The 499,507-nt window shown below is 43.3% G+C and overlaps 4 protein-coding genes and 2 long non-coding RNA genes across 14 annotated transcripts; 5 read left to right on the forward strand and 1 right to left on the reverse strand.

Annotated features, from left to right (window-relative positions):
* Positions 1 to 3,392: 3,392 nt before the first annotated feature.
* Positions 3,393 to 17,750, forward strand: LOC116234801 (putative neutral ceramidase C). The gene is made up of 20 exons (XM_090144715.1): positions 3,393 to 3,573; positions 5,657 to 5,766; positions 6,098 to 6,247; positions 6,798 to 6,974; positions 7,454 to 7,581; positions 8,130 to 8,207; positions 9,335 to 9,455; positions 10,295 to 10,420; positions 10,783 to 10,869; positions 11,412 to 11,516; positions 11,628 to 11,709; positions 11,817 to 11,932; positions 12,212 to 12,306; positions 12,632 to 12,671; positions 13,263 to 13,358; positions 13,962 to 14,057; positions 14,305 to 14,454; positions 15,410 to 15,469; positions 16,183 to 16,271; positions 17,568 to 17,750. Exons 1-20 carry the CDS (start codon positions 3,444 to 3,446, stop codon positions 17,743 to 17,745), a joined length of 2,214 nt encoding a protein of 737 aa, XP_090000841.1. The 5' UTR covers positions 3,393 to 3,443; the 3' UTR covers positions 17,746 to 17,750.
* Positions 17,751 to 26,316: 8,566 nt separating this feature from the next.
* A1CF (APOBEC1 complementation factor) lies at positions 26,317 to 53,499 on the reverse strand. 4 transcript variants are annotated; one of them, XM_090144717.1, is made up of 12 exons: positions 53,345 to 53,499; positions 49,198 to 49,341; positions 46,534 to 46,668; positions 45,728 to 45,858; positions 44,099 to 44,337; positions 40,746 to 40,910; positions 36,579 to 36,676; positions 35,544 to 35,814; positions 33,945 to 34,009; positions 31,371 to 31,507; positions 30,521 to 30,654; positions 26,317 to 28,704 (listed from the first exon to the last, which is right to left on the reverse strand). In XM_090144717.1, exons 2-12 carry the CDS (start codon positions 49,294 to 49,296, stop codon positions 28,553 to 28,555), a joined length of 1,626 nt encoding a protein of 541 aa, XP_090000843.1. In that variant the 5' UTR covers positions 49,297 to 49,341; positions 53,345 to 53,499; the 3' UTR covers positions 26,317 to 28,552. The 4 variants fall into 4 exon arrangements, with proteins under 4 accessions (XP_090000843.1, XP_031458439.1, XP_031458438.1 ...); XM_031602579.2 differs by having other exon boundaries at positions 33,945 to 34,129; XM_031602578.2 differs by having other exon boundaries at positions 33,945 to 34,153.
* Positions 53,500 to 64,577: 11,078 nt separating this feature from the next.
* Positions 64,578 to 67,885, forward strand: LOC149916977 (uncharacterized). Its single transcript, XR_016468627.1, has 4 exons — positions 64,578 to 64,889; positions 64,982 to 65,475; positions 66,113 to 66,208; positions 67,536 to 67,885. It is a non-coding gene; the product is annotated as an uncharacterized LOC149916977 (long non-coding RNA).
* A 5,376-nt stretch (positions 67,886 to 73,261) lies between these two features.
* On the forward strand, positions 73,262 to 468,458 carry PRKG1 (protein kinase cGMP-dependent 1). 3 transcript variants are annotated; one of them, XM_090144719.1, is made up of 18 exons: positions 73,262 to 74,162; positions 125,529 to 125,695; positions 216,391 to 216,504; positions 289,192 to 289,297; positions 324,558 to 324,621; positions 352,883 to 352,960; positions 357,435 to 357,529; positions 396,235 to 396,300; positions 405,059 to 405,133; positions 437,312 to 437,408; positions 450,853 to 450,992; positions 455,077 to 455,166; positions 456,611 to 456,752; positions 458,836 to 458,999; positions 459,843 to 459,965; positions 460,063 to 460,125; positions 461,073 to 461,139; positions 464,420 to 468,458. In XM_090144719.1, exons 1-18 carry the CDS (start codon positions 73,612 to 73,614, stop codon positions 464,516 to 464,518), a joined length of 2,301 nt encoding a protein of 766 aa, XP_090000845.1. In that variant the 5' UTR covers positions 73,262 to 73,611; the 3' UTR covers positions 464,519 to 468,458. The 3 variants fall into 3 exon arrangements, with proteins under 3 accessions (XP_090000845.1, XP_031458389.1, XP_090000846.1); XM_031602529.2 differs by lacking the exon at positions 73,262 to 74,162 and adding an exon at positions 98,590 to 99,026 and having other exon boundaries at positions 464,420 to 468,457; XM_090144720.1 differs by lacking the exons at positions 73,262 to 74,162; positions 125,529 to 125,695; positions 289,192 to 289,297 and having other exon boundaries at positions 216,430 to 216,504.
* LOC116234761 (uncharacterized) lies at positions 174,578 to 182,603 on the forward strand. Of its 4 annotated transcripts, none has more exons than XR_016468624.1 (4): positions 174,578 to 176,620; positions 178,546 to 178,658; positions 179,448 to 179,506; positions 180,669 to 182,603. It is a non-coding gene; the product is annotated as an uncharacterized LOC116234761 (long non-coding RNA). The 4 variants fall into 4 exon arrangements; XR_016468625.1 differs by having other exon boundaries at positions 174,580 to 176,581; XR_016468626.1 differs by having other exon boundaries at positions 174,581 to 176,479.
* Positions 468,459 to 469,619: 1,161 nt separating the features above from the next.
* DKK1 (dickkopf Wnt signaling pathway inhibitor 1) lies at positions 469,620 to 471,079 on the forward strand. Its single transcript, XM_031602577.2, has 4 exons — positions 469,620 to 469,877; positions 469,956 to 470,112; positions 470,207 to 470,317; positions 470,393 to 471,079. Exons 1-4 carry the CDS (start codon positions 469,701 to 469,703, stop codon positions 470,641 to 470,643), a joined length of 696 nt encoding a protein of 231 aa, XP_031458437.1. The 5' UTR covers positions 469,620 to 469,700; the 3' UTR covers positions 470,644 to 471,079.
* The last annotated feature ends 28,428 nt before the right edge of the window (positions 471,080 to 499,507 follow it).

Genomic DNA, 499,507 nt, shown 5'->3' on the forward strand with positions numbered 1-499,507 from the left:
ATGCTGCTGGTTTCAGTGTCTGCAGAAATCCAGCCAGGTTTCAGAGTGGCACAATGTGTTCCAGCCTAAGGAAGAGAAGCCTGGGCAACGCCGTGCGTTTTTTTGAGGAAAGGAAATGTCAGTCTATTAATTCCCCGTCCACTCTTCTGACAGTCCCCTGCGGAGGCAAGCAGAAATTCATGGAATTGTGCAGCAGGTCTGACCTGTCGCCTGCTATGTGCATGCAGCTCCAGTGAGTCGGTCCCTTCTGGGCTCATTTTGCTGCCTTTCTGTTGTTTAAATTCATCAAAATTAGAGCAAGCTCTGAGACAGCCTTTTGAGGATGCTCAAAGCCCCAAGCCTCATCCAGCAGACAGACACCAGCCAGCAGTATTTTGCAAGAACAAATCAGTGTGAGGCCAGAACTTTCTGTACAAATTGAGGTTTTAATTGCAATGCAAATGAGCGTGCCTTTTGGCTCTCATGCTGAGTCTCTTGGCCAAAACTCAGCTGGCTGTGCAAAAACAAGGCGGCCAGGTTGCTGTCCTGATGATGATGTTGGACAGAACAGCAGATATCCTTTAGGGGTTTCTTTCCTCTGCCCAGCACTTGCAACATTACCTCACAGAGAGATTTTTAATTTGAATTTTTAACAGATGGAGCATTTTCTGCCCGTTAGGCTTGGGAATGTTGTGGTAAATTCTTGGTGGGCTTCCTGGCTGGCCTCAGACACTGCACACCTATGGGTTACCAAAATGAATTGTTGCGAGGAGGGGTTTGGATGAATGTCTACCACGTGCCAATGAGCTGAATGAGAATTGAGAGATAAGGAAAGCAAAGGGGAAGAATAGACAAATAAGCACTCTATTTAGTTTCCTGAGCACCAACACTGGAAGATAAGGATGGAAGGATTCAGGTTCAGGTGGTTCACGAAGAAGATCGTGGCTCCTGTGAGTTTGCTGGAAGATAGAGCTGGAAGTCTCTATCACAGGCTGCCTAAAGAAGCTGTGGTTTCCCCATCCCTGGATGTGCTCAAGGCCAGGCTGGATGGGGGCCTGGGATGCCCACCACAGGATGCCCACCACAGGGGATTGTCGCTGGGTGGGCTTCAAGATCCCTTCCAACCCAAGCAATTCTATGGTTCTATAAGATAAGCACACCATCACTATACCAACTCTTGAAAACTCAGTCTCACAGTGAATAGCCAGTACATCACCTTTGGAAAGGGTTCATGTTCTGCCAATGCCCCGCCTGTTCCCATGGCATCCTGCCTTGCAGGCTGTTTTCCACCAACAGCAGGCCCAGCACGTTCCGTTGGTATCACAGCAAGGAGATAACGTATCAAGAAATCTTACTTCTCCCCACCAGCCAGCCTGAAATCTGCTGAGACTGAGCAAGATACTGGAGGGAACCTTGAAGCCATGACTCAGGTTGCTCACTGAGACATTAACCCTTTGGATTAGGAGTATGATAGAAATGAGGATAAAAGTGGAAAACAGCGTCTTCTTTGATGTCTGGAAGCTGAGTGCGATGGAAAAGGTATGTGGTGCCATCCTTACATTCCCCAATTAGTTGTAGGGCCTTTAACCCCACTGCAAGCAAGGGCAAGTGGCTGCTGTCTCAGGGATGTGACGGTTTCCACCACATTTGGGAAGAACAGACACAGCTCTTTGGAAAAAGCAGGCCTTAGAAGAGCATGTCCCTGTATTTGAGCTCATCCAGTGAATCAAACATTGGGAGCAATCTTCCACAGGGACTGGGGCTCACAGCAGGATCCTGCAGGCAGATCAGGCAGTGATGAAGCAAAGAGGAGGGAACAGGCTTGCTCCCAAGTTCCTGGTGCACCAGAGGTGATCTATGCAATCCTAAAAAGGTTGTGTTGAAGAGACAGATGCTTAAATGCATGGAAAAACTCTGCCTGCTTTTGCAGTAAATATTATTGATCTGTTTCCCCTTATCTTGCGTGGAGCCTGACTCACAGAGCTATAACAGCAATAATTTTCAAGCTGCGCTTTTCAGCAGGTTTCAAGCAGGAAGATGTTTCTCCAACCTCTGGGACACGTGAGAGACCACAGGTACACAGACAGAATTGAGCGTACCAAAGCCTCACAGCACCCAGAACTCCAAAACCCTTGAAGGCTTCGCTGCAAGGTGAGTTTGCATGAGGTGTTGTTGAGATTCTCTGGTACTATTTTTCACTTTTTACTGTTGCTTCAGCTTCTTAATCACTTGGAAAAATGAATGAAATTGCCTATTGTGTGGATGTGTTTTGGGATGGCACTGCGATAACAATTACCCGGATGGGTTGTGATGTTTGGTAGGATGCCAGCTCCTGGTTTCTGTAATACAATGCAAAGCCAAGAGGGGGGAAGGAAGGGAACCCATAATACTAGGTTTCTTACCACTAAAAGATTTGTTAGGTGAAATTAAGCAGTGATCACAGCTGCTTTATCTCTCTGTGGTAAGAGAAACTTATAGAGAGTGGTCTATGGCATCTATGGCAGGTTTGGGTGACTGGCTGGTGGTGACATTTCTCATTGCCATGCTTCTGAGACCATAAATTTCCTCTCCGTGTCCATCCTCCATGCTGAGACACAGCCATAGGGGCAGAACACTGTCACTCAGGCTGGTGGTTCCCACATTGCATGGGGCCACCACCAAGAATGGAGATCCCCCAAAACCCTCAGAAATCTGCCCCTTTGGGCAGGTATTTGCATCAATCAAAGGCAGAAGTATATGAAGGAACAGGATCTGTGGCCATTTTGTGTACAGATGCACCTAAGTATGTGTGAAAATGCCCAGAGTTATCTTAAAGGCTTATTTCTGCCTTGCACAGATGCTTCCAAGAAGGGAGAAAGACACATCCTAGATCATAGTCTGACCTCCCACCCAGCAAGTCTGAAGATCTTGATGAAAATTCAGACGTCTGGGCAGGACAAATAGAAGATTTTTAGCATAGGAGGAAATACTGCATTTTCTCATTGCCTTATTTTCAACATTTTTTCTTGTTAGTCTTTAAAATGAGATGGAGGAACAATGCTCAAAATGCGAGAAGCAAGGAGCTCTGCAGAGCAGGAGAAAGGCTGGCATCTCTACAATAGGGTCCTATCTAGGAATGCTGTCACAAGTACTACTTTTTGTATCCTGGAGAGAAATGCATTTGCACGTGCCATGGAGATGATTGTCTTGCCTCAGGTTTCCTAAACTAACCACTGTTGTGATGAAAACATTGTGCGCTCTGAGCACAAGCTGCAAAAATGCAGTGAGGCTTCAGGCATCTCCTTTGGCTGCTTGGCAAGTATACAGCCTGGCAAAATATCTGGGGTTTATTTGAAAGACTTGTTCAAGAGAGCACGCCAAGCATCCCTGTTCAGCGAGGGGATGTGCAGCACACAAACCATCACTGGCTCACTGCAGGAGTCCTGCCTGCCATCCCACCGGCTCCTCTCTGCTCACACAGGGCCATGTGCAGACGGAGGAACAGACACCCCTACTCCAGCCTGGAGATTGTCCTCATCACTCTCCTGGTGCTGATGACAGCGGTGACTGTGGCACTCCTCGTCCTCCACTTTGTCACTCGGGAGAGCAGCAAAGGCAAGTTGAGCTCTTTTGGTTCAGCTCAAGAGGGTTTGCTGGGAAGGGGGGAGGATGCAGGAGGGAGTGGAGATGCACAGTTATCAGATTTCTTTTTAAAGCAGAAACCAGTGATATCCACACTGCAGTGAAACAGCGACATGGTGGTGTCTCATTTCCAAATCATTTGCAGACTTGAGCCGTTAGAAATGTGCTCTTTATTTGCATTGGTCAACGATTTTTGCTTGAATCTGAATACCAGCCCCATTTCTCCCCAGTTCTGCAGTGGTGTGGCGTTTCATGTGCATGACACGTCCTGTGGCCGTGCATTCAGATCCCGTCAGTCCATTCCTACGTGAAGCAGTTTGCTTTTTTGGAAAGCTTAAAACAGCACTAAAAAAAATAGCCAGGCAATGAAGCACTTTATTGAAACCCAGAGAAGGAGAAATCTAAGGAGCAAGTGCAATTTCCAGTTGCACAGAGCATGTTGTCTATGAGCTGTGTGCCTGGACCTGCAATTTAAATTGATGGCATGCACCACAGTGTTTGCAATACCATTACCAACCACTTTATGCCTCCAAGCCCACCACCAGGCATGGGGCATTGGTGGCAGGGCCTGCTCAAAGGGACCCTTAGATCACTTCTCATATACCCCATTCTTATCCTCTGAAGAGATAAAATATTGGGAGGGGAGGTTTTAATGCTTTAATGGGAATCCTCTTCCTTTATGCTGCTTTAGGCACGAGCAATATCTGTCTGCTGCTCCTGTGGTCAGTCTGTGGCCAAGGAGAGCATGTCTTTTCTCCTCTGTTTTACATGACAGCCAAGGAAAGGGCATGGTGGGAAGACCAACCCCAGCAGAACAGGAAGAACAGATTAAGCACACACAAATATTTTCCCATGGTGTTATCTCAGCCTCCAGTGATTTGTGGCTGTGGGATTTCCTGAAGCACAGAGAGTTTACTTACTTATTAACTCTCAGTGTTTTTTTCCTCCTGTGACACTGTCCAGACACTTTGAGCATCAGGCAGACCCCTTGTCCATAGACTTCCTAAACTACTAGGGATGTTTAGCAGGTTTCAGACACCCTTTACAAAGGCTACATTAACTCTTCAGAGCCTACTTCTGCTTGTTCTTGTGGCCACTAATCTCACAGAATCATAGAACGGCTTGGGTTGGAAGGCACCTCAGGGATCACCAAGTTCCAACCCCACTGACACAGGCAGGGTTCCAGCCACCAGACCAAGTAGTGGATCAGGCTGCCCAGAGCCCCATCCAACCTGGCCTAAAACACCTCCAGTGACGGGGCATCCACAGCCTCTCTGAGCAGCTGTTCCAGCACCTCACCATTCTCAGTAAAAAAACTTCTCCCTGACATCTAATCTAAATTTAGATAGCATCTCAAGCTGTGCTCTCCTTGGCCTGTCTCTTCTGACTTACATACCTATAAAATCCCTTCTTGTTGTTTTTACCATCCCTCACCAAGTTCAGTTCCATTTGTGCCTTGGTTTTCCTGATCCCATCTCTGCATGTCTGCACAGCATCCCTATATTCTTCCCAGGTGACATTTCCTTGCTCTCACTGCTGTACTTGCTCTTCTTTTCCCTCAGTTTGACCAGCAGCTCCTTGCCTAGCCAAGCCAGTTTCCTGCCTCCCCTGGCTGCTTTCTTATTCTGAGGGCTGGGGAACTCTTGCTTGTCTCAGAAATGCATCCTTAAAGACGAGCCAGTTTTGCACCACTCCTTTGTCTCTAAGGGGGATAATAAACTAAAGTTTGTTCTCCCAAAGTTCTGGGTCCTCAATCCACTCTTTGCCAGCCCCACATTCTTCAAGTTTATGAACTTGACCAGGGCATGGTCGCTACAGCCCAAGATGCCTCCAATCTTAATGCCTTTAAGGATGTCCTCTGCATTGGTGAGTGCCAGGTCCAGCAATGCTTCACCTCTAGTGGGTTTGTCTGATGCCTGAAGTTGTTGTCAAAGGATCCCATGGGGCTCTGGATCGCTTGCAGCTTGCTGTGTCGTTTCCCCAGTAGATTTCTGAGTAGTTAAAATCCACTATCTCCCGTTCATTAAAATAAATGCCCTATTTTTTCTTATTATAGATTATGATGAACCATCACCAACCCAAAAACCAACAACTGGTGACTCAGGAAACTACTTACTGGGTGTAGGTCGGGCAGATTGCACAGGGCCCGTAGCAGAAATTCCTCTGGTATGTATGGGGAACTGCTCAGAAGTTCAGTTAAATACTGATTGTTCATCATCTCTAAGTGTTGTGGTGAGGTTTTTTTGTTTGATTTTGGGTTTATTTTGTTTTTTGGTTTTGTTTTTTGTTTTTTGTTTTGTTTTTTTTTCCTCAGAACTTCTGTCTTAGCAAATGGTTGTCTTCATTAATCATTATGTGAATTGTCTTGTAATCAAAAGGTAAGATAGTTGCATCTCTGAGTTGAAAGATTTCTCTGATCTTCTGGAAAATATGCTTAGAAAAATATATGCAAATGAACACATCCCATATTTTGTCTGAGGGAGCTCTTCCCTTGCAGATGGGCTATGCCAATCCAGACCAGGTGGGTGGTGGACTTCTCACACGCCTCTACAGCCGAGCCTTCATCGTGGCTGAGCCCAATGACTCCAGGAGAGTGGTGTTCGTCAGCATTGACATAGGGATGGTGTCCCAGAGACTGAGGCTGGAGGTACGTGGCTGGAAGTAATCAGTCTGCAAGGTCTGAGTGGTGGCTGGTGTTAGCATTGAGGCTGTAGGCACTACAAAATAATACCAAGCAAACACCATGACTGTTTGCTTGGGGATCTCTTTGCAGCACGATTTTGAGAGATGTCCTGTCTCTTCTGAAGAAGAGCTGCTGATTCCTGAGGCTTTTCTCAGCAGAAAAATTATCGAAAAATATATGTGACACTTCATGCCTGAGTAAATCTGAGTTTCCAGCACCACAGAGTACGAAAGGAGATCCTTGAGACATGGAGACTCCCTGGACGACTTGGGGTGGCCTACAAGTTGGCCATAGAGGTCTTCATTTTTAGATATATTATTGTTTAATATATTATTATTTTAAGGCTGCTGTCAAGTCAATAACTACAACGTACTTGTTTGGCCACTAGGTATAGGAGTATCAGGTGGAAAGTGAGGAGCCAGTAGAGAGGCTGGGTTTACTGCAGGGTTTGATACAAAACCCCACAGCCCTTGAACATGAAAAAGGGGTTTTAGGACCACTTCTTTTCCCTTAGGTGTTGAAGGAACTGAAGAGCAAGTATGGCGAGCTGTACCGAAGGGACAACGTCATCCTGAGTGGCACCCACACACACTCAGGGCCTGGTGGTTACTTCCAGTACACACTCTTCTGGATCACTAGCAAAGGCTTGATCAAACCAAACCTCAATGCTATTGTGAATGGCATTGTAAAGGTAGGGGTCACCAGTGACACAAAGGCCCATGAACACAGTAAAGGTAGGGGAGATGCTTTTGTGACCGACTCTTGCTGTGATGTTCATGGTAGCACCTCAAAAGAATGCTGGGGATGCAGCACCTCTAAATCAAAGCAACCTCTAAATCACAGAATAGTTCTGGGTGGAGGGGGCCTTAAAAATCCTCCAGTTCCAACCGCTGCCTTAAAATACACTCAGAAATGGTTTTCCGCTTGCCAGCAAGATAAGGTCAGAAAACAAAAGACTTTCATTAGAAAGAGGTGGTTGTGGCTGATTTTGAAATGTTACTTAATAATTAGCTTATAATTTTCTAAGATTTTCAGCTATTAAAGAAAAGCAAAGCAAAGCAAACAAAGCCCCAAAATCCCAAGAAAATGTTAGGATAGGCAGGGGAGGAGTTTTTCAAATAATCTCACATATTGCTCACATTTGTGGTCTAATATCCTTCTGATTTTCAGAGCATTGATATAGCACATCAGAACATGAAGAGAGGAAGGCTTTTTTTAAACAGAGGCATGGTAGAAAACAGTCAGATCAACCGCAGCCCTTACTCGTATCTCCAGAATCCAGCATCCGAACGTAGCAGGTAAACTCGCCTCAAAAATGAGAGAGACACTGTGTTGGGAGCCAGCTGTCTTTGCAGCCAGCTTTTCCTGCTCATTTATAGGAAGGTTCAAAAATGGAGGCAAGTCCTCAGCAGAATGACACTGTCACCATCCTGAGTTGTCTGGCATCTGCCTTCCCAAAAAGGAGTTGTACATGCAGGCTTGGAAGTTGTGGTTGTTCCTTCCAAGCATGTGAGGCATTGGCTAAAGATGTGACCTCCTGCATTATTAACTACAACAGAAAAAGAATGTCCTTAGTAGACACTGTATGTCAGACAGCATTAAAATGCATGAGGCTGTATTTGAAAGAGCTCCTCTCTCCGTCACTAAAGGAAGCAGTGCCTGAGGCCAGCAATGACCATACTTCTTGCTTTATATTCACAGCTGTTTTAAGATGGTCCTGTAAAGTCTCACCATGTCATGGTAATATCTGTAATGTCCTCTTTGTTTTCTTGCTCAGCCCAGTGGAGATTTAACAACATGACTGTGGCCCTGGTGCTAATGTGATTTCTCCGCTTCGTTGCCCCAGGTACTCAACCAACACAGATAAAGAAATGGTGATGCTGAAGATGGTAGATGAGAACGGACATGACCTCGGACTCATCAGGTACTGGCTACTGAAGTAACACTCTTCTCTCCAAATTCACATAAACCAGAGAATATCAGGAGTGTGGTTCAGAGGTAGTTCTGTAGTTCCCTACTTGCACAAGCCTTCCCGCTTTTCAGGAAGATCTATGTGACTTTCCTATATAGCATTCTTCCCAGATGGTCAGTAGAGAGTCTCTGAGGGAAGAACAAGTTATGGTGAGAGTCCCTGAAGTGTCAGTGTCTCTCATCTGCTCTGGAACTGTAATGGGCACTTCTCTGGTTATGGCTCCTACACCGTGGCTTGCAGAGGAGCCTGGAAAAGATGACCCGAGTTGGCCTTTCCTGATAGGAGTGCAGAAACCTCCTACCTGCTGGATGTTGGATGTTTAAGGCTCATCCAGCTCAACAGTGTAGAACAGGGGATGAAGATCACACTGCCAGCCCTTGAGGCTCATTCAACACCCTATATTTCACTCAGAGCATGCTGTTCCTGGTGCTGGGTGCCCGGTGCCCTTTTTATGACAGCCATCCTATCAGCACATATTCTTGGCTGCTCGAAGTTCAGAGCTCAAGGCTGGGCCAACGAAGTCAGAGGCAGTCCTGAAGCCAGTGGTGTGATTTTTCCACTCAGAAACCAGAACTGGGTCTGACTGCAATAGGAGCATTTTCCTCTATGATTTTCCCCATACTCATGTCACAATTAATGGGATGAGGGAAAACCAAGGCTCAGCAATCTTATGATATGTTATAATCTTATGGTCCCACTGGCTGTCATGCACAATCATTAAACACGTGCTGTTTGACAACCTCTGCCCAGTGAGAGTTGAGCAATCTGCTGAAAACATATTTTATCCGTGGAGGGAGGACCCTTCTGAGCTGCAGTGAACCTTGGAGCTAATTTGGGGTTCAATTAACTCTCAGTGGCCCTGGTGATTACAGTGCCATCTGCACACTCATGATCTGGCTCTTTGTGAGTCCTTCTGTTCATGGTGGGAGAAGATGTAAGTAGCTCTGCCCTTGTTAATCCAGCCCTGGGCACTGGTAGTCTGGCTTTTTATTTTCCCGTAGAAAATTCCTATAAGTCAATGGCAAATATTTAGGTAGATGCATTTAGGTAATGGATTTCCTTATGTGTCTTCTCTTCAGCTGGTTTGCTGTGCACCCTGTCAGCATGAACAACACCAACCATCTTGTCAACAGCGACAACATGGGCTATGCATCTCTCCTGTTTGAGCAGGAGAAGAACAAGGGTGCGCTTCCTGGAGAGGTGGGAGCGTTTTCAGACGATTGAAAATAATGGGGAAAAATGGTGCAACAGGGAGGGGATGGGTGATGCTTACTATGGCCCTTTGAATAGTGAAACAGGACAGTGGGGTAAATGCAGCAAAAGGTGGCCGAAGATGCATCCTTTGATCTATTTACTACTGAAAACACTGGAAAACACCAGAAAGGCAAGCGTGGGATAGTAGATCCCATGCACTGTATACGTAGTGTAGGATCAAGCCTCTGGTAACTTGTTTCCTGTCGCTTCCAGCTGGTTCTGTCTCCTGGTTTTCATATGTCCAGATGCAAACACAGCTCCTTTAGAAAGTGCATAGTGCATGGTTATGGATGCAAGTTGGTGCAAGCTTGCATGCACACAAGGCTGTATGTGTGGACATGTTTGCAGGATTTGCCATTCAGCTGTATGGTTGGCTGGACAGTTTCGTCTAGCAGTCTCACAAATGACTAAAGAGCTGATAAGTTATGAAAATAACTGGTGTTGACACATGCCATCTCCAGAAGGGGGGATGAAGAAGATGAGCTGAGAGCCACACTTGATGCACACCCAGCCTTGCTGCTCTTGACGTTACCTCCTGCACCCATACCCACTGCTCTCACCCCATAAATCTGTCATGGTGAGAGCCATGCAGAATGAAAACCCAGATGAGATTGCTGCAGTGAGCACTCAGTGCGTGATCAGTAACACACAGAGCTGGGGATGCAGGGCTACATGGAAGGAAGAGGTAAATTGCACGCTTGCAGCCCCAAAAGAAAGAACTGCAGGTGATATCTGCAATCACTGCACATCAGTAAAACCCATCTGACAATGTCTCTGCTCTACAGGGCTCTTTTGTTGCTGCCTTTGCATCCTCCAACCTGGGGGATGTGTCTCCCAACACCAAAGGTCCGTTCTGCATAAACACAGGGGAATCGTGTGATAACCCACAGAGCACCTGTCCTGTTGGGGGGGTACGTATGGATTGCTTGATCCACGTAAATTATGACAAAAAAGAAAGCTTGAACTGGAACTGCACTGTGCGGTGTTTTCCTACAATTCTGCATGTAAAGAACCCCTTTGGGACTGCTCTGGGCACCCCTTTAATAAACATAACATGTGTTGTCCTCCCTATTTTCTGGCCAGTCAGCCCAGATCCAAATGTGTCATGCAGCAAAGTTGCAGTGGTGCTGTAACCAGATTTCCTACGTTTTAGGTGGCTAACAAGAAGCTATTAATTCCCATGTGAAGAAAATCACTTGTGCCTTCACCCGCTCGGCAGCGAAATGCTCTCCATATTAACAGGCCACTATCATTTAAGCACATTTCTTAACAGGCATCAATGTGCATGGCCATGGGACCTGGCACTGACATGTTCGACAGTACAAGAATTATTGCACAAAATATCTACTTGAAAGCAAAGGTGAGTGATGTTTTGCTTTACAGATGTGCCTGAGTGCTCTTATTACAAAAACAAACGTGCTTCAGTCTGAGCCAATTTCTCGCACTTGCCCTTTCTTTCAGATTTCTACAAAACCCGTGTTAGTATACTTAAAGAAAATTTCCCTATTCTTCAGAAAGTGCACACATCTATTTAGATACGTTGTCAAAAGATAGGCCTTGCAATGTGAAAATGGTTTTCTGAGGTTTTAATCTCTTCCTTGCTGCTGCACAATTGGGATGTTGCTCCCTTACAGATGCAAGTTGCACGCAGCTCAGAGATCAGGTAGGAAAACCAGGGGTGTTGGAGACCCCTAAGAGCTCCAGGGCACCATCACGTGCCACTTACTGACATCACTGCAATATGTCAGCGGAATGGAGAAATGACTCTTCTAGACGAAGCTCAGAAGGGCTAGATGCCCCATTTATCCTTCCTCAAGGAATTCTGCCTGTTTCTCAGGTCTCCCACTCCAGCAGGCCCTGCACTGTGTGCTGCTTGGAGTGCTGACTTGCTGTGTCCCCTAGGAGCTGTACACCAGTGCTGCCCAGCAGCTCACTGGGCCGCTGCTCTCTGCTCACCAGTGGGTCAACATGAGCGACGTCCAGGTGCAGCTCAATGCCACGCACACGGTGAGAAGGGCTGAGCTCTCACAGTGAGATGAGACAGACTGGAGGGAAGAAGCTTTAAAATCTCTCTTGTGATTTTATTTTTTTTTTTTTTTCCCCTCTTTTTTGATTAAGGTTAAAACATGCAAACCAGCCTTGGGACATAGTTTTGCCGCAGGGACCATAGATGGAGTGGGGGCTTTCAACTTCACACAAGGTGATCTGGGGAGCGGGTTTCAGTCTGGCTTTATGCACATAAAGCAGTGCACTCTGCTCCTGCAGAGGCTGTGCAGCAGCAGTGTTTAAGAGATGTTTTTCCTCCAGGTTCAGTAGAAGGGGACCCGTTTTGGGACAACATCCGGGACCAGCTCCTGGGAGAGCCATCCAATGAAACAAAGGCTTGCCACCAACCAAAGCCGGTCCTCTTTAGCACCGGGGAGGTAAGAACAGAGCAGCATGTGTGCTCTGAGCCTGCCATATTGGGTGGGACTCTGCATTTCGTTTTCCCGAGCCACATAATTCTCAAATTCTTGTTTTCAATTTCTCTTTAACATTCATTTTTTCAAAAAGTAGCTTTTTTTCAAGCTGAAATGCTGCTCAGTGGTACTCAAGGATGGTGTTGTCTGTGCTATGGGGTGGCTTGAAGCCGGGGCTAGATTGGGGTATCTTTTTTGCTACTTTCCCATAAAAGTCATATGAACTTATTTTTTCCATCTCAGATGACTTGGCCTCATCCCTGGCACCCTGACATCGTGGATGTTCAGATTGCTACTATTGGGTCATTGGCAATTGTTGCTGTTCCTGGAGAGTTTACGTATGTATTTCTTGTTCCACTTATCACAGCTGAGAGCTGTGATATTGTAGAAAGGGAGAGCAGGCTAAAAATTGTCCCCCACATACATGATAGCTCTGCAGGCACCACATATATATCCACTGCACTGAGTTGCCTGTATGCTGTCTACTCCCGTTCCTTAGAGATTCCCATTCTCTTCTCCATTGTAAAAAGGAATGAGATGGCAATGAATGTGCTGGATGAGCTTCTGGTGGCCTCCCCTCTGCTCTGTTGTGCTGTACGGCAAACAAGTGACAGAAACTCCCTTGGTTTCTGTAGGCTGACATTGTTCCCTTAACATCCCTAGGACCATGTCGGGACGCAGGCTGCGGGAAGCTGTTAAAAGTGTGAGTTGTCAAAGACGAGTCTTCCTGGCGGGGCACTGCACCTGGAACTTCACATTTCTGGATCCTTCTGATCTTTCCCTCGTCCCCTCCCAGCTCATGTCTTACAGAGCTCTCCTTCTCACGGTTCCTTCACACTCACTTTGTATGCACTTACTGATATACAAGAGAAATGAACATCCTCCCCAAAAGAGGCAAACTGATTAGGTTTCAATCCATTAAGGTAGCTTTTTGTGATGGATACATCTCATTCTCAACTTTGATCTGAATACTTAATTTTGCCTCCTGCTCCCACAGCATATTGAGGCTATCTCACACTGTTATATTGTCAAGGTGTTTAGGAGAATACAGATAGCAGACTTCACAACACCCTTAAATTAATTGTATTCACTGGAGCATGAGGTCATTTTTCCTCTCTTTGTGTGGAAAGTGAAAAAGAGTCATTAATACACTTGCAGTGTGGCTTTCATGAACATCCAGCCCCGTACCTGCTGTAACTTTGTAATCTGCCCTGGAAAATAATAACATTACAGTATAATAATACGACTGTGCATGTTGATAAAAGATGAGTGATTTATTTATTTCCCTTCTTAGGAATTTGGCTCTCATGGTACAGCAGGAATGGATGTTGTAATTGCGGGTCTGTGTAATGTCTACACGCATTACATTACCACCTATGAAGAATACCAGGTAACTGATTCAGTTTTTCCTATATGGGATGATAATTCATGTGAAATTATGCACACATAGAGTATTTTCCTTTGCTATGAAAAGCTGAAGATTCCGCAGCCACAATCCCAAGACAACCTTGTTTACTTTGGACCAGTTAAAATGGTGCAAGTGCCAAAGTGCAGACCATGTCCAAGATTCTGGAAACTGACCTGGGAGGAGAGGTTGGGAGAACTGGGATTGTCCAAACCAAAGAGTCGGAGGCAAAAAATTATAAGCCTTTGAGAGAGTGAAAGAGCTATGAAAAACAGAAGAGTAGCAGCTGGTTCTCCCTGTTTGTGATGGATAGGAGAAAGAAGAATAACCTGGAGTCACAGCAGAAATACCTGGGCTAGCTGTGGGACTCTCCCCTGGCAATAAGGGATTGAGATGCAGGAAACCAACTATTTAAATAAGGATTATAAATTAAATATTAAAATAAGGGTTATAAATTAAATATTAATCATTAAATAAACCCTTGCAGGTACAGTACTGTTCTTATCTTGGTGCAGCTGGATGAGACACACACACTGTTCAAGAGTCCTTTCAGTTCAAGAGCCCTTTTCCAACCTTGGCCTTTCCTAGGTTCAGCGATATGAGGCAGCATCGACTATTTATGGACCGCACACCCTTTCTGCTTACATCCAGCTGTACAGAGGACTTGCAAGGGCTATTGCTATGGTAATCAATATTTTCTATATGCCATATGCTTGGATTTGTACTTGGATAAAGAACCAGAGCACTGATGTGCTTCCTAATTCTCAAATGAAGAGCTACGAGATATGGTTTAGTGGCTTGTGGTAGCAAAGGAGGACAGTTGGACTGGATGATCTTGTAGGTCCTTTCCAACCTTGGCATTCTATGATTCTATAATGGAGAGAGTGGCTATATGAACTTACGTATAACAAACACATCCTCCCTCCCACAGAACACAGTGCAGGACTTGCCAAGTGGCCCTGAGCCCCCACTTTTCAACGTAACCAGCCTGACCTTGGTGCCTGCTGTCACTCCTGATAGAGCACCAGTGAATAAGACATTTGGGGATGTGCTTCAAGAAGTGAACGTACAGTATCGAGTGGTGAGAACTTCAAGCATTTGCTAAAACCTGTTTAGAAAATAATCTTTAAATGCTTAGCTATCTTGCTAAAATGTCTGAACTTTCTAAACTGTTGTGGTGATCTCAAACCTAAAAGACATCATTGCTCTTTCTGGGCATGGGTGAAAAAGCAGATTTTAGCTGTACCCATCCATGTATGTCATGCACTTTTGTATCTTCCACACGTGCACAAGGTCAGAGAGCCCTCTTGAATTCTAAAAGCTCCTTCAAAATGCTTCCTTTCTTCTTATTTCTGGTAACGAACCAAACTTACCCCTTGATCATGAAGTTTTATTTCTGCAAAATGGTTAAACACACTAGTAATTTTCCAAAGCAGCAGAACTCTTCAGATCAGAGTAGCAGAGGAGAGACAGAGTTTTCATGCCAGTGTCATTGGCATGAAATGAATGTGGTTAAAATTAAGGAAAAAATAAGTCATGGTAATCAACATGAAGAAGATTCTCCCTTCTGCTTCTACATAAAGAAACTGTTCATAATGAGGTGGTCAAATACTGTACAGTGATTTCTTTACAAGCAGAAATCAGGACGCCTTTGATGTCTCTGGGATGGAATGTAAATGAAATAAAAATGTCAGAAAGGGTTCAGTTCTCAATATCTAAAATGTAGATAAGGAGTTCAGAGCACGAGCTTTCGTTTCATTGCAGTGTCCAGCAGTAAGATAGGAAGAAGGCAGGGAGTTATTCTGAAAATCTGACCTATTTCCCACCATCTTTTACAAAGAAGTTGTACATGCTGTGATGTTTGTCCAACAACCAGGAAAGGGGAAAGCACAGAATACCAAATTGTCCACTGCTATTGCAACAGGTGAAATTATTTTAAGACAACAAACAAAACACTCTTAAGATGTCTTCAAAGGATGTTATTAATGTGCATCGTGCTGCTCGGACTTTAACATAGATTTCTATTTCCCCCTCAGGGAGAAGTTGCTGCAGTAACTTTTGTCGGTGCAAACCCCAGGAACTCTGCAGAGAACGTGGTAAATGTAGCACAGAAATGTTGGGGCTGGAGATGCTAAAGATTAGTTAATGTATAGTTAATGCGTCTGCCTTATGCATTTAACTCACTGATGTTCTTGTTTCAAAAGTCTGCCTTATGCATTTAACTCACTGATGTTCTTGTTTCAAAAGTAAGATCATGTGCTTCCAGTGCTTTTTGTTTTGCTGCGAGTTCAGAAGTCAGTTTTTCCTATAGGGATTTCCTTTGGGAGTTCACTCCAATAGAAGATTTTTGGATTAAAGTCCTTATTTTGGACTTTTGTCTGTTAGAAACCGTGTTGGCTTGTATTTGATATATTAGATATGAAACCCACACTCAAGGTCATATAGAAATCATCCATGATCTATTCACACTATTGAAATTGAAGGTACTTACGCCATGCAACAGTCCAGTACAAAATGCCCTCCAGCTGGAGCAAGAGTGGACTCTAGTCTCCATCCTATCTGCCCAGTGCATCCATTTAATTAGCTGAAGAAAATTAGAAATGTAAATAATTCACTCCATCAATCATCTAAGACAGAAACTGGTTGCAAATAACTTGCCTGTCCGATGGTCAAGTACTTTACATATTCCCTGCTTCGTTTATAAGTTTAAGTTCAGAAGCACAGTCCCTTCTCCGCTTGAAATGACACAGAAGAGTAGGGACGTGCCTGTTCACTCAGCATCTGGCCAATTCTCTTGTTTTTATTCCAGACTGAACACAACTTCCTGACGGTGGAGAGATATACCAACGTTACAGGGAGCTGGCAGGTGGTACAGAACGATGCCTCCTGGGACACCAGGTCTGTGTCCCCAACAGATCTCACTGCTTCGCAGTCTCTATGTGGGCTCTGAGTTTAATCCAACCTTAGGTTGGTCTTGTTCCTTCAGACAAGGAACATATATTCCCAAATTGCTCTTTGGGAATATATCAGTCCATGTTTGTTTGGTTAACATGTCCAGAACAAAACATTCAGCCTTCCCCGTGGTATATCTTCTGCAATGAAGGCTTATAAGTTTGAGAGAGGTATATGAAGAGTAAGAATTGGAGCAGGATCAATGTTCAATTTGTTCACAGCCTACGTCCATCCATCCATCTTTAGTATTGTGCTAATGGATAGGATACCAAATAAGAGGCCCAGACAACAGTAGGGTTTTTATAGAAGAAGTCTGTCTGGCTTTGCTGTACATCATAAAGGAGAAACAGATATCAATTTTAAAAGTCTATAAGAAAAGAAAATCAAGGTTAGAGATGTCAATCACGAGGAAAAACAGCCTTTATGCAGCAAAGCTGATGTCACCTTTCAAAGCTATCCCAGAAGCCAGTATATGAAATAGAAATATCAAGGGAGTCTTTGGTCAAACTTTTCATTTTGAAGTTACTCTCCTGCTACAATAAACCCAGGCATTTGCCTATCTTCCCCTGCACCTGTAAGAACACACACAACAACCAATAAGAAAATGGAAAACATCCAGATTGGGATCTTCTGGCATTGCAACGTCCCACCACACATAACATCAGGCATCAGAGAGACAGTGTTCTCATGCTCAGTGCGTTCTGGGCTCTGTCTTGGTGTTCACAACAGTGGAGCATTAGACCAGACCCCACATCTGCAGTGTGGGCAGTTATCACTGCCCTGGAACTGCTCAGGAGGATGGGCAGCAATTTGCCTGGCCCTGCCTTTTGTTAAAGGCAGGCAACAGAGATAAATGCTGGCTAGATTCCCATGAGCTCATCTGCCCAAAGTTCTTCCCACGTGAGATCTAGGCTGAATTCTAGTTCCTGAGTCCCAGGGGTGTTGGTCCTGGTTCAGAGTCTGCTGAGTGGGACAGAGAGAGGGTGGTGGCACAGGTCCATCAGCACAGGTCCTTCACAGCAGTGTTTTGTGGTCAAGGCATTACACACAGCCAAACATTTTTCTAAAAGCTTGTCAACCCTGCAGAGCTTGGGGTTGGCTTGCTGGTTGTTGTTCTGATAGCCTAAATATATGAGCAAAAGGGTAATAGAAGCTCTTAAAATATACTTAGCTGGAACACATTCATCTAATGTTAAAACAAATGTATTTTCTTGCTGACTCCAGTTTGGTCTTACCCTCTAGGTTTTACTGGACCAAAGGGTCTTCTGGCCAGAGCAATGTGACAATTGAATGGCACATCCCTAGCAGCACAGAGCCTGGCATCTACAGGATCCAGTACTTCGGGCACTACAGGAGGCTGCTCAAGCAGTTCTATCCCTTTGAAGGCACATCTGCAGCATTTGAAATTACAAACCTGTAGCCAGCTGTTTTCATTAAAGGAATTGTTGCCTTTAAACAGTAGATTTGATACCTGTGATGTTCAAATGAACACCTGTGAGGTTTTCTGTGGCATTTTTCCTCTGTAGGAAAAATATCGTTGTCACTTATGTGCTGCTTGTTGTCCTTTGCTGTGCAAAGCTCAGCTTTCTGCAAAGTTTTGACTTTTACCTGCAATTCAGCCTCATTAGTTTGATATATTTTCATTCAAATAGTGCCGGTCCCAGATGAATCTCATTGATTCTTACTGTACTAAAAAATGAACTGCTTTTCTTTACTCACTAAATAAATGTTTCTTGGTAGTGAATAGGCTCTCAGAGAGAACTAATGAATAATGAGACCTAATCCAGACTATAAAATAGTCCATAAAGTCGAGCCCAGTCCATATAGCTGGGAAGAACTGTTGAATTCATAAGACATTAGAAAAGAAGATGTCTCAGTTTCAGCTGGGACAGGATTAGGACAACTGACTTAAGTTGGCCAAAAAGATATATAAATGGTATTGCACACCATTATGACATCATACAGGAAGAGATTTGAAGGGGGTGTGAGTTCACCTCTCTCTCTTCCGCTGCTCAGAGTCTAGTTGGGCACTGATTGTCAAGTGGTGAGCAATTCCTTGTGCATCACTTGTTTTACATTACATTCACATACATACATTTGTCATAACTATTATCCCTTTCCCTAGTGGATAGTTTTATCCCACCCCATTGGGAAGGGGGCAGTGAGCGAGTGGCTGTGTGGTGCTGAGCCACCTGCCTGGTTGAGCCACCGCAGTCATTTTGGTGCACAGCACAGAGCTTGAAGGGTTGAAATAACAGCAGATCTGACCTGACCATGGGTGCTGTGGTAGTTTGATAATTGCTGGTCACAGTGTTAATTTTTTTTCCTATTTATGGAGCTCTTTGAGAGTCTTTGCATGGAACTATATTGTGTAGCGCCTTGCTTGCTGCTTGTTTTCCCTTCTGCATTGTCTATCAGCTCTGGGTGTTGGATTGAGGACCACTCTGTGGTCTTGGCTTACATCATGATAAAAATAGCTGCTGAGAAACTAATCATAGAATCATAGAATTGCTCAGGTTGGAAAAGACCTTAACGATCATCAAGTCCAACCGCAACCTAACCATACTGCCCAACTCTAACAACCCACCACTAAATTGTGTCCCTGAGCACCACAGCCAAGCAGTTTTTAAACACATTCAGGGATCAGGAGCCCATTCCAGTGCTTAGCAACTCTTTCTTTAAAGAAGTTTTTCCCGAAACCCAACCTAAACTTACCCTGGCACAACTTAAGGGCATTTCCCCTCGTTCTGTCACCTGTCACCAGTGAGACCAACCCTTTTCTCACTGCAATCACCTTTCAGATATTGCAAGAGAGCAATAAGGTCTCCCCTCAGCCTCCTTTTCCCCAGACTAAAGAGCCCCAGTTCCTTCAGTCTCTCCTCATATTCTCCAAGCCCTTCACAAGCCTTGTTGCCCTTCTTTGGACCCACTCCAGCACCTCCATGTCCTTTCTGTACTGAGGTGCCCAAAACAACGCAGTACTCGAGGTGAGGCCTCACCAATGCCGAGCACAGGGGCAGGATGGCTTCCCTAGTCCTGCTCACCACACCATTCCTGATACAAACCAGGATGCCATTGGCCTTCTTGGCCACCTGGGCTCACTGCTGGCTCATGTTCAGCCAACTGTCCATCAGAACACCTTGGTCCCTTTCCATCAGGCAGCTTTCCAGACACTCCTCCCCAAACCTGTAGGGTTGCCTGTGGTTGTTGTGACCAAAATGCAGGACCCGACACTTTGCCCTATTAACATTCACACCGTTAACCTTGGCCCATCAATCCAGTCTATCCAGGTCTCTCTGTAGAGCCTTTCTCCCTTTAGGCAGATCAACACTCCCTCCCAACTTGGTGTCGTCTGCAAACTTACTGAGGATGCACCCAATCCCCTCATCAAGATCATTAATAAAGATGTTGAATAGAAGCGGCCCCAGTTCTGAGCCCTGGGGGACACTGCTTGTGACTGGCAACCAGCTGGATTTAACTCCACTGACCACAACACTTTAGGCCCGGCCATCCAGCCAGTGCTTCACCCAGTGGAGCATACGTCTATCCAAACTGTGGGCAGCCAGCTTCTCCACGACGATGCTGTGGGGGACAGTGTTAAAGGCTTTCCTAAAATCCAGGTAGACCACATTGACAGCCTTACCTTCATCTACTACGCAGGTCACCTTGTCACAGAATGAAATCAGGTTTGTCAGACAGGATCTACCATTCGTAAACCCATGCTGACTGGGCCTGATCCCCTGGTTGACCTTTAACTGGTCCATGATGGCTCTGAAGATTATCTGCTCCATAACCTTCCCCAGCACCGAGGTGAGACTGATAGGTCTGTAGCTACCAGGATCTTTCTGGCCCTTTTTGAAGATGGGCGTCACATTTGCCAGTCTCTATTCTGCTGGGACATCCCCAGTTAGCCAGGACACAGGATGATGGAGAGTGGCTTGGCAACCACGTCTGCCAACTCCCCTAGCACTCTAGGGTGCAGTCCATCTGGCCCATGGACTTGTGAGTGTCCAGCTTTTGAAGCAGCTCCAAAACCATTTCATCATAGATTATGCAGGGTATAATGTGTGTGAACTCAGCATTGCAGTCATCTCTGGGTTTCAGAAACCACTCTGTGGAGGCTATTAGTAATTGCACACTTTGCTTTGTCTCCTTGGGGAGCCCAGCTATTGAGGAGATAAGGAAGTGCATTTTCCAGCAGTTCTTCAGCATCCCTTTCTCTTTCATTTTCCTCCTTTCCCTAGATTAGTTACAATAGCTCTTGAGAATTTTGAATATCTGTGGGATGTTCAAATTAGCGTGCTCCTATTGCAATGTGTTGTGAATGTGTTTCAGGTTATGTTTAAGGTTAAACAATTATTTAAAAGTAACCCAGATATCTCTGCCCTGACACAGGATAGATTTGAGTGGCAGGGAGTGTGGGGTGGTATGGACAGGTGCCTAGAGAAGTGAACACCCCCACAAGTTTGAAACTTCACTCTGAACAGCTGCAGAATCATGAAAAACTAGTGGAATATTTGGAAAAGGTCTGCTATCACCCTGGCAATCCTAAAGAGACATAAATCACTGCAGCACGCTGGGACCTGGCCCATGGGTTTCTGGAGAACAAATATTCTGGATTAAATCTGATTGTAAACTCTTTCTACTACGTGTCCCAGAAGAGAGATTCCACATGGGGCCCTGAGTAACAGCAATCTTTGAACAGATTAAAAAGGAGACAGTTGGTGCAGAAGCCCTTGGGGCAGTCCAGGCAGGACAAGATGTAAAAATGTGCTCTGCACTGAAACTGGGAAGAATGGCCCCACCTGCAGCCTCTAGCAGAAAGAAAGCCCCCGGGAAGACTCGAGGTCAGCCCCTGGGGTGTTGGAGCCAGAGATACAGGGGATCTGAGTCCCACTATACTGCAATTGAAAAACAGATATTAGCAGCATATGAAGGTGTCCAAGCAGCTTTGGAAATGACTGGTACTGAAGCACAACTCCTCTTGACACCCTGACTGCCTGTGCTGGGATGGACGTTTGAAGGAAGTGTCTTCTCCACACATCATGCTGCTGATGCTAAGTGGAGTAAGTGGGTCACACCGATCACACAATGGGCTCAAAAAGGGAATCCCATAGTTATCCAGGAATCTTAGAAGCAGTAAAAAACTGGCCTGAAGGCGAAGATTTTGGAATACCACCAGAAGAGGAGGTCATGTGCTGAAGAGTTTCCACTATACGATAAACTGCCAGAAAAAAAGAGATCTGGGCGTTCAGGTTGTAAAGGTATGTCACGTAGACACTCACGTACCCAAGAGTCATGCAACTGAAGGACATCAAAACAGCCAGCAGGTGGATTGGGCCGCTAGGATTGAGACAGCTCAGGTAGATCTGGAGTGGCAAAATAAGGGTGAATTATTTCTAGCTTGCTGGGCCCATGTCACAGCAGGCCGTCAAGGAAGAGCTGCAACGTATAGATGGGCTTGGCAATGAGGGGTGGACTTGACTACGGACGCTATTGCACACTGTATCCGTGAATGTGAAACGTGCTGCAAGGGGATAAAACCTCTTTGGTATGGAGGAGAACAGCTGAAATACAAGTACGAAGATGCATGGCAGTTAGGCATCACGCTCCCACAAACACACCATGGCAAACGCTGTGTGCTACAGTGGTGGAAGCAACCACTGGCTGACTTGGAATATATCCCATGCCACCGCCTGAAATGCTACGCTGGGTCTTGAAAAGTAAGTCTTGTGCTAACATCACACCTGCCAATTGAGCTGGTCTTGCCTGCTCAGACCTCATGAACATTTAACCCTCAGGGTGCTTGAGAAGGCCCTGGGCAGCCTGTTCTGATGGGTGGCAACCCTGTGCACAGCGGGTGGATCAGAAATGGATAAATTCTGAGGTCCTTTCCAGCCCAAGCCATTCTCTGATTCTCTGATTCTTGTAGTGTCTCGTGGCTAAACAATTGTAAATGTTTAATAAGCTCCAACAATGTATATTAATTTTGTATGTGATCTCTTTAATTCTTCAGAGAATCGTCAGTCAGATAATTTTGCCTCTCTTTAAAATCAGTAGGAGATACTGAATTATTCATTTTAAACCATCTGCAGTGAGTCTCAGAGACTCCTATCTGGAGGAGCTCAAAGCAATTGCAATTTTGAATGAGAAAAGAGAGACTCTTGGAACAAGGCAGGGAATTAAACCCTCAGAGGTGCTCTTAATGTCCTTTTCAAACAGCTTGCCCCACTGGTCCATCCACCCCACTTCTGTCTGCCCCAGTGTGGCAAAGACCCTGAAATGAGTTCAGCAGCACAGGATTATCAGAAAGTTTGTTGCAGTTTTTTTCCCTACTTTGCTCTGCTCACATTTTCTTGCAGGACCAAGAAAACACAGTAAAATACCAAGCATCCCCTTCAAACAGAGTTGGATCATTTTCATGAGACACAGGAAGGGTTTTCTGTGTTGCCTTGGATGGATCCCAACATAACTGTCATTCTCTTTCTGCCGACTTATTTTTTACATTTTATAAACCAGAAGACATGGCATGGAGGTGCTTTTGAAAATAAATGCATTTGGAAAAATGAAACAGTGCTTCATTTCCTTAGTGCCCAGGCAGCACTTAGATGGTTTGTTTCATTGCTTCAGATGTTTTTGTTTACACTACTGCATTATAGTAACAGTGGAATTTTAGGCAGGACTTATATAGCACATGTTTATTTCTAAAACTTCAACATTTGACCCAAAAGAGCGTTTGGGTCAACAAGCTGGTGTTTCTTACAGGAGGTGTCAAGAGTCAGAATTAGGGTCTCTGTCTCTCCTGTGACATAGGTAGTTTCACCTGTGCCCAGAGTTCTGCACTGTTCACTCAATAAGTCACTGTGGCAAGGTGACTTATTGCTGTGTCACCAGTGGGCACAGCTTTATTTAAGCTTTGGAGGAGTGTTCAGAAACCTTCATAATATTTATTTCTATACAGCTCAACAACTCCAAGTGCTGCAGTGAGGAACGCTGCTGAGCACCATTTGTTATTTGCTCTCAAACAGTTTTCTGGCTGTCATCTGCTGCTCACATACAACAAAAATGGCCCTTTTTTGAGTATTTCACACCGCGCCGTGGTGCTGTGATGAATTCAGAAGCCACTAGGTGCCAGTGCAGTTTTACATGAGAACAAACTCTCCATTGAACAGAGCCAAAGCATATAAAATTTTTTTTAAGAATTTAGGCAACTTGCCAGTTGTTAAATTTAGCTTTACTCATCACACTTGCTCAACAGGGCTGCTCTCCTCTGATATATAGCCATTTGTGCCTTGCGTACGTGCTGAAAAGGAGAGCAGAAGTTCCACCTTTTTTTTATCACAGAACATAAACTAACACGAACTTCAGAAACTTATCCAGGAGGTGCACACATCTCTGTGCTAATCCTGGCTCTGCTGACCTGCTTTGCAAAGCTTGATCATGCTGCAATTGTCCCTCCCAAATTACCAACACTATTTGGTTCTGTAGTAGAGAAGATAAATTAGGACCTGACCCAAGGCATGGGAGAAAAAGAGGAGAATCTCTGCAGTCTCTTGGTTTTCTTGTGGGCTTTTGAGTGTTTGCATGTTTGCATGGAAGACCTTTGCAGGTCAACCAGCCAGCAGCTATGGCAAGGATCTGGGTCTGGAGAGGTGTTCAAGGTGGTGATGAGCCTGCCCCAGATACGCCCAAAGGAGAGAGAGAGCCATAGGTGGGGCCATCCACACACCCCATGGCAGTTCTCAGTATTGACAGGGACAGTAATTTCCACACTCCTTAAAGGAAAAAAGCATCCCATAAGAGTGAACCCAGGCTGCTAGTCCTTGGCTTGAACGTCATACTTGAGAACTTTTTTCCCAAAAGAGGGGAGATCCAAGTATGTGTGTGATTGGGAGATGAGAAGAGATGGTCTGTGGGAACTATGGGAGACATGCAAACTCAAAAATAAAGCAAATCAGAATCCCTGAAGACTCTATCCCATACGTTTCTATAAGAGGTTTCAGTGGGACGTGAAAGATATTTTCCAAGTGGGATGTTTCAGGGTTGATCCAGCTCCAGTGGAGTCTGCTGATTTTTCACCTTTTATCTTCTTATTGCTCATGGCTGAAATACATCTGGGACTTATTTGTTGGAGGATGTACATAGTTTTTGGCTCTGTCTTCCTACCCACTAGGAACCTGTATCTTTACAAATCAGAAATAACGTTTTCTTTTTAAGTTAGGATGTGAGTTTCAGTTTTCCAGTTTTTTTGAAAATCCTCCTTGCTCTCTGCAGTAGAAATGCTGAGTCACAGCCTGAACCAGTGACTGAGGAGCTGGTGGGAAGGCAGGGCCAACCCAGGGGAGCTCAGGTGCAAGCAGTGCACCTGAATGACTGCAAGGGCAGAGACAGGATCCAGCCTTTCAAAGCCCTCTTTGAAGGGCTGGTGGTGGAGGTAAGGTTATCTTTTTCAGGTATTCTAAAGGTATGCAGCTCTTTTCCTTTGTTTATGTGTCTGTGGCTGTTGTGTTCTCATTTGCTTGTTGTCTAAGACTTTGCCACCCTGCTATTATCATCCCGTTATAGCATTATGCTCTCCAAAATTCATCAGCCAACCATAGAGCAAAAAGGGAATTTCTGTTCTCTAAAAGTAGGAGGGGAAATGTTACACAAAAGTGAATCCTGCCATTGCCCTGATTTCAAACAAATGAAAGCAGGACATCAGGAACATTTAATGAGGTAAAATAACAGAGCTGGCAGAGCTGTTGCTCTTGCTAGAGCCCAGAATACAGCTGACCTCTTTGTAAGCTAAAAACAATGTCAGACAACTTTGGAGAAATCCTGTTTGGCTTGCTAGGGATGCCTTCTGTTGCATGTTGTATGCCAGCAGGAGAATTAATAGGTTTTCCCATATTTCTTGGGGTCAGGATCCCTCTAGAGAAGGTTTCCAAATGTGCAAAACAAGAACTTAGGGCTTGCACTGTTTGAATGTTGGGTGTGGAAGCAGGAATTGCTACCACTCAGTCGTTCAGCTGTTAAAAATCCATCAAGCCCTCATTCTCTTAAAAAGGCCAAGGTGGTAGCAGTTTTCCCATTGGAGACCTGGTGATAGGCTCTTCCCATGGTGGGACCAGCCCTAAGCTCTGTCTATCCTCTTACTTTTCACCCCAAGACATCTTAACCGGGATCAAGTAAGGAACAAAGGTCATACATTTATCACAAAAGTGCTTCCTGCAGTGACAAGGAAACAAATATTGGCCAAATCGATGGAGGAAAAAAAAACCAAACTCTTGATTTTTTGAATGTAAATGTACAGAAGGACAACAATATTTTCTGCTGCATACAAATGCCAGTGCCACCAAAATGCATGTTGAAAACTCTCAGCATTGCCAAGCAGTTTGTGACCTTGCCTGCATGACAGAATCACAGAATGGCCAGGGTTGGAAGGGACCTCAAGGATCACGAATCTCCAACCCCCTGCCACATGCAGGGCCACCAACCTCCACATTTAATACCAGCCCAGGCTGCCCAGGGCCCCATCCAACCTGGCCTTGAACACCTCCAGGGACGGAGCATCCACAACCTCTCTGGGCAGCTGTTCCAGCACCTCACCACTCTCTCTGTAAAGAACTTCCCCCTGACATCCAACCTCAATCTGCCCTCCCTCAACTTCAAACCATTTCCCTTTGTCCTGCTGTCACTCACCCTTTCAAAGAGTTGATTCCCCTCCTGTTTGTAGGCTCCCTTTAGGTACTGAAGGCTGCAATGAGGTCACCCCACAGCCTTCTTTTCTCCATGCTGAACAAGCCCAGCTCCTTCAGCCTGTCTTTGTAGGGGAGGTGCTCCAGTCCCCTGATCATCTTTGTGGTTCTCCTCTGGACCCTCTCCAACAGCTCCCTGTCTTTCATGACCTCAGATCCATTCCCGCAGAGCAAAGTGTGCTCTTATTTACAGTGTACAGGATGACTCCTTTAGATAAAACTTAAAGTATGAAAGAACTGAGGCATTCATATTGGTTTTAAAAGTTTTAATGAGATTTCAAAGTCCAGTTAATGCCTTTTGATTACTCTAGAATTACAGATTTGCTTCACAGAATTTAATCCCAGTTATCATTTCCTCATAATGGATGATTGAGATGCTATTTTCACTTCATTCTCTTTAAACATACACAATTGTCCTCCAGTAAATGGATGATGTGATTTTTCTACACTTCATAGTGTTAAAACTCTATACAAATATTGTACTAAGTGTACAAAAATAAGTGCTTCATGCACACACCTTAATACTGTTTCTTGTCCTTTTCTTTGACATCTTACTGAACTTATATAAATAACTGAAAAAGCAGACAAAAGTTACTGAACATGGAAAGCAAGAAAAGTTTTCTGCCAATCTTAGTATTCTTTTTTCTTAGAGAGACACACGGATATATCATTCCTTGGCAGTTTTCTCAAACACAAAATAGACAGAAGAGAAAGTAAAGCTATGGTACCAGTAACACTCTTGGTTATTTCAGCCTCTGTGAACAGGATCATCATTTTCTACAAATCCAAATGTGCTGAACAGGAACCACAGAGGGCTCTAATACCTTTTGGACCACCCTAATGAGCTACTTTATAAATAGAAATAGTCTCATAGTGCTGCAAAATATACAGTTTATATGTTTTTGTTCCATTCCTAAGCAAAATCAAATCAGCCCAAGTATGAGAATGCAGAACACTTGGAGTCTGCTCATCAGCACCTTGCCCCAGATCATCATGGCTGGTACAGCTATAGGGATGAGGGAAAAGCTCCATCTCAAGTGACAGAACTGCTCACATGTTGCCACAGTACCACATTTAGACTGGATGGTAAATTTGGAGCCAGATCAGCTGGAAACTGATGGGCAATGCCAGTCCACACTGGATGACTTTTGCTACTATGATTTCAGCTAAGAAACTTGGGTTCACCCTCTGAAGGAGGAAAATATAGTGGTGAAATAGTACCCTGGTAGAACCAGGCAGGGATTCAGCCTTTCAGGTTATAAATTCTCCAGGTTAGCACGCTAGGCTGAGCTGTTTCAAGTTTTCTTAGCATTCATGGGCTAGAGGAATAAAGCATGTACTATAAATATCTAATATCAGCTTTATCCTATATCTTAAGTCATCGTTATTCCTTCTTCCTATGGCTAAAACATAGGGGACAATTAAAAGGGACAATTCCCTCCTGCCATAGACCAGAGGGAACTCTCAGCATCCCCAAGGCATATGGACACACCACTTACCAGAACACAAAGTGCACTGCTGGCAGACATGAGTTGCCCCAGTGAAGCCATTCTGCTAAATTAACTTTTGCAAGAATCACAGCAGCCTTGCTTTAATGCATAAAGCAGTGTTATCAACCAGACAGGGCTCTTTCTACCCTCTTGAAAAAGTCTCCTGTATATCATTTTGTTTGTGTAGCAGTGCCTCTTATTACCAGGCAGTGGCTGAGCTCTCATGGTCTAATTAAGTAGAGAATTGGCCTGAATAAATAGCACTTCTCTGGTCCTCAGCTGTAATTGTTGAAAAAGTGTTCCTGTTTTTCACTGAACATGTCACTGGGTAGGAGGTGGGGAAAAAAAAGCCATTATTTGTGGTTTTGTGATTTTAGGTACAGCTGGGAAGTAGCAAAGCCAGAGACAAAACTCTCCTGAAAGCGTGTCTCTTGGTTAAAATCAGATTATCATGAAGGAGAGTACAAAGAAGCCTGTAAGTCTGGGCAGACACATTTATGATCAATGGCTCTTTCCTTTGGCTGTTTTCTGCCTGGTTGCAGAAATTCTGGGGTATGCCTGGCTGACGGTTTGGGGTGAACAGAGGATAGTATTGCTGTGTACTGGGGATTGCTGGGACACGCTCTCCTTCCCCGGCCCCACATCAAAACCTCCAGGGGAAAGGCTGATTTCAGCATGGTTTGTGCTTGTAAACACACACACACAATGGTGTTTATATTCATATGTGTATATACACATGTACATAAACACACCTGAGAACCACTGGTTTCCTGGGCTGAGATTTTGCTTTCTAATGTGAAATCTGATTTTGAGTGATTTTTTTTAATTTTTCCTTTTCCCTTAATGTCCTACTATGAAACTAAAGAACTAACAGAATGAAACTGACTAAAAATTAACTTCGGGTGACAGATTAGATTAAAATCATGAGGGTGTAAGAATTACCAGACTGAGAATTTTCCTACCCGTGTCTGATTTAAGGAAACTCACAAAGGCAGGGCTAAAATGCTCCATAGCCATCACTGCGTGCAGCAACTGCAAAGGCAGGGTAGGCTTCATATGCTGCATATGTGGCCAAATCCTGTCCCATCGTCACTGCCTGTTTGAGCTGAGTGGCTGTGACTGTTGTGGCAGCATTAGCAATGGTGTATCCTGCGAGGGGAAACAGAGAGAGAAGAAATGTGGATTCATGAAAAGGCATTAAAAATCTACCACTGCCTAGTGTTTGTTTTTTGTTGTCTTTTTTTTTTTTTTTAGTGGGAAGGCTGTTGTCAATAGGAATCGTGTAGGAAACAACTCATTAAAGGGAAGATGGGTGTTCTGTACACAGCTTCCCACACGTGACAAAGGAAATGAAGCACTGCAGAGAAAACTCAGTCATCTTTCATAGAGAAGACATTGGTACAGCTGGGGAAAAACATGGCTCTGACATCCTTTGTGGCCCACATATATGCAATTTGGGACAGCTGTGTTGGAGAGGGGCAAATGCAGTATAAGGGAGAAAATATTTAGCAAACTGGATTTTTTTCCTATTGGTTTCTAATGGGAAACGTGGATTCAAGGCTGTGAAATTTTCTATGGGAAAATGTTAGCTTTGCTGATTCAAAATGAATCATTGGGAAAACAAACATCATTTGGGGATGCTTCGTCTGAAAGCAGAGTATATATAGTAACTCATCAACCAGACCACAGTATTTTGCTATGAGTGAATAAAGAATTGAGATGATGCCCCAAAGTGGGCAGAGTAACTAGAGTGCCTGTTGGCTCTTCTACAAGACTACACCTCCCAGGATCCAAAATCTTTGACCAAACCAGTGGGATTGACTCAAGGTCAGTCAGATCTGCAGTTTTCTTGGGGCAGAAAATGGAGATATTGGGCAATGCCAGGAGTATGTTGCCTCATTGAAGGTGGTACCTTGGGGGGAAGCATGAGGAATTCGTGATGATTTCAATGCTGTGGTCACTTATAGTATTTTCTTTCCATCAGCAAAGTGAGGTGCAATTTGGTTGGAAATTAAGAAATATGTTGTTTAAAATGTGTCTGGCACAATCCAAAGAGAAATGAGCTGCTGCCTGGGCATGGCCTGAGCTATGTGGGGCTCCGGTGAGTGCAGGCCAAGCACCGGTGTGTGCTGCTGGCAGAAATATTAATGTGTGTCTATTTGTTGAGTTTCCAAGACAAATAAATAAGGGTGGATGAAAGAAAAATGAGAGATTATAATTAAGCAGTAAGTGGGGACTGGATTCAATAAAGAGCCCATTTGGTTTCCACACTGCGGAAGCTTGCACAAACCCAGACAAATTGATTTTTCTGTGGCTTTTGTGGACTCCTGTGGCAGGAAGACGGATAGATTTTTTTTTTTAATCCATCCTTGAGACACTCCAAACAATTCAGTAGTACTGACTAATGCATTCCTCATGTGCAGCTTGGCAAATGCTATTCCCACTACATCAGAATACCCATTATGCTGGGGAGCACAGCGCAATGCCTGCAAGCTGGACTCCTGCACCTGGCTGATGTTTTTCATGATTTCCCAAGCTTTTTTGGGTCATTACAAGAGTTCTTGGGAACAAACTCCCAAACCAGAAAAATAAACCTCCCTGTAGAGGTGGGAGAGAAATGGGATCAGATCTGGCTTTCACGTCTGTGCCGTTTTTTTGGCAAGTGAAACTCAGTGTGTTGATTCAAAAGGAGCTGGGATGCTAGAAAAAGATGATTGACCATGGATCAGTCAACTAGAGTGGCACTGGCTTGGGCATAGCCATCCACAGAGGTGATGCATCACGGATGTGGAAAGCATCTGGTCCTGTGTCCTTCCTGGCGCTCCCATTGAAGGAGGCATCTGCAAACTGGAGTGCCAGCTCCAGTCCTCAGCAGCCACGAGTGTGTTAATTCCTGACACATATAAGGAATAATGTAGGAAAAATAACACCGTAGGAGGCCTCTGCTATACAGACATTGATGTACCTGGAAAAGCTGGTGCTGCAGGAGGTACCTCTGCTCCTTCAGTGGGAATCCCCAGTGTCTGCAGGGTGTACTCTGCGGCGTAGGTTTTGGCTTCATCAATATAGGCGCTGAGCTTGGGAGGTGTGAAGGGATGGCTGTGAACACAACAACCTATTAACTTTTTTTTTTTTTTTCTCTCTGGGCCTATCCTGCCTAATATTTTAATCCAACCGTAGTTGGCATGATACCACATATCTAATAGAAACACTGTGTTATTGTGCTGATGCATTAACACTGCCTCTCTCCTTGTAGCAGCCTGGCTTATTCACTGAGATTATCAGTCCTGTGTTGATTTTGGTCACAACATCTTTTCAGAGCATGTTGTCTATTTTCAGTCCAAAAGATACCCTGCTGCAGTCTTTCGTTCTCATTAAAATACGCTGCAAACAGTATTTAAGATCAGAAGTGCTTAAGATCATATTTGGGGCCTAATTAGCATCATGTTCCTACCAGCTGTTTTCTTTTCCCTTTGTGGACTATTGTATGTTTCATTCTCCTTCTAATATGCACCCCTTTGCCTGCTGATTTCTAGCTTTCTGTAATTCCTGAACCACCATAAGGAGCCTACTAAGCATGGCAGAAATCATTATTATTTGTTTTTTTTTTTTTTTAGCTTATGGATGATTTTCTCCCTAATATCTAAAAAAAAAAAAACAACAACCAAACCAAAACCAAACAACCAACCAAAAAACAAACAAAAAAACCCCAACAAAATAACCCTGGAAATAGAACTTGTGCCACTGTGTTTTGCAGACAGATGTTATGTTAAATATCCTTTTAAAAAATTCAGAAAACTCAGATAGTTACGCACATGGTGGGGTTCTGGCTGGCGAGGGCAGGAATGGTGATTTTGTACAGGAAGAGCTGTCTTTGGTCTTGGCCAATTGCAGAGTGGAGCTGGTAAACAGGCTGTCCCCAGTTATTTTTTTGGCAGATTTCTTCCAAGATCTAGGAAGATGAAGGGATTTGCTCAGGTTAATTGCTGCATGTAGCCTCCTGCCCCAGCTCCAGCCCCTGCACTGCTCATCCTCCTCTCTGGAGGAGGTTTTCCAGAGTGCAGAGCCAGGTTCCTCAAACCTCAAAGTAAAAATAAACAGCAGATAGGATATTACAGCTCACCTTGAAATACAACATATTCATCTAACATATTATACCTTAAAAATGCCTCAATTCTAGAAGCTAATTGTTACCCTATTAAGTTGGAAGTCGTTTCACTGATTAGCCATTTCATTCTGTAATTTCTATTATCTGCACAGTTTTATCTGAATTCTCCCCAGAAGCTCCATCTATGCATGTCTTTTAATGCTCTGAAAGTACCACAGTTGCATTTATCTTCACTGCTCTGGTGCCTCCCTCCCTCAATGGGTACAGTGTAAAGAAAGAAGAAAAGGCTGTGTTTCCATCCAATTAATTATTCAGGCTTCAGTAGACAATTTCTGCTCCTCATTTGAAAGAGAAATGCTGAATCGCATTGCCTTTGGACTTAGCACAGCTTATTTCCACAGTAATTGGAAATCACTCTCTGGAAATGCTCTTGGTTTTACTTTGTATTCTTATTTTTAACCTGCAGGCTCTCTGTCCCATTTGGGTCTGATGCATGCCATGCTCCTGTGTTCCCCACCAGCTCCACCACGCTCAGTGCTCAGCTGAGGAGTCGCTGGGTCTTGGGGCTTTTCCTACTTGAGCAGAAGATGGGCTGTCCCCAGCCATTTTTCAGTACTGGAAGGATCTGCATCTGGAAGGAAGGCAATTTGGCACTCCAAAGCAGGGCAGAAGATCAAAAGTTCTGGTTGTCTGTTGAAATAGGAATGTCCCCAGGTGTGAAGCTGAGAACTGGGTTGGACTGGAGACCCTCAGTATCTACAGTCTAAGCCTTCCTGCAGCACACCTTATTTAAAAACTATGTGTAAAATGTAAATGTTAACGCTGCTTTACATCTTGTAGATATAGCCCTGAAGTTTGCTGTTTTGTGCATGTACCCCACCCAGTTCATCAGATTTCTTGGCTGCGGAGACAACTGTTCCCTGCTGTCCCAAAGTCTCTGTACGGATGTTGTTTTTGCCATGTTACATCACCATGTAAATTCTTGGTGATGGAGATGCATTTATGAAGATGGAGCACTCTAGCTAGGCATCAGGGTCCAGCTGACAGGTATGAATGAGGCTGTCTTGAAATAAGTGTGACTGAGTGGGATGCACTGTTGTGAAATGACAGTAGTGAGCAATTAGGGAACTCAGCTGTTGGCAAAACATGCCCCCCAAAATTGGTGTTGTGAGTGGTCAATGCTGTTTCTGTGTTGTCTGGCACACACTGACCTGGCAGTGGATGGGTTCATCGTGGGTTGGAAGAGCAAAAATGCTGAACTGCACCTGCTCTAAGGCAGTACAGCAACTGTCAGGCTATTTCACCCCTCTTCTACATTGATAACTTGGAGTAAAGAACAGTGAAACTTTGCAGGGGAAGGAAAAATCCATTCTGTAGGTTTCTAAAGGAAGATTATTTTATAGACATTTGGTAAATGGGATTCTATGGCAGTTTAAATGTTATCAGAGATAAATTTTCATATCCAAGGTGCAACTTACTTCTTGGATGACTCAAGGGGAGGGGAGCTGCTGTAAGAGAAGTGTCCTGTGAAACCTTGGGACCTCGTTCTGAGTTTGTTCTGCTCCATCCCTAGCTGTCGATCTGGATCCCATTGCCATGCACACAACCATGCCAAAGGCTCCTCATGCACCCTGAGCTGCAGCATCTGTCTGGCTATTGTCCCATGGTTATTCTTGGGACACGAATCTATGACTTGGGATTTTGTCTCTCAGCTTCAGTCAAGCCCTACTCTCCTGCTGTGTCATGGGAGATAGCGTGAGCTTATGTGCATATATGCACCTAGATAATGTACTCCATTATTTTTCCTTCTTTGTACTGCATTGGAGTAATAGCACTGTGGCAGCAGAGCTCTGTGCAGTGCCAGGGCCAGTTTGGAAAACAGATGATTCTATTTTTTTTTCCCAGCAAAGACGCTATTATTTTTCTATTTGTGCGAAATAGTTCCTTGTTGAAGTCCCAAGTGATGCATTTTATTTATTGTGTCCGTTTTAGGTGAGAATTTCTTTACTCCACAGTGTTTTTAAGGATGGAGAATCATAACTGGATTTCATCATGTACCCATGGGAGCTCATAAGAATTTCCCTCAAAAGAGAGCAGGAAGTGTCCTCCAGCAAGGCAATTGCACACTGCAGGATGCAAATAGTGCTATTACTGTTGTTTCATGTATTTAAAGATTTATGAATGGATGTAGTTTTCAGTCACCAATGCAAATTCAAGCAGGGGCTGTTTTTCTGGTAGCAACTTAGGCTAAGTTCCCTGGCCTACCTTTCCTGGCACATACCTGAGGAGCAAGTTTGACGCCTTGGGGCTTTAGTGTGACATGGTTCATCGGCGTGAGCTCCATCCCTGGTAAGAGGTCGTAGAGTTTATCCTCTCCCCTCTTTTCTCCTTTGAGCTGGTATCCACGCCCCAGGCCCGTGTACACCAGATAGCCGCGACCTCCCAGTCCTCTAACTCCCGCAGCCCCTACAGGTACATTCATGTAAATTTCTAGGAATGTAAGAAGGCATTAAACTGAATCAAATCACCGGAAAAGTTACCCTGATTGTCCCTGCAATGGAAAAGTTAGGCTCACTAACTTTTGTCTTGGGAAGCTGGAGTTTGGGAAGGAGGTAGGCAGGTGCCCCCAGCAGCCTATTGCTGTGGCACAGTATCGTTGTTGCGTCTTTTGGACCTGGAATGGGTGGGGGTGTGAAGTGCTGGGGGAACCCTGCTTCCTCTTGACCCAGTTCCATCTCCTTGCCCTAGTCAGCCAAGGGGAGGTGGTGCAACTTTCCACAAGTTAGTTTTTATTTTGTGACACTTTTCTAACCAGATTTGTAATCAAGAGTTAAGTATTGCTCACCACTCACCAATATAAATGCAGTTTCTAGAGGAACTCAGATATTTGACAACTCTTCCCTCATTTGGAACAAAGCCCATTTTTCAATTCCCATTACATTTTTGTTTAAAGAACCCTGCTTGGGAGTTTGGGGAGAGTAAAAGGCAAGAGAGGGCTGGTGGCTGGTACCTTAGCCACACTGAGATTCCTTTGGCTACAGACACGAGGTTGCTGCCACTGGCATTATCTTTGGAAGATAGACCAAAGGGCATGTCTTTTTTTTTTTTTTTTTGTATCCTCCAAACTTAATTCTGCATGTACCAGCTGCTGGGGGTGCCTGAGTGTGGGGATTTGCTTTGGTCCCATATGTCATCACCTGTGTTCAAGACAGAACCTCAGCTACCTTCATAAATATTCTGTTTTCATGGGCTACTTATTGTTAGCTAATTAATTAAAATATTGTTAGATAAAATTATCATATAATTATAATAAATATTTACAAAAATTATTGTATGTATTTAAAAAATCACATATCCCAAAGCACAATATTAATTTTTTGTTTTCTGTTCTGGTTCCTCACACTGCTTCATCACAGTTTTAAACTCCCTGGGAAATGCTGCAGCTTTGGGTCAGAAAACACTAGGACTGGTAAAAATTTCCTTGTGGGTTTCGAAGTGAAGGGGATCTACCGCAAAGGGCACTGCCTGTGGCCAGTTGATGGAGCTAGCTTTGAAGGGCAAGGAAAATTGTCTTATTTGGTTTTCCCTGCTGGGGCAAAACCAGGAGGATTCTCAGTTTATTTACCCTGGAAGGAGAGAGATCTGGAAGCTGTTTCAAGCTTGCTCTGGGGACTGCTTATTTTTTCATTCCCTGATTACTCTGCTGGAATATGACCATGCCTTTTGGGAAGGACAGCCACTACAAACACTTTCCTATCCCTCTTTCAAAGGGATGCAGGATCCAGGGCAAGGCCAAAGCCTAGAACTGAACAAGGGAATAGCCCCCGAATGCAGGAAGAGTCAGCTTGCTAGAGATGAGTATTGTCAAGACTAGAGTTACCTCTGACGGACGGGGGCCGGATGATGCTCCTGCTGCCGAGGCCCTTGGTGGCTGGGAAGTGGAGGTTGGGTATGGCTGCATAGGCTTGGGGTGCATAGAACACTGGGGCACCCAAGTAGGTGGCAGCAGGGTCGTAGACGTGGCCAAAGGCATAGGTATATTCTCCCTGCAGCACGGCTCCTCTGCCACCCGTGCCCCGGGTATATCGAACGTAGCTGTCCTTGTCAACAGGTTTGGCTAATGTCACCTCAATGGGGGACCCGTCCAGCACCTGCACATGAAAGGAAGCGCAAGGGTGAGGCAGTCTCCAAAATGGAAGAGGATTATCCTAAGAAGGCAGCTTCCCCTGTGGTTTACTCATAAAATGGGAAAATTGAGAAAACCACCTAAACCAGAACCCTCCCAAGGGTGGAAGAAGGCATTGGGTAAATGAATATTTAACCTGGATAGAGCATCCAGCCATTCTGACACCAGTCAAAAGGGGTTATTTAACTGAATTAGCAAAGTTGTAAAACCTTTTGAAAAGCTTCCTTTCCCTCCAAAGCAGTACATAAATCTGCCAGATTGTATGTCCTCCTATGGGGCACAGAGTAGCACTAACAATAAGAACAAGGTTAACACTTCTTTGGGAAAAACTCTTGCATTACAGCACCGTGAATTGCATGCAGTGCAAAAAAGTACTAAGTACAGGAATCTCCTTGCAAGTCTGCCTCCAAATCTGGAGCAGATGTTTAGAGTTGACCTTGTTTGTCCCTCTCTGCCATTCACATGCTTCCCTTCCAGTGTTTCTGTTGGCAAACGTGAACTAAGTATGAGAGCACAAGCCGAGGGAACTCAAAACCATTCTCTATCTAGATCTCAGTTTGGCACTGCTTTGTCTTTTTTTTTTCCTTTTTTTTTTCCCATGATAAAATCTACCTGTGGTCTGAAAAAAGCTAGGACCTTCAGCATGTTTTTGTAGCTAATAAGCCAGCCTGCATTATATGTATTATTGTGCAAATAATACATACAAATTCACATTGACCGCAGCTTTACCTTCCCATTCAAGGCTTTCATAGCATCGACTGCATCTTCTCTTTTGTTAAAGTGCACAAAGGCATAGTCTCTGATTTTCTTTACTCTCTCTACTGCACCTATGGAAAACATTGGAATATCAGTCGAAAATATGTGTTTGTTGGAAAGTATGGATCAGAATGAGCAATTGTGTTGGGCTGCGAACCCTTGGAAAGCAAAAGCTGACTAAGTGGAAGAGTGAAAGTGTACAGTTTCTTCATACCTCTTAAAATGTATATACCAGGGAAAAATGAAGACAATGGCTGTATTATTTCAAGTAAAATAGAAACATTTTATGTTCAGACAACATCGAGATTGCCATTAAACCAAAGTGGTTTGCTTCTATCCCAAATGCTCTGAGGCTGTCTTTGGTTTTATGCCTCCCTTCTGTAACAGATTCTCAGGACCTGAAGGGCTGAGCAAGGCACCTGGGACCTGGTTAGCTACAAGTAACAGCACTGTGTGTGATCACCAGCTCTATGTTTTCACACGCACTTAGTATGTACATACACCACCAAACATATCTTGGAAATATAGCTAATGGATCCAGAATTACTCTTCTGTTGCTTCCTTCCCTTTTAAAGCTGAACTGGTACATAGGGAAATATGTTACTGCTGCAAGAAAGCACTTACTTAAATAACTGCAGAAGAAAAAATATTTCTTTGGAGTTTACAGGGAAGCATTAGGAGCTCCAGGGAACTAAATGAAGCCTGTCCCAACCCACAGCTGGAGCAGCCTGCACGTCTGCAAAATGGCACTGAGAGAGTAAGCAGCCCTTTGTGTCCCCCTGGGATCAAACACTTATTTTCTAAGCCCAAAATTACAGGCACTGTATGCTGATGCCTTGTTTACAAGTCAAGGTTTTAATTAACTCTCTGGGTTTTGAAAATTTCCCTTCCTCTCCTTGAGAGCATGCTGCACCATCGAACCCACCTTTTAGCATCACCCCACTTGCGCTGCTGAGGGCTGGAGCCCATTGAACTGAATGGAAAATTTTCCAGGGAAGGGGATTTTTGCTGAGATCTCTTGGGAGCGAGGGCAGAGCTCTTCAGTGATGCCTGTTTCTAAAGAAGCCCTTCAGCTCTGGATTTGGCACAGATTTAAGGGGTAATACTTATAGGGTATTACAACTCGGGGTGCGTAAGTAGTGTTACTGGTGGCACATGGTGATGTGGTGAGGTGATAATTGCTCTGCACTGGGGACCTCTGGATTGTATCTTTTGACTGGATAGTTTGTTGTTGTCCAAACAGCACCTAAATTCTTTGGATGAAACTCAGCTGAGTGGTACTGAAGTGGGACAAAGCAAACAGGGCAGATAACCCAAGCAGGAGGTGAATCACTGCAGCCTCTTGCTCACTTGTTTGATCGTATTCTCACCGTAACTTCAACTGCATCTGTTCTCCTCAAAGCTCAGGTTTTACTCCTCTTAGGCACGCTATTTCTCTTTGAAAGCATGGCACAGCTTTAAGAGCGGGTTACATCCACAGCAAGCAAAAAAATGCGTCCAGGTCTGGAGCCCCCAGTACAAGAAAGACAGGGAGCTGTTGGAGAGGGTCCAGAGGAGGGCCACGAAGATGATCAGGGGACTGGAGCACCTCCCCTATGAGGACAGGCTGAGGGAGCTGGGCTTGTTCAGCCTGGAGAAAAGAAGGCTGTGGGGTGACCTCATTGCAGCATTCAGTACCTAAAGGGAGCCTACAAACAGGAGGGGAGTCAACTCTTTGAAAGGGTGAGTGACAGCAGGACAAGGGGAAATGGTTTTAAGCTGAGGGAAGGGAGATTTAGGTTGGGTGTCAGGGGGAAATTCTTTACAGAGAGAGTGGTGAGGTGCTGGAACAGCTGCCCAGAGAGGTTGTGGATGCCCCGTCCCTGGAGGTGTTCAAGGCCAGATTGGATGGGGCCCTGGGCAGCCTGGTCTAGCATTAGGTGGGATGGTTGGTGGCCCTGCGTGTGGCAGGGGGGTTGGAGATTCATGATCCTTGAGGTCCCTTCCAACCCTGGCCATTCTGTGATTCTGTGATTCTATGATTCTGTGATACAATTTCCAGCTTGAGAAGTACAATGATTGAGTTACAAAAAGGCAAACTAAAGGAGAAGCGAGTCCTCTGTTGTACTAGTGTCATTCGAAATCCAGGGGGAAAGCTCTCCAATGTGGTGTTAGAAAGTGGCATTCCTTTATTCCTCATGGCACATACCGGGCAATGTGACAAGCAAGCACACTCTTCCAGAGTTCAGGTTCTGCATTTGAACAGTTAAGACATACAACGGCAGAACATTGGCACACATATTAATTCCTTTTCAAGGTCTCATAGATATGTGCTAATCTCACTTCGAACATGCTCAGTGGTATCTAGGGTGGTTGAGTGCCCACCTACTTCTTCTCCATTTTCCACCATCAGCTTAACCATTGAGGCCTTAAATTGGCTTTTCCCCACTTTGGAAAATTTCCATTGCTTATTAGGCCATAGTGAGCAACTTTTAAAACAGTATATGTAGAATCTGAGGAAGATGTCCTTGCACCTATTGGGTGCAAAAGATAAAAGTATTTTGTTGTGACTCTTGTGCTTCTGGTGAGGCAAAATCATTGAGGTAAAAGATAAAACTATTCTATTACGTCCCCTGTGCAAAATTATTGAGGAAAACAAGATTATTCACCTACTAAAGTTGAAATGGAAAGTTTTAGAACAACCACTTGTATTCTTTTTGCTAAAGTAATATATTGGTTCTTAAACTGTTGTACTAATCCCTATTGCTAAACAAACCAACCTATACCACTAGAATATTTCTCTTAAGAGCAGAGCAGATGACAGTCACCAAAGTTTCAAATAGATATAATTGTTTTTCTGGGGAGTGTGAGCAATTCAGTGATCAGAAACATAACTGAATAAATAAAGGAGGATATAATTAAGAGGATGGGATGACATTTAATTTGGGGGGAACAGCTTAGTGGTTACTTTGGGTACTAGCTGGTATCACTGGAAGGACTCAAAGAGATCTCATAATGATTTTGCATTGCAGCCTACTTAAAAAAAAAAAAAGAAAAAAGAAATGTATAGAGCAGAAATGAAAAGAGAAGAAAAAAAAAAGTCTGAAGTGTATTTTTAAAAATTAATAGAAGGAAGTTAGCAGGAATGAGATGAAAGGTAATTTCACATTGCCAAGTGTAAGTTACTAGTGCCTAAATGGACTGTGTGGCTTAGAGAGCTGCAGAAATGTGTTATTTTTACTTTGTTGTTTTTGGGTGGAATTTTCTAAAGCCGGAGTGACTCATAAGTAGAATCTCATTTGAAAGCCAGTAGGATTTTTATTCCCCCCCAAAACGACTTGATTTTTGAAAATCTCAACCTAACAGCATGTGTGTGTATATATATATATATATATATGTATGTATGTATATATATACACGCCAATATATACGATGAAGGAATCCTCATTTCAGGGGGAGGCAGGGACACCAGGTTGCTCACAGCCCCATCCAGCCTGGCCTCGAATGCTTCCAGGGATGGGGCATCCACAACTGGGCAGCCAGTTCCAGTGTCTCACTACCCTCACATAAAGGATTTCTTCCTAACATCTAGTCTAAATCAACCCTCTTCCAGTTTAAAACCATTTCCCCTTGTCCTGCTGCTACCTGCCCTTATAAAAAATCCCTCTTGGTTATTCACAACTTTATGGAAGAATATTTTTGATACAAAAACAGTAGAATTCAGAGTTTAGATAGATGTGATGAAGAGCAGTTGTTTTAAATCACAGCTGTTATTTCTGTCATCATTCCTTTCTGTAGATGAAGGAAGCTGAAACTACCCAGTTGTTTTACTAACTCTCATTTGAAGGAAGACACAAATGACTCAAAACCATTTTTATGACATGGGTATCCCCACGCATCACTTTGGATCTCTTCCAGTTGCCAGTAATAAAAAGGTTGTTAGTGTCAGTAGCTGGGAATTTAGCAGCCCTTAGTGGAATGACATGATGTGCATGTTGGATAGGAATGTTCAGCCTAAGGACGATTTTTGTGGCATTACACACAAACATTTTATAGTGGAAAAACTGTTAGTTTTTTCTCTTGGCATTTTATGAATGAAAAATTATTTCCATTTGCAGTAGCCATTCTTACTTAAGGACTACTATGTCAGTGAGTTCCTACCTTGTTTGATGTTGTTGAACTCCTTTTCTATGGTCTCTTCAGTGGTCGAGAGCATGAGGTTCCTCACATAGAGAATTTTTACTGATGACATAGTGTCTTCATCCACCTCCACTTCTGGTTCTGCCCAGTCAACAGCAATAGGGTGTCCCCACAGTTGAATCCTTCCTTTAAAGGGATTGACATCATCAGTGCCAGACAGGCTTTGTTCCTCTCACTTCTGCTCACAAACTATTTCATATGCAGTGTGAACAGTGGAGTAGGACAATTCTACAAAAGGAACTGAAAGAAGTCTTTCTAGCACAAAGTACTGCCTTTTAGTTAACTCATTTCCAAAAACAGATGGTCCCACTTTCAACATACACCCACTAATGCCTTAGATGCTGCAGAAATGCAGCAGCCGGAATTTTAGAAATGAAAACACTTCATGACTCACTAGCATCTGCGTTCCCTGAGGTGCTCTCTAAGGGGAAATATTTTAATGAATATACTTCTCTTCTAAAGATCCCCATTGGCTGCAAATTTTTAATTCGCTAGATAATTGAAAAAAGATTCAGAAGTCCCAGTGGATGAAGTGAAATAGTAAAAGTAAAGATGTCCCCATGTGCAAGTATTTGAAGTTGCATGGGCCAGTACAATTGGGTGAAGTTGCAGCAGAAGCAGTAGAAAAAGGGGAAACAAAAAATAATGAGGGTGTGGAGGAGAAGCAATAAGGATTTTATACACAAGGGATTGAACTGTTGAGGGTCAGAAAATAAAAGGAGCAAATGAAGAGATAGTTAAAAACGACGTTGTCATCATGTTATCAATCACATTGAGGTCTGTCATCATTTGCATTGAGTTACCTAACCCATTAAGTAATTGATTAGCCAATTAGTGATATTCAATACATAATGAAAACTAACGGCTACAGCTTTGCCTCAAAACAATGTGATGTTGCAATGAACATTGCTTCCCAGTCCATTCTGTCTCCTGCAAGGAGACCTTTCTCCTGTTCCTCTTCAAGAGTGGCTGAAAGATGGCCACTCCTCGACACCTGTATATCTGCTGTCCCCTGTGACCTGCTTATTCTCTGACAGTTTTCATCAGCCCAGCAAACATGGCTTTGGATGCACAGTAAGAACCATTCTCTGACTTGGGAACATGATCACTGCTGGATATTCCCCCAAAAGAATGAAATGTTTGTATCTTTTGAACATTTCCCTAAAAGAGTAACCAGGCCTGTCTGTGGTGTTCTTTTTCTTCTTTTATCTTTATGACGTGAAGCTTGGGTCCTCCAAGGCCTGAAGGCATACTAAAACTTAGGAGAAGCTTGCAGAGGGAAAGTGAAACTCTCAATAAGGATCTTTGGAGAGATCTTATAAATGACATCTCTACTTGGTTATATACCTAAATTGGGATGGGAGCTCCAAAATACAGGAAAATTGGAGAGAAGAGGAAGAATTTGGAGACCTGTTTTTTTTTTGTTTTTTTTTTTTCTCCCCTGTAATAAGACTGAAAAGTTGAAGAAACAAAATGTGAAGGGTCTACTCCTTGCTAGGAAGGCTTGTGAATGAGCTAGGATCTGCAGAGCTCCATGGGATTTACATTCAGCTTTTTGTGCTGCTCAGTCTCACTTGGGCAGAAAAAGATGGCAGCTAACAGCAGCCAGCTAAAGTAAAATCACAGAATCATAGAATGATTTGGGTTGGAAGAGAGCTTTAAGATCATTTAGTTCCACCCTCCCCTCTATAGGCAGGGTCACCTCCCACTAGACCAGGTTGCTTAAAGACTCATCCAGGCCAAGCTCCTTTTCAATGTTGCCATTTTCAGCTCAGTGGCCAAAATAATGACCTGGCTGATTCGTAGTAAGGAGGTAAGCTTGGTTCCTGCACTACCAGCTTGCTAGAACCCAGTCTTCTCCCATCTTCTTATTCAACCAGGTGACCAGACAAGGTTTTCATAAATAGCATTTTAGTTCTTGAGCTTTTCTACCTCTTCTACGTGCTCCCTCAGAAAGAAGAGAGTTTCAAAGTTAAAGAAATAATTTGATAATTATATTCTATTTCACATTCATGCAATGCATCAGCTGGACATACAATTCAGTCCTGGCTTGAAACTTCTTCAAGTTCCTCCCGTATGTTTGCAACAGCAGAAGACTCTGGCTCCTGCTCAGGTCTATGAAATTCCACAGACTGTTTACCAAAATGTCCCTAAATTGGAAATCACTAGCACATTGCACAGGGCTGTTCAGGGCTACAAGCTCGTTCCCATCTGTTTCACTGTCTCTGCTCAGGATTTCAAATGTTTTGCTCCCTCAAGGCTGCCATCAGTGGAGGTGCTCCTTCCTTCCTTCTCAATATAGAATTCATGACAAAGCTGGGCTGAGGCAAAAACTAACAGTAAACATTCTTCTAACTAGGAGCATGCTAAACTGATGCAGAAAGCACAGAATACAAAGAAAAAGAGTCAGTGCGAGATATCCCACTATAGCTAATACTAAGATAGATACTAACACTTGAAATCCTGCTCATTTTTGACAACAAGATGACTTAAAAGACATGATTTTAATGGACCATCATGTAGAAAGAATTAAAGATTGGTGAGCTTGATGAGAGAGGGACAAGTCTCAAAGCAGAAGGTTTATTTAATTCTTTCATCAGCAAGTGAGTTGGCTTTGACAAAGCAGTACTAGAGCTGCTGAGCAACCAAAAGCATGAGAAAAAAACAACAGTGAAATCAATGCAAATACAAGTAAGTGTTTCCTTTGTTTATCACCTATCAATCCTCTCTTTGCTTCACAATGACCCCAGCACTAAATGATATAGAATTATTATCAGTATTACTTATATTCTAAAACAATTACTCTTTTGAGGTTTCTTTTCTAGATGGAAAATAATAGTTTTCAGGAGCATCCTCAGTACACTGTCAAATATGTTCTGAATATGTTCCTAGTTCCTAGATCCTTCCCCAAGTGATGCTTCCCAAGTGACCATAGATGTTTTATTTAGAAACCTGGGTGAACACAGGATAATATATATCCCGTAACAGGGGCGTATGGATACACACAGCTAGATCCATCTAGCTATATTTGAATCATTTCAGGTACCTAAATGAGGTGCCTGGCTAACGAGCATGGCAGCAAATCAGAGTCTGCAGAGTCCCCCATACCACACCCCAGATTCAGGGCATCTTCAGCAGCCAGCCTGGCATACCGGGGACCCTCCTTGCTTAAAGTGAATCACTGGCAACCAAGATGAGAGACCAAGCAGTGTTTGCTTCCTTGGTTACACACTTGGAGATTTCTCTACTGCCAGGTGTACACATGCATCTGCTACGCTGAAGCTGCCCCTACCGCCCTCACCAACCATACAAACCTGGGAGCAATTTTCTCCTGGCCATTGCTGCTGCCCGGTGGCTTTCATATTCCACAAAAGCAAAGCCCCGGTTTTTGGTTTTATCAGCTGCACTAGGGTAGACAATGACATCCACGACTCCGTCTGTAACTTTCTTCATCTCTGCTAAAATTTCCTCTCTTTTCTTCGTTTTGGGGATCCCCCCCACAAACAGGCGGCAGTTGTCCACGCTGGCACAGACTCCGAGGAGACGCCCATTCCTGTGGATAAATGACATTGCTGGCTAATCGAGAGCACTTGGAGAGAGGGGAAAAAAAATCTCCTTTTTGTCCCAAAACACAAGGCGTTTGGAACGGAAATTCAAGTGGTCTTGCTCAATGCAAGGGTTTAGATCCAAAGTGAAGGCTCTGCTAGATTTGACATCAAAGTAAAGCAGGGAATTGAGATCAAGAAGAAACCTGAGCAAAATTATCCTTTTGACTCCTGGGATTCTCCCTTCCACTAATTCCAAAAACAGCTGCTACCGGGCAATTACACAGAACAACTAGGACATTGCAGGGACTCTTGATTTGCCATCAGTGTAAGCCAGGATTTGTTATGTCCACCAGTGACTCATAGCTTCACAGTGAGCCTCGCAGCTGGGATTTTGGGGGAAAGAAAATCCCTTGTTATGAGGACACACTATTTCAGAGTTTGCTGATGCCCACTGCTGTGCAGACCTAAGGAAAAATTCTTTATGGGCACTTTGCTCACCACTTTGTGCGCCAAGTACTTCCTGCAGGTCTTGAGAAGTTAAAAACTTTGAATTTAACTTCTTTAGAAGAGTCTTTGGAACGAGCGGAATAAGAGGAGGAGGTAGAAGTGGCTCAAGTCTGATATTTAAGACCCTCCAGCCTCTGATAAAAATCTTATTTCCATACTTCCTTTTGTACCTTGCAACTCACCCATTCTTAGGGCTGCTAGTAAAGCAAACAATCATAATTTAGAACAAATAAGAGCTTTAAAATTGGTTGATCTCCAAATGCTTCTAGGCAGAGACATCTACTCATCCCACTTTGAACTGGAAAAAAGTTAACTGGGGATGAAATCAAAACAAAGCGTATTGATAGACCCATATGTTGTTGATTTCTGTGTGTTTTGTTCCCCAGTTTTAGTCACAAACAGGAGGAATTTTTCTGTTTCCACCTATTAAGAAATGTCACTGTTTTGTCAATTGGTTTTTATCATATTTTGTTGGTTTTTTTTTTGTAATTGCTCTGTTTCCTTGCACATATCTGCAGTATAGCTCACGTGAGACACTTTGGATAGGAATATATCAGCAAAAGCCCAGAAGGAAACATAACAACAGTGGTTCAACGTCTGTTAATTTAATCCAAACCAAAGTATTTTTTCCAGTGTTCTAGTAGAATTTTTATTTAGTTTATCTGTAAGAAAGAAATATCCTTTAAAAGATTTTGAGACTGAGTGCTATGTACTGCCTTTGGACTACAGCAAAAAGCAATGACTGCACAGGCAAATAAACAGTGACTTCCTACAAAGTTTAAATGTCTAAAGAAGCTTTCTTTAGGCTGTAGGGACAAAATTAATTAGCACAGATTAATACGATTTAATATGATTTAAAGTAGATGTGAAAGTGTTTGCCATGCTTACCTAATTTCATAATTATTGAGTTGCTTTATTGCATTCCTTGCCTCCTGTTTATTCGAGAAGGTTACAAATGCATAGCCCCTATTGTTTCCATTGAAGTCCATCATCATTCTCATTTCATAGATTTTGCCAATCTGTAAATCAGAAAGTCATTCTTAAAGAGGTGTTTGCCTGAAAGGTGGGGAGGTGTTGCAGCAAGACTAGATACTTCCTCGACTATATCATGCCAGAACTCTTTGGATACTTCTGTCTACAGATAATCATCTATATACTAATGAATGATTAATATACTGAGTCAAAATTCTACTTTCTTGCCTTTTTTTTCCTGATAAATGGAAAAATTCATTTAAAAAGGATGAAAGTGCGTAAGTGAGAAGAGTTGTGAGAGGGAGGAGTTAAGGAGTTTGGCACTGACTCCAGCAGCCCCAGGATTTCTGTTCTCTCCTCATCAAGGAGTCCAGAAGGCTGAGGGGCAGCAATAGGACTGCATGGCCATTGGTGTCTGAATGGTATCATCTGCTGAGATCTGTGTGCAGCAGTTGGATGGGTATGTCCACTTCCTAGGTGGAGGGAGGCATGTTTTATACAACTGAAAACAAATGTAGGGGGAACAACCTCCCTCATACTCTAAGCAGGACCGGTTCTAGTGTTAGATCAGCCCTGGTCATGGTGAGAAGACACCGTGGCAGGAGGTTGGAAGGGCTGCCACTAAACCAAGGGCAGTCTGGGACAGATCACTTCTAGTTGAGGCTGGAAAGGCAGAGCTGAGCATCATCTCTGCTCAGTAACTACCTGCCACAAAGTCTTACTTTTTCACACAGGGGTATAAGTTCGTCCTCAAAAAGGTCTCGAGGCAGTTTCCCAATGAAGATCTCACACCCCCTCTCTGGCGGAGGGCCATCCCAGCCAGGGGGTGGGCCACCGTATTTCCTCTGCCCATTTTCCTACCATGGAAAAAAGAAAAAGGATTGTTTAAATGCAGACTTCAAACATGGATGTCATCAACCCTTTATGAGGAATGAAATTTATGACACACTCCATTACACTCCATTACTCCATTGCTTGAGGCAAACACCCTCCTTCCTCTCAAGGAGCAACTTTTATGGACTCAAGAAAAGAGAACACAAGTGTGCATTGGCTGTCCCACCATCAAATCTGTGCCCAGAGTATCCCAGTTACTATTGCTGGTGAAAGGTCTGATTTGTACCTAGCTGAGTTTTTCTAAGAAACATGCATCAGTACCTTCAGTGAGAGACTGCTGTCACAACTTAGATGTCTGGAGACAAACACCCCCTTGGACAATGTTGGTGCAAAGGAGACACCTGGCTAGCCAGGACTTTCTTTCTGCAAGAAGCAGGACTTGGCACCCAGTGATACCCAAAGATGTGACGAGCCAGTTATTTCCACTTAGCCTACATTTGTTCTAGGCTAGTGTCTGTTATCCTCTCCTATTTAAACCACCTTTACTATACTTCTCTTTTCCTTCACTTCTATGCTTTCTCTCTCTTTCTTTCTGTCCCTTTTTCTCCGTTCCTTTCTTTCTCTTCCCTCCTTCCTCCTTTCTTCTCCATTTCTCTCCTCCCCACTCTCACTCTCCTTTTCTTGCAGTGATGCCTTGTGTCCAGAGGGCTGACATTTTGGTTAATTTCCTCTTTTTGTCTATTGACATTTCTATAAGTCATTTCCCACCCTGGATTATTCCAGGAAAGGGAATGTCTGAACGGATGACTTACCAAGAAAGCATGAAGGACTTAAGCTTACAGCAAGCAGGGGTTCTTTCAGGAAAATAAGAGTATACCACAATCAATTTCAGTTTTCCTAACCCTGTAACCAGCCCTAAATTATTCACGCTCATTCCTGTTTTGCAAATAGGTCCAGCATATTGATGGAGCTATTTGAAATTACAAATAAATCTTCAAAGCAAAACTAATGAGAAAATCATGATGTTTATGGCTATTTATCTGATCTCAGTTTACTGAACTGAGCACAGTGCTGGCACGGGATGTTCTGTCTCTTGAGCCCTTTGTTAGAAGCGACGGTTGTATATTTTGTTATGGTTGTCTGTGCTCTTCACTGACAGGTTGCTTGGAAGAAGCCCTTGGTCATCTAGAGAAATGCTCATCTCATCAGTAACAATCTGAAAAGGGTGGCATAATTTTAGCATCCCGTTTTAAGCTGGGTGGGAGACAAATGGTTAACATTTTTCATTTTGTCAAAATATGTGGGAGCTTATATGCTAGGAGGGGAAAAAAAAAGTCTGTTCTCAGTCCAGAGTGGCTTCATTTGTGGCTTCAAGGCAGCATCTCACCAAACTCCTCTTGATGAGGTCTTGGAAGGAAAGGAGAATTTCATTGTTCCCTCTTTGAAGACATGGAACCCTGGGATGTATTGAGGAAGAAAGTATTTGGCTACAACGATAGCTAGGCTGGAAACAAATGCCCAGAGAAGCAGAAATGAGGGGAAAAAAAGAAAAGAGAGAAAATGTTAAGTTTGAAAGAAAGGGAAGAGGTAGGAAGAAAGAAGAAGGCTCTGAGTGGGCGAGTAGGCAGAAATCTGTGGTTTAGGAATGAGCTCTTGCCAGATGTAACTATGAAAGTCTGAAAATCAGGATAAAGAAAATCACAGGAAGTCTAATACAGAGAGATGCTACTTATCTTTTCCTGTATGACAGAAAGGCTCCTTGAGTGCAGCAATCCCAGCTGTCTGCCTGGTCTTGGGATATGCACAGAATGAAAGGTTATATGAAGATGCTTTTTTCCCAGGAGTCTCAGCTTTTGCTTTGGGCTTTTGTGCCCTCTAGTGCTATGCAAAGCAAGGCCAAGCTCATGGCAACCACCAGCCTAGAGTACATCATTTTCAGTTACTTCTTCCAGTATGCAAGGTCGGTCATATTACTACCCAATGCTTTTGAAAAATGAGTTTGCTTTGGTCATGCTGACTAAGGAAGACTTCTTGAAATGATTCTGAAGGACCTGCCCACTCTACATGTGCTATAACCAGAGGTGGCTTTGTGTGTGGAGACCCTGAAGGCCATACTGAGTGCAAACCTTTGGCTTTGGGCAGGTAAGGCACCTGCACTTTCATGCATGCAAAGGTAGATCTGGAGCTCACACACTGGACTTACCGTGACCAAACCTGGGCGCAAGCTTCCCTGAATCTTTGCTTAGTGGGTTTGCTTTGCTCCACTGACACTGCAGCCACAGCACGTAGACAGCTATACTAACCACTCCCAAAACAGCTGTGCTCCGTTGTTATTTCACCCCTACCATAGTTTGTCAGGAGGAATCCAATGCTGCTGCATAAAACACAGCCGCTATTATACACAGCTCGGTGTGATATGTGTGTTAGAGAAAAGCAGAGACAGAGGGAGAAGCAAGGAACGCTTCGTGTGTGCAGATTCACTGCACGAGCCCCTGGTGCTTCACGATGAAACCAGACACTGCACATGAAAGGACGTGACTGTGAGTTCCTACCTGGATCAAATTATATCCCGTTCGCTGAATTAATGCACGGAGGGCGGCTTCTTTCTGTGTGCCGGTCAATCCATCCCCGGATTTGTGATTTGATTCCATTGTGAGTGATTATCAGCAAAAAATCAGGTTAATTAGGGGTGCTCACTGCAATCAAATTTAAGATAAATTAAATAAATTCATACAGCTAGGAGGAGAAAGTCCACTCTCCTGAGAAAGCTAACAGGATCATTCTTCCTAAGTCAGTCAGTTTGAGATTAAAAAAATGAAAAAATAAAACCAACTACAGACCACGTAATAAGGAAAAATATCCCCCTCTTCCCTGGTGCTTGAAAATAAACAGGATTAAAACGCACAAGCAGAGTGCCTGCCCTTATTTTAACCACACGTCAGTGAGTCCTCCGTGCCACAGCACCCTGCTGGTGCTGGAAAGGAGTTGGTACAAGCCATCCCAGTGCTCTGCGGTACATATGAGACATGGGACCAGATGTGGGCTGTTGTGGAAAACTCAGGAACATGGGAGTGCTCAGACCTGTATCTAAGTTCAGGGCAGAGACAACCCTGGGTTCAGATGTTTTGATTCAGAACTGCAGTTTTAAATCATATCTAATTGAAGATATATATATTTTTTAATTTATTTTTTGGGCCATAAATACCATAAAGCTGAAATGTGCAACTGAACTGGGCCACACATGCTGGCGCGGGGATTTCTGAGAACTCACAGCTTACAATTTCAGGTTGTACTGAATGGTGAGCTTTGAGTCTATGCAAGCATCATGGGTCTGCAGATGTAGCGCTCAGCTTGAGGACATCTGCTTAATGACAAATTTTGGAGCTATTTATTCTTGGGTTTGTGGGTTGCTTTGTGTCTGATTTTGTCCTGTTCAAATTATCTCTGGTGTTTTAATTACTACCATTGTGCAGGTGCTGGGAGCTGGGGCTGCACCACGCAATAGCTCTCTACCATTTCTAATTGCAAAATGAATGTTCTCCACAGCAACTGGAGTCAGATTATTGTTTTGGTTTATCTTTCATAGAATCAAGCTCATATTTAAGTCTGTTTGATTTTTTTTTTTTCCATGTTATTCAGATCAGAAGGACTTCTTTAACACCTAGGAAAGCACAGAGTGAGCCTAGGGACCCAGCCCCAATGACCCCATTGCACCTTTGCCTTTGTCAAGAACAGCACTGAACCCGTCTGATGCTCACAGTTCCCATGCCTGCTGACGGCTGCAGAGCTGGGTTTGGCATGGCACAAAGCAGGATTTCCTCTGGCACTGAGGCCAAGCAGAGCCACTGGCGCATCTCTCCGCTATGCTGGGAAGTAACCAGCTGAGCCTTAGTGTGTTTCCATAACAGCTGAGGTTCTCTGTTCTGTCTCAAGCAGCATCCTAGGTAGATGGGCAGCATCAGAGCATTTTTCCTTGCTCCTGAATGACTTGGCTGGATGCTTCAAATGCATTTGCCCATGGTGCCATAGGTGCCACATGTCTCCACACCTGCAATCTGATCAGGCATGTCACATCCATCCCAAACCTTGACATCATTTCCAGCAACATTCAGTCCAGGGGATGGCTTCTTATTGAGCAGAGAGAACAAGCCATAGTGACAAGTGAGAATAACACATCTCATGGTTGATATGTTTATATCAGGAGCAATATACCTCTTGGCCTTCTGCCTGAGTTGGTAAGACCAGACGATCTCTTCTCATAAGGCATCCTGCACATCTTAGCCTATTTAAGAGCAGCATGTCTAGACAGCTGTGTACTCCAGCAGAAAGGGACTGAGCAACTCCAATTTAGAGTTTGAGAGGAGCATAGGAGCTGTGGTCGCAGGATGCTGTGCCTTTAGGGCTGGCATCTGCCCACAGCTGACCCAATGTGCCCTCACATCCTTTATCTTAGAAGGATTGCAATCATTTTCCCTTATTGCAGGTGTCAGCCCCATTCTGGTGAGCACAAGGGAGGAGAGTCACTTTCATGGGACTGAGGAAACAAGATTATTTCCCTCCTTCTTTGTTCTCTGCGCCATTAATCAATTAGCAAATCTGCCCTGGCAGGAGGAACACTCCCCACTCATGGATGCTCTTAGGAAGTGTGAATGCCTGCAGCAAATTAAGACAGTATTTTTAGCATTATTTAACAAAAAACATGAAATTGAGTTAATTGTTCTGGAATTCAATCATTTCCAGGGGCTTGATCGATTGCTGCTAATAATGACTATAATGATGAAAACTATTTTTAGAAAGACAGGAAGGTGATGCATTTTATTCAGAAGGTGTTTATGTTGAAATTAGGATCTCCAGATGTGCAGACTGTTCAGGTGCATCTCCTACTTCACACTCCTTTCTGACCAAATTTTTAACAATACTGTTGTTACGGACCCTCGACCCAGAACCCCGGGTCATTAGGAATGGAAGGCAATAATCTGATTTTAAATCAGAGCATTGTTGCATTTGATTTTTCCTTCTCTGCAGCAAATGCTATCATTTATTTTAGGTTTCTATTAAACCTCTGAAATGCCAAAAGAACAAAATGCGCTTTTTTGAGTACGGAGTCCTTTATCAGTGAGAAACAAACTCATCACAACATCGCTTGCTTCCTTACAACCACTTCTACGCATTGTTTCCTGGCCAGCCAAGGCATGCAGACTTCGTCCCTCTGTCCATCTGTCCCTGCAGTGGAGGAAAGATTGGACCCTGCTCTGCCCAGCGCCCACTTGCAGCCCTTCGCAGAAACCTGGTTACTGTTTCCATGAATGAGATAACAAAACCCTGTTTATCCTGTGCCAATCGATGAGCCTTCTTGTTTGAGTGTATCAAGCCACTTGGACACATCCAGCAAAGGCTGTCCTACAGCAGTTAACCCTATGCAGACAGAGTTGATAAAAGCCTTTAGAAATGAGTGCCTTCACTGCTCACCCCTAACAGCCCAAGTATGTGGTTACTAGAGAAAAGATTGTGTTTAGGTTTTCATCTTCCTTCATTTTAAGGATTTGGACTTTCCCTCTGGGCTCTGAGCATGCTTCCCATACATATGTCCATGATACGAACTATTCTTTATATTCTTCATCAGATCAAGTGCTTGAAGTTTCCTGGGCAGCTGTGAGATGCATCAGCTCTGTTTGTGTGAGACGTTACAGGACAGAGTCCAATTAAGCAACAAGGGTGAAATCCCTCTTCTCTCCAGGGAGGAGGTGTTTTCCAGGTTGTCTCACAGAAAAAAGTAGGATTTTTTAGGAACCTAAAGGCAAATTGTATAAATTGCCTAGGTGCATTGTGCCTTGTGGGTATGGAAAAACAGTGCCTACATACAGTGTTTGCAGTATGCAAATCTTGGGAAAAAAATTGCCTTTAATATTGCTTCAGAAGATGACTACTCTCTTGGAAACAGCTGCATTACTAAATACACATGCTGCACCCCAAAAAGCCCATCAGAGGAGATGGCTGGTACCGAGCCTGGCCTCCTTCCTCCCCCCATTAGACTTGCAGCACCACGATGTGTCAGATGCTTTGAAGCCAGCCTCCTCCTGCACCCGCCTCTGCCTCCTCTTTCACCAAGGAAAACAGCACGAGGGAAGCATCAAGAACTGGGCAGAAAGCCAGCTATTTGGAAGAGATTAGTGAAAACTGAGATTTTTAGGAGCAGCGATCGCATTTGAAAAATGAGGCTGATCTTTTGCAAAGAGAATGAGGAATAAGAAGACGGCGAGTCTGCTGAAGCGGTTTCTAATGCTTAGTCCCGGAAGTTGCACTTCAACAAACCAAGATCAAATTAGAGCAGGGAAGATCCCTCCTCCCCCTAGCCTGGTCTGGCTTCATTTCTTAGCACCCACAGGCTATGAGCATGAGGAAAGCGCTAAGAAGAAGCTGCAGGGATGATGCCAAACATCCTTATCTGCTTATTGAAGTGTCAAGGCAGACGCTGCAGGGGCAAGCATGCGGGGTATGCAGGGCACCCTGGTCCTGCCCCATCAGTGGCTTGCACCCCACAGTGGAACCTTGGCAAGGAAAGGAGCACAGTGCAGCCTCTCCATCCCCACCCCAGGTGCAGGAGACCGGCCAAAAGGCCCTTCCACGGGGTGGCTCTCCGAGCCCTCTCCTCGTACCCCAAAACCTCACGGCAGGATAATCCCGAGGGCAGCAGCCTACCTGAGCAATCTGGGAGATCACCGCTCAGGAATAGCTCTCCTTGATTATGGGGAGTTTGCGACGTGTCACTCCGGCTATTCCCCAATCGTCATATCAAACTCCAAAGGTTCAGTGGCCCCGGGCTGGTTTACAGTCCCTGCAGGTTAAACGTTAACCTGCTCTATCTCCACAGCTCCCCACAGGCCTTTGACCAGATAGCTGGGTCACCGTTTCTCAGACAGCACCTATGCAGGCTGATTTTTGTAAATAAATAGACAGGACCGCAGTCAGATCATGGCTCAGGGGCAGGTGTGGAAACCAGGCCCTGCTCCCGCTTATGGACCCCGTGCTTTCTGTGCCAACCCATCTCCATTGCTACCGCTCGCAGCAGAGCTTGGTGGGAAGGGGCAGGGTGCAGCTCACAGCTGGAAGGCCAGAGGAAGAGGAAGGCCAGCCAGCCTCACCACGAGCCTGCATGTGACCTGCAAGGTGGCAGAGCCCCTCGTGAAAGCTGCCATTCTCCTACTCCTGAGACTTTGCTGAGCTTGGAAAAGTGCCATAGTGCTGTTTGTCCAGCTTTAAAAGCATGAAGTATTCCAGTGTGGTGGGGAGATGTCAGGGCCCTGCTCAGGCCAACAGCACCTGTGCCTCAGCCGCGGTCCCAGTGAGGCACTGGAGCATTGACCCATTTCTTGGCTTAAAACTGAAGCTGCTCCCAAATTCTGTCTGCCCTCCGTTGCCCAACTTTTTGCTGAATTCAGGGAGTCAAGCACAGATTTTGGAACTTATTTTAAAAAGAAAAAAAAAAACAACCCACAACCACCAAACACTCAATCCAGTCACAGCCACTATTAAGTACAGCATCCAGTTTGGGGTCTGCTGCTTCTCCTGGCCTTCTAGGAGTAACTGGAAGATATAACACCATTTTTTGCCCCTATTAGAAGGGCTTTTGTCTCTTTGGTGTGCCATCCTACCTTATATGCCATAAGAAACCAGTCAGATTTGATCATAAATGACATCAAATTTCAAATGTGGTAACAGACCAGTGTGCCACCAAACACCTCAGACTCTGCAGGGAAAGAATCTGAAATAATTTGGTGACCAGAAAAACGCTGCTGCCCTGAAACTGTGATACCGGGAAGAGAAAATCTACTCCAAAAAAATGAAGTACTGTGCATCTTCATGTGACCACCAATAAAACAGTCATGAAAACTTCTCTCTGGGGAAGAGGGAGAAAGAGAGAATAGCATAAGATGAGAGCAGAGCAAGTGAGTGATATGCAAGCAGAACTGGAAGGTGCAATACATATAGTTGTGTCTGAGAAGTTTGATGTCCTGTCAAGGCAATCAGCCATTTTACAAATTCGGGATCCTGCTGTGAGAACAGTTTCCTCTCCATGTGTTTTCTCAATGATGAGCTTTTCCAAGGCAAAAAAAAAACAAAAAAAAAAAAACAAACCCCCACAACAACAAAAAAAAAAACCACCAACTCATGCAGCCACAAGTAACTGTGACAGCATTACTAGGGAGGAAGAGCCATCTGCTCGTTAAGTAGAATGCAAACAACAAATGGTGTTATATATGTAAATAAATAGAAGATTTTGGGATGAAAATCTGGTCATTGAGCCCCATTTTTGGTAAAAGCTGTCTGTGCTCCCACTGGTTTGACCCACAGGGATGGGGAAAGTGTGAGAAACACGTACGAGTGCAGGCAGACTACATGAAACCACTCAGTCGCTAAAGGAGGTGGGATTTCAATTTGAATTTTTGGAAGGCCCTCAGGTTGTGTGGGAAGGGCAGCTGTGATGTTTTTCTTCTCTCTCTGGGGCAGACTTTGCTCAGAAGAATAGACATGATCTGTTTCTGCTTTCTTGAAAGCCTCTCAAGAGACATTGTTGAGAAACCCCAAGAGAAGTCAGACATAATTGCTTCCTTTTTCATAATCACTGTGGATTGCTTGTTTGAGGGCTTCCCACGGCTTGCCAGGTGGAATTAAGTAAAAGCACTTCCAGCTCAAGAAAAATGACACTTGAGCAAACATCATCCCTCGGTGTTAATTATTTGCTGCCATGAAAATCCTAAATTAAGCCCAATCTTCAACTTCCCCTGGAAGTGCTTCAAGAAGTTTCCTAGGATGCAAAGTGAGAGCAAATGCAAATCCCCACTGATGAGTCCTGCTGGCTGTGGTTGGGATCAGAAGCTTCCCATCAGCATAGCAATGAAGCCATTGAAAACATCTTTGATTTCAGGAAGAGCAGTGTGTTCTACCCGGGACCTATCAGGGAGTCACTTGTTGGTTTCCACTCACTCAGGTTTTGTAGTAGGGAAGATATTAATTTATCTTTGGTCTTTCCTTGGGCACCGAATGGAGTTCCTCTGTCCCTGTTCCTCTTGCTGGGGAGTCCCCATCTTCTCAAACTGTTGCTTCTCCCAGTTTTTGGCTGAGATTTTTCAGGTCTAATCATGCCATAGGGATGAAGTAGTGATTTGCCAACCAGGAGCACTTCGCTTTGTGCCAGGAGGGTGTCAGATTGCTCTGCTGCCAAAGAAAATAGAATAAATTATAAAAGCTGTGTGTGTGGCCTCAAGATAAAGCTGTGGTCATGAGTACTCTTTTGATGTATGATATTATGATATGAGCTGTGTTTGTGTAGGGCTAACGTTTGGATTTTGATTAAAAATTGACACACTGTGCTGGTATGTGAGGGTTCCTCTATTCTTCTGCTTGCAAGTCCAATGTCTCACAATGAGGCGTGTAACCCTGCTGCCTTACTACAACTCCTTCATTCCCATGAGTTTTGTTGTGTGAGTGACAGGCATGACGAAAGTATTAATAATGCTTTGTAACCACCTCCTAGCTCCACGGTGCAGTGCTAGTGAGAGTAATCATAATGCAGAAGTAGAGACCTGTATGTGACTGCAGGTTAGTACATGCTATTGAGCCGATGACACAAGCTCATTCCTAATTTGCCTGCTCAATATCAGTTTCCAAAATCCATATCAAAAAGTAATTGCAAAAAAGAGCGATTTCCAATACAGGAACTGGTGGTGACATTGATTAGGAAGACTTTTCATCTCTTCATTTTTAAAAGCAAGCTTTCCTTCTGTACCTACTAGCATGTATTTGCTCATAGCAAATAATGCTTCAAAAGAAGTAGCAGTCACTAGACCCAAATTTTTGGCAAGTTAATTGAAAGTTACTTTCAGCTACCTTTAATTACACTTCCCAGCCTTCTTCCTGACTTTTTCCCTTCTGTTCTTGTAATTTTTTGATACTGTTAGTATGATTCATATGTGGTTTAGGAAAAAGATGAATTTATCTAATAATATACCTATCTATACCATGTATTAATAAAAAGTGATGATTTTCTTATGAAGCAAGATTCTCAACTTACATTGGATGATATGAAAGCAAGCCTTTACAGGCATATGTTTTAAGGTTTATATAATGTTAAATTAAAAAAAAAAAAAAAAAAAAGGAAATAAAAGAAAATATTCTTTGGAAAAAAAAGCTTCTGAATACATGCTTCACAGGTAAAATAGAAGAACTTTAACAATAAAAATGAAGACCTGAGTCAATATTTCCCTATCATGAGGAAGTAGGTACATTTTGAATTTAGCTTACTTCTTGGTTATTTTTCCTGTTCCTTCTGAAACAAGGTGATGATAAAATAATTTGGTATGAATATTTTGGTATCTAAACTTTGATTTCCCAGCTGGCACTTATGTCACCTTTATATTCATTCCAAAGCATATGGGAACTGCTAGGTCATGGCCTGAACTGGTGATGGATCACCTGGTGAATGGATGTGGCCAGCCCTGGGAGCACAGGTGGAAGCAATTCACCTGAGTGATCAGAAGGGACCCAGGGTTCCCCCCCTCCCAACCTCATTTAAGGGCTGGCAGAGGTGAGGGCAGTGTGTTTCTTTAGAGATCTTTGGAGTGTTTGGTAAGCTCTGATTCTTAGAAGGTGAGTGATTCCTTCTTTAAATAAAGAAGATAAAGATTGTGACCTTTGCTGTTTTAAAGCAGCTGTATCTGCTATTGCCTTTCTCTAGGCAAAGTAATATGGTGTTCTAATAGTAACACTTCTAACAGTAACTAAAACACTGGTGAAAATAATAATTGGATTTACTGTACTAATCTCCAACAGTAAATAATCTGATGTTGTTAGGTCTTGTTTAAATATTCCGCGTGCCATAACTCTTAAGGCTCAGTGTTTACATTTCAGTCTATTAAATACATAGTTTAAACTCTCTGCTTGCTGAAATTGTACCTTGTGAAACAATTAATCGGACTCCAAGGCCAGATGCAGCTATTTTGCAGCACTTTTTGTGGCTTATTTGTGCTCACGAGAGAAAGGCTTTTGTTTTTGTTCTGGTACCAGCAAGAAGCAACATGGGAAGAGCGAGTTTTGTACGTTTATTTGTCTGTCTGTTTAGGAAGGGCATCCTGCAAAAGTTTTGTGAACTCTATATGCCAGTGCTGCATGTGCTCTTCCTACAGCAGGCAATCCACTTCTAGTATTTCTTTTTTTTTAAAGCAGTTTAAGAGAGGTAATCCTCAACCACTTTCATTGAAATGAAGCTGTTCAATAGCACATGGACCTCAGTGCCTGGGCTCCAATACAGGTGTAACTTCAGCATCCCTTGATTTCTTGGGGTTTTGTCTAATGACAAAAGTTCAAATGAAGGGAAACCAGAACTATGCAAACAGCCATAGTGCTAGGTGTTTTCAAAGTTAATCCAAGTGAAGAAATACCACTTGTAGTGGTATCCTAGGGAGGAGAATAGAATGCGTGAACTTATTCATGTGAACATTCCTAAGGAAAGGTCCACTTCTAAGGAAAAATACTGTTGAATGAAGCTCTGTCACCACCATGGTGTCCTGTTTGTTGAAGTGGGAGATCTGGGTACATAAATACTGCAGCTGTCTCCTGATCCTCCCGTGAGCCCAGGTGATGGAATATGTCCCCTCAGGGAACAAAGCAGTAGGAATTAGCCAGGTGCTGAGTGGCTGATAACATTAACATCCATCCTATATCGTACCTAATAAGGGGAAGCTGGTGGTGAATGGGATTTTCCTATGTATTTATGTGCAGGCAGAAAAAAGAAGGGGTCAGTGACACTGGGTTTCTTTTCTGGAGAGAGGAAGTGGTGAATTATTTGTGATTATACATGAAACAAAGAGAAGGTAGGAAAAGCAGTATTGATCTTGGCATGTAATGACACTGAGAAGAGACAGTGACATAAAATACTTCATGAGGCTAGGAAGGAGAGAAGGGAGGAAGGAGGCTTGATGGCACTTAAAAATATTTACATATTAAAAATAATTATTTTTTAAACAGTAATGTATTTTAAGCTTCATATTGAGAGGCTTTTGAGTAAAATAAGATTTTTCTGAGTAGCTGGCAGTTGTAAGCCTGACTTTGCCTCTATGCAGAGCTTTCTAATCTTCAGCCACTTGGGAGGTAAGAGCAAGTTGTTTGGGAGGCTGTGCTCTTCCCTGTGGCTTCTGCTTTTTTCCCCACTTATGCTTTGCTTCAGGGACTATTCTGTAATTTCTGTGCCAAACTGGAGAACGCAGGCATGCAGAATATTTCCAAGCTTGCTCGAAGAGGGGAGTCATGTTTCTGTGACTTGTACCTTTCTAATACTAAATGTTTTTTTTTCTGAAAAGCATTTCTGTGGCATACCAAATTGCAGCTTGTTTTATGATGATGTGATGCTGAAGAAAAGGGCGTTCTGGGATTGTTCAGGCAACAAGCACAAAGCTTTATGCCATGGCCACATAACAATTACAAGTGATTCCAGAGCGAGTTCATAGCTGTAGGACTTTGACATCCTGACTTGAATTTTGTAGGTTTTCGGCAGTTCACAGAGGAATAAAGGAAAGAAATCACCCTAGTCAAAGCACTGTGGTGTGGTGGGTGAACAAAGCAGTCAAACAGCATTTACTCCTGACTTGTGCCAGGTGGAGTGAGCGTGGCCCAGCTATTTCCCTGCAGCAGGAGGAAAATGATTTACTTGGGTATGTATTAGATAATGGCAAGGAAAAAAAAAATGAAGTAAGCTTCTTGCTGAAGCAAAAGGAGCCATGAGAACAAAGCAGCGATGTGTTGTCTGTCCCTTGCTGTATGTCACAGCCTATATGGTACACATTTTGGGGCCCCCTAAAATGCAGGCATCTTAGTAGCAGAGACTTAGGTAGCTGTACCTTAGACAGCTGGCTTCTGTGTGCTGAGATCCAGAATCAGTGTTGGCCAAGAAATAAGTTTTTCTTTGATGTTTCTCAGTCTGATTGTCTTTCTATTTATTTTTCCTTTCTCCCAGTGCTTTATCAGGTGCTTTGTTACCCAGTGGGTTGGTTTTTGTCCTGGGTTTTCTTGCTCCTGGAGATGCAGAGTGGCATGGGATTTGCCCATTGGCTCTGAGACATCGTCTGAGCCTAGGTCATGGAATTATACTGTATCCTGAGTTGGAAGGAACTCATAAGGATCATCAAGTCCAACTGCTGGCACTACACAGGACCACACAAAAATCAGACCATATGTCTGACAATGTTGTCCAGATGCCTCCTGAACCCCAGCAAGCTTGGGGTCCTGCCCACTGCTCTGGAGAGCCTGTTCAGTGCCCAACCACTCTCTGGTAAAGAACCTTATCCTAATATACAGCCTGACCCTCCCCCAGTGCAGCTTCATGCTGTTCCTTCAAGTTCTATTGCTGTCACCAACGAAAGATCAGTGCTGCTCCCCGTCATGAGGATGCTGTAAGCCTCAGGTTGGAAACAGCTTGTTTCTTCTCTGGGAGGATTCAAATAGCAGCTCAGATCCAAACCAGGAGGCCTGGACCTTCCACCTGGTCTAAATATGACCTCACAGGGCTGGGGTTGCAGCAGGCGGGTGGCTCAGGTGGGTGGCTGGGCTGCTCTTCTGTGATGGGCCAAGTTCGAACAGAGCAGGGCTGTGTGGCAAGGTGGTCTGTTTATTTTTGGGTATGTGACTGCTAGCCACTAGCAGGGTAAATATTTAATAGAAAAGAATGGAAAAAATAGGTTAATCCAAGTAGTTTAGGCAGGACTGTGTCACTAGAACGTAGGGGTAAGGATTTTTTTTTCCTTTGAAGCAATTTTATTTTCTTTAAATGAACTGGAGTCCTTGTTAGCTTTTGGGGTGTCACAGTTTGTTTTGCTGTTTTAAAAAGAGCTCCACTAGCTGATGGGTTGCCAGCACCCTCTCCAGAGCTCCCCTGCCTGATGATGTATGGGAAATGTCTTCATTTTGAAGTGGTGTTTTTAAACAAACTTCTTTCACCTGCGGCCAAGTTTAAGCCTTCAGATGTTTTCTTGCCCAGAGAAACGCTGCTGCTTTTGAATAAAAAAAAAAAAAGCTGACAACACTTCTCAAGAATCTATTCTGATGACTACTACTGAGCTGTGACCACTGAAGCTATCTGGGTCTTAGGTTATCTGTGATCGTGAAACATTGCTTTATTGGTAGGAGCTGCTTTGGGCAGGTGGGACAAAGCCATCATAGCCATCATAGAATGGCTTAGGTTGGAAGGGACCTTAGAGATCATCTAATTCCAACCCCCCTGCCATGGGTGGGGTGACCAGCCACTACATGAGGCTGACCAGGGCTTCATCCAGCCTGGCTTTGAATGCCTCCAGGGATGGGGCATCACAACACCCTGGGTAAGGTGTTTCAGTGACTGACCACACTGTGAGTAAAAATCTTCTTCTGAACATCTAACCTAAATCTCCCCTCCTTCAGTTTAAAGCCATTTCCCCTTGCCCTGTCACCACCAGAGCATGTAAGAAGTAGATTCTGCCTCCTGCTTATAAGCTCACTTCAAGTACTGGAAGGTCACAAGGAGGTCTTCCTGGAGCTTTCTCTTCTGAAAGCTAAACAAGTCCAACTCCTTCAAACTTTCTGTGTGAGAGAGGTGCTCCAGCCCTTTGATCACCTTCATGGACCTGCTTCTACAGTTCTGCATCCTTTTTGTGCTGTTGGCCTCAGGCTTGGACACAGTTCTCCAGGTGGAGCCTCATGGGGCAGAGTGGGGGGGACAGTCACCTTCCTCTCCCTGCTTGTCATCTTTCTTTTGTAGCCCAGGATATTGTTGGCCTTCTGGGCTGCAGGAGCATGCTGCGGGCTCATGTCCAGCTTTTCTTCCATCATGACCCCCCCCCAAATCCTTTTCTGTAGGTCTGTTCTCAATGAGTTGTTGTCCCAGTCTATATGCATATCTGAGATTGCCTTGACCCAAGTGCTTCACCTGGCCTTGTTAAAGTTCATTTGATTTTTGTGGGCCTCTGGATGGCATCTCTCCCTTCTATTGTGTCAGTTGTACAACTCATCTTGGTGTCATCGCCACTTGCTGAAGGTGTACTCATTTGTGTCATTAATAAAGACATTAAAGAGTACTGATTGCAAGAAGGAATGCTAGGATCACCACTCATCACTGGCCATTTACTGGATGTAAAGCCACTGACCACAACCCTCTGGCTGTGATCTTCAAACTGTTCCTTACTGTCCAAATAGTCTTGCCTTCAAATCCATCTCTCTCCAATTTAGAGATAAGAACGTGGTGTGGGACCACATCAAAGGCCTTGCACAAGTCAAAGTCAATGGCATCAGTTGCTCTTCCTTTGTGCACTGATGCCCTCACTCCATCACAGAAGGTCAGCACAATCTGCACTTGGTGGAGCTGTGATGGCTGTTTCAGATCATCTCCACATCTTGTATGTACGACCTTCCCAGGCAAAGGCGTGAGGCCCAGCAGCCTGTGGTTCCCCAGGTCTTCCTTTCTGCCTTTCTTAAAAATGGCAGTGATGTTTTCCTCTTTTCAGTCACCAGAAACTTGATCTGGCAGACACCATTTTTCAAATACGATAAAAAGTGGCTTGGCAGCTGCGTTAGTCAGTCCCTTTGGAACCTCAGGATACATGCCATCTACCCCATAGATTTGTATGCATTCCGCCTCATCTGCTGATCTTGAATTTGCTCTGCTCTTATACTGGGTGGGATTTTGCTCCTCCAATTCTTCGCTTAGAAGTTTAGGGACATGTGAGCTATGAGAATCTGGCCATGAAGACTGAGGCAAAGACCTTGTTAAGTATATCAGCCTTCTCCGTGTTCGAGGAGAAGAGCTCTCCCTTCCCATTTAGCAGAGGGGGGGTACGTTCTCCTTTGCCTGTCCCTTCTGCCTAATGTAGTTAAAGAATCCCTTCTTGTTTTTCACATCCATCACAGAGTTAAATTCTATCTGCATCTGGCTCTCCTGAATCCATCCCTGCACATGAGGATTTTAAAGCTGTGGGAATTTAAGAAGTGTTTTAGGTAGGTTTTTTTCAATGGAGATCTCATGATGGTGAATATAGTAAGGTCTAGTAGGTGTACGTGAATCCGTAGCTCAAAATCTTTGCATATCCTTAGCAGAAAGTGCCTTTTTAACCTACTGTTCCTAAAACACCTCTGTCCCTGGTAACTCCCTCTTCCTACCCCTAGGAACCTTCACTTCTGTTCACTCTTGTTGTGAGCTGAGACCCCATCCTGGCCCTAAGAAGTCTCTTCTGAAGTTCTGACATTTGAGACAGTTTCAGCTGTGGCAAACTGTCATTTTTCCAGGGAAATTGTGGCCTATTGGGCAGCTCCAGGATGATTTTCTACTGGAGCTGTCACCACAAAAACATCCCTTCTGTGTAGCTGAAGGAGTGCAGAGATGCTCACCAGCAAAGGATGCTGTCCCAGACTTGCGACTCATTCAATTTCTTGCTTTTTAGTTATTCTGTCCACTGCAAGTGAAGTTGCTGTGAATCATGGAAGTTGAATACACAGCCAGAAAGGAGATGTTACTCTCTAGCCTTTGTTTACCTTCTGATTTCTGTTGCCAAAATACCCTTCCTGGCAAAGCTAGCTAGCAATATTGATGTCATGTGATGCTTTTTTTGGTCCCTTTTGAAAGCAGCTGAGCTTGTCAAATAACTTTTCACATCTGGAGACTACTGAAGTCTTTCCAGTACTCAGTAACAAATAACAGTTTTGTGATAATACATAGTCCTGAGTATTGCTTGGAAATTGCATGTTCCAGATATTTTAATTACTAATTTGTGTGTCTGGGGAAAAAAAATGTTTGGATTCTGTGCAGCCAAGCACGGCGTGTAAATTCTGAATCAAAACAAATATTCTCCCTGGGACTATAAACTTTTGGCAGTTTACAAAGAAAAAGATTTAAATGGGGATTCATTCAGCTGCTCTATGGAGCGACTCAGATGTCTTGGATGTCACAAGGGTGCAGATTTAGCCATGCTCCATCCCCAGCAATAAACTATTATTGTCACTACTTGTTTGGTACAGCCCCCTGCTAAGCAAGGAGTAATGCAAAGTTCCCCATGCATGCTGTAAGTAGACTACTTAATTTTTTAAAAATTTTTTTAATTTTTTCTTTAAATTTTGGGACAGCAGTGGCAGCAGACTTTGGATTGGTAGGCAAAGATTAGATGGGGAAGCTGGGCCAGTGATGGGGATGAGTGGGATGGGGCAGCACCAGCTTTCCCCCCCCCAGCAGGGTGGGCCTCTCATTGGAATATGTATAAGAACTGCTGAATCATGGCCCGAACCTCTGATAAACCACCTGAGATGAGCAATGAGTCAGCCCTGGGAGCACAGGTGAAGGCAATTCAGCTGTGCTACTGGAAGGGGTTGGAGCCTGGCTGCACCTCTCCTAGACCCATTTAAGTGCTGGCTACCAGTGGGGAAAGATCTCTTTTGAAGATCGCTCCTCTTGGAGTCTTCTCAACGAGCCCAGAACAAGGGTAAGCTTTCCATCCATTCTTCTTTGGTGTGATAACTTCTTTAGCCTAACTTTCCTGTAATGTTTCTTAATTGTAACATCTGTATATTCATTGATTATACAGAGGACAACACAGTTTTAGAGTTGTAAAGTGACAGCTTTCAAAGTGATCTCTGGAGATCTGTTGCTCAAAGTAAACTCAAAGTTTTCTCCCTCTTCATACAGAATATATATATAGACAGTTTTGTGAAGATGACACGTAAGTCAAAACCACAGCTTTGTGGGTTGTTTGGTTTCTTCTCTCACGTTGCCAGAGATTTTCTGCTGCCACATCATTGTGTCTTTGAACAGAGGTGCCACAAGTCTTGGGGAGGATGCTGGTGGTGGTGATGGTTGGTACTTATGTTACCTGCAGGACTGCTCGAGGAGCTCTAAACAGCTTATGGGTGGAAATAGAAAATGCATGTGGTGATGCCTTGCTCATCAGCAACTACTGTTTTTATTATCAGGAAACATCAGCAGTAATTGACTTCTAGTTGTACTGATGAATGTTAATTTGAAGACTAGGTGTCCATATTGTAAGAGCTATTTCACAGAAAAAAACCTCATGGAACTAAAGAAAAATGGTGACTGGGGACAAAAAAGGATTTCTTCCTTGAAGAAGAGAGATGCACCAAGTCTTCAACTCTCCAAAATATTCCAATGCGCAGGAAGTGAAAAAATGCCCTGTCCCTGATAGATTCCTTGGCTGTCTTACCACTGTCTCTGCTGTAGGTAATTGCTTAACTTGCTTACCAGAGGAGGGGTATGCTCTTACTGAATTGCTTAATTTAATTTTAATTAATTGCTTAATTTCTCCTGCACAGATAACTAATTGGATTGCTGAAATCAGTTGTGGAGTCTCAGTCACTGCCATGTGCTTGGGAACCCTCCTGACATCCAACAAGACAGTCCATGGATAAATGGCTCTTAGTTTCCATCAGCAATTGGGACTAAGGGGCTCCTTTAAGGAGGAGGGGGTCCTGCACCACCCCTGTGAATGTGTGGGCTATCCTCAGGCCTTCTACAAGTAGATGAAGCATGAATCTTTTGTGAGGTTCCAAGTGGAATAATTGCATTTAAAGTACAACTGTGGCCAACTCTACTGACTGTCCCAAAACGTGTTAGGATTTGGGTGACGTGTGTAGGTTTTTATAAGGTGTTAGTGCAGAGCTGAGGCAGCCAGCAGCATGCTTGCCGCTCTTCTGCTTTACTCATCATGAAAAGAATTCAGTGCTGTTCCACTCGCAAAGCCTTGCTCTTGGGGCTACAGCTCGAGGACAGAGCTGGGTGGGAAACTGTTCAGCCAGCAAACTAAAAAGTATGTACTTTTGGTCAGCTAGAATAATTGTGTGTATTTCAGGTGGTTTTTTTTTTATTATTTTTATTTTTAAATTCCCCTTGTGGAATGAAGAAACCTGAAATTCCTTTGGGTTGACTCAGCTACTGGGACTATTTTAAGACGAAACGTTGCACTTAGTCAATATTGTTTGATTATGAGTCCTCCCTTTCCCCATCCCCCCTCTCCTTTTTGCTTATCAAACAGGTCTCCATAACATGTAGTGGTGACGAAGTCTAATTGTTTTTAATGCAGTCTTCCTGCACATTGAGCACTAAATCTTACTGGTGTTGGAGTGGGGACATAGCATTCACTTGTCACCAGCCAGGTATCCCTAAAGACCTCACTGCCCCGTTAATGCAGCACTATTAGTCCAGGAAGAGTCATGGGCTGGCCTCTGCTTTGGAAGGAGGTGATGAAACCTGAGATGAAGAAAGTCATGAAGTCAGTGCTCAAGTGCTGTGGTGTCATTTTAATCATATCCTCAGCATCAAAGTTCTGTCCTCAGATACTTATTTTTTTTTTAACAGAGATGTAAGTTGACCTTGGAGTTATGTTTTTGTCTATTGGGTTTGATTTTTTTCATTTTATTTTTTAACCTCACTGTTACGTCTTGCAGGTGAGAGCTGTCACAGTGGCACCCTAAAGGGGTGAATATCTTCTCCTGTGCTCCTTCTAGTATGCAGATGACCTGACCTGGATTTCTGCAGTGCTGGTAACACATCTGCATTTCCCTATGAAATAATGTCTTAGCAGGAGGGGCGAGACACAGTGAACACTTTTATTAATCCAGTAACCATCCTAAAGAGTGATAATATTGTTTTCATATCACTTGTGCCAACTTCTAAAGACCTTCTCAATGTAAATGAGAGAGCAGTGAGTACATAGTTTGTAGTGTGCTTGTACTTCTGTTAGAGTACCAACGTCATGAGAGTTTAGTGAGTGGTGGCTCCTTGCAGGCACTGAAAGGCAATCTGATGACCCACTGTGCAGCACAGGGGTTACATCTCTGTTTTCCCCTCCCCAACTTATTTTCCTGCAAGCACTTTGAGTTGTGCTGAGCCAGCCTGCCTTGCACAGGGAATGTACTTCCCTTTGGGTCTGGCACTCCTCTCACTCCACAACCCTTTTCCCTTTTTATTACCTTTTCTGGAATCAACAAGTAATTCTATTCCAGAAATAGCACTGTTTTTTTTAATACGTAAGCAGGCTCATTCAGTTTAAGTCAGATGGAAGTTTTAATGCTGTTGACTATGAGGTGGATATATAAAACAGAGCACAGAACATAAATGTGTTTATCTTGAAATTGCAGAAGGTCCCCAGGGCTTCTAAAAGTGGCTCTGCAGGAATGTCCCAAATCATAAAATGGGAAAAATATTCCAGATATTCAGTAACTTCACCTACTATGTGTCAGTACTGAAACTGTGTTTCAGTGTTGGCCCTCACTGAATCGTCGGGCCATACTGCATTTACCACTAGGTTCCCCCCCTACCAAGATGCAGCCAGATGTCAGACCCCAAAAGAGTCACTCTGCTTATGGAAACAGGAAATACACACAGCAAAGCATTGCAAGATACGGGGATACCAACAGGCTGTGCTAGGTAAAGCCACTGTTCGTTTTCTATTGGAATGATCCACTTTTAGCTGCCTATAAATTTACTGAACTTAGACTGGATGTTTTCCCCTTAGCCTTGGGCTGAGTTATGTTTCTGAAGGGTTTTATCTTGTGAGGGAGGAAAAAAGCTAAAGAGCAGCAATCCTGCCTGCCATCAGCTGTGTAGCAGAATGGCTCAACCACCAGGCATCCCAGGATTCTGTGACTTGACCAATTCCTTGCTGCCTGACACAGTCAGCTGTTCTCATGCCTTCTTGTCTTCTGCCTTTAGCTGGAGCTTCTGCGTTTGCAAGAAGCTGAATCCAAAGGTCATATGTGAGTCTTCTACATAGAAAAGTCTATATATTCTGCTCAGAGTAGAAAAAATGAGTAGCCTTCTATGGAGATGATATTTAACAGCGGTTACTTCTCTTGATATTTATTCCAGGGCAGCCACCTGGCAGAAGAATGGGACCTCACTGCTTGGACGTGGGATGTTTGCAGGAACATTCCTCCCAAATAAAAAGTTACAATGAAGAGTTTGAAGCTGTTGGTTGGATGCAGTCAGGTGGGGCTTAAATCACACAGCACAAATCATTTGTAAGTACAAAACTCTGCAAAGATCGTGGTTTGTTTCCAGGTATGCAGCACTGCTGAGGCTCTGTGGACACTAAATCATATTAAAATGTGAGTGCAGAGGGGCTGGCAAGACTGATGGCATTAAGTGCATGTCCCTATGCAAGTGCGCTTTGATTTTTAATTAAAACAAGAGGCTTTTAGACTTTGAGAGTACCTCAGGTGCACATAAGCTACTTCTGAAAAACATGAAGCTGTGAGAGGCAGCAGAGCAGTGGTGCTACAAGTGATGTAGATCTGGAAGTTCTTCCACCAAAAGATACTGCAAGCATCAACTCAAAAATCCTGCAAGTACCACTCAGTAACACTAACAGCTTTTGCTGTGTGACCAATAGTGTCAGCAGCACTGGGGCATTTTGCATTTTGATCCCTTCTGCCTAACATACACCTTTATGGCAACCAGGAGAAGGACTTTTGCAATGCCCTTTTTATAAGCTTCACATAAAACAGTTGTTACTCAGCACGTGCATCTTCCAGTGTAGGGTCACCCGATCTGTGGTTTCTTGCATTTCAAACAGGTATGTGATATTTTGTTATGGTGTAAATACAAGTGTATATATAATAAAATATGGGGAGAGTCCATTTACAAGTAGGATACCTGCTAAAGCACTGAAGTCAATTTGGAGTCAGCTCTGTAAATACAAGATTGTATTTAATGGGCCCTGATCTTGCTGGAGAGTGGGATGAAGAGGTTTTATCCCCCTGGGTTCTACCACCTTAATTTTTTTCTTAATATATGGAGAAACAGATTCTTGATCTGCATGGTAAATGGTGACTTCGAATAGTGAATCTCTGCTGTCCTTTTCCTTTAAAAAAACAGCACTAACTTTTCTCTGATGAACAAGACTGTCCATGTGCTTACCTAGCTGTTCTGTGGCTCTGACATGGGAAACTGGTGATGCGTTAAGTGCTCAAATGCAGAACAAATCCGCCAGAGGAAAAATATTAATTTATATTAAGCACATCTGGTTTTGTTGCTTTTGCTCAATGCGCTGAGCTGGTCCGCACTGCAAATGCTCCCATAGCAAAAGGTGCCTCTTGTTGCATTTGTGTATGCATCTTTAAGAGAAAGCATAAGAAAAAAAAAAAGTCATGAATATAGCTTTGGGCTTGAAGTGAAAATCAGACAATGCTGGCAGATTGTGACAAATATATACCCATATTATAGCAAGAGTCAATGTGCTAAGAACTCACAGGCTGATGCTGATATTAACAGCTCTGTTGGGAAGTTTCATTGTTAAAAATGCTGCAGAAATCCAAATTAAGATTAGGAAGCTACAGGAGTTCTGTGGGAGTGCAGGTTTTGCTGAAAGAAAATAAAGTGTTAATCCCAAAGATCAAAAATATTGCTACAAAGATGGAAAAGTTAAAAACAAACAAACAAACACCAACAAACTTCATTAATCATCAGGTGATGGATGCCACAGGGCAGTAGCCAGCCTCATCTTGTCAAATATTCTTGACGTGGTGGTTGAAATTCATTTTGTGTTTTAGGAAAGTCGTAGGTTGAGCGCTAAGTAATACAGCAATAATAATAACCAACAGTGGATTTAATGACAGCACTGCCCCACAGTTGGGCTGCAAACAGCCTCATTGATGAAGGGCCCTCAGGACCTGACTTTAGAGAGACATTTTTGACATCTCAAGTGATTTCCTAGCTGTTTGTGCTGGAGTTGTCATCTCTAGCGTTACGCTCAAAGGCAGCGGATTAGCAGAACTGAGAAAGGCAAAGATGGATTACTCCTGAAAGCAGATTCCCCCAGACAGCCCAGCCATAACACAGCCAGCTTTTGGAGCCAACCGGATATAAACTTGGAGTGGTGCTCAGAAGAGCAGCCCTTCGCCTGGTGTCATTTTCCCAAGATAACCATCAGTTGTCGGGCTAAGCACGCTGCTTTTATTTTGGCACTTGAGAATGACAGCAAGGAGCAGAAAGCCTTTTAGATTTGTCACAGATGAGATGCTGAGCATTTTACAGAGACATGTTGGTCTCCAAATAGATCTTGAGTGGCTTAATATATTTGTAGAGGCTGCTGGCAGCTGTGCTGTGTGTCTGGAAGTGCCTCCAGCCTCAGGCTGTGTGACTGTGAAGTGGGGGCCTGAGGCTGCTTCCCTGAAAAGATCCCAAAGCCTTCAGTCTGTCCTGTCTCCTGTGTGATGGATGTACTTGTGTAAGCAAGGAGACCACAGAATCATGGAACGGCAGGCTGTGGAAGGCACCTTAATGCCCGTCCAGTCCCAACCCCTGCCATGGGCTGGTTGCCCCCCACTGTGTCTTGAACATCACTGTGCAATGAGAGGACAAAAATCTACAGTTATGTTTTAAGCAGAAGTCATGAGTTTTTGGTCTGTAGCTGCTTGATTTTCTTATTAAGAAACTATGTGGTGGGTTCATAGTAGCTCATGTCAGAGCAGGGAGTCCCTCTCCTATAAGAACTGCACTGTCTGGGAGGCAAAGAGCCCTTCTGATAAAGCAGGATGGAAAATGGCTCAGAGCTCATCTGGAACCCCCCTGGTTAGCTGTGAGTTCTCAGCACGGTGAAGCATTACAGGAAGTTGGAATCAGGTCACTCGTGTCATTTCCCGTCACCAACCTTGGAGCAGCTGCTTTATCAAGAGCTTAATTCTTCTTAATACGATTCTTTCTTTCTGAAGAGTGAGCCTGGCATCTGTAACTGTTAATCTGAAATATTTCCTTGTGTCAGACCCCATTTCACAGTACTAATGCCAGTAGTAATAACAATAATAATTCCTTATTTCTCATGCTGGGGAAATGTATCTGTATGTCAGCTCGCTTTATAGAGGATCGTTTGCTTCTCTTTCAAAAAAAAACAAAAAAAAAAAACTTAAAGGTAATCGCAAAGACCTTCCTACCATGAGAAGTCTTGTGGCAGGAAAATGTATATACTTGGGTTTGAAGTCCTACAGATCCTGAAGTCTTTCTCTTTGGTAGAGTAACTCCATGCACATGTGCTGCCTCCCAAGGAACCAGGGGTGTTTCTGACTTATCTGCTAGCAGCCCAAGTGAGGGCCGTGAGGAGCTGAAATGCTCTGCAGGTTGTTGGAGGTGCTCAAGGCCAGGCAGGATGGGGCCATGGGCAGCCTGGCCTGGTGGGAGCAACCAGCCCACAGCAGGGGTTGGCAATGGGTGGCTTTAAGGTTCCTTCCAAGCCATTCTATGACTCTGTGCTTCCTTGCAAGGTGAAGGGATTTTTGTTATTAATTCTATCATTGTTTTCATTTTTTATTATGCATCTTAAAATATACATTTATGGAAAAAGACATACAGTTCAGAAAATTCTGTGCTTTTTATGTGCCATTCATTTTTCTGCCCATCCAAAATTTTGCAGATGCTTGTGTGTAGCACAAGACTACAGCCTCATTAGCCACAGCTGGAAGGAGGGAACCCTTTCTGGGGCAGCACAGGACAACCCACAGGAATGCAGGTGTACGTGCTCAGAGTGTCTAAGTATGGGTGATGGATTTCTGCAGAATGGAACTGTGAGCAGATTAAGTGTGATAGCCCGAATCCTGCATTTTGATGACCTGGATGGCTTCCTCTGGCCCAAGGCTGCCTGGGAGCAGCAGTATTGCTGGAAGTGTGATGGTTTGCCTTTAGCAGAAGAAACATCCACGCAGCCCTATGGAAATGCCTGAGCAGCATCAGCCGGAACACAGGCAGCAGAATTTTTCACTATTGAAATAGATAACCATGAAGTTTAGTTTGTTTTATATATATTATTTTCCTTTTTGTGTAGGTGAAATGCAAAAACTGCTGTCCCCTCAAGCAGCTGGGCCACGGAGCCAGCAGAGGCTGCGGGGTGGGGATAAAAACCATTGATCTCATGCATCCAGGCTGCAGCTCAGTGTCCTGTCAGAGCTCACCGAGGGCTGCTGGCACGGCCACGGTGGGGAAATTACAGCTGTGGGCTGAGTAATGTCTGAGATCTGACCGTGTCGGGGGGCTGGGCGTGACAAATGAAGGAGCTGATCCTTCCTGTTCGATAGCTGGTGTGCTCACATTGCTGTGTGCTGACTGCTGCTGCCAAGGGGCTGTGCTGCTGCCCGCAGCAAGGAGCAGGGGATGCGGGGTAGCACGAACCCAAACTCTTCCATGGGATTAGGCTCCAGCACTGCATCCCCAGCCCTGCACCCCCACAGCATCCCTGGCCCCTACCTGGGCTCTTCCGGGAAGGTTGGAGGGCTGGAGCCAAGCAGGAGGCCTGGCCTTTGGCTCATGCTGTGAGCGATCTCGGTGCTTTTTGGAAGCTGTCTGTCTGTCGGTAGCACAGGAGTGGCTGGGTGCCAGGCTGCTTCCTGGCAGGGGCTGGGATGGGGCAGCGTTGGGTGGCGGGGAGGGATGCAGTGCTACAGAGGCTCATGGTGAAATTGCTGATGGATTTGATCTCTGCTCTTGATATCATCTGCAAATATCTAATCTAGATGTATGTGTGTATAGTCCTTATAGTCCAAAGTAGATCACTGTATGTGCTTCCTCTTCTGCAGCTCCAAAGCAGTCAGAGCTGCCTGGGATAGTGGTACTGACCATGCACTACTACTGAAACTGAGATCACAAAAAGACCTGCTTTACTGCCCTGTCCTTCTTTAACTGAAGCAATGCTGATTTGGGACCAGAACTGCAGAGGTGAGCCTGTCAGCCTGTGGTGGCAATGGCAAGGCCTTAGCCATTGCCATAATTGGCAGTAAATATGTACTTACACTTAATTCTTAGCATGCTGTGTGTCTTCTGCATCCACAGGTAAAGGAAAATAGGACCTTTCCTACAACATTCGCATTTACGTCCATCTCTGATTAAAACTGCCTTATGGCTTCTCTGTGCATCACAGTTATCCCAGCATTTATCAGGTTCCTGCTTTCTCTGTGAGGCCAGTTGTGTAGGCAGCGCAGGAACCCCGCACGGAGCAGTGCTTACAGCATAACCCTGACAAGCTCTGGCTGACAGCAGCACCGTGTAACTTTGGTGTCTGCTGAGGCGCTTCTCTTCCCCGTTCCTCGGCAGCAGTTACTTTTGCCAAGTCTTTGAGGTGCTCCTGCTCTCCTAAACACCCTCCTCCACAGTATGAGAAGGCTCGGTTTGTCTGTCGGTCCATCTGTCCGTCTGTCGGTCCGCCTGTCTCTACCCCGCGCAGCACGGCGGATCTCGGCACCAGATGGCGCTCGCTGCCTTCCCATGAGCCGAACGCGCTCAACTTTTCCAGTCCCTTTCCTTCCCCCCCTCTCCTCCCCGCAGCGACTCAAGCCCCCCGCCCGGCCCGACCCAGGGATGCTCCGGGCTATGGATGGGACCCAGGAGCCACTGAGGCCCCGGGGCGGGCATATACCGCGCGTGAAGGCTGCGGGAACAAACCCAAACGTGGGGAAACAGCCCCCGGCCACAGCTCATTAACAGGGAGGCCGCTAATTGCCTTCCCCGCTGATCTCAGGCTCATCGTGCGCAGCCGCTCTCCCCGCACTCCGGGGCTGCCCGCAGCCGTGGCCCCGCGTTCCGTGATGGGCTGCGCTCCCTGATGGGCTCCGCTCCCTGCGGCGTGGGGTGGGACACGGGGAGCCCCGGTGGGACGCGGGGTGTCCGTCGTGAGGGACGTGGGTGCCCGCGAGGGGTGGGCTGGGGGTACCCGGAGGGAAGTGGGGGCCGAGGGGAAGGATGCGTGCCGATCTCGGGGAGGGATGGAGGTACCCCGTGGTGATCGGGGGACGCTATGGGGTCGGGCGTGGGATGAGGGTGGCCGGGGTGCCGAGGGGGGACCGGGGTGCCGAGGGGAAGGGCTGCGGGCGCGGTGCCGGGTACCCGAGAGGAGTCGAGGGGGTGCCGGGAGGGCGGTGCCGGGGCTCCACGTGGCTCATTAGCGGGCGGCGATTTAATATTTATGAAGTGTTCTTGTTTGAATCCCAAGTCTTCGGCTCCAGTTACAAGGAGCTGCGTCACCCCGCGATCACATGGTAATTGTTGCTATTTCCAGGATCCCAGCCTCGCGGAGTGGCACAAAAAGCTTTTTCCCTTTTTCTCCGCTTTTTTTCGGGCCCCCCTTCTTCTCCCTCCGCCTCTCCCTGCCGCTCCCCGCCCGGTGCCGGGCGATGCGGGGCCGGCGGCCGTGAGCGGGGCGGGCAGAGCCGCCCCCGTGCCCCCTCCATGCGAGCGGCGCGGCCCCAACATGAGCGAGCTGGAAGGGGACTTCACCAAGCTGCTGCTGCTCAAGGAAGAGCGCATCAGGGAGCTGGAGCGGCGCCTGGGCGAGAAGGACGAAGAGATTCAGGAGCTCCGCCGCCGCCTGCACAAATGCCACTCGGTGCTGCCGGCCCCCAGCCCGCACATCGGGCCTCGCACCACGCGGGCGCAGGGCATCTCGGCCGAGCCGCAGACCTACCGCTCCTTTCACGACCTCCGCCAGGCCTTCCGCAAGTTCACCAAGACCGAGAGGTAGGGCGGGGGTGCGGGACCCCTCGGGGCTGGGGGAGAACTTTGGCTCCCGCGGGCGCTGCCGCCCCGACCCCGTTCCTCGCCCTCCGTCCGCTCCCAGACGCGCCCCGCACCCACGAGGAGGCTTTTTGGGGAGGGCGGGGAAGGGTCGGGTTGAGCGTCGCGGTGCGGTGGGAAAAAGGGGAAGCGGCGCCCGACCGCATCCCCGGGGACGTGCGGGAAAGTTGCGGGCGGAGCGCGGCCCTTCCTGCGAGCATCCCCGGCCCCGTCTCCGCGTCTCCGAAGTCCGCTCGGCGCAGCCGGGGCAGCGCGCACCTCCTCGGCACAGAGCGCACCTTGCCGCCGTGCCCCCGCTGCGCGCCAGCGAGTGGGGAGGAGAGCTGTCCCCCGGCTCACCGTACTTCTTTAAAGACGCATCAGGAGCGGTTGGTTCGGTATTTTTGTTTTTTGTTTTTCGAGCTGTGTGAGAAGAGTGAATAAAACCGAGCAAAGCACTCTGTTCACCTCCGCCCTGCCTAAGCGCATCCCTTCTCACCCTCTGCTCGAGGCACAGACCCTGCCCCACTGCAGACAGGGATTCTCTTTCCCCCTTCCCTTCGCTCTCCCCAGACCCAACCCCTGCATCGGGCCATGCAGCACCCACAGCCCCCGCCCCGCTTGAGACATTTCCCTGCAGTGCCCCTGGGTTGGCACCCCCATCCCCAGCACGCCCGGCACCACACTGGACACCCGTGCACACAGAACCAACCCCACCACCGTGGGATGGCATTTGGGTTAAAAGCTTAAAGTGAAATTAGTGAAAAGGAAGGTCTGCTTCGTTCCTCTCCCATCTCATTACCACGGTGCGATGCTGCGTGTGCCCCCGTGTGCCCCAACCTGCCCTCATCTTCCATTCCTCCTGCCTGGCTCAGATCTGCGGGAGCTTTGAGAAGCACAAAATATGCTGCTAAAACCCATAAGTGCTCTCCTGTCCCCACCCCAACGCGGTGTCTGGAGCCACCTCCTCCATTTGGGCAGTGACCGCAGAGTGGTGCCAGCAGAAACCTTCTCACCCTGGCCTGGCATCGGCCTCCAAGTGCTTTGTAATGTCTGAAGATAAACACAGATTGATCTGCGGTGTGATAAATTCTATTTATGGCGAGACGGTCTGCAGCGCATACCGGTGTTTGAAACTCCCAAGAAGTTAGAACTGGTAAATGGGACACAGAAACTCCAAAAAGTGGGTAAATCCCAGCTGGAAGCAGGAAGCTGGGTCTGTGTGTTTGCAGCCACAGCATCATGCCCTGCAGCCTGTCCCTATAATGTGCTACAGACGTGGGCTGAAGGGGGGCAGTGAGAACAGAAGGTGCTGAAAGAGGGGCTGTCTTTTGTCCGGGTGCTCTCATGCTGTTATTCCCCCCAAGCACTTATTTGCCTGGGCTTTATTGGAAGAAGGGAGAGCGTTTCTATGACCATGAGTACAGGACAATTCTGATAACAATCAGAGCTGTGCCTGTTTTCCAGAATACAGCTCTTTCCTGTTGTTTTCTTGCTGCATTATTGCTCAGAGAGATGTGCGTAGAGAGAGGAGACCCCTGTGAATGATTCTGCCTGTGTGAATGTGCTGAGTTCTTGCATCACACCAAGCCAGCTGTTGGCATGAGCTGGGGGTGAGGAGGGAACCCTAGCAGCAATGCCCTGGGCACGAGTGCTGGACAAAGCTGCAGGTGTGCTGGGGGCAGTGGGGGAGCTGCCCACTCCTGGCAGTGAGGCACCCCTGGGAACCCAGGGCTGCTCCTCTGTGTGCTCAGCACCTGGAGATGCTTTGTGCTGCGTGAAAAATGGGTGCGAGTTCTAAACTGTCCTCTGGGTAAATGCCTCAAAATGTACTCTCTAATTCGGAGCTTACTGATTCCAGCTTACTGCTGCTTGTTGCAGCTGATAAGCCCTATCTGAACCAGTGCTGTGCTGCTTTGGGAGCTGCTACATATTTGGAAGCAGCCAATAAACCCCTGCACACGGGAACATGCGTGCCAAGGCTGCGGCACTGCTGTGCACGTGGCCGTGCTCCAGGTGTGCGGCCGCATCCTTGGGTTGAACGGTGCTGTCTGTCTGTCCTTCTGTGTCAGGTCACGTCAGGGCATCTCTGAAGGGAGCCCTGCCTGCTCTTCCACTCACACTTGCTGCGCTTGCAAACTTTGAACTCAGCTTTTGGACTTTTTCCTTCTTGTTTTGGGAATTATCTTCATTTCAGGATGCGTTTGCCACAAGATGGCAGTGGGGACCATGGTTTTGTGTCAGAAGCTGGGACTTGGTGAGCTCTCGGCCCGTCAGCCCTCACACAGCCCTCGTGCTGGGTCTGTTCTTGGTGTGATCCTGTAGGAATCTCTCGCTTCTGCCCCTTTCTCCTTTCCTGCAGGTGTTGGACAGTGTGCTGCTGCCAGAGCACATCTCCCACCATGCAGGGAGGTTGAGTGGGTCCTCTTGGCAGCAGCATGCGGTGAGCTGGAGCTTGGTGGTGGCTGTGGCACGATCAGCTCCTTTCACGGATGGTAATGTCGAGGTCAGCAGGGAGCGACCACATGGCAGGGGAAAAGTCAGACAGCTCAGAACCAGCAGCACTAGGGCTGTCCCACAGCACTGAGGTTGCTCCTGTAATTGGAGTATCCTCCCTTTACTGTGCAGCAGTGGAGGTGAGGAATTGCAGTGCATGTTTAATGTAAACCACCCAGAAATGCCTCTTTTCCCCTCATTTATCCATTGCCAATCTGCTTCCATTCAGAGTGCTGTGGCAGCACATTCCTGGGATATTTCAGCACCGGTTGATTGGCAGGGAAGGATTTTATTTGATTAATCTGAAGGAATTTTATTGGATTCAATGATATCAGCATACATCTAGTGAGAGCTGATGCTCCAGGCACTCCTGTTGCTTTCAGTATCCTTATCTCATCGTTGTCCCAAAGAGAGGAAAATCCAAAGGGGGAGAGTTTGACCAAGCATCGTTTAACCTGCAGACAATCAGATAGCATTGCAAAGGAGCAGCAGGGGTTGGAGCTGGGCTTTGGGCAGCATTCCCTTGGACTGACAGCATGCCAAGTGTTGGGGTGGCACATCCATCCAGGGGGATTTGGTGGCACATCCATCCAGGGGGATTTGGTGGCACATCCATCCAGGGGGTTTAACGGCACGAGGCATCAGGTCCCCAGGGATGCCTGGGGTCACAGAGAGAGGCGGAAGAGTTTGAGAGGGAGAAGGAGAAGCAAGTGTTCACAGCTAATCGATAGAAACTATTTCCTGTCGTTTAATTTTTAATGGGCTTCGAGCTACTGCTTCCCGTCAGCGAAGGGAGGGGTAGGGCAGGGTGGCCAAATAGAAAGTCATGGAGCCCTGTGTTTTGATTGTCTGGGTATTTTTTAATGAAGCCATGCCAATGGGAGACAATCCTACAGCACACCTTACAGCAGGATTTTCCTGTTTTGGTCACAAATCCCTAAAATGGGAATGCATACGAGCTGTGAAACCAGAGAGCCACTCTCTGGGGTGAGATGATTGTTGATGTGAGCTCATTTGGAAGATTTAAAAGGGCTGTGTTGTTCTTCTCGTGTCTCATGGCTATCGCTGGAGGTCACTCTGGGTATTGAGGAGAAAAGGATCTGGGTCTCATTTCAGTATTGCAGACTGCTTGGCCACAGCAGTTCTTTGTTTGGCTTTTCTTTGCTCACAGCAATGTCACTTTTTCTCAGAACTTCAGGCCATACTGTGGAAAAGGTAATTCTCCAGTGAAAATCTCAAGGGTGACGAATTGCGTCAAAATGAAATAAGAAGAAGAACTAAAATAACCCTGCAAGTCCTTCTTTGCAGCTTTCCTAAAGAGAAACTTGGGAAAAAGCCTTCCCGAGGTATGTGCTCAGCTGCCTGTGGGGCTGATGGAGGTCCTGGAAAACGTGGAGCAGGGTTGGCATGGGCTCCTCCAGGAGTCTACCCGGTGCCATGACCTCCCAGCTGGAAATGGTGAGGACTGCTGCAGCCTTCTGATTTTTTTTCCCTTTGCTTTTTTCCAGTTTGTTGTTGTTGTTGTTTTATTTTTTGCTCGTGGTTGTTCCATGAGTATTACAACCCCACAGCCACAAAGGAGGCACAATGGAGATGCTGAAATAGCTGGAGAGAGGGAGGCTGTGCTCAGGATCGCACGTTGGAGCAGCAGCTTGGATTCTCCAAGCCTCTCCGCCAGCATTTGCCATCACAAATAATGATGCTTATCTTCTGGCTCAAACCCACATTTGAGACAAAACCCAAGTGTTGTGGGAAACTCTGTGCTGGTGGCTGGGGAGCAGCCCCTCCTTCAGCACGGCCTGCTTTGGACACTGAGAGATGGGAAGAGTGGGTGGCTACTGTGTACAGGGGCAAGAAAGGATCCCTCCAACCCACATCCTGCTTCGGTTGGTTTAAACACTGGTCAGAGCATCTAGTCCTAGAATACAGCTTCTCCTATGACAGTGAGCTTTGAGGGTCACACTGAAGCAAGTCTGTAGCATTTCCCCTCCCAAGTGATGCTGCTATATCTCTGAAAGGGTCACTACACTTGTCCATTAAAATGTGAAGAGTGTGCTACGTATATTGAAGCACAGCTCTCTGTTCTCTCCACCACTTGGAAACCTTTATACAATTTACAGGGCAGTGCATAAAAAACTTGTAAAGGAAGTTCTGGGTAGCAGCAGGTGAATGTGACATCCAAGCATTCCCAATGCACAGTGATGTGTAATTTGAGTTAGATATGGTAGCGGTGTATGAGCTGAAGATGCAGCTAAGCTTTACCATATATTTTTTGACACTTTGTTTGCAGTAATGGGGTACAAGGCTGTGACTGATCCTAGAGAGTGCAACAGGATGGTGATTTGGAGTGATATTGCTTTGTGTTTTGCTCTCTGTTGGAAATTCCTCTAAAATCCCCCCAGGTAAAATCACATCAATATTTTAAATATTTTAAGTGGCCAATGCGTATGTAATTCCTATTAAAAAAAAATCTGTTTGCAATAAGGGATCTGGCTCAGAATCTTGTCATTCTACTTCCCATGAGGTGATATTTATGCCTGTGATGTTGTCACTAATTTCTTTGAACTCCTTAATGTTTCACATGCAGGAGATTGGCCCCAGAAGAGCATTTGCTCGCTTACATTCTGTTATATACCCTGCAGCACATGAAATTGGGAATGATAACTGGAGATAATTTCTTCAGGTAGTGTGCTGAGAGACCAAAGAAATACAGCCAAATCCTCTGAACAACTTCATGTGCATGCTGATGTTTGTGTACGTGGCTGATAGTGAGAAAAGCTTTTGTTTTGCAGGGAGCAGCTCCTGGCTGGGTTGGGGGGATCACAGGCTGCAGCATGGCAGCGAGCAGGTCTGGTAAAATAACTGGAAAGCTGCTTTCTTCTGCCCGCGATGGTGGTAAGAAGGCAGTGTCTCCAAGGAAGGCATTCCTGCTTTTCATCTCCCAGCACTTATCACTAGAGGGCAGTGGTGTCTGGGAAGACGACCGGAGGAAGAAAACCGCAGATAAATAACGTGGCACAGCTCCTGGAAGACAAATACAACGTGTGCTCGAGGATTAGAGCGAGGATTTCAAAATTTACTGACGTGGAAATGCCTTCTGTGCAATTTAGCCTCCGCATGAAAAACCTGGGCTTGTTCTCCACAGCAGAGGGGAAGGTGCTGGTTTGGGCAGCAGGGCGCTGTGTTTGGTGGGCTCAGTGCTGCTGGAGCTCAAGGAGTGTTGGGCATCACTCTTAGATGTAGGGTTTGGGTGGTGCTGTGCGGAGCCCAGAGTTGGACTCTGTGATCATTAAGTGCCCCCTCTGATTTGGGATATCCTGTTTTTCTATGATTTTAGGGTTCTATGAGATTAGCCCAGAAACCAAGGCCACCATGCCTCCTACCCACTCGTGAGACTTCTGTGGTGGGAGAAGGAAATGCAGCACGGAAATGCCTCGCTGCACAATTCTGCCCTACTTTCTGCTGCCTCGCTGTGTCATTCGTCCCTTCTTTCTGCAGATTCCTTCTTGTTCTGCTCACACAGAGATGCTCCCATAAAAGTTACGGGGTCACGCAGTCTCTCAATGAGGGGCAGCTCCACCAGTGCCATAAAAAGACCAGGAAGGTGGGTCCATTTACGTTCCCTTGCAGCAAACACCCTGCACATTTTCACATGAGCACCGCAGGCAGTAAGAACTGGTTTTTTTCAGTCACATGTTGGGCTACAAACAAGACTTGAAAGCCTTGCTCTAGTGAAATCCATGGGGATTTGGAAAGCAACAAAATGACTGTATTTTTTTTTTTCTTTTTTTCTGTTCTTTTCCTGTTGTCTTTTTAGAAAGCAACAGCCATCCTATAATTATTCAAGGGATATTTTAGTTCTTCCAGTTTCTCAAGCAGCAGATTACTTTGGAAGGACTAGAAAAAAATCTTGTGCTTTAAGCAACAAACAAACAAACAAATAAACAGTTGACTTTTATTTTCCTGTAAGGATAACATAGGGCAAGGTTTAACTGCAGAATCACATCTTGCAGAGACAAGCACGTATCTCAGTTTAGGTTCCTTTCATGGCCACAATGTGGAGGTCAGCAATGTCACGAGAACTTTACATTGCTAACAGTTTGGTTTCTTTTATGATGTGATCACTGATAGAATGGAAATATAAAGTTGTTTACAAGAAGATAGTGGGATATCGATCTCCTCAAGATAACTGTCTCCTGAGTCTGTCACTTGGATCTTTGTATTTTTCTAGTAGAGATGCACTCATGGCATTCACCAAGCAGCTAGGAGCCTTAGCTGTGCTTGCAGTAGGAGAGCCTTTCCGTGCAGGATGATGCTTTGTTCAACTACCATAACCTGCAATTCAAGAATTCCATTCCCAGGTCTGCAACAGAGCACCTGAGAAAGGCCACAGGAACCACCAGCTTTCTGTTGAGTTCAACCTGCCTGCTTTCTTGACCTGTTGGCCTTTGTATACGGCTCTTGCATTTTGAAATTCAGTTTTCCAGCAAGGGAGTTTGTCCATATAGGCTGTGTGTTTACTGAGCAATAGCTGTCAAACTGTGGATTTTTTTTTTTAATGTTCTGTAACAGTTTTAATATTTTGGTCTGGAACATGAGAATTGTGGTGGCAGTTTTGTTGCACTGAAGATAGGGGACAAACATGGAGCACTGGAAGAAATGAGAAGTCTGAGCATGGCAGACAGCAATGAACCAGACTTTGTTTTAATGTGGAAAAGAAGAAATGATGATTAATTGGGCTTAGTGAAAGTGGGGAAGAAAAATGGCTTTATGACTCTGAGGTACATTATGTTTGCTTAAAGAGATATGATTTATATGAGTGTTTCCACTGCAGTGAGGAGGAGGATGGAGGATGTTACAGTCCTGGAGAAGTTGCCCATAAAACTAGCCACAGTTTCACACTCTTTTTTGCTGCATCTGCTTTCAGACCCTTAGAGTTAGCTTTGTGAATAGCAAAAATCCAGGTAAGTGCAATAATCTTTTGAAGAAAATCCACTGGAAAAACAACAACAACAACAAGATCAAAAACCTCAATGTATTTTGAATTTCAGATGATAGTTTTTATGTGAGATCCCGTTATTTAAATGCATACATCTGTTATTCTGAATGCTGAGAAATGTTTACCTGTATTGGCAGATAGAGCACTGCCACACGTGGGTTGTGCAAAAGAAAAAAGGAATGAGTGCATTGAGAACAGAGTTGTTTTTATTGCACAACAGACAGGACAACAGAACTGCCCTGTGTCAGTTGTTGTGCAGTTACTCCCAAATACAAATGCTGCTCATTTCCTTGGCATCTTAGGGGTTGAAAAAGACTGAGCTCTCCATGATGGGGCTCAAAATCAGCTCTGAGTGAGGAGGTTCTCCTTGGGATCATACCTGTTCCAGGTCATGGTGGGGCTTCAGCTCCATCAAAAGGAGCCACCAGGATGGTGGGGGTGAGGATGGAGCCATAGAGCTCATGCAAATGGAAAGCAGCAGGAGTGACCAGCTTTATACGGAACATTTTCATAGTTCCCTATAGAAAAACATCACAGGTGTTAGAAGATATTTTTATCTGTACACTTGAAAGCATTTTCCTTTGGAAGTGAGTCCCTTTGCACTCATTTTGCAGATGATGGGAATGTGAATAAGCTTCTCGTGGTTGGTAGCAGGGTCAGGATAGGAGCCTTGTGCCCTGCAATTTTGTGGACACTGCTCAAAGAGAAGCATTCTCCAGGACTGTGCAAGCTATACTTGCAATGTTTTGCTTCTTCTATGCATTTCCTTTGCCAGTTTCTGCTGGTGACATCGTATAGAATGCTAACCTTAAAATCACCGTCACATTTCTGTCTGACTTCAGCTCTCTGTAGCTCAGAAAAGCACTATAGAATATGTAAAAAATTAATATCAAAGCAGCATTAAAGGCTCTTATTTTTTTCCCCTCACCCATTGATTTTCTTTTTTTCGTGCTCCATTAAGAAATCTCAAGGTAAAGGGAGAAATCTGCCCATTCCCTCTCATTGCATAATGCATGGCTGGGGCATTAGCGTGGTGTGTTGGCAGTCAGGCTCTCCCTGCCTTCCTTTGATCTGCAGTTTTTATTATCGATGTCCAATTCTGGGAATGATCAGGCTTGCTTCTGGAAACACAGACCGTGGTAACTCATCTTCCCTGCAGACACCCTGATCTTTTTATCCTCTGCTGGGCTCACTTTTCTGCACAGCTCAGCCGTTGCAGAGCAGAGAGGGCTGAACCAAAATGGCAATTTGTCCTTGCACTCCACAGCATTAAAATAATTATTTAGATTTCTATGCAAAAGTTGACATTCTGTCTTCTGGAGGGGGATTGCTCCAGCCAGAAGTCTGCTCCACTGGGAAGAGAGCCTGGAAAAGATGGCTCAGGTTGCCTTGGGTGTTATGGATATGAAATGAGGAGAAGTTTCTTACTTCATTAATGTACGTGCTTGGGGCAGAAGAGGAAATATGCATGGGAAAGGGAAGTGGGAATGGTGTTGGGGTTAACTAAAGGACATTTTGACAGAAATTTTGGTGCCTGATTAATCTGTGTCTCTGTGGTAAACTCCATCCTGGTGAAAATAACCAGCTCCTTGTGGGACTTTGTGCATCCAGAAGCTGAACCGTTTGTAGTTTCCCTTGCCCATCTCTTTATGAGCTCTTGCACCTTTTCTACTGGGGTGACCCATCTGTGCTATCACTACTCCGATATGAAGGCCAAGGTAAAGCCAGTTTCCACCTTGAGCGTTAGGTTGGTTGCCCAGTTAGCATGGGAGTCTGTTGTGGGAAAGAGTTTTCTCATTCTCTTGCTAAATATAAAGTTGACAAAAATCAAGTCTTTTACTTTTTTTTTTTTAAACAAAATGTAAATAAAACATGAAAATAGGGGCAGAAAAATCACATGAATTTAGTGGTTAGTTGTCTGCTTAAATTATGTCATTAATCTCCCTGAGTCATGTTTCTGCAATCATTTTGCCTAGGCAGCATGTGAAACAGACCGTTTGAGCTACTTCTTTCCCACCATGAATGTTCCTCTGACCCCATCCTGGGCCTGTGATTCATTAGGAACTGGAAGCAGCAGTTATTTGCGTGGGTGTTGAATTTACTCATCATGCAATCATTTTCACATTGTGAGGCATAATATGGAGCTGATAAAGTCTGTACATCTGCATTCTGTCTGGGCTTCCGGGCCAAGAAGTCTGTAGGATGTTGGACTGACAGCATTAGTAAATTCAGCGCGTAGCTGTGATTTACAGAAGCAGGCTTTACAATTGCATTTGTATTCACTCTTGAACCCTTTTACCATGCCTGAAAGATATCGAATAGCCAAAGAATGAATGAAAATGAGTTCATTTTTCACAAGTGTTTCTGTTATAAGGCTGGCGAGTCCAGCTGCAATCATCTAGCCTGACTTGCAAGAGATGGGCCATTAGCCTTTCTGGAAGTTTTGTTCTCTCTAGTGTATTTCTGCCTTAAAAATAATAATAATAATAAGCATGCTTTAAAAGTTTGCTATGGACTAAAAGAACACCATGATCCCTTGGGAAGATGGATTGCCCTAATAGCTGTGCCTTAAGCATTTGTTTTGTGTTTCAAACCTTGGTTCATCTGGCTTGACAGTGCTGCTGACCCCTGCTGCCACTGCTTGTGGGGTGAGCTGCTCACTCTCATGCCTTTAACCACCACTCTGCCAGGGTGAGAAGCACTGGGAGAAAAATGTGCTCACCTAGCTCTTGTTTGTAGGTCAGTGTACAGCTGTTATTGCATACATCACTGCAAATGCTTTTTCAACTGAATTTGCAAGCGATTTAACAAAAGCTCCTAAGTTGGAGTCATGACATCTATTTGCACAGAGTCAGATAGATTGGCATTCGTTATATTGCCTTTATTTCTTCAGCAGTTAAATTGAGAATTGTATATCCCAGATGTTGTCCAGGATCAACATCAAGCCAACACCTGTACAGTTCCTTTGACATTCTAAAAGTGTTTGTGGAACACTTGCTTTACTCTGACCATCCTAAGTGTTTCTTGGTATTTGAAAACTTGCTGAAGATCATCATCAGAGAAAACCTCATGGTTCCTTCGCCCACCCTTCTTTCAGAAATCTGAAATCTCAGTGTATTAAGAATTGATAAAGGGCCTGGAGCATTTCCCCTTAGAGGAAAGGCTGGATAACCTGGGTCATTTTAGCCTGGGAAAAGAAGACTGAGAGGGGATTTGATAAATATTTATAAATATCTAAATGGAGGTGGGAGGCAAATGGGTGAGGCCAGGCTCTTCTCAGTGCTGTGTAGTGATAGGACGAGGAGTAATGGCCTAAAACATGAACAGAGGAAGTTCGTGCTAACATGTGAAAGAACTTCTTTATGGTAATGGTGGTGGAGCACAGGAACAGGCTGCCCAGAGAGGTGCTGGAGTCTCCTTTCATGGAAATATTCAAGACCCATCTGGACTCCTACCTGTGTGACCTGTTATAGGGTACCTGCTTTAGCGGGGGGATTGGAGTCAATGATCTCTTGAAGTCCCTCCCAACCCCTGCAATTCTGTGATTCAGTGATTCTGTTCCACTCTCTTCTATGGAGACAGATGGAGAGATTTGGGATTGTTCAGTCTAGAGAAAAAAAGGCTCCAGGGAGACCTTATTTCAACTTCTACAGGCTCTGAGCAACCTGATCTAGCTGTAGATGCCACTGTTCATTGAGGGGGAGTTGGACCAGATGGCCTTTAAAAAGATCCCTTCCAACCAAATGTTTCTATGATTCTAGGAATCTGATTTTGTCTGTCTGTAGACCATGCATTGCTCTATGTTTTATCTGTTAAGACACTGATCCGTAGAGTCATTTTGTTTTCCAAGGATTTTCTGTGGATTTTGCCATCCTAAGGAAGATACGACTGATGAGTTTAGTTGTTGTAAATTAAATTGGTGGCCCTGCCTGCGGTGGGGGGATTGGAGCTTGATGATCCTCGAGGTCCCTTCCAACCCAAGCCATTCTATGATTCTATGAAGTGCAGCTTGTGCAGTTCCAGTGTTTATAACCAGGCTGTGCTTAGGTGGGCAGGAGACAATTCTATCTGCCCTCTGATGTCTTGGCAAAGCCATGCAGGTGCTTTGATTTGTACTGTAAAAGCTCTTATTTCTCTCATTTTCTGCTAATGCCTTTCTCCTCTATCTGATGCCTGGTGCTGTAAAGCAGAGGTGGTCCCGATGTTCTGCTAATGAAACTATTGAGTTAATGATTTCCTATGGAGTAGGAAATATTTTCCAGGCATTACCTTGGTCTAGCCTTCAGTCCCACACCATGATAATGGGATAATTATGACCCAATTTCATGTGTTTAGACACTGCTTTCACTACAAACAGGTTGTTCCCAAGCAAAGGAAATGTCATCCTATCGCCTGCTGCTCTTTAAAACCTTCAGATAGTCTCCCATGTTTGCCTTTACAAACACAGCTTTCACTTGTACACTCAAAGGTGTATGACATTTACTCAGCATAAACTAATCGTGTTTATCAGCGTGATAAAGTAGGTCCTGTCACACAAAAGTAAGTGCTAGGTTACTGATCCTTAACCAACATGGGGGTTAAACACAGATTTTCCTTTTCTAGTATACTTCTCATTTGAGACCATTGCACAAACAGCAAGCAGGCTTGTAGCGAGACGCGATGCAGGCAGTGTGGGACTCACACAGCAGGAAGCTCCGACACCAGGTGAAGCTTTCCTCAAGCAGTGGGACAGCAATTAGAGCGAAAAACAAATCCAAACACGTGACCAAAAACATGAAGTGGCAAAACGATGGTGTTTGGGGTTTTAAGAGCTTCAGAAGTGTATCTCTAGTTCTGAAACTGCTACATCTGAACTGAAAACGGTGGCTCAGCAGGAGCTTGTGTCTCCAAGCTGCACTGGGCCCCAGCAGAGGATCTCTTGGGTGGGTGAGCTGCAGGTTGGTGCCAGCAGACAAACAGCTTCCAGCAAGACAGGAGGAAGAAAGCGCCCGTGGTCATTCCTCCCGAGGCATCTGGAACACCTAGAACGGGCTATGAGCTCTGAAAACCTAAATACTTTCCCAGAAGGCTTGGTGGAGAACAGTGGCAGTGAGTGCGTGGGATACAGCAGTGTGTGCATGTGTATGACGTGGTGGAAGTGGTTGAAAACAACCTAAAATACAGTGTTTCAGCTGGCGGCGTGCGGAGAGAAGCTAGAGGGCTGCAGGGACCCCAGGCCTTCCAGGATAAGAGATGCTTTCAGCCCTGTGTCCCCACCCTCTGCTGTTGTAAAAGGACTCATAGAGCAGCAGCCTTTAGCAGCTGGTTTGCATAAGGTAAAGTACACAGCGGGCAGTGCTCCAGGGTGCTGAGGGTAACCACACTCCCCCGGGGAGCTGGAGGATGCAGGCAGAGGGAGCGGCGGGGCTGAAGGGCTGCACTGTTCAGACACAGGTATTTATATCTGCCAAACCCCTGGGTCGGAGCTGCCAAGCTGCCAAATGACCGCACGGAATATTTTCCTTGGCGGTGCTGGGGGGAGAGTTGTGCTAATGGAGGAGGTGTTGGGTGGCTGCGATGTACTCCCAGTCCTCTCAGGACACAGTGGAGGTTTTAGAAGATCAGTGTAGAAAATGGGTGGGTGGTACCAACCTCCTTCTCCTTTCTGGGTGTTCTGAAGACTGTGCCGCAGCTTCCCTAGGGAGAAACCAGTGTTCTGAGTGCAACATTGGTTCCTAGGAGAGAAGATGGTTACACGTTAATAGAGAGATCTTGTCCCTCAAAGTGCATTGTATCGACAAAGCAAAAGAAATTAAAAAAAAAAAAAAAAAAGCAACAAAAGAAAGGTGCTTGATGGAGAGATGCAATTTTTCAGATTCCTTTAACCTGCATCACCTATAAATCAAGTGCTGGGTGTGGGGGGATATAATGCATGATCCTTTGGGTGGCTAAGTGCAGCCTCCTGCTTCCCGGCTGTGATCCCAGCTGAGGTGGGGCTGGCTGAGCCGATGGCTGGCGTGGACTCCAGCAGCTCAGCTGAAAGGCATCAAGCTATAAATAATTAATTCCCACTGAATTATTCAAGCTGGAAATACAGCACATGAATCTAGCAAGCTGACCAGGATAAGAATGAGTAATTATGTTAATTAATCCATAAAGCATGCAGCTAGCAGGAGTTCATGTTTTAGGCTGCCTTATGTTTTGAGGAAGAGAAATAAGGCACGTTGGTATAAACTGTCACAGTTATGAGTTAAATGATACGGTTTGAATGATCTACAGGCAGAGGGCACTTGCCTTTCGTCAGCTTTGTGCTCAGATGGCAGGCTGGCCCTCTCTCCTTTGGGGGTGAAAGCAGGTGTGTTGCTCTCTGCAAGAACTCACAGCCATTTCCAAATATTAGTAGTGCAGTGCCAGAAGTTGTTCCTTAGATGCTCCACTTCTGCTTACTTATGCTGTTTCTTTCCTATGTGTCACTGAGTAGGGAGATGAATAGAGGCAAAAATCAATTAAAGGATTTTCTTTAAGATCCATTAGCATCATGGAAGAAGCGCTAATAACAATGTGCAAATTGAAGGTCTAGTTTTGCAAATATGTGAAAGTAACATCACGCCACTCAGTGGGTAACAAAACACAAATATACAGTGAAATGCTTTTCCAGTAAAAATAAAGCATCACTTAGTAGTTAAAAGGAAAAGTGCAGCACTAATTCAAGGCTTTGAGTTCAACAAATTAGTGTTAACTGAGATTTTAGAGCTAGAAACAGTCATTATCCAAATGTTCAGCTCTGTCTGCATTACTTCTCCAGTGAATGAACAATGCTCAGCCTGCAGAAAGCAGATTTTTTCCCCAGAAGGTTTGAAATAGCTGTGTTGTAGACAGGTAACTGATTTTCACCTTCAGATGGAAACATGCACTCTGACTTCTCAGGCGTACAAATGAATATGTACAGATTTGGTCCTCTTTTTGTGTGGATTGCATTTTCCCTAAAGGCATCATGCTGAAGAATGTATCTACTGCTTCTGATTTAAATGAGGAGGCACCTGCCACCCTGACTCCTTTCCATAGAAGCCTGTTTGGATCTAAAGGAGATTCCCTGAGGACTCCAGTTTTGTCTTGCTCCTATTTTGTTAAGAAGCACTGCTTTTCTCTGTGAGGGTAATTCTTAGTCTTAGTGAGTGTTGAATTTAGATGGATGCACTTTGCTGTGGAACTGGAAGAAATGCTGCTAAAATGGGCCAATGAGGGAGAAACCGGAGACATCTTTCTGTTCCCCTAGATGAAATGCAAAGGCTTGGTCTCTTCTCTGCGCTTTCCCTTTTATCAGGGAGGAGGGGCGAAGGGATTCTCCTCTGAAAATCTTAAAACCTGCTTTAGATTTACAGCCTTTGGTGCAATTTTCTAGTAGGATGCATCAGTGGACTCTTCCCTCTCAGTGATTTTGTAAGAACATTATTGGAGAAGAACTTGGGTTGCAGAGAGACGACTGGTGCAGTTCCTGTTCCTCCTACATCTGCAAAGTCCATGGAGATGCTGCAGTGATATTCCCGCTCTAAATGTAGGAAGAAGAGCAAGAAATGTTTGTGGTGAGCCAGTTGTTGCTTATTTCTCGGAAAGAGCACAGGTTGCAGAATTGTGCTTGGTTGTAGGCTGCATGTCAGACAGGGTGGGCACCTCCAGCTTCATCTCACAATAGGAACTTTGTGCCTTACTTGATGAAAGTATCGCAGAGATGTTTGGTGCCTTAGCCTCAGGATCTCCCTTCCAGTGTCGTGAGCTGGGCTAATAAATGGATTACTTTTGCCTCCAACATTAACTGGGATGTACTATGACTGCTGGCCGCAATCTAGGCTGCCCTTACTTGGCCTACCAAAGCGCCGCTCTGACCTGAGGATAAACGTATTACTGTGAACCGCTTAATCTGTTTGGGTTTGATTTCCCTCTTAAAAACATTACCTACCATGTCTCCTAATAGTCCCCTGCAAAATACATAAAAGCTTGAAGGGAAAATGCAGCTACTTAAATCTATTGTTCTAGTTGGGCTCCCGTATCGATTCTTTCCCTATAATTTAGTCTTCTGTCTTGGCATTTGCTGTTCTGCCATCCCGTCAATACCAATTCTGTCTGGAAATTACATTAAATTTAAGTAAGAGTTTCCCTGCTCAGGAGTACAGAGGAAGTTAAACTTTGGAGTCTGGGAGGTTTCTTTGAGGTGATGGATCAGTAGCAATTGCAAGGATAGCTATATGTGTCGTGGTATTAACATTAGTTGTTGAGTTTAGCTGAGTTTTCTGAATGTTTTGTAGGAAATATAAGCAAAAAATGAAAAGATTTAGTGTTCTGAGAATAATTTAAATATTGAAAGAAATGAGGCTAGATCCTAATTGAAAAAAAAACCCACCTTTTTCAGATCAGTCATGGTTAGCAATTAAATTATTCTGCTCATTCTAAGAGAGAGATGCTTAGGTTTATGCATTCTGAGTTAATGTGTGTGCCCAGCATCGTCACACGTTATCACAGCATGTATTGGGTTTTGAGTTGAGAGCCAGGAATCAGTGTGAATCGATGAGGTCCTAAAGACTCATGTATCAGGCCTATTAGTAAATCAAATCATCGATTCAGATGTTCAACGAATCCACCTTATGTATCTCTTCAAGGGGAATGCATACGTGGGTAAATCTAACCCATCTAAAACGTGAGGTCTGAGCTGCAGAGCTGCTGGGTGTAGAGTTACTGTACCTCGGGAATTGTTAAGGCTCTGCCCATCAGGTAAGGTGAATAATGAGGAGGGAAGGCTGTGAGTTTGATTACGGCAGTGAACATAGAGAGGAGCTGCACTGTGGTCTACATGGATGGCTTCTTTTGTAGAAGTAGGACCCGCAAAATGCCATGCATTCACTTCTTCAGAGTTATAGCAGCAAACTCATTAAAAACTTCCAGTATTAACCATGCTCTCTTGCTGAGAAAGCAGTGTATCAGTGGGAACTGAGTGTGATCAATGCTTCTGCCCCTCTGCCCTTTTTTTTATTTAACTTTTTAATACATACTTTTTTTTTTGTTTCTGCATTGCCTTTTGGCTGACTTTTTGTTGGTGATGCCAGTATTATTTCATGTGAGCTTGCAGGGCAGCAGAGGGCGGCATTACTCCTCGTGTGCTATGCTCTGCAAAGAAATAAGAATTAAAAAGCAGGGGGAAAAAAGAAGAATGTGGAGAATGCTGCGCCTGCCAGAGCTGCAGGCCATGTAAGGGAACAGAGCAGGGCCAATACCCACCGAGTGGGGTGAGGGCATGTGGTGCTGCGTCATGCCCAAATCACGGGCTGAAGGCTGTTGTTGTACTGATAGCCACGGCTTTTATGCCAAAAGAAATAAAAAGAGAAAGAGCAGCTTTTACAAAAAAAGACATTTGTTCGTCTGCAAAGGGGATTTTTGAAACTGGTTGCGAGTTTTCAATCTTGTAGCAGAGCAGATGCACAAAGTGTTGTCTGTGCAACACCACAGGTTCCGGTATTGACTCTTTCTATTCTAACAGCATGAGAAATGCTCACCGCGTCAGAGGGTTTGAAGATGAGTTTGTATACTGAGCTTTGCACAGACAGATTGCATATATGAAGGTCATTTGGATTAAGCCATGCAAGTAAAAGAATGGGTGATCAAGATTCAGCAGAAATTCCTTCTAACAGGAGGCTGTAAGAGATGGTGGCCAAACCTAGAATTGCTTCCTAGGGCACAGAGAAGCAGCCCCCAAATGCATGTTGCCTTTGCAGCCTCATTGCTTGCAAAGGATTTTTACTGCCAGATTTGAAGGATCTCCTGTGAGTCAACAACATTGCTGTTCCCCACCTGGATGAAAAATGAGGAGGTGGTGGAGAAGAGTGCCAGTAGGGAAGCTTCCCAGTGTGTTTCATGGTGGAGAGGAGTTGCAAAGGTGAAGCTTCCCAGCATATTTCATCACAGGTTTTAGCTCTGTGCAGGACAGCGGGTCAGGATCAGACAGAACAAGATGAAGATGGAGTGAGAAGAGGGCTGGGGGTCCTGGGCTTTGCTGGTCTGTTTGCCCGTGGTGTGCACAGAGGTGGTCATGGGGCTGAGCTGATTTGGAACAGGACTTGCACACAAGAGAAAAGTTCTGCCCATCCCCTGAGATGTACCCATTGCAGCAAGACAGTCAGTCATCAAAAGATGTTGGCAATGTGTAGGAAATCAAGCGTTGGTGGCCTCTAATGCTCTGGTGAGTAGAGCAATCAGTTTGAGTAAACTGACAGAGAGGATGCTGTGAGCAAAACATTTTTTTACACAGTTAGAGAGCCTAACCTGATGAAGTTTTCCCAAGCATGAATAAGAAATAGCTGTAGAAGTCAGTGAAGCGCTGAAAAACCTTTGTGAAACCCAATGTGAGCCCCTGCTCACATCTGCCTGGATGATTCACAGACATTTCCTTGGTATCCTAATGAGCTGGGTCCTCTGTGGGATACTGCCATTTATTTGGAGCCGTAAATGGCCACGAGCATCGACTTGGAGCACAAAGCTTTTTTGGAAATGTATTCTGCAAGAGAGGGTTTAGCACTGCTAAGAGTTGTGGACATAAACAGTTCCAGAGACGTGAATAACAGTCTGGTATTTTGGTAAAATATGCCTCATTGCTCAGGATGTGTTGGTGTCAGAGAAAGACTTGAAAATAAATTCTGGGATGAATCCATTTCCAGAAAGCCAGACAACTTTGAGTGCAAATTACATTTATTTATAAGAAACAGCAGTCTGTCTAGTTGCATAAAATACAGGTTTAAAATGTGCTTTTTTGTGTGTGTGCTTATTGTTATAAGTACCTGAAACATTCAAATGATATTTTATAATAAGCAGAAGAATTTATTTGATTCCATAAAGAGACAGTGCAGTTGTTCACAATGCATCTGTCATAAAATAATGATAACGCACTGGCTATTTTCATACTGGTCACAGTACAATCCATGTTTATTTCTAACCCAATTTTGAATATAAATGAATTGTTTTGAAGGCTGGATAGATCAGCACAATGCGCCAAGGCAATTACAGCAGGTGACCGGCACAATACTGGCTAGAGGAGATAAGAAACGCTGCTGGGTTGGGAAGGGTGAGGAGAGGGAGTGCCCAGGGCTGCCAGGGCTTTGCCACTGTTACAGCCAGGGAGCTAAGAAACAGCATCAGGCAGCCTCAAAATCGTACGTAGGAATGAGCCACTATGGACTAAAATAATAATAGCCGGGGGGGTGGAGGGGGAAGCAAGTCTGTCACTGTTTATGCCTTTCTGAGTGCTCTGATTTTGACCTGTGATGAAAAAAATCAGCGAAAAGGTGATGGAGGGATGAAGTGGTGGAGGACATGGAAGGATGCTAAAAGCTGGTGAGTCTAGCTGAGTTTTTGTGGCGTTTTGTAAGTATACCAAACATCTCAGGCTGACTACAAGGCAAACGTCGCTTTTGATCAACCCTAGTTTTTACCAGCATGCTGCTGAATACCAATGCAAAAATCACTGCTCCTAAACGTACCATGAGATGCTGTTACTGCTAGTCAGAGCGCTGTGCAGCCTGAGCACAGAGAGATGAAGGTATGATCCCAACTGAAAAGGTTAGCAGGAGCAGGGGGGTGAATTCAGAAGGATGGGGTCTGACCCCAGATGCCCCGCTGAGCACCTGATTGGTGGGATCACACAGAACAGCGCAGTCAGACCCATGTTTGCCTTTCCAGAGCAATGTAATGCAAAGGTGTCACAGGGCATATGTCGGGCAGCTGGAGAGTTTCTGGCTAGGGAGTAACAATGATTGAATGGCCATGGGCCATTTCAAAGCAGCAGCAGCAGCTCCGATGCTCAGTTTCTACTTCCCTGCAAAGGCTGCAACTTCCTCACAGATGTGAGGTGTAAGGGCCAGAGTGAATCTGCTTTGCCAACTGTCAATGTTTTCTACGAACTTCTCCTCCTTGATATCCTGGATATCAGGGCTCCAAGACCTGATCCAAGATCTTTTTCCCTGCACTTTGTTTAATTGGTCCCTTGGATCGTTTGCTGGTAGCTTAAGGCTGAAAGCAAGAAAACAACATTGGTAGGGCTCTCCTTGCCTAAATGCTGCTTTTGCTCTACATAGTAGGTACACTGGGACTGCTGAGAAAAGCAGGGGCATAGTCAGTGTCTAATCGTAACAACTGCAAAGGAGCACCAGGAATTTACTTTGGTGTTTTTCAGAACAAGTTGCTATTTAACACGAGCTTAACACGAGACTTCTTAAGGAAGCTGAATCATTTTGAAGCTTACCCCAGCCTGTAGTGAGATGTGCCTAGGTCTGGCCTCACTTCCTGGCAAGTGGGGAAAAACCTCCTGGAGCTGTTCAGGGACTGGAGGGACAGAGATCCTCACTTGCTGTCTATAGTCTCAAGAGTGTGTGAAAATGTGTTTGCTTCCTCCTGGAGAAAGCCCAGTTCCGAAAGCTTCATCTAAGGAGGTGCTACCTGGTATCCTCTCCTACCCTACAGGGACCCATGAGTGGCACTGAAGGAAGGGGAGGGAGACCCACTGCCACCACCACGGACATCTGATGGGGCAAGCTGTTGAAAATCCAGCTTTCTTTGCCATCGTGTGTTTCAGAGACACTTTTCAGCTGAAGCATGCCAGATGCTGGGTCTGTGGTTTCTGGACACATAGGCTGGGAAGGTGTGAACAGGGGACATAGCAGAGAGAAGGAAGCCAGAGGAACTTCTTGCTCCAATGGGAGAGGCTTTGTATTGTGTTGAATACTGGGAATAATTGAATTTGTCACGTAGACATAAAGCTGGTGTTGCTCCTGTAAATGGTCCTCTACTGTTTTGGCTCTACAGCCGCCTGGCTGTGATACTGAAAAACAAGAATCAAAGAGTTGTGCCCTATCTTTCCAATATATCCTTTGCCCATGAAGAATAGGAGACTTGAATCTTAGGTCTGATTATGGAACCCACGTGTGTGTGAAAAAAGGGAGGGAGGGCTGAAACTGCCCTACTGTATTGCATGGGTAATTCTGTGTGGTTTTACACTTACCAGGGCTCATCAATTTGCTGTGCATGACACCAGCATTCATTTGTGCATTATTAAGTATGCCCCTAATGTGATATAAAAAGCTAAATGTTTTACCAATTACGGTACAGCACATTATTATTCCTTCTTGTCTTTGCAGCATGCCTTTTTTTGGTACCATTATTAGACCTTGGGGTATTTTTCTCATGCACTTTATTTGCTCCAAATGATCCTTATACTGGGAAGATTTCCTAGGGCAGGCTGGAGCAGTTGCACTCTCCTTACAAGAGCTTCTTCTTAGTGCTTCTGATAATGGAAAAAATCTACATACTAAAGAAAAAAAAAAAACCCTTGAGATAATCATTTGAGGTGTTACTTCCAGCACTTAGGACTCAATGGGGTTTAAGAGATAGCACTGGCTGGAAGAATTCCCAGCCTTGGGTCTCTCCATCCTTGTGGTGGGGAGGGACAAGTGGGTCCAGCTCTCACTTTTAAAGGCTCCAGAAAGGACCAAAATGAGGAACATCCAATGCCAGGAGAAAGCAGGGCTTATTTTCAGAGAGAAGTGGGGCTGAAGTACTTTCCAAATATTGCCAATTCCTGCTCCGTAGTCTTAGCAAGGCTGTTTTGATGCAGTAGGTCCAACTTCATCATCCTTTAGGGCTGAACTATTTCCCAGCCCTCCCCTTCAAATCTGCAGGACACCGTGGCACCAGAAGGAGGTGCTGGAGGCAACTTGTTTGGGACAGAAAGTGAAAAGAATGGTCAACTGTCCTGGTAATGTGGGAAGGTAAAAAGGAGGAGCTTGTTCACAGATGGAGCCGTACCCATTGCTATTGAACACCATCCCTCTCCTCACTCTGTGCTAAATATAAGGGAGATTATAACCTTGGCTGACCAACAGATGAGTTTTATGCATGTGTTTTGCATATGTGTGCTGCTCTCTTCTAAGTCTTCTTGTATATTTGTTTCTTCACATCAGAAAGGTGTTACCCACAGGGAATGCATTTATCTTTTTCCCATGGGTCTTGCACCTTGCCCAAAGTCCTGGCCAACATCATAAAACCCAAGTGGTTCCACTTTCTTCTGCAGGCTGAGCTGCTCCTAAGGATCCTTATGAAAGGGAGAAAGTAATGGCTTGTAGAAAAAAGACAAATAGTCTTCTACAAGGAGAAAGAGTTCATGTATATGCTCAGCGATGCATCCTTAGCTTCTCCTTATGCACTGCCCTGGCCACAGTAGCAAGGTGACGTTTGCCTGCTAGCCATCCTGTATGCTACTTGAGCCTGTCATAGTGGGCCTGGGAGGTGCTTGCAGAGTGGGGAGCTTTTTTGCTTGGAAAATGGCAGCTGAGTGGGTACATTTGATGGCAGATGATCCTTGAAAGTGAAAGCTATTAAAACTCAGGAGTTGTGCAGAAGGGAATTACTGTGAGCACATCAGAGCCATTCTGGGGAGAGGCAGGGATGGTGCAGCTGTGCTTCATGGGGCTGCCTGTGATTGCCATGCTGTAGTGTTTTGGGACAGGTAGACTGCAGATGCTCTATTTTTTTTTCTTCTTGGGCAAGGCAAGGCACAGCATTGCAACGGCCAGGTAGAAATATGCTTTAGGATGATGGCTGCTCCCTGCATGCAGCCTTACCCTGTTCTCCTGCAGCTGAGCCAGTCAGTGCATTCCTGCCATTCTTCTCTGCAGAGCCGTTTCTTTCCATTCAGAGGCTCAGGAAGACAAAGCAGCTGCTTGGAGAGCCTAAGATTTTTTGATGGGAACATGGAGTTGGGAGCACTGGAACAGAAAAATGTATTTTTCTTGGAGGGGGGTGGTAGCACCTACCCGAGGGGTTCTTTACCAAAAACAGGAAACCTTTGGGTGGCAGAGCTCAGCTGGCAGCTTAAGAAGATCTTTAGGGTGCTTCAGCCTCTGGTAACCAGGGAAGACCAGCCACAATTTTACTGGTTATAGCCACAGATCTAAAATCGAGCCATACAGTCTCTCCTCTAGGTCTTATGCAAACTTGTCTTCCACCTGTAAACAAAGATCCCCTTTACATATACTTACATTCCTTGCCAGTTTTATTTCTCATAATTTCTCATGTTTTTCTCTGCATCCTTTCTTATCTCTGTAATGTTGTCTCAGTTGCAGGCTGTGCACCTCCAGTAAGAACTGAGCAGCGTGGCTTTGCTGCTTGTCATTGAGAAATTATGCATGAGTTTCCCCTAGGGCTGTTGTTCTCTGGGAACCTGGTGGGCTTCAGCTAACTGTATCGCATCTTCCTGGTCAGGGGGCTTCTGGGGGGAGGAAAACAGTAAGACTGTAAACACACTGGTTCCATGCTATTACATTTTTTTTTATCATTGACTTCTAGTTTGCAGGCAGCACACGTGCATCTATTTAACACCAGTCATATTTAAAATGGAAATGTTCAGGAGATACTTGGTACTTTTGTTCCCAGTGAGCTACAGAAGATTGCAATGGAGGGGCTGTACAAAAAGCACTGCCTGAACTTAAAGCGTGGTGGCAACACATGGGAACTTTGGCCAGGGAACTCTGCTTTTGTGCCTGGCACATGAGTGTCAAGAAGAAGCATTTTGCAGAACCTTTTTTATAAATTATTTTTGCATGTGCATCTTGCACAATGTGGGAGGTACCAAGTGTGTTGGCCAACCTGCAGAGCCCCGCTCCAGGTTTCTGAGCAGAGCCCAGGCCCTTTCAAGCAGCAGTGCTGAACGGGGAGTAGCTGCCATCCGTGTCCATTCTTGTTTGATTGTTTAATTTCATAAAGACCATCTTCAGGGTCAAAGCTGGAACTTCGGATACAACCAAGTGCTGCTACGCGACGCTAAAAAGAGCAAAACAGCTCCATAAACACTGTCTGGTGTACGGAACCTGCTTTGGCAGGGGGGTTGGACTCGATGATCTCTGGAGGTCCCTTCCAACCCCTATGATTCTGTGATTCTGTCTGGATCTCTCCTGCTGCCCGCTCACGCCCTACAAGGAGGTTGGCATTGCCAGCTGCCACGTAGGTACCACGCACTGCAGAACCCATCCATGGCTGCATCCTTACCCTCTCCTCCCCACACCAACCTTCTGGGAAGGAAACTGCGGCCCAGTCACGCTGCCTCAGGCCGGGCCTAGGCTCGCTCCAGCTGGGCTGCATGGATTTCACCCGATTCCTCCCCGTGGCGCAGCGCTACCAGAAAGCCCAGCACGGTTTGCCCGTGGCCCCCTCCTCTCTGAGGCCTGGGTGCCCCGCCGTCATGGTGCCCAGCTGTTCCCTCCGCACACAGAGACGAACGGAGCCGCTTGGTGCCAACGTGGCCCCGCGAGCGGCACGGCACGGGCAGAGCGTGGCGTGCAGCGGTGCCTGGTGGGTTTGGGATGGCAGAAGCCGGCTTTTGTGGAAGCAGCGGGGCTACGCGGGACCTGACTTCAACTTATTTTAGCGCTCTGAGCCTCACGCGCCCCACCGCCCGGGCCGTTCCACCATCGAAACAGCCCGGCTGAGCGGGAGCCGCGCCACCGGGCGCGAAAAGCCCCGATCCCGCAGTTATTAACAAAGAAAAGTACGGCGGCGAAGCGCGAGGGGAGGGCTCAGAGGTGAGCGCCCGCCGCGAGGCGGGGACCCGCCCAGCCGCTGCCGCCCCGGGGCCGGGCTCTCCGGGCGGCCTCCCCCTGCCAGCCGAGGCCGGGGAGGGGGGGCCCGCGGCGGGGGCTCCCCCCGCAGCCCCCGGAGCTGCCCCCGGCCCCGTCAGGCGGCACTGCCTCGGCGCGCTCGCCCCTGCCCGCCCGCCCGCCGCCTCCCTCCGCCCCGCCGCCCGCCCGCCAGCGCGTGCGAGCTGCCTCCCGCCGCCTCGCAGCCTCGCCGGGCGCAGGCGGATCGGGAGCGCCCCGCGCCGAGCCGGCTCCGGGGCCGCGGGGGGGCCGGGCGAGGGGCCCCGGGCCGGAGGGGGGCGCGGGGAAGTCGGGCCGAGCGCCGGGTGGCTCCCGGTGGAAAGTTGCCGGGAGAAGCTCGGGGCGAGCGGGGAGCATGGGCACGTTGCGGGATTTACAGTACGCGCTGCAGGAGAAGATCGAGGAGCTGCGGCAGCGGGATGCGCTGATCGACGAGCTGGAGCTGGAGCTGGACCAGAAGGACGAGCTGATCCAGAAGCTGCAGAACGAGCTGGACAAGTACCGCTCGGTGATCCGGCCCGCCACGCGGCAGGCGCAGCAGCAGAGCGCCCGCAGCCTGCAGGGCGAGCAGCGGACCAAGCGGCAGGCGATCTCGGCCGAGCCCACCGCCTTCGACATCCAGGACCTCAGCCACGTCACGCTCCCCTTCTACCCCAAGAGCCCGCAGTAAGCAGCGCCCGCCCGCCCGCCCGCGGCGGTGGGAAAGTTGCGAGCGGAGGGCGCGGCGAGCGGCGGGGCTGCGGGAGGGGCCGGGCAGCGCGCGGTGCCGGGGCGGCTGCCGTCCTCCGGGCTTTTTCCGCCGTTACCGCAGCTCTTTATTCGCGCCCGGCTCCGGGACGCGGCCACGTGCGGCACCTGGCGGGCGCTGCCTCCTGCCGCGGAGCGGCACCGGACTCTTTCCTGTCAAAGATACCGAAGCGGCGCCGCTGCCGCGCTCCGGCCGCTCCCCATCGCTCTCCGCGGGGCCGCTCGCTGCCCCGGCACGGCGGGACTCCGCCGCCTCGCCCTGCCCTGCTGTGCCCCGCCGTCTCCTGGCAACCGCCCCGCTAGGGATGGATGGATGGATGGATGGAGGGAAGGGCGGCTGTGGCTCAGCCCCCCCACCAGCGCCGCCCCGGGACCCTCTTCCCGACTCCCCCTTCCCGCCGCCGTTTCTCCGCAGATATTTTGCCCTTTTAAGGCGAACGGCTGCGGCTCAACCCGGCGGCGGGGAGGAACTGTGCTGGACCCACAAAATGCCCCCAGACTCCCCAGGAAGCCGTGGGGGGAGGGCCGGCTGTTGAGTCCCCCCCGGTGCCGGGCGGCTGAAGCGGGGCGAGGGCGGCGTGGCGCTGCTCCGTGCCGCCTGCACACCTGTGTGCTTTCGGGACGCGTACGCGACAGGGCTGCCGTGACGGACGGGGTTGACTCTTAGCCACAGCGCACACCAGCCCCGTGCCCACACAGATACGTGTTTTTCCGTCACGGGGCTGTGTGTTTGCCCCTTGCTAACCCCACGAAATGGCGGTGGGTGACAGCAGGACGAGGCCTTGCTCTGGAGCGTCCCGGCATGGAACGACCCCAGGCGCTGCCCTGCAGCTCCGGGTCAGCTGGTGTGCTTCTCCTGCTTTAAGTCTTGAACCGAGAGTTTGGGTTTTAAATGAGCCTCCTAGAGCTTCAGCTTTAAGCAGAGCAAGCCTCGAGTCTCTGCTGCGTACAGCAAAACACGTAGGAAGCCTATCAGGGCTTGAATTAACATTTTCTAGCTCGAATTTCAGTTTCTGGCTCTGTAGATGCCTTCTCATACCTTCACTCGGGGTGCAGAGCACTGCCTGCCTGAAGCAGTGCTTTGTATTGAACTCCCACGGTCAGTGTTAAACGTGTGGTCCCCTCGTGCCATTTACAGTGCTCTGAGCTAAGTTGCTGCTGCACATTTTGTCACTGAGGTGGAGACGAGGCTTGCCCACAGTCCCAGGGGTGCACATTACTCTAGGCAGCATTCGCTGATGTGCCGAGGCAGCCTTGATTTGATGAGCAGGAGCTCTCACTGCCTGGCACCTGGCCTGATACCTGTGAGGCACTGCTAGGTTGTTGTGGCTAGGCTGTTTCAGCCACTTACTGAGTCCATGGGGTATGGCACCGCTGAGCATTTTCAATATGAGCATCTGAATGGAAAGGGAGATAGCCCTAAGTAAAAGAGAAAAAGTAAGCTGTGTGTTTCACTTACCAGGAGTGCTTATCATTAAAATCCAGATGAGCTGCTGTTAGTGGTGTCTGCACCTGGGAGAATGAGGAATTGCACCTGGCTTAATTTATTGGGATCATTAATACCTAAATAATGTTTTTTTTCACACCGGTATGCACGTGGCTTGCACGGCATTTAAAAGCAAGTCCACCTCTTGAATAGATTGTGCCTAGCAATCTTTGGGATGCCTTGTTTAATGTAATCATAGGGTACTTGACTGAGGTAGGTTGAGGTAGAGAGTATCTGGAAACAGCAGGAAGAAAGGACTAAAATGTGAAAAAATGTTTGACTTTTTCATCCAGTGGATGCTGAACTCCAACAGCTCCTGAGGGATGGGATCGAGCCTCTGATATCTGCCCATTTTCCAGCATTGTACAAGGTGGAATGCCAAGGAGACAAAGAGGAAGCATTCAGTTTTAGTCACCATTGCAGGGTTGGGCTTATTTTGTCTCTGATTGGTTTTTTATCTAGCTAATGTAAAATACAAGTTCACATGAAGAGTTTATGACTAAAATATGCTGGACACATTCTGCTCATTCCCTTTGAGTTATGAGACCAGTGAGGCGTACTGGACATTTCATAGAATCATTAAGGTTGGAAAAGAGCTCTGAGATCATCTAATCCAAGCACCAGAAGTGGCACGTTTATCAGTCTTTGTATGCAGGTAACTAGAAAAAAAGTTGTCTGAAGTAGCTTTTCTTTTTTTTCCCCCCACCCCAGAGGTTGCCAGAAGTGGCTGCAGTAAGTGGGAAGAAACCATGCAGAAGTCTGGGTGGTTTTCCCTGCTTGAAAAATGCAGAGACAAATCTTTATCTCCCCTCCATCTCCTCAGATTGCTGCTCTGTTTGTTTTTCCACACCTTTGACCCCTCACGGGATATATTCTGCCTGCCAGCATTGAAGTGATACCGTGAGACAAAGTTTGCTCCAACAGTTATTTCAATTAAGATTTTACAAAGCTGCAGACCAAAGAATAACCTGAGCTAAGTTCTGAGTGAGGAGTAGCCAGGCTGTTCAGTGAGATGTAACATTTGTTTCTCTGCTTTCCTGTTTTGTACTTAAAATGAGAAAATAGCCAGGACTTTTACTCTAAAAGGAAGTTTCATTTTGTCATTGGTCACAGCTGTATCTTTTTTTTTTTAATTATATTTTTTGAAGGCTGTGTAATCAGCATATTTTGTTTATCAGGAGGAAAAAGAACTGAGCAGAATAGAAACCAAAGCAGAGAGCTAATGAGCATGAAGGATGTGTAGGGCTCCGTCTCCTCTTTTCAGAGGTGATGTGTGCTCTGTCACTGCTTTCCCTGAGCCGAGGCAAGGTGCTGCATCATTTATAGGGACTGTTGAGTAAGATGGAAAAAGTCCTGGTTTTACGAGTTAACAGACTTAGGAATGCTTCAAATGTAAAGTTGGGAAATCTTCCAAATACGAGAGATTCGTTTGTGAGGGGAGGAGCAGTCTGTGAGTGGTATTAAAGAGTTCTGGGTTTAAAAATCCAAAAAGAGCGTTTCATTGCATAGCCTTAGGGAAAGTACAACATATGTACAAGAGATTTAACAACTAAATTGGTTCTTTGAAGGCAAATGTGTACATCTATGGGCCAGGGGCATATTTGTAAAGCAGTCATAAAGTAATAAAATCCAGAAGTATTTGAAAGGCACTTCATATTCGGAACATAAAAGGATCTGCTGATATTTATAAATGATATCTGTGCCGTGGTACCTAGGAGCCGTGCGTTAACTCAGAAGCTAGTTCTAGGGAAACCAGCAGCCCCTTTTCATAAAGCCCACGCTTTCCTGTTTCTAAAATAATCCGGACGATGGTTGCAACATCATTTGACCACTCAAAGCAGAGATTGATGAGGGGCCTGCGATCAGGGAGGGGACAACCGCTCCGGAGTGATTGCTTCCTGAAATGTAGGGCAGGAGCTGTGAAATCAGGAGAGGACTGGTGGCCTCTTTAGTCGTGTTGCACACAGGTTTTGCTGTCGTGCTGCAGGAGATAGCAAAGGCTGTCAGCAGCCATAGATGTAAACAGGCAAGGGTGATGCAACCTTTCATTTTTCTTCTGTTTGAAACTGGAATTCCATGTGATGTGTCCAGCGACCAAGTGAAATTCATTTATGATTAAGTAATGAACTGCTGGAATTGCTTTTACATGCTACATGATAGAATGCTGATTCAATCTGAAAGTGGTTTAACATTGTTCTGAGGAGGAATCTGTGTGCCTGGATCTGCTGCTTCGTGCTTAAACTGACATCTGTCAGCGTGCTGCTGGCTCTGGGTGTATGGGGCCTGCTGCCCACCCAGCAGCCTGGTCCTACTTGTGAGATGGGCTGGGGCAGCCCTGCAGAGCTGCCTCGTGAGCAGTCTGTTCTTCTGGTTCCCCTGGCATCCAACCTGCTCGCCTCCTCTTCCCAGAGCAGCTCGGAGAGCAGGGCCTCACGCTTTGCAGGGATGAGTTTCCACTGCAGAGGATTATATGCTTCCTGACAGCAGTTTTACATGTGGCGTGTCAAAGACAGTGCAGAATGCGAGTCAGTCAAATGCTGCTTTCCTCTGTTTTGACAGGCCAGGTTTGGCAGCAGCGAGGTGCCACTGCTGGTGGATGGGGCTTTCCTATGCATTGGATCACGCGTGTGACTCAGTCTTTGCTGTTTAATGCCTTGTGGAGCAGCACGGTGAGGTTGCTGATAGGTTCCCTCTGCCTGTGAGTCAGCCTCCCGAGGCTTTGGTGGCCAGCGGTGGTAAGAAATAACTGTTGTATTTAGTTATTAGGCAGGGGACATAGATTTCTATCTATTGGCAAGTAGTGTATGGGGCATCTCTGAAATAAGCTTCTTTAGGCAGGTACCCTTTATGCTGAATGTAAACTAATGGCCAGAGATGTTTTAGTTGAAGGAAGGGTCAAAAATAAGGTACTAACACCATCTATTTGTTTTGTGATTTTCTGCCCGACTGCCGATTTCACTAGGGAGGGCAGGATTAAACTTTGCTGCCATTTCTGTTACTTTTGCTTAGTAGCAGTGAGCAGCACACACTCCTTGAATTTCTGCCACTTTTGGATGTTAATCTTAGCAGCGTAGCATAATACACCAAGTTTTTAAGCACAATCACTTTTGCTCAGAAGGTGTTTTGAAATTTTAATGGTGACTGTATGCAAAACAGAACTATTTGGAGAGCGTAGTAGCTTTAAGCAAGCTCATAGCTCTCAACAAAAGGCTGTCATTAACACAGAAACTATTTTTTAAATTGAAATACATATCTGTAAGTTCACTTTCTAGAGAATTAGCTTTTTTGCTCTTCTCTGTGTCATTGAGTGATAGATAGTTCTAAAGTACCTCAGCAGAAATACTGCCCCAGGCTGTGGACATGAATGCCTTCTCTCCAGACTTGCTGTGCAAGTAGTCCTGTGCTTTTACATCCTATGTTTCTAAACACGGTATGCATCCTACACATCAGAAATGAATCAAGAAAACCCACCGCATCGCTGTGCTGGCTGTGAGCAAAAATGTATGGAGCGGCACAGAGCTCCAGTCTGGTTGCTCCCGCAACAAAACAAACAAAAAAACTCATACCACAGTAGCTTGATATGTAACAGTTTCATTGTTTGTAATGCTTGAAATGGAGTCTGTGGGATGCTAAGATTTCAGAAGTCATGGAATGTGCACCTTATCTTAAGGTAAGGGCTCCCAGGAAGCTGCTTTGATTTACTATCTTAAATGACACCCCTTGCTGCCTGCGCTGCTGGTATTTCTTGGCTCTGGCTTTTTGTGGTGCCAGAATGCTTGCTTTTGTAGCTGGCTAAAGAATAAATATCTGTATGAATGTTTTTCAGTTGCTGCTTTGACATTTCCAGGGGGTGTGTGCAGGCAGAGAAGTCCATGCCATTTTGTGCAGCTTGTTTTTGTTTTGAAGATCTAAAAGAGCAGAAAAAAAAAACAGAAGTGTGTGCTATGCTGGAGCCTTAAAGAACTCTTTTATCAAATTATCCTTTATCCTTTTCTGAACAAATACAGAAAGTAGTTGCAAGTGTGGACATTGCTTCAATATGTATTGTGTAGACTGACACCCTAAAGTCTGAAATTGTATTAAAGGTCTCTGAGAAGCAGTGGAACAGCATCTACCTGGGAGGGTTTGTGTCACGGAGATAGCTACAGCGTACTTGTGAAACAGCGAGCATAGGACTTGCATTTTGCAATGTTCATGCAGTCACTGGTTTCCTTGGAAACTAGTGCCTGAGCACACGCAGCCAAACTTGAACACTGGTGCATGGGCTCGGAGCAGAAAATGGGCTCCCAGACTTTAACATGACAAAGTAGAGTTAGGGTTATTTGGGTTTTTTATTTGTTAATAGCAATCGTAGAGTAGGATGTTCCCGAAATAGGGCCCCTACTCATACTGCGGCATATTTCCTATCTGGATCTGTGTTTTGTTCTCCAAACTCCCCTTTTTGACTTGGTTTGTGAGCATATTTGTTCAGCAACACAAACTGTGTTAGGAGAGCCACAGGGCAGCTCTGTGCCCTGGAAGGCTGGAAGTGGCTCTGCAGACTCTCCAGGCAGGCCGGCTCATTCTTCATTACTGATGGTGGGTCATCAGAGCAAGTAGGAGAAGTCATCATGTAGCTGTCTGGGTTGTCTGGAAGGGAGAACGTAGCCTTGTAAATGCCCACGTACTCTGCTCAGTGTTATCATCACAGCCCTGCTGCCAGCAGAAGTTAGTCCCTGGGATGTCTCAGAGCTGCTTCTCATGCCTATGTGATGTGAACTTCTCGCAAAGATCCACTGGGTGAGGGGAATTCATGAGTGTTCTTGTAATCCGCAGACTAAACGAGGCAAATAACTTTCTTGGTGGGTAATATCTCTGACAAACAGAAGAAATCAATTGCTGAGTGACTCAAACAGCACGTTGAGGCAATAGGCAGGAAGTTAACAATGGTGTACTTAAACCAAACGTGATGCAAATAATGCCGCACAGCTCCAAGTTCAGGCTTGTTTGGAACAACCTTAATTGTCTTAATTGCTATTGATAGGCTTTGAAAAGCATGTCCCCTAGGAACCTGAGAAATTCCTTCAGTTAGAATGGAAGATGTGTCTTTCTGAGTTGGAAATACATGCACAAATACATAGGAGTGTTTGCCGTGCAGTTTCAGTATGATTTACATTGGTAAATTTCTCTAATGGGTTATGAGCAAAGTTTGTAGTGGTAGCTAAACCTGATCACATAGAGGAGATGTGCATTTTTTGATAATTACTGCAGTTTTAGTGTTTTGTTGTTGTTTGTTTGTTTCAGTTAAATGAAATAGATGAATGGTTTTGGCCCATGATAAATGACAGCCTTGAGCTGTGTTGCTCATCACTGCAGATGTGGTCTTGGTGACAGCTGTGATAACAGCTCACTTTTGCTGTCTTTGGCCAGCCTGCTGGATACCTGCTGGGGAATCTGCACCGAGATGCAGAGCAGGCAGCAGCAAGAACTTGCTGAAGCAAGACAAGGTTTTCTCTTTCAAAGACAGAAAAACTGAACTTTTAAGTGTTGTGAAAGGGGGCTGAGGAGGGCAAAGAGGTTGGTAGTTCTTCCAGCTTTCAGCACTGACTGGTAGCTGAACACAAACCGGCAGGGCAGGATTGTCTGTTGAGATTTGGGGGCTGAATTTGTTGCATCTGCTCTCTTCATGTCAGACTCCACGTTCCCTCAGAGATCCCTGTGTGTGTGCCAGGGCTGTTCTCTGTCCACTTTACCCCTCTATTCCTTCTGCCTGCTGTGGCAAGGTAAACTGCACGTCCCAGGAAAGGGCCTCTTCCTCCTTACCCTCGTTCACTTCACTGGATCTCTTCTTCATTCCTGCATCTCCTTCTTTTCCCCAAGGTTTTTTTTTTTCCTCTTCCTACAGATGTCTGCTTATCTTTTTCCTCTCAGCCCCAAAGCTCTTCATTCTGCTAAGCTGTCCCATCTGTTAGGCTTTACATCTCCCTGAGAAACCTCCCTCATTTCCTCTATATATCAGCAGTCAGAGAGCTTCCAGTGGCTGTCACATAAGATAGCGCGGGAAGCTTGATTTTCCTGACAATCCAGCTTTTCTGTTGTGTCAGTTTGCACAAAATCAGTGCCTTGTGGCTGATCAGATGTGATGTCCCAGGGGCCTCCTGTTACGGGCAGACAGCAATTCCGTCAGGTTGGGTGCCTGGACCTTGTTCAGCTCAGCCAAAAGACCGATAACTCACATTGCTGCCCTGAAAACCAGCACCAAAAAGGACATGCATTGACCTGTTCCCTTTGCATCAGGGCATTTAGTGGCAATGGCTTTGAGTTGTATTGACAAAACATTGCAGTGCATGCAGGACAATGGCAGGATGTCATTCAGCTGTTACTCGATACGTCTTGGCGCAGTGCTTGATGAAGTGCTGCTCCAGTACTGAAGTAAAGCTGAGGTTAGCTGTTGTTACTTGTCCCCTCTGCAGTGCCTATAGACTAACAGTCATGTCTTGCTGGTGGGCACTGTGCAGATAAAACATGGACTAAGCCTCAGTTAGAAATGGGGTTTTCTGCCTTCATGCCTGCACATAACTTACTGTTGAGTGCTCTCGTGGTGCTGTTTATCTAGACTTGCTAGGTGTTTAAGAACTAGTTGAGCTGTGTATATGTGCACATACATATTTTCTTCCATACACGTCTTTGCACTTTTAAATCTTGTTAACAGAGCAATTGCAAGAAGGGGAGAAAACATCTCCTGCTCATCAGATACTTGATTGCTTTCTGTTTTCCCAGTAGAAGTGCAGATCTGCAAGGCACACGAGAGAAATGAAGCGTGGAGAGATGACGGCTTTTCTCCATTAACAGTATACCCAACACAGATGTACTCAGAGACTACGATAATGAGTACGTTGGGGGAGCGTAAATAAGGCAGATACTCTCATCTTACTTGAAGTTGCCTCGGTCAGAGCTTTGCTTGCAGTTTCCGAAAGGAGGAGGCAGCAATTGAGTTACCATTTGAAGTTAGGCTTGTTTCTGCAAGAAGATACTTTGAACGTTCACAGCAGTTCCGCTTGGAGAAGAGACACAGGTGGTACAGCTCACTTATTTTGTTGCTTAACTGACTCTGACGCAGTGTCTCAGAGCCGCAGCTTGCCTTGGCATAAGGAGCTCATGCAGCCTTTTTTTGGCAGTGGTGCAGGGATCTGTTGCGGGGTGGATATTGTGTTGCAACCCAGCAGTCTTTCATTAGAGGAGTCCCATGGGAATGCTAACTATCCGTTTTATTTCCCTTCATTCATTAGCTAGATTTATTAATGTCCCTGCAGGAGGGCGTGCACCATCAAGGGATGCTTTCTGCAGGCATGGCAAGCCTGAATGCTGGAGTACAAGAGCCAGTAATGGTGACAGAGGGATGTGAATGTGCCACTGCTACCGGTTACGTATTAGGCACTGGGATGAGGGACATTTGGCTCTGTGTGGCTGCAGACCTGTCCTCTGCTTCTGTCATGCATGAAGCAGCTGCTCTACCTTCTGCTTTGCAAGTGTTATCTCCTTATCAGCCATTGTGGCAGGTACTCCACAAGCATATGTTGTCCATCATGACTAGGAGCAAATTAATGCTTCCCTAAAATTCCCAGCTTGTTTACGTTCAGACAAGGATGGATGAGGATGACTGTTAGTGTTATTTGGTTAGGTAAAGCAAGTCCAAAAGTGACAGAATCAAACAGACACCAACTTTTTGATTCCATGCTGGTAGTCTTGTAAAGGTACAGCAAGTATTTTTTTCTGGAAAGCCAAAAAGAGCTCAAGGAGTCAGCCACCATCCTGATGGAGCCTCGCTCGGGATGTGTAAACCTGGGCTGAGGCATAATCCTGGTATTTGCAGGTGCAAATGGAAAAGCTTCCACAGAGCATGAGGCTGTCCCAACAATATAGTGAGGATGGACACATGGGAGCCTTGGTTGAAATTGGACAGATCCAGGCACGTGAGGCCATGCCTCTCAACTTTCAGGTGCAGACTTAAGCTCTGGAACATCATGGCTCCTTTTCTTGCCTTCATTTTGATCAGCAGTTCCATCCACAAGCTTCCGAGGACTCTTTCTATTGCAGATTTAACCAAAATGAACCTGTTTCTTCTTTAAAAAACAGAAACAAAACCTGTACCCACTGCAGGAGGTTCTTGATGCAGTGTGCGATGGATGAATGTTATAAATGAGAGTCATGTCATCTGGTTAAACTCACTGGGCTTCTTAATGGCTGCAAAAATTTAGTCTGCGAGGCCAGTACTAAGGAAGGCAGCTGTTGAAATACAGTCAAATCATTTTCCAGAGCATGGTGGCAGCTTTGTTAAGTCAGCACAAAATTTATGAATATGTAAGAAGTATCATGAACCAGTTTGGGTAGGATTTGGAAGTGTAGGTGGAAGTTAAGGCAACATGACTTATGCACTGAAGTAAAGCGGGTGTCCTAGTGATGGCTGAGACAGCTGTGCAAAATGAGCGTGCTTGAACAAGGAAGATTGGATCTTTAATGGTATTTATAAAGTTTTTATGTATATTTGAGACCCTTATAATGCTCAGATGCTTGTTCCCGAGTAGTGCCTACAGGGGAAAGAGCCTGTCTTACTTATTCTCCTGTACAGGTTTTCTTCCTTTCACATTCGTCTGCTTGCTTTCAGCCTTCCAGGCACTCTGCGCATTTTCGGAAGACCTGAAAGTCTTGGTTTTTTATCTGTGTTGGTGTTCCTGGATTTGCTCAGCCACGGCCACTGAATACCTTGATACCATTTTCTCTGGATTGCTTTGTAGGCTCAAGTGCACTTTTCTGCAGTACATATATTGAGAATAAAGGGCAGCTACCTCAGCAAATTAGCGTGAAAGTGTTGGGAAAAATTGTAGAGTATGGTTTTATTTAGGAGTAGAAAACTACCCTTTGTTGCCTGTTGCCTGTGCTTTTCAAAAAGTATCTCTGAGGGTTTCTGAGAAGCGAAATGGCTTGTCTGTTTGTGCCTTTGGCACTCATCTAAAGAGGTAAATCAGATGCTGCATTGACAGCGATTTGCCTCTATGATAGAACTTCAGCAAAAATTGGTTTCAGTGATAATAGAAAAAAAAACATTCTACGTAGGCCTAACCCTACGGTGTGGTAGTTTTCATTGCAAAAAAAGTTCTTCTCCACATCCTGCAGGTGCACAGGTGTGTGATTCCATTGAAAAAAATATCTGAAGGGCTATCATGCTTTTTAAGCAGCAATCTCAAAACACTGAAACCTAGTTTTGCTTACCATCCAAAAGGGCTTTTCTTAGAAGCAGCCCCAGTTCTGAATGCAGCCTGTCTAAACCTGCCTTGTACTGGCACCTGTGTTGTGCTGAATGAAACAGAGCAATCGACAGCAGGCCCATCCTGAATAGTTGCCTTGTGATGCATCTGCTTGGATTGTCAGAGGCTGGGTTCCTGGGCAGGAAGGTCTGAGCAGAGTGCCTTCGGGTAGGGCTGAGGCTAAGAGCCCGTCCTGCTGCTGGAGCTTCAGCTGGAAGCTGCCTTTTTGCACAGGTGGGTGGCCGTGGTCACTTGTGGCAGAAATTTCTTTTGAGGCACAAAAGCAAATTCCCCATCTGAGAATATAATGAAATGGTGATGCTAAGCTGGCTCCTTACAGCCTCTCTAAATACAGAGAAAATAGCACATAGTAGAGAAAAAGATGTTTGCTGAGTTAAGTGGGCTATATTTAGGTGCCAAACAAACAGATTTCTGCTTTTGACCCTCCCCCTCACACCCCCAAAAACCTCTTTTTATACTGTCTGCAAATGTCTTGGCTGTTCGTGGCTTCTGTTCTCTGCAAGAAGAATAATTGTGAGCAGCAGGGAGAGGACATCTGTTACAGCTGAAAATAAAAAATAAAAGGCAAGCTCTTAGGCATACAGCCCCTGTGTCCATCCGCACTGCTCTCTCTTCAGTCCCCTGCGAGTGCTGCATCGGTGGGCTCTTGTAGTTTCAACACAGTTGATGCTTAAAACAAAACAACTCATGGTTTCTCTGGGATTAGAGGTGAGACACCAGGTGCCACACCTGCGCGGGAGGAAGCGGCACAAACTCCTGTCTGCCCACCACTATGCAGGCTTTGTTCTGTCTGGCTTTCTGTGCTGATTAACAAGCCTTTGTAAATTTCTAATTTTTATATCCCAGAGAGTGTGTTAACTCTAATTCCTTCATAAGCACGAACACTTGGTGATTAGAAGTGAGGTTTCGTAGCTAATTAAATAGCAAACGACAAGGCAGAGCCTTTAACAAAAACAGGTCACTTAAAGTGCCTGTGCTCTCCTTTGTTGGTGTTCATTTTCACAGGGGGAGAATCTTCCCTATGTTTCCACCTAAATAAAGGAACTGAGTGCAAGTATAGATTGATGAGTGGTTTATATAGCATTTTCTTATTAACTTGAGAGTATATTGCACAACAGTACTTAAAATATGGCTTATTGCTGTTGGAGATGTCCCAGGCGTGTGAACTGCTGACAGTTCTGAGTAGCTAAAATTCAGTTTAAAACTTTGGTCTGCGTATTCTCCCCATCGCTAAGCCTGAAGGCTACGAGGAGCCCAGCTGAATTCTTGGAAGGTATGGCTGTTGTTTGGGGTTTCTGCTGCTTGACTTCCAGCTGCGTGTGCTGGGTGGATCTGTCCAGAACGTGAAATGAGAGCACCTGCAAATCCTAATTCTGTCTGGCACTTCTTTCGTTCTCCTCGACCTCTCCTGACTCTACAGACTTCTCTGAGCTGCTTGGGGAAGAAATATGACAACCGTAAAACTGAAGCTCAGGGAGATATCAGGGAGACAGCAACTAAGTTTTGGATTGCACTGTTGTTCCTCTGTGCCGTCTCATAGCACAGGACAGCACTCAGCATTCACTGGACCTCAGAGGCCGTGGTAGGAGAATATCAAAGACAAAACGTCACTAGAAATTCAGTTTCCCAACCAGGGTCAGGTGAGGAATTTCTTGGATATTATGGGTTTGTAGCAAGTCACAGCATTTAACTGTAAGTGCTGTTATTAGATTTGTTCAGATAGATAGGATTTCATCGTTCTCTCTTTGCTGCCTTTCCTGGAGTCCTGTGGGGGCTTTTTGCAGTGTTAGCATCTCCGTAGGTGCTGTTAGCTGTGTAATTAAAGTGATCTTGTGCTGTGCATTTTTGCTGTGGCATAATCGTCAACGTGATTGTCAAAACTGTTTAATTTGAAATTGTGATTCAAAGATGAAAAAAAACCCTCCAGCTGCTTTGAACGAAAGCAAGGAAGATCTGAGGAAAGTGCCTTGTTGGGTAGTTGTGTGGCATCCTCAGTGATTTGTTTGTGGTTGGGTATCGCTCCTTTACAGGAAGATGGCAGAAGGCAACTATTTTGTGCTGGGGACCCAGGTTAAGCAAACTGGTAAGCACCTTTCACCCCCTCTTAGCTCTGTTTCCTCCCTTCTCTATTTCAGCAGTTTATTTTCTTGCCAAAAGGTAATACAGAGGTTTTTCCTTGCTTGACAGCTGATCAGGATTTATAGCTGTGGCTTATCCAAACAACCTGTTAAAATGTTATGGAGTGTTTCAGAAATAACAGTTGTCATAATTCAAACGAAGAACAAATAAACATTCATTGTCATGTTCTACTCAGTGTACACAAACCTGTGTGCACACGTCAGCTGGGATTGGAGGGACAAATATTAGCCTTAGATTTCTTTCTCTCTGAAAGGGGCTGTCTAAATATTCCGTTTTAATAATACGAAGGCATTAGAGCTCCACAGATTGCACCAATTTACTTGACCTTTATAAATAGAACAGCATCATATCTCCCCTTGCAATAAAAGAAAGTAGTGCAGATTTACTATTCACCATATATAAGGCTTGTTGGATTTTATCCCTTGACCTTAAAGGCAGATCGTGCAAGTAGAAATTGGACAGCACAGCACAGTGCATACCAGCTCTCTCATCACTGCCAAAAACCAGCAGATGTGTATACATAAAACCGACAGGTGAAGACTATTGTGTTTGTTAGGCCTCTTGCCTTTGATTTCAACTGACTTCTATGAGTTACGGTGTGGGAGGAAAGAAACACTGTGATATGTTGGGCACCTTGTAATGTTAATGCCACTGACTGCTAAAATCATGTGCTGTAGAGAAAGAAAAATGGGGGAAGCCAGATCTTAGTAATGTGTTTAGCATCAAGTTAGGGACATTACAAATAATGTTTAGAGAGCTCTTGTCTTAAGGTTTAAAGATGAGCAAGTGACTGATAACTTTATTATTGTAATAAAGGTTTAGAATTGACACAGGTAGACAAAACCGAGTACTTACTTCAATTGCAAGTTCTCACTGTTTCATCATGGAGAAACTACAAAGGCTTTTGCTTCTGGAGTGAATTTGCCTCATAGGAACGCAGGTAAAATTAAAGTGCATTTCCAAAGAGCTGTCTGTGCACTGTAGCTAAGCCAGCTTACAAAAAAAAAAAAAAAGTTTTGTTAGATGAACAGAGGAATTTCATTTAGAACAGGTGAATCCTGCATGACCCAGTGGGTGACCTATGCACTGCATGGGTTAGGGCAAATAAGCTAAAGTCCTTCAAAACTAAAAAACATTTGAAACTTGCTCCAAAGGCAGGCTTAAAAGTACGGGTCTGTAGATAAGCACTAGTGCATAGATCTATCATAGAAGTGCATAGATCAGCTGCTGATTTTGGTATTGTCATAGAGCTGTCTTTTACCTCCAGCTGCTGGTGCTGCCTGCTAGCAGGGAGGAGCTAATAGGCTGAATTTAGGTTGGGGGGAAGAACCCAACAACTGCAAGTTCTGCTGTTTGCTCGTTCACTTGAAAGGCTTGTGTGTTTTTCTTCCATATACTCACTACAGGGGAGGTTTTTTCCCAGGAGCTTGTGTCAGTCACTTTCTTGGCTCATTGGTTTAACATCCACTTGGGCTGATCTTTTTGCTCTTGAATATGTGTATTATTAATGTGTATTCTGAGGACTTGTATTTGCTTTTGACTTTGAGGCAAAGAACTGTCTGAACATCTTTAAAATGCAGTTAAATGCCTTCTAAGTAATGCTCTTTAGGTCTGTCAGGGTTAAAGTTTTTTGAGTTGTTTCAGCTCACTCTAGTAGTTCCTGTTTCCTATTCCCAAATAACTCCTTGGCATGCATATTCTCTCCATCTCTTGTTAGCTCTTGCTGTGTATTCCTTCATGTAAATATTTCCAAAACGCAGCCTGTGGAGCAAACTGAAATGTGAGAGAATTGTAGCGATGCTTTTCAAGGAGTGAACAAAACTGCACTCCTAATTCTGTAAAATATTTGGGACAGAGGAAGCTAACTGTTTCCCTAGAGAGCCACTCGTGGGAGGAGCACTCACCAACTCTTTGTAGTATGCTTATTTACTGTTCCACTTTTGTGTGTGTGTTTCCCCCTCCCCCTTTTCCCACCAAACCTAATGTGAGTTATCACCTACTTCTACCTCTTGCACACTGAGCCCTCAGGGCCCTCCTGTCTCTGCTCTGTTTCTAAGCTGGCCATGTCTTCCTACAGACCTTTGCCTCCTTGCCCAAGGCTCAGCTGCTTGTGTCCTGTTGCAGGCTGTGGTTTCCTCAAGCCCACTGAAGGAGCTGAATGGTGGAAGGATAGAGAAAAGGGAACTGTGTGATACAGTGGAAATGTCAAGTAAGGTACTCAGAAGAGAAAGAAGGACGACCCAACGTTGTTGTGTTTGGAGCAGGCAGTTTGGGTTTTGAAGGTGGTGTGGGAAGGTGCTAAGACATAAGGGTGCTGGGAAAAAGGAGAGTAAATACAGGGTAGTAACGCAAGGAAAACAAAATAAACATGATGCATGGTAGGCATATGAGCAAACTTACTTTTTCGTTCACATGGTGTAGATAGGTGTTGCTTGATTGTGCGCTCTTTTCTTGGCTTACTTTTTCTTTTTTGCTGTCTTGAGAGGTGTTTCTCCCTTCCCTTTAGAGCCTTCCAGATGGTTTGCACTTAAGGACCTCGGCAGCAGACCTGCAGCGCTTCTTCATTATAAACTATGGGCATCAGGGCCATTGATAACTGCCCACAGCTATAACATATGTTGCAGTGGGTGCTCTTAAATTGGTGCACAATAAACCCATCCCTCTCCTGTGTGTCATACCTTGTAGGTATTCTGGGAGAAACAGTGAAAACTGAGATACCGTTAGAACTTGTTGCTGAATTATGGGATACCAATGGCCAAGTAGCATCTTCCTTTGGATTTCATCAGATATAACAAATTCTAGATGTGGGGCATCATTTGAAATGGTGAGTTGGTTTTTCAGGGTCTGCCGCTTGAGGATTGAAAAGTTAATCTTTCCTGCAGCTGTTGGAGCTGTCTTGCATTCCTCTGAGTGGGATTCAGGTATTTTGGTATTTCCTCTTGTGTGATTCTTGTTGCTCTTTGTTTACCTCCCAGCACTGATGTATGCGTCTGTCCTTTTTACGGTTGTGCTTGCATTATTGTCATCCCATCTGTGTTCAGCCAGTCTGCATCTGCAGTGCTTGAAAGGGGATTCCTCATTCCCTGCTGCGACAGCAACAAGCTGCAGCTACATTTCATGCACCCTGCCTTTGAGAGCAGAGCCTTGTTTGCTGTGTTTGCCCATCCTGCGATGGCAAGCATGTATATCTCAACAGGATGAATCTTGAACATACTTGTCTTATTAAAGGAATTGCTTTCTTGGCTCTGGAGGAGGCAGAGTAGCAATCTACTTAATGCATGTTGTAGGCTATACTCCAGAAGCAAGCAGTGCCGTTGTTTCCTGTTGAAGTGGTCCTGCTTGTAAAGAGCAGAGCTTTCCCTTGGGAGCACCTCAGTGTTCCTCATGCTGTGATTATGGCTTGCTTTTCTGCTAGGCTGTAATGCCAGTAGGATACAGTTGCTTGTAGGGGAGGGTGCCTTACACTGCAATCATCAAAACTCGCTCAGAGGGATGAAGTCCCAGGTGAACACACTGTTCCTTGGCCTTACCTTGGCAGTACACCTTTATGTTGCTGCCTCCTCCTTTTGCATTTGCATGTTTCTGTTCCTGTTGGTGTTCCCTGAGGGCAAGCGGTGCCATAAAATGTGAGGTTACTAATGTGCTGTTGTGCAAAAATATCCTCTTCTTTGCAAGAAATAGGATGTTTCTCTTGACAGTGTACTTTCAGGCCAAAGTTCCTGGAAACATTCAAATCCTCTGGAGGGCAGTTATTTTGATCAAAGGAGAGCCATTTCCTAGAGTCCTTGAAATCAATCCATCTTTTCCTTGCCTTCCCCTTAAACTTGGTACCCTTCTGATGTCATTTTCTTGTCGTGATTACTCTTCAAAACAGTTATTTTAACTTCTTTCTGACTTGCATTTACTCTTGATTGGATGGGGTGGAATTGCAAATATCCAGTTTGTCTCTGGTTAGGGAAATAGTGGGATTTATCTGAATTTCCAGCATCTGTAAAGGTTCTCCTTTAGTAGGCGGGCTGGGACTTCATGAGTGCTGCACTCTTGGTAGACTTCCTAAAATAAGTATGAGAAAAGATGGTTGCTGTCGGGATGTCCTTCAAAGCTCAGTCAGAGGGATGGCTGGTACTCACGCAGTGGAAATACAGATTAGAAGGTAGTGCTTTGAATGTGGCCATTTGTCCCTGACCTGCCTTTGAATAGAGAGAGACTGCTGGTTGGTTGGCTCCTGGTTTGATCCCCAGCCTCGCTGCTTTTCCCTAGGCAGCCTATGAGTTTCCTGCTGCTGTTCTGTCTCCATTTAAACGTTATGAAGTTGTACGACTTGGTTCCTTAGAGTTCATGTTGTCTGCCAAAAGGTGCTTGTCCGAATGTAATCTGGTTTATTAGTAGACTAGACAGAGCCTGCATAATGGGGCTCCCACACCAGGACTGCTGTGTCCCCGAAGCGACCTTTTGAGAGCAGCTCCAGCGGCAGCACTCGCCTGCTCCTTGGCTCCTGGGTGAGGATGTTCTTGAGGTAAACCCACACATCCTTCCAGTATTTGTCTCTCAAAGCGTGGCTGCTAATGCCAGTCCTTTTACTGACCCTTAACAAAGGAAGAAATACGTCTTCTTCAATTCCTAGAGATATTTATTGAAGGACTAAGGCTCCAAGTGCTTGTCTGCATTCTGCTCCTGAACACCTATATTATTTAAACCAGGGACTTTGCCAGGCAGCAGAAAAGCAGAAGCAGTGAAACAACTTACATGGTGACAGTGCCATCCATCAGAAGTGTTAGGTGAATCAGTAACTGGCATTAAATCTGTCACTTTTTTTTCTTTTTTCACAAATCACATTTTCTGTGAAGCCCCATACTAAACCTAAAGCTGTATATTTGCACTGTCGTGATAGCTTTCCCTGCTGATGCTCTTCTGCTGAGGAGGAGCAAAGTGTTTTTGCAGAGCACATTCATTTTGCCTGGACAACAGCACATTTAGAAAAGCTTGCAATGTGTTTGTAGCCTCTAATCCAAGAGACGAGAGCGAGCTGTCTCTGCTCAGAGGATCTCTAATTGGATTTCTGCATCTATTTAAATTAGGTTATCATCCACTTGGCAGATTTCCTGCTTTTTCCACCAGGGTGAAGTCCATCTCTGCAGCAGCTATCTGTGACTTTCTTCTCCAGGGCATCTGAATGCAGTTCTCTCTGTAAGTGTTCATTTATCACTGTGAAGCCATGCAGACCTCAAAATATGCTAATAAACTTTGGGAAACTGTTTTAGCTGCCATTTAGCTGCAGTCCTCATACCTGCCTCCAGTCAGCTTGCTGCTTGGAGCTGCCAGGAGTGGAAGTGTATGTGGATAATTGTTTGATTGATGGAGAAACTCTTGCCCTTAAAGTAGGAGGTTCTTTTCAAGATACATTGCCGTGACCTTTGAGACATTTTGCCTGGATCTCCACGGCTCAGTCTTGCAAACTGAACCCTGCTGGAGGAGTTTGGGTGTTGCTGCATCCCTTGGCGTTGCAGCATATGGGTACATATGTTTTCTCTGCTATTTCTGTTGGTGTGAAAAGTCTCTAGCGTAGTTACACTGGATGTGAGCACCAAAACTGAGAGATGTGTGAGAACACCACTCCTCAAAAGACCACGTTGTTTAGCCAAGTGTGTAGCATGTACCTTGTTCCTTTACTCCTTCGACATTCACTCACTGTGTGTGCTCACCTCTGATAAGCTGCCCAAAGTTTCGCTGCTTCCTTCATCTAATAAAGCGGCTGTTCGATCCTGTTGGGAGGTATTGGTAATGGCTTCTCAAAATGAAGCTCATGTGGGAGTTGTTCAGAGGTGTCAGGCATCTCAGAAGCAAGCAAATTGTGTTGGGAGGAGATGATTTTCTTGCTGACAGTGCCAAACATTTCCAGTATCTAAAACTGGGTTTTTGTAGGATGGGAAATAGTAGTCTAGAAAAGGGTGGTAAAGATCTGTGGGGTGAGATATATTTAAATACAGGAGTTAACCAAAAAAACTTCCCCAAAGAACCTTGCATACAGCATTTTCATCCTAACAGTAGTTTTCAGGGAGGGAAATTCAAGGAGAAATTAACATTCTTTTCCTTAAATTATTTTTGGACATAATTTGCAGGGCAAGGGGAAATGGTTTGAAGTTGAGGGAGGGAAGATTGAGGTTGGGTGTCAGGGGGAAGTTCTTTACAGAGAGTGGTGAGGTGCTGGAACAGCTGCCCAGAGAGGCTGTGGATGCCCCGTCCATCCCTGGAGGTGTTCAAGGCCAGGTTGGATGGGGCCCTGGGCAGCCTGGTCTGGTATTAAATGTGGAGGTTGGTGGCCCTGTGTGTGGCAGGGGGTTGGAGATTTGTGATCCTTGAGGTCCATTCCAACCCTGGCCATTCTGTGATTCTGTGATTTTGCTTCTTAGACGTTGAATACCAGAATATGATATAATGAGCAACAGTGTAAATGAACGGCATGTTTTACTGATATATTTGGAAGTGCTAAGTAGAGCTCTCTCATCAACACGTTCTCTACAAAGCTCCTCTGTTCTGCAACTACAGGTCATATTTACATACAAGCAAAATGGAAACATGAGGTTTATTTTCCTTTTTTAAAGGTTTAGATCAGGGCACGGTTGCTTTGCCTGTTTGCCTCTCTAAACAAAATGTCAGTTTGAATTGTTTTTAGTGTACTCTTCCAAAGAACACGTTCTTCCATCCAGCTAAGCAGTAATGGCCTTGGCTCAGGATGCTTCAGATCCCTCCCAGAAATGTTCTCTTCTGACCTGAAGCCGCACCACAGTGGTGGGAAAGGCAAGCACTGTCATGAACATCAGCAAGCATTGTAAAGGCTCCGTGTTACTCCGCCCTGAACATGGGTCCTGCTGTTTTTCCAGTTAATGGGACAAGAATAGCTCTCCTGAGTTATATTTACGTTTCCCTTTAAGAAAGGTTTAAAGCGATCTTTGTCCGTAGCCAAAACAAACAGAGTTATCAGCTATTAACAGTGTTGCAGTCGAGCAGGACTGAGACTGCACCAAAAGGTTTTTTCTTTTCCTGTTGTGCTGCCACACAGTGTGTGAGTCTTAAAAGAGGATCCATTTATCCTGTTGCAGGCTGCATTTTTAAAGCCGGCCAGCTAGCATTTCTATTGCATTGCTGTCATGCAAGAAGTGCCCGCTGCCAGCCTGCAGTGCCAGCTGTCCCGGGGCACTGCAGGGACAGACCTCCACCTTTCTGTAATTGACCTGTCAGAAATAATTCTCCTCACAACACAAACGCTTTCGTTTCAAAGCCACCTTTCCCCGAGGGCGGCTGTGTGGGATGTGCAGCCTGCTCGTAGATTGAATAATCACACAGTAAGCAACAGTGATTGTACAGCAAGGCTTTTGTGCCGGACATTATTGGGTTTTTTTGGAGAATGTGGGTTTTCTTGTACTCAAGGAGCATCTCTAAAGAGAACTTCTAAAACGTCTTATTCAATGGACTTGACTTGGCTGCTCTTGGTGATGCTGTCCTTGAGGCTTACACATCGATTTCTGTCAGAGGTTTTCTTGCTTTTGTTCACTCAAGAGGAGGATGTTGAGGTCCCGTTCCAGAGCAGCATGTGAGAACAGGGGCTTAGAAACAGTGAAGTGCTCATGAACATGGGCTTTGAGCGTTCCTATGGAGGTGTGCAGTCTCTGCACTTGAACAGATGCCCCTTATGAAAGGGAGGTTTGTCTAGGCACAAGTTAGTTCTGCAGAGTTTTGTTCAATACTTTCTGCAGTGCATTTCTATTTGGCTGAGTAGTTTTTAGGAAGCTGGAGCAGGCCTAATACTTAGCTGTGTGCACCTTTTGGAAAGATCTTTTCTTCTTCTTCTTTGCACCTTTTGAAAAGATCTTTTCTTCTTCTTCTTTGCACCTTTTGGAAAGATTTTTTCTTCTTCTTCTTTGCACCTTTTGGAAAGATCTTTTCTTCTTCTTCTTCTTCTTCTTCTTCTTCTTCTTCTTCTTTTTTTTTTTGTAATCCATAGCCACATTTTGTAGAAGTAAACACTTTTAAACGTTTCTCCGTGTGGATTTCAAACAGGCAATTGTTGTTCATCTGTTGCATTTAATTCGAACTACATTTTTCCAGCAGCAAAGAAACAGAACGAGAATGACTCTGTGGGTTGCAGTGCTGTTGAGCCAGGTCTGCCCATCAGTAAATGCTAAGTCCTCACCTTGCTGGGAGCTGCATCCTTCCTCATTCTTACTGCTGCAAGGTTCAGCCCTGGCACCGAGCTCCAGTTTAAAATGGTTTTGGTACGCAGCTGTGGCATTGTACATGTGAACACTCTGTCATTCAGATCTGCTTCCAGATGCTCTTTGTTGGCGTTGTCTAATGGATATTCTGTACTTCTTTTTTCTTGACCATCCTTTGCTCTCTATTTAACTTTAAGGCTAACTCCCCTGCAAACAAATGCTGTGCCTGTCTAGTGCAGGTCAAGGAGGGCTCTCTGATACTGCAATCTTCCTGGATGTATGCTGCAGCAGTCTTTTCTTCTTCCCTTAAATTCTTCCTTTCCTTACACTCAGCAAGCAGTTTTCTGATGTTGAAATAAGACCTTTTGGGACAAAGATTAGCTTTTTGTTCTGATATTGATCCTACATGCCCAAAGGTACCTATCTAACACGAAGCATGTGGATTTTGGCTGTGAGTTAAATGACTGACTGAGATGACTATTAATTTTGCACTTTGTAAAATGTAAATTGTGGGCAGAGTAACGATAGGCTGTACTGTGGGGTTTGGTATATCACTGTGTGCATTGCCAACCACTGAAGCCTCAACTTTTTGTCTTGTCTAGGGCTGCACAACACGTCAGGTTGTATCTTCTGCCTTCATGCATTAGTTTGTGTTGCCAACAGGTGTTAGCAGGAGGGCTTTGAGCACCATTCTAGAATAAATTTTGCGTTTTATGACCACTGCAATAAAGCAAACCATTAACACTGACCTTTTCCAGCAGCTGTGCAGAGTCCTTTTGTGCCGGGACAGAAACTGCAGATGAATTTTTCCCATGCATTTTGCTGTGAGGTTGAAATACTGGCGAGCTGTCTTTGAAGGACTGGAGCAGCCCCTGCTTGGGGCTGGGCGGTGTGCAAAGTAATGCACGTCTGTGTGCTGTTCTTCTGAGGGGCACTCGCAGCCTGGCACAAATGTTTTCATGGTGAAATGCATTTATAGCAAACTTCTTACAGTGCTTTTTGCATGACTTCTGCAAATTAGGATGCAATTAGCTTGTTCCTACTGATGCCTTATTAGTTAGCATGATGGGCTTAAACTCATTTGGGAGCGGATGTATCACAGATGATTATGCCCTTTTTATTTTTTAATTTTCCATTGCTTTTGATCATTATTTTTTCAGAAAACATTGCTGCAGATTTCTGCTTCTGGAAAGTAAAGATGATGGTTTCGCTCTCTGCTCTGAAGGGCCCTCTGCATTAGGAGCTGTTCAGTTGAGTTGAGATATTCCTCACAGTGCCCCAATCCTGAGACAAGGTCACTCACTATAAATTCTGTAGGTTTATTTTGTTTGCAAGTTGTTTCTATCAGAAATTTAATTAAAAAATGCAGACTAACTGCTCTTCAACAGTAGGAGATATTGAAACAGCTGTATCTTGTTTAAACCACTTGCAGGTGTTTTTGACCACTGAAAATACCTTTTCTTGTATCAATAGGTAGACTTGTGTGTTAACACTTCTGCAGTGGATGTAATAGTAATGGAGATGATTAAGGAATGGTGTGGTTCACAAAAGCACTGGTTCCGGGTTAATTGGGAATTATGAGCTAATTTATATGCTTTGAGTTTCACATCGTATAAAAATAAATAGAGAAGAAGAAAAATCTATTTACCTGGAGCTTCATCTGTGAATTACATTGAAATAAAGCTGTGTAATAAAATAATGTGGAAATTGCTGAAGGCCCTGTATGCACAAGTATGCAGGAATGGTAATCTGCATTGCATGAATAATTTTTTAAATTATTAGACTGACGAATACTCTCTTTCAGGGAACAATAGAGTAAATCTTATTGTAGCTATGACAGTGTATTTTTAGTATCAACTAATTTTCAAATACGTCAAGCTAAGCTTTGCTTTTTCTTTTTTTTTGAGGTGGATGGAATATTTCTAGATGAAAAGGTTTGTGGCTTGCTAGCTCCAGAGCGTGGCTTGTTTTGATGCTAATATGCTCAAAACATGCTGTTTGGATCACGAGGTGCTCGTTCACTTCACAGGCACTGCTCTGGGGCTGCTGGAGGTGCTTTTCTCTCGCTCTGGGCTGGTTGTATTTGAAATCCCATTTTAACTAACTATCCTTAAATAGTAACACCTATTTTGGTCATGTTCAAGTGTGATAGAGCTTTGCCCAGAACGTTCAGTATTTAGTTTTAAGATGCTTAGATGTTGAGAGGTGGAACTGCTGTTGATGTCCTGTGCTTTCCCTTCTAATGCTAGCACGCTTCTGCTGTTAAAAGCATTTGAATGACTCAGTGGTTCTCTGAACTTCCATTTCTCCAGTATTTCTGCTTCGAAAGTGATGCCTTCTGTTTTATTCTGTTGGCCCCCAGTGTCAGAGGTGACTGTTGGTGGATGTTGGCAGTAGAGGCTGAACCTTCCCACCAATATCCCCTTCCATGTTGGTGCCTCGTGACAGATGGCAGCAGAGGGGCAGCCTGACACAGGAGTGCGTGTGAAGCAAAGCTGTGTCAGTGAATTCCTCCATGTGGAAGACATGGCACCCATTGACATTTATCAATGCTTGCTGAATATTCATGGAGACCAGCCACAAACGTGTGTGTGAGCACAGTGAGGCGGTGGGTGGTGTGTTTCAGCAATGGGAACAGCAAGGTGCCCTGTTCTGGATGGCCATGCACATCACACCATGAACAATCAGCCTGTTCATGTGAATGGGTGGATTACGACCACGGAACTGTAAAAGCTGAATATCAGCCTCAGGGAATTGGAAACGGTGGTGGCAGTGTTGGAATATCACAAAGCTTGCAGCATGTGGACCCACAGATGCTCACACAGAAACAGAAGGAACACTGTATGCAAGTTTGTCAGGACCTATTGAACCAATAGGAGGCTGAAGGTGGTAGTTGCCTGGATGGCATCGTTACCAACGACAAGATGTAGTGTCGCTACTATGAGCCAGAGTCAAAATGGCAGTTCACAGAGTGGTGATGTGAATTCCCCATCAAAGAAAAAGTTCAAGACACAGCCTTGATGGCTAAAGTGATATACGTTGTCTTTTGGTATAGGAAAGGGATGATCCTCCTGGATTTTCTAGAACTTGGAAAAGCCATTGGTTTTGACCTCTAAATCACAATGCTGGTGAAGCTGATGGCTCAAACTTCCAGAGCCACACCAGAGAAGAAGTCAACCTTTCTCCTGCAGTGTGATAATGCTAGATCTCATACCAGATTGAAGACCATGCAACAAGTTGCTAATCTTGGCTGAACTGCCCTACCACATCCACCATGTAGTCTGGATTTGGCACTTTGTAACTTCCATCTGTTTGGAAAAGATGGGCTGTGTAGGCAACATTTTCTTAGCAACAGCCATGCCATCATAACAGCATGAAGCAGCGGGCCACCTCTGTTGGTGCAGATTTCTATGAGCACAGCATGCAGGCTTGTGTTCATTAATGGTGAAAATGCACAGCTAATGGTGGTGATGATGTTGAGAAATAGTGCTCTGTAGCTGACAATTTGCTCTCTCAAAGAGTGTTATTTTGCTCTTTATATCTGTTGTCGTTTCCATGGAAATAAGTAGGCATTACTTTTGGAGCAACCTATGTATGTTGAAGAGAAAAAGCTCTTGATGCCATGAATCTGTTGGTTAGAGCTACTCTGAGGCTTTCCTCAGAATACTGTTAAGCTCACAAATTCCAAACCTTTGTTCATCTTGCACATATTTTGCTGCTTCTCCCCAGAATGGATTTGCAGCAGATTTTCTTAGCCCTTCTGCTGCCCCTTTGCTACTATTTGACCAGGCTTCCCAGATCCTTTCAAATCCTTTGTTATCTTTGATTCCTACAAGAACAGCGTTGCTTCTTTCTTTGGGCCCTAAATTAACAGGGAGGTCCGACATACCCATGTCTGAATTCCTTGCATCTCTTGTGGCTGTTTTTCTAAGCACCCCTCATGGAAGGCTGACTTTATTTTATCGGGGAGACAGTCATTTTGAGCCTTGCAATGGAACAAATGGCTGGAATTGGAATGCTGGCTGATATGACTACCGTGAAAGCTTTTATTACGCTTTCTTTTTCAGCGTGCTGTTTGAGTAATGCTAGTAATTAGTGTCTTTGTTATGAGGCTTATGGGGACCTGTGGGGGTGGCTGAGACCAAAAGAGCCGTCAAGGCACGGCGTAGAAAGTCTGCTCTTGCTGTACTATGTGGAACAAATAAGGAAAGCGAGTTATCTGCCTTACAACCAACCTTAAAATTATCAGCTTCTACGCTACTGAAAGCAATGAAAGAACAACGCGGATTTAGTTTTCTTCCCGGTGGTTTTCATTTGCTTGTACAAAGAATTAGAATGATAGCATGTGAAGTTAAACTAAATTTCTCAAGATCATGGTTTCTGGAGCAGTCCATTCCTTCTTGCAGACAGTGCTTGAAGTCCAGTCTACTTTGCATCCAGTGCTTCGGTACATCAGTGCCAATGGCCTCTCATGTGAAGTAGAGCATTTCAGAGAAGTGGGTGCCTTTGGGGACTCTAGCTTTGTCTGGACCTAGATGTAGCATCCTCACTTGTTCCTTCCCATGAGTTGCTCTAGGAGGTCTTGCAAAATGTCATATTGTGGTGGGCACAGTCAGATTGCAGGCTTCAGCTGTGCTGTCAGAAACAACCGCTTCCTTTCCAAACCTTGCACAGTTTAGAACTTCAGGCTGTTAAACCCATTGCATGCCCAGCCAGAATCGAGCGTCTCATTTTGTGAGTGCTAATAAAGCTTTTGAATTTTCCTGTCAGTCGTCAAAGCAGTGAATTGGTGATGTTTAACAGTGGTTCCTCCTCTGCTGGGATTCATGGTGGTTGGAATTTGATTAATACTCAGGGAATCGCTGCAGTATCACACACTCTTGTATTCTCCAGTTTGTGTGATTTAATAGGAATATGATAAACTATGCAGTAAATCCTTGGACTTCTTGTTTGTATTTCCTTTCACTTTTGTATATGGAAGATATTTTGGGTAGCTCTGTTATTCTTCAGCGTTATTACTGATGTAGCTAAAAAGGGATCTTGTAATTGCATGAGATCTATTTTCATCACAAAACTGTATCTAAAATTATTTACAAAAATCATTGCGAGTTAATTTTTTTATTCATCTTCTCTGGTTCTATCACATTTTTAGGGAAAAATGTGGGAAGAAATAGTCGCTGAGGCACTGTGTGGTTGTCCCAGACTTCATGTCTTGTTATTGAGCTTGGTGGATAGATGTTTGGCTGAACCATGCTTTTTTTTTTTTTCTATCCTGCAGGTCCAAGGAGCTAATAAAGGAAGCTATCCTTGACAATGACTTCATGAAGAATCTGGAGCTGTCTCAGATCCAGGAGATTGTGGATTGTATGTATCCTGTGGAGTATGGCAAAGACAGCTGCATCATCAAGGAGGGAGATGTGGGTTCCCTGGTGTATGTCATGGAAGGTATGGTTTCAAAAGCTGATATCTTTTTCCTTTATTTTCCAACGTACATGGAGATGAAAACTTCATTTCATGGGAAAAATCATTTTGCAGATAGAGACTAAAGACATTTTCTAAATATGGTTGTCGAAGAACTTTTGTGAACTACTTTTGCTTGGAAAATTCCGTGCTGGATTTGTGTGCCTCCCTATATAAAGAAAGAGGGTTAAAGCTCTTAACCCAGCACTGTTGGAATAAGCCACCACTAAATATAGTTCCTGGGCTTTGAGGCAATACCTATAGCTTTGCTATATCAATGATTGGCTTAACAGAAATGGTGGTGCTACGGAAATGGAAAGTGGCTATAAAAGGAGGAGACTGTGGTAATAGTTTGCTACCTTATAGACTGTTGTGAGAATGAGCTTTTGCATGTTGATAAAGTACATGGACATCTCTGCAGAAGCAATGTGTTTCATAATAGAAAATGGTATTTTTCTGCCCTGTGCACAAAATGAGTGTAGCATCTGCAGTTTAGCATGTCTGATTTGTCACAGTGTGTGTCGTGGCAGGGTTTTATCTTCTTGGTGAGATGTGAATGCAGCAGTGGATGTTCTGCTTTTGGGAGCCATCAGGTTTCTGAGAGTCTCGTAGCTGGATGGGTGTTGTCAGCACTCTGCTGTTCCAGAATGTCAGCTATTTGCATTTTGTGTCTTATTCTTTCCACGTTCTTTATGCCTGTTGAATTGGGCATATTTAATATAGGTATATTTTTTTTATAGGAAGTTTGTGTTTCATCTGTAGGAGTTACTAGGCTTGATCAAACCTGATGTCCACCTACTTCAATGTCCACCTATCTATTTGGCTAGTGTCTAATAGTGAGTTCTGAGATAAATGTGGCTGTTTTAATTGAGTTAATGCAACAACAAACGAGTTCCCAGCTTGATTTGATACAGTACACATAGACAGATGCTTACAAAATCTCTTGGTACCCTTTAGGAAGAAGTAGACATGCAAGTATTTTGTCCAGATAATACCCAAGGAGAACAAAGGTTTCCTGCTTGTCTCTGTCTTTTGAGCAAATATGAGAAAACTCCAGATTATGTATAACTTGTGTGTTTCTGTGTATTTCCACATGCACAAATTAATTTCTTAAATTGTCCTTTAAACAAAAATATTTTCGAGGCAGTAAGCCATCCTTTAAACATGGTTTCCTGCCAAACTCTTAATGCTGTATAGTTGCAAATATTCTTCACTAGTTTCCCAAAACAGCTTTAAGGTTCTGCCCTTTTAAGGTTAAATCCTTTCTCATGGCACAGCTTTAAGTCCTCCAGCTTTTAATATTTATATATTTTCCACATTCAAATGGCATTTTGCATTATGAAGTAGTTAGTGGGAGATTCCAAAGCAAATATATGCCCACCCCAGCATTACATGGAAAGGTGTAGGTTTTTCAGTCTCGCATTTTGAATACAGAAACCATTTTATTGAGGTGCAAGATTTGTCTTAGCACCAGTATCAAACTGTTTTAAAGCGGTGTTTTTTTTTTCTTCTTTTTTTTTTCTCTTTTGTTTTTTTTGGTAAAATAGTGAAGTTTTCATATCACACAACTCTGTTTCCCAAGTGCCACCATGTTGGAGGCGTATTTCTGCTGTGTGACTGGGTTTGGATGATGTGCTCCATCCAAACCTTGTAACAGCAGGGTGCACTTATCTCCTGTGCAGAGCTGTTGCATCCTTTGGAGAGGAATTCTGGGGGGATTTGTGGGCAGACCTCTTCCCACTGTTGTTTGAAGCACTGAACACGGCTTGCGACTCAGGTGGCCTTTATTTGCTGTATCTGATGTTGTACCATTACTGTGGCTTTCCTGAATTTACAAGGTGTTTCTAATTATTGCTCCAGACTCCGTCCCTTGACTCTCATCTTTTAAAACAACTGTATGTCAAAGACAACCTCATGGCTTTTGGGCTCTTCAGCTTATTCCTGCTCTTCTGGAAGGTCTCTGTGTGAGGGCAGGATTGGCTCACCCCCAGTGTTTGGTTGGTCTTGTGATTTAATTTAAGATTACTTAGATAGCTATGTAAATATGTATAATGCTTCACAAACAAAATTATGGAGAGTTTAGAGTCTGTGTTTAGAAGTAATGTAATGAGTGATGATGAAGTAATGGAAATGAGAGATGATGTTATCAAATGTCTTGGGTTATGGTTGTTACTGTGGGCTCATTTGCTCTTTCTGGCTTATCACTATGTCCTTTCAGCTATTCATACAAGCAAAAAACCTACAACCAATCGTCTATAAACTTTATTCTTCATAGAGTTCTTCTGAAAAAAAAAAATCCTATCTTGATGAATATTAGAGAGTGATTTTTTTATTTTCTCAAAAAGTGCATCAGCATTGCAAATGTTTCGACGTATTCCTCTTTCCTTCCTTGCTTGTGATGAATATGAATACAAATTAGTCATGTTGAGCGTTTGATAACCAATACTATCATGCAAATTTCTAATTTACGATTCAACATTTAGATAGAGCCTCTTACCAGAAGTCTGGGTTATATATGGGCGATGTTTCCTTAGACTAATTAATAATGATTTAAGTAAGATGGATTTGAAAACATCCATCACTTTCATTGTTGCTTTCTGCATTCGCTGATCACTGTGAAGCAGCAGTAGTCTCCATTTTAAATTTTCACTTATCTTCATAAACCCTATTAGACCTGCAGTCTCTACGATAATTATGATCTCTGAATACTTGGGTTCTTTATCCTGGATGTTAAGATACTTACTTATGTGACGCTTGCTGTGCTTGGTGAGCCTTAGAAGGCTGAATAATGATGAGCCCCAAACTCTTCCTTCCTTACTATGGCTTGATTATGCTTTCTGAAAGTAATTCTGGCATTGCTGTCTTTCTGGGGTGAAAATGGCCATTGTAGCTCAGTGAAAGGTCAGGAAAGTCTTGACTGCTTTTCCATTCTGTCTTTGATCCAATCACTGCTGTCCAATACCAGGTTTGGGTGAGCTGTCATTTCTTATTCATGTGTTTGCCCACGTTGGCAGGTTTGATTCTTTCCACTCTGGTTTTGTGCTCTCATGCATGCGATGAGCGAGTAAAAACTGTGTTCTGTGTCCTATTATTTTTTACCTTGCATCAGATTTCCTGCCCTCCTTGTGTTTCTTTTTATTTTCAGGAGTGCTTGTACAAACTGATTGTACTCCAGAGATGACGAGCTGTTTGATAGAGTGAAGCTAGAAAAAAGACTGAAGTTACTGACAGCACAAGGAGAAAGTCTTCCATGTATTCCCATATATCAGAATTCAAAGCTGAGCAGGGAGAAGTGAAACACAGCATGGGAAGATGGGAGGATATTGGAAACTGGGAGAGTCATGCTTGTTAGAGAACCCTCCAAGGTTGCACTCCCCTGGGACAGCCTTGCTGCATGGAGGCGCACGGGGTCCAGCTCACAAAAGGCCAATGGCCCCCATTTCTCCTGCAGCACCCAAAAAGTTGTCTTGTAGCCGTGTGTGAAGGTGAAAATTAGTTGTGATATAAGCAAGTATTTATTAGGGGCTGAGATTCTTGGAGAAAGGAGCTCTGACCACCTACAGCAAAAGCATGCCTTCGGGCTGTTGAAGCTGGGAGTGAAAAGAGGGATGAGTGATGCTTGGCTTATGCATATGGACTAGTCTCTGCTGGCACTCTGACTGCAAGTCAGGCAATCTTGAGGATAAAATAAGCTTACCAAAAATACTGCCTTTCTTATTAGTGCCTCATCAGGTTTTTGTCTTAAAATTGAGGTTTCTTTCGGAGTGAAAACAGGATTATCTCTGTTGGTCAACTGTATTCTGCCTCTAGAATCAGTTTGCCACCCCCAGTTTGTTTTAAGGTTAAGAAGAAAACAAAAGTTCTCCAAGCTCTGGTTTTGGAGGTTTGATTTGATTGACTTAAAGCCTTTTTTGGGGAATTACATTTCTAAAACTTTTCAGAAATTACTTAAGAATTTGAAAACCTAGAAAGGTCTCTTTCTGAGAGATGCATCTAGATCTGTACCATGTTGACAGCTTTGAGTTATGCGTGGGTGTTACCTCTCACTAATGAGGATAAATGTGATATCCCACATCTGAAACCAAATGTTTCCTCTTTTGCTCCCTCTCTGTCTGAACCTGTCAGCTGCAAGATGTCACATTTGATGGCTGCATTATGAAAGGAAAATATGTCAGCAGAGCTGCAGATAAATCAGGTGACACTGTACAAGTTTTAGGCTCTCATGTGAATAACAGTCATGCCACTATAAACAGACATTCTGATATTTTTTAGAAAGTATATTAACAGGTGTAAGGAGTCCTTCTTTTATGTTGGTTTATATTCCCTTGAAAAATGGAAGGAATAACACTGTGAGTGGAGTGGAGGGGACCTAAAGTACTTGAAATGATTGTTTTGTAGCTTATGGTTTTGTGTTTGCTGTGTGCAGTAGCATCCTCCTTGGCTCTTTGTTCTTCTGCAGATAAATATTGAGGTTGCATTAAAACTCCAGAAGCTGAGCTGAGGGAAACAGCTCCACCAACACCTGTTAGGCTCCCGGTGCTGGACGTATGGAAAGGGAAGAAGCAGCTTTGAGAAGAGCCCATATTGAGAAACAGTCTACACTTTCCTCAGCCCTTATTTTAATAGTTTTTCCTCTTAAATCTCCTTGAATTTCATTTTATTTTCATCTTCAGTCAAGAGGATTCTCCTTTGGGAGACTTTGTTCCTTGCTTACTCTTCATAGAAGCTTCTCCAAAGTGATGAAACATCTAATTATGACTTCCCATGGGGGGTGGGGTTTGGGACATCAGAGAAGTCTTGGGAAGGAACATATTCCTAGAAAGTGCAGGATTTGCAAGGATATCGAGCTCAGAGTTTGCAGAGGAAGATGAGGCCTGTCACTGTGGCCATGTGAACTACAGATAGGGATGCAGGACGTTGCAGGAAATGTCCCAGCAGAGCTGTTCAGGTGAGATCCTCAGGATCTCAAAGCAGCTCCTCAGTCTGTTGGGATTTCTGCTAATGAATCAAAACCAAAAGAGGCTTATAGATACTGCCTGTCTTCCCTAAGATATCAGCTTGATGCTGCCTGGAGGTTATCATAGCATTTGCCTAACTTTTGTGACACTATAAGGTTTTATCATCGTTCTGTTGGCCGGAGTCCTTATCTTCATTCTCCTTCCTGAAGGTGTGCTGGAGCACATCAACCTTTTCTCTCCTGTTTGCTTTTGGCAGCTGTGCAGTTACATTTTTTGTTTGTTTGTTTGGTTTGTTTGTTTTTAACTGGAGAATAATCACTGCAGGCTCTTGGCTTCTATATGATCTTGCACAAATACTGCATTCAGTCTGGCTTTGTGTCACCCTCTCTCTGCCCCCTCTTTTGTCTCTTTTTATGGACTATTTTCAGTAAGAATCTGATTTAATAGGACATAATTGCTCTTCTAGCCCTAGGGTCTTCTGAGTTAGTTCCTTCTCAGAGGATTTGGTAGGGCTGTTTTTTCTAAAGGAGAGGGAGATGGAGAACAGAGATGAGTTTTAGATTTAAGGAGGCTCTGTGATTTGTTCCCAAGTACAAGTGCAGAGTGGGAGCAATAATGCAGTCACTTCAGTGCAGCGTATCTTTTGACCTTCACCACACTTATTTTTGTGTTATTGTACATTGTGTTTGCAAGAGGTCCCTTACTTTATAATGGCCTGCTACTATTGCTGTCACCAAGCCTCAGCGTGCAAACTTCTGGCTCTGCTGGTGTTCTCCAACAGTGATGGTGGTCATCGTTCATCTCCAAGAAAACTGTACACAACTGAGGCATTTCTGCATTTAAAACTTACATTGCCTTTCACTATGAGTGTTTTAGGCTCTGCCTGAGCCTGGAAACCCCTTCTCAAGGGGTTGGATCTGCCTTTCCAAGCAAACAGCAAAAAATAACATCTCCTAGCACAGATGTTGGATGGCTCTTGAAGTTGGAGAACATTTACTCGGTGCCCATAAGGGACACTGTGTGGGAAGAAGTCAATTAGGTATTTGTGACAAAGTGGGATTTTTTGTTGCATGCCAACAAAATCGTAGTCTCTGCAGAAGCAACCTCTCACAGTACTTTCCATTAGCTGTGTAAAAACCAACTGTGGCATCAGTTTCTTTTTCTGCTCATCTACTTAATGTTTTCTGCCTTTTTTTCTTCATCATGTTGTAGAGTCAGATCACGGTTTTTCATGTGATCTGAGAAGCTGCTCCTCAGTGTCATACTGCAACCTTTGTGGGTTCCCATGAAATAAGTCTGTTTCCCAAGGAAATAGATGGTTTAGTGGCTCTCTTTCCTTTGGGAAATTTTCATACCCCCATCCCTGTTTGTCTTTAAATCCAGTCCACTAGCCTGACACCACTAGATATCAGGACAGGATCTTTTTGTAAGGCATTCCAAGTTTAAGAAATTGTCAAGGACTGCTGTCTTCACTCTTAAGATCACCTCACTGCAGAGCAAGCTGTATGAGGACCTTTTGGATGCAGCAGAGGCAGAGATAACACTTATCATTCCAGGCATGTAAGGCATCTCAGAAGCCTTCAATTGAATAATGGCCTTTCACAGAACTAGTGTTATTGCAAAACTTGAAGACCATCCCTTGGGCAATGCAGATGCTTTAAAAGAGTATTCCTAAAGCTCCTTACAGTGTGAATTTAAATATGGATCCAAGGGGCAGGGGTAGTTGCCAGCAAAGTTTCTTTAGATGTTCTATCATTGTGTGTGTTCACATCTCATGCTTCATCCTTTCAAGTGCAAAGTCCTGGCGAGGAGTCTGTAGGACAGAGGAGTGAAGAGCTGAGATCTTAGGATTGTCCAAGTGCCTCACTGTCATTGCACGCTCAGTTGGGATATCTATGGAGTTCACTCCACCTCCCTTGGAAATCAGGCCTGTTTCTATCAGTCAGTTGATGTTTTTGAGACTTTTATCATTTGGCCTGAATGTCTGCAAAACATCTTGGTAATACTTTGAGTCCTGCTCACTTTATAAGGGAACAGTTCTGTTGGTTTTGACATTGTTTAGCAACTGCACTTGTACTGTTGACCCATAATACCATCATGCCCCAGACTGAGGCATGCTTTTTATGGATGCAGTGTGAAAATTTGAAGCTCTCAAAAAGTCACCTTAACTTAAGCACTGAGTCAGAGAAGCACTTGCATGGATGCTGTGTCAGTCTGCGTCTCAAACAAAGATTTGCTTCAGCATTTCAGTAGGGGCTTCGTGCATCCTGATAGGTTTCTGGGCATTATAAAAGTAGAAAATATGTCACCAATGATGCAAAAACCTGTTTGTTAACTTCTGAGGATTTCTTACTGAAATTGAATGTTGTTCCAACTGCTTCCAGTTGGAGTTATTACAATTCGTCATGAAATTTGATTCATTTATTTTCCTTTTTCTTTCCCCAGAAGTCAAAACAAAGCATATTTATTAGTTAAAAAATCCACAACTAATTATCACCAAGTCTTTTTATACAAGTAGATGAAGTGCAGGCTTTGGCATGGATGCTGCATTGCTATGGCTTGGTTTTGCACTCTTGTAGCCCAGTCTGTGTGAGCACCAGTGCAAAGGTTCGTTCTTGTATTTTTCCAAATTAATATACCAACTTAGAAGTTGTTTCTAGCAGTCCTCCAGGATAGGATATATTGAATGTGGAGAACTTACTGTGTTAGAGCCTTGTGCATGGCTGGTCTCTTAGAGAAATGGGATTGTTGTGCATTTCTGTTTTCATACATAGTACATACAAAAGTAACTGCAACACCTTTATCATCCAGTTTCTTTATTTTTACAGTGTCTGACTCTCCTGAATGTAGTTACTTATTCTGTATTGGACAGACAGAAGTCTTTCTTGTGCTTATTTGATGAAACATTCATGAGGTCAAACAGAATATGAAATTATGACTGTCACAGAGGTGGTGTTTTGTGGGCAGTGATTGTGCTCATCATTAGATACAGCTTGTATAAAATAATTATGTTAAGGCTGCAAGACTGACTGTGTTTAAAGGATGAGCAATAGGGATATATAAACAAAGTACTGGAATGCTGCAGCAGAGGGCTGCAGGAGATGCTCTCTTTTACCCTGTCTCCAACAAAGTTGCAAGTTAGTATGCATCTTAATAAGAGCTTGCATGAAACTGGTCAACTTTGTTAGCAATATTGCTGAATTGGAGCAAACCAGGCTTTGTAGAAGGAAAGATTACAGCGTTTTGTAAAGACCTTGGGGACACTCATTGTCACCTGAGCCAGGACTTAGGAAAGAAAGTCTGAATAAATCTCAGAGGTGTTAGAACCCAAGCTTGCAGAGCAGAACTGCAGCTCAGACAGGAGCAGTGCAGTGCTGTGACTGGTGCCTCACAGCTGCTCCACTGCTTGACTAAGGTGCTGCATGGGGTGAGCAGAGATATCAGCACAGGCAAGCTGCAGGTTATATACTGACCTCCTCATAAAGAATGAACAAAACCCCTAACCCTATTTAATTTGTGTGAAGTTATGGCATGAGTTTGCACTTAAATTCAAAGGGTGCTATTTGATTAAGTGATTTCTTCCTAGTAGTCAAAACTTAACCTGTGATTAGGCTAAATCTGCATTTGGTAGCAGGAGAGGAGGAGATGCAATCAAATCTGGGAGCTAATGACTTCAGACCTATCCATCGCTTCCTGATGGCTATGTGATAATAATAATAAAACCATTTCCTGTGTCTCAAGGTACTGACAAACACTGGTCGGTGGATAAGAAGGACTGCACAGTGTTTTAATGCCTTTATGTGAACGCTGCCAAGCACCCAAGTCTGACGTGTCTGTCCTCATTCAAGTCATGCTGTCAGCATGAGCTTCGCCTTTGGATTCAGCAGTGAGCAGCTGGCAGGCTCTTAAGCAATGCTTTCGAAGTTCTAGTGTCAAGATGACCTGAAAATATTTCTGTTTTAAAAAGGAATGTCCAGCTTTTTTGGTGACCCGCTCATGTACGTGGTTATTTACTGTTCCTGCTGCTTTGCTCCTCGTTAGATTCTGGGAAGACTACAAATGAAGTTCCCAGGGTAGTGTGCAGCGTAGTACTGAACAAGGCTGGAGTGAACTCAGCAAAAGCTGCAGTCTTTATTGCTGGGGAGGAGTATTCAGAGTTTATCAAGTAGATATATTGTTCTGTAAGTGCATTCGTATTCATACAGCCTGGCTCATCGCTAAGCGCTCGTTTCTCCTTTTCAGGCAACAAATACATAGGTGTAACCTCTTAAGAAATAAAAATTAATTTAACAAAATGATTGCCGATGTTTTCTCCTCACATTAGATCATAGTTGTTGAAGGGCTATCTATTTTTCCATTTCTCCGCATTCTCGGTGGTTATGCAAAGGCTGCTTTTGTCCTGAAGCAGGGTTTTATTTACAAAATAAATTGGTTAGATAAAGCCCCATTCATTTTATTAATAGCAGCCGAAAAGGGAGGCACAAATGTATTTGTCTCCTCCACTGTTCCATGATTCCCTTTTACTGAAACTCCCACAACTGAAATGTAAAATAAAAGGACTTTTCATTGGAATAGTACACATGAAAGTGCCTGGGTTTTGACCTTTGTTTCTGCCCATTAAAATACACGGCTGTATAATTTAGACTGTGTATGCCGATAGAAAGGCTCCAGTGTTGGCAACCTAAACTATTGTTAAAGGAACATTAGAGGCAAAATGTTCTCTTCTGTTAGGTTTGATTCATTTTGAAATGCCTGTTTACTCTGAAAGTTGATCCACCCCCAAAAAATAATCAACCTGATAGTCCTGTGCTGTTTCTTACTGCTCTGGGTACAAAGGGGGCTCACAACAGTTTGGGAAAGGAGAGAGACTTCTTGGAAGCTGGAAAATCAGGTCATCCCTACCTTGTAAGGTGTTTTCCTTTAAATACGCTGTAGGAAATAAGAGGATACAAACAAGGAAATTGGGAAAGAAAGGGACTGCTGCTCTATAGAAACCCAGGGACTTGGGTACAAGATTGGAAAGCACCTCTTTATGGATTGGTTGAATGGAGCAGAAGGAGAAGCTTTTAGTTCCCTTGTTTTTCTTTTGATTTAATGTGTTGGTCCTGGTCTCAAACTTGAGACCTCCCCTTGTCTTGGGGAAAATGGAGGATTTTGTTCTTAGGGAACCGATCTGATGTTTTGATAGCTAAAAGATTTATATTTTGCACTGTATTCTTTTAAAATAATGGAGATTACAATGTTTCCCAGCAGCTGCTATTCGTTGCACATCCAGACAGAGATTATAATTAAATGCCATCTGAATACATAGGAATTTAAGATCGAAAAACGAATAAAAACAAGATGCTTGCCATCCTTTTGCTAAACACTTTTATAACCTCTCACTTCTGACTGAAAACAGATATTTTGTGAAACGACTAGAGTATGAAATGGCTGTGGGTAGGCTTCCTCATATTAAAAAGTAAAAACAGCAGCTGAGGTTTGAGATGATGCAGATCTGGAAAAGCAATAATCCCGGCGTAGTTATGCAGTTGCATCCATCCAGCAGAGATCCACAGGGGACTGCTTATCACTGCTGAAATGATAGAAGCTGCTCTTATCTTGAAGGAGGAGGGAATGTGAAGTTCTTTTCTGGCTGGATTGGGGTATTCTTTGCTGGTAATGATGTATAGCTTTACAGGTTTCTCCCAGCTAATTGTATGTGGTGTTGCTGCTTGTTCTTCATCACATCTTTCCAATTCTGTCATTGCTCAGGGAAGGATGGAGGGATCTGGGAGCTTCAGAAAGGCCTGCATTCATAAGCAGGTGAAACCTTACTGCCAAAAAATTGTGTTCCTTGCCATGTCCTCTTGTGGCAGCTATTTCCATTGGAAAAGCAAAGCCAAACTGTAATACCCATAAAAGATCTTCAGTGGGAAATAAGGAACGTTCTGTGGTAAAGCCTTTCTGCCTTTACCCTGTGAAGGGGTGAAGAATTTGAGAATTTTGGCACAGGCAGCCCTGGGAAAAGAGTCCTATGGATCATGGAGGTTGGAGTAATCTACAAGGTGGACATTCTTCAGTTATTGCTGGGCAGTCAGCATGCCCCCAAATGATAGTTATCTCCAGGGGTCTCCTGTAAGCACTGGTTTCCTGTGTTGAAATTAGGACTGGACTAAATCCATGGAAGATTTTTTTACCCAGGAATGTGTTTATTCCCAGTCAGTATGAGATAAGAGAAGGTGGTGTCCTTGGTAATGTTCATCTGGACGGAGCAGCTGGAACCTCATGGCTGCGTGATGAATGAAAAGAGAGGAAGTTTATTTTCTGCTTTTCATCAGCAGCTCCCACTTGTTATCAATTGTCAGCTATCTGTGGTATGTTGTTTTCCTTCTTGGTAAAAACAAACCTTTTTCACAGACCCCGTTTGGTTGGAAATATTTAGCACTGCAGGACTAACCTTGCTCATAAGTGCTGCTCGGAGGATAATTTATTTCCTAGCCTTGTGCTCTGTTGTTTGAACAGAGCATGAGGGAATTCAAACATTTGCATTTTCTTAGGTGCTTTTGGTGATGGTTGGATAGACTGAAGCACTGGAGAGTGCTGAGATGTCCCAGCAGATTCCCTTGTTACTTTGCCCATTAAGCGTTAGTGGTAATCTGAATTTTCCATCTTACCTCTGCAAAATAAATGTCTTTCAACAAGCAAAGGGGTCACTTTGCAAGCCTACTGGGAAGGAGAGAGTGGCTGCTGGGGGACACGCTGTGCTTTCTCCACCATGCTCAGGATGGACATCTGGGCAGAGCTTTGCTGGGGAATGTAGGCAAAGGGGGCTGAGTGCCCCTCTGCTGCACAGCCAGGGAGCACTGCAGAAACACAGACTGACTGAAGTTGGAAGGATCCTCTGGAGGCTACATGGGGGGGCTGTAAGAAAGAAGGGGAAAAACTCTTTAGTATGGTCTGTCTGATAGGGCCAGGGAAAATAGTTTCAAACTAAAAGAGGGGAGATTTAGATTGAATATAACAAAGAAGTATTTTATGGTAAGGGTATTGAAGCACTGGCATGGATTGCACAGAGAGATGGTGGATGCTCCATCACTGGAGACATTCAAGATCAGCCTGGACAGGGCTGTGAGCAACCTGATCTAGCTGTGAATATCCCTGTTCACTGCAGGGGATTTGGACTATATGGCCTTTAAGTATCCCTTCCAACTCAAACCTTTCTATGACTCTGTGATTACCCATTAGGGAAAGTGTTGCTGGTGTCCTTTCAGGCTTTCAGCTGTGTGTGATGGGCTCTGAGCTGGAGGATGGATGGTCAGAGCCCCTTGGCTTGGAGGAAAGTGGCTGGGAGTTGTGCTACAGCAGCATCCTTGGGATCCATGTTCTGCCATCGCTAAGGCAGGTGTGCTTTCCTCAGCGGGTGGTAGCAGTTGTTACCTGAAGGTTGATTGCTAGGGCTGCAGGTTATCTGCTCTTTTTTTGAGCCTTGATTTTCCATCAGTCGTTTTTCAGTGTGCTTTTTGTTCACTCTGTTATCTCCAAGAACTAAAAAAAATCTGACTAATCTTCTTGAAGTAGTGTAAAGCTGCTTACCACTCTATTTCTTCTTAGATATTTTAGGATGAAATTGCAATTTTTTTTTTTCTTGTTTCCCCAAACTGCAATTAAGGTACTTTTGCATTTGGAGCCAGGTCCTTGTGTGATAGCAAAGTCCTGTCTGTCAGTGAGTTGCTGTCTCCAAGCTGCAGAGATCTGGTGCTGTGTTGTACCACTGGTAGGTGATCAGTAAGATCAGCATTCCTCTTAATGTCTTGTCCTCAAGTAAGGCAAATAAAATGAAGGAGGATGAAAGGTTATGCCAAAGCTAGAATAAGTAAAGAAATAAATCAAATGCTCACAGGAAGAAAATACGAATGGGAATAAACGTGGAGCAGAACACAGTATTTATACAGGGACTTTCTGAGATGATTTTTCAATGCTGATCAGGGTCAGTAAGAAATGAAGCAACAACATAAATGCTGTAACCTAGGAGACTTAAGTCTAAACAGTCTGTGGGTTAACAGTTCTCACTGGGCTTTTATTAACCCTTGGTAAGTTACAAGGATGATATGTCTTAAATACAGAGTTCTAGTTTTCAAACAGCTGTGAGCTCAGATTGGCATTCAGGAGGCCTTTTCCATAAATCTTGTATTGCAGCATGTAGAAGAGCAAGGTACTGAAGGCTTGCTTCACTGCCTTGAGATGTGTTGTACTCCTTATTCACAATATTATGCAGATCAACTGTCAAACTGTGGAATATCTGAGCGAAGAATTGCTCTGATCTGAAAATAGAAATCACTCTAATATTACAAATTAATGATTTTGAAGAGCTCCGTAAGAAGCAGAAAGAATCCTCACGTATAAAAGTTTGCTGCAGACATCTGTGTGGTGTTTGGGCATCGTGGCTGTCATATCAGCGTTACTTTTTCTTCAAGCCCTACCAGAGACCTGGTTATTTTCAGCTAAAGTTGTTTGGGATGTTGCTCCCTGAAATGTCATTTTATAGAGCTGTTGGTGAGAAGGGATTTCCCCTCTGACCTTGCAGACCTGATCCTCAGTGAATGCAGCACACCTTCACCTGCACGCTCTTCCAGAAACTTGTATATTTTCCTAAACCCAAAGAAATCTCCCTCTAAAGTAAGTGCAGAACAGGGTCTCACCTCTTTCCTTGCGTAGGGGATTTTGTCTCACGTCCTTAACAGCCCATTGTGGGATTTTCAGAGTGCCACTGGGAAAGGCAGAGAGTTACATCCTGAAGCTGTTAATAAGGGTTATGAGACACTTAGGCAGAAATAAAGAAAACTGTGAATGTGCCATTGTAAATCCACCGAAATAATCCCATTAGTACAAAGGGTTGTGTACAAAAACAAAGAAGTGTGCAGTATGTGCATTTCTCATATGAAGTCAGGCCCGGAAAAAATTTGCAAATCAATTTAATCTGACTGTCTGGGAACAGAACTGTTCCAAGGTGTGCTGCCGTGAACTGAATTAGATACAGGCTGTTACTCGATTAGCAAATGACTTTTCCTTAATTACCATCCTGTCCCCTTTGGAAGCTGCAGCATCTTTGGTGACAAATGTCAGAGTATGGAGATGTGTTCCCTTGTTGGAATAGCAGTGGAAGAAGGCAGCCAGTTTCTCAATAAGCTGGTGGGGGGACATGCAATTGTGCTTCAGGTGTGGGGTCATTGTGCTTTTATTTTTGCTGCTATGTTGTGGTAAACAGAGCATATTTCAGTTCTGCTGTCAGTTAGTGAGCAGCTTTGTGGATTGAAGTTAATGGTTTCACACCAGAAACCTCTCTCACTATATAGAAATAAGATAAAAACACCTATTCAAAGCTGTGCTAGTGATTTAAAAATGGTCACAGAAAGGAAAACTTCATTACATATACCAGGGCAGGCTAAAAAAGGCACAACTGTAGCATGCAAATGCTGAAAGCATCTTGCATCTTGTATTAGTGGAGAAGTAATATGCTTGCTGGTTAACAGTAATGAGCAGTTTTGCAAAGCATGTTTTGAGGTCACCTGCTTTGCCAACCCAGCTCAGCACTGCTTGCTCCACTAAGTCTTGTGAGCAGGGAGCAGGCTCCCTTCCACTTTGGATTCTGCAGCCTCAGAAGCCACCTTTTATTTTTTCTATTTTTTTCCAGTTTTTATATTTTTAAGATCCCGGATTGAGTTTTACTTAATTTGACAGGTATATAAATAGTTTTTGTACGTGTAAGCTGGGCACAGTTGCTGACAGTGAACTCTGAAGACTGAACCTCAGGCATCGCTGCTGTGTGGCGTAAGGCTCGGCGTGTCCTCGTGTTGAATCTCTGTAGTGCTGATGTTGTATCAGAAAGGTACTGTACAGCTCAAAGTGTGGTAGGGAGAGGGATGCTTGGATATGTGGACTAGCTTCATTTGGAGGAATGTCTCGATAACTATTACGTTTCTTTAGAAAGAAGCATGTTACCAACATTTTCCCCCTATTTCCTTCCCATCCTCCTTAGGAAGCCTAGTGATTACCAAACAAACACGACCAGAATTGGCTGGAAGCAGCCACAGATATAACTGTTCAACATCTGAGCCTAGTATCAGGGCACGATGAGGAAAAATATTAGCAATCTGATGACAGATGATTGCTGATGTGCTGAAATATTACTGTTGGCTCTCTTTACACTGCTTTGATTTCTGACATCATTCTGTCATACAGTCAGAAAACTGAAAACTTTGAAAACAGCCTGGTTTTCCTGGAGATGTTGAAGTCATCCATGTCATGAAGTTAAAGCAGACTTCGAATAAAGAAAAGAAGACTGAGCTGATTTTCTAAAATAGTTCCTTGCTGCTCTGTGTTAGCTTCAGTAGTTCAGTTGGCAGCTGTCTCTTTCTAGTGAAGGGAGTGCTGCTTCTCAGAAGACCATGGCTTTTATCAGCTTTACAGGCCAACCAGAATTAACTTGCTGTGTTTTGAGTGCATAACACCCATCTGCTCTGTGAATAGGTGAGTTTGCACCCACTCTGTTATGTAAAAAATGGTGATTTTACAGTGTTTTTGTGAGATGCAACTCAGCTCCTCTCCAATGCTTCCAATCACAAGAACACTGCTTTTCTCTTCTTCTTTGATATAGGGAGAATACAAGGCTTCTGTTTGATTCTCAGGTTGTTAACAAAAGAGGATGACCGTTCCAGCAGTGTGCTTCAGCTTTCTCCTGGCTGGTTCTGTTCTTTGGGAAAGGACAGCTGGAGCTCTTGTCTGTGAAAACCCTCATCTGAACAGAGAAGCTGAGTGCTTTATCCTCCAGTCCATGTTGAAGAAGGCTGAAAGTCCCTCTAGTATGGAGTCTGGGGAGCTGCTTCTGCCAGTTGAGTTCTCACTGTACCAAGAGAATTTCTACCCATCAGCTGCCACAGCTCTGTGGATGAGTAATGATGCAGTGAAACAAAATAGGAAGGAACCGGGAAGCGAGGGATCATCTGTGTATAGCAAGATATGAAAATACAGGCTGTGCACAAAGCAATAGAAGCACTTAATAGCCGCTGGTGACTTTGTCCCCATGGAGAATGGGCTCTGAGCCTGCATGCCAGCTGCAGTGTCTGAGGAGGGCATGAAGGAAACAAAAAAGTGGATTGGAGTAAGCTGCAACCATCAGTTTCCCCCAGTTTGCAGTTGGCCGTGGGAAGGGATGCACCTCAGGGCCACCCCATTGGCAGTGCCTCCATGGCTCTAGCAGCAGACATTGCTTTGTGTTTGAACAGGCTCTAGGGAAGAAGAGTTGGAATATTTTGAGAGCTAAAATAATAGCCAAGCCACAAATCTTCATGAGAAAATGTTGGCATTGTGGTTTAAGAAACTGCCTAAGCAAAAGGTGTTTGTTTTCACTTGCCAAAAGGAGTCGCTTGGTTTGAATTGCTGTACAGTTGTGTGCCTTGTTGGGTGATCAGTTGGGATTTAGGAGGTTAGCTCATCAGTACAAAGGAGGAATCTAAAGGAATAGTTTGTCTCACTTAATAGGAAAGGTACACAGGCTTGTGCACAGCTAATAAATTTCTGTCTAACTTCTGAAGTTTGGTGTGTATTAAAATGCCTGCTATACATGGTAATTATTAAACCATTTTTCTGTTCATTTGAAGTCCGTGTTAATGACATAAAATAAGACTTCCGATATTCTGTTGGACAGAAGTGGTTCGTGCCATTCTTTTTTCTAAAGAAGAAAAAAGAAAAAATTGTATTGGGATTACAACTTTGTCTTTCAAATTTAAAGGCCATTTGCTGAAGAACAGTAAGATCTCATATCTTGTCTTCCATTCCATTTCCAAAAAATAGGACTTAATGCAGCAAGTTCCACTGGAGGGACTCTCCAAGTGAAAATCCTTCATAATGGAGTCATTGTCATGGCTACACGTTCAGTAATGTGGGCTTTCATTTAACTTGCTGTTGCATCAGTGAAACACACCAGCCTACTGTCCCTAAGCCTCGCGTTCTGCTTGGGATGGAGAGATGTGGCTGTTTGGATGGTAACACAATGCTGTCTGCATGTAAAGGCAGAGCATTTTAGAACAGAGCATTTTAGAACCTCCTTGCAATTTATCCATCTTTTGATCTTAAAGAAACAAACAAAAACCCAAAATACATACCCCCACTCCATAAAGAAGACCAAAAAACAGCCACAAAACAAAACCCAAAGCCTCCAAAGCTATCTTAAATCACTTCAATATGACAAGCATCTGGCTGAATTGGAGCATATAAGCTCTTTGTACTCTTCGGCTAACTCGTGTCTTTGAGGGTATCTGTATCTTTTTTTTTCTTTCTAGCTTTCCTGGATGACTCCCTGATGATAGTTACCTGTAAGTTTGCTAACAAACCTTACTGAGGGATTTTTCTTGATCTCATGTTTTACTCCGGCTTCCAGGTGTGATGGAGACTTTCAGAGTGAGCTTGTGAAGGGCTCTTCTCATCCAGCAATCAAAGTATTAAATGTGGAACTGAACTTTTTTTTCCCTTTAGCTGATAGAACTGGTTCTTTAGTGAGAGATACTGAAGCCTGTCTGTGCAGAGCAATATCAGTGCTTGGCTTGACACTGGCCTTAGAGCTTCACACTGGGGGGGAGCAGACTGTGATACCCTCTAGCCCCAAGGCATTTGCACTTGTCATCAGCTAAAACCTCCGCTGAGTAGCCCTGCTCTGCTTCTGTTTTTCTTGCAAAACCTAACCCTAATGTTGAGGCAGGGTCTCCAGCCTGCGAGTTTTACCTGCAGCATTCAATCCTGCATTCTCTGAGCAGCATTTGTGCTACTGATGCCAGCATTAGGTTTCTCTCTCCCCAGCAGAGGTAGGTTATTGCTGGGCCTCTGTTGTAAACTTTGGAGCACAGCTTTCAAAAGTGAATGGCTGAATTGAGGTGCTGAGATCTGTGTGTGAGCATTGCAGGGCTCCTTGGGCATCGCATCACCCTGTCTTGCAACCATGGCAGCTTGGGTCTCCTCTGCACCCAAAGCCTCAAAGTATAGTGTGTCCTAAGCTGTGTTATTCTGAAGCTGGATGGTGGGGCTTCAGGATCCATGACTGCATTAAAACAGCATCTTGCATGATTACATCTTCCCCAGCTTTCCTGCCCTTAAGAGCAGTATTTACCGAGTAAAGCATAATTTATACAGCACAAGAGCAGCCAGATAACATTAACAGATTTTAACAACAACAAAAAAGTTACAGGAGGTTGTTGATTTTTGTTCCTGTTTTCTGCCTTTTATAATTGTTGTTGCTAAGATGCCTTCAGAATTTGCATTTCAAGGCAATCTCCAACTGTCTTAATTTAAAGAACAACCTCAGCAAAAGGAACTCCGTAACCCCAAACAGAAGCAGAGCTGAAACAATTGCTGCTGCGTTAGGTGTATTAATCATGCCAGTGGATAACTGTTGATGCTGCTGTGTGAAGCAGAGGAATCCATTTTATAAGATGCACACAGTTCTGGTCAGCTCCCCAGCGCAGGTTAATAACCTCAAAAATGGTTTTGATTCACAGCCAATACGGCTGAGGCTTACAGGGGAGGGCAGTTTGGCTTCAGAAATAGGCACCCTGAGTTTATCTTTCAAAAGATACCATTTCTTGCACCTTGGGAGCCTGGAGAATGGTATGATATCATGTGGGATGTGTCCTCTGAATGACCAGGGGAAAAGAAGATGCTTAAATAATGAAGCAGTTCAGAAAAACAGCACGAAAAGATACTCAGGTCTTACTGAATGCCCGAATTGAATGGCAGATTGTGTCGGTAGTCAAGTCATTGTACCTGTTTTAGCCCAAAAACAGGTCAAGGCTTGTAGCAAGAGAAAATTCTTGTTGATACAGTTTGGAACATCGGGGGCATCTGGGGTTCTGTCTGGATTGTGTAGGTGCTGGCTCTTAACATCAGCCATGGTTGAATAGGAAATACAACCACATGCCTGGGAGGTGCAGGTGAGCACACAGGGGGCAGGACTGAGTGCTGTGTGTCCAAGGGAACCCATCCTACACCTTCGGGCTGTGTCACAGCCCCAGAGTGCTGGGGGGTTTTATTTCATCTGCAGTTCAACACAACCAAACCCTCTTTCTCTCGTTAGGAGAAGATGTTTGTTTTTAGAAGCAAGCTGGTCTCATGCACACAGCAGAATTCATGCGTTCAGTATTCAAAGTCTTGGTTCTGAGCAATCTGCACACTGAGAAATAGTCCACGGAGCCTGTGTGAATAATCTGGAGTGATACATATTAAGCAACTACACAGTCTTTTCATTAGTGATTCAGGTAAAAATCATCAGATTTGTTTTGGCATGCATTATTAACCAAACCCCACGGAAACACCAGGTGGCTGAGTATTTTGTTGTCCTTCTCGGTGTCTTTTGATCAGTCAGAAGTAGCATTTTCTCCCTCAGACTCGCACTCCATTATCTTGGCTTCCTTTCCCGTGTGCCAGACCATGTGCCAAGGCCTGTTTGCGGTACATGTGGGTGCTGGTGCTCCCATCTGACAGCACAGATCAGCTCTTCCCTACAACAGGCATTACAGGGAACGGCTGCCCCACAACAGCAAGCTGTGCACCAGCACCTCTCTGCAGAGTCACCTAAAAGCCACGCAGAGATACTTACCATCATTGCCATTTCAGGAATCGAGGGGACTCGCACCCTGTGATTTCTGCCCCATCCCCCCATAAGAGGAGTTGCATTTGCCCTTTGGGTTCCTGTTTCTCAGCCTGAAAACGCTTTCTTTCCTGTCACTCATTATCTGCTTCACATTTTTGAGTGGGTCAGGAAACAACCTTTTTCTTCCAGCAATTTGAAGGCGATACAGGAGGTTGGCTCTGAAAATGTTGGGAGGTTTAAAAGTGTCTCTGTCTTTCATATGTGAGAAGGAAAACCTGTCTGTGATCTTTTATGCATCTTTGTTTACTCTTTTGGAGGGTACTTAAAGAAAAACGAACCAAGATTTAAGGGGAGTTTGCTACTTAATGGGTAGATAAAGTAGCTGAGGTAAAGCTGATGAGGTGAGAATAATAACTAAGAAATATTGCTTACTTAAATACCATTTTTTTTGGCCAAAATAAGTATCACCTACACAATCCTGAGGCCTGAGAAGCTCTCAGCAGCAGCTATGGAGAAATAGGTATGGGTGGGTGATGTCTTCCCCAGCGCCCGATGCTGCCATCTAAACATTGCTGTGGCTCTTCATCCACAGCACTGGCGTCTGGCTGTGATTCATCCCACGTCCTCTGGCAGTTCTGGCGGCCATTTGGATGTTTTATTTTCCTCAGACATCAAGGTAGTTTGTAGAGGTGTTTAATAACTGGTTCAGATTTGAGTTGGAAGCGATTTCATCTTTCAGAAGATGCTGAAAATTGCTCGGCTTGTGCCCTTTCCAAAAAAAAAAAAAAATCATCTTGTGGCAGAGCTGCAACCATATGTTTATGAGTTCATGTTTTTAAGTGGATTTCTGTGCTGGATGTGATCTATCAGGAGATCTGTGCTTTGCTTACGTGTGATGGGCATATAACACACAGGCATTAGTAGGCTATTTATTATGTTTTGTGATGTTTTGGTTTGAAAATATTCATATCCAGTGTCAGAAAAGGTGGACTTTTGTCTTGCATGTTAACTGAAATATACTGTCTTTTCCTGCAAGGAGAGAAACTGGTGACTGCCTGCAAGTGTGGCAGGTGGCTGGATGTGGTTTTGGAGATCCCTTTCATTGTAGCTGCATAAGGAGGGTGGAGGAAGCTGAGCTGATGTTTATGTAATTAAGTGGTTTGCTGTATTACTCTTGAATAGTCATGGCTTTCAAAACGTCATTTTTAATAAATATTTGATTGCTGAACGTGTAGCAACATGAGGAAACAAGGGCTAAACACCTTCCCAGGAACCCCTAAAGATGTAGGAGCTTCCCACATGGCTTGGATGTATGTCTGCAGTGAACTGTCCTCTGGTGAGTGGGGCTCTGTGTATCAGTGCTGTTAGCATCCCAGACCTCCAGCACTCCTGGTGCTCTTGAGGCTGTGCTTCAGCATGTATGTGTTGTGATGGGCACTGCGAGTCTTACCGGATTGATAGTGAGTTTGAGACCTTGCAGTTTTGCTGAAATACTTTCTGAGTTTTGGAGGGGAAGCAACATTTGGAGAAAGAAAACTGGTCTGAAGTAATCAGTGGGGGTATGTTGGATCGGTCGACTGAAAAATGTTTGCTTAGGGCTGAAATTCAGGTCTGTGTATGAGGTTTGAGTGAGGAGCCCTGTTACCTTCTGGATTACACTCAGCTTCTCTGAGTTGTCAAGAGCCCTGATGGAGCCAGGAGCCACTTGTGTCACCTGAAGTCATTCTGGAGCACTGGTGCCAAGTGCTTATCACAGAATCACAGAATCACAGAATCACAGAATGGCCCGGGTTGGAAGGGACCTCAAGAATCTTGAATCTCCAACTCCCATGCCACAGGCAGGGCCACCAACCTCCACATTTAATACCAGATCAGGCTGCCCAGACCAGCTTATGAGGAACTGAGTGACAGATGTTGGTTTCAGATCATCACAGCACTGCAAATAACACCTCCCGTGTGAAGCCATCTTACATTTCACACCCTACCTGTGAAACCTCAACGTTTTCAAACTTCTGAGTGTGAGGCATATGAAGGGCTCCCCTCTTTTGTCCCCAGGGCTCCTTGGGACTTGAGCTGACATGGTGCCTGCCCCAGGCAGCCTTTAGCATGCAGTCAGGGCAGCTAAGGCTGGAAATCAGTCTGCACTGAGCTCTCAGAGCACTTGAGACAATGACCTCATCAAGCTCCAGGACAAGCAAGGCTTTGCAAAGGGTCGGAGCCACCAGTGCAGAATTGCATTTTCACTCTGAAGGAAGCCTGGCAACGGTACTGATAACCCCTAAGCAGGGGAGAGCAGAGAAGCAACCAGATGGAGGACTCCTGCAATGCAGAGGCATTATGCTGATGTAAATCTCACCAATTCGGACTGATTTGTTTGAGAAAAATGATAGCTTGCATTGCTAAATGCCTGTGGTTCCCAGTGAGAGAGAGCTCATGTAGAGGTGCATAGCAAATTTCTGTAGAGATGCACAGACTTAGGTTTTCTAACTTAGATAAGCCCCAAGAGAGAGATTGCACGGCATGAGTGTTAAGCTTCACCTTTGTGCCAAGTTTTGTATTAAGCATTTAGTTCCTGCTCATTTTGTATAACAGATTCGTTGAAGCTTCTGACATACAGTTCTGAACCAGGATGCTCAGTTATTTGTCTATTATGACATCTCTTTTAATCATTTTTTTGTTTTAATTAGGTGTCCATGTCTTGAATTTCATTGCACTTGCACCAGGCTGTCGGTATTTGCATTTGAATTGCTTTCCTGATTCTGACCAAACTTTAATTTTCGATTTCTTTTGCAGTTAGAGGTAGTCAAATGAATAAAAGATGAAATGTTGCTGGCTCTGTTTTGACCTGTACGAATTCTGCATTTCAGAAAACTTGCAGAAGAGAAGGTTAGCTGTGTTTGTGCACTTCTATTTGTACTCTTCATATACCTCAAGTGTCCCAAAATGACAGTACAAGGCAGAAGGTAATGGCCAGTGATGAGGAGCAAAGATAGGTTATGAATTTTGAAGCAAAGATCACCTCTCTGTCTCCACGCCAGCCTGTTGTGCAGAGGTTGGTGTGCTGTGCTGCATACAGGTCCAAGTCAAACAGCCTCTGTTTCTCCAGGATGCTTCGGAGAGAGTTTGAGTGATGCAAGCCTTTTTTTCCCAGTGATGATGCTGTCAAACCTGGAGGAAGGATGCCAAGGCGAGGTGTTTGTTGAGCTGTGTGGTACAGACCTCTGCAGTCCTTTGGAGCTTCATTCAGTAGCTGAGAACACAAGGTGATCTGAAGGAGATATGTGTAATTAGGGAAGGAAACCACCAGGCATTGGTAGGTAAAGGTGGATTAACCACAGTGACACTGCTGCCTTCCTATTGCCATTCATGTTGTGTTTGTGCTGCTTGTGCAGCTCTGTGCATTCATGGGAAGTTCATTGCACCAGTAGCAATTCAGCACAGCAGCCAGTGATTCGGACTGGTAAGTGGTGCTAATGTGGTCTCAAACAACCAGAGTGGCTGTTTGGTGAGTTAGCTTTATTGATATGTCTCCCACAGCGCTCCCATTACTACTTGGGCTATTTTTCTGTATTCAGAATAACTCGCTGTTCGACTTCCTTAAGTAAGTGTGTTTCTTGATTAAACAACCTCCTAGCTTAGTCTGCACAAATGGGAGTTACTGATGTGCCTGTTTTACACTTAGTCTAAGCCTCTCTCTAGAGGCTGCATCTTCACCCCCACCATCACTCTGCTGAGCCCCCACTGATCTAACAGGGCCGTGTGACTGTGGGTATCGACCAGCAACAGCTGATGGTGGGCCACCATCCTGCCCTTGCAGGGCAGTTCTGTTGGCTGTAAGAGGATGGCAATGAGCAGGGAGTGGCAGTGCATCCTGAACCAGCGTTTGGCATTCTGGATGACCCCCCAGCATGGGCTCAGAGGGACAGATTTCCCTTTCTCACCTCTCCACTGAGACTTGTGAGACAGCCTCCATCCACGCAAAACAGTGGTTGCATTATTTTCTTCATCTTTGGGTTTTTTTTTCCACCCAGGAACCAAGTGAATGCCCTTTGTGCTGAGAACAGCTTTCTGCCTGAAATGGAAGCACACTCATTTTCCACAGGACCTAAAATCATTTCCCCACCAGTTCTAATTAAGCACTGTTTGCACTTGAAATCAGGACTGTTTATACAAAATTAATGCTTTCAAATGTGATTAAAAAGTAAAGAGTTGAACATAATCTCTGCAAACTAATGAAAAAGAAAAAAGTGAAATGGTTGAAATGAACTTTGTTTACACACCAGAGTTACTTTGTATGCATATTCACTGCTGGCTACACTTTTTCAGATCTAATTGCTCTTTTCCCACTAAGCAGCTGATAATCAGATTTGCAGGGTCAATTTAAAGAAACAAAGTATATTTAAAAGAAACAAGCAAACAAAAAGCTCACTCCCATCCCAGCTTTTATTTTCTGTCCTTCCATGTTTGACCTGGTGTGAAGAAGCAACAGGGCGAGGGCTGTGTCAGTAGCAGCACACATCATGATGCTGTCTCTGTTTTAAAGACAGCTAAAGTAGCCTCGTTTTTACTGAAATGCAACCAGCTCTATGTGTCTTTATCCCAAAAGAAGCCAAAGAATGATAATTAGCTACTGGGGTTAGCATTAGGAGACCTTGCAAGAAACTCTGCTATTTACTTAATCCTTCTCTTTTTGTTGTTGTTTTTCCCCTGCAACAGAAAGAGCAGCAGCTGAGACTCTTGCAGGGCAAAAACAAGAGACGTGCTGATCTACAGATTGTGGCTTTGTTTGGCTGGAAGGGTTCACCGATTTCAAGCATTTGTTGCTCCTCTTTCCTCCCATTTTTCAGCCTGGAAAAGCCTTTTTGCAAAGTGCTGTCAGCATGCCAGGCTCAAATCTGCAGAATGGCTTCCAGCCCTTTGTCAGAGGTGGGTAAAGGCAGGCAGCTGGATGGCTGTGCTAGGCTGGGGGTGAGGCACTAGGGCTTGTAGTGCTGCTTCAGTTGGTGCATGGCATGCTCAGATCTTGGCAGTAAGGGTTGCTGTTGGTGAAGGATGTGAGCACAAGCAGCTTGCCAGTACCTGGGCTGCTTGAGAGATATGGGTTGTACTGGGGTTTTGTTAGAGAGCTCATTCTCGTGGTAATCTGCACTTGATGGGTTTTATCAAAAGGAAGATATGGCTGCTGCAATGATAAGAACTGAGTGAACTTTTGGAGGAACCAGCGGAAGCTCCTATTTTCTTTTTGAATTGAGTGAAACAGAGGGGGTGGTAAGTCCTTATTTTCCCAGCACTAAAGGAGAACTTGGTGGGTTTCCTTTCCTTTCCTTTCCTTTCCTTTCCTTTCCTTTCCTTTCCTTTCCTTTCCTTTCCTTTCCTTTCCTTTCCTTTCCTTTCCTTTCCTTTCCTTTCCTTTCCTTCCCTTCCCTTCCCTTCCCTTCCCTTCCCTTCCCTTCCCTTCCCTTCCCTTCCCTTCCCTTCCCTTCCCTTCCCTTCCCTTCCCTTCCCTTCCCTTCCCTTCCCTTCCCTTCCCTTCCCTTCCCTTCCCTTCCCTTCCCTTCCCTTCCCTTCCCTTCCCTTCCCTTCCCTTCCCTTCCCTTCCCTTCCCTTCCCTTCCCTTCCCTTCCCCCATTTTAAACATGTGTCACTCCGGGGCCATCAACCACTCCTCTTCTTGTCACCTCATTGAGACAAGTCTTCTTGAAAAAGATCTTGTGCTAAACTTTGGCCAGACTAATTCACTCCTCCTAGATTATCTCCTGTTGTGCCTTTAGCTGCTGAGCAAAATAGATTGGTGTGTGAGTGAGTGCAGTACTGAGCAACATGTGAGCAGCTACAGAGACTGCAGATGTGCAGGTGTAGCAGGGGGATGCCTGGCATGTGAGGTCCTGGTGGAAGTTCCTGCAGTCCATCTGGTATGGTTCCTCTTCCTTACTGATATTACCACTTCAGATTTGCAACTAGGATGGCTTTAATTATCCTAGTACTGCATATTGTGTTTGGAAAATATAGAGGTAAGGAAACAGTATTCTTAGGAAAATGGTGTTATCTAGGCAGTGCTGTCATCCCACTCTGACACAGCATCTGAAGGGCAGGAGGTGGTCAGTGTGACCTCAGCCACATGCTACTTTTCAGAGGCAAAACTGGGGAAGAGGGAGAGACCCAGCATAACGTGGAGGTTATGTGCACCAGCACGATCACTCTTGGGAAAGTAGATACTGATCACTGAAAAAGGTGACGCAGCCCTTGCATCGCATAGATCGGGTTTTTTTAACTGGCAGAAGAACCTGTGGTTGAAAAAGAAAATGTATGTACAGACTTGCTGCCAGCAGTGCTTCTGGGACTGTTTGCTTTTTGCCTTTCTGTTTTCTATGACCCTTTGGCTTCTCATTTCTCTCCAATTTCATCTTCTGTCTGCCTGTTCCCACGTTTGCCTTGCCTTGGACTCCTTTGATAGATGGCTGCTGGAAACAGTTTTGATCGCAGGTCTCCTGCAGAAGACACTTGAGGTGGGAGAAGAGCACATGCATCTCACTCTAAACTTGCCTTAAGCCCTCTACACTGAGAGTAGCAGTTGAAGTAGTGGGTTTTGAGTCTCCATGGCAATTTTTTCTTAATGTGTTTCTTCGGGTGGTTGGCCAAGGCCTTATCCAAACACAGTGTGTGCACGGTGAGAACTCTCAAATTGCAGGTGATGAAAGGAGAAGCTAAGAAGAATGCAGATCCTTATGCTGATTTTTTCTTCAAAAAATGGAATTTCTGCAGTGTTGTGGACTGCAGAAAGATGAACAAAGAGCAGAATGGGTGGCAAAGGAGCTTGGGGGAAGGACGTGCAGGGGAGATGACTGCTGTTCTCCCAGAGGATAAGTGATGGGGAGATGTCTTTCAGAGCAGAAAGACCGAGCAGAGAGCCTAACTTGGATGGCCTGGTGATTCCTGGCACCTCCTGGACTAAAAAACACCCACCAGACTGATATCTGAAGTTTGTTGGAGCGGTCAAGAAGGATTTACTGAGCTGGAGGGCAGAGTTACAGCTCATCCCTTTGTTGATATGGGAAGAAGGAGGTGAGAACCTGGTGTGAAGTTGCTGCTGAACGCTACATCTCTTCCAAACCTGGGCAATGCTCTTGCTCCCTCCTATTAACTTCTGTAATAAATTGCTAACAGGTAAAATAATAACAGAACAATGAGTCCCAGGGTTTGATCTACTTACTGTTTAAAAAAACACAAGGGGAATGTGAGCTAGACTAAATAATTGTGGCTGTTAGGGTTATGATTGTAGCTAGATTGCACCAAATGGAGGTTTTCATTTTATTTTCTTTCTGCTTACCTCCGAGTATTAAATTGCACAAGAATTATGAGGTTTGCAAGCAGTGTTTTATTTTGGAATTTCCTTCATATTTTTGCTGTCTTGGAGTCGTGTTAATGGGCTTTATGCATGGGCAAAGCTTTCAGAGCAAGGCTTGGAAATGGCGTATTCTTCCCAACCCAGGAGCAAGGCAGCCCTACAGGGGACGGTGTCAGCATTGTGCCCAGCTTTTTGTCCCAGCACAAGGAGCATAACATTGTGCTGCCAGAAAAAGATCATCTCTGTAGCCAGAAGAGTTGTTTGCTTTTGGCTCATGCAGCATCTCTAGGAGTAAATATTAAAATGTTCATTTTTCTCTGTTGTAGTGTGCTGCAACAGCCATGAAATGCATGTTGCTGAGTGGCATCTTCTGCAGTAAACTAATCTGTAGTCATAAAATAATAAAAGGCTGCCGAGATGTGAATTTTTGGGGAAAAATGGATACTGCCCCAGGCTTTAAGCTCATACCTTCCTTTGTGGCAGCGCTCTTTGTGGCTGTAAATATCTATGGCCTGTGTTAATGCAAGAACGATGACAAAAAGTGCTTATGAATCTATGTAATGTCTGTAATAATCTTGAAAATGATTTTTTATTACAGAAAAAAAATGTTTTTCCTGATGATATCATAGGGGACCAGACTGAGTAAACAGTCGCAGTGTTGTTATTTGCTGCACAGCACTGTGAGAGCAGCACTGCTGTGCCCATCTCTTAGAAGTTGCTCTGCAGCAGCCCCAAATCCACCTCACCATGGCACGTCTGGAAGAATGTGCAGTGCTGAACCTGGCTGGTTTATTCAGTTGCTTGCTGATCATTTTTAGCCATAATTAGTGCTTGGTTCCCAGAGCTTGCCTGTTAGCATCCCCACAAGATGCATTTGATATGGAGCTTGGGGACTGGATATGGAGCTATGGGCAGCTGGGCTTAAAAAAACAGCCCATCAGGTTATTTTAAGAGCAAAGAATTACTTTTCAACCCCAAAGCTGATAAAGTGTCTGTACGGAATGCATACAGATCTGCTGCTTCGTGGCCCTCGTGGTTGTGGTGTGTTCACAGAGCATCTGCTTTGTATCATTCCAGGTGTGTTTAAAGGGTTGCAACTTCTTAGTTATGTTGCTGAGCTTTGCATTTTCGGTGATAACAAACAAATAATAAAAATAATAATTGAAAAGCTCTTAAACGTCAAAGAGAGAGAATTTTGGAAATGGTGAACAAAAAAGAGCTTAACTACAGACCAATGCATGCATCTTCTTTGTGAGTATCAATTACAGTGTGAAGTGATGTTAAAGTGACTTTCTGAGCCCGGAGTAAGGAGAACCAGTGTTTGATGGAAGCAGCACTCATAGAACATGTTGGCTCTGGTGCTGTGATGCTGTGCTGCACATAACAATCACAGAGGGGCAAAGGAAGTTCTGGGACCCAAATTTGGATGCTTGTGTCCTCTGGTTTATAGAGAACATGCTGTGGATACAGTATTCTGAATCACACAGCCAGTTTTTTTAGCGTGTTCTAGTTTTGGTCTAATTTCCAACTCCATGTGTTTTTTCAGAGACATTATCTATTCCCCAGGCAACTCTCATCCCTAAAATACTCTTAAGCAAAGGTCAGTTTCACCACACACAGCTCTGTTTTAAAGGATACCATGACCGTGCATTTTTCAGCTCGTCTTCTGAAATAAATTTGTGAGCCTCTCCACGCGCATCAGCAGCTTAACATGTGAAAATACGTCCCAGGGTTCCCTGAGGATTTTGACTAACGCGTTTCCACTAAAATGGAGAGAAATTTTGGCTGAAGCAACAGCTGATATAAATCAGTGTAACTTCATTGGCTCCAGCCGAGCCTCTCGCATTCGTAGTAGCCAAGCTTTCAGGCTATATGGAGCAGGTTATTTTGTTGAATCGAATACTTTGTCAAAAAGATTAACCTGAACCATTTCTCCTTGTTTCAGACTGAGTGTATGTTGATGGCAATGAGTCGGTTTTCATTCGGCAGGACGTGATTAATGAAGGCTGGAAGCCGGTGACAGAAATCAGTATATTTTTGCTGCAGATCTGATACAGTTGAGGTTTTGCCAAGATATATCACGTGTGCATTCTTGTAGCTGAAAACACTTGGAGTACCCAATTCCTTAGGATGTACATCTCCATTCTGCGTTCATGGTCTGGAAGATTTAGCGCGAGCGTTTTCTTTATCGCTCTGCAGCCTGATAAAAGCACGGCTGTGTATTTACAGAGAATGGGAACTGCAGGAATTGGTGAGGATGCACTTTGAGCACGGCCTGGTGACGTTGCAGCAGTGTTTGCACAGGCACACAGCCCAGGTATGTAGAGCAGATGGAGCTGCAGTGCTGTTACGCTGTCTCCCAGAAGATGCTTTGCCCTGGCTGTGAAAGCCTTCAGACCAAAGGTGCAGTCGGGATGCCACCCAAAACAGTGTCAAAATCACCAAAATAAAAAACATTGCATTAAGAGAAATGGATAATTTGAGTCAAACAGATTCCCTTCCACTTTTTTTTTTTTTTTAAGGCAAACCCTTTTCTTCAATACAAAGTGCTTGCCTGTGGTTTCCATTCAGCAGTAAGCAGGGAGAGAATGGATGACACCTTCACTTCTGTGGCAGTGCATGTTTGCTCATAGGATTATTTCACGTGCTTTCTGGCATCACATTTGTGCTGTTGGGACTCAACACGGTGTGTACTTTTTTAGCAGCTTGAGAAAGCTTTGAAGCAGTCTCAGCTATATGTCAGCTCATATAAAGGAGCCGTTTGCGTTTACCTCGGACGTGCAAGTTAGAATTGTTTGTTTTCTGTCTGCAGTGGAGTTGCTCTTGGTCTGTCTGCATGCAGGAGTGGAAACAGAGCGTTTTGATTCCTGCTAACGTGCGTCAGTCCAAGCTTGATGCTGCCTTTTGTCGAAGCAGTAAGTGGGAGGGTAATGGAGAAACAGTTTGTGAAATGTCACCCTCGTGTAAACACATTGCTCTGCACCTTGTGCGGGAGAACAGCCAGAGTGTGTTGTGTTCTCCTTGGGCACAGGGAGACTGCGCTGCTCTGTGCTGCTCAGAATTATTGTGGGAGAGCAGTGCTTTCAGCCCAGAGCACTGCAAGATGTGTTTGCTCTGCATCAGCTTGAGTACTTGGCCACAAACTGATCCGTGCTCTTACGAATGTGGTGCTGCTGACTTCTGACCCCTCACTGAGTGCTTAATATTCAGCTGCTTCTTTACTGGGCTTCTTTTGACTCGGTTTACTTCTTTGCTTAGCGTGCACCCATGTGTTCGTGGGACTTCTCTATGGAGGCACTGCAGAGGGAAGAGATTTGGGATATTTGTTATACTTACTGGCAAATGGAGTGCAGGTGAAACAGAGTGGACTCAGTCTCTGCTGAAAGCTGCAGAACTCACAGCATTTTACAAGCAGAGCTCAACTGCTTTCCCTGCGTAATGAAATTGGAAAACACAGGGAATGAAGCATTGGGAGCTTCAGATTCATGTTCCAGAAGGACCCTAGATGAGTTTTTTGAGTTTTCATTATGTGAAACCATGGGAATTGTCCATGCTTTAGACATTTGGTATTCCTCTGAATATCGTGTTAATTAATCTGGTAAATTTCCTGTTTCGAGGCTACTTTTCTTCAGAAGGTCTAAGCAAAAGTCACCATCTGCTACTTAAGTACTGCAGAAAAACAAGCCTCTCTCTGCTCTTGATTTCTCTCTGAGCCTTGAGGTCGTTCTGATAATTGCTGACTTCCCTGAGCTCTTGTGTAAATTTTACACGACCTTATCTTCAGCATCGTTTGCCCCATGCCATTAGAAATTTGGGAAGGTGGTTAAGGGTAGGCTTGCTTGAGCTCATATCACAGTGTGAGCGCAGTGGGGTTGGAGAGTTTCGTGCAATAAACTCAGCTTTAGGATAGAATAACTTTCTCAGGGCCACTAAGAATAAGAAAGTCTATCATCTCCCTCTTTGCAAGGAGATGAAATGGTTGTTTGCCTTTTCTGGCACAGGTTTGGAGCTAGCACTGAGTTGCCCTCTGCATGAATATTATTTTTGCTGCTTCTGTGCTGGAAAACAACTGTGTAGCTGTCATCTACTTATACTCCCACGTGCTTCTGGGAGCTGCTGTGCCAGCTGCCAAACCCTGGCTGGTAATTTTGATTGAATAGTATTTACTTAGCATTTAAATCGATACAGGAACAAGGCAACGATTGAAGCCTCAAAAACATGGGAGAGTCTTCCAAGGAGAGGTGTACATCGCAGCCTGATGTGTGAAAGGAAGGCTACTTCTAGTGAGCAGTCTTCAGAAGGTAGAACAGCAGGATTTTCACCTGAAGTATATTTAATAGTCCGTCTTTAAGCTCTTCTATGGGCAAAACCCAATGCACTTGGATTACCTCCACAAGTATTTATAGATAGATAGCACAGCAGAGCAACTGATGGGAGAACGCTCCTGTTTTAGGAGAGAGGAAGAAATAATTGCATATGAGACAGCTGTAACTCCGTGCCTGATGCCACTGTCTGAAATAGTGAAGGGTGAAGGCAGGGAGTGCAGTGTGGTGCTGCAGGGTTTGCTCTGTCGTGGTGATGGAGAATGGGCAAAGCAATCCATGTGAGTCCAAACACTGCCGCATCGCTGGATGTGGGAGAGGAAGTAAACAGTGGTTTTGGGTGATGATGAAGAGCATGCTGAGCTTGGTTCACGAAAGAAAATGCACAGTGATATAGAGGGGTTTTTCCCCTTGAATTTTAGATTTTACATTCATATTTCCTAATCTAACTTTTCTTTTTCACATCTCTTGGTAGAACTAAGAACAGTGCATAGTGACTGGTGAGCTTAGCCCGATTTGAGCTGTAGACAGACAACAGACAATGACAGATTTCTCCTGAATGCCACCTATGAAGAGTCTGTCATGCAGAACTGGGGAAGCCTGAGAAAATGCCAGTGTTTGTGATCTTCTTTCTTTCTTCTTCCTTTCTTTCCCCCATCCATCCCTCGCTCTTAGCAAGTCACCACGAAGACACTCATTAGTTGAAAGCAAAGTGAGGATTAATCAAGGAGAACCGAGACAAGCTGCTGTGCTGACCTGCTGTAAATGAGCTCTGCGTTGAAGGACCTGAGCGTCCTGCTGGACAGCAGGTTGGCCCCATGAGCCACCAGTGTGCCCTTGTGGCCAAGAACGCCAGTGATATCCTGGGGTGTATTGAAAAGAGCGTAGCCAGCAGGGCGAGGAGCTTCCTCCCTTCTGCTCTGCTCTGACGAGGACACATCTGGAATACTGTGTCCTAATCTCAGCTCCTCAGAAGAGGATAGGAACTAGGATAGAGGGTCCAGAAAACAGCCTGAGGCATTTCCCTTATGAGGAAAGGCTGAGAGCCCAGAGAAGGGAAGACTGAGAGGGGATCTTATAGATACTTACCAATATCTGAAGTTTCAGTAACAGTGGTACTGGTGTTTCGTGGAGAGGGCAACTGTAGAAAGCCTTTTGGTGAGACTTCATCCATTTTTTTTTATGTGTCTAGGTCATCTAGAAACCCAAGCTTCTTCACAGTTTTTTGTTCTCAAAAGCCTAAAAACTGTTATATGTTATTGTATATTTCTTCCTTAGATCGAAGCTATAGCTTTGGCTGAGAGAGCTGTCTAATTTGGGTAATTCTAGGAATGGAAATAGCCTTACAGAGAAATTATCTTTACTGAGTTATCCTGGGAGCTGCTCTTGGAGGCTTTTCCCCAGGGATCCACCAGTCAACCATCGCCACTTTCTTCTAACCTCAGCTCAGCTCCAGAGTATGGCTGCTGTTCTTCCTGTGCAGTGACGTGGTAGTGATCCAGTTCCAGGCTATCTTGGGGCAGGGGAATGTCTGGTTTCCAAAGCCTTTATTTTTATAGACTCGGCTGTATACTTTGTGAAGCTGTTCCCCAGAGAAGAAAATATTCATCCTTGAGAAGAGCGAGCCCTTGTCAACCATCACCTTAGGCAAAATAAGGAGGGGTGTTTTGGAAAACCTAACAGTTTTCCATGTGAGACTGAGGTAAGCAAAAGGCCTGGGCTAGGACTACTTTTGTGGGAAATTCCCTGTCAAGTGCAGGTCTGCATTCTCTGTAGATTTGGTCTTTTTTTACCAGGTAAATGGATCCATCTCAGGACGTGTTGCTGATAAAGGACCATGTTAGGGAATGCTATTGATACTGGGTGACAATTAAAAATTAAAAATTACATGTGGATGCCTGAGATTTCAAGCTTTCTTGGGAACATATTCATGTGATAAATGAAAACATAACTTTTAGCAGGGTGGAAGTTTTTTCCATGTCTGATCTGTTGACATTTCTTCCAAAGTTTGGGTACAACTAATATCAGCTGTTTCCTATGGGAAAAATTAAAACAAAACATGTCCATTACATAAGAAAGAAAAATAAAGCACCCGTAAGAGCAACTTCTGTTATTTTTTTTCTTGCCATCCATGAAAATGATTAGTAAGGCAGTCCAAATCTCCAGAAAATAGCATTCTGAAGCCTTGGAAATAGAACTTATTGCAGAATGATATTCTAATTCAACACAGTAGTTTTCATGCCAGAAATCAAATATTCTCCAGGAGTTTTGTCCCTGAATTGGATTTACTGATAACAATACATTACAAAGCTCCAGCCCAAGCATTATCTCAGCCTTGAAAAAAAGAAGCCACCTATTCTGCCTCCATGCCTCCAAGGACCCCTTGCTTCGGTTCATTTTTAAGGTCACTGATATTGTTTCATCTGCATTTGCAATCTGAAATGCCATAAACTGTTTGATCAAGACCTTTTTTTCACTTTCAACCTTTGCACCTGTTTTATGTAGTCTCAATTTGGTATTTTTGGAAAATGTGCCTGGCTTGCTGTGTCTTGCACCAAAACTGCCTCATGGTGGAAGCTGATTTAGGATCTCAAAAACCTGCACAAAGATGCGTGCAGTGTCCTTTGGGAAGCGAGTGCTGTGTGGGGTGTGTTCCTGTTCTCCCAAAGGTTATGCGTTTCAGTGGTAAGGAAAAGGCATTCATGAATGGTTTTTGTTGATCTTCCTGTAAGCAGTAATTTTACAGAACAAAATGTGGGTTTGTGCAAACTTCTGAGAATAGGATTTCAAAATAATTACCTTCGTAATTTGCTTTTTTGAATACTGCCTGAAATATTGGCAAAAGAAAAAAAAAAAAAGAGAAACCTGGAAAATGAGAAGTTACAACTTAGTTGCTGATAGGAAGAATCTCTTTTCTCCTTCATGTTTTGTAATAAAAAAGACAAATCAATCACCAGGAGCTCCAGTGTGGAAATCGATAAAAATGCTATTTTGGTGAAAGGAAAAAGCAGGGGAGCAACTCTGCATTGCACTTCTGCTGACCAACAGAACGATGGAGAAGAAAGGAAATCCCACAGAGAACGTTGAAACCCCTCCTTCCTGTAAAGGTATAATCAGCAGAAATTTGTGGCAAACTCAAACTGAATTTCACAGGTTTCCTGCATCCTGCAAAGAAGGAAGGGCCACACAGCTGGGTGGCAAAGCCCGGGGACTGTAGTGTAGTCAGGCACTTCTCTTGTATGCATGAAAACAGCAGTCCAACTCCCTTGGACTTTTCTCCAGCAAGTAAGTGTGGGCATTTCTTGTCCCCTGTCATCTCTCTCCAGTCACTGCGGTCCTTTTTTAGTTATTATTCCTAGTAGAGAAGAATTTTGCAATCGTCTGTTTTTCTGATAGGAAATGCACTTCTGCCCGTTACCAAAGTGACATAAGGGGGAAAGATCTGCCCCAGCTTGGCATGGTTGTGGCTGAAAGGCAGCCTCCAGTGAAGGGAGCAAATGGCTTAGGGGCAGGGATCCCTGGAATCAGCCCTGACTTTCTCCTCCCAGACACGGGGCTGCTTTTGCAGCTTGTATGCTGAGCCTGGTTACCCGAGGCTGTACTTGCCCCACCTGCTGCAAACACAGATGATCTGATTGCTGGAATTTCAATATCTTCTACATGAAAGTCTAACAGTAGTATGAATTAACAGTATGAAATTAAAGGTCGTGCATCTCAGGTATCCTTCCCTCCTATTTTACATAGAAGTTCTGCCGTGTTTGCCCCCAGAAGAGATGGTCAGCAGAGTGAATGGCAAGGAGTTGCAGATGGCGTCCCTATGAGAAGGGCATCCTAAACCAGGACCCAGGCAGCCCTGCAGCCATGTGGAGGGATAGTGTAGATAGAATGGAATGCCTCTGTATTTCCATACTTAAAATTTCCACGCTTAAAAAATGGAGCTTTTGCAACCTCCTTTTAAGACAATGTTTTATGCTTGATTTCACTTCATTTTCTATTTTTTGGAAGAAAGGGTAGAATTTATTGGAAGGGTGATTTTCCTTTTGTTCTTTTCATTTCATAAAGCTATTTGGTAGGCCACGTATTTCTGAATCTTGCCTTTTCTTCTATTTCATGTGGACAAAGCCTTGGTTTAGTAGAAGGGCTATATATGGCATATACTTACTGAAAAGAAAATAAGCCCAAACTGAAAATCCTTGTATCCCATCTGGCTCCAAGCCATACTTTTAAACTGTGTAAGAATATGTTAAGGTCCGGATCCAAGTTAAACACAGCATTTACTGTATGAAATGACTGCTATGCTGTGGATAATGTATACAGCCCAGGGTCACCTGGAGGACCAGCCCTTGTGTTGCTGCTGCAGAGCAGAATTAATGACGGGCAGATGTTTCACCCAAGGTCCTTTTACGTCTGGTTCAAAAGTTAGATTTACACTGTTGCTTCTGGTTTGTTGAACTGACAGAAACGTGTTTCATACTGGTGCCAAAACTGGTCTCAAAGGCGCCAGTCAGCTCAGCTCTGGGAACTCAGATCACGTATTGCTGGTTGCCTTTGGCAGTGAGCAACAGGCTTGCAATAATATTTTTGATTGAGATGAAAAGGCTTTCAATATTTTCGATGTAATCCACTCGTAACCTCCCCTTTGTGGGTGTTTTATAAATGAATGTGCTTTGTAGGGCTGAGAGACAGACTTGAGTGGTGGGTATGAATGGGTAGGTCTTGCTTAGTTATAATTTCTGTGTCTCTTCTGCTGTAGGAACAAGCAGAAGGGATGGAATCCCTAATGGAAATCCCAGTGCAGCACCTCGGCCTTCCACCCGAGATTAATGTGCTGGAAAAGATACAAGAGAGATAAACCAGCTGTTTTGTAGTGAGGATTTTGTTAATGCCATCTTAAAACTTGAGTGCAAAATTAATTATGAAGAAAGAAACAGGCAGCGAGCAAAGCAAACATGAGTGCTTCAAAGCTATTTCATTGTGTGTCAATTGCCCAAAATCTAATTTGCCATCGTTTACTTTCTGACACCCCAGTTGGGTGAAAATGGAGAAATCCAGGAAGATTCCTCCTGCTTAATCAGTCTGAACATGTTGATGTTTTCTCAGTTAATCCTGTGGAAGTTGGTTTTTCAATGGAATATTGCCCTGTAGCCTAGCATTTTCCCAGTGTTTTTACCTCTGGGGATGGTGCAGACACAGCCTTTGTGATCTGTGTGTTAAGAAGATGACCAAAGCTGAATTTATGATGTCTTGGAAGAGCTCTTGAGCTTGTAAAGAGCTTGAAGTGCTGCTCCTCTAAGCTCAGGGAAGGAGGGTTTCCATGTTTGTCTCTCTTAATCTGCTTTAATTTCCCTGAACATCCCTAGGACTCCTAGGCTGGAAGTCCCAGCCCAGGAGATGCTGCCCATGGAGCTGCACCTTGTTTCTGAAGTTTTGAAGACTTCTGGTATTTCAGTCCAAATTCCAACACTCTCCTACTTACTCTTTCCAATATCGTGCCATGCTGAAACGTCTCGTTGATTTAATAAATTGCCTAAGCACAAAAGAAAGCCCTGTTTGGATATTTGTGTTATCATTTCTCTATGCTCTAGTGAACACTTGCTTAAGTCCAGAAATACGTGGCAATTGGCAAATAGACTGAGAAAAGTTACAGAAAAACAGTGCATGTTTATCTGCGATAATGTGAATGTTTTCTACAGTTTGCCAGTTCCTCATCATGTGTTTTGTGTGTAGGAAATTATAACTTCGTCTCTTATTAAAATAATTAAGTACAGTCTGCAGAGGGGGACGCTGGGTGAGGCTGTGCCTGCTGAGGTTTTAAATGTGGCTCAATGGCTGTAGGAGTGGCGCGCTGAAAACAAGGGGGTAAGAATGCAGTCTGAAGAGACTGTCTTATGCATTTCGTGTCGGTAATTTCAAGAATTTGAAAACTCTGTTTTTTATTAGCAGAAAAAAATTTCTGATTTATTGAATCATTTTCGTTTGCAGGTTATGAAATAGCTTGTTTGTTCAGTCAAATACCAAGAGGCATCTGCAGTTCTGATAACCCAAGACGTTGACTCTGCTCAGACATTATTTTTGCTTACAGCCAGGAGAATAGAAGTTTGACAGGGAAATAATGTGCTTTAATGAAGTATTCATCCCTTCTCCCCATTTTTCATCATTAAAACATCCATTTCAATTTAGAAATGAACCTGAAAAGCCATGAAATCCACCATGCAGAACAGATGGTTTTCACTGCAGATGGAAAAAACTCAAGCTGTTCCTGAACAGCAGTCTATGTGTTTTAAGCAATTAGCTGCTTTTCTGGAGGTGTAATAGGTCAGCTCCTCACTTCTGTAGGAGGCAGAGGTTATTTGGCTGCAGCGATTAACTTCGCATTTTGTCCTGAAATCAGCTAAATGAAGTTCATATTTCAGATACTGTGATTAAATGCAAGGGGGACGTAGTTTTTTGGTAGGGCCTGAGGCTAAAAAGGACGTGTCGTTTTTGTGGTTTTGTCCAATTGCCTTCTGCATGGAGGAGAGGTACACGCACGTGGTTGGCTTTTCGTTCTGTTTTTATAGAAGTGCTTTGCTAAAAGCACGGCTGGTGCTGACTGCGTGCTTTGCTGCGGGTTGCAGCTCTGGGATGTGGAGGTTCTCTTTCACATTCATCCCTGCCGTGGATGCACACAATGGGAAAAACTTCCCTTTGAGATGCTATTATCTCAGATATTCCTCCCAGTCTGCAAAGGAATTTTTCCAGACTTCTTTGTCATGCCGTAGAGCTTCCCCACGGCTTCCTAGGATCTGTAGAGGAATTCCTATTCCTTTTCCACAGGTGAGATCTGGGGATGGACTGCGCCTCGAGTCAGCCTGATGCATCAGCGCTGCTTTTCCTGAGCCCGCGTTGCCACGGCCAAGACCGGATCTGGCCCAAGATGTTTTGTGCAAGAACAAATCCTCACTGTGGTGCGAGAGGTGCAGATCAGCTCCTAGCTTAGGCAGATTTAAGCAGTGGATGCTGTGGCCAGAGTGATTTAAAATGTTCCAGCTCTGGTTATTTTTGAATTGAAAACCTACAGAGGCACTTTCTATTCCATGTTCATCAGCCTCCAGAAGATTAAATTTCTTTTTGTAGTATTGCAGACAGCGTGACCCTGCTGGATTGTAAAATCCTGATAGGGTGCAATATTTAACGCACCATGCTCCCGCTGTGGGCTGGGCACAGTTTTCAGTTTATAAATACTGGCGTTTTGTTCTCCCTTTGTTTCTGCAGTATCTGTTGTGCTTCAGCCCCGCTTGGGTTAGCAGACTCATGGCAGGAGCTAATAAAGAAAGTTGACTTGACGTCTAACTCCTTCCATAGAGCTGAAGCAGCTCTCTGTGAAATTTGAAGCCATGTTTCGTTTGCATCTTTAGGCAAGGCTGGCAACTGTTTAACCTATTAAAGCCAACTGTTGGAATGCCTTATTAGACTTATGTTTTTCTCAGCAGCACTCCTGCCTGCCAGACTCCAAAAGCGAGGCTTAAAGGATTTGTGCATAGCTCTGCTGCCATGTCCTGCACCAACGCCTCTGTGATGCTTGTGACAGCCATGGACAGGATGAGGAGAAGTAGCTTCCATGGTTGGGAGCCACTCACACTGCCCTGCTTGTCACACAAGGCCCCAAACACTTCCTTCCATCTCTGCCTTTGGGGCTGAAGTTGTAGGGGCAGAGGGAGGGATTTGATAGTGTTGTTTCGGAGGAGATGAGTGATTGTTGCATCAGGACAAAGGGATGTTTCATTTCAACCTTACTCTTGGTACCAATCTACGGTTTGATTAATAAAGCTGCAGATGAAGAAAAGTGAGATCTGGGCATCCACACTGAGCAGAGTGGGACAGCAATCACAGCAGTGTTCTGCCCTCACCATATGCCTGCTGAGGCAGGACAGGTTCATCTGATCTGTGGTTTAGGAGTCAAAACAAAACATCTAATGCCAAATCCTAGCTAAAATATAAGAATAGGCAGCTTGCATTAGTAGATTAACTAAAGTCAGCCTTGTCTAGAAGGACAGAAGAAGTTGGTCCTCGGGTCTGTTCCAGAGCTGTGGGAGCTGTATTGAGTTAAAGGTAAAACCAGTGAGGTGCTCTAACCACAACAGAAGATCTTCTGGCAATATCGAGTATCCTAGAGAAGAAAATTGCAATTTTTTGTTTGTTTGTTTTTTGTTTTTTTTCCCCCCTTGCACACAAGACTGTGTTACAGATATTATTTGTACCACAAATACAGAATGAATATTGGTTAGGTGTTGGATCAGACATTTCCATCTTGAGAGCAGTGTTTGCTGTGAAGGTGTTCTGCCTGTGAGCTTTGAACATTTTGCTGCATTCCAAGACTGCACATTCCACTTCCTGCAAAGAGCTGCCATCAGCCCTGACTTGAAATACAGCCCTCCCACAAAAAAGTGCCCTCCTTACTCACTGCTGGAAAGCTTTGACTTTTTCCTCTTTTCTCTCCTTCCCATTTTTAGAAGGTCGGTGGCACAAAGAGACAGGGCTCTCACATCATTTCTGGACTTTTCTTGTTACGTAGACAAACCAGTGGCCTTCATAACTGAAATATTACCCTGGTATGCCAAACAGCCATTGTCAAGCTAATGAAACAAAAGGTGTCTGCCCCTCCTGACAGCTGTAACCTTGCGAGTTTTGATGAACAGATGTAGAGCAAATGCCAGTAAAGAAAGCTCAAGCGCTAAACCTTCTCAACTTTGCTCAAAATTTCCTTATCTGTGCCAGGTATATGCAAGCAATATTTAAATAAATAATTGAACAGGGTGAACTTATTTATTCCCCTTGCTGCTTCTTTGCACTTGTTTGCAGTATCTCCTCCTGTAAACCTGAAGAGTTTCCACATTTTTTGTATAAACACGGCCAAGCCAAACAGACACAAACAGCCAGGAATTCAGAAATCTCTGAATTTGCAAAAAAAACCCCATTTTTTCTGAAGTTTACAACTTCTTTGATTATTCCCATATGTGCGTGCTGTGAATGTAGAGCCTATATTTAACCACAGAGGCACTGTGCTTTGCTTATACTAGGGCAGCCATCCCTCTCTTCTCTCCAGACTTCTGGGTTGCAGCCCAGGAGGCCTGATGGTCCTGCAGGGGCTGGATTTTGCATTGCCTGTGTTTACCCCAAGATCTCCATCCTAAACATCATCACTTAATGACTGGGTCCAGCTGTTCCATCTCAGGACATTCAGTAACATTCCTGTGGACAAGAGAGAAGTGCAGTACTGCGTGTTTGAGTGGTTCATCTTGTGGATGGATTATGGTGGAGGGCATGGATTCTCAGATTGGAGAGGACCCATCCTGCTCAGCGTCAGAGGCCCACGACCCATTTGATAGTCCTGGAGATGATTGCTGTGTTTATTTGTAATTAAACAGTTTGCCTTTCCAAAAGATGTCTAGGCTTGTTGAGTGCTGCAGGTCTGAGGGGGTTTTGGAGAACAGAAGCTTTCAGCTGTCAATGAGGAGATTTGAAATGCAGGGAGGAAGGTAAGTCTCCCTTGCTCTAAGCATGCCTGTCTTACTCTGAAAATCAGCACCATTGGTGTGAGGAACCTAATGCACACCGATACCGAGAGGCATCAGGTGAGTGGGTTTTTTCTTCTGCCAGCTGTGCATGGGAAGCAGTTTAGGCACAGAGATTCACTGGAGAGGAGATAGAATGAAAGGTGATCCAGCTTTCTCAGTGGAGCAAAGAAGAAATTTCAAAGCATGGAGGGTTTCATTAATCACCGAGTTTTGGAAGAAATGGTGTTTTACACATCCAATTAAAGAACTTTTTCTTCTAAAAAAAAAAACATCAGACTTCTGAGGTCTCCAGAAAGCCTCTAAAGTTCTCATTTAAGGCCTTGATGCTCAACAATGTCCGGAGCTGTTTGTAACCCCTTTATCAGAGTAGCCCCTCTACAAGGCACGTGTTGATCGCCCATACAGAGCTCATCTCCTCTCTGGGGGGATCATTGGATTGCCTTCCCTCTCCCTGCCCCAGAGAGCAAAACTCATAGTAAGGATTTCCTCTGTGCTTTGAAACAGCTTGGAGCTTTCTGACATTAAAAAAAAATTCAGAAGACGAACCAGAACCATTGATACAATACTGCAGGCAGTCCCACAGCTCAGAACACATTTCTGGCCTTCCAGAAGGACTGTGGATGGCATTTGGACCTGGTATTTGGACCTTGGCTTCTCCTTTTCATTATGTTGCAGCCACTAATCCTCTGAACCTCTTCCTGGAGAATGAACGGGTCCTTCGGTGCTGTTGCTCATCCCTCCATTAAGGAAGCACACGTTGGGATGGGAAGATGGGAGCCTGGCAGCAGTTCTCATGCTTCAAAGTGATCTTCAGAGATTGCTCTCATCTTCAGCCTTTTCTTGCGAGGCAGAAGGAACTGACACTCAAAATCCTGGCTTTTGCCCACTCTGGCAGTGCAACACAGCACAGGCTCCAGGTTGGAATCCAGGGCCGAGGGACCTGAGGGTTCTTGGGGCTTGACATCACTCCTCTTAGCACTCCTCTTTCATTCAAATACATGGGCTTCTGCAAGAGCACAATATTCTGGGCTGAGAAAATCTCAGTACTGTTGGATCCCCTCTGTTGTGAGGCTAAATCCTATTCTTTGCCAGCTTTTTCTGAAAGATGAAGCAGCCCAATGCAAACAATAGCCACACTGTTTAACGCCCACCTCCTCACATTTTTAATGTGTTTAACTCCAAGACGCTCACGCAAGCCTTAATTCCCCCAGGAGATTTTCCTGCATGCTGGGTGTGTGCAAGCCAATCTCTTCATTGAATTGTTTCCTCTAAGCTGTGTCTCTCTCATTTGCAGCCAAGCCTGAAGTGCAAACACTGAGCTGCTGCAAAAAGGGGATGAGCTATTTCCACCTTGACCAAAATTTAGGAATACAGGAAATCTTGCAGGAGTGCTTTTTCTCCTAGGATTTCCAGTCTGGCTTGTAGATCAAAGAAGCCTTGATACACACTTGAACTCTTAGATGCTTATCTGTATGAAACTGAACCTCGAAACCTGCTGAGATTTTTCCAACTCGAGTTCACAGGAAACAGTTATTCTTATAAGGAGGGAAAAATCCCCTAGAGTTTACCTGTAAGTGACTGTTTTCCAAAAGAAATATTCCACAACTGAGAAAGCAGCGCATGAAAATGACTTTCACATTAATGCATGACTTTCTTCTTCTTTTTTTTTTCTTTTTCACATAGTCTTTTTAACCCCACGGAGACCTCATAAGCCAATTACATGCATATTGTCCTTCCTCTAAAAGCCCTGTTAAAACCCAGCGTAATAGAGAGCTGGGTAAGAGAATCGTGCTCCAGAGCTGCTTACTGCTGGTGAAAACGTGCCCACCTCTGCTCTTTGTCTTTGAGCTCAGAGCAGTGCACTGCAGGTTCACTCTTGCCCTGCTTTATCCCCTCTAAGTACAAGGTGGTCAAAGATATCGCAGAGTGCTGGCTGACTTTAGGGTTAGGCGTCACCACATCTTTCTCCTGTTTCTATACTGTAGGTTGTGGATGGCTCTTAGAAGCTTTGTTAATTTTAGGTATTAACTGGAAAGCTAGAGCAGATGCAGTACAGTTTTCGCATCGCACTGATGCCCCGTGTTCACTGTGAACTCTTGGGGAATTTTCAGCATTGATCTCAGAGCATCCATCCTTCCAGCTGCAATTACGATATAATGTTGTGAGTCAGGAAGCTCAAAGTTGCTTGGATCTCCTTCTCATTTCGCCTCGTGAACAGGATTTTGCTCTCTGAAGCCCTTAAGCAGCATCCTCCAGGAGAAGTACATCTGTGAAGCAGGGCAGTAGCTCCTCATTGGTATTCCTACAACGCAGGCATGGATGACTGTGGTTTTTAGATTGTTTGGTTGTATCTTGCAAGGTACAACTGGCGGGACTGAATGGCCTGAGTTGGTGGAGCTGCTCCAGGAGCAAACCACTTGTTAGATGGGCTTCATTTGTGATGTGAGCAGTTGGGCTCTCTAAAATTTAGTCTGTGGGGCTTGAAGGGTTTTATGCTCCTTGATCTTTCTGCTCTTCAAAAGCTGTGGTATGGTAACACCACACAGTGCTGATGAAAGCTTTTTAAGTTGAACAGGAGGGCTTTATACTAAGTTAGGTTGCGTGGATGTGTGTGCCATTTCTTGAAGAAGGATGCTTCAGGTTGACTTGCACATATCCTCACTTATTTTGTGGAGGAAAATCAGAGAGGTTTTCAAATGAGCATATGTATGAAATAGGTGTAAATGACACAGGAAAGGTACGAAGTGAGCAAAGAATGCTGAAGCAATCTTTCTGGATTGTTATGTTTTCCTTCTCTGTTTTTCCATGACTTTGTATCCTGGTCTGTAGGTGTGAGATCTAGCTCTGCTATTCCCTTGTGCATCAGGAGCTGTGTGGTGGGTTTGAGCCAAGGTCAAGTCAGTGCAGTGGCCAACACACATGTTAAGGTGTGCAGCACAAATTGCAAGTCAGCTTCCTACCTTGCCACTTGCCAGCACCTCTCCAGCTCATGAACACAATTCTTATCTTAGTTTGAAGTCTACCCGAGTGTAACATGCCAAAAGACTTTGCTTCCAGTCTTTGAAACCTTAGGGCACAGCAGGAAAACCATATGCTGGTTGAGCATGCATATGGACCTCCTCAAACGTAGCTTGACCTTATTGCCATCTGTGCTTTTTTTCAATTAAAGGGAGAGCTGAATGCCTGCTCAGCATCAGGGTGTCAGTACTGGCAGAGCAGCTTTCCTCTGAAGGTGTCTGCACAGGATGATGAGACTGTGCTAGCTAATTGCAAGTAGAAGAACAGTCTGGTACAGCTCTCACCTTCCTTCATGTTACAGTGGAATTGCCAGGTCACAGCGTGAACCAATGGTTGAGCACCAGGTGAAAAGGCATGGCTAACCCAGGTGCAAGCAGTGCACCTGAGTGACCAGAAGGGCTGCAGCCTGGATCCTCACCCTCATTTTAGGGTTAGCAGCCAAGAGTGTTTGCCTGGATAGAGTTTGAATCCTTCTTGAGCTTCTTGTTGGAGGAGGTGAGCTAATTTTTATGCTTATTATATGCTATTGCTCTATGATGCCTGTATCCCATTTGAAGGCAGCGTCACTGCCTTCTTCTGCCATATGCATGCTGATGTGTTGCTTTCCTGCTCATGAAAGATGAACACTTAATTGTATCTGCAGAAGCTGGGTCAGCAGCAGGTCGGAGCAAACTGCCCACTGGCTTGTGCGGCCCTTTGGTAAAGCAAAAAGCTCCTGCAGAGCAGCTGTGCTATGCAGAAGAAATAATAACCTGAAGATTTAATTGTGCAGCTGTGTGGGAATGCGTGTGTATGCACACATCGTGTGTAAGGGTGATGGCAGGGAATTGCATGTCTTGTTTCTCAGAGCAGTTTGCGCCCACTGTGGGAAACCGCTGATTGTGATGCAGATTGTCTGCCAATTGATTTTCAGCTAGATCAGCTTCTGCAGGGAAGTATGTAGTTCTAGCAGTTTCTAATACACACCTGGTGTTAAAGTTTGGGAATTTGAGTAGAACCCAGCAAAGCTGGGACCAGAGCCCCATGGATAAGGTATTCATCTTGTGACTGGCGTGCACCAAAAGGGCCAATCCTGCTGCCTCTCATTTGGGAGTTATTTGTGTGCATTTGTTACAATTTCTAGCAATTAGATTGTGATTAAAACGATCTTCTATTAATGTGTGGTAATTATTCAGAAACGCTTATTAGTAAGCTTTTAATCACGTGTGAGAATGTAGAACAGCATTTCTTTTGGTGTAATGGCTTGTGTTGTTAAGGGCTCAAGGTTTACAGTGTATGACACTGTTACAATTTGCATATAATCCAGTTTAAAGATGTATTAAAGTATTCATTTGGGGGAAAAAAGAAAACAGAAACATTTTCTAGTGATTAAAACAATTATTTCCAGGGAATGAAGCATTTGTGTCTTGAATTCCAGGAAAGCAAGATAATAAAAATTAAAATTCTATGGCTTGCTTGAGTGCTAGCAGTTGTTTATTTACTTTGTATTTCCAGCTCAGGCAGAATATCAGGATGATTTACTTTTGTGCCAAGATGTTCAGGGTGTGCCCAGACCCTCCTTAAGTCTCTGCTGCCATTAAGGGTGGAAATGAACAGGGCCTCACTGGCTTTGGCAGGTGAAGGATGGCATCTGTCTCTTGTAGCAGGGTGAATCAGGCTACCTTTCCTTAGGATATTTTTGCCTTCCACGGCAGAATCTGCTTTGGGACAGCATCAGGCAATAAGCAGCATTGAAGAGAACTGCTAGAGCTCAGCCAGCATTTAGCAGAGCCAGTTCCCCAGATGTGCTCCCAGTGCCAGAGCTGCCCAAAGCTCATCTGTGCAGTGAGGCTCTCTGGCATCTTTTGGCCACCATCCAGAGCACCTCCAGCTCACTGTGCCCTGAGAGCATGGTGCAGGCTGCACTGGCAGTGAGAGAAGCCTTTTAGGGAATGCTGCCTGCCCCTAAAGGGATGCTGCACGAGAACTTGGAGTACAGGTTTGCATTTGTGCTGCAAAGCAGAGATGTGCACGCAGGACTGGAGAACTTGGGTTGCATACACAGCATCGCAGCTGATGCCATCTGTAGGCACATTCCAACACCATGCCTGGGCTGCAGGAGGCAGGTGTTGGGCTGAGCATATCTGCAACAGCTGTGGGGAAGGAGGTGCCTGGGATCCCCCAGAGGAGAGGTGGGGATGCACTGGGAGGCAGCAGTGCAATCGTTGTTAAAACTGTGGGCATGGCAGTGCTGGAGTGGCTTCAGTGTTTCAGTATTTACTGAAAAGCAGCAGATTTCATGTGATTACTGAAGCTCTCCCAAAGGATTTCCATATTGTTTTCTCTTTTGCTGAAATTTACTTTAAGGGTACTTCATTAAATGCGCAGAGCACTAATTCAAAAACATTTTTTTCTTAAAATCTCAGTAAATTGCATGAGTTTTCTGTGACATAACACTGAAATAGCCTTTTGCAAGCTGCCAGGCTGTACCCTATCACCCTAATTAGCAACTGTTTTGAAATTCCTCTTTAAAAACATACGCTCTGTGTGACCTGAAGCCTCAGCATGCCCTTCTGTCTGCCCTGCTGTTGTTCATATCCATGCTGTAAATGTGGTTAGGATTCAATCAAGAGGGTTTGGACTTGAAAATGTTACACTTACTTTCAAGGATGTGGGCTTAGTAGCTCAGGCTGTGCCTGCAGCCCTTCTGTCAGCGTGGGAATAGGTGGTGTGATGTGTAAGAGTGCAATTCTTCCCTCTGGAGGCACCTGACCTCAGCTCCCAGGTTTGGCAGTCGGGGCAGTTGCTGCAATGTTTTGCTCCATTAAATTAGGTTCATCTTATTGCTGTTGGCTCAGGTCCTGCATTTGCACAGGCTGAGCTGCAGGAATCCGGCCCTGCAGACACTAATTAGCGGGGACGGTGGCGAGCACAGTAATTATGTGAATACTCTAAGAAACACTCAACATGGCTGTTTGCAGCTTGCAGGCTGGTGCTGTCTCCTGTGCCCTGCAGATGAGATCTGCACGCTGCTGCAGAACTGCAAAGGAGGAGTGTTGATGTGGGAACACATTGTGCTCATTCATGAAGAAGAGAATTATGTTTAAATAATACAACCAAAATATATTTGGGTTTGCAGAACTTAGAAGTTGCATTAGACATTCAGGTGTTGTTGTAAGTAATTAACTTTTCAGGGGAGGTCATGGTCAGATACTAGTTGGGTGCTTACATTTGATGGATGCAACTTGTGTTTCTTTATATGTTGATGTAAGACTTTCCTCTTTCTGAAGAGCTGCTGTTTTCCTGTAGTGTAACACTGGTTCTGTTCTGCTCTCGTGGTGGTAGCACTGGTGCACAGGCATTGAAGCAATAAGAAGCAATTAACATGCTTATGATATTACAAGAGGCAGTAGAAAAGACTGTCACAACCTGTAGGGCTGTCTGTCATCTTACACATGGTTTCAAGTCCCTGTATTGTGTCTTACATGAGATACAGGGTAGAACGCTCAGACCATACTGCAGAGCCATGTATTGGCTCTTTTTTTTTTTATTCAGGTAGTCTTAAAAAAGGATATTGCAAAGCAAATGCTAGGTTAATTGCCATACATAATTGCATTATAGTAGAGAAAAGAATTGTAACTAGCCCGGGAATTAAAGCCAACCATTTAGCTGGAGGAAGGTCTGATTTCTATGATTCGTTGAATTAATTTAATTTAGTGTAAAATTTTATTCAGCTTGTAAGAGAGCTCGTCTTCCGAAACTTTGGTGGGGGATAAAGGAAGTTTGAGATGATGCCAGCTTAAGCAGTGCAGTGATGTGTGCTGTGTAAGGGGAGCAGCCTGACAGCTTTTTATTTACAGTAAAAGCAGATAAGATCCAGCTGCTACAGCTAATAGTTGTTCCTTTTTTAAAAAAAGAAGTCAGGCCTATCTCTTTGTCTCACTGATGATCTATGGTACTTAAATAATGTGCACCTGTGCTCTGACTGCAGTTCCCTGGTGTTCTGGCTCACCTGCTCCTCCTTGTGCCTGTCCTGCCAGGTGCCAGTGGTGGAACACAGCCTTGAAGTTGCCAATAGGATCTGCCCATTTGACCCCAAATTGTTTCCAGTTGCACAGTCACATATCTAATACTGCAGTAGAGACAAATGGCTGGCCATGAAACTTCATTTGTGTTGAAAGCCCTCAGCTGTGTCCAACTTAAGTTTGGATACCCTTAACTCTAAGAGTTGCAGTGGCTGCTGCATCTCTCCTTGCATCATCAGTCCAGCTCCTCCATCTGTGTGTGCCAGGAAGGGCACCCCCAAACTTATTCAGAACACAGCAAAGCTATAGAATGCCTCATCCCTGGAATGCTCAAGGCCAGATTGGTTGGGGCCCTGGGCAGCCTGATCTGGTGGGGATAACCACAGCAGGGGGATTGGACTAGTTGATTTTTCAGATTCTTTCTAACCTGAGTCACTCCCTCATTCTATGATTCTGTGAAGCTGAAGGGCAGCTCTGTTCCTTACCAGCAGTCATACTGAAATGGTGTTGTGCTGTGTGGGGATCTCACAAATATCTCTGCTTGAAGTCATTGCCCCCTACGCCCTGTGCTCTTCCCCTCGCAAATAACATTGGTATGTTTGCATCTTGTGTGTTCTTGACTATGTTAAAGCAGTCTGAGCATCACTCGTGTTCTGATCTGCTTCGCTCCTTGTCCCTGTGAAAGGGAGAAGGAAATGCCTTATGTTCCCAGCAGCATTTACTTCTTGCTGTAGTATTCCTGACCGTAACTTGCAGGGAGCTGGCATTTTCACTCACTAGCTATTTCTATTTCCCTTCCAGTGCATTACCTCTTTCTGATGTCCCACAGAACAATAAGGACTTAACCACTGACTTCAATGGGGAAAAAAAAAAAAAGCATCAGTAATATATCTTTCAGCTTGTTTTTTCCTTATTATTTCTCCTCTTTTTCTCAGCTGATCGACCCTTCCCCCTTAGTTCTTTTTTCTTTATTCTCAACCCTGATTTTTTTTTCCTTCCATCTGAGGTTTTAGCAGTGCTCGAAGTTGGTCATCACCAGTACTGAAGTACTTTGGGGCAGTAAATAACCTTTTTGATTAGCCAAGGGCTTAACTCTCCATATGGTGTCAGAACCAGGGTGTGGTTGTGGCTGTAGGTGCACCTTGTGTTCCTATGGGAAATACTCTCCTTGTTTTCCTTAACTTCATTTGTGTGAAAACTGCAGCTTTTACCTGGTGTGGTGCTTATAATGCAAGGGAATCTGCCACATGGTTCCACTTCCAAGTGACTTTGGCTGCAGGTGCCTTAGATGCACATAAAGCCTCCGTGTCCTTTCCAGTGCTTTGTTTTTAACAGTGACTGCTTTGCATCATGACCAGCTCACATGGCCAAAGGTCACCTGGCTGCAGTGACCCGTGTTTTTCTGCTTGATTACACCATCAAGATGCTTTGACATGTGGGTAAACTACATTGCTGTAGTGGTTCTGCAGCATAGGGAAAGCACGTGCTGATCAGCATCTCTGAAGATATTGAATTTTATTCATAATCAAAATAATGGAGCAGTTTTACTAACCTGGGACCAGAGCACAGGGGAGAAATCCAAGTTTATTGGCCTCGACTGTGCAAAAGTTTGACCAGAGGACATTGTGCTTTTGAAAATTCATCACGCTCGTATGGGCTTGAATGCTAATAGGGGAACAGTAAATGGCAAGATGCTTAAAGATAATGTTACTGCCTAGTAACAATGAGTGCTGGAGGGGAGAGGAAAAGCAGTGGCATAGAAAACTGCACACCTGGTTTCAGCAGTGAAAGTTGCTTGTGCTGAGAATTTTTCACACAATGTGCATACACATGCTGAATGCTTGTTTTAGGGTGTGACATGCTGTTAGCTCCAATTTCCATGTGCATACAAACCTTATTTTGGAAACAGCTGTTAAAGGGCATCTTCCCCTGCTGGTTTGTTTAACAGAAGGACCTAACCACTGCTAAGCAAAAAAATACTAATTCTGAAAGCAGCTTGTGCAATGAGAGACAAATAAAAAGCACAGAGATGGACGAGAATCAATCCCTTTTCCAGTAGCAATATCCAGTTTTCTGCTGTTGGCCAGTGGGAGCAATGCATGTGGATTTATAAAAAGGGATGTCTGTGTGGGAGCACGTCTTTTGGGTTTACTTCACTGGAGACTCAAACAAATGAGTTAGAATAAGGTTTACCCTTTCTTTCCTCTTCATCTCTTTGCCCATCTTCATGTTGCCCGAAGACCAGACATCACAGTTTCATATTTTGTTTCATTTCAGAACTCAGCAAGTTGAAAAGAATAAGAAAGGCTTCTATAGGCACATTAGGTGGAAAAGGAAAGTCCAGGAGGGCATAGGCTCCCAGCTGAGTAACACAGGCAGGCTAGTAAAAACAGACAGAAAGCAGGCTGAGATACTTAACTTTTTGCTTCAGTCTTTACTAACAGCTGCTCTACACGCAGCCCTCGAGCAGACAGTTCAGAAGGAAGGGGCTGGGGCAGTGATGTCCCTCCTGCTGTATGTGAAAATCAGGTTCTCAACCGCCTGAGGAACCTGAACGTCCATAAGTCGATGGGTCCTGATGAGATGCATTCCAGAACCCTCAGGAAGTTGGCTGCTCTAGTCTCCAAGTCACTCTTGATGATATTTGAGAAGTCAGGATGGTCAGGTGAATTCCCTGGTGACTGGAAAAGGCGATGTCACACCCATTTTTAAAAAGAGTAGAAAAAATGAACCAGGTAACTACTGACATGTCTCACTTCAGTGCCAAGAAAGATCCAGGAGCAGAGCCTCATGGAAGCTATGCTGATGTGGGGGAGAGAGAGAGAGGTGATACAGGACCTCACCAAGAGTAAGTTTTGCCTGACCCACCCTAGTGGCTTTTTATGATGGCGTAACTACATCAGTGGACAGGGGAAGAGCCACTGATGTCATCTATCTGGACTTCAGTAAGGCCTTTGACACTGTCCTCCATATCATCCCTCTCTCCACATTGGGAAGATAAGGATTTGATGGGTGGCTTGTTCCATGGATGAGGAACTGGTTGCAAGGTCATACCACAGAGTGGTGGTCAATGGTTTGATCTGCAGGTGGAGATCAGTGATGAGTGGTGTCCCTCAAGAGTGACTACTGGGATTGATGCTCTTTAACATCTTCATCAATGACACATTGGCAGTGGGATTGAGTTGCACCCTCTGAAAGTCTGTAGATGATACTGAGCTGTGGGGTATGGTTGACACACCTGAAGGACAGGATACCATTCAGAGAGACCTAAACAGGCTTAAGTAGTGGGCCCCTAAGAACCTCATGATGTTCAGCAAATCCAAGTGAAAAGTCTTGTGCCTGGATCATGACAACCCCCACTGTCAGTACAAGCTGAGGGATGTGACGATACGGGACAGCCCTACCAAAATGGACCTGGGGGTACTGGTGGATGGGAAGCTGGACATGAGCCAGCACTGAAAGCCAACCATATCGTGGGCTGCATCCAAAGCAGCATGGCCAGCAGGGTGAGGGAGGTGATCCTGCCCCTCTGCTCTGTGCTGGTGAGACCTCACCTGGAGCACTGTGTCCAGATGTGGAGTCCTCAGTGCAGGAGAGACACGGACCTGTTGGAGTGCATCCAGAGAAGGGCCACAAAAATGATCCAAGGATGGAACACCTCTCCTATGAGGACAGGCTGAGAGAGCTGGGGCTGTGCAGCCTGGAGAAGAGAAGGCTCTGGGGAGGCCTGAGAGCAGCCTCAGTATCTAAAAGGGAGCTACAGGAAAGAAGCAGACAGACTCTTTAGTAGGATCTGTGTGATAGGACAAGGGGAAATGGTTTCAAACTAAAGGAAGGGGAAATTTAGATTGGATGTAAGGAAAAAGTATTTCACAATAATGATAGTGAAGCAGTGGCACAGGTTGTACAGAGATGCGATGGTGCCCTGTCCCTGAGGTCAGGCTGGACAAGACCTGGGCACCTGATGGAGCTGTAGAGGCCCTGTTCACTGCAGGGGAGTTGGACTAGGTAACTTTTAACCGTCCCTTCTAACTTAGAAGATTCTATGTAAAAATTTCAAACAAGTTGAATTCTTTGCCAAAAAAAAAGTTCAGGAGAGATTTTTGAGACACTAGACTTAAACTTCGTATACGCATTGCATGCAGTTTTTCCAAAAAGTTGAAGTAAAGATTGAAGTGTTCTGTTCCAAGACAAACTAAGATGAAATACATTGATCTTCCTGATAAATTGGATGAGTTTTAAGATGCAGTGTCAAGCTCCATACCTTTGTGCAGAGGCGTCAGGTTGTAATAATGCCCAGCAGAAAGCCCTGCCAGTTGCTGTGTGAGTTATCCAGCCCAGGGTGTAACCCTTGGGAGTCCTTCACCTTGAGGGTGAATAGCTACTCCATTTCAATTGACATGTTTTTTTTTCCAAGTGTTGCTCCACAGGAAGCCTTAGCTGAAGTTTGAGCTGAAGAGTACTTAGACAGTGTGACCCGTGAGATAGGAGTATGCTGGAGAAGTGCTCAGGTCCATCACCGGGCTTGCTTTTTTTGGCCCTTTTGCTTGCCTACATTGTCCATCTAGAACCCCTAGGAGTTTATCAAGCACAGTATTTTATTCTGCTGTTGCTGTGTGGGGGTCAGAGGCTGAAGAGTTGCTTGCTGTTCTCCTGGGGATGCTGTATACAGATGTGTGTATTCAGTGCTCTTAGTTGTGCAGAATCTTTCTTGCTGCTTTACTGCAGGGATGGAACTGACTCCTCGTATCATGGGAAGTTCATGTGCAGCAACTGGGAGAAGGAAAGTTCATCTAGAAGACTTGATTTTTCTCTTGTCCAGGAATCTTTATCTGCTCCTTTCTCACTGCAGTTGATGTGTTTTGTTCAGATACACTTTGGTGCAGTGCATTTAATAGTCCGTCTTTAAGCTCTCGTATGGGCAAAACCCAATGCACTTGGATTACTTCCACAAGTATTTATAGATAGATAACACAGCAGAGCAACTGATGGGAGAACGCTCCTGTTTTAGGAGAGAGAAAGAAATAATTGCATATGAGACAGCTGTAACTCCGTGCCTGATGCCACTGTCGAAGGAAGCCTGTGGACCAGCAACCCCCTATGCACATGCATCCAGAGGGGCAGGTGAGCAGTAGGGCTTGCTTTGAGGGTGTTCACTAACACCTGCATTGAGTACATCTGTTCACCTAGGAAATAAAATTAAACCAAGTTGCTGTAGGAAGGCATCAAGATAAACAGTGCATCCTTGGAGAGAAAGAAATAAAATCCCCAACCTGTACAGTCATCAAGTATTTGCTCAGACGTGCATCACTTGAGCAGTTCTGTGGGTCTCCATTATGCTGAGCTGTAGCGCGGTGCTGTATGTTTGAGGGAGATTAAAAAAGAAAAAAATTAAGCTCTTTATATCAAAGAAGTGAAGTGTTTATTCCCAGGAAATCCAGAGAAAGCCTTCAGAAATGTTGATCTCATTTTGGCACTGAGATCTTGGGTTTGGAGTGCAAACAATAGCTTTGTTGTTACTCAAAAAAAACAACCAAACAAAAACCCACCAGGCAAAGGTTGATTTTTATAATGGGATGTAGTAATCATTTTCGCAGCTTTGTGCATAGTGTCATGCGGTGGTTTTAGAAATGATACAAAAGCAGCATCTTCTTGGCATTGGTGACCTTGCAGGCAAAGCCCTTTCTGTGGCTTATGGATGATTAATGGAGCACATGTTCATACCAGCTCTGTGTGGAGGGTAGGGTGTCCATTCTGCTTTTCAGTATTTCTTTAGCCCATTTGAATACTGTATTATGAGAAGCGTGATTTTGGAAAGGATGTGACTGTAGCTAGAAGAACTCATTTGCTTAAGCTGTGGATGGAGTGCCATCTTTTCTGTCAGCTGATGGTGTAAACATCACATCTTCACAGGTCTTCAGGACTTCCTGCTTGTGGACAGCATCTTATCGTAGAACCACGGAATCATTAAGGTTGGAAAAGACCTCTAAGATCATCAAGTCTAACTGTCAACCCATTGGCACCATGCCCACCCAGGCATGTCCCTCAGTGCCACATCTCCATGTTTCTTGAGCAGCACTCGGGGCAGCGACTCCACTGCCTCCCTGGGCAGCCTGTTCCAATAACTCACCACCATTTCTGAGGCATTTTTCGTAATATCCAACCTGAACCTCCCCTGGCACCAGCTGAGAGCATCATCTCTCTTCCTGGGAGCAGAGGCCAACTCCCACCTCACCATAACATGCTTTCGGGTAGTTGTAGAGAGTGATAAGGTCAGTCCTGAGGACTCCTCCACTGAAGCATCTTCTCCAGACTGAATCATCTCAGCTCCTCAGCTGTTTCCCATAAAACTTGTGCTCCACACCCCTCACAGCTCTGCTGCCCTTCTCAGGACACGCTCCAGTCCTCCACATCCTTATAGTGAGGGGCCCAGCACTGAACACAGCACTGAGATGCGGCCTCGCCAAGGCTGAGTACAGAGGGATTATCATTTCCTTGCTGCTGCTGGCTGTGCTATTTCTGATACAAGGCAGGATGCCGTTGGCCTTCTTGGCCACCTGGGCACACTGCTGGCTCGTGTTCAGTGGCTGTGGCACATCTGGGAGGATCCAGGAGCCTGTTGCCCACCAGTGTTTTTGAAACCATCTGCATTTCCAGTTCAGGATGGGTTTACAGCTGGAGGTATCTCAGCTCTTATGGTGCATGAGAAAGATGAGCCTGCAGGGAACTGGGCACAGAGGATGAATATCAACGTGTATTAATTTTTCCTAGGTTGTGGGGAAAAATCAGTTTCCTCTGCAGGTTTTCCAGGCTAGCAGAGAGGGAAGCAGTGAAGCTGATGTTTCAGAGCAAAGACAAGTACTGTTTTCTGGTACTCCTCATAGCATTCCAATGTGGCTCAACCTCCTACCTTTTTGTTTTTGTCCCATTTACTACTGCTCTCCAGTTCTCCCCCTGGACTTGCTATCGCCTTCCAGTCCTATCCATTTTATCTTTGAAATTCAAGGGAATCAACGACAGCTTTGCTTTGCTGTCCTTCCTCCCCAAAAGAGGGGCTATACAGGCATTTCCTCACGGTACTCAATCTGCGTAAATTCACCTATGTGTCATTCATCTCTGCTTTGTTTTCAGTAGCAGTCACATGCTGTTGTGCCCACGCACGAGGAAGTTGCTGTCATCTCAGTGTGTCTGTCCTGCTGCTGCTGCCGAGCTGTTTGCAGTCCTCCTGGTCCTGGAACATAAGGCAGTGAGATAGCTAACGCAGTGCACTTCATTAGCAGCTGCTATTTGTTGAGCCCTCCTAAGCTGTTCTCCAAAGAGCTTTCTGCTGTTTTATTCCTGTTAGCAAAAAAGCATGGACTAAAAATCTTGTACTCCTCTAGTTGTCAGTGTTTTGTTTCCATTTGGGTTAATTTGCTCGGGAAGTGGGCAGGTTTTGGAAAATCAACATTAAAGCAGAATGTGGCTTGTTTTCATCCATGAAGCTGTGATAGCATGTGCCATCACCCTGGGGCAGGTTTGCATAGGCGATGCAGGAGTCCTCCTGATAATTTGGGCATCCTTGATATTTGCTAGGGTCTCACAGTACATTCCTTGTGCCTGGGGATGCCCTTCTGGCTGTAAACTTCTTGTTGTGGTGTCAGCCTCTTGTGGCATGTTCCCATTCCCTACAAACTTGGTGTTTCAGGAGGGTGGTAAAAATATTCCATCTCCTTCCCTTTCGTCTCCCACCATCTGCTGTGGCTACAGGAATGTACCGAGAGGCTGCACGCTTTTGGGCACAGGAATTCAACAAAGCTATAAATAGAAGTGTTTGTTGTATATTGTGCAAAATCTGTTTTCTGTACCCAAACCTGTAGCTTTTACTCGAGCTGCCTCCCTAACTGCTTCCCTTTCTTGAGTAGCCCCAAGCATGTGAGAAGTGAGAGTGACAGAAATCCATCATCGTGTCACTCCTAATAGCCCCCTTGGCATGGCAACTCGTGTCTGGAAGACGCAGCCTGCTTTGAGCCTTGAGCATACATGTTTATGGCAAATAGACCTGAGCACTAGGGGAGGCTCTTGGTGTCTGGGTTTGCATGCTGCTTTCTCTGCTGCCTCCACTCCCCTTCCATAACCTCAATACTCAGTGTTCAGATTTCTTTATTTAAAGTATAGTCTTGTAAACTTCAAATATATGTGCAAGACAAGCATTGAGATGTATTTTTTTCAAGAAGCAGGCTAAAGATGAATTTGGCTATGATAGTCCTATAAATAAATGACAGGCTGGTTTAAAAATGATTCAGAAAATCACAGAATGTCCTGGATTGAAAAGGCCCACAATGCTCATCCAGTTTCAACCCCCTGCTGTGTGCAGGGTCGCCAACCAGCAGACCAGGCTGCCCAGAGCCACATCCAGCCTGGCCTTGAATGCCTGCAGGGATGGGGCATCCACAGCCTCCTTGGGCAACCTGTTCCAGTGCCTCACCACCCTCTGGGTGTGAAAAACTTCCTCCTCATATCCAACCTAAACCTCCCCTGTCTCTGTTTAAGACCATTTCAAATGGTTTTAAACAAATAGTATTGTTGAATCATATGTAACCTGTGTATTTCTTCATCAGGAATCAGGAACATATCATTTATTAATGTGCTGAATCAGCTGCCTCTGCAGTATACTCTTGAGCAGCATTTTGACTACAAATTTATATAAAATCATGTATAATCGCATTCTCTTTCCACGTATAAGCAAGTTCATCTTTTCAAGTTGACCATGATGTGAAATTATTGTAGTTATTTATGCATTAACTGCTCAATGCAACCATATAGTTATTTGATCCTTCTGCCAGAGGAAAACATTCCTCGTGTAATCATCTGGAGATGGGAGCATATGGCACTTTCTATTCATTTCAGAGGAATGGATCATCCTCTTATTTCTCCAGGAGCTTTTGCCACAGGTGCTGTGTTGCCTGGAAAAAAACAAACCCAGTTGGCTCAGAGCCTTTTATTTCACAGAACTGATTTCCTGAAGTGTTGATGCACAGATTTCTTTTCATCCATTCCCTTGAAAACCTCTGGTAGCTAAACCTCTGTCTTCTCTGTTTGCCTGCAATTGAGTAACACCATTTTCTTTTCTTTTTTTTTTTTTTTTTTTACTGTCTGGATTTCTTTCCCTGCACTTGTAGACAAAGAATGAAGAAAGAAAGCAGGGAGAACTCAATCCAGCAAATAGCTACAATACATCAATTGTTGCAAGATTAAAAACCTCTCTGTATCTGCAAATAATAACCAGAAAAAGAAGAGCTGTTACTGTAGGATCCTTTTGTATCCGTAGGAAGGTTCCCAGCAAGTTTTCTGATGTAACAAATTGTTTTGGTTTTGTTTTGTTTTTCTCAGTTTTAAATCAGGAAATACATTTTCCTCGCTTCTTAGCAAATTCAGTGTCAGAACAGTACAAAGATGTGGAGAGAACTGAGCATGGTCACAGCTTGTGGTGGGTGCTAGGCTTTAATTCAAGTGGCCTGAGGTGACAGATTCAAGTGAGAGTCTCATTTTGGTAAAGACTTGCCGAGCAATGCATGGTTTGGATGCAATTAATAGATAATGAAAGCTGTAAAAAGCTCTTCTATAAATACACTGCAACAAATACTTAAAGATCACAGATGCCCATTTTGCTTTTAACTAAGCAAAGTTGTGAAACTCGATGTGTTTCCGATGCTGGCTCTCTAATTGCATTAGTGGAATGAACAGTCTCTCTTTGTACGAGCATAAACTGGATGAAATACTAACAATTAATTAGAAGGCTGGAAATAGTAGCTGGAGACCACAGAGCAAGCTGATCCAGTTTGTGTCCCGAGGGAAGAAGGCGCCCATGCAGGTTGTGGTTGGCTGCTGATGGCTGGAAGTGCTGCTTGTGCCAATTCTCTCCTGCTGCCCTGCTCTTCTCCCTTGTGTTTTCATTCTCCTCAGCTTCTTCTCCCAAGGAGATCAGTGTGTTGTTTGTGCAGCAAAGCAGAGGTGCTTTGTGCCCTGCTTGCAATGCTTGTGCCCTGGAGCCATTGATGGCTGCTGACCGCCCAGATGTGCTGCTCAGTTTTTGGGTCCCTGTGGCCATGTCATAAGTCACAGTCCCAACATGCATCCCGAGCACTAAGAGCTGCTGGTGGGGCTGTTTTCCATGCAGATGCATGAAGCTGCTTGGTGTAAACAGCAAGTGCTGAAAGCTATCAGAAAGCTCTTGGTTTTGGAGAGGGCTTGTTTGTTTGTTTGCTTTATTTCCCCCTCCATTCTCACCCAGAGTAATTGGAAAGCATCACCAGAAACCGTTCTGGCACTTGTGATTAAAGCACAGCATAAATTTACAGTGGATATCTGCAGCCCTTTGAATATTATCCTGTGATTTGTTCTTAAATTGATGCTGCTATGTGAGTTAAAAAAAAAAAAGAAAAAGACATAATACAAACATGACAACAAGGTCTGCATGTTTCTAAGGATGGAGTTTTGGTAAAATCTCAATTTCCAAACTCCAAGCAGGTATTTCATTCTACCACTGCAGGCAGAAGGGAGCCCATCTTTCAGCTGTGCTCCGTGTGCTGTTCCTCAGACATCTTTGCTTTCCCTCTCTCCTGTAGAATGTTTGCTGTGTTTTGGTATGTGAGTGAGGACCACTGCCTTCGTGGGGCATTGCTCAGATGTAAAACCTTCATGTTTGTCCCTGTGTAACTCACTAGAGCATCAGCCTTACAAATAGCAAGTAGTTTGTGGTAGTGGGTATGGTTTAAACAAGAAGATAGCTTGCTTTAATTATCTTTGCAGCAGGGAAAGTGCAAGTGATTCAAACCAAGCTTCTCTTGTTTTGCTGTTGTTGAATGTTGCTGTTTATTGATGGTAGGGAGCATCAAATCTGGGGTGCTTTGCCTTGACTCTCCTTCTGTAGCATGGTATAACCAGGAACGGACCTCAGACATCTACTATAATTTTAGTATGCTATTAAACATTCTGTATTTTAAATAGCATCCATTAAAATTATCAAATTAAAGCACTTTTTCTTCCTCGAAAAAAGCACACTGACCTTATCATTACAATAAAAGCTGCTAATTTGTTTTCCTGACAGAAAAATTAAAACTTTTTTTTTTTTTTCTTTTGATCAGGAATTCAGTTTCTCTGAGAATTTTGTTTCAGCTAATTACATTTTTTTCCCCACTCAACTCCGCATGAAGATCCGGGTATGCCTTTCCTAGAATATTAAAAAGCTGTCCTCGAGGGGAGACCTGGATTTGGGGATTTAGCTGGGCTGCTGCTGCCAGCATCTAAGCATGTTTTGGGTAATGGAAGCAACAGCAAAAGTCTGCACACCAGTGAGATGCCAAGGGCCTGGTTCCCTCACCTCTTGCTTTCTTCATCATGGAATCATCATCATGGACCCATAGAATGGCCTGGGTTGAAAAGGACCACAATGACCATCTAACTTCAACCCCCTGCTATGTGCAGGTCGCCAACCAGCAGACCAGGCTGCCCAGAGCCACATCCAGCCTGGCCTTGAATGCCTGCAGGGATGGGGCATCCACAGCCTCCTTGGGCAACCTGTTCCAGTGCCTCACCACCCTCTGGGTGTGAAAAACTTCCTCCTAGTATCTAACCTAAATCTCCTCTGTCTCAGTTTAAGACCATCCCCCCTTGTCCTATCATTGTTCACTTGTTAGCAGCATTCGTTAAAGCATCATTTTTGAGAAGCAGCATGATGATATGAATGAATGGGTCTGAAAGCTCCCTTCAAACAGTGCCTGAAGGGAAAGGCTGGTGGAGCCCAGAGCTGAAGCATGGGAGCTGCAGTTCGGTAGAGCTTTTGTAATGTGTTTTCAAATCCAATGTAAAAGTTTCTGAAGGAAACTCGTTCAGGCTTCCAGATCAACCCTGACGGTGTGAATAACTGATGTAGCTGGTTTTTCAGGCAGGAAATGAGAGCATTACTGTGGAACGGTGGGTACATGTGACTGTGGAAGAGAGTAGTTTTTTTTGCTGGTTGCGTAAGTAACAGGCACCAATGCTCAGTTCTCCTTTGTTTTTCATGGCTGGATCTCAGCAATCAATTCTTCTGAGGTGCTCTGTAGCCGGGCCGTATGAGGATCGATACATCTGAATATCCTGTGTGTTGGGAGAGAAAAATGTGAATTATTGATAGCTCTTTGTAACCATAACTGTGCCTTTTCCTCTCTGTTAGGCATTGCTAGTGCTCTCCCAGGCGACTTGCTGCAGTTTGATTCAGCAACTTGTGCCCCTGTTTGCATTTAGCAGGTGATCCAGATTATAAAGGAGCAGGGATTGGCATCTCCCCCTAATGAAGCCAAGAAAACAAAAGGTAGATGTTTTCAACATTGAGTCCAATAAATGTCAAACCTGTGGTAAATCTAAGCACACCAAATTCTTAATAAAACATAACGCTGGAGCAAGAAACCCAGATGTTCTTTTCCCAACAATTCTTCTTCAACAAAACTCTTCTTTACGTTGCTCAAAGCTGGTGTTTGATGGAGCATTCCAGGACGGTTGGCTGTTGCCAGTTTACCATTGCCATCTGCACAAAGCAAAAAGAAAAAACAAATTTGTGCTTCTGCAGGAGAGGGGAAGTCTTTTGCAAGCAACAGATTCTGCACCCTTTCACTTGTTTGTTATTTTTTAATAATGAATTGCAAGTCGCTATTTTTGCTGGAAGCTGAAACACGGTTGGGTTCTAATTATGATTTTCCCCCTTCGTTTTGCTGTTCAGCAGCCTTCAGTGCTTTCACCCCATTACTGTTAAGTGGCTTTGAAACACGTCTTTCCCACCTCCATTTACAAAGGCAGATCGTTTTGCTTGACTAGGAAGGTGTCTGTGATTTATTTTTAACAGCCTATAATTTTGTGGGCACAATTTGGCTCACCACTGTGTTCTTCTAACACCACTCGTTCTGGATATTCTGTAGCAATTTTTTGATTCAAACAGGCATAAAATCCGAATATTCTCATCTCTGTGTTTTCTTAAATCATTTGAGGATTGCATTGAGGGCTTTTGCCCTCACAAACAAAAAATCCAACAAACGTTCAACCCAAATCTGGCTCTCAGCCATCGTTTTGAACCATTTTGTTTTGCACCCCCAAGCCATTCACTTAACCTCAATCCCCCTCATTCCTCCTCATCTAGCAGTCTTCACTCAAGCACTGACATAAAAGCAGGGATTACAGCTTGGTAGGTAGTAACACATAGCAACTGTTTCCAGATTGCTTGATACCACCAAGGCACTGCTGTTAATTTTAGGTCCTTGTTAAACGCAGTATTTTTTTTTTTTTTTCTGATGAGGAGCATAGAAATTGTTACTTTACTGCAAAACAAGTGTTTTAAATGACTTTTCGAAGGTGAAGAAGCTGCAGAGGATAATCTCATGCTGGTTCTGCATCTGCTTGTTGACCACCGGTGATGGCATGGCTCTGCTCTGCTCTGCTGTGATTGAGGTTACAGTCAGGAGCAGAACTGAAAATGAGATGTCAGCTTCTACCGTGGCACATCCTCAGTTGGTCAAATGCAGAGAGGCGTTTTTAATCCCACTGGGTCCTGAAAATACACTAAAATGTGTAGCTTCTGGGGGCACCTTTGTGGGAAAGCATTTAACTGATGCCTTACCTTGGCCAGTGCAGCTGATGGAAAGGGTTGCATAATACCTCCATGCCTTTTGCTGCATTGAGTTACTCTCAATGTCGATTGCAGCTGGGTGTCTGCAGTGAGCCTGAAATGTGATGGCAGCTTGCTTTTCAGAAACAAGGAGTTAATGAAGACACATTCTTGTCGGTACAGCCAGGTACGTTCAGCTCTCCATGGCAGGCCCTTCATTAATACCCAACTCCTGCATGTGCAAGGACCCAGTGTGCTCAGGCTTACCAATTGGTGCAAGAGCTCTGAAGGCCTTTGCTGCAGGTCCCTACTCAGGCATTTCCACCTTGATACGCCTAATGAGAAGAAATGAGATCGTTTTCTCTTCTTGCATTTTTGGCAGTTGTCAATGCAAACGACGTATCTCTTCTGCCGGAGGAACGTTTTGCTTCTTGGTCATGGGAATACTTAATTTTCCCAATGAGGACTGATGTGCTCTGGGTTTATGCCACAGGGACATCTATCTGCATCAGGTCCTGCTGATTTTAACTGCAAACAGTCTGCCAAATCTTTCAGTGGTGATAAGGTGTGTTTCTGAGTGCGGGCCACCAGCTGTGCTCAGGAAGGCTTTCTGCAGCCTCCTGGGGAGCCTGAAGGTGTTATTGCAAAAGAAATGAAGCATGATTCAGAAATGCCCCTTAGTCTTATTTGTTTTTGTTATTAAGCTTATTTAGGTATATACATAACAAAGTTTGTACAAGATGATTGCTAAAAAAAGCCTTGCCTGCTGGAAGGCTTTCACAGTTATGTGTTTCAGTGTAGGTGGAAGGAGGTCTGGACTTAAATATATCGTTAGTTAAGGAAGAAAAATGATTATTTCTGGTCAGAGGTATACAGCAGCCTTGTTATTTCAAACTGTCTTTCTTTTGAGAAGCTATTGATGCTATTTTTAGTTGCTTTTCAAGTAAACACAATGATCAGTTTGATTGGAAATGGATTTGGCTTCTTTTTCCAGTTGGTTTGGGGCAGGGAGGCTTCAGTGTTAGTAGTAGAGTTGGTGAACACATATTCTCTGCTGCATTTTCCTAGGTCTGGCGTGAGTATCTTGTATCCAAGGGGACATCATGCATGCACTTCCTTCATTTCCCCCTTCACGAGAGCCTGCCCCCCATTTTTACTTTGAGAAGAGAAATAATAGCAACGTGTGAAAAGCGTTTTATGTGAAGGCAGACTTGAAAAAGAGCAAAGTTCTCTTCCACTGAGTAGGCATTTATAATTCTTCTTCTGCTTTGTCTGCCGTCAGGCAGTGAAGCTTTGGAAAGGTGCTTCTTTCCTTCTGCTTTATGCTTGGTAACAAATGGGGCACTTTTGATAAGTCTGAACATGGACGTGGTGTCTCTGGTTAAGCTTGCAACTAATCTGTATTGGCAGCTGGTGCCCTGTGCTTGTGATGGTTGACTCTTTGGTGTATTGAAAGGCTTTTGGTGTGGTGTGGTCATGAGAGAAGGAGGTAAAGCTCTTTGGTTTGCTGGAAAAGGTCTTTATTTAACATATGCTGATTCAAGATCTGCTGGGGCATTTTTGGTGGTAGAGTCTTATACTTAAATAGCCTTGAGGTCTGCAATAAGCTAGTAAGATGACTGAGTAATTAAGGTCTTAAAAATCAGCTTAGCTCTTCTGGATCTGCTTTGCAGTACTGTGTCTGGGGGCAATTCAGTTGTTCAGCCTTCTGGCTATGGCAAGCACATTACTCCTGTGTGTGGATGCCTAGGAGCCTAGGAATGCCTGTCTGCTGTCTGCAGTTACATGGGTTTTAATTAGCAGTGCTGCTTGGGAAGGGCTTTCTTCCTACACGCATCTTCAGAAGGAAGCTGAGTAGGTTTCAGTGTCCATAGAAGACTTTCTCCCACTTCCTTGGGCACTTGTTGCTGAAGAAGACACTCCTACAGACTGTGACTGCCTCTGGTGACAGCACTGAGTCCTGACAAGCTCAAATGAGTAGGAAATGCTGAACAACTTTAGCAATTGCCGGCTCCAGACCAGCCAAGAAACGCGAGTTAGCACCATCTATATTTCAGAAAGTACCAAGGGACCCTTAATGAGGCATTAAACTTCTCTCATCCCACAAACAGCTCTTCCCAGCAATGCTGCTGGTGCCCAGCTGCCGTGGGGCAAACCCAAAGGGACACCAGCAGTTTGCTGATTGACCGGTGCTGTGCCCTGCAGAACACAGGCTGCTCGGAAGGCAGCAGCTCCTTTCCTCGTGGGATGGATTGTGTTTGTTGCATCTTTGCTGCTGGTGCTCTCTGCGAGTAAACCTAATATCAGTCTCTCCAGGTTATCCATTACATTACCACCATAGGAAACTAATTTCAGCATAAAAAGCCCTGGGGCTCGAACCTGGAGGATTTCAAGCGCTGTGTTAAGTTACATGAGACTCATTAGCAATGTGGGATTTCTGTTTGCTTCTCCTCCTCTGCCTCTTTGGAGCACCACTTGATGAGAAAGGCAGGCCTGCTTGCTCTTGCTGGCATTGATAGTACCTCAATGTCTTTATGGTAATGTCCAGGCTTCCCGCTGCCTATTTATCTAAAATCTGATAGCAAAGCAAGCAGGAGAGACTTCTCATTTCTTACTTGAGAGGGTGGGTTTGAATATCTTCAGTTCCCAAACCTTCACACGGCTGATTTAATGCCTTGCCAGCGCTGCTGGAGGATATCATGAGAGATATAAGGAAATAATGCATTTTTAATGGAACTTTTGCTCTGGGAGATACCTTGCGAGTGTCAACGTGCTCTTCTCCTTTTCTGTCACTCTTGCCTCAATAAGAATTCTGTTTTTTGGGGGGCCTAGGGCAGGGCAGGTTTGGCATTTGTCGCAGCCCAAATGCAGTCCTGCGGGTGCTTGGCACTCTCCATATGGTGAAGTCATGATGGAGGAAATTCAAGGCTTCTCAGACTTGTTCCTTTAGAAGTTGTGCTATCAAAAGGAATCATTTTCTGTTGTTTGCGTGGTCCCACTCACTCGATCCCTTTGCTACTTCACTGACGTCTCATTGCTGAGTGCACAGAACGTCAAAGCCTGGGACTGACACTTGCTAGCCAGACCCAACAGTATTGCAGGCAAGGTTTTCTCCAAATGTGAGTTTTCTTTTCCTTCTTCGAAGAGCAAATGGATGCCCTCAGTCATAGTTAATCTCATTTTAGATCAGACCAAAGAAAGAGTAATTTTAATGGCTTTTGATAAAGCCTGGAGTGTTTGCTTGCTCTGGCTGGCTGAGAGTTGGGCATTGCAGTGGAGCAGTTGCAGGAAACAGGTGAAAACTCCAGATGCAATAGCAAAATTGGTGTATATCTTCATAGTAAAGATATGTCACCTTCTGTAGCCTACATGTGCTGCAAATCGAAGTCCTTTGCATTTGAAGACACTTCCAACAGCATTATGGAAGTTCTGGAAGAAACCTGGCAGGCTGCAAGTGCTTCTAGGAACTTTGACATAGAACTGCAGTACTTTTCTCAAAAGATTCACTTCGATTAAATACCCGTTTTTCCCATTGAGGGGTCTGCCTTCCCCTCTCATTCACGCTTGGTTTGTGTGAATTAATCATCAGTTTTGTTGTGCTAAGGTAATGAGGCTGTAGCTTGAATCCAAGGATGAGATAATTATGGTATAATATTTTGCCCTTAAAATATGCCAAATGCACAATTGCCCAGCAGCACCTCAAAGGAATAAAAGACCTGAATGGGCAGATGAACTGCTGGGAAAAGCACAGAGCAAGATGAACATTTATGGGTTGTGAAGTTACGGCAGGCGTTTCAAGTGTTTATTTAAGTGCTGGGTAATCGACAGAAAGCTTGTGAAGGCTGAGATTATCCACCGAGAGCCCAGGAAGGCAGGCACAGCTGCCTGATGAGCTGGTGGAGGAAATTAAAGGGAGAATCCTAGAGATCAGACGAGGAAATGGGTGGCTGGGATGAGGCCGAGCTTCTAGTTGGGGATATGGAGGACTGAAGTAGCGCTCAGAATGAAGTATTTCTATGAAGTGCTTCTTTCAACACAGCTGATGAGTTTTCATTTAGCTTCTGAAATGCTTTTCTGCAGAGGTGATCTTCAGCAGAATGACAGTCGCTTGGTGACTCCTGCTGTGATGCGCTGTTGTAACCCATGCTTAAAATTAGTAGTGTCCCGTTCACACGCCTTAATTACATTTGAAACCATTATTAACATCCGTCAAAAAGAAGCATCTCTTCAGCATTATAGTTGCCTTGGATTGCTGCTGGACGACCTAGGGATTCTTTCTGAGTCGTCGCTTTGTTTTGCTATGCTTTAAAATGTGAAAATCTGCAGGCTTGAAATGTGGCTTCATTTGGGTTCTCTTGCGTATCTAATATTAATGTACTGGTTGGACTGCTCTGGTTTTAGCAGCCAGGCAGTTTTGGGCACGACCTGCTGGGACACTGCTTTCTGTTCACATTTCAACCACCTCATTTCCTTCTGTAAACAGTTTGTTACCAGCGTGTGATAAATCAGATAAAGAAGAACCTGCCAGCTTTTAGTATCTTCTCCCATTTTCTGCTCAGAGGTGACTGATAGACTTTGCTTTCCTTATTTTTCCCCTTTTCTCTGCTGTCCCTCGGTAAATTACTATAACCCAATTTGGGGCTTTATTGAATCACAGCCTTTTAAAGAACTGGGTAAGCCAGGTGCTCAGACATATACTTTGGGCTGCACTGTAAAGCTTATAGATACCCGGGGAAAAAGAAGAGACGACCTGTAGTGAATGATGCTTTTGTTTGCTTTAACAGGCAGTAAAATTGCATGGAAAATCTTTTTGTAAAAGGACACAAGGGAGCACGCAGTTCTTAGTGAAAGGGTCTTTTTAGAGTTCTTCCTCACTTGTTCTGATGTTAATATGGAATAGGTTTCCTCCATCCTCATGAAGCATCTCAGACTCACCTTCTCTCTGGAGTATAATGGCTCCAACAAATGAGTCTCATGAATTTCACTGCCAATGCAATGTGTTCTTCACCTCTGGGCTTAAATCTCTACCATCTGCTAATGCTCAGCTGTGACTACAGCTTCTCTTAAAGAAAGGTTAAAAAAAAAAAAGATGGCTTTTAATGTTAATAAGTCCAGCATGAAATGGCAAACGTAGGCAGACGTGTAGGGTTTGTAGGGCACGTGGGGTCCACTGAGTCATCGGCAGGAGCCAGTGTCCCTTTGGGGCTGGTTCCACATCTGTCCCCATGGGCACGTGTTCACAATGGGGAAGGAAACGTTTCTCCCTTCCCTCCAAGCCTTCTTCCTGCAGCACTGAGATTCCTCGGGAGCTTCGCCATATTGACTGTGGTCCCAGTGGTGGCATCTCCCATTTCACCCATTGGGATTGTGTTGGGTTACACTGAGGGGTCAGAAAGAGTGAGTTCAGGTTTTCATGCTCACTTTCAGATTTTATTTCTATGCTAGCAGTGGCTGTTGTAAATAACTCCCTTGTTTTTGAAGGCAGTACTTCTGCTATGAACGAGTTAAGCTTCATCTCCCAGCTCTCGTTGCTCAGACCCACCTGGGGAAGCACGGCTCCAGGAGAGGCCCCATAGGTAGCAGATTGTAAGACCTCTGCTGGAAAAGTTCAATTTCTGAGTTTCCTCATGGAGAGGCCCACATACATTTACCCAGGATAATGCTTGGCAGCAGGAAAGGCAGGTGGGAAAACTTTGGGTTTGTAGCTGTCACTGTCATTGTGCCAGAGCTTGTGTGGATCGTCTTTGAATGGGATCAGTCAGCCCAAGTAGCATCCTTGGCAGTGCTTTTGTTATCTTTTCTCAACCTGCTATTAAAAGGAAGAGCAGTGGTTGGTTTGGAAAACCTTTACTTAAATCTCCTCTTTTTTACAATTTCTTTATTTCTGCTTCAAACAGCAAATAATACTGTTTTCTCTGGTTCATTAGTAGACAGTGGTCTAATATCGGTATTAGCATTAAATAATTAGTTCTTTAGTGTTCTTTCAGACTGCTCTCCCAAGTAAATGAATGTGTGTGCTCTGTGCATTAGCCTTCCCCAGATTTCCCGCGTAAGAAGGAAGTGAAGTTCTAGGCCAGAGCTGCACACTGATAGATTTGACAGCATGGGTGGGGAGGAGGAGGTTGGAAGGATGGACAGGGGTGGATGCTGGGCATGGCGCTGGACGTCAGGGCTGCTTTCATTTGGATCACATCCCCTGATGAATGGGAGATGTTTTATTTCCAGAAAAGGATGAGGTTGGAGGGCAAGCCACATTTCTATGATGTTCTCCTTTTGCTGGCACACCAGAGCCAGGGGGCACAGATCCAGGGGGATCTATCAGGACCCTTACCCTCTGGGCACCATCCACCAGCATCTGGGGCTGCCCAGAGGCAGCTCTGGGTGCTAGCAGAGCTTTCACAGCTTGGGGTTACCATCCAGTTGCACTTTTTAATCCCTTAGTTTTTGTTCTCAGCAAGCATGTGGGGCTCTTGGTTTCATGAGTGTCCCTGTGGAGCGGCTGGGAGAGCTGTGGTGGTACGGACAGGCAACAAGAGTCCCTTGCAGGATTCATCCTGCAGAACTCTCCTAGGGATTTGTCATTTCATGCAGCCTCTCCTGCAGGTAAATTAGCCTTAGTACAAGCGTAATTAGCAAGCATATGAGTTGTGATACGTGTTCAGGAGGAAGAATGGCAGGAGAAAGTTGATAGGCAAAATGAAAGCCACTCTCCCATGGAGCAAGGAATGGAATACAAGGCACCAACTATTTTGTTTCCTTTGTGTAACGTTTTTATTTCCAATTCTACGTGAAGGATTCCTTGGCATTTTCATCCAGCTTTACTGGGCTATGGATTCCCTTACACTCACCAGCACTCGCTGGGGTGGCTTTCCTTTGGAAAGCTGCAGTTGGTGTCCTACTGAACCCAATGCTTGCCTCCAACTGTGAGGTCTGTGCTTGTTTGTGTCCTTGGAAAACTTGGCTTGGCATAAAAGCAAGGATTGGTTTGCTTATTGTCATGAGGCTGAAGGGGGGCTAATTGTGCTTCCAGATGCTTTTTATAGATGCTGAAGAGGCTGGTGCCAGCTGAAGAATGTGAACATCAGTTCCTAGGTAAATTATTTCCCAGAGTCTTCTCAGTGGCTATTTGGTAAGCAATTAACCTTACAATAGAATATGAAAGATAAGTGGCGTAGTGGGCGAGAATTGAAAATTGTAAAGAGTTTCAAATTGCTTCTCCAATCAACATCGCCTGCTTCTTCTCCATTATCCCTCTTCTGCTGTGGCTCAATTGCTGCTGTGATTCTGAAGTGGGTAAAAGGGATGCTTGTTCCCCCTTTCCTCCCCAAAGGCTTTGACATAGATGTTACTTCCTTTTAAGCCACCAGTGTCTGACCTTTTGGCTTGCTTGGGCCACGCTGAGTGAAGAGGAATTATCTTGGGCCACATCTGTGTAGGTCACTCTGAAAGTAATGCCTCCTATTTACTTCCATGGAAACTACCATGGGTACAAAGAGCTCAAAGACTCCATTCTGTCAGACTGCCCCTCTGCTGCCATCTGTCACAGCATCAACATGGAATGGAGCACTGCTGGGAAGTGCTTTACTTTTCCAACCTTTACCACCATGCAACAAACATCTGACTCTGATGTCATGGGTCAACTGAATCTCATAGGAGCCATTACTTTCGGAGCAGCTCTCATAAAATATGTAATATAGTTAATGTATGTAAGTAACTAATCTTATTTTTTTTTAATTTTTTTTAAATTTTTTAAATTAAGCCATAAAAAAATAAAAGTGACAAAACCAGTGGGGTATTTGACCTTGTTTTGTGAAACTGATTTATCAGTCTGGTTCAGAAGCAGTGACTGCAGTTTGTAGTGATATCTCAAGGTGTTTGTTGGAGATTTTTCATGAGGTTTTACATTGAAAATAGTTGCTCACAAATGTATGTGCTGAGAAAAGTGATGGCATGAATAAGGTGCAACTGTGTGTGCAGGGATATCTCTGCTCCTCTACACAAATTTCACTAAAGGAGTCAGGTAATGCCATATCACCCTGATCTCTTCATGTTTTTCCAAGCATTCCAGATTCTGAGGTTTCTCTTTGCTCTGTGCCATCTCTGTAAAAAGGATTGGGTCAAGAGAGGGGTTTGTGCACACCGTGTGCCTGAAGCATCTTCTATTGCTGCCAACTCAGTTATGTGGCCTGGACAAGTCCTGTTTTGTTTTTCTTGTTTCTAAGCAGAGAAGCTGACAAGGTAGGCAAATCTGGATATGGAAGACTGCTGATCTTCTTGCATCCCGTCAGAAACTGCAGAGACATCTTAACCTCGGGGATTTGGGTTTGAATCTGAATGCTCTCCTACTCTGAGCCTTGCAAAGAAAACGGAAGGTTTTGGATGAGAGAATTTGATTCAAGCTCAATTTCATTTCAAAGCAATAAGTGGGAGTTGCACATGGTATAAAATGCTGTGAATATCAGGTGCATACGTTGAATGAGAAGTCCTTTGATAGCTTATTCCGTATGTCCTAAAGGAAATGCACCTATTTCTCCGCAGCCTTTTCTTTCTGCTGAAGTTGTAAGTGTAGTGAATGCAGCAGCTGTAGTATATTTGACACTAAATAAGAGAGTTACAGTACCAGGTCTGACAAGAAGATGTTGCAGATAGTAATGGCTTGGCTTGGAGTGGTTCTATGGGTCCAGCATGGGCTGTGGAAGAGAAGTCAGTCAGTCACACTTTCACTGCTCTCGTTGCTTTTTCTCTAGGATAAGCTCTGTGCTGCAGCTGGAATGGTCTTGGCTTGACATGGCTCCATGTGGTCTGTGCCCATTAAAGCTAGGAACATGTAGTCTGGCTGTGGTCTGTGACCTTGTTCTTTGTGTGCGGTCTGCCTGTGACTGGAAAAAAGCTGGTCTTCATAACATGGGCTGCTCGAAATCAAAGGGCTGTTAAAACAACATCACACACCCCTTGAAAGGTTTTGTGTAATGCACTTGAGTTAAGATGTTGCCTATATTGGAAGCTTTAGCTTGCAGGAGACAGCTTCTGACAGCTGTGGTTGAGGCTGTGGGTTTAGGACCAAGTGGACGACTGGATTATGAGAATCACTCAATAAAGGCAGCATCTGAAGGAGCTGTTTGTGCAAAGGGAAACAAACGCAGCCAGCGAGGCTGCCTTCGGTCTGAGAGAATGAGAGATTTTCAGGCAATCTGAAGACTTTTTAATTTTCTTTTCCTTCTGTTATGTCTTGAGATTGGAGTCCCCTCTTCTGTGCAGAGCTCTAGGCATCACCAATAGCACTTTTGTGGCGAGTCTGGCAGCCACCATCCCCTCAAGGGGAACAGTGCACAGCATGTGCACAGCAGCAAACCCACGAGATGCTTTTGGCTTCCTGTTGCTTTCTAAGGCACGTGTCTCCATGGGCACCGCAGCCTCAGGACTGATTTAAGCAGAGTAGGGAAGGCTGGTTCTTACTTTTCAAAGAGACAGAACTTAAATCTACCAGACCTATCAAGGCATCACTTTGGCAGAGGAATAGGATGTGTCCTGAAGCACAAAGTGGTTGTATGAGCTCATTATTTGGGGCAGTGTCATCAGATGGATTCATGCTTCTGCTTAGGATGATGTAATTTAAGCAGATCACGTCCTTATGTCTTCTACTTGAGTGTTACGGATACCAGCCACTACTACTGCCAACAATGGGAGTGCTTGTTGAAGATGAGGAAAATAAATAAAATAAAAACCAAGGAATTGTTAACATTGCACTATGTTAAAACAGGTTTTTTTTTTTTTTTACAAAAAACTGTTTGATCAGTACATTGATATATCCATCAAGTAAAATCCATGTAGAAGTTCAACACTTCTATTTTCCACCTGTCCTCAAAGAACAAAGGGAGAATGAGTCACTCTGAATGAATTGGCTGTCACCTACAATTGGACTTTATTGCTGATTTCTATTAAACAAGCTTATGGCTGCTTTAAAAAGTAGAATTGTACAGCATAACCACAGTGCAAAAAGATAAGCTTAAGAAACACATTAATTAAAGATACACCTAGGAATTAAACTCTTTTCTACCCTCTCAGCATCTGGGTCAGCTTTTGCCTCTTGACTCCAGCCCCCTGAAGTCATGTAGTCTAGAGGAAGAGAGGAGCACCCACCCCAATTGGTCCTCATTAGCTGGTGTTATTTCAATCTGCAGTCACCTGTTCTTCCTGAGTCCATGAAACAAACCCTTGTTCTGTCTGACTTTTTTTCTGCTAGCGAGCCCAGCCAAGATAGGAGTGAGCATGTTTTCTTTCCCCTCTCTTTTCATTCAGGTCCATGAATTAGCATTTTGTTCTGTACCTCTGTACACACTCTCGGCTTCAGCCTATTCTTTTCCTTTATAGTCTTCTAAAATGCCTTGTTAGGACTATCAGGAAGAAAAATAAGTGTATTCTTTCCTGCTAGGGTCATAACCAACCTCACTGTGGGACTTTTCTCCAAACACTGGGCCACTTTCCTTGAGCGCCACATCCTCCAACAAGCACAGCTGGGTTTTATGGTTTCCCTTCTCCAGGCTCTGGCTCCTTTCCCTTTGCATCCTTCCATGCAAGGTAAATATGAGCTTCTTGACACTAAATCCTGTTGCTGTTGGCAGGCCCACACACTGCAGCCCCAGAGCTGGGCTATCAGTAGTTGTGCCTTTCAGATTTAGTGATTTGCAGGTGCCAGAGTGTTTCCCATTACAGGGGAATGCGTGACTTCAGCCTGCCAGCAGCAGCCCTGCTTTTCCTGGTCACCTTCTGCTGAGTGATTCCCTGCAGAGCCACGGTCCACAGAGCTACAAAATTGTATTCATTACTGGTACTGTTTTACTGTCAGAGTAAACTTTTATCTGTCCCTTTATTTATGGCACCTGCCTCACGTACTGACTGAGCTTTCTCTCTTTACAAGTCCCATCAATCTTTGGAAGTACCATCAGCCATTTTATCTCCGAGGACATGTCTCCTTGTTTCTTTTTTTTCTTTATCACTATTCTTTTTTTTTTATTTCTTTATTCTGTTTGTTTTCCTCTGGAACAGATGAAGAGCATCAGCAGGTTCTTGACAGAGTCAATCACCCTTCTCCTGCAGAACCCACAGGAACTGTTCAGTGCAGGTGGCTGGACCATAGAAAAACATATTGAAGATAGCAGAGTCATAGAATCACCAAGGTTGGAAAAGACCTCCAAGATCATCCAGGCTGAGTGTCCACCTATCACCAGTATTTCCACACTAACCCTTGTCCCTCAATACAACATCTCAATGTTTCTTGAATACCTCCAGGGTTGGCGACTCCACCACCTCCCTGGGCAGCCCATTCCAGTGCCTGACCACTCTTTCAGAGAAGTAGTATTTCCTAATTGCTAGCCTGAATCTCCCCTGGCACAGCTTGAAGCCATTCCCTCTAATCTTATTGCCAGTTACGTGAGAGTGGAGGCTGACCCCCAGCTCACCACAACCTCCCTTCAGGTAGTTGTAGAGAGCAATAAGGTCAACCCTGAGCATCTTCTTCTCCAGGCTGAACAATCCCAGCTCCTTCAACTGCTCCCCATAAGACTTGTATTCCAGACCCTTCACAGCTTCACCACCCTTTTCTGGACACCTCCAGGCCTCCATGTCCTTCTTGGAGTGAGGAGTCAAAACTGAACATGATGCTCAAGGTGCAGCCTCTCCAGGGCTGAGTAAAGAAGGATTATCATTTCCTTGCTCCTGCTGGCTGCACTACTTCTGATACAAGCCAGGATGCCACTGGCCTTCTTGGCCACCTGGGCACACTGCTGGCTCATGTTCAGCCGAGCACCAACCAGCCCCCTCAGGTCTATTTCTTCCACACAGTGTTTCCACCACTCTGCCCCAAATCTGTAGCGTTGTCTGGGGTTGTTGTGGCCAAAGTGCAGGACCTGGCACTTGGTCGTGTTGAACTTTATCCCACTGGCCTCAGCCCAGTGATCCAGCCTATCCTCTATAGGGCCATCCTACCCCAAGCAGATTGGCACTTCCTGCCAGCTTGGTGTCATCTTTGGAAAGGAAAGTAGAAATGCTATATTTGGACAGATTTTCCAGACTTCTTACATGGTGAATTTGCCTTTTCTCACATCGTGATTTTGGTGCCCATCTGGTGTGTGGGAGCACAGCTCTTGCAGCAGGTGGAGCAGTGTCCGTGTGCTGCTGTCTTAAGAAACCAGTGAAGGGGAAGGCACCCTGAAATTAAAACACCTCTTCTTAGAAGAAACACTTGGGACTGTTCAGGAGAGGAAAACAGCTTCTCAGGCGCTCAGGCTTGCATTCACAGTTGTCATAGGCTGATAGTGGAATGCACTGGGATTGGCTGAGTTAGCAGTGTTTATCAAATAACTTGAGCTTACTAATGAATTGCTTACATGCACTGAAGGCTTGGCAAATAACTTTATAAGAAAGAAAAGCTGTGCGTTTTCTTGACGTGTACTGTCTCTTCTTTGTGAGTTAGCCAGAAGATGTCAGAACTATATTAGTGGGCTTATCCTTACCTGAATTCCCACCGGTTTTATTATTGCAGAAATGCAAGGGAATGGGGGGAGATAGGAAAATGCCGATGCACGGCACGGTTATCATCTCATCAGGCTGAGCTGGCCCCAGGCAGTAACAGCACTCACACATTCCTTCAGGAAGATGAAAGACTTTTCCTTTCATTAATGCCCGGAGCTGAGGTTTGGATCTGAGAAGCAGCAGTGTGGACTTTGGCTGCTGGTCTCTCAGCTGCAAGCTGCACGAATAGGTGTTCCCATTCAGAAGCACAGTCTGTGCTCTGTCCTTCTCATCTGAGAGGAGAAACAAAAAGGTGAACTGGATGGGTACAAATGGAGAAAGCAAATAGTGAGCATGGCTTTCCTGGAATCCTACGAGTGCTCTGATATTTCGATTCTTGGTGTGGCTCATAATGACACCTGTAGTTTCCCTCTGGCATGTGGCTGTTATGCCAGTGCCACCTGCCCTTTAGGAGGTGACATTGCTTTATTTGATCACTATATACATATATATTTTTAAGCCTAATGAGAACTTCCCTGTGAGGGCAGAGCAGTCGCGAGATAGATCTTGGTGCTACAATGGAGAGAACAGAAGAATTTAGAGATGGAGCATCTAGTGAAGGAATTTTGGTAGGCAGAGTTAGGGCAAGATCACTTATGGGCCGTCTCCTACTTTGCAAGTGTGAGGTGTTTGAACATCAAATGTTCCTCTGTCTGAGCTGCTTCTGGGATTTGGACAAGAGTTGATTTTGCTGTTGTGCTCACTTTCTTCTGCTCTCAGTCAGACACCTGTGTAAAGGTTTTCAGAGCATTTAATACATAGTTTTAAACACTGCTCTTATTCCGTGTGAATTACAAAAGACACCTCTGTCATCTGAGGCGATCAAGTGGGGGATTGGGATGTGTCAAATATCACTTCTGCACAGCCATCAATAGGAATACTGAAGCTTGATTATTGGAACGTTATTCTCTAGTCATATCTTATAAGAAACTTGGTCAAAATAGCTGTGCTTCATGAACCAGCCGTGGTGCCCTGCACTCTGAGATGACACCAAGGTCCCTTAGCCACTGCTGGGAGTGCAGGAAATGTGCTGCTGCAGTGGATGAAATACCACTCTGGGCAGCAAGATAGCTAAGCAGCTATTTATGTCAGTTCTTCTTTAATGCATACTTTGATTTGAATCTATTATAACATATGCTCCGAATGCAAAATATTTACCTAACAATTTCTCCAGATTGGTCTTTGGAAAATTCTCCAAATGAGAAGACAACAGCAATGAGAGAGATCCTGTAGCTTTCATGTCAATTAAAATGCACTTGATTGGCAAGCAGAAGCAGTGTGCGTTAGGAAAATACATCTCTAGCTGTAATGTTTGTTGCTTTCTGCCACCATAAGCACTCTTTTTGCAAAGCACACAGGTTTATTCTAGCAACAGCGTGAGTATCTCTGGAGGAGAATCTTTCCCAGCTTCCAGAAATATTTTTTGTTCATCTCAGTGAGGGATGGGACACCCACTGCTGTGTCATATCCAACGCCTGTATGCACTGAGAAATTTGGTATACACCTCCTCACTTGTACCTACCTCCTTCATTCATTCCTTTCAACTCAGTTTGCTGCACTGAAGTCATTCTGGGGTTCACCCAGAGCATCCAGGGATGGATTAGGGTAGCCTTCAGGCTCAGAGAGGTGCGTCCAGCAAGCCCTGGGAGAGCTGCATCAGCCAGCAATCCATCTAGGTGACTGCTTCCTTGGCTCACTAGCACCTCTCCTGGAATATCCAGTAGAATTTGGTTATTTCCAGTTGAAGTAACAATCTCAGGGTTTAAAATTCTTGTTTCATACATAATAATGGAAGACACCCTGCTTTCATGCAGGGGGCTGCTGTGTAGCTTGGGTTAAGAATTAGAAGAAGGCAGATTAGTAAAGTTGTACTCTTAATTACAGTTGTTTAGACTTCCAGTCAGTCGTTGTGCAATATTGTGTTTCACTTTTCCTTTTCTGTTTCTGTTTCCTTTTTCCTCTTCCTCTTCCTTTTTTTCTTACTGTCAAGAACAATTACACTGAATTAGTGATCGGTGGCAGTGCAATTACCAGCTGCTTTCTGTAAGTGAAGGCTGCAAGATCTCAGTGTGAGTCATCCTTGGATGAAGTGGGCACATCTCCCGGTGTGCCGAGGTCTGTGCTGTGCAAAGCAACTGTCTGCCTTGCGTTGCTCCTCATATTTCCTTAGGGTCTCTTTCCCCACTTAAATTCTGCCTTAAAGATTTGAAGGTTGGCAGTTGATGGTGGCTGAGATGTTTGCTTTTCCCTGCTTGATTCATTCTCCTCAACCTTCAATGGTTTCAGGGATAACCAAGGAAACAAGGAGCCATACTTAGAGTGGGATGATGAGTTGCTCCAGAAGACTGGCTTTGGTTTTTGCTGTTTTATGTTCTTGATGTGCTTCTGATGATGGCTGAACATATAAAGGGCATTTGGAGTGAGCCACAGGGTTTGAGTAGTAGGAGAATATATAGCTAGCTGTGGAGCCAGCCAGTGGTTCCCTTGTATGCTTTCAAGCAAGAACATTTGAAATGTCTTTGGGTTGGAAAGCAGTGTGCCTGTTGTTCCCCTTAAACCACAGTTGTCTGCTTGCATTTGAATCTCCTGAGCTTGCATCTGCGTAGGGCTGAGTTTTACTGTGTCAGTTGCCTCTAAGTATTTATTCGTGGTGCTGAGTTAAATGGTCATAGCAAACTGTTAAAAGACCATTATTAAGGTTGTAAAGCCCAAGGCAGAAACATGAGCAGATCTTACTGAAGGGTTTCCTTGCTTTCAATGCAGTTGTGCTCCTGGCCAGTGCAGAGTCCACATCTCAGTGCCCCAGTTTGCCCCACAGGACTCAGTTTCAGGTGGGGGTTGGGGTGCCAGGAGGATGCCAGCCAGTTTTCCTCCTTGCTAAGCATGGGTCTGACACATCTGGGACTTGCTTCACTCTGGTCCCCCAGCTTCTGCCCATGGAACTGGTTTGGCTTTCCCAGGTTGTTCTTCCCTGTGTGCCCCAAAATGAGTAGTGCATATGCAGGGATTGTATGTACAGTCGTTGGATATATCTTTCAGATGGACTAGCATTAGGAAGCAGAGGAACCCCTAGCTGCTGAGAACAGAGCCAGGAGAGCCTGTTCTGAGTTTGAGGAGAGGAACCGCATGTTTTCTTGGCTGGTTTCATAACGATTGGTTTAGCTAAAAGAAATCAGTTGTACATTGAAATTGAGCATGCAGTTTAAAAGAAATTCAGAGGCACTCCAGCTACTTCTGGAGAGGATAGACAGAGGGAGCTGTAAATAGGGTGCAGATGCGGCTCCTATGGTCGTTTGCTAATGTCAGGGCCTTTGTCCTGCTCAGAAGAAAACATTTTGAATAAACTGCTCCTAACTGGTTACTAAATGTAAAGAAATCATTGACCCTTACTTGCTGAATCATGAATCAGGAGTGCAGCAGTCTTGATTCTGTAGCTCATGCTTGTCCGTGGATTTACGTGTTCAGCACCAGTACAAGGTAGAAAATGACTAATTTGCTCCTAAATGGCTGACACGTAAATGGGTTTATACCAAAAGATACTTGCTGAGCAGTTCTGTGATCAAGAGCTAAGCTTCCAGAGAGGCAGAACAAACTACACTGCAAGCTGTTCTTACTGATCTGAAAGTGTTTCCGATTTTTTACCATCAATGGGCTGCACGTTCCTGATGCTGATCGTCAGTGCACAGCTCTTGTTTTGTAAGGGAGTTTTAATTAGCTTCTGAATGGCAGTGCAGCACGTCTGCTGTAAGCATGTGGGGGGAGATAAGAGGGTGAAGTAAGAGCAGTAAATCCTGCAAGACTTCCTTTCACTGCCAGATTGTTGTAAAAAAGCACAAACGGGAGGAGGATTTCTATTGCAATCTTCCACCTTTGGGTGCACAACAGCTTTAAAATATTAATGCAAACTTAAGTTTATCATTAAACCTTTGGGGCTTGCATTGCATTGCCTTTTTCTCTTGTAGCTTTTGGCCACTCTTAAATTGAATTTGATATAAACGCATTGCTATTAATGGATTCTAGTAATTGCACAGAATAAATACCATTGATGGTAACCACAGAGCCTTCCTGCTGAAGTCCTTTAGGCTGTGCAGTAAGGGCAGGCTTCTCCTCTTCCCCCTCAGAGAGATACAGGTGCATGAAAACTAAGAACAAAGCAATGCCTCTATTACATTATTGTTTTCCAAACTGCTGATCAATGCAATTGTCCAAATAAGGAGAAGGTAAATAAGAGCACTAAAATACATGCGAGCTTATAATGAATGCTTGAAGGGTTATGGCTAGCATGTTTTTAACCTAGAAAGGAAAGCCTGGGATTTGTCATATGGAATAAGCAAATGCTTTTTGAGTGAGAAAAGGTAACTGCGGTGTGAAGCAGTTGTTCAAAGTTACCTATCTGAACAGCAGTGCAGGTTGGGATTAGAATCTGTATTGGGTTATGCTTGGGTCCCAGTGCCCACATCCCTGGATCTGCTGTGCTTCGCTCCCCATCCCTGCTCTCTTCCAGTTTGACCTCTGTGATGCTCTAGGAGTGTCAAACACTTAAAATGCAAAATGGAGCACAGAACCAATTAAATAAAGTGGCCTCAGATCTCCCCAGGGAGCAAAAGGATCCAACAGCTCATGGTGAAATTGCTTCCATCCCTTCTGCCTCCCAAATTTTGCTTCTGCACAGTGAGAACACACGAAGATGCATTTCTTTGTGACTGGAAAGTAAACAGATGAGGAAGATGGAAAGGAGTATCCGTACCATTTCTCCCCTCTGAGCTGCAGGAATCCACATCCCCTGTGTGCTTACTGTGTGTATGTGTGTGGTTTGCATCTTACTTTCTGTTAATCAGGAGTACACCACTCTTGTCATGGCTCCGCTGTACTTTGGCTGTGCATGTGGACCAGGAGCTGATGGATCAGTTGGTGGCAGTGCTAATTCAGCAGTCCACAATTTGTTTTCACAGCTGCAGGGTTGCACAGGTGAGCCACCAGAATGCATCCTGCCTTGGTTTGGCTGACAGTGTATGACAGCAGTATTAGATTAATGTGCTCTCTGGATGTAGCAGCTCCTGCAGGCTTGCCAAGGAACTATTGCTTTCTCTTTCCCTTTCCTTTCTTCCTACATTGGCAAATAAAACCAGTTCATAAAACACAGCAAGCACATCTATGCTGCCCAACAAAGCAGTGGATGCTAAAAAGCTCCTCTTAAAGTGTGTCAAATCTAAGCTATTAGATGGCTATTAACATGCCAGAGTGCTTGGACTGATGTTTCTTGGGGGTGTACATGAGGTTTGTACACCTTATTCTGAGATGTGCATTCTGTGGACCATCTGCACGCATTTCTGTATTGGGATTTTTATTGGTGTTTTTATTCCTCTGTATGAATCCTGCCTTCTCGAGGTATCTGAAGTAATACTTGCTCAGGTGTTAGCCTGCTTCAGGATCACCCAGTGACTGAAGCCAGGAGGTGTTCTGTACATTATCATTTGGGATTTAGGTCATGCTGGAAATGGTGAGCCCTACTCTCGTAACTCTGTTTGGGAAATCCTGGCTTCTCCGTATTTGCTGAGATTTGTGAAAACAACTCAAAAGACTGCTCCTGCCTGGTTCTGGGGCACCTCCCTCAGTTAATTCAACACAGATAGATAGGTAAATGCCACCCAAAGGCAAGCACAGTGCTGGAGGAGGATGGCTAGGTGGCCAAAAGTGACCACTAAGCAACATAATTAGTTATCTCCTCCACTGGGAGGATCTCTCCAATGGGAGAGAAGGCATCTGCACTTTGCAAGAGCCTTCTCCAGGCTTTCATTAATCCCAGTGGTGGATTCCACGCCAAGGGTGCCAGCCAGCACCCTCCAGGGATGGGCCTTCAGCTTGCTCCCAGCACAGCTGGGTCACACACAGCCTGGGAGCCTCGAAGGTGAGATGAAATACCTTTAAAGGTGTCAGTTCCTCTGAAATCTTTGAACTGCTGGTGCCTCAGATTTCCTGACCCTGTTGATGTTGGCAGAGGGGAAGGCAGGAGGGAACTCTTGAGGAGTAACTGAGAGTGGTTCTGCTTTTGTCAGCCAGCTCTCTCCTTATTAGCTGCTCAGCATGACATCACTTACTCGCTTTCAAACCTGGTGGCTGAGCTGGCAGTACAATGAGCCTCCCTGAGCTTTGGTTGGCAGTCATTCAGTCCTTATTTGCAGCTGATGGGTGCAATTTAGGGGCTGTTTAGACTTGTATCCTGCACTGGTGCTGAGCCATCATTGTGGTTTTCTCATGGTAGCCCTCAGAAATCTCTCTCTTACACAGCATTAGCCACAGCCACTCATCTGCTCATTTTGAGTAATGTGGTACAGGTAGAAGTACACGTATTTTACATTTGCTGCATGAAATTGACATCTTATTTGAATGCCATTATCCTTTCCTGGTCAGCTGCTATGACTTGAAAGCATCCTAAGCTTTTGACATTGGTGTTTTTTTTCCCCATCCTATGCTAAACTAGATGACTCTTCATCCCTGGAAGGAAATCTCAGCGTGCTCTGCTGGGGCACAGTCTCATGGTCATCACAAATGGTGATGGCATTTGCTTTTGCTCTGCTTTTCATGCATGGAGGATGCTAAACTGAGCAATGCTTTCAAGCATTACATGCCACACTTCTGGAACATAGGAGCTCCCCTGGCTTTGGGAGGCAGGGACACCCGCATTGGATACAAATCCTTTGCTGAATTGTCTTCTCTTTCAAAAGGGGAAATCATGTTGGGGGAGGATCTATTCAATCATAGGATCATTGAGAGGAAAGATCTTACCCATCCAGAGCACAGTAAATGTAATTGTGATTCTAGGGAGCACAGCTGAGGATCCTCCTGCAGGTGAATCTGGAGTATGCTTCTCTGTGAGCTGGTTTATGCCTGTTGATGACAAATACAACACACTGCAGAAACTCACAACCATTCTCTGCATTTCTGACTCTGTTCAAGGCAGTTTTCCAACCGCCGGTGCTCAATATAACACGATATACTTGTTATTAAAAACCTGGAGAAGCGTCAGAGCAATTATGTGTTGTAGGAGGAAGGCAACCACTTGGAGAAAAGGCTTTATTCTAACTGCTCAAAAAAGGGGGAAATTGATAGATCCTCTTGGGAAATAAGTGGGTGTTAGTCCTTGAACATACACTGACATTCCTGTGAATAAGGGTAAATGGCATCCTGCAGAGCACGGTCTGCATGGTGGGACCCTCTCTGGATTTTTTCTCCTCCTTCTCTCAGCTCCCTGAACAGAGCCAAAATACAAAGAAAATGAGATTTGTGGGTGGCTCTATATTTCCTCTTTTCTGAATCCATAACCATAACCATCATCTTAGTGCATCTTGTTTCTTAATGCTTCTGCACTTTCAGTCTTCAGCCTCTAATTTCAACCTGGTATGCATTTCTGTGATTTACACTGTTGTATGTCTTCACCTGAGCTCCCAGCGCTTGTGTGTGCTTTGCTTTTTGGTGAAATAGGGGATGATGGTGTGATGGTGGGGCACAGAATGCACGTGCTTGGGAGACAGGAAGAAGTAAATATGAACAGACAGAAAGCTGATATCTCCCAGCAGTGAAAGAGAAGTGGATTGCCCAAGTTCAGCAGGAAGCTTTGAGCTGTGGCACGGTTCAATACCCATCAGCATCTGCAGGGTGCTCCCATGGGACGTGGGCATGAAGGCAAGTGTTTGCCATGTGGAAGCGATTCCAAACATGCCAAGCCTGCCAACCCAAAGCTACCTTGATTCTGTTGGGCTGTGCATTAGCCCGTGATTCGTTTGGTTTTAATGTTTGCCCCTTATGCTTATCAAGTATAGACCTTGCCATTTGGATGGGAATGCGTGAACTGGATTCTAAGAAAACCTTGTTTCATGTAATGTAAGGTAAAGCTGCTGACCGTGAGCTGAAAAATTGTCTGTGTGCAGCTCATCAGACCTGTCCGCTGTGTCTTCTGAGATTGCATGCCCAGGGACAGCAGCATTAGATTTTTTTTTCCCTCCCACTGCCAAGAAGCTGGTGACAGAAGGCAGAAGCAAAATGGGATTTGCCAGTCTATATTACCTGGCGAGTTAATGTCGGTGCAGTGGTTCTGGCCTCTCTCTGATGTCTACAGGCAGTAATAAATCACATTTGATCGAGCCGAGACAACATGCTGATTTGCAAACATGAAGTAGCATCTAATAAAAGTCCGCATTTCAGATTCTTAAAGAGCAGCTTTTGGATTAACCTGGAGTAGTGCAGGTCGCAGCTGTGAACCCAAGCTCGCCACTTGAAGTTCACTGTATACTTTATGTATGCAAAACTAATTAAAACTCAATTTGCTTCTCTTTCCAGAAGAGACTTTTCAAATACATTTGACTCAGAAATCATGTCTGTCTATACCGCAAGGTGTTTCTCATCTGGTAATTTTCCCATTTGTCAACTTTGATTTTAAACAAGAGCTCGTAGCACAAAGCAATCTTTTAGCCTCACAGTGATCACCCAGCAAGCCTCACGAGAGTCAACATTCTCACTTCAGCATTTCAAGCATTGTGCAAAACATCTCTGAGCATTTTCATGGCCCTTTTGGCTGCCCATGGAGGAGAGGAACCGAGATCATACCGTTTGCCCTTTAGCCCCATCTACACTTTTTTGGATATCTGTTTCCAGCTGTGCTTCTTGCCCATATCCTAAGCTTTTCATACTGTGTGGCTTTGGAGTGTTGGATCTTTGTAGAGCAAAATGAGGATGAAGAACAGGGCTGGTAAAAATCAAACTGAACAGATGATTTCCAGTTGCTTTTAAGAAAAGTCTAAGTCTTAATTTCAGGCTTAATTTGGAAAAAATGAGGCTGCATGTGTCTATGGAGGCCCCACTTAACAGAAGCTATCTGGTGCCTATCCTCCAGTTTCTGTGTATGGAAAGTACCTTTTTGGCCTTGTGTCCTGCTCTTGCCTGAGCCTACAAACGTGCTGTGCATTTTTGCAGCATTCACGAGCTCCCTTAGCAGAGTGCCTTTCTTTGCTTCCCTGAGAAGCAAGTAATGCAAATACACAGCTCTGCACGAGGGAAGGAGGAGGCTGAGTTATAGACTCAGTTTCTCTCACTTCCTACATTTTCTTCTTAAAACCCAGTGGCCTACTAGAGCTCACAGACCACAGATTTCTTCCGAATTTCTGACTCCTTATTGTGCTCCAAAACAGCCTCGTGTTTCTATGCCACATCAGGAACCAGGAGATGTGTCAGCCGAAGGGCAGGTAGCTCTGGGAGTTACAGGGATCTGGGGCAGTGCTGAGCAATACAAGAGCAACAAATGGAGGTTGTTGGGTACACTGCCTGCACTAGTTTATTTTGGAATCTAGATCATCCTCGTATGAGAGAATCCCTGAGGAGTCAGCAGTTTGGTTGCTCTTGACACTTTTTTGTACTCTTTGTTCTCGTCTTGATTGTTTTGGATGGTTTTTGTCATGCTTGACATTTTTCATAGGATTTATGCTGAGCTAGTGATGCTATTTTCCCTGCTCTCCCATGCGGAAAATGTTGCAAACCGTCCTTCCTTCCCATACAATGCTTTTAAGGTCTGGTTGATGTGCTTCAGTTTGTTCTGGAGGTGCTTGGGAATCCAGTGGTGCTTCTCGTGGTGGTAAAGTGTTTAGGTTTCATGGAAAATTATCTGTTTTGGAAAAAATGGTTGAGTTTTTGAGAAGTTGAGTTTTAGAGAAGTTGCTGAGCTGTTGGCACAGGACGAAGCCTGAGCTTCCATCCAGTTCCCAAGCCTGCATGGTTCAATCTTGCCCCAGGTATTTAGATATCACAAGAACAGGGAAAATAAGACAGCAAGGATCAGTGAGGAGTGCTGCTTTGGGAGCTTGGGAGCTGCTGTTGTACGTAGGTAACCTTGGCTTCTGAGCACTGTGTGTGATGGGGCCACATTTCCAAAGAGAGAGGCTGTGGAAATCTCTCTGCCAGGCCAGAGCACTCCCAGTCTGGGGACAGTGCTTGCTTCTCTAGCTCTGAGGGCAAAGCTGAGCAAGGGACATAGCCTGCCCATCTGCTGGAAGCCTGCTACCTTTGGTTTAGCCCCGTGATGTCTCTTTCGGAACTGTGGTCAGGATGAGAGGCTGGAAAACCTTCTCATCCAAGATTTTTCTTAAGCAATTTGTATTTTGCAAAGTATGATTTCCATTTAGAGCTGCATGTGTTTGGCATTGTGTGTTCCAAGCCATATTCACTAAGTACTTATATGTGGATAGACAACATATACAAGCGTAGAATCACAGATTAGCTCAGGTTGAAGGGGACCTTGAATTTCGTCTGGCTCCAACCCCACTGCCATGGGATGCACAGGGTTGAGTCAGCACAGCCTGGGCTTTGGGCACCTCCAGCAACAAGGCACCCACAGCTCTCTGTGCAATTGGTGCCAGCACCTCATCACCCTCCGAGCAAAAGATTTCCTCCTAACTTAAACCTCCCCTCTTTTAGTTTAAAGCCATTCCCCCTTGTCCTATCACTGTCAGGCAGCCTATAAAGTTGGTCCCACAATAATAAAGGGTAAGAAATAATCACCGTGTAAATGTTTATCACTTTTTGCCTTTTCTTATTTTCTGTAATTTCCAACTTCTGTGTGAAGTGCCTCTTAGTGTTTTTGGTGTATCTGTTCTCTTATCCTTGTGTTTTGAGCACGTGTTTATCCTGGGCAGAAAGATGGGGGGGTGGGGACATGCTTTTGCCATTCAGTGGATCTCAGCCATTGGTTTTGCTCTGTTGTGTTTAATAAGAGATTGCAGTGATTGCATGTCCCACTATCACTTATCACAGCACATACTAAATGGAGTTTTCATTTTAATTAAAAGAAGAAATTAAAATTGACTGGTTAGTTCCAGCAGTTTATAGGTTTATAGCTGGGACTTTTTTTTTTTTTTTGATGACATTTTGAAATACTTCCAAAATATTTTGAAAAGCCAGGAAATGAAAGCCAGAGCTCTGGAGAGTGTTGGAGCTAGGAAATAAACTCAGACTAATCCCACAGCTGCCTGAACCAGGTGAACAAAACATTCAGGGCATTCGGCAGCAAACTTTGCATCGTGCTATTTTGTGTCAAAATCCTGAAGCATCCCTGTGTCCAAAGGGATCCGTGGGTGTGCTGATGCAAAGCACTGGGGTCTCAGGGTGAGCTGGTTGTTACGCCTTCATGCTGCACAGGTTTCCCACAGCCAGGGCAATAACTGACTCACGGGATGGGTTTGCTTTCACATAACAGCCTGGTTCCAGCAAAGCCCTGCTCATGGTACCCACAAGTGGCTGCACCGTGGGTGCAGGCCTGGAGTACCAAAATGAGGTGACTTGTGCTCGTGGGCATCGTGGTGGCAGTGCCAAGTCAGGAGCCAAGGCGTGAGTTTGGCATGACAGCAGCACTTGCACAGAGCTGCCTGCTTTGGGGAACGCAGTCTGTGGTTGAGATTTGTTTGTTGCTGGGGTTGGGTTTGTTTGTTCTTGAGATTGAAACATATTTTGTATCCAGATAAGACCGAGTCGAATTAGAAAAGCAAACAAGCCCTGAAAAGCGTTCAGTATTTTACCTAGCGATAAACGTGCAGCTCATCTGTTCTCTTCGGTTGACTTTATTTCACATTCAGCTTCCAAAAGCAGCAGGTCAGTTCCATGGAGGAGTACAGAGCCCACGGCTTGCAAACCAGGGCTCGGGGCTGCACAGGGTGCTGTGCATTTGATTTGACTTTACCTTCATGTTTTCATTGTCTCCTCAGTCCTCGTAATCCCTCTCTCTTTGGGAGAGGCTTCTCTAGCGGCTTTTTTCTGCATTCAGTAGATTTTAAAACAGTCTCACAGTTTCGTTGCAAATGAATTCATTATGCTCGCCTATGCAAGCTGTGAAACTGCACACACACACCTTTAGTCTGAAACTGTCAGAAGTAATTCAGGGACAAAAGATAAGGGATTCTTGAGGCGACTTATCCACACCCTGCAGGACTGCATCCCAACAGTGAGGATCTTGGGATTTAAGCTTGATAAGAGAGGATGGACATCTCACCAATATACATTTGTAACTATTCTGAGTGGTATTGGAGGATGTGCATCTTTACATGGGCTGGGTCCTCCAGGTTCTGCCGTGAACCTGTCATGTCACCCCTATAATTCAAATCACAACATCTTGTGTGCAGCTCTGCTTTGCTGGGGTGGCTTCGACCTTCTGGTGCTTGGCTTTGCTGTTGTGCCTTCCTCTCATCTTGGGTTTGCAGCTTCCCCCAACTCCTGTCATCTCCTCACATCCTTCCTCTGTAGGTCTGGACTTAAAACCGAGGGGTATTGCTGCTTCTCTGGTCTTCTGAGATGTCACATGTTAATTCTTTGCCCCCAGCCCATTTCTTAACAGCAAACACTAAAAACCAGTTGTGTATCGTTTAGGATACAGCACTTGCAGAACTCAGAGGTTGAGCTTTAAACTGCTGTTGCAGATGCCAGCTTAAAATGAAACAATTCTGGAAAAAGTCATCCGAAGTTGTTTAATCTTTTCCAAGGAGGCGTCTAAAGAATAACTCCATTTTTCTCCATATTCAAAACATTCTCACAACAACTTGCATTGTTGCCATGTTTGGGAACATGACTTTGAATTTGGCAAAATGTGCTTTTTGTTGTCTTCTCTCTCTACCTATTGCAGTTCTTCTGCAAAACTTGCCCAAATTTGGCTAAAAGAAGAAATATACCAGTGCATACCAGGGGCCAGGTGCTGCTGGGGGTCTGGACAGTGACAGGTGGTAGCTTTAGCCCCTTCTCTTATATTTGGTGGGGGCTCTAGCCCCTCGTCTTCCATTTGGTTGTGATTTTAACCTCTTGTCTTTCATTCCTCCTCTTTCCCCCACCTGTGAATGTGTCATTTTCTTTGCAAGTATTGTTGAAGTAAATTAAATTCTAAATTGATTCTTGCCTGTTGGGCACTTCGAAGTGGGAAACGTTGCTATATAACGCAATAACTCCAGCCTCGTCACTGGCTTGGCATTTGAAGTATATTCATTGGTGTTCAGGAAAATCTGCAGATCCACATGATGGTTTTTAAAGAAAACCAACCAGCAATAATTACTGCTCTGACTTCAGAGCAGAGCTTGAACAGCATCCAATAAATAAGGCTGTGGTCCAGCATGGATGCAACAAAGCAGTGAGGAGCCACTCACGAATTCTGCACAGGATCAAGTGGGAATTCCCTCTACATCCTGCTTTTTTTTTTATCATTTAGTGCCCAAATCTGTATCCTGCTGCCCGTGTGCCTGTTGCTGAGCTCACGCTGAGACTTACTATTTTCCTGATTTCTGCAATATGCTGTGTTTGTTTGTGATCCTTGCTTGTAACTGCAGGGAAAAATCAGAGTCCTACCAGGAGTTTTGCCCATTTGTTTAGGGTTTTTTAGGGTCCAGGATCTAAACTGACACCAGTCACTTGAAAAATGATAAAACTATTAAGTCCCATCCGTGTCTCAAAAGCTAAGACACACAACTGAAAGTAAAGGAAAGCATTGGTCTTTTCTAATGACTCCTTTATTGCCCAGGAGGAGAAAGAAAGAAGCAGCGACAGAGATGGGGAGAGCAGCACAAGAAGTTTGCCCATTATATGAATTACAGACAGGCTGACAAATTCTTCAAGTCATCTTAATCTGTTTTTCTCTGCACCCGGAAGGAGAAAATGACCATTTAATTATTAGGATTAAAAATAACCTTACTAACCGAGAGAGTCACATGAGTGCAGTTTGGCTTGTAGTTCGATTTGTTGCAGCATGGATGCAGTTGAGACAGAGGTGCTATTTAGTGTTTTATTGGATGGACTCAATGTAATGAAGAACCATGTGTCTTCATCAAAGCAGAGCAGCCTGGGAGCTCTGTTTATCATTGCACAGGGGAGTGTGTGGGATTTTGGGATGCTTGAGCGATTGGTTTTGCCCAAGGGTGGAAAAAGGAGGCTGAAAACGAAGCTGGGTGCTTCCTGTGCAGCTGGGATGTCGAAGCATCTGCTGGAAGCACAGTGTTTTGAACTATTCCCAATCTGTCTGACTTCTTGGCAGCTTTTTGCTGGGAGCAGGCGGGTGGCTCTGGAGCTGCCCTCACACTGTGTCCACTTGTGAGAAACCCAAACTGGGGACACCGTTTGAGGTGCATGTTTTGATCACATGGGAAGAATAGGAATTCGGGGGAAACCCAGGGTTAGTCACCAAAATGCAGCTGCCAGCCTTTACTCTGGGCAAGTAGTGAAGACGTGAGACTTTTATTTTACTTTATGTTCTGTCTACATTAAAAACACCTGTGTGTCCTCCATCGATATTGACTACTTTCTTACAGCTGATAGAAAAACATAAGGTTTGAATGCTTAAGGTTTGAAGGCTGCATCTCTGCAAAGGCAGCTGTGCTGTAAATGAAATATCAATACTGAGTTCAGTAGCACTCAAGGCTTTGGCAGAAGCATGGCATTTTTGGATGGTTTCTTCTTGCCGTGAGTATCACCTGTATTATATTCAGTATTTGCCTTCTGGAGATGTCAGAGGAAGGTGCACACATCTGTTAATCTCCATTAAATGATCATTATTGCTTTGCATTTCTTTTGGCTTCTGCATCTGGTTAATGTATCAAAGCAAGCAATTTATTTCCTGCATGGAAGCTGCCCTGCATAGGCTGCCAGCAAGCAACAGCAAAGGGATGAAATCCCTTTTCTTTAGGACTGTCAGACCCTCTGTTTTCAAGGGAGGTGGCTTTGGCTCTGCTCTGTCAAGTTTATTGTCAGGTGCTTCATGTTCCAGATTGCTTTATTGCACAGCAGGAGAATGGGACACTTGCTCTGGTGCAATCAATTGTAATTAGGCAGGACATTTGTCCTGTAGCATACTGAAGGAGAGGCAGCCAGGTTCACTTGCAGGCATGTCAAAGGCTTTCGCCTTTCAATTGCTTAAAACATTCTTATGGGGAATAAAACTAGCCTGAAGGCAAATGTTAAATGAGCATGTAAATCCTTGTTTCTTAAACCAGCCAAGTTTTGGTGTTTATTGTTGAATGCCTCCAAAGTTGAGCAGTTCTCGTGTAGAAGATCCTTATGGAATTCATCAAAAGAAACTCTTGTTGTTTTTCTTTTTGCTGACAACCAAACCCTAAACCACCTCTGGGGAATGGGAAACACAAACTGTGATCTTTCTCTTTTTGAGTTAGCCATGAGACTGAAACAACTCGGAATTTGAGCATCTCTGGTTGTCTGCTCAGCTCTGTAGCTGTGCCTTGAAACTCAAAGGTAGGATAACCATTCACAAGCCAAATAACTTCAGCCTTTATGATTCCTTCTTCTGTAAGTAAAACGAGTTTGCTTAAGCTTTAGTTTTGTAGGGCATTGTCATACGTATTCTTGATTATATCCAAATATTTTGGTGAGAAGTCTCCATACTTATAAAGTTAGTTCTTCAATTTCATCACCATTACGTTTCTGGTGTACCAAGAGAAATGGTTGATGCTGTGAAGGACCACAAAGACTGCATTAAAACATTGTGGGCAGTATTTTTTGCCTTCATCTCGATTCTCAAAGTCTGCTGTGACACCTGGGCATGGTGTGGGAAGCAGGCTGTGTGCCCATGGAGGCTGGGATAACACTTCTGTGTCTTACTGCCAGCAGCTCTTTCCAGCTCCAGGGCAATCCTTCCCAGCCTTCATCGCTGCTCTGCGGGATTTTTGTCTCCTCTTCCTCTCTGCCCCACGTGTGAGGAAGTGTTGACTTATGGCCATGCACCAGAGTGAGCAAACAATGTGTTTTTTATAAATAAGACTTTTTAGGAAAATAAACAGTGCATGGGGGCATATATGCTTTTGACCCAAAGTGGATGATGCACATGGCTTGCTTTGGGAGCAACGTTTGCAGCAATGGGGCAGATCTCAGAATGCTTCTGAGTAGTGGTGTTATTTGTGTCCTACTGCTCAGATTTCTTTTCCTTTTCTCTGAAAACAGCTTCGTGAGCTGGAAGTGAGGTACCGCCTTCTCTTTGCTGCTATTTGTTGTAGAGCTGTGGCAGAAAAATCCACATGTGTTATTGAAGCATTCCAGGCCATGTTTAGTGTCCAGCATATAAATATAGGTGGTTCTGGATCAAACAAACCACAAACTGGTCCTGACTGCTTTCTTTCTATTCACCTTTTGCTTTTAAATCCCCCTTGCATGTCTCCTCTTGGCAGGGTTGGCAAGCAGACAGAACAGAGTTGCTGTCCTAGGGTGAAATGCTCACAAACAAAAGGTTCTGTAGGATGTGAATTAAATAACAGCCATGGGTCAAAGTAATTTTCCTTTTGGTAATAGCTGTGTTATTCACGGATGAGTGTGCTCGGGGATTAGTTGCTTGGTGAAAATGAGCAAAATTGCTCCATGGTTTTCATCTGTGGTGTTACAGACCTAAACCTTTTTCCTTTTTAATTAAAGAAGAAAAGAAGAAAATTTCACCTGGAGTATAATACATGAAGCAAATGAGTTTAGTATACTACGATTTCCTGACAGATGCTCCACTGAGAAAACTCAAGCGTTGAAAGCTTATATATGCAAGGCTTTTACAGCTTTTCTGAGGTTACATGCTCCTCTTCATAGTGTTTTGCTTTGTCTGAAGGAAATTTTCCCCTTTTAAATAGCTTTTTGTTTGTTTGTTTGTTTCCCTTCACACAGATGGGAAGGTTGAAGTGACGAAGGAAGGCGTGAAGCTGTGCACCATGGGACCAGGCAAGGTGTTCGGGGAGTTGGCCATCCTCTACAACTGCACTCGAACAGCAACTGTCAAAAGTAAGATCATTTCTGAACTTCGCTGTTGAATGGCTTAGGATTTCCCTGGGAAGCAGGTTTCTCCTCGTCTTCCCTTTGGAGTTGCAGCCTCTGTTAGATGCTGAGCTTGCCTAATTAATTAAACTCTCTGTGGCACGGATTATATTGTTGAATTTAGGAACTACGAGCAGGAGGAAGATAGAAACGAAATGCTTCACTGGGTTCTTTCACTAAGGTTTGTTCTCACAGGGCACCTTCTGTATTAACGCAGTGGTTAATGCTACCATATGTCTGTAGTTTTCTGTATGTGATGCCCACAGCAAGAGTCAGGGCAAGGTGTAGGATAGGAGCTTTCATACCACTTGATCATGGATCTCGTGTCATTACCCAAGAAGCGTGGCTGTCTTTTTAGTCCTGCTCCTGCATTCCTATCCTCCACCTTATTTCAAGCCCTGTGGATGGACACCGACTAGAAAGGTTTCCCAGCACCTTGCTCCATAAGTATTCAAGGGACACTTTGGAAGTAAGGCTAGTTTTTTTTTTTCAGAATGAGACCTCGTATTCCAGCTAAACTGACCAAGCCAGCAGAACTGGAAGAAAACTGAATGGCACTGATCCTCTGCACTAAGTCTTTGGCTCTCCTCCTGTAATCTGTTTTGTTTGCACAAAAGCTTGGGTTGCACAATAGATGGAGGGAAATCACATTACTGTGTACACTGTACATATGTTTTCGTTTAAATACAGATTATACTTAGTTGAGAGTTCTTGATCTTGAGGATAAGATGAAATCTTAAGCGGAGAGGTTTTATAAGGGATGGAATATAGTTCTGTGATTTAAAGGTGCTGTAGGGGAAGAGTTAGGGCACAGGTGGGATAGATCATGAAAGTAATACAGAGACAAAAAAAGTGGTATGAAAATAGTGAGGTATGCGAGCCCCTGTTTAGAAGAGAGTCTTTCAAAAATATCCAATTTTTGCCTCAAAAAGAGAGAGAAGAAAGAGGAGCAATGGACAGAAGTGTCAAAACAAGCACGGATAACTGGATGTTTTGGGAAGAACATGCTGTTCTCCATAATCCTAAAGAGGCAGACTGACGCACTCTCGCCTGCTTAAACCTTGCCTTTTTACAAGGACTGTTTATTGCAAATAAATCCTTGGCTAACCCATGGTCACATCATTGGCAGCGCAGTTTATGCTTCCGAGCAATCCATAATCCCAAATGATGGAACAAATGCTCATAGCACTCAGGTCATACTAAGCCTCAGGGCACAGCCCTGGCCTCGGAGCCCCCCACATTGCTTTGTGCAGCGTGTTGGAATGCTCCCTGTGCCATGCTGACCCAAATGCATGTGGGAAGCACTGCACCATGGGTGTGGGTGGGAAGCAGCTGCTGATCCATCCTGGCTTCCTACCCTGTGGGTCCATTCTCCTTGCAGTCCTATCACCTGTCTTTGCATCCAGTGTAAGGTCCAGAGGGTTGGTGATGGAGATCCTACAGTGACAGGAGGCTGGGGAGGGCACAGTGCTCTGTCAGCACAAATACTGCATCACCTTGTGCTGGATTTTGTGCAGTGTCCATTTGCAACTAGTCTTGCAACTGATATATTACATAGAGATTTTACTACCAGTTCATTTTACTACCAGTTCACAGAGTCATAGAATGGTTTGGGTTGGAAGAGACCTTAAAGATCATCTAGTTCCAATGTCCTGCTGTGGGCAGGGTTGCCAACCATTGTTGGTTCCACTAGAACCACTAGGTTCCACTAGGTCAGTAATCTAACATCCTCAGAGATCTTCCTTCAGGAAGGAGGTGGTTGTGTCTGTTGTTCTACTCAGTTCCTCTCCCTTTGGCACTGTAAAATTAGGAGAATTCTGCACCTCCTTGGGTTTGCAGTTTCCTTTTTAAATGTAACTTTTAGGTGGATTTTCTCTACTGCGAAGTAAGTCGCAGTTGAGGTTGTAATTGATTTTATGTCCTTTAAGGTATAGTGGTGAGCAAGGTCACAGCTCGTTTTTTGGGACCTGTTTCAGCTGGACCTATTTGAGCAGAGCCAGGTCTCTGAGGCATATGGATCAATTTAGGGCATTATTGACTTAAATTGCTGTCAATGCTGCTAATAACCAGCTTCAGACATCTGTTTGTTCTTTTGGCTAAACGATAAATAAATGTCATAAATCTTTAGAAGGGCAAACACCGGCAAATACTGCATTAGCTCTGATGATAACTTTGATCATTACAAGGTTTATTTCGGGAGAAATGAACAATTGATGATTGTAATGAGAGCAGACACCCAGTCAGCAGCAGTGCTGGGAGGGGGCATCGTTCTGCAGAAACGCTTTCCGTCAGGCCTTCCCAATTTTCAGGAGGTGGATTTCTATTCCCTCCAGTGTCAGAAGTGCTCTCTCGTGTGCCTGCCACAACTTCATTACAGGAATGCTACATCTAAAAAACGAAGTTGCACAAAGACCGAGCGAAGGATGCGTGAAGGTGGTGGGAGCCCAGAGGTGCCTTCAGGCTGTGCACTGTCTCCTGTTCTAACTCATGTGTGCGTGTGCTGGTGGATAACCAAGTTGTCAGTGCCATTACCCAGCAGCCTGCCATGGCTCCTCAGCTGCCGTGCACTCCATGGAGCTTGCAACTTCAAGGGATCAGTCTCTACAGGAGGTCCTTTGCCTTTTGACAGTGCTTGAGAAGACTGTAAGGTTTAATTATTCTCAACTGGCTCCTTCTGGTTCCTTATAACCTCTTTCGTGAGGCAACACAGGTCTTTTGAAAGCTTGAACTAGGAGAACTATTGTGGTATTTTTGTAGTGCTGTTACAGTCGTAGGTGAAAGCAAGATGGGGTCTGAGGGGAGCCACGCTGCTGAGTACCAAGGGCTTCCTCTCATCTGAAGCTTCTGCTTTACACTTCCAGATACTGTAAGGAGAATTTCTTTTTCTGCTGGAGAATGCTCAGTCTGAAGCACCGTCAGAGCTTTCTGAAATGTGGTTGCTCACAAATCACTTCCCTGTGTAAGGGAATCTAAATCCCAGTCACCAGCCTATTGCCTTACCTACATGCAAACTTGAGGCTACTTGCAATGTAATGCAGCATCATGGACTCTCCTCCCTGGTGCCAACTGATCATTTTATTCAGTGCGTTAGAATAAGAAAAAGGGAATCCTACACATGATAACTTAGGTGAAAATGACGTGTCGATTACTCTGGCAGAGAAGTATTCTCTAAATATGCCTTTTTACTTACATATCTCAAATTGCTGTTGGCACCTCTTTGAGGAAGCAGGTTGTGTCTTCAAATAGAAGTTGTTAAGACACAATTGTGTCTTAAAATCTGTGTTTTCAGCTGTGCTACATGATGTGGGATGGGACGGGGGCAGATCTATGCCTATGTACCCTGGCTTTCCCCATCCATCCTGCTCAGTAGCAAACCCCTTAGGTAGGAGGCTTTTTTCCCCCTCCAAACTATGCACGTAGTGGATTATTATTTCAGGATTTGGGGGCAGGAAGGTTTGATCCTCATCGCTTGGGGAGTTTGAGCAGCACTACCCATTGGAAGATCTCTTTGACTCCAGCTTTCACCATTGAATAACGATACAGAAAGCTGACGGACCAGTCTAAGAAATAGATTATTTCTTGCATTTCAGTCTCTGCCTCTGATAGTAAAACAGAAGGAAAGTTTGTATGTTTTTCTGACTTAAACACTCTAACCCAACCCTTTTAAAGTTCCATTTGTTGTTCTTTTCTCCCTATTTCAGCCTTTTTAACCTAGAAGGTCTGAGGAAAGGCAAAGCCCTATTTATCCAACTCCTAAGAATCACGAGGCTGAAATAAAAAATTACTTATTTAAATGGAAGGTTGCAAGCTCTGGCAGCATTTTGTTTGATTCTCTGAAAAAATGCTTTGTCTTTCCCATTGTATTGGCTCCATTGGCAAAGCCTGGGTGAAGGGGCAGAGGTGGGTGCTGGTGCTGCCTGCTCTGCTGTACTGCAGAGCACTGAGTGGCCCTGTGGGTTTCTCCTTGTTAGTTTGTTTTAGGTTTTAGTCTGTTTCCTCATTTTCTGTAACTCCTTTTCCTTCACCTACTTTTAGGCCGTGGACAAGCAGTTAGAAAGCAGTTAGGATTCACTCTCAGAAATGGGACTTGTCAACTCATTGCAGTTGCAAAATGGAGCATGAAGAAAACAGAATGCTAGTTTTATGGTATAGCTGGTGAGCTAAAGGTTTGCACGGTGAGTCAGAGCAGGAAGATTCTTGAAGAGCATTATGACTTTCTCCATACAGTCCTTGGAGAAGTAACTAAGGTAGACTAAAGTAAAATAATTACTTTACAAAAGCTTCTTTTCCATCGTCCTGTAATTCATGTCTCCAAAAACATTACTGATGCATGAAATCAGGCTAGAGCAGTTCTGATAAATGGGAGAGCTGAACTTCTGTGATGATAGTAAGCCTTTGCTTCGAGCAGAGTTTGATAAACAAGGGCATGCAATAATGGTATTTGCAGCTTATATTAATTGACGGGCTTGGCTACACACAGCCTTTTCTCAAACACAAGAGACTGCAAAGGGTCTGGTTTGGATGCACCACCACATAACAGTTTCTCACTCCAGACTATTTCCTGGCACTAATTGCAGAAGAATGAGCTGCTTGGTACTAAGACAGACACTGAAAAGAACAATTTGTGATTCAGAACCAAAGCAAGCCTTTTCTTTTCTCTAAAACCACTTTAGAAGATGCTTGGTAACATGAAATTATGCCAGGCTACCTTTCCTTATGTCTGTGAAAACATACTTTTACAAGCTACGGTTAGTAGAGAAGTGTTAAGGATTTGAATTTACCTTTCTGTACTGGAGAAGTTATTCTCTACATTGGAAATCCATCACTTTTGGCAAGTTCCCAGTGAAGTGATCTTAAAACAAGATCTCCCAATCATGGGAATAAGCCTACATACCTAATTAGTCCTTAAATGTCACTGCAGCTACTGTTGTTTTCAACCAAGCTGTAGCACCGTCGCATGTAATGCTCTCATTTATAGCATCAAGGAAATTATTATGAGTAGAGAATTCAGTATTAGTGTAGAACAGCGCCAAAACATCCAGACTTTTTGGTTTTCTCTAAAAAAAAAAAAAGAAACAAATAATTATAATATTACCATTGTTCATTGGAAGTGCATTGGAAGGATGTTTTTATTCTTAAAGTATCGAAAGACTTGAGTTCAGGCCTTGAGTCACTGCATCTGCTCTGTTCTGGTATCTTCTAAATTACAAGCTCTTTCTCCCTTACTTAGCCTTCTATATTTGCACCTGAAAGGACTTAAGGTAAAGTCTTTAGCTTCAGTAGGATTTCTGATTTGAAACAGCAGCAAGAGAAAGATCTCCAGTTGCGTACATCGTGTCCATGAGCTGTGAGTTTGAGATGAGCTTGAAGCCTGCTTTCACAGCCCTGGAAAGCTGTTTCACAGGAGGATGGTCACTTTCCTTGCCCTCCTTGATCTCCCTGTCTTGGATCCTGACCCAAGGTGCTTTGACCCTGTGCCAAGACCCTTCCCCATGGCACTGCAGGATTAGCATACAGCATATCACCAGCACAAGGTTTATTCTCTCCATGGCTAAAGGTCATCAATAGATCTCTACAGGCCTTTAAAGAGCACGTAAAACATTCCCAAAGTGCTTTTGTTGACAGATCAGCACCTCGTGTAGTTTCGTGTGGTTTTACAATGACTCCTGCTTAGTCAAAATGTAGACTTGGTGATGCAAAAATGTGTGCGAACACTGAAACTGCAAGTATTCTTCTCTGAAATGCCCTCAAATACAATGCTAATTATTTTTCTTTCTGATTTTTGAGTTTCTTTTTAGCTGTGGCAGAGCACAGGTACTTCAGAGCAGTGTTGTATGGGAGGAGTGCATCTTCCTGTCGTGCCTCTGGGCACCTGCAAGGAGTGGAAATCTGGGAGCTGAGAACGGCGAGAGGCAGGAGGTGGGCAGGCAGTCTGTGAGGGGATGGAGAGGAGCGTCTGTGGGAAAGCAGGAGGGTTTGTGGGGTTTGTTGTGGCTGGCGGGGCTGCCCTGAGTTTCTGCTGGGAAGGAGGTGGCTCTTCTGAAAGCGAGCTGCTCTCTCGTCTTCGCTGCCCGTGTGTTTCCTGAGTAAGAGCTGTTGATGGAGCAGATGGCAATGCCATGTGCTGCACTGCGTAGTGCTTGCACTTAAATTTAATGCTTTAAAAAAAAAAGAGATGAGAGGAAACGTGTCTACATACTACGGTGTTGGCTTTGCTTGTGGGTTTTTGTTGCTGGTCACCATCAGTGGCTGCTGACTTGCCTTCAGGAACTCTTGAGGCCTCCTGCACATAACCGTGCTCATTTTGGCTGCTGAGAATAGAGCCCAACTTCTCAGCATCTCCAATTGGCAAAGCTAGCAGCACACTTCTTGCTGAGTTCCCAAGCTGTTCCAGGGTACTCAGGCCACAGAAAACTGAATTCTTGAACCAGCATTAAGGACCAGGTATGAACAGCTGCAGATCTTTTCTCTCCCTCCTTCCAGGAGGAAGCAGTCCCTAAAGCAGAGACATAGCCAGCACCAAGACTGGCTTTTCAAGCAGACCTCCCATGATGGCCCCGCTGGCATTCTGCAGGCATGAAGGTCCTGGAAAGGTTTCTCAGCACACGTGGAGTGTGAGAGCTTCACCCCCACGTGGGCTGTCAGGGCTGATCACAAGCCAAAGGGAGCTGGAGATGTTTGCCGACAGCCTGTGTTAATACAGAACTTTGGGTGTCATTTAATGTCCAACACTTTCTTTATTCTTGCTTCTTTTGCCTTTGCTCTTGTATTGCTGAGCTGTTCAGCATCTCCACTTCATGAATGCTGTTGGAATTGGGACATTTTAGCCCAAGTGTTGAGAAAATGCTTAAAGTTGAGAAGGAGCTGTACGGGGCAACCAGAGCTGTGCATCAGCATGCCCTCATCTCCTGTGCTCCTGTATCCTGATGTGTCAATTTAACAGTTATAGTTCCTGAAGAAAACCAGATCTCAATAGGATCTGAAAAATGCTGCTGTATTTTTCAGGTCTGCATATTGTCTGTCAGATTTGCTGTCCTTTATCATCTGCATATACCCACTGACAAAACACCTGAATTCTCTGTTATCCCCATCGTCTAACCATAAATCCATTTACTAGTGGCAGCTGGGCTAAGTTGAAGAAAAAAAGGTTCCCATGTGCTTTGATACCTTAGATGAATTTTTTAGTGACCAGTATTGACTCCAGTTTGTCATGCTGCAAAGAAGGCTGTAATTTACTTGCTCTTATCCACTCCAAAGGTTTTCTGGCAAAGATGGATTTAATATTATTTAAGTGCCAGTGCTTAAAAGCGCTTGGATACCCAATAAATCATCAAAATGGCAGATAAACTTTTTAATTAAGAAAGCAACCAAGCAAATTCTCAGTATTGAAGGTCCGAAAACTCATTACACTGTGCGGATTGCATCTTTTCTCTGAATGCAATCAGAATGGGAGCATTTCATCTGCTATAGCCTCCCATAAGAAACACTGGGACAACAGCCCCTGATACACATATTTCCTCCTCCTGAGGGCCTTGCCCTTCTGAGTTCACAAGCTATGAGCGTTAGAAAGGTGCTTGGTGAAGTTCTGATGCCCAGGAGATGGAACTGTGATGCAAATAGTGTGTTATTTCTGTTGTCAGGAAGGAAGAAGGTTGTCTACTCATCCCTGTGCTCATGGAGCGCATCGCCCAGACACACAGAGAAGGGCCCGGTGCTGAGAGCAGGTGATGTGTTGGGACCTGAAGGTGTTTTAAATTGATATGGATGCTCCACTGATTGATCTCCGAAAGTTTCCTCTCAGCCCTGGCTCTGAGCAGCTGGCACAGCAGTAATTTAGTGCCCTGTTTGCAGCACGTCATAACTGCTGGCTTGGAGGGCAGCGGCGCGCCGCTGCAAACCATTCGCTCTGCATTTAAGGGCATCGTAAAGGGGATGTTATTGCTTTCCCCTCTTCTTGATGACGCAGGCACTGGTCGATTAGGACTGCAGTCAGTGTCATTTGTGACGCTCCTGGCAGCACGCTCTGAGGCTGGTGCTCCTGTATTAAAAATTCAGCTGGAAGGAGGGAATGCAGTCCTGTGGCCATGTGCTTTCCGCCTCACCCTCAATGACAAGCAGCCCTGGCTGTCCAATCTGCTCAGTAGCATGCAGGAAGCTGGATAAATCTGATGTGATGCCCTGAAGGATGGAGAGGTCCAGCGTGCCCTTCCCCAGGGCTGCACCACCCCTTGAGGACGGAGCTTTTGTTAGCATCCAGCCTCCCAGATCTGGTGACAGCTCCTGGTATTTAAGTGTCCAGGGAGCTGCATGGGGAATTAATCCAGGCTAAATCTCCCTCCACACACGCAGAAAAGAAGAACCCAAAAAAAGTCTTAGGCTATTTTTAACCTCACTATAAAAAAGTTAACCTAACTTCTCAGTGCAGCTGCATAAACAGTTCCTGGGGGCAGTGCGTGGGAATGGGGAGTGTGGGAGAGAAGGAACGCGGCCAGCACTGCTCTGGGTGGCAGTGCGAAGAAGGCTAAAGTGCATAGATCCTCTTTATTCTGTATTATAGTGTTCAAGTAAGACTCTATGGCCTTTACAGCATTCTCGCTTCAGCCCATTGGCACTTCTGAGCTGGTAACCATGACCAGGATGCTGGGTGCTAGGAAACCAGTACAGTCGTGCCATAGAATCACAGAACCATAGAATCATAAAGATTGGAAAAGACCTCTAAGATCACTAAATTCAGCTGTCAGCCAATCCCCACCTGCCCTCTAAGCCATCCCCCTCAGTGCTACATCTACACATTTCTTGAGCACCTCCAGGGATGGTAACTCCACCATGTTCCCCATCACGATTTAGTTTATGACTGATCCAGATCCTTCATTAGCTGCTGTCATCATTGTGATGACAAGAGAAGGAGTTTTTAATCTCTCATTAAGGTTACTTTCTGTTAATCCGCCCATTTAAGGAGGTTTTGATCTGCCACTATCATCTCCTGGAAGCTGTCAATACTGAAGCATTAGCAAATGTTGCTAGTAATACTCTGTAATCCAGTCGGGTTGCAATAAGATGATTACACCTGTCTGATAGTGTTTGATCTTCCATTGATTGATTACAGGGAAACGTATGCAGCCTGTTAAATGGAGGTTTCTAAAAAACGACTTAAAAATGAAGCATTTTGAACCTGGATATTTTAGAAGAGTCAAACGCTATTGTGCTTCAAGCTTCATCTGGGAATTTTCTGCCATTCAGCGCTGTGCAGATATTTGACTGCTTTGATTTAATTACAGAAGGTTTATGATATTTACTCAAGCATTGTCCCATTTGTAATTGTTGCTTGGCAAACACTGTAATGCCTAAAAAGACGTGCTAACAGCTGTGCGCTGCGAAGCAGTGGTAAATAAGCCGAGCTGTTGGGTTTGGCTGCTGCTACAGTGGGTGTTGGCGTGGTTTGAAAGACATTTGTCGTCCTTCCTTTTGTAATAGAGGAAGATGAGGATGGTTCAAGAGCTGTCATTCAACTCCTGCTTCGTTGGTGGGATATTATATCCTCCGTTCTGGGCAAATAAAAGGTACGTCAGGGCATCAGGTACCATCAATGAGGTTATTGAGCTCACATGCCATTTCTTCTTTCTAGCTCTCAAGAACAGCGTGGAAAGACATGGGTGAAAGCATTATTTTCTCTCGCTGGCCTCATTCTCCCCACAGATATCCATAACTGGGGTGTGTACAAAATACACATAAAGCTAAGCTTTGTATCAGTTTAACCTGTGTCTGTTTTTTCTCTTGATGTTCAAATACATGCTCTAAAGACTTGGACATCAGCATCTAGAAAACGTCTGTCCCGTCCTCCCTGTGTTGGTACTGAGTGTTACTGAGCCCATTCGACCTTCCAACCCTACTGAGCACAAATCCTCTCATCTGTACGTATTGCGTAAGTGCTTCTGAGATTGTAGAGTATGGCCACGGCTTCCTCTTTCCATTCTGAAGCCTGTGAAATGGTTGAAAGGTTTTCTGAACATCCTAGCGTTGTCGTATGGATGTGCAGTCTGAAGGCAGGAAGGACCTAAAGGTAAAACCGGTGGATCTGGTTCAGCTCTGCACCATGCCAACAGGGTGGATAAATCAGTGAAAGGATTAGGGCCCCAAATCCATTAAAGCCTGCAAGATTTTCTTTCACTTCACAGGACTTAAGATTATACCCTGAGTAATTTTTTGGCCACATCATTCTTCTCTATTAATAAATTCAGAGTGATTCTGTGCTGCAAATGAACGTGCCAGGAATGCGTTTGAGTTATGCTGGGCTTGGCCAAAAAGGATTGAAGATACACAATGGGTTTGCAGCCCAGCTCACACCAGCACCTATGTGGGGCACGTGATGTTTTTCTTTCCAAAGCATTCTTTCTTTGGTTAATAAAGGAGTGAAAGCAGTCAGAGATGCTGATGCTTTTCAAGGAACCCTGGTGGGTTACAGCCTGCCTGTCCCCCAGCCCTGAGATGGTTTGGGAGGTGGGAGCTTTGGAGGAAGGGCTCTTATTTTTCCAACTTATTTTGGAAATGTAGTCTTTTCTCTGTGTTCACTGTGTGTGCTGGGTGCCGAAAGATGAATGATAATGTTATGAAAACGTGTTTTAAAATAGTCCTTATTTGCTTTTAGTCTGATAAAGTGTTACCAGCTTCGTTCCCTAGTCTCAGTTTATCCTTGGGCGGCACAGGAGCAGAAGTCAGTTGGGAAATCAGTCCTCGTGGGAAGAAATATTCCATTCCAAGTTGCTTCTTTTTTCTGTGTGTTAGTTAATTCACTGCGATGGACTTGTATAGGTGAATAGCTCACAGTCTGAACCCAGCACCTTTCAAAGTGGAGCAGTGTAAATGTCAGTTAGTTACTATAGTAAGTCTTGTAAAGCAGCACTGCAGCCCTCCAGCGCACTCCAAATGCACTCCACACCAAAATCTGACATGGAGCTGGGTGAGCCCTTCTGAATTGAAGCACCTGGGGCTGTTGGAGCAGTGCTTTTCTGCAGACATTCTGGCTTTGGTTAACGAGTTAAGTAAAACACAGGCAGCTGTTATTTTACTAAGGTAAGGAATACAAACACTGTGGATCCATATACACTTCCTAACATCCTTCTCTAGTATTACTTCTGGCTGAGTGGAGAAAATCATTACATTTTCCTGTGTTTGAAGCTCACCTTTGGACAAAACTAAGGCTCTGCTCTATGTCCTTCTGTCCCTGGAGTCCCCAGCACTTTAGCACTGGGCAGCAGTAACCCTGGGATCTCTGACCCTCTCTGCATGCTGACTTTGTCCATCCAGAATGGGGCTGCTTACAAGGCAGTGCTTGCCTTGCTCAGCATTCCCGAATGCTGAATTTTGGATTTGGCACCTTGGACACGGATAGGGAGATGAAGAGTCAGCCTCCCTGAACCCTTGTGAGCAGAACAGCCTGTCTAGAAAATCTTTAATAAGACAGATTTTGTTTTATTTCGCAGCTTCTGCAACTTATTTTTGAACGAGTATTGATCAAGATCTGTGCAGTATTTCTCCAGCAGTAGAGACATTAACCTTTATTAACCACTGTACAGACTGTGACTACTTAAAGGCTAGCATGATCATTAAGACCGCATCTCGGGCTATGCTTCCTCCTACTCTAAGTCCATTAACTTTTATGATAATGATGAAGTAAAGTAGTAATTCGTTTTCCCTCAGCATGGAAAAACATTACGTGAAAAGCACTGCTGTACTCAACCTTCTGCATCCAAGGGGCTACCAGACATTTGTACTCATGAATAACACTGCCTTTAGTTTAGCAAAAGTACTGTAGTGACTACAGCTTGCTACCGACACCATTAATTTCATATTCTGAGGTGCACGTGCTGAATGGAATAGCAGAGATACCTCAAGCTGGGAAAAGAGCATGTCTGGATTTAGTCACTCTGCCCACAGCCATACCTGTGCTTTAATTCTCAATTGCAACACCAAGCAAGGGGTCTCAGGGTACATTCGTCTTTCCTTCTTATGCTACCAAGTTTCATTCTGGATACTTTTAGAATGTTCATGTCCTGGTAAGAGTGCAATTTTTTTGCTGTAGGCAAAGTTGCATTGCGAACGTCTTGCTCATCATCCATGAGTTGTTTTCTTGGAACGAATTCTGAGCGGCATCCAGAGCTGCTCGCAATGTGTTTGCAGTTAATCATTTCAGGATAATTGCTGAGTGCATTTTGGTTTGTGTCTATTTTTCAACAACAGCATTTTTCATCATTTCTTCTTACTGGAGTTTCCAAACCTGTGTGAAGTTGGCATTGTAAACAGCAGTGATGTGCGTAGGGGGGGAAAGTATATTTAAATACATGGTGAGGCTGTGTGGGCAGGCAGTGGAAGAGGTTGGGAGCTTGCTGCAGGCTTCTGCTCACATCGCTGTTTCTGCCTGCAACATGTATGGTTTGAGCTGGTTACATCCCGTTGTGATTTGTGCATCTGCAGTTTTATTTTTTGATACGAGTACGTCTACACGTGTCTATAAACCTGGATGTGTAAGGTAGATAGACTGTAAGGCTGTAAGGTAAGAACATGCATTTTTTCTCTTCCCATCACAGCTCCCACCTGCCTGAAAGTTCTGTCTGTATCGTAGGGATGCCTCAGTGCTCTGAGCACTTTCTGATTTTTGAGTCGACGTTTCCATTTCCCAAGGAAAGATTTTATTCTGGTCTTTAAACCTTCATTTACACATGCTGATCTTTGAACATTTCTTAGTAACAGAAGTGCCCTGAGACACTGAGGAAGGAACTGCAGTCCGACAGGCTTGCAGAGAAGATTATCCAACATATTTGGTTAAAACCACGTTTCCCATTAAGTTTAGTTACTAATTGCTGTTTTCACTGATTTCTGTGCTTGTTTTGAATAGCTGCTTGAAACAGCTCCACAGAAGCAAATTTGTTTTCATAATTCAAAACATAACACACCCAATTATTACATTGCATGAATGAAGTATATTTAAAACACATTAAATCATCAGAATATAGACCAGAATTTCTTAATGAGTAAACATACTAATTAATCCACCATTTCCATAAAATTATAATTTATAAGTATGCCAGGTTCCTTTGCTGTAACATTTATTGGTGTGATTACTATGCCAGTTTAAAATGAGTAAATCACAGCAAGTTGTTATAATTTATTTTTAATTAAATATGACTGCATAATAGCTTTTTAATGAGGAAATGTGCTCCAGGGCTGTGTCTTGGCCCTTGTGTCTTCCCTGCTAGTGACTGTCCTGTGTGCACATATGGGATGGGTTCCCCATCCTCAGGGATGCTAAGATGTCTTTTAGTTGCTCTGGGTGTGCTGAAGCAGGGCCTCAGGGAGTATCCTTCCAAACTACGTTATTTAATTCAATGTATTCCATGAAATAAAATGAACAAAAAGGTATGTCGGGTTGGTTTCAGTGTGTGCATACAGTGGCCAACTTGTTTTCTCTTTCTAAAATATAATTATCCAAGTATACAAATCCAAAAGAAAATATGCTAAAATGCAAGCACAATTGTTACCATTCTGCAAGAGTGCTTTTGCCATATATTTGCAGTAATTTAAATGCTGTATGGTGAGAAAACAGACCAAGGCAATGAGGGTGCAAGACCGAAGAGATACAGGGCTGATCCCAGGAATGATGCTGCTAAAGGGAGAATGAACTTTCTCTGTGCTTTTGCCCTGTTATGGCTGAATTCATGCCTTCTTAGTAGGGCAGCTTTCTGTGCCTACACGCAGATTTGTGTGCTTATTTTGGTGGCTTGCATAAATTGTCAGCGCTTTGTTTAGTGCCTTTTAAAACTCCTGGGATGGCTCATTTTGGGCTGACAAGCTCGATATTTTTAGCAGCGTGTGGACTGCCAGCTGCATGCAGAGCAGCCTGCTGACAGCGGTGCATAGCAGAGCCCATCCTGACTTCCAGACCCCAGAGTGATTCTGATGATTTTATGCTGCTAACATGTTAGCTGTAAAATGAGACCAGTGAGATACGGCGAACTGGGGAGCTCGTGATCTAATACAACAGATAGCATTGCATATGAGCGAGTGCCTGCCTTTACTTAGATATTCTGCAGTTCGTTTTAGCAAATTCTTTATTTCCAAGAGCATCCGAGGGCCAGCATTTGGTTTTCCAGCTCTGTCCGCCTGCATGTGACCAATTCAGACCATGATACAAAAGCACCATGAAAACAGGAACAACCTTACACTCCTGTTTAGTTCTTCTCCAGTGCAGCTGCTTCACCTGACCCTTGTTTTCATGAATGCTGTCAGTCCAGGCTTCAGCATTCCTGGTCCTTCCCATCAGGGAGTTCATTAATTGCACTGTGCTACCCAAAGAGAGGTGACTGAATTTAGCTCAGCCTCTCAGTGCACCTGCAGACAGGTAAAACCTCATCTCGTTGTCATCATTCGTAGAGATTACTTTTTAATTAGTTTTTATAATTAGACTGAGCATATTCTTGAATTGACAAAGAGTTTTAAAGTGTTTGACACCTCGGGGGACTGCTTTTAGATAGCGCAAATAAATGTGGTTATACAAACCAGGATGCTTTTGAAATAGGATGGTTTTGTTTTGGTTGGGCGGCTCGGGAAGATAAAGCTCACATGGAATGGTTTTGATGTCCTGTCCGTGCTCAGGGTGTTCCCAGGGTGTTTGCAGTAGTTTCAAAACCAAACAACTGCAGAAAAGTTCAATTTGGATTTTTTTTTCATATTATTAATGAGGTTTTACTGCTTATGAATATCTGTCCACTCTTTTTGATGCGTGTATAATGAAAATAAAGTCATAGAACCGTAGAAGCTCAGAATGGCCTGGGTTGGAAGAGACCTCAAGGATCATGAAGCTCCAAGTCCCTGCTACATGCAGGGTCACCAACCTCCCCATTTAATACCAGCCCAGGCTGCCCAGGGCCCCATCCAACCTGGCCTTGAACACCTCCAGGGATGGATGGGGCATCCACAGCCTCTCTGGGCAGCTGTTCCAGCACCTCACCACTCTCATAGGAAAGAACTTCCCCCTGACATCCAACCTCAATCTCCCCTCCCTCAACTTCAAACCATTTCCCTTTGTCTAGACAAATCCATTACAGTAACTGTAGTTGTAGTATACTGCAGTGAACAATCTATAGTCAAGGAAGCCAGCAACGACAGAAAAATCAGTGTAACAAAAGGAGGTCTCCTAAAAAAATTGTTTCCATTTTTACCAAGGCTTAGGTGCACAATAACCCTTTGTTCTTATATTTCCCAACCTCTTTCCATTGCATGCTTTGGAACAGTGCACTTTTGGTTTTGTTACACTGCTTCATGAATAACGATTGCTAAAATCACCCAAGATGGATATTGGGAAATAAATTCAGCTTTAGCAGCGCGTGGTTATCCACATCCCTGATGATGCTTCAGAGATCTGATTTATAATGTTTAGCATGTTATCGTGTAAAATCACCCTGGAGTTGCATGGAACAGAAAAGCAGACCTTGTATAATCCCTTCCACTGTGCTGATTACCAAAGCCTAATCCACAGGAAAGCCTACAGCAGTCGCATCGCAGGCATCCATGTTCCTTTCTCTATCTTACATATCTCAGAGCGGAAGCAATCTGTGTTTTATGCTGTAAAGTAGATGGATGAATGAGGAAAGCCAAATAAATCCTTATTTTACTTAATACCAGCTGAAGAATCCCCCCGAGTTCTCTCTCCCCCTCCACAGCCCAGGTTGCAGACGTGACTTGGGACAAGTTTCTCATCCATGTTTTTGTGCAGCGCTCTTGGGATCAGGGATCCCTCATATTCCTGAAGGTAAAGGCTCTGCTCCGTCTGCACCCAAAGAGAAGTGACACATTCTCTAGGACAACTACTGCATGGGATTTCCCATCTTCTCAGAATTTGACTTGGGAAGTTACTTTGTGTGGTGCTAATTACTTTTGGAAGAGGCAACCTTGTGTCCTGGTGGAGGGATGCTTCTTTGCTTTCTTGTTTATTTCCAATGAAGATGGGTAAGATATTTCCTATCCAGGGAAAGTGAACGTTTTTGAAGTGAAAAAAAAAATTGCAACAGGAGCACCGATATGAGTGGTTTTGGACAAATATCTCCTTGATGCCATTCACTCAAATGCTGTGGACAGGCGTGGATGAGTCAATGCCTTACGTCGAAGGCTGGCTTTCAAATGGAAAGGCAGCTTTATGGGGGAACGTTCCCAGTATTGCTCTGCCAAGTGACATTGTTGCGACCCCACTGTTAGAGAAAAAAATGGAAATATGGAGATTATGGGATGGAAGAATCATGTGAGAAAAGTCCCCTTTCCTTTTGATGTAAAGAGGCAATTTCTGCCTGTCACTCCCTGCTTCTGCTAAATGCAACGTTTGTGCTTTCCCAAATGAAAACAGGCATAACTCAAAGGGAGGGGGCTGGAGAATGTTGTATTAGAAGGTGCACAGTTGGGGTGGTGGGGGGCAGGGGAACATCTCTATTTCCATTATTCAATATTTTCTTTGCTCATTAAATGCTTTGTAAACTCGCCTCTCCAAACTTCTCAACGGGCGCGCTGAAATTAATTGGTTGCCTCTCAGAATAAAGATAGCGCTCATACATCATGAATTTGACAGCTGTGCTCCCAAATGTAAAGCAAACACAGAAGCAATTTTGCTTTACATCACCAAGCGGGCTCTGAAAGTACGAAATAGAGAGCGGGCATCAGAAATACCAGCAGCATTGGGCTGTTGTCAGGTTGCCTTTCCCTAAACGGGTCAGTGAGCAATCTCTGCATTCTGGGTCTTAGCATCAGCCCCACAGAAGAGTTGGGTTCTTAGCTCCTTATTGCAAAGCTCCCTGTTGTCTCTCATCCTGCCTGTATGTTTGCCCTTGGTTTGATTTGGTTAGCTCTTGGGTTGTTTTCAGTCTGATGAATGCAGAGATAGAATTCCTTAAGTGAAACACCCAGTGTGCCCATGCAGAGGGGAAGGTCTGGGGTTGGATGTCCCCGTTCTGATGGGACATCGCATCCATTAAGTGGCACTGCCATGAGTGTGGCATCTGCCTTCTGCTGTCCAGGTCACACTGTACTTCATGTAGTCAGAGAACTGTGAAAGAAAATGGATAGAGAAGCTTCTGCTGAACTTGATGCTTTTCCTATGGCTCTGGAATGGAAGAAAAGGCTGAGAGCTGAGAGGGCAAATGTGTGGTAAGTGGGATGGTTGGGTGGTGAAGTCTCCTCCAGAGGCATCCTGAAGGTTCTAGTGGTTCCACGTTGGGCTTGGCTGTGTTGGCAACTAAGCTCTCAAGTTGCAGAGTGCCCAAATGTCTTTGGGAGGTGCTTAAGCCTTGGCATTATTAGTAACCTAAGGTGCAGGTGATGATGTCTGTAAACTGAGGGAGAGGTGAAGGGCGTTAAGTAGGCAGGAGAAAGGACTTAACCAACAAGAAAAGAAGTAAACTTAGAGAAGCACAGCTGCAGATGGTTTGCTCTGAATGATAAATCCCTTTTCCTCAAAGGGCTGTGATTCTTACGAATCTCACGCTGCATTTTTTAAAGGAATACGGCCTTGATCTTAAAATGCAATTTCCAGAGGTTAATACCTGGGAAATTGTTTGCTGGATGGTTCTTAAGTGGAATGATTGTGCTCTTCCTAAATCACCGTGCTTAATTAACTGATGAGATACAAGGGGTTACTCTTGCCTCGGGGTCATGGAAGCTGTCAGGTGTGCTCCCAGAGAAGAGAAAAGCCCTGTCTTGTTGGCTGCAGGAAGGATGGCACCGAATGCTTCCCACATATTGCTTTGGTTTTGCTTTCTTAAATTAGCCTCTCTCTTGTTACTTCTGGCAGTGCCTTCCATTTTCTAGGGGTGATTCCTCTTGTGCTTACATTAACAAATTAATTAGAGAGGAGAACTGAAAGACCCAGTGATGCAGCTTGTCGTAATTACGCCGAGGAGCTTAAAACATGCAAAACTCCCCAAATTAATTGCAAAGCCATTTCATATATGAGTAGCCAGAATTAATCACTAACCTAATAATTCCCTTTCCTACATTATTTCTTTGTTAAAAATGAGTAAATTTAATTGGATAATGAGGTGCCAGTGCAACTCATGAATTGTACATTACCCAAGCTAATGGAGGGACAGAAGCTTACGCAAGGAGCATTACGGATGCTGTTACAAATGCCTCCACAGTGAACATTTTATTCTGATAAATTCTTAATTTATTTCCAGATGGCATCTGAATTTCTAGCACATTTACTGTCTGCTGTCAGTCCACCATGTACTATTTGGGTTTTGTGTCCCTTCTCTGGCAGCAACGGGTGCATGAAGGTTGCTGGATTAGCAGAGTGGCACCAGATGCTGAGGTTAGAAGAGGATGGGAATACTTCTTCATTCTGGAAGAAAGGGGGGCTCTGGTTTCAAAAGCGTGGAGTACTTTGGGAATATCAGAAAAAAATACACGAGATTCTTCTTGAAATACACTAGAAAGATATCTCACTTTTAAAGAACCCACTTTTCTCATAGAATGAATGTGGTTTTAAGAAAGGATGGCAATTTAAAAACTGCGGAGCCATTCTCATCTACTTGTCCTGGTTTCACCTCCCCTCCTAACTCCTGGTTACAGTAATTGCGCTCCTTGAAGCTAATTAGAAATGAATAAGCTAAGTGAATAATTATTTCCCCATATCAAGGTGCATGTAGGTTAAATGGGTGAGAGCACTCTGCAAGGAAATGCCTTGCATATCTGATAATTGAAGAAGGAAATCGACTCTCTCAGTACATTTCCAGGTGGCTTGGTCTGATTCCTCCCCCCGCAATGTTAAGTCATTCTTATAAAAGAATAGCCGAAATCTTTAGGGTGCAGAAACGGTCTGTGAGATTTAGGAAGAGGGATCTCATGGACTTTATTCAGATCTGTAGGGTTAAAGGCATTCATACAGCTTTAAAAGCAAACACCATGATCTGGTACCCAATAGCTATTTGCCTTGGTTTGGATACTCTCAGCAAGCATTTAAAAGAGGTGTTTGTGTAACTACTGTCTTCAAACAACACATACTCTTCTTTTTTTCTTTCAAAGAAGGGCAAGGAATACGGTAAGGAAACCTAGTTGGCCTTTGTGTTCTGATGGAGTTAGTTATCAGGTCTTAATCCAAGCAGCTAGATCACTGGAATGTTGTTGGGAGAGCTCTTCAAAACCTCTGAATATCTAATCTCAAATGGATTTTCTAGCTTGCTTTTGGCTTTCTGATAGATCACAGTTACAGGAACCATTCATGCTGATGTCAAACAGAACAGAAATGCAGGGTGCTGATTTTTGACGCACTCCAAGATATTATTTTCTTCCCGTGTGTTGTTTATTCACACCCTCAGTGATCCAATCCTGGTAGCCCATGTGCTCCTTGTGAGAGCTTCCTGTGCTCGTTCCGCTTTATGCTCTGTGACGCTGGGTCTGGATGTGACACAGGGGACATTTAGCTATGGGACATCGCATCCTGCATCCCTTCAGCTGTCAGCAAAGATCTGCACAATGCCAACAACCAATTTCTGCCGTTCAGTTGTGCAAGATAGTTGCAACTGAAGTGTAACACATTTTGTTATTTGATATGATATCCGAGCCTCCGCTTTAGAGACTCATTACATCTGGATGCCTTACACATTATCCTGAAATCACCCAGATCGAGGTAAAACCAAATAAATGATGTACAGCAGCAGCATTTGTGAGGACTGCAGGGCTGATGGAGAGAATGGAGTACCTGCAGAGCTAACAAACCATCTGCTACCTGCTGGCATTGCTTGGGGCTGGCCTCTGCCACCAGGATTATTGATTAAACCACTTCTTTAGCAGCTTCCTTGGTGACTTTTCTCTTGGACTCTTGACTCCCTTCCCATCATCTCCAATTCTAATCAGAAACAGAGTAGTGTTAATTAAATATTTCCCCAGTGTGCAATTAAATATTTGACCAGTGTCCACGAGTAGCCTGCTATGAAATAACGTGCCTTCTCTCAACCCAGTGTCAGTGCTGTATCTCAGCTGTAAATCTTCCAGTGTTTGGAACCTTACATTTAATGTGTGCGTGGAAATGATCTGTATTTTGCAAGGTCAGTGAGTACAGACCAATATAGCTCTGACTGGAATCAGCCAGCGATACTGGATGGAAAGCAGGCTGGAGGAGAGCCTGGATCCTTTGTGTTGATGATAGCAACATCAGTTGCGATATCCAGATGCAAGTTCTCACTCCAATAGCATTATTAGATGTTTTTGATATGAAGATTAATAGATCAAAGAGAACAGGAATGGGGAAGCTGACTCAGTGCTGCTTCTCAGCCTCTCAGGTGTCTCCGTCCATCCCAGGGGGATCTGTGATGGCTCCTGTGCTCTGTTCTACAGCAATCAGGAGCTTTGGCTTTTTTGAGGTCTGCAATGCTCAGTGCTCATAACGGTGCTGGTCTCCCAAAACCCAATCCCTCCCTATTTATTACTTCCAAACCTCAACGCTTCACCTGCTTACTGCTAGTTTTATGTTTTTCTTGCCCATTTTTTTAAATGTTTTAATAAAAAAAATATTAAAAAAGGGAAGTTTTATTGCTTACATATGTTAACTGTATTATATATTTTATATACAACCCAAGACAAATCCTTTTCACTCAGCATGGCCCAAGCCAAGAGGTCAAACACCCACGCCTTACATTTTGTGCAATTTGGCTTTCCATTTTTTTTATGTCTTAATAAGATTGTTGAATTATTAAAACTTTTGCACTCTTCAGTAGTAGTACCAGGCCGCTTGTTTTTTGATTAATTTCATTAATTTTTGCTTTTATTGCTCCTCACTGCTCTGTTGATACCGTATATTGCTTTCCTGTTATTACTTTTTACAGAAAAAAACAATGGGGATTTTACAAAGACTAAAATAGGTCAAAGGCAAAAGAAAAGTAGAAATTAAATCACTAAAGATCCGTGATATAATACTGTGTGTGAAGCTTTTACCAGCGTTAGGAAGGTGGGTTTGGTGAGGAGAAGGCTGAGCCCCATACTTGTCATAGTGTGGGCATTGCCTCGTGTTAGACACTCGAGAATCCATCCACACATAACATTGATAAGAATGACCCAAATGTAAGAGTGGCTGTAACTCGGAGCAAATGGGATCAAACAGGAATATTTGAGGGCTCTCTTCTGAAATAGAGCATATGGAACCCCATTCCAAGCCAACTCTGAGTACAGTGCTTTAAGGAGACAAGGAGGACTTGTGAAATGGAAGTGCACCAGGTGAGCAGTCTTACTCTGTCTGATGGGTTGAGCTGTCTCATGTTATAGGTGGGATTTACTGCAAGTTGTGCTGCACAAATCAAGGAGGCTTTTGCTTGTTCAGGGTATATTTTCTAGTAAGACACGGAGATCAGCCCTGCATTCCTGCATCCCCATGTGAATTCCCTAACCATTGCTGCTTTCTCTTTCAATCTTCAGCGAGTTACAACTTCCTTATGAATAAATGAGCACTTGCAAACAGCTGTAGGGCTGAGTAACAACAAGCACTTGCTTCCAATCTCGCTGAAAGATGATATGGGTAAGAAAATAAAGAGCCAAATCTAGAGAAATAGTTGGACTTTAGAGGAGCGTTTGAGGATGGATGGAGGGAATCTTCTTTAAAAAGTCTGAGTAATTTGATTTTAATTCTGTGGTTTCCTACTGGAGTTTTCTTAACAGCTAAAAATCCTAAGGTGAGTAGAAATTATTGAATAAATTTGTAATAAGAAGTATTCCTGGTGCGTGTGAATGTTAGAGGTAGGTACTTTGTTAAGCTCACCGACTGAGTCTGTAGGAGAGGTTGGAAGGGCTAAAAAAAAAAAATAAAAATTAATGGTTTTGTTATGAAAAGTGTGATCAGCATTTTCATTTCCCAGATCTAATAAAAAATATTGACAAAAGCCAGAGTACATCCTGTCAATTAGAAATGAACGTTCATTTAATATTTGCCTTTTAGAACAGCACACTGGAAGCTTATCCGTTTGCAAGGTAAATTTGTTACACGAAACAAATTGTCTGCAATAGAAAGAACATTATCCTGAAAAAAATAAATAAGAAAATCCATAATCCATAGTAATCAGCTGCTGCTTTAATGTCTTTTGATGCTGTTCATTTGTCATAAAATTACCTACAGAGCACATCATGGATTTCCTTCTGTTGCTGAGGGTTTTGCACACTGTATCTCAGATGTAAAACTATGGTTGTTCCCTTAAATCCATATGGTCCCCAGTTTCCATAGGTTATTTTACCATTTTTGTCTTAGCAGCCCAAGCAAGATGCCAAGCTGTTGGCATGAAAAGTCTCCTGTAAATGCTGGCTGGTGTTAGGATAGCATTTTGTAGCATTGGTTGCATGGTAGCCACCACCCTCTCTTCTGATGTAGCTTTCCAGCTGTAGAATTTTTGTTATCTCTGGCAGCAATTGGTGATGCAGGGTCATTGTAGTGATGCAGGAGATGCCAAGCAACTTCAGCATTCTGGAAGTTCAGCCTTGAAAAATTCAGACTGTTAAACTATGGCCAAATCAGTACTGCTTTGTTCTCCATGAACTTTCATGCCAGGCTGCAGACCCCAGCATATTTTTATGCTGAATTTAGCCAGAAATGCAGCAGCCTTCAACGAATCTCTTGCTTTACGTATTCAAGGTCCTATACTTGTAAAGACATCTGTCAGCTGGCAGGAAGGTTTTGCTTTATTTTGGTTGTGAATGGCGTTTGAAGTGGTGATGTCTTTACGGAGCTGTGAAAGAAAGGCAGGATGATCCTCTGGACTGAATCTAAGACCCCTAAGCTCTTTTCCTGGCTCTGTGCTGTGTGCTCACTGTGGAAAAGCCTCTCCTTTGCATCTTGTTTGGTTTTGATAAAGATGAGTTAATTTGTCAGTGGTTGCTCAGCACTTCAGTGACTTTAATTTCCATGCTTCCTAGCTTTAGTAAAATGTGGGTTTATATTAATAGCATTAAAGTAAATTTGTCTCTGTAAGAACTGCCATCCTCCTGTTTTCCAAAACTGCATCTGATTACTGATAAAGGAGAATAAGTGAATACACCAAGCTGGAAGAATATCTCATACATTTTTTCTTGGCTTTTGGAAGAAGTGTTTCCACCTCTCTCCTCTTCGTAGTACCCCAAATGTGTGTAAATGTGTGTGTGTGTGTCTGTGTGTGTAATAGCCACAGGCACATCTGTGAGGTTGGAGTAATTGGGAAGTCTGGCAATACAGGACGGGGCAAAAAGGCTTGCTAGCACTGCATCGAGGCACGTGCATAATATCCCAGATACTAAGTGGCCAACAACATTTCTGTATTACAAATGCAATTTTGGGGTATGAATATGCAATTTCAGTGAGAGACAAGGAAAGTTATTGTTTCTTTGATGTAGGCCCACATATGGGAGACCTCGTTCCCGAGGTAGCAACCACTTCTGATCCAGCCTCAAACATTTCCCAGCCATTTTCACAGTGGGACATTCCTCTTACTTCCAGATGAAATTGTCTTATTTTTCAGATATCAGACTTGTAAACCTGTGCAGAACTGCACCTCTGGATTTCAAAGTTTACAGCTGTAGTTTGGGCAGACTTTTGGAAAGAGGTCAGGGAATGTCTCAGAGAGGAAACTTACCTCTTGGGGTTGTCAGGTCCTTGAGATTAACTGTGCCAAGATGTTTAGAGTATATCATTTCTCCAGTGAGGGATGACGGATGATTTTTTTATTAACTTCTGGGAATCCTGTTGGCTAAACTCTTCGTAAATAAATGGAGGCAGTGACCTGGCATGATGGAGAGCAGAGCAATTTTAACACAGGGAAAAGCTGTGAAGTCTGTTCTTCGTGTTCTCTGTCAGCTTGGTGCATTCACTGTCACCACCCCAAAAGTACTTAGGGAGGAATACTGGTATCTTTGTATTCAGAGCATGAATCCAAATTCCATCTGGCTAGGTCAGGAGCTCCACAGAACAGGTGGAAGCCTGTTCTTGCATATGCATTGGGGGTAACTTGTAGCTGTTTGATTTGATCGTTGATGGGAAAAGAGTAGTTTTTGTAAGTGGGGCAAAAACCTGATCCCCAGATCTGCTGTCTGGTTTTGATGCTGTGGCTCTGCCATCACATCCTGCAGTGGAGGACATGGTGGTGTTGCCAGCTCATCACTTGCTCTCCTGTGTGAGACTTGGAGGCAAAAACGTGTGTGTTGGGCTGGGGAGCATCTTACATAGCTCCCATCTGTGCCAGGTGAGTGCAGGAAGCTGGATGTCTGATGTGTTGGTTTTGGTGTTTGGAGGCATGGTTAAAGGGCACAGGGATTTTTATAAGAGTGTTTTTTCGACAGAGGAGTTTCTGGTAGGCAGAGCACTGAAATGAGACATATAGGTGCGATACCTGCCATACCACAAACTCCCCATTTAATAAGATTTTGTATTGAGCAGATTTATGGAGCTTGATCACAGTTGCCCATATAATTACCTCAAAGAGAGAACTGGGTAAGTAAGGACTCTTTATTACAATCCAGAGAAAAGTACTGAGATGATTTTCTGTTCCCAGGGACCCTGCTAAGTGCTTCTATGCTTCATAGTAGCATAATAATGTATAGTTGACACCATCGTTAGCATTGCAGTACGGGCTGGGGTAATGACAGCATGATTTGTCCTGAATGGAAGGAGCAATTTATTCTTTGTGTTAAGGGGAAAAAACAAACCAGAAACAAAATAACAGGGGAAAAGCTAAAAACAGCCTTTTTGTGAGTAACAGCCTTAAGTGGATTAGCTTATGGTAGGTGTAGTGCTTCAGGCAGCTTTGTCCAGCAACTCTAAAAACACCGGTTGGGATTTTTGGCACCTGAGAGTCAACCTTTGGAAAGCTCCTCCAAAGGGAAAGAAAGGAAAATAAATAGCTTGACAGAATTACTTTTGGGATAATTCACAAAATTAATCTTTCAAAAGCATGCTTTTATGTTCAACCACGTGTTTAGATTTAAAAGTTAGAAATGACCCTCTAAGCAACAGGCCGATCCTCCCTTTACCTTCATCCTCAGATCCCTCTGTAAATGCCTATTTTTTGATGCTACCTCTAGAGGTGGTTAATTACCTGCAGATGTCAGGGTTTTTTGCTGTCTTCATTTGAAATCTATGCTAAATTTTAAATCTGGGGAACGTATGATTCTGCTTGCCTGTTTGAGTCTCCCCAGCAGCAATAGCTGGTGTAAAACAGGACAGAAATCCTTGCACTTCAGTAATTGGTGGTATTTTACAGATCCCAGTCCAGGCACTTGAGAAGTGCTGGTGTAGGTGGTCAAAGTACTGCAAGCCAGTACATCATTATTGTTCTGAGGGGCACAGTTCAGTGGGAAATATTGTGGCAGGTGGACGGTTGGACCGGATGATCTTGGAGGTCTTTTCCAACCTTGGTGATTCTATGATTCTGTGATTCTTATCGTTGCTTTTTATTGCCCATCCACAATCAAACGAATTCAGATGTCAGGGCAGCTTCCAGCATCGGAATAGGGAAAAGAAAACTCCTGCCAAAAGATGCTGTTATATACAACATCAGGTGGAGTTTTCTCTCTGACATTTCCACCTAAAACAAGAGGTTCACATGTTTCTTATTGACATGATAAACCTTTTGGCAAGGTGAAAGATTCCCCTTGTGCATTGCAGCCCGAGTAGTTAGCTAGCAGATTTGGTCACCATTCTATTAGCAGAAAATACAGATCGTGTCAGAATGTTCTCAGCAGTTTTCAAAACCTGTAAACAATGGGATTTTGTTTGAGAAATTGTATTTGTAAACATGCTTCACATAAGGAATAGTTTTTTAACCCACACATTTTCCGTAAACTGTAAGAGGTGCCCCTTTCTCTATGACACAGGTAGGTGGCTTTGTGTGGATAGAGAAACCTGCACCTATGTGATCATTCATCACTGATAGGATCCTTGTCAAACGTCCTTCTGGTTTCTCCAGTGACAAAAGCTGATTATCCCCATTGTCTAATTGCATCAAGAAATCCCACGTGTCCTCAGGAGTCAGCATTACAAATTCCCATCTTTGTAGTGTGGATAAGTCTGATAGCCTGTGAGGCTTTTCCCCTTCTGGTGCTGAGGGCAAGGCCATTGGATTTTCCACAAGGGACAGCTGGTGTAACTGAGCTTTGTGGCAGCATGTGAACAATGTCAATTTACATTTACCCAAAGCTTTAAAAATGCATAACTCCACACTGGGATATTTGCTTGGACCTCCTTCTTCAGAGCAGTTTGTCTGCGAAATCACTGCAGAAAGTTGGTTTTCAGAATCTAGAATAAATAGAGCATCTTTAGAAAACTGTCTTAAATTTTCATGAATGTCAAACCTTTATTTTGGTTATTTCCAAACCGAGCATTTCTTAATGCCTTGATTTTCCAAGGTAGCAAAGGATTTTGCTGCCTTTTTCTGTGGATTCCAGGAGCCCAGGGATCCCGTTTCAAAATCACACCCCGCTTTGATGTGCTTTAATATTTAGCAGAAGAATAGAGGGACACAACTGGCATGAAAATTAATCTCTGGCATGGAAATGAGGTGGTGTCAGGTGAAGCTGGGTCTGGTAGCGTTACCCAGCACGCAGTCAGTGATCCGTCAGCATTTCCTTGCCAACTCCTAATTGCAGTGAATGAGCTGGTTTGCAGAGTTCAGGCTGGCTTCAGATAAAAGCAGTGTTTGAAATTAAGATGAATATGGAATAAATATGCAAATATGTTGCAACAGCTGGTGAGACCTTTGTGGGGACAGTTTAATGATGCTCAGAAATTCTTTTGCTTCTGGAAACAGAGAGTTGGCAGACGGTCTTGTTTAACTCTGGAAAGTCTGTTCTCTGAAACAGGGTGTTTGGGTTTTTTCAACTGAACCTAGCACAGCGTCTGTTTAACAGAGCATAGCATATTAGCAAGAGGATTTTGAAATGGGAAGTAAATATTGAAGCGAACTGAATAGCGCATTAAATAGGGGCTGTAGGAAGAGCTTTGCATCTGAGGCCACAGCAGATTCTTGGTTAAATTCCCCTGGCTCGAGAAGGTGCCACCTTTGAAGTTTAACAATTATATTTTGTCAAGCTTTCTCCTTATGTAGCACTGATCCTACTAACAAGATGCTGAGTTTAACCACATAGCCCCAAATGAAACTTTATAAAGCAGCCAAAATTGCCTTTGTCACTAAGGCCCCCAAAGATCTTCCATCTCTGAAATAATTCATCTGATTCTTATTAACTCTGAGCTATGAAGGCATTAGAAAACAAGAACGAAAATGAAGAACGTTTCTAATTTATCAGTAGATGCCCTGTCAAGTCATTAGCATTATTTCAGCATATTATTTCCTAGAAAACAGCACTTCAGAGTTAACTTGCTTCCTACAGCTGGAAACCCTCAGGAAAAGGCTTATAAATCCATTTAATTACCAATATTTGAGGAAAAATGTCTTCTCAGAAAGAGCGGTAAGGCATTGGAATGGGCTGCCCTTGGAGGTGCTGGAGTCCCTGATCCTGGAGGTGTTAAACCAACGTGGAGATGTGGCACTGAGGGACATGGCTTAGTGGGCATAGTTGAGATGTGTTGATGGTTGGAACTGGTGATCTCACTGATCTTTCCTTACTTTTATGACTCTGAATATTTTGAAGGTCCCATTTGCCTGTGTCCTCATGCGTGTGGTTTTGTTGTTTAAAGAGAGGGGTGGAAACTCTTGGAGGTGTTTTATCGTTGGCTTTCTGGGAAAGCCATTGCAAGCCAACTCATTGGAAGGTTTTGATTTTGGAAGACTGCTCGATAAATTATTTATGCTTCCTGAGCATGAGTGATACCAAGAAAAGATTAAGTTATTATTTTATATTAGTCTACAGTAAAGTTGTACACGCTGTGAAATGCTAAGGATTGCTTACCATTTATAGGAAAAAGCAGCCTTTATGCACCCGTGGGACTTCTAATTTTCATATGTTATTACCAAAATTCATCTCTTATTTGCTGCTTTTGGATCTCCCTGGAATTTAGTAAAGTGTACAATTTCTGAGAAGTCGGTGCAGTTTTTCAATTACGAGCCATGTGAAATGCGCTGATTAGTTTATTAAAGCAGTATAACGTACGTGAGTGCACATTCAGGAATTCATGATCCTTTGGTTGGTGGTGTTGTAAATAATGCAGCTCAACTTCACAGATCTCTGTTCTGTGATAGAATAGTGGATGTTAATTGCAAACACAGGTATCTACGTCCCTGGGAACAAAACTTCCACTAGTTTTCCAGTGGACCAAATATTACTTTGGAAGTGGAAGAAGCATCGCATTTTGCATTTCCCCATTAGTTTTCCTTTGTAGCAGAAAGCAGTACAAATGCTGACAGCATTCCTTTTCCCTGTCACAAGTCTTGGCATTCCAAGTGTGTCAACAAGCAGTGGACAGAAAGATCCATGTGATAACATGAAGTCTGCCTATGGTGGATGGACCTGAAACGAGGAGATGTAATTGCAGTGGAGTGCTGGAGGGAGAGTGGTTCCCACTCATGTGAAATGTTGGTGGGGAGAAGTCGGCCGTAATCCTGTAGGGAGCTTCATTTACGTGACACAAAGAATATGTTCAGCTGGCTCCTTGGTAACATCTGTTAATTATCTAACAATATTTACTATAAAAACAATTTGAGAGAAATACTGACCTGTCTATATGCTCATAATGGTATTGCTGGCTGTTTCAGACGGTCATTCTTTTCTCCATGTAAGCCAGATTATCCCTGTTTCTCTTTCTTTTCTCTTCTTGGCAAGCACAGGTTTTAACCTCCTGGTTTTTGACTGTAGAACTTGGAGTGCCTTATCAGGCCAAACCATCCCTGCTTCTCAGAGATGGGTCCGGCTGCTCTAAATCCTGTGTCGTAATCTGGGCTAGACTCAAGGTCAGTACTTTCATTTCTCAGAGAAGAAAGCAAGGATTAAATGAAAGAGCAATCTGTGAATCCTGTTACCCAGGGGAAAACGTGCCCTTTTAGGGCAGAAGTGAAATATCCAAGGAACAGGTTTCCCATTTAGTTTGCAATAGCTTGTAGCTGAGCTGTGTGATCCCTTCTGCTGTGCCACACAGACAGCGTTGGCAGATGAATGCGAGCTCATGCTCATATCTGTAGGGGTCCTGGGCCTTGGCCCTGCGATGGATGCTTCTCTTCAATACCACCTTTGACAAAAGCAGAGGAAATAGGAACCAAAATGCAATTTTTCCTTCCCCGAGCAGAAGCTGATGGGAATATTGCTTCTGTTGGCCAGCTATAAATCAGATTTCTGCCCTCCGGTCTGACTATTTTAATAAAAACTACCATCAGTCCTCTGCAGCTAGCACTGTGAAGGGGCAATTCAACGGCATACAAACTGCCTGCCTGAATTTTTTGCAATGTGAAAGGACTGAGAGTTCAGATTTGATTCTTGGCATCCACATCCCCATCAACCCCATCAGCGCCCTTCCCATCCAGCCACGAATCCCTACACTTCCACCCTACCTTCAGCTTATTCCTCCGAAGGAAGGAATGCTCTTTAACATCTTTATCAATGACATCGATGACGGAATCGAGTGCACCCTCAGCAAGTTTGCTGACGACACCAAGCTGAGTGGTGCGGTTGACACGGTTGAAGGACGGGATGCCATTCAGAGGGACCTCGAGAGGCTGGAAAGGTGGGCTGGGTGAACCTGATGAGGTTCAACACGGCAAAGTGCAGAGTTTTGCACTTGGGCCGGAGGAATCCCAGGCATCCCTACAGACTGGAAGGAGCGGTCCTTGAGAGCAGCCCTGTGGAGAAGGACCTGGGGGTCCTGATAGATGAAAAACTTAACATGAGCCAGCAGTGTGCCCTTGCGGCTCGGAAGGCAAATGGGATCCTGGGCTCCATCAGAAGAGGGGTGGCCAGCAGGGACAGAGAGGTGATTGTTCCCCTCTACTCTGCTCTTGTGAGGCCCCATCTGGAGTACTGCGTCCAAGTGTGGAGCCCCCATACAAAAAAGACAGGGAGCTGTTGGAGAGGGTCCAGAGGAGGGCCACGAAGATGATCAGGGGACTGGAGCACCTCCCCTATGAGGACAGGCTGAGGGAGCTGGGCTTGTTCAGCCTGGAGAAAAGAAGGCTGCGGGGTGACCTCATTGCAGCCTTTCAGTACCTAAAGGGAGCCTACAAAGAGGAGGGGAATCAACTCTTTGAAAGGGTGAGTGACAGCAGGACAAGGGGAAATGGTTTGAAGTTGAGGGAGGGGAGATTTAGGTTGGACGTCAGGGGGAAGTTCTTTCCTATGAGAGTGGTGAGGTGCTGGAACAGCTGCCCAGAAGGGCTGTGGATGCCCCATCCCTGGAGGTGGTCAAGGCCAGACTAGATGGGGCCCTGGGCAGCCTTGTCTGGTATTAAATGGGGAGGTTTGTGGCCCTGCATGTGGCAGGGAGGTTGAAGATTTATGATCATTGAGGTTCCTTCCAACCCTGGCCATTCTGTGATTCTGTGAAGCTGGAGGCATCCCATGTCCCCACAGAGATCAGCAAGGATGAGCTAGTGCAGAAAAACATGCTGCTCTTGGATTCATCTTAGCAATTATTAATGCATTTTGGCCTGAGTATTAATGTGTTTCTTTCTTGCATTATCCTCCATAGTTTTAAACAGTTTTAGAAATGCGTTCAGAATAGCTGCAGTAAACTGGAGCTTTAAATAGTTTTGAGCATGAGGAGAATTTTGTGGGGCAGTTTGTGGGTTTGGTTTTTTCATGTTGCTGATTCTAACAAGTTGTTTTTTTTGTTTTTTTTTTTAAACAGTGCATTAATAATGGTTTTAATTTGCATGATGCTTTTCTGCTTCGTCAAGTGCATTACTACTACTGGTAATGCCTGCAGCACTCTTGTGTGCTTCAGATGTGTTAATATGTCTCTTTTAATCAAAGTAATGAAGAGCAGAGAGACAAAGGGACTTCTGTAGGACAGCAGGCAGCAGCAGAGCTGGCTGCATTATATCCATGCCCTGATATCATTCTGCTCGCATGATGGAAGATCTGGGGCCACCTAAATGTGCTATGTGCTCATATATGTTAGTTTTGAGCCAACAACCTCCAGCCCCCCCTGCCTTTTTAGTTCTCTCCTGTCCCCAAATAGTACACAAATATTATTACAGAGGAATCTTGCTTGTCTCAATTTCATTGTGAAGCCAGCAATAAACAAGAATGATGACGTGATGTTCATTAGGTTAAATAGATGGTCCTTTGATGTGTAGGAAAAGCTTCAGTCCTTCAGAAGTCATTCCCTGTCTCGTTCTTCATGTTCTGCTGTTGTTATTCCTTTTTGTTTTAGTGCCCAGAATTGGTAAATACGTGATCCACTTGTTGGTTATCCGGCTCCAGTGCCTCTCCATGGTCAAAGCTTTTTAATGCTATTCAAGATCATGTTCCCAAGTGCTGCAAAACTTCTGTATTTCGCTGCTTATCCATGTGCTTGAAGCGCTTTGGGGACTCATTTAAGAGCTAAATAACTGCGTTTTAAAGGACAGAAGGAGGCGGTCCGTGTCTGCCCACTGCATGGCAGGCCAGTGAAGTTCTCCTTGCACTTTCTTCCCTCATCCTTTGGACTTTATGGCTGCAAAGTCTGTATTGTAGGTAAAATTATTGCTGCTGTAAACTCCTGAGTGCCATGAGAGCCCTACTGTAGTTTCTCGCTATATCAAGAGCACGTGGTGCATCTTGAGTGGGAGGCAGCTCCAGTCCACAACGTGGTGCTCTAATTGTGGTTGCTGTTCTTAGATCATGCAGGCAGCATGGGAATAAGCAATATGTGTAGCAATTTCTATAGGATTGTTGGAAGCAGAGGTTTTTTTCGAGGTAAAAGATCTGTATTAGCCTGGTGGTGTAAATACAGGCGCAGCCTCTTGTGATTTCTTTTTTCAAATCTAAAACAAAACATCCACCCCCCCTTAATAAGCTTCCACAGAACTTCTCAAGTTAAATCATTCGCTAGGAATGATTTAGAATTTTCTTCCCATTTATTTAATGGCATAATGTTTATTTCTGCAGTTGCTCATTCCACTGTTCTCCAGGCATGGTGCCTTGTGACAGCTTAATATCTGTAATACCAAAACACGGGGAAGGCGAAAGGCAGCCTCTTAACGACTCAGTAGCATACAAAGAAATCAAAAGAATTGTTATTAATCACTATTTTAAGTCAACACTGAAGCGTGTACCCTTACGGAGCACAGCCTGCAAAGCACACATTACGATGTAAATGGATGTCATTGCTGTTAATGATAGGCAGCAATTGCCGCTTCCGTGTAATTAAAAATAACATTGCCTATAATAATATGTGCAGTCGCTGGAATGTTTGCATCCTTGTTGTTCAACCTTGAATGGCTGAGCAGCCAATTAGTCATCGAAGAGACTTGCAGCAAAACAGAAAATAATCATGGCCAGCATCCTGCCATTGCGTCGATTAACTTGTCACTGTAACTCAAAGCAGCAATAAAAATATTGGAGAATGGCGTCAAGAGGATGATTATTTTGCACTGATGACATCCAGTTTTCTTTCTCTCTCCAAAAATGTATTTTTCATACCATTCCCTGGGAGGAGATGGAGGGCTCTCCTTTGTGGTCCTTCTTTGCAGCGTGTTCTGGTCACTTTTCATCTATTATAAGGCAGCACCTGTGATATTTGAGCTGGATTTACAGTGTGTGCTTCCATTATGATTAAAACTGTAGGTTCAGCACCCAGGCAGGCAGTCACAGAGGGCAAGGTGGGTCTCAAGCAGCTGCTGATCTCATTTAGATTTCTTGAAATAGCAGAAAATTAAGGCTGTCCCAATCATATTTCTTCTAATACACACAAAAAAAAAGAGGGATAAAGAGGAGATCAAATGAAGGACACGTTCATAGTGGTGTGTGTTTTGCCTTTGGACAAGGACAGTGTCTGCTTTTGAAATGTACTGGTAAAGCAGTGTAAATATAACATGGGCTGTATGCAGATACAAAAAAAATAGTTTGTTTTTTTTTAGGAGGTCATATCCTTGGTAAATGTTAAAGCCTGTGTCAGTCTCCCTGGTTTCCTGAAAACTGAGTGGCCAGCAGTAAGGAGAGAAGGACAGGAATTTTTTCTAATTGCACGGCACCAAAACAATGACTTATTTTTTGTATAAATTTGTATGAGGTTTAAACCTGCACTGAACCATGACAGAAGATGTTTTAGATGAGGAAGGCCTGCACCTTCCCCCAACCATCACTCCCACGTGTAAGTGGACATATTCAGAGCTCTCACATTTTGCAGAATCACAGAGTACCCCAAGTTGGAAGGGCCCACAAGGCTCACCACGTCCAACCACTGGTTCAACACAGGACCACCCAAACCCTATGTCTGAGAATGGTGCCCAAACATTCCTCACACCCCTTGCCCCACAGGCCCTTCCCCATCTCTGCAGCTCTCCTTTGCAAGCTCTCATATAGGTTTATATTCTCATATTGTGGAGCCCAACCTGCACCCAGTGCTTGAGCTGCACATCAGGCAGAGCAAAGCAGGACAATTGCTTCCCTCAAGTGTCCAGCAATAGTAAATATCTTCATTTTTGTTCTCTATTACCCTTTCCTCCAGTCTTGTGTATATATTTCAATTCTGTGTAAGCTTTTTTTTTTTATGAATGCATTCAGAGTATGCTAAATTATTTCCCTCATTCTCTTCTAATGACCTAATCCTTTAATATCATAAGTCTCACTCACATTCTGGAAACTAAATACTTGTCATAACTAATTCTCCTTCATTAGAAATGTTGCCCCGACACCAAACTTTATACAGTCTCAGTATCAGAATTAGTTACCGCTCTTGTAGCAGTCTTTTGGTCCACAAAGGAATACCAAAAATAATTGCTTCACTAAATGGCTGCAGACATTGCTTATTGGGCAAAAGGCAAAATATACCATCCTTTTAATAGGAGAGTATCATTGTATTGTGGTGGTCTAGAAAAGTGAAGGAAAAGAGAGACATCTTTAAAAGCAATTACTTTGAACACTTTTGTTGCCATAGCAATGAGATGCAGCTCTTGATGAGCTATCATTGCCTTAATGCTGTTAAAAAGTTTAGTTGCCGTAACAACAGCATGCATTTTTAGTTTCAGTAAGTGACACTTCTGCTTTTTGCCCTGTGCCTGTGTTTTTGCTGTGCCAAATATTCACGTGTGTCAGCATACACTGGGAGTGGTGAACGTCCAACTGCTTTGCTGGGACATTGATCTCTGTGTCATCTTCTGCATGTCACATTTGGCTTTTAATAATTACCTGGAGTGTGGGAACTTCCTTGGAGTCTTGGAGATTTTGTTCCTGTAGTGTTCAGTGTTGCTCAGCTGAATTTGTACCCACAAACTGGGGAGTGTTTTATCTGGTTTTATTTCTAACCTGTTACAACACCAGCTTGATAAATTCTGCATTTTAAAGGCCTGGGTTTTATTTGTAGAATTGTTTGCATCTGGAGGAAGTGGCTGTATGGGTTATCTCAAAATGTTCAGTAGTTCACATGTTTGAAAAGGCAAAAAGCAGATCCTGGGAAAACTCAGGCATTAGCATCAGTGTGTGTGACAGCTAGTTCAAGGCAACCCGAACAAACCAGCAGCCAGTAAACCAGCAATTGCAAGAACCCACCTTCCCAATTGCTTCTCTTTAACCTCCCCAACCTGATGCTGCAGTCCTGTCATCGCCTTGGCCAAAGGGCTGCTGTTGACCTTCCCAAAGTTCATGTATGTGTATGCCCCAAATAGTAGGCTTTCAGCATTAGGGGTCTTAATGAGCAGAGAGCGATTAAAATAGAATGACAGAATCATAGAATCATAGAATTCCCCTTGCCATTGCTCCAGCTGTATGCTTCCAATCCGGTTAGAAACCTGTTGTTGTTGATGATGCTTTGAATTGGTTCTAATTGTGAGAGCCGCCACCTCTGATTGCCCCCTGCTTCCAACCCCCCCAGCAAAGCACAACCAACAAAACTTAAAAGCAAAAGAAAAGAAATTCTGCATGGGTGAGTGGGAGCAGCAGAGGGATGAAGAACTTATTATCTTCAATTACACAGTGCAATTTAAAAAGCCTCTGCTCATTAGCTTCGTGCTTATAGTTAGTGCTTCTTACGAAAACTGAATTGCCTCAGCCTCCTCCCTCTTTTTGTCTTTTTCCATCTTATTTCCCAGTAACTTAGGATCTCATTACTCCTCATTAAAGCCATGCATGGAGAGCATGTTGAGAAGTGCCTGTAACCGAACAGTGCCTGATGCCCAAAACGCCAGTGCTGCCATGGCTGTTTCCTGCTGCCCCACAGAGCACCAAGGTGTGCACACCAGTGCTTCTCTCCCATCTCCTCACCCTCTCAGATGTTGATTTCTAGATGTGTTTTCTGCTGTAAATTATACATGAAAGTGGCTGAGCTTGCTCTATTTGCAGCTGCATGTACTACGGGCTTAGAAATTATTATTTTTTCTCCATAAAGTTATCTTTAGCTGCACTGCGTTCACGCTGTTGAGCTTATTTCAGAGATTTACTGCATGGAGCAAATTATTTTAGGACTGCTTCTTCTAGTTTTTCCTCTCTACCCAACTGCAGGAGCAGTTTACGAGGCATTCCATGATGCACAGGCTTTCCTATGTAAATATCACTACATTTCTTGACAGTAAAACATTCTACCAACGTGGGTTTTTGTTGAATGGCAGCCCAGCTGCTTTCCAGGCTGTTTAAAGCAGACTTCCATGGGGGGAGGGAGTTCATTTGCAACTTTTTGCTCCAGCTTGTCCTAATTGCCATTACACCCATTGCTAACATCTCTCCTTTGGGTGGAGCCACATGAGAGTCTCACATGTTCCTGTGGGACTTTCTATAGCACTTTCAATGGGCGAATGTTATAAATGCAGAATTGAAAATGAATGATCCCTTAATTTGCAAGAAAAGTGTTTTCTTCTGTACCCTATGAGGCAGTAAGCTGCAGAGAGGTGGGGGCAGGGGCATTATTAAGGAATGATAATCATAGAATTGTAGAGGTTTGAGTTGGAAGGGATCTTTAAGATCACCTGGTTCCAACCCCTACTTCCTGCTATAGTTAGTGACATCTCCCACTGGACCTAGTTGCTCAACGCCCCATCCAGCCTGAGATAATGCTAAACATCTCTTCAGTTGGAAGATACAGCTGGATACAGCTCTTTTTCTTATCTAGTATTTGGAAGTGGGAAAAAAAGAGATTTTGCTAATGGAGTCTCAGGAGATACGCCTCCAGGTCCATCCAGAAGCAAAACTAAATTTTATGAGTCCTCAACCTATGCGTTCTGTTACTGAGGTGGCTTACTAGGAAGGAAATTCAGTACAAGCAAGGAAATTATTTGCTTTCTGGGAAATTAGTGGTCGGGGCCTCCTGAGAACTGAGCACAGCAAGGGTAGTGTTTGTTCTTCACCAGACAATAAAATAATGCAACAAAAATATCAATAGGAATGCCACTGAGCCAAGGAGAGGGGCAATGTGAATTTTCTGGCATATGTAGAATGCAAATTGAACCATTTTATGTTAGCTGCTAAGAGATAAGTCGTACTAAAAGCAGTATTTCCTAGTTGCACGTGATTAAAGATCTGCAAATAATTCGTCATCGTTAGTGTCAAGAGCTATGCATCAAAACTAGGAGCTGTTAAAAAATGTAGCCTGGTTAGCATTTCCAAACAAAATATAGCAAGGATAGGAGAGAGTTGAGTAGGGCAGAGTAGAGTAGAGTAGTATAGAGCAGAGTAGCATAGAGTAGAGTAGAGTAGAGTAGAGCAGAGAGAATGATTTTGATGTATTCATAGGAGGAGGGATGCCTCCATTGCAGAAGTACTGGAGAATAGACACCTGATGTTTTAAGTATTTCTCATCAAAGATTGCACCCTGTAATCAAAGAATAGCAAATACAGTACCTTTAATTAAGAAAGGTTTACAAACTGAAGGATGCAAATAGGGGAGGTATCACATGCTATTAGTCTGAGATCAAAAGCGCGCAAAGCTTTAGAAGAAATTCCAGTAGAGAAGCTAATTAAAGACGTGGAGGTAAATGCAGTTTGAGAAAGCTGCCATCCTTCTGCTACAGAGAGGTGGATATCTCACCTGCCCTGATCTAAAGGGTATGGATTATTTTATGCTGGGGATTTCTGATAGAAATCTTTAGCCCGTTCCCAGGATGATGCGCACAGATGCTTGTCACCATCTCCTCTCTGCTGGCGAGTTTTCAGCAGCTGTTCCTTTTTTTTTTCACAGTGATTTGTTTTAATAGAAACAGCACAAAACTCTAATGTAATGCATTGCTAGGTGCCATTAATTATTTAAAATCATTTCAGATGTCAGATTTTCCAGTTACAGTAAGTTGCAACTCCCTGATGATTCTGGAGCCATAATGCTTGAAAAATAACCCATATTACATTTAATAATTCAGTACCATCTACTCTGCTGCTTTTATATCAAATGCTAGAGTGACATTTAATGCTCATTAGAAGGCTGTTGGTTTTTTTAAATACTCTATTGCTCCAAGATGGCAGTTCAGGGATATGTTGATTTTAATTATATTTGTCACTAAGAAGTTGTCAAAATGTGCCATTTGACCTCAAGCTGTTATTCTTTTAACAGTAACTATTTCACGAGGAAATTCTTTTATGTATTTCATTAATTGCAACATAAAAATGATGAGATTTTAGAATGGAGGCACATCTCAACAATCTTCAACAGATGTAAAGTATTTCCCGAGCCAGGTTCAAAATTCCACTTTATGCCTTTATTTTTTTTTTTAATATCAGAGTTTTTTGTAAAGTATTAAAGCACGTCCTACCCATCTCCAATGCTCTGTTATTACTGGAATACCATACATTCCTATGTGAATGAAACTTGTGGAGGAAGGCTCCTGAACTATTCCAGACACAGTGAGAAAGCCCCATATGTCTGTCTGATCTGATCCTGAAATGGTTGTTTTTATCTTGAATGACAGAACAAGAATGAAAAAGGATAACAAATCCCATCTTGCATGTACAGAAAATAATTGCTGTTTTCTTCCTCATGACTTTTTTATGACTTTTCCCGTTGCCCTTCTCCCCAGCCCTCCCAAATCAATTGGATTTGGCCCCGCTGTTCTCATGCTAATCAGTCTCCTGGCCCCTGAAAGATTCCTGAGAGCCTGTTGACATCACCTCCTAAATTATAAGGGCTGCGAGCACGCCCTGATGCACTTGAGGGCTGAGAGACAGTACGAGTGAAAAGCTTTCTCTTAGATATGCCAGAGCATTACCGTAACCCCGAGGAGAGCTTCATTAATCCAGGCACTCAGCCAGGAAGCTCCTTCCCAGCTGGCCCTCTTCGTTTCTTCCATCTCGATCAATTGAATGCGGTTCTGTCAACCGCATCGTTTTCCAAATATAAAAACGTTCAGAGCGAGAGGTTTCTGTGAGCTCTGCGTTGGAGCTGCTCCCGTTTGCTGGGTGCTGTGGTTGTGTGTGACAAACAGCAGAACTTCAGCGAGGATGTACCGGAGTTGTGCGTGGCTCGTGTTTAATCTGCTTTGCATTGATTTTGCTTTACATTGATTTTCCTTGCAAGCCGTGTGTTAGCTAGCGACTCTGCCGGTTTCTTTTTTCCTTTTTTTTCTGTTAATTTGAGCTAGAACCTCAGACAGTACCTGTATTTGGTGAATGATGAGGATTTTTTGCATTGGACCTAAATAAAAGTGCCCTCTTATAGCCAGCTGGGCACTGCTCCCACCTCCCGAAGTCTTCTTCTTGCCTCGGTGCTTGTGGTGAAGAGTCAGAACAGTTAAATGCACAGGCTGTGGTTAGGATTTTGGGGCCTGATGAGCTCATTCCGCTTCTGGCCTCATTGCTGGGGCATTGCTCTGGCATTGGCTGCTCCATCACCAACTGACTTGGAAATGAACAGCAGAGAGATGAAGAGGGCTTTCCCAAGTACAAGGAAAAACATCTGAGAAATCAAAAAGCCTAGCAGAGCTTCCTTCCCTGCCAGATGCCTGAAGAAACCGCTTGTGGCTATGCTGAATCCCAAAAACAGGCTGCTTCTACTTTCTCTATGCTGGACTTTTTGCTGTCATTTTGAAAATCCTCTCTCCTAATCCATCCTTTTCTTCTCTCTGCAAATGTGCCACTTCTCAAGCCAGCACCAAAGCTTTCCTGAGCCCAGCCTTAGCACAGCAACCCAAGCACCTATCTGGCTTGATTGCAGGGATGGAGTGAGTCTGGCTGTCCCTGGGCTGGAATTTAAATGGTGAAATTGTTTTGCTGGGAAGACTAACTAAGGCAGGTTTAGTGCAGTGGAAAGGGTTTGGTGGAGATAACGTGCCTCCTAAATTATAAGAGGAAGTGAGTATCTCCTTGCATCTTTGTCACGGGGTCTTGCTGTTGGCAGTTCCCCCAAATCCAAGGCAAGTATACCCTGAGAGCTCTGAACACATTAATATCAGAGAGATTGTCCCAACATTTTATATCCTAGTGCATTAATGGCATTAGGATACAGATGATCGTTGTCAGAACACACATAATTCCACACTTTATCACCAGCAAAATTGTCTCTGCTCTGGAATACAGTGTATTAAATGTTTTCTTTTGGACTGTTCAAAAACCAGTGCTTGCCATCTAGGTAAGAGACGCCAACATCAGAGAAGGAGTGTAACTGAGAAACCCTCATTGAGAATGCAGACAACAGAGCAACCACTTGAAGCTGCATACAGCATGCAGTTTGCACTACAGCTGCGTTAACATAATCGCGTCGATGGCTTTTACCTCCACATCTAACTGAGCATTAGTAAGACAGCATCTCTGCTTCCAAGCCTCCCTCGCTTCTTTGCAATGTGAGCGGCTGTGTGCTCTTGTGGAGGGTCTTAATGGTGCTCTTGAGGTCAGACAGAATCACATGGGCACGTAGTGTCTTGGAGTTGCATATTAAAACGTGCAGAATGAAAATCTGTTTCGCTGTTGTGGATTAGCTCTTTTCTAGCATGTATTTTCATTCATTTGATGTGCTGAAATGGTAGGATATGCTGTATAATCTTGGTTCTTATGCACATCTCAATCTGTATAAATACATGTTTAAAAAGCTCCTGAGGTATACATTTTTTACGTCCGTACCTGCATCCAGGCCTTTTGGAGTCATTTTTGCTCAGAAATAATGGGGTAAATATATATTTCCTAGTACTCCGTCGTTGTGGACATTTGCACTAGGGAGTTCTCTTGCTTTCTAAGCACTCCTCATTTCGTAAGAAAAAGAAATCTTCAGACAAGCTTCTGTAATCAACACGGATTAATGCATATTTGTCTGAAACAATGTCACAGTGAAACAATGTGCTGGATAACGCCTTGGCCAAGTAATTTCTCGTAAATCATCCCTGTAAAGTGGAATTTCAGCAAGATATCTCTGACTAAAGCCATAAACTGCTTAGGTTTGGAAACAGAAGCGAGCAGGATTATTCGCAGGCAATTTCCCTTTAGCAAATATTACTTCAAGGCATGTCGACCCCAGCAGAAGGGTTTTGACTTGGAAGAGTCACTATTGTAGCCTACAATGGACGTGTTCAGCTCAGCAAGGCCAACTGCTTTTATGATGAAAGAAGCAGCACAATATCTCAGCAGAGCTATGAGCAATCAAACCTCTGGGGCAGGGCATCCAGTAATTCCAGTGGCCACACGTCTAATGAGACAGCAAATCCCATCAAAATAATATCATTCCCTGAAATGGTTTCCTGTTAGAACCAGTGCAACAGTGACTTTCTTTCAGATATTCTCTTTTAATTAGTTCGTTCATTACGTTGATTTGGTGTACAATTTCTATCTAAACAATCTACTTTTTTCTATTTAGAAACTGTAGAAACCTGGGAACTCCATCTTTTGAGCATACCACTGGTTTTAGGTTTCTTGACCCCAAAGACTCTCCAATGGAGGGAATAATATGGCATGGCCTGTGAGATCTTCTTTTAGAATACAATTTGTAGAATTGAGTGTTTTAGTTGGTTATTGTTTGGTACGTTTTTACAAGTTTGCTTTGTTTCCTTTAAGTGTTTGTTGTTGCTCCTGAATAGCCAAATTCATTACAGAAGAGCAATATATGCTGAAGCCATCTTTTTAGGATAGTTTAACTAAAAACAGGAATAACAAACAGCATCTTGACAAGCAGAAAGGGAAACTTCACAAGTATTATAATTCATTTTACTGTGTTTTCTATGTGGGTCTGTGAGCATTCAACAGAATGTCTTGTGTTGGAAGGGCCTCAGAGGGATGGAGGCATTTGTTTCAATCAAGATTGTCTTTTGATTTAAATAGGGAAAATAAATGCAAACTTTCTGACTAAGCCTACATTCTCAAATTCTGCTTGCAGATAATGCTGCTCTCTCTCTCAAAAGACCCACGTTCTGTGGTTTCAGTGCCTGCAGCTGTGTTGGGGCTTGGGACATCCCACTGTTCTCTGGGCTTGGAAAATGTCACTTGGAGAAATGTCAGTGATTGTTTGTTGTACACCAAGTGTTGTGGGTCCTTCATCATCCATGAAGCTGTTCTATTGGAATCCCAGAAGGTCTCTATCATTTGCATAGCGAGATATTTCACCCTCTTTCTAGTGACCCTTTACGTGGGGCTGATGCTCTGTGTTCCATGCTGGGAGGAAGTGGGGATTTCATGGCTCAAACCACATTTGAACATCCACCATAGGAAACCAGGGAAAGTCTGAACGTGTCTTTTTGCTTGCTGTTTGTACAATGCTATGAAATAGTTTGAGAACCGCTGACTCTAAAGACATGTAGAGAAAGATCAGTGGGTGAGACTGCAATCACAAAGAAGTCCAGACTTAACGAAGTTGAATTGTTGACCTGGAAAACAGGCTCAGATTAAGAAATGTCAAGTTGGTTTGATGTCCAGAAAGCAAAAAGATAAGAAAATGGGGATATTTAGTGGTAGCACAGACAGACTGGAAGCAGATTACTTTGGACTTCTTTTGACATGTGCTGTCAGTGCAGTATCACAAGATGCAAGATGCACATTGCTTCGATGAGAGCAGATTTACTGTGGGATGAGTGGCAGATATTTATGTTTATGTATGACTTAGGAACTGATCTGCAATACTTTTAATGGGCTGTGCAAGCTGCATGGAAGGGAGAGTGGTGGTCAAAGTCTGTATCTTGATTCAGTCTCTTTTTTTTTTCTTTAATTATTTGAAATGTAGGTTTGATCAGTCCCAGAGATTAAAGGTTCTTTGTTTTTACCTAAAAAAATGTTTTTTTTTTTTTTCCCACTAGCTTTTGCTCTGACAGGGGCAAGGCTGGCCCCTGTCTTATTCTGTAATTTCTTAGACATCACAAAGTATGATGCCTATGTTTGCTTCAATCCCTGGTTGTTTTTGGTGTGGAAAATACGCAGGATTGGAAAGGGCTGGCTGGAACAAATGAGGCTGCTCAGGTGGGCAGAGCACATTGCCTGATTTAAAGGCCTCAGTGGTGCAATTGGATTACCATTCCTATTTAAGCTAATAAAATAGGGAAAATTTGGAATTAGGGTGATTATTCCCTCTTTAATCCAGTGAGTTCTGTGTAATGCATGAGCACACATGACTGTGCAATGTTCAATTCTGGTGAAGGAAAGTGTCAAACCCTGCCCTTCCTTCCTTCTTTCCTTCCCTCCCTCCTCCCTCCCTTCCTTCCTTCCTTCCTTCCTTCCTTCCTTCCTTCCTTCCTTCCTTCCTTCCTTCCTTCCTTCCTTCCTTCCTTCCTTCCTCCCTCCCTCCCTCCCTCCCTCCCTCCCTCCCTTCCTCCCTCCCTCCCTCCCTCCCTCCCTCCCTCCCTCCCTCCTCCTTCCTTCCTTCCTTCCTTCCTTCCTTCCTTCCTTCCCTCCTTCCTTCCTTCCTTCCTTCCTTCCTTCCTTCCTTCCTTCCTTCCTTCCTTCCTTCCTTCCTTCCTTCCTTCCTTCCTTCCTTCCTTCCTTCCTTCCCTCCTTCCTTCCCTCCTTCCTTCCTTCCTTCCTTCCTTCCTTCCTTCCTTCCTTCCTTCCTTCCTTCCTTCCTTCCTTCCTTCCTTCCTTCCTTCCCTCCCTCCCTCCCTCCCTCCCTCCCTCCTTCCCTCCTTCCCTCCTTCCCTCCTTCCTTCCTTCCTTCCTTCCCTCCCTCCTTCCTTCCTGCCTTCCTTCCTTCCTTCCCTCCCTCCTTCCTTCCCTCCTTCCTCTTTCCCTCCTTCCTTCCTTCCTTCCTTCCTTCCTTCCTTCCTTCCTTCCTTCCTTCCTTCCTTCCTTCCTTCCTTCCTTCCTTCTTTCCTTCCTTCCTTCCTTCTTTCCTTCCTTCCTTCCTTCCTTCCTTCCTTCCTTCCTTCCTTCCTTCCTTCCTTCCTTCCTTCCTTCCTTCCTTCCTTCCTTCCTTCCTCCTTCCCTCCCTCCCTTCCTGCATCCTTCCCTTCCTTCCTCCCTCGCTCCCTCCTTCCCTCCATCTCTCTCTTCCTCTCTTCCTCTCTTCCTTGTTTTTGCTCTGCTGCTGTTCTTGGAAGTGGAAGATGACTGAAGGACTGAACTTGCAGTATAGCCTCAGCAGTAAAAGCACAAGTCAGAAAGGTGGAATGCCTTCTTCCTGAATAAAAATCTAGAGCTGCTTTCCTTTGTGGAGTTTGTCAAAATACCAGCATTTTGCTGGATGGGTATGTAAAATATACATTTCATTCCTCTGACTGATGCTTGTGGGAACCTCCTGGTTCTGCCAGCTCAGCAGCTCTAAATAGGGCACCTAAGGTGGAAGGCAGCCCTCATTATATCAGTGCATCTCACCAGTTTGCAACACTGGATTTTTTGGGATTTTTTTTTTTTCCCCAAAAGATATATTCCTCTAATGGAGTCTATCCTCTCAGTTCTCCAAGTGTTAATTGAGAATTACTCTAATGCAGAATTTTATGAACTGTAAGAAATGAAGGCTGCAAGGAAACCTCATTACAGCCTTCCGATATTTAAAGGGAGCTTACAAACAGGAGTGAAATCAACTTTTTTCAAGGGTAGATAGCTATAGGTCAAGGGGGAATGGTTTTAAACTGAAGGAAGGGAGATTTAGATTAGATGTCAGGTAGAAGTTTTCTACTTTTTCTGCTGGAACAGCTGCCCAGAGAGGCTGTGGATGCCCCATCCCTGGAGGTGTTCAAGGCCAGGTTGGATGGGGTCTTGGGCAACCTGATCCACTACTTGATCTGGTGGCTGAAACCCTGCCTGTGTCAGTGGGGTTGGAACTTGGTGATCCTTGAGGTCCTTCTAACCCAAGCCATCCTTTGATTCTATGGTTCTGTTCAAGAATAAAAGACTGATCTGGTGTAATTGAAGGCAGACCTTCTCCCAGCATTCTGGGAGTCCTTCACTTCACAGGTCTAGGTGGATAGTTCTATTTTCCCGTTGTCACTGTAAGACTTTGCTGGCACGTTGGATTTCCTATATACAGTACACATTATATACTACCCCTGTATTTTCCTGACCTCACTCATCAGTGGAGATAGACTCAAGGAGAAAAAGAATTGGATCTGTAGGTGAAAAGAACAACCATGAGACGCCTTCAGTAATTTCTAAATTGAATCTAATGATACTTGAATTCAGCATTCCTTACGTGTGCAAGACTCTCAGATGAGGTTTGCACTGTCAGGAGCCTGTCCCCATGATTAAAATCAGTGCTCATTACACACTGGGCACCGGGATGTAATATAATTGGGAAACACACTGTGTGATAGCAGCATGGAGCCTTCCATCCAACAGGAAAAAGCTTATTTACTTTCTGTTTGGTTAATGTCTTTGCCTTAATCCAGTGCCCCATAAACCAATTTCTCAGCTCTTACCAAACAATTTAAGTGGAAACTAATTTAAAGCCTCTGTAACGAAGTGATCTCGTGTCTTGATGGGCAAACATTGCTAATTACTTTTCAATAAATAAGAGTGAAATCATCATCTCCGGTGCAGAAATAATTTTAGTCACAGTGTGTAGATGGCATCATTTTGACCCCATTAAGACCAACAGCCAAGGGCTGCTGTGGTGGCTCTGAGGTTTGCTGTGGTTTGCCCTGGGCTGAGCATCAGCCTGCACCCACCTGTGCACAAACCTGCCAGGTTGCAGCATTGCTCATTATTTTACAGGCAGAAAAGGCGTTCCAGATACAGGGAGAGATGCAGTTGGGCACAAAGCTGTTTGGAGAGCAGTAAGCACTGCACCATGCAGATGTTTTTGGAGTGTGAGACCTATTGGACTGGGTTTCTGGTTTTGCTTTGTAGAATAGCACTGGTTTTGGTTCGCAATTTCTTCAAACTTCTCGGAGGAAATCTTGGACTGAAAATTAATTTCGTGCTTATTACCTTACTGCAGTGTAATGAGGAATAAATATATGTTTTCAGAAGGGAAAATGAGCTTTCAGAAGCTGAACTATAGCATTCAGCAAATGTAGAATTTTTCAGAAGGCTTTAATGTGTTTGTTAATTTTTCCCTAATTCCAATCCGTTAAATATTTGCCGAAATTAGTTCCCATTTCAAATCTCCATATCTCACGGGCTTCTTCATCTGAAATTATATAAAGCTGAGAATCAGCTCTGGTATCTAATGAGAAGTTTAGGGTTCCCTCTTGAGAGCTGTCACTTTTTCATTTAGAGAAGGAGTGCTAGCATTTCCAGGCACAAAAGGAGTCCTGTGCATGTGCATATCAAGTGCTGCTTGCAGTTTTAACCATTCATGTTGCAACGTATTGAAACCCTCTGTATTGGAGGTGAATCTTGTGAGCGTGGTTTGTGTGTGTGTGCGTGTAAATATATATGTGTGTGTCACATATCTAAGTAGCCATATGCATATGTGCTCTGTCATAGTAGAACTTGTGTAATGAGTTACCCTCACACGAGGCATCTTGGGCTGGCAGTGGTTGAAGCTGAGCATCCTCTGCCTCGACTGCCTTTGAAAAGCATTAGAGATGTTCACGTTATCACAGGAGTGTGCCCTCACTATGATCACTTTTTCTCTTTGATTCTGAGCGTGTAAGAGACCTTTATAAAAAGCTTTTTTTTCTTTTCTTTTCTTTTTTTTTTTCTTTTCAAGAATTTTATAGCAGAACACAGGAAATTGCTTTTTAGACTGTCACTGTAAGACTTCTTCAGCTGTAGATAAGACGGCTATGTGATAAGCTGGTTTGTGATGAATAGCACAGTATGGGTTGCTTTGTAATGACAGTGAACGTTTTCTGCATATGTGCACACTGACATATTTATTCTTCAGCTGGAAAGTGTGTAAAGAGATGTGCCTTTTGTTTTGCCATGAAAAAGAAAAAACCTCAATGAGTTGTTAGGCAATGAATTAATAATGAGGTATAAACAAGATACTGATGGAATGCTGAGTATGTATTCAATGTTTGGACTTAGCATTACTGAATCTGGCTGGGATAATATATATTCTTGGTAAGAAATGGAGGAGGATACAAGTTGCTCAGGAGGGACAAAGAAGTAAGGACATAGACTTGCAGAATATGCAAGTGGGCAGCACATAGATCAGCAACGTTTGGGTAATGGTAAGTGGAGGGAATGAAACAGATGCTATGTGCTGTAGACCATCCCGAAAACTCGTCAAAGGGAAGTTCCAAGCAGTAGGAATCAGGAAGAGCAGGGAAACTTTGGAGACCTGTTGGCTGATCCTATAGGTTAGATCTGGTGATCTTTGTTTTCATATAAGCAAAGCAAAGCGAAAGCATCCAAAAATCTCTCTTGGTCTTTCACTAACAAAGTAAGGAGGAAGATCACCCTGCAAAGAAGCTCAGAAGCTCTGCTGTCTCTACAAAGCACTGTCGTGGCCCATGGTTGCTTTCCTATGGTTTTGGTGCTTTACAACTTCTTTTCCTTTGTTGAGAAAGGGAAAAAATGTGGTAATGCAATCTGTGCTGTGCATAAATGCTTAGAAATTGAAGTCGTGCTCAAGTGCTCAGCTCCCATTTCCACAGGCACCAGACATCTAGGAACCAAAATACCTATTAAAAAATCAGTAGGACCTTGGCATCTTTGTTATAATGAGTGTTTCAAAATGGGACTTAGGTGCCTGAGCCAGTCAAATGGTTTTTTGGCATTTTCTTACAGGATTTCCTGGATACTTGGCTAGGTTTTGAAAGCTGATTTGAATGCTTGGTGAAAGCTTACCAGTTTCACGGTTGCTCCTGCAATAATAAATGTAATTCAGGAGGTAGGAAGCCTGTTTTGAATGCAAACCACTATCACTGAGTAAATGTATATCCTGCTGGTGTGCGGGAAGATGCACTGTTGGATAAGCTCAGAGTCGAGGTAGAAGAAAGGAAAGAAGCCCACGTCACTTTGTCTCTTGGTGACACCACACATTAGTAGCTTAGCTTTGATTAATGAATAGCAAAATACGGTTTTATGAGTATTAAAACAACAGTTCTCTGAAAGTTTAGCCCTTGTTTTCATCAGGTTTATTGCCTGAGGGCTTGAGAGTTGGCACGGAGGTGGGATGTTGGTATGTGTCAGACTGTCTGGGTTTCTGTCCTCTCCTGGGGCTACATACTGTGGGCTCTTCAGATTTCAGACGATATTACAGCTGACAGAGTTTGGTCTAAATCCAAAAATAGACTTAATTCCTGCTGAAGAGTAGGACCTTGCAGTAATTGAGTCATTTCGATCGACTTCCTAATCAGATTGTCGTATCTGACCCTAACAGAGCTCTGCTAAAAGTAGTGATACGGCCTCAGACTCCGTGTCCTATGTACTTCTAAAAGGATCTGCATATCCGAATTAACATCGGTTGAATACGAAGAAGTTCAATTCCTGAGCAGAGCCTACAGGTGACTTTATGCAAGTGGGGTTCTTTTTTTCAGATATTCCCTCCTGTGGCACTGTCGTCAGCAGCAGGCTGCGTATCGATATATTTCCTTAATTTTCCTTCTTCACCCACTGACAACCCAAAGGGCGATGAGACATGCTGCTGTCTGACAGCCCTTCAGTTTGAGGGCAGCTGTTGTTCTTACATGGCTTTGTGATGCTGGCCATCAAAATCCCTTTCCTCATCCGTCCATCAGCGTTGGGTCTCACTCTGATTCACTTGGTGAAGTGTTGACTTTGTTGCTCAGCTACATGAATAATAATCCAGAAAACAGAGCCACAAGCCTGACAGACACACATAGATCTTTGCAGCTAATGAGCCACACATTCAGCATAGATTCATATAAAAAATATGTATATATATGTATATAATACACACAATATCATAGCTATTTTATATGATTCTATGATATCTCTGTAGAGGCAGAGTTAGAGAGATACATCTATATAGAGAGATCATTTGTGTCCTTATGTGACAGGTATCCGTACTGACATATTTGTACCAGGGGCAGTGCACGGTCATTTGTCCTTTTAGTCCACTTTAAATGTAGGATTTAATAGATCTAAATATTTCTAGTCTCCATGGAGAAATAATACTTGGAGTACCATAAATGTTTCAGTGTAGCATTTTGTTTCAGATTTTTCTTACAATATTTTCAAGGGAATGGAATGAAAGCATCATTTGTATAAGAAGTAGAGAAAAAAGTATAACGTGGGCAATTCAGATTTATCTGCTGTAGCGTGCCACTGACATAAGTAAAAAGCATTGACATTTTTAAAAACCAAAGCTCAAAGTTCTAACTTATGTTTATCTAGATTCTTATTAAATAAGGACCAGCTCTCACTTTGATTATTCTTTTATATGTTTCTTCTTTTATAAGAAGAAAACAAGCACGGAGCATTCTGAGTAGCTCTCAGGAAAAGCAAAGCAAAGCGAAGCACCAAAGCTTCCTTAAGGAGCAGGCTGTTGATGTCAGCTATTGCAGCCCAAAGTCGAACTCTGAGACAGGGTTATTCTGCATTTGTTTGCAGCTAAGTGAAACAAACCCACAGGTCGACCACTAAAAACAGTACCAGATCAAAGCCCAACCCAACAAACCCACAAAAATGGAATAATTGTGAACTAGTTTTCAAAGGGATCACGAATAGTTGTGTCAGTGAGGTTGGGGTAGCTCTTCAGTCCCACTCTGATGAGATGCTGGCCTAAGGCTTTTATGTTAATGCCCTTTCCCCTGAGAACATGGCATTCTTGAGGCTGCCACCCTGGCTTAAAGTTGGCACTAGGAGGCATTAATTGATATTGTAGATGTTATGGGGCTGGGGTTGGACAGCTGTCCAGACAGATGAATAGATTTGACAAATTGGGGAAGCAGAGTTGGCAAATGAGCTCTTTCCCTTACAAAGATATGCTAGCAAAACAATAATAATAACAATGTGGTTGATGATGATGATAACAATAAGTAATAAATACTGATGTAACTGACTACATTGGCTTTCACAACCCATTCACCAGTGTCAAGCCTTTGTCTCACCAAACCTTTTGCTGCAAGCTGTGCATCCACATCGCCATCACCACAGGCTGATGGAGCAATCTTAACCACACCACATCCTTCCCCTGTAGTACTGCATGCATCCTGAGGCAGAAAGCACTGTCTGCGTACACTGCATTTCATAATGGATTAGATACTATTCAATCGTACTTCCCATTCCCAACCTGGCAGTTTTAATCTTAAAAGTAATCTTAAAAGTAAAACTAGTATGAAAGCTCCAGTTTTCCATCCCACTCCCACGTCCAAGAGTTGGCACATCCCATTAAAAATGGTAGTGACAAGGGCAATTGCTGCGGAGGTGCTTCTTGTGAGCATGACCACAGACAGCAAGCCCTGCAGATGAGGGTGTAAGGAGAGAATTTGGCAGGATTCACTGATATCACAGGTATTGTTTGCGGTGTGTAGAAAGCTCTGGTTTCCTGTAGTTTAGGAAAGGAAATGCTGGGATGACACATTTCTGCTGTAAGTAAACTGCAGTGAGTCAGGCTCTCTAGCAATGATACATTTGTGCCACCATCTCTTGACAAAAATGACTTGTTTTCAAGGAGGGACTCATTCCCTTCTGTGTAACAATCACAGGTTAAAAAACTGAATGCATTTAGCTGGCGCAGATGGATTGCTGCTCTTCACAGTGTTGTTGCTGTTCTGGCCTCAGCTGAATGTAATTGAACCCAGGTAATAATTGTGTTCATTTGTGGTGCTTGTAACGGAGTGGGATATGATAACCACTTAAAAAAAAAATTGCTTTTTAGGAATACTTTTATTCATAATGTCTTTCACTTCAGTACGAAGTGAAGACAGCTTGAAAGGACAAATGGAGACCCTAAAACATGATTCAGGAGAAGAAGCACCAAACGCAACAGGACCCAATTTGTTAAAGGTAGATTCCTTTCCAATTTCCTATGGCTTCATCTTTCTTTCAAAGCTATTTAAAGATTGACTTGAAAGTGGAAACTTGAGGACTTTGGAAGAGTGAGAGCAGCAGTGCTCGAATTGACACTGGTGCCTGCACCCTTCTTTTGGATGGGGCCATGTCTGCTTCATGGGCATGACTTTGCCTAGTGATGAGGTTATAGCTTAATGTTCGTGGTTGAGTATATAAAGGTTGAGGACTCAGCAAAGGCTTTGTAGGTCTGTGAGGGATGTTTGAAGACATCACAGGACTGGCTGTGGTGTGTCTTTCCAAGTCAGGCCTGGCTGATAAACTCCGGAGGTTCTGCTGAGTTATCTGCTCAAGGAACTTGAAGCAAGGAACTTGGAGGGACTTGGGCTGCATCTTTCACATATTTTCTCTATGCTTCTTGAAAAGCAAAGCAAGCCCCCTGCATTGCTGAGGATAATTCAAGCCATCAGGACACGTCTTTAAAAGTCTAGCTCTCTTAATCTGCCTAATGTGAGCTAATGCCCTGTGTGCTGCCTGTATGGACAAAATTAGTAATTTTCTAATCAGCAAAATTGCCCAGCCGTACTGTTGTTTCTTAAAAGCTGTTCTCCCTGCCTATTTGTAAAACAGTTTGATAAGTGCTTCATATCAACTCAACTTGCAGCTCGTGCTGTTTGAATTAGCATCTACCCCCAGTTCTGGAGCATACTGATGTGTCTCCTGACCCTTCTTGTTACCCAAAAGTGGAGTGGCATTTCGGATCAGCCTCCTGCTGATCTCTGCTAAGTGTTTGGCACTGCTGAGCTGCATCACGGTGACCTGCAGCATCAAGCTTCCTAGCAAAGGAAGGAGTTCTGGTGGGCACTGCCACAGCTTGCCTGAGACAGGGATGTCCTGCAGCAGCTGTCAAGTATCTGAAAGGCATTTAGTGCTTCAGTGGCAGGTGGGGGAAGCTATTTCTGGTTGGTGATAAAAGAGCTGAGAAGAGAGGGTGAGTGAAATCCAGAAGGATACGGTGCAATACAGAGTGCACTTCAGGGCTAAAAGAGCCTGAGAGGAAGACGTGATAGATTTTTTCATGGGCATTCATTGTATTGTGTGAAAATCATCCCTGGTTTGAGGGCTTGTGGGGTGTGAAAGCTCTTTGTGTCCTGTCTGATGCGAGCTGGCAGGGAGCACAGCTGAAAATGTTGTGGCAAAAATTGTCAAGATTTTCTTCAGTTTTATTGCCACGTGTTTTAAGAGGCTTTGTGGAAGTCCTGAATCCTAGAAATGGGGATGCTCCTTGTACTCTTCTGAAGTCCAAGCTAGCAGTAACTGTGCTGGCTCTACCTAGACCTGCTTGTTTATCATGAGTGCCAAGGGAAGATTTTTTTGATTACTGTACATGTGCTTATTAATTTCCAGATTTGTTTTTGAGCGCATCTGAAATGAGGACTTGAACCAGTTCAACTTCAAGACAGCATTTGTCAGACTTTTCAGAGAAAAAGGCAGACCCCTGTGCTTCCCATAGAATCATCTGAGTTGGAAGGGATTCTCAAAGGTCATCTGGTCCAACTGCCCTCCATTGAACAAGGTGATCTATAGCTTCCCTGCAGTGAGGCAACAGAACAGGCTGCCCAGAGAGGCTGTGGATGCCCCATCCCTGGAGGTGTTCAAGGCCAAGTTGGATGGGGCCCTGGGCAGCCTGTTCTGGTATTAAATGGAGAGGTTGGTGGCCCTGCATGTGGCAGGGGGGTTGGAGATTTGTGATCCTTGAGGTCCCTTCCAATCCTGGCCGTTCTGTGATTCTGTAACAGCAGTGATTCTTTTGCTATCTTTCCACATGCTACAGGTTGGTGTGCCACACAGCTGGATGCTGGCATGTGCAACCCAGAGCTCTCTCTGGTGCTAATGGGAGTTGTTTGGGAACCAGTGATGGAGCATCTGGTGAATGGATATGGCCAGCCCTGGGAGCACAGGTGGAAGCAATTTGCCTGAGTGATCAGAAGGGGTGGACCCAGGGTTCTCCCCTCCCATCCTCATTTAAGGGCTGGCAGTGGCAAGGGAATTAATGCAATGGTCTATCTGAGAAGAGGTTTGAGAGAAAGCAAGTGTATGCCTGGATATTAGGAGGAAATTCTTCTGTGCAAGAGTGGTGAGGCATTGGAACAGACTGCTCAGGTAGAGCAGCTATCCATGGAGGTGTGCTGGACTCTATGATTGTTTGAGTTCCCTTCTTGTGGTTCTGAGATTCTGTGTTCAAGAACAATGGAGATACGGTGCTGAGGGCATAGTATGGCAGTATTGGTGGTGATGGGTTGATGGTTGGACTTGGTGATCTTAGTGATCGTTTCCAACCTAAAGAATTCTGTGGTTTTATGTAGAAATGATGAATGTGTAAGAAACAGGATTAAGGCAAGATAGTGAAGATATTCATGAAGTCATATTGATGAAAGCATTGGTTTCCCTGAGTGGTATTACAGTAGATAACATTTCTAATGGTATTTACTTCAACATGCAAATCAGATGCTTAATGCAAATCAGTCCTTATGCATCTTTTGAAGGTTTCATTGTATGAGCCTTGAGACAATAAAAATCACAACAGAGTCGCATCCTTTTGGGATTTAACCAAGGAGTGTTTGCTTGTTTCCAACAATGTCTTAGTTTGTGTGAGTTCTGCATTGCTCAGCTCTTGGAGGTAAGGAATACATGGCAAGCAGGCTGATGTTCACTATCTGCCAATGGGTAAGTGTGCAGAAGTGTCACTTATCCCACGTGTGAGGTGAAATCCTGCCTGAAATGCTTGCTGGTACACTGAAGTGTGTATATATCATTGAAAGTGTGTGTGTGTATACATGGAGAGAAATATATATACACACACACACCTTCAATGATATATATATAGAGAGAGAGAGATAGATAGATACACACATATATATCAGTGAAGGTCAATATATATAAGGTTCCCAACCATGGCTATGCCATCAGTGTATTTTATATATGTATATGTATGTATATATATGTATGTATATATATAAAATACACTGATGGCATAGCCATGGTTGGGAACCTTTTTCCAGCGTGTCCTCAGATGTTAATAGTTTCTGTAGATAATGGATTTAAACACAGAGGGTTCTTTGCTTTGGAAAGTGGTAGGATTGTAATAAAATACAGCGAAAACTAAATAGCTGCTAAATTATATAGTGAAGTATAAAATCTATAATTAAATAATAATGTGGGTTTAATATAAAGTAGTCAGTAGCTCTTTTATCACCAAATATTTGAGTAGTGATTATCCATTGTAAAATACATGGCAGGCCAATCAAATGCATGTCCTTCTGCACGCTCCTTTTGGTCTATTTTTTTTCTATTCCCCCAAATTCAATAGTCTGAATGTAGGGATGTGAATGATTTAAAGTGGCAGCTTATTACAGGCCTGCTTCTGAATGTGTTTTACGCAGTTGTGTAGGAGATGCCTTTAAAAGTATCTCTGTGGGATGGTAAATGTCTACAGACAAAGCTCAGCTGTGGGGAAAGCAGCATTTCACTCAACAGTTGTGCTTTGTCTTGGTCTCATTAATAGCAGAGGAATGTTGGGGAGTATCTTAGGGAAATGTGTGATGGTTACAAAGGAGAATAAATGCAGATAAACTAGAAGCTGGCTGAAAAGAATAACAATCCTGTCTTTCTATGGGAGCCTTGGAGTTGGGTTTTATGATTTAGGAGTGAGGTCTGTGTTGTTGATATATTGTTCTGTGAAAGCATCAGCCTGGGGATCTCTCAGAAAATTCGAGCTGTAGGAGAAAAAATAGCAGCATAAAAAGAAAAGTAAATCCATGGCTTGGAGTTGGGCTGACAGCTTATGGGTGGTGGTGCAGATGGGAGTAAGGAAATGCTCGTTAATGGGATAACACCCAACAGCTGTCAGGAATGTGTGCCAGGAGCAGCAGGAGGCATGTTGTGGATAGAACACTGAGGATTGCCTCCTTGCCCCAAGCTGCAAGAGGCCAGCACTCAGCTTGGGGAGAGCTCTGCTCTGTTTTGGTTCTGTATTTAAAAAAAAAAAAAAAAAATTTAGGACAAGGGGGAAATGGTTTCAAACTAGCAGGGGGAGATTTAGATTGGCTATAAAGAAGTTATTTACAGAAAGGGTGATGAGGAATAGGTTGCCTAAGGGTGTAGATGCCCTGTCTCTGGAGACACCCAAGGTCAGGCTGGCTGAGGCTCTGAATTCCTGATGGAGCTGTGGGTGTCCCTGTTCACTGCAGGGGGGTTGGACCAGATGGCCTTTAAAGGTCTCTTCCAACTGAAAAGATTCCGTGATTTCTGCCTGGAGGAAGTCTGGTATTGCTGCAGATCAGTGGGCTGGGTTGTTTGCTTTGGTGCCGCTCATCACTTTGATTTCCAGTGCATGGCAGTAGGCAGAGCCAGCAGCCGGCGTGCAGAAGCTCTTAGTTTCACGCTGACAGGACTGGTATGGGTCAGCTGCATGTATTCCTAGTGATCCAGACACACACATAAGGCATGCCAGTGGTGAGATTTGCAGGCTGATTTTTCCAAGCTTTGATGCTTTAGCAATGTAAGGCACAGAGACTCCCATAACTCAGTGCAATACCTGATCATACAAGTTAAATGCTGCATTTCCAAAGAGTGTTTTCCTGTTGCGACTTCAGGGGAGCAGGGAAAGACAATGTAAGCCTGCAGAACTTTCTGCTTTTAACTACAAAAGAGCATCTATTCCTTGGAATGTACGAGCAGTTTGTTCTTGTGCAGTTGCAGAGAATGACTTAAGCTGCGTGGGATTTCATGGGTTTTCAGCCTTTCCCTTGTTTAAGTACTAGAGGTTTTTCTGTAGGTTAGGCACTTAATCATGTAAAACCCATAGAACTCTGCAAGCTATCCGAATGACTCTCACATAATTATTTTCCATGCTTGTGAGTTGGTTTTTGTGCATCTTTTGCTGGAGGGTTTTGGTTGTTTAGCAGCCTGGCACAGCTCATACTGCTCTTGTGACGTTCCTGCTTTCCTCCTTTCTCCCATTTGAGTGTGCGATCACCATTTTTAAAGGTTATGTTTTACTTCTGCTATCTTTTTGCACTTTGCCATTTACCCATCATAGCACTTATTGCTTTATTTAAAGTCCTGTAGGGGACAGCCAATATATATTTCCTCTAAAACTCTCATAGGTGCGGTGAGGCAGTTCTTATGCTGCCTTGAATTTTTCTTTTCCTTCTTGACTGTCTCATTTCTAGGGAACTTTTCTTTGGAAGTGAAGCATGCTGTAGCGATGGTTTTGATTTTTCACCTTCTCAGGGTTACTGAATGTGATCATCCCATGGCATTGCAGCAGGCAGACCTTTGGGTCTGGCCCAGGGGTGTTCTTTTACCAAGTTGATGCTCTGCTGCAAGGAGGAGATGTTGATGTTACTGAAACAGTTCTGGGATTCCTTGGTCAAAGAAGAATGGCTCAAGACCTCCAGTGTCTGGCACTGCTTCCATGGGGTTTTGTGCTCTATTACCAAGTGTTTCCCAACAAGCTTCTGAGATGCTGAATACCTTACATTTAAAATAAGGCGTTGTGTGTATCTGAACTTAGAGATTTTCAAATGCTTACACAAAGCGTCTGTAGTTGGCCTTAGTTCTGCTACCTATTTTTGTACGTTATTAAGGGTCTCTTATACTTGGATGTCAGTACTGTCCTTCTTCTAGACTGTTGAGTCCCCATTGCTGGGGATGCAAGCTTCTGAATGGAATGGTTTTCCAGTCCTGTAAGCTTCCTTTGTTCTTTGCCTTAGAAAACTAACCAATGGAATCTTATTTTTGGAGCATCATCAGCTGACGGTCACTGTTCCTGATCCCTGGCAAGCAGATCTGGTGGGAAGTTCAGAGAGTGATGGCTAGAAAAGGAACACACAAGCAATGTTTTCTCAAGAGCTACTTTTTATAGCTTTGGAACAGAGTAATTGCAGAAATCTGGCATGCTGTGAGACTTGGGGAGAGTGTTTGGCTTCGGTTTGGCATAGGCATTACCAAGGGTGCATTGGGCATGTGTTGCTCTGACTTCTTGTACAGTGCTTTAAACCATTTTTCTTCTCCACTCAGATCATGGAAGCACAAAGGTTGGAAATAAAGCCCAACTGCTTAAAGCACTCAGCCCTCAGTATGTGTCTGTAAATGCCTTCAGCTCTTTCCTGTTAGTGCTCTGCTAAAGTAAGCTGGTTCTGAATCTCCCTCTGAATATATGTTGTATAAACGTGCTTAATAAGCCTGCAGGTTCATCTCAGAAGAACACAAAAAGGCACACTTCATAAAAATTCAAGGAGATGGAAAGGATTCCCTTTTCCCTGACCAAAATCACAGAGGCCAACAATGTCTGTGCCTCTTCTCCCAGCTTGAGAAGAGCAGGGGAATGGAACTCTCGCTGTCTTGTCTCATTCCAATTTCTGTCCTTATTGCAGGTTCTGCATACTTACAGAAAACAATTTCTTTCTTATTTAAGGTGCCTAACTCAGTCAATTCACAGTAATTTCAATGGTGGGATTAGACCAAGCTAATTCAATCAGTGGAATGGTGGTGAGCTGTAAGCACAGAAATAGCACTGCTGGGGCTGGAGGTCTCAATTCTCATTCTCTTAATATGTATCTGCACTTATATGCTTCTCTGGATCATCTCCAATGCACTCAGCATTTTGCAGAAGCAAAATTCTAGGCGGTTAATGTGTTGCAATTCCCTAAATTGTGGGTGGGGGGATGTATGGGTGGTGAACACACATGCTCCTGCAGGCAGGCCAGTGTGTCCCAGCAGGTGTCATTCACAGCAAAACAGGTTTTTATGCACATTTTAGACTGTGGCAGCCTGCAGTGCTCCTTATCCTCAGTTATCTTGTGACTGAGAGAGTGCTTTGATGTTACTGAGCTTGTGGCTGGGGATGATAAGGTTGAATCCCTATGGGTAAAGATCAGGGGAAGGGCTGCCAAGGCAGACATATTGGTGGGCGTCTGCTATAGACCGCCAAACCAGGATGAAGAGACAGATGAGGTGTTCTATGAGCAGCTGGCAGAAGCTGCGAGATCGCCAGCCCTTGTCCTCATGGGGGACTTCAACTTCCCTGACATATGCTGGGAATTCAACGCAGCGCAGAAGAAGCAGTCTAGGAGGTTTCTGGAGTGTATGGAGGATAACTTTCTGATGCAGCTGGTGAGAGAGCCTACGAGAGGAGCTGCCCCGCTAGGCCTGCTGTTCACAAACAGAGAAGGTCTGGTGGAAGATGTGGAGGTCGGGGGCTGTCTTGGACAGAGTGACCATGAGATGGTAGAGTTCTTGATTCTTGGTGGAGCCAGGAGGAAGGACAGCAAAACTGTTACCTTGGACTTCCGGAGGGCGGACTTTGAATTGTTTAGAAGACTAGTAGGGGGAGTCCCCTGGGATTCAGTCTTAGAGGGTAAAGGGGTCCAAGACAACTGGTTGCTCTTCAAGAAGGTAGTCTTACAGGTGCAGGAGCAGGCTGTCCCCCTGAGCTGCAAAATGAGCCGGCGGGGAAGGAGACCGGCGTGGATGAATAGGGAACTATTCTTGAGGCTCCGGGAGAAAAAGAGAATCTACCTCCTGTGGAAGAAGGGATGGGCGACTCAGAAAGAGTACAGGGAAGTTGTTAAGATGTGCAGGGAGAAAATCAGAAAGGCGAAAGCCCAGCTCGAACTCAACCTGGCCACTGGGATAAAAAGAAACAAGAAATCCTTTTACAAATATATCAACAGTAAGAGGAGGACTAAGGAGAATCTCCATTCTTTACTGGATGAGGCTGGGAATGTGACTACTGACGATAAGGAAAAGGCAGAGGTCCTAAATGCCTTCTTTACATCTGTCTTTAAAGGTCAGACCAGTTATCCTCAGGGTACTCCACTTTTTGACCTGGTAATCTCGGCTGGGGAGCAGACTAAACCACCCACGATTCGGAAGGAAACAGTCAGAGACCTGCTACTCCAACTGGACTGTCACAAGTCCATGGGGCCGGATGAGATTCACCCGAGAGTGCTGAGGGAGCTGGTGGAGGTGATAGCCGAGCCGCTTTCCATCATCTGTCAGTGCTCCTTGTTGACGGGTGAAGTACCAGAAGACTGGAGGCTTGCCAATGTGACTCCCATCTACAAGAAGGGCTGTAAGGAGGACCCGGGGAACTACAGGCCTGTTAGCCTGACCTCGGTGCCAGGGAAGGTTATGGAACAGATTGTCTTGAGGGAGATCATGTGGCAAGTGCGGGACAACTGGGGGATCAGGCCTAGCCAGCATGGGTTCACGAAGGGCAGGTCCTGCTTGACCAACCTGATCTCCTTCTATGATCTAGTGACCCGCCTGGTGGATGAGGGAAAGGCTGTCGATGTAGTCTACCTAGACTTCAGCGAGGCCTTTGACACTGTCTCCCACAGCATTCTCCTGCAGAAGCTGGCAGTCCGTGGCTTGGACAGGTACACTCTTGGCTGGGTAAGGAACTGGCTGGAGTGCCGGGCCCAGAGAGTGGTGGTCAATGGAGTTAAATCCAGCTGGTGACCGGTCATGAGTGGTGTTCCACAGGGGTCGGTGCTGGGGCCTGTCCTCTTCAATATCTTTATTGATGACCTGGATGAGGGCATTGAGTGCACCCTCAGTAAGTTTGCAGATGACACCAAGTTGGCTGGAAGTGTCGATCTGCCTGGGGGTAGCGAGGCCCTACAGAGGGATCTGGACAGGCTGGATAGCTGGGCTGAAGCCAATGGGATGAGGTTTAATAAGACCAAATGCCGGGTCCTTCATTTTGGCCACAGCAACCCCAAGCAATGCTACAGGCTTGGGGTGGAGTGGCTAGAAGACTGTAGAGGAAATGGACCTGGGGGTGTTGGTTGACGCTCGGCTAAACATGAGCCAGCAGTGTGCCTGGGTGGCCAAGAAGGCCAATGGCATCCTGGCTTGTATCAGAAGTAGTGTGACCAGCAGGAGTAGGGAAGTAAGTGTTCCCCTGTACTCAGCTCTGGTGAGGCCGCACCTTGAGTACTGTGTCCAGTTCTGGGCCCCTCACTGCAAGAAAGACATTGAGGCCCTGGAGCGTGTTCAACAAAGCTGGTGAGGGGTCTGGAGCACAGGCCTTGTGAGGAGCGGCTGAGGGAGCTGGGATTGTTCAGCCTGGAGAAGAGGAGGCTCAGGGGAGACCTCATTGCTCTCTATAACTACCTGAAGGGAGGTTGTAGCGAGCTGGGGGTCGGCCTCTTCTCCTGTATAACCGGTGATAGGACTAGAGGGAATGGTTTCAAGCTGCGCCAGGGAAGATTCAGGCTGGATATTAGGAAATACTACTTCTCTGAAAGGGTGGTCAGGCACTGGAATGGGCTGCACAGAGAGGTGGTGGAGTCCCCTTCCCTGGAGGTGTTCAAGGAACGTTTGGGTGTCGTGTTGAGGGATATGGTTTAGCGAGAACCATTGGTGATAGGTGGATGGTTGGACTGGATGATCTTGTAGGTCTTTTCCAACTTTAGTGATTCTGTGTGACTCGACATTACCTCCCAAAGGCATAGGAAACAACTACAAATGGCTGCTGGCTGAGGATGGGAGAATTGTAACGTAATTAATGTTTCCATTGGAAGAAAAAATACTCTGGAATATTCTTAGCATGATTTGTGAACACTGAAATGCTTCAGTACAGCTGGGATGCCTGATAGAAGCACTGGCTTTCAGTTGGCTGTGCTCTTCTCCAGAGCCGAAGTGATCTGTAAGGATGAGATGTTTCTTCTGCACATCAGCAGGAGAGTTTTATTGGGTGCCCCTTTACCTTGAGCCTGAATAAGTAAAGCAAGCAGGCCAACCCTTGGCTGCTGGCCATTTCCATGGCTCTGGCTATGTAGGAGCAGGGCTGCTATTGAACAGTTTGTGCCCATGGCTCGTGCTGCAGCCCCAGAGCACAGGGAAACTGTGGGGTGGCTGATCAATCTGACGTGCTATTAGGCATAGCAGGAGCAGCAGTAAGATGTGATGACTTTGTCTGCATGCTTGCCTGTATGTCTGACTGTGGGCAGGAAGTAATCTCCAGGATAGACACTTTAGATCTCATGAACAGGCATAAGGTGCTGTGGTCCTGCTTTAATATAGGGTATTTTGGAGTATACTGGTGTGGAGGCTCAGGGCTGGGCTGTAATCCTTCTGAAGGAAAGGTGAGCCCAGAGCCTGCCATCTCTGCTGGGACTGGTGTTTATCAAGGAGGCACCAATTTATTTAAGAACTGCATCCCAGAATATTAAATTTGGCACCGAATAAAATATAATGCTGACTCCTGAATATGACTGCTTGTTAAACTTGTTTAAGTAAACATGCCAGCAAAGCAGACAGGTACTGAAGCAACTTAGCAAGAGGCTGTTCTGCCTCTTACTAGGAGAAGCAGCCTCATTCAGCTTGCAGGCAGAACATGCTCCCTGCTTTGGTTCTGACTCCTTGCAATGGCTGCTGTTACTTAACCAGTTTTCTACTCCCAAGAGCCAAAGCTGGTCATGTGGGACTTGTTAACCAGAGGTGGGATGTTCTTATTGCCTTTCCCACAGATGTGAGGCTGCTCTCCTATTTCTTATTGGCATTGCAACAGCTCATGCCAATGTTTGTTGCTGAGTTAGTGGGGGGTCTTAAAACCTTGAGCAAAAAAAAAAAAGCTTTGGCACCACAGAACATTCTTTCTAGTTCAGCTGATCACAGCCCTTGGTGCTTTTCCACCAGCACAACAACAGGGAGGGGAGGCTGACAGCCCCAGGAGTCCTGCATTATCTACATCATGCCTGCATGTCCCTGGTGTAAAGATAAGGACCAGGGTAAGCTATAAGGTCATTCCCCTGTTATCATCTATTAATTAAAATCTAGGGGGGAAAAAAAAACATAGAGGTGGACTGAATGATCTGCTTTAGACAATCTGTCAAAGCACAATCCCTTTTCTTTGAAAGAAGCAAAGTTCCCACACAGCTCTGGTTGAGTGTGTTACTGCTGTGTGGGAATGGAGATTACCAATAGATTGCATTAGCTTGTAGCACTGCTGTGCATTTCCCAGCCAAACACTGTAGTTAGTGTGCTCTTTTCATGGCTTGGCACTCAACAGCTTGAACGTGTCAGAATTAATGAGCGGGAGAACGAAGCTGCAGTGAGTGGAAGCACAGAAAAGAAGATGTAAAGGAAGAGGAGATGAGTGTTTGAGTCACAGCTTAAAGCTCTGAAGAATTAGAGCGCTATTATCTTGTCGCATCGTTCAGCTGCTTTATAACAACACAGCCAGCATCCTTTTGTATCTGTTGGTGTCACTGTCCTCCTGTGGTCTTCTGCCCTTTCTCAAGGAGGTATCTCAGATGCATCCTGCTGTCCCAGATACCTACTCTGGTTTGGATGGGGACTCAATTGTTTCAACAGATGCTGTTTAGGCATAGCTAAAACTTCAGGAGCTGCTGCTCTGTGGACATGCAGTGGAGCAGTGGCAGATCCTTGATAGAAAGAAATAATATAAATATTGCTGTCCTAACAAAGTAAGCTCTTCTTGCAGGCACCCTCTGCAGCTTGCCCCATGGGCTGGAGGACTGTGAGAGATGGTATCTCTGAAATGGGGAAGGTTCTGTGTCTTGGGGGAGAGCATGCAGAGGTGGGAAAGAGGTAATGAAAGGGAAGAAATGGGGCTGGGATGACATTTTTAGGCAGCGATAGGCGATGAGCAAACAGAAGGGGAGGCTTTAGGCTCTCATTGGTAGTACCATGACATCCATAAAACACAATCTAAAAAGGGAATACGAAACAAATGGATTCAAGGGATAGCTGATGAGCCAAGCCTATAAAAAGTGTGCTTGTGGGAATTTGTTAATGCTTAGGAGAGAATTAGCTTAAGCCTTTGGGGCTGGTGCAAACCCCCAGACCTCTGATTGGCATTATCTGATGCGTTATCTGATTGGCAGAGCACTGGTCTGGGATGGGTTATTTCACTGTCCTGTTGGAAACGTTGCTGTTGGGAAATAGGGAAAGGTTTTAAAAATGTATTTTAAGCTTTGTTTAAAGTTCAGCTTGCAAACTCTGTGTTACTCGCTGTGATGAGCAGTTTCCATCTTGCTGAGGTTTCCAGGTGCTTGATATTCTTACTGTGCTGCCAGAGGTGTGATTTAGCTTTTCCGGCCTTCTCAAAACATTGTGACTCAAACTCATATCTCCAAGCCTTATTTCCAGGCAGCAGCAATTTGTACTACACTACACTTCAGAAGTATAGGCAGCGTTTTGCTGGGAGTACACAGCTGGGAGTGGAGAGAGCTGACAAAAATCTTCACTTGTGATGCTGTACTTGGGTGTGTAGCTGGCCGTTCGTGATGCCTGAAGTTGGTGGTTAGAAACTTAGGTCTATTTTAATCAGAATGTGGAAAGTTTGTGCCTTAGCTCTGCCTCTGTTGGTCAGGAGCCTGATCTCAGAGAGGTGAATATTCCCATGTTGTACTGCCCTGTCACTGCTTCTACACCATTCACAGAACATGAATTCCATTGCTTAGCTTAATGTTACGCAGCCCTTCTATATGCAGCAACCCCTGAACTCATCTTTTATGTGTGTCCATTTGCTCAGCCGTTTTCCTTGCACTTTTTGAACACACTGGCCAGTGCACAGACACAGCCCTGCAGATCTGAATGGCACAATGCATCCCGAGAGCAGCTGTATTAGGAGGGAGGAGACAGGAAACTTAAATGAGGCCCTGGGGATCCCATTAGTTCCTGCAGCAAATTTTGCATGCTGGAGCTGTGAAGGCGTTTTATGCATAGCAGGGTGAGAAAGGTAGCATGGGAATATTTCGATACTTGTTACATAAAGGAAAAAAACAAAACCACAGTCTATTCTATACTCTAATTTCAGAGCTAACTTCTGCTGCTTTAATTAGGCTTCTCAATCAATAAAATTGTCCTGCCAGAAAGATGCAAGCAGTCAATTAGTTATACATAGCAAAGTCATATATGACACTTCTCTCATCTCTGGTGTTGTTATTCACGAATTAAAGCGTCCCACAGTGCGGAATTCTAAGTGCAAGTGTCCTGCTGTGTAAATGGGCTTCTGCATAGCTCCATGCTGATCTGTCTGCTTGACTAAGCTGTATGGGAAGTTGGCAGAACAAGCTCTACCTTTTGGAGGCAGGCAAACAGCACCTGGAGCTGGAGGAAAAAGGGCTGTAAGATGGTTTGATGTTTTTAGGAAACATAATTAATTTTTCTCTATGTGAACAGCTCTTAAAAAAAGAAAAAAAAAAGCCTGCCTTTAAAAGTGGAGAATGTATCGGTAGAGCTTTGTGCCCCCAGGTATGTTCTTCTATAGGAATACCTCCGCCTAGAGATCATCTCTGCAAGTAGAAGAGTTGAACTCTCCTGGTTTGGGTTCAGCACTGCCTTGGAAAGAGCTAATGCAGATGTGGGGAGTGGAAAGGTACGGGTTTGTCATCCTGAGAAACTGCGTGCAGGAGATCTGAAGTCCTGGCAAAGCTTCCTTTGAGCAGCAGCAGAAATATTCACTTCTTCTTTTCCAAGGATGCTGTGCAACGTGCAGTGCTTGATAACTTTCACAAATACGGTTACTTACAAAGTGCTTCAGCTTTCCTTTCAGGAAAGGCATTGCATATGTGCTCCTTTTTCTTATTTTCACAAGCAGACCTTTTCTGATAGCCAGGTATCCTTAAAGCAGCATTCTTTCAAACAGAATATAAAATCCTATGTTTGTTTTTCCATCGTTTTAAAAATACTCAGCTCCATTACAATTTCCATGTGTACATATCCTCCTTAGAATATGGAGTGCTTTCATCTTATTTATTCTTTTAGCTCTGATGAATAATGACACTAGCTCTAAACCTGTGCAGATTGTCTTAAAAATGAACCCTGACTTCTGCCCTGTTGGTTCCCACTTCCATGCTCGTGTTATGTACATCTTAACCAACTTGCCAAGCCACTTCTCAAGGTTTTTAGGCTGAACACCAAAATGTGCCTCTTCTTCAGCTGCTTGGTTTGAAAGTCTCTTTCAGCAGAAGTACAATCAAAGGCACATTAGTCCAGCCCTGCAGACTTTTAAAGAAATGGAACAAATGAAGCCTGCAGGGCATACTTACACGGTCATTATAAACTCCTCAGAAGGCTCTTGTCTATATTCACAATTAACCAAGAGCTACAGATAGTGAAGCCTGAGGTTTTCCCTTTCTTTAGGGCCCTTTCTGCCCTAGTAACATAAGCTGCATGCATGTCTTCCACACTACGTTTGCCAGCAGCAGAGTAATTCCTCCTTTCCCAAATACAGCCCCCACCCATTTAGCAGAATGTTAGTTTCTACATTGGGCATTCTCTCCATCAGTTTACTGCTATTTTTTTTCCCACTTGCTTTTTCATTTATCAGTTTCTCTTTCAAATTAGGGCAATGTTAAAATGCCTCCTCTAATGGGGTGTATTAAGCTTCCCTGAGGTTGAGAGTCCTGTAGGCAATGAGCAAGAACTGATCTGTAGATCTCTTCTAAATGCAAGTATGTTACTGAGCTCGCTCCTCTTAGGCACAGGTTCCTCCTTGTGGATCTTGGCACGCCAGTGAGTTGATGCATCCCGACCTGATCTCATCCCCATTTCTCTCCTTTTTCAAAAATAATTGGAGATGTTTTGTTTCAACCCCTCTTCAGGACCTCAAATGCAATACGTGGTTATCAGTATTTGTTGTCTTAAATTAGATGTTTGAGCAACTAACATTTAAGCTTTTGACCCTTGCTGGTTTTTCATTAGCTCGCCCAACAGAGACCAGCTGCCATCAAACTTAGAGTAGTACTCCAAGTTTATTTTGTGCCTTTCAAATTGTTCTTTCTGAACTACTTTAAGGATCGCCTTCAGCTTTCATCTTTTATACGGATGTTCAGTGCTGCAATAAATACAGTTTCTGAAGAAGCTGGCGGGCTCTTTGTTGAGGAAGGTGAGTTTAATTAAAAACCTAGAGAAATGTCTGTATCGTAGAACTGTAAAAAGAGTGGAACTATATTTACACAGAAGGGATGAAAAAAATGACACAGTAAAGGTTATGTAAAATAGCGTTTAGCTTAAAGACAGCAAATGGCATCTAATTACCATTTTTTGTAATACAAATTATGGGGATGTGCTTTGAAATTCAAAGAAAAAAAAAAGCAATACAATGAAAGCCTTTCGAAAAGCCTAATTAATGCTTGTCTCGTTAAGTTTAAGAAGGAGGACTGAGATTTCCGGAGGGGCTTTGGAATTGGGTACAATCGAATATCAATATGTACTCTCAGGCCAACACTCTGGGGCTTATTGAACAAACCACCATGGATGGGATGAGGTCAGATCATCTGGTAGGAGATGTGGGGTCGTTTCCTTGGAGGCAGCTGTTGAAGGTGGCAGGGCTGAAGGCTGGATCGTGCAGCTTGCTCTTGAGAGAGAACCATAGTAAAACAGGCAATCAGGTGAACAGATCCCTTTTTATTTCTGTTTTAAGTCACAGCAGTGCCCAGGAGGAGGAGTGGTCCACGTTCCCCAGCACCAAGTACAGAATCACAATAAAAGCTGTAGTGAATTCTCTTAGTTGCGCATAATTAAATATCAACTGTGTTACTCTTTGTGTTAGCTTCTAATTAAGGGTGAGCAGAAGTTGTAGAAATGACTTGATGGAAATTACAGCTTCCCTGCAGTGTTTGATTTGGGACAACTTTGCTTTCCCCCAGGTGTCTTCATAGTTGATGTTACTGTAGGGTAAACATGAGGGATGACTTCATTCTGGAGGAAACAAGAGCAAGCAAGATGCAGGCAGCTAGAAACAGGCACAGTTAGTAGAGGGGGACAGTCTGTCAGAGAGCTGCACTGTGCATCATATAATATAATTCAGGAGGATTTTCTGGCAGCCTGCTAGGAGACTTCACGTACTCTGTGTATTCCTTCTGTTGCATTGAAAAAAGCCTTTTATGTGCTGCATTTTCTGTAGAGCTTGCTGAGCCCTCTCCTTTAAACTCAGAGGAGCCCCAGGAGGGGGTCAGTTCTGGCGTTGTTTGCTTTGTTTTTTATATCTGTTAGGTTTTATTAGTAACCATTTCCATTGGTTTATTGTCGTAGTCATATTTGATCTTATCCAGGCATTTCTATGCAGAACATCCAGAGCTTATTCCTATGCAAAATATACACAGATCCCTGGGATATCCTGCGTCTTCATAGTTTATTGTAGCAAGAGAAAAAACTCTGGAACACTTTTATTAAGTCATTTCCTTCCTGCTTGTTTCTTCCTCACTAATACATCATCATCATTTACTGACAGCAGTGCTTGTCCAGTAGCCAAATACAGCTCTTTAAAAAGCAGTACCATTCTGATGCTTACCCATTTGTCTACCTCTGAATGTATATATGTATAATGTGCTGAGAAGGGATCTTGTGCCGAGGAGAGGAATGGCAAAAACCTTGGGTTTTTTGTATCCCAGCCAGCATAGCTGAGAAAACAGTGTTGAATATCTGCCTCTCTCTGCTTTGTCACACTTGGTAGTCAGTGATGGCTTTCCTTGTGCCTCAGCTGCTGTGACCCTGCAATCGACCCTCATTTCAGATGGAGCTAAAGGAATTTCAAGAGCAAAAACCTCCTAAGGCAGGTTGGTACCAGGAAGGAGGAGCCCTGTGCAGCTCTGAAATCAGAATGCCTGTTGCTCAGTGTGCATTGGGCACACGAGGCAGGGCTGCCTCCAGGTTAATGCCTGGGCCATGCAAGGGGACCTTAGGAACAGAGCATCCCACAGCCATCGCTGGGTGCTTCTGCTTCCATGTCAGTGCATCCTACACCACAGGGCCCATGGCAATGGGAGGTGCTGTTTTAGTCAAACATCGTGCAAACCCGGATAAGAAATTGATTTTATTGGAGGCCTGTACTGAAGCACCTTCAACAGCATTTACCCTAGTGCTCCAGATGAGACCTGCAACCTGGGAACTTCAGCACACTGTGGTTTTGTGTTACATCCAGTATGTGCATTTTTGACACTGGAATAGTCAAGCTCAGAGAGGGAGATGGCAGGAAAAAAAAACAACCAAGGAAGGTCAAAGTAAGGGTGCAATCTGGCTGTACATTTGCCAGCTCACACTAATACACTGGTAATTCGAGCACTCGTAAAAGCACGCATTTATGGGCACTGTACTTTAAAGGCCATTCCCAAATGGGCAGCCCAGAAGACATGGATGGAGCAGAGACAAACCTCACTGCACGCATAGCGCACTGCTGAATTGTGCTGTGTTTGCTACAAAGCTGTGCTTGTACCCTGAGAAGGATGCAGCTGCGTGCCAACTCTGGCCACAGGATGCAAAAGTATTGTCTGCTGCTTCTGGGGATGTGTTTTCATTTTTTATTATTGAAATCCAGTTTTAGGAGCACGTGGATATAAATCATGCTGGAAGAGGAGAAGTTAATGTGTTTTTTCCCTATTTCTGCTTGAACGTTGCATCTTTCGTTGTCCCAGTATAAAACTACTCCTCTGTTCATGCAGCATGAAGTGGCAAAGTAGCATTGTGGGGTTCAGTGAGAGGGAATCTGTTGAGGAAAGCAGAGAGTATTGGGTTGAGCCCCTCCTTGTACTGGTGTCACCGTTGTCAGAAACTGGAAGCACAAATGTCTGAGAGTGGAGAAATCTGTTGTTGCTCCAGCTGTTAAATAAATCCCCTCTGTGCCGCATCCTGAAGCGGAGCCTGCTGGGTCTTCCTGCATCATTCATGGTGTGTCTGGAGGGGTAGAATAATGCAATATGCTCCTTCTGTTTAGTTAAATGTACACATGCTTTTCATCATTATTTTATAAGATACACACTATGAGACACAAGTACTGGAAATGACTCCGTTTCTGCTGCAGCTTAATTTTCTCAGCAATCCCATAACAGCGAACACAAGTTAGGATGGGTACTTTACTTACCCCCACTGCCAGAAGGACCCTGAGGACACAGTTCTTTGCCTGAGGCTTTTCTGAGCAGAGAAACAGTGATTTGAATAAAACAGCCTAAAAGCAGAAGTGAGGCAATGAATTCTGCCTGCAGGGCTGGGCAATGAGGGACTCCAGGTCCTGCAGCACAGTCGGCACATGGCTCAGCTGAGATGTCGATATTGTTTTCAATTAAACTTTCCAGTTCCCCCTCCCCATTTCCCTTCCTTTGCATATAATGCAGAGAGAAAAGGAGCGGCTCCTCTCTGAGCCTCAAGCTCTTGAGTTTCACCCGCTGGGTCCACAGGGATAAAAGAATGGAAAAGAAAAACTTCTTCCTCTGGCAGGACGTGCCCCAGCTCTCAGCACACTGCAGCATCTCCATCAAAACAGTAAGTCTTGCCATGCTGAACATTGGAAATGCAAACTTGGAGATCAAGTTTTTTTCCCCTGTCCTGTTCTCGTCTGAAGAACTACGGCTCCAGCAGATGTGCTGGTGGTGCCACGTTGGTATTTCTGATCAACAGCATCATGGAAAACAAGAGTTTTTGCACATTTACAAGTGGGATTTAGGAATCAAAGAACTCGTCTTCTTGCCCGAGGCATCCTTATTGCTCCTTCGTATTTATCACACTATGTATCTTAAAGTACACCCTGGGTTTTGAGCACCACCCATACTACTTTTTCGTTTGTCATTGCCAGACAAAATTTAGTGGCTTCTGGGATGATCAGCAAATGCAGTATGCGGAATTATAGAAACAAAACTAAACCCCAGCTATAACGTCTGAAGTATGAGAAAGTGCAAAGGAGCTCATCAACTTTAATTTATTGAGAAATCTTATGAAACCCACATTACAGGTACATGGACACACACCTGTTTTCAGTGTGTTATTTACCACTTTCCCTTAGGATTTTAGTTCTTACAGTCAGAGGATAAGCTTTCCTCCTGAGATCACGCTTGCCGAAAGTTTTCGAACACGTGCTTTATGCAGAGGGATGGATGAGAAAATCACTTCTCTCTGTATCTTCTATGACTCAGTTGCTCGCTTCGGGATTGACTTCATGGTGTTCTTCCCACATGCATAGCTTTCATCTCCGGGGCACTCATAAATGTATCGCTTTGAAGCTGCTAACATCTTCCAATCTCACAGAGCTCGTGCTGCTCTGCACTCACCCTCCAACACACTTATGGAGGATTTGAAGCCTAATGAGATGATGCCCACACCTGATTACAAGGGTCTTATTGGCATCTAAATCTCTGCTGTCATTAGCTATTATTACAATATCTGTATACAATTATTACAATAAGAGTATCAGCAGAGAGTATAATGAGCAGTACAGAAGGGCAGTGTCTGCATGTGCCTTCAGCTGAGCTGCATGCCCCTGGTTGGCGAGCTGCTGTGCATCTGTATGTGTTAGTGGTTGTGTGTAAACATGCGTAGCTACACCAGTAGTGCTGTAGTTGCATGTATCTACTTGCATGTATACACATATATAACTTGGGGGTGCCAGAGGGTAACTTCAGGGAGCTGTGGCTTTTTGTAGCCTCATTAAAAGCCTCTCCTTCTGTGCTCCCGTGCGGACTGCCAAGGCTGCAGCCGTTTGTCGTACAGAACAATTTCCAGCAGACATAAATGGATCCTTGTTTTGCTCGAGAGGTACTAAATTACCTTTGCTGTTAACCTGGCTGTATTAAGAGGCCGAATATGAGCGCGCATGGCACGTGCTGCGCAGCGGTGGCTTTCTGGTCTCGGGGGATTGATATCAGAAACGATGTAGTGCTTATGTAGCGTCTGTATCAGAGGGGAATGAGGGAGTGTTGGCTGCTTATCTGGCTCCTCGGTGCCTGCGTGGATTGCAGAGATAGGTGGTATCTCTGCAGCTACAGCTGACCCCGTTGTGCAAAGGAAAATACACCGCCTAAGATTGCCGTCGACTACATGTGTGAAATAGAGAGATGAGTTAGCTGCTGGCTATCAGTCAGATTTAGGGCAGTGATACTGCACTTCCCGTGAGTGTAAGTGGCAGATCTCCAGCATGGCAGTGAGGTTCCTCGGGTGGTGCTGGAGCTGTGAATGGAGCCCAGCAGGAGTTTGGCCCCAACGAGGCACAGCCATGGAGGGCCAGCTGGCTGGAGCTGATTCCGGGAGGAAACTCCTGCTCTTCAGCTGTTGGCATGCGGTGATGAATCTGTTAAAATACATCATGAAACTGCGTCAGGCAGGATTATTTATGGGAAGGATGCCCTGTCTTTCAGAATTACAAGAGGCAGTAGAAAGAACAGTAAACTCAGATAATTGCTGTCTTTGGAGCTCACTCAACTTGTGGTGTCAGCCGAACAGCTAAGCCTTTGCTGCAAAGATTGTATGAAAACAGTACAGGTGGAACCTCTAATTTCTCCCCACAGAATGTCTGTACTTGATGAACTGATGAACTGCTAAGATGTGTTGGAAAATACGTGTTCATGGCAGAGCCGTTGGATCTTTTATTCCAAAATGTAATCTGTATTTCATTTATTGTTTTCACATTTGCTAATCTTTTTAAAAATTCTTTTTTTAGTATAAAGTTATTCATGGTTTTGCCATTCATGACTAACTAAGTTGCCTTATTACCTACCAGTCCTTCATTGTACTGCATAAAAAACAGCCTGAAGTGGTCAGGCTAGCTGAAAATTACCTGCATTTCTTCACATCTGTTGGAAAGAGCTCCTTTACAAGCCTATGTTTTCCTGCTCCCACTAAATCTACTGAGACTGTGCACTTTCTAGTGACTTGATGTCAACCTTCATCAGCAAATACAGCAGGAAACTTTCCTTTCCAGTGTCCCCCACCACTCTGTTAAATACAATTTGTTTCTTCCTCTTTTATTTGAAAGCAAGTTAATGACTTTATGGATGAGCAGAAAAACAGAAAAATTGGGATCCCATTTGTATTGCTTCTCTCCCGCTTTTCAGAGTGGAAAGTGAATGACTATATTTTACGGAAGGGTCTCATACTGAGACCTATAAATCATACTTTCCCATCTGTTTCATTCTAAAACAAAAAGCATTTCTCAAAAATGAACTTCTGTCTTGAAAATTACGCTCCAAAAAGAAGTTTCTGACAAATTCACTCTGTTCTGCAGTGCAATTTGAGAAGAAAATCTGTGATTTGCACTTGTAAGATTTTACTTCCTGTGACTGTCGATATGGGTAAAACCTCAATAACCAGACTGTTTGTGAACTGAAAGACTAGAAAATAAAAGAAAATAATTTATTGGATTTTATTCATGAGAATATATCTGAATATTTTATTGAAACCATTTTCTCACTATTTTTCCCTGTAGCGAAATGAAATATGAAGATGGAATTTATTGCAATTACTCTCTGAAAAAAAAAATACAACTGCAGAGGTCTTGAGAGTAGTTTTGTTTACTTGCACTGTTCCTCTGAGGAGAAACTCTTTATTAGTAGGACTGTGTATGAAAGCGTTTATAGTTAATACAAATGTCTAAGCTGCTTCTAAGATGAAAATCTGGACCATTTTGGTTTCTGTGCATCATGTTCACATGATACTGTTTTCTTTTAGCATAATGCAATGTTAATCTTTTTTATTTGGTTTTCCAGTGGGATTCTTACTTCAGAAATATATGGTGTAGTATATGGTGTGTAGTAATGAGTTCTTGAAACTTATCAGAAATATGGCCATGAAAATTGAAAAAAAAAAAAAAATTTTGAAAGCTCCAAAAACTGTAATAACACCTCTGGACACCTCTCAAGGTCAATGAGAAGTTTGTCATAGAATCACAGAATTCTATAGAATTTGTTTGAGTTGGAAGGGTCCTTTAAAGGCCATCTGGTCCAACTCCCTGCAGTGAACAGGGACATCCCCAGCTCTATCAGATGCTCAGAGCCCCATCCAGCCTGACCCTGAATGTCTCCAAGGATGGGGCATCCTCCACCTCTCTGGGCAACTTGTAACTGTGCCCCACCACCTTTACTGTAAAAAACTTCTTTATATCCAAACTTCTTGTCACGTACATTGAAAGTAGAATGAAGCCTTAATGATTTGTTCTGCCTCTGAGACATGATAATGTGCTGAAAACGTCCCCAAATCACTCATTGCCATTGGCCACGCATCAAGAATGATGCATCCCAGCTGCTAAACCCAGCCCCTAATCCATTGCCTGCTTTCAGCCTGACTTCTCCCCATCTTAGTGGCAAGGTTGGTTTTAGGCAGTTTTCCCATAGCCCACGTACAGTAGAGATAAAATTTAGCTAGATGCATATTTTGAATCACTTCAATGCATGCTTAGTCCATTGTCTGGCAGATGAGTTTAACATTACTATTTTGAAGTGTGTACCCATTTTCATGTTTCCTCATGACGTAATTAGTTTCCTCTGCATTTCACAACCAATTTTCAAATTCTGAAATTTTGCTAATTACATTTTTCCCCTTGTCTTGTTTTTTTTTTTTCTTTTTTTTTTTTTCTTTTTTTTTTTCCAGCTCTCGTAAATGTGAAACTTTGGGCTATTGATCGGCAATGTTTTCAAACAATAATGATGAGGACAGGCCTCATCAAGCATACTGAGTATATGGAATTTTTGAAAAGGTATGGCGCTTGTTTTCTTTATAAGAAATACAGTGAAACTGTTGTCCTCATCTTTGACTTTTTTGTGAATGCAGTGTTTGATTTGTGTTCTTTCAATTTCTTTTTGTTTGCTGTTTAACCATCTGTGAGCGGTGTCCTCCAGCCAAAGTTGGGTGATCATCAAGAGGGGTTACATTGCTCTTTAGTTTCATTCCCATTGTGAGTTATTCATTTGCAAAGAGTCCCGCAGCCATCATGTAAATGAAGCTTTGCTATGAGTCATTCAAAGCTTCTCTTATTGCAGAAAATGCCCATCAAGTAAAAACCTCCCTGCGGAAGCATCTGGTTGTAGAACCAACTCCATTTTAAGTGTACTGTTGCATTTCTACAGGCAAAATGCAAGTTTCTAGTGAAGCAAAAGCTGTAGATTTCTGTGGTTTAAGTGAGTAGCAAGAAAAGCATAAACTTTCATTCCTTAATTTTGACCCCAGTCTCACAAACATCATTCTGTTAGTGCTGCCATCGTAAAGTATGACAAATCCTCCTTACCAAAGCAGTGGCTGATACCCCAGTCATTCAGATCTGTCATAGCAGTGAAGAACGGCCTACATTGCATATCAGCAAAGCAACAGCAAATAGGAGCATCACATCACTGAATCCTAGAGAAAAAAGTTGCCTGAGTCAGAGTGACGTTGTAAGTAATTCCATCGTTATTAAGTCATTACCACAGCAGATTTGTCCCTGATCAGAACGTTCTCTGATGAATCATTCCCCTCCCAAGCAAAAGTGATGAGAGGTAATGTACCCGAGAGGTACATTCTTCTGCTGGAAGGTGGGAACTTGCACAAATTTCATCCAATTTGGGCTCCTTTTCCCCACCTCTCACCATGGGTAGGCTATACTTGATTTCTCTTTTTTTAAAAAGGGAGGTAGTAAAAATAAAGTACAGAATAAACCTGTGCTCTAGTTTAGCTGGGTGCCACAAAATTGGGCAGTCCCACAGGGGCCAGGGGGGGTGACCTCTGTCCCATCATCTGCGGGGAAAGCTTTGAGGATAATTTAAAAGTAGTAAAAGATTGGTAACAATAACAGAGTAGTAAAACTAAAGCTATTGGTGATGCAGCCTGGCCCCTAATGAGGACAAGGTGTTACCTCAGAGAGGACCAGGAGCTCCATGAAGATGTTCTGCAGCTCAGGAGCAGCCACCAAAGCCCAGCTTTTTCCAGGTGTCTCAGTTGTCTCAGTTTGTGGTTATTCACAGGCATGCTCAGGAGAGGAAACAGAAACCTGTTGCTGTGTTGGAAGCTTTTAAAAAATCATGAATTCAAATGTTAATGAGCAGTGGCCTTTCTTGTGTGCTGGTGAATGAAACAAAGAAAATGAATGTGAGATCAGTTTTGGTTGTTAGTTTGCTTCTGGCTCTCTTTGGAAGAGGATGCTGTGCACACAGTAAGCTCTTAAGCTTTGAGCTTTAATAGAGCTTTTCTAGATCATTGAGATTTATTTGGATGCATGTTGCACTGAGCCTGCCCAGCTTTAATTTTAGAGCTAATAGTGTAAGGGAACAACTGATGGTTTTTCTCTTACTGTATCTTCTTGCTCACAGCAGTGTGTCGAGAGCGTATTAATGCTGAAAGGCTAAAAAGAAAGTGAAAAGAGAGCAAATACATTTCAGAAGGGCTAAAAGCAAGCAAAAATGTTTTCTTTAAATCTTGCTATTTGAGTTTTGGAAAATATTTGTCATACAGAACGGTTGCAGCATGGAACAGTAATTTTCCATTGCATTGCATTGTCCAGTTGTTCTCTATGCATCAATAGCTACCTCAAGCTCAACATAAATTCTTTTTTTAATTTAAATGAGGTGCTCGTCTGTAAGGATGCTTCCCTTCTAAATGTTTAAGGAAAAAAATACATTAAGAGAGAACGAGGAAAATGTTGTCAGTTGTTTACCATATTTGTTCTTTTTTCCTTTCCTTTATTAATAAGTTAATGAAAATGTTCACCAAGAAACAAAAGCAAAGGAAATATTTAAATGAAACCTATTCACAGAGAAGTGAGTGAGGCTGGAAAGCATTATCTTTGCTCTTAGCACTCTGAAAAAGTTGTCCTTCATAATCTTTTCATTAGTCACAGTAGTGTAACAGTCATTCCCTTCAATAGAATGCTTTTGCCTGCAGACAAAACACAACAGAAATGCAGCTTGTCAGGGTGAGATGGGATCCTTCCTATCTTCTCATTCATCTTACTAACAGTAGCCACAGTACATGCACAGGTGTCACCAGGGCTCCATTTGGTCACTACAAAATACTGCCCCTTTGGCCACTGTTTGTCATCTGCTGTGGCTGAAAGAACGTATTGATGAAATGGATCCGCTATTATTTGCTTAGTTTCACCCTTTTATCTTCAGAGAATATATGGTCCAGTCCTTTCTTCCGAATGCTGTGGGAAAACCATAAAATGTACATTTCCTGCTTAAGAAATCCCAATCTGTCTTTCCAGTGGATACTGTGCTGGAAAACTGTGTTCTCACCTGCTCCAAGGAGCGGTACATAGCTCTCATGGATTTCCAAAAGTTGAAATAACTATTTGATTTACATAAAACAATGATAGCCTGGAGCTAGGAGCAGCCGAACATCCTCTTTTTCACAGTGTTTAGGATGAGCTGGTCTCTTTATCCCGCTCTGTCGCTTGTAAAGTTAATGGATGATCCTTGAAGTGATCAAAAGATGGCCTAGTTCCATAGCAGCACCTGCTTCAAGTAGAGGATGAAAAATCCAGGCTGTTTTTTGATCCTTGCATGTATGCTAAACACCAAATCATAGCACTGATTCCCTTTGAAACACAAATTTTCAGTAGCTCATTATGGAGCTGAATCCATGCTAGATTAAGCTAGCTCAAAGCACAGCTAATGTGCAGGCAATGGTAAAGAGTTAAATTATATCATCTGAAAAAATTCTGTAGATTTAGTAACAACTTATGGCTGAAAATGCTGAACATTTCATCTTCGATCTTCACCCAACTTAGTGCTTACTGTGTATCATTGAATTTACTTGCCCTTGCAAGAAGGAGCATTATTTTGCTGTGAAAGTTGTAGCTATGCTAAATTCACCATACATCTCACTGCAACATTCATAGTGTTAAGGTTACAGTGATTTTCTGTATGTCTGTATGCCTGTGATGAAGAACGGTGTTTAAGCAAGATCAGAATATTTCAGTTAAGGAAAAAAAAAAAAGCATTTATACAATAAAATTGTTCAGGAAATACGATGGGAAAAGGGAGCAGGTGTAGTCATTTCCTGCTAAATCATAAAAGTTTTAAGGAGGGTTACAAGCATCTTCAGAAAGGCCAGGATACCTTTGGAGAAGTAAACATAATTATTTTTTTGGCAAAAACTTTCTAGATGTGCCATAAAAAAAAACGCCTTGTGTTCTGGTCCACCGTGTAAACTCTGATTCATCCAAGATCCTGGAACGGATCAGGCAACAAATGATGAATATTGTATGTAGCCTTGGAGGAAGGATCTAACTTTAGATGCGGAAAATTAAAGGGCATTACATGCTTACACTCACACAACCTTGAATCTTGCTTAAACTTTATGTTAATGTCTAATCCTGCTGAAAAAATCCCAGCCTTCAGCTTTTAACGTTTTGTTGTAGTGCTTTGGCTTGATGCTGAGTCTCTCTTATAATCTCACTTAAGTCGAAAAAGTTTAAGTGGGAAGTTTTAATCTGATGAAGTATGTCGGAAATGTGACTTTATGCCCTCGTGGCTTATCGACATGGGGAGTCGTGCTGGTAAAGTTATCTGTGTAGAAACACAGATGTAACCGTTTAATACTGAAATCGGTGGCAGAGAAAGTTTTGCATTTCATTTGTGAGTCATTTATCACCAAGAGGAAAGCAAAGACAAAACTGTGTGAAAGTTTATTAAATGATTGTCTTTGATGGATTGCCTGTGGTTTCATGCAAAACGTTTCACACGGTGCATCGTAGGGTGAAATTATACTGGACAGAAGTGGGAGAGAAATTAAAAGAGTGAGGCAAAGGGAGGACAGGCTTTTGAAAAAGAGAGTTGGAAAGTGAATTAGTGGAGTATGTATACATTAGGATAGTTTCAAGTGACTGAATATGTGAAACAGGCCTTGGCCTAAAGAAGGCAGTTTTTCTGGAGGACTGGAACATAGGCAAAGTGAACAGTGGGGATAGCTGAGAAAGAGGAAAAGGGAAAATATTTCCAGAAGATAAATAAGTACATTTATTCTTAATGCAAATTTATATGGAAAGACAGAAGTACTGGTTCAAACTGAGACCCCATCTAGACCAGCATCCTTTTCATCCCAAGATGGTGCCCAAGGACAAAATGATGGCCCATCCTGCCTGACACAGGTGTGCAGAGTAGGACTTTGAAGACCAAGTGTGTCATCTTCCAGTGATGCTGCTCTCTGAGATGTGGCCATCAGCCACTTCTAGGGTGTGCTGGTTTTCCAGGACAATCCAAAGAGCATCGCTTGCAGGAAGGAGTTGAACTGTTGTGTCAGGACCACATTCCCTCTGACCTCAGAGGCACCAACAAGGCATGTTGTTGGTTGTCAGCTGTCCAGGCTGACACCAGCTCAGTCCTGCGATCCATGAACTGTGCAGTGAGTAGTGTGACAGAAACCATACGTCCAGGCAATGGTCTGCTGGATGGAGCAGAAATTCTTGAAACATCCAACCAGCATCTCCCAAGAGCAGAAGATGAAATGATGTGACTTAAAAGTCAGCTTACCTTCCCCAACTGTGCCCCAAAGTGACCACATCTATTATGTGCTCGTATTGCACGTGACATATTGCCCAGGAAAGAATTAAAAACAGAATGAGGGAATTAATGCATAATTAGACAGAGATTGCTTTCCAGCTCCTATCTGTGGAAAGCTCTGAATCTTTTTTCCTCTTCTGAAGTATTCACTGGTGCTTTTCAGGCCTCTCTTGCCTGTTAGCATAACTCAGGCAAGGCAGCTCGCATGCCAGCCACAATTCCAGTCTGTTTTGCAGAGCTGTCAAGCACTTCCTTTCTCTCTTAAGATACACTGCTTCTTTTATCGCCTAACACTGCCTAAAATCCACAGGTCTGCTAAGAGAGGGAAGATTGAATGACTGATCTGCATTAGAGCAAAGTGGTGATTTTAACTGGAAGATGTAATCAGCTGGACTTCCACATCTGGAGAGCAAGACTGGCTTTGAAAAGAGCACCTGGAAGTGATGGGGGGCTCTTTCAGTGCAGACCTCCATCTAACAGCTGAGATCTTCAGCCACTCTGATGCCACACTGAGGGTTAAAACTGTTCTTTTCCATAATTAATCAATGTGAGCGAAAGAGGAATCATTGAGATGGCAGAAAATGAAAGTCAACTTTGAGCCCATTTAGTTCGGAATTCTTCATGGGCTTGTAGGACTCCTCAGTTATCCTTAAAGTGAAGAATGAATTCATCCTTGTTTGCAGCAAATCAAAGAACTTCCCTAGAGGGTTTGCCTCTCAATGTGTTTTTTAAAGGTGAGACAAAAATATAGCTTAGCCCTTGACTCAGAAGGTGGTGTTAAAGTCACCTAGTGGGAAAGGCTGAGCTATGTTTTGGATTTGGAAATGGCACCAAATCTTGCCTGTCTGTTGCTTTAAACTCAGTTGGGCTCAGGATGCTCGAGGATGCCTTGAAGGAAGTTTATGTGTGCAAGTGGCTGAGTGTAAGGGATGGGTTTTGCCGCACCGTGGTACGCGGGTGGGTGCTGAAGCAGAACTGAAATGATGTGCCGTGGTATCAAGCTGTCAGCTTTCAACAAGAAAAACAGTCTTTGTGTTATCTTCTGGAGGCAAGGAAGGCAGGAGAGGAGATTTAAAAATAGTTTTGTAATGGCTGGGTTTTTTTTGTTTGTTTGTTTTTTAGCCTCCGTAATCCCATGTGATGCTGTTAATGCTCGTGAAGTGGCTGGGACAGGCACTTTTTTTAAGAAGTGGAGAGTTAATATTGACCAATTATGGTTTTAATCTAAGGAAAATGTCTGTTGGAGGCAATTCACCACAAGGGAAAGGGAGGAGGATTGAAGAGAAGAAAAAAGTATAGCGTTCCTCATGATGCAAAGCAGGAGAAAGGGGGAGGAAAAAACACTGTTTTATTTCAGCTCAAATAACCACAATAGCCCAACCAGTGAAGGTAGCTGACCCCAGACCACACTCAGGACAGTGGTCTCCATGGGGCGTGCTGCCATTTCCTCTCACTATTGCTGCAGATAGACGAAATCAGTGCTTGCACACAGCATATCTGGGTGCTGCCCCAGCACCTGGTTGTGGGTTCAGCATCTGCTGCTAGGAGCACCGTTCGTACAGACTGATTTTCTCTGATGCTGCCCTGCATATGTTTACCATCAGTCAGAGAATTCTCACTTCAGACTTGTGGGGATTTTTCTGTTTCCACACGTGCCTGTTACAGCTCAGCGAGATTGTCATAAAGTAAAATGGCTTTTCCCATTAAACATGCTTCCAGCTGGGGCAGCTTCAGGGTTTGATCTGCAGTTCAGCAGTAAATATTTTACTGCTGGTGAGGTGACGGGCAACAGGCAGTGAGTTTGGTCCCAGCGTCCATTTGTGGGGCAGCTGAGGGCTTTGCTGAAATGTGGGGTTGACTTCTTTTGCAGGGAGTGCAGAGAGGGAAAAAGGATTTTGGAGTGCTTGACTTTCTTTGCCTTGTCTTTTTTCTTTCATGCTGGAGTTTTCTAGGAGAGGTAAAATCTAATTTGCTGGTAGGCTATGTAACATACTGTCATTACATTTCAAAGGAAAACAAATCAAGATCCTGTCTCTGTTCTGCCATATAAGGCTTCCCCTCCCCCCCCTTACCCCCCCGTAACAGTGATTATATGAGTAAATACCTTCAAAGATGCAGTCATGATCTCAATTGACACAAGATCATGTGTTAGCCTTTAAAAATAATGGCTTTTTTTTTTTTTTAACTTCTAAAATCACTTTTTTATGGCAGATGCTGTCTTTGATTTGCCATTAGTTACTGTTTCTTCCTATATGGGAATCATGTTTTACCTTTCTATGCATGTAGCATCTGATCTGAAGTGCAGATCAGTCAGCCAGAAGTATTTTACTGGCAAACCAGATATTAGGATGCTTTCTTGCAGGTAGAAGGGACCACCATCTGGTTCTGTATTGTTGCACTGGTGCTTCAGAGCCATCAGGGTGGTTGCATTTGACATTCTGGCTATCTGGAGAAGGAAAATTCCTGTTGGCAATTTTGTGTCAGGGCAAAACCAATTCCTTCCTGCTCTCTAACCATCACTGCTGTCAGGATTTGGAGGACAGAGGCCTTCAAAGCTTCCAGACAAACTGGGCTGAGCAGCGCATTAAATGGTTCTTTGTGGCGAGTAGGAAATCAAGCTTCTTACAACTCAATACAGAACATTCAGCATATCTGGAGATTTGTTAAGGTGTCACAGTTTGTTTAACGTAATTCAATTCATCCTTACGCAGTTGACACATTGCATTGTGATACTATGTGGATATTCATGGCTGTGTATCCCAGGAGAGTAGGCACCTTGAGATTTGGGGTTCATTCTCCAAATACTGAAGTAGATGAAATTATTATATTTAAGATGATTCTGATGACATGATAGTGTTGCTTAAAATGAGACTCTGCATGAGCTCCAGAACAAGATCTGCAGCACACAGCTGTATGCTGGAAGGCCGTGCGTGGCTTCATTGGGTTGTCCCTTACACCTGAGAAGATGAAAAGCAGCCCAGAATAACTAAGCAAGATGTGTTTGGTGGTTATTTCGCAAATGCTATATGGTGATAATCACAGAATATCCCAAGTTGCAGTGAACCCAATAGGGTCACCAATATTTCTGATATTCGGCCAGTTTAGTTGTTTTTGGTCAGCAACACTGATTTTCATGAATTATGCAACAGCTCAGAGGTGGAAGTGGAAAAGACAGTTAATGCGAAGCCAGCATTTTTTAAATGGGATGATAATGTTCTTACATAAAATGCATAACAGCTCAAATGGGTTCCAGATCATAAAAGAGGATGGATGATAGAGCTGTGAGAAACAGTAGGCTCTTAGAAAAAGTAAGAAGTGTGGTCAGAGGTTATGCAAGGATAGCAACAAGCCTGGTGTTATAACACCGGTAATTCTGAATTATTGAAAGAAGGTGAAAAAGATTATGATGGATTCTATAATTCATTTCAAAATCAAGTTTTAATGCTTCTCTAATAATTGCATGCTGCTATAAAGTAATTAGTTTGAAAAAGTCCTATGCCCTGCGTCGTACAGACAGCAGAGTAAGTGGTTTATTATCTGACTTTCTCAATTTGCTTATCTGTTATTTATAAGTTAACTGATACCCATTTAGAATAAGTCATGCAAATATTGATATTAGTTTTAAAGCTTCGGAGTAATCACGGAGAAGTCAGTCCTAATGCCTTTACCCTGGCAGAATGCAATTGTCTTTACTCCTCCGTTTATCAGGTTGTACTGCTGTAGCTTGCTGGCAATATTGGAAATAGCAAGGGGTGAAGCCTTTGCCTATTGATTTCTCTCTTAAGGCCGTGGGTGATTCTGTGTTCCTTGTCCATCACTCTGCCCTGTGCCTGCGTGGCCTCATGTGACATCTGTCCCCAATAGCTTGACTAGGATGGCTGAATTTTGTACATTAGAAAATCCAGGTCCATTTCTTACCACTCTTTCCAAGAGGTGAGTTTCCCAAGGCACACCTAACTCTGTCCATCTCACATCCCAAAGCCAGTTCTGGATCCCGTGGTTAGCATGCAGCCTTTTGATAATCACAGGGATTTCAGAGCTCATCCTCGTGTTTGACGTTTCTCACAAAAAGTGTTTATCCACCTCTCCAGCTTGTTATCGCACCGCAGTCTCCATTCCAGAGTTTATTTTCCTGCTCAAATTACAGATAGATGCCTTTGAAAGCATCTGACAGTCCTCTGTCCTCCAAGGAATTAACTGATATTCAGGAGAAGGATTTCAGTAGTGCCAGCTGTCTGCTTTAAAACACTCTGGGGTTTGACCAGGCAAACTGGAACTGACCTTTGTGGGAGTAGCTGCTCCACGTTGCTTTCTACGTGGGCAGAAATGCATCTGGAGGCTGTTTTTTGCCCTTCTAATAATCAAATGTTAATAGGTGTCCAATCCCCTGTGAAAGATTATTATTGTTAGTACTTATTTAAATGAGTGAGTAACCTAAACATTTCTTGACAGGAAAGTACAGGCTGAAGGTTAGCTCCTGTATCTTTTTCTTTCCTCCTGCTGTAAGAAAAAAAAAATATTGCCTTATGGAAATCTTCAGATGTAACAGATTTATTTGATCACCTGCTCTTGGATGAAGCACTGTGTTCTGACATCACTACTTGGATGAATTAACTTGGGTTAATATTTTGTTCTCATTTGACCAAATGATGTAACTTTGGAGTTACTTGCACGGTACCAAACAGTCTTATTAACTTGCAACCTAAGACAATAGATATTGAAAAATGGGCTGTAAGTTAACAGCCTGGATTTCCTTCAATTCATTATTCTGCAAGCATTGTGGTTCCAGAAATTTGTTTCAGCTTATCTTCCCTTTTTCTTTTTTTGTCCAAAGCAACAATGAATTGGCATTGGAAAGTGTTCTTCACTGATCTTGCTTTATTAACCATGCAGACCCATGACAGAGAAATGTTCTTGCCAGCACTTGTGTGCAAGCGTTGTGTCTGGCCGGGGGCAATCATGCCTTTGGGTTATATTTGTCTGGAAATATCTTTGCCATGGGATTCTGCAGTGTAGCATTCAAGTGCACTCCAAATCGCTTTTTTGGCTTCCAGTCACTTTCTGTTTTGTCCTTTTGGGACTGCATAGCAAGTCATTAACAGGACTGGCCACAGAATGGCATCCAGTGCTGCACAAATAACTAATCACCAAGGGAAATCACTGGTCACTTGCTGGACATTGGGCATTTGCTGTAAAATCAACTCTTTCCTTTCTTATCCCAATATAAGGGATAAGAACTCTGCGTAGGGCATATCTTAGTCCTGCAGCACTTCACAAAGCTTCTGTTTTGGCACGTGCCAATACTTGCAGAACTGCTAATCTCCTTGAGTTGGTAGTTGGAAAGCCAATTGATGTCTGCAAGTGTTAGGTAATTACCGATGGCCTCCAAGGAGACTGTGTTCACGTGCTTAAAACTTGTTAAACTTTTGAGAGGAAAACAGTAGAGGAAATGTCCTTTTTCTGCCCCTGGTGGGAAGGTTTGACTACCAGCTAATTTTTAGAAGGGTATCTCAGACTTCATGTTTAAAAGCAGAGTTCCAAACTGTCTATAGATCCTAATGGGAAAAATGTGCCCGCAAATGCACAATGGCAAGCAGCTTTTTGGCTGTCCATTTATTTGATGGAAGAATTGCAGATTTAGGGCTGCGTAATTTGTTAACAGAATATTTTGGAAGCAGCGAAGCAGCACTCTTGATGGATTCCTTGCACAGTGAAGTGAGTGGCTACAAAGATGATGGGAGAGTGGTGGATGGAATTCATTCAGTTTAGAAAGGCTTTTGACGCTGTTGCCCACAGTACTGCCATTTGGGAGCTGAGGACACAGGAGATATACGTGCAATGGTTAGATGGGATAAAAGTTGGCTTGGAGAGAGGTAACCAACAGCTTTGATGCCAGTGAAGATTAGAGTGAAGATTACAGGGCATCAGGGTTGGTGCTGGGACAGGTATTCCACATCTCTGTTGACAACTTGGCTGTTTGTGCCAAGCCAGAGTTTGAGAAGGACCTGGAGAAATTTGTCTATTGCATCAAAACAGAATCATAGAATCGTTTGAATTGGAAGGGGCCTTTAAAGGTCATCTCGTCAGAAATTTTGTCTGGGGAAAGTTGTGTGTTTGGGGGTAGTGCTGTGTTTGGCTTTCTCACAGACTCGTGTAATGTTTGCAGTTTTTGCATCATCTTTCTGTCTCCTCTTTTTAATCTGATTTCTTTTTCTTGCATTTTTTCCTCCTATTAACGTGTCCTTTGGCTTTCAAATAGTACACTTTTGGCTTTCAAATAGTAGCAAAAGTTTACTGCAATTCAGATTTCAGATAAACTGACAAAAAATTAAAACACTCTTTAAAAATTGACTGCTAAGTAAATGTAGCCATGACTTTTGTTTTCAGTATCCTTGGTAGGAAGAAGAAAAAGCTGTTGCTTAGGCCTAAGCAGTTAACAAGCTGATCTTTTAATTTCAGGGTTAGATACTTACCAAGGCAAAATACCATCCAAGAGGTAACACTTCATATGATGACCACCACTTGTAGGAAAAATAAGTCAGGCAGGATCAGCTTTATTACCATGGCAACTGCCTAATTGCTGGTGGAAAGACTAACTTGATGACTAAGTGTACCATTAGTGAAACATTAGTTTCATTGCTGGGTCTTAAAGAGGCTTATTTTTACAACGACCTGATGGGCACTAAAATCACAAAAACAGCAGTTATCTTTCTGGTACTCTGTGTGATCGTATTTAGTTTCTTTTCTGTGTTTCTGCACACTGGAGGTTGTGGTTTATGTGTCTGAGAGCTTTCTGCTAAAAGGCTTATGGGGATTTCCTCCTCCTGGCAGTGTTAACACCACTGTAGCTTTATGGGAATGCCAGGCTGCAGTTATTCGCAGCCATCCTGGCTTAGCAGTGAGAGGCAGTTGGGTTATTCCTGTTCTGAGGTTCAGCTCCAATGGAAAAGCCACATGCCACAATAGGAAACAAACATCAACATCAAACTGATGCACTTGAGGAGGTCGCAGTGGCAACACAGCCATCACGTACTTCATTTTTATCTTTTATTTATATTGTTTAAAGTGAACGGACATGATAAAACTCTTAAAAACTGAAGCAGTCTGTGCAAGACAGTGGTTGAGGCTTCAAAACCTCTACTTAGCTGCCATGGGAAGATCTTTTCATCTACTCCTGGGACTTGCAGATTGTTTTTCATGAAGCTGTTGAGAAGACCTTGATGTGCATCTTCCACGCACTTTGCATGAGAGAAATACAGTAATTATATTACCAAATTTGTTACTTTGCTTTGACAATTCAACTTGCCATTAACAGAGTCTGGTACGGCAACAAGTCCCAAACATTAAAACACAGCCAGAAAGAAGATAGCTGAGGGGAATGAAGGCATGAATAAAAGCTCCAGCTTCGCAGGACAAAGAGTGAATATTTCATGTTTAATTCCTGTCTCTCACTCTGTGTCTCTTACAGATGTTTTCTGAATTCAGGCCTATGCTTAGACCATTCCCAAATTCTAAAATTGCACGTGAAGTTTGAGGGAAAAGACTTTGCATAGTGCTGAGATTTGGTTTGAAAGGTGCAGGCAGGAATTACAATATCAGTAAGTAGCTAGCAGTCCATTAATTTGGAGTCCACTTTTTTATGAAGTATTCATTGAAATATAAATTTGCTGTGAAGTTGCTCAGTCTTGAGTAGGCTCGATGATAACAGCCTCTGTCCTTGCTGCTTCCCCCTGGCACTGCTGGTAGTACTTAGTAATGTGATATTGGCTAAGAACCTGCTTTGGACTCCATTACAAAAGATACTTTAGAAAAAGATTTGGAACAGATTGCCTGGGTTGAAAGATTTGCAGCATGATTCATGGGAAGTTAGCGTGTCATGGCTGGGGAACGGTGTAAATTTGGGATAGTACTGCAGGGGTGATGCCCAGTAGTGTAATATGGTATTTAGGTGATCTTAATTCTTTTAAGAAATAAAAGGTCATTGGAAAGGAGTGACACCAATGACACTTTTGTCTACCAGCCCCAATTGAGAAAGCAAGCCTCCTCTAATAGAGGGTGATGGCAGAAGTTGAAGAAAGGTGTTATTTCTTGACATTATCTGGCATTTCTTTTCCATAAGTGTATGGGAACTGCTGAATCATGGCCTGAACCTCTGATTGACCATCTGAGATGAGCCCTGGGAGCACAGGTGAAGGCAATTCTCCTGTGCTACTGGAAGGGGTTGGAGCCTGGCTGCACCTCTCCTAGACCCATTTAAGGGCTGGCTACCAGTGGGGAAGGATCTCTTTTGGAGATCGCTCCTCTTGGAGTCTTCTCAGCAAACCTGAGACAAGGGTAAGCTTTCCATCCATTCTTCTTTGGTGTGATAACCTGTTTAGCCTAACTTTCTTGTATATCTCTTAATTATAGCATCTGTATATTCATTGATTATACATTAAGTCAGAAAGATCCAATACAGATCCACGAGTGGAGGCATTTTGATAACTATGACTTAAATATCAGGTTATAGAGAGGTGCTTTTTCTCTCTGCTGGAAAAGGTTGGCTAATACTTTTGAAGAGAGCCATGGTGCAAACAATACATATGTTTTAGTAAGCAAACTTGCATATCAAAGGGCTTACCCTTTGTTTCATCTTTCCTTATGGGTTGCTGACAACTACTGTGTTGCCCAGCTAACCCAACTGTGGATGAGAAAGAGACTGATGTAAAAATAGAAATTGATGTGCACGTGTTCCTGAAATCTCGTCTTTTTTTTCCTGAGCTCATTTGGTAAACCTTTGCTAAAAGCACATTTCAGAAAGAGCAAAGGTTTCTTCAAGAGTCTGATATTATCTGTCACTTCAGTTAACTCTTAATAAACATAAAACCCTTCAGATGTGCTTGTTTGAAAAATTCACATCATTGTGTTTTACTGATTGGAAATCCTTTGGGGGATAATACGTGTCAAAGTATACATTTGTTCAAGCAAAAACGAAGTAGTGTTTGCTGGCTCTTAGGAGCTTTGAGATAAAAATGAATTATTGCTTCCTCTGCAAATTGGAACCATGCATACTGGAACCTAAAACGCACGAATTGGAGTAGATCTTTCTGAGGGGTGATTTTAGTCTTTGTTAATAATCTGGATGAAGCGGTTGATGGCTGAAAACCGTTTTGCTGAATGCAAAATAAACTGCACTGAGATTAAAAATAGGGCCAGGGTCTTTGAATTTGTCTTGTCACAACGCATAACCCGGGAGCACGTCATGTACGCTGATCAGAATTAGAGTTTAAAGGCCAAATTAAGTAAAGAACTGGGCATGCTTCCAAAAGAATGGCTCATTAAACTTCAGCCCTCTGTTGGGCTGTCTGTTAGGAAGTGTGCAGGAAGGCCACCCTCTGATACTTTTTTGGCAGGGAATAGCGCATCTAATTTTGGATCTGACATTAGAAAAAGATGTAACTTCTAGAAGAGACACCAGAGCGTGCTGCACTGGAGATGAAGCCTGAGCAGAGAAAAAGCTGCTAGTTTGGTATTTGGGTGCAATTAGAGGTGTGAGTGAAATATTGTGATAATATTGTATTATATTCATGGGAAAATAACAGTAGTTCATATGCGACATAGGTCCTTTCTGTATTTAGATCTGTATGGAAGATGCTTTGTGTGTTATGCTAGTGCAGTCTGTATTATCCACTCTTATATCCTATGTGCTACAATACTAATATCTCTTACTCACAACTTATTTCTACAAGTAGACAAGATTGTCAGTGGCTATTTCAGCAGGCAAAAGAAGCAAATTGACTTTAATGAGTACTTGAAATACATGTCAGGTTGTCATCCGAAATCCAGGAAGAAAACTAACTCCAATGTGGTGTTAGAAGGTGGCATTCCTTGATTCCTCGTGATACGACTTGACAAGTCAAGTACGTGCCTTCAGAGTTCAAGTTCTGCATTTAAACTGTTAAGACATACATAGGCATTATATTGGCATACATACTCACCCTTTTCCAAAGATTTATTAATATATGCTGATGTTCCTCTGTGCATGCACAGTAATGGCTTCTGGTGGTCTTTGGCTGCTTACTTTCTCCCCATTTTTTTTTTTCCCATCATTAGCTTCATCAGTGATGGGTGTATCTAGAAGCAAAGCAAGTATTCCAGGCTTTCCTTGAATTAAATATCTCTGTCTTTGACATCAACTTTTACTGGCTTTAGCTATGTAGTGCCCCTTAAGTTCTGGGGTTCTGAAGGACGTGGCAGACTGGCAGGAGGTGAAGAGCAGAACTTGATATGAGTAACCTTAAACTTTCTTCCTGACCATATTAAAACATTCACACAGGCATAGGGTTTCACAATTTTTCTGAGTAAACTGTCATGCTCTTTTGATTTCTCACAGGTAATACTATCTTTGGAAATACCAATCTGATAGGCAGTAGGATTTCTGGCCTGTGCATTAATTTGTGATTTTCACCTAAGGTGATGAGTGAGAACAGAATGAGATTACCATCGTGTTCTGGACACAGGTAATGGAGTATGATGAATGGCAGTGGCTCATAAAGCTTGCCCTAATACCTGGACGGCCACTGGGGATGTTTTATGTATCTCTTCATGACTTACGTGCTTCCAAACATCGCATCTGTGTCCTCTGTGTGTTTTTTCTCTCCTGTAACTTGGAATAAGATGAGCAGTATGATGAAAGTGACTATTTTTATTCTTCTGTTTAAATAACCCATGGTATTACTTCGGGCATTTATCTTCAAGACAGAGAAAAAATATTTCTGAGGTCTGTGGCATAAATCAATAGCCTTTACGGGGAAGGAAATTCAAAAGGAATGCTTAGAATATGGTACTGATGCATCTTCTGTTGTTTCAGCCTAAGCCCACAGTATTATGAGAATGTAAGGCATTTTTAGTTTGTGGCCATAGGATATTACTTCTTTAGCAGGGCAGTGTAATATAAGGTGTGTGGAATCTGCATTCTTGGATGTAGATTATCCACCAATGTACAAACACAGATGAAGAAAAGAGAATCAGGGAGTTCAGAAGTCAAGTAGATAGAAAAGCGGTGGATGCTGAAGTGCTGCTGCCTTGGAGGGAGAAAAGTGTAATGCCATAACTGTGTACAGCTGCAGGAGAAATATGGTGCACATTTGAGTATTGGTGGCTAAAGAAATAATTTGAGATGGCCTGCTGTTATGGGGGCAGTGCATTGTGATAACGTGACAATAGAAAGGTTATTTGCTCATTCAAATGTGAAGATGCTTTTCCAGCAGGAAAACCCATTGAGGAAGATAAGGTCTCGTTTTTATTGTGATACGCCTGAAGGCTGACAAAGGCACTGCTTATGCAGTTTGCAAAGTACATCTTCATTCAAGTCTCTGAGTACAATGCATATTTTTTACCTGGTAATTGTTGTGTATTAGCAAAGTACAAAGCCTTTAATGCGATTAGAAATAGCTGTTCGGTTGTGTATCTCATTTATTATTTGTAATTATTGTGAGAATTAGCAATCTGCCTTATACAAATAGTAGTTTCCCTTCAGAACAATTTAACAAGATGAAGTATGAAGATACAGAAAGCATTGATCTACAGATAGGCAAATATAATTAGCAGAAAATAAATTACTACAGAAAGTATCCACTGGCATTTACAGTGGTATATCTCATTCAGAAGCTTTCGTTCCATGTGATATCCTGCTGATTAAAATTAACTTATTTGATCACTAAATCCCACAGATCACAGGTTTGGTAAAGTGCTTATTTTGTGTTCCTTGCCCCTAGTTTACAGCATCTCTCTTCGTATCACAGCATTTATGAAAACTTTCCTTACGTAACGTGAGCCAACTTCCTGATGACGTTGCTCTTCCTACTACTGGGAGTGCCTGGGATAGAGGGTTTTCTGGTGATCAGGAGGAAAAGTTTTTAATGAACTATATTTTCTCCTTCATTGAACTGAAACTGCTGAGTTCGTGGTGGTTTGAACAAAACAAATATGGTTCCTATTTGGGAACTTGCAGTGAAGTGACAGAAGGTGTGAGTGCAGGAGCTTCAGCAAATCAGAGTTAAGTGGAGTTCTACTCTTCAGCCTGCTTTGAACCAAAGGATATGGATTTGTATCTGATAGATTGAGTTCTTTCCTCATTCTTGGGCTGACCTAACCCTGCTGCTCAGGGTAATGCCATAACCATGGAACAATCAGCAAGTATGCTGTGGGGCATTCCTTAATCTCTTGGTGAGGAGATTCCTAGTGAAGAGGCACTCCAAAGAAGTGCAGGTAATTACTGTGCTTGGTTTTGCTCTCAGGAGTCTCTTGCTTCCGTGAGCTGATTCTTTTTTTTTTTTTTTTTTGTGGCTATCAATTAAGATAATTTCCATGCACATGGAGCAGTTTCTCAGCAAAGGCTGAGAGAAGAGTGTTTCCATGGTACAAGCATTTTCCTGAGATCTTCCAATCTTCTACATGGTGAAGTGTGACAGCAGCTGAGAATAGTTTCTGAATGGCCAAAACGACCAACTAAGTTGTATTACAGTTTTCCATTTGGAAGAGTAAATACATATCCTTCCTGAATAATTTTTGGATACCACATTTAAGATGAGTCTGGATGGGGCTCTAAGCACCCGATGGAGCTGCAGATGTCCCTGATCACTGCAGGGGGGTTGGACTCGATGGCTTTTAAGGGTTCCTTCCAACCCAAATGATTCTGTGATTGTAATTTTTGAGTTTTAGTCAAAATAAAGTTTTGGGTTCACTTTGCTTGTGGAATGATGGCTGTTGTTCCTCATGTCTCAGAGGATCTGGAGAGGTGGCTCCTGCTCCAGTGTTTTTGGTGGTTGTTTTTTCCCTTTAAAAGGTATCAACTGCATCTTGATGCTGTTTTACTTAAAGATAAAATCTCCTGTTAGCATGAATTCAGTCAGCAAATAATTACTCAGAATGAGGGTGAGAAGATGAAAGTGCAAAGTGGTGTCAAGCTGGGGATACAAACTACCTCCAGCAACCTTACCTGCTGCTGGAGCATGAACTAAAATATTCTGCTAGCTTAAATCATTTCCAGCTCTGTATGTTTAAATAACTCTACAAAGTATTTTAGGAATAACAAGCTTTCAGCACCACAACAACATGGAGCATAAAACATTCTCAGTACTGAAGAGCATCTGTATTCCTGGAGGCGTTTGCATTTGAATTAGGGCAGGCAGAGGAGGAAAACCCATCAGCTTGGATGTACTTTCTGGATGGCTCTCAGCCAGGCTTTGAAATACAATGCAGTGAAACAACTGGGGTTTGATCCTGGGTTGCAATAACCAAATTCAGTCAATTTTTGATACTGGGGGAAAAAAAGGGCTGTACACAATATTTCACTCTTAGTAAGAAATAACCATATTAGCAGAAGATGGATTTGAATTTCTGCTTCTCATTTTTCAGAAGTGCCCCAGGAGTCTTGGGGTAATGACTCGTGATGTGCTTCATTACCTGTTAATGTTGTTTTGTGCTGAGCAAGCAAAAAAAGGGAGTGTTGAGCAGGGTCCACAAGGAGGCATATTTCCTTGTTAGCAATAGATAGGTAGATAAAAATTAAGAAGGGAATTAAAAACATTGTGATTAAGAGCCAGTTGCTTGAGGTTAAGCATCAGAAGAGTGCTCAAGACAGCAAAAACTGTTGGATTTTCTGAATGTATTCTCATTCCCAGTCCCCTGGCACAGACTAGCTTGGAGCTTTTGGTGATTTTAATATAAATCCAGGTGTGGAAAAGCTGAACAGAGGCATATGAAGCAGGAAGAAAGAAGAAAAAACTAGAAGGTGTGCATGGACATCACTTTAGAAGAAGGAAAAAAAAGACTATGGCATCTCCATTGTCCCAGGTCATGGAAGCACCCATCTGCTGCAAGGCAGGGATAGGTTTCTGAACCTGGTGTGTGTGTATAAATATATATATATATGTATATATGTAAACTGAAGTTTTGTTCTGAATAGGTTTAAAATAGTCTCTTTTGGGTCCATATGTATATCAGACAAGTAGTGACATAAACATTTTTTTTGTTTTACTTCAGTGAAGTAATTCTAATTTCATATAGGTTCTACATTCTTATAGGAATTATATTTTTGAAATAAAGTAAATTGGACTTAGTGAAGTTACTAAGGGGAGCATTTTTTCTCTTTGATGACTTCAGATGGTTCAGTAAATATTCCACTTGAGTACAGATCTGCTTAATGTTTTAACTTCCAGCCTGAGACTAGCATTGTTTTCCTGTATCCTTTGCACATTTGCAAATAGTAATGATCTTTTTATGTGTTTGTCCTCTACTTTCAAGGGATAAATTTTTAATGTGCAGACAGAAGGTGACAGTTTTATTGCTTCTTTATTCTTTATTATGAACATCAGGAATACATTCTAAATTCAATTATAGACTGTCTCTGGAAATATCACACAAGCATCTTGCCAATAAATACAATTCTTAGATTACTGAAAACTAAGGACAGTAATCACCAGACCGACTTGAACGGTGGGATTTGAGTAGAATATTGTTTTGGGCAATAATAATAAATATAAAATAATAATATAAAATAATAAAATTAAAAAAAAAAAAGGTAATGTATGTTGGGAAGGATAATTTATATTTCATATATCCACTGTTAAACCATCACAGTTGTTTCTAGGAAATGACAGAAGACAGCTCAAGACAAGAGAAAGAAGAGAATCTGCCCCAGCAGTTCACAGTGCAATTAGAAACGTGTATTTTGAAGCATAGAAAAAACAGGGTATTAAATACAATAACAATGATACCACAGAACATACCAACAGGAATTACGTTTATGAATTAAACTTTAAACCAAACGTGTCTAACCTGCTAATTTTAAGTTTTTGTTGCCCCCTTTGTTTTAAATAAAAATATTTTTAAAAATAGAACTAGTTTTGTCATGTATATACATTAACTATATTATATTTTATCTGTGGCCCAAGATAATTCCTCTTCACTCAGTGCAGTCCAGGTGCATTAAAAGGTCAGACACCCATGCTTTAGATGAAGAAAAAACCAAGCTTAAGTTAAAATATCCTCAGAGGGACAGTAAATACGGAGCCAAAACACTTTTTTAGAGTATAAATAGTACAGATCTCATTGAAAGGGCTCCTGGGTCTAGGATGGTGGGATTTGCACTACCAAGTGGCACTTGGGATCCAAAAGCTCTTGTTTCTCTCTGCTTTAAGATAGCAGGTCATTATAATGTTTCAGTGAATTTCCACCTTCATGTGTGAACCGTGCTTAGATTGTAGAAACTTCTTAATTGTGCCAAGTTGTTTGCTCCTGGGGAACCATTCAAGTCATATAATATTATGGCTGTATCTATAACATATATATGGCTGCATATATATATTAATGGGAGTAAAGATATCAGAAGCCATCCTCAAGGTCTTCATTTAATCTCATTACAAAACTAATAGATATCTATAGTCTTTGCTGTCACTAAAAATGTATCGTAACATTTTGGTCAAAAGTCTCAGTAACAAAGCTCTCTTTATGCTTGCTGTAAATACGAGGTTTCAGCAGACAGAAAGCTTTGGAACTTGAGTTACTCCCCAGAACCCTCAGCTCCATGGATTAGCAAGCTGTGTGAGATGCAGTGGTTGAAGGCTGTCTTGATGGGGTCTTGGGTGTCTGGAGGGCAACCTAAAGTGATGGTCTCCTTATCCATCAAGATCTGTTGCAGCTTCCAGAGGCAGATATAGGCCACCAATTTTTTGATAGAGAAAAGGATTCTTTATTTGAAAAATAAATAAATCTTGCCTTGTTGCTCGAAACTGGGAAATGAAATCAAATCTCTGTTTATCTGATGTGTATTTCCACTAGACCTTACCTTCCTTTATCTGTAAAATGCTAGAAATATTCAGTGTCTAATTTTATTCCAGTGCTAGTAAATAAAATATTACTGTGTATCCCTACCCAACAGTAAGCTACTCCACAGTGATGAGGTTAATTATTGTAATATCCCTTGGGTTTTCCCAGTATTTTTCTTTCTTTTGGTATATAGGAATAGGACATAGTATTGCTGGGCTGTCTCAACCTTGGAAGTGGTCTCTCATAGTTTGTGTACTGTTATTTTAACCAACAGTAGCTAAGGTTTGTTTTTTTTGGAGGAGGAGGAGGTTATCTGGGAGTACCTGAATGTCTTGTTTTAACTCAGTCCTTGCATTCTTACTCTGATGTTGTGGCTATGATCTGCGTGCCTGTTCCAAAACTGAGTTATTGAATAGCTGGGCTTTAAAAGGGCATTTTGATACATGTTAATCACCTGAGAGGAGTAAATTGCCTTATCTGCAAACTTGGGGATTGATCATCAAAGAAACAGAAATGACAGTGAACGAGTAATAAATTTATGGGAAGTGCTTTCAAAAGCCATTGTTCACTTATTTTAACTATCTTTTGATACCTATCAATGAGTCAGATTTTAATTAATCTAAAGTGTTCCCTTCTAAAAATATATAATGGTACTTTTAATCAAGATGCCGCATAGCCTTCAATAAATCAAGAGTAAATCAGCCAATTTGCCATTGTCAGCCATAGCCATGATCTTATCCTGACAACCTGCTTTCTGTGAAGAAAAACTCAATAAAACAGGCTGACATAAATTATATTTTTAAAATTTTTGAGAGAGTCCAATATTCACTTCTATTAGGACAGGCTGTGCTCATAGCCAGGCTTGCCGGGCGGTGCAAAAAGGGGCAGAATAACACATCCTGTGTTATGGGGCTCAGGGCGAAGATTCAAGACAAAAAATGAGTATACCAACTCCCAACCTTTTGGATCTATCTCCTTTGTTGCTTGTGCTTCACTGACATGCTCTTCAGTGAATTTCAGTGTCAAATTCCCATTCTGTTTTTTTTCCTGTGCACAACAGGAGTCTTTGCATCCCGCTTTTCCCATGTATTCTCTATCTAAAAATCAACCATGTTGGCTGAAGGAGTACCCACTAAAAATTCACAAATGCTTGAACTTCAATACTGTTTTTATCACTCTTTCTAAATGTGACAAGTGGAAAAGTGTTAGAGCTTTGACTGCGAACAGAAGATTGTTGAGTATCAAAGGTCTTAGTCTCTATCAGCTCAGAAAGATTGAAATGGAATCAGAAAATCATCTAGTTTGGGAAAGATCTTAGAGATAATCAAATACAGACCTTATTCTGAATTATCAAGTCCCACCACTGAAGCATGTCACTTAGAGCCATGTTTACGAGTCTGTTAAATACTTCTATGTGAGGACTCCACTGCTGCTCTGGGCAGCCTGTTCCACGCTCCCTGAAGAAATTCTTCAAAACATCCAATCAGAGCCTCTCCTGGCACAACTTGAGGCCACTTCCTTGCATCCTATTACTTTTTGTCTGCGAAAAGAGAACACCCACCTTGCTGCGGCCTCCTGTCAGGTAGTAGTAGAGAGCAGCAAGGTCTCCCCTCAGCTTCCTCTTCTGCAGAATGAACAAACTCAGTTCCCTCAGCTGCTCCTCATGTGTCTTGTTTTCTAGTCCCTATCTTCTCTGCATGTGCTCAAGCAACTCGTTATCTCTCCTGAAGTGAGAGCCCAAAATGCAGCTCAGTACTTGAGGTGTGATCTCATCATTGGTGGACAGTCATTTCCCAAGCTCTGCTGGCTATGCTACTTCTGATGCAGCAGGCCCTTGGCCTTCTTCGGCATGCTGCTGGCTCGCATTAGCTGGCCATCGATCAGCATACCCAAGTCTTTTTCTTATGGGCACCTTTCCAGCCATTCTTCCCTGGGCCTCTATTATTGCTTGGGGTTGTTATCACCCAAGTACAGCACTCAGTACCAATTCTGCTGAATGCCATACAGTTGGACCCACCTATCCAACCCATCCAGATCCCTCTGCAGAACCTTATTTCACTCAGACACTCTCATCTAGCTTGGAGTTGTCTGCAAACTTAGTGAGGAGGCAATTGATCTCCTCTCATCAAGATCACTGATCAAAATATGAAACCAGCTCAAATACTGAGCCCTGAGGATCGCCATTTGTGTCTGGCTACCAAACGAATTTAACTTTTTTGGACCTGGCCATACAGCCAGTTTTTTACTGAGCAAATAGTTACTCATCCAAAACCTTGAGAATACTGTGAGAAAGAATATTTACTAAAATGCTTTACCAAAATCCAGGTAAACATATCCACAACCTTTCCCTTATCTACTAAGTGGGTCATCTTGTCATAGAGTTCATTAGCATTCCCACTGCAATTCATTTTTGGCATACAGAAACATTTATGTAGACTGCTGATATTTCATATGTTGAATAGCAATTAATTAAACAAATTGATAGAAGCTAGTGAAGCTTTCATGCTACAGTAGAAAAAGAATAATGGAAAAATAAGATGCACCCGATAGAGAGCAGAGTTACACATCTGTTGCCATTCAAGTGGAGAAAGACAAATTGAGCTTTCAAAAAGCCACAATGCGGCTGAACAGATCCAACATGTGTTGGTACAATAACACTCAGTAATTTCCCTAGAGTTTCCCTCAAGTACAAGAGTGGCCATTACACGGGTCAACTGAACCACAGTCCGTCTGCCTTACTGACTGCCAAGGAACTTCTCCCATACTCCAAACCATTTTGCAACTGAAGCATGTTGCAGATGCACCCATCAGCCTGGATCCAAGCTCTTTCTGCTATTCATCCAAACCCAAGACATGTTTTGGCTCCAGTTTGAGAGTTACGTCAGTTGGACTCCATGCTCCCACTTTGGGATGAGCCCAAGCATGGGGATCACTCTTGAGATGAGAAATCCCAGAGAAATCTGGGAGCCAATGTTAGGGTTACAGCACCTAGATGCGTTTGAGAAAATACAGAGGAAGAGATGAATAGTGATTGCTTGATAGCAATGAATAGAGTTGTATTTAACAGTTGAAATAATTTTTACGGCATGTTTTTTGTTGTTGTCAATTTTTTTTGAAACTGGTTGTATTTCTTGCCTGTTTGCAATATTCTCAAGGTTATTTTCTTAAACAATTGAATTTTCAGACCTTATTTTGAATCTGTCAGTCTTATTTGATTATTTTTCCAATACAATCTAAGCCACTTGAAAATCCTCAACATTTAATTTGTTTTCAGCTGAGATTCATTTTTAGCGCAAAAAAAAAAAATGCTATTGAGGTTTATTGTATACAGCAAATTTTGACTCCTGTATGCAAGGATTTTACTGATGGGAGAAAAAAATCAGCATTATAAACTCAAAGATTAAATTATTCTTCCATTTAATTTAATAACAAGACTGAAACTTATCCTGGAGAAAGGAAGGTGTACCATTTACAGCTTTGGAGGCATTTTAATGATATTTGGTCTGCTAAGTTTCCTGAAACATACAATAGTATCATATATTTCAATCAGGTCCAAACTCTATTCAGCCAAACATCTATAAAAAGGCATCCAGGGATAACAGAGTTCTACAAAAAGATGAAGAGCAACAGCAGCAGCTGTTCCAAGAGTATGAATAAAAGCCATTAGAAATCAGGAATTAAGATGACCCACCATCTGTTAGCCTTCAGAGGTTCACAAAGGATGAGTGTCCCAAATTACACACCCAAATCAATAATGTGTGTGCCATCCTTTCTGCTGTGACCAGCAAATGAGTACACTGATGAGAGAATAGCTTTTCTTAAAATAGGAAGGGATTTGCTGGCAGTATATTTTTGCCTTGGGCAAAACTTCAAGTCAGTGTTCTTCTTTTGTTTCCAACTGAGTAGTAATTCAAGTCTGTTCTGTAGTTATACAGGTTAGAAATTAGGAATAAGTGGGTTTTTGCCCTTTAATGCGTTGGGTCAGAAGCTGTCTTTTGTACTTGCTGAAATACCTGGAGTTTGCCACAACTCTTTGACTGTAGCAAGGTCTGAAATGCCTCCATCAAACACTCCAAGATTATCTGACATAATACTGTTCTCTTATCTACATGTAAGCCTAGTTGCTGTAGGTCTGCACCGTGGAGAGGATTGAGCCATTTCTGGATTCCATTGCCTTTTTCATAACTTGTTTCTCTGTGGGGGAGGTAACTAAGTCAGTTCCTGGACTATTACTGGTAATGATCTGCTGATCAACAATGCTTTTGTTTGGATTTGTCGTTCTTTGAATCATCTAAGATGCATTGATCCAGGCTGAGAAGTTCAAAATTGCCCCTAGTCAGTTCTGCTTTTTACTGCATCTAGCAATTGATGGCATGGCCAGACACAGAGTATTGCCTTTGCACACCAAAGTTTTGGTAGTAGGGGCTGCAGGGCTGGTCTCTGTGAGCCTAGAGCTGCCCCGCTACAGAGCCAGCTACAGCTACAGCTGTCTCCAGAAGGGACTTGCTGCTGCCAGAGCTGAGCCAGGAGCGACACTGGCTGTGATTCTGGGAAAGCAGATTTTAAAAGGGAAAAACTGCTGTGCAACAGCAGCTGGGGATGAGGAGAGAGAAAATGTGAGAGAAACAGCCCTGCAGATGCAGTCAGTGCAGTAGGAGGGCGGGAGGTGCTCTACGTGCAACACTGCGCAGAGCAATCTCACTGTCCTTATCTCAACTCTTGAGCCCTTTTTCATCATATTTTTTCCATATTTTTTCTGAGAGTGGTGTAATGGAGTTTAGCTACCCATCAGTGTGAAACCACCCTATAGGGTCTGCCATGTGAATTGGCATGCAGGAATATGCTGGACAGGATTTCCTTTCTCCCTTCCCTTCATCATTGAGATGGGAAAAGACCTCTAAGGTGATCTAGTCCAACCATCCACCTACTCCCAGTATTGCCTACTAAACCATGTCCCTGAATACTGTCTCTACTCTTTCCTTAAATGGGATGGGATGACAATTTTGCCTCTTCCCTGGGCAACCTGTTCCACTGCTTGGCCACTCTCATCCTGTTTCTGCTACCGGGGAGAGGAGACCAACTCCCACCTCACTACAACCTCCTTTCAGATGGTGATAGAGAACAGTGAGGTCTCACCTGAGCCTCCTCTGCTCGAGACTGAACAACCCCAGTTCCTTCAGCTGCTCCCCATTAGATTTGTGCTCCACGCAGCTTCGTTGCCCTTCTCCACACACCCTCCAGGGCCAACGTGTCTTTCTCGTAGTGAGGGGCCTGACACCGAACCCAGTGTTCAAAGTGCAGTCTGACCAGAGTTATCCCACATAATTTATTTCTAGCGCAGAAACTTTCAACTCTTCCTGTGGTAATTAATAACAAAGAAAAAAAAAATGAAAAAACAAACAAGAATTAAAACATTTAGGTATTTCAGTGCCTGCATTATGAATCACGCAGGTTTGTGAATCACAGCAGCTGTGTCAGGGACTACTTTTTCATTGGAAGTCCCCTATACTGTCCCAACTTTCTGGTCCCTCTGATTTGGTGGGCGCTGAAATACCCACCAGTCTTTCAGCAGGTGTTAAGTTGCCTGGGAGAATGTAAAATGCTTGTGATTCTGATGATCTTAAAAACATTTACAGGACGTGCTGTTCTTTTTCTAGCATGTATGTAACTTTGAAGGCAGAAAACAATAATAATCTTTGTAATATGTTGGTTTAACGGTGCTGGATAAAAGGAGGTAGGCAGGATGCAGCATTAGAACAGTGTAAGAGCAGCAAACGTTGCATAACAGTGTGTGTGATTTGGAAATAGTATTGTCAGTGTCATCATGAAAGATATATTATTATGACAATTTGCTGTCAAGTGCAGTTGACATCTGTTAGAAACCAAACGTTTGGCTTAAATTGTTTCTGAAGATGATGTAAATATCCAATTTGGAGAAGTGTGACGAAATGAACTATGCTTGCAAATACAACTTTTTGCTTCTTCAGACTTTACAGTGCAAAGTTGTCTTCAAAACATTAGTTGGTGTTTAAGAATCTCTTTTGAGATAGCACAAGAGTCCGTAGCAAACATCTTTAATTTTCTAGTCATGCATTTGCAAGGATTTTACTGCATTTGTATCGTTTGTGAAATGGTGGTTTCCATGATACACTTGGACTTTATTCCAGTGCCACAGTGATGCTTTTGTTGTTTCAGCTTAGATTCAGGTAAGAAGAAATCAGGCCAAATGCAGTGATTTGGAATTTTCCATGCAGGCTGAAGAACAATGTTCATTTCCCACAAAAATTTTAATAGTGTGTAAAATATTTTTAGAAAAGATTAGCGAGTTGGAAGATTCAGAAGCTTTCCCTTAGGATTATCAATATAATTTGATTTGCAAATATGAAGAAATACCAATTGCTACAGCAGAAAAAAAAAACAAATGATGGTGTGTGTGAAAGGTGATAGTATTAGGTTTCTTGCAGCAAGGGCTGACAGAAGAGTAGTGCTACTGGCAATAAGAATACTCTGACTTGAACTGGGTGACCACAAATGTGCACCCTCAGGGTTATTGACATTCCCAAAGTAGTCATTGCTATTGAGAATTTGTAGCAACTGTCCTTTTAAAGATTAATATATCTAAAGTAAGTGAATATGTGGTGTTCTACTTGGTGTTTTTCAGAAGAAAAAGAAATCAGTTCTTTTGCTTTGTGCATCCTGCCCGTCTTTATGTGTATTACAACTCTTATTATGCAACCAGACCTTAAAATCCAAAAACACATGGGTTAGCTGGCACACAGGTAGCACAAAGTAATTGTAGCAGCAACTAGAAGTAGTAGTAAGGTACTTAGAGGTACTAAGAATTGGTAATATAGCAGTTTATATAGTATATTAAACATCAATAATACTCTGGTAGTGAAAATACTCGGAGATTACAAACTTGTCGATCCTATAGCAGCAGATAGGCTTTATGATAAGTTGTACTTATCAGGAGTAAACTCACAGTAGGTTATACTTACCAATACTGTACTTACAGGAGGAGTCATGTACTATATATGTACCATTACAATGACCAGCACCCAGTGCATCAAAGGGATTCCAGCAGGGGAGGCCTCGGTCATACCAGTGCAGATGGCTCTATTTGAGAAACCAGTCTCAGAAGAGACAAACCTTAAAGGGGTCTAGGGAACCGATCCCAGGAATGGGCCCACAAAGAGGACAGAAGTGGTAGACGGAGGTGAAACACGCTGCAGAGTTGAGGAGGCGGTGTCACAGTGGTACTGATTTAGCACAACGTTCCAGTGAAGATTCGGCCTGCCCAGGGACAAGTAAGAAGTAATAGTGGAGAGGAAAGCACATGCACTCGGAGAACATGGAGGTTCTTAGAGAAGCTCCATTTTATGGCAAAAAGCAGGCCCTTTAATATCATTAAGACGTAGATGGGTGTAGAACACCATCACTTCATGTAACCAGTTGGTGACAAGTTCAGTGGAGGATGGTGCTGCTTCTTTTCCTTTATCTTCTTTAAATGCAATTTTATTTCCTGCCTCAATTCCCAATTTCTGAGGCAGTAAGTCATTCCCTACTCTCTTGTTTTGAATTTATTGATGGTATCTTTGGGACATCTCTGGACCTCCTTTGTCCCTGGCTGCCAGCTGGGTTACCAGGCAGCCATTTTCCCCTGGCAGTGCTTGGCAGCCATTTTGTGTCAGTGCTTTCTCAGTGCGCTCTGTTAACTGCTGTCACTGCTCTCATCTAAAAGAAATTGTTTTATTTACTACAAACACCTCTAAGGAGTTTATTTACCAGAATAAGTTCTATGTTTTGGGTGGCAGAGCTTTGATACGTTCGCCTGGGGATGACTAATTGCAGATACTTGTAATGCCTTTGTAGGCTGAGCATAGTGAACAGGTCATCTGTGGCAACTGTAGAACAAATTTATTCACTCTTTCTAAAGTTGTGTCATTTTGCACTGATTTCAAGGCCAAACATAAGTGTAATTAATGCAAGTGTGAGTGAATGTCATTTTCCATTTCCCTGTCTTTTTTTCCACTAATAGTCTTTAAGATAAGTAAAATGTGCAGGAAATTGCTTCAGGAAAGCTAGCCTTGACTTACCAATTACGTCTGTAATAGGTAAATACTGTGTTTCTAGAGAAGTAAATAAGCCTTTTCTGAACTTATTATCCTTCCTACTCCATTCCATGTGGTAGAAAGAAAGTTTATCCTCCAAGGAATACTCATTATCTGATGGAAAAGAGAAACTGTATTTTTATGCGTTTGTTATACTGGAACAAAATGTCATATTGCAGAACATTAGAATCAAACCTTTCTTGGTATTACTACTCCCTTCCTTGCTGCCTTAGGTTAGGGTTTATTCCTTTAACAATCTTTTGGTTTTTTTTCTATACATGGCTGTTAATGCATGTGACGGGAACAGAGCCTGTCCCATAACATGTAGGTGTGATGTGGGAGCTTCTCCAAAAGCAGTGCCAGAACACTGTAGAGATTTTGTTTTCTCTGTCTGAAATTATCTTCTGTCTCATAGAAGAAGTCCAGTGGAGGGCCACAAAGGTGATAAAGGGCCTGGAGCATCTCCTATATGAGGAAAGGCTGAGTAACCTGGGTCTGTTCAGCTTGGGGAAAGAAGACTGAGGGGGGATCTGATTAATGTTTATTAATATCTAAAGGGAGGTGGGGGGGGGCAAATGGATGAGGGCAGGCTCTTCTCAGTGGTGCATAGCAATAGACAGGGAGGCCTGGAACTTGAACGTAGGAAGTTCCATATTAACTTCTTTATGGTAATGGTGACAGAGCACTGGAACAGGCTGCCCGGAGGGGTTGTGGAGTCTCCTTATGCGGAGATATTCAAGACTTGTCTGAATGTCTACCTGTGTGACCCTCACAGAGAGGTTGGACTTGATGATGTCTTGATGTCCCTTCCAACCCCTGCAATTCTGTGGTTCTGTAAGATCCCACTGGATCCAGCCATCTCTCAGGACAGATGTCAGAGTGGAAAGTAAGCTCCCCTTTGTGCCATGGAGCCATGTGAGGGTTGTCTGGAGCAGTTCGTGTCAGTTTAAGAAGGCAAAGAGAAGATAACGTAAATGATTTCAGAGTGAATTTTCTAAGTGTGTACAATAAGGCCGGAAACAAGTTTCTTAGCTCTTTGTTAAGGCCAGACCCTGGCAGAGCTAGTAGTTCACATCTGACACACCTTGATGGCTCTGGATAGCTGCCTGTTATAGAACGTTTCTAGCTTTAGTTGTTGAAAACATTGTTTTATGTGAAAATTCTAAAGCAAGAGGCAGCTTCTATTAGGTAAGATTTATCCTCCGTTCTTTCAGAGAGGAGAGGCAGTGCTTAAGGGGCATCTCAAATGTGGTAAAGAAAGAGCTAAAACGTTTAGCATTTTTCAACTTTCATTCCAGCTGGGTGCAAAAGGAATTTCAGGGAATGCAGACAGACTTCATTCCTTGTTGCTGATTTATTTTGATTTTTAAACTATGCTTACCCATCTGGCCTAAGGCAAAGAAAACAACTGCATTTGTTACAGTGCCAACCAGTAATAAAAGAGAAAGGCTTTGTTTCTCCGTTAACCCATAAGGGCTGCTGACTGCAAAACTAGATGAACACTTCTAATGAACACCCTTTAAAAGTTGAGGAAACACGTCTTGAAGTGCATTTAGAAAGTGAATAACCGCTTTTGTGTTGGGCTGGATACAACACACAGCCAAGGACCCTGCACCATTTTCATGCTTGTCAGAACAGATGTGCTGTCGGAGTGCTGGCATCTGTGCCATGGAGTGTTTCTTTGGATAGAATCAGCCCCTTGAATTGCAGCCAGGAAAATTTGGAAGCCCTTGCTAGCTTAGTACTGGGGTAGTCCCCTGGGATGAATCAAAAGTTACGCAGTCACCTACTGCATGTACTTGCCTGCAGATTGTGGGTGTTTCTAATGGGGAGTGTTGCTTGCATCTAAGTCAGAGGCTACAGATCACTGGGAACAAGACATGACCTTTTGAGCCTCCTTCTACCCCCTTTCAAATTGGGGATGTCTTTGCTTTTGTATTTGGACAGAGATTCCTCACGGACATTTTTGCACACTTGTTTTTCCCTGTTTTGGCCTCCTCTGTTTAACATGTTGAGCTCCCTGTTAGCTTCCAGAGCCAGCAGGAAAGCTGATCTGCAGTTCCTACTGACAGCAAGCAATTCCCCATAGTGCCCTCACAAGGTCTATGGATTGTCATCAAGTACAAAACATTCCACAGCTGAATACCATGAGATATAGCTAACAAAGAGTTACCTCATTGCCAGCTTGAGCAGCTCTTCCACCAATGCAGCTAGTTCAGTTCTGTTTTGTAGTCAAAGGAAAGTCTAGCAAAGCTAGGGACAGGAAGCAATAAAGCACTGTCACGTTCGTGGATTGATTTTAAAAACATGAAGGTTTGTTGCCATTTGCTGTAAAACTCAATTTGCTTATGCAGACTTGAGCCATGAAGCCACCAGGCAGAAACCCCTGGGTAGGGATCTGGTTATCCTCACTGTGTTCTAAAAAGTAGCATTGTAGGATGGCTGCTCTTTGAGTGGGTTTTGGACTGTATTTCTTGCAGATGGAGCATATAAAATAGTAGTAGAATGGGTAGTGATTCCTTTAGTAGAATAGAATCATTCTACTAATGAGTAGTAGAAACATTTCTGAGTACCCATGTCACTGAAAAATAAACTTTGAGGAGTAGCGGGAGACTGCAGCTGAGTAGAACTTCAGTGTCTTTGTTCCATACCCAGATTTATGTCATTAATCTCATAACGTAGGCAGAAGTTCTTGTGATTGTGGGTTTTTTTTAAGCTATTGCTGTTACAAGCATTACATGCTGCGGTGCTGATTACCAACCAGCTCTTTGAATCACAGGGGAATTTGTAGCAGAACTGGAGCATCTTCTGCAATGAAACACTCAACCATTTTTTCTCAAAATATGTTTAAAGGATTAGGTAGCAGAAAAGGCCCTGGTCACCTTGTGTCTGACCTAGGAGTGCCCAGGGTGCTCAGCCAGGATGAACAAGAAGGGATGCTGATTCATGCCTCTGCCTAAATTGTGTCTGAATGTAGATCTTTTGCCTTTCAATAACGTATTCAGTGCAGGTGAAGCAATTGTTCTTCAATACTGGGAATACAAGGCAGCTGGAGGCAGTCCCTAGGACAGGGTTTTCAGACCTGTGGCAAACACAGCTTGAAGAAAAGGCTACAAAAGTTGTTGGCATCCAGTCTGTGGAAGATGCGGTTCTTTCGCTATGTAGGTGATGGTTATGAAGAGAGCATCACCTGGATGTTTTAAAGCCTTCATTACTTAAGTTTTTTTTTTTAAGGACTGGGGTTAAAAATGCTTCACAGGGCAAATTTGGGTTTATTTAATTCTGCTTTTTTAGTCACGGACACAGGATAAATCATTTCATAATGGAATTGAGCCATGTTTACTTTGATCTCTTCTATCATAAATAATGGATATATCTGAATTGAAATGCTGGATGTTCTGTTTTCAGACTGAAGTTTCACAATGCAGAATGTAACTCTGCTTACTTGTTGCTGTGCTACAAAATCTTTAAAGATTTCTTACTTCGATGCCTTCTGCTCCTTTATGCTTTTGCAGTATATGTTTTCCACTCTGCTGCAGTGTGCTACTCAGATGTTTTCCTCTAAGCCGAGGTTTTATTTTCATGTGAGTTCAGGTATCTATGAGTGGAAATACTTTTCAAAATATCAGTCCTCATATGCAGATCTTAAAATGCTATAGGCAGAGTTTGGAAGGAGATAAGGATCTAATTTAGGATTCTGTTTAATGTTGTCATGAGGAAAACAGGAGTATATCTTATTTTAAATTGGCAAATAAAGTATACTGTGTTATATTGTGTCAATACTGTGTTATATTCTTCAGCACTTCTGGAATCTTTTTTTTTAATCAATTCTACCATCAGCTCTATATATCTGGATTCATAATGTATTTCTAACAGGTCAATAAATGTTTTCTCGCTTTTTTTTTTTTTTCTCCAAGGCATTTGTTTGAAACAGTTTGGTTTTTTTTTGGTTTTTGTTTTTTGGGGGTATGTATTGGACTGCAGTGATGGGCAGTTTTGTATAACTTCTTCCAATGAAGCCCCACTACAATTTGGCTCTATTGCCACTTCCACTAAATCCATGATGTGTTTTTGAGAACTCTTTGACACGATGTAGTTGGAATTTGTTGTGTTCAGCAAGTTCATTTTCTCTCTTGCTGTGTTAAAGTTAGAAGCTTTTCTCTTAGGCAATTTTTCTTGTTTATTTAATATCCTAAGATTTCCATAATAAGACTTGTAATTCTTTCAGAGATTTCCTGCTGTTCCCATGTTTTTTTTTATGTTTGGGCTATAATGAATGTGTTCTGCTACCCTTCTATGGGTTGCACAGATTCATAGGATGTAATTAGCTTTAAAAAACAAACAAACAAACAAAAAACACTTGCAATGAGTCGTCCCCCAGTTTGGGAATGCTCTGATGCAACCACAGTAGAACTTGCCTGAATGTCTTTGAATGTTGTCTTCTCCTATTAGTTTACTACTTACTTGGAAATGCAAGTGTTTGGTGGAATAAGCTTTTGTTCTATAATTAAGCCTGGGCATCACATAATGCCTTTTTAGTTGTTTTGTGGTCTTGTTGCACTGTTTTTCCATTGAAAAAGAGTGCTTTCAAAGGAAGAAAAAAAAGTTGAGAGCCTGAATAATCATAATTTTTTTTCTGCATCAAGTTGTTCAGTTCTGTTGTTAATATATATTTTAAATATATATATTGCTGTTTCTGTTTTTAATAAATAGAAAATTTGGAAATATGCTTTAATTCCACAGCAGTGTGGCATGCATTTAAGTTAATAAAAACAAATTCTGCTTTAATTGTGATTGCAAATTAAATTCTCTGGGCACTTCACGTGGCAAGGAAGCTTGGCCTCAGACAGAATATTACTTGCTTGCATGTTCTCTGCAAAGTCTGCAGACCTCCCTTTCTTTGTAAGGCTGGATTTCTTCTCGATGCACCAACAGCCACCAAATTGTGTATCTAGGATCTGCTTTGGCCTCATAGAACCTGGGTGGGGTGATTACCCCCAGGCAAAAGACAAGACCTACTCTGCAGCAACTTCTGGGTTGCAAAAACCTTGTGAGTTTTTGTTTTCTAGCTCTGGAAGTTATGGAGGATAATTCCTATGCAGTTATGTGATCAAAAGTAAAATGTGAAAACTCATGTGGAAGGAAAAATCTCATTTATTTAGGGTTTTATTTACTTCTCTGCAGGGATCTACCCCCAGCGGCCCACTCCCTCCTAACTTTGCACCTGATCATCAATGTTTCTGAGACTGGTGCAACACACTAGGGATCTAAATTTAATATTAGGAGCATAATCTTATGCATATGCTTTGCAATGGAGCATGATAAAGCAGCTCATGTTCTTGGAAATAAAACTCAAAAGAGCAATAGCATCTCAGTGCTATGTTTGTGCTAATATCTCATGCGGTTGCATTGCTAATTAGGCTACTGATGGCAGGCATTTTTTTAGTTAAAGTGGTTACGGTGGTTCTTTTCTACCTCAGAGATGTATGTTGTGCCCGTGTGTTTTGTTTGGTGTCACGTGGGAATTTTGATGACCCAGTCAATTTCACATTGCTCATCCTCCCAGAATTCAGGCCTGTAGACCATGGGCTCATTTCTCTCCCACCGTGACCAGAAGGTCAAGTCTGGTGTGGGAGATTACTAGCAAGTGAAATTCTACCAAAAAAAAAAAGTAGAAAAGTTTCCACTTTGGCAAAAGAAAACAAGCAAGCCTTGGATGAGATCTTCAATAATTCTAACCACTGTTCAGTTCTTTCTTGTTGCAGTCTTTGTACCTTTTGTACTCCACATTTTTGTCTGTGTAGTCTCAATCATTCATAGAATCATATCTAGTTTCAACCACATCCACAACCTCCTTGGGCAGCCTGTTCCAGTGTGTCACCACACTCTGAGTGACAAAACTCCTCCTAATATCTAACCTAAACCTCCCTTGTCTCAGTTTAAAACCATTCCCCCTTGTCCTATCACTATCCACCCTCATAAGCTGCCGTTCCTCTTCCTATTTATACTCCCTTCAAGCACTGGAAGGCCGCAGTGAGGTTTCCCTGAAGCCTTTTCTTCTCCAACAAGCCCAGTTCCCTCAACCTTTCCTCATAGAAAAAACTGTGAAATATAGGAGAAGCTAAGAAAGGACCTTTCTTCCTTTATCTACTGCTGATTGGAGTTATCTCTTTTGCATTTGTGGTCTGTTTGTTAATTTATTTGTTTGCTTCTGGTGGGATGGAGCAAGAAAAATTTGCTCAGTCATATATATATGACTGAACAGATTTGCAGCACGTATTCATTCCATTAAATCCTTAATTGAGTTGTAGTTGATTAGCAGCTTTACAAGTGATTCTCCAGATGTTTACCACAAGATGTTTACCCATCGTAACAAGTCAACATTTAAAAATACATCTGAGCTGGTAGATGAAGATTGGATTCCCATGATGTATGTTGATTTTGTGTCAAACACTTGTTCAGCCCCAAATGATGAGGGCCAAATACAAATGAAACAACTGCAGCTGAGTTAAAAAAAAAAATATGGAGCTATGCATTAATTAAAATTTCTCTTGTATTGCAGTGTTCCCACATTCCAGAGCCTTCCTGAGGAGATACTCAGTAAGCTTGCAGATGTCCTTGAAGAGGTAAGTGTGTTTAATTTTGAAAGCTAATGAGTTCAGAGTTTGTGAGTCTTCTGGTAGCAATATCCAGGCTCTTTTCCGAAAGAACAGCTTCACAATTTTAATCCCAATTATGGTTGACTACTCCAGCATGTCAAGACGATGAGAGGAGTCGTGTGGAAAAAAAAAATGAATTCATTTCTGAACAAGGCTTACATATCTTTAATTGGATTTCCATCCAATTGAGGATCAAAACATTTGTTTCCTGTGCTGTGTAAAGAGGAAACCTTCTGCCCTGGGTCACTGGTGGAGAATAGGGCACGTGGAAATGCCATTTCCTTTCAGATGTGATGGGAAACTTATGTTAGAGGACAAAACCAGGCCTTAGAGTAGGTGTTATGGAAAGGCTACTCTCGTTAGAATTACAGCAGAGATGGGCAGGTGTAATATATGTCAGGAAACTTGAAATCCTGGAGTTGTGCCTTGCCTACCTGGCTGTAACTGGTGTCTCATTAGTGTCAGGCTCTCTATTTAAAATCTTGTCCTGTAAGCAAATGTGTAAATTGGATGTAAAAATACGAGTTGCAGGCAGTTTGTCCACATAGTGTATTCAGATAGCTCTCCATTCTGGACCTGACAAATTGCTTGTTACTGAACACTACAGAAACTGTTAAGAAAACCTTTCAAAATGTAGCCTTGTGTGATTTAACTATAGGAAACCTGTGTACAACAAGGTGTTTTTTGTCATTCCTTGTTACTTTTTTTTTAAGTACAAGCCTTGCCATAGAGCCAGTCCTAATAAATGTTTATGGGAAAGTGTTTCTCTGTACTAAGTACTGCCTCTGCCACTGATTTTAAGAAACAAAGCTGCTGACGTTTAACTTGATTTTCAGAGCACTGGTAGGACATTGTTATTTCTTTGCCTATTTATTCAGTATACAGATGAATTCACCTTTATCATGCAACATAATTGCATATTCATAGATAAGCTTTATTTCCTTTACTGCTGGAGAAGTCTTTAGATTTAGAGAAGGGAGCTGTATTGCCTCTTTATGCTATGAATTAAATGTGCATATCTCCAACACGCCTAATCAGAAACAGGTAGTTAATTTGCTTGGATCACATAAGCAATGCTAAGCTCCTTATTGAGAGTTAACAAAAAGTTTCAAGGGAGAGTGGGCTTTGGGGAGAACTGGAACAAATATCAGTGAATAAATTAGGCATGGGAGTAGTAATCATCTGTAGGTTGGTCCAAGACCACTCTTGTTTATTTTAAACACTAAGGGCAGCTGCTATAGCCATGCTGTAAGGTTGTTCCCAGTCCCTACTGGTGATCTGCAGGATATGGCTCCCAAAACAAATTGTTTCCAGTTTCTGACTTGGAGTCATCCTTATTATTCCTTGTGTTTTTCTTTGACTTCATATATTTTGCATAAGCTATAAAATCTTACTATTACACAGTGCATCTTGTTTAACAGTATCCAACACGCTGAAACTAGGCAGCGATTGCTTTACTTTATCTTCTCTGTTGCTGTATTAAATGTTGAATAAAAGTGACTCATTCAGACAATTAGAAGCAGGGAAAAATCTTTCTTAATGTCAATGTTTCATGCAGTTTTTCTTTTGATATACTTCTATGAATTAATGCAACACTTCTGTCCTACATTCTTTTAAATGAATTCTAAAAAGTGTTAACTAAAGCCCAGAAGGGAAAAAAAACAACATCCTGTTTAATTGCCCATTATCAAAATCAAACCTGGGAATGGCCTTAAGAAGACAGAAGGAAAAAGGTCAATATTTGATGATATAATTTCATTTCTGGAATTGGTGGAAATACTAACTCAAGATATGTAGCACAGATGACTCGAATGAAAATGAACAAAACACTGGGGAATTTCCCTTTCAATTGCAGCAGTTCTGACTTGCGTATGATCACTCACATCACTGCAATTGCTTGTGATTTATAGGCGTGTGACAGTCAAAGCACGTTTATGGAGCTCAGCATTAGCAGATCCAAACTCAAGCTACCCATTGTATTGACAAGGCCATAGCTGCTCCCACTTCCAGATCTTTTTCCCTCTTCTAGGCTGAAGTTTCCCTGGACCCAGGCTGCCACAGCTAGCACTTATCTTGTAGGTTACAACTACAGGCAAACAATAGCCAGATGTGGGCGCAGCTTCTGCAAGTGCCCGAAGCCTGCCTCTGTCTCCTTCCATCCCAATTTAGTTAAATGAATATATCTTAACGTGACATAGATGCTTGCTAATTACACAATGTATAGTTGACTCCTTATTAACATTTTTCAAAATGTCATGTAACCACTGCAGTGATTCTCAGTGCCATGGAAAGCTGAGCAGCCCTTTCAGCAGAGAGGTTGATTTAGCTTGGCTTAGATGCCATCTCTGTTGAAACAGCTCTGCTTGGCCTGTGATTTTATTGCATTGTTTATCCTTGTGCTTACTGAACATAATGCATGAGTCAATGAGTAATATGTTTCTGCAGCTCAAGACTTGATGTTTATTTTGCTTGGGCTTTGGTAGTATTAAGGAGGTGGTTTGTGTAGTCACTCTGTCTGCCTGTAGGATAGTTCCCTCAAAGCACTTGTAACTGCTTGCTTAAAACAAGCTTGATATGTGGGAGGAAGCATCAGTGATACAAAGTTCCTATCAGATTGATCCAAATTATTGGATAAGGAGAGAAAACAGATAGAAATTATTATGTTTTGAGTCACGCAGGCACACTCTGTGATCAGCTTCACCCCTGCTTCGAATAAACTGAGCAGAGGTAGCTGTCTGGGAGAGGTGGGGAAGCAAAGGTTAACGGTGTTAACACTGTGCAGGGAATGAAGGACCCAAATTAATTATTCAGCATGACAAACAACTTCCTTAGTAGGACAATAAATATCATCCCTCTTTTGCTGTGTACTTGAGATGTGAGAGGTAACACTCGTTACTAGTGTCTAGAAAAAATATACTAATGACATTTTTCTATTATCCCCAATATCTTCCTCACTTTCCTTTCTTAATTCTCACTTTTCCGTACTCCTCTTCAGCTGGAAAATTCCTTCTTGACCTTGTTGTGCCCTTGGTGCCTTTTGTTAAAAATCATTTGCTCAATGACAGTTGCCTCTGCCATGTATTCAGTCTTTTTATCAAACAGGATTGAACTGGTGGCTGAGTAGTTTCTCTGTTGTTTTTCTTGTTTGTTTGTTTTTTGTAAAGCCAGTTGCCATGTTTATGTTTAAAATTGGAGTATTAATATAGTAAGAGGAAGTAAGTTGCCAGCATGTGGCTTAAACATCACTGTTCATCCCTAACCAAGTGCTGTGTGTCTCATGTGTCCAAATACCTGAATCAGCTGTGTAAGTATCCTTGCACTGTTTCCTTTGGGAAAGACATGGAGCTGTTAGAGCATGTCCAGAGGAAGACCACAAGGATGATGAGAGAGCAGGAGCATCTCTGTATGAAGAAAGGTTGCGGAAGATGGGCTTGTTCAGCTTGGAGAAGAGAGAGCTCCAGGGAATGCCTCTCTGTGGCATTCCAGTACTTGAGGGGAGCTTATAAACTGGAGGGGGGCTGACTTTTTACACCATCTGATAGTGATAGGACAAAAAGGAATGGTTCTGAACTAAAAGAGGTGAGATTTAGGTTAGATGTTAAGTGGAACTTCTTTTCTTAGAGGGTGGTGCTTCCCTGGCCCAGAGTGCCCAGAGAAGCTGTGGATGCTCTATCAACAGCTCCAGAGAAGATGTGGGGCCCTGGTCAGCCCAATCTGGTGGGTGGCAATCAGCCCATGCAGAGGGATTGGAATTAGATCATCTTTAAGGTTCCTTCCAACCTAAGCTATTCTGTGATTTTTAACAAGGTGTTATTAGGAAGATACTGAAGTTGCCATTGTATTTATTTACAGATTAACTCCATTCATTATATCCTTAAGAAAGGAGGACAGCAAGTCAGTAGAGGCAGATTAAATTGCCAGGATCTGCAGTACCAGTGAGGGAAAGAAAGGCTCTTCTGTGGTCATAGAAAAAGAGGAGGGTCAGGGAACAAACCACCAGAGCACCCGAACTCTCAGTATGTGACTCCTCATGGTAAATGTGTGGGTACAACGTATAGATGACCAAACAGACTTGAGAGCAGATACTGTGAAAAAGGAATTCATGGGCAAAGAGAGGGACAGCTGAGCTTGAGAAGATGACTGTGACACATCCAAAGGAAGAAAAGAAGTCAATCCAGCATCTTTGTTCCCATTGTGGCCAAGGGTAGGAATGACCTAGTATTAAGCATGGGTAGTGCTCAGAGTCTCTGGGCTCTGACATCCCTTTCTGTTGGTTTTTGGGTTTTTTTAGGACAAAAATTACATATTTCATTGTGTCCTGCTTTCAGCTGAGACAGCATTAATATTAATAGGACAGCAGTGTTGTGGTTGTTACTGAGTGCTGGGAATGCTCCAGGAGGAGAGCTGGCCTGAATTAGGCAAGGGCTTATTCCATAGCATGTGGGAGGCTATAGAGCTGTGAGGACTGGGGATCAGCCCCTGCTCAGGGATTGGCTGGACATTGGTGGGCTTTTGTTCTTGTTTTTATTTTCCTTTTCTGTCTTAGTAAATATTTTTTGTCTCAACCCATGAGTTCTGTTTTGCTTCCAGTTCTCTCTCTCTTCCCGCCTGGGGGAATGAGCAAACAGCTTTGTGATGCTGAGCTTCCTGCCAGGTTAAACCACAACACATTTTCATCTTGAGGTTGGTTCCTTTCTTGTAGCCTTTTCCTCCTTCAGGTCTATCCTTTGTGTCATTGAAACGTAAACTTATATCCTTGGAAGATTTATATTGAGTATTGGTATTACAGTTAACAATACCTTATAATTAAGGTTGTTTGACCTTTTCTTTTTTGAAACCATTTCCACTAGCTTATGATTTTGATGGCTTATCCATTTATCTCAAATTATTCCTTGCAGCTGCTGGCCTATAGGTGATTTTTCTAAATTTTTTTTTCCAGGTTAAACTACTAATCTTGTTTCAGACAGTGAGATTGCTTTGTCTGTGTGTAGGGGATGGACATGTAATCTTCCTTAGCATCTGTCCTGGGCTTCTTGATTTACATAAGGCTTTCAAGATAGGGGTAGGAATGCAGAGGGCTTGGAGAGAATAATAGGTGATCTTATGATTTAAAAGTTTTGTAGTTACAAATGCATAGAAAGGGGTTGAAGTAAGGTTTCACTGACATTTCTAACTGCGATTTTCTAAATCCTGTGTACTTGTTGTTCCTTCACTGTTTCAGATTTAGAATGTTAATCCACATCAGATGTTATGTATGAATCTTAGCAGCAAAATATTGTTTCTTTTCACAGATAATGTCAAACCTTACTACATCAAATATATTTTTTCCTATGTATTATGTATCCAGGGCTGTAGATAACTCTGCTGTGTATACCCTCATGCTGGAGTGTGTGCTCTTAAATATGACTTAAATTTCCCCAAATAAGGGATGCCAGCCACTTAATAAGTCCTAGGCTTTGTCTTTTTACTACCCATTTTGGGTTGGGATTGCATTTACACCCTGGGACTTCGGTTCCTTATGTTCCATGTCTGTTTTGGAAACTCTCACTAGAAGTGCTATTTCAGAATCTTAATTTATTGTGTTGTGGAGTCTTAAGTGCTGGTAATATGCTTCCCCTTATCCCAGGAGGCCATGGTTTGGCTACGTCGTCAATCCCAAAGCATGTGTGGTGGTAGACAAAAGAAGCTGCCACACTCTTTGAGCAATACAAGGGCAGAGAAATGTGTTAAATACCACAGGCTGATTATGCCTGATCTCTGCTGGGACAGCTCACTGATTGCACATAGGGCATGTTCTGGGAGAGTGATCTCCAAGTGCTGAAAGCATGGGTTGCAGTGTCTTAAGCCATTTAATTAATGCTGCTGTAAATTTGTTTAATGAGAGCTTCTTGCCACTCTCTCTTTTTTGCTTTTCCATTGCGGGCCCTGTGCTTTGGCAGCTTCCATGCTAAGATGCCAACCATCCTTCTTTCTCCACCTTGTGAATTTATTACAGATTACAAATTCCTATGATGCCTCCATTTAATGAATGGAGTCTGAATGCAGTCCTCTTTTTATATAAGATCACATGGTTAACAGTCAGTAGAATGGGAGAAATACACAAAGTTAATTATTTCAATATAACCAGTATTTTTTCCAAATAAGACTGAGGATCATTCTTAGGTCTATGTAGTCCTCAGCTGATCCATCCTGCAGGTGACAGCTGTCTCCTGAATGTAGAGCTTGATGGCAGGTTATGCCTGGACCAACAGTGATTGGCAAGAAGTGAATAATGCTCCTATCTGGAGGTGCAAACATGAGGAGAATTAGAAAAAAAGCAAGGAAGAGCAAGAAGTTTGGGTTAAGAAGGATTTTTATTTTCTATCTTCTGATTGAAGCTAGCACTCAATTAGAGTATGTTTAATGTTTACCAAAGGAGCTTTGGGATATAGTTGAAGTGCTACATGTGGGGGAAATAAAACAGATTCAAATTGCCATTGTTTCATATACAGAAGAATTTCAATTTCTGATAACTCTATTTCTTGTTATCTCATTTGAAAAATTAATATTTATGAAAACATACTCCAGAAAATAAGCATTTTGGGTCTACTGCCAAAAAAAAAAACCCAAAAACAAAAACCCACACATTAGGAAAAAAAATCCAGTTGGAAAAAGTCATGTGCAGCAGTACAAAAAAGTAGTCAGCTGCAATGTCTAGAGCAATGGAATAGAATAGCACCTTCCTCTTAAGTATATGATGCTTTTCTTTGACCTTTAAGCCTATGCACTTCTGTGCATAGGGCCTTTGACTGGTGCTGCTATGGAGCTGATGCCTACCAGCATGGTTTGAGCAGTGAAATGTGTGTACGTTCAGTGTACACATGCTGTATTTTCCACTGCAAATTGCAGCTGTTCAAAGTAGTCCAGCATAAAAAAAGATATCAAGGAGTGCTAAGCTAATTGGAAAATAGATCATCATCTTTCCTTTTTTTGTCAGGGTGTAAAATACAGATAAATTACAGATAAATATAATTCTAGAAGATACCAGGGAGAAACAGAAAAGCATTCATGTTTTCCTCTACCTGATGACATGACTGTATAATGATGCTAACTTAAAAGTTGCTCTAACATTTGCATTGGGATAAAAGGTATCATTTTGATAAAAGCTTTTCTTCTTCTGGTTTTCTGTAGCCTGTTTAAGCACTTTAAAGGCAATGATGAATGACCTCACCCTTAATTATCACAGCAGAGGAAAGGAATTGTTTGAATATTCCCTGGTCCCCCACAGTATGTCAAGAACCTCAGCATCCATTTGTGCATTACAGTTACTATCCTGATTGCTGTGGTAAAAATGGAGATGTTTCTTCCCATAGCAGTTAAGTCTTATGTCTTCTCTTTCTTGCTGAAGCACCTGCTTGCAATGGTTGTCAGAGAGAGGATGCTGAGCATGGCAAATGGTTGGTCTGCTGCCACAGAACCCCTTCCTTTGTGTGCAAGAAGCCATTCATTGATGTTCAGAGCAGCTTCTTGAAAGTTTGGGGATGAGAAAGGATAACTTTGTGGCTGTCCCTTTTGCACATAGCAGAGTACATCCGTCCAGTATGAGACTGGGTTCAGGGCAATACATATCTAGTGAGTTCTTCATACAAGTAATGAGTGAGTTCTGTATAAGCACTCAAAAATTCATCAGCTGGGTGGTTCAGTCTAACTAGAAAAACCTTTTTTTATTTTTTACTTACGTCTGCTTTGTCATGTGAAATCAAATTGAATCCATGCATTTCTCTGTTAATTTTTTTTTTTCTTTTTGCAAACACATGGAATAAGCTATTATTTAAGTCCTTCATCCTACTAAAATATGCATGCAACTTATTTTGATGGTTTCCATGGCCGTTCCATCCAAGTGGAAATGAACTCATAAGGACTAAATGAGATCAACACTGATACAGGATGCTATTTTTCTCTCCTTTCTTTGGATCTGACACTCAAGGTACATTCCCCTGTGCTTTTGTTAGGTAGGAGTTGAGTGGAAAGCTGCCCTTGTGTCAGCAGTACTGATTCTCTGAGAACAAAAATCAACCAAATAATGTCTTGCACAAATAAAACAGGGATGGGAAACAGAAGGGGAAAGGGCAGTACACCTCATATAACTCACGTAAATATTCAAGATAAACAGGGCTACATTTTGGTTCATATGATGTGATAGGGGAAAATTAGTACTGCTGTTTAATCTAAAGATGCTGGGAAGTCAAGGTGTCATCAAGTCCTTGACTACTTTTTCTCAATTTTATTGCTTTTCTAGATGAGTGTAATGCTATCAGCAGCAGGAAACACTGGTGCTATCTATACCAACAGAGCATGTAGATTTCTTTAGGAAAAGCATCAAAGGATGTAAATGTGAAAAACTTCCTGAAAATATGCATGTAGGCATTAGTACAAAGAAGTTTATTTGTGAATCTGTGAGTAGATGCTACTCTTGCAAAATTCAGATATCATAATTATAATGAACATAAAGTTTCAGCACCCGAATGGCCAAGACCTTGAATGAGTTAACCCTTATGTACCTTGAAAAAAAACACATCACCAATGCAAGAACTGTTCAGCTTGGGTTCCTGCAGACCTCAGCTGAGTCTTGGCTGGTTTTAACACACAAAAACCAGATACTTAGATACAAGTGGAAGGACTGGGGCAGGGAAGCCCTTATCAAACAGGAGGTAGATCAGGAGCTCTCCTTTTGACTTCAACAGGCCAAAGGCTGTGGTGGAGCCCTGACCTCTGCTTAATGTAAAATGCAGAGATCAAATGGTCCCGATGGAACATGAATTAAATCCCCAGTATGCAATGAAATACCCGACTCTTAATACAACTAGGACGATCCTTTACTGCTATTTAGCATACCTCTAAAATTCATCACACTTGTGTTCTGCTCATCACGGGTTTTTTCTATAGAAATAGCTCAATATTCCCATCTTGACTAAATCCATTCTTGGCAATTATAACATTAGCCACTGCCCTTGCAGCTTTGCAGAATCTGGTTCCTCTTATAGTTTCCTCTCCATTTGGGCCAGCTTGGTGATGGTCATTTTGCTCTTTGCAAAATCTCTGTCGTATTTTCTCACCTCTTTCTTCACTTACTGCTGAAGCCCTTTTTTCTCCAGTGAAATCCCTTAAACGAACATGCGTGAGGCCATTTCCATGTCTTGGAAATGACTTCTAAACTGCAAATACATAGCTTGTGTGTCTCTCTTAGCACTTGAGCCCTACTCACAGTGGGACCTCTGGGGTGTTTGCAGTGGCTACAGTCATTGACCAGACCAAGGCCTGGAGCCACACAGGGCTTCTGCCAAATGTGCTTTATGATTGGAGAATTACGCTATCTTTTAAACTGAATTTTATTAAATGACTTTTAAAATCTCTCAAGAAGCAGCTTGCATTTAACAATGAAAATCCCAGCTGCTTTGGAAGGTTCTCAATCAGAGGCTTTTCCTGGGGAGCTGGATTGCTCCAGAGATGACAGGAATTTATTATTACTTAATTGGTTCTCAGAAGTTCTCCTGCCCTTTTATTTTGGCTGACTTCTTCAGCCACAAACACAAATCTGTTTGTTTTTTTCCACTGCAAATTGCAAAATGCACTATAGTTTTGTCAAAGTTTTTGAGGCACCATGGCCGGAGAACTGCAACTTGTATGGCCCACCAAAGCATACAGGTACACGTATGTGCGCAGAGATAGCAAACCTATGCAAGAATCCCAGAAGACATTCAGATGGGTGGGAATTCGAGGTTTTAAAGAGATTTCCTTAGCTGTTAATACAGCACGGTTTCAGCATGGAGCAGGGAGCTGAGTATTTAAATGGATCAAAGAAGAGGAAGTAGCTGAAGTGCAGCTCCCAACCTAGAGAAGCTGTAGGCTGCTCATCAGCATAAAGCATTAGTTCTCCTGGCTGTTCAGCAGCATCCTGCAGTGAGGATGGAAAGGCCATCTGGTCTTTGTAGTGCAGGAGGGGAGGTCTGCAGGGAGGTGTGGGATCATGCTATAAAGTGGCACTGTTGTTGTACTAGGGAAACCGCTTTTTCCAGGTGGGCGCAGTCATGGAGTCATCCAGATATTCCTTGACATCCATGGAAATAATAATCTGAGGTGATGTTGTGCTGTTACCCCTCCTGAGATGCAGCTCTGGCAGAGGCTCTCAGAGCACAGCCTTAAAAATCTCTAATTATGACTTATTCTTTGAATGCCTGCAGAGATCAACAGAGATGATGGAGTTGTGAAATCACATTGTAGGAATGGCAATAACTTGAGAACAAGTGGAGACTCCTGTTTTCAGTCTGAGTCTTGAAGTGCAGTGTTCTTGTTGCAAACTTCATGCATCTTCCAAAGAAGTTTTAGCCTTGCCTGTTTGTCAGCTTCCTCTGGAGGAGCATCATCCTTTCCTCGTTATTATACAGTCCCCCTGCATTAAGCATCCCCCTCGTTAGTAAAAACCTCTCACCTAGCTCACTGCATAGAAAATCCTCTTCTGCTGTGATGTGGTTGGTATCAGGGCACATGGCACTGACAGTGTCATGGAACAGTTTTTTAGGGAGCAGAAGAAACACTGCTTCAAGCTTCAGAGTTTTTTTTTTAATTATAATAATAATTATTATTATTCTTCTGTAACAGTGGGTTGAGTGGAGATTAAATTCCCTTTGTGAAAACTCCCTGATAAGTTACTCATTTACAAAGCTGCCGCATTTGATGATGGGCACACCTGGTTGCTCTGACAGCTTGGATTAAAACCATCTCTAATCTATCTGGAATGTATTTCTGTACTATCTGTAAATGGATTTTTCATCCTGTCCATCACAGCCATAAAAGAAAAGAAAAGGAAAAAAAACAAAAACAACCACTAACAAAATAACCTGTGCTTTTGTTTCTAATCTTTGATGATTTCCAAGGTTTCATAGATGTGAAAAAAGGATTTAAAGAAATCTGTAACATATCATTTCCACGAGCAGATTTACAGATTCTTTTTTAAGAATGCAAGGTGGATTTGAAAGAGTGGTCACAGCAAACCTTCAAAGATCCAAGCAGATGTCCCCTGTGTGATCCAGCCACGTTCCAACACCCACTGTGTCACAGCAGTTTGTAAGAGGCATTGTAGCATGCCTGGATATCAAAACCTGTGGTGGGTTTATCTGTGTGAAGAGGTTGGAAGGTATGGACAAACGTCCGTCTATTTACTGTCTTGAAGTAAGTTGGAAAGTTTGGCACCATCTTCCTCCAGCATGATGGGCAGAGTACAGAATCATACAGCTAATAAAAGTCAAGTATTAATATTTGAACACTTCTGGGGCTGATAGCAGCACCTGCTGGAGCTGTTCTGACAGCCTGGACACATGCCCCCTAAGCCTTATATCTGCATCGATGAGGTATTTGCTTGGTGCCACGGCTTTGTGCAGGGGAGAATGAGACTGGGGGCTTCAGCTTGCTGTAATGGGAAGCCTGCAGGGAGAGCTCATGGCTATTTCTGTCCGGTGAGATCATCTTCTGTAAGCTTAATCTAATAGCAGTTTCAAAAAATGCCTTATTTTAACTCATATATTGCTGTTACATATGTACATAGGCTCACGTTGGTGGCAGTAAGCTTGCCTGACTTATCCCATTTTTGTTTTCTGGAACCAAAGAAACAAAATCCAACCTTATTTGCAAATGTTGCATGATTTCCAGTCTGTACCCCTAAATGGTATGAAGCAGAAAAAAGTGAATTGCTTCTAGTAAAGCTCCTTTTATCTTCAGAAGGTGCATTGTCTGCACTTTATCTGTATAAGCAGAAAAAATAGCAATTACGTTGAATATTAATTAATTTGGTGGGTGTTTTCCCTTTGATTTCAACTCTTTTTCCACTGCTTTCCTTATAGCATTGCCCACAGTGACACCTACTGGCATTCGAAACAAGGCTGGCTTGCAGGCTGTTGCCTCCTGGGCAAGTCATGCGGGGGGATGAATTAGTAAAATCCAGAAGATGGAAAGCGTGGCCTTGGAAACATGTCTGGCCACCTCTGGACCAGGCTGTGGGTGCTGCCTCCCCACTCTGTGCTGGACATCGTGCCTGGAGTCTTGTCTACAAGCTGAACAAGAGCCTCCAATAATGGCAACAGTCAGTGATAACAGCTTTGTGCTTAGAGAGTAAGCAAACATTAGAAAGGAGAGATGCCTCCCTTCCATGGGCTGCAGTGACTTCTCAAAGCATAACCCTGCTGGCAGGTGTTTCGGTTGCCAGGGAGTTTATTTTCCTTGGGAAATGAACTTGCCTGTGCCCTTTTGTGTAGCTTTCATTTTTGTGTCTGTATATTAAACATTCAATTAAGGTCCCGAGGTTATATGTGAGCTAACTTCTTATTTGCCACTACTGGTGTGGTATTTGCAGTATCTCACAGCTGTAATAATAGTAATCGAAAGTGTCTTTTTGATAATAGAAATCCATTTTGTCCTTAATCCATGAAATACTCGGCACTGGATATCTTAATAGATAACCACAAGACTAAGCTGCTGGAGGAAAGCAGAAAGGCATTAGGAATGGAGTTACTGATGTGGCAAAATTGAAATGGCCTTATTTCCATACTGAGCAGAATGCAACAAAACAGCCTTTGATATAAGTTTTATTTACATTTTTAATATGTTTCTGTCACTCTTAATAGGAAATTTTCAGTGAAGCTTCCCAAAGTGAAATTTCTGACTCTGTAGGGGTCTGATCCTGTCTCCCAGAAACAGGGATGAGTGGACAACAGGTGACTGCAGGGCTCCCTGTTGACCGAATCTGTGTGCCATCCATCCAACAAAGCCACCTCCTGAGCTTTCCATACCAGCCTTCACTCATCAGAGCCTTCTGCTTGCCAGCATGAAAAGCAGGAGTGCTGGAGGAAAGATGGAATGACACACAGCATCAGCACTCCCTGAGGAACTCATTTGGTACCAGAGGGACCCTTGGGCACATCTTTATCTACCTGCAGCTGCAGTCCTGATACGTCAAACTGAGAGTCTTCCACTTGGAAAACCTGCTGAGCCCACTGCAAGCCATTACTGGTAGCCTTTTTCTTGGGATTACAAAACCTGGAAATTGAAGTAAGCAACTGCCAATAAAACAGGTTTTCCTCTTTACAGTGAGTTTATCATCCACTGGAACAGATTGCTTGGTAATGGCTAAATCCTCCTCCCATGCAGCCTGTGAATGGAAATGGGCTGGCTGGCTGCTGTAGGAGTGCTTTGGTTCAATAATGGGTTATCAGGATAAGTGAAGGAGGTGTTGATTTTGGCTTTATGTGTTTCTGAGGATGGCTGATTCGACTAGTTCATACTGACCCTAAAATGACTTTAAAAATCTGTTCCTAATCCTCACAGCATTCAGGTAGTTAGGCACTGTTGAGAACTTTGGCCTTTCATTTGCAACCTTTGAGGATTATGGAAATAAGAGCTCTGAACTGTACTTGAGTGTCATGCACAGGATTGGGGTATATGGCTTTGGACCCTGTAATGGGGCAGGAATGAAACTTAATTCAAAACATGGTCTCTAGGGACCCCTGAGAGTTTGAAACTTTAGCCTTAAGTGGAACTGCTGGTGCATCCCACATCTGAAGGACAACAAAGCTTGGAGACTGGCACAATTCTGTCTTATGGTGCACTATCTTTGGTTTGGAAGGTTTGGGGAGGTGAGGGCAAAGCCTGGTCCTGTTGTAAATGTATCCCAGGAACGCTAGGTGGGATTTACAGGTTTTTCTCGTGCTGTCAAGTGGGAGCTTGGGGCATTCCATCATTGCTGTCTGTCAGGTGGAAACGTTACAGATGCTCGAACCAAGCTTGTTGGTGTGGCAGGAAGATGAGGTCAACTGCTTTCTGAACATGAATTTTACAGCAGATTATTTGCAGCTAGATCTCAGAGCTGTACTGAAAATGAGAAGAGCCATCTTTCCAGTGCATGAGTGCTCATCATCCTCAGGCTTACACGCCAGATGGGAGCTGATGGGTTAGAGCACACAGGGTTGGGTTAGCATCTCCCTAAAGCCTCCTGCTCTGCGCACCAAAGAGCACTTTGATCCCCTGCTCCTGTCATTTGATTCTTCATCAGCAGCTTTGATAGCAGATGTCCAGCATTAGAAATGAAATATTAGCTGCCCTTTGGACTCCGTATGCTTGGGGGGCTGTAATGTGGACAAACTGCTTCAGCTATCTGACTTACATTTTCCACATTAGGGTGCGAGTGGACAGCTGTGGTGTTAGGAGGTCACCCGATCTCAGCACATCTCACTGCATCTAGGCAACCCCAAAAAAGGGGGACAGTCCCTGTGAGGAGCAAGGCATGTGCTGGGAAGGCACTGACATGGATGACGAAGCCTGGAAGTCAGCTCCCTGCTCAGCTGCAGGCTTCTGGTGATCATCCATTTGGGCTGTCCTTTGTTCTTCATTAGAAAGTCCTGGGAAAAAGGCATGAAGGGATCTTTTGCTGGAGACCCATGTCCTTCAGATACCTCTCCTCCAATCAGTGTTACAGCTCGTGCAGAAAAATAAGGCTCCAAAGTATCTCAGAAATAATATAAAACGAAAATAACTGACTACGTTTGTAACTCAGAGGGAAGACAAGTGCAAAAATAGCTCATTGCTGGGAAACTTATGATTTTACTGAAGAGGAAAATGCTGATGTCCTAAATCGGGGCATCGGTGGAACAGATGCACTCTCCTGTTCCCATCCCTTCTGATTCCAGTTTGCTGTACAGGACTGGGAAATGTGAATACTGTGCCTGGTATTACCAGCATTCACTTGTGTGGGTGATCTTTTGTGGGGTTTATCAAGTATCGTGTTGAGCAATCTCTGTTGAAATAAGGTCAGTTCCACACTTGTACACCCTTAAATCCAATCCTGTTGTAATTTTCCACAAAAGATATATAATTCACTTTGCTTTGGAGTTCAAAAAACTCATGAAGTAATCTCTGGATCGATGTGCCGTCCCTGCCTGGTAAGGAAATAGTCAGCTGTCCATTAGCAGTGCTATGTCTTGAGCCAAAAATGTGGCCTAGATAGTATTTTCCAGTGTTGTTCTAATGTTGAGATAACTCCAAAAACACTTTAAAGCACACAGTAGATCTCATCAGTCAAATGCTAATACAGCCAGTCACTGCACGAGAGCTAGATGAAGGTGTTCTGATAGAGGGTTAATTCTTTGTGTTCTCTGTTGGTAATCTGCAGTTTTATCATGTTCTGAATTATTAATGTGATTTCAGTTTCATGTTTCATTACCCTTTGGACAAAAGTCTGGAATAAGTTGTAGGCAGTGGAAAGATCTGGTAACATTTTCTGTAGAGCAGCTTTGTAGCAAAGTTCAAAGTGAGATGGTTTGAACTCTTTTTATCACTTGGTGAAGTATTTATGTTGTTCTCTTTCCACTGACAAAAGTCATTTTTGCTATTTAAAGTAAGAGTTTTCCGTTTCTCCAGTTTCGGTGCACGTTCAGACTACAAGTTTACCCATCATCGCTTTAATGAGTATGTTTTAGGTTCTTCATCTTGCTTACAGCAATGTAATTCTCTTCCAAAACCTGTTGTAATCCAGAGCAGTTGTTGGCAGGGTGGGAGTGGAGCCTGCAATTTGTATGTGTGCGGGCTGATAAAACTGTGGTTCCCTTTGTATAGTTAACGAGAGAAATCTAGGTAAAAGGATAATATTTTCTATCAACAGACAAGACCCACAGAGATACAGAAGACAGCAAGAGCTGCAATAGGTGCTGTTTGATTGGATGCTGTAAGGCTTACGTGCTCAGTCAGAGCTGATTGTCACCTACTGAAAATCCTACAGAAGCTGCCAGGCTGGAAGAAAGTGGTGAACTCAATGGGCAGAATTACCTGCCTCAGTAAAAATGTAGTGCTTTCCATGCTTTTGCTGCCAGTAAATTCTGTTCCTGGGGAGAAGAAGTACATTTGCATATGGAAGGGTAGGCACTCTTTGATTCAGACTACAAAAAGAAAATATATTTCATTGGAGGTTACTTCAAGAGTGGCTGAGTATATTCAATTAATGTGCTCTTTTATTCCTCTTGATAGATTAGGAAATTGGTTTTGATCCTCATGGCAATACAAATAACTTCTCTGAATAAGCGTACAAAATTTGTTGCAAATTAAGAAAATATATAAAACGTACACGAAGATTTACAGTGTTTACTTCCAATTTCATTTTTGCGAGGAATTGATTGCCATTTTAATAATTGTGGAATGGCTTTTTGGATTTATGAAGGAGAATTAGTGTTCCATAGACAGTCTTCTACTAAGAAGAACAAAATAAATCAGAGATATTCAAGAAAGATGGGCAGAAGAGGGGCTACTTTTCGTGCATTTCAATGAAATTTAACTAAAAACCCATATCCTTACAAAAAGTCGCTTGCGATTTTGGAGAAATTTGATGGTGTGGCAACATGACATTATGTGAACAGTTGGTTGCTGGCTGTGTTTCCTCCCAGCAAAGCTGTCGAGGTCATTATGCTGTTGTACAGGAGGAGATCTTTTGATCCCTGTACTTGCAAAGCAAAGCAAAGCGCCTCCCCTTCCCCATCAGTGCAGTGGGAGCGCGCTGCTGTCCCCTTGCTGGGGAGCAGCTGGGGCAGGCGGTCCCTTGAAGTGAAGTGCTGTGAGGTGCAGCAGTGGCTTTGTGTTTCATGCATTCTGGAAACGTCATGGGACGTGAGTTGTTCAGATAGAGATTTCAGTTCTGCAAAAACTATATGTGAAATTAAACGTGTGTGGTCCATCATAGGTCCAGCACTCTTTCCTCGTGTTAGCACTACTGATTTCCAATGGGCGACTTAATTTCTGCCTCCCTCTTCCCCAAGTCTGCATCGACCCCATGCAATAGACTCGCTCTATCATTTCATTTTTTTACTTAAATTTTACTTGATTTAACTGTTCATTGATTTTCAGTCAGAGTAACTGATTAATTAATTCCAGTCTGTTGCCTAGGTATCCTCTTTCTAATTACTTACCACTCAGTTAATTCTTCACATTTCATGTTCGTTATCCGTGAATCTGTTATTATTGTAGTCAGCAGGCAAACTATTGGTTTTTCTACCCCTGTTCATTGACGGTCGATCTGTGACCTGACATCACCATTAACTTTCACCCAGCTGTCTTTCCTTGTCACCATCAGCTCTCCTGCATGCAGGTAGATGTCTACCTTCAGCAGTTCCACCTCCAAAAATCAACATTTCTGTATTCCTGGAAGCTTCCCCTATACAAAGGTGTTGGGCTGCAGCTTGGGCATCTGCTGACTCGGTGCCCTGTGCTCCCAGTGCTGGAGCAATCACTGACCAGGGGTCAGGATGTGCTGCTCCTGAGTGCCAGCTGGTGACAACAGCTTGCAACTCAGTGCATTTTCCAGGCAGAAACAGATGTTGGCTTCAGCACTGTGGATAAAGAACGGCTGTGGGGTGACTGCCTCCAGGCATAGGAAAGCTGATTTGGCTCCAGTGTCACCTGTCAGACCGTGGTTTGGGAACAGTGGGGATGGAAGGAAAGTTTAAAAGTGGTTTCTAATGCATTGTGTCTACTTTTAGAGCAAATTAAGGTAGGGAATTTATTTAGCAATAATGCATTAAAGTAAATAACGTATTTTTGAGATTCTCTTTCTTCTTCTTTCTCCCTTAAAAGGGCAGAGTGTATTTAGGAATCAGAACTGTTTCTCAGCTCTTCATTACAGCCTCTAATGGACTTAGCCAGCCCACATTGTCTGGGGTCACAGTGTGCCCCACTGTCAGGTTGATGTTCTATCCTTTAGCCTTAGATGCAGCTAAGTAAGATCCTTGAGGTTCAGCAAATCTTCATCTGCTCAAGCCAGAATCCCTTCAGCCAGTGCTGAGGGCATTGCAGAGAGTCCCTAAATATGCTCAGTTTTGCTCGAGACAGGGAAAGGAACTTGAAGGTAATGGCAGGGCTTAGCTTCTGCTCAAGAAATGTACAAAAGAATGAAAAAGCCCCAGTAGTAGGTTGATCACTTACAGATGGCATGGAGGAGACAGAAAGGCGCTGCTTCCTATAATGAGGCTGTCCTCTGCCTTGGGTGGTGAGGAGGAAGGTGAAGGTCACTGCCTTTACACTGAGAAATAGGAAGGGGAAAGACAGAAGCTCCTTGTATCACATACATGTTTCTTCCCCCTTGCATGCAGGATACTGGGCCAACGTTTGTAAAATGTGGGCCTTTGGACATCTTGTTGCCTTTTATATAGCCATGAAAATTGTGCCTCGTGCATTGAAGTCCAGTGGAACCAAGGAAGGAAGCAAAACATGTTTTCAATATGACGAGAAGATGATACCACTGAAGTTTTAGCCCTTCCTCATACCCTTTTTCCTCAGTGTTGCTTTGTGTAGGGCACTTCTTCAGTGGAGCACAATTATTTAACGTGAGACTGAAAAAAACTCATTTGAGTACTTATCACACACAAGTTACAAATGGTCCTTTTCTTATTGTCATGAGGAGAGGATGGATGTTTTGGTGTGATAACTTTTGTCATGTAAACCGAAACAGCGTTGGTTAGCTGTGCACCATGGGTCTTGGGAGGAGCAAGATATGGACTTCTTTCAAGTCAGTGAAGGAATGGAGGAAGCTCCTAAACTATCAGCTGCAATTTGTATGTACAAAATGGTGCAAAAGTTTTGCATTTGTTGTGAAAACTCAACCACTGTTTCAAGATGGACAGTTTCAACCAAGGAATGGTTGAAGCTCTGATTAGAATGGGAAATGGCAGTTCAAACATGACCTTTTGCTCTAAACCAAGTTTGTTAAGTTGCTTGGATTTGTCTAACATGTGCAGTTTGCATTTTTATTACCTTATTTCCATCACCTGTTTTGCCTTGTGCTGTCCAGAGCTGGAAGAGGACTGGTTCCAGCTCAGTGCCTTTCTGTGGGACTCTGGAAGCAAGGGAATTGTTTGAGAAGAGGAAGTAAAGAGGGGACCAATCTGTGTTGCATATTTCCTTTCTTTGTAGCTCTCTGTGTAACACAGTGAAATTCAAATTTATGGAGCAGTAATACCAAACCCCCAAAGAAACAAACAGGAAATTAAAGCAGTCTTTTAACCAAAGAAGGTAAAATTAGGAACATCTATCACATCGTTACATTTCAGAAGCAGCAAGGAGTGTTGTAGGACTGCTCATTTCATGTTGTACCCAGTGGAATTGGTGTAGGCTGTTCTTGTTTGCATTAATGAAGTAATTGTTGAATACGCCTCTTGCACTGCTGCTTGTACTCCATGTTATATTCCTTTCAGCTGGAGAAATCAATATGTTGTTCTCAGAAGCATGCATTATACCTTGGTGTTAGGAGGCGAGCCACCAATTGTTAGTCTAAAGTTTCTGCTGTAATACTGGTTGCTATTTGCTGTTGCATTGCAGCTCACTATTTTGCAGGGCTTACTATTTGCCTTTCTCAGGAAATGCAGTGAATTGTTGTCAGATTTTTGCCTCCTCTCTCGGGGAATGCTAAGACAACTGCAGTAGAGGGCAGATAAAGCAGCCATGTGAAGTGATGGGTATTATTCCAGCACAGTGGGTGTGAACGTCCGCATGCAAATAGTCCCTTTAGATGCATTGCAACTCAGGGAGCTGGTGGAGCATGAATCAGAAGCAAACTGTGAACAGCAGAGGACACCATGACTGGCCATGATGCCCAAGCAGTGCAAAATGTGCTGAGGAGCACACTGATTTCTCACCTGCTGCATCTGGATGCTCAGGCTGGCTAAGTAGAGGGCTGCAGTACGATGATGATATTGCCTTTCAACCATCTTGAGGAGCAACATTTTTAGGTGTTTCATGAGTAAAGCCAGAGAAACAAAGCTTTATGATTCCCCAAAATTCAGTACAGAGGACTAATATTTTCCTGAAGTTGTTTTGGCAGCATTTTCTAGCAGCTAAACACTTCGTTTTGCTAGCGTTGCTGTTGTTAGTTTAGACTTGGAAAAAATATTTAATACAATAATATTGTAAGTAATATTTTGAAAGCTGCTTATGTTTGGAGTTTTGCTGATGTTTTGTGGATATTTTTTAAAGAGCCAGCAAAATAACATACTTAGATGTATTTTAAATGTGTACTTATATATATATACCTTGAGGGAGGTGGATTATACATTCAGAACTGTCATCAAACCCCTGTTATCCTCCCTGGTTTATGCAGTGTAAACCTGTGACTGGTGAATGGAGCACTCGGCTGCCCAGGGTGAAGCTCTGAGCCTCAAAGCTCCCATTGTGCTTCAGTTCCCCTTACGTGACCTCGTAAAAGATTTGGGCCCCTCTACACCACAGCTGACGTGGGTAATGTAGCACTCAAATGTTCCATCCATTTTTTACCCTTTCAGATGTTCTCAGAGTAAACACAGAAGTCGAAGTCATCCAGCTGGAGGAAAATGAGGTTTTCTGAAGCTTAGCCATTAGGTTGGCTGGTGTCAAGGCTTCTGCTCGTGGCTTGTGTCACTACTCCTTAGGTTTTGATGGTGGCCAGCAACTGAAATTGGTGATGGGCAAAATGAGGTTGGTGGAGCAGAGCCTTTAGGCACGGGTGGATGATGCATCCTCTAGCTTGCTGTGGAGAAAGCCTTCAGTGCAACGTGGTGGTTTGCTGAAAGGGCAAGGCTTCTGGAGCTGGGGTGGGCAGTACAGAGGTGGTGGCACAAGGCTGGTCCTGTGCAGCCCTGCATCCCTGGCACACATCTGGGATACACTGCTTGGCAATTCCTCCAAACCAAGGTCTGGCTTTTGAGGTACAGTATTGGGAAGTAAGTAAAATTAGTTGAAAATTGTGAGTTTCTGAGCTGCAAGTCATTTCTGTACTCAACAGAGGGTCCTGACAGAAACTTTCTCTGAGAAGGACGAAGTGTAGAAATTCAGATTTCAAACTCTCTCATCTTGTTCTAGTTACACACTGCTGCAATGGTGATGCTGTGATGCTTAACAGCTTGTTATATTGCTTAACAGCTCGAAATAAATTGAACAAACAACTTTTTGGAGAGGGGTGGTACTGGTGATCTCTGACTGCACCTGGACTGAGATTTGCACGTGATCAGACAAGCACTTCCACTTGGGTTTGCTTTCAGTGGAGACTTTGCTTGTGGTTTCAGTTATGAAGAGCACAGTGATCCAAAAAAGCAGATACTGGTAGAACTTGGTGCAGTTTGTTGTTGTGGCTAGCACCTTGCTGCTTCTAATGTTGGTAGTGTTTAAGACTGATCTCATAGAATTCCAACTACTTCTCAAGAGAATTTCAGTTGCAGGGATGTTCCTCCATTGAAGGCTGGGGTGCTGCTGCTCTGCACAGGACCAAAGACTATTTCTCTTTCCAAAGCACAACCTGAGTGGGCTGCAGGATGTGCTGCTCCTATGCTAGCTCTTCTACAGAGTTTGCTGAGCACATCAGAGATGCTGACTAATGGTTCATTAAGTAAATGTTTTCCCCATTGGTGTAAGGGCTTCTGCTTAGCTTTAAGTAAAATTGATAGCAGGGAAAACAAATAATTGTAGAAGCTGCTATTACTAGGCATCTCCAGGAGAGAGGCACTTGTACTGATGAGGTACAAAGAGGAGGACTTGTTTTAAATTAGGTGTTGTGGTTTAACCTGGCAGGTTGCTCAGCACAGTTGTTTTCTCACTCCCCTCTTCCCATGGGGATAGAAGTGAGAACTGAGGGGGAAAAAAAAGATTGAGCCCATGGGTTGAGATAAAACTGTTTACTAAGATAGAGGAAAGGATAAGGAAAATAGCTGTGACTGTATATATGTATAACAAGTGATGCACAAGCAATTGCTCACCACCTGATGACCAATGCCCAGCTAGCCTCCAAGCAGCAGAAGAGAGAGATGATGAACTCCCCTGCCAAACTCCTCCTGCTTCATGTCATATGGTATGGAATATCATATTGAGGGATCATATATCATATTGAGGGATATGGTTTAGCGAGAACCATTGGTGATAGGTGGATGGTTGGACTGGATGATCTTATAGGTCTTTTCCAACCTTAGTGATTCTGTGATCCTTTTAGACACTTTAAGTCAGCCATCCTCATTCTGTTCCCTCCCAGCACCCTGGGCCCTTTGCTGTGCACAGCCTTGGCACTGTACAGCACTGCTTAGCAGCAGCTACCAACATGCTGTGTTATCAGCATTGTTTTTCTCCTAGAACCAAACACAGCATCATACCAGGCACTCTGAAGAAAACAGTTCCATCCTAGCTGAAACGAAGACATTAGGTTGCAAAAGATGCCTTATCCTTATGAAAGATTCAGGCTTCTCTGTATGCTGAGGTTGATTTTAATTTAACTTTACGTGCAGGCCATTTAGACAGAGTACTACATGAATTGGATTCAGATCTGTCTCTGAGACGTGGAGTTGTTGCATAGAAACTCCTCTTGTTTAGTTTTTTAACAACCTTAGTTTTTTAAGCAACCTTGATTTCCATTTTATCTCTTTTCTATGGGGAAATGGCAGTTTGAAATGACCATAGCAATCAATATGAAACTCTGACTGCTTGATACCTAGATTTCAATATGTTCCATTGAATATTGACTGTATCTACACCTGGCTCAGATGCACCAAATAGCTTTCATGTGTCTTTCAGCAACGTTTTCCTGAAAAATCTTGATTTTGTGATTGCATTCCAATGTTGTAAATATAGTATCCTGGGTGTGCTTAGGGATTTGCTGTAAGAACTAAACCTTGAAGTAGCTGGAGATGATGGTAACATTGATGGCAGTGAAGAACTCGAGGGACGGTGCAAGGAACAGTGTTCACTGTTTGATTCTGATTGAGATGATAAAATTTATGCTGTTCCTAATATCAAAATAAATGCAAATTAGCTGTTTTGTCTGAATTACTTTTAATGCAGCTCAAATGTTCAGTTTTCCACGATGGCAGCTGAAAACTTCCATTTAGAGCTGTAGCTATTGCCAGCTCTGTTTAGCTGCATCCTCTTAGTTAAACCTCGTAAGTCTGAAATACAGACACAGATGCATGGTCTAGCTCAGAACCCTTTCTAAACTGCTGCAGTTTTGTTCTGTTCAAAGCCATATAGGGACTCCTAATCTATGAACAGTGCTGTTTAAACCTGTCCTCTCAGCTTGGCTAAAGGTATGTGGTCACAAAGTGTGAGTGTAAAGCTTTGCCCAGATGGATTGTGTCTCCTGAAGGTGAGATCTTACCCGTTCCAGAATTATTTAGGTGATTCATGGATTCCCTTGAACTGTGAGGAAAATAAATCTGGATTAGTTTTTGGTGGGGAAATAAAAATACAATGGAAAACCAATGATTATGCATGTCTCTTTGTTACAAATGTGCTGTTACTTGTAAGAAGCCAATTAGATTAGGAAGAAACAGCTACCAGTTTAGCTTCTGAATGACTTACAAACATATTCTGGTATTCTGGATTAATCACAGGTGTTTGATAAATTCTCAGGTATTGTTAAAAATAAGGGGTAGCATGAGTCAGGTATGCAATCCTGAAACCTCTTGCTCAATACTGTACAAGCAACCAGAAGCTGGCAGTTATCCTAGCAAGGATTCTGGATTTAACAAGTTGTTGTTGTGCAGAATCTGCAGGAGAAAGAAAAAAGTCGGAGTCATAAAGGTTGGGAGGTCAGAAAGTGGGCTGCTCTGAAATGCTGGCAGTGCTGCATGACATTGGGCTGGCGTAGGGCACTCGAGAAATGCTCCGGTGACTTCGACATGCTAATTGGGCTGGCTCTCTAATTTTATTTTTCACATCACACTGCTCCTGTCAGTTCTGCCTTGGCACGCATGAAGTAAATTTAATAGGGATTTGAGTAAATGTAGTGTATATGTGACTTTCTCTTGCCTATATATGTATATTGAGTTTCATTCCTGTTAAAACGTTCTGGTTTCGGACCTATTCATTCCTCGAGGAAACTAATTAGAGCTGCTTCTTTCCTTAGCTTTGTTTTTTCTCTTCTGACACGTTCTTTCTGTGAATACAATTGAGTGGCTTTGAGCTAAGAGTTCTGCTTCATTGCAAAGACCTCAAAAAGCTGGAAGTCCTGTGTCCATAGCTCCTCTCCTTACTGGAGAACAGAGGGACTGAAATGCTCCTAGGAGTGAAACCACGTATGGGTCAAATTAAAATCAGAGTATTAATGGAAGGCTGGATCTTTGTGGGTTGGTTGGTTGTTTTGAAGGAAGCTCTTAGTTCTGAAGTTTGGAAACGTGCTTGCTAAGAAGGAGAAAAAAGATTTTATCCCTTATTTTCTCAGGAAGAAGCCTACTATCAGACATCAGGTATCCTGTGAGGCACACACAAGACACAACATTGTTAGCATTCCACAGAGCAATCTCCTCCCCATGGGCTTTTCTGCACTGGGAAGGAGAATGTGATCCCCCCAACTGATCTGAGTTCATAGGGAAACAAGGCTGAGGTGGATCCCTTCACCTGGCACAGTAGTTCTCCCTCTGGCTGGTGTTTTCCAGTAGAATTAATGGTGTCTGGGGACTTCTTACTTTGAAGGATTTGATCAGGTGCTTAGGACCTCTCATTCAAATAATGATAAAGCAGGTGATAAAGCAGCTCATGCTTGAGGAGTACCTCAAGGGCTGGTGTTACCTGGTAAAACAACAGTCTTGTTAGCACAGTGAACTCTCTAGATGTTGCGGCGTTTATAATTAATTGAAGCAAACCTTCATCTGTATTTGCCAGAGCTTCTAGAGCACACATCTGTGGCTTGCTGGTACTGCTCCCAGCAGTAATTTCTCAGCTTTATTGTGGTAGTTTTCCTCAGCGCTGACTCTCAGACTTTGATGGCGAGCCTCAGTGATTTGCCTCGTAACCCTTTTCTCCCTGCACACACAAGACCTTCTAACTACTGGCTTTTCCACCTGGCTATCTGGGCTTTGGCAGCTTGCACAGATGTTTCTGCAGCCTCCGTTTCTCCTGGAACTTTCCCCTTTCCGCATATATTCTAAACCTTCTGCTCTGCTTTCTGTCTCAAAGGAAGAAAATGTTAGAATGGTTGATAAGGTTTGGTCAACTATTCCAGCTAGAAATTCATTTCTGTGTATTCCTCCAATTCTGCTGTGGACTGGAGGAGCTTCTGTGTCTTTGGAAGAATACTCATGAACTGCAGTGACACTTGGGTTTCAGTGGAGTACAGCTAAGACATAAAATCAGCTTTTGTCACTGAGCTTTGGTCTTGCCTGTGAAAATGCAATATTCACAACAGAGCTCTTGGCTCTCTTCAGGGTCCCTTGAGAGGAAGTCAAAACATCAAAAAATACAAGCCCTAAACCTAAATACAAGGTGTTTCACTGCTCCCATTTCTACTTATTTGCTGGTGGCAAATGCGACTGGAAATATTTGTTAACTATTTTAAAGGCAAACTGGGAATTCTTTAACCAGTTATACCGGGCTTTGAAGCTGGAGTTGAAGGAGCTGCCAACTGATGGCTGTAACCTCCATCAAAAGGGTGCCCTTTGGTGGGCCCAGCTTTTAACAGCTTGCTGGAGCTCAGCCATTGCATTGCGTCTTGCAAGTGCAAAAATAGTGATGAAGTCAGTCTAAGGCTAGTAAAGGCATGTTTATTGACCTCCTTCCTTGTGATTTTAATTCAAATACTGCTCTTCTGCTCTTACGCTACTGTAAGGCTCTCAGAAGTCCTTGTTTTCTCACATTGCTCTCAGAGTGGTTTTCTTGGGTGCGATGGAGCTTGTGATGCTGAAAGCCATGCCATGAATTTATGCAGCACACTTGGCAAACTGCTTTTTGCACAGGATGCATGGTGGTACTGTGTGTACCTGAGAACACCCTGCTTCCTTTAAGTGGCTGGCTAAAAGCAAGGGCTTGTGATTATTTTTATTTGCATGTGCCATATGTGAGCACTTCTGCACTTTTCTCACTTTGCACAGTGCTTTCAGTCTAAATGGACAGAAGTAATTTGGTTAGAAGGGCAATGCACACGGATGATTGGCTTTGCGTTAGAGAAGGAGAGAGTGTAAGAGGTTGGGAGTGTTGCTGGAGACAGGTTGATTCAAGCAAAAAGAAGCACGGCGGAATTAGTCATCAAAAAAATGGGCTTGAAATACCTAGAAATGAAGACATGGATCAAAGGAATGGCTCAGGAAGAAGTGCCAAGGAGGAGGTCAAGCAAAATGAAAGCTCTGCATGGCTGGGAGCTAAACGAAGCACTGGGGGAAAATGGCTTGAATGTGGAGAGAAGGGATTGCAGTGGTTTGAATGAGCTAAGAGCCCAGGAAAAAGAAGATAAGGTAGGCAAGAGGTGCTGAAGCATCAGAGGCAGGTTGGGAAGCCTGAGTAGGAAGGCTGGGAGGGCTCAAGGGTGGGAATTACATGCATCTGCAGGACTTGGGTTACAGCTGCACCAGATGCTCAGTGCTGATGAAGTGATGAAGAGCAAGGAATAGGGCTGGCCTGAGGAAGAAGGTTTTGCTGTGTTGAATGTGTTACGTGTAGTAAAATCAAAAGCTGTATTGAAAATGCTAGATTCCTCCTTTAGAGGTTTTGGAGTGCATATGAGGTGCCACTTAAGAAGGCACAGTCCCAGCACCTTATAAAATCAGACCCTTTCAAGGATCCTCAGTTTGGGTGCTCAAAAGTGTACATCCTCAAAGTCTGTAAGCAGAAACCCCAGGATTTCTGCTTACAAACAAAATTGTGTTTGTGTCCACGGTGTTCCATGGCCTCCTCTCAGGCTTTTCTTCCTCCTCTCATTCTAGAACTTGCAGCAGGAGTAGTAGTGTGATTGTTGGAGCCCAGCATGGACAGGGCAACCCAAGCTCTTCTCGAAGTGCTTTCCAAAAGCATTTGTGACTCAGATAGTGGACTTGATTTTTTCAGTCATTTCATTCTGGAAAGTCTAAGGGTATTGTTTGCTAATGTCCTCCTTGGACATTCTGATTTCCTTCACCCCATTTTGTTTTTCTTCAATGTTGTGCACATGTTGTTAAGTACGAACCTAATTCAATACATACTATAGTTCACTTAGATATATTTTCTTAAGAGACTTACTTTCAGCAATATTACCATATGCCCAGTGCTTCCAAAGCAAGGAGTCATTTCTGTCAGATGCAACAGATACTTCACTGTGTGCCTTTACGTGTTTTCATGTTGGAGCCTTTTATCATTCTTTAAGTAGCACCAAGAAATTGAAGTGTAAAAAATAGATAAACACAGGTCGATAAAACACCGTTGGGATAAGAGAGAAATCCTTAACTGAATTCTAGCATTCTGATTAATTCCTCTTTCTTAGCTCAAATCCATTCTGTTATTTATACATACTTTGGGTTTAAAAGATCTGGCAGTCTTTTCTAGCGTTTTGTAGCTTCAAACAGTATCCAGCATCCACACCAGAGCTCAGTGCATGCTGTGTTTTGGGGTAGGTTTGGCACAGATCAGTGCTGGGGCACAGCAGAGCTGATACCCACAGCCATGTCTGCACTCTCTGCAGAAGCTTGATTAAACTGCAACATTTGTTTTACCAGCAGGAGGTTTAGGGAAGATGCGAGGTCTTTGCATATCCCTGTAGCTGCTTACTGTTGACGTGATGTTTGTTGAGTTTGCAGGGTGCAGAGCATCATGCTAGCTTGGGGGAGATGCTAAATATTTCTGTGGAGTCTTTATTTTTGGTGATGTATGAATGCATATTGATTTTGATGGGGCATTGCAAAGGATGAAGCTATCCTATTAAGTTTGTATGCAAGCTCTGATAAGGTGTGACATTCAGCAGTAAACATTCCATAAGATAAGACCAAAAAAAAAAAAAAAAAAAGACATGAAATAATGGGAAAAGAGCAAAAATTATTTTTTGAATAAAATCTTTGCTGGCAATGCTGGAAAATATTTAAACCACAAAAAAAAAAAAAAAAAAAAAAAAAAGTAAAAATGGTTATTGCAGTTTAATTCGTGTACTATATTCTCAAAAATGCCTGTGTCAGGTTTACTTAATACAAGTGGATTTAGGCTGTGAAGATAATTCATCTGGGCAAAAGCTGGCAGCAGCACAGTAATAAGAAAAATGGGCAAGCCACAAATGGTTTCTTCTTAATTATTACGTTGCTGGACGTAGGGAAATTCTTAAATCACAACCAGTGTCAAACTCAGATAAAATCAGTCCAGAGCTATGTTTCCCTAAGTGTTATCTTGTAGAACTGCCAAATTATCAGCTGAATAACAGTCTCTGATTATGTTTGTTCCTGTTCATTTTATAATTTTTTTTTAAATATATTTTTTACAGACACACTATGAAAGTGGAGAGTATATTATCCGACAAGGTGCTCGGGGGGACACTTTCTTTATAATCAGCAAAGGAAAGGTAAGTTGACACTCTTGTAAGGAAAACGTGATGGTCATGATGTGCTCTTAAAATTCAGTGCCAAGCCAGTGCTTTCTTTCTCCTCCCCAAGGCACAAATGTTGCAACACTTGACATTTAATTAAACTTTTTGGCATTGTATCAGTAGGGAAGAGTGGCCTGAAGGGGGAAAAAAAAAAAAAAAAAAGATCTCATGCTGTTTTACACGTGTTCACCCTGAACACTTTGGGATTTGAAAAGAGCTATTAAGTCTCAGTAAATGACCAAAAAGCTCTGTCTTTTTTCTTTGGATGGGTTATCTGCACTGGGGAGTTCTGTGCCACCCCAAGCAGCTAGCTCAGTTTCTGTATGTCATGTGTATCTCCTGCTTTGTCTCTCTTTTCATTTTTGCTTTTTTATTTGATAACGGATGCTCCCTTACTCTTCTCCGAGTCCCTGCAGGCTTCTTTATCCCATAGCCTTTTTCTTTTTTTCCTTTTTCCCAAAATACCCTGCAATAGTCAACTTTTCTTTGCCAACTGTCCCTCTTGGAAGACTGACTTCCAGAGTTTATTCCCATGACTATCACTTTATAGCTCTTCCAAATTAAATAATAGGAACCCGAAGCAGTCTCAGCTTTCTCTTCGGGGAACTAAAAAAGGTCAGAGTTTTGCTGCTTCACTGCTCAGAGGGAAAATTTGCTTTTTGACCTCTTTTCACATAAATTCCTCGTGGGATTTTGTAGATCCAACTTTTTCCTTCCTCTTGGCTATTTTTTTTTAAGCTGGCGTAATACTATTACACTTGAAAAACACTTGGCTTCTTTCCACGTAGCAGGAGATATTCAACAGCATACACATTGATTTCCCACTGCAGATCAGATGTGATACATGAAAAGTAAACACAAATGGGTAAATACACTTGAAAGCAGGCCAACTCCAGCCTCCTGGTTCATGGGTTTGATGTTTGCACCAAAGCAGATGTTAATATAGTCCTTGCATAATTAAGGACAGCAAAAACAAAACCGTGTCATCTAGAAAGGAAGAGTGTGAGTGTGTTGTACTGTTAGCTCTCAGATATTAAAAGTAGTTTTCACCATCTTTTCCTCTATCTCTGGGAGCTAATCTTTGTCAGAAGAAAAAAATATGGTCTTTTTCAGGTGAATAAGAAGATCACAGCAGGTTGCTGAATTGAAGCTAATAATGGGCTGTCGAGGTGCAAATTTGATGGTATTTTCTTGTGCTTTTGAGCAGGGTTTCATCTTCTTCCAGAATAAGGACAACTATGACATACACTAAAAATCCTCTCTGCTCAGACCATGTCTGATGCACCTCCCTTTCCCAACAAGTGTTAAAAGTCCTCCTTGGTACACAGACCAGCCTGTTGGTGGGGATGCTTTTGACCAACTTGATCTGGTGACTCCATCCCTTCCTAGCAGTCCTCAGTCCTCAGAGTCTCTTGGTTACAAAATTCAAATCCCTGTTGTTGACATCAGCTGGGTAACCAGTAGTTGACCTGCCTGGTCTGTCCACTCCTCCTCATGCCCCTGCAGATCACCAGCAGGATGGAGGAGAAAAGCAGCTGGTCCCTGTGTCCTTGGCCATTGCTCCAGAGCTCTCTAATCCCCCTAGAGAAGCTCATTGGCTTTATCTCCCAGGCCTCTGCTTTTTTATCTTCGTGTATCAGCTGATGGCCAGAAAAGAGAGTTCAAAGCAATTCACATGGGCTTGCTGAGAAATTCCCAGAGCCTCAGCTGGATCTTGATGGCTTGACAGAAGTTCCCAGAGGGACGGTTAAATTCAGCCTAGTTTTTTTCTTCCAACCTCACTGAATTGCAAAAGAGATATTGGTGACTGAGGAAGGATGGAAGTGGGAGGGTGTTTAATTTTAATGCCTGTATTTAGACATGTGAGCTATGCAGTGATATGAGAACTTCTCTGTGCAAAGGGTACAGCCCAGGATAGGAGAGTAGTGCACTGGCAGTGCAACATGGAAAAAGTAGCTATGAAACACAGCATAATCATATCAATATATGCTGAATGGGACTTTCCGAGGCCGAGACATGACTCTTATGCCTATGCTGAAAGCAGACCCAGGAGGCTTAGCAAGCCAGAAAAAAGGCTGGCTCCTTCTCGCGCAACTGGGATCTTGCATGTACTTCCTGCATTCAGCAGCATCTTGTTCTAGCAGCAAAAGCTACTTTTGAAAGCTCTCTCCTGCCTTTTATGCTAGAACTTCTGTAGTGACAGTCAAGTCAAGTGATATTCTTTAAAAATTTCTGAGCTCAGCGTTTTTTCTTCTGTGGATGTTTCTCTTCGTAGCAAAAGCCTTTTCCCTTTTTTCTCCCTCAAATCCATCCACCGCACTTGTCCTGTTGTTATTTAGTTGTGTGGGGCATGTGGCTACTAATTTAACCCATCCAACGTTCCCCTGTTGGAGTCAGCCTGTGATCAGCAAGCAGCTTCTTCCAGAACTGGGAAGGTGCAGGAGCTTAGTTGCTTTTAACACTGCACAAATGTCTGGGGAACTATTTCTCATGTTTATTAGAGTGTGTTTCCTCAAGCCCAAGTGAACAGAATTCGACTTTTGTTCAAAACAGCCCACGTGCAGAAATCTGTTAAATAATACCTTCGATGAAAACAGTTTCATCCCTTCTGATTGCTGCCTGCTGCTGCTCTGTCCTGTTTAGCATCCTTCCTTTACCAAGGAAGTGTGTCATGCTGTGCCATTGTACACCATTTTCCCTTTAATAGCAATGGTGTGGCACCAATTTGATACTATATCGTGCATGTTTGTCAGTGGTACTGTTGCTGTTCAGATGTGTCATCGTATTGAGCTGTGCAGAAATTACACTCTGGTAATCCCTTAGCATTCATGTTTTAGGATCAGCAGAGGTCATGGAGAAGGAGCTTAAATACACATTACAGTTGCCTTTGTTTGTCTAAATTTGTTTTTCATCAGCTACAAATCTTCCTGGCTCATCTGTTCCGCTCTCCCTGCTCTCATCTGATCTCCAGTGAGTCACTGCAGGTGTTAAATGTAGTATGTACTCAGTGCTCTCCAATGACTCAAACCCTCTGTTTTACCACCCGTATAAGAGAAGGTGCAGGGCAGTGCAACTAAACTAGGATGTGTCTAAATCAGAAGGGTAGCGTCTGAAGTCTCAGATTTTGGCTTTGTGAATTTGAGTATCCAAAAGCTCTGATGAAAGCAAACGAACAGCCTGAAACAGAGGAGTGAGATGGGGGATTCTCCCTTGTAAATCCTCCAGAGGGTTGCTCATCCATTCTGAATTTTGGATAGCTCAGACTTTGGAAATGCTGTTCTACTGACAATAAACAGAACATGGATTTATAGTTGGTTCATGGCAGCGGAGAAGATCCCCACTGCACCCTGATTGCTGTAATTCACCCACTTAGATATGCCACAAGAAACATGAGTTCCTTCTAAAAGTTAAATGAAAAGGAGAAAATATTTCTCATAGAGGGCCACTAGATACATAACAAACATCTGTCATGAAGTCTTGGTAATGAGAATGAGCAGAGATGCCATGCCATCCTCGGCTCCCAGCAGTGTGCTGGGGCTTTGTCATCACACGGCTGCTGGGATTTATAGCCCATGCTGGCTTGGGCCACTTACAGAGATAATACAAAGTAGATGTCTGTTTAGATGATCAATTACTGTTTTTCTTCTGATATTTTTGAGAAAATAAAAAGGACCCCCCATGATAGAGTGTCTTCACTCACAGATGTGAAGCCATCTGCCTGTTGTTGCAGTGTCTTTTCATACTTGGGCACTAGGTTATATGCCACCCAACAGTGGGTAAAATTATCCATTTCAACAGCTCTTATTGCTTTTTTTCTACTGCAAAAATAAAAAAATAAAAATAAGATGTTATTTTACTTTAATGTGTGATTTTTGCTCTAGCTAGAATTATTTCCTCCCCGAATTCAGTACATGATGAAAAGCAAGGGAGCCATTTTTCAGTCCATAATGCTCCCAACTGTTTCATTTAAGTTATGACTAAATGTAGATTTTTTTTTCCCCTTAAGTGCTTAGCAATGCAAAAAATCATGTGGAACAAAGCTAACAGAAACCTGTGCCATGTATCTGTCTTATACACATAAAATATTTGGAATCTCTTTCTGCTGTCGACTCCATATGGCCGGTGATGGTACTTGTGCAGCCAACTCCATGTTTAGAGCTTAAAACCTTTGAATGCACACAAGTGTTGAGTTTTTCCAGGAGTGGTAGATATCTTAGTGGAAAATAACTATTCATTTTCTTGGATGGTTTGAGACTGGCTTATGGAGAATTAGTAATTGCTTGCTGATGGGGAAGAGTGCAGGCCTGGAGAATGACTTGATTCACAGAGAGGATATGGACCAGAGAGTTTCCTGAGGGATGTGGGAGATGACTAACCCCTCTCTGAACAAATAGGCTTTGTTCATTAATGAAAAGTTTTCTAAATGCTGGGGGTTTTGGCTTTTCAACAGGTGAACGTCACTCGTGAAGATTCCCCCAGTGAGGATCCAGTCTTTCTCCGTACTTTAGGAAAAGGAGATTGGTTTGGAGAAAAAGCACTGCAATGGTAAGTGCTCCTTATGATGTAGCAATTAGTTTGAGATCATTTTCCAAGGACTTCTGTGATCCTCAGAGGGCTCTTGCAATCTGGAAATAGCCTAGAATTACATTGGAAGTGGTGTTATGCCTTTGAAGTTGTGCTTTGTCCCTTAGTGCTGCATATTGCAGTGAGGCTGTGCCTTAATGAGGGAACAGAATTTCCTGCAACTCGGTGGCCGAATGTGGAGCTTGCCTTGTTTGTAGGCATGAGAAAATAGCTTATCTTGTTGCCGTTTCTGATCATACATTTGAAGATCTGAAATGTTTGATATTTTGCAGTTCGACGTTCTGCAATTTGGGCATATTTCTCATGGGTGTCAAGGACATCATTACAGCCTAATGGAGATGGGCTAGACAGCTGAAGGCAGGGCAGTGGTGGTGTGTTTCAAATTGTCTTATTGTGTATCTAGGATTTTGATGGAGGTGGTAATTGTGTATGTGTGACCTGCTTTATATAAACAATTTCCTCTGGGGATGACTTGGATCAACTAAGAGAATAACAACTATAAATCCATATTCAACAGATTATAAAAATACACTTTATTTCTATAGGGAAGGATAAGAAAAAGAATAGGAAAGCATGATTTAGGCAGGAGCATGGGGCACCCATTAATCTTAGCTGACAAATGTTTCATCTCACTCTCAGTTCTTATCTGTGCATGCAAGCTGTTGGTCTTCTGGATACTGTGGTAATGTGTTCTCTCCCTCTTAAATCTTCCAAAAAGAAGCCAGAATGCTTGAAGACCAAATTTTCTGTCACTTCTGGCAGCCAGCAAGACCTGTCCAGCACAAAGCTTGTCTTGCCTCTGAAAATTTCTGCATTAATTCTAAAATAACATAGTTGCTCAATATATGCTCTTATTTTGGTAACTTCCTTTAATACTAATATCAAGAGCAGGCAAACCTTCCATCTTTTGAAGACCAGATACGGGAAATAAAATACTTGCATCCCTGAATAATTGTAGCAACACACAACATCACCTTTAGGATAGTTTCTCAGCGTTTGTAATAAAGGTTTTTGGCTAGCTGACTCAGTCTGAAATGAGTGAATTTACAACAAATACTCGTCTGTGTGTATTTGAATTTTCAATATATAATGAGTTTGATCTACTGAAACTGTTAGGTCGTATGTTGTGATTCCATGTGTGGAGGATGTAATAACAACTAAAGGCATTTCTTTCTGGGCAGTATAAAATAAAAGCTGCAGTGTTGATTCTGCATATTGCAGCACAGAAGGAAGATGGATAACAAATATTGTCTAATCTCTGCTAGAAATATTTATACTGCCATAGAAATCCAGCGCTGATATACGTTATTCTGTTTCTCTCACTTGCACCAGATGGTAGACATTACTTCACAGTATCCCATTTCACGCCAGCAGGAACAAAAGAAGTCATGAAATTATCAGCCCCATCACCTTACAGTAATACTCAGGGCTCCCAACTATTACACTGCTCTCTTACCTTCCTGGCTGATTAAATCTGAGATCACAGATGTATAATTTACAGTTTACCAGTATGTCATTTGCAATTACTCACAATCAGTTACTTCTCGTGATATTTTCTTAATTGAAAAAGATAACTTCATGCCATTTACAATAATTATTTGTATCAACAGGGAAATAACAAATTCATTCAAATAGGCAATGGAAAAGAACTCAGTGCAACCTTATGGCCAATTTACTTTTTACTAAAACTGGCTAATAGTTATGTGGTGCTGCCTTGGTGGTATCACAGCTGAATTCCTGAGCAGGAGTATCATCTGTACTATGCTGCATAGATAGAAAACATGTTTCAGTCTGCATTGGACGGTCCTGGGGAGAACAGTAGAGGAATTAAAAAGGACAAGAGGGGGAACTGGAAATGATTTTCCATTGGCCAACCCCAAAGAGCAGCAGTTTGAACCATTACTTCCCTACTATTACGTTATTTTTTACATCATGTATTTGGATAGAACTGTAACCTCAGATGCTGGGTGGGAGGGTTATCAAGTTTGGAAACCAGGTTATCAAGTTAGGAAATCAGCTCCACGTCTTAGGACAAAATAATAATGGCACATGGCAGAGGGCTGCTGTTTTGAAGATACAGTGTGGGAGCCTGCCTTGGTGAACAGAGCAGGGATTCTGAAAGTAGTACTGATAATTTGGTTCGTAACACTTTGAGTTGAGCTGGAAACTAATGCGTCCAAAGATGAAGTCCAACAAGTGGGATTTTCTGATGAGTGCTTTGCTTTCTGGAGGAGAGAACTTTTAAAAGCTCTGCAGGGGTGGCAAGAGCAGAAGACTCAGGGAAGAGTGTGCCCAGTTTGCAAGCCCTTGGTTGGGTGCTCTAAAAATATTTATATACTTATATTGACATTACTAAACATGCTGAGGGCACATCATACTGAAAAAGAGTAACAGAACATAGAAGCTATGCTTTGATTTAAACTTTCACAAAAACATTACACGCTTCTTTCAGAGATGTTTTCCAAAAAGTGAGATGAAAATTGACAGCTTGCTAGTTTCAATGCTTTTCTGCTTTATTTCTAGGCTGTTGCCTTTGAAAGGTGTGTTTTTAAGGTGTTTAGCACCAGAGGTATCTAGTTCAGTGTGGCCGAGGCAGATGCTGGGGAGGCAAAAGAAGTTCATTAAAACAAAACTTAGTTTGCTAATTTCAGCTATCTTTGAAAATGATTTGTCTTTCACTTAGAGTTTATCATCTTCAATCATGTTGATTTATAAATCCCCTAGAAAACGCATTTGCCCTGTAGATGATTTTTTGTGTCATTAGTTAAGCCAAAATGAAACATCTAAGCAAGTGAAACTATAGCAGGGTGACAGCCTGTCAAAAGAGACAATGATGTCTTAGCAGCTGGTTTTAATTACTTGCCAGCATGGCATGTTGAAAAGGTGTGGGGACTGGGAGAGTTTCCCTGCCTCCAGCAGTGGTGGAGGGTTGGCCCAGGGTGAGACCTGGAGCACTAGTTCCCGGCCAAGGCAGGCACAGCACAGGGCTTCCTCTGCCTTGCTTCCTCATTTGTAAGGAATAAAACAGAGGGTTTACAAAATGTATGATTTTTTCAATGTCTGTGGTGCAGGAGGTGAAGAAGAAGTGCTGGCCCTCAGGTCATGGACAAAGTGCTCTGCCATGGTGATAATTTTAATGACATTTCAGCTCCTACTGTAACATACATTTTTTGTTACCTTTGTGTTGATCTGAAAATGAGTACAGCAGTACTAGTCTCTCATGGGACATAGCAGCACATCTTTCAAAAGGGTTTTGTGCTGCTTTCCATTTGAATCTCCAGCTCTGCAGGCTCCTGTGTAGTTGCGTTCCTGCTGTTACAGAAAGCACCTGACCTCTATCTACCTTCCCAAAAATCTCTGGTATGTTTTGTGTGCTGATGATTCACATACATTAAATACATGAGCTGTTGTAGTTGTGTGTAGTAGAGTCAAAAGAAAATTTCCTTGCTATATACATGCAGAGAAAACTGTGATGTGAGGAGGGAAAGTGGCATGCGAAGTAATGAATGTGGAAATCATCAGAACATAGAACGGCTTGGGTTGGAAAAGACCTCAGAGGTCATCTGGTTCCAACTCCCCTCATAGACAGGGTCGCCACTCACTAAATCAGGCACTAAACCAGATTGCCCAGGGCCCCATCTGACCTGGCCTTGAGCATCTTCAGATATGGGGCTTTTCTGGGCAGCCTGTGCCCAGGGCCCCACTGCCCTCCCAGTGAAAAATTTTCCCTGCCATCTAATCTAAATCTCCCTTCTTCTGTTTAAAACCATTCTGCTTTTTCCTATCAATACTTACCCATTTTAAAAATTGATTTCTCTCCTCCTTGTAAACTCTCTTTAAATACTTGTAGTTCACTGTCAGGTCTCACTTGAGCTTTCTCCAGGCTCAATAAGCCCAGCTCCCTCAGCCTGTCCATATGAGAGGTTCTTCATCCCTCTCTGTGTGAAATCATCTTTGTTGCCTCCTCTGGACCTGTTCCAAAAGTTCCACGCGTGGGGGGCAGAATAGAGAGGGACAATCATATATCTTATGGTGCTGGCCACCCCTCTTCTGATGTAGTCTGATACACTGTTTGCAGTTCAACCTCATGAATCCATCTCATGTCTGCTCTGCTTTATGGTTAGAGGGATTTTGCCCTACCAAAAGGTTAAGGATGTGAGGTCCAGGGATGAGACACATGTGAAGCGTGGCTGACAGTGAAGGCTGGAACTCTTTGAGTACCTCAGCCTTCTCTGTGTCTGCTGTAGCCAGTTCTCCTTTCTCATTTACCAGAGAAAATACACTCTCCTTGGCCTGTCTTTTCTGACCAATGTACATGTAGAGCCCCCTCTTGTTATTTTTCACATCCCTCACCAAGTGCAGTTCCATATGTGCCCTGGCTTTCCTGATTCCCATCTCTGCATGTCTGCACAGCATCCCAGTATTCTTCCTGGGTAACACATCCCTGCTCCCACTGCCTGTTCATGTTCTTTTTTTCCCTCGGTTTGACCAGCACAGAATCACAGAATCATAGGGATCTCCAGAGATCATCGAGTCCAACCCCCCTGCCAAAGCAGGTTCCCTACACTGGGTGGCACAAGTAGGTGTCCAGGTGGGTCTTGAATATGTCTTGAATATCTCCAGAGGAGACTCCACAACCTCCCTGGGCAGCCTGTTCCAGTGCTCCGTCACCTCACCTAAAGAAGTTCTTGCGCACATTGGTGCGGAACTTCCTATGCTCCAGTTTTCAGCCATTTCCCCCTGTCCTGTCTCCACACACTGCTGAAAACAGTCTGGCCTCGCCTCTCTGCCCCCCACACCTTAGATATTGATAGACCTGGATCAGGTCCCCTCTCAGTCTTCTCTTCTCACGGCTAAACAGACCCAGCTCACTCAGCCTTTCCTCATAGGGGAGATGCTCCAGGCCCTTCACCATCTTTGTGGCTCTCCGCTGGACTCTTTCCAAGAGATCCTTGTCTTTTTTGTACTGGGGAGCCCAGAACTGGACACAGCACTCCAGATGAGGCCTTACCAGAGTAGAGGGGGAGGATCACCTCCCTCAACCTGCTGGCCACGCTCTTTTTAATGCGCCCCAAAATGCCATTGGCCTTTTTGGCCACAAGTGCACACTGCTGGCTCATGGCCAACCTGTCGTCCACCAGGACACCCAGGTCCCTCTCCGCAGAGCTCCTCTCCAGCAGCTCATCCCCCACCCTGTACTGGTGCATGCAATTATTCCTCCCTAGGTGCAAGACTCTACGCTTGCTTTTGTTAAACCTCATCTGGTTTCTTACTGCCCAGCTCTCCAGCCTGTCCAGGTCTCGCTGAATGGCAGCACAGCCTTCAGGTGTGTCAGCCAATCCTCCCAACTCCGTATCATCAGCAAACTTGCTGAGGGTGGCCACTACCCCCTCATCAAGATCACTGATGAAGATGTTGAACAATCTTTGCTCAGCTGTGCTGGTTTTCTGCCTCCTCTGCTTCTTTTCCTATGCTAGAGGATAGGAAGGGGGAAGGGGAAAGGCTTCCTTAAAGAGCTGCCAGCTCCACTCCACTCCTCTGTCACTGAGAACAGCTTCCCAGGGGATCTCATCCAGTGATTCCTTAGACAGCCAGAACTGTGTTCTCCTGAAGATCAGGGTCTTGACATTGATTTTTGCCAGGCCTATCTTCCTCAAGATGACAAACTCCCAGGGCATGGTCATTACAGTCCAGAGTGCCTCCAGTCTTAACCTCTTTAATGAGCTCCTCTGCATTAGTGAGCACCTTTAAAGCATCTTTAAATCAGCTGACAACATCAGAGCTTTACTTTTCCAACTAAATTAATACAGGAATTAAATACAATCCCCAAAACTTTTTAAAAGATCTTTTAGCTGGCAGCTAAGATGAAAATTAGCCATCAATAGGGCATTAGAGTATCGACAGTGGCATTGATTTGCTTATTTTTCTGAAATGCTGCTATTTTCTCTTTGCTATGACTCGGTTTATAAGCAAGCTTCCGAAATAAATCATTTTTATTAAGTTCGTTTAAATACTGCAAGAAGTGCTGGGATTCTGCTAATGTTCTTTGCCTGCTCCCTGCAGTAACAGCAAGTTTTTATGGGATTGTAACATTGCTCCTGTTCAACTTACCTTTGTATTAATTCTTCCCCAGATAAGAACCCAATAGTTATTTTGATCAAAAACTGAAATACCAAAGCCCAGAAACCTGTTTAGCTGACTGCCTTGCCACCCTGCTGTCTTTTCTTCACTTTCTGCCCTTTTACCAATTTCTCTTCTGTTCTTCCAGAAATACTTTTCTACAGTTGCTCACTTTTGAAGCACTACCAGGATTTATTTACTTGGTTTAAATTACAAAGGAGCAAATCTGTTGCTCAGCAGTTAGAAAATAGCTGATTTGGATGGTAAAACAGATTTGTGATCTATTTGAAATATTATTTTCTGCAGTGCAACACCCCTCACCCATATAATTCACAGCAGCTGTAGCAACCCTGCAAAGGAAAAGTACCAGCTGTGGTGGCTGCTATTTTTAATTGTTTTTCAGTTTTATTTGTTTTGTTGCTTTGTTGTTGCTGTTTTGGTAAAATGGGTACTCCTGTTTGAACTGATCCTCACAGTAACACTGAGTATGTTTCATAATCCCTTGCTGTCACATGTTTCCTATTTTACCCCATCGCTGGACACACAGAGGTTTCTGATTATTACAGATCATCTGCTGGGACGCATCTAACAAGTTGCAGTTTGCTAAATGCCCTGTCATTGCTCCCAGCCCTCGCTGTGCCTGAAGAGCTGTGGACAGGGAAAGGACGGAGAAAGTCCTTGGCTGAACCTCCCAAAGAACACAGAGTCATGTTTCTCCTTGATCGGACACTTTGCTCTCAATGCTATGCTTCCATTAAAATGTCACCATCTGCTGAGCTATTAACCCAATTACCTTGATTTTTTTTTTTTTTTTCAGAGAAGGAAAAGGTAAGGGCAGCTGGAAGTGCTTATTGCTCTGAGGCATTCGTTGGCAGGCAGGTGAGGTGCTCACACAAACGTATAAGTGGCAAACAGAAGTGTCAGCACGGGTTGGTGTTACAGGTCAGGAGCTCAATTTCTGTTTTACCAAGGAGAAGTACCTATCCTTCTCTTTTTTCTCCTGGGACACATAATGTGTACCGCACAGCAGCTCTCTGCCCTGTTCTGATTTTTGAGTTGCTGTTTTTCAGTGTTTACAGCTAAGTCAGGCTTCTTTACCTCTACCTATCCTATGGATATAAGCTCCTAGAGACTGGCCACTTGCCTAAAAGAAAGCTGTGTGCATTGTAGCACTGCAGAATTGAAAATTACCCATCCTTTCGTGGGGTTCATCACAGTCCTTGGGCACAAGAACAAGCCCTTATGGCTTTCAAGTTCCCAAAATACCAACCAAACAATGCCTGTGCTCCTTCCCACTGCCTGCTCTGGCCCCAGCTAAAAGTATGTTGGTTGATTCTTTTTACTTTGGAAGCCATCAGTGCCCTTGGGAAGCAGGTGTCACACCACTGGCAGCATGGAGGGGGCTGTAAGAAAGCAAAAGGAGCCTGTGATGGGGACCAGGATGCCCACTGGGATGGTGGTCATAAAACTGAAGCAATGTTTCAAATATTGAGGCACAGGGGAGTACATTTAAAAGCACAATAATCTTTTATCTTCGGTTTATAGGAGGAAGCACACTTCATCACCCTTGTTGCTAAATAATGGGATTTTTACTCTGACTGTTCAGCTGCCCTTCTCCTGTGTAGCTCCCTGACCGTACATCCGGCATGCAGTCTCCAGGGACCTGCAGGAAGTTATTTTATCCATTACATCAGCTACTTTTTCCATTTATTACCAGTGTTAGGCAATCTTAAAAGGTATTTCAGCCACGATGGCCTTATTTCCTGCCCTCTCCTCCAGATAAGATGGATCTGTGTCTGTAATGCCATGCAGAGCCTGGGAGCAGCTCACAGGGGTGCAGGCTGATGGGTTTTGATGGCAGAGGAAGCTTGGGGTTTGGAATAAGGTTAATGGTCTGAGAACAGCCCAGGGGAGCTGTGATTCAGGCAGCGTGGCACTGAGCGGTTTCATCCCACAGCACTGGGAGCTCCAGGAGTTGGGAAGGGGTTCCGGAAAGCTGCTGGCAAAGACCTGAAATAAATCCTCTGAGGTTTTGGGAGAGCAAGAGCCCTGACAGCTGGAAGCAAGGAGGCCAAGTGACAGCTCGGGAGTGTCACCATCTACTGCTCCCTAGGGCTCAGCATCCTCCCCAAGTATCTGGCACTGCTGAAGCCAGGGGCAGTGCCAGGGAGACCTCTGCATTGGTCTTACGAGTGCTCACCACGTTTTCCATTAGGCACCATTAACTGTCTCTGCATCCCATCTGAGCTGGTTGCCTGGGTCAATGCCCTGCTATCAGGATCCTCAGGCAGTGTTGCTCTGGAGCAGATGAAGACATTTTATAGATTAATTCCCAAAAACATAACTACTTTTGGAAAGTAAATTATGAAATCTTCATCAGGTCCTCGGCAATCTGTTTAATTATTGCAAGCAAGCAGTGGTTGCTAGTGCAGTATCTTTGTTTTCTGCAGATGCTTCACTCTGTGTTCACCATAAAACACCATCCAGTAGTACATTGGCTTGCACAGGAGCTCACTGTGGATACCTTCAGCCTGTTGCAAGGAGCTCACAATGCACAGGGAATGACTGTGGCAGTGATGAGGCTCCCAGTTAGGGGCTCAGCCTGTAAATGAGTAGGCAGGTTCATACCAATTCCTGTTATACGTGCTCCAGCTCGCAGCTACAGAGATGTAGCTGTGCCTTTGTCACCTGGTAAAAGTCAGAGTTTCTTTTAAATCCTTTGAAGAAGCTGAGGAGCAAGGGGATGAAAGGAAACAAAGGGACGAGAGGTATTGGTTTTAACAGCATCCTGTGAGAGCAGCATTGCAACTACAGCCATGAGTGGTGCATTATGCTTTTCAGACAGCAATGAATTGATAGTATTGACTCTTGCTGCCTTAAGTAGAACCATAGATTGATCACACTCAGTGAAACCAAAGGTCCATCTAGCTCAGAGTCCCTTCTGCTTGAGCAGCCAAAGGCAAAGTGAGAACATCCTGAACCAGAGCTCTGGCTTTGATTTACAGCCCTTGATGGATTTTCAATTTGCTGTCAAACTCAAGTAAGCATTTTTAAAATCCATGGCCTTCTGTGGCAATTAGTTCCACAGTTTAAGTATGCAAGATGAGAAGAAATGCCATTTGGGGGGTCGGTTCTGGATGGGGGAGGGTTGTTCATTTTTGGATGGGCCATCTGCTCATCTCACGAGATGCATCCCAGTTCTTAGGCACGCAGTTGACTGATTGGCTGAGAGCTCAGCAGCCCATCGTCTGAGCCTGCAGACAGGCAGCAAGCTTTTTACTAAGGCTAATAGTTTTATCTGACTGTGTTTGCAGTGTCTAGCATCTCAAATGACTTGCTAAGATCTCTGAAACTCAATCCCTCTTTTTTTTTTTTAACGAGAAGTCGAATTTTTATATAAAGTTCTTTACAGCAAGAAGAAACTGAGTGCAGTAGCTTCCTGCATTTTGACAAACAGCTATTCAATCCATAACTTGGTTTTTAGTAGTTCATGTCCCTGTGATACAGGATACTCAGGCAGGTATTGGTGAGTTTTCCCTAGCAGCATTTTAGATCTGTGGCGAGATGTCCAGGAGCTGTTCTCCCAGACTTGCATAGACTAAAGCTTTCTTTAGGATCAAAGCAATACAACAATGAGAGAAATTGCAACTCCATCTGATTTGGGTGTGTTAAAAGGAGAGTCATACGTGCAGTTTTTGGTACTTCGTTTTGTGCTCTTTGGTTTTAAGATGACTTCTGTTGTGTCGTTTAAAGGTCTCACACCTGACATTATATTCCAAATACTTTTCCTAAGCTAAACTATCTTGAGAGCCGTGAGAGTTTGTCTATATCTTCTCCCACCTATCGTAAAGGGGAAGATTTGAGGTGCACAACTACTGCACACCCAGATTACTGCACCTCCCTCCTGGCTGTGTGGTGCTTGCTGAGCCTGTGCTCGGCTGCAGGATGTGTTCTGTCAGTTCTCTCTGCTCCTACATCCACACTTTCAAATTGAAAAACTGAATTAGCAAAAAAATCGTATCGACAAGGGGTTTTTCAGTGTCTGCATGCAGACAAACACTGAAAAAGCTTGAGTAGGGCTGGATTTAAGCAATGAAATTGTGAAACTGGGGGGTTCGGCTGCTTGATTTTTTCATTGTCAAATATGGGTCCACATTTCTTGAATTTCAGGGCATTTGGCTTGGAAATCACACGCAGCTTTATTTTGTAATAATGCTGAACAAAACCCATTCCAGTTGAATAACAGTAAACACTGCAGTAAGATGGGAAAACAAATGATTATATACTTAAGCAAGATCAGTGAACACCAGAATTGTAGTCTTTTGTGTCTTATCAATTGCTTGCCTTGCTCTGCATTCTGAGTAGCCGCTTTGCATTGCAGAAGCCTGTTTACATCAAATACATAATCATGGCAATACATCAGTTATTGAAGGAACGTAGACAATCACATTAATAGAAGGCCTTTGCACAAAATCATCTGCTTTTTTGTATTGTCTGAGGGAAAGAAAACAAACATCTGGCTTTTTATTTAGTCTGTCCAACAGAAATGTTCCTTTGGAAAAAAATAGCCATTAGGAGATAATAAGCAGTGAATCCAAAGTACTTCTTTCCTACTCCTAACATAGGGAATATAAAGTTGCATCAGTTTCTACAAGGGAAGTTATGCTCAGAGCCAACGTGATGACTCGACTCAAGTTCGTAAATAAGATTTTTCTGACTCTTAAAGATAATAATCATTAGTTTATAAGAGCACATATTATTATTAGTTCTGACTTTTTTTTTTTTTAAAGACTGAATCATACCCTGGGAACTGAAACTGTCTATTTGTTTTCCTTTGGAAATACAGTCCTACAGAGCAAACATGCTATTCTTCCTGCTGAGTTTAATACATATGTATATACATATATCAGACAGGGCAGCAAGATTTTGCCAAATGAAAGCAAGCAAAATTACAAGGATTTTATTGTTATGAATGTCCACCTGCTGCAGTTTCTGTCTCTGAATTTTCTTGTGATGGCTTTATCCCTTAGCATTGTTTCAGAGCTTGGACCAGAGCCCTGTTGCTGAAATAAGTAATGTGCAGGCAACAGCACAGAGGTATTGCAACTTTTTGTTAATGTCTGACCTCCTAGATTGCTGTTCATAAGAGGTGTATGTTCTTATAAGGCATTAGAGCAGCACAATTTGGGGGGGTGTCCCCTCGAGCGGTGAAACCGGTTAGCAATAGAAATGATTGCAGGGATCAGAACTGGTAATTCTTGCTTGTTTAAAAGAGCGTAAGCCTTAGGCTGCAATTTGCTTGTCTGCCCAAGGAATGTGAAGTAGCCATGACGGGCTGCAGGCTGCTTCTGGTGCAGGCCGAGTCCTCCAGGCTGTCCTAAAGGAAAGGAATGCTGATTTCTGTCTCACAGCAAATTTCACTGATTTGTTTTGTGTGTTTTGAACAGCGTTGACATTTGTGTCGAATCATTCATTCGAAGTGCTGGTTTATGACACATGTTTCTAGCTGGGAGAAAGAAAATCCGTCATCACAAGCGTGCTGATAGGGAGGGGGGTTGAAAACTCCCATAGAAGGAAATCACACATTTCCTTAGCAAAACGTTTCCATGAATATCCTCCTGCTAGCTCTGCTCAGGTTTGTAAGCGTTAAGTGAAACCGAAACATGCAGCACAGCTTTATAATTCTCTCTTGACTGCTCTAGAGTAAACAAATAACATCGCTTCCCGGGGATGCAGAAGCACAAGCCTGAGTGTCTGCAGGGTGAGCGGTGCGTGGACTTGCAGCCCTCCAGCTGCAGTGTGTGCTGCAGACAGGATAATTCATGTTGGCTAACCCTTAGAGCAGGTTTACCACCGTATGTAATCGTAGGGAAAAAAAAAAAAAAGAGCAAAGCTTTCATGCTGCATCTCTTTCCTTTGCCCAGCTCCTAAATCGTGTAAGCAGCAATGCACATCTTTACAGTACAGCCCCGAGTATCACTGCACCCATGGCATTCCGAAAATGATGCTTGCTTTTTCCTCCTTCTGGGATGGCTGCGTCCCAGGGCAAAGGACTCAAAGCATAGATGAGCCCAGGTAGGGCATGCCTTGATGTGTCTCCTCTTTGTGATGAGGATGGATTTGGCCTTTCGCATCAGGCTTGTGGCTCCCTTTACAACAACTGTCCTTTATCAAATTTTCATACGTAGAGAACTGAATGCCTTTCTGCCAGCGTGCATAGCAACCTGGTGTTGGGATGCAGTACCGAGACATTTGGTGATCGTTCTACAGGCTCTTTGATAATAAGGCTTGTGATTCAAAAACAGAATGTTCCTTATAGAAGCATATCAAAGTAATTCTGAAACAGGGAGTAATAAATTTTTGTGGCTTTCATTCTGAATGCCAAGTTGTTCAAATAGAAAGAGTAGGCCATTTAAATTGGTGATCTTAACACAGTCGTGATTTAGCCACAGTAAAAATCCTCATGCTTGGAAGAACAAGCTGTTGCAAGTTTGTATTTAGTACATATCATCTGTTATTTGCTTTATTGTGTTCTCATACTGAGTTTTATGAACAATACGTAACCACTTTTCGCTGTAACTTTTGTGACCCAGGATGTTCAGCGCTGTGGGAAAGTGGATCTGCACTTTGCAGTTTGTAAGATGACTCTTCTGTGGCTGTACTGTGTGTGTGCACAGCCTGTTCCCCTTCTGATCTCTCAGGCAAGTCAGGATCACAACGTTCTTCAGCATCAGATACTGGCTACAGGTTGTCTGTTATCCTGCAAACCAGGAGATAACCTGTCTTGCTCTTAGCAAAACGCACATTTATGAGTTAAGAAGAAGGAAAAAATGCAGCAACAGTAAAAACTAAATTAGCACTCAAGGAATGTTAGATGGCTTGCACAGTTCTACACCACCATGAAATAATCTCTGTTCCAATTTGTAGACATTTTCAGGGTGCTGCACATCCCACCGGGCTTTACTTAGGGGTCAGTAGGCTGTAGTTGTTTCTATGATTTACAGAGATGCAGTGGCCCTTCCAAGGGATATGACTCATGCTGTAGTGAAACTCCTCTGGGGTCTGTCCCTTCCGGAGTTGCCGTCTGTCCGTGGCACACAGACAGATGGCTGGACAAGATCCCTCCCTTTTAGCAGCCTAATGGAGAGCAGCTTTATTTCCTTTGGGATTTAAAAAAGAAAAAGCCTCTGAGTGGCTGCTTGTGAATACTGCCAGTGGGAAGCCTAATGTTGAATATCTATTCTCCAGATTTCACGTTACTCCTATCCAACCGTTCAGTAACACAGTTAACTGCCATGGACATGCTCAGAATTAAGGATGAAATATTTATAAGGCTGGAGCTGGCTGTTTGTCTGCATGAATGCCTATTTAATTCTAGTTTGTTAGGAACTCTACTATATTAAAATGCCATTTGAAGATCACCCTTTTCGAGTGATGCTCATTGAAATCTGTAGTAAGACATCAAAAAAGCAATGCTCTCTTGTAGAGCACGGAATCCGCTTGTGCCTGGAGCATCCAGTTGTGGATTTTTTGGAGGTTTTTTTCTTGTTCTGTCTGAGGCATATGGTTGGTGATGAGCTAAAATGTCTCTCGGTGGCAGGGCGTTAGAGATATAGTATCACTTGTACACGAAAGGCTTCAAAGTTGTATTGCCAAAAGTCTAGACAGGAGAATCTGATGCTCTCATACAAAGTTATGACTCAGCTTCATGCCTCAAGGAGCATTTCTGCAAATAATTGAGCTTTTCACAGACCAGGCTCTGCACTTTCTTTTCCTGAGCAAGAACAAGGAGCAAAGTTTGGGGCCGCCTGCCCTTCATCAAGAGCCCTCTCCCATTTTCTTGGGAGCAGGGGAATTTAATTGCTCTCCAGACCTGAGCTCAACCTGGCACTTCTCATGTAAAACTTAATGAAGCAAACGAAGCTCTCTTTCTCCTGCTGTTTAGCTGCCTTTATCTTCTTGTGCATCCCATCCATGGCCCTGCTGTTATCCCTCAGGATGCTGAACCTGTTTGTTTTTCAGCCAACGCCTGCCAGCATTTGATGCATCCCAAAAGGCACTGTGCAGGCAAGGATGCCTATGGCATAGGGAGCAACTGTGAAAGCAAGCAGGAGAGCTGGCAAACTCAGAGAACACAAACATGAACTGCATCTTCTAGGAAATGCAGACCAAAGTAAATATTTCAGTGGGCCACAAAGGCTTATGCGCTCCACCGTAATATATAAAAATGTTGAGCCATGCAACAAGAAATCCCATTCTGTGTGTTGCTTTTGCATGTTAAAGAAGTGGCTCCTCTTCCTGGGCGTTTTCAGTTTTAAGTACTGGAGCTATTTTCTGTTGAAGAGCAGACGTGGTTCTTGCAGCAGAGGATGTCAGGTAAGCAGCTGTGGCTGCAGAAAACCTGGTATGTAATTATGGGTTGGTACTGTGTCCTGCAGCTGAAAAACTATTCAGCCCGTGTGGATCCATCTAGCTAATAAACTGAAGAGAGAAATGATTTCTGCAGATGCATTTAATGATATCTGCTGAGCTAATTACCCTTCCAGCTCATGCTATGCCACCCTGCAAAACGTATCCAAGTTGCCATAGACAAAGAGTCGCTGAACGTGAAATGTCAATTAGAGAGTAGTGCAGGGATGGGCCTCTGTGCATTACATCCACCCTGCCAGTGAAAAGCTGCTATTTAGCTCTTCTCAATGTGGTAGAGAGGGGAGCTTTGCAGCCCGAGGGGGTCCAGCCACTGGTCAAGCAGTGCTGGGTGTATGAGCAGTGGGGAATGTGTGCACGCTGGAGTTGGATGATAGGTGCAAGGCACTGGACCGGGTTTCTTGAGGTTTGCTTTTTCCCTTCATAAGCACAAGGAATTTCCTAGAATGTCTGCTACTCCTATGCCATATATATTTGTATTTTGTGACAATTACCTCTCTACCAGGCTCCTGCTCTGAAATTAATTCTTGTCATCAGCACTGTTTTTAAGTCCTGGGATAGATCTTTTCCCAGTTTCAAGACTTTTCAGTGGAACCTTTCCACGTTAGCAATGCAAAATCAGGCTTTAGCAGCTCCAGTTTTGGTTGCAGCCACTGGGCACAAAATAAGTGTCATTGGCTGTTCCTGTGAATGATACAGTTAAGCTTGTAAGTACTCAGTATGCATTAAAGCAAATCCATCTTGTTCAGCCTGTCCCCATTTGGTGCCGGTGAGGTTCCCAAAGGGAAGCTGCAGCCAGCAGAGCTACAGGGAGTATGAAGCATGGAGACCAACTGGAAATACCACCCTCAGTGTTTTAACATTTAAAAATAAACAGATTGTGTTTATCACTGAACAAAGTCAGGTTTTATTTTAGGCAAACATGAAATCTGAGCATAGCTTTTGAAAGACACTACTGTGCTCCCGTTACAGCATCGGTACTCCATGTGAAAAGCTCATGTTACATTTATGTTTGGCTCCCATAATAAACAGTCAAAAGCAGATTTTTGAAAATGGTTTTCCCAGTAAGAGTGTATTATATATATATATATATAGTTGATGTAAATATCTGCCTAAGGTATCTGTTCACTAAGCACAAAAGATTCAGGTTATATGAGGCGTTATTTAGAACCATTCCTTGCTGTAGGTGATTAATGACCTACTAATATTTTTCTAGGATGATCCATGTTATTAGTGAGCCTTAAAAATTTCATCTGGGACTCTGAGTTTCCATTTAAAATTTGCTTTTAAGCAGGCAATGAGCTGTAACTGTGCCAATTGTGTGGGACATGGCTTGAACTGGTCCGACCCCGCTGCTGGAATGGGAGCCGTGCTGCCAACCTTTCCTTTAACCTTCATAGCTGGGATGCTGCAAAGCCCTGCAAACAGAACTTAAGGGATGGTTTATTATTGTGCCACCCTGGTAAACAATGATGTTTCTTTTTCTTCTTTTTTTTTTTTCACCAAAAAGTATCTACCCAGATGGGAGGGATGCTCTCTGCATTGAAGGCTGCCTTAATGCGTGCCTCAATGCCTGGAAATTATTGAGAGTGGCAAAGCAATTGTTTTTTTCTGATATTTAAAGTAGCTCAAGTAGAAATAAAGTTAAAATCACAGCCATCTTCAGCTTATACATATCTCTTCACATGCTAGTTGTGTTGTTCTGATTGAAATAAGCATTTAGAAATTCTGGTCTTAGTTAAACAAAATATTGGCTTTACAGTCATTGAGTTTAGGAAAATTAAGGGGACAGTGTGCACTTCTGTGGGTCTCAACCTTTATGCAGTATTTTAGGAATGTTAATGCTTATCTGAGAAATAATCCTTCCATCCTACACCAAGTATTTTTAAAGTGAATACAAATAATCTGTCCAAATGCAATAGACTTGGTTTTGTTTTTAAAGAGATGAAGCCAAGAAGCCCAACCTTAGCATTAGGTTAACCCTTTATTTCTGGATCTTTGTGATGGCAGGACTACTACTGAGTTACCTACTCTGTTAAAGCATCACCCTCGGATCAGCTCTGTTAGCAAGCATTTTGCTGGAGGGGAATCCTATCCATCCCTCTTTGGGACCACCAAGACTTCTTTCCCACCCATGGTCCCGTCTTTCTCCCTCAATCCGGCAGCAGGTGATGCCCTCTTCTCTCTTTCTGTCCTCTAAGTGTAATCCTTATCCTCAATTCCATTTGCTCTCATGCTGCCAATCTACCCTGGCACAAATGCTGCGGCCATACTGATTTCCTTAATTATGATTGTCTTCTCTGTTCTGCCATCTCTCTAAGTAAACAACAATCCCCAGCTGTCTTTTCTTTCTCTGAGTCATTCATCAAGCTCACATCTCCTTTCTCTGTCCAACATTTCACTGCTTTTCTCTAAGATAAATGGACAAGACACAGCCCTCCTGACTTGCTATCCCACCTGCCACCACAGCTCCATCCCACCTCTTGGCTGTTGCGGATGCCAGAAATTCTCTCCTGCTCTCTTCTAACCCAATGGAGGATCTTCATGGCCACGTCTAAAATTGCTGCAGAAAGCAGTGGGAGAAAAGAGGGGAATAAAACCAGTGTAGCAGAAAACCAGGAAGGGACAAGAGTGCCTCGTGCTCACTGCTGCTCAGCTCTCCTGGCTGGGTGGAGATGTGCCTGGCCCCTGTATTTTGCCCCCATTCCACCTCTCTACTAAGCACTAAGACAGAGGCCAGCCTTCCTTTCAATTTTTTCCTGGGTTTGTTCAGGCTGAAACAAATGTTACACATTTATATGGCAGAACTTCCCTAATGAAGCAATTTCCCTGTGGTAGCTAAAGGGGCTGAGATTTAAATTCATATGATTTTTATACTACTATAAAATTCATTTTTTCCCCCAGCCTCTGGGCTTTGTAAAACGAAGTTCTTGATTTTTGAAGTCTAAAGCTGTAAAACGCACATCTTCTAGGCACTTGCTAAATTTCATTATTTCCTCAATCATGCTATAATTAAGTGAAAAAATGTTTTCAATTATAGAATTGGGAAGAAGCTGGAACATTTTAGAAAATTTTCCGCCGTGATCTTATTAAGATGATAATGATTATTAAAGCAGGCCAATCATCATTTATCCTAGGTGCTATTTTATCTTCCCATTCCATAGTATAATTTTAGGTACAAGATGTTTGGGAACTTCTCAAGTAAGTTATCCTGAACTGCATAATAATGTAACTCTTGACATTTTGCTTCCAAACAGAGACCATAAGCCATTGAAAAGGTTATAAATTTGGCAAGAGGGGCTAAGCATTAAATATGGAAGGAGAGATGGTGGGTTTTCTGGCTTGACTTTGATTTTTTGGGTCTCAATCCATTTTATATTGTCCTGGTATTGGCATTGGCTGTGCTAGTATCACAAAAAGAAGTTTTCAAATTAAGGTATCTATTCCTTTCAGTAACTTCAGTGTTGTGACCAGCCCAAGTAAAAGCTGTGTGAGGAATTAGTAACATTAGCAGGAGCCCAATAATAAATTAGCTACAAGTCAAGAAAATGCATTATTTATTTCTAATTCTTACATCTGACTTCTGCAGTGTCAGAATGACTTTTGTAACATGCTGAGATGGGGATGGTGATGTCAGATATAAAGGTGAGCTGCTTTTTGTCCTGGGTACAGTCATGGAATCACAGAATCAAAGAATCCTTAGAGTTGCCCTAGCAGCCACTTTCTCATCATCATAGGATTTCATATGCACTGCAGCGTTGCTGGCACCTCTCAAGGCAGTGGGTCCTTCCTTGCTAGCAGCCTGTCCCTGTACCATCCCACAGCTCATCCTGGGAAGGCTCGCTATTCCCCCTGTCTCCTTTCAGACTTAAAGCCCTCCCAGTGAGCCCCACTTGCTTTTCCCCAAGGACCCTTCTCCCCCTTGCAGAAAGGCAAACTCCATCCAGTACCCACAGACCCAGTGCCATGTTGGCCATTTGGTTGTCCAAATATTAATCTTCAAAGTGGTTTATCATCTTCTACATGTGAGTAGGCAGGGTCACATGTAACACAGGGGAAGAAAAACTAATTCATGAAGAGGAAAACATATACAATTATTTACTAAGGAACTGATAGGCTGAAGACATACAGCTCCTTCATATCAAGCTGGTGTGCAGTCTCTTTCTAGAGCCAGCTCATCTACACACTTGATTGCAGAGTTGGTCAAGAGCACTTTCTTACCTCTGCACTGATGACAGTAATTAAGCAAGGTAAAACTTGATGAAAATATTTGGAGATTAAAAGAAGTGTAATCTATGATTCAGTCCATAAATAGCTAGAAAGATTTTGCAGAAGGTATGCATAGGCTTTTATGCAAAGCCGTGGACTAAAGCTTGTTCCATCTCTTGGAGCCTGCAAATAACTGGGAGGCAATGCGCTTTACCCCCCTCCTTTGCTGGCAAAGACTTCCCCATGATTTTTCTATCCTGACCCCTGGACATTTTGAAATTTCCTTCACTAATAGCTGAGGCCTTGCAGAAAGAGATGGAATGAATTTGAAACTCAATATTTTTCTGTTTTGAAGCTGGGTATTTCCAACACCTTACATTACCATAGGTTAATGTAGTATTTTTAAAGTAAAGATGATTCTAGTGGTGATTTTCTTTCCTGTCTTGCATCTGCAGTCCTCATCTAAAATTCTCTTAGTGCTCTCTTCAAGATTTGTCTGAATATATCTTCTTTAAGGAAAATGAAGATGCTGGCATAAAAGGCCTATTGTTCAGGTGACCCAAACTTGGTATCATGGTTTTTAAGGCTCTTAGTACCAGAGTGAAAGTTTTAGTCTAGAAAGTAACCATTGTATTTTCTCGTAATGAGTTGAATTGCAGGTGCTGCATTCAAATAATTCTCTGGGAAGAAATACTAACAGATGTAATTTAAACCAAACAGGCTCTGGCATTCAACAGGGATTATTGTTGCTATTGGCTTCAGAAAGCTGCTGAGCCCACTCTTTTGTTGCAATGGAAATGGGAATATATCTCATCTGCATGGGTTTCAGGGGGGCCACAAGAGCTGAAGGCTTGCAATATGTTTCATGATACAAATTTGCGTTGTAAGATTTGCATCATGAATCTTTCTCTGGAGTCCTGGAAACTCTGAGAAAGACTTCAGTAATCTGGCATTTTTTGAGAGATCCCTCTCTCAAAACTGCAAAAAGCTTCAGCCTTTTGGGCGTATGGCATATTGCCCAGCTGCTACAAATAAATTATCAAAAAATTAGGTTTTAATGAACCCAGGCACATGTCCTTGAGCAGTCTGATGTTTTACAGATAGATATTGCCTTTCTAAGCCAGGACACCCCATAGGACTGCAAGCTAATTTATGAATTGTTTTGTAGTTCTAAATCTGAATTTTTTTGTTAACATTATAGCCCTGTTTTTCCTTCGTTGTTTTTTGTTTGCTTGTTTGCTTGTCTCTTTCCTTTTATGGTCATAGCAGATACTTTTCCCATATAGATATTCTGGGTTAAAGATATTGAAAGAGTGGAAAGGAAGTATTTTAATTGTCTGGTGCTTTAATGTAGTGATGAGACGCTGCCACCATGACACTACATCTCTCCCAGCATTCTCAAGTTCTCCAAAGAATGATGGGAGTGATGAGGCAACCACAGAATAGGGATATTAATTCAAACCCCCAAACCCAGAAACTCTCCCAAATTTTGTTACAGCTGCAGAAGTCCTCAGTTTACTTATGATTTTAGCCATGGTGTTGTTAGCAGTATTTGCATTCTCAAGCAGTTTTGGTGATGAAATTAATTGTGCTTCAATGCCATGCTTGGACTAGATGGCCTTCAGAGGTCCCTTCCAGCTCTACGGATTCCGTGATTCTATGTTCTCTCTCATTTCTATAAACAAAAGAGGAAAGCAGTCATGCTTATTTGAAAAATGTCACTCCTACAAAAAGAGAAAAGCACCATGTTCAGGGAATTAGTGAACATATGTGCCAGCAGCCGTATGGGAATCCAGGGTTGCAGTTGTGTCCTTACGAGCCCTGTGGCAGCAGAGCGAGACTTTGCAGTCCCCAAACTCATTTAAGATGTTCAAAGTCAGCTGGGTTATCTGCACAGCGCTGCTGTGCCACAGAGGCAAACCTCTGCATTCAGATTTAGCTGGAATAAAAACGGCTCACTGCTTGGAGGTTATTTTTTACAAACGGCAGATGTACCTTCATAGTGGGAGCTGCTAGAACTGTACCATCAGATGGTATTTATTCACAGCCATAGGCATGGCTTATTGGATCGTTTCATACGTGATGAAGTCCACTGTGCTGGAATTCATGGTTATCAGTGTGAATTTTATCTCACTGCCTCGTTATGAACATGTGATGAGCATTATGAAATTAGCTGATAACAGGATCTCATGTGTTCAGAGGCCAACGAGATCTGTGCTCTCTTGTACTCCAAGCACAAAATCGAAACGAGCAGCCCAGCTGATAGGAAGCACGTAATTGATGAGCACACAGTTGGAATAAAGGAGGCTAGTTTGATGCTATGCTTTGGTAAGATTTGTTTGCACTGCGCATTTCTTCTAATCACTGCCCTGATTCTTTGGAAATCTTCCTTTCTGACTTAGTCTTATAGTAATAGAGAGTAGGAGAAGTAACCTTCACATTGCTTTTCCAGTTTTCATTTGAGAACGTAAAGGCTCATTTGTGCATTTCATCTCTATGTCACAGACACAAAGAGTGGTGCAGGACTTCTGTTTCTTTCCTGTGTCTGTGGGTCTTGCCTTCGTGAGCAGCAGGTCTGTCCTGCAGGGTCTGAATAAGCTGCAGAGAAACAGGCATGTAGCAGATCCCTCTAATTTCATTCAAAGACAATATTTCACTAGACTTCCCTGACTGATACAGCTTAAGATAAACTAAACAGAACCCCCAAGTTCTTAATCTGATTGTTCAGTTCTGTACAGGTTAATTGGAAGACCATCTGTTTTTATTAACTAGACTTTGATCTCAGATTTTATCCATGCTATTTAGCTGGATGAAATTCTGCTCATTAATATGTTTTGAAAATTAATTGGTTTACTAATAATAGGACTTTGCTCCCACCAAAATCTTTGATTCTTTAACAAGGTTAAAATATCAATCTATCCCAACAGGAGGTAATTATTTGAAAGTGTGATTTTTTATCTATTCCCTGTTTGTATTTATCTCTTGTGACTTATTAAATAATATGCCAAAGAGCAGCTCTGGAGTGCTTCCTAAAGAAAATGGGTCAGACCCCTTCTCATGGGGCTCTGTATGCTGAGTTCTGCTGCTGCTGTTCTGCAGATTACTTTTCTGCGAGTAACATTTGCACAATTCTGTGCTTTGCTACTTTTTATTTCCTTTCCAAAATACTTTCAAAAGAGCATTTTATAACGTTTAAAATGTAAAATGAATTAGAAAGTAATAGTAGTGTACATGTGCAGATAGGTTTATGACTTACATTGTTCACAACTTAAAATATGATGCCTACCCTGTTCAACCATAATGCCACTTCTCTTGAGGAAGTCTACACAGACAAGTGATTTCCTCTTTATGCATGCAGGTTTCTTTGTCTGTTGGCTTTGTCCAGCCTTGTGCTGACAGATCACAGAATCACAGAATCACAGAATGGCCAGGGTTGGAAGGGACTTCAAGGATCATGAATCTCCAACCCCCCTTCCACAGGCAGGGCCACCAACCATCCCACCTAATGCTAGACCAGGCTGCCCAGGGCCCCATCCAATCTGGCCTTGAACACCTCCAGGAATGGGGCATCCACAGCCTCTCTGGGCAGCTGTTCCAGCACCTCACCACTCTCGATCAAGGATGGTAGATCAGTACCTTGTGCAAAGAGGGTGTGCACAGCTCTATCTGGTAGCATTCTGACTTGCCCCATTTTTAATTGATCTTGAATGGGATAATTAGAATTTAATATGCCTTAAAAACAGTATTGTTGCCCACTTGCTGTTTGGAATAGAGACGTAACGTGTGTGGTAGGACACTAGTGTCCTTAATGGACAGCTTTTCTTTCAAAGAAAACATCAGTCATTTCATACTTCTGAGTTGTTTTACATGGGGACCATCTTAATTACTCGCTAGTCACTGATCCACTGTGATTTATAGGCATAATTGGTTTATGATTTGTTTAAGACATTAATAGGTGTGGCAAATAAGTAGGTATTGGCTACTTTGCAATGGGAGAAATCCAGAAGGATGTGGGGGGATCTGGGAGAAGCAAGAAGAGGTTGTGTTTTCTCCTCAGCAGCTCTATGCAGGATCACACAAGCAGAGAAAAGATGCAATGGAGTTGAATAAAACCAATGAAGATTCAACAGAGTAGAAAAAAAAAGCCCAAGGTCTTTGTTCTTGTGATGAGAGTTAAATAATGAAGCAGGAGGAAACAACAGTGCTTCCAGTAAAGAAAAGGCTGGGGTAATGCTGGTAGTAACAGACACAAAAACCAGCAGTTGTACAAATCTCCTTTGTAGCATGCTTGCAAATTAGCATTTCTAGGAGGAAAAGTTGTAAATGAGCGAGGTTTTGTTCCTTAGGCACTCAAGGCAGCGAGCTATACATATTAATAGATATGAATCTAACAAATCCTTCTTAGCTTCTTTTTGTAGAAATTGAACTGGAATCAGTTGTTCTAACTTAGGTCCTCGTCATATAAGCTGGTACAACAAAGATCTTTGCTTTGGAATTGGTCAATAGAATGGGAGTTGTAATCATCCTGTGCAGGCCCAGTGCTGAAAGTAAATATAGGAAAGTAGCAAATCCCTGTATATAGTACAGACTGTGTGGTCCTGGTGCAGGAAATCTCCTGAAAACTCAAACAGTTACTAAAAATCCTGAAGACAGCGAATAGGAAAAGAGAATGTTAAGGGGGGGAATGAACCAACCATCACCAAAGACCTGATTTCTCCATGACAAATCATCTGCAGAAACTGAATCACCGCAACTTCATCCAAAAAACTGGGCTGGAGCTGGAATTGAGGCTGTGCTGTGCACCTTCGTGTGCTTTTCAGGGTCATGAGTCTGCTGCTGAGATGTGCTTGGAGTTTCAGCAGAAGGCTGAGAGCGCTGCCATCAGTGCTGGCACGGACTGCGGTGCGCTCAGCAAGTCGAGCTGTGATGAGATTGGAGCAATTACAGTGTTTTAAGCCAGATGATGTTCCATGCACGGCGCAGGATAAAGGAGATATTTATCTCTTTTTCCTCTTTGCTCTTAGAAGACTGTACAATGAGAACGATTTCAGCTGAGTATCCGTAGTGTATTTCCTAAATGCATTCTCACAGCTGTTTTGACTTTATTGGATTTCCCTTACCAACCAGATGGATTCCCCAAGGGACAGCAGGAAGCAAGGCGTTGTGCAAGTTACTCTGCTAAAAAGGCAGAGCAGAGCCTGCCTAATAGCCTACAACTACTCTACTTTCAAGTGTCCTGTGCACCCTGATGTTGCCAGTAATCCCTTTGTTTCCCTAAAGCAACAAGAAAAGCTGATTAAAATTAATAAAGAGAGGGTTTTTTCAAAGTATCTCTTACAGTCTGCATGCTCCTGTGCTCTGGTAATTGATGTTTTGCTCTTTCAAGTGTTAACACCTGGGTGAATAGCTGATGTGAGGATAGCTGGTAGCACTTCTTGCAGGTTTGTAGGCATGCTTCCCAGGTTCATCTGATATGTTCCCTGGTGCTACCTGCCCTTAGAAAACTGATTTTTTGGCTTCTGCAGCTTGGCTGACTCATATCTAATTCACCAGCCCAGATGTAGTGATTGGAAAAGCCAAAGGAAACTTTGTTCATCTGGCTTTGGTTAGCTGTTGTTTGTAACTCCTGGTAAGTGCTGTTTGCAGAAAACAAATGTGGTACACTTTCTTGCATCTTTAGCAGGATGCTGCTGGTATTTGGCTTCCTTATGCAGTTGGTGAACACATGGATGTAAGATGCAAACAAAAAGGGATTCAGATGTGGTTTTCTTTTGGAAAGGTAGCACTGGTACAGGGATAGAAGCTTTAACACAATCTTATTGTTTGGTTCATTTGAGTTTTATTTTTGTTTTTCAGAAAACAGGGAATAATTGTGATTTAGTCAGGAAAGGTGATGAGAGGGATGTTAGAACGTATTTTCTTACCTTTGGTGTTTCTTTGTGGCACTTGGAATTCCTCATGGATTGGTTTTCTGTGCTGTTTCTGCTCTGTGATTCCATGAGGGATGGAGCTCAGTAGTAATACTCCATTCAGATTATGGCCCTAAGGTTTGAAATAACCCCCACCCTCTCTTCAAACACATGCAAACACGTATACAAAACCAGGATGAATAAAAGCCATGAAACAGACATTTCAATCTTAGCTTCTGGTTGTATGCACTATTTGGTATGATGTTGTTTTATGGATGTTGCTCAAAAAAGAAAAAAAAGTACTCAGACTTTTTTATTTAATGTCTTAGATTAACACTTAACAAGCTTTTTGATTCTAGGGACGTCTTCATTTTGCCTCAATAAACCTAATAGATAACCTTAGTGGAAATATTCCTGTGAAAGTTTAGCACTCTGGGAAGACAATTTTATTTAGTCAATTTTATTTAGGGTTTTTTTTAATCTATTTTGCTGTGTGATGAAGGCATCAGATTTTCACATCTTCAGAAAAGCAATTGAGCAGAAATTAACTGTGGTATCTTGAGAACACCCAGTGGTGTTAGCACTGCCAAGCAAAACCTACGTTGTGTATGAATATATTGGTGAATATTAACATAACAGGAGGAAGATGTGTAACGAGATGTCATTCTAGGTGTCCAAATCACTTCTGCAGGTCCTCATTGAGTCTTAAACTACTGTATTTGAAAGCAGTCTGTATAATTTGACTGTAGACCTCAGTTCTATAACTGAGCTCCCTGGTCTTGCCACTGCTGTCAGGTAAAGTGAAAATTGCAGGCAGGTTCAAAAACCCACCAGATATCTGTCGTTTAGTGCAGGGTTTATGCTTTGCTGTTATGGAAGACGAAATAGGCTTCAATATAGTAGAAGAGTACAAAGTAATCCTTGTCAGAGTAATTTTGTAAAGTTTTATGAGTTCGGAGAAATGATACCCATAAATTACAAGTGTAGCCTACTTAAAATTCTGTTCCTCTCAGCAGCGATTTGCTGGCATTTGAGCTAAATAATGATTATAGGGAAGAAAGCCTGGGTAATCTTTCTGTTGCTGAATACATAAAAAACCTCTCCTTTTTCTTGTTCTGGAGCTGCTGTTACCAAAACAGTAGGATTTTAACAAGTCAGTATGACAACAAACCATGAGCAAACCTCCAGCAGTTTGTATTAGGTAACTCAAGTTTTGTTTTTAATAGGTTTGCTGTCCAAATTCAGATCTTGTCTGAACTTTGTCTCTTTCCAGATCTGGAAAGTGAGATTTTCTTCATATATATAGAAGCGGGTTAGTGTTAAATGAATTAAGAAATGGTTGCAATCCAACATACTTTGATGTTCTCAATCATTTTATTTAAGCTTAGGCTCACTTTTCTTCTTCATCCTATCTCATTTTTAAGCCTTTGCATCTGTAATCAAATTTACATAAGAGATTGCCCATTTTAACACTGGAGGTGTTGTAATGCTGCTCCAGAGAGGTACTTCACCCAGCAGAGGAATATCTCAATGCAACAAGCTTGCTTGCATCCATGCACAAGTCACTCAGGCCTTCAGGTATTGGTTTGAGTGGTTTCATTTCACATCCTTCCATCCTTCCAAGTTTGGGTTTGAATTACAAATACTGCACATACTGAGGCACATTTGCCCTACCAAAAGAGGTAAGTCCTCACTTGATTTAGAGCCACATAGCACCCTAGCATTGGTGAATGGGGCTGCAGCATATGAAGGATTTTGCTCTAAGTGATGGTGGTCCAATAAATTGTCTATAAGCCAAATGGTTGAGGAGCTGTGGTCCTGCAATGCAATACCTTTGCATGCTGGATGCGTGAAGGAAGGGGGGGAGCCTAAATTTGCATCTGCTCATTCTTACAGATGGAAGTAGTTCAACTTTTTCCCATGTTAATTGACCTAGTATTTAAACATGGCATTAGGATTCATCACAGCTTACTTTATCTAAGTTATGGAGGAAAATGTAAGTTTGTTGAAAAACTGTAATAGTTTTAAACTGTCCGTAAGACACTAGGTAATTGCCTGGGCTTTTACTGTGTTCCCAGTCACTGTCTGCTGGATCTTCCATTTTGGTATTCAGGTGTTCGTCAGTGCACGTCATACCAAACTGGCCCTTGAAGCAATAAAATCTATCTTACCAGGCTGGTCTGTGTTCATCCAGGACAAGAGCAGCTCCACAGTTTGCCCAGCACTGTGCTGAAAGAGCTGCTATAACAACAAGGCCATCCCTGCAGTAACATGCCTAAGCTGTCACATTTCTCCTGTGCAGCTTGTCGGGCTTCCTGGTGAAAAATGTCAGAAGCAAAGCACAGCAGGGCACAGCCTCCGTGTCAGGGTATGGAGGGAAGGAGCTCTGGCTGCCGCCACTTTCCTTGTGCATTAAGGCAATAACAAAATTCGTCACCAAGGCAGCAAGTAGGACCGAAGGCCAGGGATGAGAATCCATCACTTTCCTCTTGGGAATATGATAGGTGACAACCCTAATTGCTCTCTTAACACTTTTATCATACTCCCAGCAACATAATTTCCTGTAGGTCAAACAAGTGGCACCCCCACTGGGGCCAGAAACTAATTCGTTTCTCTTTATGTCAGCTCGGTTCCCTGGTAGGATGCTCACAGTGACAGAGGAGAGCTGCTCACAGCCACTATTTATAACACTTTTAGAAGTGTTGGTTGTAAAACTTAATTTACTGCAATGTTAAGAAAACGGTCATTTTTATCAGCATATTACACTCACTCCTAGCAGTTGTAATATTCTCAGATAACAAAGATGAGGGATATTCCTTTTATAAGAATGCGTTTATCAGAATTCATTTTGATATTATTTTTAAAGCTGGTCTGTAGAGCAGACTCACGGAGAGTCAAAAGCATCTCAGATGCTTGCTTTGTGACTTCTTACTGGGATTTCCTAGGGAAATATTACTGAAAACGAGGCTGTGTAATACTGTGGTATATCACGTCCCATGTGCACAACATTGCTTAGGAGCAATAATCTTCTTTGGTTGAAGATCAGTTGTTTTCAAGATGAGGCTTTATTTTCAAGTGTTACAGGGCTCTCTGCTACTGGGAATTTTGTCTAATTCCCAATTAATTTTGTCTTTGAAGACTGTAACCCAGATGTTTGGTGCAATACTTAAACCAATCTTCTCCAAATACTTTTGTTTTTATCTCAGGAGCATAGAACAGCTCCGATCTGGAGCTCATATGGAGCAATGCACAGCCAGCCAGCTCCTGTTTTCTTCATGAAACAATCTTGAACAGTCTTGTGACTGAGATGCAACCAGGCTGAGTAGCTATAAGAATTGAGGTTGTTTTTATCAATTGCAATTTTTTTTTTTTTTTTTTTTTTAATACTAAATTAGGAGTATACTGTAGACATGAGATGGTTGTCACAGCTGGCCAGGATGTGACTGTAGGCCAAGAGGAGAGTGAGTGATGGGACATTATTGCAACTAAAAATAATGAGAACTTCATTCAAAAACAAAGAGAGCTTAAGTTTGGAGGGCCTCATGACTGCCAGCCTCAAGTTCAGATCGTTCCAGTTTCTGAGGTCACACATGTGATTCTCATAGGAGCTCTCATAACTGGGAAAAACACAGGACCTACATTTAAAGCCCCAGCAGAAGCTGGGGTGATTCAGGCAGCTACAAGCTGAGAAATGCCAATATTATACATTATTTTAATGATGCTTTCCTTCAAAAGCTGTTGTAGTGGCTTGAAGAAAGACACGTGTCTGTGCAGAACCATTTTTTAGGATGAGATAATGTGGATTGTTTGGCTTGAATGTGGGGTATTATGCAGCCACACGAGCAGATGCAGAAATTAAACAGCATGAGATGGAGATTAGCGTATGGAGCGGGTAGTATGAAAAGTTCTTGCTGTGCTGGAATAGAATCTGATGGATATTGTTAAGCAGAGGACTTAAAACTTAATTAACATCATTTGTACCATTGTGCAAAACCCTGGTGAAAGCTAATCTGGAGTATTCCAAACCACAAAGGACTCTTCTGTTCATGGAGAGTGAGCTCACACTGGTCTGGGTCTGGAGAATGGCTAGGGACTAAGAGAACTTAGAGCAAAATAGCAGGAGACCTAGATTCCTTTATCTGGAAATATCTTCAGTGGCTACTCTGGCAAAGCTAATTTTACTTATAATATGTAAGTTTGTTGAAGGTTCTATATGGGATATCTGAAATGGCAAATAAATTTTTCTATCCATTAAAATCTTTCTGTGAGATTTGGGAAATTCGTGCTGGATCCAGATGTCCTACAACCTCAAGAGAGGCTCCTTTTCCCATCCTGCTCCAGAATTCACAGTACATCAGCTCTGGTGGACATCTGTGTTCAGCCCCAGCTCTATAGACTGTAGAATCTGAGATTGAAGTCCAACTCAGTACACTAATGCAGTCAATAAAAATACATATCTGCAGTACTGCGTCCAGGCCTGGGGCCCCCAGCACAGGAAGGACGTGGAGCTCTTGGTGTGGGTCCAGAGGAGGGCACTGAGATGGTCAGAGGGCTGGTATGAGAAAAGGTTGAGGGAACTGGGCTTGTTTAGCTTGAAGAAGAGAAGGCTCCAGGGTGACCTCATTGTGGCCTTCCAGTACTTGGAGGGAGCATATGAACAGGAGGGGGAACGGCTGTTTGTGAGGGTGGATAATGATAGGACAAGGGGAAATGGTTTTAAACTGAGCCAGTGGCGGATTAGATTAGATATCAGGAGGAAGTTTTTCACCCAGAGGGTGGTGATGCACTGTTCACAGGTTGCCCAAGGAGGCTGTGGATGCCCCATCCCTGGAGGCATTCAAGGCCAGGCTGGATGTGGCTCTGGGCAGCCTGGTCTGCTGGTTGGCAACCCTGCACACAGCAGGGGGTTGGAACTGGATGAGCATTGTGGTCCTTTTCAACCCAGGCCATTCTATGATTCTATGATATACCTGCTTTTCTTGATGGTAAAGAACTGTTGCGTTACAGGTAACACGTGGGAACACACGTGTGAATATGCATGGCGAAAAAACAGCAGCAAAGCTGAGAGTATCTCCTGGATACAAAGGCAGCCACACCTGAACTAATATCAGATGTAAGAAAGGCAAACCCGTGCTTTTTTATGCGCTTACATGTCATGTTCTGTGCTTTTATAGGATGTGAGCAAGGATTTACTTTGACAAGTGGAGGTGATCGTTACCAGCTACGAAGCACCATGTGTATTTCCAGTGCCATTCAGCTTTTAGATGTGGCTAATAATTTCCTACTGGAATAGATGTAGGAAAATAAATACATCCACCTCCAGTGTAATTAGCATTAACTACATAAACGTAAAGTGTCATGCAAATGAAGGTGGGTGCTGCACAGCTGCTTCGCCAGTAGAAGAGCAATGAAATACTCTCTATCACCAAACAGCACATTTTTCCACAAGCTAAATTCTGCAGTGGTTTTTAATTTGTGTAGCAGTTGTGGTTATAAATCAGATGGGACTGCCTAGAGTATCAGCAGCTTAGGGGCTATGTTTGTTTTAAGTTGTGGTATATTCTTTGTTGTTGTTACTGAAAGAAAACTGTAAAAACAGATTTCCCATTGCTCCTGCATGTTGAGTGGAGGCAGAGCATGAAATCTTGTTGGGCTTGTCAAAGTTTTGGGTTTCTTTTCAGGCTGCAACAAATCAATTTTTTTCAGATTTTTTTTTTTTACTTTTATTTTCTAGAATTGACATATGGTGCTCTCCAGGCATTATGCAAGGAGGTTTGGGTTTTTGTTTTCTGTTTGCTTGGTCTTTTGTATGTGTTTTTTTTCTTTTTATAGTAAGTCTGTTATTGGTGATGCAGCATATTCAGGCTTTTGTTAACAGTGCTTTACAAAGTGTACCATCTCTTTTTGTTACCTGTAAGTTTGTCCATTAAATTCAGGTAATGCTTTCCAATGGGTAAAAAGAAAATAGGTTTGTGACTGCATCTTTCACGGGCAAAACATATCGTTTTCTTTTTGCTTTGGTTGCCGCACATTTTAAGCAGTTGCACGGTGGTGTTTGATCTCAGAAGTGCTGCCTTCCCATAGCTTGCAGTTTGTCAGTGGTCATTCCTAAAGGGGGGAAATTACAAGGGAGCATCCAAAAGAAGTTAGGATTTCTAGTCCCAGCTTCACAACTTCAGCAGCCTAGACAGGAATAAAGGCTTGGCCATACACAGACAAACATAAACGATTCAGGATGTGCTTATGCCATCACCTTATGTGAGTGTGTAACTGTTGGAGCCAAAGAGACTGGCCCTTCCCTGCTGACCATGTGCTCCCACCTCATCCCCAAGCTCAGCACCAGTGAGTGCTGACTTCGGGGCAAGTTGCACTGATCTAGCAGAAGACTGAACCTGCAGAACGTTTGATTTATCTCAGACCAATTGAAGGTGGTCACCGAGCTGCACTCTTGAGCAAACTATAAAATCTGCTCTACCACTGTGTGCGCAGAAGGGAGAAAATAAGGCGAGGAAATGAACAGCTTCATTTCATGTCTTTACCGATGATAAACTTCACCCATAATTTTCCCTTCTATGGCTTCACCATTGTAAAATAACACAGAATGATAAATTCAGCACTCAAAGTGAAATACAGTCCTACCAGCACATCAGTGCTGCCGACCAGGATGTAGCAGAAGGATGTTCAGTTTTGCTTTATGGGCTTAAACCCGGCCAATGAAGGAGCTGAGCGTGGAGCAAGGCACAGGCTGATGAAGCTTTTGCAAATCTTTTGCACCTGCCAAAATTTGGGTCGAGCCTCTCCGTGCAACAGCACTGAGCAGTGCTCAGAGGAAAGCCCAGGCTGCATGGAAGCTGTCTTTCAGTCTTCGAAGAGCTAATCACATCAGTGGGAAGCTTGGAGAAGTTTTTGGAGGATGCTGATTTCTCACAGGAGCCCTGATAGCCAGTCTGGAAGCTGTCTGTGAAACATTGCTTAATGAGATGTGAAAAGGCCTCTGAAGGGAAAGCAGCAGCAAGTGTCTGCCAGCTCCCTTCCTGCTCGTATCCAATGCACTTGTATGAGCAGGTGCCAACGTGGGCCTCTACGTTGTTAACTGTTAGTATGCAGGGTATTAATTGGGTTGTTCCATTTCAAGGTGGAGGCTTTGGGTGCTTCCTGCCCACGGTGCTTCTGTTCTCATTATTGGTGGGATGCTCCATGCAGTGTCTATGCATAAATTTGAAAGCAGTGAGAACTGTTGGGTATTGTAGGAGAAAGTCAGAGGATCTGTGGGGAAACAGTGGGATACAGTGAGTTTGGCCAGCAGAATTGAAGAAAAGACGGGTGGACCTGCAGTAGCATGGAGATGAAGGTAATATGTGCATGGTCAACAGGTTGGAGGTAGTAAGGTCCAGTGGTAGAGGCAGATCAGTGGCCATGGGAAGACCATGATGCCCCTGCCCTGCCTTAGGAGGAGTTGCAGTAACCTGAAATATGAGGGAATGGGAATATGGTACCCAAGCAGAGGGCTGGTAGCGTCGGCTAAGGGCAAACACTAGCAAAAAAATAATCTCCTGTGGCTTCTCATCTTCATCCCACTGCTGATACCCATAAAGGAGAAGGTTCCCTTCTTCCCCGAGCTTAGGAATTTAACAAAAGCATTGCTTAAAATGTAATTCTTTTCAGGAAAAAAAAAATAATAAAGTGAATTCACAGTAAATCTTTACAAAAAATGTTCTCGATTGAAAGAGCCTCTTCTTTTGCTGCAGATAGGCCAGATATCCTTGCTCTGAGACATGGCTTCAATAAACAAATCCATTGCTTATCGCTCCAGCATGACAAGGAGTGTTTGTCCCAGTACTCTGAATGCACAGAGCTGAGGAAGAAAAGAAAAAGAACGGTCAGAGAAGTGAGAAAAAGAAAAAATGCAGCTGTTTAGGGACCTGCGAGAAGTGATTAGCACATAGCAGGCAGGTTGCTGGCCCTCTGTCCAAGTGGCCCAGTTCAGGTTAACACGATCCCTGCCCCTGCAGCAATCCCATGCGTGCAGCCTTAGGAGCATGCCAGCCTGGTAAGTACATTAGGCCAAATTGATGCAGTGTCATTAATTCCTGATGAGAAGCCAAATGCCAGCATTGTTACTGTTGAGGCTGATCGCTGGCTATATAATCCAATGCACTTCATTTAGGCTCCTTGTTCGTTGGCTTACCCACTTAGAGAATGTGCTTACAAACATTATCATATGCCTTGACTGCTCCTGAGATTTAATTGTGATCGTGAGAAGCCCTTCCGTGTTTTAAAATGGCATTACGTAAGCACAGAGTTGATCTAGTTAATGTGTAATAGATACAACTCATTACTTTAACTCTCAGATCACATGTTGATTTGATTTTAATGCGGTTGTTTCCAGCAGTTAATGACAAAATAGTAACTTACTGTGCTGGGAAAGTGAGTGTTGGCTAAATTAGTCATGATGGAAGTCATAGATTATTTCCTGAGTAGTTAGCAGTTATCAATTTTAGATTAAATATGGTGAGAATATAGTGAAAGTGATAACTCATTGTTAATGCCATGACCCATGTTGCTCGTAACTCTCGTATTGCTGCAGTGAAGATTACCTTGCAGAGAGGAGTTGGCAGCAGAACCTGATTATGCCTCTCAGCAAGGGGAAGATCCCATGCTGGCTGCCAAAGTAGCAGGTACTGCTAGCTTGATGCCAGCTTCTTAGTAATCAAGTGGCAGCAAGAACCTTTTCCTCTGCTTTCAGATCACAAGGCACACATACCCTTCTCTTCTCGGGATAGTTTTCAACTGACAAAATCCCCTCTTGGTTTGCTGAATTGCCAGCAGCTTTAAATAGTGCTTATAAATATGAAGGTGGCAGGCAGAGGCCTGGTTCAAACCAGCCTTTAAAAATGCTGTTGAAGTTCCCCATATTGTTAATACTTCTAGCCCTCTGCATTTTCCCATTTGTTTTCTAAGTGGATTCCTTGGGGCTGGAGAAGCACAACAAGAGGAGATCCTCATCAGCTTTCAGAGCCCTGGCATCACACAGCTCGCTTACAGTCTGGGGGTATTGCTGAGCTTCCCAGGAACTAGCTTGAATTAAATGCAACTGTTGAACCATGTTGTGCAACTTGTATTGCAGAGGATGCAGGATGTAATTGCAGTTTAAGGTGGGTGATGATAATGAGAAGATACCTACGAGCTTTCCATCACAAGGTAATCAGGCTGGAAAGGAAGGTGTTTTGTGTGAACATTGCTTGTCACAGTGCCTCTACTTTAATTAGTACTATTTTTAGCTATATTTATCTGTATTATAGCTCTTGGTATGGGCAAAGGTGTCTCGATAATGTAACACTCATTAATTCAGCAGCTTCACTATGTCAGATTACAGTGCCAGTAACAGCAGATGTGTTTCCTATAGTTACTTCATGTTCACAATGTTCATAAAACAAATTATTTTTTCTCATTTTTATCTGGCACTCAGATATAGGATAATGAAATGGCTTGTTCAGGGCTGTGGTGGAAAATTTTTGCTAGGGCTCAACTTTTCTATAGAGGCCACTGGGCTTATAGCCTGCCAAGGGGCTCTTGGCTGTAGTAATGTAATATTTTGTTGTTGTTGTTTTTCTTTTTTCTTCCTCTAAAAATGCCAGCGACAACCCGTTTTTTCTTTGACACTGTGACTAAAGGACCAAACACTAAGGGGAGGTGGCTCAGCACGTGGCCCTTGGTGGTGGCCTTGCCAAAACCACTGCCAACTCAGAAAGGGCTCTGGTAGAAAGCTCACGTCCTGTATGACTTCTAGAAATGAGACTTCAGATTGTTTCAATTAGCTAGAAATTGGGCTTAAAGAGGGTTTTTGAAGAAAAGATTGGAAGAAAAAATTAGACCTTTCCTGGTCTAATTTTGCTGCAGGGAAGCTGTTTGCAGATCCCCAGTTTGCTGATATTCAAATTCCTTAGTGCATTTTCCCACTTCCCAGCGCTGCACTCTTGACCTTGTTACAGCATTTTTAATAAGCTTGATTTAAGGTTTTTAGGACAAGACATGATTGGAGTGAAAGGAAAAAAGTATTAAGGGAAAAATCGGTTGACAACTTGAATTTCAGAGTAAGCAGCTCATAAAGCAGCATCTCTATCTCCCCTTACTGCTTTGTTGGGTATTGTCTGATTGCATCGTCACTTTCACATTGGAGGTAAGAACTGCCTTCACTGGATATTCTAAGAATTACCCAAATTTGGTGATCTTCTGAGAAGCAAGTCTGTCCTTTAAGGAGAAGGTTTTGCCTACCTTCAGCACATCTCTTCTGTATTTCAACTTGCCATTTGCCAAGCAAAATGCTACACAAGGGGAAGCAAAAGAGGCTCAGCTCCAAATTTGACATTTCCTGGGTCTGTATGCTCACACCTCCTAAAAAATCCTCAGGAAAGGACTCAGCTCTCACCTTTGGGTCCATCTTCTGGAAATGTTAACAGTGATTCCATTGGTTGGAGGAACAAGTTTCAAGCCAATATGATAACATTTGCTGAGTGGAATAATCTAAACTGTGGTTTCTGTTCATATGAAGGATTGTGTGGATGTTATCGAGGGGCAGTGTGTGGCAGGATGTGAGAGCTGGAACAGGGCTGCGATTCAGGAAGCCAAAAGATGGCAATCATCTCCAAGATCTTAAAATCTAAGTTACATTTTTACAGTCCAAGTAGGTAGAATTCCAGCAGAGGCTGCCATAGGACCTTCTCTCAGATCCAGGCTGCCTGTGTTCTCTTGTTTTCCAACATGGCTTTGTAAATATGGTGTATCAGTAGGTTTGTATCAGAAGCCTTTCCTGGGAACTGTCAACAAAACCATAGCTCCTAAATTAACCTGCTGAAAGCTTATCAGGGTGAAAATGGTTGAAATTTCCTGAGATCTTTGCAGCAACGAATTGTAACTAGGAAATATTTCTGTGTGTTTTCTGCTAACTAATGCACCGTTACAATTTTTTAAGGCTGGAGGGAGGATGCCAGTGATCTTTGGGAATGAAATATACCAAATTGTTCTGTAACTAGATAGTGCCACTGAGAACAGCCAGAGACCTGCTGTGTTGCAAAAGGTGCTCCGTTACCCCGATTCTCCCATGGGGTTAACACGTGGCAATTGAAGCAGCGTGGTGACGGCTGTCCTACTGTGCCCGCTCCAAATTCCACTGCTTGCATTTCCCCCCAAGCGGCGGTGACCTTTTGCCAAGTTTGAGGCTGAAAGGGCTGTGAAATACCGGAGCTCACCCAGAGGACAAAACAGAGGAGAACTAGCTGGAAGCCAGCAGGCATTTCCTGGGAGGAGATGGTGAAGGCAAGCGTCAGCCATGGGTTATTCGGACAGTGAGAGCGACTGCTCTGACAAAAAGCGCTATTTCTCTGGGAGCAGTGATGAGTACTCGTGTGATGAAGCTGAGAAACTATTTGAAGCTGAGAAAGTATTCGAGTCAGTGCTCGCAAGCAGAGCTTTCCAATGCTTGCTTGTTGCATATAATGCCGTGTAATTCACATAGCTGTTTATCGCACTTAATGCCCCGCGCCACAGCTTTTGCAACATGACCTTTAAAATGTGTACTGACCATTTGTTTTGCTGCGAGGTGGTTGAGGTTAATGTGTAGGTGAGTTGCATGTCTTTGGATGTATTTGCAATCTTTAAAGAGCAGGCAGTGTTTAAAACTCAGCTGGTGTGTGTAAAAGATTTCTACGTAGAGCTGAAAATGCTTTGGCCTTTTTCTTCTGGTTTGTCCTCCTGTTCCTAGGAACACGGTTAGATTTTTAATCCTGCACGGTGGGAAAACCCCCATAATAACAACTTAAAATCGATGTAGAGCAGGGGAACAAGGCTGCTCAGCAACGCAGGAGATCCTGGGACCTGGTACTTTTGTGACCCATCTCCAGCTCGTGACAACGATTTTCCCTGGAGCAGGTGATAGGAAGGCATTGGCACCGTGGTGGTAGAACGCAGCCATGCTACCACTGGTGACAGACCACCAAAACTCAAAGTTGGCTGGCAGTCCTTTTGCTGAGCTGACCTTGCTGCCAATGGCACCTCTGCCTTCCTCCCTGCCCCTGCAGAAGGAGCAAAATGCTGTTTTCTGCAGGGAGAACATCCCTGTTGGAGGCATAGGGAGGCTTTGTAGCACAGAGGGAGCACCTCCGAGCATCCCTTTTGGATTAATGCTTTCTCCCCACATTTGCAATTTCATTATTCCCCTTGAAAAGTGCTGGAATGGGGGGTTTTAGGGCTGTTGGGTGTGCAAACCATGTATGGAATGGCTTTTGTGGCAGCTCACCCATAAGCTTGCAGTGCTTCAAGGTATTCAGAGGTGCTTGTTTCTTGACTTAACATTTTCTGTCTGAAGCACTATATAATTCATAAAAAAAAAAAATTCCCCTAACTTATCAGTTATTTCTGCTTGTGCAGAACATAAGGAAGCCTTAGAACTGCATGACTTTCTGCATTATAAAAGCCTTTACATCTCTGTTTGTGCTAAGCAAAATGTCCTTTGGAAAAGAGCCTTCATTCCACACTAATTTCATGCTGATTAAACACACGTATCAGGTACAATGCAGTGGAAACCATAACAGTTATTTGTGTATTTTAATCTTTAATGTTGAAGTTTACTTAAAACATTTGAACTGAAGCCATAAACACCTGTGTTTTGCTTCTCTGCAATCTGAGAATATGTAATGGTAAACGTTTTGTGACAGGCATCCAAGATAGCAGAACATCTATCTGAACTTTTAGTGGGAATTAATGCACAACCAAAAGCATTACATCCTTGTTTAATAACACATTAATATCTGAGCAGAAGTTGGCTACAGCAACTTAGTAGAATATTAAATATTATAATTTCTTGCCCTCTTTATATTTACCGAAGTTTTAGAAGTTAATAGAAATGTTTTTCTAATGCTGTTGATCTACTTTCTTTAATTTGTTTTAAGTGACAATTTTGTTTGTTGGCATGGATAAATTAGCACTAACACAATTACTTTTATTGAAAATGATCTCAAAGAATGCTTTGGATTGAACATTAACATTTATTTCAATTTTATTTCTGCTCGCTCTGCTTTAAAGGTAGCTTAAAGATAAATTAAATTGAAGATAGCTTGAAAGCGATGAAAGTAAATGTAATTAACAATTAAAGGGAGAGTACCTGGTCCTGGATGGGTGTACATGCACCACTCTCCTTTTCACCACGCTGCTGCTTTAATACTTCCAGTCTTTGAAGAGGAGAATTGCTCTTTCCAATGGCATTTCTAAATCTCATTTTCTACTTCAGTGGAAATAAGCAGTGGTTTTCCAGTCTAAATGAATTAGATGTGTTTAAAAGAGGTGGATCTATTTTGCCTGTAATCCCTTTATATTTAATAGGTGGAAAGATTTTGAGTGGATTTGAGTAAAGCAGTGATTCTGACTCCTGCATTCTGGTTTGGCAGCACAGAAAGTGCAGTGGCATTCAAAACACGGTGGAGTTCTAAAAAGGTCTGATTGAAATTAACTTATTGATTTGTAGCTTGGGCTGGCCGAGGCCAAACTGTGTGGCAGGAGAAGGAAAAACTCTGAATATCTAATAATGAAGATACATTGTGCCTCAGTGTCCTTCTTAACTGCCTACTTGACCTTTCAGCTGTGACATATTGCCCTCTGAACCATGGCCAGGGGAGACAAAAGGAAGGATTTGGGGGAGGAGGACGTAGGTAGAAGTCCATCAATACATCGATGCAAATAGCTAATATTTCTATAGCTATTTCTGTATACAGAAAGATGGAAGACCTTGCCAAACAAAATGGCATGGGCCAATACATGGCTAGATGACTATTCACAACGGGAGCCTACTTCTGGTTTTCTGCATGTTTTTTTGCTCTCATGTGCTTGACTCCTGTACAGGTGAAGAACATCTTTCCAAGGAAAAAGTTGTGTTTTATTCTTGAAGTGCTTAGAATGAAGTACGTTCAGAAGTATAAAGTTTGCTTAAGAAATGTATTTTTCTTTCAGGGAAGATGTCAGAACTGCCAACGTCATTGCGGCTGAAGCAGTAACTTGTCTGGTCATAGACAGAGAGTAAGTACACAAACTTCCTGTCTTGGGGTGCATCTCCAGCTCACACTTTTTATAGGTTTTAACTACAGCCTTTGATTATTTTCTGTAAGGTTATTTAATTTTGAAAAATATATTCACAGCATATTACGTGTCCTTGATGAAGTAGAGCATTTCCCGAGATAAAAATTCAGTGATGACAAATACAGAAAATTAAGAAGTACAGAATGACAAAATGGAAATAAATAGAGATCTAAGCGTTATGGTGGTACATAGATTGAGTTAGTATCAGCAAAGTATCGTGAACAAAAGAAATTTTCTGACAAATGCTAGAAAAACATGTTATTCTTTTCCATGTAGGGTTGGAGAGCCCTTGTCCATAGGACCTAGCCCTGCTTAAAGCTCTGAAATTCCAAGAGGATAGATCAGAAGAGCAAAGTAACATTTTACCTACTATGCATGGAAAATGTTGAGGAATTAGGCATTTTTTCATCTAGGCAAGAAATGCCTGCACTCCAGGAAAACAGTGTGGCAAAGGGACTGGGGAAAAAAATAGCATTACCTTGAAAATGTGACTCTTGGGGTGGTTTTCCAGTGATGAGGGCAGTGAGGCACTGGGATACACCATCACGCAGAGAAATCTTCCACCTTCACAGTGGAAAGTGTTAGTTGTGATTTTTATTACTGCATGGGGAAGATTGGTTTTGTAATGGACAGTGCCACAAAAAAATTACCAGCTCAGAGTTCAGCAGTGATTAAAAAAATAAAAATTTTTTTTAAAAAATCTATTGTTAGGCATTAATAGAATATATATATATATATATTAAGTAAATCTATGGCTTGTCTATGCTTCACACTCTGTGTTGCTCTTGTTTCCTCCAAAATGAGAAGTTAGACCAAAAAGTTGTTTGGAAACGGGTAGAAAAAATGATTGATGGGGAGAATGGCTTCTGTTGGAAAAATAAGCAAGTAGGTTGAAAATCTGTTCTGGGAAAGAGATGATGAAATGAATTTCTCACTGCGTCCTCAAGCATGAGAACCCAGAGGTAAGCAGGAAGGAAGTGGAGCCAAAAGGAGGTGGTTCTTCACACGGGGTGGCTCATGGAGCTCCTCCCTATAGAAAAAGAAGAAGCTTACAAGTGTTCAAAAGGAAAAGAAATCCACTGGATTTATTAAATATGCAGGAACTCTACTGCTGGCTCAAGGGAGTCTCTGAGAGGTGTAAGAGTATTGAGACAAATATAAATGCTGGATCTGTTCTTGAATTTTTGAAGACATAAGGAACTGATGTAAGACAAAGTCAAAGGGCAGCTGCTGAGTTACAAGTGACTTCTGAGGCATTCTTGTAGTGTGATGAGATTAATAGGAGATGCATCTCATGTTCTCTGGTAGGCATGAACTAAATGCACCCAATCCTTTTTAATACAGGAGTTTTATATTCAATTATCTCTTATCCCCAAACTTTCTTGTCGTGTTCTGAAGTAACAGAACTGAGGAAGAGTACTTAAAAAAATCTTAGATCTTCTGATCTGCTAGTTCATTTATCATCAATTTAAAAAAAAAAAAGCCAAGCAACTAAATGATGGTTTAGCTGTTGAAAACAGATGGTGAACTTCAGGACTGTCAGCTGAATGGCATTCTTCCACATATACAAGCAAGGTAGCCTGACAGATAAAATACATATTATCCCTTGTTATTCTGTGGGCAATAAGAAGAATCAGCAGAATTAGATATTGTAGCAAACATTAATTCAGAGAAATATAAAGCAAAGAGTCATTTCTGCATTTTTTCTGAACTACTCTATGGGGTCATTTTTGTTTTCCACCGTAAGCATTTTAGAAATGAATTAAAAAAATAAGTAATCCCAGATTTAATCTTTCCTGAGTATTTTACAGACCTCATCTAATATCCCTTTTACTCTGTATACAATGACCTTGAAATAGTAAGGAAGTACAAGTTAAATTTAACTGATGAAGCTGTAGATCATCTACACCAGGGATTCTAGTAATGCTCAGCAATTAGTAGCAGAGTAACACTATTTATAAGAATACTATTTATAGATCAAGAAATGTAATGCTATTTATATCACTATTTATAGTTCAAGGAACTCTGTTCTCTATCTTGACCAGTTCTAACTTTCTTGTTGTAGCTCTTCCCTTCCATTATTGTATCATGGTTTGCAGATAACCATAGAAGATAATTTTAATATGGAGAAAATGCAGTAAGACTTATGTAAATTTGGAAAATTGTGCAGGCACTGTTCTGCTAATGAGGAAAATAGCATTTTTGTATATCCAGATATACTGAATATTAAGACGTGTGGTTTGTTGTGGTGGTCAGCATAGAGGTTTGCACTGAGTCATATGCAAAGTAGCAACAGAATCTGGGAGTCAGCTTTACTGATTATGGTTAGAAGTTCTTCTGCACAGAATGCTTGTCACTACAGTTTTTTAGTATTTTCTATTACAAGACAAGCTCTTTGCTTAATCAAATGTACCTATTGAAGCAGCACTCTCATGCTCTATATATCAGGCTAAAATGATGCTCAAGGAACGTTGGGACACTGCTCTTGGACACAGGGTTTGGGTTTGTATGGTCCTTTGTGGAGCCAGGAGTTGCACTCGATGATCCTTATGGACTCTTCCATCTCATGTTATTCTATAATTCTATGTGCTTACAAAGTAATAAGGAAGAGAATGTAACAGCATGAAAGTTAATAGCAAAAAGGGGAAATATATATGGAGTATACTCGGGGAACAGAAGTTACTGAAGGTGAGAGAATGTAATTGTTGAGCTGAAAGCTGTATATGGACAACATATCTCATGGTATGGTTTCTGAAGGAGGAAAAACAGGAATGTGATTATGGAGTTTGGGTTGGTTTTGGAGACGTGGAGAAGAAGATGTTTGAGGGGCTGAAGAGTTACAGATACCAGTCAGACATCAGAAGTCTCTGAACAGACCACGATTCTTGGACACAAAGAGAGAGGAAACATGAGCTAACAGAAGGAAGAAAAAGGCTTAAAGCAGTAAAATTCATGCTGGAGAGTGAACAAAAGTTGCAGGCAGTTACAGCAGCTGGGAAAGAAAGGAGGAAACCTGGCTCCAGCTAAGAACTGGAAGCTGTGAAGAAATCCAGTCTGTGGCTGTACAAAGAAGGAAGATTTTGCAACCAATATGGGAAATTCTGCAAAACCAGGAATTGTGTATGGAGCCAGAGAAAGCAACTGGAATCCTCTTAAGGGAATCTTTATCTTGTCCTGAAAGCAGAAAGGCATGCTGTGTTTCAGGAGTAAAGATGCTACATTTGCACAGAGATAACAGAAATGTGGTAGAGGAGCAATGAACCATGGAGTTCGTTTCCTAGGGATCCGAAAGGCTGCAACCTATTAAGGAGGTGTCCAGGATAGAAACCTGGTGTGGGTCAAAATCACTATGAACAGAATAACAGAATAGTGGTGAACAGAGATGTGTGTTGGAAATGGGTGCAATCAGGTATGGATAGAATAGATGTGAAAAAAAATGTTGGCTATGGAGGTGTCTGGACTTACATCAGTATTGAATGACTATAAATTTCCAGAGAAAAGGAAAAATAATTGCTAGTAATAGTAGAAGGTTGTTGATTAGGCTTAGAGAGAAAGTCTAAAAAGTAAGTTAAAGAGATTGTAGGAGAGAAAAGGGGCTCTGTGAGATCAGGTAACAAGGGCACCTGTTATTCTTTCCATGTTCTTAGTAACTTTCTTCAGTTCTCAGAAACTTTCATCATAGAAAGGTGACGTATTTAGGAAATGATTTATAGGGAATTAATGTGTGTTCTAAGTGTTTGTTTCGGGGGAATGACTGTAGAGGGTTGGCTAGTTGGTTTGAGATAGATGTTCTGCCAGTATTTAGAAAGTGCAAAGAAAATGTAAGGAGCTTCAGATGTGGGATCTCTAGGCAGGATGGCAGCACTAGTATCTGCCCCATAGTGGCTACACTGGGATCACCATTGATTTTGTTCACCCAAGAAAGCTGGCAATCCATTGGTATAGAATAATAGAGTGGTTTGGGTTAAAGATCATGTAGTTACAAATCTCTGCATGGGTGTATTCCACTATAACGTTAATCACAGAATCACAGAATGGCTTGGGCTGGAAGGAACCTCAAGGATCATCAATTTCCAACCCCCCTGCCACACGCAGGGCCACCAACCTCCACATTTCATACCAGCCCAGGCTGCCCAGGGCCCCATCCAACCTGGCCTTGAACACCTCCAGGGATGGACGGGGCATCCACAGCCTCTCTGGGCAGCTGTTCCAGCACCTCACCACTCTCATAGGAAAGAACTTCCCCCTGACATCCAACCTAAATCTCCCCTCCCTCAACTTCAAACCATTTCCCCTTGTCCTGCTGTTATCTATCCTTTCCAAGAGTTGATTCCCTTCCTGTTTGTAGGCTCCCTTTAGGTACTGAAGAGTTAAGAGTTTACTTCTTGCCATAAAAAAAAAGAGCGTATTTGTACCAGTTCATGTGTATTCTAAAAAACAAGCTTTGTAAAAGGTAGGAAAGATTTCCATAGAATTTCAGAATATATTCCAGGTTTCAACATGTCTGTGCACACTGTCCTGGAGGAAGAGGTTCCATTAACCCAACAGGGCAAACAGATGCAGGTGGTGGCAAAGCTGACCATAAGAGGATAACAGCTTTGTAGTGAATTTGGACAGGCTATCTTTCTGGAGCAGGTGCTCTTCTTGCCATCACTGAAGCTGTGGGAATTGGGAAATCAACTTGAAAACATCAGCAAAATCCACATGTTGTTCAAGGCAATTGTCAGGCTACTCAGCGCAGTTTCTGACCATTTGTGATTTGTGGAACCATTATGTGCATGAGGAACTAGAAAGCTTTTTGTATTTCTTTCTGATGGAAGATATGATCTCAGTAAACATATTAATATTTTATAACAGTTTTCGTTGTCAGATCTCATTTATTCTTTTTTGGTTTTTTTTTTTTTCCTTAAGAATTCATAGGTGTTTTTTTTATTTCTAATCTACTAAGGCCCTATGTGAAACAAAGCAGAAGCTGGTGGTTTCATGTTAACTACTGTGGTACTGCAGTCATTTATCCTGTAGGAAGAAAGTAATGGTGGGAAGTGGACAACATGGTTGACTCCAAAGTATTTCAAACTTGGCCTTGACGTGACTTGTCTTAGTGACTTTTTGGGCTCCAGGAAGGTGTTTTTGGGTTTGTTGTAGAAGTAGAATGGACTGGCTGGGGGAAAGTTGGTAATTCAAATACGCTGAATGTGATAGATGCTTTAAAGCTTTGCAAAAGGCATCTGATAAAAACTGTGTAGGCACAAGTGGGACAACCTTGAGCATCTGTTTCGTAACTCAATTTGAATAAACACGTACAGACGCTTCACTTGTGACTGCTTTGCATGGACTTAAAACAGGAAGAAAACTTGCAAAACACGTTTGTAAAACTTAGATCATTTTTGACACCCCAGGAGAGCAGTTTGTGCAGATTAATCTTTTATTTATATGTGATTTTTTTTTTTCCTCCGTATAATTTATTTATGTTGATAAGAATATTTTCCTGGAGCACCAAGATTTCCAAGGTGTAAATGTTGTGGGTGCTAGGAGTACAAAATCACCCAATGCAAATGATGAGCTGAGACTCAGGGCACAGCTGCTCCTGACAGAGGCTGGCAGTGCTGCAGAACTGCCTGGTATTTGCAGATATTGAGCGCTAAATGATCTTTTTTCTGCTTACTGTCTTCTTCAGTTGTACGTGCTCATTTAGGGGCAGATATTTTTAAGGAAACCTTTTAAGTATTTCGGCTATTTTCAGTTTGGATTTTACATTATTGTCTTTATTTGTAAGCCTTCTTTTGGTTTGTGGGGGGATCGCTCTAAGGTTACTGTGTCAAACCTCTTGGCAATGGAGATCAGAAAAGAAGAAAAAAAAAAAAGGTATTATCCTAGCATGACTGACCTTACACAAGCTAAGCTGAATGCTTTCACTGGAGATACTCATTTCTGCTGCTTTACTATTTTTCCCAGTTGGGGTGAGATTTATCCATGGAGAAAATTGGTTATGAGGAGAGAATGGAAAAAAAAAATGAAAAGAGAAGGCTGTGCAGAGAAAAACTGAGCAGTTCTCTGATGAAAGTCTTGGGGATGTTACAACCAAGATGACAGGCAATAAGAGAGTGACTCCAGCGGACTTCTAAATCCCTCCCAGTCCAAAATCTGGTTCAGGACAATCAAAGAAAAACTGAAGGGTATTAGACTGACTGTTGTTACTCCTTCCTGTGACTTCTTTTTTGCCTACGTACTGTCTCACTAGACAAAAATCTGTTCCCATTGCCAAGAAAAAAAAAAAAAAGTCTAACCCCACCACATTTTCTTAACCACATGAAAGCAACCCCAAGCCTTGCTATTTTAAATTGCATTTGAAGCCTTAGGTCATGCCTTGTAGCATGCCAGGAGGATTACAGTGTTGCTCAGTTGCCTAAATAGCAGTTTGTGAAGCATTAACATCTACGTCTTGCTTTACTTTCACTGCTGTCTTGCAAGGGCTTGGCTTCATCCAATGACTCATATTCATCTCTAGACTAACAAACCTTGCTGTGTCAAACCCTGGAGCTGAATTTTTTGTGCTTTCACTGCTGAGTAAGGGATTTTGCATTGAAAAGATCCTCACATCCAAATAGCAAAGCATGCAACCTGCTTAACTTCTGCCTCGCTAGAAGCTCCTAATGCAATTTCAGTGGAAGAGCAAAGGGATCCTTTCCTTCTCCTCTTCATTAATGAGCTCTTGTAGCTTTGCCTGTGCTGCGTAAACGATTCCCTAGACTGCATAATTAATATTACAAATTAAGCAAAATTGCACCATGAGGGAATTTGTGTGGGTGCAGGGTATTTCCAGAACGGTGATGACTATAATTACACAAAAGGCCATGGTGGGAAGCCCTGTTACAGCACGTAACTCTAGATCCAAACAGTATAAATAGATCTCCCGACTGTGACCTCTTGTCTTTTATTTATTACAATAATGGCTAAAATGCAGCTTTTTCCAGCTGCCATTTGTAAAGCAAGAGCAGATAATAATTAAGCCTTACTTCATTCTTCTGGAAATTGTATCCTCCACTCGTAGTGCACACACCATGCTACTTCTCCTAAGGTCAGACATCTCCTGATGCAGCAAGACATTTAAGCTCCCCCTTAAGAACTTGCAGAGTGTTTGAGATTATTCAGCAAAGCACGATCCAAACAGCTTCACCACCCTTAAAGGCAAAGGGAACGCGATGTCACAGGATGTAATGTTTTCTACAGATACATTCTATTAAAGCCAAATGCATCCGTTGGGTGAAAATACTTCTCTTTATCACCATATTTTCACTAACAGCTGAGATTCATGGCTCCTTATCCTAAAATGTCATGCATTCAGAAATCAGATCTTTAGAGGGAAAAAAACTGAAAACTGTTACCTTCATCTGCATTCATCATCTGATGAATAGCATTAATTCTCTTTTGTCCTGAAATTCTTTAGTAAGACAGGACAATGCGAAGTATTTTCTTCTTACTTCTGTGTGTGTAAATATGGCCCTAGGTGGTGGCGTTCTGTTTTTTTGATGGTTTTTTTTTTTTCAACTTTTCAATTACTTTTGAAATTTTGTTTGATTAAAAAGCCATTCTGTTCTTCTTTTCATACCTCATGAGGGTCAGGACCATATAGAAAAATACTGCAGGGTTCTCCATTTTGAAGCTGTGGCCTTAGGGCTTGATTAGTCACAAGGCTAAGCATTGTAGTTGGGAGCAGCTCATCCTTCCAAATTAGCTTAGCTCTTTCCTTGTTTTGCTAGTTCATTCTTTAAACTAAAATCCCACCCCATGCGAGACACACGCATGCACTGGCAAACAATGCAAGAGTGTAGAAGGGAAGTATAATTTTCACTCGAAATTTTCAGTTATATTGATTTCAGTTATTAACATTATTTAAAACATTCAAACTTGCATTCCTTTTGTAGTTCCTGACGCTGTGTAATACCACTTCCACAGACACAACAGTCACCATTTTCATTGTTGTTTCCTCTGGAGCGATGCTTGTTACTTGATTGACTGGTCATCAGGTCCATTTGTTTGAGTCACTCACGATATAAAAAGATTTTCTAAGTCTTTTTTCCATATGTTTATGCCTTTTGCACCTCCCTTGGGGCAGGGGATGGTGTTAGGGGGCTGCTCAAACTACTGCTAGCTTGTACCAGGGATGGCTCAGGAGTGCTGATTGTCTCTCTCACTCAATGTTCAGCCTAATTAAAGCCAAATCTAGTTAAGCATTCCAGCTTATGATAATTTGCTTATCTTTCTCCCTTTGCTTTCTTTTCCTTCTCTGCTTTTTTTGTTTTTTGTTTTTTTCCCTCTTCTTATTTCTCCCTTCTCTGTTTTGGTTGCTGCTTCTCTTGCACTGAGAAAGCTTAGATATTGAAGTAAAGATTATCCTTCACTTCAAAAACAGGGATTTCTTGGGTTTCTGGTTGGAGAGCAGGGTATGATAGTGGCACTTCAACATCATGGGACTTATCAGCCAAATTGACAATGCCAGATTTACTGTGAAACTTGTTGGAATTGGGTTCAGTCCCTGAAAAAGCTGGATAAAGAAGTTTGGACATTCATGGTTGTTATCCAGGGTCATCAAGGGGCACCCCCTGGTTGCTGCTGAAGAGCCACATTGGCTTGCATGGCTCCCTCCAGATGGACATTGTTCTCTTACCAAAAAATGCACCTTTGTTTTCTTTCACAGCTCCTTCAAACATCTGATTGGCGGCCTAGATGACGTTTCCAATAAAGCCTATGAAGATGCAGAAGCAAAAGCAAAGTAAGTGTTGGCTTGTTGTGTTCAGCATGGAATCTTCACCTAATTTTTCTTTTCCTAATGGTTTTCTTGATAGTGAATATTGCAATTCCAAAAAACCTGCATTTTCTCAACATAGCAGTGTAAAACAGCTTAAACAAGCAGTGAATGAAGTGCTTACTCTTAATTTCCCTCTGGATGAGCCTAATTTTATTTCCCTGGTGCTCTCTGTGAGTATGGAAGGGCCAGGTGAACATCGTGTCCCCAGGCAGGTGCCCAGCTGGGTGGTCCCAAAGTCACTGTGATGTGTGAGTCCAGAGAAGCCTCAGACCCTAAAGAAAAATCACAAAATAGTTCTTCTGACAGGTGGGAAATTACAGGTCTTGAAGACAGCAAGTAATGAGGGAAATTGCTGTTTTATATGAGTTTTCTTTAGAGAGCTGCAGTCTTTCCGAAACATTTTCATAGTGTCAAAACCTCTTCCGAGACAAAGAATGGTAAGTGAAGTTTGTCATTTTTGAGTGAATGCTACAGTTATTTTGACATGAAGCAATATATTTGTCTGAATTCCTAGCTATAAATACTCATTTGTTTCAGGAGCGAGCTGCAGTGTACTGTGATTTTAATATATTCCCCCCCAAAAAACACTCATAATTCATTCGTGATGTACAGTTGGTTTTTAAATGAAAGATTTTTGTATGTCCACAGTTGATTCTATAACAATAATAAAGCTTATAGAGAAGAACACATTACAATTCAAGTGATGGTGAGTATAAACCAATAAGATTCAAAAGCCAGAGTCGTTTACAAGATAACTGAAGTTGCTATGTAAAAAATGATTTTACTGCTTTTTTTTCCTTCTTCCCACGTTAAAGAAGGGGTTGGGTGTTTTCTCCAAATCACATACTCAGAATGAGCATCTTTTAATCAGTGGTCGAAATTTAAGTCTGCTCTGAAGTCACACATGGACTTCTCATCAAACCAAAGTGGATTGAAATAGAGTATTGCAAAGGTATTCACACTTCTACAGAGAGAAAACGAAACAACCTACATGATTATTTAACTAAAAATATTGATTGTTTGCTTCAGAAAGCAAATATAAATCCTAAGAAACTCAGTTTCTTGGACAAGACTTACTAATTTTGCAAAGTACCTGCAAACTAAGATTTTTTTATTTTATTATCATATTCGATTGATACTAGAAATACATTTTTAAACGTGTTTTTTTATGTTGTGGGGTACTAGAAGACACCTTACGGTTTCATTATTCACCTGCCTCCAATCAAACTTATAAGATTATTTTCCAAAAGCTGAAGTTCCCCCAAATCCTTCTCTTAATTAAAAAAGGGAGGAGGTTATCAGCCTCTTCTCCCATCCCAAAAGGCAGGATGATTGGAGCAGAACACAAAGTCAGATGGACAGCATGTTATCATAGTGCTTAAATGGCTATCATGTGTTATAGAGAAATGTACTGTACATTGCTATGCATGCAGTCTAGTAGTACTAGCTATGAACTTGAAAATAATGCTACTGGTTTGAAAATTAACCTAAGTAATTTAGAGAGATGGTCTTAAGTACTCCAAGGCAGTATGGTTAGGTTGCAGTTGGACTTGATGATCTTGAAGGTCTCTTCCAACCTGAGCCATTCTATGATTCTAAGCACTTTTATTTTTTTTCAGATTTGATTTTCAGTGTTACTGTTCAGGTTATTGTGATTTCTGTCTGAAAAAAAGGTGGAAAGCACTGATAATGAAATTGGGGATTTTTTAATTTTATTAATGAGATGATGATGTTTTCACAGACACTTTAAAGAGTCACGCCAGAATCCGTTGGCACTAAGCAAAATTTACCAATAGAACTTGCCATTTCCCATTTCATCATCTGTATTCTCACATTCTCAGTTCTGAGCTGCATTTTTAATAGGGTATCATGTAGTCATATATCTTCACAATGTTTGTGTATGCAGGTTGTAACGGAAAATTTTTCATGCTGGATTTGTGACTTTTAGGGAAAGCTTTCAGGATCTGTTGCACAACTTACCTCTAGGAGGGCTAATTTTGGACCTATTTTGGATAAACTCATCATAGAATCATAGAATCAGCAAGGTTGGAAGAGACCCACAAGATCATCCAGTCCAACCATCCACCCATCACCAGCAGTTCACCAAAAATTCATTTGATTAATCAACGTTTTGTTCCTTTATGTTCATTTTGTCAGTTTTGAGCTTTTACATCCTTTATGCCTGTCCTTTTCTTCTAATGCCAACTGTTTTGTCCAAATGAAAGGAAAAAGCAGAGGGTTGCTGATAATAGAGGAGTTGTTTCCTCAAAGGAGGAATTGATTGCTTTTGTTAGCAACTATTCCTGCCATCTTAGAGGCCAGTGCTTGAGTCCTGTCACTCAATACTGTAGGGGACAGCGACATTATTAACTGTCATATATTGACTTCTTGTCTTTGGAAAAGCAGAAGGGATCAGTGCTGTCTGCCTTGAAAAACATTACATAAGGAATGCTTTTTCAAAATAATACGGCATTATTTAGTCGAATACCACATTCGCATTTGCTTGCCCCTTGAAAGCAAGTGCATGCCTGCAAAATGATGAATAGAATAGGAAATAATGACAAAGTTACTCCAAGGCTGGTGTGAGATACATTGCAAAGTTTTATCCCTCGTATTATTGTTTCTATATCTCACAAGATAAGACTCCTCTGGGGGAAGAGTCTACTTGGCAGAAATTTTAACCTGGATTACTTTTCAAGCTGCAGTTAATTAACTTTAGCTAATTGTCCTTCAAGAGCTTATCTACTCTGAGAAGTTTGCAAAATGGAAGAAAACAGCACATAAAGCACATTCAGGTACTCAAATTACATTAAAAAAAAATTCCTGTTTTTGCATCCTTGTAGCTAGAATCTCATTTTCAATGTTCACACAGCAGTGACAGAAGGCATTTGGATGGAGAGAAGTTTTCTGTATACCCTTACTCACCATGTGCCAGGTGGATCCATGCAAAGCTCAGACATTCAGCAGCCATAAACACACAGAGTAAATGCAAAGGACATCATTCTAAGACTTCATTACAGCTTCAAACCCTGCTTTTGGTTGGTGTGGTGGACACATTCGGGGCTGATGTGTGAAGGGTGTAACACTTCTATCTATTGCTGCCACTTAAGAAATACAAAGCAAGTTTTTAAAAAATCTACAGATAGCAGCACATATATTTTCTTATAAATCTATCAGTATCAAGATGACTGTTAAATTCCTATTACTTTGTAAATGCCTGATCTACAAAAGCACAAGTGTAGACTACATCCACATCCAATAAAGGGTCTGTGTTCCTAAAGTAGGACATAGGCCCTGGGCAGGTGTTCATTGCAAAAATGAGTACCAAATTGGTAGCACTGTATTTTATTTTATATCTGTTTTAGAAGATGGCAAGAACTTTGTAGGGCAGAGCTGATGGTCTGAGTGCAGGACATGTCTGAAAGGTTGCTGGGCAAACGTTACAGGGTCCGAAGAGCTTTCCATGCATGCAGAAATCCTCCAGTTCCAAATGGGCAGAACAGCTTCTTGTTGAGTTCATCTCTTTCCAATCTGATGTTTTCCCAGCCAACCCTGAGATATGGCTGGTGTGCTCCTAGAACCACAGAAAACATGGTAGCTGTCAAAGCAAACAACACAGGTACTGTCGAAAGCAGTGCCATTCAGTTTCTCATGTGCTCAAGCTGAGTTATCTTCAGTACTATATTATGAGTTGCCTTAAATTCATGTGACTATAAAAATTCTAGCTTAATATATCTTCTGATGTATCTTTTAGTTTTATATTTTGGAAGGACTTTTTCCTGTTTTTTTGGGTTTTTTTTGCAAGCTTGGGTGTGTTAGTTCCCCTTACATCCATTCTCTGTGATCAGTTTCTTGATTCATAGAATCAGTGATTGATGTTTGAGTTGGGAGGGACCTTTGAAGACCATCTGATCCAACTCCCCTGTAATGAACAGGGACACCTTCAGCTAGATCAGGTTGCTCAGAACCTCATCCAGCCCAACCTTCGGTGTCTCCAGGGGTGGGGCACAAATTTGATTAAATCACAAATAACCACTATAGTTAATATTCTGCTCCTACAGTGTATTCAGAGTTAATAAATCCATCAACTAACAAATGTTAGAGTTACATTCCTGCTGGTGTCGAGCTGAAGGCAAGAGGCAAGCTTTTAATTTGGTTCATGTTCTGAGAAAGCAGGAGTTTCAGAAGAGGACCACACGCTGTATGTGGAGCTTCATTGCTATTTGAGGCAGGAAAGAGATACCTAAGCAAGCAGACCAATCTAAGCGTAGATTTGTTCCAGATGGAGTCACTAGTGCAACTCAGAAGTCCAAGAAGAAACTGGTGGTTTCTACTGCAGTTTTTGGTGCCATGTGAGGTGAGAATTCAGCAAACACTGCTCCCACCAGGCAAACAAATCTCTTCTGCTGAGTCTTCCCCATCCAGAAAATTCCTGAGGTTAATCCTGCAGCCTCCTTTATGCACTGACATGGCCATCAGATGAGGTCAGGCTTGGTCCCACTTGTCTTTGACACGGCTGTGGCAAGGGAGAGGCCCCTGCCATGAAAGCAATGGGGACAACTGCAAGGTGCCCCTCACCAGCACACCAGGAATATTAGTGGCTGCCTGGGCATTGCTCTGCCAAGCAGAGCATGTCTGCCCTGATGGCCAGGTTCCCCACGCTCCTCTTCTCCCATCACAGCCAGAATTGTCTGCTGATGTTGATCTCCTGTGGCAGCGGGGCTTGAAATTAATACCCTATTGAAATCCAGACACTGGTGCCTTTATGATATTGCTCCAGGCTCTCTGCAGACATGGGCTATTTTGATTGCACTTTTTGCTTTCTTTCATTCGAGTTCCATGACAACCCTGAGGGTAAACATTTGATACTCACAGCCAAATTCGTCGTCTTTTTATGAGACTTGAAGGAACAGGGACCTTTGTGTAGGTATACAGAGGCCTTTTCTTTTCCTAGCAGCTCTGGCCCCAGATGCCATCATCTTTACTTGTTCCGTTTTCTAAAAACAGCTCCATCCAACCCTTTTATTTTATTTGAGCAGTCATCCCATCTGTCATTTTTAGCCTTTGTATTTCACTACATTTTTTATAACAAAGCATCTCAGCCATTTACTGACTTATGCAGAGTGTTATTAATATTCTTTAACGTTGTATGCATACTTTCTAGGCATTTTTCCCCTTCCATCCCAGCTTTAAAGATAAATCTGATGTTATTCTAATGAGAAAGATAGAGGTACCTCTTTACATTTCCAAGTAGATAAGGTGACATGATGCCCCATCTTCCAAAATGGTAACATGTAGGGTACATTTAGCACTAGCATTCTCTGCCATGCCAATTTAGGAAGACTTTTTGGCTCAGCGAGTACCTGTGTGCTTGGTTGGTGCAACCTGCTGGTGCCTCTTGCAGGGTTTGGTAGCTGATGCACAGGTGCCATCTACTGTTCAGGACTTCCAGGACGTGTTAGAAGGAGAAAGCATGTTCAAGTATCCGTTGTTCCTCCTCAGTGGTGCATCTTGGAGGGCTACTGCTCTGTATGTGTTTCCTACCTATGCAGCCTTTGCCTATTTATTTATTTATTTATTTATTGCTTTATGAGGTTTCCTCTGGGAGCCATTTTTGTGGTTGAAATTGTCTCTGGGATTTGCATGCTTACTGCACTAGGTCTGCGTGAGGAATTAGCACAGATTGGTAAGAACGGATTTGCAGAGGAAAAAAAAAAAAACGTTGGTGGCAAGCACAGACTGTGCATTTCAATGGAGTTTTTTCTTTCGGAGTACTTCAAAGTCCTTCAGACTTGATGTTCAACAGTGCTCGGGGCAGTGCAGCACATCTTCCAGGCTGGCATTACCTGAAGGGAGCCTAGATCTCTTCTTAGTGTGGAAGGGAGCTGAGGATTTGCTTCAGAAGCGTGCTTCTCATCTGGGCTGAGAGATGCTTCAGTGCACCTTGCAGCAAAGACTGTTCAGTGATTCTCTCATTGCAGTGTTTGCCTGCAGGTGAGGCAGCTCTCTGGTGACACTTGTTGGTGTCCCTGTAGCACAGACATCGGCTCTTCTGTGCTTTGCAGTATCAGGGTGTGAGCTGTGGGCAATGCCTGGATGCATGCTGTGAGGCTGGAGTTGGCCCTAATGGTGTTCAGCTCCAAAAACGTGCCATGGCAGAACACAGCTTATCTGCCTGCCACCTCCTGTTCTGGTAAGGTGGCCAAGCTTTGCATGCAGGTACTGGGTCTGCAAGCATCGCTGCACATGGTGGTTTGGTCAGTATAGCCAGTGCATGGATTTTGTGTGAGTGATAAAAGGATTCTTTTGATTTCTTTATTTTTTAGAAAGATGAGCCAGGAAGGATTTTAAACCCTGACAAAAGTGAGATTTTTCAGTTAGAAGTTCCAAAATGGGAGCTACTGTATAAAGAGAATGACTCGGTAAAGGCTTGACTTCCTGTTGTCCACAGCTTTGGAAAACTTTGCTGAAATAATCCACTGTCCCCCCAGCGTCAGTGAAGTGTTGTGTGTGAAGATTATTGTTCTGCAAGAGAAAATATTTTCTGGCTTCCAGCATTCCAGAAGTTGGATGGAGCAAAGGCTGCAGTAATTGGCTCCGTCTCCCTCTGTGTCAATTGTTTTCTGCATTGGGGACCATATGGGAACTAGCTTTTGCCTTGGCTGGGTGCAGTGGGGGAAAAAAAGGCTATGGTTATTCGGACAGGGAGGAAAGAATCGCTCATAACTTGCCATCATTTCTTTTAGGCTCTATAAACAATTCAAATAACTCTTGCTATTTTGAGAAAAGGGAAACAAAAAAAGAAACCACTGAGAATGTGACTTTGCCTTTACATAGCAGTGTCTGGCCTTTGGTGTTTGGGACCTTTCTTGGAGTTTGGCATTAAATAATTTGTAATTGCATCCTGAAGCCAATGACAGTTTGCAACCACGTCTACCTATCAGTTCTTCCCAATTACCACAACAAATAGTTGTCTGCTTAGAAAATAAGTTCTCAGAAATTGAGATCATCCTGAGCGGTATCCCTGCATGAAGGCAATGGAGGTGGCTGAACTGTTACTTTTTTTGGCTGTGAATTGATATTTACTTGCAGACTGGCATTACTCATGCAGAGATGTGCGCTGAGTAGACTTTATGGCTGCTTTCCTCTGGAGAAAATGCACTGTGTAATGTACTGTGTCTCTCACAAGGGATAGATTAGATTAGCTTTTAAAAACAGGTCATTTTTATTTAGGTAATAATCTATATGCTTCTTCCTCGCTAACTTGACCTTTCAATATGATACTGGGCTGTGTCAGATGGCAGATTGAAGCGTTAGCAAAAAAAAAAAAGCAAAAAAGTACTTTTGAAGCAGGCTGCTATTATAATATTCTACTGCATTTGTTTTATAAAATTAGAGCCCATCTGAGCTCAGAGATGATGAAATAAAAATGCAGCAGGAAGCTTGCTGAAGATTATGAGTCTCATTCCAGTGGAAACAGAAGAATATTGTTGTGAATGCACCTAGACACTCAGCAGCTCAACTTGTACCTGCTGGCATTCGATGGAGGAGGAAAGGAGGTCTCTATGTATAAAAATATGAAACATTTTGGCTTTTATCTGAATGTTTTATTCTGAAACCACTGGGAATACTTTGCTAACCCTAGCATGGCCATTTGTGTAACGTAGTCTTGGGAGCTCTGAGCAGAAACTTTGGTACCCTTTGGCATCCATAAGGAATGGAGAGGCAAAGGTAACGTGAAAACATCATTGCAGTTTCCATCTGATGCTCACTGTGTTATTGGTTACCTCTGCAGCTCTCCAAGTGTTACAGCACAATGAGATGGGCTATTTTTGCCCTACTTTCCTCAGAGAGATGTCAGCAACGTGGGTGCTTGAATGGAGTCAAACATGGGACAAATAACATTGTGATTCTTCTTCTGTAGGGACCATCTGTTTTTGGAACTGCTAGGAGTAGTTTGGGCTTATTTCTGGCTTTTTTGGCACCCACTAGTGCAGTTGTCCATGGCTATACCTGACTTGCACTTATGGGATCTACCAGGATTTGGCTTAGATCTTACTTTCAGAACACTGGTTCTGAAAGCTGTTAAGGAAAGAAAGAAACATGAAGCCAGGCACCAGGAGGAGGTTTGGGAAGAAGAGATCTGAGCTGCAGGGAGGAGAATGAGGGGGGAGAGCACCATCTCCCCTCTGCTGACATTTCCTGGCAGATCTCTGAGATGAAGAAGTTTCTTCCTGTTTACACATGCAAGTTCAGACTGCGATGCAATGGCATCAGCTATAAAGTTTTGAAATTTTGGTGTATGCAATTATTTAAACACAAGAGAGAGGAGAAATACAGAACTTCACTCTCTGCTCTTTTGAAAATGAATTAATATTGTTTTCCCTGGGAAGGTAAGCATGGTACCCAAAAAATGCACAGCAAATTCTACTGACCCCTGAACAGTAATTGTGTCACATTCAGAAATGAAATTCAACCACTGAACTGTGAAATGGAAGAAATCTAATCCTGCTGTAGGTGAAAAACTCTACGCAAGCTTAACTCCAAAGTTACTGCTGACACCTCCATCCCACCTGCACAAGAGACACCAAAACAAACCTTTTGTCTTCCCTTTACAGTACGCAGGGTTGGTTTTCCTGAAGGTTCAGATTAATTTCTGGAGAAAGCTTACAGTGTAATGGAGCCCCCACTCAAGTTGAGATTTCTGCCCATGTCTCACCCTTATGTAGGGAGCATGAGCAATGGTGGAACGTTGCAGTACTGGCAGTGCAGTGCCTATGTTGCAGGCTGCCAAAACTCAACTGCAAGTGCATTTGCTATAATTTTTTCTCAGTGCCTGACTGAATACTCCATTAAATGATTTGGGAAGTGCTGAGCTTTAAGTATTTAAATTGCCTCCTCAAAAAAAATAATAATAATAAAAAAATACAGACCAAGAGGAAAAGCTCATGATTTAACTCATCTCACAGCTCTTTCATGTCTACAGTAAGATAAAATGTCAAAAATATAGATAAAGTGAAGTTTAGTATATGTGAGAAAGCTGAGTCTCTGCAAGCCTCTGGAGAGATGAGAAAAAGTCTGATCTTGCCCATTATTTTGGACATCAATGTAGAACTACCTGGAGGTTTCTAGTAGGGCGATTATAATTAAATTTCTGATGTAACTTTAAAGGACATCATTCACAACTGTATTGAAATTCATGTTCAGTAATGGGAATTAAGCATTTCCAGCTCTATCTGCTCAGCATACCATCACATGCAAACGTTTTTGTGCTCTGTCTTTAATACCTCGTAGGCTTTGCTGCTTCGTTTTCAGGTCTGATTTTCAGGGCAGCTCTGCTGAACGCATCAAACAACGCAATTTGTTGATAGCAAAACAAGGGATTAGTCTGATACAATCTCAACAAATTGTGCTCGGGAAGCATTTGTGGATTTGCAGTTGCAGCTCCTGAGTGAGGAAGAAGATTTGCCTGCCTGCTGATTATCTCCTATAAATGACTGTGCTGTACCTTCACCCACACCCAGCACAGCTGCAGGTGCATTTTCAGCTCCCTGTACTGACCCTAGGCTCAAATTAAATCAGGAGATTTGCTGCACTTGGTGCGTCGCCAAATCTGTCGTGCTTTAGGAAGATGCTTTCTAATAAAGGTGCATTTCTTGCACACTGAGGTTTTAATGGATAGCTGTCCCTTATTTCATTTAGAGCCAGCTTCTGTGCCGAAATGCTATCATTCATCTTGGATGGCAAAGTATATTCTTATTACTTGAGCTTCTTTTGGGAACTGGTAATAAGCAATGTGCTGGCAGTCGGCTGTGGCTCCTGTAACGTGTAGGAAAGCTGCCAGTCGGTCCCAACAGATGCTGGCTGTGCAGAAAAGCTAGTTACTTGGATGCTTTGAAAAATGAGCCATCTCTTTAAATTTCCCCGGCTTTCTAGCTTTCTGATTTCATACACTTAAGGAAATGAAGGTCTTAAGTTTATCTTTTCAAGATTTCAGAACTGCCTTATGATCTCATTACCAACCTGACTGCTTAACAGATAAGCTGTTTTAATAAGAATGCAAAAATCGAATCGTTAGATTTTGTATCTGGGTCAGGTATGGCCATAAAAATGTTTGTTAAGCACTGAGCATGTGCTTGGTAAAAGCATTAGCTCCTGCTTGTGACAGATAGCATTGAAACAAGAAAATAAAGCTCCAAAGTTCAGAGCTCAGGAAAGAAAGTCCTGTATGAAATTATTGCTGTTTCTAATGCACCCTGGCTAAATGATGAAGCTGACATTTAAAAAAAAAAAAAGGACTTGCTTTCACTTTTATTGTTGCAGCCTCTGCAAAGGGTAAAGTCCTCCAAGATTGAGTACCGGGAGCAGCCTCCCTGGCCCTGGACTGTGCTCAGCATTTCACAAAGTCCTCTTAAGATTAAATATAATTGCATTTTTCCTTCCAATCCACTAAAATAAAGCTCTACTTAACCAGAACCTTTAAAAGTTCACTTTAGGCGAACTTTTAAAAAGTAAGTAAGTGCAAAATTAAGGTATTTTCCTTTGTTTCTCTATGCCTTTTTTTTGTTTAAAGCGGGCAGGTTTTTATCATTGTCCAGAAAATCCAACTCCTATTGCTCCTGGAAATGGAGAATATATTCAAGGGAGAAATACAAGACATAAAGGCTGGAAGCAAGCAGTCCTGTTTCCTCGCTTTTTCCTAATGTGTTGCATAAAGGTTGGTGACGTTTTTGGATGAGTTAGGAGTCCCCTGAGTGAAGGGCACTTTTATAGCGAGCCTCTTTGAATGGCTTCAAGCATTCTGCAATATTGCTTTGAACATGGGTGGAGGAGAAATTTCAAATGTTTGTTTGACGGGCAGCATCTCCTGTGCCATTTTAATAGAGGAGACTCACATGAAAAGGCTGAGCTCTGGGTGTGCCAGGGGCCATATCACTCAAGAAGTCAACAGGAGCTACAAATAATGAATTCCCTTTTCAACATAATGATCGTTGGATGTCACATGTTGGATTGGAGAAAAAAAAAAAAAGAAAGAAAAAAGAAGAAAGAATTCTTACTCAGCTGAGATATTTTAAAGTTTTCCTAATTTCCCAGAAGTTTTTAGTGGGTGAAATGCTAGGAAGCTGAACGTTTTCAGTAGAAGCTGGTACAGTTACTTCTGCTGGGGTTCAGACCAGCCGTCACCCTTAGAAGGCAGCAAGATGAGGTGCTTGTAGGCATTCATAAGGGGAATGAAGTACGTCTATACAGGGCAAATATTTTTTTGCCTGAAAGCATGTTTAGAAAAATGCCTGTCAGGCCAGGCAGATGGCTACAGCTCCATCCTGGTTGGGCCACATGGGCTGCTTCCATGTGGATCCAGCAGGGCTGGAGGCTCAGCTTACATGGCTTGGAAGTCAGGAGGTCACTGCAGGGGTTGATATCAGGGAAGCTTTTTGGCTGTGCTTTGAGCTTTGTGTTCCATCACTCAACATAGAGGGATTTCCTCTGGCTGCACATCATTTTTGAGCTGGTTTTGCAAAATCTGTTCCACAGAACCTACCCTACGCTGTTGGCATGACTGTGGGAGCTGCTTATAAAATGAGCAAACTCATATAGCAGATAATTAAAGCACAGTGCACAATCAGAAACAGTTATCCAAAGAAGAACTTCACTCTATACACCGATGCTCATTTAAAATGATAAAATCCAACTTAAAACATCATAAACATCCATGAAATGAGTGTTTGTTTCTCCATTCCTGCAATGCTAAGCTCTAGGGTAAATATATGAGATTCAGTAATGATTTAGCTTGCCCAAGGAATTCAGGATCAGGCCCGCAGGCATTTTGGTTGTTCTGCAAATGAATGCTGTGAATGAGTTTTGAGGCCACAATGGCCTCATCTAGAATGCAATTTGATTCTAGAATGCAGTTATCAGCTGTTCATAGTCAGCACTCATTGACTCCAGTCTTTACAATTTATATTCCTTCTACTTTTTTGATAGGCTGAGCACTATCTAGCTTTTCTATTACAAGAGCACTCGTACCCAGTGCCTGTTGTTCATATTTATACGTCTAATAAAACATAACACTGTCAGCTTAGACCTGTTCATTTGTATTTTACACTTTCACTCTTTACTCTCAGTTTCTATGGGAACCCAGGCTGATGTGACAATAGAGAATAAAGGACTGAAGAGCAATCTTCAAACCATAGCTCCTTTTCTGTGCTGAATTGCCAGCATTACAGAGCAGGCACAAACAAGTACAGAGCCAAATAAACTTGGATGGGAAAATCAAGGCAAGTTAGACACAAGAAAGTTGATGGTAATTGAGTTTCCTCGTGGAGGAAGCACAGGGAGAAGATCCTCCTTCCTGAAATATTTTGCTTCGGTGGTTCTATGCTTTTTTGCTTTGAAAATCTGAGTTTGAAAACTGAAAGTTAGGTTTACGTTTTGTAATGAGGAGATAACAATGTTTATTGCCTGTTTTTGCAGCAATTTCAGGGCAAGGTTCTGCACTATAAGCGACAAGAACCTCTCTGTTTGGTGAAATTATTTACAGCTCATGAGCTGGAAGCATGACATATGTGTGCAATTCCATATATTTTGCTAGGAAGCATTTTCTAGTTCATATATTGCTGTAAATCATTTAGCATCCACTGCGTCAATATCTGCAGGTGAATCAAGGTGAGCAATATAGATTAGCTGAGATAATTAGCTGAAATAATTAGGAATTAGTAGGAAATAATTAGGAAAACCTCCTCAGGACATTCCTCACAGCAGTGTTGTGTACACAAATTTCCTAGGTGATGCTTGCATTTCAAACTGTCTTGGTTGAATGTGAATGTGCATTACTTTGAATGCAAATTGCATAATGCTGTGATTAATGAAAGAAAATAAGTGTGTCTTTCAACAGGTTTGGCTTTAAAGACAGTGCTTTGCCAAACTTTGCTCTTATGCAGAGTCACATAAACAGATATACATGGAAAAGGTCTGTGAAACTGAGCTTGGTAGGGCTAGCACCAGTAAAACTTACAAGCAATTCATCTGCACTGAGGTGGATTTTCACAGCTGTGTTGCTGAATATCAAGAAATGACTATAAAGAGACAACAAGATGTTCCTCCCACAGTCAGCTGAAGCAGGGCATCCTTTGGATGCACGGTGGTATCAATGCTATGCTCTTTTTTTCTTACAAGTGCTTGTTTTGAAGGTCAGTTGATGTGGCAGTCACACTGAGATAACCCTGCTCCTGATGGATACCTCTCCCTCTCACTACTCTCTTGAAGTTGCTTTGCCCTGTGCTTCCTGGTTGCTTTGCTTTTGCAGTAAAGGGATTTCAAAATGATCTTTTTATGTAACGTCTGAACTGGGAGGGGTGAGCATTTCACCTCTTAACACAGCATCTACTCATGCGTTTTATCCATGCCATGAAGTTGGTTTCTCTTTTCAGGCATCTCTTTTCAGTTTTACCCACATATTTATATATGGTTGTTATCTGTTGGCCATTAAATTGCCTTTGCAGTTTCAAACTGACTTTTCCAACAGTAGAAAAGCTTCAGTCAGCTCTTCTCTTGGGCAGATCTATATAATTTCTGCTGTCACTTCCCCAGATGATGGTCAGGACTTTCTGTCCTCTCTACCATGGTGCTCTGCAGCCCTCTGGATGTCCCTCAAAGTGTCTCTCAATTGTTCAACAGAAATGAATAAAGAATGCAGCAACTAGATTCTCTTCCCTTCTGGTAAATAGATGGGGATCTATGTTTGTAGATGTTCATTGAGATAAGCAGTGATGTAGCTGCCTTGGCCATCAGCTCTCCATCACTCCTTTTGGTGCTGCACATCTCCATGGTGGGAGAGAACCGATGCTCAGGGCAGAAGTCTCCAAAAAATGGTCTCCTTCACCTTCACTGAAAGCTTTGGACCTCCCCAGTGGGTTTTTTTTGACAACTTCATGTGGGCTTACTAATGATGTAGCCCTCTCCAACAGCTTGTAGCATCACAGCTTTGGAAGTAGCAAAGAACAGGTGGCTGTGCAAAGAGGCTGACTGTGTCATAGCGTTTGAGGACCCGGGCATCAGATTTAGCCCTGTTGTGAGAATTCCTAAAGTAAAACGTGGCCTCTTGGTTCAGATCACAGGCAGCCTCTGGGAGGTCAGCCCCCTGCAAGAGGCACAGGATCTCTGCTGCAGCCCCCGCAGGAAGAGCCAGGGAAGGAAAGCTGCCATCATCTCACACCTCTGTCCTGAATTCAGAACTGTCACCTACTGTGTGCTGCCCATACATCTGAGCTACTGGATGCTCTCAGCGTTTCGGTTTGTGGAGAAATGTGATCTCCTGATTCCCACACACATCCGAACGTGGGACACCGGAGCTCAGGGATTCCTCACTCCTTTCCGAGAAGGGAGAGAAGCAACAGAGCTGTATCTCTCCTGGTGTGCTTAAACCTCTTGGTTCCCACTGTGAGACTTGCATCTGGAGCTGTGCCTGCTCCTGGGGAGCATCCAGTCTATCAGAAACCATCAGGAACAAAAGGAAATTACTCAATATTGTGTAGCATCCTCAAGGAGGCAGGCATTTCTGACAAACCTCTTGCCCTTCCACTCGGCCATAGCAAGGAACTGCTATAAAAACTGAGGGTTAGATGAAAAATGGCAGAAAGGATGGGTTGAAGCTGCCATAGCCCAGTGGTGTCAGCAGCGACAAAGAATAAATTGAACAGGATGAAGACATGGAATCAATTAGGGAATAATATCTTTTTTACCCAAGCCTCCACTTCCTTTGCCTCTGCAATTTAAAAATAAAAATAAAAATGAGTGGTGTATAGACCTGATGTTAGAAAGGCAGGATTTTTAGGTCAGTTTGGAGCCCTACACCACAACTGCAGTGAAGAAGGCACTTGCTGGTCTTGGCTAGAAAGGACTGAAAGCCACTCTACTAGCAAATATGTATAAAGATGAAACACTGTTATCTGCATATGTGGTTTTTTTTAACACTTTTTCTAATTATTACTGTTTTGTCCTGCTGGATGCAGACATTCATAATACCTGTGTATCCCTTAGAAATGGCTCTGACCTTCCTTGGGCTGCCTGTTTTTAATCAGGAGTCGGTGGCGTTTGACGCCACAGCGCCTTACGGTAAAAAATTCACAATTATGCTTGTTGGGCATGTAGCTGAGTTCAGCCCTTTTGTAATTCATTATCAATTCCGTGTCATGGCAAGGAAAGCTAATTCAAAACCACTGCTGCCAATTCCAGGAAAAGAAGAAGGCATTAAGTCTCTTTTGGGAGTTTCAAGTGACAGCATAGCCATTAGTGGAGGGGAAATGCAGGAAGACAGTCTTTATCAGAAACCAAGTTTGTCTGCATAATTCCTCCCCAGGAGTCACTATTTACCTTTTGGCTAAGTATTATTTTTATTATGTGGAGAAGGAAGTGCTATTGGCTCTTTCTGTCTTATTAGTGAATAGCAGTTACAACTTTGTTGTTTATTAAGGATGCTGACAAAGCTAGAAAAAGAGCTAATTAAAACAGTGTGTGATTCTCTTTGAGAGCAGGAATGGATGAAAGATTTTGTATGTAAAGTAACCAGTGGGTGATATTGGAGAAGTGTTTGCAGTACAAAAATTGCTTGCTTTGATCTGATCTTTGTATCATATCATGGAATAAAGAGGATCATTCCTTTGTGACTGCTTAGGTTTCTGTTGGAAGAAGTGTCCTTGTGGCACAAATCATTAAACTTAAGACTTTAATGAGAAAAAAAAAGCACCTTGTATTTATTAGATAATGCAAATGGTGGCATAGTCCTCTTCTTATTATGGCCAGTGAGATGCTAAGCTATGCTTCCTGCTCCTGAAGCTCTTGTTTTGGAACTTTTTCTGAGGGTGATGACTCCAAGGATCATCTTGGTGTCAAAACTCTGCTTCTTCATGTAACAAATCTGTAGTAGCTCCCGTGAAACCATTCAAGGAGCTGGCACTGCAGGCTTGCCCTGCTGTCCCTCAGCATCCTCATGGCTGTTCTCCAGAGCACACGCTGAGCTAAATGGGCTTTCGAGCTGATCCCACACATTCCACAGATGATCCCTTCTTAAATAAGTCTCCCGGCGGGTCTTCATTTTACAAATAAGGAAACAGATGTAGAGAGATTAAGCAAATGAACCAGAAGTCAATAGAGAAAAGCCAAGACAGAGCTGGAGCTGGCACCATCCTACTGTTTCCCATTCATGAACTGAAATGGAGCTGGCAGAAAAAGAAACAAACTGGGAAAAATTTTGCCTGCAGAACTGCCTCCTACTTTAGGGACTAACATAGAGCCAGTGTAGAAAACAGCAAGACAATTTTGTCATTTCTAGTTTAAATTGTAGAAGAATTAGTTTGTAAAAGCTGGGAACTTTAGTTTGGAGAAGTGTTCCCAATAGCAGGCCGTGCTCACTATTACCTAGATATTGCTCAGATCATAATGCTGAGATATTAAGCCTTTAGGTGCGTGCAAATATGAAGTAAATCTTGAAAATGCCAACTTGCAGAGAGTTTTCAGGCCCAGGAGTCCTGGCTTAGTCAATCGTTATTCATGTAGAAGTCTTTACCTTTAACCAAACATATTTCTCAGCAGCACTGTGTCTGTAGCAGGGTGAACCAGCAGGGCGTGCAGCTACTAAATACTGTTGGTTTGCACACAGACATGCTGTTCCCTGTTCCTTACCAGTAATCCTTGACATTCAGTTTGTCTTTTTGACAATCCTTGACTGTTGAACCATTCCTTTCATGGGACTGGTTGATCCTCTCAGAGCTCATTGCGTGCATAATTTAGGTTATTTTTTCTATGTACAGAAGTTCAGCTCTGTTTTGTTTATCTGACATTTCATTGTCAAACTGCTGAATCTCATCAGGTCTTTCTGCGTCTGTTTGTGGTTCACTCTGTTTTTTTTCTACTTTTCTGAATAGCTTAATGTCAACAGAAAACCTCATCGCTTTGCTGTTGAACCTTTATCCAGATAACTTTGAAATCCATCAGATTCCAGCACAGTGCCCTGCAGGATGGCAGGTGACTGACCTCCAGTCCCTGCAGCAATTATTTCTCCATTAGATCTTCCCTTGTATCTCCTGACAGCTTAGTGGGCAATCTTCTGAGATGCCTTTTGGAAACCAAGTAAACTCTGTCCAGGGAATCAGCCTTATCCATCACCCTTCCAATAACTCTAACGTGTCCCTTTTCCACAGTATCAGATTTGTTCCTGTGTACACTACTTCTACTCTTGATTATAGTTTTCACTAATTGAGCTACAGACGTTACAGATCAACTCTGCAAAATGTTTTTACTGCCTCCTGGGTAAGCAGTGAGGTTGTGACCTACCATTCAGCACAGTACTTCCAATACATTTGTTATCTCCAAGAAAGGTATTTGAGAAGCATAGGAGACCTTGGAGTGCTGCAGGTAATGCAGGCGTGGTGTGGGGGGGGGGGGGCTATAATGAGACATAAGGGTAAACCTAATGTTGTAATGTTTTTTGGAAATAATGATGTTATTTAAAAAAAAATATATATATATGCTCATAAACATAGAAAAGAAAATGAATTAATCTGTAATCATACAAGAAAGTCTTCTGAAGGCAAGGCCTTGCTAGAGCTTTTCTGAGCATCTAGGTCTGTGCCAATGAGCTGATGGGTCTCGGGTGGATAAGTGAGATATTCCTGCCCTCCAGTGGAAGTATGGGAAAGTGCCTTTCAGAAGTTGTCCCGGCTGGAAAACGGGTGGGAGTTTACAAAGGGATGTTAACAAGCTTCCAGCAAACTCATTGCTTTTGGTTCTCTGTCAATTATTATCAGCATTTGTCAGCAGAAGCCCTTAGTCCTCTCCACGTCTCCTGTCCGTATGTGCTGGTACACCCATCATTACATTTACTGAATTTAATTTTCTAGTTTTGGGGCAGTGAACCAAGTGTGGAACCAGTGACATTTCAGCAGCACAGCGTATGATCACTCAGCGATGCCAGTCATGTTCCACTTTTGGCGTGTCCTGAGCCCCCCTCCGAAATAAGCTGAGCACCTGGGAGGTGTGCTAGGAAATACTTTCCTCCATTACAAGAACGGCAAACGAGTTGTTGTACTGCTAAGATCTGAGGAGTTTTGATCCTTCCAGCTTCCTGACGTTCCCAAAATGAGACAACTTGCATCACTTTTCAAGCCACAGAATGATCTGCAGTAGAGAAACTTGAGTGGTTTGTTTGGTTTCTTTTTTTTTTCTTTTCTCCAATTAGCACATGATAATATTGAAATGTTGACAAAGCACTTGGCAGTTTTCTCAAGTGGTGAATATAGGATTTGAGTCAGTGAATAAGTGAAAACTCTGCTTCTTTCTTTATGTGAACCACCATATGTTAAATACTGTCTGATAAAAAACTTCCTTTTATCGAGTCAAGACAAGTTGTAAGATTGAACAGCTCATCTCTCCCCTTGTAGAACAAAAACAGACATCCAGATCAGGCGCCAGGCACAGCTCTCTGTTACACTCAGTGCTTTTATACATTACAAGAAGGGTCCTTGAGTTCCTCAATTTATTCCTGTCTATTTATATACAGTTGCTTTGGAAGTGCAGATATACAGATGGCTTCACTGGAATGGTCAGACAAAAGATGTTGTATCCTGTCTCTATGCTCAACAGCAGATACCTAGGAAAAAGAGCCAATGAGATGCTTATTGATTGGTGATCCACCATTCCCCAGTTATTTTAGACTCAGGGATTTCCTGCATATGGCTGCTTTCTATCTAAATAGAAGCCCTTAGTAATTTTTACCCTTCAGTCTGCTTAACTACTTCCCACATCACACATAAGTTCAAGAGCTTTTTTGTCTCCTGAGCTGCCTGTTTCCCATGAGGAAACCCTGAATGTAGTTATTCCTGCAGCAGAAATCAATCTAGACCTGTGCTCCTTACAGTTATACTTCTTACTACTTTTTTCCAATTCTACTCTACAGTTTTTGAGATGGGAGGGGGAATAAATGGGCCGAATCAGCCCATTGTTGCATGTGTAAGATTTGGATTTTTTTTTCCTGATTTTCATCACCATGTTTCTTCAGAATTTAGAGCTTATTTAATATCTTTAAGTTCTTCTGTATTTTTTCACATTGTGCTGTTGTTTGCTGTTGTTTAGTGATTTAGTACCCTTGACATGTTGTCATTTTACTTATTCCTCCCTTTTACAGATCATCTATAAAGATGTTGAACAGAAGAGACTTGAGCACTGTTAGCCTTCATCCATTAGGAAAACCAACCATTTATTTCTATCCACTGTTTCCTATTTTTAACCTATTTATAACCAATGCAAAGACCTTCCCTCTCATCTCATGGCAGCTTAATTTCTCTAACAGCCTTTCGAACTTTGTCAGTTGCCTTTTGGAAATCCAAGCCAACTCTATCGACCAGACCTCTCCTGCCCATGTGCATGTGGACTCCATCAAAGAACTCCAGTAGACTTGTGGAGCATGTTGGCTCTTCCCCAAAGCAGTTGAATTTTTTCATGTGTCTACTCATTCTGTTAGGACAGATGTTGGGCTCAGTGGTACACAGCACTCTGGATCCTATCAAAAAGACGCTTCCATCCTTCGGTGAGCAGAGCTGGTTACAAACCACAGCTCGTAGTTCGCCTTGAGTTCATCCAGAAGCACTGGGTGAGCACCAGCTGGGCCTGGGGATGTGTTCATGATCATTTAGTGGGCTTGGATCCTCTCCTGGCACTTGGACTAGTGCTGTTTACTCCGGTAAGAGGAAAGAGTCAGCAGGATGTCCCCAGGATCTTCCTTGCTGAACCCAGGGGTAAAAGTGCACTAAGCTTTCCTTCACACAGCTTTGTTCCTCTCAGCGTGCTCTTTGGAGAGCACGAGCCTCTGGAGACCCTACATGGTCAGGCTCCTTGCTGTTGCTGTGATTGAGAAGGATTTATTATTTGTCTTCAAGGCTTTTGAAGTTGTAACTTCACGCTTTTTTTTTTTTTTTTTTTTTTTTGCCTGCCTTATGGTGTTTTCCCTTTTAACCGGACAGGGTTTGATTCTTTGTTTTCTTTTTTCTTTTCTCTTTTTTGTTTTGTTTGAAGCTGCTTCATGTTTGATGGATGTCTTGCTTTTAATATACCATCTTGTCCCACTGTTCAGCCCCATCAGCTTCCTTCTGACCTATCCCACGTCCATGTTTGATGTGTGTTTGCTAGATACTTGCAGCCACTTCTGAGCTGCTGCTATCCATTGAATTACTCTTTTTAAGTTTTTAAGTGCAAGAGTGGTGCTTTTATTTTAAACCTCTTTTCAGACCTTCAGTTATGTTAAATGTCAGAACACCATAGTTCCTTTTATGGGAGGCTGTCCAGTGGTAGAGCATTTTCTTCTTCCTCTCCCTTCCTGTCTTTGACTTCTTGGGTGCAACCAGAGCATCACCTGCCCCCAAACATCTGGGAGTTCTCCTGTTCCAGATGGAAGACCATTCTGATGACTCTCCAGGTAGCTGTGGACAGGTCAAACCATTGACAGTGAGCACACTGCTGTGTGTCCTGTTGCAGTCACCCACTAGTGGGACAAACCTATGCGACCTTTTGGAGAAAGCAAGTATTTGTGTACTTCAGGATGAGCAGAAATCTTCCAGATGGTATTGAGATTGACTGAAGTGGCAGCAAGCACAGTCCTATTTCTGTGCCACGTAGCATCTTGAAGGAGGAGGTGACCCCAAGAATAGTCTTTGTGATGTTACAGGGTGTTTCCAGATTGCCAGGACACAGTGCAAATCCCAGAGAACAGAAGTGACCTGTCCTGAATGACCCTAGAGCCTACTTTTATATCCCACAGGATCCAAGATTATCCTTTTGAAAGTGATACTCACAACGAGGATGCAAAATCTTAGTGTATAAGTCAAATTAAAAGAAGATTTAGTACAGGATAGTCTGGGGACAGGGCTGCTTATGTGGGACTCAGTTTCAGTGATCTCTTCCCACAATTTCATCTGCCTGCCAGAATAAACAAGCGGAGGGAAAACCTCCCTTTGTACGCACACGTACTTGCTTTGTAAGGAAAAATCAGCTTCCTGCCTGCTCCCACTTCTTCAGTAGGATCTCATGTAATATTCTCTTCCTCCCCGCCTTCTCTTTATATGTCACCTTTTTTCCAAGTAAATTAGGATGAAACAAAGTAAATTAGGATGCAGCAACTTCAGCAGTGCCAGCATGGCTGGAGCATTGTGATGTTTGCTAAATGATAGTTTTACAGTCAAGCTTTTGTAAGTTTTGTTCTGTGACCCCAGCACAATGATTTAATGGTTTAGGGATATTTGGGGGGAACCATTTAACTGAATAAAGAAAAAAGTGTATAATTCACTTATCAGCTCCAACGAAATCTCCAGGTCCTAATGCTGATGGATCTGCTTGAGAATTTGGAAGAGGTTCCAGGAAACATTACTGAAATGGCTCTGGGCAGCCCGTGGGGAAGGGGCACAAGTTCACTCAAGGTAGACTAATTCTGAGCAATCCCCAAGCTGGAAGCCTTCTAGCAAGTGATTTTCTCCTATAGAATTAGGGCCATGTAAAAACAGGAAAGAAAATCATACAAATCACTGGGCAAAACAGTGAGCTCAATGTTGCTTGAAACCTGCAGGACTTTAACAAATATGCCATAGATAGAAAACGTGGTGAGCTGGGCAAATAAATAATGTCTAACGTCAGTAGTACATCAGTTTGTTCTCCACGTTTTTTAAAAGTCTGGAGAAAGAATACAGCAATCAAGTCTGCTTAATGAGATTGCTGTTGCCATGGTGAGCATTTACTTATGCAAGCAACACAGTCCTACATTAAGGGTGGAGGCAAAAGGGCCATTAAGTGGTTAGGTGGTTAGATGAGCAGATTTGGGATTCATGGAACTAATTAGCAGATTGCAACACATTAATTAGATCATGAGATTTTGTAAAGTAGAAGAGCAACAAGCAGAATTAAAACTGTGATTTGTGCAACGTGAAGCTGTCATTAGACTGAATTTTCCTTGAGATCACATCTCACTTTCCTAGGAAGTGCTTTCTAACACTGTAAGCTGGCCGTGGCTGTTCCACAGTGACTCTGATACGTTGCCTTAAAATAACTTTAGGTTTGGCTGTGATGCATGATGACACGTTTGGACCAAGCTTGGTAGTTGGGGTTCATTGACCATAAAAAGTTCAGTATGGATTTTAACGTGAAATGCTTTTTTTTTTTTTCCCTGAGAGCTTCCAAGCATGGTGTTTTCCAAAGGGGGAAAAAAAAGAGTGAGAAATCTGTAGATATCTCCTCAAAAGTAAGTAAGAAGGGTGAAAAGAAAAGCCATCCATGCAGCCTTCTGTGTGCAGATCCGAAAAACAACAAACTGAATTCAGAACTAATGAAGAAGTAAGAAGTTTGTCTCCTTCTTTACCATAACCCTGCTCTTCTAAATTATTGAAGGATAGTTGTCAGGGAGACAAGCAACCATTCACAGGAGGTTCATTTTTCACTGACTTTATATTACTTGAAAAATTCACGTTTGAGGGCTACAAAATAATTCAGTATCACTCTTTGAATCAAAGCTGTAGCTGGCTTAGCTGGTGAATTTGGGGATTTCAGTCTGAATTTGATCTCAGGACTGACCCGTGACTTAGGAAGAGTAAACCAGGAATTAATACGTTATGGGCAAAAAGTCCTGGGCAGTTCTTCAGTCTGCATTGGACTCAAGCCATTTCAGCCTGCAATGGGTTGTTAGAAATTGTGCTGCAACTTGGCAGCATAAATTGAATATTTTAGTCCAAAAAGTTGCTTATTCACACTGGTGTGAGAAAAGTGCCGAGAAGGCCACTAAGGCATAATGCAGCAGGGTGCTGGAATAGCAAAGATTTTAAAAGCCAGCTGATTGGGCTCTCAGTTTATTCTCATCAGCCAGATAGAAGAGTTTTCTCTTTGCAGCGTATGTGTCGTGGAGCACGGGAAACTTTTCTTTGCAATTTGCTCCTAACCCCACCACACCTGTAATGAGCACAGCCATGTAAAACGCCAACCACAGCTTTCTTAGGAGTGGGGATGGGGTGGCCACGACATGAAACTCAGTGCAACACCATGAGCTAAGGCATATAATATCTACTTTTGTCCAGTCAGAGTGTTGGAGGTACAATGCAGTGTTTGAAGCACAGTGCAAATTTTGCTTTTCCATAGAGTTTTGTTTCCTGTGGAATTTCAGGTGATGCTGTTGCTGCCTGTCTCAGAATTGGAGAAGGTTGTCTGTGTTTTACTTTTCCACTGCTAACCCCCATCTTAACCCAGCCTGCCATACACAGTAGCACTGTCAGTGCTGAGCCAAGATAGAGATGCAATGGCAATAGAGCTGTTTCTTTGCTCTCTAGCTAGCAACACCCATAATTTGGGGTTGTTTTTGTTTGTTTGTTTGCTTGTTTTTAAGAAGAAAAAGAAAAAAGAAACCAGTCCTTGCACAATGTCTTTTAATACTGTACAGAGCAGGAAACAACACCAAAGGAAGGAACGCTCCATTTCCTCCCTCAACCCCTTTTAACTGAAATTGAGCAAAGTTCTGGTTTTGTAAGTCTATACTGTTGTTTGAACTATTTCAGGATGTTCTTGACATTAGGAATACTACAGAAGTGGAAATGTTACTTTCCAAAGTGGGACACTGAATGAGTCTTGTAGGAAGCATCAGGCTGTTTCATTAGAGAAAAAAAAGGAGAACCACATGGATCTAGAAGATATAATGCACATTTTGGTGATGTGTCGGTGGCACTGATACAGTTGGGAAATGGAGCCCGGGCTGATGTAATACCCACCTGTGTTCAGCAGGGCATTTGCAAAGCAGTGCAGGTCATTTGGGTGGGCACACTATGGGCACAGCAGTGCTCTGTGTTGCTGCTCTGCTTCCCACTGCCTGCACACGTGGTGGGAGTTCAGAGCTCAGCACAGCACGCAGGTAGGCTGGCAGTGACCTGAGCTTGTTGGTGATTTTTCAAGCAAAACTCTTTGGGTTTTTACCTGCACCTTCCTTTGAATTTTGCTGAAAACCAAGAACTCGGTTCCCTAAAGAACACCCTGATAATCTTGTGCTGTGTTGAAAGAACTCTTCTTCACATGCAGCGTTGTCAACCCCCACTCAGCTGATGGTTTATATGCCAGTCGAAAGTGATGCATTTATTCTTTTGGAAACAGACCTGTGAGTTTTCTCACCTGCTTGCAGACCCAGGCCAATGCCAAGAGCTGTCAGATTTCTCGTGCCTGTGACGCAGGCAGCAAGAAAAGGAGATGTTTGGAGAACTGCTAGCTGTATGCAACTGCTTCAGTTCAGGCTTTTATACTGCAATCAGACATTTGCCATGAGTTTTTATTAGCAGGTATTTCACAGTTAACCTTGTTTTTCTGTTTAACAGAGGAAAAAAAAACAAATCCTGTTAATCAGTAATACAGAAACTCTGCTTATGCAAACCGTTTCATCAGAACAGCAAGAGAAGAAATGATGTTTGGTTCATCCAAGAAAATTTTTGTTCTTTCCGGCATATGAGTGAATGATGTTGTGTAGTAATAACAGGAGGCAGGCAATCAAAATACACCCACGTTCATAAGAGATTGTTGCATCTGCAAGAGAAGAGAAGTGTGGGGGGGTTCTGATCAGGTTGATTGTGAGCATAGACACATATGCATGTGTAGATGCACTTTAAAGAGGTGATGCATTGCCCCATGTTACAAGAGGATGGGTTCCTTCAACAGACATATGGAAAACTGTAAAATCTGGTCTGTAGGGTTTTTTTTCTAATGAAGTTCTTCTGTGCACATCCTGTGTTCAGATAAAGTCCCACTGCAGTACTCATGCTTGTGCTAGGCAGAAGGCACAGTAACTAATAGGCCTAATTTGTTTAAGAAGATATTACCAAGCTTTTGTCACATTTAGGAATTCAACACTATTAGCTTCAAAGTTAAGATTTTATAAAGAGCTTGGATGATGAGTAAGTCTTTATCAACTGTTGTAACTGACTGTATTTGAGTACATTCAGTTACATTTCTCAGGGAAATTGGCCTCTGTGTGACAGAAAGTCTTTAAGACCCCATAATTCAAACAAATCTCTTATTTGCTTAACTGTTGAAACAACTCAGAATGAGCATAGCTTAATAAGCACTGTGTTCACTTTGCAGAGTTCTAATTGAAAAGTAACATACTTTTAAACAGGGGGAAGATCGTTTCTCTGGTAGTTTTTTAACTTTATGTTTTTAATTTCAGATCTCCTTCCCCTTCCAGAGGAAGTTAGAGATGCCATAGCTTTAATGTCTGTTTTAGCTGCAACTCAAACGCTCACTTTCTGTAAGAAAATCTAAACCAGGAGGTATGCTATTTCTCCTGATTTGAAAGTCATTAAAGGCAAGTACACGGCAAGTTCAAGTGCTGGTAGGTCAAAGAGAAATTCACAGCCCTGACAGCATGAACTTGAAAAGAAAGTCCACCTTTCTTTTCAGTGCAATTGTCCATGCAGCTGCAGCTTCCAATTGCACATTGCTTCTAAAAATCCAAATGAAATCTCTCTGATTTGGATTTTCAGTCAAAGGTATAAGACAGAAAGAAGTGGTAGCAGCTAAATCAGGAATTAAAGCCACTGCACTGCTGACCACAGACAGGTGGTCTGGAAGAAGGAGACCTGAATTAAGGAGAAGCTATGTTACCATTATCATACTTTTTCCTTATATCTGTCTTTCTACAGGTGACTTGCCACTGAGGATTTGCTGCCCTCCACCAAGCAAGAGCAAGGAGGAAATTACTGTATTGATCTTCAGTCTTCAATTTTTTTCTAATTGCAAACAACACTGGAAAAGTAAAAGCTATATTTCTACCTACATGTGTCTGTAGATATATACAGATAGATCTACATCTCCATGTATCTGTAGGCAGATAGTTATACAACTACATGTATCTGTAGGCACATAGATACCTTCTAATTTTTCAGTGTTGTTTGCAGTTAGAAAAAAAAACAAAACACAGAAGAGTGGAAGATCAGTGTTTTTATTCCATGCTCTCTCCTGATGGAGGGCAGCAAATTCTCAGCTGCAAGAAAATCTGCACCCTAACAGGTCAAAATCTGTGGATAACATCCATCTCTCCCGGGAATGGGTTGACATTAGGTTAGCAAGTACTGTGCAGAAAGTAATTATGGACATACTAACCTGTCAAAGAGCAGAAAGTCCCTTTTGGGGTTAGGACGATGGCACATCAGTGCCCCTGGCTAATGTTGTGCTGATGGGACAAGCCACGTTCGTTTGGTGCTGGTACTTTTATCCAACAGCTTGGTGTCTCTGATCAGTGTCTTCCTGCTTTCACTCTTCATAGAGATGTCCTGGTACAATTTTGTGATTATGTATTTGTGAACGAGCTAATAAATTGCAATAATGAGTTGGAGTTTGAAATGAATTCAGCTTTTCTGTAATGTTACGTGACTGACGGTAAAGTAGGTAAGAAGCCAGTCTTTTTCTTGCTGTTTTTGTTCTTACTGATCACAGCACGTGTCTGAAAGGGACATTTGAAAGCAGAGAGGTGCTTTGCATGTCGTGAGAGAGACAGACAGCTGATACAAGAGGAAGACACACCAAACATAGATGTTTCCCACACAGAGGGAGGGAGGGGACTCAGGAAATACTTAATTCTCTGCTACTGTTGTTACCTGCCTGTAGTTTTGGGATGAGCATCTCCCTTTTGCCCAATGTAAGCCTGCTCTGCAGCTTGTGGGATCAACCAGACTGCAGTTTTCCCAACAGGCTTCTAGGTTTATACCCTTGGTTTTGGGATTTGTCCAAGGGCATCTCCCCACCCATAGTATGTGCTGAGTCCCATGGAGCTGCATCTTGATCAGACTCTGGAACAGAAGTGTTTTGCACAGGGGTGGGACCTCGGAGATGAGGAGTGGCAGCACCATAAAGGGATAGAGATTTGCTCTCAATGCCTCTCCAGAATTTGCTTTCAGGCATTTCCAGGCTCTGGATCTTGCTGGTTGTGTAAAATACAGTGTCGCTGTGCCATGCTTCTGTCTGTGGTTAAACCTGAGCCCCACACAAACAGGGCGTAGCTGAAGGTAAGGATCTCAAGGAAACGCATGAGGTGCTTTTTATTGCTCTTTCACCCATATGACCATTCATAGACCTCCTGTTCTCCCAAATCACTCCGAAATGCCTGCTTTTTGGAGCAATCATAGCAGGCAGGCAAAGGGCTGGCCAGGGAGGGCTCGGGAGCTGTAGGACCATTTGCCACATGTACTCCCCTCGCATGGCTTTCAGACACGAAGCCTCGTCGTTACGTGAATCCGATCCATATCTTCTGCCACTCTTCATTCATGTTTGGAATTGCATCCCTCTTAATAGCATTAATCTCTCCAGAATTTTTTCCGTGACTTCAGGATAGCGGTCAGCCAAACAGCAGCTGGATGCCACGAGTAGTCCCAGGTTGGTTATTTTGCCAGTGCTAAAACGTGTATGTTCAGGAGTACAGAAAGAAATAGTGACAGCAGTGACAATTTGAGGCAGTTTTGTCTTTCACTTATTACAGACTTTATTTCTTAAAGTGCAGCATCAGTTGAAGCAGAATGCTAAAAAGAAAGTAGCCATACTGCAAGAATGATGCGCTGAGATAAAGCTCTAATTTAGCAGACACCAAAGTACAGCTTGCTTTTGTGAGACTTTTTCCCCCACCCAACTTGTGGCTCCCAGGCTCACTGGACATGTGCTTCCTTGCAGGCTGGAGCTGATCATTGCTATCCAACCATTGCAACTCAGGTTATTCAGGTCTTTGCGGAGATTCTGTATTTCTGTTTGCAAAAGAGCATTGCCTCTATGATGGGTGCTACAGAGACTGGACCAATAAAACTGAGTATAAGGCCAACAAAATAGCTGTTAAATGAACAAGTGTCTCAGTGAGGAAGGCTCCAAAATCCTGATTTTTATCCAACCAAAATTACTACGTTTGCTTATGGAGGAGCTGGTGGTTGGTTCCCATTTGGTTACAATTTACATCTAGTTGGCAGCACGCAGGTGGAGAGAAGCCAAGTTTTATATCAAGATGACTGTTTGGTAACAGATGTCTAATGTTTCCCAACACATTTAGTTCATGTGATAGGAATCATGAGCTGGTTTAGTAAAGCTGAGCAGTTGGGTGATTAACAAACCTTTGCACCCATCATTTTCTCTTCTATTCTTTTTAGCTGCTGGTTATGATGCTTCTGATTTATTTATTTATTTTTTTTTTTCATTTATAGTTTTGGGAAGGAGAGCTTAAAATCTATTTCAAAGCAATCATTGTCCTGTCAAGCAATTGCTTATTTAAATGGTTGGAAATTTCCAGCAGTGCAGAAAGCCACATTTTCCTCTCCTGCTCTGCATAACAGGCGTTGCCTTCGACACCAGTGCTGCTTTTTCAAAGTAAAGGACATGTGGACAACAGTATTTAGTCATGATCTCCCTGAGAACTCTTCTTTCTCACATGTAATGGCTGTTCACACTGAAGATGAGCCAACATCAAGTCCTTTTAATCAGTGACTCCTTAAGTGTATTTGTATTATTTGGAGAGAGAGGAACAGTGGTCCCACACCCCAGCTCTTCCATAGGAGAACAGTTCTCCTATTCTCTTCAGTTCTCATTGCAAACTATTGTTTGAATGAGATTTCAGCAGTTATCACTGTCACTCAGATTTGCAGGAAACCTTGCAGAAGAGCTTGGTGGACTTAGCATGATGCTCACATGTGACCTCACTGTGATCATTTCCTCCTCTCTGCTGTTCTCAGCAATTCCCAGTGGGAAAGATACTTCTCCTGTTAACTGCAGGAGGAAACTGTGAGCCCTGGTCAGACTGGTTCTTCCATAGGGTAGGCTACAAAACAGTGTTTATGTTATACAGAAGAGTCCCATTAAGAGTGGGAGCTGATACCTTGCTCTTCTGAAAATCACAGCCTTCATTTTAAACGCTCTTTACTAAAGGAGAGCAGGCACTTTGCAAAGATACTGTGAAACTGGCTTTTTTGTGTTTGTGTGTGTGTGTGTGTATGCAATTAATGTAGGAATTTAAATTAGGAATATTTTCCATCACCGACTCATCCACAGATCAAAAAACCATTATTTTCTTTTCTCTCTGACAAATTTCGGATTACCTTTACGTGGCTGATTATTTAGAATATTTAGAATGAGCCTTGCTCATTAGACTTCTGAGTACCAGATGGGAAGAGACCATGGCATCTGCAAAGCAGTGCCCAGAGTGAATATGCCCTGACCTGACACACAGATATTTTTCCTACAAAATGCTGTGTTATTTCCCCATTGGTGTGCAGGTGTGGTCAGACCTTCCCTGCCATTCATCCTATCTCTATTATGTTCCCAGGGAATATGCCAAACATCCTCTGAGTGTAGCAGGTCTGAGCATATTCCTATAGACACACCAATATTTTGGGGGAATTTCTGTATTTCTTTGCACTGCTCTCCTAATGTTTTGTAGGTTAAAATTAAGATATCCCTTATATTTTTTCCTAGATTTTTATAAAGGACGTGCTACAAAGCCCTGGTAGTTTTTGTTTAGAGAGTGATGTGCTCAAATGAACAGTTCAATACATATTCTAAGTTTTAGGATGTGGATTGTGCTCTGCTGTTTCACTTATTTGATGACTTGAGAGTATTCAAACTTGGAAACTAATTATTTAAGGGACTGAATAGATTTATTCCTAAGCTTTCCGTGACTGAAGTATGTCACTCCTGTTTGTTAGTCTGTAGGAGTTTGATTTGAAAGGGGACTTTGACCTTTGTTGCTGGGGATAAAACAGAATTCAGCTGTGACTGCCATTAGTAAGCGTGTGAAGGGCTTGCATGCTTGATTTCACACTTTTTTTTCACTGTGTATTTTTTGAATTTCTTTTGTTTCCAAGACGCCTAGAAAACCGCATCCAATTTGTTTTGTAGGCTTCACTGCCTTGGCATTTCCAGGGGAACTGGTGAAACTTGCAGGGACTGGAGTTAGCATCCTGCTTGCCCTGCCAGTACAAGGGCACATTTTACCTACTTTTGTCCTATAACAACACACAGTGTGTGTTGTGCATCATCTTTGTACAGCCATTACTCAGGATAATTTTCCTCCTTCCCTCCTGTATTTGGAGACCTTAGCCCTTCTGACATGCTGCTGTTTTGCATGTGCCAACTTCTTCTTGCTCAGCATTGAGCAATCCTCACGGCTTGCCCAGCAGAGAAGATGGGGTGGCTGGTTCCCTACCTCCCTGAGCACGAAGGATGCCTTCCTCTAGCATCCCAAGCCCTGAGCGAATTTAACACTGCTTTTTTGACCAGCAGTTGTTCTGCTGTTGCATGGAGATTTTCCAAGCTGGGATTTCATCTTTCTAGCAATTATAAATCATTTGAAGTATTTAACTGGTCAGGAAAGCAAAAGATAACTCATACGCTGTCTATACATTCAGCATGAAAATTAGATCGGATCTCATTGCACTGTCACCCCTAAAATGATGTGTCTTTTGTGATTCAGAAGGGAACGTACCAATGTGTCTTTCACTCAGCAGTGCTTCTTTCAGCTCTGGGTTTAATATGCAGGCACCTCATGATCAGAGTGAAGTGATCAATAAGCAGCTGTGGCATTCAAGGTTATCCCAAGTTCATAGCAGGCTCGGAGCTGATTACTTTCCAAAATCGGATGCGGTCAGGCTGCTGTGGTCACAGGAGCAAGGTCACAGAGGGGATCTGGTGACAGTATAAATAATAAAGCAGAGCTTATCTAGTTTGTTGACAGTACCCCACCCCCCACGGGATAAAACTCTGCTTTACTACATTGTTTTGCAGGCTTTTCTGGGTGATCTCTCACCTTCTGTGACACCTCTCTTCGTTTTTCTCTTTCACCGCAAATGTTTTTTCTCACTTTCTCCCCCGGTGCCATTTCAGTTGTAAATAGAATAAAGAAGTTGTTTGGAAGGGAGTTAAGTCAGCAAATCAATGCCATCCCATTACTGAATTAGATCAGAGACAGACACGATGGATCAAATGCATTAAAAAGACAAGTAGCTCGTGGCTGACCCTACGATATTTTATCTTTGCTCGAGCATTTATCATGCTCAAGTGAAGCGTTTGGCTGAAATAGTGGATTACGACCTGTTAATTGCAAGATAATATGCTAAAGATAAATACGGAAAGCTGCATTTGCAAGCCCCTTTCCACCTTCCATGCCTCTCTTCATGATACCATCAGTGCTCTTTTCCCATACAAGTCTGTGTCACTGATAAGCCAAAGGTTGTACATGCCCGGGGACTCCTCCGGCAGCTGAATGTCAAACTTTATGGAGTGGGTGGATCATCCATTTCCCTTCCGAGCTTTTCTAAAAATACCACAAACCTTGACAAGGAGCTATTTTTGAGGAATCATATTCATGAGGATAGTCATGGGAAGCTTATTTTGGCAGGCTTGCATGTGTTGCATTTGCATGCTTCCCTAGTTAAGAACTTTGTGAACTTCTGTTACGAGCCAGTTGCACATGAGCTAAAGAGTGAGCATCTGGATTTTGGGACCTCCTGGGCTGGAATTTCTACTCCAAGTTGAGCTTATAGGAGGAAAAGAAGTGAAGATATCCTTGTAGGAATGTTAATATGTGACTGAAGTCATTCATTTCAGGCATTTGCACACCAGCCCTCAGCTTATCGGATCTGATTTCATAAAACCTGGCTGTGATTTCTCTCCAGGGACCTTAATGATCTTGCCACTTTCAATAAACATTTATAGAAAGTACTGCCGGCCTGTGGATAACAGAAACTCGTACGAGAGACTTTTCTTCCAAAAATACTCAAAAAAAGTGCCAACCTTCTCTTCGCCAGAAGATCTGTATGTCAAAATGTAGTGTTTGTCGGGTAGCTGGAGCTGAATTGCAGTACCAGATATGTGCACTGTAGGCATGCAGTAGGTACGTTTGCTTCTCTCACTTTGCAAACCGTGCAAATCGGAGTTATGCTCTAATTGGGACCAGTGAAATGACGAGCGTGAATAAAAGCAAACTCTAAGAGATAAGATGGAAATAAAGCAGGTAAACGCTGTTCCACACTCATGCCATGCGGGTACAGTATTGCGCAGTACTCATGTTTGCACCTCTAAGAAATTTCCATTTTTTCGCATAAAAAAATCCAGATATGAAGCCGAAGCTGCCTTCTTCGCCAACCTGAAACTGTCTGATTTCAACATCATTGACACCCTTGGAGTCGGAGGTTTCGGACGAGTTGAACTGGTAGGTAACCTTTTCTTCTCTGAATTTTGTGTGTCCTGGAACCAGTGCTGTGTTATGAGTGCTTTTTTTTTGCTCTTCATGATTACACCAGAATTCCTGGAAGAGAACTATGTGACAGGATTCTGTGTTTTGTAATGGTTGAAGAATGCTACATCATATTTCTGGGTAGATACAATTGAGTGAACAGTCTGCAGTGATAGTGAAAAATCTATTTGTTCATTTTAGGAGAGAGGAGTACGTGTCTTTTCTCTCCAAGTGGTCATACATTGAAGCAGAACTGTTTATGACATTGGCTTCCATTTGACAAGAACCTGAACAGTCATACAGTGTTAAAATAGAAAGAGAAACCTAAAATCTTATGTAGCCAAAACTGGAATAATTGTCTGATGTTCCTCTGAGCAGTTTCTAATTCAGGTCTAGATGTAGATCTACAAAAGCTGTAGCTTCAATGTCTGAACTGTAATAACAATTCATAGCAAAATGTTCTTTGCTGAATTTTAGTGGAAAGGCAAAAACTGAGCTTGCTTTTTTGCTCTGCTTGGATTTAGAGCTATACAGTCTTCATTAAAGCAAAAAGTCTGAGCAGGAGGAGACCGTAAAGGCAGCCGCTATGTGCCCACTTATAATCTAACATAAAAACAGAAATTTATTACAGAAAAGAAGGAGCTTAGTTTCCATCAGCGTGCTAACCAAGGAGGAGTTTCTGATACTGAACAGCAGTACCGTGTGTTAGGATCTCCTGTAAGTTGAAGGCAGAAAAGTGAGCAGTTATTGCTACCATCACAAAATTCACTGGAAGTCCTTGCTCTGCAATTGTATGGGAGCCTGAAGTACTTTTTAATGTTGTGCCCTTAGTGCTGAGATCTGGAAAACCTGCAAATTAAGTGTTTTGGTAATTACTCCTGATGTGATGGGTAAATTCTATGTTAAAAGTTCAACTCAGTCTTCTGTGTGATTAATTTCTAACTTTTCCTATTTGGTTTTATGTAAAACAATGCAGAAGAGAGGACATCAGTGAGAGCTTTGATTTCTCCCTGGGTTTTTGCTTTCCTTTATCATCTGTTCATTGATTTAATATTAACAACTGTTATGGGGAAGGCAGTCACGAGAGCTCATGCCCTTTCCCTGCTCCTTCTATAGCCATCTGCTGCCGAGGCCACTTCAGAGCAGGAGTTTAATTCAGGTTGCTCTGAACCTCCCTCCTGAAGGCCCTTCCACATCATAAAGCTCAGGAGATTTGTTTCCTAAGTTAGCAACACCATCAGCTTCTCAACCCCACTTAACCTGTAACGAGGGACCCAATGCTGTGGGGTTTGTTTTGCAGCTCGGGATGGAGCTTGCTAGGTGTATTTTCATTTCTAGCTTTTATTTTGGAGGTGTATTGTCAAGCTTTGAGTACGGCAGGGGAAGATGCATGAGGTTGTTACCACGAGAGGTTGCTCCAGGAACCCTAAAGCCACACAGATGTGAAAATTGGATTGTGTTAGTGTTGGTCATGAGTCCTCTTCCTCGGGCTGCAGTCAGACTTAATTTAAGCTCTAAGGTGCTGTCAAAAAGTAAATAGGATGAATGTAATGAACACGTTGTCACTTCAACTTATCAAATCAGAATCTGGTGGAAATACATTTAGAGATATTTCCAAATATCAGAAGCCCCCAAGAAGCCCTAACACCACCAACAAAACGGGAAAGTGGGAGAAACATTCCCTACATCACCTTTGTAGGAGTTTCTAAGGTCGAGTTAACCTTCCCTTGGCCCTGCTCTTAGAAGCAGGGGAATGCTATTAGGTCATTTTCTGGGCAAATTATAAGTACACCAGTGAATCAGACAGAGCCTCCAGCCTTCTCATCAGCTTAAAGCACTCCCCATATTGGTCTCCTGTTGTCACTTTGTTGGTGGCACTGAAGCTGCTGACGCGGAGCGGTGACAGTTGTTCCCTGCATTGTGATCCTACCACGTGCAGGAGGAGAGGACAGAAATAGAAAAGTTTTCCTTTGGGAAAGGTGTTTTGGTAATCAAGAGAAAGGAAATGGGGAAGAGGAAGATGTGAAAGTATCAAAGGGCTTCTGTGGGTACTGCTGTAGTGAGTGTGAGAAAAACATGCACTTAGTCACTAGGAGCGACGGTATGGAGAGAGAACCTTAGATTACAGTTCGTGAGATTTTAGTTACTCAGGAAAAGAGATGGATTACATCACTAAACAGTCCTATCCTTCTGCTAAAGAGACTGTAGCTGTTCCTAACTAATAGTGAATTACACACAGAAGGATGCAAATATTGAAAAGCTTAGCTTAACGCTCTGGATTTCATTATTTTTCTTCATTACCAAGAAAAGCTATTTTAATACTCTCTTGGCTTTAAAAAACTAATTGCCTTTCCAAATTACTGTTTCAGTGCTGAGTGAGGTCATCATGTTATCAAAGCAAGAAACTCTTATTTTCATCAAAACTAAGCCTAGAATTGCTACCTCTCACAGCGTACATCTTTGTACAATTTTGTACACTTTGTGTACAGAAAATATTCGTTATGGCTCAAGACTATAAATGAACTCATGTAAATGTGGTGCAGGACCTGACTCTTTTATTCCCCGAGTGTGTTAGTGCACAGCACTGCTGGAATTTGTTCCTGGGAAACACTCCAATTTCTTACACTTTTCAAGAGTAAAATTGATCAAATTAACCAAGTGCATTTTAGGGAGGAGGATTTTTATAGCTCCACCTTGGCTGCTGTAGGCAAGCCCCTGGGCATCTGCATACCCTTGAAGCTGGTGGTGTCTGGCTGTAAGCTGGAATGTCTGGGCTTTGCTTTGCTGGCCAGGGCCAAACAATGCTCCCATTTGCCTGCGTTTTAGTGCTCAGGTGTGGTTTGTGTAAATAGGCTTTGGTATTCCGGGCACCACTGTGAATGCTGTCTGTCTTCAGAATTCATCCCATCAGTGAATTTATATGCTGGTACGTGTTTTTTTAAGCCAGACAGTGTGTTATTTAAGCAATTTTCAATTATGTGGAGATGACACTCGGAAATATCTTTTCGTCTTGATTTTATTCCTCTAATAGAAAGCTTGTTCCTATGGTCTCTTGTGGTGGCCAGTCAGCACATCTCTTCTGGGACCTTTTCTAGGTCATTTTACTTTCTGCATATTCCCAGCAGCTTTGCATTGCTGCTGTATGTAGTTGGCTGGGATTTTTCATAGCTATCTGCTGCCTCTATGACATGCCTTGTCCTTACAGATGTTGTTTAGTTGTAGAACAATAAACTGTTGTTCTGCACCTTCCTCTGCAGCTGGACTTTGCCACAGCTTCAGGCAGCTTTGAGAGCCCACAGCCTGCCTGGGCTGCCTGGTGCCACATTCCTGGGGCAGCCCTCCTGCGTTTCCATCCATAGCACAGCAGAAGGGAAATAATAGGACTGGGATCCTTGGTTTTCATAGCATGGATTAACTGAGGGCATCCACTATTTTTTGCTACTCGTCTTCTGAGCAGCGTCAGCTGAATATCTTCTATGTTGAGGTCTGGACACCTCAATAACTCATGATAGTAATGAATGAATTTATTGTCTCAGATTTGTGTCCTGTGAAGCACCATGTTGCAGAGCATGGAGATGTAGGTCAGGTGGGCTCAGCCTTCATAAATCATCTCTCCTGGACTTTATTGCTCTTGTCTTTGTTCTTTAATTTCCTTTTAATGTAAGCCTTATATTTCTAATCATCTGTTCCACATCAGGTGTTTTGGATTTAAATCAAGATTATATTAGACAGCTCTGAAATAAATGTATCAGGGTGTCTGAATGTACGGGGTTAGAGTCATTACTGCTCAGAAATCAGTTCGTATAGGTGATGGCTGAGCATGGGTAGCCTAAAAATCAGCCCAGGCCTGCAGCCATGTCTTGCTTCTATTGACGTGCTCAGTTATTGCTTCGAGCAATCGCTCAGATGGAGGAAGGAGATTTTAAATTGCTCCTGTTATTACAAAAGTGCACAAATCATATGGTTCTTCCACACCCAATCACACGGCTCGGGGCATTCTGAAAGCAATGGTGGGAAGTGACAGACTGAGGATGAGTCCAGCACTTAGCTCTGACTTGACAGAACATCTCAGACGTTCAAATGTTCAGCGGTGTTGCAGAAGTCAGTGGCATTTCCAGCATATATTTCAGGCTGGAAGGGACCTAAAGGGATTACCTGTAATCCGGTGGCACAATCAAACACATCCAACCAGTCTTCAGTAATATGTCATTGAAAGTCTATAGGAAATGAGGTTCCCAAAGCAAGTTATCCCAGTTCCTACCTATTCCTTGCTGCAAAAAAAGCCTCCTTGCCATTTAACACCTCCCAGCTGTAGCCAGCCTAAGCTGTTTTTATCTCAAGCAGACTCGGAGGCAGTTTCTTCTCTTTCCTTGCAGTATGGTTGTATATATTTGAAGACTTCTCACATGAATGCTATCACGTAAGACTGTTATCACTGAAATATTCTTCTTTAGGAAAAATAAGTGTCCTTCTTTTGAGTTTCACCAGTAATTCACGCTTTCTGGGACAGCAGTCATCATGTTTACTCACTCCTTTAGAAGTACCCCAAACTGAGTGCTTTTATCTAACACGGGCCTTCGCATGGTCAGGTCACACAGGACAGCTGCAACAAAGCGCCTGTGCTGTGACTGAATCGTGTCCCTTTTATTTCAAGCCATCACTGCAATTTGTAAAATTTAAATTGAATTCCCTTGCTCTTCACTAAAGCACTTACCGTCCTCTCTGGCTTGGCTTTAGTAAGTGCAAAGCTAATAATATTCTTCTTATTTTATTACCCAAACCATTAATGAAAGCAGTTAATGGTGCTGTATACTAGACAGATGCCTTTGAAGTCCTCCTCAGAACATCATATCAGCTTAATGATGGACACTAAAAACTGAATTCCTTTGTAACGGGGAAATTAATAAAGACAGATGCAGCAAAAACAAGCTTTGATTTCTGCCAAATTTCACTAGTAGCGTGTGAGACCTTTCTTAAATGGATAGTATGGCATTTCTCATTTTTATTTATGTTTTAAGAAAAATCTAGCTACAGATGATGTAGTGCAATCAAATTTATTATAGCCTCTAGCCTTTTTTTGTAAACAAAAGCATTAGAGAATTAATTGGATGGCAAGGAAAAATACCCTATAATTGTCTTCCAATAGAGTGACAGATGCATAATTCAGACGTTTATTAGTGGAAATTTCCAATTCTGTGGCTGTCGTTTTGTTCTAGCTATTATGAAGCTTCTCATTATGGAGATCAGTCTTCTCTTTGAGATCTTTGAAATATTAATTTTTTAATTGTTGAAAATCCTTTGGCCTCCTCCCTTTTAAAAGATTGGGTATTTTAAGTGCAGTCAAGGTGAGAAAATTGATGTTTTAGTGAAGGATTTGAAGATTTTGCATCTCAGCAAATCCCACATTCAGATGACAATGAAATTACCTTGACTATGTTCAGAGTGCTAATTTGAAACTTTGAAATGATACTCTCAGGTGGGAATGGAAGACAGCAAAGATTCTGTTTTTCTTTATTTTCACTTGAATTTTTAATTCTTTATGGATTTGAATAAAGCTGAGCAAGTGTTGCTTTGTAGATTGAAACATATTTCACTGCCCACAGCAGGGAGGTTGGAACTAGATGATCTCTGAGGTCCCTTCCAACCCAAGCCATTCTATGATTTGGTATTTCTGAAGTTTGTCTGTTAATAGAAGGGATGCTGCCAAGAGCTGGAAACATGAGATGCTATTTGTAGCCCATCAAACAGCATCAGAGTCCTCATGAGGTTTCGAGCTGTTAAGCTGAAGACTTGGGCTCAGGCTGAAGGTGGGAGTAAGACACAGAAATAGGTGCCATTTTGCAGACAAAGCCAAACTCAGGAGTGTGGCCAAAATCATGCATGGCATTGGAGGCTTTAGGTCTTTTCCAGAAACCACAGTAGTGAATGTTTCCATTAGGTTTAACACATCTTAGCTATACAACCCTTCCTCTGATATTTACTTTTTATTGAAATGATTTTATGCATGAAACGGTTTACATTCCTCACAGGTTTTTAGCCTTTTCCTTCTAGACATCTTTGAAAAATAATATTTACCTCTGGGGTTTAGAGAAAGGCAACGATTTTAGTCTGTTTCCCAATGTCCTTGCTTATAAAAAATTTAATTGTACATGTTGTCGAGCACTGAATAGCAATTTTCAGTACAGGGATCAAAACTTAGAGTTACAGATTTTGTGTTTACTTATGTGTACTCATAGAGTATAATCCTGCAATTTGTTTTCCCGTGGAGTCCCATGGCACTCAGATTGTGCTGTGTGGTGGGATGTGGTGGTGATTTCCCAACCAGTTGAATCCAGATGTTTTCAAAGCAAATGAGGACACCAGCACGGACAGTTTCTCTGCCACCCGTTCGTAATTCATTCTTGATTCAGCCTTCAAAACTTGGTGCATCCCTAAAAGTTATTTTTCACACTTTGATTTTTTTTTTCATCTTGAGATCATTTGTTTAAGTCTTCGGTCTTATCCAGGGCCATCATCGTGTCTATTCACACACAGACCCCAAAAAGCACACTGCTGTTTTTAGGGGAGGTGAACTTATCCCACCTCTTCTTCCAACAGCTGTGAGCACGGAGCTAACCAAAAATTTGTCGTGTGACATGATGCACGAGATGGAAAGGATATAGGAAGAAGCACAGGGTAGCATGCTTGTTGTGATTTGGTGATGCATGCTACGGTTTCTCTCTAAGCCTTAGGTCAGGAGAGCAGCTGAATCTTGCCTAAAGGAGGTGCGCAAAGTATCTGCTTAATGGAGACATCTGAAGTACTTTGAAGCATAAATATGTGCAAGATATTTCCTATTAAAAAAACAAATTCCACCCAAAAGAAAAGCAAGGTGTAAGGCAACAAGTGTTATTATGAGGAAGTCAGCTTCGTCCAGAGAGAACATAAACATATTTAATACTAAAAACAGGCTGTACTCTTCTGCTAAGGGGAAGAGCCTCTGCTTGGTTGCTGCAGCAGCTCAGCTGTTGGGATTAGGGGCTCTCAGTTTGCCTTCTCCTTAGCCTGTGTGCAACCCAAGTGCTGCACTCAGCAACAGCTGCTGCTATTTTTGTTGGTTCAGAAGCATCTATCTGGAAAATAAAGGACCCTGTACATGCCTAGCAAGCAAAAGCATTTGCGCTTCAGCTCCCAAGCTGTGACACGAAGATACTCACATTTCACAGTAGCACTGATTTCTACATTCCTCCAAATTTTGCACACACGCTGCAGCTAGCCTGCATGGGAAAGTGCCTGAAGTACCATTTTTGTTGGTATCAAGGAATCTCTGTGCCCACAGGAGGTGTTCAGCAGCAGACGGCAGCAACAACAACTTGCCTGTGAGTGATGTACAGCAGATTTCAAGAAAAGGCTGTGGCCAGCTCCTAAAGAATCACTGTTGCTGAGCGTTTAGGAAAAGCCACATCTCCAGAGTAAAATAAATATTTTTACTCACAAAAACTCTGCTCACTGTATGTTCTCATTTAGCTAGGAGCCAGGCCAGCTGCCCTGAGGATTAGCAGAACACTCTGAAGCTTATGAGCAAAGTTTTTGTGATCCTAGTGTCCAGGAGCTGAAAAAGTTCATGTTCAAATACATCCATTCTGCCTGTTAGAATCTGGGGATTTTTCAGTGTAATTTTAAATTGCAAAAATGAAGGAAGGATTAAGTGTGTTCAGGCCTGCTTTCATGTACATGAGTCTGTTGCTCTTTCATGTCTTTCACAACTTTAAGTGTCTGGACAAGAGTATGACAGAGGAAGACATCTGCAGCAGCTCTGTAGGGAAAATGCACAGTCGTAGGGCTTCTTGGAAAACCCACAGCCAAGTAAGAACTGCAACCCAGAGGCACAACATCTGCAGTAAAGGGGAATTCGAGAGGCATTCTTTATGGTCTGCTCCTCCAAGGAGATCATGCAGGAACAGAAGACAGGGCAAAGTAGTATGTCCTCAGTCTACGTCTGGAATATGACAAGGCTGAGGTATCTCACTCGTCTTCATTGAGAGTAAAACCTTCTTTGGGGGATTGTTCTGGTGAATATTTATCAAAGCGTAAAGGTCAGCTTATATTTTATCTGAAAAGTTCTCACTTAAATTGCAGAGAAATTGCTAACACCGTGGGTTTTATATAATGCACATACATATATGATTTATTACAAATAAACATATAAAGAGAGAGAGAAACTTACGATGAGGGAGAAAGAAACAGAAAGAGGAAGGATAAGGAACACTTAGATACATGCTCTTTCCTTTGAGCCTTAGGTTATGTGTCCAGTTTTCCCAAAAAGCCTGAAAAGGCACTAAGGTAAAACCATATTTATTTGTAAGTGAATTATAGCTGCCTTAACAAATCAGGCCTTGAATGCACTGCGTTTCAGAAGCTGCAGAAGTTTGTGCATCATAAAGCAAAACAACATTTTTGGAGTGGTTCCAGTATTTCTATATAAGCTCAGAAAGCCCAGGAGAAGCCCTTTAGAGATAAGGAAGGGAGGCTGGATCTCTTCTCTTGTCCTGATTGTTTTCCTTCTCTTTCTCCATCGCTTTCTTCACTTTTTTTCTCTTCCTGTTCTCTCCTCACCCGTGTTTGCATCTTTTCCCATCCTTGCAGCATTCCACTTCTGCTGAACTCTCTACCAGCACATCTTCACCCCACTTCATAAGGGATTTTTTCAAGTTTCTTTACCAAAGCAGCATTCTGAAAATTTAAATGTAGTCCTGTGACTTGAAATTACTAGCAGCAAAATGAAGCTCATTTCCTTGACCTCAGATCCTCCTCAGGGACTTTCTTTGAATGTATGTGACCCATCTGTTTGGGTCGCTTCATTGTGATGACTCAGGCTGCCAAAAAGTGCCTGCTGACTTGGGCATGGGCATCATGCTGAATCACAGCAAAGAGGAGAGGGGAGGCAATGGCTCAATGGGAATGGCAGGGGATTGGAAGTGGATGGACTTTGAGGTCCCTTCCAACTCGAGCCTTTCTATGATTCTATGATAAAAGGCAGGATTTTGATTGTTCCCATTAAGCTTCCCAGTTAGTACCTACAGAATGGTGCAGCTGTGGCTCCAAATCTGACTGTGATATCCCATCTATCCCATCACTGCAGAGCTTGGGCCAGAATATATTGCAAAATATGTATGCATGTATTTACGTACGTTTACATATTTGTCTTATAGGCAAAATACCTATGTATGCAAAATAAAAGCAACTATTTCTTTTTTATTTTATCTTGCTTCAAAAATGGACTCATTTAGTTGTAGACAAGATTTCTGCTGTTATTTTTGTCACTGAGATGCAGATCATTTCCTGCATAAGAATCCTGCAAAATGACCTGTTCCAATCAATTTTGCCTCTCCTGTCTCTGGTTTTGTACATCACTTCTTCATTGTGGTGCTTGGCTTTATGTAACCACGCTCTTTATTGAATTTTCTTGTCTTTTGAAGAAGTAATATATTCCTATTCAACAAATGAAAAGGTTTATGTCTTCCTCCAGAGATTCATTTCTAACACAGGGCAAGAGGTCACACAGATTCACCATATGGGGGTGGTGGGACCTCTGGAACCTCAGTAGCACCTATAGATTTACAAGGATTCAGTATTCTGGGGACTTTTGCACCAAATAGGGTGGAGGTTTGCTGTTCAGCCTCCTTTTTTTTTTCCCCCCCACCTTTTCAGTAAAACAGACAACATCAATTTTATCAGTGAGCATGGACATTGACACTGGCAAACAGTGCCCTAACCATTACTGCACTGCATCTCCCAGAGAGATCATTCTGCAGAATTTTGCACTGGTGAAAAGGCAACGAGGATTTAAAGACAGAGCGAGGAGTGGAGTGAAAAAACTGAGAGAAGGGGCCAGAAATTCTTTTTGCTTGCAAAAACACAGATAGAGGCTGGTGGTTACTCAGGGCAAGTTACTCAGATGGTGTCAACCATCTCACCGAAGAATGATTGAAACTGAAGGCTCCAGCAGTTCTCCACCAAATCAATAGTCCCGGGGCCTTTGATATTTAAGATGTTTCTTCAAATTGTGTCAGCTCTGATCTCCCGAGTGTGTAGCAAAGATGGCTCCTTTGCAAGCTGCCGGCCTTGGAAAACTGCATGCTTTTCCTCTTCTGTGAAGCATTGAGGAGATTCTTGTGGTGGGTTTGTTTGGAAGGCTGAGCTTCCTGCCTGGCATATCCAGCTCCTTCTGAGATGGGAGACAAAATCTTTGTGGTTTTGTGGCTTCATGTGCAATCATTTTTCATTACATTTGAAGGACAGGGTGTTCCAAGCCCGTTCTCAGCATCTCAGCATGAATCTTTTCTTGTGAAGTAAAAAGTCCAGGTAGCTTCTGGGTTTTTTTTTCTACTTTTGAAATGAGATTAAGATTAGACACGTTGGTTGTTTTTTTTTTTTTTTTTCTTTTATAAACTATCAGGAGCATAATAGTAAATATTAGGAATAATAGGAATAGTAAAAATGACGTGGAGATCACCAGCTTTACACTGTAAAGCCATCATCACAGTTATCACATTCGGCAGTGGCAGCAGAAACCCCAAATCAAGGGGGAGAATAAGGCGTGTTAAAGAAGCAGAGGTCTGCGTGATTCGTTGTCCATGTGGACAGTGAGCTCAGAGAAATACATAGGAAGGAAGATGATCCAAAATTTAAGCCTCAGATTGAGTAGCTCAGTGGTATGTTTCAGTGCATCAGCACATTTAATGCAAATTAATCCCCCCGTGCTCTCAAACTCTTGTAAATCCTCTGCATTATGAAGCACATCATGAGTAGCAATGGAAAAATTATCCAATTCTCCTGTGGCATAAGGTCAGAGTCTTGCATTAGCTAATTGTGGTTGCATGTTTGTTCTATATTTAAACATTTATGGCAATGATAACATTATAAAACACTGAATACAAACGCTGCCTTTTGCTTCCCTATAGTAATTTCTTTTCCTGTACTTCTTTTGGAGGTATACAAGCATCCCTGAAAAAACAGGATTTTTTTATTATTATTTCTTTTTTTTTTTAAGGAAGAAATAGCAGTCAAAACCTATGGTATTAAAATGATACAGCAGAAATGGACAAATTGAGATTTGTTCATCTTACCCTTTATTCTACAATGTTGGAATGCAGCGATCTCAGACACCATTCGGTTGTCATGTTTATTTTTAACACTGACGTCTAATAAAGATTAACATTAGAGAACTGGGGATTTGTGTTCTGAGTAAGTTTAGAAGTGCTAAATATAATTTTATTAACAATGCTTCCTGTTCAGATTGCCTGGGAAGTGTTCAAATTGGCTAGCACAGCTACTTTCTTGGCTCTCGTGTTCACTTATTGTTTGTCTCTGGACAACCTAACTGTGAAAAATACGTGCTAAAAGAAAACAGATCTGATCTGTAACACATGATACAGATTTGCATGGACTCTTGCTTGAAATAATTTTCTTGGCATCTGATTCACTTCATTGTGTGGGTGAATCTGAAGGGAAGTCCAGCAATCCGAACTGCCATCAAAAGCAAAAAGGGTGAGTTTTCCACAACTGACATTTTTGATCATAATAAAAACTGAATTTATTATTTTTATTTTTTTTGCAAGATTTGGTAAATTGCAGTCAGCCTAAGTTGTTCCTTACTTCATTATTGTTTCTTTCTCCGTGTCACATCACTGATCTCCCCACTTCCATCAAACAGCCTGCTTTGATTTAGATCAATGTCAAATAACTTTGTTCAAACAGTTATACTGAAGTTCACATGCCTTTTATTCAAAATGAAAGAAACTAAGAAAAAGCCTTAACCCCAAACCAAAACCATTTTTATCATCTTCAGTCTGCAGTAAATGCAGAATTTCATTCTGCTTTGACCTGTGGTCAGAACGCATCGTTGTAAAGCAGAGCATCATTGTACAGCATCAGCTCAATAAATAACCAGAGAACTCAGTAAACAACCTCAGAGATGAAGGAAAATGTTTTTCTTTATTTTATGTGGATTGTTTAGGCTTTGGTACCCTGTCTCCATGACGATTAAATGGTGATCACAGACTTCGTGCAAAGATAATGAGTCTCTGCGTGAAATGCAGAATTGTGCCTTTGGAAAAACAAGTTTCACGTGGGACTGAAAATACTTGTGGCTGCAGGGAAAATGAATCGCCACAAATGTGAGGACAGAAACCTCGAGTGGTTTTTAAAATGGATAAATACGTGCATATGTATGTACATACATACTTACTTATTAACACGTATACTTGAGCACACCTATGCCTAGAGCAGTGAATACAGACCTGCCAGTCAGATCTTGCAACAGCAGGCTGCTTTTCTGAACGCAGTAGCAAAGCTGGCAAAAACTGAGATGTCCACAGGTGTTTTGGGAAAGCTGTGAGTCATCAGGAAGTTCATTCCATCTTCTTTCCTGACTCGGTTCAATTCTACAGTCCTAAACCGTGTCATACAAACTACATGTCGTGGAGTTGTGCAGCTTTGTTTCTAGCAGGCAGTAACAAGGTCTGTGGTGGTGATGGGAGCTAATGATGAGGCTTGGTAGGCCAGTGATGAGGTTCTCTCTTGTTTGCCAGTGTGCAGAGGCAGGGGCAGCTGGGGATGAGGAAAAGGCTCTGCCCCAGAGGGCGGTGGGCATGGAATGGGCTGTGCAGGGCAGTGGGCACAGCCTGAGTGCTGGAGCTCAGGGAGTGTTTGAGCACTGCTCTCAGACACAGGGAGGTGCTGTGTGGAGCCCAGAATTGAATTTGATAGTTCTTGGAGGTTTCTGCCAACTTGAGATATTCTATGATTCAGCGATGAGGAGACATCCAGAATGGAAAGGGTGACTCAGTTGTAATTCTTTTGGGGATTCCTACCTGTTGCTCAGAGCTGGGAATGACTTGAGGCTCAGAAGTTACCAGGGTAACACTGGTGAACAAGCAAACAGCTTCCCTTCGGCCCCATCTCTGGAATTTGGGCTAAAAATAGGTGGCTGAGGCTTAAGGTTAAAAGTAAAGACGTGACAAAGTGGTGCAGTTATAAAGCCAGCTCTACTCATCCCTTAAAAACATCCAAAGACTGCCTTTCCCAGTCAGAGGCAGTGCATGTGTTACTACTTATAGGAGACTTTACGAAAGCTGTACATTAGCTAGAAACATCTTTTGACTTGAGAGTAATGCCAACAGTTGTGTTTTCCCTTCAACAATGAGTTTTGGAAATAGTCTTTCAACTTAACAGCATGCCCTAGTAGCAACCAGCACTACCTGGGTTGAGTAGCAGTGGTTTAAGAAATCTGGCTTTACAGCCAAGCTCTTGTTCAACTACATGGTGCTTTCCAAGCAGGAATCATGGCTTTAAACTTTTCTGAAGGTAGAGTGGTGGGCCCATGCAGTTAGCTTAGGACCCTGCTTCTAACCAACGTGTTTGCCTACTTTTACCCAAGGTCCAGTTGAAAAGTGAAGAGACGAAGACGTTTGCGATGAAAATCCTGAAGAAACGTCACATAGTGGACACGAGGCAGCAGGAGCACATCCGCTCAGAGAAGCAGATCATGCAGAGCGCTCACTCAGACTTCATCGTGAGGTACTGTCCGTCTGTCCATGCTGGAGCACAGTACAGCCAGCCACAGCAGCTGATCAAACCCCATAGGAGTAACCCATGCACCATTAAAAGGACACTTCAGCCCTAGCTTCGTGCTACTGACTGCAAATGCAGTTCATAGAATAAGGTCCAGGCTCATAGGGAATGGGGAAACTTCTTCCCAAACCTAAACTAAACCTGTGCCATAACTGGTTTGCTTGGGCTCTTGCTGACATGGCTTTGTGGTTTCTGGAGCAAACCCACCTGCAGCACAGAGTATGGGCAAAGTTTGCTGATGGCAGCGTGTGATGCTCCGTGTAGGCATACACACCATGACTCAGGGTTTGCCCTGATCAATAAGCATTTTCCTCTTCATTCTGAATTTTCCATGGCACAGAAAGGAAGCTGGAAAGCAGGATTTAATCTTTGGAGATCCTGCGCTGCCACGTGAATAAATAGCTCTTTAGGGTATACTAGCTCATTAGCTTCAATTCGGGGTCCATTGACTCATCATGAGGAAATGTGCTAAAATCATATGCCTCCTGAAAACTTAAACAAATGCAATTCTTCAGTGAATAAAAACAGCTGCCAGTCATTTTTATTTGTTTTTACCCTAGCAGCAGAGTTTTCTGATGCTTTAAGATTATGACTATCTGTCATCAGGAAGCAGAGACAGTTCCTTATGTTTTAAGTCAGGATCAGAACTCTGGGTGATCAGAACCTCTTACGAAGTAATGCATCTCCCTAAACTGGTGCTATCTAACAGGAAGACATCTTGTGTAATTCAAGGATGCTTTAGGATGCCTGAAGCCCTTGACTTTTGCTGGAGATCAATCCCTCTCCCAAAAAGAGCTCCAGAGAGGCACACTAACTCAGGATGGAAACCAAACCCTGTGAAAGAGTGCAAGGGCAAGTGTGTGGCAGGGCTGGCCACCCATCAGCTGCTAAGGGGGTATTTCCTTCACATGCAGAACTGCTGCAAGCATTGGCCAAAAGCCTGCCTGATCCCTGGGATTCCCCAGAAGCCCAGGCTTCACCTATGTGTGATTCATTGGTGACAACTGCAACGCTGACATCGTACCCAGCTGCAGTTTCCTTCACACTGTAACATTCGATTCACAAACACGCTCCTGTTACCTAGGCTAGAGCCAAATATACCTTGCAGGCTATTTCAGCAAATAGATCTATTTTCTGAAGCTGAGCTGGCTTAGTATGTCGATGTAAAGGGAGGTGAAACGCACGGGCAGCAGACTGGAGGGATATCATGACACCATTTCCAAAATACCCACTCCTAAATAAAAGGCTGAGCCTACGGACATTTGCTGACAGAGCCACTATGTTCATGGCTAATAAGATAAATACACCAGAGTTTCTTCATTCTCACTTTTTTTACTCTTTCAATAGGCAAGTGGAAAAAAAGGATGCAGTAGCCACAGGTCTAGGGCAGAGGGCTGAGAAACAGTGATGCAGTGAATGATCCCAATTTTTTTCCCATTCCAAACTAAGCCCAAAAAGGGAAAAGGTTACAAGAAGACAGGGTGAAGGAACATCCTTTTCCTCTGTTTCAAGGCCTGGCAGTTTCAATCAAATCAAAATCCTGCTTTTAGCTTTATGCAGGCTTCCCAACATTCCTCCCAACTTCAGTCAGTCTGAGTTACCTGCTGCTGCTGCGTCCAGTCATTCATTCAGATGTGTCTCTTGTGCCTGTCTGAAGCTATTACATCACTATATATATTGATATGGTATTACACTTTATGTAATTTTATTTGCAGAGACAAGTAAAATGATTGTGAAACACCACTCACAAAGCAGGCGATTCAGATGAAGGCAATATCCCCAAACTCCATCTACTCTTTTCTTTCCACATCGTGCACTAATTCCTGTTCTTTATAGTAATAAGCCTCTCCTAGACACTTTTAATACCCCTTGGAAATCCTGTGCTGGGATGGGACTTTCTAAGCCATAAAGCCCAACTTTTTCTTATTGCATAGGCTGGAAACTAGAACATCTTCACTGATTTATCAAACTCTATGCCTGCTTTTCCCCATTGCTTGCAGCTCCAAGGGGATTTGTTATTATCTCCTAGTTTGTGGCCTAAATTTATCCATAGCTTGTTTATACCCTTTTTCGGGCCAGGCCTGTAGCTGAGCTAATTTTTTTTTCTGGGTACTGAAAAAAATGTTACCATTTTGGTAGACTAATTGTGTTTTGAGATGTTGGGTGAAAGGTGGATTTAAAATGATCTTGAAGCAAGGACACAATCTCTGGAATATCAGGAGGAGGAAGACAACGTTGCTGAAATAATATTTTCCTATTTCATCATTAAACTGTTTGTGAAAAGTCTTGGAAAAGTATTTTATTAAAGTGATTTAAATGCATTAAACCAGGCAAGATGGCAGAAGAGGTCGAACAGCCCTCAATAAAACTTACTGATACTGAAACTGAGAGCTTTACAGAGCAAACCACAGTGTGTGGATTTGGTGAAGGGGCAAACAAGTGTTGAGCCACAGATGTCTGCAGGAGTTCTACAAATATTTAGGTGAGGAAGAAAATGAATAAAGGATTGAGTTCCAGTATTGTGACATTTCAGACATCAGACTGCTTGATCTGCTGAAATACTGTGGTTTCATACTTCACATTGTACATTCCACGTGTAAACTTTGTGCTCCTATTAAAGTAAAAAAAAAACAACATTTGATTGGCCAGATTTGATGCCCTTAATGTTTTCTGGAAAGTAATTTTTCAGTAGAGCTGCCTGAGCTGGAGAAAGTAGTGCCTTATTTCAGTAGCCTTTAAACTAACAAACTATCTAAAATATTTAGTTATTCATAATCCATAAATTTTATGGAATGGTCAGCTAGTTTGTTTCAGCATTTCTGGGACAGATACCTGAGGTTTTAGCTTCTAGATGTCAACATGGGTAATCCCATAGTAAAAGAAGCTCTGAATCACAGGTTCAGTTTTCTTCCACGAAATTTTCTGTTGGCCACAAATTTTAGGTACAGAATATTTCACAAGTTGATAAGCACTGAGTGCATCCAGTGATTTGCCTTTTTTTTTTTCCTGTAACCATTAATGCACATGAAGGCAAGGCAAATTAGGATTGATCCAGGCAGCAGCATCAGACCCTGTCCTAATCAGTACATACCCAAAGCCTTGCCTACATCACTTTCAATTGTTTTTTTAACCTCTGGACTATCACATAGACCCATAAAAAAGTGTATAACTGTATTTATCACTAACTTAAAGGACCTGATAGATTCCCCTCCCCTGCCAAAGCAAACTCCTTTTCCTCCTTCTTCCCCTGTCCTCCTGCAGGTCTTTGAGATTCTGCTGCTTCTTCTTCAGAGCTCTGGGGGGGAGAACTAGTTTGTTACTAAAATTTAATAAAGCAGCTGACAATGAATTCCACGTTAAGCTCATTTCCACAGTTTTCTAGTTGTGCTGTTTAAACCATCACATTAAACACAGAGCTGGGATTTCGCTCTGTGCTCTGGGTGACAGCTGAGAAGGAGGATGGGTTTATGATTGTGTCTTTAGGCAAGTTTTCCTCCACATTGAGTCCATAGGAAGAAGTGAAAGGGCACTTTTAGATACCTAAATGTCAGCAGCTCTGTTTAGTTGATCAGATCAGTGGTTTTAAGGTCTGAAATGAAAAATCAGACAGCACTTCCTTTAAATGGTTGAAGGCAGCAGATCTACAGCTGTAGCTGTAGTGTGAAGAAAAAGATTACACAGACATGACTAAAGTGGTAGGGAAACTTCTCTTTCAAGAGAATCTGGAAAGCCAAGTGTCAGGTTGTGCCATTAGAAATGTCAGACTTTATTTAGTACTCAGAACAATGATGACCTCTCCTTTTCCTGCAACACACTTCATTCAAACTCTCATCCTTCTCTGCTGAACTATTTCCCTCATGATACAAAGGACTGATGAGGATTGAATTGACCTCCCTAAGACAGCAGCAGCTCTGTAAGATCCCCCTCATTCTTGTGCTTCCTGACATGAAGCACGTGGTCTGTGAGAAGTGGGAATGATTGGCGTTTGACTTTTATTGTGAATTTTCTATTATTTTCTTGTTCCCCATAGGCTCTACAGGACATTCAAGGACAGCAAGTACCTGTACATGCTGATGGAAGCCTGTCTAGGTGGAGAGCTCTGGACAATTCTCAGGGACAGGTGAGTTTTAAGCAATTGTTGTCATGACAAGCGGAACATTTTTTAATATGCCTTCAGATAACCAAGAGCCTTTATCCTTCACCTGGGTCTTACCATTCTGGGTTTAATTTACATCCCCCAGAAGGTGAAGAAATGATGTTCTCCTATGCAGTTAACTAGAGCCAAAGGGAATCCTGTTACTACTGAGAATACACTCGGAAAACTGATTTAGGTTGTCACCAGCATGGGAGCTGAGATTGAAGCCATAGCTGTGCACCATGGGGTTGGGACGCAGAAGTGCCATGGAAAAAAATAGCCTGAAAGCATGTAACGAAATACCGTGTCGCAGTGCACAAGCAAACGTGGTGCTGGTATTTCCTGTCCTCAGAGGATTTGACCTTGCAGCGTTTTGGTTTGGATGTGTGTGTGTGGAGGTGGCTGTGCAGTGTGTGTGGTACGTGCACAGGACGGCACCGCGGGCACGAATCACTTACAGCTATGTGGTAGAATTTAATTGGAACCTAGTTGAATTACATTTGAAAAGCAAAGGAAATGCGTTGTAAAGATGGATGAAAAAGCAAATATAAAATTCCTTTTAATTTATTATCCGTAATGAATTTTTATAACTCTTTCCTTTTCTTAACACCATCTCTGGACCATTAAAATGAGCCACTCCGCAAAGTTAGCAAGTGCTGGAATGTATTCTTCATCTTTGTCAGAGCCTGGTAATTCCATCTTGAATTCTCTCAGCTGTAAATTGTGGTTCTGCTGCCACCTAGCTTAGAGCTGCCTTTGAGTTCAGCCACCAGTTCAAGGCAGGCAATGGAATGTGAAAACTCCTTGCAAACTGCACTGAAACCAGCATCTGAATGTGCACCTTATGCTGAATTTATGATTAACGCTTACCAACAACTGTGTTTTTCTGTCTTTTGTCTCAGTCGGGAACATTAGTATGGGAGCTCTTGATTTCCATAGCTCAAAATCCTTTTCTCACCCAAGTGTCAAAGATTATTATCCAGAAATCACCTTTTGCATACAAGATACTTACCTGTAAATTTTATTTTTTACAAAATGTAAAGGAAAACATTTTAGATTCAAATGTTTGATGTATGCTAACTTCAAAAAGAGACATACATACAAATGGATGTGCAAAAGTCAGTGTAGAGGTCACTTTCCACATATTAAGTGATTCTTATGACCTGTGTAGATATTTCAGCAGCAGGATGAGGTCTGCTAAGTGAAGAGGTTGGGCTGCATGGTTTTAGGCTGTTCAGAAAAATAAATTGTAAAGGTGAGTTCAGCTATAGGTAGTATAAAAATAGATTAATTATGGGTAGAGTAGCTCACTCCTTGCAAGAATCAAGCCCTGACTTCACCACAATGGCACTGATAAGGGCATATTGTAACAGCTCAGTCTTGTATGTACAAATCCCTTTATTGTCTTTCCCTTTCTTGTTTTACATAGAGGTTCGTTCGAGGATTCAACAACCAGGTTTTACACGGCGTGTGTAGTTGAAGCTTTTGCCTATTTGCATTCCAAAGGAATCATTTATAGGGACCTCAAGCCAGAAAACCTCATTCTGGATCATCGAGGTTATGCCAAACTGGTGAGTGCCTGCACTGTCTAGTTTTGGAAAAGGAAAAAAAAGGAAAAAAAAAAAAATGACATAATCCCTGACTTTTTTCCAGTGTTACACAACTAGTATTGTGGGAAAGGAACATAGAATTAGCCATGAGGAATCAGAAGCAGAGTCCACCCAGCCCACAGTCCGGTTCCTTATGGTGGCCGCCAGTAGATTTTGAGTTACAGTCAGGCCAGCATGTCGTCACTCATCACTGGAATGTTTTCCCAACCTCCTGCAGACCGAAGCTGTGACTGAGCTGGAGAACACTAATTCTGGCTCTGTAGCCAGAATTCAGCTTGAAACTCAGGGCAGCAATCCTGAAGTGGAAATGCTTAGAGAAGAGAAGCAGAAGAAATCCATCCAGCTATTTTTGAGCTACTGAAAAGCTGAAAAATGTGGGTGGGAGATGGGGAGGACTTGTATTTGTGAGCTTTATAGTGAAAAATATTTTGCAAGCTGTTGTTTCTGGGTGAGTTCCTTTGTGTAAACAAACAAAGAAGTCATTCTTAATGCAGATTTTAACCGTAGCCTTGTCGTGGCAGTAAATGGTCTATCATCAGACTTCTTACTTGAGAAAGGGGGTTGTAATTTGGTTTGTCTTTATTTTTAATAACATTATAACTTCTGCAAGCTACAGAGAGAGGAGAGGAAAACACAGACTTTCACAGAAGTGTGGTAGGCACTGGAACAGTGCCCAAGGAGGCTGTGGATGCCCCATCCCTGCAGGCATTCAAGGCCAGGCTGGATGTGGCTCTGGGCAGCCTGGTCTGCTGGTTGGTGACCCTGCACATAGCAGGGGGTTGAAACTAGATGGTTCTTTTCAACCCAGGCAATTCTATGACTCTTTGATTCCCTTAGTAAGATGTGCTGCCTCACAGGTTTTTGGGAACCCCTTTTCTAGCTAGGGAAGATCTGAGCCCTTGGGAAGCTATCAGTGAAGGATGCAGCCCTAAGAAAGCTGTATCCCAGAGGAGCTGATGCCTTCCTGAGGGTCTCAGTGGGGCAACATCTCTGCCTCTTAGGCTGGAGACTCTTCCCTGTCTTTGGAAACTTGGGACTGGTGCTCCCAGGGAGCAGTAAGTCAGATCATCATCATTGTGGGCCTTTATGGTCCAGCAGCAACCAGCATGTGTTACTGTGACCCTCAGCTTTATGAATGACAGCAGAGTTTGTCCTCTGCAGCATTCCAATGAGGGTTCTCGTGAGGTGGGTTAGGTACCAGACTGTCCTTTTATCCACCCCATGAGGATCTAGCCCAGGAACTGCTACTCCCATCACCGTCCCTTATCTCCTTAGACATTTTGATCTCCTTGGTTGCATCCATGATAAGCAGGGAAGTCTCTCAGATCCCGCAGCATGACTGATCCTGCTTCTTGTGGGATTGTCACTGTTTAGGATGGCAATTTAGGATGCAGGTGCAGGAAGATGTAGGAGCATTTCAGCCATCAAGGGGCAGCAGAGTGTGCTACAGACCACAGCTCTGGGCAAGAACAGTACGAGGGCAGGGGAGGGCAGAGCTATAAATACACTAAGCCTATTAACCTGAGTTCAGCTAAGGCCCCAAAGGATGGCTTTGGTTCCCTATGTAATCTCATTTTCCTTGATTGCCTGTAGCATGCTATGCTGTGCTGTAGGCTGTAAGCTGAGCCCACCAGTGCACTGCAGTGTTTTCAGATGAGTTGATTTTACCACTCTTTGATGAGAAGAGAAACCTGAACTTTTCACAGGATATTTCAGAAAGTATTTAGCCCAAACAGTTCTTTGCACAGGGACTTTCAAAAAAAAGTCAACCCAAGCTTATATGAAGTTACATCTCCAAGAAGTGTTCAGCGTTGTCATTTGTTCTCCTCCCCTCACGAGGATCTTCTCTTGGCATAATGAAGGGTAAATCAGCAAAAAGGTCACTGCAGTTGTCTGGTTCTTGAACAGCCCGCAGTGTTTTGGTTGCAATAATACTCCCACAAGGAAATCTTCTTTCTGCTTTGCTTCACTTCAAGAGAAGCCGAGCACATGGCTGAAATTCCTCCTCTTGCTCAGCTCTGATGCTATTCTCCTCCATTTGCAGGTTGATTTTGGCTTCGCAAAGAAAATAGGATTTGGAAAGAAAACATGGACTTTTTGTGGAACTCCAGAGTACGTAGCCCCCGAGATCATCCTGAACAAAGGTCACGATATTTCAGCAGACTACTGGTCACTGGGAATCCTAATGTATGAACTCCTGACTGGCAGGTATGGGCATCAGAGCTGGCGTAGCTGCTGAAAAAGGATCCAAATATTTCTGCCATTGTCACCCTGATTAGATGACAGGGAAGATTCGGAGCAGGCGTGTGCTTGAATGGCACAGTGAAACTTCAGTGCTGTGCTGCTGAACCTGATGATGAATTTTGCTTTTTAAGTCAGTCTCCATGCAGATCTCTTGAAAGGCAACACATGAGCAGGCTTTTTAGGAAATGTGTGAAATGACACTGTATTCTACTCTAATTTTTGTTACTGAGCTCCTGTAAACTGAAAATGAGCTGAACATGATGGGGAAAAGGTTTATAATTCAACTATGGAAATAAGGAGCATGTAGCAGCCCAAAGCAAGCAGATTGTAGCATTCAATTTTGGGGGCACTTTATCTAATTACTGTTCTTCTTCACTGAACTTGTCCCTTTTCTGTTAAACCACTGGAAACCTAATTAATCCCCACTGAAAGCATGTCACAACATGAAATAGAATATAAGGCAGCAAGCACATCTTGGCTCCTTGTTCCTTAGGTTACTGGGACATGGGCTGTCTTGGAAACAAGACATTATGCATTTATTGCTCAAGAAAACATGACTGTACTCTTTGGTACTTCCTTCCAGCAAGCATCACTTAAATCCAGAATATAGCAGAGCCTCTTGGATGTGAAACTGTCATAGTCCATTGCTAGCTGACATCTAACTTTCCTCAGTTCACAATTCCACAGTAGGATACTGTGTTTTGCTTGGTGTTTGTTTTTTGATTGTTTGTTTACTTCTTTAATCAAGCTTCAATGCTATTCTAAAGACAAATTTTTAACCCTTTTTTTTTTCTTTTCCCTCTGAAGTCCCCCTTTCTCAGGCCCAGACCCTATGAAGACCTATAACATAATATTAAGGGGAATTGATATGATTGAATTTCCAAAGAAGATTGCCAAAAATGCTGCTAATTTAATTAAAAAACTATGCAGGTAAATGCATGAAATATAATCCCTTCTCTCTTATTTGTAAAGAAATGCATCGTTGGAAGGATTAAGAAAGTAACCCAACTTGTTATTGATTTTATAGGGACAATCCATCAGAAAGATTAGGGAACTTGAAAAATGGAGTGAAAGATATCCAAAAGCACAAGTAAGTGACTTCCCAGCCACCCAACATTTTAACCCCCACAAACACACATTTCAAACACTTCCATTTTCAGCCAAGCCTACATTTCTTCAGGTCCTTTGACCTTCCCCTCCTTTTGTGCTTTAAAGTCTAACTGAATTTGTGTTGGATGTTTTTTTCCCCTGTGTTTTGGTACAGATTCCAGCCTTGCCTATGACCAAAATGCATTGTGCATTGACCATTATACTTGAATTACTTGAATGCAGAAACACGTTTGGAAACAATCCAACTCTGCCACTGCCTGCTTGGGTTTCTTTGCTTTGCTGAATAATTTCCCAAAGTTTCCCTCCTCCCAGAGCAAACTTAATTTCCACCCGTAACATTAATTTATCAAAGCTTTTGGTCTGACAGGAGAGAGTTCTTAAGTTAAATTTTATAAGCTCTATTTTGCCACAGAGTTTTCACACTATTTGAGAGGAAAAGCCAAGTTAGGGACCACCACAGAGGTGGGTTACCTCAACCATCTGTGCTCATCCTTCTCTCCTCCCATCCCCAAAGCAACAGAAGTGCATTGGATGGACATTTTGGGGTAGACTTGACTCACAACTCAGCTCAGAGCTCACCATTCAAACTGCATTAACCCATTAGCCCATCAGACATTAGTGTCTGACTATATGGGAGGGATTGAGCATATAGGAAGGAAAGAGCAGCTGCCAGACACCTGCAGTGAGGAACAGTTTTTTTCTGAGCACTGATAATTTGTACTTGCCCTGGTGTCCCCACTGAATTGCAACACAATCCATTTTCAGCCAAGAAACATGATTGCAAAAATGATGAAGGCTAATTAGGCACTTTGAAGAACATGGCTGCAGGAGTTAAAAGCTACTGTTTAAGCAATTTAAATTTCACCATCTGATATTTTAGCCACGTGTCTAACTTCCCGACCTGCTTTATTCTTCTCTCCCTTCCAGATGGTTTGAAGGCTTTAACTGGGAAGGGTTACGAAAAGGGACACTGACACCTCCTATAATACCAAGTGTAAGTTTTCCTGCTTTTTTCTTGTTCCCAGCCAACGTGTCTCTGTAACATGAATTTTGTGAGCTTTGGACACTGGTATACTATAGTGAAGTGGCGACAGCACATGGTTTATTTCATCTGAGCCTGCTTGTCAGAGAATAAAATAAAGCAAAACCTGGTTTAAGAAGTCAATTCAGATACACTTCCACTTATACTTTGTCTCCTGGCAGTTTCTTCCAGCAGACGGCTTTTTAGGGGCATGACTGTGATGAAATCCTCTTTGCTGCCTGGGCAGAATCACTCACTACTACATGGTTTTCTCTTTTTCACCTGCTGCACATGTTTCTTCATCCACTTTGCACATTTCAGCAGGGAGCTGCTACTTTCACCCCTTTTCTCAGATGTGTCCTCTTTTTTTTCTCCTTTACTCTTTTTTTTTTTTTTTGATGGGCAAATGGGATTTGTACGCCATCTCCCTTTCTTTTGCATTAACCTCTCCTTCTTTTCTTTTGTGCTTGTTACCCTCTTCTCCTGCGTCCATGTCCTACATGAAAAGCCCTGTTACTGACTGGTTTATGTTTAACTGGGAGCAGACTCAGAGGTACAGCTCTACTCGTTTTCCTTTGCAGCAGAGCTCTTCCTTTGATGTCTTTGTGAGCTCTTTACCCACAAAGCCTGCTGCAAAGGGAAACCAAACAGGATTAGCTGATAGAAATTACCTTGGCCCCTTCTGTTTGGCAGCCTCTCCTCCTTGTTTCGACTTAATCCCTTTCTCTCCATGCCTCTCCCAATGGATCAACGAGAGAATGACATTAGCAATCGTGTTTAATTGCACGCCTTTGCTCAGTCTGCCCGTGGTCCTGTACCTTCTGCAGCAGCAGCAGGAATGGCTCCGGAGCTGAATTTGCCATCCCAAAGTTCTCCTAATGTCTAGGAAAGAGCAAGGGGGTTTTGTGTCCCCCCTCTTCCCTATGGGCTACCAAAGTCACTGGCAGTCAGCAGAAGAAATGCCTAAGGCAGAATCCCCAAACAGCCCGTATATGTTTTATAAATCAAAACTTCATTTTTTTCCTGTTAAGCTGATTTGTAACGACTGTTAATTTTCCAATAACTTGCTTGCCACATTTCAAGTCAGACAATGAAATCAAGTTTATTTCTTGATATCTAATTTCAGTTCCTGATTTACCCGTGCATTGTGCAGGATGCTAGCGTAGATGAAAATGCCCAGAGAAGTTTTTATAATTGTTTTAGCAGATTTTCAACTTAGCAAGAGCATTTTCAATGCTGCTTTTACCCAGTGCATGTATCAACCCTGCATGTCTACCGCTCCAACCGAACAACCACCAGTGGTGACTTCAATGGTACCTGGTGTCCACAAGCATACATGGCTCCATGTCACAGCTCCACCACCAGAAGTGGTCTCTGCCCCTTTGGCACTGCCTAGAGGAAGGCCATTCTCTGGTGCTTTTTGCAGGAAGTTACACTTCAGCTAGAAACAACATGATCTCAGGAAAGGATTGTGTGAGCGCCAGCACACTTTGTTAGGATTATTTCTTGGCATCCTCTCCAAAATGTACTTCCATTACCTAGTGAACCTCACTGACATTTTTCCAGCCCTGAAGCTGTCAGTCCCACACAGCCTGGTTCTCCACAGCCAGCTCAGCTGCTTTGGCACAAATCCCAACTCTCATTTGGGGCCATATCTGCAAAGCCACCCAAAACATGAATCTCTGGGAGAAGAAATCAGATTTTCCTTCCATCAGTGCACCTTCCCTCCTTAGCTGGAAAGGAGTCAGGACAGCTAAACATGGAGACTAGCTTTTTTTGTTGTTATTATTTATTTATTTCAGAAATAGGCCTCTCACAGCTCTTTAACTCTTTAGTACTACCAGTGAAGCAATCAAAAGCTACTCCTTAGCCCTCGCTCTGTGGGGTTTTAGGATCAAACTCAGTTTACAGCCTGCTGCTGGGATGTTGCTTCAGGGAGCAGCTGACCCTCGATGCCACAGGTTCAGTCCATCATGACTCTTCCAAAGATGTGCTGTCTTGTATCACAGCTCTTATTTTTGAGAAAGAGGCACAGATCTCTGTGCCATAATTCTTCACAAGATGTTGGTAAGAGACCAGACAGGTGGTACCAACACTTGTGCTTTATCCTCTTGGATGGAGATGCTTCTCCCAGAGATAGAACTGGCATAGGGATGTGCTGAAGGAAGCAGAGACACATGGGTCAGCACAAGGGACCATGGAGGAAAGCAAAACTCAGAACTCACCAAGGATAAGAACCGTATGGGTAAGGGTTCTCCAACTCAATGGTGCTGTTACCAACAAAGTAAGCAGACTTGGATAACTAAAAAAAAAGAAAATGAGCATATCCATAATACAGTTGTATTGCTTTTTGTTTGTTTTCACAGTGAGTTGAATATGCAAGGAGCTGCTAAATGCAGCTGAGCAAGTGAATTATCCAGTATCAGATACATCTCATGGACTGTAGGTTGGCTAAAAAATAAAAAATAAGGTGTTTCCTGCTATGTCGAGTGCAGTCCTCTTCAGGCTGCACTATCTGCTCAAGGTGCTGCTTCAGTATGACATTGATTATTTTGACCTTGCTGGTCTATTTTTTTGTTTTAATTTTTTCCAATTGTTTTGAATATATAATGGTCTCATTGTAAGAAAGTTTAAGTTATTACCATGAAGAGAAAAAAAAACAAAACCAAAACAAAAACAACAACAACAAAAGACCAACAACCAGACACAATCTAGTTACAATCTAGATTTTAAATAACATTATTTAAAAAAAAAAAGAAATGTACGTGGCCTTCATAAACCTATTTAGAGGTTGAAACTCAGTCTGGATAATTGGAAATTCAGAAATGCTCTAGGAATATCAGTATCTCAAATAGGCTCCATGGGCTGAAGAATACTCAAAGGCACCAGAGGCCCAGCTCACATCCTCAAATTCAGGATCCTGGAGGCATAAATTGGGAATTCTGGGCTTTGGGGAAGAAGGGTGTGCCTGGCATGCCAAGTCTTTTCTGGCAACCTTATCCCAATTGGTAGAAAAGTTCTTGAGGCCTCTCGAGGCCCTAGGTCATTCACATCAATAGGAACTACTGGCCTGTTGCAGCTAGCATTTTCTGGTCCATAGCTGTATTTCTGGGAGCAGAGCAAATAAAAAGAGTAAAAAATCCCCACTGAATACTTTTGAATGATTGCTGCTGTGAGATGAAGAGATCTGTAGAGGTTCCCAAAGACAGCTCTGATGACGGTCCCCATCTCTTCCACTCTGTCCTTTCCACAGGTTGCATCTCCAACAGACACAAGCAATTTCGACAGCTTCCCTGAGGACAATGATGAACCACCTCCTGATGACAACTCAGGATGGGACATAGATTTTTAATGTATTTCTCTTACCTGCTTCTGCCTTGCTGAAGACAGCTTTCTGGGACATGGCTGCCAGCGAAACCGAAAGAACCGGGGAGGATTCGTGCTCGGGGTCACCATGATGCCTTGATTGATGCTGCTACAGTAACTACAGTGGCATTAGGACTTATTGCTTAGATGACAATAGTGCTCTTCATGTTTTATGTTCAGACTTAATCTAGCAGTTGACATGGTGGTCCTGACGCAAAGCCTTTCACCAGTAGAGAAATATGTTTTTTATCACTGCAACGATCTTGCTACGCTCTAATTACAAATGTTGAAAGATTCATAGCGTAAGACACAATTAATTCTAGCTGCGAGGTACTGGCTTTATCAGTAGGATCAGTAGTAATTTATTAAGTGCTGTAGCTAAATACAGTACAGGATTTGGGCTTCTCCCACACTCAGCTCGGTAGGTCTTCCACTGTTGGCCAGTCCAGGAACAAAGGAGGACCACAACAGTACTGGTCAAAGAGTTCACGTCAAAGCAGTGGTACAGTTTGTCCTTTTTCTTTCCAAGCAGTATTTCACGACGAGACTGAATGTTACTCTTCGTCTTTCTTTCTGAGATTTTTTTTTTTTAACCTGGTGAAACAAAAGCACAACTGCTCTAGATCCTGTTAAGGCAGATATGGGTCGCTTCTCTCATACGGCCGAGGACGTAACGTAACATGACGTTTGTGTTTTTTTCCTTTCCTTTGGTAGAAATATGTAAGTGCATGAAAAAAAAAAAAAATCATAAAATTCTCAGTTTCACATATAAAATAGTGCTTAAATTATGGTCCTATAGTAAAGCGACAGCAGCCAACCGGTCTTATCAGTGAGCTATTAGGCATAAAACCAAGCTTAACTTGTAACTTTCCAGAACCCAAAGGAGAAATGTAAGGTCCATAATGCGTTTTATAGGTGCTATGTACGTCCCTCATCTGATTAAGTCAGCCACCCTTTCAGAAATATGTAGCAAGAGGCATCGTTCTCCATCATTCCCTTAGAACAGATGAGTTTACATCTCCATGTCTGCATCTCTTCCATGTTAATTACAAAGCCAATGAAGACAACAGAATATGTGATGGAGGGCCAGTTTGCTTGCTCTGTTTTTAAATTGCCCTTAAAAATGTAATCCTAATGCCTCAATGAGCTAAATCAGAAGGAGTTTCGCAGGAAAGTCGGTTGAATGACATGGAAACCTGATATTTCGTGTGTTTGTGTGAGATTTACTGGCCTGCCTTTTGTCCAGCACACCACGTCCCCAGCGACCGTGTTTAAGGCCTGGGGATGGCCAAAGCTGAGTCAACTCGTACAAAAAAAGAGAGGAGGAAAGGATGGTGGTGTGTAGACGTCTTCCCCTGGCTTCCACTACTTTTCCTTTGCTTTAGTGACGCCTCTTCTCATTTATACATGCGTAACAAGGGAATCCTGTCCTATATACCTACTTGTGTAATACTTGGGACGTGAAGCGTATCCCTTTGCACCAACAAGAAACATCAGATTTCCATCTCTCTAACGGACCTCTCAATTAGCAAACGCTGCCCCATTTGATCTCAAGAGCTGTTACATACACTGGCAATCAAAAGATCAACTTTTGCTAACCAACGCTCAGAAAAAATTATTTCTCCAATGCTGAATCTTTTCCATGTTCCTATTGAAAGCGACCCACTTAATAGAGCATGTTAAAAAGATGTTTCCTCCGCTTCTTTTAGAGCACCTGCCGTGTCTGCTGCCTGCCAGCAGCCTATAGAGCTCACTTGTCATGGGCCCCTTCAGACCCACTCCGTTGGCTGAATTTTCTCCATAGTTGTGCAGAAGGGAGGAGCAACGACATCCGCTCTTGGACACCAGGTTGTTCCTGTGCTCGCTCATCTCGCGCAGCAGCACGTTAAGATTTGTTTGCTTTGAAAACTGTAGGGTAAAGAGTGTCACTGCATCTACCAGGTATCTCTTGTATAGGACTAGCTCTTGCTTTTCCACAGAAAGGTTGAAAACACTGAAAGCAAACGCTGAACACTAGGGCTAAAATATTCACCCATTATCCAAGCAGATGGGCAACGGCCGCGCTACGGCTGAGTTGTTAATCCACCTCCTTCCAGATTTTCACTCAAAGCTGTGGGCGCCACGGAGGAGAAAAGTTGGATTATCTGTTGGCTTTCTGCAGAACAGACAGGGTAGGCTGCCTCAGTGCGTAACTGAGTAGCAGAGGTTCAGTTGCCTTTGAGCAAAGGGTGGCCAGGAGCGCCACAGCTCTTGGTGCAACTCAAATCCTTACGGGAAGAAAGGTTTCAAGGGGCTGATGCATTGTTTTCTTCCTTCCTGCCCGTTTTCCTTGTGCCACACACGAGACCTGCATCGTGTGGCATGCACTGTACTGAATATAGGTTTATTTTGTTATCAGACACCTCACTCAACTTCTTCCATCACCTCTACTCGGCACCCTTTAAACAACAAACTTAGCGTATGTATATTATAGACGCCTTCATTTATAAGTAATATATTTGAGTTGCATAATATATATATATATATATATATATTCACAACTGATTGCCTCTGTGTTCCCACTTACTGTCCTTTCTTCTTTGTCTCCTTTTTTGATATATGGGACGGCGGTGTATTTACGTAAGGGGATATCAGCTCCCGTATTTAAAGCAAGTGTATTACGGTCGGTGTCATAAGAGACAGATGATCTGTAGCTTCTTACAGTGCTGCATTATTCATTAGCAAACTCTTATTTAACAACAGGACCACGAGCAAATATTTCTGTAAATAGGTATTTTTCGTGTTGATATTTTGTGGTACTCATATAACTTTTTATTTAGAGTTCCATGGCATTACTTCTTCATTTTCTTATTTGTAATGTAATGTTTTTAGATCCAAGTAGACTTGAATTAATGTCATAATTGTCAGTATTATTAAACTTTATGTCGACTGTACTGTTACTCATCGTCTCATAGGTTTAGAACACGATAGCTATCTGGCATTGTTGCAAGTGCCTTAAATCCATGGCATCCTATAACAAAATACAAATTTGGTGTTATGCTGCATGACAAAGACAAACACACCTCAAAATGTTGTCCTTTCTTAGCTTGCTGCGTTTTACAGTTCTTTCTGCTGACAATTTATAAGCCTTTATTATATAATATTGATGAATTACAGAAATGATGAAGTCGTTCTCTTATTTCTGTTAAATGTACCAGAGCTGTGTATCCGTTAATGAGATACAGAGTCATTTCTGTGAAATGTATAAATGTATGTGCGGGTCAAATTAATATATGACATTCTATCAGTCTGTACACAGGTATTCCTGTTCCGCTATGCCGTGCAGCTCCAGCCCATCATGCAGTCCAGCTCCCATCATCTTTTATAAAGCCACAGTCAATATCCCACCCAGAAAAAAAAAAAAAAAGATGAGCACCTGAATGCGACTTGCCACCGAGTCTCTGTCATGAAACCAAATGCCCCCACAAAAGCAAATGCCCCCCTGGGGGACGCAGCACCACGGAGCTGCCCAGAGCCTCCTCACTTCTCCCACTGGCCCAGCAGGTGCTGTGCTGAGACATGGGCAGCTCCAGGCATCAGCAGCCAAAGGGAAATGTCATTCGGAGTTGTCTCGTCCTGAGTCCAATCCATGCTGTTCTGACACTGGTCCTTTATTTTTGTCTTCTTATTTCTCTGGTTTTCGTATTACGATGGATTCTACATAAAAGAGTTTTTTTGTTTGTCAGAAAAAAAAAAAAAAAAGTCTGTCATTCAACGGTCGTCGACCAGTTGCACTCTTTTGATGTAGATTTAAGAACTTTTTTCATGAACTTAACCGCTTTTGTTTCGCTCTGTATTTTCCCTGCAGCTGTAATTGCTGAGTGCCTGTTGTATACTTTATAGAGTTGAAATAAAAATAATTACTTTTGAGCAGCGCGTTGACATCTGTCTTCAGCAGGAGCCAGCTTGGGGGTGGTTGTGCTGTTCAGTTGGGTTATTTTGCCCTGCTTTGTGGCGATCTGCAGTAGGAGATAGTTAACCAAGCAAAGTGTTGTGTGGCACTGCAGAGAGCTGTGGTTGCTGTGATCAATAGGCAGTGGCTATGGGCACCCCAGTGGGCAGGTGGGGTCCTGCACTGCACGTCATGGGCATCTCCAGCCCACATTACTCCATCATCACGCTGAGCAATAAGCATCTTTACAGCACGTTTGCTCTTCAGGGGTGAATATTACACCCGGTGCTTTATGTGCTGCCATTAGGATCAGGAGCAGGGCATGCAGGGCACAGAGACCCGATGCCAGTTGTGATCAACACCTACCCCAGAGTGGCTCACAAGTGAGGCTGTCTCTGTCCCTGCTGTCACGTATGGCCCCCTCCTTCTGAGCGGAATGAACTGGGATCGCACGGCGTAAGTGTGGCAATGGGGTGCAATGGCTGCTAGCAGCTGCAGCGGACACCAGGTTTTGGCCCGGTGGGACGTGATGGTGATGGGCCTGATTCCCCCGGGGCCTGCTCAGGCAGCACCACCACGAGCCCAGCATCGCTGGCAATTTGAGCTGGGGCTGCGTTTTCTCCCAGAACATTCCATTTAAAAAATAAACGAAAATACAAAGAAACGAGGAGCACGACGCTACGGCCGCGCGTGGCCAACGGAGCTCCCCTCGCCGCCGTTCCCCGTCGTGGCCGCCAGGGGGCGCAATAACGCAGCCGCGCCGTCGGGGGGCCCCGAGGGCGAGGGGCGGGGGGAGCCGCGCCCCTTTGATCTCCGCGCATCAAAGGCAGAGCCTGGCCCGGCCCCGCTCCCCCCGCCGCGGCGCGGCCCCCCCGGCCGAGGTCAGCCGAGTGCACGGGGGGGCTCCGACGGGGCGGGCTCTCTTCCAGCCCCCCCAAACTCCGCGGGGCCGGGGGTGCGGAGCGGCCCCTTCCTGCGGGTCTGCGCTGGCGCCAGGAAGGGAGCGCGGCGGAGCTGCCGCCGCCGTTGCGAAATCCCCTCCCTCGGGGGGGGGGGAACAGCGGCACAGCCCCCCGGGGCCCTTTGAAATCCCATCCCTCCTCCCCGAAGGGCGGGCGCAGGAGGCAGCCCCCCGGGTATAAGAAAGCGGCGGCGGGCAGGTAGCGCTGCTCGGGGGCACGGAGCGCAGCTCCGAAGTACGGACGGGACGGGGCGGACGGGTCGGGACGGACGGGCGATGCGGGCTCTGCTGGCGCTGCTGGCGGCCCTGAGCTGCGCGGGGCGGGCGGGGGCCGGCGGCGGCCTCAGCTCCAACGCCATCAAGGTGGGGGCGGCCGCCAGCGCCGCCCCCGCCGCCGCCGCCCCCGCGCCCTTCGACGGCAGCAACAAGGCGCCTCCGGCCGCCACCCGGCAGGTAGGAGCGGGGAGGCACGGGGGCTGCCGGGGGTTACCGGGCGGTGGGAAGCGGCGCTGACCCTCTGCCCGCCCGCAGCCCTTCCCCTGCTCCGAGGACGAGGATTGCGGCCCCGACGAATTCTGCGGAGGGGCGGCCCGCGGCGGCGGCCCCCCGCTCTGCCTCGCGTGCCGGAGACGCCGCAAGCGCTGCCTACGCGACGCCATGTGCTGCCCGGGCACGGCCTGCAGCAACGGTGAGGGGCGGCCGGGCCGGGGGACGCGCGCGGGGCGGGGAGGTGGGGGGACACGCGGGGCTGACGGCGCTGCCTCCCCCTCCCCACCCCGCAGGGCTCTGCACGCCCCCCGAGCCCCCTCCCGGCGTTCCCGAGCTGGACGAACCCGGTCCCGAGGCGCTGCCCCGACGGACGCCCGCGCCCGCCTGGCCGCCCGACGCCAAAGGTAAGCACGGCTCCGGGGAGCGGCGCGGCCGCGGGCGCCGTCGGAACTCGGCGCTGATCTGCCTCCCGTCCGCAGGTGAGGAGGGCGACTTCTGCCTGCGCTCGTCGGACTGCGCGGCGGGGCTGTGCTGCGCCCGCCACTTCTGGTCCAAGATCTGCAAACCCGTGCTGCGCGAGGGGCAGGTGTGCACCCGGCACCGCCGGAAAGGAGCCCACGGCCTCGAGATCTTCCAGCGCTGCCCCTGCGCCGAGGGCATGGCGTGCCGCCCGCAGCGCGACCGCGGCGGACCCGACGCCTCCCGCCTGCACACTTGCCAGCGGCACTGAGCGACTCCGGGGGGCAGACCGAGGATGGACGAACGGACGGAAGGACGGACGGGGGGATGGACTCTGGCCCCGTTCGTGAGAGCTCCCCGCTGTGCGCACAGCCGGAGCAGAAGGTTGTTTCTCGAGGGAACTACTCTTAAGCGACTGATTGCAGTACGTTACTGTGTTGTGAATATGGAGGTGGCACTTAAGTGTACAGACGTTCTGAGCGAGCCGCCCAGACGCTCCTCCAGCCAGGACTGGGACGTGGTACGAGCTGGGTTTCCAGTTGCTCTCGATGGACGCGGCCACCCCTTCAGGTGAAGGGCAGCCCACGCTGCGCTGTGCCACGCTCCGGGGCGATGCCCCACGGAGGCGGCGGGGTCGCAGAGCGGGACCTCAGCGGCCCCGGCCCTGAGCCGTGCGGTCGCGCCGCTCTGGGCACAATAAAGTTTATTTTTCGCTTCAGCTGGCAGTACGTCGATCAGTTCTTCCCTCTGGGGTGGTGGTGTGGAGGGTGGGAAGGGTGCGAGCTCTCCTGGCCCCTTGCAGTGCCGTCTGCAGGGATGCTCCCAAAGCACAGCATCCCTTTGGTGTTTTACCGCGATGTGACCTCCGGTATTAACGCCTGTGGCATTGACTCTCCTGCTTAGAGACCTCTGGGTCTGCCCAGAGTGCTGACATACCAGGAACAGAGCCTGACAGAGCTACCTGCAGTGTGTCCATGCACCGAGGGTGGCTGCTGTCAGAGAGTTGGCAGCACTAACACAAGGGAATGAGTTCAGGGCAGCTGTGCACGCAGTGCAGGGAATGGATTTTCCCAGTGCTGCAGCCTGAACCGGTTCTTGGAGCATCCCGGCGAATGAGGTCATGCTTCAAAGGCTTGAGCACTGCAGTTACTTTTGTAAGTAGCTATTGTTTTACAAAGAAAGCATTGTTCCACAACACAGCAGTTGCAGTTGTGCCCACCACCAGTCATTCACGCTGTGTGCAGAGGCACAGGTGGTATTTGGATGCACTCAGCTCTGGTGTCGAGGTGACGTATTTCGTCTCCGTGACATACGAAACAGTATGCTGAAAGCTCAGCATCGCAGCGTATCAAACCTTTCTCACTCACCTATTCACTTTTCACATCCTCTCCGCGAGCACCGCCCTTGGGCCGCCCCTTCAGCCGCCGGGCAGCGGCTCCACGTCCCCCTGCAGGGGGTTTTGGGGAGCTGAACACGCGCTGATCAGACTTGGAAAGGACGGGCTGAGGCGGTCCCCGTGCTTTGAATTTACTGCTGCCCGCACCCGGCTCAGCTCCCGCGGCTCGTTGACATCAGTGTCTCAGGACGGCATCGGTGAAATGATTCACCGGGGAGAAATAAAAGATCAAAGCATGAGCAGGAGACACAATAAGCAGATTTTGGTGGGGGGGAGGGGGAAGGGAGGAGGAAGAAGCTTAGCACCCCTTGCTTATGCACTGCTCCTGAAAGCATTATCAGAGGTGATCTAAGAAGTTATATATCATTACTGGTACTGATAAACAGTAAAACCGTTCTGCTTTGTTTCTCAGCATCTAATAGACATTCCCCATTTGTCAGAGGTGTGCGTTATTGCTGAGGCACCGTGTGCGTGGTTTTGTTTGATGTGTGACATCTCTGTAAGAGCCTATGGTGTGCCCAGTTCAGTACCACGGTCCGTGCAGGGCCGTTCTGGAGGTGCCTGCATAGGCTGGGCTGGACTTGGAGCCCTCTGAGAGTTGGCTGAGCCTTCCAGAGGGATGATTTAGCAGGAGGGGGCTGCTGGAGGTCTCAGCCTCTCCAGAGTGATGCATACCACTGTTTACTGACTACTGTTTTTTTGCAGCTTCCAACCCCCCCCTCCCCCCCCACCCAGTGCCTGAGCTGTGTCCCTAATTAACAGCAGAGGATGGGACGAGGAGAAGCCAGAGCCTTTGGGATGCTTCTGGGCAGAGCCCGGGGAGGGACCAGACCCGTTAGCGGCTGATTGAGGTGAGTAATTAGGCATCGGCATGCAAATGGACACAGCCCAAGGAAAGGCTTGGCTGGGAGTGAGGGATGCTTGTAGGACTGAGCCCCTTCCGTCCCAAGCTGGGTCAGGAGAGGATTTCCCCCCCCTTTGAAATAACGAGGGGAGCAAGTAATTATTGCTTCTTGTCTATTTTTTTAGGTACTGGCACCACAGGGCCCTGCAGTTAGCTATTGGCTCTTAGAGAACGTGCTGTGGGGCTACAAGCACGTGGGTGTCAGGCACACAAAAAGTGCTGCTCTACTTTTTTCTTTTCTTCTTAATTTTTAACTAAGCTTCCTTTCAGGATGCTGATTTTCAGAAGGGTAAGTAGTTGTACAAGAGCTCCAGCACTGGAAACGTGACCCTTGGCAAACCAAGCCTCCAACCCATCGATCCTCCTTCCTGATTTCCTCCTCAGAAAGTGAAAAATCCATCTTTGTCATGCCTGATGGAGGGCTCCTAGCAGAGCACTTTGTCTGCCTGCACCAAAAGGGGGATGTGCTTTCAAAAACACAAAATGGAAATGTTTGATTCTACTGCACACTTCTCAATTAATATCCATGATGGGGGTTTTATGAGAATTATAATTTTGGCATGTTTTGAGTCCCTCAACAAAGAATGAAAAGCCTTCTCAAGCCAAAATGTAGCAGAATACGTTCAAATATTGATTTGTTTGTTATTTTTTAATGCTGGGGACCAGTGCAACACAGGCATTCCTGTATTGTTTTGACCTTGTGCCTTACTGTTAATTCTCCATCTCCTATTGATTCCTTGTGCTGCTCTGCAGCTTTCCAGCTGGCCCCATGAGGTTAGAGGGGCACTTCAAGGTGACAACCCAGTGACAGGTCAGATGGTCCTGGCCAGGTGGGTTCTGGATTTTGGTTCTGATGCCCGGGCTCTTTTCTCTGGCTCTCCCCCACGCACTGCATACAAACCAGCTTTAGGCAGTCCTGATGGCTCAACCCATGCTGACCTTTCCTTATGGCTCTGCTGTCCCAGGCACTGCACGTTTCTGAGGCTCAGCTGCACCAGCCAGAGGAATGCCTGGCCATAAATGTTCATGCAAGAAACGCAGCTCCTTCTGGCCAAGGCCCAGCCTGTGCAGGGGATGAGCAATGGCCTTGATAGCGAACAAACCCAGATCCCTTCCCCTATTTGGAGACTTGCATCTTGCATTCAGGGATGCACAGGCTGTGTTCAAAGTGAAGAGCCCAGGAAGATCCCTTCTCCCTCCAGGGGGATCACTTAATCTCTAATCCTCTTTTTTTTTCATCAAGACAAAGAACTGATATAAGCAATATTAAAGTATTTTTTATCCCCATGGGCTGGGGAGAACTTCCAGACCCTGCTTGGAGAGGTGCTTTCTGGGGGCAGAGAGGGACATATCGTGGAATGACAGAATCATACAATGGCCTGGGTTGAAAAGGACCACAATGACCATCTAGTTTCAACCCCCCTGCTATGTGCAGGGTTGCCAACCAGCAGACCAGGCTGCCCAGAGCCACATCCAGCCTGGCCTTGAATGCCTCTAGGGATGGGGCATCCACATCCACAACCTGTTCCAGTGCATCACCACTACTTCTAACCCATCAATCTTATGTCTGATAACAAAAAAGCAATAGGGGTGTGAAAGGGAAAACCTGGCAACCTGAATTACTGATGTCTTAATTCTTGCTTTAGGGTTTTTATATTCTCCCAGGAGCTCAGAAGCATTTAACATCACGAGTTCATGTCCTGCACGGAGGCATCAATGGGAAAAGGTAGGGTGGGTTCCCAGAGGACTCACACTAGGATTTCCCAGGCTCTGTCCTCATGCTTCTGGAAGCCAGAGAGATTGATGGGGAGAGAAAAATCCCTGCTGTAACTCATGGCACTGAAATACTAGTCATGTGCACAGAAAATTTCCTCAGATGAGGGTTTTCTGGAGCTATAAACACATTCACATATATTTTTAGGTATTGTGTTCTTAAAAAATATCATTCAGTCCATCTTTTGTGTGTAAATCTTGCTTAGGCCCCTTTTTAAGCCCATCGAGATTTTTCTGGTTGACTTAAGTTGTGGCATCATGGCACATAGTTTTGCCAGGTTCCTTATTTCCCAGCAGAATCTCATGTTCTTTCCTCTGCTAGAAGCTTACAGACCTGTTGAATATTCAGTTGCTTGCTGCCCTGTAGGTTCTTATTTGACCTTTTGTTACTAGAGTTCATAAAAGAAAAGCCAGGAAGCCAGTAGTGAATATTTGAAAGCTGTCTAATGCCTATCAAGCAAGCCCAGGTATTATTTGCAGCCCTCATGTTTGCATGTGTTTTTTTTTTCCCCTGTTCACAACAGATCAAAGTCACTACACTTTGGTTCTGTATTTGGGAAAAGCCCACATTCTGCCCCAGGAGTTTTCTAACTTCACACAGGGTCTCATTGGCAGGACCTGTGGTGGTGATGTGTCCCACAGGCTAATGGTGTTCCCCACCTGCTTCATAGATATGAATTTGTCTGTGTAACACAAGCACTGCCCTCAGACCAGAGGATCTGAGTTCTTTAAGTATTTAAACCTGTGCTGGCAGTGGGGCTGGACCCACAGTGGTGTTTCTGATGGCTTTCTTCAGCTCCTCTGTTTAGGTCATTCTTCACTGTGCCAGAAATGCTACAGCCTAGGAAGCCAAACTCTTCTTATTTAGGTGTCTTGATCTGTATTTAGATCTGAGTCTGCCTTAAGCTGTGGGAAAACATTGCCTGTGGATTTAAAGAACGTTGTTTAAGTAATGTAAATAGTAAAGCAAGATGCTTTCAAAGCTGGAGTTTCCTTTGTTGTCACAACTTCTTACTGCTGCACAGTCTATTATTGTTAAATACCTTCACTGTCATTAAAAACCAGCACCTTCTCATCATAGAGTTAAGTGCATTCTGTAGGAAAGCGTGGGTAACTCAATGATCACAATTTTTTATTTCTTTCATTTCTATTATACTTTAAATAGAAAAAAAGACATTGGTTTGCATATATTTCAGTTTGTTAGCATCACTTTGATAACCTCATCTGAGGATTTAACACCAAAAGCTGTCAAACAAGATAAGGACCAAGGGCATGTGCTTCTTGTTTAGGATGAAGTTCTGCAGCTTGTATTATAAAACGTGTGCTGCTGGGTTTGGGTCAGCACTGTTCTGTGCAGAGCTGTTGAGATGGGAGAAGTCAATGTGGGAATTTTTAAAATGAAGTTTATGACTTTTTCACTGAGACAAATACAAAACCCTCTGTGCTGAGAAAGAGGAATGTATGCAAAATTCCTGAAAAGAGGCACTGTGAGTGTATTGGGCTTGGCAACACACAACAGACACAGCAAATGAAAATGAATAAGAAAAATCAGACCTTACTATGACCAACAGTTAGACAAGATTTTGCTGAGTTCTCATTTTCACTTACTTCCTTGGGGTGTTCTAAGGCAACAAGCTGATGAGGTCATGATCAGTTGTTGTCATATGGGCAGGCTAGAGAAATAGCTGCCTCATCCCATTCCCTGAGCTTTTTAAGGCGTGAATCAGCCTCCCTATCTCTCTTCTTATCATTCCTAAAGCTAAGATGACTGATGTGGTATTTCATCAGAGCCAGAGCTCCTGTTGTAACCCCCAGCTAAAAAAGCTCTTAAAGCTCTTAAGCTCCCTCAATGTTCAGGCTGTGCTTCATGTTACAAATCTGCTCATCTCCACTCTGGTTCCCAACATGAGTCCATGGTAGTTGTGTCACTGTCTCATGCTTTTCTCCTTCTCCTACGGCTCTGACTTGATGGTCTCACCCAACATCAGCTGTTGAGTGATTGTTTCCCTATAATTTAATTCTGGCTTCTTGGCTCTCTTATGCCCACTTGACAAGTTTGTGGAAAGACCCTTTTCTTCTCCTGTTTTTGATGGGATTTGTGTCCCTTGTCCTTCTTCCTCTCCAAGACACCCTATCTGACCATATCAAGTGAAAGCAAAAGAGTTTTCATTTCCAAGACATCCAACTTGATATCCCATGCCAGTCCCACCTGTTGCATGATCTTTAAGCGATCAGACAGGGAAAACTTCCAGCAAATAACCATTTCCTATGCCTGCCCTTACTGGAAACCACCCAGAAACATACACACAAACACTTCACTGTCATCCTTTGAATTATTACTTGAACACCTGAAAGCTTATCCAAAATACTCAGGGAGCAGGAAGGGAGTTAGGTATTAGGAAGGCTGCTCCTCTCGTCTGGGAACATGAGGATGTGGCACTGTATTGGAACAAACATGGTGACCATCCACTGCAACAGCTGGGCTGAGGTAGAAGGAGGGAGGAATATGGACCTGGCTAAGAGTGGAGTCAGGATGCTGAACTTCAGGAGAGCAAACTTGAGGCTGTTTGAGGAATTATGGGGTGAGATCTGCTGGGAAGCTGTGCTTAGGGACAAAGGAATGTAACAGAGTTGACAGCATTTTAAGGATGCCTTTCTGAGACTGCAAGAGCTCTCCATCCTGCAGAATAAGAAACCAGGCAGACGAGGTGGGAAACCAGCATGGCTGAGCAAGGACCTGCTGATCAGGCTGAGGGAGAAAAGGGAAAAAAGGGAAAAGTGGGAATGAGTGACCTGGGAAGAATATAGGGATGCTGTCCAGATGTGCAGGGATGGCGTCAGGGAAGTCCAGGCACAGGTGGAATTGAACTTGGCTGTGAAAAACAACAGGAAGGGATCCTTAAGCTACACTGGGCTGAAGAGAGAGGCTAAGGAGATTGTACCCCCTCTGATAAATGAAAAGAGAGAACTGGCCTCCTCACACATGGAGAAGGCTGAGGTACTTAATGAGTTCTTTGCCTCAGTCTTCATAGTCAGTCAGGTTTCTCACATGTCCCTGAGCTTCTAAGCAGGGGTTCGGGGAGCAAAATCCCTCCCACCATAAGAGCAGAGCAAATCTGAGACCACCTCATGATGCTGTATGTGTACAAGTCTTTTGGGCCCAATGACGTGCATCCTGGGGTTCTGAAGGAACTCGCTGATGTGGCTGCCAGGATGTTCTCCATCATATTTGAAAAGTCATGGCTGTCAGACAAAGTCTCTGGTAACTGGAAAAAAAGAAACATCACTCCCATTTATTAAGAAAGGGAGAAAGAAAGAACTGGAGAACTACAGGCCAGCAAGCCTCATGTCTGTGCCTGCAAAGATCGTGGAGCACATCCTTATTGAAGAAATGTTAAGGCACATGTGAGATGTAAAGATGATATGAGACAGTCAGCATGGCTTCACCACGGCAGTCTAATGGCCTTCTACAATGGAGTGATGGCATTGGTGGGCAAAGGAGGGGCAACTGATGTCATCTACTCAGACTTGTGCAAAGCCTTTGACATAGTCCTTCACCGCTTTCTTATCTCTAAATTGGAAAGACATGGATTTGAAGGCTGGACTGTTTAGTGGATAAAGAATTGACTGCATGGTCATCGCAAGAAGATTGCTGTCAACAGCTCTATGTCTAGGTGGAGGCCAGTGATGAGTGGTATCACCCAGGGACTGTCTTGGGACTTGTGCTGTGCAGCATCTTTATCAAGAAGATAGACAGTGGGGCTGTATACTTAGCAAGTATACAGATGACATCAAACTGAGTGGTGCAATTGACACAATAAAAGGGAAGGACACCATCCAGAGAGGCCTGGGCACACTTGAAAAGTGAACATATAAGAATCTAATGAGATTTAACAAGGCCAAGCACAAGGTGTTGCACTTGGGTCAGAGAAATCTCAGATACGTGTACCAACTGGGAGAAGAATTCATTGAGAGCAGCCCTGCTGAGGACTTGGGGATCCTGGTGGACAAGAGACTGGACATGAGCCAGCACTGTGCTCTTGCAGCCTGGTGGGCCAATGGTGTCCTGGGCACCATTAACAGAGGAGTGGCAGCAAGGGGAGGGAGGTGATTGTCCCCTTCTACTCTGCCCACATGAGGCCCAATCTGCACTACTGCATCCAAGCCTGGGGCCCCCAGTACAAGAAGGGTGTGTTGCTGTTGGAGTGGGTCCAGAGGAGGACCGCTAAGGTGATCAAAGTGGAGAAAGAAATGAAGAAAGGTTGAGGGAGTTGGGATTGTTTAGCCTGGAGAAGAGAAGGCTCTGGGAAGATTTTTGTTGCAGCCTTCCAATACTTGAAGGGAGCTTACAAGTAGGAGTCGGGCTGACTTTTTACATGGTTTGAACGAGGGGGAATGGCTTTAAACTAAAAGAGGGGAGATTTAGGTTAGACATTAGAAGATTTTTTACTTAGAGAGTGGTTAGGCACTGGCACAGGCTGCCCAGAGAGCGTGTGGGTGCCCCATCCTTGGAGGCATCCAAAGCTAGGTTGGATGGGGATCTAGTGTTGTCAACTCTGCCCATGGCAGCACAGTTGAAACTAGATGATCTTTAAGTGCTTCTCCAACCTCAGCCAATCTGATTTGATGACTCCATGATGATAATAGATGGCAATAAATGATAATAAAAGAATCGAGAAGATACACTTTGCATCAAAGCACGTATGCACGCCTATTGTGTTGAAACAAAAAGGGCATGTGCCCAATGCGAGTTGGAGTACATGAGAGAAAGAGCAGTCTAGACCTGAAGTGTACCACCCACCCATGTATGTTTGGTAAAAAACAGCTCTGCCTGCTGGATTTTATTTTTCTCACTGAGGTACATGTTGCTTTTAAATAAACATAATTATACCCTCCGTGGAGCTGCAGCTTCGTCCAAGGGCTATAAATAGTAGGCAGAAAGTAGAGACATCAATTAGATGCATACTGCTCAACAATTTAACTTCTAATTGGCTTGTGGTTATTCCCCAACTAGGAACCAACCCTGTTGTGTTTAAAGGATTGACAGTCTAGCAAAACAGGGACCCAAAACAAATTTTGTTTTAAAGTGAAATGACCCCAGAAAAAAGTCATATATGTTGCATGTCGAGGAACTCACATGTTTGCATGCTTCTTACTTTCAGCCTAGAGCATTACTGCAGCTATTCCCACCATCATAGGTTACACAGCTAGGTTCAGCTCTTTACGCTCTCTTCAACTCAGTTTTTTAAAGTTTCTCTAATCTGATTAAAGTTAGATTTGGTTCCGGATCAGCTCATTGTGCAGTACTGAAGGAGTGGTTGTTGGAGGCATCCCAAGAGCATCTTGCTTTCTGCCCCAAATCTATTTTCTTTTCAGGTGGCAAAAGCAAAGCCTCTACCATCTCAATTCCCTCCATTTGTATTTCTATTTAATTCTTCTTTATGACTCGTTCTGGGCTGGGTAAAACAAGAGAGCTTGGTATGTTTTCTTGCTGTGGAACCTAGAATTGAGAGGGCTTTGTGCCTAGCAAAACTCATGTCGTGTTTCAGCTGATGATGCACACAAACACCTCTCATCAGGGGAGTGTTTGTCAGGTGCTGGCATCACATCGTTCCTCAAAGCACATTAATCAGGGTGCAAAATGAGAGAAGGCCAACAGAGCTCAATTTCTAGCAGAACAGCAAAACCATGCCACAGATTAGCCAAGTTTTGAGCCTGACTTGGACTTGAAAGACCAAGCTCTTTCAAAGCTCTACAGGGAGAGGTACACCAGCAAAAACCCATAGAGCTGCCCATGTGCCCACTAAGAGTAGAGTAGCCTCCCTACAACTAGGGCATCAGTCCTTTTTCCCCAAGATTCAGGAGAGTCTTTCCTTGCCCTTATTTCTAAGCTGCTTCTTCCTCCAACTCAGCACCCAAAGAAAATCTATCTGCTGTGGCCCCATGATGACCAGCAAATCATGAAAAATAAGAGGGAAAAGAACTATAATCATCAAGCAAAAGTAGCATGTGCATTGCCATGTATATTCTATAAGTGGTAAGAAGGTAAATTCTTTGCATTTTCCCCCAGTGCTGCACCCCAGGGGATGCCTAAGAAAGCGTTTGCGCTGTTGTACTCACAAAGAATGCACACAAATAGCCCAGGTTTGCTCTGGTTAGGATTAAATTAAACTCAATCCTTCTTGCCCAAAACCATGTCTCAGCAGCAGCCAACCCTTCTTCATGTGAGTAAATTTCACTCAAGCAAGAAGCATCCCAGAAACCACGATGGCCTGAATGGTTTCAATTTTGCATTATTTGGTGGAGCTCAGCCTTATAATTATCTGACTTCTTGCCAGAGATGTCTGCTTACCAATGCTCACACACCGGGCAGGATAGCAATGACAATTATGCTTTTTTTGGCCGTGGTCTTACACTGAAAGTGAAACTATGCTGTGTGTTGATAGAAAGCAAAGAAAGAGTCTCGCTGCACTTGAAGTGCATTACTACTAATTAAGTAGTAATGAAGCTACTGCGAGATGAAAAGTACAGTTTGGGGAGAATGAGCATCTTGAATACAGTTAACACTGAAGGGCAGCTTAAAGAACGGAGGGCAATGAAGAGATTCAAGATGGTGTTTTGTCCCATTAAAAAACCCTGCATTTCTATAATACTTAGGTCTTTTATTTAAAGACCCGATAACTCTTAATTTGCTGCATCAGAACTTTCAGTGCAGTTGAAGAAAAATATTCAGACCCGTGTTTATAACATCACTTTTGTTTTGGTGAAATAGTAAGGTGAAAGAAAGTGCTGAAAAGAAAGCACTGAAGTGAATTAGAGCACAGTACTGAAATGATGATTAGATTAAGGATGGCTTGATGATCAGCCAAGGGATGCTTTTTTTTGTCAAGCAGCACTCCTGTGTGGTCAACACCCTGGGTGGCTGCCATTTTAAAGTGCTTTTTGGCCAGCTGTTGCATGTGGGCTTGTTGGTCTTCCCTTAATTTTATTGATTTTGAAAAGAAAGCAGAATGCCCTGTGCTCAGCCACTGTGCAACTCATATTAATAGTCCTTCCACAGCGTTTTACAGCACTGCAGCATGCAGAAGGGCTCAGCCTCATTGCACAGCTTCACTGCAGAAATTAATCCCTGCATCATCATGTTTGTTGGCAAAATGGAAAAAAATTCGCATATCTCACCATACACAATTGAACCACAATTAATGCCCAGAGGACTGGTGAGCACACCAGTTTTTTTCAGGAACAGAATCTTGGAAACTGAGGTTCTGGTTACTGCTCAGGAGTGCTTGCAGACCTGATACCCAAACCCATGAACTGAAGTTGAAGAGCCCACATTCTGCTGCTGACCATCACCACAAGCCCATCTCAGGATTTTCAAGTAGCAGAGCTGGTTGCCACTATTCACAGAGCAAGGCCATCTAATCTTGTTCCCATATAGATTTTCCAGCCTAAAGAGAAGAGATGTCTGCTGCTACAAGCTGCTGCATTAACTCTGACAAGCATAAAAGCAGCTAAATAACAGGAACAGGAAATAACTACCCAAGGTTTGCCAACTGCCAGCCAAATTCTAACCTGCTCGAATAATTTTCAAGCCCAATTTACTAAAAACTGTGATCTAGAGTTAAACATAGCAAGATACAAATAACACAGGGCAAGAGCTGGCTTTGGATTGGATCCTTGCTCTGGTTTGCAGACCTTGGAATAACTCTCCCTGTTTTTGCCTGGTGCTGCAAAGTGCTTAGAGACTTCTGGGAGCTCCAAGGGAGTTGCACCACCCAGGAACTGCTCCACATTTCACAGTATCTGGCCCTTGATGGTAGGTTACCAGTTCCCCAGGATGCACACAGTATACTTAAGGATGCATTGAAATGAGAGACTGCAGATGAACAGATTTTGCCCGGGATCCTTTCATTAAACCCGACACGGATGCACACGTACTAAAGTCCATCAGCCATGGTGCAAAAGGTAGCTGTTTGCAAACCCTGTTGTAGGGGATCCCAATGTGGAAAGTACACTGAAACAGCATCCCCATTTCAAGTCCCCATCGCCTTCGGTCATGGCCAGTAACATAGAGCACCCAAAAACTTGCTCTGTGTTGACACCTTGTTCTCTGGTAGGTGAGATTGGAGGTATGAGCTCCCCATGATGAAACAGTTGGAATTTGACCATGAAATTCCCAAATGCAGACTACAACCTCTTGAGTTACCACTAGCAGCCAGAGCTCGCCCCAAAGTGAAAAGACCTCTTGGCTTTGTAGGAATTGGACACACACTCAAGGACCTTCTGTGGAGCACCATTACATGGCACAGCTGAATTTTCTTCAAGAGAGACCATGTGCAATTTGAGACCCACAAAGGTGGGCTGTGGGCTGGGCTTGTGGGATTTGTGCACTTTCCAAATTAGGGATAGGGGAAAAGCATTTTAAAGAAAATGATATCGGAGCATCGTAATTAAAGAAGGTGATAATTGGGAGTGGGCATGCCAAGTGTCCTGGGGCTTGTATCAAATTCCCATCTGGAAATTCTGGGTTCACTGGTGTTAAAATACTGAAGGGGGTACAGCAAAAGACTCTCTCCCTTGGAAGAGAAAATTTAATTCTGGGGCCAAGAAGATGCTAAACCATCCGATCAATCAACGAATGCCTTTATTTATGGTTAGGATGCCTCATTTTCTACTAGATGCCCAATTTTGCCAGAAGGTGACATTTAGTAACGTCATTTCTACTATTTAAGAGACATCTAGCCAGGCAGGTTGGGATGTGATACTTTCAGAGCTGAAAGAGTTCAGACTGAGTACTTTTATTTCAGCTGTGGCAGCTTAGCACTTCTTATTTCAAGATCTTAAGGAGCAGCCAGTGATGGGTGAAGCAAGCAGGAAGACTGCAGGCACAACTACATCCAGACAACAAGGAGGAACAGTCACTGCAAATTGTTTTAACCATTTCTATCATCATCAACAAGCTAGCCCAAAGAAAAAGAATGGCACAGAGTGATTTCATGGAGAGATATGTCATCTATTAGCAATTAGAAAGCTTTGATAGGCTCAGTTATTGTTTTCACAGCTAGTAGCATGGCTTGCAGATATTGACGTGGCTTGCCAGTGAAGCATAAATGGTCTTAGCAGTGATAATGCTGAATATGTGCAGTTTATTGTGAATCTGTGCATCTCACACAATAGCTCCTGGGAGGAGAAAGCAAGAACAGAAAAGCAGGGGAAGGCAAGGATTTCCTCAGACTTTTAATTGCATTAAACTATGGGTTTTTTATTTTATTTTTAATTTACTGGCTAGGAACAGATTTGTAAATGCTGGGGATGATTCACCAGGAGGCCTGTGACTGCCAGAAGCTGCTGGGATCCAGCACTTGGGAACTCAGAGCTCCATCCACAGCTTCTTGTGAAAGGCAAACAGTTTGCTCATTAGAGCCTTTTATTTGCTTGTTTATTCATTACAAATGAGCCCTGTGGGTGTATTTCATTTGGCCTGGGACATCACTTCCATCATGTTTCAGGTTTTTTTTTGTTTGTTTTTTTCTTTCTTTTTTCTTCAGAACACTGTGAGATTTTTACAAAGACAGGATTTCTTCAGACAGCAAAATATGTTTATTTTATTTTATTTTATTTTATTTTATTTTATTTTATTTATTTTATTTTATTTTGCTGTAACAAACATCCTCTTCACACACAGCTCTTGATATATTGAGATGACTTTTGTGTTCAAGTGAATTTGGTTGGCACTTTCAAAGCCATACTCTCATTTTCTCCTTAAATTTGACTTCAAACAGCGGCAATAAAGCAAGGTGATGCATGAGAAATGCTGCATGAGTTGTCAAACTCATACAATTTCTAAAATGGTGTCAGCATTAGAGCATTCGTTTGGAAACTGATGCAAATGCACAGCAGAACAGGTGTCATCGATGGATGAAACATGCTGGTGAACATTTTGGAGGTCCAAAAGAGATGGCCAACATCATGGAAGGGAATAAAAATACCAAGCCATGTTTCTTACATGCCAGAGTTTGCATTACAGCCACTGCATTCATTAATATAAGCTGTATGTGCCTGGAAATAGACTTGAAATTCCCACATACAGAGATATCTAGATGTGTTAGAACATCTAAAGGTTTAAAAACTCAGTCGAAGCTGATCACTGTAATGGAGGCATGCAGCCGTGCTCAGCAAGAATAAGTCATACTGTTGTCAGTGAAACTGTATTTTGGCAGCTGAGGCATCAGCCCTTCAAGCATTGGATTGTGGATAGTGGATTGTTCTTGGTGCTGCGTATGTAAATAAAGTGATGCTGTTAATAACAAACATCTCCGCTGCCCTTTTAAGAGGGGTATTTCTTTGACACATGCAGAAAGTTAAAGTTACAACTCTGCAAAATTTCAGTTTGCGTCCTCATCTGTTTATCATTTACTCTTTGGATGCTTGTGCTAAGAATTTAGTCTTTCAGAATAATGTTTATGGTAGGTGGTCCCTTCAAAGCTGTTTTGTTTCATTGAAACATTTTGATTTGCTGTGGAAGGCTCATGCAAACTTTTCCTTTAACTGCATCCAACACCGTGATGAACCAGTGCAAGCACTCCTGTTGCAGTATTTCCTGTCTCAATACAGTCAGACACTTTGAAGTGTTATTTTTCATTCAATTTTAGGGAAACTTGTTGTTTCCCTCCCTCATTCAACCTTAAGTGAAAAATGAAATGCTTATATTCCTGATGGTAGTTTAAAAATATCTGTATATAATCCAAATTTAGATACATACTTAGCTTTTATTACATACACACACATTAATATCATGGTAACTGCCATCCTACTGGCTGTCCCAGCCTCATGACAAAGGACTATTCTTTCTCCTTTTTTTTCTTTCAGAAGAGATTTAGAATCATGCTGATGATATGGGAAAACCACACAAAATTAAAATACTTCACATTTGCTTGCTTATCTAAAAAGGGTAACAGCACATTCTCTTTAATAAGGATCACAGAGTCACCAAGGTTGGAAAAGAGGTCCAAGATCATCCAGTCCAATCATCTGTCTGCACCAATGCCTCCCCACTAACCCATGTCCCTCAGTACTACATCTAAATGTTTCTTGAACACCTCCAGGGATGGTGACTCCCTGGCAGCCCATTCCAGCACCTGACCACTCTTTTGGAGAAGAAATTTTCCATAATATCCAACCTAAATATCCCCTTGGGGGGGGGGGGGGGTGTTCCATAAGCCATGGATGCTTTCATCAGGGTGCTTGTTTAATGTATAAAAGAAAAAGGATGTGAAATAAGAATTTAATCTTTCTTTACCAGGATTTATGCCAGGGCACATAAAAAAGTAACAGGGATCTGCTCTTGTGTGGATCAGACTTTGCATGTGCAGTGTAGAGGGATGCAGGCTGAGCATAGACTTGTGTGTGCAAGTGATGCAAGTAAGCACCAAAGAATCAGCAAAAAGGAGAAAAAGTCAGAGAATCAGCATGAGGATCCTTTTCTCAAGCGAATCTTTGGCAGTAAAATAAGATAAAAATAAAGCAGGTTTGTTTGCATTAGTGGAATGCTATTGGACAATTAATGCTATCTCGAAAGTAGATCAACCCCAGGGTACACATGGGGAATACTACATTTCTGAAGCTTTTGTTAAACACTAAAAGTTATAGAGACTTAGGGAGCTAATGTGAAATGTGGAAACCTGGGCCAAGATATGGCATCTCTCATCCTAGACATATGGGCGACTGCAACCTTTGGTTTGTTCAGCTGCAACAGGCACAGACCCAACAGTGCAGAGGCAGCGAAGGAAAACCCAATAGGAATAAAGCAGGTGGAGGAGGATGAGGGCTGACGTGGATGGAAAGGTGGGCAGCGGAGGCATGGGGAATCCTATGGGATGCATTGCTCCCATTGCTGAAAGGCAGAAGCCTCTCTACAGAAGAAGCGACCGATAACAGCGGTGAAATATCAATATTTCAGAGATTTTTTTTATTATTATTATTTTTTGTAACTAAAAAACACAGAGTAAACACCATTCCCAGTGCCATGGCCTCATCTGTGCAGCAGCTCAGCCCCAGCAGCCTTGAAAGCGCAGTGGTGGGAGAGCTCCAACTTCCGCCGCCCGTCTTTGTGCGCGGCAGCAAGCCCATAAATCATCCCGCTCACGCTGTGTGCCCCTGCCACAGCGGGCGGCAGGAAGGTGGGAGGGTGAGCGGCAGCCCCGCTCAGCAGGCGGCCGACGGCTCTCAGGCTGGCACTGAAATGCTGGCGTGCAGAAAATTGGATGTGTTTTGTTCCCCTCTGCCCTTTGCGGGACCAAGCGCCCTTGGGGTCCGAAGCACAGGGGATTTTATTTTATTTTTTTTTCTAATTATGAAGTTTTTTTTTTTAATTTGACTTGAGATGCCAGATGTCATTCACAATCGTTTTCTTGCTGCGGATGGGAAATCGTTGAGAGTGAAACTTTGCAAGGGAGAGGATTCTGTGATTGCATGCCTATCCCTTCCTCCAACTATTTCCATAACAGTTCTTTAACTAGTTTTTCCTTAAACTAGTTTTTCCTTTAACTACTTTTTCCTTAAAAATGTACTGCATTCACCACCTCCTGCTACCCATCCCAGGCTGGTAAGTGCTTTCTCAGTGATTCGGGGCTGGAAGGAAGACAGAGAAAGAGGGGAAAAAATAATAAATTCTTCCGTAAAGAACCGTCGTCTATAGTTGATCTACTGTGTACAGCAGGGAAAGACAGACAGCCATCAGATGAATCACATGCAGAAATTACAGTATTTGAACAGTTGAGAAAAGTGATAAAAAACAAACCTCAGTGGCTCAGACCACACTTTGACTCAACTTCTACTGGCAGCCATGAGTAAAGACGAAAAACTTTTTACAAAAAGGGGGAAGGTCCTGACTTTTCAAAACTCTACTCTACTAGGAGCAGGAATTGAGGAGAATGGAACTTTTCTCACCTTTATTTCGAGGGATACGGGCAAAGCCAGCAGTGGGGAGCCCCACGTGGGGGACTGGGATGGAGCTTCGCCCTGGACGGCAGAGGGGAGGCTGTGCACCTGAAGCCACAGGGATCACCCAGGGGGATCAAGGCGGAGGAACAGGGACCTGGGGATGGCTGTGTGCTGCTCTAACGTCCCTTAGGTACTACATGCTGAGTGAAAACAGCCAAGCCTGCTTTGCCATCATGGAGATTGACAAGGTCAACCATTCTCCCTAAAATTTATTTTGCTCCCTTTTCCCATGCCACCTCATTAACCTGGGGAAAGGATGTACCAAAAGCACCGTTCTGCTTGTTCCTGACATTGCTTCTGAATGTCAGAAGCACCAAGGCCTGTCCCCATTGGCTGTTGCTTACCTTTCTCACCAAGACGTTAATGGGATAATGTCAGTCAAGTGCTTTGAAGATGAAGAAGAAAGACTAGGCAAACAGGGGCAGATAAACAGAGCTCTTCATCTTCCACGTGGTGCTGGACAGAGAGCATTTCCAATTATTTTTCCCAAGTGTCTCCACATACTGGAGAAGATGTAGGACACAGCTGAGCTTTCCTTCTCCCACAGCCCAAGACATAATGTTTGATCCATCCCTGCAGGATGCTGCTGTGAATCCCACACTGATGCATCGCCTGAGCTGCTGGCTAATTCAACTGCCATTAACCTAAGTAAAACTATAACCCACTGGGTAAACATTCCCCTATTATTTCTAGAGATTACTGTGCTGGGAAGTCATTAATAACCTAGAAGTGCATTCAATTTATCTTTGTTTATTAGCTGCTTTTGTCAGACATGAGCATCGCCCCCCCACTTTTGAAGTATCCCACTATGACATTAGCCCCAACTACAGCCCTTGTAAAGTCAACAATCTGATATGGCCATTAATCTCCCACTTCAAAAGGGAAGGCAGGAGATTGAGCAGGAAGATCTCACATCTGCTCTTCCACTTGCTGTTTTGCTGCAGCCTGACATCAGATAGCTTGAGAACTCCTTATGAACACTTATTTTCACTTCCAGCCAAAGAGGACAAGCAGAGCAAGGACACACAGGAGACCTATACCTTGAGAAACTGGGGTTGGAGATGTTCCATGTATCCCCACAGCACCTCAAACAGCTCTTAGGTAAATAAGTACCATCCCTAGTGTCTAAACTTCAACCTTCATGGGCAGTCCTATGGATACGACATGCAAAAGCTCATTTTGTGCACCAAATTCCACTTAGAGGCAATGTGCCCTTGTAGGTCCAGAGGCATCATCATGTCTGAGGCTTCAGAGGACACTGTTGCTTACTGCAGATCTCCAGGAGCTGTAGGCATAAGGGGACATCAGTCGTGAAGGCCCAACTCCTCAAAAACTAAATAACAAGCATCACCTCCTCCAAGTCAGTCCTTCAGCCACTACGCATCTTTCTGAACAAAAGGGACTGATTATATCTACTGGCCTGTCTGTATGCGAAGTTTGGTGTTTTGGAAATGGGCCCATTTATTACTTTTTTACTCCAAAGATACCACCTGGCCACCTTTCCATTCCTGCTAGACTAATGAAGAACCAGCTCTCACATGATGATGGGGTCAGGATCTTCAATTTCAGGCTGCAACAAATGTGATTTACTTGTCATGCTTGCATAAATGCAAACATAAAACACACATGCTTGCACGTAGCAAAGCTGTTGAATTCCAGGCCTTACAATTGTGGATGGAATGACTTGATTTAAAATACAGTTAAAATAGTAGGGTTTGTTGCCGCTCTCTCTGCAACATTCGTTTTCCACCCCATAAGATGCTGCTTTGCCAGCGAAACCGACCCCATACCAGGTCGGGGCCAAATGCTCACACAGACCCCAAGTATAGGTGAAGCAAAATGGCGTTTATTAAAATGTAGCAGGCACTTAAATATTCTCGTCCCGCTTTGTCTACACCCCTTGCATACACGCTGTCCTATTATGGGACAGCACCTGGCAAGCCCTGAGCATAGGGAACCTGACCCCGTCACACACCGTCTCCTCGCCACGCCTACTACAAGGGTTTTTTTCACTAATGGCAATTATTTCATGTACTTTCATTACTGCTAATGCTGACATATATCCAGGACATTAGTTACTATAACAGCAGGGGAAGGGTATGTATAATGTAAGCTCTGTATCTAAAGGAGTAGCACGCTCAAGCCACCACAACCTTGGGAAACCTAACATCATTTTTCTGGGCAGTGTTTGTTGGATGTGCTGCAAGCATTTGCTTTCTAATTAACTTCTTTCCTACCCTCCCATAACTCAGGGAATCAGATGACAAAGTTTTGCCCTCTGAGCACAGCAACCACTCTGCACTTGTGGGAACATCACTGGTAGATCTTTTTTGAGTAGGAGGAGATATAACAGCGTAAAAGAGGAACTCTATTAAAAAATATTCCAGTCCCCTTTCTTTTTTTGTTGTTTTGTCTTTTTTAGTTATGGTACCTCGTTAACACAGCAGCCAATGAAGTCTCACTGCAGAGACATGCTGCTGCCAGCATGACTTTTTCATTGCAACAGAGCAAATGCAGCCTCAGGACTTATCTCAATCCAGCAGAAATATGCTCTCTGCAAAACAGGATAAAAGTACAGTTTGGTTTCATAAGGACATTATTTCTCTTACCGATCTCATTTAGCTCCATATGGGAAAAAGAAGGTAACTCTCTGAAAGTTTGACATAGTTGCTTGATACACATCTCTTCTGTTTTCCTTCAGTTTTAAAGAGGTTTTTTTTTTTCATTTCAGTCTGCCAAGCCTTTGATTTTATTTTATCCCAGCTGTGATGTGGCGTTGGGTGACTGTGGGAGAGACCTCCTCTCCTCCCACCCCTCCAGCTCCTGTGCCATTGGGCTGGATGGATGCTCACCTGATGCTGGAGATTAGGTCAAAACCCCTCTAGGCAAGGAGTGTGCATCTCCCACATCCTAAACAGATGCTTTAATCCCTGAGATATTGCATAAGGAGAGGGAGGGTGCCTTTGGGAAAAAAAGGACCTTTTCTTAGATTGTTGTTTTAGAAAGGTGTTAGGTCACAAGCCAGCAGTGACTAGTTCAAGACCTCCTAAGTGATATGAACCCTGCCTGAAAAGAGATATTTATGTCTCCAAGCCTTACCTATAGCTATCTTTTCACAGTTTTCTACTGACTGCATTACATGAATCTTGTTCTACTCCTCTCCAGGTGACCAGATCTGGTTGCCTTCTGAGGTGGCTGGCTTTGGCCTGCATACCTGATCAACTTCCTTTACACCTTCATCTTAATGTCTTATTTTTTTTGTTTGCTTGTTTTAAAAAGTCTGGTGCTTTTTTTTTTAATTTTAATGAAAAACACCTCTATATAAAACACGTTGTGTACTATGCATAACTTTTAAACACTGAAAACTGCAGCATGGGTGATCCAGCATTCATGCCAGCATTCACTTCATACATATGCTAAAGATGTTATATATAAGGTTGTTTTTAGCCACATCTTCTGCTCATGTAGATGCATGGTGCTACATGACATGTCAAGGAAAAATTAAAATAGTCCTTTGATGAAAATTTTCTCATCTTCTTTTGGTATATGAGTGTGTTGCATGTTTCAAATCTGTCCATGGAGGTCAAGCAAAATCTGTTCAGTCAGGAGAGTAACAGTTTGGAATTAAGTATCTTTTAAATCAAACACTACATTTGAAATCATAAGTCTCAAGAGTATTTTACTGCTTTCACCACAGCTTCTGTAGGTAATAAAAGTAGTTGGAGGTACTGGTGGATGGAAAGCTGGACATGAGGCAGCAGTATGACCTCGCAGCCCAGAAAGCCAACTGTACCCTGGGCTGCATCCAAAGCAGCATGGCCAGCAAGTTGAGGGAGGTGATCCTGCCCCTCTGCTCTGTGCTGTGAGACCTCACCTGGAGCACTGCGTCCAGATGTGGAGTCCTCAGCGCAGGAGAGACATGGACCTGCTGGAGTGCATCCAGAGGAGGGCCACAAAAATGATCCAAGGATGGAACACCTCTCCTATGAGGACGGGCTGAGAGAGCTGGGGCTGTGCAGCCTGGAGAAGAGAAGGCTGTAAGGTGAGCTGATAGCGGCCTGTCAGTATCTAAAGGGGAGCTACAGGGAAGAAGGGACAGACTCTAGCAGGGTCTGCTGTGGTCGGACAAGGAGAAATGGTTTCAAACTAAATAGGGGTGATTTAGATTGGATATAAGGGAGAAGTTTTTCACAATAAGGGTGGTGAGGCGCTGGCACAGGTTGCCTAGAGAGATGGTGGATTCCTCATCCTTGGCAACATTCAGTGTCAGGCTGGACCAGGTTCTGGGCAACCTGATCGAGCTGTAGGTGTCCCTGTGCATTGCAGATGACCTTTAAGCGTCCTCTCCAGTTTTAAGGATTCTATGGTTCTATGATTCATGATTAAAATATGAGAAGGAGGGCTGATGTTTTAGAGGGAACTACTGTGTTTTTTCAGAAGATGTGTAGGTTATGGCAGAAATCCTACCTGGGATGTGGGACATGGTTTCATCGCTTGCTCTGTGCCTGGGGGGACGTGAGCAGGCCAGGGGGCCTGGGTGGCTAAGCCCTGTCGGTAGGTAAAAGAAAGAAAAGCCACATCTTTGATCTCGGTGAGGTGCTAATTTGTAAGATGTGGGGGTTGTTAGGGCCTTAGGAAGGGAAGGCCAGCACATCAACAAGGGCACTTATCTGGCAGGCCATTAATGACACATTACTATCTCCACACTTACTCATTTACACAAGTGTTTGAAGACAAGACTATGTGTCAATAAAGGAATTAGACCGGACACCTTGAGCCCATCAGGTTTATCTCACCGTGCTGACAGGAACAGTAGGTGACACAGAGTCATGGTGAAGACTTCAAAGTTTCTCCAGCCGAAGTCTTGCACTGAAGACAAACAACCTTTACGGCCTGCTAGGGACAAACAGCCAGGCGGGGAAGGCAGCTGGGAGATGAAAGGATGGTCTCCTCAGCATATTCGCGGCCCGGGCTGGCCTTAATTCAGCTGGGGGGGGGTTGATTTTAATTGAAACTTTCATCTCGGCCCTCGGTGTTTGAAAAGGAATAGGGGAGGATGGGAAGAGTGGAGAAATCACCTGCTGCTTGGGCAAACACCTGGCCAGGCAGAGGGATGTCCATCCTCCAACTCCTGCACTTCCCCAGCCTCCGTGTCATGGCTGGAGTGCAAAATATAAGTTTTGTTTCTGAAGGAAGGCATGCTCTTTCTGGCCCTCTCACCTGGCTGAGAGAATTTTTTTTACCAAAAATGACAACTGAAGTTGCATTGTTACGCAGCGTGGTTGTGGTGATTGTGAAAACAGCCTTAGCTTGCAGTTTTCCTATACAAGCAGGAAGCAAGCAAAAGAAAAAATTGAGAAGTAGAGACAATTTACCCAACACATCTCCTTTTTTCTGAACCTCGTTTGCTGCTTTGCTGCAATAGATGCTACAAGCCTCAAGTGTGCAGACTTTCGTGGTTACAACCCCACTACTGAATCTTGCAACTGGGTTAAAAAACTCCACTGAACTGTAAAAAGTGGAGGACAGCTTTCAAAATTTTCACTGTTAAAGAAACAGGGAGCCAGGTACTGTTTTCATGGTCAGGTAAAATGCTGATCCTTAAAGCTAGGAATAACGTTTGAATCAGTAACTTCAACAATTTTTTTTTTTCTTTGCCCGCTCCCTTTACTGGTTTGCAACTAAATGTAAAGTGAATACACTAAAATCCTTTTAAAAATTAGTGTATTTCACCTCTACTTCTATTGTGTGCTACTGAGGACAAGTACACAAGGGCAAATAGAGCCACCCTGACTTCACATTTTTAATCTCTGAATAATATCTCTGAATAAATCCCTCAATAACAGTCCTACACGTGGGGCTGCTTTATAGAAACCTTCATTAAGGATCTGTAATTTAACATTGTTTTTTCACTGAAGGACAGAGCCACACAGTTAGGCACTATGCTTGGAACCCAACCACTTTCCCAGCTAAAGCCCATGTTATTTTGCTCACATGGGGAAGCACTGGATTTCTGGCAGCATGTGGAGGCTTGAGCAAAGGTGTTTATCTGTGCATAAACACTTGGTTGTTCTGTGAGTAGGAAAAGCAGAGCAGAGGGGCTCTGTGGGGACCCAGTCCATCCCATGCATGCTGATACTGTTGCTGTATCTTGCTCAGCTTTTAAATCCATCAGTAACCAACGTTTTTTGATTTCCACCAAAGCTTTTCCTTTTTTTTTTAGTTCCTGTCATTTATTACAACAGTGGGACAAGGAGAAGCAATGGAATGAATGTCACACTTCCCAGAGGTGTCAGATAAGGGCATGATGCTGCTGGCATTGCTGTAGCACCACGATGGGTTGGAAGGAGCACCTCTGCCCTCTTCTGGGACAGCCACAGCCTCACTTGACCTCTGCAACTATTTAAAGCCCCTCTGATACACAGCTCCTTGATCCAGCATGGCTGGAGGAAGTCAACATACCGTGATTTGGAAGTTTGTAGCCACAGTCTTCGCTTCAGCCATCAGTGTGCACAAAGCTCATCCATGCTTCAGCTTATGCATCTGTACGTGTAGATCTCATTCACTTGTGGTCCAAGCTTTCTTTCTGTTTTATTTTATTTTATTTTTTTATTTTTTTTTGGCTGCCTTTAATGTGTGTCCATTCAGTAACCGCTAGTTGTAGGCCTGCTGGGATCAGCCCTCTTTACAGAAGCTGCTCCCTGCAACCACAACCATTTTAGAAAAATCAGGATGTAATGGAGTATTTACTCTTTGATTGTTTAACAACATCTGAGAATTCCAGCAATTCTCATAAGACCTCGAGGAATGCAGAGCCAGAAGAGGAAAAGCCCTGCGAAAATCAGCTCCTGACAGTAATGTGCAAGGCACTCAATTTTATTTCTTTTGGACTGTAGAAATCAGAGCTAAAGAATAGCTGAGATAATGAAGCATACACCGTTTTTAATTTGTCACAAGCCAACACATTTCTGGAATGTGGGGGTCTGGCTATATTCATTTAATAAAAATAAATAAGGAGCGGTGCGTGGGGCTGTATAGGATGATGTATGATGCTGTAATGTATATGGAATATAAGGAATGTCACTGCAATATCAGTGATCACACAGTGATTCAGATGTACCCTTCCCAAGGGAAATGTGCTAGGATCTGGGGTGGGCTCTTTGAATTTGTTCCAACAACACAAGGGGGAAGGAGCTTTTCTGACCAACATTACTGCCCACTGCAGTGCATTCACAGAAGAGACGAGCAAAGGGCTGCGTGGAGCATTAAGCAAGAGATCTTCCTGGTAAGATGCTTCACAAAGGTCCTGCGGTGCCCCTTTGTGTTCATACCAAGATGTCATAAAGCCCCAAACCAGCAGTCCTAACACAGGAGGCTGCAGGAAATATGGCCATGATCCCCAAATTGATGGGAGCATGACAGAGACATTGCACTGTTGCTACAGAGCAGGGGAAAATCCAACAACCAAGAGAAGAGACAAAGAATGGGAAAATCTTCCTGCTCTCTGTGGACAGTATCAGAAAGCTGGGATTAATAGGGTGTGCACACACACTGCACACACATATATTACATATATTTACACAAATATATGATGCACGTGTGTGTGTGTGTACATATATATATAATAATTAACTCTTATCTGCACTGCATGGGGTAGATATCACAAAACTTGGACCTCCTGAGTGAAGCTTTTGAGTTGAATTGTATCTCACATCAACCATCACCCGTGGACAAGCCATGTCTGACATCCCCAGCAGCCATGATAATGGAGGTGTTGCAGAAGACCAGTGCACGTATTTAATAACTGCTTTCCTGTTTTACAGCCACATATTGTATTTCTAGATTTTATTGGCAGTTGCATGATTGTATTCCATTTAATACACAACTTGGTTAAGATAAGAATGCACCTGAGATTGGCTCCTTGGCTCCTGCATTCAGGGATTTTAGTAAAAGTGCTTTCTTGCAGGTTCTCTGCCCCATTGAACTTGTGTTGTTAGGCTTGCCTGAATGATCTGAAAACCCATCATACACATTGTTAGGTAGAAATGATTTTGAATGCAATGCTTGTGAACCATCTCTGATATATTCCTGTTGTTTCTTTGCTTACTGGTGTTCTCTCTGGTGTATTAACTACAGTTCTGAAACACAGACTCATCAAGCAAATCATGAGAATACAGAAAATCAAGCTGCATTGGAATAGAAATGCTCTAATAAAAAGTCTTGCAAACTCAAAGACACAGCAGATATAAGAAATGCCCCTAAAGCTTGGTTACAGGTGAAATATTATTTTACCTTCTGTAGAACACAGGTATAGTTCGCATCAAATGAATGTTACCTAAAGATGACAAAAATCTTCTAACCCCAACTCCTTCCATGCTGAAACTCATGGCAAAACCCACCTTTAGCAGTGTGTTCAAGCAGAGAAATTGCCGACTGTGTGAACAGGAGTGGTACAAGCTCCCTGCTAGCGCTCGCTGCTGTCATCAGCACATAATATTGCAGGCTGGAACACTAGGCAGGCCCTGCACACTGCAAACCACGGCCGTGCCTCTGAGCAGCCTTGCCCCAGCCCTGCAATGAGGTAACTCCAAGCATTTCAGTCATTGTCGCAACTCGAGGAAGACAGAACAGCTGAAGAACCCACATTGCCTGAGGAATACATGACAACTGGCCTAGTATCTCCAACACCATTTCCCTCCCTTGCTGTATCTCCCTTTTAAAGTACATAAAAAAATTCCCAGCTTGCCACGGTAAGACAGTCCTTTATTATCCTTTTCCTTTCTGGCGCAGCAGACAAGAGCAAGGCAGAGTTGATTGCACTGCTGTCGGCCTCTCTTGAAACTCAAGCATTTGGCTTTGCATCTTGTGGCATCCTTTCAAAAGCTCAGCGAGGCAGCTGCAGTGCACATGTGTGAAGGGAAAGCACTGCCTATTAGCTCAAGCAACACTCTAATAACGGCATTCACTCTCTGTAGTGCTGTTGTGGGGGATCACTTAGTTTCCCATCCAGATCAATGGCTTTGAAAGCCATGGAAAAGTGGTGGTGCTCAGATTTGTGAGTTATGCTTCACAGCCTTTAAGCGTTCAGTTCTGGTGTCAGCCCATAGACTCTGTTACATTGCAAGCACTGGAGTTGCACTAATGTCTAGTGAAAGCAAATATTTTGAGCATAGGTGATGCCCAGCGTAGCAAATGCAAGTTTGGCAGAGCTGCAGAAGGACCACAGTGAGGGAGGTGCCACTCTCAACTTCCTAAGAAATCATTTAACAGCTTTTTGCTTTTTTTTTGAGCCAGTGATGTTCACGCTTGTAGGGTGAACGCAGTAACTTTATTTGCTCATTTTCTTTATTTATCCTTATGGTTTTGGACATGAGTATTCTTGTTTTGGTACAGAGAATGCTTGAGAAACTAGGGGTGAAAGAGTGACCTGCTTGAAAATGATCTCCCATCACAACCACAAGGTGATAGACTCAGAAGACAGAGGGGATGTCAGCACCAGACCCCAGTTCTGGGGATCCCAGTGAAAGAAAGACAGAGATCTGTTAAGGCAGGTCCAGAGCAGGGCTATGAGTATGTCGAGAGGGCTGGAGCACCTCTCCTATAAAGTCAAGCTGAGAAAGATGGAGTTATTTAGCCCAGAGAAGAGAAAGCTCCAGGGAGTACCTCATTGCTGCCTTTCAGTATTAAAGAGTCAAAGAAAGAAAGAAGGAGAGAGGTTTTTGAACAGGGCCTGTAGCGTCAGAACAAAAGGCAATGTTTTGAAAGTCAAACAGGTTGGATTTAGATTTGACTTAAGGAATACATTTTTCAAAATTGGGTCACTGAGACACTTGGAAGAGGTTGCTCAGGGAAGTTGTGTTTGCTACCATCACTGGAAGCGTTCAGAGTTAGGTTGGGGAAATGGGTTTGTCTCCAGCGGTAGAGAAAACTGGTGCTCCAGTGGGAAAAAGGAGAAACTAAGCAAGGTTTTGGATGTTCAAGGGCAGAATGCACCTGTAAAATCCCAGGATGCCTTATCCATTTTAACATAGGGTCTGAATTTAGCACTTTCCTTAGAGAAGAGCTGGTGTGGGGAAAGCTGGTGGCAAGGCAAGGTTTGCTTTGAGGGAGCAGCTCACACGTACCGCAGGCCTGAGCTTTGCACACCCACCCAGGGCAGGAACTTGGGAATATGCATCTTGCTGCCTTTCCTCTGTCCCTTTTCCACCTTGCCCATTTTCCCCCTGGCAGACCAGAGTGCACCTGGAGCACATGAGGGCAAGCTGGAGGGAAGCAGCTGCCTGCAAGAAGAATTGCTTCCCAGCTTCCCTTCCCACACACATACATGCATCCGTGGCTTGGAGGAGCTTACATCTGACCTCCAGCTCTGCAGAAGGGTGGGATGTCCCAGCTTTCTCTGGAACGATGGAGAACGCATCTCATCCTTTGCCTATCCATGCTCCCAAGGCAGCAAAACATATTTCCCCCCACGGCAGCAACGTAGTTTGCAGAACCAATGCTTAAGCACATACTTCAGGATCTGGGGCTTGCGTTGCCTGTGGAGTTAAAAACAGCACAACGCAAACCAACAATAGGAAGAGCAGAAGACTGAAGACCGATCTCACTTTCGCTGATTTAATTCCAGTGTGACACTGCTCATTCCAGCAACACCAGTCCCACTTTGAGTGGCAGGACAGCCTCCAGCCTTGTCCCACTTACTCTCTCCAGCCAAATTTCTCACTCCTGGAAGGCAAAGCTCTGTGCAAAGCATCCAGCTCTCTCAGTAGGGAGAAACACTCCCCGTTTGCGAATGCTTAGCACCCCGAGCCAGGAGAGTTTTGTATAAGTGCTAGAACTAATGTAAACAGAGAATTACACTATTACAGCTGCATGTGGTGTTATAATTACCCAAGAATGCAGCTCAGCCACTGGTGCATCATATGCGCCACACTGTCGCCAAATTTGCAGATGTTCAGTCTTACTTTTATTAAGCATGACAATGCCCAGCAGGATCTATTTTCTCTGATTATACTCAAATGGAGAGGAATATTAAAAGGCAGGATAATTAAAAATATATGCCTAAACAAAGGATGTGTCTACAATTCTTTTCCTAGCGCTTTGAAATAGTTCAAATTTCTCGGCTGGCTCATGTATACAGGGAACCAAAAGGATGTTTTAAATTCAGACATATGTCTTCATTCTGTTTTATGTGCCAGAACAAAAACATAGCTCAGGACCACCATGAATTGATTTTTTTTAAGTGACGAGTCGGCAGAGAAGGCTCCTCATCCTGCTCTGCCAGACTCCGGGGCAGATTTTGCTGCTAGAATATAATGATTTCCTACAGGGGAAGAAAAATACGGAGCTTATAGGCTGAATTTTATGGGGTGGATGTTACGTGAGGGGGATGCTTTATATGAGCTGGCCTCTTAAACACTCATGTATTAGCTCTGTATTATGAAGCATTATATTTTAAAGCAGACTATCAGAGGAGCACAAATGCAGGGATGCATGGCATCGGTGGACAAGGGAAAGGCGACCGATGTCATTTACCTGGACTTGAGCAAGGCCTTTGACATGGTCCCCCACCACATCCTTCTCTCCAAACTGGAGGGATGTGGATTTGATGGGTGGACCACTCGATGGATAAGAAACTGGTTGAAAGGCCGCAGACAGAGGGTGATCATCAATGGCTCTATGTCCAGGTGGAGGCTGGTAACGAGCGGCGTCCCCCAGGGATCTGTCTTGGGACCGGTGCTCTTTAACATCTTTATCAATGACATTGACGACGGAATTGAGTGCACCCTCAGCAAGTTTGCTGACGACACCAAGCTGAGTGGTGTGGTTGACACAGTTGAAGGACGGGATGCCATTCAGAGGGACCTCGAGAGGCTAGAAAGGTGGGCCCGGGTGAACCTGATGAGGTTCAACACTGCAAAGTGCAGAGTTTTGCACTTGGGCCGGAGGAATCCCAGGCATCCCTACAGACTGGAAGGAGAGGTCCTTGAGAGCAGCCCTGTGGAGAAGGACCTGGGGGTCTTGGTAGACGAAAAACTGAACATGAGCCAGCAGTGTGCGCTT

The sequence above is a fragment of the Phasianus colchicus genome, chromosome 8, assembly GCF_987193195.1.
Source record: "Phasianus colchicus chromosome 8, bPhaCol1.hap1.1, whole genome shotgun sequence".
Taxonomy (NCBI): Eukaryota; Metazoa; Chordata; class Aves; order Galliformes; family Phasianidae; genus Phasianus; species Phasianus colchicus.

Bases quoted from the DNA above. Each gene is read 5' to 3' on its own strand.
- LOC116234801 (XM_090144715.1), top strand. From the start codon at position 3,444: ATGTGCAGACGGAGGAACAGACACCCCTACTCCAGCCTGGAGATTGTC. The intron at 10,870-11,411 runs GTGAGTGATGTT...TGTGTCCCCTAG, and splicing joins ATATCTACTTGAAAGCAAAG to GAGCTGTACACCAGTGCTGC. The intron at 13,359-13,961 runs GTAACTGATTCA...GGCCTTTCCTAG, and splicing joins CCACCTATGAAGAATACCAG to GTTCAGCGATATGAGGCAGC.
- DKK1 (XM_031602577.2), top strand. From the start codon at position 469,701: ATGCGGGCTCTGCTGGCGCTGCTGGCGGCCCTGAGCTGCGCGGGGCGG. The intron at 469,878-469,955 runs GTAGGAGCGGGG...GCCCGCCCGCAG, and splicing joins CTCCGGCCGCCACCCGGCAG to CCCTTCCCCTGCTCCGAGGA. The intron at 470,318-470,392 runs GTAAGCACGGCT...TCCCGTCCGCAG, and splicing joins CTGGCCGCCCGACGCCAAAG to GTGAGGAGGGCGACTTCTGC.
- A1CF (XM_031602578.2), bottom strand. From the start codon at position 49,296: ATGGAATCAAATCACAAATCCGGGGATGGATTGACCGGCACACAGAAA. The intron at 45,859-46,533 runs GTAAGACTTTGT...TCTGATTTACAG, and splicing joins TTATACCCCTGTGTGAAAAA to ATTGGCAAAATCTATGAAAT. The intron at 35,815-36,578 runs GTAAAGCTGCGG...TTTCATGTGCAG, and splicing joins TGAAAGCCTTGAATGGGAAG to GTGCTGGACGGGTCCCCCAT.
- PRKG1 (XM_090144719.1), top strand. From the start codon at position 73,612: ATGAAGTGTTCTTGTTTGAATCCCAAGTCTTCGGCTCCAGTTACAAGG. The intron at 405,134-437,311 runs GTAAGTGTTGGC...AAAAAAATCCAG, and splicing joins GATGCAGAAGCAAAAGCAAA to ATATGAAGCCGAAGCTGCCT. The intron at 459,966-460,062 runs GTAAATGCATGA...TTGATTTTATAG, and splicing joins TTAATTAAAAAACTATGCAG to GGACAATCCATCAGAAAGAT.